The sequence below is a fragment of the Coregonus clupeaformis genome, chromosome 10 (genome assembly GCF_020615455.1).
Source record: "Coregonus clupeaformis isolate EN_2021a chromosome 10, ASM2061545v1, whole genome shotgun sequence".
NCBI classification, from domain to species: Eukaryota; Metazoa; Chordata; class Actinopteri; order Salmoniformes; family Salmonidae; genus Coregonus; species Coregonus clupeaformis.
In genome coordinates, this window is record NC_059201.1 from 28,346,174 (window position 1) to 28,922,889 (window position 576,716).

At 44.4% G+C, this 576,716-nt stretch overlaps 4 protein-coding genes across 7 annotated transcripts; 1 reads left to right on the plus strand and 3 right to left on the minus strand.

The window, feature by feature from the left end:
• Positions 1-74,579: 74,579 nt before the first annotated feature.
• On the plus strand, positions 74,580-334,426 carry LOC121574959 (chemokine-like protein TAFA-1). 2 transcript variants are annotated; one of them, XR_006002268.2, is made up of 6 exons: positions 74,580-75,148; positions 84,048-84,194; positions 285,603-285,743; positions 313,149-313,273; positions 320,578-320,669; positions 332,209-334,426. XR_006002268.2 is itself a non-coding variant. In XM_041887665.2 (5 exons), exons 2-5 carry the CDS (start codon positions 84,071-84,073, stop codon positions 332,224-332,226), a joined length of 408 nt encoding a protein of 135 aa, XP_041743599.1. In that variant the 5' UTR covers positions 74,580-75,148; positions 84,048-84,070; the 3' UTR covers positions 332,227-334,426. The 2 variants fall into 2 exon arrangements, 1 of the variants encoding a protein (XP_041743599.1); XM_041887665.2 differs by lacking the exon at positions 320,578-320,669.
• Positions 334,427-432,189: 97,763 nt separating this feature from the next.
• Positions 432,190-488,839, minus strand: tafa4b (TAFA chemokine like family member 4b). Its single transcript, XM_041889142.2, has 6 exons — positions 488,296-488,839; positions 476,700-476,821; positions 476,393-476,508; positions 466,137-466,292; positions 438,106-438,230; positions 432,190-433,592 (listed from the first exon to the last, which is right to left on the minus strand). Exons 3-6 carry the CDS (start codon positions 476,505-476,507, stop codon positions 433,581-433,583), a joined length of 408 nt encoding a protein of 135 aa, XP_041745076.1. The 5' UTR covers position 476,508; positions 476,700-476,821; positions 488,296-488,839; the 3' UTR covers positions 432,190-433,580.
• Positions 488,840-496,614: 7,775 nt separating this feature from the next.
• Positions 496,615-507,557, minus strand: eogt (EGF domain-specific O-linked N-acetylglucosamine (GlcNAc) transferase). Of its 3 annotated transcripts, none has more exons than XM_041887666.2 (16): positions 507,457-507,557; positions 505,953-506,210; positions 505,166-505,266; positions 504,923-505,031; positions 504,713-504,807; positions 504,358-504,462; positions 504,101-504,207; positions 503,865-503,968; positions 503,092-503,184; positions 502,921-502,992; positions 502,131-502,217; positions 500,868-500,936; positions 500,613-500,674; positions 500,162-500,281; positions 497,527-497,629; positions 496,615-497,273 (listed from the first exon to the last, which is right to left on the minus strand). In XM_041887666.2, exons 2-16 carry the CDS (start codon positions 506,145-506,147, stop codon positions 497,127-497,129), a joined length of 1,569 nt encoding a protein of 522 aa, XP_041743600.2. In that variant the 5' UTR covers positions 506,148-506,210; positions 507,457-507,557; the 3' UTR covers positions 496,615-497,126. The 3 variants fall into 3 exon arrangements, with proteins under 3 accessions (XP_041743600.2, XP_041743602.2, XP_045079199.1); XM_041887668.2 differs by having other exon boundaries at positions 500,162-500,359; XM_045223264.1 differs by lacking the exon at positions 507,457-507,557 and having other exon boundaries at positions 500,162-500,359; positions 505,166-505,311; positions 505,953-506,031.
• Positions 507,558-507,634: 77 nt separating this feature from the next.
• tmf1 (TATA element modulatory factor 1) lies at positions 507,635-518,164 on the minus strand. Its single transcript, XM_041887669.2, has 15 exons — positions 517,509-518,164; positions 515,773-517,208; positions 515,341-515,444; positions 514,188-514,314; positions 513,745-513,993; positions 513,456-513,622; positions 512,810-513,059; positions 512,527-512,683; positions 510,555-510,747; positions 510,329-510,398; positions 510,140-510,232; positions 509,901-510,020; positions 509,387-509,539; positions 509,058-509,183; positions 507,635-508,772 (listed from the first exon to the last, which is right to left on the minus strand). Exons 1-15 carry the CDS (start codon positions 517,639-517,641, stop codon positions 508,632-508,634), a joined length of 3,519 nt encoding a protein of 1,172 aa, XP_041743603.2. The 5' UTR covers positions 517,642-518,164; the 3' UTR covers positions 507,635-508,631.
• Between the last annotated feature and the right edge of the window lie 58,552 nt (positions 518,165-576,716).

The following is a 576,716-nucleotide window of genomic DNA, read 5'->3' on the forward strand; positions in this document are numbered from 1 at the left end:
AACCATTCAGCAATTTGAAGGCTCAAAACATGTTCATTTAGTTGCTTAATGGCATCAATGTTTTCCCAGGTACTGGTTTAGTTGGTCCTAAATGCACTTACCTGGCACAAGCGGGGAGCCCAGCTAACAGAGAGTTTCAATAGTCCAGACGGGATATGACAAGTGCCTGGATTAGGACCTGTGCCGCTTCCAGTGTGAGGAAAGGTTGTATTCTACAGATCTTGTAGAGCCTGCAGGAGCGAGTCACTCTTTTGATATTTGCAGAGAATGACAGGGTGTTGTCTAGTGTCACGCCAAGGTTCTTTGCATTCTGGGAAGAGGACACCGTGGAGTTGTAAACCGTGATGGAGAGGTCTTGGAACAGGCAGGCCTTCCCTGGAAGGAAGATACACTCCGTCTTGTCGAGGTTGAGCTTGAGGTGGTGGGCCGACATCCAAGCTGAGATATCTGCCAAGCACACAGAGATGCGTGTCGCCACCTGGGTGTCAGAAGGGGGGATGAAAAAAGTAGTTGAGTGTCATCCGCATAACAATGATAGGAGAGACCATGAGAGGATATGACTGAGCCGAGTGACATGGTGTATAGAGAAAAGAGGAGATGGCTGATTTCTGTGCCATGTACTGTATGTCTGCCATTGTTCCATGCATGGCTGTGGGTGACAGGTAACCTAGTGGTTAAGAGTGTTGGGCCAATAACTGAAAGGTCACTGGTTTGAATCCCAGAGCTGGCAAGGTGGAAAAACCTGCCCTTGAGCAAGGCAGTTAACCAACAACTGTGCCGATGATGTTGATTAAGGCAGCCCCCTGCACCTCTGTGATTCAGAGTGGTTGGGTTAAATGTGGAAGACACGTTTCAGTTGAATGCATTCAGTTGTGCAACTGACTAGGTATCCCCTTTGTTAAAAAGACTCCTCTTTAAATTAGCATATTTAACACGATGATTGTCAGGGCTATTGTTGGTGTCAGAGTTTACTCCTATGTATGAGACCTATGGGTGGTATACCCAAACACATTTTTGGCTTTCCATTAGACCTGGCATAACTAGGGAAACTGAGCGAGTTAAACAAATAATTCACACTATTTTTACTTTAAGCCTGATGGTATGAACATTGTCAAGCTGTTCAAGGTCCAGTATTGTATTCATCAGTCGGCTAGACTTGACTGTGCTGCTATTGAAAAGGTTTCAAACAATTGCCAGGCTGCTGAGCTTGTAATTCTTCTGGTAACGGCATGCTTCCAAAGCCAGGTATAACCTTTTAAACAAAGACGCACTTACTATGCTCCAGGCAACATCTGCATGTTAGATTCTTTATAAACAAAGACAATTAAACAATGTAAAAGCCACACAGAGCAAGATGAAGAAGAAGAGGTGATGAGGCAACTGTTTGACAGACAGCTGCAGAGAGGCTGATCTCATCGTATTGACGTGCTTGGAATCTACATTTACACTTCAAAGTTCTCCCTTTGTTTGTTTAGGAGGTACAGTGCCTTTAGAAGGTATTCCTACCCTTGACTTACTCCACATTTTGTTGTGTTACCTCCTGAATTCAAAATGGATTAAATGGATTATTTTTTTCTCATCCATCTACAAACAATACCCCGTAATGACAAAGTGAAAACAAGTTTTTAGAATTCTTCGCAATTTTATCGAAAATTAAATACAGAAATATCGCATTTACAGAAGTAGTCACACCCCATTTGCTATGACACTCCAAATTGAGGTCAGGTGCATCAAATTTCCTTTGATCATCCTTGAGACGTCACTACAACTTGATTGGAGTCCACCTGTGACTAATTCAATTGTTTGGACATGATTTAGAAAGAAACACACCTGTCCTTATAAGGTCCCACAGTTGCCAGTGCATGGCAGAGCAGAAACTATACTTTGAAGTCCAAGGAACTGTCCGTAGATCTCCAAGATAGAATTGTGATGAGGCATATATCTGGTGAAGGTTATAAAACAATTTCTAGAGTGTTGAAAGTTTCCAAGAGCACAGTGGTCTTCATAATTGGGAAATATGGAACTACCCAGACTCTGCCTAGAGCTGGCCATCCGATCAAACTGAGCAACGGGGTAAGAAGGACCTTGGTCAGGGAGGTGACCAAGAACCCAATGACCACTCTGACAGAACTACAGAGTTCCTTGGCTGAGATGGGAAAACCTGCCAGAAGGACAACAGTCTCTACAGCACTTCACCAAATTGGGCTTTATGGGAGAGTGGCCAGACGGAAGCCATTCCTGAGAAAAAAGGCACTTGACAGCACGCCTGGAGTTTGCAAAAAGACATTTGAAAGACTCTGAGATCATAAGGCAAAATATTATGTGGTCTGATGTGACAAAAATTGTACTCTTTGGCCCGAATGCGAAGTCTGTAGAAAACCAGGCACAGCTCATCACCCGTCTAACACCATCTCTACCGTGACGCCTCGTGGTGGCAGCATCATGCTATGGGGATGCTTTTCAGCGGCAGGGACTGGGAGACTGGTAAGGATAGAGGGAACAATGATTGGAGGAAAATACAGGCAAATCCTTGATGATAACCTGCTTCAGGTTGTGAACAACCTTAGACTGGGGTGAAGATTTACATTCCAACAGGACAATGACCCCAAGCATACAGCCAAAGCAATGCTGGAATGGCTTCAGAACAAGAATGTGAAAGTCCTTGAGTGGCCCAGCCAAAGCCCAGACTTGAATCCCATTGAAAATATGTGGAAAGACTTGAAGATTGCTGTTCACCGCCGCTCCCCATCTAACTTAACAAAGCTTGAGAAAATCTGCAAGGAAGAATAGGAGAAAATCCCCAAATCCAGATGTGCAAAGCTGATACAGACATACTCAAGATGACTCAAAGCTGTAATTGCCGTCAAAGGTGCATCTACAAAGTATTGACTCAGGGGTGTGACTACTTACAGTGCATTCGGTAAGTATTCTCTAAGGCACTGCATCGCAGTGCTAGCTGTGCCACTAGAGATCCTGGTTCGAATCCAGGCTCTGTCGTAGCCGGCCGCGACCGGGAGACCCATGGGGCGGCGCACAATTGACCCAGCATCGTCCAGGGTAGGGGAGGGAATGGCTGGCAGGGATGTAGCTCAGTTGGTAGAGCATGGCGTTTGCAACGCCAGGGTTGTGGGTTCGTTTCCCACGGGGGGGCAGTATAAAAAATGATGTATGCACTCACTAACTGTAAGTCGCTCTGGATAAGAGCGTCTGCTAAATGACTAAAATGTAAATGTAAAAATGTATTCAGACCCCTTGACTTTATCCACATTTTGTTACGTTATAGCCTTATACTAAAATTGATGAAATAAAAACATTTCCTCATCAATCTACACACAATACCCCATAATGACAAAGCAAAAGCAGGTTTTATAAATTTTTGCAAATGTATATATTTAAAGAAAAACGTAAATATCACATTTATATAAGTATTCAGACCCTTTACTCAGTACTTTGTTGAAGCACTTTTGGCAGCGATTACAGCCTTGAGTCTTCTTGCATACTGTAAGGTTCTGTATTTATTTTCTTAGTCAACCTTGTGTTCTTGAACGCAGCCCTGTTCTTTGTGTTCTTCAACGTAGCCCTGTCCTTAATTTTTGTTCATTGATTTCACCTGTGTTTGTTACTCACCTGGTCTCATTAGCTCCTTATTTAGTTCAGTTCATTCTGTTTGTGCCTTGTGAGGTATTGTTCATTTTGACTCTACTAAGCCTTTTCCTAGCTCGTTTGTGAGAACCAGTTATAGCCTTCAGTCCTAGTTTTTGATTCTCCTGCCTGTTTGCCTACCTGTGTATGACCATTGCCTGCCTGTGACCACGATTCCTGTGTGCTTAGGGTCGTTGTCCTGTTGGAAGGTGAACCTTTCACCCCAGTCTGAGGTCCTGAGCACTCTAGAGCAGGTTTTCATGAAGGATCTCTCTGTACTTTGCTCCGTTAATCTTTCCCTGAATCCTGACTAGTCTCCCGGTCCCTGCCACTGAAAAACATCCCCACAGCATGATGCTGCCACCACCATGCTTCACCTTAGGGATGGTGGCAGGTTTCCTCCAGACACTTGGCATTCAGGCCAAAGAGTTCAATCTTGGTTTCATCAGACCAGAGAATCTTGTTTCTCATGGTCTGAAAGTCCTTTAGGTGCCTTTTGGCAAACTCCAAGCGGGCTGTGATGTGCCTTTTACTGAGGAGTGGCTTACGTCTGGCCACTCTACCATAAAGGCCTGATTGTTGGAGTGCTGCAGAGATGGTTGTCCTTCTGGAACGTTCTCCCATCTCCACAGAGAAACTCTGGAGCTCTGTCAGAGTGACCATTGTGTTCTTGGTCACCTCCCTGACCAAGCCCCTTCTCCCCCGATTGCTCAGATTGGCCGGAGAGCTAGCTCTAGGAAGAGTCTTGGTGGTTCCAAACTTCTTCCATTTAAAAATAATGGAGGCCACTGTGTTCTTGGGGACCTTCAATGCTGCAGACATTTTTTTGGTACCCTTCCCCATATCCGTGCCTCGACACAATCCTGTCTCAGAGCTCTATGGACAATTCTTTCGACCTCATGGCTTGGTTTCTGCTCTGACATGCACTGTCAACTGTGGGACCTTATATAGGCTGGTGTCTGCCTTTCCAAATCATGTCCAATCAATTTAATTTACCACAGGTCGACTCCAATCAAGTTGTAGAAATGCACCTGAGCTCAATTTTTAGTCTCATAGTAAAAGGTCTGAATACTTATGTAAAGAAGGTATTTGTGTCATTATAGGGAATTGTGTCTAGATTGATGAGGAAAAAATTGAATTTAATCAATTTTAGAATAAAGCTGTAACGTAACAAAAGGTGGAAAAAGTCAAGGGGTCTGACTCCTTTCCGAAGTCACTGTATGTAAATGAGATATTTCTGTAAAATTTGCAAAAATGTCTAAACATGTTTTAATTTTGTCAGTATGGGGTGTTGTGTGTAGATGGGTGAGAAAAAATATCTATTGAATCTATTTTGAATTCGGGCTGTAACACAACAATGTGGAATAGGTCAAGGGGTATGAATACTTTCTGAAGGCACTGTATTGGTTTTTCATAGAGCATCTCAACAACACGTGCGCGCACACACACACACAGCTTTGAAAAGACTCTTAGACAGAAGTGTGGCAGAAAACTGATGTTTGGCTTTGATATCCCACAACCTCCCACTTTGCGTCGATGTTGTGCCATATCTTTTCATTGGTCCAGATATTGACTACATCTGGCAGGGTGATGGATTCTAAAGGATGTTTGTTTTATTATAAACGTATTTTATGTATCTTATTTGAACTCGCAATAAGATTTTCACTGGCCAACTTTTAATACTCATGATATTTTCTAAATGCAATAAGGTTAGGTAAATTATAAACCATTTTGGGAGGATCCGGATGCTGTTAGAGTTAGCTTACAGATAACAATGAAATGGCACAGCCTCTCTAAAGTGACTCCCTGATCTTGATGGAACTCATCTATTCTCTCTCAGTAGTTAGTATTGCCACAGTGGACAGATACTGTTCCATACACAAAGATAGATCTCCCCCTTAAGAGCTGTTGAGGAATGTTCAGAGTACATCTGAATGGCCACTGCCTAGCTCTTATCATGTGTCTTACTGAGGCCTCATTCACTGCTTCCTGATAAACGGATGTAGCTCCAAACCATTTGGTTTATGAGTGTTATGATGAGTTTCTCGGGTATTCAAGTAATCAAGGATGTAAGAATATAGTTAGACACTTTGTAGAAAGTTAATACAAATATTTTATTAGTCGGTACCGGGTTAGATACAACAATGGGCAGAGCTTTGCCTTTTGCTGTTTCCAACTCTCTAACAAAGATCCACTCTCCCTTATATACCCTTGGTTATCCTTCCTTTCACATACATCTGGCAACCATCATAGGCACTCCCTTTCTCTGTTGTTATTACCCTTTGCCCCAAGTCATTATATCCTGTCCATCAATCATACTATCATAAACATCAGTAATCTCCTTTGACATAAGGAATGTAGACTCAGTGGAACCAAGTCAATTATCCCCTAACTCCTCCCTGGTCCACACAATACTATGACATGACATCATTACAATGAGTCATTGAAAAGGATATGAAAAGGACTCATAAATCATAACATATTTATGTTGATCAGTTTCACATTGAGTGTCCATATCATCCACTAAAATGATGATGTGACAAAAGCTTAAAAGCCGTCTAATGATTTCAGGCTAGAGTGACACATTTTGGCAGTGCATTTGACAACTTTGGACCATGTTTACATTTCAGTAATTTAGCAGACGCTCTTACCCAGAGTGACTTACAGGAGCAATTAGGGTTAAGTGCTCAAGGGCATATCGACAGATTTTTCACCTAGTCGGCTCGGGGATTCGAACCAGCGACCTTTCGGTTACTGGCTCAACGCCTTTAACCGCTATTGAGTAATTTGAGCAATTTGAAGGCTCAAAGCATGTTCATTTTGTTGCTTAATGGCCTCAATGTTTCCCGAGGTACTGGTTTAGCTGGTCTTAAATGCACTTACCAATACTGTGGACCAGATTCAATCAAACTCGCCTCTATTATGTATTTATGTAGTAGTTTTTTTATGCCCACTATTTGCAAATACTGCAATGTGGGTTTGATTTCATTGAGCCCTTTATATCTCCAGATAGAGCCATTCAGATATGTATCATGTAGAGTAAATGGAGTCTTTAACCTGACCTTTATGAGACTGGGATCTCAAGGCTTCTCTTGCTCATCTGATTACATCATCAACTCAGATAATGATGTCACATATCAATGAGCCATATAATGTGATTAACTGCTGCTTTCTCTAGTGTTATTTATGTATGTACATTACAGGAAAACATGCCTGAAGGTTTGGTGGAGGTCCGGAGCAGAAATGTCGATTGTATTTCAGCTAAGCAGCTCCTTCATCTCACTTACAGTATTGACAACAGAGAGAGCATATTGGCAAGGCTACAGCTGCCCCACCCCAACTCCCCATCTTGACAACATGACAACCTGGCTTATTCATGATAACTTTATTCACATTACATACATGTGGCTTTTCCCAGAGAGCCGTATTCATTGGGACATCATGTGGGAACTTGCCTTGAGAGCACCAGTGAAAATAAACCATGGTTCTTCTAGTTTTAAGTGTTCCTTTGGAGGAGAAGGGAAAAACAAACATTTCACTTGGCAGACACTGACAAAGAAATTGAAGAAGAGAGAGCGCAAGAGAGAAAGGGAGAGAGAGAGGGAGAGCAAATATATGTTTTACTCCAACACATCCAAATATATCTGAGCGATGCTTTGCCAAATATGTGGGACCTATTTATGTCAGTGTGCATTAGTGCATCCTACTTACAGGCTGAAAGAGATGCATCAACCCCTCCACAGAGCCCTCTATTCAGAGGCAAAGATACAATGCACACTCCGAGGACAAGCCTATAGAGAGGGCTCTTGCCTCGCCTTAACCCAGATTTAGAGTAGATTACCCTAAATACACTACATGACCAAAAGTATGTGGACACGTGCTCGTCGAACATCTCATTCCAAAATAATGGGCATTAATATGGAGTTGGTCCCACTTTTGCTGCTATAACAGCCTCTACTCTTCTGGGAAGGCTTCCACTAGATGTTGGAACATTGCTGTGGGGACTTGCTTCCATTCAGCCACAAGAGCATTAGTGAGGTCGGGCACTGATATTGAGCGATTAGGCCTGGCTCGCAGTTGGCGTTCCAATTCATCCCAAAGGTGTTCGATGGGGTTGAGGTCAGGGCTCTGTGCAGGCCAGTCAAGTTCTTCCACACCAATCTCGACAAACCATTTCTGTATGGACCTCGCTTTGTGCACGGGGGCACTGTCATGCTGAAACAGGAAAGGGACTTCCCCAAACTTTTGTCACAAAGTTGGAAGCACTGAATCGTCTAGAATGTCATTGTATGCTGTAGCGTTAAGATTTCCCTTCACTGGAACTAAGGGGCCTAGCCTGAACCATGAAAAACAGCCCCAGACCATTATTCTTCCTCCACCAAACCTTACAGTTGGCACTATGCATTGGAGCATGTAGCGTTCTCCTGGCATCCGCCAAACCCAGATTCATCTGTCGAACTGCCAGATCATGAAGCGTGATTCATCACTCCAGAGAACGTGTTTCCACTGCTCCAGAGTCCAATGGCGGCGAGCTTTACACCACTCCAGCCGACGCTTGGCATTGCGCATGGTGGTCTTAGGCTTGTGTGCGGCTGCTCAGCTTGTGTGCTGTTTTTCCTGAGTGGCGCAGTGGTCTAAGGCACTGCATCGCAGTGCTAACTGTGCCACTAGAGATCCTGGTTCGAATCCAGGCTCTGTCGCAGCCGGCCGCGACCGGGAGACTCATGGGCGGTGCACAATTGGCCCAGCGTCGTCCAGGGTAGGGGAGGGAATGGCCGGCAGGGATGTAGCTCAGTTGATAGAGCATGGCGTTTGCAACGCCAGGGTTGTGGGTTCAATTCCCACGGGGGGCCAGTATAAAAAAAATAAATGTATTCACTAACTGTAAGTCGCTCTGGATAAGAGCGTCTGCTAAATGACTAAAATGTAAATGTAAAATGTGTGCGGCTGCTATGCGCTTCAGCACTAGGCGATCCCGTTCTGTGAGCTTGTGTGGCCTACCACTTCGCGGCTGAACCGCTGTTGCTCCTAGACGTTTCCACTTCACAATAATAGCACTTACAGTTGACCGGGGCAGCTCTAGCAGGGCAGACATTTTATGAACTGACTTGTTGGAAAGGTGGCATCCTATGACAGTGCCACGTTGAAAGTCACTGAGCTCTTCAGTAAGGCCATTCTACTGCCAATGTTTGTCTATGGAGATTTCATGGCTATGTGCTCGATTTTATACACCTGTCAGCAACGGGTGTGGCTGAAATAGCCGAATCCACTCATTTGAAGGGGTGTCCACATACTTTTGTATATATAGTGTATGTTCTTCCAAATGACCCAAGCCAGATGAAACTGATAAGTTACTACTATGTCAAACCAAATGACCCTTCCAGAGGGGTCAGGATATAGGCGGCAGAGTTAATTCATAAGATCTTAAGAAGAAATCAAGCAATAGCATTGATTGCAGGCATCCAATGATCTAGGAATGTCAACAAAAGTTTGGTTTGATCTGACAGTAAGCGAAATGAGATAGAGAGATGTTTGCATAGACAGAAATCCAATTGAGTCTGTAAGATTGCAAACTCTACTTTCTGACTCACAGATCACAGAGGAGGAATCAGAGAACAAAGGATGATGAGGGGCATAGAGATGTCAGTGTAAGACAGTAGATTCTAACCAGGGTTGTCAACCAGGGGAGAGTGGCTCCTCCCACTCAGTGGCTCCTGTACTATACTGGGTTGCATCCTGTCCCCCTCAGGAGGCAGTGATTTACATGGAATTGGAGGAGTGAGGCTTCAGAGAGGACGTAAGCAGTGGCTGTATGTTTATGCTATGGCATCTTATTAACATCCTATTCCCAACCAGCTTCATGTGACAGTGCCACATAATCAATTATAGCATCTTATGCCCCATGAACTGGGTAGAGAGACCCGTTTTCAGGGCTAATTGCTAACACCATAGAGATTCTGTAGTTTAAAGCTGGAAATGACAGACATTTTGGTTTTACATATGTAAGATTGCCTTTCCTTTAAAAACATGAATATTAGAATCAATAATTTAGCCCATTCTTTTTCACCTTTCAATTTAAATCTCAAACTTCATAGAGGGATATTAGTTATTTTAATGGCCACAGTAGTAACCCCAAACACTGTTTACCTAATACAGTTATCTTAACTAATTCCTATAATTATCTATCAGTTGATAATGTTAAATAATTCATACAATGTATTTAAAGGTTTTAAAGACCAAACATGTAAGGAGAACCTCCCGAGTGGCACACTGGTTCGAATCCAGGCTCCGTCGTAGCCGGCCACGACCGGGAGACCCATGGGGCGGCGCACAATTGGCCCAGCGTCGTCCTGGGTAGGGGAGGGAATGGCCGACAGGGATGTAGCTCAGTTGGTAGAGCATGGTGTTTGCAACGCCAGGGTTGTGGGTTCGATTCCCACGGGGGGTATGAAAAACAAAAAAAATTATAATGTATTCACTAACTGTAAGTCGCTCTGGATAAGAGCGTCTGCTAAATGACTAACATGTAAATGTGAGAATGCAGCCACTCTTAAAAACGAGTTAATATCTGCCAATATACAACACATTTGCTCATTCTTTAACTTTATCAATAATTTCTGTAACTGAGTGAAATGTTGAAACCTCGGAATGGTACTTTAATACCCCAGGAGATTTCAATTGAACTGTAGCCTACTGTGCTGTCGTTCTTTTGTTTGTTATAGAGGTCAAGATGGTTGAATGTCTGATATATTCAGCTGAATTCCTTTGAGAACGAAGCAGTCCATGAATAGCTAAAGGATCGACTGTGGGGTTTCAGTACGATTCATTCACTCACAGTTTTAAAAGGTCATTAGTGGTGGGCACAGGCTCTCTTGTCGAAACACCAATACGTCTTCATAGGGGGGCAAGCCTGAACAATCCCCGCTGTGCCTCTCCTCCATTCCTGTTTGTGTCACTTTGCGCGCAAGACCAAACAAGCCCATGAATGTCATCTCTCATCCAGTCATTCCCCATGTACGGAGACCAAATGCTTATGAACAACATAGAGGAACATTGGGGGGGGGTTAAGGATAGGAAAGGGACAGCGGAGATGAGGAAGGAAAGTAAACCAACAACCTGGCTAGCGTGAGAAAAGAGAAGAGGAGATTGAAATAGAGTGCTGGTGGTTTGAATGGTGGCCTAGAAACAATGGAGGAGGAGAGGAGGAGTGGGGTGTTTGTCGGTTATGGGTAAGGGAGTGAGGAAAGGAGGAGAAGAAACTGTGTGAGGTTGGATGGATGGATGGATGGATGGATGGATGGATGGAGACGGCAGGTAATGCAAACAGCCAAGGATGTTGCTGAAAGGTCAGCCTGTCTGATTGGGTGAGGGAGGCTGTAGGTTGTTTGCTTTGACTGATAACCTTGTCTCTCCTGTGTGTTTTACATTTATGGCTCCATCAATAACAAGCTCATTACGTGTCTGTGTGTATCTAGGACCCTGGACACACATTATGTGACATGCTATTGGAGAACTGACAGGATGCTAGACGGTTATTTACTGTGGAATGTATGCTGTCTCGTCAGGATGAAGACTGCTCTAGTGGAGGACGGTGATGAGGTAGATGACAAAGATTTAAGATAAAACCTTGTTTACTTTCCTCTCTAATCCCAAAAATAAATAAATAATTACAAGAACCCAAATGGCCGCTGAATGATGTATCACATCTGAAGATGCTCTCTGTTGCTGTTTTCCCTGTGGTAGAAGCACAAATGACATACACAATCTCAGCTGAAACAAAACAAATGGATTACTCCAAAAGTAAGGATCCCCATAAATGAAATGCAAGATATTAAACTTTTAAAAGTACATCTACAGTATCATAAAATTGTCTTGAATTCACACTATCTCTTCCTGAGTGGCAATATTTATTTTGGGCTCTGATGATTTCCCTGTGTTAATTAGATAGGCCATGTATTAGTTATCAGTTTACTAATTAGACTGAAACAGTTGTTCTCAGCCTGTCAGTCTAAATATATATAGTATCAGTGAAAAAAGGCAACATGTGTACACAAAATGCTGATGACAGGGCAGGAATATACACTGAGTGTACAAAACATTAGGAGCACCTTCCTAGTATTGAGTTGCACCCCCTTTTGCCCTCAGAACAGCCTCAATTAGTTGGGGCATGGACTCTACAAGATGTCGAAAGTGTTCCACAGGGATGCTGGCTCATGTTGACTCCAATGCTTCCCACAGTTGTGTCAAGTTGGCTGGAAGTCCTTTGGGTGGTGGACCATTCTTGATACACACAGGAAACTGTTGAGCGTGAAAAACCCAGCAGCCGGTGTGCCTGGCACCTACTACCATACCCTGTTCAAAGGCACTTAAATATTTTGTCTTACCCATTCACCCTCTGAATGGCACACATACACAATCCATGTCTCAATCGTCTCAAGGCTTTAAAATCCTTCTTTAACCTTTCTCCTCCCCTTCATCTACACTGATTGAAGTGGATTTAACAAGTGACATCAATAAGGGATCATAGCTTTCACCTGGATTCACCTGGTCAGTCTGTCATGGAAAGAGCAGTGTCCTAATGTTTTGTACACTCAGTGTATGGTAATAGGGAGGGAGAGAGATCACCATTTGCTTTTGAAGACATTTAAAAGCCTAACTGGATATGACACCCTGAAAATAACCGCTCACACATTACAGGTTGTACCAGGAGTGCAGCGAACCACTGAAGTGTTGCTCTGCATCTCTGAAAGACAAAGGGGGTGAAAAACAGAGAGAGGGGAGAATGAGGGAGGGATGGAATGAAGGGAAAGGTGCAATGGTAGAGTGAGTGAGAAATAGAGAAATAGAGAGCGAGAGAGAGAGAGAGAGAGAGAGAGAGAGAGAGAGATTACATTAAAGATAAAAAAAAAAAAAATGAAATCTTTGATGCAGTTTAATGATACTAATTAGTCTTCACGGTGTAAACCCTTCTGGAGTGTCAGATAATTGCCAGAGGCTTAGATAGTGCCAGCCAATTCCTAGCCTACGAAGTAGAGGGGAAAAACAAACACAGGTAGTATTACTCTTCTAACCATTACACGAAAGGATTACATCAATATTAAGTCCTCTTTTGCCATTAGAGCCATATTCGGCATTTACATCAGACAGCCTATACAGTATTGCATATGTTTGAGAATCTACTGTCCCTCGTAGTATTGGCTAGAGTGTTGTCAGAAGTGAACATTGCTGGATTCATCATTACATTGAAGTTTATTTTGGAGCGAGCACAATTGGAAATGGCACTGGATAAAGGTCTTGAGGTCTAGATAGAACATTCTGAAAACTGCTTGTCTTTGACGTCCTCATAAGCTTTGTAATCGGCAGATAGGACTTCAATACTATGACGGTGACTGTGATTCTCAAAGGAGAGGGAGATAGAAAAACAAATCATGTCCTTTATCATTAATGTTCATCATGTTTCCCATCTAGCATATGGATATTCTATCTATTCTATCCAATGTGGAGTTATTCCATAAAGATGAAGAGTTCAATCGTATTGCTGTTTTGCATCTGAGCAAATTAAGATCATGAAATAAATTATGTCCATTGATGTAGGATATTAATATGTGAGGATACAATCTGTATTGTGTCTTTAATTTATAGAACATTACTAAGCAAGAATGCATTGCACATGGACGGCTAATCTTGAGCACCCAGTCATAGACGTAAAGGCATTGAGCCTGCTGTCCATGGTGCTGAATAAGCAGCTGGAAGTACAGTATCATACTAAAACCAGCCCTTCTAGCTGCAGCTGTTTGTACAGTATACAAATAAGCTAGAAAGCTGATTTATTTACAGTTGATTTTATTTCAAATTGAATAAGAGAGGAAAACTGCCAAAAGAAGAACTGCTGGATATCCAGACAGAAAATGTAGAAGGTAAAAACTTGAGGTCAAGTTTTAGATTGTTAACACATCGATCTTACAAAGCATCAACTTGTGCAGCCTGTTTTAATACTGACCATTGATTGAGTGACCTTTATGTAGGCTATATGGACAAGGCTCACAATGGGGCAAAAATAGATTACTTCTACCTATATCTGCTTGTCAAAGCTCTCAGAAACCCTGGCCTTTCAATCAATACATAACTGCAGCTGAGATTCTTCGATCCACATAAAAAAAGAATGAACAACAATTAAAGAGTATGGTGTTGAAATTGAATTAATGTAATACATGAGAGAACTAGTTTCACTTCGTACGGACTGAAATAAGACCTCTCAGTGACTAGGCTTTACGTGTAAAACCTCTCCCACATTTTGATCAACAGTTGCTCTGGCATTCTCTAGTGCTATTCTCCTGAACCAGATTCTGACCTTGAGTCCTGATTTGTTTGAAAGGTGAAATCCCTCCTGTGTCCATCTCATTATAAGTTGTTAGCCTACTTAGAGTGGAGATAACAGTTTAAATATTTGATCACCTGTAGATTTGCTTCTGTTGTGTTGTACCTATTCAAAAATGTTATGTGTTGTTCTAAATTAAACTCTTTCAAATATGATAATGTGATAATTAATTAAAATGTGTTTAAAAAGTGAGAAATATAACACTTTATACTGTGACTCAACTAACTTGAAGAGACTTCCACAGCAAATGAAAAATCTGCACTTGTTGGAGATGACAGTAACATTTACAGTGTAAAGTTTGTAATAATGCTTAGCTCCACTGTCTCTTGCATCAAGAACCCTGAATCTGGAGTGACATAGAAGTTGATGGTGAACTGCTGCGCTCCAACTAGGTCAAAACTATTTCTGGTCTCCCGCCATATGCTAAGAGGTGCTCCAACACACTTGTAGAGGCTGGTGGTAGAATATCAATCTAGCTGCAAATGAAAAAGCTGGCACTGCGGATATACAAAACTCCTGGCACTTTCTGCCTGGTCAAAGCCAGGGTCCAGCAGCCAGCAGCTCCTAGATTGGGTCTGGCTGATGAAACTGAGCCCACACAACAGAGAGAGGGATCACACCCTGTTCTATTCATCATGCACTGTTTGAAGATTGTTGTCTAACCCCAAAGAGATGGTAGCTCAGGTTGCAGGTGTTTCAAAACAACTCAAGTACCACTAGTACACCACACATTTTGATTGAATTCTGTAAACAGAAATGTGTTTCAAGAGTATAACTCTTATAGTTTGTTTCAAGAGTATAACTTAACCCTCATACTACCAACATATTTTACATACATGGATTACCAACTGGTGTCATTTTGACCCCAAGAAGAAACTATTGGAAACAATAGCAAAAAAATAACTCATAGCAAAAATTTTAATTCTTATCAAAACATCATTCATGTTATCTGAAATAAATAAAATACCAAAACAAACTGTTATTTTAGCTAAATTACAGTTAATTTGCATATTCTGTAAAACAAAAATATGAATTTGTCCTTTAAATAATGTGCAGATTTTTTTCATATTACAATCCACATACAGTAACTACTAAAAAGCTGATTTACCATCATTTGATTGTAGTATCATTTAGCTTTTAGAATTTGAAGTAAATACTAATTTTGTCATATTTATGTGGTAAGAATGACTGCACATAAACAATAATTTTTTATATACTTAATTGTATAGACAAAAAGATTTTCATCCATTGATCCTGAGAGAAAATGACAAATAATATGGCTCAGTTTTCTTTATTTACTGACCCAACAGCCAGCATTAGCATCGCTGCTATTGAAACAATGGGAGTGGTAGAGCCTATGTGTCACGCCCTGGCTCTGGGGACACTGTTATGTTGAGCCAGGGTGTGTAGATCTATGTATTATATTTCTGTGTTGGCCAGAGTGGTTCCCAATCAGAGGCAACGAGTGTCAGCTGTGGCTGGTTGTCTCTGATTGGGAGCCATATTTATAGAGGCTGTTTTCCCACATTAGTTGTGGGATCTTGTTTCTAGTTGGTTTGTGTTAGACCGTGAACTGTCACGTTCTCGTTTGTTTATTTTGTCGTAATATCGCTAAATAAAGAGTATGTTTGCCTGCAACGCTGCGCCTTGGTCCTCCTCTGTTCCCGACGATCGTGACACTATGGCAGGATGATTAAAAAAGCATAACCAAATCCTCAAAGTCACTTTAAACCAAATGTTATAGCAACCCAAATATCATAACAAGTTGCACATATAGAATATTGGAGGATATTAAGGTAATTCTGGTATTTACATAACCACCCATATGTAAAATGTATGCACGCTGTCACGATCGTTGTAAGAGGCAGACCAAGGCGCAGCGTGATAGGCGTACATCTTTTAATGAGTACTTTACACTAACAACAAAACGATACGTGAAGTCTAAAGGTTCACCAACACAAACCTATACAGAACAAGATCCCACAATCAACTGTGCAAAACAGGCTGCCTAAGTATGGTTCCCACTCAGAGACAACGAGCTACAGCTGCCTCTGATTGGGAACCACCCTGGCCAACATAGATCTAAACGATCTAGAATAAACACATAGAACAACTAAACATAGGAACTAACACCCTGGCTCAACATTAAAGAGTCCCCAGAGCCAGGGCGTGACACACGCATGACCTTAAGTCACTTTGGATAAAAGCGTCTGCTAAATGGCATATATTATATTATTTTTATTATTATTATTATTATTATTATTCTATTTCCCATATTTGAAAAAATCCAGAGAATACACACCAATACAGCACTGTGTGCACATTTAGAGGGTATCTGGATTCTGTATTACAGTTCTACCAAGTATTCATACCACTGACATACTTTTATGAGTTGTTTTGACTGCAACTAAGCATATATGTGAGGTAATTTTGATTTTGTACATGGCCATACCTAGTTATAACTAGTTATAACCACATGCGAGTACATAAGGTGCTCCTTCTCTGCAGGTGATCTGTCTATCTGGTCAAGATCACTGATACAGGTCCCCGTTCACCCTCTGAGGATATGCATAACTTAATGTTATGTCTCCAGAGAAACCTGGTTTCAAATAAATAATATTGACTAACTACTTAATAACTACTTTTTGGAGAATACACACCAATACATCTCTCTGTGTAAATTCAGAGTGTATCTAAGTTGTGTATTGCAGTTCTATCAAGTATTTATACCATTGGCAGACTTTGTATACCATTGCCAGATTTCTATATGCAAAAAAAATCATGGTCATTTTGGTTTTGTTCACAGTAATACGATACGTGGATTAGAAAGTACAATCTTAGGCGAGTACATCAGGTGTATTGTCTCTGCAGATGATCTGTCCATCTGGTGGTATGGATAACTTGTTATTATGTCTCCAGAGAAACCTAGATTAAAATAAAGGTCCTGTCTATCAAATTACTATAGGCTGAATTAGGTGTTTTTGGCTGGGGTCAAAACTACCCCAAAGGACTTGAAGTTTTTGTCCATATTGATACAGAAACACTAAACAATGATTTAGATTTGTTAAGAACAAGTTGATTGACGAAGTCAATATTTAATAACCACCTTTGGGCTAGGATCAACAATATGCCTCTAGGGTCAAAATGGCCCCAGTCGGTAGGATGAGGGTTCATAGCCAACATTTATGAACCCATATTATCCCTGTGAAAACGTTTGTTTTTGTAATCAATGTGTTGTATTCAAACATTTATGACCATTGAGCTGCCACTTGCTTGAGGCGTTCAAAACTTTTCTTCAATTGAGTGGGAGGCATATAGACTACACTGCTGTAGTCACCCACTGTACTGTAGAGTGAACATTAGAAAATAGAAATCAAATAAGCTCTCGGTAAACAGAATTTGATCTGCCTGTTGAGGTGTTTGAGGAGCCCTGGGCTGCTGGTGCACCGTGGGGCTGGAGGTGTGTGGAGTTGGTATGGATTATGAGGAAGAGGAGGAGGAGGAGGAACACCACTGGTTAGTTACAGTGAGGGAAAAATGTATTTGATCCCCTACTGATTTTGTACGTTTGCCCACTGACAAAGAAATGATCAGTCTATAATTTTAATGGTAGGTTTATTTGAACAGTGAGAGACAGAATAACAACAAAAAAATGGAGAACTGGGTGAAAGTGTTGTGGTCAGATGAGACCAAAATTGAGCTCTTTGGCATCAACTCAACTTGCCGTGTTTGGAGGAGGAGGAATGCTGCCTATGACCCCAAGAACACCATCCCCAACGTCAAACATGGAGGTGGAAACATTATGCTTTGGGGGTGTTTTTCTGCTAAGGGTCAGGACAACTTCACCGCATCAAAGGGACGATGAACGGGGCCATGTACCGTCAAATCTTGGGTGAGAACCTCCTTCCCTCAGCCAGGGCATTGAAAATGGGTAGTGGATGGGTATTCCAGCATGACAATGACCCAAAACACACGGCCAAGGCAACCAAGGAGTGGCTCAAGAAGAAGCACATTAAGGTCCTGGAGTGGCCTAGCCAGTCTCCAGACCTTAATCCCATAGAAAATCTGTGGAGGGAGCTGAAGGTTAGAGTTGCCAAATGTCAGCCTCGAAACCTTAATGACTTGGAGAAGATCTGCAAAGAGGAATGGGACAAAATCCCTCCTGAGATGTGTGCAAACCTGGTGGCCAATGTAGTATCTAAACAGTTTATGGTGTGTTAGAGGAAGTTGGCTCTGCTTGCGGAAACATCTGGAAAGCATTACTATAGGGGCCCCCTAAAACAGAGGAGAGTCTGTTATGTGAAGGCCAGGGATTGGTTTATGAAAAACCACCCATATTATGTTACATATTATAAATACCATGGTTGGAACAAAGGAAGGGGAGGAATAACTGTCACGATCGTTGAAGAGAGTAGACCAAGGCGCAGCGTGATGAACGAACATATTTAATCTTTATTATCTTTAGTGATAATATGAACAAACAAAACAACAAAACGATGACGTGACGTCCTAGGTTAACAACCAACACGGAACAAACCAAACGGAACAAGATCCCACAAACACTAAGGGAAAAACAGACTGTTTAAATATGGTTCCCAATCAGAGACAACCAGCAACAGCTGACACTTGTTGCCTCTGATTGGGAGCCACTCGGGCCAACATAGAAATACCACAACTAGAACTCCCACACAGAACATAAACACATAGAATTTACACACCCTGGCTCAACATATAGAGTCCCCAGAGCCAGGGTGTGACAATAACATATTAGAGATTGGGTCAGTTGTTCTCCAGATGTCTGAAGGAGCCTGTAAATTGATACTGTTATCTTTGATGTAATAAACCATTATAATCAAGGACAGTATCAGCGGATTTCTTGTCATCACAGCATGTCAGCATCGTTGTCTCGATACCACACCAACTACAAGAAACGTCTGACCTCTGTGATTGCCAACAAGGGTTTTGCCACCAAGTACTAAGTCATGTTTTGCAGAGGGGTCAAATACTTATTTCCCTCATTAAAATGCAAATCAATTTATAACATTTTTGACATGCGTTTTTTTGTTGTTATTCTGTCTCTCACTGTTCAAATAAACCTACCATTAAAATTATAGACTGATCATGTCTTTGTCAGTGTCAGCGCGTGCTGTAGGTGGGTGCAGTGGTGGAATCAAACGCAGGACACAGACGGATAGTCCAACAGACTTTAGTGATCGCCAAACCCGGCAATAGGTCAACTCTTGCCCGAAGGCGAAATACGCACGAAGGCGATCAAAACAAAAGCGCACAAACAGGTGCGTAAATACTCCAACAGTGGAGAGAAGCTCAACCGAGCGAAATACAGGAATCACGCCCTATACACGAATGACAAAAATCAATAACACACAACACTAGACAAACACAACGAGAAACTTATAGAACACTAATTAGGCTAAACAAGAACAGGTGTGACAACAAACAGACAAAAGCAAACGAACATGAAACATACAACGGTGGCAGCTAGTATTCCGGAGACAACGAACGCCGAAGCCTGCCCGAACAAGGGAGAGAGGCAGCCTCGGCCGAAACCGTGACAGTACCCCCCCCTTGACGCGCGGCTCCAGACGTGCGCCGACTCCGGCCTCGGGGACGACCCGGAGGACGCGGAGCAGGGTGCGTCGGGTGCCCACGATGGAATTCCGTCAGGAGAGACGGGTCCAAGATGTCTCTCCTCGGCACCCAGCACCGCTCCTCCGGACCGTACCCCTCCCACTCCACTAGATACTGGAGACCCCCCATCCGACGTCTCGAATCCAAGATGGACCTCACAGTGTACGCCGGTGCCCCCTCGATGTCCAATGGGGGCGGAGGAGTCTCCCTGATCTCACTTTCTTGGAGTGGGCCAGCTACCACCGGCCTGAGAAGGGACACATGGAACGAGGGGTTAATACTTTTATATTCAACAGGCAGTTGTAATTTGTAACACACCTCGTTCAACCTTCCCAGGACTTTAAATGGCCCTACAAACCGCCGACCCAGTTTCCGACAGGGCAGGCAGAGGGGCAGGTTTCTGGTAGAGAGCCAGACTCGATCACCAGGTGCGTACACCGGTCCCTCACTGCGGTGGAGATAGGCGCTCGCCTTATGACGTCGGAGAGCCCGCTGCAGGTGGACGTGTGCAGCGTTCCATGTCTCCTCCGAGCGCCGCGCCCACTCATCCACCGCAGGAGCCTCGATCTGGCTCTGCTGCCAAGGTGCCAGAACCGGCTGGTAACCCAGCACACATTGAAAAGGGGTTAGGTTAGTGGAGGAATGGCGTAGGGAATTCTGGGCCATCTCGGCCCAGGGAACGTACCTTGCCCACTCCTCCGGCCGGTCCTGGCAGTATGTTCTAAGAAACCTACCCACATCCTGGTTCACGCGTTCCACCTGCCCATTACTCTCCGGGTGGTAACCCGAGGTGAGGCTCACCGAGACCCCCAACCGCTCCATAAAGGCTCTCCAGACCCTGGAGGTAAATTGGGGACCCCGATCAGACACAATATCCTCGGGTACCCCGTAGTGCCGGAACACATGGGTGAATAGTGCTTCGGCGGTTTGCAGGGCAGTAGGAAGGCCCGGCATGGGGAGCAAACGACAGGCCTTAGAAAACCGGTCCACAACGACCAGTATAGTGGTGTTCCCCTGTGAAGGAGGAAGGTCAGTAATGAAATCCACCGAGAGGTGAGACCATGGTCGTTGTGGAACGGGCAGGGGTAGTAACTTACCCCTAGGCAGATGTCTAGGCGCCTTACACTGGGCGCACACCGAGCAGGAGGAAACATAAACCCTCACATCCTTCGCCAACGTGGGCCACCAGTACTTGGCACTAAGACAGTGCACTGTCCGGCCGATACCAGGATGTCCAGAGGAGGGTGACGTGTGAGCCCAATAGATCAATCGATCCCGAACCTCGAGCGGAACGTACTTCCGACCCTCAGGGCATTGCGGTGGACTAGGGTCGGTGCGTGCGCCCGCTCGAGTTCAGCATCGACCTCCCACACTACCGGTGCCACCAGACACGACTCCGGCAGTATGGGAGTGGGCTCCACGGACCTCTCCTCCGTGTCATACCGCCGAGACAGCGCATCTGCCTTACCGTTCTGTGACCCAGGGATGTACGTGATCTTAAATGTAAACCTGGTCAAGAACATATTCCATCTTGCCTGGCGAGGGTTCAGCCTCCTCGCTGCCCGGATGTACTCCAGGTTACGGTGGTCCGTCAAAATGAGGAAAGGGTGTTGAGCCCCTCAAGCCAGTGCCTCCACACCTTTAGGGCCTGTACCACGGCTAACAGCTCCCTGTCCCCTACGTCATAGTTCCGCTCCGCCGGACTGAGCTTCTTAGAATAAAAGCACAGGGGCGGAGTTTAGGTGGCGCGCCAGACCGTTGTGAAAGCACGGCTCCTAGACCGGCCTCTGACGCGTCCACCTCTACCTGGAACGGCAAAGAGGGATCCGGATGCGCCAGCACCGGGGCCAGGTAAACAGGTCCTTCAGCCTCCCAAACGCCCTGTCCGCCTCGGCCGACCACTGCAGACGCACCGGACCCCCCTTCAAAAGAGACGTGATGGGAGCTGCCACCTGTCCAAAACCCCGGATAAACCTCCTGTAGTAATTTGCAAACCCCAAAAACTGCTGCACCTCCTTCACAGTGGTTGGTGTTTGCCAATTACGCACGGCCGACACCCGGTCTACCTCCATCTTCACCCCCTGACGCAGACAACTGATACCCCAAAAAGGAGACCGACTCCTGGAAAAACAGACACTTCTCTGCCTTAACATACAGGTCGTGCTCCACCAGCCTCCGCAACACTCGGCGCACCAGGGCCACATGCTCGACACGGGTAGGCGAGTACACGAGAATGTCATCTATGTACACAACCACCCCCTGCCCCTGCATGTCCCTGAAGATCTCATCCACGAATGATTGGAAAACTGACGGAGCGTTCATCAACCCGTATGGCATGACCAGATACTCGTAATGGCCCGAGGAGGTACTAAAGGTGTCACGGTTTACTACGCCAGAACCCAGAAGCAGACCAGGACAAGGTACTTAGAGAAAAAGGTGAGTGTTTATTAATTGACTCCCGAGTGAGGCTGAATAATCCAGGGACAGAGCGGGTGGCGTGGATGGGTTGTTGAGGGTGCAGTGGTAGGTCCAGACATGGCTCGGCAGCCGCCGACCATCAGGCAGAGGTTGGGTGAAGGTTCCGGGTGAGAGACTGCAGACAGAACAAAACGGAGGTGAGTACACAGCAAATCAACAAGGTGCAAAACAACAAAAACTAACGCTAGAACTCAAGGCTGATACGCTGACAAACATACTGTTCATGGCTAACGATCCGGCAGGAACTGGATGTTAGGCCAGAGCCCTAAGAAGGGTGATGATCAGGACCAGGTGTGCAGATTGCTGATGGGATGCAGGTGCGGAAAACAAGAGCGCTCCCCGGAGCGTTCCCGAACCCTCGGGAAACTGGAGATTACGAACAGGAACACTAGTCACCAGCCAGGACCCGACTCAGACAGCCGGGATCGTTACAGTACCCCCCTCCGACGAACGCCACCGGGCGGACTCCCCGGAGCGCCAGGATGGAGGCGGTAGAAGTCACTGATGAGATCCGCATCTAGGACCTGTCGCCGCGGAATCCAACTCCTCTCTTCAGGGCCATACCCCTCCCAGTCCACGAGATACTGGAAACCCCGGCCCCGCCGTCTGGAATCCATGATGCGACGCACCGTGTAGGCAGGACCACCTCCGATCATCCGAGGAGGAGGAGGAGGAGGCGGAGGAGGCAACAGAGGACTGAGGAAGACAGGCTTGAGGCAGGAGACATGAAAGGTGGGATGGACTCTGAGCGTCCCTCGGTAGTTTGAGTCGAACTGCCACTGGATTGATCACCTTCTCCACCACAAACGGACCAATGAACTTCGGTAACAACTTCCTGGACTCAGTCCGTAACGGAAGATCCCGTGTGGCCAACCAAACCCTATCTCCGATGGTATAGGTGGGAGCGGGGATCCGGCGACGATTCGCCTGGAGCTGATACCGGTCCGAAACTCTAAGGAGTGCCTTTCTGGCCCGATGCCAGGTCCGGTGGCAACGAATATGGGCCTGAACAGAAGGCACTGAGAGCTCCTTCTCCTGAGAAGGAAACAGGGGAGGTTGGTAGCCATACAGGCACTGGAAGGGAGACATCCCAGTGGCAGATGTAGGAAGAGTATTGTGGGCATACTCAACCCAAGGCAACTGAGAGACCCAGGAGGTGGGGTTGGAAGAGACCAGACAGCGTAGCGTGGATTCCATCTTCTGGTTGGCTCTCTCCGCCTGACCATTGGATTGGGGGTGAAAACCAGATGTGAGACTGACTGTAGCTCCAATGGCCAAACAGAAGGACTTCCAGACAGCAGAGGTAAACTGAGGACCACGGTCGGAAACGATATCACTGGGCAAACCGTGGACCCTGAAAACCTCCCTAACCAGGATCTCGGACGTCTCCGAGGCAGAGGGAAGCTTGGCAATAGGCACAAAGTGGGCGAACTTGCTGAATCTGTCCACGATAGTCAGAACGACCGTGTTCCCCTCAGAAGCGGGCAACCCAGTGACGAAGTCCAGGGCCAGATGCGACCATGGTCGCCGGGGAATAGGAAGGGGGTGAAGTAGTCCAGAGCTGGGCCGATTGGTACTCTTATTCTGCGCACACACTGGACAGGCAGCAACAAAACCCCGAGTATCCTCGGCCATGGCAGGCCACCAAAAACGTCTGCGAAGAAACGCCATTGTCCGAGCCACGCCAGGGTGACAAGCCATCTTGCTGGCGTGGGACCATTTGAGGACAGCAGGACGAACCGCCTCAGGCACAAACAACCGACCGGGTGGACCGTTACCGGGACCGGGCTGAGTCCGAAGGGCCGCCAGCACCTCCTCCTCAATCTTCCACATAACTGCTCCCACAACGCAGTTCCGGGGAAGGATTGTCTCGGTCTTGGACCCACTCTCCTCCGTCTTGGAGAACATCCGGGACAAGGCGTCCGCCTTGCCGTTCTTAGATCCAGGTCGGAACGTCAGGGCAAACTTGAATCGTCCGAAAAACAACGCCCACCTGGCCTGACGGGGAGTTGAGACGTTTAGCCGATTGCACGTAAGCAAGATTCTTGTGGTCAGTCCAGACAATAAACGGTTGCTCCGCCCCCTCCAACCAGTGGCGCCACTCCTCCAAGGCAAGTTTCACCGCGAGAAGCTCCCGGTTACCCACATCGTAATTCCTCTCCGCAGGCGAAAGGCGACGAGAGTAGTAGGCGCAGGGATGGAGTTTACTGTCCGTGGAGCATCGCTGCGACAGGATGGCGCCAACTCCCACATCAGACGCGTCCCACTTCAACGACGAACTGACGGGCCGTGTCCGGTTGAGAGAGAATCGGTGCGTTGGTGAATCGCCTCTTCAAATCCAGAAACGCTCGATCCGCCTCCGGATTCCACTTGAAGGTCCCGATACTGAAGTCAAGGCAGTTAACGGAGCGGCCACATGGCTGTAATCCCGGATGAATCTGCGGTAGAAATTCGCAAACCCCAAAAATCTCTGGAGCTGCAATCTCGTACCGGGCTGGGCCCATTCCAGAACCGCTCTAACCTTCTCCTGGTCCATCCTAATCTCTCCCCTGGAGATGATGTACCCGAGAAAGGATGTCGTGTGGGCGTGAAACTCGCACTTCTCGGCCTTCACGAACAGGCGATTCTCCAACAATCGCTGCAGAACCTGCCGGACTTGCTGGACGTGGTCGGAAGGTTCCTTCGAGAAGATCAGAATGTCATCCAGGTAAACAAACACAAAGAGACCGATCATATCTCTCAGGACGTCGTTCACCATACTCTGGAATACCGCTGGAGCATTGGTCAGTCCAAACGGCATCACCTGATACTCGAGTGACCCATCGGTGTATTGAAACCCGTCAACCACTCGTCCCCCTCTCTGATCCGGACCAGGTGATACGCATTGCGTAGGTCTAGCTTGGTGAACACCGTAGCACCCTGTAAGGAGTCGAAGGCAGAACTCATCAAGGGCAGGGGATACTTGTTCTTGACCGTGATGTCATTCAACCCCCGATAATCAATACACGGTCGAAGAGAGCCATCCTTCTTACCCACAAAGAAGAATCCTGCCCCCAGGGTTGATGACGAGGGGACGAACGAGACCAGCAGCTAGGGACTCCTTGATGTAGGTCTCCAACGCCTCACGTTCAGGTCGGGAGATACTGTATAACCTTCCCTTGGGGTAGACCGCTCCAGGGACCAGGTTGATGGCACAATCATATGGTCGGTGGGGAGGGAGTGACAGAGCCTTCTGCTTACTGAAAACTTCCCCAAATCGTGATATGTCTCGGGAACCAGGGACAAATCTGGGGGTTTAGCCTCAATCACCTGACTGGGAACCGCATGGGGGCAGGCAGTCTTGAGACAGTTAGCATGACAATCAAGGCTCCAACTCGTTACCTTGCCCGTCACCCAATCAAACGTGGGATTGTGTTCCTTCAGCCAGGGGTATCCAAGGACCAGAGGAACATGGGAAGACGGCAGAATGAAGAATGAAATCATCTCAGAATGATTCCCCGACAACCGCATCTTAACCGGTTCAGTCCTCATCGTGATACGTGCCAGACTACTGCCGTTCAGAGTGGTCGCTTAATGGCTTCCGGCAATTGCTCCTTGGAAAGCCCCAGCTGTTCCACCAACTCGGCATCAAGAAAGCTTCCATCGGCACCTGAATCGATAAAAGCGTTAAGCGCTAAGCTCTGATTCCTGTTCACAAGGGTAGCCGGGAAACGGGGTCTGACAGAGGTACTGAGAGGTTGAAACTGGCTCGCTAAAAGTCCTCCCAACTTTAGCGAGCCGGGCAGTTTGACGACCGCCGGGAACAGGTGGAGATGTAATGTCCCGAGCTACCACAGTAGAGGCAGCAGTTGGTCTGACGTCTATGTTGACGCTCCTCCTTGGTTAACCCGTGCCGCCCCACTTGCATGGGTTCAGAATCGGGAGAGAGGACCTCTCCACTAATCCATTGTGGTGGAGAATGATCGACGTGTTCTGGTCCACCACCCGACCCGACTGGGAACTGAGAAGCTGATCGATTGGACGGACCCCATTGCTTCTCCCTCCTTCGCTCTCGGACTCGATTATCCACCCGAATAGACAAGGCTACCAAGCTGTCCAGGTCACTAGGCTCCGGATAGGAGATCAACTCATCCTTGAGCTGCTCCGACAGACCCTGGTAAAAGGCCGCTTGCAGAGACTCCTCGTTCCACCCACTCTCCACAGCCAACGTCTTGAACTCGATCACGAAGTCGGCCACGCTGCGAGTTCCTTGGTGAAGCGAAAACAGGCGCCTAGCTGCGTCCCTCCCTCGGACGGAATGGTCGAAGAGCTTCCTCATCTCGGCCGTGAACCCCTGGTATGAAGCCATGCAGGGGTCTTGTCGTTCCCAAACGGCTGAAGCCCACTCCAGCGCTCGACCACGCAGCAACGCAATCACAAAGGCTATCCTAGCCTTGTCTGTGGCATAAGAGTAGGGCTGTAGATCGAACACTAATCCACACTGCATAAGGAAGGAACGGCATCTTCCCAGCTCCCCCTCATATCTATCCGGCGTCGGAACCTCGGGCTCACGGAAGGACACCGCTCCCGAGCGGCAGGCGAGATGGGTGAAACCGGTAGTGGATCCTCCACCGGAAACTTGCGTTGGTTCTGGACCTCCGTCAGACCGGTAGAAAGGTTCCGAACTGACAACGCGATCTCCTGTAGTACCGTGCTATGATGGCCCAACATCTTCTCCTGATGGGTAATGGCATGGCGAACAGAGTCCAGGTCCGCTGGGTTCATTACTGGCCGGATCGTTCTGTCACGGTTTACTACGCCAGAACCCAGAAGCAGACCAGGACAAGGTACTTAGAGAAAAAGGTGAGTGTTTATTAATTGACTCCCGAGTGAGGCTGAATAATCCAGGGACAGAGCGGGTGGCGTGGATGGGTTGTTGAGGGTGCAGTGGTAGGTCCAGACATGGCTCGGCAGCCGCCGACCATCAGGCAGAGGTTGGGTGAAGGTTCCGGGTGAGAGACTGCAGACAGAACAAAACGGAGGTGAGTACACAGCAAATCAACAAGGTGCAAAACAACAAAAACTAACGCTAGAACTCAAGGCTGATACGCTGACAAACATACTGTTCATGGCTAACGATCCGGCAGGAACTGGATGTTAGGCCAGAGCCTAAGAAGGGTGATGATCAGGACCAGGTGTGCAGATTGCTGATGGGATGCAGGTGCGGAAAACAAGAGCGCTCCCCGGAGCGTTCCCGAACCCTCGGGAAACTGGAGATTACGAACAGGAACACTAGTCACCAGCCAGGACCCGACTCAGACAGCCGGGATCGTTACAAAAGGCTGTCTTCCATTCATCGCCCTCCCTGATGCGCACCAAGTTGTACGCGCTCCTGAGATCTAATTTAGTGAAGAAGCGCGCCCCATGCAATGACTCAGTCATGGTCGCAATCAGCGGGAGTGGATAACTGTACTTCACCGTAATCTGATTGAGACCACGGTAATCGATGCACGGGCGCAAACCACCATCCTTCTTCTTCACAAAAAAGAAACTCGAGGACGCAGGGGAAGTGGAAGGCCGTATGTATCCTTGTCTCAGAGATTCCTCTATGTAGGTCTCCATAGCTTTTTTCTCCTCTTGAGACAGAGGATACACATGGCTCCGTGGGAGCGCAGCTCCTGCCTGGAGGTCTATCGCACAATCTCCCTGCCTATGGGGCGGCAACTGCGTCGCCCTCGACTTACTAAACGCAATAGCCAAATCCCCCATACTCAGGGGGAACGTGCAATGCGGGCACCTGGTTTGGACTCTCCACCGAGGTAGCCCCTACGGAAACGCCTAAACATCTACCCACACACTGGGCAGACCACTCCATCAGAGCCCTCTCCTGCCACGAAATAGATGGGTTATGGGTACTCAACCAGGGCATGCCCAGCACCACCGGATACGCAGGAGAGTCAATCAGAAATAGCTGAATCATCTCCTGATGACCCCCCTGCGCACACATCCTAAGTGGCGCAGTGACCTCCTGATCAAGCCCGCACCCAACGGACGACTATCTAGGGCATGAACGGGGAAAGGGACATCAACAGGAAGAAGGGGAATCCCTAAAGCTAAACAAAACTTCTTATCAATAAAATTCCCAGCCGCGCCTGAATCTACCAGCGCCTTATGCTGGGAATGAGGTGCTACCTGTGGAAAACGCACAGGTATACAGAAATGTGCAACAGAGAGCTCTGGGTGAGTGGGGCGCCTACTCACCTGGAAGGAATCCCCAGTGCGGGACCTGTCGTCCTCTCCCCTAGGAGGCCATCCCCAGCACCTAGCCGCGGTGTGTCCTCCCCGACCACAGTTGGTGCAGGGGATGGACCCCCTAGTAAGCCGACCCCTCCTCTCTCTAGCGCCAGCGCCCCGAGCTCCATGGGGCACGGCTCGGAGGCGCTGGAGGGTGAAATGGACGGACCCCCTCGGGGCGTCCCGCGGGTAGCTAGCAGGTTATCCAGCCTGATGGACATGTCGACCAACTGGTCGAACGTGAGGCTGGTGTCCCTACAGGCCAGCTCCCGACGGACGTCCTCTCGTAGACTACATCTGTAGTGATCGACGAGAGCCCGATCATTCCACCCTGCATCTGCCGCTAGAGTCACGGAATTCGAGGGCGAACTCCTGAGCACTCCTCCTCCCCTGCCGGAGGAAGACCAGACGCTCCCCTGCCGCTTTCCCCTCCGGGGGATGGTCAAACACCGCCCTGAAGCGGCGGGAGAACTCCTCGTAGGTTATGGTGTCCGCGTCGATCCTCCTCCACTCCGCGTTGGCCCATTCCAACGCCTTCCCGGACAGGCAGGAGATCAGGCGGACACGCTCTCATGTCCCGAGGCGCCGGGTGCACGGTGGCCAGGTACAGCTCCACCTGGAGAAGGAAACCCTGGCACCCAGCCGCGGTTCCATCGTAAGCCCTCGGGAGCGAGAGTCGGACTCCTCGGGGTTCCGGTGCGGGAATAGGCTGACTGGCCGATGGTGCTGGCAGGGCGGGTGGCGGTGGAGGCGTCCCCCAGCCTCGGATGGTGGTGATCACCTCCTGCAGTGCGGTCCCCATCTGCAGGATCTGGTCACCTTGTTCCCGGACCCTGTCCTCCAGCGTCGCCTGGGCTGCTGCGGCTCCTGCTGATTCCATTTAAAAGGTGTGTTATTCTGTCAGCGCATGCTGTAGGTGGGTGCAGTGGTGGAATCAAACGCAGGACACAGACGGATAGTCCAACAGACTTTAGTGATCGCCAAACCCGGCAATAGGTCAACTCTTGCCCGAAGGCGAAATACGCACGAAGGCGAACAAAACAAAAGCGCACAAACAGGTGCGTAAATACTCCAACTGTGGAGGGAAGCTCAACCGAGCGAAATACAGGAATCACGCCCTATACACGAATGACAAAAATCAATAACACACAACACTAGACAAACACAACGAGAAACTTATAGAACACTAATTAGGCTAAACAAGAACAGGTGTGACAACAAACAGACAAAAGCAAACGAACATGAAACATACAACGGTGGCAGCTAGTATTCCGTAGACAACGAACGCCGAAGCCTGCCCGAACAAGGGAGAGAGGCAGCCTCGGCCGAAACCGTGACAGTCAGTGGGCAAATGTACAAAATCAGCAGGGAATCAAATACTTTTTCCCCTCACTGTACATCAGCAGGGAGAGGATTTGATTAGTCTGCGCCATAGAGTGTGGAAGGTAATCATAGGTATGAGATGTATGGTACTGTATGTGTAAGGTCAAAGTCTTTCTTGCTTTCCAGCATTAATAATTCTATTGTCAATTTTTTCTCATTTTATTCAAATTTATAATTTACCAGATGCGCTTATACAAAATTATTTACAATATGGACAACCACAGAATACATGTGCCAGCATTGAAATCTAAATATATTGTACATTATCAGTATAGCAGTGGACACAACCTGGTAATTTGATCAGCTTCAAAAGAAGCATGCATACATTTGATTTCAGACCACAACAACACCAACACTGCAACAAAAACCAAACAACCCCATCCAAGCAGTTTCCTCTCTTGCTCTCCCTATATGAAACACAGTAGTGATCTGTAACTAAGTCAAAGGTGTCAAGAGGGAATGGCCGTATCACTCTTCTGACATTTCAGCTCCAGTGATACGGAAACGTAGAGCCCACAGAATCCATTGAGAGTGCAGGGTGCATGGCAGCGGAAGGGGGCAACTGCGTGACCCCTAAGCTGGCATTTCCTGGGCCTGTCATATCCTCTCTGTGGGTAATGAAATCAGTTTGGGTTCTGTGCTGCTGGCTCTGCTGCATGACCATATTTTTTATGATTGGACAAAAAATTGTAACAATCTTGTAACATCAGGGTGTAACTGCCAAGCCAGGCCAGTGATGGGGCTGAGAAACTGAATTAATTTTGCCGCTTCTCCGCACACACTTTCAAATAAACCTGCTGCAAAATTTACAGAGGGAGAACATTATTCTGATTGCTCATGTCTACCCATTTTAATAAAACACTTTTGATATGTAGGCTGAGACCAGGTCCTAAAAAACAGATGTCACCGGAAGCACATTTAATCAGTTTCAGTGTCTCTTTACAGGAATGCTTTTAAAGCAGCACTTCTCACCTTGAAAACGTTAATCACCAGGCTCTCACACAGGCATACCTGAGTGAATCTGTAATTTCCCAGGCAGCTCAACTGCCTCATAAGGGGATGGTTTCCCTCTTGGCTTTGTAAACCTCTAAAAATAAAAATAAATAAATGACAATTCAATCTGATTCCCCATTTTGAGTATAGGAATCATGTCACATTCACAATTGGATGAAACATACTGTGTCTCTCTACAGTCCTGTTCTACAGCTATCATGTACAGTACACTACTGCTAAGTTATTAGTCCTAACTAGACTTTTAGTCAGTTTTAATTAGAGGGTCAATATTGCATCAGCAGGCCATTATCTTTCTTTAAGCAGGATTGAAATGGTTAAACCAGTATTGCACTGGGCCAACATTGACTTTGCCTGGCTACCCAGATTCATTGCTCTGACCAAATGCCACGCCACGCCCACAAAGGTTTTCTTCTTCTCTGCAATGAGTCTGGATTTGACTCCCTCCCCAACCCTTCTAGAATGCGATTGGTCACAGAAACTGATGTGTTGAGCCAGAAAATACGTCATTGGCTTTGATACTCTGATTGGTTAGAGACGATCCAATCTCTGATGACTTTCTTTTGTACAACGACTTCAATGATCGCAGATTCAGACTGAAGTATGTAGCGATCGATAGAGCAGCGGAAAAAAATCAGGTTGAGTCGTCAGGCAAACATAGACCTGAAGTTTGATTAAACAGCCTTTTCCTCTGAGAGCAAAGTTCTGACGGCTGAATAAATTCAAGCAACACCACAATCTGTGGCCAGAAGGCTCCAGTGGTAGTCAACATTTTACGAGTACTTTTTAAGCCTCTCTAAGACAATAGAACACTTACCGGAATGGAGCTTGAAATGGGATTATCTTGTATCTACTAATGCCCCTGATATTACTAGACACTCAGTAAAGATGCAGAAAAGAAGCAGGACTGATGATATGGCAAATAAGGGGAGGGAAAACACTCTTATGGAACAGGCACAGATGCCAAGGTTGAGGATAATGTAGTTTAAGACATAATACTGTAAAGCATTTCAGGTTATCTCTAAGCTACTATAAAAGAGTAGGTGTGAACTGCTCCAGTGAAAAACAACAACTAGGCACTAACATGTGACACAGTTTCAAGTGTGTATGTGCGCTTGTCCTGAAAGCCTACTCATTCAAATCCTGCCAGGTCTGAAGATAAATATTTAACGACGATTAATGCAATTTACAACAAATTGATTAATGTGTTTCATGTACAGCTATGTCATGTTTATATGCTGTTAACCATATAAAACAAGGCCGTAAAACACATCAGCATCGTGAACTTGTTACTAAGTGTCTCTCACATCCTTTACAGGGTGAGTATAAATCTAGGACTTGGTCAAGGTTTTATGTTCAGAATCTTCCTGCTCCTGCAATGGGAAAAAAAGCGCTGCTTGCTACGCGTCCTAAATGTAACAGGTTGATGCCATATTTACTGTGTAAAATATATTGCAATGAGATGTGGCCTTTAGAATGGCTGTAGGGTTCTCTGATCAGGGACTGTGCAGCACAGACCTGTTTGTCTGTCAAGAGGCTGGAGTGTTTTATAGGGTAACAGAACGTACAACAGAATTAGAGATGAATGGTTCCTATCGGATGTGGATAGACCAGCCAAACATGATCACCCTCAATAGACCCAACAGTTACCAAGCTGCTTGCCCATCAATAGTAATATTGGAGAAGAGCTTAGAAATCTTACACATCACAAAGATGCACGTACGTATGCACGCACGCGCCCACACACATGCGGAAATCCAATTCCTTCAGGACATTAGCAGGAGCACAGTGCATAGCGAGGTAGAATGACACAATGAAATACCATGAGAAGTGCTCTGGGTCCTGCTTCTTTCTGCTCTGTGTCACATTGATAGAAACCCCTGGCCTGCCCTTCCTATGAGGGGGATCTAATATCTTCTATCTCCTGATGACTGGGCTCTTTCTTCTCGACTCCCTCATTGTATCCAATCCACAGATTCGACTAACAGGGCTCTAAAAATGGAACACCATGTACGGTGCTGCACATCCAGTAATAAAATATGTGGAAACTAGGGCTGACACATTTTACTTGAAAGTTCTATTCACACCTAATGTCACAGCTGGATTTCAAACAGGTACACAGTGTGGGTTTAGACCAGGGGTGTCAAACTCATTTTAGCTCAGGGGCCACATGGAGGAAAATCTATTCCCAAGTGGGCCGGACCGGAAAAATCATGGTATATATAACTTAAAAACAACAACTTCAGATTGTTTTCTTTGTTTTAATACGATCAACATACAACATAAAGCTGGAGCCTGAGGACAGTGTGTCCAAAATAGTACAAGCACAACATCACTATTAATCATAAAACACGTCAAGTTTATTTGAAAATTCTAAAGAAAAAGAACACACAAACACACAATGCATCAGTGATTAACAGAACTGTTTCACAGATCACAGAACTATATCAGGTGTCATTTCTCAGGCAGAAATGTAGATAAAAATAATGAAATCCTGTTCCCCAAACAAGTGCAAGAACCACAGAGTCAAGAATAGGTTAAATATACAAATAAAATCAATTAAAAACAATAGCACATCAACATAAAAACATATAAACATAAAGCTGGAGCCTGAGGACAGTGTCCAAAAGCACATCATCACTATTAATCATAAAACACCTCAAGTTATTTGAAAGTTCTGAGGACAAAGAACACACAAACACACAATGCCTCAGTGATTCACAGAAGTATATCACAGATCACAGAACTATATCAGGGTGTCATTTCTCAGGCAGAAATGTAGATAAAAATAATGAAATCCTGTTCCCCAAACAAGTGCAAGAACCACAGAGTCAAGAATAGGTTAAATATACAAATAAAATAAAAACAATTAAAAACAATAGCACATCAACATAAAAACATATAAACATAAAGCTGGAGCCTGAGGACAGTGTCCAAAAGCACAACATCACTATTAATCATAAAACACCTCAAGTTATTTGAAAGTTCTGAGGACAAAGAACACACAAACACACAATGCCTCAGTGATTCACAGAAGTATATCACAGATCACAGAACTATATCAGGGTGTCATTTCTCAGGCAGAAATGTAGATAAAAATAATGAAATCCTGTTCCCCAAACAAGTGCAAGAACCACAGAGTCAAGAATAGGTTAAATATACAAATACAATAAAATCAATTAAAAACAATAGCACATCAACATAAAAACATATAAACATAAATCTGAAAGCGTTGCTCAAACTCCCGTAACAGTCCCGTTATTTTATCTTTGAACCGCTTCATGTCTGCCACATGTTGGGTCGCGCACACATTTTTCAGACAGGGGAAGTGAGCTGCATCACCACCGGCAAGTTGCGTCTCCCACAATGACAGCTTCAACTTGAAAGAACGTATGCTGTCATAATACTGCGTGACAACTTTGTTGCGCCCTTGCAGCTGTTTGTTCAAGTTATTCAGGTGCTCTGTAACATCCACCATAAATGCAAGGTCCTGCATCCATTCTGCGGAATGAAATTCTAACACTGGTTTGCCCTTTTCTTCCATGAACTGTTCAATTTCTTCTCGTAAATCAAAGAAACGCCTCAGCACAGCACCTCGGCTTAACCATCTTACCTCAGTGTGGTATGGCAGGCCATAGATGTGATCTTTCTCTCTGAGAAGGCTGTCAAACTGACGGTGATTCAGGCTTCTGGATCGGATGAAATTAACAGTTTGGATGACCACCTTCATGACGTTATCCATCTTTAATGACTTGCAACACAAAGCCTCCTGGTGCAAAATACAGTGAAAAGTCAAGAAATCACGTCCTCCATTTGCAGATTTCACTTTCTCTCTGAACTTTGTCACAACGCCTGCTTTTTTCCCGATCATTGAGGGCGCACCATCTGTAGCCAGGCTGACAGCGCGGGACCAGTCCACTCCGACCCTGTCCAGCGCGCCGACGAGTGCGGTAAAAATATCAGCTGCTGTCGTTGTATCTGTCATCGGCACCAACTCCACAAACTCCTCGGTGACGGTCAATGTGTCATCAACTCCGCGGATGAAAATGGCCAGTTGTGCAACATCTGTAATGTCCGTGCTTTCATCAATTGCAACCGAAAACGCAATAAATGACTTTACTTTTTGCTTCAACTGGCTGTCCAAATCCACTGAAAGATCGGAAATCCTGTCTGCAACTGTGTTTCTTGTCAGGCTGATATTTGCAAAAAGCCTGCCGCTTTTCAGGGCACACAATCTCCGCTGCCTTCATCATGCATGTTTTTACAAATTCACCCTCACTAAATGGTTTTGAAGCCACTGCGATTTCATTAGCAATGAGGTAGCTAGCTTTCACTGCAGCGTCACTGATGTCTCGGCTGTGAGTAAACACAGACTGCTGTTTCTTCAGATCCGCCAACAGTTCATTCACCTTCTCTCATCTCCGCTGTCCTTGAAAGTTGTCATATTTGTCGGCATGAAGACTCACATAGTGGCGACGAAGGTTATATTCTTTCAGCACTGCAACATGCTCTGAACACACCAAACATACAGCTTTCCCATTCAATTCCGTGAATAAATAGGATTACCATTTTTCTTGGAACACTCTGCACTCTGCGTCCACTTTTCTCTTTTTTGACAGAGACATATTGGGGCAATGAGGGTGCCAAAGCACATAATGTTAAAAGTAGAAGCCGTAATAAATATCGCGGGCAAAACAAAGTAGCTCATTGGCTGCACGTGCTTGACCTACTTGCTCTGCCCCGGTATAAACAGTTTGCTTGCTTAACACAATTGCAATTGGAACAGCAGTTTATTTTATTGAAAAATTGCAGCACATTTTTATACTTTACAACAACAACAAAAAAAACATGTTATTTTTTATTTTTATTATTATTATTTATTTTTTTTCGAAATCATCTCGCGGGCCGGATTAAACCCGTTTGCGGGCCTGATCCGGCCCGCGGGCCGGACGTTTGACACCCCTGGTTTAGACTAAGAAGAAAAGCTTAAAGACAGTTATTCTTATATCATTCTTATCCATAACTCAACCATATTAACTGTACAAAAGATTAACCAATATTGTAGCTACAGTGGGGAAGAGGACTGAGTGCATGGAAAACAACGACACACTGACTGTATGTTGTTAACATGGAGATCCATTCTGTCTGTAGGGCAAGTGTACACAAACTATCCTGCAAAGACAGAAATGCAGCTTGTCACAAATAACTGCATTACAGTGGCTTGTGAAAGTTTTCACCCCTCTTGGCATTTTTCCTATTTTGTTGCCTTACAACCTGGAATTCAAATGGATTTTTTGGGGGTTTGTATCATTTGAGTTACACAACATGCCTACCACTTTGAAGATAAAACATATTTTTTTTTGTGAAACAAAAAATAAATAAGACAAAAAAACAGAAAACTTCAGCGTGCATAACTATTCCCCCCAAAGTCAATATAATAATAATAATATAATATGCCATTTAGCAGACGCTTTTATCCAAAGCGACTTACAGTCATGCGTGCATACATTTTTGTGTATGGGTGGTCCCGGGGATCGAACCCACTACCTTGGCGTTACAAGCGCCGTGCTCTACCAGCTGAGCTACAGAGGACCACTACTTTGTAGAGCCACCTTTTGCGGCAATTACAGCTGCAAGTCTCTTGGGGTATGTCTCTATAAGCTTGGCATATCTAGCCACTGGGATTTTTGCACATTTTTCAAGGCAAAACTGCTCCAGCTCCTTCAAGTTGGATGGGATCCGCTGGTGTACAGCAATCTTTAAGTCATACCACAGATTCTCAATTGGATTGAGGTCTGGGCTTTGACTAGGCCATTCCAAGACATTTAAATGTTTCCCCTTAAACCACTCAAGTGTTGCTTTAGCAGTTTGCTTAGGGTCATTTTCCTGCTGGAAGGTGAACCTCCATTCCAGTCTCAAATCTCTGGAAGACTGAAACAGGTTTCCCTCAAGAATTTCCCTGTATTTACCGTCATCCATCATTCCTTCAATTCTGACCAGTTTCCCAGTCCCTGCCGATGAAAAACATCCCCACAGCATGATGCTGCCAACACCATGCTTCATTGTGGGGATGGTGTTCTTGGGGTGATAAGAGGTGTTGGGTTTGCGCCAGACATTTTCCTTGATGGCCAAAAAGCTCAATTGTAGTCTCATCTGACCAGAGTACCTTCTTTCATATGTTTGGGGAGTCTCCCACATGCCTTATGGCGAACACCAAACGTGTTTGCTTATTTGTTTCTTTAAGCAATTGCTTTTTTCTGGCCACTCTTCCGTGAAGCCCAGTCTGTGGAGTGTATGGCTTAAAGTGGTCCTATGGACAGATACTCCAATCTCCGCTGTAGAGCTTTGCAACTCCTTCAGGGTTATCTTTGGTCTCTTTGTTGCCTCTCTGATTAATGGCCTCCTTGCCTGGTCCGTGAGTTTGGGTAGAAGGCCCTCACTTGGCAGGTTTGTTGTGGTGCCATATTCTTTCAATTTTTTAATAATGGATTTAATGATGCTCCGTGGGATGTTCAAGGTTTCGTATATATTTTTATAACCCAACCCTGATCTGTACTTCTCCACAACTTCGTCCCTGACCTGTTTGGAGAGCTCCTTGGTCTTCATGGTGCCGCTTGCTTGGTGGTGCCCCTTGCTTTGTGGTGTTGCAGACTCTGGCGCCTTTCAGAACAGGTGTATATATACTGAGATCATGTGACAGATCATGAGACACTTAGATTGCACACAGGTGGACTTTATTTAACTATTTATGTGACTTCTGAATGTATTTGGTTGCACCAGATTTTATTTAGGGGCTTCATAGCAAAGGGGGTGAATACCTACAGTGGGGAAAAAAAGTATTTGTCAGCCACCAATTGTGCAAGTTCTCCCACTTAAAAATATGAGAGAGGCCTGTAATTTTCATCATAGGTACACGTCAACTATGACAGACAAATTGAGGAAAAAAAATCCATAAAATCACATTGTAGGATTTTTAATGAATTTATATGCAAATTATGGTGGAAAATAAGTATTTGGTCACCTACAAACAAGCAAGATTTCTGGCTCTCACAGACTTGTAACTACTTCTTTAAGAGGCTCCTCTGTCCTCCACTCGTTACCTGTATTAATGGCACCTGTTTGAACTTGTTATCAGTATAAAAGACACCTGTCCACAACCTCAAACAGTCACACTCCAAACTCCACTATGGCCAAGACCAAAGAGCTGTCAAAGGACACCAGAAACAAAATTGTAGACCTGCACCAGGCTGGGAAGACTGAATCTGCAATAGGTAAGCAGCTTGGTTAGAAGAAATCAACTGTGGGAGCAATTATTAGGAAATGGAAGACATACAAGACCACTGATAATCTCCCTCGATCTGGGGCTCCACGCAAGATCTCACCCCGTGGGGTCAAAATGATCACAAGAACGGTGAGCAAAAATCCCAGAACCACACGGGGGGACCTAGTGAATGACCTGCAGAGAGCTGGGACCAAAGTAACAAAGCCTACCATCAGTAACACACTACGCCGCCAGGGACTCAAATCCTGCAGTGCCAGACGTGTCCCCCTGCTTAAGCCAGTACATGTCCAGGCCCGTCTGAAGTTTGTTAGTGTGCATTTGGATGATCCAGAAGAGGATTGGGGAGAATGTCATATGGTCAGATGAAACCAAAATAGAACTTTTTGGTAAAAACTCAACTCGTCGTGTTTGGAGGACAAAGAATGCTGAGTTGCATCCAAAGAACACCATACCTACTGTGAAGCATGGGGGTGGAAACATCATGCTTTGGGGCTGTTTTTCTGCAAAGGGACCAGGACGACTGATCCGTGTAAAGGAAAGAATGAATGGGGCCATGTATCGTGAGATTTTGAGTGAAAACCTCCTTCCATCAGCAAGGGCATTGAAGATGAAACGTGGCTGGGTCTTTCAGCATGACAATGATCCCAAACACACCGCCCGGGCAACGAAGGAGTGGCTCGTAAGAAGCATTTCAAGGTCCTGGAGTGGCCTAGCCAGTCTCCAGATCTCAACCCCATAGAAAATCTTTGGAGGGAGTTGAAAGTCCGTGTTGCCCAGCGACAGCCCCAAAACATCACTGCTCTAGAGGAGATCTGCATGGAGGAATGGGCCAAAATACCAGCAACAGTGTGTGAAAACCTTGTGAAGACTTACAGAAAACGTTTGACCTGTGTCATTGCCAACAAAGGGTATATAACAAAGTATTGAGAAACTTTTGTTATTGACCAAATACTTATTTTCCACCATAATTTGCAAATAAATTCATTAAAAATCCTACAATGTGATTTTCTGGCTTTTCTTTTATCAATTTGTCTGTCATAGTTGACGTGTACCTATGATGAAAATTACAGGCCTCTCTCATCTTTTTAAGTGGGAGAACTTGCACAATTGGTGGCTGACTAAATACTTTTTTCCCCCACTGTATACACGCACCACTTTTCCGTTACTTATTTTTTAGAATTTCTTGAAACAAGTAATTTTTTTTATTTCACTTCACCAATTTGGACTACTTTGTGTATGTCCATTACATGAAATCCAAATAAAAATCCATTTCAATTACAGGTTGTAATGTAACAAAATAGGAAAAACGCCAAGGGGGATGAATACTTTTGCAAGGCGCTGTATGTATAGAGTAAGTGTGTAGAGGTGGAGTATCAGGAGCTGTTTTGTGAAGAGTGTGTTTCCTTACCAGTACTTTTTTTAGTTGGTGTGAAGTTAATATTTTGAGAAGGATTAGTACATTCATTCTTCGGGATTTGTATTTGGACCTCACATGACACAAAAACTGCATTTCCATGTGTACAAACTCTGACGGAAATTAACCTAAAGGAAGGAGGACAGCCTTGAGAGGATTGTCAACATGCATTTCCTGGATTAAGTCAGAGGCGGTGGAGTGTGAAGAATGAGGCTGTGTTTGTGGCTGAGGCAGGCAATGTAATTAATTAAAATGCTTGTATTGCGCCTGCTTCAGATCATAATGGCAACAGTGATACGGCATACTGAACGAAATGTTATCTGAACAGAGCATCTCCTGGAACATTACTCCCACTACTCCACTGTCTGCCAGGCCAGGGTCTCGCTCTCCATTTATATACACACTCATTCCTGCATGTTTCTCCACTGCTTCAAACTTAAACTGCTTAAGATTCATCCCATTAAAGGCCAGAGGAGTCAATTTTCCAGCATGATTTAATAGATGAGTCAGGAGGCAGGATTTAGAGGGAGATTGTAACTGATCACAGGCTTGTTCTGTTCATTTGCACAGACCTCACTTAATTGACTCCTGAACTGTCAGGATGTCAGTGTGATGCGGTAGGAACTGGGGACCCCGATCCAATACAATATCCTCAGGCACCCCGTAGTGCCGGAAGACATGTGTAAATAGGGCCTCAGCAGTTTGTAGGGCCGTAGGGAGACCTGGCATAGGAATGAGACGGCAGGACTTAGAAAACCGATCCACAACGACCAGGATCGTGGTGTTCCCTTGTGAGGGTGGAAGGTCCGTAACAAAATCCACCGATAGATGGGACCACGGCCGTTGTGGATTTGGTTTGTAATTTCCCTCTGGGCAGGTGTCTAGGTGCCTTACACTGGGCGCACACCGAGCAGGAGGAAACGTAAACCCTCACGTCCTTGGCTAAAGTGTAGCCACCAGTACTTCCCACTAAGACCGATGCCAGGATGACCAGAGGAGGGTGACGTGTGAGCCCAATAGATCAATCGATCGCGAACCTCGAGCGGCACGTACATACGACCCTCTGGACACTGGGGGGAGTGGGCTCGTTACGTAACTCCCACTCAATGTCTGTGTCAACCTCCCACACCACCGGTGCCACCAGACACGACGCCGGAAGTATGGGAGTGGGCTCAATGGACCTCTCCTCTGTGTCATACAGTCGGGACAGGGCGTCTGCCTTAGCGTTCTGGGAACCTGGTCTGTAAGTAAGAGTAAACACAAAACGAGTGAAGAACATGGCCCACCTTCAGATGACCAAAAGCCCTGTCCGCCTCAGCTGACCACTGCAGTTGCACCGGTCCCCCCTTCCGCAAGGAGGTAATGGGAGCCGCTACCTGACCAAAGGCCCGGATAAACCTCCGGTAGTAGTTGGCAAAACCCAAAAATCGCTGCACCTCCTTCACCGTGGTTGAGTCGGCCAATTACGCACGGCAGAAATGCGGTCAATCTCCAGATGGACTCTTGGAAGAACAGATATTTCTCCGCCTTCACATACAGGTCATGCTCCAACAGTCGACCAAGCACTTGACGCACCAGGGACACATGCTCGGCCCATGTAGCGGAGTATATGAGAATGTCATCAATATACACCACTACACCCTGAAAATCTCATCAACAAAGGATTGGAAGACTGATGGAGCATTCACCAACCCGTATGGCATGACGAGGTACTCATAGTGCCCAGAGGTGGTACTGAATGCTGCCTTCCACTCATCTCCCTCCCGGATACGCACCAGGTTGTACGCGCTCCTGAGATCCAATTTTGTGAAGAAGCGCGCCCCATGCAATGACTCCGTCATACTAGCAATGAGCGGTAGTGGATAACTGTACTTGATATTGATCTGATTGAGCCCCTGGTAGTCAATGCACGGGCGTAAACCTCCATCCTTCTTCTTCACAAAAAAGAAACTCGAGGAGACAGGTGAAGTGGATGGCCGAACACACCTGTGATGCGGTAGGACAAAGTCAGGCGCAGGACACAGAGCTAATCGAAAACGTACTTTACTCGTAGGTACGAGTAAAGTACGTTTTCGATTAGCTCTGTGTCCTGCGCCTGACTTTGTCCTACCGCATCACACTGACATCCTGACAGAAACATGCACCTTAAATGGAGTCAGCAGGTACATTCATTTCGTCCGGATCAATGGAGGAACGTGTCCAACAGCAGGCGACCATGATCCAGACTCTCAGCACCGCAATGGAGCGCGTGTAACGTGAATAACATAACCTCCACGCAGGGAGGAAACAAACCCGCTCACCAGACGACAACCAAACATGAACAAACACGCACAACATACAGTGGGAGCCAGAGGGTTAAATAAGGAAGTAATCAATACGTAATGGGAACCAGGTGTGAACAATAAAGACAAGACAAGTAGAACACAGAAACATAGATCGGTAGCAGCTAGTACTCCGGTGACGACGAACGCCGAAGCCTGCCCGAGCAAGGAGGAGGAGCAGCCTCGGCTGAATCCGTGACATGAACAGAGATCCAATGGACACACACTGTCTGCAGCAAACTCCTTCCTGACGCAATGCTCAGTGGGGTCAAAGGAGCATTCCAGGATAAAAAACTATTTGCGTGTGGGCAGATTAATGTGTGTGGATAAATGTGTGTGTGTGTGTGTGTGTGTGTGTGTGTGTGTGTGTGTGTGTGTGTGTGTGTGTGTATGTGTGTGCAGCATGGTGTTGCTCCATATGCATTACAACTGAAACAAAAGCAGATGTATGAGACTGTTGCCCAACCTTAACATATGGCTTGGCTTGTGCAAAAACCAATAACTGCCTGTATGGTACTTTGTGAATGCCGGACAGCCATTTACTGTAGCTTTCTGTTCTCTCCATGTAAGGGGGCAGAGGGGAAAGGGCTATTTTGATCCTGAGCTGCATGAGTACCTGTCAGGTTTCATGTGGAGCTGAGTAGCCCGGTTGTCTGCAGCGCAGGGTCAAAGGTGACAGATGAACAGGTGACAGGTGTAACTGCCTGTGGTTCCCAGCATGTCCCAGACACTGAGACACAGTGTTGCTGTCTGAGGATCTGACATGGTTGTCAAGGTTCTCCTCAGCTTCACAAATCTGGAGACACATTCTACCACAACATCATTACTCTGCTATGGAAACTAACAGACACATTCTACCACAACATCATTACTCTGCTATGGAAACTAACAGACATATTCTACCACTACATCATTACTCTGCTATGGAAACTAACAGACACATTCTACCACTACATCATTACTCTGCTATGGAAACTAACAGACACATTCTACCACTACATCATTACTCTGCTATGGAAACTAACAGACACATTCTACCACTACATCATTACTCTGCTATGGAAACTAACAGACACATTCTACCACTACATCATTACTCTGCTATGGAAACTAACAGACACATTCTACCACTACATCATTACTCTGCTATGGAAACTAACAGACACATTCTACCACTACGTCATTACTCTGCTATGGAAACTAACAGACATATTCTACCACTACATCATTACTCTGCTATGGAAACTAACAGACACATTCTACCACTACATCATTACTCTGCTATGGAAACTAACAGACACATTCTACCACTACATCATTACTCTGCTATGGAAACTAGCAGACATATTCTACCACTACATCATTACTCTGCTATGGAAACTAACAGACACATTCTACCACTACATCATTACTCTGCTATGGAAACTAACAGACACATTCTACCACTACATCATTACTCTGTTATGGAAACTAACAGACACATTCTACCACTACATCATTATTCTGCTATGGAAACTAACAAACACATTCTACCACTACATCATTACTCTGCTATGGAAACTAACAGACACATTCTACCACTACATCATTACTCTGCTATGGAAACTAACAGACACATTCTACCACTACATCATTACTCTGCTATGGAAACTAACAGAAGCTAGTAGCTAGCTGCTTTTAAACAGTACCGTGAAGGATGGAGTAAGAAAAAAGATACAGTAAGAATTTAAGCTGAATCACAAAGCACATTCAAATATGTTTTTTTCTGACTGTTATTCGGATATCTGTTTTTCTGGGATTTTACTGAATGAACGTGCAGCTGCAATTGCATTTTTGGAGATAGGAATTGAATTTGGTTCATAAATGTTTTCAATATTACAATATTTATGTCTGCTTGCATTTGTGGCCGATCTATAGTTGAACCATTAAGTGTGCATTAGTGAGTGAAGTATATTTGACCTAATCCCAGTCCTTATGAGAAGTCAATAGGCTACATTAAGCCTACCTAAATAAAACCTATTTTCTTGGCAGAAGCAGAGTAGCCATTTCAGCTCCTATTCCAGACCGCTCCTCCCTAATTGGTACATTCATAACTTGATCGTCATCGTCCTCTCGAACATGATCCCAAGGTGACTCTATTTCAAGTGAGTGAGTGAGAGAGAGAGAGAGAGAGAGAGAGAGAGAGAGAGAGAGAGAGAGAGAGAGAGATATGAGGAGAGAGAGAGAGAGAGAGAGAGAGAGAGAGAGAGAGAGAGATATGGGAGAAGGACTGTTATGAGAGAACTCAACTAGCTGCTCCATGCTGCTGTAGCTAAACCCCAGCAGATTCCAAACAACGGCAAGCCAAGTCATCTCCTAACCACTTCATGTTAATTTACAGTGATCTACATTACAGTACATTGCTTATTATGCTCTGTATTTTCTCATCTACTCATTGATTGTGTGCTGCGCATAATACGTATACATATAGGACTGGATGTGAAGTATATTTGTGGCGCCATGGTAACTAATATGAAATTAGGGTTAAAGTACACTTGGAGTGGTGTTGGTTTAGTTTATTGGATTTACACTCAATGTAGATGCAATGATCTCCCGTATTCCTGGTAGAAAAGTACACATGTTGCAGTTAATTTAATATCACTGTGGCATTTAAAAGCCTTGTATTTCTCCATTAAATCATGTTTATCCAATTAGCCCAACTGAGTGACAGCAGTAAATGATCATATTTCTCTAACAGAAATGAGTACATGTATTTATCAAAGCAGGTATACATCTAAACCCATTACATTGAATTAGCATGGAGTGTTGTGCAATTATGTGATATTATATTAATTAGGGAGAAAGAAATACACATAAAATAAAATCTATGTACAGTATATGTGAAATCTTGACATAGAGAGAGAAAATTCACATTTCTACCTTTAATCTTCCAACATGTTACTGAGGGATTTGAAGGAAGTGGATGACAGTCACTCAGTACAGATTTCAGCATTTGCCGATATATTAATTTTACTGTCAACAGTTCACAAACACATTATTCTGTTAATACACTACATGACCAAAAGTATGTGGACACCTGCTCATCGAGGACAGACGATTTTTACGCACTATGCGCTTCAGCACTCGGCGGTCCCATTCTGTGAGCTTGTGTGGCCTACCACTTTACGGCTCAGCCGTTGTTGCTCCTTGAAGTTTCCACTTCACAATAACAGCACTTACAGTTGACCGGGGCAGCTCCAGCAGGGCAGAAATTTGACGAACTGACTTGTTGGAAAGGTGGCATCCTATGACGGTGCCACATTGAATGTCGCTGAGCTCTTCAGAAAGGCCATTCTACTGCCAATGTTTGTCTATGGAGATTGCATGGCTGTGTGCTCGATTTTATACACCTGTCTGTCAGAAACGGGTGTGACTGAAATAGGCAAATCCACTCAATTGAAGGGGTGTCCACATACTTTTGTTTATAGTGTACCTCTTGCTGTGACCAAGAGAGAGCTGGACACCTTTATCTAACTTTAACACTCCAGAATTCTCATCCCAACCAGAACATCCTCTCACTGGCTCCATCTTCCTCAGTCTGAATCATTGCCTCCATAAACAGGCCTGTGCTCAGTGCATTAGTAGCTGTGGGCATGTTGTGTGTCTTAAAGATAAAGATGGACATGAAGAAGACTCTCTTATCCTCATCCCACCCCTTTGTCACTGATTCAAACTTACAGGCCTCTCTGTGGCATCCTGTGGCGAACAGAGAGTTGGGGGGATGAGGGGTTGGGAGAAGGGGTAACGCTTCCCTGTACCCCTCAGTGTCTGGGCTGATCTGGCCCTGGAGCCAACATCTATCTCTGGTGGTCTTGTGTCAAGTCCAGGGTTGTGCCTGAAGGCCTGGGGCTAAACCACTGGCCTGGATCTACTTAGACAGACTTTTACTGTACCAATATTCATCCTAGCTACTGCTCCTCTGTAAGATTCTACTGGGTCACGGGGCCTCCTGAGTGCTACAGTGGTCTAAGGCACTGCATTGCCTCACTACAGACCCGGGTTCGATCCCAGGCTGGCCGTGACCGGGGGACCCATGAGGCGGCGCACAATTGGCTCAGCGTCGTCTGGGTTAGGGGAGGATTTGGCCGGCCGGGATTTCCTTGTCCAATCGTGCTCTAGCAACTCCTTGTGGCGGGCCGGGAGCCTGCAAGCTGACTTTGGTCGCCAGCTGGATGGTGTTTCCTCCGACATATTGGGGCGGCCAGCTTCTGGGTTAAGCGAGCAGTGTGTCCAGAAGCAGTGCGGCTTGGCAGGGTCGTGTTTCGGAGGACGCATGGCTCTCGACCTTCGCCTCTCCCAAGTCCGTAGGGGAGTTGCAGCGATGGGACAAGACAGTAACTACCAATTGTATATCACGAAAAAGGGGTAAAAGTACACAAATAAAAAATAAGATTATACTGGGTCATTATACTGCGAGGTTATAGAGGAGTGTTGAGAACCACATCTTCTAAAATCAACCTAAAATGCAACCTCTCCTGCTTCGGCACAGCTTTTAATCCCTCAGAGAGCTTTTACATAATTATAATTTGTACCCCTAAAGTTCTATACTGAACCATGATAACAACATGCAAATGCAATCTTTCACGGCAAGGTAAATTACCTGTCACTGCTTTGTGAGAATTTAACCATCAAAGAAACAGCGTATAGATGAATGGATGGATGAACCCGGCCCTCTCTTTCCCCTCAGTAACTTTGGTTTAGCATTAATATTAATGGTGAGGGTGAGGTGCAGGGACTGGGGTGCGAGTGAATGGCTTTCTGCTCGGCCTCCGACCGCAGCCGCACTCCTCTAATGGATTCTGTTAGGCTATGGTTCAACCCAGCACTCAGAGAAACAACACGACAAAGGGAGTGGAAGAAACAAAAATATTTAATCAAAGTTAAAATTGTCTTAGTCCAAAAACAACTGAAGTAAAGGAACAGAGTGGGCTAGTCGGCTCCGGAGGAAGGAGAGGCTGAGGCAGGCAGGCAGGCAGGCAGGCAGGCAGACCGACAGGCAGGAAGGCAGGCAGGTTGGGAGATATGTCCGAAACTAAAGACAAAACAAACGACAGGTTAAGGAGAGTGGAGAGCCAGGCTGAAGACAAAGACAAAATAACTTTACTGGTGAGCCAAGTTACCGCTCTGGTAAGAACAACGATCTGGCGCCGGTGGAGAGCCATGCCCAGGAATAAGTAGTGCAGGTTGATGAGAGGATAGGATGCAGCTGCGTAGGCAGGAATCACTGGAAACAACCCGCAGCTGCACAGGAGAGGCAGATCCTGAGCACGCCCCCTGATCCACTCCAGACACACCCACATAAAGGGGACAAACACACATACAGATACAACAGAAAAAGAGGGGACAAAACAAGGAGGAAGGGAAACAGAAAAGGGAGAGACAAGCTGCCCACATAACAGTACCCCCCTCAATGGTCGCCACCTGGCGACCCACCAGGCCTGTCAGGGTTGTCGTGATGGAAGTCCGTGATCAGCTGAGGATCCAACACAAAACGCTTAGGGACCCAAGACCTCTCCTCTGGTCCATAACCTTCCCAATCGACTAGGTATTGGAGACCCCTACCCCGCCTCCGAGAGTCCAGGAGCCTACTGACGGTGTAGGCCGGATGGTCGATCAATGAGGCGAACAGGTGGAGGTGGATCAGCCGGCGGACACAAAAGGCTGGAGGACACAGGTTTCAGTTGGGAGACGTGGAAAGTAGGGTGTATCTTCATGGCTGAAGGCAACTTCAAACGAACCGCAGCGGGGTTAATGATGGACTCCACCACAAACGGACCCAGGTACCGAGGAGACAGCTTGCGTGATTTGGTACGAAGAGGTACGTTCTTAGATGACAGCCAAACCTCTTGACCAGGATGAAACACAGGTGCGGGAGTCCTGCTCCTATCCGCTGTTGTCTTGTTCCTGTCGGTGGTCCGAAGCAATGCTTCCCGAGCGTCGCTCCACACTCTCTGGCAGCGGCGGAGGTTCTCCTGAACCGAAGGAACAGCCAATTCCTTCTCCTGAGCAGGAAACAGAGGGGGTTGATAACCCATGGTAACCTCGAAGGGTGAAAGACCGGTGGCAGAGGCGGTGGGGGAGTTGTGGGCGTACTCTATCCAGGGCAGATGTTTGGCCCAGGATGATGGATGTTGAGCAGCCACACAACGAAGGGTTGCTTCGAGGTTTTGGTTGGCTCTTTCTGTTTGACCGTTGGTCTGGGGATGAAACCCTGAGGACAGACTAACGGAAGCACCCAAAGCAGAACAGAAAACCTTCCAAACACGGGAAGTAAACTGTGGGCCTCTATCAGATACGATGTCCACAGGTATTCCATGGGGACGGAATACATGTTGGACTAGGAGGTCCGCTGTCTCACTGGCAGACGGTAATTTTGGTAATGCTATATAGTGGACAGATTTAGAGAATCTGTCCACAATGGTAAGTATAGTATCATTACCTTCAGACTTGGGTAGGCCGGTGACAAAATCCATGGCAATGTGGGACCAGGGACGGCTGGGAACTGGGAGGGGTAGCAGCAGCCCCGACGGGGACTGATGGGAGGCTTTGCCCCGAGCACAGGTTGAACAGGCTGCCACAAAAGCCCGAACGTCAGTTTCCATTGAAGGCCACCAAAAATGTCTCCTAAGCAGCGTCAACGTGCGTCTCATCCCAGGGTGACCAGCAAAACGGGAGGTGTGAATCCACTGCAACACCTGAGACCGGACCGTCTCGGGAACAAAGAGTAGGTTGGGAGGTCCATCCCCCGGTCCCGGGTCCGTGGCAAGTGCAGTCTTCACAAGAGACTCGATCTCCCACTGAACAGCCGCCACGACGCATGAGGAAGGCAGGACTGCCTCAGGCTCGCTGGTCTCCGAAGGGTCAGCAAACTGGCGGGACAAAGCATCTGGTTTAACATTTCTTGACCCCGGTCTGTATGTAAGAATAAAGTTAAACCTACTAAAAAACAGGGCCCATCTGGCTTGGCGTGAGTTGAGTCTCTTAGTGGCTTGGATGTAAGCCAAGTTTTTGTGGTCAGTCCAGACCACAAACGGCAGTTCAGCTCCATCCAGCCAGTGCCGCCATTCTTCCAGTGCAAGCTTGACCGCCAGCAGTTCCCGGTTTCCAACGTCGTAATTCCGTTCTGTGGGTGACAATTTCTTGGAGAAAAAAGCACAGGGGTGAAGCTTTTGGTCAGTGGGGAGCGCTGGGAGAGGACTGCTCCCACACCTGAGTCCGACGCGTCCACCTCCACAACAAACTGCAGAGAGGTATTGGGGTGTATCAACACGGGGGAGGTGGAAAACAGTTCCTTCAAAACCCCTACCGCCTGCTCCGCCTCAGGGGACTACCGAAAAGGGACTTTAGGAGATGTGAGTCTTGTAAGGGGTGCCACCACTCTACTAAAACCCTTAATGAATCTACGGTAGAAGTTAGCAAAGCCCAAAAATCGTTGAAGTTGCTTACGGGTGGTGGGTGTGGGCCATTCCGTCACTGCCCGGATCTTCTCGGGGTCCGCCTTCACCTGCCCGCTCTCAATTATGAATCCAAGGAACGATGTAGACTGTTTGTGGAACTCACACTTCTCTGCTTTGACGTACAGCTTGTTCTCCAAGAGCCGTTGAAGGACTTGACGGACGTGTGACTCATGCTCCTCGGGTGACTTGGAAAAAACAAGAATATCATCCAGGTATACAAAGACAAAACGGTTCAAAAAATCCCTAAGAACATCGTTCACCATGGCTTGAAAAACCGCAGGGGCATTTGAAAGCCCAAAGGGCATGACCAAATACTCAAAATGTCCCAGTGGAGTGTTGAAAGCGGTTTTCCACTCATCTCCCTTTCGGATTCGGACAAGGTGATAAGCATTCCTGAGGTCGAGCTTGGAAAACACTGTGGCGCCATGCAGAGGTTCAAAAGCTGAGTTGATGAGTGGAAGGGGATACTTGTTTTTAACAGTTATGTTGTTTAAACCCCTGAAATCGATACAGGGCGTAACGACTTGTCCTTCTTTTCCACGAAAAAGAAACCTGCACCCAAAGGAGACGACGAGGGACGGATTATGCCCGAGACCAGAGAATCACCAATGTACTGCTCCATTGCCTCTCTTTCCGGTCGGGACAGATTGTATAACCGACTAGAGGGCAAGGGAGCACCAGGAAGCAGTTCAATAGGGCAATCATAAGGCCTATGTGGTGGTAGAGACAGAGCCTTGTCCTTACTGAAAACCTCCGCTAAGTCATGGTATTCTTTGGGGACAGATGACAGATCAAGAGGAGCTGAGGGAGGAGTTGGGTTACACTTAGTGGGGGAACCGCTGACCTCAGGCACTCGGAATGGCAGTTAGTGCTCCAACTGAGAATGGTGTGACGTGTCCAATCAATTTGTGGGTTGTGAAGAGCCAACCAGGGGAAGCCAAGGATTAGGGAGGTGGCTGAGCCAGACATAACTCTTAGCTGAATGCTTTCACAATGATTGCCAGAAATCACTAGGGGAAACGGGGGTGGTTTGATGAGTTATCTCCGCGAGGAGGCGCCCATCAAGGGCTGTGACCCGAATGGGGGTAGGTAGTGGCTCCATGGGGATACGAGCTTGTGTAACGAACTGGTGGCTAATAAAGTTATCTTCTGCACCTGAGTCTATGAGAGCTGAGAGTGGCAGGGAATGACTCTGGAAACGTAAGGTTACAGGTACTTGTAATCGGGGAATGATGGGTTCAGGATCTAACTCTGGGCTCGCAAGTAGACCCACCGTTACGAGCGAGCCTTGTCTTTTGGCCGCTTAGGGCATGTAGCCAGAATGTGTGTGGCGTCTCCACAGTACAGGCACTCACCCGCCTGGAGGCGCCGTTGCCGCTCTGCTGGAGGTAGTCGAGCTCGACCCACTTGCATAGGTTCCTCCTCTGTGCTCGGGATGGAATCAGGAACAAGAAGCTGCCGACTCCGGAGAGGCGAGACTCGAGTGGTTGAAGGCTGGGGAACTCGTCCTCCTAGATGTGGCCGATCGCCTCTCTCCCGACGCCTCTCCCGCAACCGATTGTCTAGCTTGATGGACAGGGAAACGAGTGAATGTAAATCATGTGGCTCATCACGAGCAGCCAGTTCATCCTTAATGGCTTCATTCAAACCGTTTAGAAATGCTCCTTGAAGTGCCACATTGTTCCACTTGGAGTCCGCTGCCAACGTCCAGAACTCAATAGAGTACTCTGCCACACTGTTAGAACCCTGCCTCAAATTAAAAAAGTATCTTGGAGGAATTACCCACATGGTCAGGATGGTCAAAAACAGTCTTCAATTTAGCAGAGAAATCAGCAAAAGTCAATCCAGTCAAAGTTTGATCTGAGCACACAGCCTCAGCCCAAACCAGAGCTTTCCCTCTTAACAGCCCCAGAACATAATGTACCTTAGATGAATCAGTAGAAAACGACAGTGGTCTCTGCCGAAAAATCAAGTCACACTGAAGCAAAAATCCCCGGCACTTGTCCAATTCACCATTGAACGGTTCAGGCGACGTGACAGGGGGTTCCCGACGGAACGAAGCCTGCCTAGTGTCCGAGGAAACAACTTGGGGTGCATCAAACTGGGGGTCAGAGAGAGATGGAGAACTGATAACAGACAATTTAGAGACGTGTGTAGTTAACTGAGTCACCTGGTTCAGCAGTTGATGATTATCTTCCACAAGAGTCCGAATCAACTGGTCATGCTGTCCTAGCAACGTTCCTTGAGCCTGGATAGCTTGTTGGAAGCTGTCTTTGTTTGCCCCGTGCTGTTTCTCTGTTGGGTCCATGGCCAGATCGTTCTGTTAGGCTATGGTTCAACCCAGCACTCAGAGAAACAACACGACAAAGGGAGTGGAAGAAACAAAAATATTTAATCAAAGTTAAAATTGTCTTAGTCCAAAAACAACTGAAGTAAAGGAACAGAGTGGGCTAGTCGGCTCCGGAGGAAGGAGAGGCTGAGGCAGGCAGGCAGGCAGGCAGGCAGGCAGACCGACAGGCAGGAAGGTTGGGAGATATGTCCGAAACTAAAGACAAAACAAACGACAGGTTAAGGAGAGTGGAGAGCCAGGCTGAAGACAAAGACAAAATAACTTTACTGGTGAGCCAAGTTACCGCTCTGGTAAGAACAACGATCTGGCGCCGGTGGAGAGCCATGCCCAGGAATAAGTAGTGCAGGTTGATGAGAGAATAGGATGCAGCTGCGTAGGCAGGAATCACTGGAAACAACCCGCAGCTGCACAGGAGAGGCAGATCCTGAGCACGCCCCCTGATCCACTCCAGACACACCCACATAAAGGGGACAAACACACATACAGATACAACAGAAAAAGAGGGGACAAAACAAGGAGGAAGGGAAACAGAAAAGGGAGAGACAAGCTGCCCACATAACAGATTCAGTCTCACTGGATTCAATCATGTCCCAGTGATACTCTCTGAAGAGGATGCAAATTGTCAATCAGCCTCTCTCTCCTTCCCTGCCTCCCTCTCCTTTCCGATCTTGTCCCTGTCCTCACTTCGTCTTCCCTGTTCATCTCTCTATCATTTCCCTTCTCTTCATTGCTATTTTCTTCTGTCTCAGCCCTACTTAGGGTTGCAAAGGGAGGGTATATTACCAGTAAACTACCAGAATTTTTGTATCTTTCAAGGATTTTCTTAATACATTTAGTGGCCTCTTTGGGTACTTCAGCTTTTTACAGGTGTCTGTAATTATCTCTGGCCCTCTGTGTGGCCTTATCACATACAAAATATATGAAATAATTAAATAAGAATATTTTTTTGAAAAAAATTATGACAAAGCTGTAAAACATTCACTCTTGTTTTGTCCTCTCTCTCTGTCTCTCTCTCGCTCTCGCTCTTAGCCTGAGCCACTATAGCCAAGGCATCCGCTGGTAAATATACAATATGGCCTTCAATTCACCTGAACACAATTATATCAATCAGGACATGAAATCACAAACATACCAACAAATCCTAGTGAAGAAGTCTTATGCATCAAATGCATGCCTTCACATCTCCTAGTGTCTGGATGCTACAAGTGCTATTTACGCTGAATTGTTTTTTTCAAGGACCATGCTTTTCATAAAATGTCAAAGTAATGTTTCTTCAGTATTGCCAGGATAAACAGAGCGTAGATTTACATAGTCACGTCTCTTTCTTCAATCAACGCTCAACACTTCCACTGCCATTACAAAAACAACATGGCAAGACAGCTCTCCAGAAAATATAAAATACATTTGTTTTTGCTGTTTAATCTAAATGTAACACACAACAGCTTGGAGGAGCTGACATGTTTTGTTTTGTAAAGGTTAATATATTTATTGGTTTGTCTCATAATGCAAACAATCATACTTCTGCTAGTTTCCTGGTTTTATAAAAGTTGTTGTTTTTGTGGATGCTTTAGCTGAGAAACAGCTGAGAAAACAGACTACTCAAGCCAAATGCTTGTAAAGAGCAGACACTATTGTTAGTTTTTGATCACCATTGTTGTTTATTAGTACAAGATGAGTATTCCCATTTATTGCAAGGAAATTGTTTGCTATACATTTCTATGTTTGATTTTGCCCCCCAAAAATTATGTTGCTGGGAATAAAGTGTTTGATTGAGTCATTTTGTTCAGCCACCACTATGCTTGAAAATGTGCTTGAAAATATGGAGTGGTACTCAGTAATGTGTTGTATTGGATTTGCCCCAAACATAACATGTACAGGCTTCCTTCTTTTCACTCTGTCAATTAGGTTCATATTGTGGAGTAACTACAATGTTGTTGATCCATCCTCAGTTTTCTACAATCACAGCCATTAAACTGTTTTAACATCACCATTGGCCTCATGGTGAAATCCCTGAGCGGTTTCCTTCCTATCCAGCAACTGAGTTAGGAAAGATGCCTGCATGTTTGTAGTGACTGGGTGTATTGATACACCATCCAAAGTGTAATTAATAACTTCACCATGCTCAAAGGGATATTCAATGTCTGCTTGTTTTTATTTTTACCCATCTACCAATAGGTGGCCTTTGCGAGGCATTAGAAAACCACCCTGGTCTTTGTGGTTGAATCTGTGTTTGAAATTCACTGCTTGACTGAGGAACCTTACAGTTTCAAGTTTCAAATGCCTGTCTTTTTACAGATAACTGTATGTGTGTGGTACAGAGATGAGGTAGTCATTCAAAAATGTTAAACACTATTATTGCACACTCCATGCAACTTATTATGTGACTTGTTAAGCAAATATTTACTCCTGAACTTATTTAGGCTTGCCATAACAAAAGGGTTGAATACTTACTGACCCAAGACAATTCAGCTTTTAATTTTTAATGAATTTGTAAAAATTTAGAAAAACTTAATTCCACTTTGACATTATAGGGTATTGTGTGTAGGCCAGTGACAAAAAATGTAAATGTAATCCATTTTAATTTAGGCTGTAACACAACAGAATGTGGAAAAAGTCAAGGGGTGTGAATACTTTCTGAAGGCACTGTATGGCTATGCCAGTAACGGTGTCTTGTGAAAGACTCATGTAAGGTTTTGTGTCACTCCTTTTACACTAATGTACTGTTTAACCAAAGTTTATTTTTATTTTGTAACTGGCTGCCAGTAAGTTACCATAAAAAAAGTTACAGTTTTTAGTGTGTTGACTAAATCAGTTTTTCTCAATTTTCTCCTCAGGGACCTCCAGCTGTTCAAGAGCTAGCACACCTGATTCAACTTGTGAATGAACACTAATAACACCTATGGATTTTTAACAATATAATATGGCTAACCAGAATAAAATATGGTTCTTCAAAAGGTTATTTGTAGAACATTTGAGATTGAGAAAGGTTATTTTATAGAACCATTCTCCATAATGGTTCTATAAAAAAAAAAAAAACATTTTAAAAGGTTCTATATGGCACCAAAAAGGGTTGTAGCCATAGCGGAACCCTTTTTGGTGCTATATAGAACCCTTTTTTAGAACCTTAAAGAAAAGTGTTGTATATAGCACCAACAAGGGATCCACTATGGTTACAAGCCATTTTAACCCTTATCTGGCACTATATATAACCTTTTTTTAGAACCTCATGAGTATGGTTTTTTATAGAACCTTCAAGAAAAGGGTTCTATATAGCACCAAAAAGGGATCCACTATGGTTACAAGCCAAATAACCGTTATTTGGCACTACATAGAACCTTTTTGTGTGTGTGTAGTGCTGCTTTCGATTATGCTTTGCAATTAGGCATGATTAATTATCTGTCTCTTGCATACATTGTAAATAATTGATTTAAAAAACAAACATCAGATGTACGCATCCAAAACTCAAACCATCAGTGTCAGTGTGTGATGTATGGAAACCTAGCTAAGAGCCCATTTCCTTAGGGTCCATGGGGAGAGGAGGACAGGGCCCACTAAATAACCAGCACATAGCCAGAGGGGGAGAGAGACAAAGACAGGAGCATCTCATCAGTACTGTCTCTCCTCTCTCTCTCCCTCTCTCTTGAACTCTTTCATCCATTCATTTTCACTTTCTCCCTCCATCGCTTTGTGTCCATCCTTACCCTCTTGCTCTCACTTCAGTACAAGTCTCCATCTATCTTTGCTTTCTTACCTTCTCAATCCATCTCTTCTCTCTTCAGTGCCTCAGTGAACATTGCTGAAAGGAATGTGGAATTGGATGCCTGTTTCTTTGAGCCTTCCTATGAAACACAAGGATATATTTTTGGGAGAGAGTTGTCACAGCTCAGCCCTTCATTCTGGTCCAAACTTGTCATCATCATACAGCCCTTTATGACTCAAAACACTGACACGATGTAAACATACATCTGCCAGAGAAACATATAGCTCTGTCAACAGAGTCAAAGGACAATTATTGTTGCCATCATGTACCCTTCTCAAACATCAACTAATGTGAAAGCAATTAATTACATCACTGTATATAAATGGTAAATGGAGATATTCACCATAATGTCCACTGGCTTTTGAGTGTACTGTGTAATGTATTGTACCTGTAATGTATTGTGTTACGTCCGTTTCTCTGACTCATCTCTATACCTCTCTGCAGACTCCTCACTCTATCTCACTCTCCAAGCTCTGAAATGATGAAAATGGGGAATTTACAAGTCATTTCCTTTGCAACTATAACTCGTTGCTTGACATTCAGTACCTGCATTAGCTCTGAGCTGTTACAGTACTTCTGATTAATCATGATCTGAATGAAAATCAAGGCATTCTTCTACTCAAAGAAGCATTCATAAAATAATGATTCCCCTGTAGATCATGTACCTCATGTAGCACTATAACAAAATGTACTAGCTTTGTATGCCCTCATACTTCTAGGACATTTGAGATAAAATCATGTATAACTTGCACCACTAAATCAATAAAATAAAATAAAATAAAATTGTATCTGTCCCATGCACCGAATAAAACAGGTGTAGACCTTACCGTGAAATGCTTACTAACGAGCCCTTAACCAACAATGCAGTTCAAGAAATAGAGTTAATATTTACCCCCCCAAAAAAGTAAATAAATACATAAATGAACACAATAAAATAACAATAACGAGGCTATATACAGAGGGTACCGGTACTTAGTCAATGTGCGGGGTACAGGTTAGTCGAGGTAATTTGTACATGTTGTCACGCCCTGGCTCTAGGGACTCTTTTATGTTGAGCCAGGGTGTGTAGAGTCTATGTTTTGTGTTCTTTGTTTCAGTTTCTAGTTCATGTGTATCTATGTTGGCCGGGGTGGTTCTCAATCAGAGGCAACGAGAATCAGCTGTTGCTTGTTGTCTCTGATTGGGAACCATACTTAGGCAGCCTGTTTGGCACAGTGTATTGTGGGATCTTGTTCCGTGTAGGGTTTGTGTTTTGTTACCAAGGACTTCACGTATCGTTTTTGTTGTTTTGTTCGTGTGGTGAATATTTAATGAAGTATGTTCGCATTCCACGCTGCGCATTGGTCCACTCCTTTCAACGATCGTGACAGAAGATCCCACCACAACAGGACCAAGCAGCGTGTCCAGGAGCAGACAGCCTGGACTTGGGAGGAGATATTGGATGGGAAAGGGTCCTGGACTTGGGAGGAGATCCAGGCCGGTATGGATCGCCGTCCGTGGGAGGAGACGGTGGAGGCGCGCCGTAGAGAGGAGCAGCGGCGCCAACCGGGCCGACGTCGGACACGCAAGAGGCAACCCCAAGACATTTTTAGGGGGGGCACACGGCATGGACTGACGGGGCTGCTGGAGGCAGCTACAGGGCGAAGTTTGGGGATTAGGAGAGGAGGCCACCGGGTTTGGGGGCCGGAAGGGAGGTTGGCGGAGCCTAGAGGTAGAGCAGAGCCAACTCCCCGTACTCAGGCTAGGCAGCGTGAGACTGGGCAGGTTCCGAGATATGCGGAGCTGCGTACTGTGCCGCGAGTGGTCCGGCACAGTCCGGTACGTCCTGTGCGAGCACCACGCACGTGTCGTGCTAAGGTGGGCATGCAGCCAGGACGGAGTGTGCCGGCTCAACGCTTGTGGCCTCCAGTACCCCTCCTCGGTCCCGGACATCCTGCGCCAGTGTCACATGCTGTAGTGCCAGTACGTGTACACAGCCCTGTACGTCCTGTGCTGATGCCTCACACAGAGTGTGTTAAGATAGGCATTCAGCCAGGACGGGTTGTGTCAGCTCTTCGCTCCAGACCTCCAGTCCGTCTACACAGCCCGGTCTGGCCTTTTCCTGCCCCTCGCACCAAGCCAATGGTGCGCGTCGCCAGCCCGGTCTGGCCTGTTCCTGCCCCTCGCACCAAGCCAATGGTGCGCGTCGCCAGCCCGGCCCGGCCTGTTCCTGCTCCCCGCACCAAGCCAATGGTGCGCGCTGCCAGCCCGGCCCGGCCTGTTCCTGCCCCTCGCACCAAGCCTATGGTGCGCGTCGCCAGCCCGGTCCGGCCTGTTCCTGCTCCCCGCACCAAGCCTATGTTGCGCGTCGCCAGTCCGGCCCGGCCCGTTCCTGCTCCCCGCACCAAGTCAGTGGTGTGCGTCGTCAGCCCGGCCCGGCCGGTTCCTGCTCCCCGCACCAAGCCAGTGGTGCGCTTCGTCAGCCCGGCCCGGCCCGTTCCTGCTCCCCGCACCAAGCCTGTGGTGCGCATCGTCAGCCCGGTCCGGCCCGTTCCTGCTCCCCGCACCAAGCCAGGGGTGCGCGTCGTCAGCCCGGTCCGGCCCATTCCTGCTCCCCGCACCAAGCCTGTGGTGCGCATCGCCAGCCCGGTCCGGCCCGTTCCTGCTCCCCGCACCAAGCCAGGGGTGCGCGTCGTCAGCCCGGTCTGGCCCATTCCTGCTTCCCGCACCAAGCCTGGGGTGCGTGTCGTCAGTCCGGCACAGCCCGTGCCCGGTTCACCGGTGCCTGGTCAGGTACCGGTCAGCTGCTCCACACCGGAGCCTAAGCAATCCGCTCCACCGATGTCCAGTCCAGCTCCAGCCAGCGGGGCCAGACCAGACCAGAGCAGGGGCACTACGGGGGGGTTATTAGAGGGTGGTGTTCACGCCCGGAGCCGGATCCGCCTCCGAGGAGGAATGCCCACCCGGCCCTCCCCTGTTCGGTTTATGTTTGGCGCGGTCGCAGTCCGCGCCTTTGGGGGGGGGGTACTGTCACGCCCTGGCTCTAGGGACTCTTTTATGTTGAGCCAGGGTGTGTAGAGTCTATGTTTTGTGTTCTTTGTTTCAGTTTCATGTGTATCTATGTTGGCCGGGGTGGTTCTCAATCAGAGGCAACAAGAATCAGCTGTTGCTTGTTGTCTCTGATTGGGAACCATACTTAGGCAGCCTGTTTGACACAGTGTATTGTGGGATCTTGTTCCGTGTATGGTTTGTGTTTTGTTACCAAGGACTTCACGTATCGTTTTTGTTGTTTTGTTCGTGTGGAGAATATTTAATAAAGTATGTTCGCATTCCACGCTGCGCATTGGTCCACTCCTTTCAACGATCGTGACACATGTAGGTAGTGTCACGAACAGAAGAGGACCCAAGAGCGCAAGTTCAAATTCAGAGTTCTTTATTCAAGGTTACAGGCGGGAAGAGGAGTCCCAGGGGTGTCAGGGGTCTTTCAGGGTCCTCCTGTGGGTACCTGTGCTCCGGGGGTCACCAAATGTCCGGGGGTGTCCAGTCCAAGTGCTTAGTGTGTGTGTTCCCCAGTGATGGAGCGGCGTATCGGGCTGAGGGTGGTGAAACGTCTGGGCACGCTCATCTGGTGGTCGGAGACCTGGGGGAACACACACACACAACAGCAATATGAATGGCAGGCAGAAGTACAGATCAGGGCTGGGCAAATATCGTGGTGAGAGACAGAAGGCAGAAACGAGTTACCGGAGGGGCTGAAGATCGGAGAGTAGTCGAGGTCCAGAAGGCAGGTTGGGATAGACGGGGCAGTAGAACAAGGAGGCAGTCAAGAAAGGATCGGTATCACAAACAGGAGTCAGAGCGCAGACAGGCAGGTTACTGGTCCGGGTTTGAAGACGATCTGACAGGGCTTGGCTGAAAACCAGGGCTTGATATACTGGGAGAGGTAGTGGGGAAATGCAGTTCAGCTGGCAGAGTAATTAGAACAGAGTGAGGCAAGGTGAGGATGGTGAGTGGGAAATGCAGTGCAGCTGGCCAGGTAACAAGAGCAGAGCAGGGCAGGTGGAGCTAGTTAGGCTGAGTAGAGAGAGGGAGGTGAGCAGAGTGGAAGATAATTGAATGCAATTAATGTTGCTACCAGGGAGAGAGAGTGCTCATGACAGGTAGTGGTAAAGTGACTATGCATAAATAATAAACAGCGAGTAGCAGCAGTGTAAAAACAAAAGTGTGGGGGGGGTCAATGTAAATAGTCAGAGTGGGTAGAAGCTGTTAAGGAGCCTATTGGACCTAGACTTGGCGCTCCGTTACCGCTTGCCGTCTATGACTTGGGTGAATGGAGTCTTTGACAATTTTTTGGGCATTCCTCTGACACCGCCTAGTATATAGTTCCTGAATGGCAGGAAGCTTGGCCCCAGTGATGTACTGGGCCGTACGCACTACCCTCTGTAGCGCCTTACGGTCGGATGCCGAGCAGTTGCCATTCCAGGCGGTGATGCAACCGGTCAGGATGCTCTCGACGGTGCAGCTGTAGAACATTTGAGGATCTGGGGACCCATGCCAAATGTTTTCAGTGTCCTGAGGGTGAAAAGGTGTTGTTGTGCCCTCTTCACAACTGTCTTGATGTGTTTGGACCATGATAGTTTGTTGGTGAAGTGGAAACTAAGGAACTTAACAACTTGTGTTGTTGCCTACCCTTACCACCTGGGGGCGGCCCGTCAGGAAGTCCAGGATTCAGTTGCAGAGGGAGGTGTTTAGTCCCAGGGCCCTTAGCTTAGTGATGAGCTTTGTGGGCACTATGGTGTTGAACGCTGAGCTGTAGTCAAGGTGTTCCTTTTGTCCAGGTGGGAAAGGGCAGTGTGGAGTGCGATTGAGATTGTGTCATCTGTGAATCTGTTGGGGCGGTATGCGAATTGGAGTGGGTCTGGGGTTTCCGGGATGATGGTGTTGATGTGAGCCATGACCAGCCTTTCAAAGCACTTCATGGCTACCGACGTGATTGCTATGGGGCGGTAGTCATTTAGGCAGGTTACCTTCGCTTTCTTGGGCACAGGGACTATGGTGGTCTGCTTGAAACATGTAGGTATTACAGACTCGGTCAGGGAGAGGTTGAAAATGTCAGTGAAGACACTTGCCAGTTGGTCTGCGCATGCTCTGAGTACACGTCCTGGTAATCCGTAAAGGAGTTATTTATATGTAACAGTGTTCTTGTAATACGTTTTATATTGGAAAAACATCCCGCGCTTTGAAAGTACGTCTTGGAGAACTTAAATCTGCTATTTGAAGTCAAGATATCACCTCACCAGTTACGAGACACTTTATAGAACAAAATCACTCTATTAATGAATCGGGATCGAAAAGGTTCATCAACCACTCTGTCACGAATTCAGCCGAGGCTGCCCCTCCTCCTTGCTCGGGCAGGTTTCGTTGTTCGTCGTTACCGGCTTACAAGCCACTACCGCTCCAATTATCATCACTCCTTTTGTCTTGTCTTGTCTTGTCTTGTCAATCACACACACCTGGTACTCATTCCCGCATTAGTCTGTGTATAAGTGTTCCCTCTGCCCCCTTGTCCTTTCTGAGTGATTGTTCATTGTGAGAGTGAGTAGCTCGGTTGAGGTGGATTTTTCTCTTGTGCTAGTTTCGTTTTGATGCTTGCTGCGCTTTATTCATGTACACTGAATAAACTCTGGATTTCGGTGTTTTACCTCCTGCGCCTGACTCCGTCATTCACACCTCATCACAGAATCACTCACCTCTATGGAGTCAGCAGGAGAGGAGCGCATGCCTGGAATAGTGGCAAGGGTCGAGGAACATTCCACTATGCTGGCCAGCTTGGAGGAAACGATGGATCGGGTTCTTCAGGTCGTCCAACGCCTGGAGAGAAGAGGAACCAATCCTTCGAGACCAGCTGGCCAACCGGATCCAGCCACCTACATCACAGCACCCGGAGGGATCCAGATATCTCGACCATGGGCGTTTGATGGGACGCCGGCTCTATGTCAGGGATTCCTTCTCCAACTGGAGCTGTACTGCTCCAGTGTCAGGCCGGCGCCATCAGATCGAGAGCAGGTGTCCGTCCTCATTTCCTGCCTCTCGGGGAATGCCCTGGAGTGGGCCAACGTGGTTTGGAGAGAAGGAGGAGCCGCGTTGGAGGACTACAGGGAGTTCGCCCGCCTATTTCGGGTTTTCGATCACCCGCCCGAGGGTCGAGAGGCGGGTGAGCAGCTGGTCCACTTGAGGCAGGGGAGAAGGACAGTACAGGAGTTCGCGCTGGAGTTCCGGATTCTGGCAGCAGGATCCGGGTTGAACGAGCGGGCCCTGATCAACCAGTTCCGGTGCCATCTACGGGAGGACGTCCGATGGGAGCTAGTCTGCTGTGACACCAGTTTGTCTTTTACCGAACTGGTGGACATGGCCATTCGTCTGAATAACCTGCTGGCAACCAGAGGACGTCCTGGAGGAGGTCTGTCCGTTCCCGCCCCGACCAACGTGGATCCAGAGCTCATGGAGCTGGGTGGTACCGCGCACCGAGAGAGCGGAAGACGACAGCACCAGTGCCAATCGGATGGCACGAAGGGACATGCCACCACACGTTGTCGTCAGCGCTCTTTTGGGTCAGGAGGCGGCCGGCAGGGCACTCTCGCATCACCTCAGGTATTGAGCACCCACACTTGTTCAGAGCCCTCTGCTGCGCACTGTACCATACCCATATACTTCCCTGATTACATGAGAGTTCCCAACTGTAAGGCGCTAGTAGATTCAGGCGCAGCTGGGAACTTTATGGATAAAACTTTTGCATGCCGCCAGGGCATTTCATTAGTTCTCCTATCCATTCCACGCCCCATCAGAGCACTTGATAGTCGACCATTAGGGTCCGGGTTGATGAAGGATGTCACGGTACCAGTCACCATGATCACACAGGAGACGCATTGTGAGCAGGTCACTTTTCCATCATTGAGTCTCCTGCTTTCCCTGTGGTGTTAGGTATTCCGTGGCTAGCACTCCACAACCCCACTGTCTCATGGCCGCAGAGGGTTCTCACGGGGTGGTCGCGAGAGTGTCAGGGTAGTTGTCTGGTTGTTTCTGTTGGTGCAACCACGGTGGAAAGTCCAGACGGTGCCTCCACCGTGCACATTCCCCCTGAATACCATGATCTGGCACAAGTTTTCTCCAAGAATAAAGCAACTAAATTCCCACCTCATTGAGCGGGGGATTGCGCAATAAACCTTCGGGTAGATGCTGTACCTCCCAGGAGTCATGTGTATCCCCTGTCGAAAGGCGGAGACGGAGGCTATGGAGACATACGTCACCGAGTCCCTGCGCCAGGGGTACATACGTCCCTCCACTTCACCCGCCTCCTCGAGTTTATTTTTTGTGAAGAAGAATGATGGCGGTCTAAGCCCGTGCATTGACTATCGACCACTGAACAAGTAGCCAATAAGATTTAGTTATCCTCTCCCCCTCATTCCGTCAGTGGTTAAGTAATTGCATGGAGCGCGCTTCTTCACTAAATTCGATCTCAGGAGTGCGTACAACCAGGTGCGTATCCGAGAGGGAGATGAGTGGAAGACAGCATTCAGCACAACCACGGGGCATTATGAATACCTGGTGATGCCCTATGGCTTGATGAATGCTCCCTCAGTCTTCCAGTCCTTTGTGAACGAGGTGTTTCGGGACATGCTTGGTCGCGGTGTAGTGGTCTACATCGATGACATCTTGGTGTATTCCGCTACGTGCGCCGAGCATGTGTCCCTGGTTCGCAAAGTACTGGCCCAACTGTTGGAAAATGACCTTTATGCTAAGACAGAAAAGTGTATGTTTTTCCAGCAGTCTGTCTCCTTCCTTGGATACCGCATTTCTACCACAGGTGTGGAGATGGAGGACGACCGCATTGCAGCTGTGCGTAATTGGCCGACTCCAACCATGGTAAAGGAGGTGCAGCGCTTCCTTGGCTTCGCCAACTACTATCTGAGGTTTATCCGGGGCTTTGGCAAGGTCACAGCTCCCATTACATCTCTGTTGAAGGGTGGGCCATCCTGGCTCCGCTGGTCTGCTGAGGCTGACAGGGCCTTCAGTAACCTGAGGTAACTGTTCACCTCAGCCCCGGTACTGGCCCACCCCGATCCATCACTACCATTCGTAGTGGAGGTGGATGTGTCCGAGGTTGGGATGGGAGCAGTCCTGTCTCAACGCTAGAGCACGCCACCAAAGCTCCGCCCCTGTGCGTTCTTCTCAAAGAAGCTCAGCCTGCGGAGCAGAACTACGGCGTTGGTGATCGGGAGCTGTTGGCTGTTATTCGAGCTCTGACCGTGTGGAGACATTTGCTCGAGGGGGCGAAACACCCAATCCTCGTCAGGACGGACCACCGTAACCTGGAGTACATCCGGGCAGCGAGGAGGCTGAACCCTCGCCAGGCCAGGTGGGCCCTATTCTTCACCCGGTTTGATTTCACACTGTCATACATTCCGGGTGCGAAGAACGTGAAGGCAGATGCACTGTCCCGGCTGAATGATACAGAGGAGAGGCCCAGAGACAATACCCCCATACTGCCAGACTCATGCATTGTGGCGCCGGTAGTATGGGCGATGGACGCGGATATAGTGCAGGCAATACGCACAGATCCATCTCCACCGCAGTGTCCAGCTGGGCTGCAATACGTGCCTGCGCTTATCCGTGATCGTCTGATCTACTGGGCACACACGTCACCCTCCTCTGGTCACCCAGGTATCGGTCGTACAGTGCGCTGCCTGACTGAAAAGTACTGGTGGCCTACCTTGGCTAAGGACGTGAGGGTGTATGTTTCCTCCTGCTCAGTGTACGCCCAGAGTAAGGCATCTAGGCACCGCCCAGCGGGTAAGTTAAAACCTTTACCAGTTCCACAACGACCATGGTCTCATTTGAGTGTTGATTTTTTAACTGATCTGCCTCTCTCTCAAGGGAACACCACCATCCTGGTCGTTGTGGACCGCTTTTCAAAGGCCTGCCGCCTCCTTCCTCTGCCCGGTCTCCCCACGGCTCTGCAAACTGCGGAGGCCCTGTTAACACACTTCTTCCGGCACTACGGGGTACCAGAGGATATAGTGTCTGACCGAGGTCCCCAGTTCACGTCAAAAGTCTGGAAGGCGTTCATGGAACGTCTGCGAGTCTCGGTCAGCCTGACCTCTGGGTTCCACCCTGAGAGTAATGGGCAGGTGGAATGGGTAAATAAGGATGTGGGTAGGTTCCTGAGGTCTTATTGCCAGGACCGGCCGGGGGAGTGGTCGGTGTTCCTGCCATGGGCAGAATATGCCCAGAACTCTCTCCGCCACTCCTCTACGAACCTAATGCAATTTCAGTGTGTTTTAGGTTATCAACTGGTTCTGGCACTGTGGCACCAGAGCCAGACCGAAGCTCCTGCGGTGGATGACTGGTTTCGGCGCGTGGAGGAGACGTGGAACGCTGCCCATGTTCACCTCCAACACGCTGTGCGTCGTCAGAAGGCCAACGCTGAGCGCCACCGCATTGAGGGCCCCGTCTTTGTACCAGGGGATCGGGTCTGGCTCTCGACCTGGAATATGCCCCTCCACCTGCCCTGCCGGAAGCTGAACCCGCGGTTTGTAGGGCCGTTCAAAGTCCTGAGGAGATTCAACGAGGTCACATATAGGTTATTACTCCCCCCTGATTACCGTATTAACCCCTCGTTTGTGTCTCTCCTCAGGCCGGTGGTGGTTGGTCCGCTCCAGGAGTCTGAGGTGCGGGAGGTCCCTCCACTTCCTTTGGACATCAAGGGGGCGCCGGCGTACTCTGTCTGTTCCATACTGGATTCGAGGCGCCAGGTGGAGGGCCTTCAGTACCTCGTGGAGTGGGAAGGGTACGGTCCGGAGGAACGTTGCTGGGTCCCGGTGAGGGATATCCTCGATCCCTCTCTGTTGAGGGACTTCCATCGTCGCAATCCGACTCGCCCTGCTCCGCGTCCCCTGGCCATCCCCGAGGCCGGTGTCGGCGCGCTGCTGGAGCTGCGCGTCAAGGGGGGGTACTGTCACGAATTCAGCCGAGGCTGCCCCTCCTCCTTGCTCGGGCAGTCTGTGTATATGTGTTCCCTCTGCCCCCTTGTCCTTTGTGAGTGATTGTTCATTGTGAGAGTGTGTAGCTCGGTTGAGCTACTCTTTCCTTGTATGTAGCCAAGCTGGATTTTTCCCTTGTACTAGTTTCGTTTTGACGCTTGCTGCGCTTTATTCATGTACACTGAATAAACTCTGGATTTCTGTGTTTTACCTCCTGCGCCTGACTCCGTCATTCACACCTCATCACACATGCAGAGGAGGAGATTAAGATAACAAATGACTCCAAAGAGAAGCAATGTGGATATTTCAATTAAATTGCCTATCACCACATAGTTTAAGTGAAGAATTAGAACTACACCCCCGTAACAGTTGTCAAAGCCCCTCTCTTTTTTTTCAGCCAATGCAACAGGGGATCTAAGCTCCTGCCACAGGTTGAATAAATCCGTCCTCTTATCTCTGCTCCTGTTGAAGTAACAGACAGGCAGCATCAGCTCTATCTTTTACAGGGCTGGGGAGGTCAGGGGTCAGAGAGACATATAATCCCTTATCAACCCCCTCCTTGCTGATGTAAAGCTGGCCTCAGGAAGGTCAGTCTTGTCAAAGAGCCTAGGCCCTGTTCCCTCCACACCGCTGGACAAAGATTGTGCTCGTCTATTCACAGTCTTACCTTGAGAAGCACACAGCCGGCTTATCGCACTGGAATTGGCTCGACGCCATGAATGCAGGAGATGCAGCGAATGAGCTGAGTCTGAATGCCTTCTATATCAATTTCTCTCTCTCTGAGTTTCTCTCTCTTTTTTCATTCTCACTCTTTCCCATCCTCACTCTTTCCATCCTCACTCTCTCTATCACCCACTCTCTTTCCCACAGTTCTGGGAATTTAATAATTTCTCTAAGCTCAATGTCTTTTAAAGATGACCTGAATGAAGAGAGGGTCTCACTGATAGGGATCATGGCCTTTTGTATAGGCCAAGGTAGGGAGCAAATCTTGTTCAGCTCACATTGTGTGTGTCCAGGTGAACAATGAGTGTATTTTGAAGTTGGTTATCTGGGTGTTGTTCACACATAACTCTATCACTTGTAAAGCCACTACCAAAAATAGCAACCACTACCAAAGACAATGAATCTGCTGTATTCATTGTCATTAATTATCAGTTCAGTTTCCATGGTTTAGAGAGGCTAGAGATCAGTGGAGTCTGGTGGGAGGAGCTATAGGAGGACGGGCTCATTGTATTGGCTGGAATGGAATAAATGAAACGGTATCAAACACATCAAACATATGGAAACCACGTTTGACTCCGTTCCATTTATTACATTCCAGCATTACACAGAGCCCATCCTCCTATAGCTCCTCCCACCAGCCTCCACTGCTAGAGATTCATTCAAAATTAGGTAACATCACAACAGATGTAGGATCTTAATTTGAGCCAGTTTGCTACAGCAGGAAAATAATCCTGCAGTAACAGGAAATGTGAATTATTTTGTGGATTATAATTAATGGAAATTTTTGTAGGGGTTGATGCATTATTCATTCGGGCTAATCAAGTCTGAAATTTAAAAGTGGAAATGACAAACTTCAGAAGCCTTTTAAAAACTCAAATACTCCAAAAGTTTGCATTTCCTGCCGTGCAGGAAAATTCTCAGTAACAAAAGAGTGATCAAATTAAGATCCTGTATCTGTATTACCTATAACTCGTTACTTCTTTCAACAGTAACAAATTACTTTACTTATTACTCCCTGGAAAAAGTAATTAGTTACAATACTAGTTATATAACATTTGCATTACACCCTAAAACGTTGCGCATCCTCACTCAATTTAAACAATGTCAACGTTACGTTCCGGAGGCCTATATACCAACACAATTAGCCTAATAATGACAGACACCAAATCTACTACATACCCAGCAACAAGCTAGTTCAGCTCTCCCTGGGTTACAGCCTGTCCACCTGAACGATTAAAATCAAGCCTTGGTTGTTCGGATGAGGTAGGCCTACAGTCTTCTTTAGCAGCAGTGATCAGGCCTTGGGGGTCTTTCACTATAAGTTTTGTGTTATGCGTGCTGCCTTTGCAGGTGCTTCAAGAGATTGGAAGTTGTGTTTCTAGCCGTCGAGAGGTGTTTCTCGCTGGGCTCAGTTTACATTTTACAGTTATATTCGTATAATTTTGTCCTACCAAATCAAAGTAATGGGAGTACTTCCACGCTGAGAAAATCAATGTTTTAGAAGCTTCTGCCATTTTTCATCTCCCTCACTAAAGCAGTTAGTAGTAGTGCATCATGCATGCATGCGTAAACAGGAACTTGGTGAGAGGACGAAAACAATTAGAATCTGGGGTTGGGGTATTTTTGTAAATATTGCATCAGCAGAGAGGGAATAATAATCATCACACATATTTATTTGGATCAATAACTGTAATAGCAAGGGAATGATAACAAAAGTAACAAAGTAATGATGACCTATCTTTGATCAGTAACTGTGATAGTATTGCTGAAATTGGAACAGTACTCCGTTATATTTCTCGTTACACTGAGTATAACTGAGTAGGGATGCAGGGAACATTGTCGGGTAAAATGGGGACTTTTGGTGCAATATGGACTCTAATAGGGGTGTGCTTGTTTATCACAGCAAACTTCAACACCTCTCACTCCATGTTAGTCTCAGTGCGGTGTGAAGCCTGGTCCGAGCACCGCTGGAAAAGCACAGCAATGGTGCTGATACACATGAAGGATCTTAATGTGAGACAGTTTGCTAGAGCAGGGAATGTGAGTTATTATGTGGATTATAATTAATGGACATTTTTGTAGGGGTTGATACATTTTTCGTAAGGAAAAATCAAGTCTGAAATTTCAAAGTGGAAATGACAAACTTTTTAGACCTCAAATACACTACACGTTTGAAATGTCCACCATTGCAGGAAAGTTCTCCTGCAACAGGGTGATCAAATTCAGATCCTATTGTACATCTGTAAACACTGTTGCTCAGTTCTGTGGCTGCCAGTCGCCAGGGCCCTCCCCTGCCTCATCACAATGTTATTAGTGGCGTATTAAGCATGGAGCATCCACAGGTGGCTTCCCCGGGCCAGGACCCTCCTCTTTGTCCCCAGTCCAATTATCTCACTCAGGATATGACCATTTTATTGGTCTACTTTGGGACATCACATTTCCATGGGCTGCCTTCTCGTCTCCACCAGTAGATGCCTCTACTGCTAAATTACTTTCCCAGGCAGAATAGCAGGGGCTCCAATCGAGACCTGTCGAGTCCCAACGCATTACCAGCACAGCATACCTCAGCTACCTCTCTGCCGTGACTGAATGTGTGGCAAGTTTATTCCTGGGAGTCTGAGCAGCACAGAGCCCCTCCTCGTATAGAGACAAAATACAAATATATGGCTCTTCTGTACATACTGCACAGTCTACCCCTCCACATACTATTCCCTAATTACACACACTATGCACACTCACTCCTTCACCCATATAGTATTATTGTCGCCTGGCTGAATACACCGGGGACTGTTCCACAGTTTGTCAATTAAAGCAGAGAAGCATGAACAAGGCCCTCTCAGCCATGAGCACATAATTAGCAGGAGCCATCATCACATCCTACCCCTCAATAAATGATGTTTCACATCACTCCCAGTCATATCCTCCAATTAGCAAGCACCTGAAGGTAGCCTAAATATTTATTTTTAATAGAGGAATTACACACACAGAGCAGGGTACTGTATTAGACTTTATACAACTATTTCCTCCAACTCAACATGAATAGGCGATTGCAGCCTCATTAGCTAAAACATCAGAGGTGTGGCGACTGAGAGACATAACGTTGTTTGTAGACAAGGCATGGCAGGATACAAACTGTCTAGTCTAATGTGCTAGTGGGAGAGATGAGAGACGAGGCCAGGGCAGGGTTAGATGTGAATTAGAAGTTAAGGAGTTGGCTAAGAGGTTACAAATGTATATATAGTTTTTGGGAAAAGCATTTACTACATGCATGTTTACCAAAATATATGATAGTGTGTTTAAACCTCCACACATTCCACTGTGAAATCATTCAGAGCATTTCCATCTTGGAAACCTGTGAGCTAAACTAGTATTTGGCATGAAAGCTAATGTTTCCAGAGGCCTGTATACCCCAATAAACATCAATAACACACTGCTCTAGTTCCTCGCACACTAATCTTCCAGTTTATATTGAGAGTGCATCACAAGATGGCCACCCTCAACCCACCATCACACAAACAATCCTGCCACTCCCCCTCCTCTCTCTCTCTCTCTCTCTCTCTCTCTCTCTCTCTCTCTCTTCTCTCTTTCTCTCTCTCTCTCTCTCTCTTTCTCTCTCTCTCTCTCGCTCTCTCTCGCTCTCTCTCCAATATGATGTCTTATAAAGTGGGTGTCCATTGCTGATGCAGCGAGTGGTTTACTGCTGCGATAACTCCACTCATCAGCCATGGTGGCTTAGCCCTGAGCCAGGGACAGAGGGAAGGAAGAAGGGAGGGAGGATGCTGAAAGGGGGGGTTCCGTTTGAAGAAGGGGGGGGGTCCGTTTTGAGAAAGGGAGAGAGGACTGCTGGGGGGATGTTAAACTGATACGTCTGTCAGAGGTTTGGGGGCACATTAAAGACAGTGGGGGGCTGTTCCCCAGCCAGGCAGGAGACAGAGTTGGCTCATACTGCTGTTGAACCGGGCTGCTCAGGCACAAACACAGCACAGCGCTGTGCTGGCTCGCCTGCTAGGATTGGTGGGTTTGGATCCGTCTTGGCATGGGCTGCTGTGACAGCTGTCTGAAAATGGTGGGAGCCCCTGAGATGTGAGACGGGGAAGAGTAGGACCAAACTCATACTGTGAAATGATGTTTCCCCGTTCTCCCTATATAGTTTCCAACACATACAGAGTAAGAAATAGGCGGCTCAGCCAAATCAACCAAGAAAAATAGGTAGTATGGGGAGAATACTTTTTCTAAATACATAATCACTGTAAGGAACAGGTTGTAATTGGATGCCTTCTATCTTAAGTCTTCCTTTGAGACATTTCAGGAGTTGTTTAATTTTTTTCCAACCGGATGATGAATCATAGTGATTTTTTTTCCATAAAGGGAAAGGCCTTGTTTTTTATGTTATTTAATTTTTTGTACGATTTTATTTCATGTTTTGTCAACAATACAAAACATACACATACAAACGACGACATCATACAAACATCAACAACATCACACCTGCCCCACTAGCCCTCACCCCCATCTCCAGTGCCCGTATCAGTTTCCGCCACATGGCCTCAAACCGCACGATTTTGTTTCTCTCCATCACCCACGCACTTAAATTGTTTAGATAGTAAAACATTTCAGCTTTCCATTGCGTGAACAATGGAGGACTGGTTGATTTCTAGTTTTTAAACATACGTTTTTTTAGATGATTGGATGAGAAAAGTATTTACCAACCCATCAGGTATCTCACTGCACCCTCATATGCCATGGCTTGAAATATGCAGACAGACAAATTAAAAGTACATTTACCTTTTTATACTTCTGACAGCCATCTTTCCAACTCCTCCCATAACTTTTGGACTTTATAACATTCCCAGAAGGCATGAATTATTGAGTCATTAGTAGTTTTACACTTCAGACATGACTCTGCCGTTGTGCTGTAGAATTTGTGAATGTTGTCTCTTGTATAATACATTCTATACATTAATTTATACTGGATTAAGCATCCATTTTCATTAACTGTAATCTTGTTAGTTATGTTCCAACATCCCTCCATCTTGTGCCAATATCAGTTATTTTTAAATCTTGGTTTCAATATTTTTAAGAGATTGTCAGATGGATAGGCTCTCTGTAAGGTTTTGAATAGCTAACCTATCATATGAATACCCTTTCCTAACTCAAACAGGACTACCTCAAGATTGCTCAGATCTTCAAATCGAAATTCTGTGATATAAAATGTTTAAATTGGATGTATTTGAAAATATCTACATTGGTCAATCCAAAATTGCTTTTTAAAGCTGTCATGGAAATAAATGTATTTCCTATTACCAAGTCATTTACGGTTTCTATGTCTTTAGTTTTCCATGCGGACCAATTTATCGATGAATTCTGAAAAGCTATCCAAGGATTGTTCCATATGGTTGTGTTTCTAGGGAGTGATATTGGTTCTTGTAGAATATGTTTCATTTTCTTCCATATTGTTACAGTGTTCTTAACTAGGAAGTTATTAATGTTCTTAGCTTTATCTTTTGAAAATAAACACGTAAAAATATTCTGGGGATGAGCATGCGCATCTTCAATTGTTCTCCTTTAGTGCATTTAACTATATGTTGCAAGTAAATGCCCTGAGTAGCGACTTAGGAAGATGTCAAACTTTCCTTTTTATAATATTAATTTTATTTGCCCATATGAAGTCTGTTATGACCGAGTATACTTTTATAAAGAATGTCTTCAGTATTTGATAGCCATGCCATTCTGAAGAGGTTTATTCTACCTGTATGATTTATGGGAAGATTATTCCATTTAATTAAATCTGCTTTTATATTATTAAATAATGGAATAAAGTTATCTTTATATATTTGTTGTTTGTTTTCACTTATTAAGCATCCTAAGTACAGTATTTAATATTTTTTGTGGTCCACTTGAAAGATTGCTGTAGATTGTGAGTTATTCTTTTTCTTTTTCCTATTGCCATTATTTGAGTTTTTTCCATGTTAATATTAGATCCTGAGATTTTAGAGTATTCTGAAAATATTTTTTACCAAGGGGGCATTGAGTTTTCAATATTGGTCAGGTATATCAGGAGATCATCTGCAAATAAGGTTTGTTTATATTAATGTTCACCAATACTGATACCTGTTACGTTTGGGTCCTGTCTCGTTTTTTTTTGCTAGTGGTTCAATTGCCAGTGCAAACAGGAGGGGGGAGAGGAGACATCCTTGTCTTGTGCCCCTTTCGAAAGCAATTTCATCAGATAATGTATTATTTGTATATATTTTTGATTTAGGACATTTATAGAATATTTTTTATTAAATGTATTATTTCAGCTGGAACATTGAAAGTTCCCAAAAGAAAAGGCCCTTTAAGGCGGTCAAAAGCCTGTTCCGCATTAACCACCATTACTGCTAAAACAATATCTTGTTTTTTTGTGTATTGTATTAAACTGAAACATCCTCTTGTATTTGTTTGTAAGTGCCTATTTGTATAAACCCTGTTTGATTGATATGTATCAAGTCTGGTAATGCTTTTGCCATTCTATTGCTTATAAGCTTGGTTATTATTTTATTGTCACATACGTTTTTAAACTTATGGGTCTGGAATCAGCAGGGGACTCTCCAGATTTCCCTGGTTATAATATAACTGAAATCACTGTTTGATACATGGAACTAGGAAATACTGAATTGAGTGACGTGTGTTGTCATTTGTGTAAATAGGGGCACTACTTTATCCCATAATGTTGAATAGAATTCTATGGGAAAGCCATCCATTCCTGGTGCTTTTCTCTAAGTGAATGTTTTAACAGTATCTAATATTTATTTTTGGGTGATCTCTGTTATTAATAATTATTTATTGTCTGCTGATAATTGCTTCATGGTTGTTAAGTCTGAGAGGGCTATAGGATCTGTCCAACTGTTGTTTAATTCTGATTTATATAAAGGCCTTGTTAACAACCAGTATTTTACCGTGCCAATTTTCCACCGCAGGTACTCAAGGCACCTTCACTTTGTGTAACCCAACAGAGAGAAAAATACATATCATTCTCTCTCTCCTTCCATTTTGTTGCACTTTATTTTCCCCGTTCTGCCCCCCGGCCGCACCTCCCCTACTACTCGTAACTCTGGGCTGCCTGCGTGCATCTGCCTGGCACGCTCAAGCAGTGGCAAGAACAAACAGAGGAAAGGAGCACACAGAGGGTCTGCTATGCCCTCTGGCTTATATGACCACTGCTCAAGTGAACAGAGAGTTACCATCTCAAACACACCAAGGACCAGTTGTCAGGGAGCTGAGAATGTAAACTTGCTACTACATGTGTTCACAGCTTCACAGTTTCGCAGCTCTCTTATTAACGCACATGCATGTTTCATTAAATGCACACACATAGAAATGAATGTACAGAAATAAATATCCACAATCAAACATAGACAAACACACACCCACGCACACACAGCTTGCCAGCTTGATGCTTCAGCTGTGCTGTGTGAGCTGCATGAGTTGGTTTCATTTTCTGTGAAATGTCAGGCTGGGAGAGACAGCTCTGGCAGGTGTGGGGGATTGGCATAAACATAGCCGGTTCACACTAGGTCTGGCTAAAGGTGAACTCCTACATATGGAGGGAGTTAGGTGGTCTACCCCCTATTTTACACACTCCAGGCCCCCCTATGAACACTAGCAACAACAATAAAGTGAAAAGCAAAGGACATCTATCCTACTGAGCCAGCAGATTCAGTTTGTCATTGAACACCGGGGGAATGCTCGCTCACCATGCCAGCTGTGGCAGATGCAACTTTGTTTGGGAGGTGTGAGATGACCAGAGGAGCTGGGTGCTAAACAAAGCCTCAATGCCACCACAAAAATCAAGCCAGCAAAGCTGCCAACGCTGGATAATGTGGTGATTACAGATTTTGGATGAGGCAGACTAAAAGTATCATGCTCTGAGCATATTTCAATCTCTTTTCAAATGCTGGAAGGCAATGAGTAAAAGAGGCACATTCACTCCTACTCCACACCTTCTCAATCCATCTCAACACACACACACACACACACACCAAAACACACACACACACACACCAAAACACACACACACACCAAAACACACACAAACACACAAACAGACATAAACACATTCATAAACACACACAGAAAGTGGGGTGAATGGCCAAAGTCCGGTATCACCTCAGTAAGGTCAGAGTTCTGATTGAGTGATGATTTTGAGAAAACGTAACAGCACATTATTGTGGTAAACTGTGAGATATTTTCATGAGAAGAAACCACAGAGTGTCATGTCTCATGGTACGGTGAAGTTGAGGGGCTTAATAGACATGCTTCATTAGATGATAGAGTCTCGATGCAGAAGTGGGCAGTCTTGCTTTAAGACGTGATGTGATCCAGCTCTCTCTCTCTCTCTCTCTCTCTCTCTGGCTGGGCTGTATTGTAATAGACACACACGACTTAGTGCTTTTGAAAGAGGGCTGAGCCTCACACACACAAACAGCGCAGTTTCTCAATGGGGGGACGGAGTCAAGAGGAGACAGAACTGTCGTTCCGCTGGAGCCGATCTCCGTCCGTGTGTGAAAAGTGAGGAGTCAAATTAACACTCTGTTGTCACGAGAGGGCTTTTACATTCACAGGAGTAAGAAGAGAGAGAAAAGGAGGTCTGTGGTGATATAAAGGTGATATGAGCCGCCTTCCATCCTGTAAACCCTGACTAGTTTGTAACAGCGTGTTGTGGCTGTGAGCTGAGGTGGTTTCTGGTGACCGCACTCCCAGGATTTCAGACGGACAGAGAGAGTCGAGGGGGGCAAGCGGACGAGGCAGAAACAACAGAGCTTCTCCCCCTCTTATCCTGCAGCGTTGTTCTTCTTTACACCTGGAACTTTGTTGGGAATCCCTGGCCTCAGACTATGGATGGATTTAAGACAATGTTGTGAGTCTGTTGGACAGACAGTAATACTGACAGCAGGGCACCCTTTCTTTTGACCAGACAGACCACTCAGGTAAGGCTGTGGGGTTATTCTCTGGGACTGTTGGTGCTTTGTGATCATATTCTGTTCCTTCTGCTAAATATACTATTATTTAAAAAATCTGATTATGGAACTGTTATAAAATAAGGCTAGCTTTCATGTTTGTAAGAAGTGGAAGGGCTCCAGGAGTCACTGAATAATGATGACAGGTATGAGCTGTGAGCGACAGACAGGCAGAGCATGTGACACGACCTGAATACCTCTGTTGGATTGAACAACTGTATGGTTTAGTGAAGGAGAGTAGGCTATGGACATTCCAGATATATGTATGTTTTAGGACATCCCAGGTATTTCGTGTTGACTGATATTTTTAAAGTTACAGGCAGTCAGTTCTAAGTAGGGCAGAGATGTCAGTCTCGTTCTTTATGGAAAAAAAGCCAAGGCTGCAAAATCAAAATGTTCTAGCCCAGACCAAGTTACTTTTCAGAGTCAATATTATTAATTCATTTTCATGTTATGCTATATTACAAACACAGTTATTAGCCTATATTGAGATGTAAAATTGTTACATGAAATCGAGCTCAAGTCTATTCCATGTAAATATGTTATGTTTATACAGGCTAACCTAATCTAACCGTGTCAAAAGAAGGCATTTACTTACCATATAAAATTGCCCCATTATACCTATGTCGTAGGGAAGGGTAAACATCTATCTCGTGCCGAGACGGTGCGCAGGTGTGTCCGGGCAGGGGGCATGAGCTCTTGTTTAGTCTAAATTGGCGGGACATGGGATGCTTATAAAAAAGACAATGTAACAGCCGTCATTACCAATTACGAATTCCACGACCACCAAGAAGATTTAAATCAATGGTCTAATTAGGCTGCAAAGCGGAGACCAAACGGCTCATTAAACAGATGCGCAAATGGTCAATCCTGCATGAAGTGCACATTCCTTGTTTATTCATTGAAAAAAACACGGAGGTAAGAATTCTAACTGAAAGTCATTTGTACACAAATAGCCAACTAGCCCTGATAAGGTGATTTATTTTTCATGTGTCTGCCATTTACTCGTGAAAGTTGCCGTTTACATTAAAATGCATAAGCATGCCTGTGTGGTGCGGTCTGAATATCTTTCTCGGTCCCCTCTCCATCCCTATTCTCTCGCGCTGTCGATCAGGACCACATTTCTTATTTGACATGAATGAGTGCTGACAGTCGGAGAGTTGCTTAGAGCTGAACGGAAAGGCGGGGAGGACAAAAGAGCAGTTTCTCTCCATGCTGTTGTTCAGGCTAAAGATTAAATTTTTTTCAGGAACTTGCTAGAGAGAAACACAGTGCGTTAAAAAGCATTCCCCAGGGAACAGTTCACATTTCCACAAAATGTAGGATTATAGCGGATTTATTGCATGAGATGGGATTACAATGCGCCATTAATAGGCCTAATTATAGGCTATGCTTAATTTCTGCGTGTTGAATATTCAGTAGGCTACTCTCAATGTCATTTCAGGGTAGTGGGAAGAATGTCAACTTTTTCTCGAACCGACATGCACACACGAAGTTGCTATAGGCTAGTAGCCTATCATTTGGAGAGAAATACATCCAGATAGGCAGCTACTGCCATTGCATCGAATATTCAGTAGGCTAGTCTCAATGTCATTTCAGGGTAGAGGGAAGAATGTCAACTTTTTCTCGAACCGACATGCACACACAAAGTTGATATAGGCTAGTAGCCTATCATTCTGAGAGAAAAAAATCCAGATAGGCAGCTACTGTCAGCGCGTCTGAAGGCAAATTAATAGCCTAAATACTGTACATGTGTAGCAGTGGCGACCCGTCATTCAGGGCAGGAGGGGCAGAGTAAATAAAATTAAATCAATACAATTGTTGCCTGTTTTGCATGTTACTTTGGCATTAATATGTGTCACATATCAGTTTGCAAACAATGTATAAAAAAAACGATAATAATTGAGTTAAGTAAGCTCCATACAAACATGGTCTCCTTTTTTTGCTTTCTTGAGTAAGTCAGCTCCAAAATACAGGTGTTTCAGCCTAGCTCAGTGCTTTCTGTGGTGATGGGGCAGCAGGCGGAAAATACAGAGCGTAGGGGTTGGTAATACTCTCTAGTTGCGCCGTGATTGGCTCAGTGTTCTGTCACTCATGGATACACGAAGTCACCGCAAAAACTATGGGGAGAGCTCGAAAATTCAAGCCCCTTGGGTGCTGGCATAGATTTACATTAGAAGTGCCCATCCAAGAAGGCTCAAGGTCATTGGCCACAGATAAAATGACGTCAAATCACGTTTTATCTACCGTAGCTTTGATTAGACTGATCATGTCAACATCATACCTTCAAAATCTTAGCTAGCAAGCTAGCAGCCATCATCATGAATCAAGCTGACAATCTACTGGCAAATCCTTTTCAATCCTTGTCATATTAAGATAAATCATGAAGAGAAAATATAAATAAAACATATCGGTGCTCATCGGCCATTGGACATAAACATTACACAACAAGTTGGAAATTGCAAATTCGACAATGAGTGGTTTGGAAGGAATCAGTGGCTAACTGCAAGCGTTGCAAAGCAATCAGTGGGTGTGTGGTCCAAGTCTGGGTTTAAGGGTCTCTTTTCCAAGCTTAAAAGGATAAACATTCAACATTGGCCATGCTGTCAATCCAGCATGACTTCTGCAGCGTTCAAAACGACTGGAAACTCGGAACTGGGAAGTCTCAGACTTCAGTGAGTTCAATACAACTGGGAAAATACATTTTGAACGGTCATCCAATTCGGAATTCCAAGTTGGGAACTGGGGCCTCTTTCTAGAGCTGTTTATGTAGGCCCTAACAGTTTGTGGGCACCGTTTGCCAGCGTTATAGTGCAATTGTATTGTTTACTGTTGTGTTGTGTAGTGGTTTGCTGGCATGCATGAAAAAAAAAGGGGGAATTTGCCAACCGGTATTACAGGTGGCCTCAGTTTAGGTATTTTGCCATTATCAAATTAATACTATAACAAAAAACTTAAACCAAGAGGACAACTCCCTGCTGGCAATCTGTGGCAAAGTATAAGCCTAATGTGTTTCACGGGAGATGGCGTGAAGGCACTGGACAACTCTTTCAGGTGAAGTCAGATGTTTTATTTTACAGCAAGGTGATCAGTGTTCAGCTTTCGACTTGAATAGGCTACAAATGAATTCAGAACATTTTAAAAAGCTAGGATAAATGATCAAACTCTCATTCACAGTGTATGCTACTGCAGGCTGAAGGTCTGAAACAGACTGGAATAGCGGTTGGTAACCCACCCACCTGGATTGGGTGACACCAACTCACTTCTCAAGAGTATTTATCAATCTAAAATACATCTCATTGTTACACTCATAATAAATGGTATGAGTACATAGTTAGGTAAAACGTCCGTACCATTCATCAACTCCAAATGGTATGGAGCTCATATGTTTTATATTCTCAAAATAACAAACAGGGAGAATGTTAACTGTTCCAAATTGGCACCTCCAAACTAGGCATGAATGGGCACCAAATCTGGCACCCCAGCCCCCTAGGAACAGGAAGTGCATGTCAGATGGTGGGAAATATTGTAGGGTGTTTTGGGGTAAAACGTCCCTCAACTTCTCTGCTTTTTGGTCCCATTGGCTACTACCTTCTAACAACGTGAAGGGAACCCGTGCACATTCGCAGATACTGTGTGTGACTGTGTGAGAGCGAAGTCTTGTGTCTCGTTCATCTCAATATCTGCAGTGCTGCTCGTGGCAACATCATTTAGCTGAGTCTACCTTTAAGTGTACCATGTAAATAAACTAAGTGCTAAAAGTTTCAAAAACCAAAATGTTTGACATAGGCTAGTACTAATTATTGACATGAAGATAACCAACCAAACAGAAGCAAGTGAATGAAGCTGCACATATCTCTAAACATCATGTTTTAATGGTGACTTGTAGTTACAAAATTACTGTGATAATAATGTTATAATTCAACTGGTAAAACAAAAAATAAGCATTGTACTATAGTCCCTCTATATAGAGAATGGAGACACACTGGTACACAACTTGGGTGCAGGACCTGTATTCATAGTCTCTCAGAGTAGGAATGCCTTGCAAATCATAATGTATAAGATTATATGGACAGGGAGGACCTGATCCTAGATCAGCACTCCTACTCTGAGATGGTTTATCCCAGGTCACTTTTACAAATGGGGACCTGAAAATTCTACTGAATGACTGGGAGAGATAATGACCACTGCAGTTTTGGCTGGATAGGAAGGGTTTGCTTTAGTGAATGCAGGACCATGAGCATGGGAGAATCTCAAATGGTTTTGCTCGACGATGATTCAAGCATATCGCTTCACCCGCAATAACATCTGATAAATATGTGTGGCGGATTTTTTAAAACTTCCGCACTAGCCGCTGAAAGGATACTCATGAGTATCCTTGGAGAGACAAGGCTATTGAGGAGTGCACTACACTTCTCTGTTTGCCTACTAATGAATTGACACTCTCCTCGACCACTCAACCGCTTATCGGTTTCCGGGTCACAGAGGAGAGGAGGATGGATGAGAGTACAGACCATTGGCCAATTGAGAATCTCCCCATGTGATTCAGAATGGAGCTGAGAGGAGAGGAGGTAGTAACACCTGGAGAGGAGGAGTTATTATTCACAGTGAGGGAGGGAGAGGTGTGGGTCCATATGTCGGCCTTCAGCAGCCATTAGACGATCGTTAAATGAATGGCCAAGGTGTGTCATTATACCTTTATGTGTACTGTTTTCATTTCACATTGAACTGTTCTAACACTACACTGTTCCAGCATCAGAGATGAAAATGACTCAGAGCACATCCTAAAATTGAAACATACACTACCGGTCAAAAGTTTTAGAACACCTACTCATTCAAGGGTTTTTCTTAATTTTTACTATTTTATACATTGTAGAATAATAGTGAAGACATCAAAACTATGAAATAACACTTATGGAATCATGTAGTAACCAAAAAAGTGTTAAACAAATCAAAAATAGCCACCCTTTGCCTTGATGACAGCTTTGCACACTCTTGGCATTCTCTCAACCAGCTTCACCTGGAATGCTTTTCCAACAGTCTTGAAGGAGTTCCCACATATGCTGAGCACCTGTTGGCTGCTTTTCCTTCACTCTGCGGTCCGACTCATCCCAAACCATCTCAAATGGGTTGAGGTTGGGGGATTGTGGAGGCCAGGTCATCTGATGCAGCACTCCATCACTCTCCTTCTTGGTAAAATAGCCCTTACACAGCCTGGAGGTGTATTGGGTCATTGTCCTGTTGAAAAACAAATGATAGTCCCACTAAGCCCAAACCAGATGGGATGGCGTATCGCTGCAGAATGCTCTGGTAGCCATACTGGTTAAGTGTGCCTTGAATTCTAAATAAATCACAGACAGTGTCACCAGCAAAGCACCCCCACACCATAACACCTCCTCCTCCATGCTTTACAGTGGGAAATACACACGAGGAGATCATCCATTCAACAACACCGCATCTCACAAAGACACGACAGTTGGAACCAAAAAATCTCCAATTTGGACAAATTTCCACCGGTCTAATGTCCATTGCTCTTGTTTCTTGGCCCAAGCAAGTCTCTTCTTCTTATTGGTGTCCTTTAGTAGTGGTTTCCTTACAGCAATTCGACCATGAAGACCTGATTCACACAGTCTCCTCTGAACAGTTGATGTGAGATGTGTCTGTTACTTGAACTCTGTGAAGCATTTATTTGGGCTGCAATTTCTGAGGCTGGTAACTCTAATGAACTTATCCTCTGCAGCAGAGATAACTCTGCGTCTTCCATTTATTTACATTTACATTTTAGTCATTTAGCAGACGCTCTTATCCAGAGCGACTTACAGTTAGTGAGTGCATACATTATTATTATTATTATTTTTCATACTGGCTCCCCGTGGGAATCGAACCCACAACCCTGGCGTTGCAAACGCCATGCTCTACCAACTGAGCTACATCCCTGCCGGCCATTCCCTCCCCTACCCTGGACGACGCTGGGCCAATTGTGCGCCGCCCCATGGGTCTCCCGGTCGCGGCCGGCTACGACAGAGCCTGGATTCGTACCAGGATCTCTAGTGGCACAGCTAGCACTGCGATGCAGTGCCTTAGACCACTGCGCCACTCGGCGCCCATTCCTGTGGCGGTCTTCATGAGAGCCAGTTTCATAATAGCGCTTGATGGTTTTTGCGACTGCACTTGAAGAAAACCCCTTGAATGAGTAGGTGTTCTGTAACTTTTGACCGGAAGTGTATATCTTTGGCCTTTATATTTTGAGCTGTTAGGCTACAGTGTGTACATGGTGTGAAGTAGCCAATATCAAATCAAACGACTATCATAATTAGCTAACTAATTTAATAAGCTAGTTATTGCTGTTGATACGATGCTCCTTATTAGCTGTAATCAGAAAATGTTCTACAATCCTTTACTTGCCGATACTCTCTTAGTTCTCGATTCGGCAAACACCAGTGTCTTCTAAACCGCCATGGCTAGTTGCAGGTGGAACGTTGGAATTGAGAAAATTCTTAAATATTAAATTAAATCAATTTTTGCTCTATGAAGTAATCCAATAATGTATACACTGCCATCTTAGAGTATCTTTGTCTTCTCTCATTGATCAAGACAGGTAAGTGTCAAGCGACACTTGATTTCTGAGTTGTGCATATGACGTGCAGCACTTTGGGGTTGTCACCCACCTGTTTACAGCTAAACAGGAGCATATGCACAAGCTTGGACACAAGCTTGGTTGATTTGTGATGCTTGGTTGAGTTAGTGTCTATTTTTTGATTGCACCGTTTTTTGGGGGGGAACTCATCAAAAATGCCCATCGTAGGAGAGGTGACTGTATTGCAGTAATACAGTGGGGGAAAAAGTATTTAGTCAGCCACCAATTGTGCAAGTTCTCCCACTTAAAAAGATGAGAGAGGCCTGTAATTTTCATCATAGGTACACGTCAACTATGACAGACAAATTGAGGAAAGAAAATTCAGAAAATCACATTGTAGGATTTTTTATGAATTTATTTGCAAATCATGGTGGAAAATAAGTATTTGGTCACCTACAAACAAGCAAGATTTCTGGCTCTCACAGACCTGTAACTTCTTCTTTAAGAGGCTCCTCTGTCCTCCACTCGTTACCTGTATTAATGGCACCTGTTTGAACTTGTTATCAGTATAAAAGACACCTGTCCACAACCTCAAACAGTCACACTCCAAACTCCACTATGGCCAAGACCAAAGAGCTGTCAAAGGACACCAGAAACAAAATTGTAGACCTGCACCAGGCTGGGAAGACTGAATCTGCAATAGGTAAGCAGCTTGGTTTGAAGAAATCAACTGTGGGAGCAATTATTAGGAAATGGAAGACATACAAGACCACTGATAGTCTCCCTCGATCTGGGGCTCCACGCAAGATCTCACCCCGTGGGGTCAAAATGATCACAAGAACGGTGAGCAAAAATCCCAGAACCACACGGGGGGACCTAGTGAATGACCTGCAGAGAGCTGGGACCAAAGTAACAAAGCCTACCATCAGTAACACACTACGCCGCCAGGGACTCAAATCCTGCAGTACCAGACGTGTCCCCCTGCTTAAGCCAGTACATGTCCAGGCCCGTCTGAAGTTTGCTAGAGGATTGGGAGAATGTCATATGGTCAGATGAAACCAAAATAGAACTTTTTGGTAAAAACTCAACTCGTCGTGTTTGGAGGACAAAGAATGCTGAGTTGCATCCAAAGAACACCATACCTACTGTGAAGCATGGGGGTGGAAACATCATGCTTTGGGGCTGTTTTTCTGCAAAGGGACCAGGACGACTGATCCGTGTAAAGGAAAGAATGAATGGGGCCATGTATCGTGAGATTTTGAGTGAAAACCTCCTTCCATCAGCAAGGGCATTGAAGATGAAATGTGGCTGGGTCTTTCAGCATGACAATGATCCCAAACACACCGCCCGGGCAACGAAGGAGTGGCTTCGTAAGAATCATTTCAAGGTCCTGGAGTGGCCTAGCCAGTCTCCAGATCTCAACCCCATAGAACATTTTTGGAGGGAGTTGAAAATCCCAAAACATCACTGCTCTAGAGGAGATCTGCATGGAGGAATGGGCCAAAATACCAGCAACAGTGTGTGAAAACCTTGTGAAGACTTACAGAAAACGTTTGACCTGTGTCATTGCCAACAAAGGGTATATAACAAAGTATTGAGAAACTTTTGTTATTGACCAAATACTTATTTTCCACCATAATTTGCAAATTAATTCATTAAAAATCCTACAATGTGATTTTATGGATAATTTTTTCTCATTTTGTCTGTCATAGTTGACGTGTACCTATGATGAAAATTACAGGCCTCTCTCATCTTTTTAAGTGGGAGAACTTGCACAATTGGTGGCTGACTAAATACTTTTTTCCCCCACTGTATCCTACAAATGCACTGTGGATTTAATGCTCCTGTTTTCTCTCTCCTCCTTTAGACATCCCCTGCCATGTGTCTCTAACCTGTAGCCCATAGAGATAGATAGAGGACTCTAGCGCCCAAAAGCCTGTTTTAGCATGGGCAGCACCATTGAGGACTTTCACCATTTTGAAGTAGTCAAGTGGGTGGGACTTCCTATGGGTCAAATAAGGATCACATAATTCCATCCAGGTCACCAGGAGGGATCAGCCAATGAATTATTATCGTGAGGAAACATTCCATAACTGCATGTGGCAGAAAATTGCCAATCAGTGTGTTTATCAACTCATAGAAGTAGTAGAAGAAGAACATTGACTACTTCATAATGGAAATGGCCTCAATGGTGCTGCCCATGCTCTCACAGACGCCATAATGGGACAGATACAATGTTGTGTCCTCTATCTCTATGCTCTAACCCTTTCTCTCTCTGCCCTCTTCCTGTAGCCGCCCTGCCACCCTGCCCTGACATGTCCTGGTTCCTGGGCCTGTGGATTAGCATGGGCTTCCTGCTGCTGTGCCAGGCCACGCTGTACGAGACCCTCCAGCAGCACCACGTGCCCCGGCCCGGACGCAACGCCATCCAGATCCTGGGTGAGTCCCTTTCTCTGTTCTGTCTGCCCACATCCCGTTGTGCCCACTACTCACCCAGTTCTCTCAGGGGAGCTCTCTGAGAAATGTCAGAGTAAAATAATACTATCTTATCACTGTATCCCCAGTGGAAACAGTGAGGCAACAGTCTTCTGTCTTTTGTAATAGATTGGTTTGCAACCAATATGTTAGCTACTGTGAGAAGAAGAATAGTGCCCTGTGGTTTCACAACTTTTTATATTTGTTTGTTTCTATAGATTATGGCGTTGTATAATGGATTGTTTATGTTTCTGATGGTTAATTCATGTATCCAGCTGTCAGAGGTGTCATGCCCATAGGGGGCACAGGGGCACGTGCCCCCTCAGATTTGTCCTGTTTTTATTTTTTATAATTGTTGTTGTTGTTGTTTCTCTGTAATACTACTAGCCACCTAGCAATTGTTGGCTTTAGCTAGCCCAGATAGGTTCCCAATCTCCAAACCTCATAACTAGCTACCAAGAAGCCATTTCAGGCTATCAAGGAAGTTAGAGTAGCTAGCTTGTCTAAGTATCTTAGCTGGCATGCCTGCTGGCAAGGTTGGTAGACATTAGAAAAGCAAGCAATAACTAAATATACTGAATAAGACTCACATTCTTTTCAATCTTTTACCCAGATTTTAGCAGAGATGTAGAGAAGCATATTTAGTTTATCTAAAAAAATTACCAGGATACAGACAGCTCAAGAGGTATGCTTAGATATGCAGAAAATAAATATATTTATGACATAGAATTAAGCATAATAATTATGGCTCTAAAAAAAGGTGTTTCAGGTGTTTGAAAAAAGCAAAATTCTCCAACAATTCTCCACCAGCCACCCACCCACCCACCAAGCAATCCAAACTTATTTTGTGCCTCCTGAGATTTTGGGGTGTGTGATGCCTCTGCCAGCTGAACATAAAACTGCACCATCTTCAAAGCAGGCTTTATTGACATTCTCCTACATTCTTTGCAGTAAATTGTTTTTGCTTGGAGATGATTGTAATGTTTAAGCTCAGCTGCAGCTGCTGTTTTGATCTGAGGTTGGAACTCCCCCTCTGCCCCAGACAGACAAAGAGCACTTTTTAACGGGAGAGGATTCTCAGTGTGGGGGAAAGAGTGACTGCAGCATCCTGAATCTATCAGACTAGCTGGTTGATTGGTACGTAGGACAGGCTCTAGGCAAAACTCCCCATCAGTATGCTGTGAGTGCAGGCTGCTTTGATCACTGTGGCTTAGATGGAAATAACAATTATGTTTCTCTCTCACTCTCCGGAAACATTTGGCAATTAAAGCCAGTTCCTTCTCCACTGTGGGGGCTAAAGGGGAGGGAGTCAGTGAGGTGGGTCTGATTCTCCTCATTTATGTGGGAGTAGAGTAGTCACATTCTTTCACTCCCCAGCCATGTGTCTTTGGAAGCAGCAGAAGCAGGCTCCTTTAAGCTTTTAACAATGACTCGCTCCCTGAAGCTTCTGACGACAACAGTATTCCAAACCCCTTTCACCAGGAAACCAAATCCCAATGCCTGTTAAACATTGATTCCATCTATCTGTGCTTGTCTCAAAAAGACAGTGACTGAAGCAAAAGCTATAAAAAAGAGACATTGATTTCCCCGACTTGTGATGTCGACAAGATTGTTGATAGCCAATTAGGTTTTTAAGCAGCAGTGAACTAGAGCAGTGGTGCAGGGCAGGCGGCTTGTTTTGGGGTTGGAACAGCTGACATAGTGGGACTTGGGTGTGGGTGTGAGACAGAGGCTTCACCCAAAGTGCTATGGGCTCATTATGAGCGACAGAATACATTTAGGAAAACTTTGCTTCCATGTTTTTTTTTACAAGGAAGTGCATGTCCTACAGTAAGTGTCTTCTGAATTATGCAGAGGTCCAAGTGAAAACAAAGAGAAAACCCTGCCCATGGCACATAGAGAAGTCAGCTAGGTTATGGGTGAGAAAAATATCCTCCTGTTCTAGTTTTGTGAAAGGGTTCTTGTCAGAGAAATCAGCTTGCACAAACACACACTATACTGTGAAAATGGATGAAGCTCTGAGTGGTGGCACAGAAGAGCACAGGATGCATTTACTGTTCAGTGTGCTATACAATAGAAAATTGTTTTATAAGGGAGAAGATTGGTACGGTCAATCAGCAGCATTTACTCAATTAAATTCTGTCTGATTTTCCAATTTTAGAATTATAGAAAGATTAAGTTAAACTCAGGCTATCTACAACTAACAGTGATGTTGTGTAACAATAATTGGTGAGGACATGTTAATATACGTGTAATCACCATTGGATGTGTTGACGTTCACTATCATAGTAAAAAAAACACTCCACACTCATGTTCCTTTTATGTTGACCGTGTGAAGGACACTTTTTTTTCAGAGTTGTTTTGCAACTGTACAATTTACTGTAGTGTCAAGGCCTTTTAAGTTCTCATCAATCTTACTCAACTGCAGAGTGGTGTTAACAGATCTAACCAGAACTGCTTTCTCGGAATTGAAATGCTATGATGAATATTTGTATTAGAATTGATTTAATAATTTGAGGATGCTCTCTGGTTACAGCAACCAGACCCTTTTATATAAATAGATATGCAACACGTGGTGACCAGAGTGAGATCTCTGATTGATAAATGCTTTGGTTTTATGCTTAGCTGTTTTCTGTAATCAAATACAATTGAATGGATAGGTATAATTAAAAAGGGGAAACGTTCAACAGAATTCATTCATGATGCGTTATGTTTACCTGTCATAATGCGTTACTCTGTAAGATGCCTTCATCTGTGATGTATGGTAACATACAGGGTGTTGATGCTGAGAACATTATTAACATTACTAATAAAAAGGAACTTTATATGTTCAAATTCAAAGCATTTTACCACGGCTAAAACTATTGGCAGTCAATACACAAAACAAACTTGAAGGCAAGGCCAGAAAAACAAACACAAACCTAATGGGCTAGACAGTCAAACTTGCCTTCGATGCAGTATCTCTGTTTACACAACTTATGCCTTGGTACACATGTCTTATTCTGTAAACCAGAATGATACCCATGAGTCTACCAAATATTCCAACTATTGAAATATTGCCTACGCAAAGGTATTACACTATTGCTTGATTGACAGGCATGTGTTCTGTACCATAAAAAAAAGCCTTGAATAAAGGTAGGTGTGGATCTCTATATGGAGCCTGGTTTTCAGACTGGCTACCTGAGCTCCTTGGCTGAGTGAGTGAATGATGCAGCAGCAGCAGCTCTCAGTGCTCAGACGAGGGTGTGAATATATCACTGCACAGGGGAAGTGAAGGTCATGTTGAGCAAGGTACAAATGTAATCCTCAAGCCTGTTCAAGCATCTAACAATGTTTAAAAAATCAGCTTATCCCCTCCTGCAACAGCGAGCGGACAGAATGCCACTGTACAGTACATGCATACCAAAAATATACGAGGAGAGATAGGGGTTTTCAACCTCCATTTCTTTATTTATTAGAATATTTCAGTGAGAAATCTGCTGGTCACAGTTGAGGCTGGGATTGAGTAGCGAGTTGCCTGACTGCTTCATCACCTGCTCAGGAAGCGGCGCGGTTGCCTTCCCATGAGCCCCTGCTTCGCGGCCTCCACTATGTCCCCCGCGCCGGGAAGATTGATTGTTCCCAGATTCTGGGCAGCCAATTCTGGTCTCCCAAGAAATAATCCACTACACTGACAGATGAGGCGAATGTGACATGACACACAAGCCCAGCTCAGCTCTCTCCTCACCTGCCAACTAACACAGTACTGCCAGATCCACTCCTGGAGAAAGCAGGTTGCAGCTGTGGATGATTCTACTGGACACTATGCAGCCCAGTAGAAGGGTCAAACTGTAACATTCAAATAAATATGTATTGTCATTGTTTGCAGAAGTTAAATTGAAATCAAATAGTCAGTTTTATGTTCAACTGCCACCAAATATTTATTTGTTTCCTTTCCAAATGGAAGTGTATTGTCGTTGTGTCTCCTAGCAACGCCCATTGGGAGGATATTGAATCCAATGGCGAGGCATTCAGTTTATGATTCTAACATAACTCTCTAAAGGCACTAGCTGATTCCCATTCTGATGTAAGCTACAATATTAAGATTTACAGTATCATACATAACTATTAGTCCTGAAGGAGCTGTCCTTAGCTGTCATTTTGACAAAACAAAATACAATGTTGTCAGACACAATAACAAGTCAATTGTTTGTTGCAATGTCAGTGCTAAACCGCCTCTCATAGTTGAGTAAATCAGTAATGACAGGTTAGCCAGTTGTTTCCCCCGTTCTACATGAAGTGCAGCAGCCACTTGGTGTGACTGTGAACTAATGATGTGATTAGGAAACACTTGAATCATCCTTGTAAGAAAAGCATACAGGGGAAATTGAGAAATACTGTATAGGAAGTAGGGTGCTGAGGAAATCCATGCTGATTTTGGATGGTTTATAGCATAAGGTGGATAGGTCAGAATTTGCATACTGCAGCAAACAGTGCTGATATTGATATCGTACTGCACTCTTGAGGGAGCTTTCAAGGAAGCATTTTGCTGCACTGTTTATACCTGCTGTAAACTGTGTACGTGACAAATACAATTAGATTTGAATCCATACGGTTTATAAAACGGTTATAATTATTTAATCCATTTAATATAAATATCTCATAATGAATAACTTATTGAAAGATGATTGGAAGACAGGCACTTTAATGTTCAGCGTGCCATTTGATATGCAATACTCCTTCAGTCTAGGAAAGCTCTTGAGGCAGAAACAAACATGTAATTACTACTATTATTAATCATGACACAGAAATAACCACACATCTAAACACAGTTTAAAGTGAGCAATAGCAGAAAATGAAATGTCAACCAATAGTAGTAAAATATGGAGAACCCTGGGTGTCAGTGTTGACGAATGGAGCCCTATGTTATGATGAGCAGATTGACCACCATTTAAATGTGTGGAGGCTTTTTTATATGATTCATGTATCCTGACATTCTGACATCTTTGTTATGGTTTACTTTTACATTTTCTGCTCTGGCTGTGGGCTCTTTTCTGTAGGATGAGATGTCTGAGTGTAGGTGGGTGTATTGGTGAATCTTAGGGCGTCTATATTTCGGTAAATGAGGACTGGGTTGAATTCCGGAAACGTACATTTGAAGACTGAATTTATTTTTTCATTGCCATGCGTATGGCTAGCTTAGAAGAGGGATGGTTTTCCTGTCTGAGCTTGAGAACATGCCAATTAGCTACACTATCAAACATACATTGCATACAAATATATCCTTGCAGTTTTAGAAGTTATTTACGGATTTCTCCATTTCCTTATTGCTGTGATTTACTGCCTATAACCCCCTGCATTGTTCCATACAGTAAAACATGAAAGAGACATACACTGCAATCTCACGATAGTGCTCAAACCATATTTAAGTACTGTCAACATGAATGTAATCCAAATTACTGGTTCGCTTATGCAGCTTCGATTTACACGCTTTTGCAAACTGCCAAAGGGCAAGCAGTTTTACAGCTACCCACAGGAAAGTAACATCTCACTAGGAGTTCTTGTGTTTTTGTTTGGCCATGAATTTGATTAATTTCACACACACTTTTAATTGCAAGGACTAATTAGTGTGAGAATGGATGATGGAAACAGGATTCAATTAAATTCCGCTAACTGGAATGGATGGGGACTTAATCAGATTTTTTGTTGTTGTGCAAATTCGATAAAAAGGAAACTTTTGATCAGGTTGGCACACACATACACACGCACGCACACACGCTCACACACACACACACACGCACACACGCTCACACACACACACACGCACACACGCTCACACACACACACACGCTCACACGCACACACTACACACACACACACACACACACACACACACACACACACACACACACACACACACACACACACACACACACACAGAAAGTCACAAATAAACCATTACCACCTAGAGAGTGGCCAGGACAGGGGTTCTGGGATAGTGAAAATGGCTTTCTAAATGAGGTGACAGCAGGCATGGTTTATCAATGCAATTCTCTTGGGCTAAGAAAAACATACTTCCACATCCCCTTAAAATCAAACAAAAGCACAACTTTAGTTGCTCTGACGTAATTGCCTGACGATGAGAATCAAAAAATAAATGCACACAAATGTAATAAGAAACATCCAATTCTGAGCATGCCGTCTACCAAGGCAGTCTTTTTCTGGTCTTGAACACCCAAAGCCTTTAATCTGGTTCCACATTGGGTTGTAATTGCTATGAAAACTTCAGGCTTTAGTTGAGAGCTCATTGTTGAGGTCTCTCACTCTATCGCATAGCATGCCCTTCGAGGTAATGAAAGCAACCTTTTTAAAACTGGGCAATAACTGCCTCATCATTCCTATACAGAACATCACTCTCTCACCCCTATCTTCCCTCCCTCCCTCCCTCCCTCCCTCCCTCCCTCCCTCCCTCCCTCCCTCCCTCTCACCCTCCCTCCCTCCATCTCCTCGTCTCTATCTGCCCCTGAGACGATTCGTCATGGATCAGATGAGACCATTTGTCATGGATTAGTGCACTTAAATGTCTGTGTGATAGTGGAAGCAGTCACTGGAAAAGCTTAGGAATCCTATTACACTGCTTGTTATGACCGGCGGGGGGAAGAGACTAGGGATGGAGGTTGAACTGGCATTTTATTTGAGCTTCATACCATTTCTGTTCTTGTACGACAAAGAAGCGCTGATTCATCTGAAAGACAGTCCTCTTGGAGGAGGAGGTCTGGTTGAAGTAGCACTAGATTGTAAAAGTGGAGTGAATATGTTGAACATGTACTTTCCTCTCTCTGTATGTTCACTCAGTGCTCTGTCAGAGCTGCTATTGAATCTGTCTTCTGAAGAGTTAGTTACATTCCTTTGCTTTCTCTCCATCTTCTTCAATTATTCATTTGTTAGGAAATCTGAACGATTACTCTTGTTTGAGCATCCCTGACTCCAATAATGGAGGTACACATTGAGATAATATCTAGAAAGAGATTGTCACTGTTTCACAATCTTCCTAGGCCTATTCAACACATTTAATTCAACTGTAGCAAGATCACAGGCGTCTCACTGCTGGTACTTTGATGGGCCTTTTTCCCCTGAGTGAAATGAGATAGTAGCGGATTAGATCCTGTGCAATCCTTATCTTCTCTCTGAAGTCAGATAACTGTGTCAGACAGAGAACAGGTCCTGTTTATCACACAAGGTTAGTTCCTCTACTCCTGTCGTACAACAAACACAAACTAATAGACCAACTCACAGTTTAGAGGAAAGGGTGTGTCCTCTGCCCCATTTCAGCCTAACCTAGATTTAAACACCCTCATAACATTCACTGTATCCAGGATAACAGTGGTTCTGTTCTCCGGCATTTAGATAGTTATTTTTAAAAATCATTACACAAAAAAAAGGTATAATGGTCAATGTGAAGTGACAACAAAATGTGCCTCCCTGCCTGCAACACCAGTATCTGATATAATCCCAGGCGTTTTTGAAAAACAGTGTGATCACATCAATGACATAGCGATAGGAAGGCCAAAAAGATAATCAAGGACAACTACCACCCGAGCCACTGCCTGTTCACCCCGCTATCATCCAGAAGGCGAGGACAGTACAGGTGCATCAAAGCTGGGACCGAGAGACTGAAAAACAGCTTCTATCTCAAGGCCATCATACTGTTAAACATCCATCAATAGCACAGAGGCAGCTGCCTACATACAGACTTGAAAATCACTGGCCACTTTAATAAATGGTACACTAGTCACTTTAATAATGCCACTTTAATGTTTACTTATCTTGCATTACCCATCTCATATGTGTACACTGTATTCTATACTATCTTAATAATGTTTACATATCTTGCATTACCCATCTCATATGTATATACTGCATTCTATACTATCTATTGCATCTTAGACTATGCCACTCTGATAATGACATTGCTCATCCATATATTTATATATTCTTATTCCATTCCTTTACTTAGATTTGTGTGTATTAGGTTTTTGTTGTGGAACTGTTAGATATTACTTGCTAGATATTGCTGCACTGTCGGTACTAGAAGCACAAGCATTTTGCTACACTCGCAATAACATCTGCTAACCATGTGTATGTGACCAATACATTTGATTTGATTTTGATTTGATTTTGATTTGATTTTGATTTGATTTTGATTTGATTTTGATTTGATTTTGATTTGATTTTGACAACACATACTGTAGCCTACCAAATGGAAACCCATGCAGGGAACAAAATAGTTCATATATACAACAATGCAAATATCAGTGTTTTTATGCAGCTCCTCTACCATCCCCATCCTTTTTTATCGTGTGGCTGAACAGAAATAGCTTGGTTATATTAATGGAGTAAAGAGACACAGGCAGGTAATTGTAATGCAGCTACTTTGCACCATCATTTAGAACCACTGCAGGGGAAGAATGTTACTCATTTGCTATTTCGTTTGCAGAGAACTCTGCACTCCAGCACCTAATTTACATAGTAACAGTCAAAATGGATTGTCTTGAATGTGTAGCAATTTGCCGTCCAATCGTTTCACTTCAGTGTGAGTTTTGCATACCCTTGAAAGGAGGTCACCTTATTTTTTTAACATAGTTATATCTATGGGCTTTTATGTTTTTCTGTCATGCGTAATGTGCGGTAGCCTATAACGGCACAATAATTTGGGCTTTTTTGGGCTTGAGCTCATAAAATGTATTTAATGTAGGGCTCATAAAATGTATTTAATGTATGGCTCATCAGACTCAGGTAGCATCAGATTTGAATTTTCATGCCGATCAAAGCTCTAATCAAATTATATGCTTTAGAATGACACTTCCGGTTTGGGCAGGAAATACAGGGAAACCCTGGAGAAAAGTGATAATTCTCCAGATGGAACATTTGTAAAATACCGGGAAAAATATTCAGCCCTAGTCTGAAGCTTATTCTTTAGATGTTTGGGGCTGCTGGTGAAACATGATATGCAGGCATAATCAAAGTGACACTGGACTAGCACACTTGCCGGAGTCTTTGGGGTGTTTAATACGTTTCCATTCAATTGGCAACAGATTTTCATGCAAATATTCTAAAATATGTATAAAAACAATATGCACATTTCAGGGTTTCCTTTAGGAAAATGTTGTGCTGAACAACGTGACCGGGAAGATTTTAATTTACCAGACATTTGAGAAATTTACCGGACATCCATATGCATTCAGATCCGACTTGGTGCTGCCGGTGCCATCAAAAAATGAGGGATATTGGCCAAATGAGCCACATTTATGTGTCCTTAAAAACAGCCTATAACAAATTACAAAAACACTATTCCTTGTGTTTCAATGTGTAGCATATGCAAAACTTTATAGGCAATTTATTTTATTGGTTTTTACGCTACTATCCTAAAAAGAGTATGGTTCAACTGTTGGAGATTTGAGCACGAAATTCATCAGAGCATTGCATGCATAGGCCTTTAGGCTTTGGAGTCCACTGTATGATATTAATATTGTAAAAAATATATATAGCCTATATAAAGGAAGAAAAGCTTAGGCCTAGCCCCAGACAGATAGAGAGAGAGAGATAGAGATATGCCGGCGACATGCTACGACACTGACATGCATTTCTTTATGTCAGATGGCTACCGCATCTGCTATACAGATATAGATGTACAGAAGGAGGCTAATTCGTTAATATTTTGTATAAAGATAAGCATTATATTTTTCGATTATAGAAGGAACTCTGGTAAGCCTGAAACATTCTTCCTCACCTCAAGTTCAACTGTCGGAGTCAGTTGGACTGCCGGGGCACACTGCCTTCATATCATAGGCTTGCAGTAGCTAAAGCTTAATAATAGCCACATCAAACCTTCACAAACGTTTCTAAACTTTACTAGGGTAATATCAAAAGTAAGTCAAGCCATTGTTTATAGGGAAAATATGAGCAGGCTATCATATTGTGGCAAACACAGCATTTCTTACAATAATTTGGAACTTAATTTGGCCAAAGAAAATGGCTCAACAGAATGAAACAAAACACTTGCGAACTGGTTTAAACCTTCACAAAAGTTTTGAACAGGCTATATTGCAGAAATTACCAACAAAGGCAAGTGCCTACCATACCCAACAAATGACAGAAATAGGCTAATGTTATTTATTTTTTACAACAGACCTACTTATAATCTTCAACTAAATATGCAGCACACAATTAAAAAGACTAAACAGATTTTTCATATTTCAATAACTGGTTTCGATTAATAAAAAGGTTTACAATAATAGCAATTATATATAATAATAATAATAATAATAATAATATTAATAATGATAAAACAAAGGATTTCCTGAATATGGAGTTGCACAGTAGCCTGCATTCTTCACATCTTTGATAAATGCTATATTAAAACGTATATAAAATTCCCCTTGTAGGCTTTTCACTATAGGCATACTCTTTTTCCTCTAACTTTTGTTTTACTTCTCAGAAGCATGGGCACTTGTGCGCAAGGCGTGAGAGAATGGTGCTGAAGTGCACATTCGGGGTATAGGCTATGATAATTTGGCCTGCTACAATTTTATTTATAGTCTTTCCTTTTTTGGGGGGTCAAATGCAGGCAATTACCAGCTAAGGGAAACCCAGGAGCATTTTCCCATCAGCGTTGTTTCCATCAAATTGACTTGTTGCAGATAAAAGTCTGTACATAAATACGTAGTGCACATAAAAATACAAATTAAATGGGTTTCCAACGCATTTTCAACTCTAGGCCTACTAACGGTTTTGTCACAAAGAATGTTGTGTAGGTATAGCCAATGTGCCCACTCTGTTATTGGCACATGCACTCTAGCCAACAACTTGCAGATATAGTGCAGGTATAGCCTACTACATGATGAGATTATATATGGACAAAAATGCAAGATTATTTTTATTTGTCAATGGCAGTCAAGCATCGATCATCATGACACCAGAATAAGACCCTTGATATTTATTGGAAAGGAGCATCAACCTCATCACTGTGCACTTTCACCACCCTGTGAAGTTCATCATAACTTATTTAATCTATAGCCTAATAAACTGTATGCTTTCCCATGATGTGGTGATGTTTTTTTATCAGACATGTAGGCTACTTTACCTGCATTAAAAGGTTGGATGGAAACCTGGTTAATGTCAAGCCATGCTGGAATTATATTTTGGATGAACGTGCACATGCCTACAGAAGACTTTTGAAGTAGCCCAATCAGATTAAAACATTGTGACAGGTTGTGTTAATGCCACATATAAAAGGTAATACATAAAAAAAGTTAAATGATAAATATTTTGGCTATATTGAAGCGTTAGGTTCTAGGTGCACGAGGAATAGCCGCTCAGATTGGAAAGGAGGCAGAGAGTGTTAAATCCCTGAATAACTGGGCCTGCTGGGAGCATACAGTATGCAAATACAGCATGCAAATAGTCCGGGTAGCCAGTATCAGAAGCAAAAATACAGCCAGACTGGCCTACTACTGTGGCTTTCTAGACATTATAAACTGTTTAGAGTAGACCCAAAACTGATCCAAATCGAATGAAACATTCAAATCACAGGGCTTTTGTGCCGTTATTCAAATGCAGCCTAGAGTAGAATTTTGTACTCACTTGAAAACAATAATGCAATTTATTCATTGCATTGTGGTTTTGTAGGCTAGTCTAGGTAAGGATCATTGTATTGTCCCTAAACAAGATCAATAGGGGAGATTTTTTTAGCTGTATGCCTCATGTCTTCGCTGTTATTTCATGCGCAATGATGCACCTGGCCTCTCCGCTGCCTATCAGCTATTCCTATTAGTTCTCGTCGATATTAAAAATGTATGCAGCTTTGAATGTTTTTATGTGTGGTATGATTGCTACTTAGCCAATTGCAGATCTGGACAAAACGATCCACCTACCACTATTGTCACTATGAATGGTGTGTAGAGGGCAGGATAGACCGTTAGACTGGTAGACTATACTGACCTCTGTGGTATAATAAAAGTTAGCCCATGGAAAAGCGTAGTGCATAAGGGATGGACCAAAACATACAGTGGGGAGAACAAGTATTTGATACACTGCCAATTTTGCAGGTTTTCCTACTTACAAAGCATGTAGAGGTCTGTAATTTTTATCATAGGTACACTTCAACTGTGAGATACGGAATCTAAAACAAAAATCCAGAAAATCACATTGTATGATTTTGAAGTAATTAATTTGCATTTTATTGCATGACATAAGTATTTGATCACCTACCAACCAGTAAGAATTCCGGCTCTAACAGACCTGTTAGTTTTTCTTTAAGAAGCCCTCCTGTTCTCCACTCATTACCTGTATTAACTGCACCTGTTTGAACTCGTTACCTGTATAAAAGACACCTGTCCACACACTCAATCAAACAGACTCCAACCTCTCCACAATGGCCAAGACCAGAGAGCTGTGTAAGGACATCAGGGATAAAATTGTAGACCTGCACAAGGCTGGGATGGGCTACAGGACAATAGGCAAGCAGCTTGGTGAGAAGGCAACAACTGTTGGTGCAATTATTAGAAAATGGAAGAAGTTCAAGATGACGGTCAATCACCCTCGGTCTGGGGCTCCATGCAAGATCTCACCTCGTGGGGGATCAATGATCATGAGGAAGGTGAGGAATCAGCCCAGAACTACACGGCAGGACCTGGTCAATGACCTGAAGAGAGCTGGGACCACAGTCTCAAAGAAAACAATTAGTAACACACTACGCCGTCATGGATTAAAATCCTGCAGCGCACGCAAGGTCCCCCTGCTCAAGCCAGCGCATGTCCAGGCCCGTCTGAAGTTTGCCAATGACCATCTGGATGATCCAGAGGAGGAATGGGAGAAAGTCAAGTGGTCTGATGAGACAAAAATAGAGCTTTTTGGTCTAAACTCCACTCGCCGTGTTTGGAGGAAGAAGAAGGATGAGTACAACCCCAAAAGAACACCATCCCAACCGTGAAGCATGGAGGTGGAAACATCATTCTTTGGGGATGCTTTTCTGCAAAGGGGACAGGACGACTGCACCGTATTGAGGGGAGGATGGATGGGGCCATGTATCGCGAGATCTTGGCCAACAACCTCCTTCCCTCAGTAAGAGCATTGAAGATGGGTCGTGGCTGGGTCTTCCATTATGACAATGACACGAAGCACACAGCCAGGGCAACTAAGGATTGGCTCCGTAAGAAGCATCTCAAGGTCCTGGAGTGGCCTAGCCAGTCTCCAGACCTGAACCCAATAGAAAATCTTTGGAGGGAGCTGAAAGTCCGTATTGCCCAGTGACAGCCCCGAAACCTGAAGGATCTGGAGAAGGTCTGTATGGAGGAGTGGCCAAAATCCCTGCTGCAGTGTGTGCAAACCTGGTCAAGACCTACAGGAAACGTATGATCTCTGTAATTGCAAACAAAGGTTTCTGTACGAAATATTAAGTTCTGCTTTTCTGATGTATCAAATACTTATGTCATGCAATAAAATGCAAATGAATTACTTAAAAATCATACAATGTGATTTTCTGGATTTTTGTTTTAGATTCCGTCTCTCACAGTTGAAGTGTACCTATGATAAAAATTACAGACCTCTACATGCTTTGTAAGTAGGAAAACCTGCAAAATCGGCAGTGTATCAAATACTTGTTCTCCCCACTGTATGCGCATGCAAGCAGATGAGGAAATTTGGCTAGGATGGAAGAAGTTATATAGTAAAACCTGCAAAAGAGCTAATGTAAACCAGGGAAAAAAGGCACTACCATCCCCTGTGCCCAATAAAAAAAACACAACCCTCCCCAAAGCAAAAAAAAACCATACCTTATTTTGGACCACCCCTCCTACCCATGTAAATTGCGATCTGTCCCTAACTAGAGTACTTTTTTTTTTTTTTTTTTTTTTTTTACTGCTGAGTGCAAGTTAATATTTTACTCCCTTTGGTGTGCTCCCTCACTGAAGTCCCGACCATACAAGTGGAAATAAATATAGATGGAACAATTTATATTAAATCTCAGGTATCGTATCGCTTTAGGTCTGTATTGATCGTCCCTTGCTCATTGTTCATGTTGTACCACTGAAATATGTATAGTTAACATCTGTAGCTCTGCCTTTAAAGGCCCAGTGCAATCAAAATTCTGTTTTTCCTGTGTTTTGTATCATATTGTACAACAGCTGATGAAACTAACAATGTGAAAATGTGTTTTTTTTTTTCAGTGTTATTTCCTGATAGTTGCTGGTTGAAAATACAATCTACACAGGACCTTCTAATCAGAAGGTTTGCATGGGCGGGAGTTTCGGCTTGCCTGGTGACATCACCAGGCGGTAAATTGATTAATAGACCAATAACAAAGAGATAACAAACCTCTCTGGTAGTAACTGCTAGTTTTCAGTTTTCCCCTCCCCATTCAAAACCCCAGTCCTAGTAACATTCTTGCTTGAGAAATAGTTTTTTGCTCAAAAGCTATTTTTGACAATTTTAATGGAAAACTACACTACATGGCCAAAATATGTGGATACCCCTTCAAATTAATGTATTCAGCTATTTCAGCCACACCCGTTGCTGACAGGTGTATAAAATCGAGCACACCGCCATGCAATCTCCATAGACAAACATTGGCAGTAGAATGGCCCGTAATGAAGAGCTCAGTAACTTCATAGGATGCCACCTTACCAACAAGTCAGTTCGTCAAATTTCTGGCCTGCTAGAGCATCCCCCGGTCAAGTGCTGTTATTGTGAAGTGGATAAGTCTAGTAGCAACAACGGCTCAGCCGTGAAGTGGTAGGCCACACAAGCTCACAGAACAGGACCGCCGAGTGCTGTCCTCGGTTGCAACACTACCGAGTTCCAAACTGCCTCTGGAAGCAATGTCAGCACAAGAACTGTTCGTCGGGAGCTTCAAGAAATGGGTTTTCATGGCCGAGATCACCAGATGCTATGCCAAGCGTCGGCTGGAGTGGTGTAAAGCTCGCCGCCATTGGACTCTGGAGCAGATGTTCGACGAGCAGGTGTCCACATACTAGTGTATTAGAGTAAGGTATTTAATTGTTGCCCAGAAATGATTTGATATGGATATAAAAACAGCTGCATTGGGCCTTTAAAGTCCCTGTCTGGGTTCTCATCATCCTACCCTCCACAGTCAGGAAACAACGCCTGCGTAACACTGCATCTATATTTTAGAGTGAAATAACCTCTCACATGTATAGCTGTACAATCTTAATTTGACCAGTATCTGACAACAGGAAAATAATCCTGCAATAACAGGACGTGAATTATAATGTGGATTATAATTAATGGACATTTTTGTAGGGGTTGATACATTTTTCTTTAGGGAAATGTTAAAATGGAAATTCCTGCTGTGCAGGAAAATTCTCTGTGACAGATTGATCAAATTAAGATAGTAACATTAACCATTATCGGTTTTTCGAACAATGTAATTAGGTACATGATATGACATTGTAGACAGGTTTTTGAGAAGCATGTACAGTGCTTTCGGAAAGAATTCAGACCCCTTGACTTTTTCCACATTTTGTTAGGTTACAGCCATATTCTAAAATTGATTTTTTAAAAACAAAAGTCCTCATCAATCTACACACAATACTCCATAATGACGAAGCAAAAACAGGTTTGTAGACATTTTTGCAAACGGAAATATTACATTTACGTAAGTATTCACACTTTCTACTCAGTACTTTCTTTAAGCATCTTTGGAGCGATTACAGCCTTGAGTCTTCTTGGGTATAACACCACAAGCTTGGCACACCTGTATTTGTGGAGTATCTCCCATTCTTCTCTGCAGATCCTCTCAAGCTCTGTCAGATTTGATGGGGAGAGTTGCTGCACAGCTATTTTCAGGTCTCTCCAGAGATGTTCGATCGGGTTCAAGTCCGGGCTCTGGCTGGGCCACTCAAGGACATTCAGAGACTTGTCCCGTAGCCACTCCTGCGTTGTCTTGGATGTGTGCTTAGGGTCGTTGTCCTGTTGGATGGTGAATCTTCACCCCAGTCTGAGGTCCTGAGCGCTCTGGAGCAAATTTTCATCAAGGATCTCTCTGCACTTTGCTCCGTTCATCTTTCCCTCGATCCTGACTAGTCTCCCAGTCCCTGCCTCTGAAAAACATCCCCACAGCATGATGCTGCCACCACCATGCTTCACCGTAGGGATGGTGCCAGGTTTCCTCCAGATGTGACGCTTGGCATTCAGGCCAAAGAGTTCAATCTTGGTTTCATCAGACCAGAGAATCTTGTTTCTCATGGTCTGATAGTCTTTAGGTGCCTTTTGGCAAACTCCAAGCGGGATTTCATGTGCCTTTTACTGAGCAGTGGCTTCCGTCAGGCCAATCTACCATAAAGGCCTGATTGGTGGAGTACTGCGGAGACAGTTGTCCTTCTGGAAGTTTCTTCCATCTCCACAGAGGATCTCTAGAGCTCTGTCAGAGTGGCCATCGGGTTCTTGGTCACCTCCCTGACCAAGGCCCTTCTCCCTCGATTGCTCAGTTTGGCCAGGTGGCCAGCTCTAGGAAGAGTCTTGGTTGTTCCAAACATCTTCCATTTGAAAATGATGGAGGCCACTGTGTTCTTGGGGACCTTCAATGCTTCAGACATTTTTTGGTATCCTTCCCCAGATCTGTGTCTCGACACAATCCTGTCTCGGAGCTCTATGGACAATTCCTTTGACCTCATGGCTTGGTTTTTTCTCTGACATGCACTGTCCACTGTGGGACCTTATATAGACAGGTGTGTGCTTTTCACAATCATGTCCAATCATTTGAATTTACCACAGGTGGACTCCAAGCAAGTTGTAGAAACATCTCAAGGATGATAAATGGAAACAGGATGCACCTGAGCTCAATTTCGAGTCTCATAGCAAAGGGTCTGAATTATGTAAATAAGGTATTTATGTTTTTAATTTTTCTTACATTTGCAAAAATGTCTAAAAACCTATTTTCGCTCTGACATTATAGGGTATTGTGTGTAGATTGATGAGAATTTTTATTTTTTAATCCATTTTAGAATAAGGCTGTAACGTAACAAAATGTGGAAAAGGTCAAAGGGTCTGAAAACATTCCGAAGGCCCCGTATGTAATATGTTGCAAAGGTGACATGTTTTGTTAGTGATTCATTATAATATCTTTATTTTAGCAGTGATGTGTAATAAATATGAATTACAGGGTTAAATATATGGATGTTATTTGCTCTTGAATAAGTCACAAGGAGTGATTGAAAGTATGTCTAAATTGTCTACCAGGCTGCTCTATCAGGGTGAGAATAAGTATTGTGTGATATGCCTGGTGCCTGGCCATATCTGTGGTATATTACAGACAGAGGCAGTGTTACATTGTCTCATCACCACCTTATCGGCCAGGGAGGCACTTGATAATGCAATGAGAGATGTAGCGGAGAGGGAAAGCACCTGCTCTACACTATTCAGCACATCTTCTCAACAAACATGACTGTATCTAAATGAATACAGGCCCGATTAGATACAGTAGCCATATGACAGAGAAATGCTAGATAGGACATTGACAACGGTCATGACAACGGTCATCAAAATTGTTAAAAGGTTTAAAAAATGATTCAAATAAATGTTACAGTTGATCAATGAATGAAAATACTCCAAACTTTTAGAATGTTTTAAAATCAATCAGATATTGACTGAATTATACCACATTGTACTGGCACGGACAAATAATAAATGTTCATGCATTTTGGTGGGAATTCAGGTTTTCAATTTATTGTATAATTTCACTTTTTTTCCTTATAATGCACTCATATATACATTTTCTTAGTATATCAGGTATTTTTTAAATACTTTGTTATAGAATAAAGAAAATGTTATGTGCCTCATTTGCATATATACAATGGGTGTATTTGCATACATGAATACAATAATGTAGAGGGGTGAGACAGGGCTGCAACCACCAATAACATCTCTAGGCCTACCTGCGCTCACCTGCGCTGTGTAGACTGCCTCATTAATTATTCATTACTGTTGTTGTAATTTCTCTTGCATAATTCAATAAGTGTGTCAAGAGAGGGATACCCATATTATTTCAAATCTAAACGCTTGGCTCTAGATTACACCTATCTATACATACTTTACATTAGTTGCAAGATCAGACATAATATCAATATAATAAGAGTGTTCCTTTTTGGAAGTTGCTTTCATTTCAGCGCATTTCATTTTATAAACATTTCATCTATATTAAATCATAACTTTTTTTCAGTTGCACAAAACATCAGCATCCACCTAAATAAATTGATCTTTCTTCTCCTTCTTGTGCTGTAACTGTCAAGACGGTGTGTTAAATCCCAGGCAAAGTGTTAGCGTTCTTATAGATGCAACAGAAAGACAATGTATTCCATTGAGCCCAATTCAGCCATTACCAGAGTGTGTTTGAGAGGTCATTACTAACGGGAAAAAACTAATGTCACAATCAAGAGTGGGAAAGAGTTACCAGAGTAAAATGAAAGCAATCAATCCAGCGAGATTTAAGTGACAAGTGGATTTTGGCACCCCTCAAACACAGGAAATAGATGGCTGAAAAGGAGAGATCCTCAGGTGGGCGGGGCATATGCATTGCAATAGAGTCCTTCAAAACAAGCTTGGTCTGAGAGACCCTTTTGTCCCACCTCTCAACACCTGTTTGACAGTAACCAGTGCATTTTGTGTGATGTTTGTTGCTTTACTAGTAGTTGACTAAACCAGTTCAATTGTATGTTCAACATGGCTTCCTGTTCCAGCCTATGTCTGCTCCTCATTGGCTGAGTGTGTGAGTGTGTGTGGATGAGTGATGACCTGTGGTGTCAGAGTGTGTGACTGTATGGCCTAATGACCCAGTGGAGGCCTCAGCCTCTCCACCAGGAGGGCTGTTTGGTCATTACCTGTCCAGACCAATTATCAGGCTCTTGAACCCATGTCAAGCAGCTATTGACGACTTTCCATTCCTCTCCCTTGTACTGTATTTTGTTTAATGTTAATAGCTACAGCAGTACATTTCCTACAAAAGGCCTTTCCGACCTGTACTCTGTACTTATGAGTTTTATAAAGTGGGTTCATTCAGAGATTAATGCATCCTCTAATGGCACCCGCAATCTTCCCTCTTAAAGGTGTAACCCCCCAGGCCATGCAGCTTAACAATAAACTATCTTCACAAATTTTAACTCAAGAGAATGCCTTTCTCAATGTTTTACCTAACCTTAAACATAACCTGAGCAGAATGTCTTCCAAATAACCTCCATGTTTTAGAACATTCATAAGAATTTCTTCCAAATAGCCTCCAAGCTTTAGTACATTCATAAAGGATCAACCAAAACATCCCATAAGTCATTGTACTGTCTTGTTCAGTGTCTGCACTCACTATTTAAGGCTGCTATACTTTAGCATTTAATTAGTAAAACTCAATGTACCTCCAAATGTTCACAGAAGACATTGAAGGTTGAAGACATCAGGGCTTTGGATACATACAGGGCTTGTCTAACAGAGAAGTATAAATGTCAGCACGATACATTAAACGTGATAGTTAGAGGGTATGTACACTGCACCATATTTTACCAATGTGTTATCTACTTCTCTGCCCTGGGTTCAGCTCACCACATTGTGTAACTGTCTACTGCTCTGGAGATCAAAGAGAGGCCTACATTCAGAGAGGTCTACATTCAGAGAGAGACCTACATTCAGAGAGGCCTACATCTCATTGTAGCACCAGTGCTGTACTGTTAACGTATAAGGCAGACTGAGGAGAGGTAAGGTACACTAGCATTCTGTCTCTTTAGTAAAAGCATCGGCTTTGATTCAGTCCACATACAATAGGTACCAGTGGTGGTCGGTGCCGTTTAAGATTAGGGAGGACGATTTTTTTTATGACTATGGCCTTATTTCTATTACAGCATATTGGATGACTGTCATTCATATTCCATTCAACCAGCTCAATGTAACATTGATAGGTTTAGGTTACTACATGATACTCAGATTTGCCCTATACACATGATGAAGTTGCTACAACCTAGCCTACAAATTAAAGTTTATAACGTAGGTGCACATGTTGAGAGACAAATTGGAGTAATCACGGTGACAGACAGTGACACATTCAATACCACCTAGCACACTCTTGCCTGCATCTAGCTGATCTGGTGTGTAATCACTAAGCCACATTTTTCATTTTGTAACTAAAACAAGAGTTTCTTTTGGACAAATTCAGGTAGGTTTATCCCCGTTTCATACTGTTGAAGAAAAGTTTTGCAACAGAATCGGCAAAATGAATACACCCCTGATCACCCGCACACTCAGTTCACTTTCATAGCAGCCACATAAAGCATCATCACTTTGCTTGTTGTATAGTTCCTTCTCACATCTACGCGCTCTCCTCCTCTCACCTTTTTCCTTCGCTTGTGGACTTCAGTGCACAACACAACAGCTGCCTGTGACCAGGCGCAAAAACCTATCCAACCAAAACCTTCATACAATAACCGCTAACCGCTACACAGCCTACATCATTACCACCATATTAGCTAACGTCATAGTCAACAAACTAGAACTAACGCGTTAGTAAACCCACAATCCAATCCATTTGTACAATCATGCAGTACAGTGTACAGCAAGCAGTTTAGTAGTTACACCGGCGGGCCCCTCGGTGGCAATAAATTAATATAACCGAAAGCTTACCTTGACTTGGAAGACTGTTGCAGTGTTGGATAGCCTTAGCCAGCTAGCTAACATAAATATAATTCCTCTCTGTTTGAGTCAGGTTGTTGAGTAGGCAAAATCAGCTGCATTAGCTAAGTAAGTGAAAGGTAAACTAATAAATATAAAACGAAATATAGCTAGCTCTGTCTCAACTGTTTCTCCTTAATGTTTTGTTCAAAACTGTTAAACTACTGTCTTTCTCTTTCTTTGAGTCAACTTCTCACCACACTTTATGCACTGCAGTGCTGGCTAGCTGTAGCTTATGCTTTCAGTAATAGATTTAAGAAAGAAAGAAAGAAAGAAAGAAAGAAAGAAAGAAAGAAAGAAAGAAAGAAAGAAAGAAAGAAAGAAAGAAAGAAAGAAAGAAAGAAAGAAAGAAAGAAAGAAAGAAAGAAAGAAAGAAAGAAAGAAAGAAAGACAGAAAGGAAGAAAAAAAGGAAGGAAGGAAGGGGGTTAGAAAGCAGAGGAGGGAATCACTGGCTTTAATCGAGAAAAGGAGTATCTGCTCCAGAAATTACAATTTCTTACAGGTCATGTTCCCCACCCTAACGCTGTGACTGCCAAGTGTGTGTGTGTGTGTGGGTGTGTTTGTGTGTGTGGCTCCAGAGAAACGGTGTGTGACGGTGGCAGCTGTGTGTGTCATAGCGATCTGCCTTGGGCTGACATCCACAGATAGGAAATATTCCATCTCCAGTCACGCTACTGAGATGTGATAGTGTCACCATGTTAGAATTTCTCTTAACAGATCTGCTGCTTTCTTTGTGTTCATCTATTTTTATCTATTTGGCCAGTAATTCCAACAGAAAGCTCCCTCTATTCACCAAGTATTCCTAAATGCACCATCATGTTTTCCACAGTTTACCACAGAGGATGTAGAAACAAACCGGTATAAACAGGAACAAGTACTTTTTTAATCCTGTGAACCATTGTCTTAGTGTTCTCTAGCTAAGAGCCACCTGATCAGTGCTTGAACGTCCACCTTGTGGCAGAGGTTGAGAACATCCACAGCGAGTCTGGAATTAGCCTGAGCACCACTTGAGCACTGAATCAATGAATGGGATTTAAATGAAACGTAGAAGATGAAAGCCCTTCACCCTGCGTAGCAGATGCTATCCAGCAGTCAGCCACTGAACGGGCCACTGCCTGAGACGAGGAGGGAGGATGCAGCCGGAGAGCTCTCCCTAATTTCCTGGGTGATGTGAGCTAATGGTAGTGATATTGGATGGAGAATGCAAGCTTTCATAAAGTCTTAAAGGCTCTGGTGAACATAACAGTCCATCCCAGGGAGAATTGGATCCAGAGGAGAATGAGCCATTGTAAGTCTCTCTCAGAGCCATCACTTCCTATGTGAGGCCACTCAGGAGAGCTGCTCTTGCAGGAGTACTAATAATGGAAAGAATATGATAGTATACTGAGTCACCCTATCATACATATGTAATTATAGTATACTGCCTTATGTATGGAATGGAATGGTGAAGCAACATATCGTTTTCTGATAGATAAAACATGTCAAATGTGGGGTTTGAGATGGAATAGAAACATTTGAATATGTAAAATGAGTCAATCAAGGGAACGGATACATTGACCTAAAAGACGAGGCACATATTAGGAAACATGTTGTTGTTTTTTCATTGTGAACCAAACATGTTAGTGTTTACCATTCCCCTGCCGCCCTGTGTCACTGTGTCTCTGTGTGTCTGCAGAGTACTAGATTGGATTTGTGAATTCTGTTTGTGGACTCCCGTCTCCTGATCTGGCTGAGAAGCAAGCGAGGAGCCAGGAGCTAGACATTGGCGTGGCTGGGGGATGATTTGGCAGATCAATCCCTTCCCCTGTACGATGACCACCATCTATCATTGTTTACCCGGCCGCCTCTTGTGAGATGCTAGGTGCCATTCGTTCCCAGAATGCCATTCTGCTCAGCCATTTTATCTTCCCACCCGCCTGCCCCGTCTGCCCCGCCTGCCCTGCCTGCCCCGCCCTCCTGTGTCTGTGTCTGCTGCCCAGTCTGCTCTTCTCTGCTGCATTCGCTGTGTACCAGCCAGACAGATGGCACCCATTTGATCAGGGAGACTCAGTAATGGCCGGTAGGGAGTGTGGCTAAACGACTGGCTGTCATTGGTCTTAAGAGCAGGCTGTTCTCTCAGCCTGCCTGTCAGTAAATAGTACGTTAACCTTTTTAAAAACCTGCCATCCGTCCGTTGCCACTTGTGATGTGCTGGGTGTGAATTTGGTGTCACTCAGCTCCAATCATCTATTCCAGAGTCTGGTCTAGTCAAGGACCGGCTGGTTTCTCTCCTGTGTGGTGTGTGTGTGCTCTCTCTCGGTGAGAAAGATGTGTGTGTGCGTGGGTTCGTGTGTGTGTGCATGTTTGTGCGTGCATGTGTGTGGAAAATGGGACTGGCTGGAGAGCAGGTCACCTGCCACTACTCATGTGTGTGATTGGACCTGCCTGCTCTGGCACGCCTCTCCTTGTACATCTCTGCCCACCTTGTCCAGACAGCCTCCTCCTCCCCTGAAACATATCCAGCCTGGGAGGGCAAGCCTGGCCTGGCCAGGCCTCACTATCAATTCATCTGTAGGACCATTATAATAGACTTGTGTTATGGTGTTACAATGGCCTTGAAGATGAACAATCAGGAGTGGTACCATCAGATGAAACAATGCCCAGCAGATAAACTAGGCCTGCCATAAAGTGAGCAGCATTCTCACCTGTATCTGGCACCCCAACAACTCAGTGTGTTCTGATTACTTATTAACCCAGACAGCTACACCTTCTGTTCAGTTTAGCGTCATGCAGGGAGCTGTAGGATTATAATTTCACATCATATTACACAGTCTTCTCTGCCAAATGTGCACATTCTAATTCCCCCTGAATAAGTAGATCAGATATGTAAACAAATGGTCATATCTTGGTGATACCGTATGTTCTATCAGTATCAACATCCTCATTATGCGTTTCTCTCATGTCGCTGGCAGAGACATTTTCAGGATCATATTCAGCCCTTATCTCGTCTCACTTGCAGATCCATTTTTAGAAGGTTAGACTTTAATGGCAGGAATTTCCTCATCCCTCCCCCCTCAGATATAAGATTACACTTTTCACCCTGAGCAATAGACGGAAACAAATCTGTTGTGCATGTAAAAAATGTGTCTGTGCTGTTGAAATGACAGTTCTGACGGCCTAAGTCCTGATATTAGGTATTTAATGGGCCAGTAGAAAGCCAATCTGGCTGTGAACTGTGAACCCATGCAACACTTAGAGCAGATTAGGATACTAATGCACTGTCTGTCTCATCTCATCACAGTGGGTTTATCCATCACACAGTCATGAATGGGCCCAACTCCAGGATGGGTGGTGGGTGAGTGTTTACCTATATATTATGCAACTGTTGTATAGCAGCAAAGAGTATGGTCTGGTGGACTCCTATTTATCTCCCAAACCTTCAGAGGAATCCACTCCAGACAGTGCGGCTATTCTGAGTAGTGAATGCGTAACATATCAAACTACTGTATGTGTGACTGTCAAACACATCTATCTGGCATAATATCTCTACTGTGATTGGCCTTTTATTTGATAATTAATTGGTTTTATTAAGATGGGAGATATTTTCCCCCTGAAGTCAAATCTCATTACAGATCCCCCTAGAGTGATTCTCAGTGTGCGTGTGTGTGTGTGTGTGTGTGTGTGTGTTTGTGTGTGAGAGAGTGTGTGTTTATTTGTGTGTGTGTATGGCATGCATATTGATCATGGCACAGTGAGATTCATTTCCATTAGGTCTTATAGTACAGTATATCGCAATATATAGTCTACTCAAATATGATAGTTGTACACACTCAAGTGTTATTATTATGATATAATATAATTAACTATGATTACATTGTAAGTAGATCTCTGAGGTAGAACAGTTTAAACAGCTACTAGAATTCATCTAAATGCATAGGGTGCATGGCTAACTTGCCTGCTTTTGGTAATTATTAGCCAGCAACATTGTCAACAAAATTGCTAGTGTATTAACAACATGAATTGAGTACATTAATTGAAGTGTCCATTATTGCTGTGCAAAAATACAGATGATGATGATTATTATTTTTGTACATATACTGGATCTGCGTTTACTTAGCATTGCACGGCAGCCTACCCAATGAACTGTAGCCAACAGCCAACCTGCCAGCTAAAGCATCACACTTTAACTGTGCTTAATTTAGGTAATTTTGACACCAGGTGCTTTGGAAGCTTAAGTATTTATGCTAGTTAAGCTTGACAGGGGGTGATGCATAAACATATAAACAGACATTGCAGTGAGGCCTATAATTGAACACTACCAATGACAGGTAATTGTTTTAGTCATTTGATGTAGTGCCTCTCTCACGCTGAGCAAGGTGACAACAGCCAATGTCACCTCCTCACACACTGACACACCTATCATCCCAATCAAATCAACCAGTGCACTCTCAACAGCGTGGGGGAAATGTACTTAACATTATAAATACATTTACACCTCATTAATAACACATTCGACGACATTTAAAGATTGAAAATAATGTAATTTTTATCTCTTTCTTTGAGCGATTCTAAACCACAAAAAGCTTTATCAATAAATCAGGGCCCTATTTCCCTGTTGAGTCACACTATTTAATGGTTTGTGTGAATCAAACGCTGAGGTTCAGAAGGAACACAGGATGGAGTCCTTTGGCCACAGCATGTTGATTGGTTGGTGTTTCCATGCGTATTTGAGCTGCTGGAATATGTGTGTGTTTTGTGGGAGGAAACACAGCAGGATCAGGTGAGAAACAAGAGAACGATGGAGTCTTGTTTTTCCCCCGCCTGTTGCAAACTTCCACCCACGTTTGAGTCTGTTGCAGAGACAAGAGTTGGTAACATGGCTCAGTGCTAATGCCAACCTCACCCTCTCTCTCCTGAGTAAACTCTCATCTCGCTTCCCTGCTGGGAACAAAGAATGAAACAAATAAAGAAGAAAAATTGGGAAACTCTCGGAGGTATAAGAACGTCTGTTATCCGTGGGTTCCATCGTCGCTTAATTAGTTGATATAAAACGAATCTAACCGCACACACATACCAGGCAGACTATAATAAGACAGACTGTATTCTCTTGACAGACCCTCTGAGGACTGAGCTGGGTTATCTGTACAGCTAGTACTGTAGCTGCAGGATTTACACATCTCTCTCTCTCTCTCTCTCTCTCTCTCTCTCTCTCTCTCTCTCTCTCTCTCTCTCTCTCTCTCTCTCTCTCTCTCTCTCTCTCTCTCTCTCTCTCTCTCTCTCTCTCTCTCTCTCTCTCTCTCTCTCTCTCTCTCTCTCTCTCTCTCTCTCTCTCTCTCTCTCCCTCTTTATCTCTCTATGTATCTCTCTCTCTATCTCTCTCTCTGTTCTCCAGTGTATTCTCATTACATGGACCCACTGCATGTTCCCAAGAGCGCACCCGTTAAACATTTCCAAAGGATTGATATTACTATGGTACTATACTGTCTGGAGGAACAGTCACTGCAGTATGTAGAGATACAGTAGGATTTGTGTAGAGAAGGCTTGGATCATGGCAATACACCAGAGGCTATAGGGAGTCCATGGGGATACAATAGCATAGTTATGTAAACAAAGAACTAAAAAAGGTCAGGCATTGTAGTGTGTTAAACAACAACATAGAACATGACAATACAGCGTGATATGAAATCATTGAATAAGTGTGACAAGATCGGACAGAGAGAATGTGTTATGTTGTGTCGTGTTGTGTTGTGCTGTGCTGTGTTGTGCTGTGTGGTGCTGTGTTGGACTGTGCTGTGTGGTCCTGTGTTGCGTTGTGTTGCGTTGTGTTGCGTTGTGTTGCGTTGTGTGGTATTGTGTTGTCTTGTGTTGTGTTATATTGTATTGTATTGCGTTGTGTTGTATTGTGTGGTGTTGTATTGTGTTGTGTGGTGTTGTGTGGTGTTGTATTGTGTTGTGTGGTGAGGTGTTGTGTAGTGTTGTATCGTGTTGTGTGTTGTGATGTTGTGTTGTGTGGTGTTGTATTGTGTTGTGCTGTGTGGTGTTGTATTGTGTTGTGTGGTGTTATGTGGTGTGATGTTGTGTTGTGTGGTGTTGTGTGGTGTGGTGTTGTATTGTGTTGTGTTGTGCCTTGGCCTGGGTATGGTAATGAGTTCTTACAGCAGACAGGGAGTCAGGCGAGCCAACTCTGTTTCTCTTCTGCCAGGGGTGTCAAGCTCTGTATTTAGCCCCCCATTCACACCAGTACACTGGTATAAATCCAATTTATCAGCAGTAATAGACTAGAGAAATTGTCTCCTTAGAATCTAACTCAAGTACTGGGTAGACTAAGCAGAAATGGAAGGGAAACATGAGGCACTTCATTGACTACAGCACAGGCAATTGCAGGTCAGTTTATAGTCTACAGCATAAGATCTGCTCTGAAACATACTCAGCTCAGGGTGGGGGTGTGTGTTATCCCAGTAGATTACAGATTATGTTGTTGCCCTATCCTACAGTGTCAGAGAGCAGTGGATGGGTCACAGGGAGTCGTGAGCGATGCAGTGGAGATATCAGAGCCATCCCATTTCCTCTGGCCCATTTGCTTTCTCCATTTCCCAGGGTTGAAGCACAATGGTCACACTGCATATGATGTGGCACAACAACAACTGGTCAATTGTCACTCATTTTATCTGAGGGACAGCAGCAGATTAGGGGAAGTGTTCATCTCTGTTGGGCCGCCATAAGATCAGAGGGTGGTGTGTGTGTGTGTGTGTGTGTGTGTGTGTGTGTGTATGTGTGTGTGTGTGTGTGTGTGTGTGTGTGTGTGTGTGTGTGTGTGTGTGTGTGTGTGTGTGTGTGTGTGTGTGTGTGTGTGTGTGTGTGTGTGTGTGTGTGTGTTTGAGATAGGAGGCATAGAGGGGTGAAGGGGTGTTGATGACTGTATTTAAGCTAGGATATAACCATCCATCATGGGTCATTTCAACATTTATCTTCCGCCCTCCTGTCCCGCTCTCTCTCTCTATCTCCCTCCCTCTCTCTCTTTCCATCAGATTCAAAAGGCTGTCAATTTTCCACAGCTATGACGTATTTGTTTTGTTGGGATGCTCCTCTGAACATTGCTCTCTGGATGTCTATTTCAAGAGCACTGTAGCACAGGTAATGAACTCTCTATTCTCTATTCTCATCTGTAGCTCAGCTAGGGAGCAGTGGGACAGAATGGCTCCATCTGCACCACAATGATTCTTCACTCTCTGAGGATATAATACCCCATAATGGTCCAAAGGCATGTAGCTACAGCCCTCAACACACCTCAATGCACATCAACACCTCTATATACACAATGTATGTCCACTGAGGTCAATACCATGCTTGACTTCTATTTTCAGGCTTTATTCCTCTATTGCCATTAGTTTTCATTTCTAGAAAAATATTTTTTTTGCATTAAGGGAATGGAGTTATCAAGCCTGCGGACCACTGAGTCTACTGTGTCCATCATCTGGTCGACTCTCATCAGGGTGGGTGAGACCAAGCGGTCAGCCAGTTCTGCCTGTTGACTGGACAAGACTTCCTCTTCTCTTTAAAGTCCTCTCTCCTCTATTCACCCTCTCCTCTCTTTACCTCCCTTCACGCTCCACTAGCCAGGCCTCTTAAAGACTCTTCTCTCCATCCGTTTATCCTCTCTCCCACCCTCCCCCCCACCCCCTCTCTCTCTCTCTCTCTCTCTCGCTCTCTTTCTTATCCATGCGTAGCTCTGGGGAACTTCCCGTCATGATTTTTTAATCACAGCCATATCTCAGGACTCGGGGCTGAGGTAAATGCATTTTGTGTGATCAATATTTTCTTACTTCACATCTCGTTTTAATCAGGGTATCATCTGTCGTCACCGTGCCGGTGAGTCAGGGAAAGAGCTCTGAGCCTGGTAGTCTGCTCTCTGAGCTGCTGCTGCTGAGGCATTTGCTCATCTCAGGCTCCCTGTACTGGTGTCGTAGTGTCAGTGTCCTACTCAGTGCAGAGAGAGAGACAGTGCTTGGGAGGTGCAGTGTACCTGGGAAGTGACTTTTGTTACTATGTGGAATCTCATGGCTAAGGAGCATTAGGAGTCAGAAACAGGGACTGTACAGGGCTCAAAGGGCTCACACTAAGATTACACCTTGTAAAGAAGGTGTAATGTTGTTGTGTTATCTCTGTGTGAAAAACACTACAACAGTGGCAGAAACCAAAGTTTGAGCTATTGTTTTGAGACAGCTGCTTCACTGACAAGCATCATTATAACTCATATGGAATGCTCTTTGTAGTTGTTTTCTCTCATAATGGAAGCGGTAAGTGTGCATTTGTACATTCACTTTGAGGTAAATATTGTCATCTCTGGATCAGAGCGGTGATCATGTTACTGCAGACTATCACATTGTTCATATATGAGTCTGCGATGTGGGTTGGATCAAAGTGTGCTGCAGATCACACAGAGTCACACAGAACCCAGTGCAGTCCTGAACTCCAGCAGGAGAAGGTCACAGCTCATTCCATTATTCATTGAGCCTCTACTAAGGCTGCAGAGTCTTTAGAAAAGAGAGATAGAGAGGAGAGAGAGCGAGAGAGAGAAAGAGAAAGGAGGGAAAGGAGAGAGAGAGAGAGGAAGAGAGAGTGACTCATTCTCCATACAAAGATCCCCCTCTCAGCCCCACTAGTGCACCGTACCCTTACTGAGACCCCTATAGTAGGGCTGGGAATTGGGACCTCATGATACAATATAATCAGGATAGTTATGTGCCAATACGATATGTATTATGATTCTCACGATTCTACATGTATTGCGATTCGATACTGCGATTTAATTGCGATTTGATGTTCCAAACAAATTGCTCTCTCCTGCAGAGAGACGAGAGCATGAGAAAACTAGTTTTGATCAGTCATGGAAAGAGAAGGTCTGAAAACATATTGGCTCACTATTTAAAAAGAAGATGGAGAACAAGCTATAGGATGAAAAGTACCAGAGTTTTGGCACAGGTACAGCCGACTAGTGCTAGCTAACGCTACCTACAATAGCAAACATTGTTTTCAAATAACTATTATCTAGCCCCGCCCCCCTGGGGAGAGTGCAGAAAGGAGAGAGGGAACTCCCTCTCTTCTCCACCTCTACTGAACCCACCTCTACTCAGACCCCCCCTCCCCACCTCTACTGAACCCACCTCTACTCAGACCCCCTCTCACTCTCTCCACCTCTACTGAACCCACCTCTACTCAGACCCCCTCTCACTCTCTCCAACTCTACTGAACCCACCTCTACTCAGACCCCATCTCTCTCTCTCCACCTCTATTGAACCCACATCTACTCAGACCCCCTCTCTCTCCCCGCCGCTACTGAACCCACCTCTACTCAGACCCCCCCTCCCCACCTCTACTGAACCCACCTCTACTCAGACCCCCCCCTCTCTCTCCACCTTTACTGAACCCACCTCTACTCAGACCCCCCTCTCTTGCTCTCTCTCTCTACCTCTACTGAACAAACCTCTACTCAGACCCCTTCTCTGTCTTCACCTCTACTGAACACACCTCCTCAGTGTTCCAACCGCATATTATCTCATCAAAGCCCCCTTCTTTATTCAGGGACACCCTTACAGCCTCATTACCTCTTGGAAAGATGAAGGGAAGGGAGTGGAGAGAGACCCCTCTTTCTGCAGATGTCCCCTCAACCATGCCACCAGAGCCCATGTTACAGAACAGCGAGAAAGATCCCCCTCTCTCTCAACAGATCTTCCCCTCTGGCTCTCTACCCCACAACCCCAGCTCCCTTTCAGCTTTCTCTGGCAACTCCCTTTCTCCAGCCACACCCCTTGAAGAAGGAGGGCCCTCAACCTACAATCATTACCTCCTCCACTTACTGTAGGTCTAGGTTTACTACTACTAATAATAATAATAATAATAATAATAATTTGGTGGGTGCTTATATTTGTGCTATTTCACACATTTACATGTGTGTATTAATACGCATGTGTGAATTGGAAATGTGTTTTTTGCATATCCAAACTCTCCCTGAGACACCCTCTGAGAGTGGGGTCAAGGCCAGGGTCTGCCATTATCAATGGCAACCCTGGGGCAATTAGGGTTAAATGCCTTGCACATTGACAGATTTTTCGGCAATGTAAACTTTGCACCTTTGTTTTCTAAGACGGGAATAGAAGACAGAAAACAAATCAAAAACATGAAACTGTCTTTATTTACACTTGGCTTAAAGATGATATTCCTTCTGTACCTTTTCTTCTAACATGTATGTGTTGCTCCTTCTGGAAAAGCATTGCAGGGTTTTCTACTGGTGTAAATGCTTAGTAAATCAGGCCCTTAGCAACCCCTACAGAAACAGAACACCACATACATAAATCCCTTCTTACAAGTCCAACCGCCCCTGGGAATCCTCAGAGAGAGTGGACTAAAAGAGGGGAAATCTGTCTCCAGATATCACGTCTCCAGATCCACTATTCTCCCACCTCCACAGAACAATGAACAATGGGAGAATTCCATATGCCCGCAAACTCCTCCTCAACTTTTAATAGCAGCTACAGTATCAGCAGAATTACTGCAGTAGCTCGTCTCACAACGCAGGAGCCCTGCAAGTGTCTATCAGCCCCTGAGGGGTTTACCAGGGCTTTGATCTAACTCACAATACCCACATAAAAGCATGCACACACACACACATTGATATGGTTCCAGGCTTTTAGTGGGTGATTAGTAGAGGCGACCCAGCTAAGGTTAGAGTAATGGGAGGAAACAGAAACCTGTAGCTGTTTAGTCAGAGGAAACCAGGACTCTGTATGTAGATAGAGGAGAGGGGAGGAGGGATTCTGCTTAGGGGATGGGGGGAGGAGGGGATGAGAGGCGAGGAGGATGGGGAGCAATGGGAGGAGAGGCGAGGAGGGAAAGAGGTGAGAGGCGGGAGGTCTTTGCTAAGGGTTCAACACCCCATTGTGTCGATGTGTGTGTGTGTGTGTGTGTGTGTGTGTGTGTGTGTGTGTGTGTGTGTGTGTGTGTGAGTGCGTCCGTGTGCATGTGTGTGTGTTCCAAATGTATTGCAGCACTTGTTGGTGGTATAAGGTCTATGAAATATGAATGCCCCTCTCCTCACTTTATGATTCAGACATTGTATTCGGATACTCACCGCTCTCCTCTTTATAATTGGTTCATCGGCTTGTTAAAAAAAATTGTGGAAAAGAAGAGGCTTGAGATTGATAACAGGTTTTCCACATTTCAGTCAGTAAATAATATTCATCAACAAACTCTCACTACAGGAATGTGTTTTAGCATTCACAGAGCCGGTGGACTATTGTGTCTGTTTAGACAAGAAAACAGCTTTAAACTCCCAGTGCCACACATAAAATTAGCCCCAGCATTCAGGAGAGAGTTAATATTTTATTAACAATAATAATACTCTCATTAGTCCCCTGTAGCTCAGTTGGTAGAGCATGGCGCTTGCAACGCCAGGGTTGTGGGTTCGTTTCCCACGGGGGGCCAGTATGAAAAAAAAAATTATGCACTCACTAACTGTAAGTCGCTCTGGAAAAGAGCATCTGCTAAATGACTAAAAAAATGTAAAAAATGTAAAAAATGATCAGGGAGACTTAAAAGCGTTTTGATTATTAGATCAGCAGAGAAATATGTTGTGCCAGTTTAACGGCAAATAACGCGTTGATTTAAAAGAAACAAATTCCCATTGTTATGGTTTTCACCACAGATTAGAATCGATTGAAAGCCCAGAGTTACCGTTTAAGGCTGATTAAAATAATTTATCTCCATCACACTGAAGGAATACTTCTCTCTCTTTCTCTCTCTCTTTCTCTCACTGTCTTTCTCTCTCTCTCTTTCTCTCTCTCTCTCTAGCTCTCTCTCTCTCTTACCCTCTCTCTCTCTCCTCTACCTCTCTCCATTCAACTTGAAGAGAGCAGTTGTTTACAAGTACAGTGGCTTGCGAAAGTATTCACCCCCGTTGGCATTTTTCCTGTTTTGTTGCCTTACAACCTAGAATTAAAATGGATTTTTGGGGGGTTTGTAACATTTGATTTACACAATATGCCTACCACTTTGAAGATGCAAAATATTTGTTTTTGTGAAGCAAACAAGAAATAAGACAAAAAAACTGAAGATTGAGCGTGCATAACTATTCACCCCCCCAAAGTCAATACTTTGTAGAGCCACCTTTTGCAGCAATTACAGCTGCAAGTCTCTTGGGGTATGTCTCTATAAGATTGACATATCTAGCCGCTGGAATTTTTGCCCATTCTTCAAGGCGAAACTGCTCCAGCTCCTTCAAGTTGGATGGGTTCCGCCGGTGTACAGCAATCTTTAACTCATACCACAGATTCTCAATTGGATTGAGGTCTGGGCTTTGACTAGGCCATTCCAAGACATTTAAATGTTTCCCCATAAACAACTCGAGTGTTGCTTTAGCAGTATGCTTAGGGTCATTGTCCTGCTGGAAGGTGAACCTCCATCCCAGTCTCAAATATCTGGAAGACTGAAACAGGTTTCCCTCAACAATTTCACTGCTCAATTTTAGTCTCATCTGACCAGAGTACCTTCTTCCATATGCTTGGGGAGTCTCCCACATGCCTTTTGGCAAACACCAAACACCATTTTTTTTAAACAATGCCTTTTTTCTGGCCACTGTTCTGTAAAGCCTAGCTCTGTGGAGTGTACGGCTTAAAGTGGTCCTATGGACAGATACTCCAATCTCCGCTGTGGAGCTTTGCAGCTCCTTCAGGGTTATCTTTGCTCTCAGTGTTGCCTCTCTGATTAATGCCCTCCTTGCCTGGTCCGTGAGTTTTGGTGGGCGGCCCTCTCTTGGCAGGTTTGTTGTGGTGCCATGTTCTTTCCATTTTTTAAGTAATGGATTTAATGGTGCTCTGTGGGATGTTCAAAGTTTCTGATATTTTTTTATAACCCAACCCTGATCTGTACTTCTCCACAACTTTGTCCCTGACCTGTTTGGAGAGCTCCTTGGTCTTCATTGTGCCGCTTGCTTGGTGGTGCCCCTTGCTTAGTGGTGTTGCAGACTCTGGGGCCTTTCAGAACAGGTGTATATATACTGAGGTCATGTGACACTTAGATTGCACACAGGTGGACTTTATTTAACTAATTATGTGACTTCTGAAGGTAATTGGTTGTACCAGATCTTATTTAGGGGCTTCATAGCAAAGTGGGTCACATAATTAGTTATTTTTTCATTTCACTTCACCAATTTGGACTATTTTGTGTATGTCCATTACATGAAATCCAAATAAAAATCCATTTAAATTACAGGTTGTAATGCAACAAAATAGGAAAAACGCCAAGGGGGATGAATACTTTTGCAAGGCACTGTATAGCGTTGTGGGTGAAGGGAAAGTAATGCAGTTAATTGCGTGGCCTGCAGTAGGTGAGGCAGTTGATTGGATGCACTATGTCTTAGTGTCAGTAATATAGGGAGTGCCTACATACATTTGTTTGTGATTTAGATAAGCCTTGTGTAATCTGCCTCATTACTGATGCTTTGTTTGAGCAGTACAGGCTTCCCAGGAAGGTGAGTTGTAGGTTGAGCCTGATGTTGCAGAGAGAAGCTAGTGCATACATACGAGTAGGCACACATGCATGCATGCACACATGCATGCACACACACACACACACATCATGCTCAGGCTCCCCTCTCCAGTAAATGATAGCTGTGGCAGAAACGTTTAAACTGCAAAGGCACCTTGCGTCCTTGACAAATCTGAGCTGGCTCTTATGACTGGATGCTGTCTTGAACGACCATACTGAATTTTACATGGATAATGTGAATAATCTTATAAACCTCATGAATTATTTTCGACATGGACGCCGGCACGACCTTATCAACCATGTGGTAGCAAGCCATTTCACTCTTGCCTGGCTAACCAGGCTCCTTGCTTCGGCCAAACGCTACCCACGCCCACAGATGTTAGTTTCTTCTCCGCAATGAGTACCTTACCGACCCTTCACCGAATACAAACACATTCGGGGCCGTCTGATTGGTCCAGAAACTGATGGGTTGGGCCAGAGCTAGAACACATGTGGGTAAAGCTTAGGTTAGAACATGTATCATTGGCTTTAATACTGTGATTGGTTAGAGACGATCCAATCGCTGATTACTTTGTTTTGTACAACGCCCCTCGTGCCCCTCATCACCACAAATGACTTAAATGATAGCAGTCTCAGACTAAAGTATGACAGAGCAGCGGAAGATTTAGTGTGAGTCGTCAGACTAATAAAACTCACCACCATGCACTCTATCAACTGTTAGCTTTACTGCTTCAAAGTTAATTCTTGTCAGTGATATCACACCGTAGAAAGTAAAAAACGAAATGATAAACTACAAGCTTTGGAGGAGGCACTCAATAACCTAGTGTCTCCTCAATAATCTGGTGTCTCCGTAATAACCTGGTGTCTCCTCAATAACCTGGTGTCTCCTCAATAACCTGGTGTCTCCTCAATAACCTGGTGTCTCCTCAATAACCTGGTGCCTCGTCAATAAACTTGTGTCTCCTCAATAACCTGGTGTCTCCTCAATAACCTAGTGTCTCCTCAATAACCTGGCGTCTCCTCAATAAACTGATGTATCCACAAAACCCTCCCTCGCTCTTCTCTACAGGAAAGGTCAGACCCTAGTGAATCTATCGACATGCACGGCAATAGATATCTCCCCCAGTGACAGAGGGCACTTTTTTATCTCCCCGAGCTCACGATGGCCAATGACTAATGAAGATGGATCCAGTATATTATAGGGATAATAACTTCCAGGGACAAATAAATCCTGTCAGGGATGTTGAGGCTGTGAGGGAGGCAGGGTGGGATGGATAGAAATAGAGGGAGTGAGTTTGGGGGAGGTGAAGAGGGAAAGGAGTGAGAGATACAGTGGCTTGCGAAAGTATTCACCCCCCTTGGCATTTTTCCTGTTTTGTTGCCTTACAACCTGGAATTAAAATAGATTTTTTTGGGGGGGTTGTATCATTTGATTTACATAACATGCCTACCACTTTGAAGATGCAACATATTTTTTTATTGTGAAACAAACAAGAAATAAGACAAAAAAACTGAAAGCTTGAGCGTGCATATCTTGTGCATATCATATCAATACTTTGTTGAGCCACCTTTTGCAGCAATTACAGCTGCAAGTCTCTTGGGGTATGTCTCTACAAGCTTGGCACATCTAGCCAGTGGGATTTCTGCCCATTCTTCAAGGCGAAACTGCTCCAGCTCCTTCAAGTTGGATGGGTTCCGCCGGTGTACAGCAATCTTTAACTCATACCACAGATTCTCAATTTGGATTGAGGTCTGGGCTTTGACTAGGCCATTCCAAGACATTTAAATGTTTCCCCTTAAACAACTCGGGTGTTGCTTTAGCAGTATGCTTAGGGTCATTGTCCTGCTGGAAGGTGAACCTCCGTCTCAGTCTCAAATCTCTGGAAGACTGAAACAGGTTTCCCTGAAGAATTTCCCTGTATTTAGTGCCATCCATCATTCATTCAATTCTGACCAGTTTCCCAGTCCCTGCAGATGAAAAACATCCCACAGCATGATTCTGCCACCACCATGCTTCAATGTGGGGATGGTGTTTTCGGGGTGATGAGAGGTGTTGGGTTTGCGGCAGACATAGCATTTTCCTTGATGGCCAAAAAGCTCAATTTTAGTCTCATCTGACCAGAGTACCTTCTTCCATATGCTTGGGGAGTCTCCCACATGCCTTTTGGCAAACACCAAACACCATTTTTTTAAAACAATGGCTTTTTTCTGGCCACTGTTCCGTAAAGCCCAGCTCTGTGGAGTGTATGGCTTAAAGTGGTCCTATGGACAGATACTCCAATCTCCGCTGTGGAGCTTTGCAGCTCCTTCAGGGTTATCTTTGGTCTCTTTGTTGCCTCTCTGATTAATGCCCTCCTTGCCTGGTCCGTGAGTTTTGGTGGGCGGCCCTCTCTTGGCAGGTTTGTTGTGGTGCCATATTCTTTCCATTTTTTTATAATGGATTTAATGGTGCTCCGTGGGATGTTCAAAGTTTCTGATAATTTTTTATAACCCAACCCTGATCTGTACTTCTCCACAACTTTGTCCCTGACCTCTTTGGAGATCCCCTTTGTTCTTCATGGTGCCGCTTGCTTGGTGGTGCCCCTTGCTTAGTGGTGTTGCAGACTCTGGGGCCTTTCAGAAAAGGTGTACATATACTGAGGTCATGTGACACTTAGATTGCACACAGGTGGACTTTATTTAACTAATTATGTGACTTCTGAAGGTAATTGGCTGCACCAGATCTTATTTAGGGCTTCATAGCAAAGGGGGTAAATACATATTCATGCACCACTTTTCCGTTATTTATTTCTTAGAATCTTTTTTCATTTCACTTCACCAATTTGGACTATTTTGTGTATGTCCATTACATTAAATTTCCAAATAAAAATCCATTTAAATTACAGATTGTAATGCAACAAAATAGGAAAAACGCCAAGGGGGATGAATACTTTTGCAAGGCACTGTAGGTAGATGAGGGCGAGCGGAAAAGAGGAAGAGGGAGGTGAGGGGACAAGAGGGATTGACAGAGGGAGAGACAGAGATGGAGAGAGAGAGAGAGTCGTAGTGCTGGAGGAGAGCAGCTCTCAGGGGCGTTTATTATACTGACTATCAGAACATGTTATCCAGGGGCTGGTGTTTATTCTACTGACTATCAGGACATATTGTCCAGGGGCTGGTGTTTATGCTACTGACTATCAGGAAATGTTATCCAGGGGCTGGTGTTTATGCTACTGACTATCAGACATGTTATCAAGGGGCTGGTGTTTATGCTACTGACTATCAGGACATAATATCCAGGGGCTGGTGTTTATGCTACTGACTATCAGACATGTTATCCAGGGGCTGGTGTTTATGCTACTGACTATCAGGACATAATATCCAGGGGCTGGTGTTTATGCTACTGACTATCAGGACATAATATCCAGGGGCTGGTGTTTATGCTACTGACTATCAGACATGTTATCCAGGGGCTGGTGTTTATGCTACTGACTATCAGGAAATGTTATCCAGGGGCTGGTGTTTATGCTACTGACTATCAGACATGTTATCAAGGGGCTGGTGTTTATGCTACTGACTATCAGGACATAATATCCAGGGGCTGGTGTTTATGCTACTGACTATCAGAACATGTTATCTAGGGGCTGGTGTCAATGCTACTGACTATCAGGAAATGCTATCTAGGGGCTGGCTGGTGTTTATGCTACTGACTATCAGAACATGTTATCAAGGGGCTGGTGTTTGTTTATGCTGCTGACTATCAGAACGTGTTATCAAGGGGCTTGTGTTTATGCTACTGACTCTTAGAACATGTTATCAAGAACTAGTGTTTATGCTACTGACTATCAGAACATGTTATCTATGGGCTGGTGTTTATGCTACTGACTATCAGAACATGTTATCTAGGGGCTGGTGTTAATGCTACTGACAATCAGAACATGTTATCAAGGGGCTTGTGTTTATGCTACTGACTATCAGGAAATATTATCAAGGGGCCGGTGTTTATGCTACTGACTATCAGAACATGTTATCAAGGGGCTTGTGTTTATGCTACTGACTATCAAGAAATGTTATCAAGGGGCTTGTGTTTATGCTACTGACTATCAGAACATGTTATCAAGGGGCTTGTGTTTATGCTACTGACTATCAGAACTTGTTATCAAGGGGCTGGTGTTTATGCTACTGACTATCAGAACGTGTTATCAAGGGGCTGGTGTTTATGCTACTGACTATCAGAACATGTTATCCAGGGGCTGGTGTTTATGCTACTGACTATGAGGACATTTTATCCAGGGGCTGGTGTTTATGCTACTGACTATGAGGACATTTTATCCAGGGGCTGGCCTGGGGATGTGTGGGTGTGCTGCTACTGCTACTGATGCTGTGCGGTGCAGGAACATGATGTAAGACTTGGATAACACTGACCTGACAGAAAGGAGCTGATGGAGAGTTGGAAATGGGGCGATAGATCACGGAAATCACAGTGAGAGAGAATGACATATTCACACAAACTGCACATTGTATACAGCACATACAGTAACAGTACCCCAAAAAATATGCAAAAACTAGCACATGCATTGTTTATAAACCACTCACTAAATACAGACTAATCCCACGTTGATACATAACTTGTCAGTGTGGAGCCTCCTCCTTGTTGATTTCTCTGAAGATAGCAGTACCCACCCACATCAAAGACAAATCAACACTTGTACTCAGAGGAGAAGCTGCTAACAGCTCTGATGGATGGGTAAATTATATACTGTACACCAAGCACAGAGCGCACAATTATAGCCTGTACTACCCGAGGGAATACTAAGAAAACAATATTTCCAAGAGCACTATGTATACTAACGTGAGATAGACAAACACACCCATACTGTACACTCACATGTGTACATGTTGGTCCAACACACACAAGGCGCGGCCCTTCCGTGAGCTCCAGACAAAGGCTGACCCTTTCAGTTTCCTAATTCGACAATTCCAACAAGTCTTACAGGAGCAGGTGGCTTCCCTCGCAAAGGGACAGGGGAAAGAAAGAGATCCATGTAAGCAAAAGGTTACCTGCCTGCTTGCATGATACAACACACTGACGCTTTAATAGCCTTATGTAAGTAAGCGTGCCCTCCCCTCTCTCCTCCCCTCAATCCATTTCAAGGCGGTTGAATGCATGGGGAAGTGACCTCCTCTCCATCCCCTCCATCCCCTCCACCCCCTCCACCCCCTCCGCCTCCAGCTGAGATGGATAGCCAGCTCCCACCCCCCTGCTGTCCCCTCCTCTCCCCGCTCTGGGTCTATGTTGTGATGGGGAGAGACATGCGTCCAAGCCCAGAAGCCCCTCCACATCTGGAGCCTGCCACCACCACTCTGAGCCAGCACGCCCATGAGCAGCAGTGACGACCACCCCAGGCCCCCTGTCGCCTCTCGTCTCCCCATGGTAGGGGCGCAGGCGTGGCATGTTATAACACCGCCAGCTGGGCTGCCCAGTCCCTGAGGGAGCTCTAGTTGTGTGTGTGTGTGTGTATGTGTGCCTGCGTGTGTGCGTGCGTGTGTGTGCGTGTGTGTGTGTTTACTCTGATGGGCTATGACTGATTCATGGGTAAGGGTAGACAGTGGTCAGACTCCATATGTCTCCTGTTAGACCTTGTCCATACCTACTGCAGCCTGTGTATTTCTCTTGTGCCTTATGTAATATACCATCGCCGCCACATCTGTATCTACAGTATATCCATGCTGAGGCCTGTGTTATCAGAGTGTTGCGTATTTATGAAGTTGCCTGAGGATGATTTTAATGCTTTATGGTTAATGCTGTGCTGTAATGCAGACTAGACCGTAAACACTCTAGTGTGGCTGCTGTAGCTTTAATGTCATCAGTCAACTGCGCATGACATCAATCTACTACATTTACAGTGTAGTTACATTTTATAGTCAAAGCTATAAATAAACCTTTTAAAGCCGCGGGATATCATATGTGGATCTATATGGAACCTTCTACATGGACGTCCTCTGCTCTGCTCTGCCAGACACTAGCAGGATGTTTCTGTGATGTTTTATTTGAAGGAGAGGAGATGAGGAGAAGAGAGGATACCTAATAGGAAAGAATGGTTGATGTGGTGCGGCCTATAGAGAGACAACACTCCATCTCACTTATCTCCTGTTTGCTCAATTTCCTCCGTGTACCACAGAGCACCTGGCGTCTGCTAACAGTCTCCCACTGCCACTCAAACCAAGGCCCCCGAGATAATAGCCAATCCTGCTCTGCCGTTCCCAAATCAGAGTGGGCCAAAATACCTTGCGCTTTGTTTAAGATTTCCAATGAACAAACCCATGTCTCTGTCTATGCCTGCAAACCATTTCAAACCATTGAAACCACTCTTTTTTGTCTTTCTCTTTGCAATGTTGTTAAGAAGAGAAAAACCTCTTTGAAGGTCTTGTCAACTGAAAGGACTGTGGGTATTGTGAAAGGTGTACGATTATGTCTTGATGGAGAAAAGTCCCGTTATAATATAACAGACTGGTATCTATGTATAGATAATGCACATTAACCATACCAATAAGAAAGCATTGCTCGGGTTCCACTTTAGACTGACTGAGATTGCCTCATAATGGATCAGTGTATTGTGTGAACGGCGTGTTGTGAAGCTAAAAGCCATGAGCCAGTTGTGTACAGAATTAGAGAGATGCAGCAGCTACAATAATGCTTTGATGTCTCCTACCATTAAACTCCTACTCCAGCTTTGTCATCTTTGTGTTGTGAGCTAGTCAAAAGTAATTATTGAAGAGCTCTTGTAGCCGTGTCAATCATTACCTTTATTAAGTGGATTAAAATGTTCTTAGTTGTATATCTACCATCATTAAACCAAACAGTTGTTCTTATTTTTCTCAAGTAGTTTGAGAATTCTTACCTCCAACTTTAAAAAGAAAAACATGCAGAAATGGAGAAGTGGAGAGATAATGACATGCACAGAAGTTTGATTGAAGATTATTCACATCTACTTTTGACGTAGCGAGGCAAACAGTCCTGTAGCCTACTCTCTGCATGTAGCGATGTCTTCATCGGTTTGAAGAGATAAAACAGAATAATGCAAACCCAGCAACGACGCCCTTTAATGGTTATCTAGCCTACTGTCTCAATCAGTGTACTGACACTGACCTAGCCACTCGTTACAATGTTCTTCAGAATGGACCTAGCTGTTCATTAGATGGTAGTGATACATGTACAGTATAGAAAAAAGCTTAGCCTTCATTGCTTGGTGGCTATGGTATACTAGTGCGTCACAGCTGACAGTCGGTGACAGTATCTGTGTTAGCTAAAGCTGTTCTTCCTGAAATCTCTGACTGGGAGTCTCTGACTGGGAGTGACTGGGAGTCTCACTACGGTAGTCAGAGCTGGGCCAGGCAGATACATACAGCAGCCCATCCCAAGGGTATGGTCTTTCTGGTCAAGCAGGAAGAGAACCGCAGGAATCGTTAGGAAACCCAAACCCTTAAACCTGAGTCTAAATCGATGGGCAGAGCTGCCTCCAAAGAGTGCAGCTAAACAAACAGCATTCGACTTCCCGATCGCCAGACCATCAACATTTCACCTTGATATGACGGGACGCTGCCTGGGGAAACCGCTTGGGTCCTGTCCATCATGCCTGAGACATATTAGCCCAGCTCTTCACAGGAGAAAACAAACAGGAAGGAGCAGTGTGATAGGCTACACACCAAACCGGGGGCACAACTTTCACTGAGGATGGGGGGACATGTCCACCCCCCCGCCAGTTCTATTATTGGAATGTGATACAAAACGAGGCAACGGTGTGCTTTAGGACCATGCAGACGCCTCAGAGCAGCCGGGTAGGCTGTTTGGAGTGTTTATTCGACTGGATAAAAATAAATATAAATAAATGTCCCCCCACTTCTAAAACCAAAGGTGCGCCCCTGCACCAAACACAACACACTGACAGCTAGCTAGCCATCTAGCCTGTATGCTGTAAGTACATTTAGTAGAAGGAATCTGATCTGAGTTAAAGGATAGCGACAATAAACAATGGATGCCGGTATAGCTCTGTATGCTACAGTATGCACGTTTAATGCCAAGGTATTTTCTATCTCTGTCTATGTCTGCCTCCTTGCCTCCATGCCTCTTGCTCCTCTATCTCACTTTAAAATTAATCAAATCATAAAATGCCACATTCTAGTAAGACTTTTACTGTCTGCAGTGTCTACACTGCTAAGTGCCAAATCAATGCTAACCTATTTCACCAGAACCTCTTGAAAGGACCAGACATTACCCCACCACTTTATCTCCCAGTCAAATCACACATGGAAGACGATACGGCGGGCCATGTTTCTTCTCTAAATAATGCTCTTAAATTATAGATTAAACAAGAGCTCTCTGCGGTACAAAGGCTAATTTGGAGAGCCGACACGTGAGCGTAATCAGAATGAAGAGGAGAGTAGAGGAGAGTCTCCCTAAGCTCAGAGGCAGAGCTTCAGCTTCAGACAGGAGTAGTGAATTAGACATGGTCTGCTGGTCTTTACGTCCCACATAGCACACACGAGATGAACCGACCGACCGACGCGCTCGCTCTCCTTAACCCAGGGCCTTGCCATTAAACACAATGGAATTAAAATGCACATGTCTTCATTAACATGAGGGTTAAGGCATGGAAGCACAAATTAATCCCTTGTTACGATATTCTGAGTACCATCACATATGGTCCTTTTGCGGAGCAATTATATCTATGAGCGAGGCAGCCATGCATGTCAGGTTGTATCGGATGGTTCCAGCCTTTTATGATTGTTGTGGTTCTTTTGTGAATCCTGGTTTCAGATAGGCCTCAGGAGAGATATCATTATGAGGGAAGGGAATGGTGCCCTGCTCTTTAAATACACAGACTAGTTGAACAGCTGGTGGTTGTTGTTTACATTTTACTGCCTGGGCATTAAAATCCTTCTCACAATGTCTCCTGCGAGCGTGGCAGAGAAAATATAAGTTCTGCAATGTTAAGAGAAAGTCAAAGAATGTTTGTTAGCCTAATGGAATGACTGGCAGTGTTATAATTTAGCGACATGTTATCTTTCCTCGCCATGACTTTCATTGGCTTTAAGATGCTGAGATGTTTTCACTGCACACTAGTCTATTAATGTCAGTCGGAAGGTGTTAGCTAACTGGCGTTTACTGAGTGGTACTCAGTGATGTGTTATGTTGTATTTGCTCCAAATATAACGCTTTGTATTCAGGACATAAAGTTAGTTGATTTGCCAATAGGTGTCCTTCTTTGAGAGGCATTGGAAAATCTCCCATATCTTGTGGAATCTGTGTCTGAAATTAACTGCTTGAACCATGGACCTCACAGATAACTGTATGTGTGGGTTACAGATAGGAGGTAGTCATTCATAAATCATGTTAAACACTATTATTACACACAGAGTCTATGCAACTTATGTGACTTGTTAAGACAATTTTTACACCTGAACTTATTTAGGCTTGCCGTAACAAAGGGGTTGAATACTTATTGACTCAAGACATTTCAGCTTTTAATTTTTAATTAATTTGTAGAAATGTCTAAAAACATAATTCTATTTTGACATTATGGGGTATTGTGTGTAAGCAAGTGACACAAAATCTCAATTTAATCCATTTCAAATTCATGCTGTAGCACAACAAAATGTAGAAAAAGTCAAGGGGTGTGAATACTTTCTGAAGGCACTGTATCTGTGTGTGTGTGTACATATATGTGCGTCCGTATGTGTGCAGCATGCGTGTGTGTGCCTGTGTGTTTGCATTTGGATGTCCTCATGTTCATACTGTAACTGTATATATATATCTGTCTGTATGAACAAATACAATCCTGAATATATCTTTTTCCCAACATAAGGATAGTACTCCAGTATCCAGTGTTTTAGTTTGAAAAGCCTCTCACAGTCCCCAAAGCTTGTTCTGATTATGTCAGCAACACTGTATACATTTCACAACATTAAAAGTGACAGTGTTCGCCTCAAACACGTTACAGATAGATTTACAAACACGGAATTGATAGATAGCTCAAACAAATATAATAACACCACATTATTGTCACGTGTTCGCATCGGATTTCCAGCCTCCTCGTTATGTATAGTTATCTGCCTTTAATTCCTTTAAATGAATGTTCTAGCTCCCAACAGAGAATTCCCACTGGGCACACCATGTAATATCAATGTGGAGAATTGGGTAATATTTGGTAGATACGTTGATCAGTGAGATTCCAACCTATTTTCACCCACTCAAAAAGACAGCCAAAAGTTTGTTTAATTCCCAATGTGTTATCACTATGCTTTCAACCATCTAAAAGCACAACCAAATTCCAATGGAAAAACGATGTGTGATTTTTGGATTAGTTGTCACCTAAATGTGTTATCACTGTGCATTCACCCATTTAAAAGCACACCAAAGTTCAAATGGGAATACAATATCAGATATTTTGTTTATTGATACATCAACTTAATGTGTTATCACTGTGCTTCATGAAATGACCTGGATTGTAGTTCAGATTACGTTCAAGTACATGGTGCAAGTGATCAATGCCATTTGAGATTCTGTGCAGATTATTACTGTATAGCAATTGTGAAGATTTCCAAAGACCTGCAACCCTGAACATGCAGACATTTATTGTTACAGTAACCTCAAAATATGGCCATGGATGTGTTACTCATTTTAAAGTTGAATAACTCAGATGCTAAGCTACAGGACTGTTTTTCTAGCACAGACTGGAATATGTTCCGGGATTCTTCAGATAGCATTGAGGAGTACACCACATCAGTCACTGGCTTCATCAATAATTGCATCGATGACTTCATCCCCACAGTGACCGTACGTACATACCCCAACCAGAAGCCATGGATTACAGGCAAGATCCGCACTGAGCTAAAGGGTAGAGCTGCCGCTTTCAAGGAGCGGGACTATGCCCTCCGACGAACAATCAAACAGGCAAAGAGTCAATACAGGACTAAGATTGAATCGTACTATCCCCGGCTCTGACGCTCGTCGGATGTGGCAGGGCTTGAAAACTATTACAGACTACAAAGGGAAGCGCAGCCGCGAACTGCCCAGTGACACAAGCCTACCAGATGAGCTAAATCACTTCTATGCTCGCTTTGAGGCAAGCAACACTGAAGCATGCATGAGAGCACCAGCTGTTCCGGATGACTATGTGATCACGCTCTCCGTAGCCGATGTGAGTAAGACTTTTAAGCAGGTCAACATTCACAAGGCCAGACGGATTACCAGGACGTGTACTCCGAGCATGAGCTGACCAACTGGCAAGTGTCTTCACTGACATTTTCAACATGTCCCTGACTGAGTCTGTAATACCAACATGTTTCAAGCAGACCACCATAGTCCCTGTGCCCAAGGACACTAAGATAACCTGCCTAAATGACTACCGACACGTAGCACTCACGTCTGTAGCCATGAAGTGCTTTGAAAGGCTGGTCATGGCTCACATCAACACCATTATCCCAGAAACCCTAGACCCACTCCAATTTGCATACTGCCCCAACAGATCCACATATGATGCAATCTCTATTACACTCCACACTGCCCTTTCCCATCTGGACAAGAGGAACACCTACGTGAGAATGCTATTTATTGACTACAGCTCAGCATTCAACACCATAGTGCCTTCAAAGCTCATCACAAAGCTAAGGATCCTGGGACTAAACACCTCCTTCTGCAAATGGATCCTGGACTTCCTGATGGGCCGCCCCCCAGGTGGTAAGGGTAGGTAACAACACGTCTGCCACGCTGATCCTCAACACGGGGGCCCCTCAGGGGTGCGTGCTCAGTCCCCTCCTGTACTCCCTTTTCACCCATGACTGCATGGCCAGGCACGACTCCAACACCATCATTAAGTTTGCAGACGACACAACAGTGGTAGGCCTGATCACTGACAACGATGAGACAGCCTATAGGGAGGAGGTCAGAGACCTGGCCGTGTGGTGCCAGGATAACAACCTCTCCCTCAACGTGATCAAGACAAAGGAGATGATTGTGGACTACAGGAAAAAAAAGAGGACTGAGCATGCCCCCATTCTCATCGACAGGGCTGCAGTGGAACAGGTTGAGAGCTTCAAGTTCCTTGGTGTCCACATCACCAACAAACTATCATGGTCCAAACACACCAAGACAGTTGTGAAGAGGGCACGACAAAACCTATTCCCCCTCAGGAGACTGAAAAGATTTGGCATGGGTCCTCAGATCCTCAAAAAGTTCTACAGCTGCACCATCGTGAGCATCCTGACTGGTTGCATCACCGCCTGGTATGGCAACTGCTCGGCCTCCGACCGCAAGGCACTACAGAGGGTAGTGCGTACGGCCCAGTAAATCACTGGGACCAAGCTTCCTGCCATACAGGACCTCTATACCAGGCGGTGTCAGAGGAAGGCCCTACTAATTGTCAAGACTCAAGCCACCCTAGTCATAGACTGTTCTCTCTGCTACCGCACGGCAAGCGGTACCGGAGCGCCAAGTCTAGGTCCAAAAGGCTTCTCAACAGCTTCTACCCCCAAGCCATAAGACTCCTGAACAGCTAATCATGGCTACCCGGACTATTTGCACTGCATTGTTGGTTAAGGGCTTGTAAGTAAGCATTTAACTGTAATGTCTACACCTGCTGTATTCGGCGCATGTGGCAAATACATTTTGATTTTGATTTGATTTGATTTGATTTTGAATAAATACTGTTACATTAGTTTGTAAGATAGCCCTAACATTAGGCTATTTACTGTCTTACATTTCATTTGCTCTGTTGAAACTACCCTTTGGAATGTCTTCGATAGGAGCAGTGAATCTATGAAGTGGAGATTTCTCAACAAGCATTCTCACAATAGCACATTGGTTATACAGTGACTAAGCTAAGCAGAGCTGGGCTTAGTTAAAACCTTGGATGGGAGACCGAAGGGATAGCTGTAGATAGATCAACTCTCCAATAGGAGGTGTTACCCAGCCTTGTTATCATACTAATAAACAATGTCCATATTAGGAATGCACCCTTTTCCCATCCAATGAATGGGAAAATTGACAATGTAACCTTCTTGATTGACTTTGGGAAGAAGAAAGGCTTCCTGTGCATTCTTGTCTTTATACGTGATTGATTCAATGGTTTAAGTCATAGTTGACAAAAGACATCTGTTTAATCCCCACAATGGTGACTGAGCTCACTCTGTCAGGTAGGTGATACCTTTGAATAGCTTTGAGAGTCTTAAACTAAAAACCGACATAAACTCAGGCCTTGAAAAGGTAATTAGCTAGCTGTCTACTGTCTGCAGAGTCCTCTTAGAAGCAAATGTTTTCAAAGCTTCTCTTACTTCAAAACAGAAGTCCCTTAAGATATACATCAATTATTTCTCTATTTATTATTTACCAACTCAGCAACGGTAAACAATGTGGAACCTATTCTATGTACACCTAAGCTCAGCTCCTCAGGGAGTAAAGAATGTGGATTTTAGCCGTCCATCTCCACATCCATTCTCTTCACTTTCTATTGTGCTCACTGCTCTCCCGCTCTTCAAGCTCCAAACTTTAAAAACACATGCTGCAGAGCAAATAACATTGTCTGCCGCTCGCAATTATATGACTTATTCATAACAACCAGCAAGAGGGGGAGACAGAACGAGAGAGAACGAGAGCAATGAAGAGACGGAGAGAGAGAAAGAAAGGGAAAGAGATGTTACATAAAAGGACTGGTGAAAAGATGAAGTGATGGGTCCTTGCCGCCATGGTAACAAACGGCAGCTTTTGCTCTGACTCACCTAGCTGTACGGTCCCTGGGCTTGACACTAATGTCTGGTGACACCCCAGTCAGCCTGCTCATGGGGGCTAAGCAGGACCTCCTTTCAACAGGGCTGGTGATCAGTCACAGAGGACCTTACACACACACACACAGTGGGACCCCTCTCTCGTTCCCAGTGCTACACCCACTCTATCCAAACATGACTGCACTCTTTTTTCTTGATGCAAAGTCAATATGCCCATATCTCTAAGGAGGTGATTTGAATCTTGATCTGCATAGAATGGATCTATGCATATGTTATCTTTTGACCCCTGTCTCATGCTGCCATGGAGGTTTGTAACATGTACTTTGGTCAAATCTAGCATGTGCAGAAGCCCCAACAGCATGATAGAACAGCTCACAATCTACAATAGTTATTCATGGCCAGGTCTCTGTTCGAGAATATCTTATTTATCTTTCAAATTTCGCCGTAATTGGTTTAAATAAAAGTTAAATTGTCACGACTTCCGCCGAGGCTGCCTCCCCTCCTTGTTAGGGCAGGTTTCGGCGTTCGTCGTCACCGGCTTACTAGCTACTGCCGATCCCATTCTCATCACTCCACTTGTCATGTCTTGTCTTGTCAATCACACACACCTAGTGCTCATTCCCCTAATTAGTATGTTTATAAGTGTTCCCTCTGTTCCCCTTGTCTTTGTGAGTGATTGTTTATTGTGAGAGCGAGTAGGTTGGTTGAGCTACTCTTCTATTGTACTTGCCAAGGTGGAATATTTTTCCCTTGTATTAGTTTCGTTGTCACGCTGGGAGCGTTTGATTTATGTAAACGGAACAAACTCTGGACTTCGGTGTTTTACCTCCTGCGCCTGACTCCTTCATTCACACCTCATCACATAAATAGAATTAGCATCTCCAGAGCTGGTGTGTCTTGCAGTTTCAATAAGCATGTCTAATGCTGGACCACAGTGAATCCACTGTCAGATCATACGTCCTGAGGACCAACAGCATTAGGAGGTACTAGAGCATCTCTGAGACGTGAAGTCTCTGAGAAATGTCTCTGTGCTGCCAAGTTATACATCACTGGAGTAGTTATGCTTTTGCAATACATTGCTCGCTGAGGTGATGACTGGTTTGGCTTTTGACTTAGACAGTTAACTCAATCAGCACTCTTCCCATGGCTCATCGTGAATTCTGTTTGAAGAGCCTGATAGATAAATTAAGTCATATACAACATCCAAAGAGCAGCTGTTGGAGAGATTAAAGGCTCAGACATCGCCTCACACATCTTCACACTGTGTCAGCCCCAGACATCACTGAACACTCCACATTCATAAGGAGGCGAGAGAACACACCGGAGATGTGCGTGTTATTATTGTAGCCTATTCAGGTCTTTATTTTACAAGACTTCACCATCATACAGTAACAGTACATACCACCTCTGTGACACACAAACCGCATGTTCCCCCAGCAATGGTGTGTGGAGAATGTTGTTACAGTCTCCCACCGCTCCACCATAAGTAAAGCTATCCCACTGTGCACAGACATCAATTCAACGTCTATTCCACGTTGGTTCAACAACATTTCATTGTGTGCCCAGTGGGATGTGAAAGATGAGCACCCCTATCGCCAACAGCTTAATTCATTCAAATGCCGTGTGCATCATCTGACTGTTCGAATCCAGGCTCTGTCGCAGCCGGCCGCGACCGGGAGACTCATGGGCGGCGCACAATTGGCCCAGCGTCGTCCAGGGTAGGGGAGGGAATGGCCGGCAGGGATGTAGCTCAGTTGATAGAGCATGGCGTTTGCAATGCCAGGGTTGTGGGTTCGATTCCCACGGGGGGCCAGTATAAAAAAATATGTATTCACTAACTGTAAGTCGCTCTGGATAAGAGCGTCTGCTAAATGACTAAAATGTAAATGTAAATGTAATGTTCACAGATGAGAGATGAGTTGTTCCGTGGGAGATCCTTGGGCCTGAACAAACATTTTCCCACAGCCCCACCGGCTCTCCAGCTGCTGTGCGTCTCATGTTGCCACGGCATCCACCATGGGTCCAGAACCGACATGCCACCGTCGCTACCGGTTCCGGGGATGCCGGTTAGGGAGAAGGTGGGATAGGAAGAGAACGGGTGTACCGATAAAATGTGCCTATGGTTCACCCCGGTCATCGTTTAAATGCTAACCTTGGTCATCGATCCAAATCCAGCAGATGTTTGAGGCAGGTGTTGAACACTTTGTTGCCCTTAGACACAGAACACTGGTGGAGACTTCATGCAGGGCCATGTGATGCAGGTTGAGGGTTGCCATGGAGACACGAATCTGTAGTGTATAAATGAGAAACTTTAAAACCCCCTCAGGTACCATATGTAGCTTAGATACTTGAGTCTCGCCAACTAAGTGCCTGCATCATCAGACAGACAGCATAACATCTGTTCAGATAGACATGGATTAGGAAAACATTTAGCACATAAAGACAGTTTGACAGCTCATCTGCCTTCCTGCCTCCATGGACTCATTAAGGTAGAGAATGCACAGTGCTGCCCACTAGTCTGTCTGTTACAGTACATAATAACCCACGTTGTTCTCTGGATGAATATTTCTTCATGGCTCTGCTGTTTCTACAGAGAACGTGTAGTCTTCAACACTGTAGTATTATGGGAAAGAAAAGTGCACTGCCTTTGTGAGCTTGAGGGAGCTCAGGGGCCAGAGCCTGAGTGAACTAAAATCATTACAACCTTTTGGACCCGACTCTGCAGAAATAGAGCTCTCCACTCAGGGCTAGGGAGGAGGGGTCAGGGGGCAAATGGTGGCTGAGGAATGGGTCAGTGATTACAGTAAGAGGCCCAGTTGCTTATCGATCCCCTGGCTCAGGCTCATGGGAGTGATTGACTCAGGCTCCATCTCACATGTAGACAGAGATGGAGCTGATGCAGTGAAACTGGGAGAGGAGAAGGTCAAGGAGAGACCAGGGTCATACAGACATAGTAGCTTACAGTGAACTGTTTCAAAATGGAAGAGGAAGTGGCATGTCAGTCTGTTTCATATCGGGAAAACATTGCACATGTGTGACGTGATCCCTATCCCAACCCCATATCCGAAGCCTACATTTTCATAATGATTGACTTCATTACTTCTATTGCCCTTCTACACCCAAAATGATGTACCCATTGCAGTTTTTCTATCTGTTGTCTCTCAGTAGTGTATTTTGTTGTATGATTAGAACTCAAGAACACTACTTAATCAACCTTTATCACTGATCTGCAATGTTATATTCAGTTTTACTTTCATCATAGACCTGCATGATATTTTTTATGACTAATGGTGCAATGTATATATTTACAGAGAAATACAACAAAGTTAATTGCCTATTCAGGCAATCTTTGGCAAAGTGAAATTGTAAAAGGACCAAAAGGCCTTGGAAAAGTGGACTTAAAAGAGCTGTGAAGCTCTAATGGAAAATGCCAAGCTGTGTGATTATGGCTTTTCCACAGCCGTAGCAAGAGGGCACGTTTCAAAAGTTTTACCCACTCCATCATCCCTCCTCCTCTTATAATGAAACAAAGTGTTATTTGTAGTGAAAATAATAATAATAATAATAATAATAATAAAAATAACAGCAGTGCAATTTAACTCTGTGCAATATGTGCTCAAATTACCATACAAATGCACTGTGAAAAGATACCTGTAAAAATAGACATCAAATAGTGGTTAAAATAGTATTAGTTAATTCAGAGCTCTTTGGTTGCTGCTTTTGAGTGTTAATTAAACAATAGTTGTGCTGTATAGGACGGAATAAAGGAGCCATATGGAGCTACCGGTAGTACTTTTTATTTACCTGAATACACAGGGTCAAGTGTGTCTATGGCTATGTTCCCGCACACATGCACACACACACACACACACACACACACACACACACACACACACACACACACACACACACACACACACACACACACACACTCATTCAGTCACTCACATACACACACACACACACACACACACACACACACACACACACACACACACACACACACAGTGGTCTACCTTTCCACTCTGTAATCTGCCTGGCCTCCTGTCCTGTGGGAGTCTGTGCTGTGCAGTGTTGTGTGGGACTGAAAAGAGGAAGGGAAGGTAATACAGTGAAGATATGTGGAGTAGTAACCACCAGTCCATGGTACCACAGGGGCCCTCTCTCTCTCACTCTGCTCCTCCAGTTCAGTTCAGTGCAGCGTTGCCAGCCTGACAGGGACATATGTTATACCCTTCCCCTACTCCCATGAACAATGGCACCATGAAATTGGGTAATATTTAAATGTCTCCAGTACGGTCTCTGCATTGGACATGTGTACTATGCAGTTTCTCCCTAGACATCTCTGTTTTATTTAGGGCTCCTCACTGGCTTGGAAACGATAAGAGCAAAGGCAGATTGCCAAATAAATCAAATTACTCTGTTTAACAGAAGCCGTCGCCACCGCATTTCATCCCAGCATTCGGCGAGCAAGCAGGACTCGACTGGCCCCAGTGCCGATTACCGCCATTCTCCTACGCTAAAAATAGAAGTCAATTTTCAGAGTTTCTTTTCATCAACACGGGGGCTTGTGCCGAGCATATCATTTTCCCATCATACAATTTGGCAGAAAGTTTGGACTTCATCACTCGATCAAGCTGAGCTCGTCTGCTGGCAGGGAGACGGTAACCTTGCCCGATGGGACATATGCCACCCAGCTGAGAGGAGGCTTTCGCCTGTTTGTTTGTCTTAAACAGCATACTGTACTGGAAAAAGACTGTACAACAAAACTACAGCCAGAGCTGTGGGCAAAGGAACAAGAGTTTTAACAGGAAGTTTGGAAGTTGGGGGGGTTCCTTGATATGACCGGATGGTACTGTATACACAGTAGGGATTAACCCGGGATCCCGGGACTGTCCCGGCACCACTCTTCACATTTCCAGAAAAAATTAAGTTACAAGACCCGGGAAAATACAACATTTTCCCATAGTGTCGCACTAATGCAATTCCACAAAATACACAACATGTGCAGAAGCAGATTGGCAAAAAGAAAAATAGCACATTATCTAAAGAGGTTGTTGCATGGAAGCCTTTAGCCTAGTGTATTTACTTTACACAAAGTCACCATCAATTCAAAGCACACACATAATTGACACTGTTTGACTGCACATGAGACCCAAATGCAGTTTAGAGTTCTCATAAGAACAGAAAATTCGATCCCGGTCCGACCCAAGCCCAGTGAGCTGACGCAAGATCCCAGGCCAGGTCCAACATCACAGAAATTAAATGAGTCCAAACTCCAAAACAGTGGCCTACAGTATATTGATTTAAATTGGTGTTGAGAACAACGTGGCTGAGGCGGGTGGCAGCAGAGTGAGGAGACGAGGAAACAGGCAGCAGAATGAGGAAATGAGGAAACAGCCATTGGTCCTGGAAAAAGTGCAGAAAGGAAAACTCACCTTAGTTATGATCAACTGAATGATGAACATATTGGAATAAAGTAGGCTAATACAATTGAAGGCATGTATCACATTCTGGCTTATACTGAAACTCCCAAAGTCATTTCCAACCGTTATATTAATTTAAAGCAATAGTCGCATGTGGTCACCTAGATTATAATTTCAGCACCGTTTTGATTGGGACACTGCCATCATGCTGCTTTGAGGCAAGCGTGGGGGACTCGTCTAGATAAATCAGATCTTTGTTTCCACTGAATCTCCATTTGGATATTTAGTAACAATTAGGCTGGCGAAATATGAGCTAAATTGAGGTGAGTGCTGGGGAAATATTAGCTAAATTGAGGTGAGTGCTAATGATCATCTTGATTCTAGTTTGCTCATAGAGCAAACTAGAATAAAGGTGATCATTACACTGTAAAACTTTTCCCAGTAAATTTACAGCATTATACTGGCACCACAGCGGCCAGCTTAATACTGTAATTTTTCTTTACAGTACTATTTTCCTTACTGTAAAGACATATTACAGCATCCTTGCTGTACATTTACAGGGATGCTTTAATGTTTTACAGTAAGGAAAATAGTACTGTAAAGAAAAATTACAGTATTAAACTGGCAACTCTGGTGCCAGGTTAATGCTGTACATTTACAGCTAAATTCTACCTGAAATATAAATGTAAGAAAAACAATACATTTGTACATAAAATAAATGTGTTCAAATTGGTAACAACATTAAAAACCAATTAACAACAGAATTGACAATAGAAGTAACAAGAAGTTAACACATATGTAACCAAATAAGAGAATCATTACAACACTAACGTAAAAACGATATTGTGTCTGTGCGTGTGGGCTGTGGGGGAGAGAGAGACAAAGAGAGAGACAGAGTTCAAATTGGTATTGTGTACAATCCTAGATCTTCCGATTCAGAGCTCCGAGCTCCAACATGCAGGACTAAGTGAAATAAAACAATGAAAATGGTAATAAGAAACATTGAAATAGTACTATATACATAATAATAACTGTAGCAGTGATGAGTAAATGAATGTCCATTGGGGTGGACATTGACCATAGGGGGAGCAGCAGTCAGACTAAATGTCCATTGGGGGTGTGGAGACAAAGTGAAATAAAACAATACAAATAGGTAGTAGTGGCTATTCAGCAGCCTGATGGTCTGTGGGTAAAAATTATTGGCCAGTCTTCCAGTTTTCGCCATTATGCTCCTGTGCCAACAGTGTCTGAGTAATGAAAACTGGAGAACAGGCCATGGCTCGGATGGGTGAGGTCCCTGATGATCTTCTTGTCCTTCCTGCGACACCTGGTGTTGTACAGTGGGGAGAACAAGTATTTGATACACTGCCGATTTTGCAGGTTTTCCTACTTACAAAGCATGTGGAGGTCTGTAATTTTTATCATAGGTACACTTCAACTGTGAGAGACGGAATCTAAAACAAAAATCCAGAAAATCACATTGTATGATTTTTAAGTAATTCATTTGCATTTTATTACATGACATAAGTATTTGATCACCTACCAACCAGTAAGAATTCCGGCTCTCACAGACCTGTTAGTTTTTCTTTAAGAAGCCCTTCTGTTCTCCACTCATTACCTGTATTAACTGCACCTGTTTGAACTCGTTACCTGTATAAAAGACACCTGTCCACACACTCAATCAAACAGACTCCAATCTCTCCACAATGGCCAAGACCAGAGAGCTGTGTAAGGACATCAGGGATAAAATTGTAGACCTGCACAAGGTTGGGATGGGCTACAGGACAATATGCAAGCAGCTTGGTGAGAAGGCAACAACTGTTGGCGCAATTATTAGAAAATGGAAAAGTTCAAGATGACGGTCAATCACCCTCGGTCTGGGGCTCCATGCAAGATCTCACCTCGTGGGGCATCAATGATCATGAGGAAGGTGAGGGATCAGCCCAGAACTACACGGCAGGACCTGGTCAATGACCTGAAGAGAGCTGGGACCACAGTCTCAAAGAAAACCATTAGTAACACACTACGCCGTCATGGATTAAAATCCTGCAGCGCACGCAAGGTCCCCCTGCTCAAGCCAGCGCATGTCCAGGCCCGTCTGAAGTTTGCCAATGACCATCTGGATGATCCAGAGGAGGAATGGGAGAAGGTAATGTGGTCTGATGAGACAAAAATATAGCTTTTTGGTCTAAACTCCACTCGCCGTGTTTGGAGGAAGAAGAAGGATGAGTACAACCCCAAGAACACCATCCCAACCGTGAAGCATGGAGGTGGAAACATCATTCTTTGGGGATGCTTTTCTGCAAAGGGGACAGGATGACTGAACTGTATTGAGGGGAGGATGGATGGGGCCATGTATCGCGAGATCTTGGCCAACAACCTCCTTCCCTCAGTAAGAGCATTGAAGATTGGTCGTGGCTGGGTCTTCCAGCATGACAATGACCCGAAACACACAGCCAGGGCAACTAAGGAGTGACTCCGTAAGAAGCATCTCAAGGTCCTGGAGTGGCCTAGCCAGTCTCCAGACCTGAACCCAATAGAACATCTTTGGAGGGAGCTGAAAGTCCGTATTGTCCAGCGACAACCCCGAAACCTGAAGGATCTGGAGAAGGTCTGTATGGAGGAGTGGGCCAAAATCCCTGCTGCAGTGTGTGCAAACCTGGTCAAGACCTACAGGAAACATATGATCTCTGTAACTGCAAACAAAGGTTTCTGTACCAAATATTAAGTTATGCTTTTCTGATGTATCAAATACTTATGTCATGCAATAAAATGCAAATTAATTACTTAAAAATCATACAATGTGATTTTCTGGATTTTTGTTTTAGATTCTGTCTCTCACAGTTGAAGAGTACCTATGATAAAATTACAGACCTCTACATGCTTTGTAAGTAGGAAAACCTGCAAAATCGGCAGTGTATCAAATACTTGTTCTCCCCACTGTATGTGTCCTGGAGGGCAGGCAGTGTGCACCCAATGGTGCGTTCAGCTGCGTGTATCACCCTCTGAAGCGCCTTGTGGTCCGCGGCGGTGGAGTTGCCATACCAGGCTGTGATGCAGCCCGATCTATGATCAGGGGCAACTCTGTTTGGGGTAAGGGGGTCCAGAGGAGGTGAAACACACAACAGGACAGTTTGGGCCAGAGAGCATCCAGGAGAGAGAAGTCAGCGCAGCATCAGGTGTTCCTCATGGGGTTCTGTAACAAACCTCCTCAATTCGGATTTGTCAGCTCTTCTCACCCCTAGGACAAGCATAAAAAAGAAAGAATAGAATGAAAGACAGAGAGCACCAGGGCTGTTACTCTGTGGGTAAAAATACAGTGGACAAGGGACATATCAAGCTTGTGTTGTGTGTGTGTGTGTATGTGTACTTACCTCACTTGAGGTCTTCATTCAAACTCAGTGAGCTCTTGGAAGAATGGGGCAAGGTAGGGATTGAGAACAAACAGCTAGCTTCCTCTGGGCCACCATGTCATGCACTTTGTTCCATCTTCAGGATTCATCATCTTGGGTTGATTCGAACCTACAGCATATATCCAATATAGTTAATGAAATAAATTGAGGCATTGAACAAATACAAAGACACCTACTTCAAACCCTAGCAAACTAATAAATTGCTATAGCCTACACAATATCACAGATTATTTGACCAGACTCACAACATTTTCCTTTCTAGCTGTGCCACCAAATGTTTGCATACTACTGGAAAAGTGAACAGGTTTAGCTAATATTGTAACATTATGGAACAATGTTTTTTAAATTAAACAAATGGTTAGCGGGAGAGGCAATATGGACAATCCTGGCCTACAAAACAATGATTTATGTCACGCAGATGAGAGCCAAGTGAACCAAATCACACAGGGTTGTGACAGCTAAGGAGGACACTGTCCCGGTGGTTTTGCCATTCATGCTCTCCCTATTGAGTAGAATATATCACGGTGACATCTAGATTGTTACCAATATTAGTTATTTCTTGTGTAGGCTGCTATTTTACTTGAAATACTGAATAATCCTGAGAGGGGAAAATTCGCCACTTTACTACTTTCCACTGCTGACACTGTGTTAGGCTACAGCTGACCAGTAGCACTGCACCTTAGGTCGGCAGCCACCTCGATACAACATGGTGCACTGGTCATTCGCGTCAGCTTTAGCGGCTCGCGAGTACGGCCCACAACGTGGTTTATGTGTAAAATGCCGCCCGTCAATCCGAAAAAATATGGGTAGTCTTTTGAACTGCTAGAAACAAGACATTTTCTCTGTAGTAATAGTGGAAACATAACGGTCACGAATCTGCGCTCAGTGTATTCTCTATGGCACTCAAAGGCTGTGATACAGCCTATAATCACAATATTCTCTGGGTGATGTTTTTCTAGGCCGTTTTTCTATGTAAATGGTAGATTATCAGACACTCAGGAAGAAGGTCTGATTTCATTATTACTGAAACAGGATACAAGTGAAAAATATAAAGATCCAGTCCATTTAAAAAATTGGAGGCCTCTTACACTTCAGTATGTATAGCGCATAGAATTAAAAAGGGATTGTCGGACATTATTCATTCTAATCAGACAGGTTTTTTACATGGAAGATACATTGGAGATAATATAAGGCAAGTACTGGAAACAATAGAACACTATGAAAAATCTGGGAAATCAGGCCTGCTATTCATAGCAGACTTTGAAAAGGCATTTGATAAAGTACGACTGGGATTTATATATAAATGCCTGGAGCATTTCAATTTAGGAGAATCTCTTATAAAATGGGTTAAAATCATGTATAGTAACCCTAGGTGTAAAATAGTAAATAATGGCTATTTCTCATTAAGTTTTAAACTGTCAAGAGGAGTGAAACAAGGTTGTCCACTATCGGCATATCTATTTATTATGGCCATCGAGATGTTAGCTATTAAAATCAGATCCAACAATAACATCAAGGGATTAGAAATCCAGGGCTTAAAAACAAAGGTGTCATTGTACGCTGATGAGTCATGTTTTCTTTTAAATCCACAACTTGAATCCCTCCACAGCCTCATAAAAGATCTAGATACATTTTCTAACGTCTCTGGATTACAACCAAATTATGATAAATGATTAAAATAAATTACATATTGGATCACAAAAAAATAAAAATGTTACATTACCATGTAGTTTACCAATAAAATGGTCTGATAGTGATGTGGATATACTCAGAATACATATCCCAAATGAAATAAATGATCTCACTCCAATACATTTTAATAGAAAGTTAGCAAAAATAGATAAGATCTTGCTACCATGGAAAGGTAAATACCTGTTAATTTGTGGAAAAATCACCCTGATTAACTCATTAGTATAATCCCAGTTTACCTATTTGCTTATCGTCTTGCCTATGCCTAGCGAACAGTTTTTTAAATTATATGATAAAAAAATATTCAATTTTTTTGGAACGGCAAACCAGACAAAATTAAATGTGCCTATTTATATAATGAATATGAATTCGGAGGACAGAAATTATTAAATATTAAAGCCTTAGACCTATCACTAAAAGCTTCAAGTCATACAAAAGTTATACTTAAATCCGAACTGGTTCTCTAGCAAATTAGTAGGATTGTCTCACTCAATGTTCAAGAATGGCCTTTTTCCCTTCATTCAGATTACAACCTCTCACTTTCAGTTATTTGAAAAGGAAATAATCTCCCAAATATCACTATTTCTAAAACAAGCCATAGAAAGTTGGTTGCAATTTCAATTTAATCCTCCAGAAACAACAGAACAAATAATGCAACAAATATTGTGGTTAAACTCAAATATACTAATTCTAATACTAATACTAAAACTTTTTTTGGGACAAAATGTTTAAAAAAGGTAGAATCTTCGTAAATGATATCATCGGTAGGACTGGTGGAGTTATGTCGCACATGCAGCTAACAAAAACATATGGAAATGTCTGCTCTACCCAAAATTACAACCAAATAATTGCAGCTTTACCGCAAAAATGGAAGAGGAAAGTGGAAGGGTGAAAAAGTAAGGAACTTGTCTGTCGGCCTTGCATTAAAGAACATAATTTAGATTGCAAAATAGTTGGGAAGAGATTTTTGACGTACCGATCCCATGGTCTCTCACAGTTGAAGTGTACCTATGATAAAAATTACAGACCTCTACATGCTTTGTAAGTAGGAAAACCTGCAAAATCGGCAGTGTATCAAATACTTGTTCTCCCCACTGTATGGACAAGCAATGACAGAGCGGCATGGACTAAGATACCGAAGAATATTATAGAATAGAATGCAGTATATACATATGAGATGAGTGGTGCAAGATATGTAAACATTATTAAAGTGACTAATGTTCCATTTCTTAAAGTGGCCAGTGATTTCAATAGGCAGCAGCAGCCTCTAATGTGCTAGTGATGGCTATTTAACATTCTGATGGCCTTGAGATAGAAGTTGTTTTTCATTCTCTTGGTCCCAGCTTTGATGCACCTGTACTGACCTCGCCTTCTGTATGATAGCGGGGTGAACAGGCAGTGGCTCGGGTGGTTGATGTCCTTGATGATCTTTTTGGCCTTCCTGTGACATCGGGTACTGTATGTGTCTTGGAGGGCGGGTAGTTTCCCCCCGGTAATGCGTCCGGCAGACCGCACCACCCTCTGGAGAGCCCTGCGGTTGTGGGCGGTGCAGTTGCCGTACCAGGTGGTGATACAGCCCGACAGGATACTCTCAATTGTGCATCTGTAAAAGTTTGTGAGGGATTTAGGTGAGAAGCCAAATTTCTTCAGCCTCCTGAGGTTGAAGAGGCTCTGTTGCACCTTCTTCACCACACTGTCTGCGTGGATGGACCATTTCAGTTTGTCGGTGATGTGTACGCCAAGGAACTTGAAGCTTTCCACCTTCTCCACTGCGGTCCCGTCGATGTGGATAGGGGGGCTGCACCCTCTGCTGTTTCCTGAAATCCACGATCATCTCCTTTGTTTTGTTGACGTTGAGTGAGAGGTTATTTTCCTGGCACCACACTCCCAGAGCCCTCACCTCTTCCCTGTAGGCGGTCTCGTCATAGTTGGTAATCAAGCCTACTACTGTTGTGTAATCTGCAAACTTGATGATTGAGTTGGAGGCGTGCTTGGCCACGCAGTCATGGGTGAACAGGGAATACAGGAGGGGGCTGAGCACGCACCCTTGTGGGGCCCCAGTGTTGAGGATCAGCAAAGTGGAGATGTTGTTTCCTACCTTCACCACCTGGGGGCGGCCCTTCAGGAAGTCCAGGACCCAGTTGCACAGGGTGGGGTTCAGACCCAGGGCCTCGAGCTTAATGATGAGCTTGGAGGGTACTATGGTGTTGAATGCTGAGCTATAGTCAATGAACAGCATTCTTACATAGGTATTCCTCTTGTCCAGATGGGATAGGGCAGTGTGCAGTGTGATGGCAATTGCATCGTCTGTGGCTCTATTGGGGCATCAAGCAAATTGAAGTGGGTCTAGGGTGACAGGTAAGGTAGAGGTGATATGATCCTTGACTAGTCTCTCAAAGCACTTCATGATGACAGAGGTGAGTGCTACAGGGCGATAGTCATTTAGTTCAGTTACCTTTGCTTTCTTGGGTACAGGAACAATGGTGGCCATCTTGAAGCATGTGGGAACAGCAAACTGGGAAAGGGAGAGATTGAATATGTCCATGAACACACCAGCTAGCTGGTCTGCGCATGATCTGAGGAGGCGGCTAGGGATGCCGTCTGGGCCAGCAGCCTTGCGGGGGTTAACATGCTTAAATGTCTTAATTGCGTCGGCCATGGAGAAGGAGAGGCCACAGTCCTTGGCAGTGGGCCTCGTCAGTGGCACTGTGTTATCCTCAAAGCGGGCGAAGAAGGTGTTTAGCTTGTCTGGAAGCGAGACATCGGTGTCGGCGACGTGGCTGGTTTTCTTTTTGTAGTCCGTGAATGTCTGTAGACCCATCCACATACGTCTCGTGTCTGAGCCGTTGAATTGCGACTCCACAGTTTGTATTCTGCCATATTCCCAGTCACCTTGCCATGGCTGAATGCGGTGGTTCGCGCTTTCAGATTTACGCAAATGCTGCCGTCTATCCACGGATTCTGGTTAGGGTAGGTTTTAATAGTCACAGTGGGCACAACATCACCTATACACTTCCTGATAAACTCTGTCACCGTTTCAGTGTATATGTCTAAATTATTTTCGGAAGCTACCCGGAACATATCCCAGTCCACGTGATCAAAACAATCTTGAAGCGTGGATTCCGATTGGTCAGACCAGCGTTAAATAGTCCTTAGCGCGGGTACTTCCTGTTTGAGTTTCTGCTTGTATGAAGGGAGAAGCAAAATGGAGTCGTGGTCAGATTTGCCGAAAGGAGGGCGGGGGAGGGCCTTATAACCATCCCGGAAGTTTGAATAGCAATGGTTGAGGATTTTAGCAGCGCTAGTACAACAGTCGATATGGCGACAGGTAGCTTAGTGGTTAAGAGCGTTGTGCCAGTAACCGAAAGGTTGTTGGTTCTAATCCCCAAGCCGACTAGGTGAAAAATCTGTCGATGTGCCCTTGAGCAAGGCACTTAACCCTAATTGCTCCTGTAAGTCGCTCTGGATAAGAGCGTCTGCTAAATGAATAAAATGTAAAATGTTGATAGAACTTCGGCAGCCTAGTCCTCAAATTTGCTTTGCCTCAGGATATGTGGTTTCCAGTTTGCATAAGGTCCAGTGAAGTTCTTTGAGGGCCGTCGTGGTATTGGCTTGAGGGGGGATATACACGGCCGTGACTATAACCAAAGAGAATTCTCTTGGGAGATAATACAGTCGGCATTTGATTGTGAGAAATTCTAGGTCGGGTGAACAGAAGGACTCGAGTTCCTGTATGTTACTACAATTACACCATGAGTCGTTAATCATGAAACACACACTTCCGCCCTTCTGCTTCCTGGAGAGATATTTATTCCTGTCTGTGCGATGAACTGAGAACCCATCTGGCTGGACCGATTTCGACAGAATATCCCAAGAGAGCCATGTTTCCGTGAAACAGAGTATGTTACAGGCCTTGATGTCTCTCTGGAAAGAAATCCTTGCCCGTAGTTCGTCGACTTTGTTAACCAAAGATTGAAGATTAGCGAGTAGAATACTTGGAAGCGGTGGGTGGTGTGCTTTATTTCTCTGAAATAAAGCACATTATGACCTGTTGGGCAAACATTTTATTCATGGTGATAATATAAAAAATACTGGAACAATATGCGGCTTTAACTATTATAGAGTCTAATGCCCTGAACTAATCAATTTGTTTTTCGACCAAAGAAAATAACTGTGGTGCTCATTGTTTCTTGAGGGGCGATAAACTCACTTATTAATCTAGTAGTAATATTCTTTTTTGTTGACAAAATGAGACAGACTGTCTCCAGCCGAGTTGCCTGCAGCCATGATTTTTGTTTACAGAGAATGTGTTCTTAAATAAAAAATCTGACGAAAGACAGGCACCTGGGAAAATGAAGTGATAGACATAAAGAAAGACAGAGATGGAGAGGGAGAGAGAGAGTTGTCCTCTGTGCAGGTTTGGGGCTAGAGAAGGTAGGGGCCTGGGGACTAGGGATTAGGATTTAGGTGACTAACTGCACCTGGACTGTCACTGCAGTTTAGAATAGTGAGGAAGAAACACGCAGATAGTAACGAAAGCTGATATCTCACCTGGAATTAATGCACTTAGTCACACACCCACACACACGCATGCATGCACGCGACCACACTGAAATGCTGACAGAATTTGTAGTTAGTTAAAATCTTGAGTACTTTTTCTTTTCGCTTTTCTTGTTGGCATATTCAATATGAAAGTAATTAATGTTGAATAGAACCACATTACTGTCTATGACAGTCGCCCACACCTCCCAAATCCTAAACTAATTCTGCTTTAGAAACCCCCCTCTAAGGCAGTAGCTTTTATGTACTGCGAGGGCATTATCTAGGGCATTGCCAAAATGCCTCTCTGTTCTCCTTCTCTACAGTCCAATACAAATAGACTCTTATCTCTAATGATGGAAGAGAGGGAATAACAAACTGAAAGGAAAAAGAGCTAGGCTACAGTGTGTTCGGAAAGTATTCAGACCTCTTGACTATTTTCACATTTTGTTACGTTACAGCCTTGTTCTAAAATTAATGAAATTGTTTTTTCCCCGTCATCAATCTACACACAATACTCCATAATGACAAAGTGAAAACAGGTTTTTAGATTTTTTTTCAAATGTATTAAATATTAAAAACAGAAATACCTTATTTACATAAGTATTCAGACACTTTGCTATAAGACTCGAAATTGGGCTAGGTGCATCCTGTTTCCATTGATCATCCTTGAGATGTTTCTACAACTTGATTGGGGTCCACCTGTGGTAAATTAAATTGATTGGACATGATTTGGAAAGGCACACACCTGTCTATATAAGGCCCCAAAGTTGACAGTGCATGTCAGAGCAAAAACCAAGCCATGAGGTCGAAGGAATTGTCGGTAGAGCTCCGAGACAGGATTGTGTCGAGACACAGATCTGGGGAAGGGTACCAAAAAATTTCTGCAGCATTGAAGGTCTCCAAGAACACAGTAACCTCCATCATTCTTAAATGGAAGAAGTTTGGAACCACCAAGACTCTTCCTAGAGCTGGCCGCCCGGCCAAACTGAGCAATCGGGGGAGAAGGGCTTTGGTCAGGGAGGTGACCAAGAACCCGATGGTCACTCTGAGAGAGCTCCAGAGTTCTTCTGTGGAGGACAACCATCTCTGCAGCACTCCACCAATCAGGCCTTTATGGTAGAGTGGCCAGACGGAAGCCACTCCTCAGTAAAAGGCACATGACAGCCTGCTTGGAGTTTGCTAAAAGGAACCTAAAGGACTCTCAGACCATGAGAAACAAGATTCTTTGGACTGATGAAACCAAGATTGAACTCTTTGTCCTGAATGCCAAGCATCACATCTGGAGGAAACTGGCACCATTCCTATGGTGAAGCATGCTGGTGGCAGCATCATGCTGTGGGGAGACAGTGGCTTGCGAAAGTATTCACAACCCTTGGCCTTCTTCCTATTTTCTGTCTTACAACACACACATATATATATATATATATATATATATATATATATATATATATATATATATATATAGTGGGGAGAACAAGTATTTGATACACTGCCGATTTTGCAGGTTTTCCTACTTACAAAGCATGTAGAGGTCTGTAATTTTTATCATAGGTACACTTCAACTGTGAGAGACGGAATCTAAAACAAAAATCCAGAAAATCACATTGTATGATTTTTAAGTAATTAATTTGCATTTTATTGCATGACATAAGTATTTGATACATCAGAAAAGCAGAACTTAATATTTGGTACAGAAACCTTTGTTTGCAATTACAGAGATCATACGTTTCCTGTAGGTCTTGACCAGGTTTGCACACACTGCAGCAGGGATTTTGGCCCACTCCTCCATACAGACCTTCTCCAGATCCTTCAGGTTTTGGGGCTGTCGCTGGGCAATACGGACTTTCAGCTCCCTCCAAAGATGTTCTATTGGGTTCAGGTCTGGAGACTGGCTAGGCCACTCCAGGACCTTGAGATGCTTCTTACAGAGCAACTCCTTAGTTGCCCTGGCTGTGTGTTTTGGGTCGTTGTCATGCTGGAAGACCCAGCCACGACCCATCTTCAATGCTCTTACTGAGGGAAGGAGGTTGTTGGCCAAGATCTCGCGATACATGGCCCCATCCATCCTCCCCTCAATACGGTGCAGTCGTCCTGTCCCCTTTGCAGAAAAGCATCCCCAAAGAATGATGTTTCCACCTCCATGCTTCACGGTTGGGATGGTGTTCTTGGGGTTGTACTCATCCTTCTTCTTCCTCCAAACACGGTGAGTGGAGTTTAGACCAAAAAGCTCTATTTTTGTCTCATCAGACCACATGACCTTCTCCCATTCCTCCTCTGGATCATCCAGATGGTCATTGGCAAACTTCAGACGGGCCTGGACATGCGCTGGCTTGAGCAGGGGGACCTTGCGTGCGCTGCAGGATTTTAATCCATGACGGCGTAGTGTGTTACTAATGGTTTTCTTTGAGGCTGTGGTCCCAGCTCTCTTCAGGTCATTGACCAGGTCCTGCCGTGTAGTTCTGGGCTGATCCCTCACCTTCCTCATGATCATTGATGCACTACGAGGTGAGATCTTGCATGGAGCCCCAGACCGAGGGTGATTGACCGTCATCTTGAACTTCTTCCATTTTCTAATAATTGCGCCAACAGTTGTTGCCTTCTCACCAAGCTGCTGGCCTATTGTCCTGTAGCCCATCCCAGCCTTGTGCAGGTCTACAATTTTATCCCTGATGTCCTTACACAGCTCTCTGGTCTTGGCCATTGTGGAGAGGTTGGAGTCTGTTTGATTGAGTGTGTGGACAGGTGTCTTTTATACAGGTAACGAGTTCAAACAGGTGCAGTTAATACAGGTAATGAGTGGAGAACAGGAGGGCTTCTTAAAGAAAAACTAACAGGTCTGTGAGAGCCGGAATTCTTACTGGTTGGTAGGTGATCAAATACTTATGTCATGCAATAAAATGCAAATGAATTACTTAAAAAATCATACAATGTGATTTTCTGGATTTTTGTTTTAGATTCCGTCTCTCACAGTTGAAGTGTACCTATGATAACAATTACAGACCTCTGCATGCTTTGTAAGTAGGAAAACCTGCAAAATCAGCAGTTTATCAAATACTTGTTCTCCCCACTGTATATATATATATATATATATATATATATATATATATATATATATATATATATATATATATATATATGCTCCGTATTTGAATTGTTTATTTTATACAGTCTTTTTTGCTTATCTTTATTAAGGGTGCCAATAATTGCGGACCTGACTGTATGTTATTACTGTATCTTAGTGTCTGTACCCTGCTTCCCTCAACCAGTGATGTGAGAAATTTCAGAACAGATTTAGAATACACACATCCATCACTTATATCCATCAATCTATATTACCCATCAATATATCTAACATAACATGAGAGCTGTTGCCATGGAATTACTTAGAACATTTATTATACATCTATGGCTTTTGCAGAGGGCAGACACATGTAGTACATCTGTCATTGATACAGATGCAGATACGGTGCTTCTAAATATAAAGTGGTATGAAAGCTTTGATAGCTGAATACTAATCACTTACGGTATTTGAGCTTCCCATGCCAGGTATCATAGAATAATAGTTTTGTATTTTTTCGTTGAAATAGTGAATGTTAGTGAGTCTATTTTAAGATGATAGAATAGTGCAATGTTAAACCAGTTCTACACTGACAGCTTTGGGTATTTTAACATGTGAAGGTTTAGTTTATTAGGCCACCCTCCAACTCAATGTTGTATTATTTCATGCAGGCACATACTGGGTTATAGTGCGGTTCCCTACTGCTGAACCAACCCCCTAAGAATTCTGTAGTTTGACAGGAGCTGGATCAACATCTTAAGTGAGATTCTTGCCAGTGAAGTGTAATTCTGACATAGGTAAGGTTGCCATAGACAACAAGGTTTCTCAAGTACTTGAAATTCAGAGATAGTAGAAAGAAATAAGATATTTGTAACTTTGTCTGGTTTCTACAATGGTATCCAAATAAATTGATTTTGAGGCGTATACACTCACTGAGCAAAGAGGGTCATACACAAGCATTACAAAAAGGACAGAATCATAAAAAAAAAAACATATCACGCAGACAGAAAATACGTAGGGGAGGTCTTCACATTACAGGCAACTTTGTAAGATTTCAAGTCTTCCAGTCTGTAAGTTTGTTTAATAACAGCATTTCACACCTAATTCCATTGTGGTATTGTGTGCTTTTCAGCCCATTCTCAGTCATCCACACTTGGAAGATAGCTAACACCAATGCTCAGTTCGTTTGACTGAAAGGCCTTGTATGTTATTTGTAGTCCCACCTGGGATAACACACTCTCTCATCCGTGTCCTCAGGCTTAATCACATCTGATCGCTCATCACATTTCTAACTGCTCGTCTTCACAACACCACGGCCTGACAGAGACAACGCCAGCCAGGTGTGTCTGCTTCCTCCTCCAGCGGAGAGAGGGGGTGTCAACTCAAATATTCTCACTGGCTCGTTAACTATTCACCTATCTATCTGCATCTAGATTGTGTATGCATGTATACACGATACGTGTGCAGAAGCACGTGAACCACTCGACTGAAGGCCGTGACGTGCTGTGTTGGGGGCCGAGGGGTTTGTTCCACACTCATGCCGTTGGGGATTGTCTCAGAAACACAGATGTTTGTGATGGCTCTGCTATTTGCCTAGTGCCCTTTGGATAAGACCAGGAAGAGGCTTGGGCTTTTACTTGACAGAAAATAAACATAATGATAAATTGTCACACTAGCTTTCACCCCCCTCCCCTGCTGGAGATAACGCATAAAACAGCAGACTATATAGTAACACACAGAACAGCAGATGATATAGTAACACACAGAACAGCAGATGATATAGTAACACACAGAACAGTAGATTATATAGTAACACACAGAACAGCAGATTATATAGTAACACACAGAACAGTAGATTATATAGTAACACACAGAACAGTAGATTATATAGTAACACACAGAACAGCAGATGATATAGTAACACACAGAACAGCAGATGATATAGTAACACACAGAACAGTAGATTATATAGTAACACACAGAACAGCAGATTATATAGTAACACACAGAACAGTAGATTATATAGTAACACACAGAACAGCAGATTATATAGTAACACACAGAACAGCAGATTATATAGTAACACTGTCAGAATGCGACGGTGAAATGCGGTAGGCGAAGTCAAACGCAGGACACAGAGCTTACTGGAAACGTACTTTACTTGAAAGTAACCAGAGAAGAAAACAATCTCCACACAAGGAGGAAAAACAACCCGCACACGAACACTGCCGATGACGAATACAATAACACACAACACACAATGAACGACAGAGGGTTAAATAGGGAATACAATACAACGTAATGGGGAACAGGTGTACACAATCAGGACAAAACAAGTCAAACACCGAAACATAGATCGGTGGCAGCTAGTACTCCGGGGACGACGAACGCCGAAGCCTGCCCGAGCAAGGAGGAGGAGCAGCCTCGTCTGATTCCGTGACAAACACACAGAACAGTAGATTATATAGTAACACACAGAACAGCAGATTATATAGTAACACACAGAACAGCAGATTATATAGTAACACACAGAACAGCATTTTATATAATAACACACAGAACAGAAGATTATATAATAATACACAGAACAGTAGATTATATAGTAACACACAGAACAGCAGATTATATAGTAACACACAGAACAGCAGATTATATAGTAACACACAGAACAGCAGATTATATAGTAACACACAGAACAGCCGATTATATAGTAACACACAGAACAGCAGATTATATAGTAACACACAGAACAGTAGATTATATAGTAACACATGGATAAATAAGAAAAGAGGCCCTCTATTGCTGCTGTTCTGTGTAGTACTATAGTAACACACAGAACAGCAGATTATATAGTAATACACAGAACAGCAGCAATAGAGGGACTCTTTTCTTATTTATCCAACTGCCACAGGAAAGACAGTGCATGAATTAGTGAGAAAAAGTGAGACGATGACAATACCCTTTTCTCAGAGCAGCTTTAGAGAGATAGAAAGGAGAGAGATAGATGGAGAGATAGACGGAGATACTGAGAGAGAGTAAGATAGAAATACAGAAGGAATGAGTGGGGGTAAGAAGATAAGGATGTGCTAGTGTCATAGTGTGACCATGTGTCATTTCAGAGTAGACAGTGGAAGTGGTATAACTCTATCGAGATAATCATGGGTCCCACAGTTCATGCTCTTGCTAATCATGCATTTTACAGCTTCCCATTTACCACTTTATGGATTCATGCTAATTAGCCATGGGAACAAAGCCATCTACTTTCTGATCTTTTCCAAAGACTGCTGACTGCAGAGGGTTTTAGTATAACAATAATTAACTACAGCATCTAAATCACCTCACAGAATAACCTCTTCCATGCCTGTATGAAATTGAGCTCGGCCTCTTAGCTACAAAGATAAGAATGAACAATGTGAGGTTTTTAGTCATATGCTCTTTTTTGCCTCTGTTAGTGGATGACGGTATCATGCTTTGGTGCAGTACATTGAGTGAAGGTGTAGGTTCAGTGAGAACAGACATACAGAACAGAAGATACTTTACAGTGAGCAGAAGGGGGAAAACACTGACATGAAAACAGCAAATTATATATGCCATTTAGCAGACACTTTTATCCAAAGCGACTTACAGTCATGCGTGCATACATTTTACGTATGGGCAGCCTGGGGAATCGAACTCACAACCCTGGCAGTGTAAGCGCCATGCTCCACCAACTGAGCTACAGAGGACCACAAGAAGTAGAACATATCAAGAGGAAAGTAAACTGTTAACTGTGGAGGTGGTGACGCTGCACCTCTGTACAGGTTCTAATTACTTTTCAGAGAGGGTTGTCATGGTTAAAACAACCTCTTCATTGAAGCACCGCTCGCTCTTATTTGGAGAAATGCACACAGTACATCAAATTACCATAATGTTGACAGTTGGCTTATGTAAGGATGAGTGCTTGTTACTGTATTTATTTATTCACACGTTTCTACTGATATTCTCCGGGGCCCCATAATACTATATGTCATCTACATTCAGGGTTTCTCACTGCAGACAAGGCCTCCTCCTGCTGAGCTCCGCAAGGCTGCGGGGAGTTTCACAGCTCCACCTCAGAGCTGCACCCCAGAGCTCCACCTCAGAGCTCCACCCCAGAGCTCCACCTCAGAGCTCCACCTCAGAGCTCCACCTCAGAGCTCCACCTCAGAGCTGCACCTCAGAGCTGCACCTCAGAGCTCTACCTCAGAGCTGCACCTCAGAGCTGCACCTCAGAGCTGGCTCCACATGCCAGTGCAAAACATTAGTCTGCTTTCTGCTTTTGGTGTCCTCCAGAAGTAAGGGATCTAAGTTTCCGCCAAGCGCACACGGGAGCACTACAACTGACGTATAACATTAATTTCTCATGATGTTAGTCAGATTTCATCAGCGTTAAACTTTAACATGCCCACAAGACGGCCGTCCGGGAGAGACAGGCAAGACACCTGAGGGCTACGCGAGAAGATGACTGTCCCCACTGAGGGTGACACTTTCAAAACTGCCACTGCAAAACTTGGATGAAATTTTCAGATTTCAATATCTTACAGTCGGATGCCTCTGAGTGTGTTGGGGCGGTTTGAGCTGTAATGGTTTTCTCTGTCACTGGAGAGGAGAATAAGACACAACACAACTCCTGTATGAGAGAGACTGGTGTGTATAGGTATCTGTGTGTGTGTGTGTGTGTGTGTGTGTGTGCGTGCTAGGTGCGTGTGTGCGTGTAGGTGATTAGTGATGTTGGCTTTTGTGGGAGACTTTGAATCAACACATAAGCCTTGAATATTGCCTCTCATCAAATAATTGCACTCAGCAAACAATTCCACTATAGAGTTGACAAATAGGGTCATTGCTGTAAAGCTCTTGTATGAATACGGTTTTGGTCCAAAGTTATTCAGGGATGCTGCTGATTATTAAACGCATTGACTGTCTTCTATTGTAAATGAGAGAGCAGAGCAAAGTCTGAAGATTCATTTATGGGTGAATTCAGAAATGTTTTCAAAATGGGTGCATGGTGAACTATGGCATTCATGAAAAACATCTATAATTTCATTGGACCTCAGATTGTGCTCTGAAAGCCTCATTCTTGATAATTTTCCATTCAATTTCAGGCCAGCCTTATCCTGGGTCAAGATGGTATGGCCTATTGTTAAAGGAGGATTTAGTATTACACTGATAAACACATATTTTCTCTCTCAACCTCACCCTTCCGCAGTACATTCATTGAATATGGTATGGATGTATATATAGTACAGTTCGCAGTGTTAGTTATATGATTTATTCAAGGTATATGTGCATTTTTGTATTGTGATCTGAGTGGCCACCCAAGGAACAGCTAAAGTAGCATACTGAAAGGATGTTTTCTTCTCTCTTTTTGCGTTTTGCTTTTATCTCCACCAGCTGGATATAACTTGTCCAACACATTCAGACACTCATGATACATGAAGAAAGACCTTTCCTTTTCATAGTTGATCATTTCTTAAGCTAATCCAATTGGCCACGACTAGACAGAAGCGGGAACTTGACTTAACATTATCTATAGTGCTCCCAATTCTGTTGAACTTCATTTACTTTTGGGTCGGAAAATATGTAGAAAATTATTTCATCTTGGCCATGATAGCATTTCTTTATTAAAGGCATGGATTATCCTTGGATACTTCCCAAAGACTATTATACAGTATGCCCAAAACATAAATTAGGTTAAACATGTAACTCTGGGCTTATTGGGGAGGAAGGGTACAACTCCCTATGTACTACTGAAATGAACTGTGCTGATTGGTGAACTTCCGATGTACTGTATGTCCTCTAGCTATATGCAACAGAACATGTAATCCCTTTTACCACTATTCCCATGTGTGAGTCAGCAGAATAGTTTATGCTCTCTGCAGGGATCGGTGTGGACCATCAATATGATGGATCAGGGGGTGTGAAAATTAGCCTCTGACCAAACCTCTGACCAAACCTCATGTCCTTCAGTCAGTCAATAGATAACATTTCAAACTGAAAGCACTGTTGTGGATTACGCACAACGTGAGGGACAAGTAGAGAGCAACATTTACTTGGTTCATCGACATCCTCAGACATTGAAAATGAATGTTTACTGTATTTCTACTCACTTCTCCCACGGTCAGCATTCAATAGAGGTAATATAGCACCATGGCTAACACATGTTGTTGCTATACATTCTAATCATTATTTTCCAATCGTTTCGTTCTGAACAGAACCATCATTTATTTTGTTCCGTTCCACTGTTCCGACCTGCTAAATAAAATTCTGAACTGGTTCGAACCCCCCAAACGTTTATATTGTTCCTTTCTGTTCCTTTTTTAACCTCTGAAATAGTTTTATTTTATTTTACATTAGCTCGAAATTAAATTACTTCACCAATCAGTGCAGATAGAGCAACTTGCTATGGAGCGGGCAAGCTATAGTTGTTTGCTTACATGAGCGACTGACATTTTGCAGGTGGGGAGAGAGCGAGAGAGGGTGGAGGAGGAGATTTTAAGCACTGGGCATCTTGTTATGACATGCATTATCTGAATTAGGCCCACAGAATTATACTTGCGGAGGAGCGGCTTCTATGGAGGAACTTTGAATGTATTTTAACTTTTCAGAGTTGGCTTAACGTTGCACCAGAGTTAGCTAGCTAGCTAATAAATGTGTGCATACAGATCGGCACCAGAATTAAAAACACGTCTTACCTTTATGTTGTTAATAAATCAAACGTGAAACAGTATAGATCACTTTTGTTCCCGGTTCTGATTCTATTCCTCGAAAAATTACCTTATATTCCGGTTTTCGGTTCTGTTCCCTGAACTGGTTCCAACCCCTGATTCTAATACACATGCTTCCTTAGAGATACTATAGACCACCCAGAGCAGTGCTTCCTCCACTTCCTCTCAGTGAGGCTTGGCTGTCTGTTCCTGTCTGTTTCCTGCCCACCCTCTGCCACTCTGCTCCAGGCCCATCTGTGTCTCCTTCTCCATTCTGGACCCACACAGAGGTAGCCCCATTCCAGTCCTGTTCCAGTGGCTGGCCATTAGAATACAAAGGTTAACGATTGCTAATCACAATCCATTAATTAGCAGTGGATGGTGCTTTGGGGCTTTAATTGGATCCAAGTGGTTAGTGGTGGCGGTGTTGTAGAAGTCGGGGGATAATGAAGTAAAAGGTGAGAGCGTTATCCCGCGCCTCGCCACATCATCACAACCTGTTATAGCTCCTAATGCGCTCTCTGGTGAGAAGCTCAGCTGTCATGCATGTTAATGGTCACCTCACTGTTCTGTTTTGACGCGGGCACACACACACACACACCTTTGTTTTGTTGTTGTTTTTAATCCATCTGAGTGTGTCAGGTCCAGAGGACGCCAGCAGATGCAGCAATTTAATAAGCCCATTAACGTAAGACAAAGTGATTTGATTAGTAGACACACTTACTAGACACACTCCTCAATTGGGGGTCTGTCTGGTGGTTTGGACCTCTGTGTGTGTGTGTGTGTGTGTGTGTGTGTGTGTGTGTGTGTGTGTGTGTGTGTGTGTGTGTGTGTTTGAGATATTCCTAAGCTTTTACAGGTCTGAGTGGAGAGAAAAACCTCTAACGGAAAGACAAGGAGTGCTTAGGCGGACGTATGGGGTAATTAATTTAGAATTTGAGTGACAGCTGGGCCGTGGGGCGCAAGCTCACCTATTGTTTATCAACAGATAGGAGTTGATTTATGTACTGTAGCTTCGGGAGTGTGTGCGTGCATATGTGTGTATGTCTGTTTGCATGCCTATGTGTTTGTGCGTGTGTGTGTTTACTGAGAGTGAGTGTGCAGAATTGAGGTATCCATCAAGTTGCAGATGGGTAAACAACAGGGATCAGAGGTCAATGAGTATACGGTGCACATCACAGGAAACAATGGCTTCTGAATTATTGAGTCCTTCCTCTCAGATGAGCCATTTCTCCTGGTCCTAATGGATCCCCAACTAAAAGCCAAGGAAGAAAAGAAAGAAAGAGAACGTAAATTATTTCTGAGTTAAAGCCCAGTCACACTCCCTCCTTCCAACTTCTTCCCCCCAAAATGGACGTTTAAAAATGCAGCTCTTAAATTACACGGCGTTTACAATTTCTCTTAGAATCAACTACGGTTGACTTTAATAGACATATTTTTACTGCTTCATTTATTTAAAGTGTGTCTTCTTATCTGTGTCTGCCCTGGCTTCTGTGATAAGGCCTGACACCTTTAGATAATGCCCCCAACACAGACATATTTTTAAAAACTATATCGAAAATACAGAGAAAAATCGGTAGCTGGCGCTGGTAGGGCCGCTGGTGTTGACTGAAGCTCAGGTGGAAACTGCTTCCTGGGGCAGGTCAGATTTACTTGTCATCATGCTGTTATCAGTCAATATGGATGCAGGCCCTGCACGCACGCACACACACACACACGCACTCACAGATTCACACACACACACACACACAGGTTCCCATGCACGCACAGACATTGAAGACAGACACATCATGCTGTTATCAGTCAATACGGACACAGCACTTGACAGAGCTTGTCAAGGCCTCCTCAGAGAGAGAGAGAAATGAGTCTGTCGGACATGAACACACACAGGTCAGGTACACATACACACAGGAACACATACACACAAGTACATATGCGAGTTTACACACACACACACACACACACAAACACACACACACACAGGTACACACACACACCATATCATCCTTCTGCGGGCATGTTAACCTCTGCTGTGATTACCTGTGTGGTTTAATGGATGGCCCCTGTGTTGTTGTTTGTTTAGGGAAACCAGTGCGGCCCTGGTCCTCCTCAGTCAGCAGGGGTTCCTTAATGTACAGAGGTGAAGTGAAGGAGCAATAAGCAGGAACGTCAGGACCTCTGAGAACCAAATCAATATCCATGCCATGTCCTCTCCTGTACGGCTACATGAGATTTTAATCACAGACACTTTCATTGCCCCCTCACGACGGTGTCAATACATGTATGTAAGAGTCTAATAACATCAAAGTGGCATGCTGTGGGCTGGGAACGTCTTCTCTCAGATGCTGGCATCATTCTAGAGGTTGCCTGAAAGGGCACACGTTGTCTCTGACTGTCTGCATAAGCATGATGTCTGTCAGGTCATTCACATCAGAATTTGTTCTCACTACATTTTCTCTCACTACTTTTGGCAAGTATCGACTGTTGATCTTATGCTGTGACTCATAAATATTTGTCGGGCACTTTTTTATGTTCTTGTAAAAACGACTTGTCAAAGGCAAATGTCAAATTGTAAATCCATATTTTCCAGGCAGGAATAGGACTGAATGTGTTATGTTTGAACAGCCACTCCTTCTATTTAGGGCTGTCATACTGAGATTTGAGTGGACTTAAAAAGTAGTGTCTAATGTTTGGGAGAAAACTTTGACTATAGGCCTACAGCATTTGGTCCAACATGTAAACATGTACTATCACTGCTTCTTCAATATCTCTGTTTAGATGTGTAGGGGAGAGTGGGGTAAGTTGAGCCAAAGGGTTAGTTGAGCCACCCCTTCTTTCTAGGAAACCATACACAACATGTGACCAAATATTTAGAAAGAGGTCATTATTTAATGGAGTCTGTGAAGGAAGAAACCACATGAAAAAGGTGGTAAGCAAGTTAGGTTCAAAAAAGTCATAAAGTCAAATTAATGTATTGTGTTATAGGTTTCATGATGCTTGTATCTAAACCAAAGTAGATCATTTTAAGATTGTTTTGAACATCAGTTGGGGTCTCTATAAGCTACAATATGAGGTCCTAAACCTAGCATGAAAGTGCATCGTTGTAGCTGTGTGGGCTAATATAGTCAAATTGTTTGCTTTCAAGTAAGTTGAGCCAATGGCCACCATACCCCATGCAAATGATGATTACATTTGGACAGTTTTATGCATAATATGCATAGTATTTTTGCAATGTGTCCTGCATATGAACATTTTTATTGTTACAGAGCAGACATCATCATGCCCCGTGTATACAAACGTAAAACAAGCAGGGGTCTAGTCCCCCTTGAGGTTCTTGAGAGAAGCAGCCAATGAAGTGAGAGAAGGGCAGAAGTTCATTAGAGCAGCAATAAATTATGACAAAATTGACTGAATGACACTGAAGAGGTACATTGGCAAAAAAGAAAACAAACAATTACCTGTGTGAAAGAGATGCTAGATATGGAGTCTGAGCTTGCTAAACATATCAAGAATCTCACGGACCAGTTTCATGGGCTTAGTAGCATCAAATGCAGAGAACTTGCCTACGAATTGGCACATCGAAACTACATCCCTGTCCCAGATAACTGGTCAAGAAAAGGAAGGATAAGTGATATTGAACAGAGAGATCTACAGTGGGGAAAAAAGTATTTAGTCAGCCACCAATTGTGCAAGTTCTCCCACTTAAAAATATGAGAGAGGCCTGTAATTTTCATCATAGGTACACGTCAACTATGACAGACAAATTGAGGAAAAAAAATCCAGAAAATCACATTGTAGGATTTTTAATGAATTTATTTGCAAATTATGTTGGAAAATAAGTATTTGGTCACCTACAAACAAGCAAGATTTCTGGCTCTCACAGACCTGTAACTTCTTCTTTAAGAGGCTCCTCTGTCCTCCACTCGTTACCTGTATTAATGGCCCCTGTTTGAACTTGTTATCAGTATAAAAGACACCTGTCCACAACCTCAAACAGTCACACTTCAAACTCCACTATGGCCAAGACCAAAGAGCTGTCAAAGGACACCAGAAACAAAATTGTAGACCTGCACCAGGCTGGGAAGACTGAATCTGCAATAGGTAAGCAGCTTGGTTTGAAGAAATCAACTGTGGGAGCAATTATTAGGAAATGGAAGACAAACAAGACCACTGATTATCTCCCTCGATCTGGGGCTCCACGCAAGATCTCACCCCGTGGGGTCAAAATGATCACAAGAACGGTGAGCAAAAATCCCAGAACCACACGGGGGGACCTAGTGAATGACCAGCAGAGAGCTGGGACCAAAGTAACAAAGCCTACCATCAGTAACACACTACGCCGCCAGGGACTCAAATCCTGCAGTGCCAGACGTGTCCCCCCTGCTTAAGCCAGTACATGTCCAGGCCCGTCTGAAGTTTGCTAGAGTGCATTTGGATGATCCAGAAGAGGATTGGGAGAATGTCATATGGTCAGATGAAACCAAAATATAACTTTTTGGTAAAAACTCAACTCGATCGTGTTTGGAGGACAAAGAATACTGAGTTGCATCCAAAGAACACCATACCTACTGTGAAGCTGGGGGGTGGAAACATCATGCTTTGGGGCTGTTTTTCTGCAAAGGGACCAGGACGACTGATCCGTGTAAAGGAAAGAATGAATGGGGCCATGTATCGTGAGATTTTGAGTGAAAACCTCCTTCCATCAGCAAGGGCATTGAAGATGAAACGTGGCTGGGTCTTTCAGCATGACAATGATCCCAAACACACCGCCCGGGCAAAGAAGGAGTGGCTTCGTAAGAAGCATTTCAAGGTCCTGGAGTGGCCTAGCCAGTCTCCAGATCTCAACCCCATAGAAAATCTTTGGAGGGAGTTGAAAGTCAGTGTTGCCCAGCGACAGCCCCAAAACGTCACTGCTCTAGAGGAGATCTGCATGGAGGAATGGGCCAAAATACCAGCAACAGTGTGTGAAAACCTTGTGAAGACTTACAGAAAACGTTTGACCTGTGTCATTGCCAACAAAGGGTATATAACAAAGTATTGAGAAACTTTTGTTATTGACCAAATACTTATTTTCCACCCTAATTTGCAAATAAATTCATAAAAAATCCTACAATGTGATTTTCTGGAGAGAAAAAAATCTCATTTTGTCTGTCATAGTTGACGTGTACCTATGATGAAAATTACAGGCCTCTCTCATCTTTTTAAGTGGGAGAACTTGCACAATTGGTGGCTGACTAAATACTTTTTTTCCCCACTGTATATCTGAATGTAGGCATACATTTATGACATTCAAATACCACACCCCCATTCATTAATTAAACTTTGACCTACCAGCACCAGCACCATCACCCAGTTTCACAGGACACCATCACCCGCTTACCCCAAGGCGGCTCAACTTACTCTGTTCCTATGCTCCGGGGTAAGTTGTGCCAAGAGACCACTTTTATTGGACAAGCTATGTTTTCAAAATCGTTATGTTTACATGAATTCTGATTATTTCCAGGTATACACAACATCCTGAAATATATGTAGATATCTTTGTTAGAAAGGAAACTATATTTCCCTTGATTTGGTGATGCTGAATGTGAAAGATGGCTTAACATACCACACTCTCCCCTATTATTTTCTGGCTTGGGGGGACATAATCACAGTGAAATCCTTATAGTGATAAGAATGTACAATTATTTGATACGATGCCAATCAGCAATCAGTCATGCTCGTTCCATCTCTCCTCTCAACAGTGGCCTTAGTTAAAGTGTGCTGACATTAACATTTCCTTCAGCTCTTCTCACATCTCAGCTTCAAGCAATTAACCGTTGAATGAGATACTACTTTATGTGGGTGGTATTAGAATAAGATTTGCAAATGCATTAGTTACTGTAAGATAGATGTGCTTTTGATGTAGGCTACTTTATGTCACCTCTCTGTAGGCATATATTTACACTACCGTTCAAAGGTTTGGGGTCACTTAGAAATGTCCTTATTTTCGAAAGAAAAGCAATTTTTTTTGTCCATTAAAATAATAAAAGTGACCCCAAACTTTTGAACGGTAGTGTACTTACATTTCTTTACTTTAAATAGTACATTTGTGTCTTTCCTTCAGGTTTTAATGTCTGATTTTGAATGTGAAATCCAACATGTGTTATGTAAATCTATTAAATGGAACACATGGTCCATTACTATACACCTCTGGATTAGTATTCACCAACCTGCAGCAGTGGGGAGTAACTTTTGATTTGGACTCTAGATTTCTAATATTCTCTCTCCCCTTTATTCTGTAGGACACACACACTAGTTGGTGTTGATACGGCTGTACTGTACTGTATATGATATATACTGTAGAGATACAGTTATTATCTCCCTCCATCTCTTAACCCCACCACACACATGTTCATGCATACAGATGCACACACCTTGACACGTCAAAGAGCTCTGTGCTGTCAGCAACAATAAGATGAGAAGGGGATATTAACCAGGTGTGTAAGTCTCCCCTTGATTCCAGTAAAGTGCTGTAGACTCACAACATTGAGGTGGTTTATTGCCTCTGAGTGCTGCTTCTTCAGTCCTCCAACCTCCCAGTCAGAAGTCAATCTCAGCCTAGGGCATTCTGTATACTTCTCAGCCTCAGACTGGAAGTGGCATCTGCCTCGTGAACCTCATTGTGTTTTTTATCCAGCTTGTCATGCCTCGGTCTACAGTAGATACTACACTACATAGACTGGCTGCATTCTTACATCTGCAGTATATTGATGACGCATAGCCTACGGATGTAGGATCTTAATTTGATCACTGTTTTGTTACTGAACTTGAAGTGTATTCAAGGTTTTAAAAGGCTTCTAAAGTTTGTAATTTCCACTTTAAAAATGTCAGGCTTGATTTGCCGTAACAAAAAATGTATCAACCCCAACAAAGAAAATCCATTAATTATATTCCACATAATAATTCACATTTCCTGACACTGCAGGATTATTTTCCTGCTGTAGCAAACTGGCTCAAATTAAGATCCTACATCTGTAGCTGTAATTGCAGCAGAATGCTCTTGCTGCTGTCCCTCAGAAGGTGGTATGACTCTTTATTAGGTGTCAGTTCTGTGTCTGGTGTCTGATGAGAGACATTCTCTGTGGACTGATTCAACTCACAGATTTGGCAGGAGGCCCTGGTATGAGAAGGGAAAAAGAGTCACTATGCCATTTTCCACCTAGTTACACTGAGAAATTGTTTCTTTGACAACATATCTCTGCGACATTAGGGAGGAATTACTGTGCTTGTTGGGTTCCTACCATGACAACACCTCCTCAGACCTCAATTATCAGCAGTATGATCCACTGAAGCTCAAATCATTATGGAGGCCCACCCCGTGTGGATACGCGTCACATTAAATCCCCTACAGGAAGGAAATAAGTTCTGGGGATTAATGCAGAGCTTGGGAGCCCATTTCTCCAATGTATTAGCTGCCTGGTGGAGCAGCAAGGATCTGACAGGGCCCTATGACACAGAGCAGCGCTGCTGACTCTCAACCAGCCCACAGACAGGGAGAGTTACACTGGAAGGTCACCTCTTGATTTTCAAGGCCAGCTCTGTGAGCTACACCCGCTTCACACTCACACTCATGTACTGCAAAAAGAGCCCTAATGAATGAGTCAGAGGGTTTAGTGTGAAGAGGTGTCTCGGGATACCATGTACAGATGTAGGATCTTAATTTGTTCACTCTTTTGTTGCTGAGAATTTTCCTGTGCTGCAGGAAATGCAGATGAGCTTCATGACATAAATTCACTGAAAACCCGCGCTAACACATGGTCATATCAAATCAAATCAAATCAAAGGTTATTGGTCACATAAACGTGTTTAGCAGATGTTATTGCGGGTGTAGCGAAATGCTTGTGTTTCTAGCTCCGACAGTGCAGTAATATCTAAGAAGTTATATCTAACAATTTCACAACATATACCCAACACACACACATCTAAGTAAAGCAATGGAATTAAGAATATATAAATATATGGACAAGCAATGTCAGAGCGACATAGACTAAGATCCAGTATAGAATACAGTTTATACATATGAGATGAGTACAGCAAGATATGTAAATATTATTAAAGTGACTAGTGTTCCATTTATTAAAGTGGCCAGTGATTTCTAATCAGGGAAAAAAAGTATTTGATCCCCTGCTGATTTTGTACGTTAGCCCACTGACAAAGAAATGATCAGTCTATAATTTTAATGGTAGGTTTATTTGAACAGTGAGAGACAGAATAACAACAACAAAATCCAGAAAAACGCATGTCAAAAATTTTATAAATTGATTTGCATTTTAATGAGGGAAATAAGTATTTGACCCCCTCTCAATCAGAAAGATTTCTGGCTCCCAGGTGTCTTTTATACAGGTAACGAGCTGAGATTAGGAGCACACTCTTAAAGGGAGTATCCTAATCTCAGCTTGTTACCTGTATAAAAGACACCTGTCCACAGAAGCAATCAACAATCAGATTCCAAACTCTCCACCATGGCCAAGACCAAAGAGCTCTCCAAGGATGTCAGGGACAAGATTGTAGACCTACACAAGGCTGGAATGGGCTACAAGACCATCGCCAAGCAGCTTGGTGAGAAGGTGACAACAGTTGGTGCGATTATTCGCAAATGGAAGAAACTGTCAATCTCCCTCGGCCTGGGGCTCCATGCAAGATCAGTTGCAATGTTGCAATGATCATGAGAACGGTGAGGAATCAGCCCAGAACTACACGGGAGGATCTTGTCAATGATCTCAAGGCAGCTGGGACAATAGTCACCAAGAAAACAATTGGTAACACACTACGCCGTGAAGGAATTAAATCCTGCAGCGCCCGCTAGGTCCCCCTGCTCAAGAAAGCACATATACAGGCCCGTCTGAAGTTTGCCAATGAACATCTGAATGATTCAGAGGAGAACTGGGTGAAAGTGTTGTGATCAGATGAGACCAAAATTGAGCTCTTTGGCATCAACTCAACTCGCCGTGTTTGGAGGAGGAGGAATGCTGCCTATGACCCCAAGAACACCATCCCCACCGTCAAACATGAAGGTGGAAACATTATGCTTTGGGGGTGTTTTTCTGCTAAGGGGACAGGACAACTTCACTGCATCAAAGGGACGATGGACGGGGCCATGTACCATCAAATATTGGGTGAGAACCTCCTTCCCTCAGCCAGGGCATTGAAAATGGGTAGTGGATGGGTATTCCAGCATGACAATGACCCAAAACACACGGCCAAGGCAACAAAGAAGTGGCTCAATAAGAAGCACATGAAGGTCCTGGAGTGGCCTAGCCAGTCTGTGGAGGGAGCTGAAGGTTCGAGTTGCCAAACGTCAGCCTCGAAACCTTAATGACTTGGAGAAGATCTGTAAAGAGGAGTGGGACAAAATCCCTCCTGAGATGTGTGCAAAACTGGTGGCCAACTACAAGAAACGTCTGACCTCTGTGATTGCCAACAAAGGTTTTGCCATCAAGTACTAAGTCATGTTTTGCAGAGCGGTCAAATACTTATTTCCCTCATTAAAATGCAAATCAATTTATAAAATTTTTGTGACATGTGTTTTTCTGGATTTTGTTGTTGTTATTCTGTCTCTCACTGTTCAAATAAACTTACCATTAAAATTATAGACTGATCATGTCTTTGTCAGTGGGCAAACGTACAAAATCAGCAGGGGATCAAATACTTTTTTCCCTCACTGTATATAGGCAGAAGCCTCTAATTTGCTAGTGAAGTCTATTTATCAGTCTGATGGCCTTGAGATAGAAGCTGTTTTTCAGTCTCTCGGTCCCAGCTTTGATGCACATATACTGACCTCGCCTTCTGGATGATAGCAGGGTGAACAGGCAGTGGCTCAGGTGGTTGTTGTCCTTGATGATCTTTTTAGCCTTCCTTTGACATCGGGTGCTGTAGGTGTCCTGGAGGGCTGGTAGTTTGCCCCCGGTGATGCGTTGGGCAGACCGCACCACCCTCTGGAGAGCCCTGCGGTTGCAGGTGGTGCAGTTGCCGTACCAGGCGGTGATACAGCCCGACAGGATGCTCTCAATTGTGCATCTGTAAAAGTCTGTGAGGGTTTTAGGTGCCAAACCAAATTTCTTCAGCTGTTGCGCCTTCTTCACCACACTGTCTGTGTGATGTGTATGCCAAGGAACTTGAAGCTTTCCACCTTCTCCACTATGGTCCCGTCGATGTGGATAGGGGGGTGCTCCCTCTGCTGTTTCCTGAAGTCCACGATCATCTCCTTTGTTTTGTTGACGTTGAGTGAGAGGTTATTTTCCCAGTGCCCTCACCTCCTCAGTATAGGCTGTCTCATCATTGTTGGTAATCAAGCCTACTACTGTTGTGTCGTCTGCAAACTTGATGATTGAGTTGGAGGCGTGCTTGGCCACGCAGTCATGGATGAACAGGGAATACAGGAGGGAGCTTAGCATGTGGGGCCCCAGTGTTGAGGATCAGCGAAGTGGAGGTGTTGTTTCCTACCTTCACCACCTGGGGGCGGGCCTTCAGGAAGTCCAGGACCCAGACCGTGACGTGGCTGGTTTTCCTTTTGTAGTCCTTGATTGTCTGTAGAACCTGCCACATACGTCTCGTGTCTGAGCCGTTGAATAGCGACTCCTTTTTGTCCCTATACTGACGTTTTTCCTGTTTGATTGCCTCGCGGAGGAAATAACTACACTGTTTGTATTCTGCCATATTCCCAGTCACCTTGCCATGGTTAGATATGGTGGTTCGCGCTTTCAGTTTTGCGCGAATGCTGCCATCTATCCACGATTTCTGGTTAGGGTAGCTTTTAATTGTCACAGTGAGTACAACATCTCCTATACACTTCCTGATGAACTCAGTCACCGTATCAGTATATACGTCGATATTGTTCTCTGAATCTACCCGGAACATATCCCAGTCCGCTTGATCAAAACAATCTTGAAGTGTGGATTCCGATTGGTCAGACCAGCGTTGAATAGTCCTTAGCATAGGTACTTCCTGTTTGAGTTTCTGCCTATAGGAAGGGAGGAGCAAAATGTAGTCGTGGTCAGATTTGCCGAAAGGAGAACGGGGGAGGGCCTTGTAATCATCCCGGAAGTTGGAGTAGCAGTGGTCGAGTGTTTTAGCAGCGCAAGTACTACAGTCGATGTGTTGATAGAACTTCGGCAGCCTTTTCCTCAAATTTGCTTTGTTAAAATCCCCAGCTACAATAAATGCAGCCTCAGGATATGTGGTTTCCAGTTTGCATAAAGTCCAGTGAAGTTCTTTGAGGGTCGTCGTGGTATCGGCTTGAGGGGGGATATACACGGCAATGACTATAACCGAAGAAAATTCTCTTGGGAGATAATAATGTCTGCATTTGATTGTGAGGTATTCTAGGTCAGGTGAACAAATGGACTTGAGTTGCTGTATGTTATCGCAATTACACCATGAGTCGTTAATCATAAAATCTTTCTCCGCCCTTCTGCTTCCCGGAGAAAGATTCATTCCTGTCTGTGCGATGAACTGAGAACCCAACTGGCTGGACCGATTCGGACGGTATATCCCAAGAGAGCCATGTTTCCGTGAAACAGAGTATGTTACAATCCCTGATGTCTCTCTGGAAAGAAACCCTCGCCCTGAGCTCGTCAACTTTATTCTGCAGAGACTGAACATTAGCGAGTAATATACTCAGTGGGTGGTGTGCACGCCTCCTAAGTTGGACTAGAAACCCTCTCCTCCGGCGGCGTTATTTTGGGTCGGCCTCTGGAATCAGTTAAATTGCCCTGGGGGGTGCGAACAAAGGATCCGCTTCAGGAAAGTCATATTCCTGGTCGTAATGCTGGTAGTGCTGGTGAGTTACAGCTGCTCTGATATTACATTTACATTTACATCATTTAGTAGACGCTCTTATCCAGAGCGACTTACAAATTGGTGCATTCACCTTATAGCCGGTGGGATAACCACTTTACAATTTGTTTTTTCTTTCTTTCTTTGGGGTGGGGTAAGGGGGAGGTAGAAGGATTACTTTATCCTATCCCAGGTATTCCTTAAATAGGTGGGGTTTCAAGTGTCTCCGGAAGGTGGTGAGTGACTCCGCTGTCCTGGCGTCGTGAGGGAGCTTGTTCCACCATTGGGGTGCCAGAGTAGCGAACAGTTTTGACTGGGCTGAGCGGGAACTGTGCTTCCTCAGAGGTAGGGGGGCCAGCAGGCCAGAGGTGGATGAACGCAATGCCCTCGTTTGGGTGTAGGGACTGATCAGAGCCTGAAGGTACAGAGGTGCCGTTCCCCTCACAGCTCCGTAGGCAAGCACCATGGTCTTGTAGCAGATGCGAACTTCAACTGGAAGCCAGTGGAGTGTGCGGAGGAGCGGGGTGACGTGAGAGAACTTGGGAAGGTTGAACACCAGACGGGCTGCGGCATTCTGGATGAGTTGTAGGGGTTTAATGGCACAGGCAGGGAGCCCAGCCAACAACGAGTTGCGGTAATCCAGACGGGAGATGACAAGTGCCTGGATTAGGACCTGTGTCGCTTCCTGTGTAAGGCAGGGTCGTACTCTCCGAATGTTGTAGAGCATGAACCTACAGGATCGGGTCACTGCCTTGATGTTAGCGGAGTACGACAGGGTGTTGTCCAGGGTCACGCCAAGGCTCTTTGCACAGTTGTCAACTGTGATGGCGAGATCATGGAACGGGCAGTCCTTCCCCGGGAGGAAGAGCAGCTCCGTCTTGCCGAGGTTCAGCTTGAGGTGGTGATCCGTCATTCACACTGATATGTCTGCCAGACATGCAGAGATGCGATTCGCCACCTGGTTGTCAGAAGGGAGAAAGGAGAAGATTAGCTACAGATATCATTTTGCATGGGCTGTGTCTAAATCCACCGCATCCGTGGATGTTGGCCTTCCGCATCTTTGGTGGAAGGTGGCAGAGCTACAGCAGTGTTTATCAGACCAGGAGACATCCGAAAATCGGTCTTCTCACGAAAACGTCTGTAGCGTCCGAACGGTTTGGGCTACAAAACTAATATGACCACTCTGCGGGACTCATCTGAAGGTAACCTGGTACCGGTTTTAAAAATGAATGGAAGTATTTTGCCACGTATGAATATGTTATTCAATGTGTTTCTATGGGACAATAGCAGTATGGCCAAATTCAATTACATTTTTTAATATTTATTTTTGATACCTAGAGGGGTCCTTCAAAATCAAATAGCTAAAATTATCCTTGGTATGACCATCTTTAAACAATTCCATATGTTAGCTTAGTAGAAGCCCAGCCCCCGGGCCCTTAGACTCTAGGGGTTTGTGGATAAAATACATAGCTGAGAAGTCTGGCAAAACAACAAAAGAGTACAAAAACCGAACAGGATAAATGATGCAAATAACAAGCGGTCCTTCCTCCTGGACCAGGCTGTATGTAAATGAGGTTGGTTTAAAGGTTGCACATATTCGGAAACGAGGGGGTTTTAAAAACAGCGAGAGCATTGCAGATTGGTGTTTTAGTGGGTTGACCTTTGAGTGAGATGAATATGTGCAGGCAGCACTTTGGAGCCTGATGAATAGCTCAGATCCTGTCCCAGCTGGAAGAGCAGATGCTGAGAGGAGAAAACCAGCATGTTTTTATCCTCCCTCCTTTCATCCCTCGTTCCCTCCCTCTCTTTCTCTCTAATCTTATATTAGAGATGGGGGAGACTCAAGAGATGACACACGATTAACTTCCCCAGCGTTAATCTTAATGCCGCATGGTAGAGGACTATACACATTCCATTTGAATGGAATTAGCTGTTGCCAGAGAGGATGAGTTATTCAATGGTAGCATAATTGCGTCCTCAAGTTTTTACAGTGTTCCATTCCAGGGATGTAATTACATTTATACATGGTTTAACACATGCCTGGGCTGACATATATACTCAGGCATACAGAACTCAGGCGATAGGCATACTGAAAACACACACACGTGCACGCAGGGGCACACACGCGAACACACACACACTCACGTTTTATCTGATGATTAGAATGACAGAGAATGGGTTTGCTCAGTAGGATACCGTGGTGGAATTCCAAGCAGTTATGACCCTCATAGAATTGAGATGATGGTCCAGGCCTGGTGATTGATGGCTAGTTGTCAGATGTATTGCCCTGGGGGGGCTGCTGGGTCCCCCCACTGCCCCACAAAGCTATATGCACAGGTCATATTAAAAGCAGAATGGTCAGGATCCCATACAGCCCTGTGATATCATCTCCTCTCATCATGCTGCTGATGCTGACCAGGGGGATGATGCACAATGTACATGCAAATAGAATTTCACATTCTCTCTCATATCTCTCTCTCATAGAATATATCTCTCTCTTATACACTTAACAAAAATATAGGCGCAACATGTAAAGTGTTGGTCCCATGTTTCATGAGCTGAAATAAAAGATCAAAAGAAAAAAAGAATGTCCGCAACTCTGGTATGCTCCCATTGTGATGTAATCAGACGCACAATAAAGACAACGTTTCGATCCGAGTTGGATCTTCGTCAGGTCATACACCACTGTGAAACACACCTACCTAAATAACCTCTAGATGCATGAACATCCGATCACTCGAATACATATAATACATTAACCTCACAATAAATATTACACAGTAGACATGATGGAAAAACAAGTAGGCTAATGTCAAGTAGGCTAATATAGGTGTGCAATAGATAAAAAACGGGTGAGACAAATGTATACAATATGTATACAATATGATATTATATATTATCTATGGAAAATTAGAAAACAGCAGCCCCCTATGAACAGAACACATTTTATAGAAAAAGTGTTATGTCTAGTTCCTCGTTTAGACCTCTTGGAGACAGTGTTGAGGAAATGTATCCAAAAGGACTCTCGTCTCAGGAGGATATTGTCAATACCACCCCCCCACACCTGTCTTGCACCTCTGTCTTGCACCTGATTAGTTGGATGTGCATATTTTTTCAATTTTTTCTGAAATAAAAGATCCCGGAAATGTTCCATACGCACAAAAAGTATTTTTCAAAAATGTTGTGCACACATTTGTTTACATCCCTGTTAATGAGCATTTCTCCTTTGACAGATAATCCATCCACCTGACAGGTGTGGCATATCAATAAGCTGATTAAACAGCATAATCATTACACAGGTGCACCTTGTGCTGGGGACAATAAAATATTCTAAAATGTGCAGTTTTGTCACACAACACAATGCCACAGATGGCTCAAGTTTTGAGGGAGCATACAATTGGCTTGCTGACTGCAGGAATGTCCACCAAAACTGTTGCCAGATTATTTAATGTTAATTTCTCTATCATAAGCCGCCTCCAATGTCGTTTTAGAGAATTTGGCAGTACGTCCAACTGGCCTTAAAGACGTGTAATGTGTAACCATGCTAGCCCAGGGCCTCCACATCCGGCTTCTTCACCTGCGGGATCGTCTGAGACCAGCCACCCAGACAGCTGATTAAACTGTGGGTTTGCACAATCGAATAATTTCTGCAAAATTGTCAGAGCCCATTTCAGGGAAGCTCACCTGCATACTCGTCGTCCTCACCAGGGTCTTGACCTGACTGCAGTTTGGCATCGTAACCGACTTCAGTGGGCAAATGCTCACCTTCGATGGCCACTGGATTGCTGGAGAAGTGTGTTCTTCATGGATGAATCCCAGTTTCAACTGTACCGGGCAGATGATAGACAGCGTGTATGGCATCATGTGGGTGACCAGTTTGCTGATGTCAACGTTGTGAACAGAGTGCCCCATGGTGGCGGTGGGGTTATGGTATGGGCAGGCATAAGCTACGGACAATGAACACAATTGAATTTCATCGATGGCAATTTGAATGCACAGAGATACCGTGACAAGATCCTGAGGCCCATTGTCGTGCGATTCATCTGCCGCCATCACCTCATGATAATGCATGGCCCCATGTCGCAAGGATCTGTACACAATTCCTGGAAGCTGCAAATGTCCCAGTTCTTCCATGGCCTGCATACTCACCAGACATGTCACCAATTGAGCATGTTCGGGATGCTCTGGATCGACATGTACAACAGCGTGTTCCAGATCCAGCCAATATCCAGAAACTTTGCACAGCCATTGAAGAGGAGTGGGACAACATTCCACAGGCCACAATCAACAGCCTGATCAACTCTATGTGAAGGAGATGTGTCACGCTGCATGAGGCAAATGGTGGTCACACCAGATACTGACTGGTTTTCTGATCCACGCCCCTACCTTTATTTTAAGGTATCTGTGACCAACAGATGCATATCTGTTTTCCCAGTCATGTGAAATCCATATATTAAGCCCTAATTTATTTATTTAAATTGACTCATTTCCTTATATGAACTTTAACTCAACTTTAACTCAAATTTTTGAAATTGTTCCATGTTGTGTTTATATTTTTCTTCAGTCTAGAATCTCTCTATCGCTCTACCTCTCTCTCTGCTCCTCTACCTCGCTTTTCACTCCATCCAATTAATTCCAAAACCTCTCACATCTCACAGACCACCCCTCTCTCCAGAGCTGATTCCTATACTCTTAGAATAAAAGGTGCTATCTACAGTCGTGGTCAAAAGTTTTGAGAATGACACAAATATTAATTTTCACAAAGTCTGCTGCCTCAGTTTTTATGATGGCAATTTGCATATACTCCAGAATGTTATGAAGAGTGATCAGATTAATTGCAATTAATTGCAAAGTCCCTCTTTGCCATGAAAATGAACTTAATCCCCAAAAAACATTTCCACTGCATTTCAGCCCTGCCACAAAAGGACCAGCTGACATCATGTCAGTGATTCTCTCGTTAACACAGGTGAGAGTGTTGACGAGGACAAGGCTGGAGATCACTCTGTCATGCTGAGTGAGTTAGAATAACAGACTGGAAGCTTTAAAAGGAGGGTGGTGCTTGAAATCATTGTTCTTCATCTGTTAACCATGGTTACCTGCAAGGAAACATGTGCCGTCATCATTGCTTTGCACAAAAAGGGCTTCACAGGCAAGGATATTGCTGCTAGTAAGATTGCACCTAAATCAACCATTTATCGGATCATCAAGAACTTCAAGGAGAGAGGTTCAATTGTTGTGAAGAAGGCTTCAGGGCGCCCAAGAAAGTCCAGCAAGCGCCAGGACCGTCTCCTAAAGTTGATTCAGCTGAGGGATCGGGGCACCACCAGTGCAGAGCTTGCTCAGGTATGGCAGCAGGCAGGTGTGAGTGCATCTGCATGCACAGTGAGGCAAATACTTTTGGAGGATGGCCTGGTGTCAAGAAGGGCAGCGAGAAAGCCACTTCTCTCCAGGAAAAACATCAGGGACAGACTGATATTCTGCAAAAGGTACAGGGATTGGACTGCTGAGGACTGGGGTAAAGTCCGATTGTTTGGGGCATCTGGAAAAAAGCTTGTCCGGAGAAGACAAGGTGAGCGCTACCCTCAGTCCTGTGTCATGCCAACAGTAAAGCATCCTGAGACCATTAATGTGTGGGGTTGGTTCTCAGCCAAGGGAGTGGGCTCACTCACAATTTTGCCTAAGAACACAGCCATGAATAAAGAATGGTACCAACACATCCTCCGAGAGCAACTTCTCTCAACCATCCAAGAACAGTTTGGTAACGAACAATGCCTTTTCCAGCATGATGGAGCACCTTGCCATAAAGCAAAAGTGATAACTAAGTGGCTCGGGGAACAAAACATCGACATTTTGGGTCCATGGCCAGGAAACTCCCCAGACCTTAATCCCATTGAGAACTTGTGGTCAATCCTCAAGAGGCAGGTGGACAAACAAAAACCCACAAATTCTGACAAACTCCAAGCATTGATTATGCAAGAATGGGCTGCCATCAGTCAGGATGTTGCCCAGAAGTGAATTGACAGCATGCCAGGGCGGATTGCAGAGGTCTTGAAAAAGAAGGGTGAACACTGCAAATACTGATTCTTTGAATAAACTTCATGTAATTGTCAATAAAAGCCTTTGACACTTATGGAATGCTTGTAATTATACTTCAGTATACCATAGTAACATCTGACAAAAATATCTAAAAAGACTGAAGCAGCAAACTTTGTGAAGACCAATACTTGTGTCATTCTCAAAACTTTTGACCACGACTGTAGAACTTTAAAGGGTTCTTCGGCTGTCCCCGTAGGAGAACCCTTTGAATATACATTTTTGGTTGCAGATAGAACCCTTTTGGTTCCAGGTAGAACCCTTTTTACACAGGGAACCAAAAAGGGTTATCCTATGGTGAAAGCCAAATAACCCTTTTGGAACAGTTTCCCCTCATCTCAAAACACGCTGGTCTTCCTTCCATCCAGCCTGCCCTACTCCCTTGCCCAGCAATGTTTACAGCCCCTGTCCACTCTCTCCACAAACACATGCAGCCTCTCTTTTGTAACAGGTGCCACATTCCCCCTGGCTATATTTCCAATTCCTCCCTTTACCATTTGTCAAGTCTTGATTCTTGCAGGAGACCCTGAACGGCTGAACCCAATCTGAAAGGAGTGACTGCCGAAACAGTGCATGGTGACTGACTGGAATACTGGAAACAGTGTGGGGAGATTATAAGAGAGGTGGTTGAGATAGCAGAATCACATAGCTGTTGAAGTTGTGGCCTTGATAAGTAAGTTTGATGAGTTGGCGGTCATCAGTTTTGCTGCAAGGCTCTTCATCTCTGCTCTCCATTGGGAGGAGTGGGCGGGGGTGAAGTGAAATCAGATGCACCATGGAACAGAGTTCTGCGTTCTGCTAGAGTTTTATATTATACTGGCTGACCGTGTGCACCACTCAGACATCCTTTCATTACATGCTAACTGAAGAAATGGACTATTCCCTATTTATTTCATAAGCAGACATTTCACAATGGGTTTCTATACATTTGCAGAGAGACAAAAAGAGTCCCTGACCTTGTCTCAGTCAAAACATCATTTTCCACCCTGTCTAGAGTCAGCCATCATTCATAATTCCTTTACATGTGAATTCACTTGCCCATGTCTTGGAAAACACAACCATTAACTAAATGTTCTAACTCCCCTGACAAGTACAGCACACTGTATGGTTGAAAGTATTCATACTTCTTGACTTATTCCACATTTTGTTGTGTTACAGCCTGATATCAAAATGGATTAAATTGATTTTTTTTCTCACCCATCTACACAATACCTCATAATGACAAAGTGAAAACATGTTTTTAGATTTATTTTCAAATGTATTGAAAATTAAATACAGAAATATCTAATTTAGATAAGTATTCATACCCCTGAGTCAATACTTTGTAGAAACACATTTGGCAGCGATTACAGATGTGAGTCTTTCTGGGTAAGTCTCTAAGAGCTTTCCACACCTGGATTGTGCAATGTTTGCCCATTATTATTTTCAAAATTCTTCAAGCTCTGTCAAATTGGTTATTGATCATTGCTAGACAACCATTTTCAGGTATTGCCATAGATTTTCAAGTAGATTTAAGTCAGAACTGTTAACTCGGGCACTCAGGACATTCTCTGTCTTCTTGGTAGCAATTCCAGTGTAGATTTGGCCTTGTGTTTTAGGCTATTGTCCTGTTGAAAGGTGAATTAAACTCATAGTGACTGAACCAGGTTTTCCTCTAGGATGTTGCCTGTGCTTAGCTCCATTCCGTTTCTTTATCCTGAAAAACTCCCCAGTCCTTAATTATTACAAGCATACCCATAACATGATGCAGCCACCACTATGCCTGAAAATATGGAGAGTGGTACTCAGTAATGTGTTGTATTTGCCCCAAACATAACACTTTGTATTCAGGACAAAAAGTTAATTGCATTGCCAAATTTTTTGCAGTATTACTTTAGTGCCTTGTTGCAAACAGGATGCATGTTTTGGAATATTTCTATTCTGTACAATTGAGTCTTTGAATGAAGTGATGGAACTAAAACTGTCCAATTTGAGTGTTTTTTGCAGCTCGTTCCAGTCGCTAGCTGCAGTGAACTGAAAAGAGGAGCGACCCAGAGATGTGTGTGCTTTGGGGACCTTTAACTGAATGTGACTGGCAGAATGGGTGTTGTATGTGGAGGATGTGGGGTGCAGTAGGTATCTCAGATAGGGGGGAGTAAGGCCTAAGAGGGTTTTATTAATAAGCATCAACCAGTGGGTCTTGCGTCGGGTATACAGAGATGACCAGTTTACAGAGGAGTATAGAGTGCAGTGATGTGTCCTATAAGGAGCATTGGTGGCAAATCTGATGGCCGAATGGTAAAGAACATATAGCCGTTCGAAAGGTGCCCTTTTTTTGTGAAGATTGGAACCTCCCTGGTCTTTGTGGTTGAATCTGTGTTTGAAATGCACTGCTCAACTGAGGGACCTTACAGATAATTGTATGTGTGGGGTACAGAGATGAGGTAGTAATTAAAAGATCATGTTAAACACTATTATTGCAACTTATGTGACTTGTTAAGCAAATTTTTATTCCTGAACTTATTTAGGCTTGCCATAACAAAGGGGTTGAATACTTATTGACTCAATACATTTACATTTTTCATTTTGTATTAATTGTAAAAATTTCTAAAAACATAATGCCATTTTGACATTATGGGGTATTGTATGTAGGCTAGTGACACAAAATCTACATTTAACCATTTTTAATTCAGGCTGTAACACAACAAAATGAAGAAAAAGTCAAGGGGTGTTATTACTTTCTGAAGGCACTGTATCTATATTAGATGAGATGGATAGGCTGAGGAACATTAGGTAGTATGAAATGTTTACATATTAGATATAACCTAACACATAATACCTACAGTGCATTTGGAAAGTATTCAGACCCCTTGACCTTTTCCACATTTTGTTACGTTACAGCCATATTCTAAAATTGATTAAATTATTTGTTTTCCTCATCAATCTACACACAATACCCCATAATGACAAAGCGAAAACAGGTTTTTAAAATGTTTGCAAATGTATTAAATATAAAAACCAGAAATACCTTATTTACATAAGTATTCAGACCCTTTGCCATGAGACTCGAAATTGAGCACAGGTGTATCCTGTTTCCATTGATCATCCTTGAGATGTTTCTACAACTTGATTGGAGTCCACCTGTGGTAAATGATTTATTTGATTTGACATGATTTGGAAAGGCACACACCTGCAATTTGTACATGTAGGTAGGGGTAAAGGGACTATGCATAGATAATAGACTGCGGGTAGCAGCAGTGTAAAAACAAATTATGGGGGGGGGGGGGATTCAATGTAAATAGTCCGGGTGGCCATTTGATTAATTGTTCAGCAGTCTTATTGCTTGGGGGTAGAAGCTGTTAAGGAGCCTTTTGGTCCTAGACTTGGTGCTCCGGTAATGCTTGCCGTGCGGTAGCAGAGAGAACAGTCTATGACTTGGGTGACTGGAGTCTTTGACAATTTTTTGGGCTTTCCTCAGACACCGACTAGTACAGTCATGGTCAAAGGTTTTGAGAATGACACAAATATTAATTTTCACAAAGTCTGCTTCCTCTGTTTTTATGATGGCAATTTGCATATATTCCAGAATGTTATGAAGAGTGATCAGATGAATTGCAATGAATTGCAAAGTACCTCTGCGAACAAAACATCGACATTTTGGGTCAATGGCCAGGAAACTCCCCAGACCTTAATCCCATTGAGAACTTGTGGTCAATCCTCAAGAGGCGGGTGGACAAACAAAAACCCACAAATTCTGACAAACTCCAAGCATTGATTATGCAATAATGGGCTGCCATCAGTCAGGATGTGGCCCAGAAGTTAATTGACAGCATGCCAGGGCGGATTGCAGAGGTCTTGAAAAAGAAGGGTCAACACTGCAAATATTGACTCTTTGCATAAACCTCATGTAATTGTCAATAAAAGCCTTTGACACTTATGGAATGCTTATAATTATACTTCAGTATACCATAGTAACATCTGACAAAAATATCTAAAAACACTGACGCAGCAAACTTTGTGAAGACAAATACTTGTGTCATTCTCAAAACTTTGACCACGACTGTATATACAGTACCAGTCAAAAGTTTGGACACACCTATTCATTCAAAGCTTTTTCTTTATTTTTACAATTTTCTACATTGTAGAATAATAGTGAAGACATCAAAACTAGGAAATAACACATATGGAATCATGTAGTAACCAAAAGAGTGTTAAAGAAATCAAAATATATTTTATATTTGAGATTCTTCAAATAGCCACCCTTTGCCTTTATGACAGTTTTGCACACTCTTGGCATTCTCTCAACAAGCTTCACCTGGAATGCTTTTCCAACAGTCTTGAAGGAGTTCGTACATATGCTGAGCACTTGTTGGCTGCTTTTCCTTCACTCTGCCATCCGACTCATCCCAAACCATCTCAATTGGGTTAAGGTCGGGGGATTGTGGAGGCCAGGTCATCTGATGCAGCACTCCATCACTCTCCTTCTTGGTCAAATAGCTCTTACACAGCCTGGAGGTGTGTTGGGTCATTGTCCTGTTGAAAAACAAATGATAGTCCCACTAAGCCCAAACCAGATGGGATGGCGTATCGCTGGAGAATGCTGTGGTAGCCATGCTGGTTAAGTATGCCTTGAATTCTAAATAAATCACCATAACACCTCCTCCTGCATGCTTTATGGTAGGAACTACGCATGCAGAGATTATCCGTTCACGCACACCACGTCTCACAAAGACATGGCGTTTGGAACCCAAAATCTCAAATTTGGACTCCAGACGAAAGGGCAAATTTCTACCTGTCTAATGTCCATTGCTCGTGTTTCTTGGCCCAAGCAGGTCTCTTCTTCTTATTGGTGTCCTTTAGTAGTGGTTTCTTTGCAGCAATTCGACCATGAAGGCCTGATCGAACTCTGTGAAGCATTTATTTGGGCTGCAATTTCTGAGGCTGGTAACTCTAATTAACTTATCCTCTGCAGCAGAGGTAACTCTGGGTCTTCCATTCCTGTGGCGGTCCTCATGAGTGCCTGTTTCATCATAGCGCTTGATGGTTTTTGCAACTGCATTTGAAGAAACCTTCAAAGTTCTTGAAATGTTCCGTATTGACTGACCTTCATGTCTTAAAGTAATGATGGACTGTCATTTCTCTTTGCTTATTTGAGCTGTTCTTGCCATAATACGGACTTGGTCTTTTACCAAATAGGGCTATCTTCTGTAAACCCCCCCTACCTTGTCACAACACAACTAATTGGCTCAAACGCATTAAGAAGGAAATCAATTCCACAAATTAACTTTTAAGAAGGCACACCTGTTAATTGAAATGCATTCCAGGTGACTACCTCATGAAGCTGGTTGAGAGAATGCCAAGAGTGTGCAAAGCTGTCATCAAGGCAAAGGGTGGCTATTTGAAGAATCTCAAATACAAAATATATTTTGATTTGTTTAATACTTTTTTGGTTAATACATGATTCCATATGTGATATTTCATAGTTCATGTCTTCACTATTATTATACAATGTACAAAATAGTAAAAAATTAAGAAAAACCCTGGAATGAGTAGGTGTGTCCAAACTTTTGACTGGTACTGTATATACTAGGCGGTGTCAGAGGAAAGCCCAATAACATCGCGCACCAGCTGTTATTGACAAATAGACACCCACCCCCGCTCCTCGTCTTACCAGACGTAGCTTCTCTGTCCGATGCATGGAAAATCCTGCCATCTCTATATTCTCTGTGTCGTCGGTTAGCCACGAATCGGTGAAACATAAGATATTACAGTTTTTAATGGTAAGATAGGTAGGATAGTCCCGACCGTAGTTCATCGAGTTTGTTTGGGCCCGTTCCCGAGAAAGCAGTATATCCTTCACATCGGACTCGTTAAAGAAAAAATCTTTGTCCAGTGCGAGGTGAGTATTCGCTGTTCTGATGTCCAGAAGGTATTTTTGGTCATAAGAGACGGAAGCAGCAACATTATGTACAAAATACGTTTAAAAAAAAGTTACAAACAACGTTAAAAAACTAACAAAATAGCACAGTTCGTTAGGAGCCTATAAAACGGCAGCCATCCCCTCCGGCGCCATTATATCCAAGTAAATAACTAATGGAGATGAGGTTGAGATGAGGAGTAGGTTGGCTGGTGGTGGTGGATTATGTACAGTGGCCCTGGGCAGCCTGCAGGCCGTGTCAGACTAAGGAGACCAGAGGCCCAAGGCCCTCATAGAACCGCTCAGCTCTACCGCCAGGTCTGCAGGTAGCTCATTACTAATGCAGTGAGGTGTCTGGGTTATAATGAAGGTCCAATCAAGTGTTACAAAACACTATCAAAAGTATGGTTTTATAATGGGTCTGAAGGGCTTTTTGGGCCTCTTAAAGCCAGTGGGGGGGACAAGCAAGTACTGTGCCAATCTGTAAGTGGTCTATGAAATGATTGGATGCACCATAAACTCTTCTCGTGCAGACTGTAGACAAAAATCCTTGGAAGGCTGTCTGGATGTTGAAAGAAAGTCTCCAGGTCTATTATGGGAAGAATGTTCTTGAAGGCCTTAAGCCGATGTCACACGAAGCAATCTGGACGCAATTTATGTTGCTTGCAACAAAGTTGAATCTGGGTTGCTCCATGTGTCACCCCCCAAAAATTGCAAACTTAATTGCATTGCATAGCAAGAGATAGAAATCAATCCTATTTCACGCAACTGACTGTATGCAATGTCCAATCAGTAAGCAGAATTTATTTTAATGACTCGTCATATTGTTCCGTTTGGAACTCTGACCCAGTTGTCATGTCAGCACAACTGTCAGTTCTGCTGCAAACCATGACAAAAGAAACATGCCAAATGGGAAATGTATTAACAATTCTAGACATGGTTTATGTACATGGTTTGGCAGTCAATAAATGTAATTTTAAATGTGAACCCAGATCTTTCTCTGTCCAGTTTCAACTGAAATTGTCCAACATGAACTGCACTAGCTAGCTAGCTTAGCTCGTCGCTAGCTTGGTTAGATAGCTAGCTATCTTGGCAAAACATGGTTGGCTAGCTACCTAAATTATACAGCCAGCATTTTGTCTATATCGATGCTGTTACACAGAGTGCAAGTACGGGGGAGCCAGGAGGATCTAAGCTCCCCTCAATGAGACATGAGCTCCTCTAAAGGCAACAAGACTCTGGGGGGGGGTCTCTAAATATGTATATTTTGACCGAGACGCATGCCTACAGCAAGACGCATCAATCTCACCTGAGAAAGTGTCAGAACAGTACCTGTCATACTGTTTTTGGCCAGACATGCATCAGACACATGGTCTACACATACTGAGACAGAGGGGCGCTGTTTCGCTCACTCTGACACTTTCTCTGGTGAGATAGATTCAGCCACTTGTGAATTGAATAAAAATAATTATATTTCATACATTTATTTTATTTTATTGTGCACATTTTTGGGGAAACATGGCTTCCCTTGGCACCCATGAATACCACTGTAGTAGGCCAATGGAATTATTTTGGAGTGGATGAACGTGCGCAGCCGCAGGTAGCCTACTTTTTAAAGATTTGTTTGACAATCAGATGAAAACATGGCAGGTTGTGTTCATACCACATTAAAATCTAATACCTTTTTGCAGTTAAATTACATGTCTTTACTTTTAGGCCCATAAAAAATGTGTGCATGTGTGAGGCCCCCCGAATGTTGAGGTATACTTCTTTACAATTACCAAACATTTGGAAAAACAAATCATTGATGAAACCGTGATGTGATGTATGACAGGATTGGATGTTGCATGCAATTGTGACCGACCGGCTCGATTCAGCCTTATGTACCAAAATTTGAAATTGTGTTTTTTACATTGGATAAAAGTAGAGACTCATAGCTAGAACATTGTATATCATACACTACAGTAGAGGAACAATGGGAAAGAAATTCTGCTTTGAAAATTGATAAACTCCTAACGCCACTTTTGAGAAAATGGCCCTTACATTGTCGTCCAACATCAATACTTGTTGTTGTCGTTATGAGAAAGTATAAACACAAAAAAGACAGGCTGCATGGCATCAGCAGCCTGGTGGTCCAAAATAGCATAACTGGTGTATTTAAACACCAATAAACCCATCTGTTTAAAAAAGAATTTACTATATGTCAATCTAACAAACCAGGCAACTAAAAGCAACTTTCTAAACAATGTTTTGGTTCTTTTCTAGCTTGTTAGCTAGATAGCTAACGTTAAGTTAGCTGGCTAGCCAGTTCAAATAATGACCATATCATATAGCTGACAAAGTCTTAACTTTAGCTAATTTGATTTCATTATTACAGGAAAATAAACTCACAACAAGATCATTATTTAAAAAATTAATGGCGAGATAATTACAGAAAACAGCTTACGGTTGTGTGTGTGACGAAATAAAAGCAGGGCGTTTTAGAACTTGGACACTGTCTCGTTGGCTTAACGTTATATCCTAATTTGACTCTAGTGGAGGCCATGTTGTTTTTCACATTACCGTCTCTGGTAAACACACACTATATCAAATCAAAGTTTATTTGTCACATGCACAGGATACAGAAGGTGTAAATGGTACAGTGAAATGGTTAATTGCATAGTGGAGTCTTTTGTTTAGACATGTAGCTAGCTAGCTAAACAATTAACCATAATCCCAACTCATAACATTACTACCCTGCATGAATCAAATCAAATCAAATCAAATCAAATTTTATTGGTCACATGCGCCGAATACAACAGGTGCAGACATTACAGTGAAATGCTTACTTACAGGTAACTAAAGCTAACCACCAACTAGGTTTAATGTTAGATAGGTAGCTAGCTAGCTAACATTAGGCTATAACTAGCAATGCAAATGGCTCTGAGATACAAATAGACAGATGGTACACTTAATGTTAGCTAGCGAGCCAGCCAGCCAGCTAACATTAGCTAGCTAGATAACAGTACGCATTATCTTGCAATGAAAATGACTTTCTGAACAAATTAGAAACTTATAATATCTGAAAATGTGGCTAGCTAGACTCTCTTACCCATATACATGGATGAACGCTTCTCCCTCTATATCACGGATGCCATGGTTGCCCTTAGTTTGAAGATGTAATATAACCATTTCATTTTTTATTATCAGATGGCATACACGTTTGTTATTAAGGCACATGAAAGTTCACATGTTCCAGAAGGCATTGCTGCCAAAAAACGCATTTTGATTTTAAAAAATGTTTACGTTCAAATGCCTCTCCTGTGTAGTAGTGACGCGCAACATACACCTAGTTTCCTGAAACAAGTCACAATTGTGTTTGAATTGCTTTGTATGTCAGCAAAGTTGCTTGAGATTATGTTTTTGCAACTTGCATCTGCAACAGAAATTGCTCCAAATTGCTTCAGAAGAATGTTTGATATGCTTTTTACATTTATATCATAAACCATTTTTGAGAAAATCATGATGAAAGTGGCCATTTTAGGCCATTTTTAGACCTATACACGCCTCGTGTAAGATCTTATGATCTGTGAACCGTACATGATACAGATAACATCTTGGTGTCATTATAATATTTTCTGGACTTCCTGGCATGGAATCGCCCCCTACAGTAGAGTGTTTGTGACAGTGTTTGTGACCTATGTGCAGATGCAGGTCCTTCTAGTAATGCGTGACCTTGAACTGTCTACCAGCCATTGCAGATTTCCTGTGGTTCTCAGTGACATGGGGGACCTTCTGAGCCTTTCCTCCTGCTGCAGGGCTGACCTTGTGTTGGTTCGGGCAGAGCAGATTCCATTGCATTGGGTAGAGAGAGCCCTACAGGATGCAGCATGGAAAACAGCAGACCACAGCTCCCTACAGATGCCCTTCAGTCCATGGGTTTGACCTCTCACCACCTACGCTCATACCATCCATACTGTATGTAATTTCCACAGATATGCCATACAGATGTAGGATCTTAATTTGATCACTCTTCTGTTGGTGAGAATCTTCCGGCACAGCTGGAACTGCAAACTTGTAGTGTATTTGAGGTTTAAAAAGGCTTCTAAAGTTTGTTTTTAGGTGGGATTTGCGAAGCAAAAGTCCCGACTTTAAATCTTCATCATACTTATTATTATTCTTCTTCTGCAATCTACTCCTTTTACACCGTTTAAGCTAGAAATGCCATTCAAACCTTAAAATGTGCAGACTGGTCTTGAATAGTGTGCTTGCATACAACTTTTTGATATTATTTATACTTTCTAAACTATGCATTTTTGTGTCTTTCTTTTTTTTTCCTTCATTCACTTTGTGACTTTTTTCAACATTCTAAAGCTCCCCATTGTGACATCATCACTTCCAACTTTCATTCACTGTAAATGCAACAATGCAACTTTTGACACAAATCAGCTACTTTGACCACTTTGCCAAACACTTACACAAAAGGTAAAAGGTATGACATCTTCCTCTACTTCTCTGCTATTCAAATCTGATAATACCATAATTATCTGGTACCGATCAAATGTTACAGCTGTTTAAGTGACCACATCGACAACATTTTCTGTAACTTTTTTTATAAACAACTGACATTTTGACCACTATTCCGAACAAGTTAGACATAAAGTTATTCAAATCTGGAATCGAAACAGAAATATCTAACGATACAGTTGTTTTAGTAACCACATCAACAAATTTAGCTAACTTCCCACTGTTGAATTAACTGCCGTGGAACTTTTCAGAACTTTCAAATTATAAGCATGAGACAATGAGTAAACATTGGGTGTTTCTCAAAATGCATACTACCGTGCTTCCGACTTCGGAATGAAATATTGCCTGTTCACATCTCATATGTTGCCTGTACAATATTTTATCTTGATACGTTAATAAATACATGCTGTGTTAATTTTGGCATGTTTACCTGCCTACGTACCGTAGATTGCAAGCCCATAATAAGTCAATAGGGCTAACTGGCTAGCTACTACTGTTAGCTAGCCAGATACCCACAAAGAATTTATATCTATCTTGCATAATGTTCGTTTTTGGTCATTTCTGCCTGTTAAACTATCTGGTTAGCTACAATATTACGATTCAAATATAACTAGCTGTTGAGTAAAAATAGTTATGAAGTAAAACGATTGCTTTGTGCATATCTTGTTTCGTCTCTATTGCCATTGTCCTGGTTGGAAAACGGTTCAGTAAATGGGTAAGTCCCAAGTCCATAGTAAGGCAATAGGGCTAACTGGATAGTTTTTAAATGTATTTTAAACTTCAACAATGTACTATGTTATTACAGTTTGCATATACTGTGGTATTCTAGTAGTATAGTGTATAAAAGAGTAGTAGGCTAGTCTGAGTGCAGTTATTTGTGATGAAATACAGTTGAAGTCGGAAGTTAACATACACTTAGGTTGGAGTCATTAAAATTTGTTTTTCAACCACTCCATAACTTTCTTGTTAACAAACTATAGTTTTGGCAAGTCGGTTAGGACATCTACTTTGTGCATGACACAAGTAATTTTTCCAACAATTGTTTACAGACAGATTATTTCACTTATAATTCACTGTATCACAATTCCAGTGGGTCAGAAGTTTACATACACTAAGTTGACTGTGCCTTTAAATAGCTTGGGAAATTCCAGAAAATGATGTCATGGCTTTAGAAGCTTCTGATAGGCTAATTGACATAATTTGAGTCAATTGGAGGTGTACCTGTGGATGTATTTCAACGCCTACCTTCAAACACAGTGCCTCTTTGCTTGACATCATGGGAAAATCTAAATAAATCAGCCAAGACCTCCACAAGTCTGGTTCATCCTTGTGAGCAATTTCCAAACGCCTGAAGGTACCACGTTCATCTGTACAAACAATAGTATGCAAGTATAAACACCATGGGACCACGCAGCCGTCATACCGCTCAGGAAGGAGACGCGTTCTGTGTCCTAGAGATGAACGTACTTTGGTGCGAAAAGTGCAAATCAATCCCAGAACAACAGCAAAGGACCTTGTGAAGATGCTGTAGGAAACAGGTACAAAAGTATCTATATTCACAGTAAAACTAGTCCTATTTTGACATAACCTGAAAGGCCGCTCAGCAAGGAAGAAGCCACTGCTCCAAAACCGCCATAAAAAAGCCAGACTATGGTTTGCAACTGCACATGGGGACAAAGATCGTACTTTTTGGAGAAATGTCCTCTGGTCTGATGAAATAAAAATGGAACTGTTTGGCCATAATGACCATTGTTATGTTTGGAGGAAAATTGGGGGTTGCTTGCAAGCCGAAGAACACCATTCCAACCTTGAAGCACGGGGGTGGCAGCATCATGCTGTGGGGGTGCTTTGCTGCAGGAGGGACTGGTGCACTTCACAAAATAGATGGCATCATGAGGAAGGAAAATTATGTGGATATATTGAAGCAACATCTCAAGACATCAGTCAGGAAGTTAAAGCTTGGTCGCAAATGGGTCTTCCAAATGGAAAATGACCCCAAGCATACTTTAAAAGTTGTGGCAAAATGGCTTAAGGACAACAAAGTCAAGGTATTGGAGTGGCCATCACATAGCCCTGACCTCAATCCTATAGGAAATGTGTGGGCAGAACTGAAAAAGCGTGTGCGAGCAAGGAGGCCTACATACCTGACTCAGTCACACCAGCTCTGCCAGGAGGAATGGGCCAAAATTCACCCATCTTATTGTGGGAAGCTTGTGGAAGGCTACGTGAAACGTTTGAGCCAAGTTAAACAATTTAAAGGCAATGCTACCAAATACTAATTGAGTGTATATAAACTTCTGACCCATTGGCAATGTGATGAAAGAAATAAAAGCTGAAATAAATAATTATCTCTACTATTATTCTGATATTTCTTAAAATAAAGTGGTAATCCTAACTGACGTAAAACAGGGGATTTTTACTAGGATTAAATGTCATGAATTGTGAAAAACTGAGTTTAAATGTATTTGGCTAACGTGTATGTAAACTTCTGACTTCAACTGTATGTGATCTAACTGCCCCACAATCTAAAGTAATAAGGTTGATAGTATACACTACCGGTCAAAAGTTTTAGAACACCTACTCATTCAATGTTTTTTCTTTATTCTTACTATTTTTTACATTGTAGAATAATAGTGAAGACATCAAAACTATGAAATAACACATATGGAATCATGTAGTAACAAAAAAGGGGTTAAACAAATCAAAATATATGTTATATTTGAGATTCTTCAAATAGCCACCCTTTGCCTTGATGACAGCTTTGCACATTCTTGGCATTCTCTCAACCAGCTTCATGAGGTAGTCACCTGGAATCCATTTCAATTAACAGGTGTGCCTTCTTAAAAGTAAATTTGTGGAATTTATTTCCTTCTTAATGCGTTTGAGCCAATCAGTTGTGTTGTGACAAGGTAGGGGGGTATACAGACGATAGCCCTATTTGGTAAAAGACCAAGTCGATATTATGGCAAGAACAGCTCAAATAAGCAAAGAGAAATGACAGTCCATCATTACTTTAAGACATGAGGGTCAGTCAATACGGAACATTTCAAGTTTCTTTAAGTGCAGTCGCAAAAATGGGCGGCAGGTGGCTTAGTGGTTAAGAGCGTTGTGCCAGTAACCGAAAGGTTGCTGGTTCTAATCCCCGAGCCGACTAGGTGAAAAATCTGTCGATGTGCCCTTGAGCAAGGCACTTAACCCTAATTGCTTCTGTAAGTTGCTCTGGATAAGAGCGTCTGCTAAAATGACTAAAATGTAAAACTATCAAGCGCTATGATGAAACTGGCTCTTATGAGGACCGCCACAGGAATGGAAGACCCAGAGATACCTCTGCTGCAGAGAATAAGTTCATTAGAGTTACCAGCCTCAGAAATTGCAGCCCAAATAAATGCTTTACAGAGTTCAAGAGACTGTGTGAATCAGGCCTTCATGGTCGAATTGCTGCAAAGAAACCTCTACTAAAGGATACCAAGAAGAAGAAACTTGCTTGGGCCAAGAAACATGAGCAATGGACATTAGACCGGTGGAAATTTGTCCTTTGGTCTGGAGTGCAAATTTGAGATATTTGGTTCCAACCGCTGTGTCTTTGTGAGACGCGGTGTGGTTGAACGGATGATCTCCACATGTGTATTTCCCACCGTAAAGCATGGAGGAGGAGGTGTTATGGTGTGGGGGTGCTTTGCTAGTGACACTGTCAGTGATTTATTTAGAATTCAAGGCATACTTAACCAGCATGGCTACCACAGCAATCTGCAGCGATACTCCATCCCATCTGGTTTGGGCTTAGTGGGACTATCATTTGTTTTTCAACAGGACAATGACCCAACACACCTCCAGGCTGTGTAAGTGCTATTTTACCAAGAAGGAGAGTGATGGAGTGCTGCATCAAATGACCTGGCCTCCACAATCCCCCGACCTCAACCAAATTGAGATGGTTTGGGATGAGTCGGACGGCAGAGTGAAGGAAAAGCAGCCAACAAGTGCTCAGCATATGTGGGAACTCCTTCAAGACTGTTGGAAAAGCATTTCAGGTGAAGCTGGTTGAGAGAATGCCAAGAGTGTGCCAAGCTGTCATCAAGGCAAAGGGTGACTATTTGAAAATCTCAAATATAAAATATATTTTGATTTGTTTATCACTTTTTTGGTTACTACATTATTCCGTATGTGTTATTTCATAGTTTTGATGTCTTTAATGTAGAAAATAGTAAAAATAAAGAAAAACCCGTGAATGAGTATGTGTTCTAAAACTTTTGACCGGTAATGTAGTCTATCAAAGTAATCAGACCAATAATTTTACTATATTTAACTTTGACTATATTTAACTTATTGCCTTAAGTAAAACATTTAAAACGTATTCCACTACCACAACAATACTTCTAAAGTGTTAAAGCAAGTCCCACAAATGTCCACTTTAAAATGTCAGACTTGATTTCCCCTAACAAAAAAAAGGTATCAACCCCTACATAAAAATTTCCATTAATTATAATCCACATAATAATTTACATTGGCTGTTGCTGTAGGATTGTAGAAAATTGGCTCAAATTAAGATCTTACATCTGTACACCTTACATCTGTACTTGTATTCCCTATATTACCACCTGTCTCTCATTGGTTATTGTGTGTGATTGTTCTTGTCATTCCGGCAGTTGCTTTGTGTACGGGTATTGTGTTTTCCTCCCTGTTTGGAGGTTTGTTGTTTTTGTACGTTTATTACTGTGTTCAGTAAAAGTACGTTGCCAGCCGCTCTGTGTCCTGCGTTTGACTTCGCTGACCGCATACACGTCGCGTGACAGAATCACACACCTAGACATGGAGTCAGCAGGAGCGGCGGTGCCAGTTGGATCAATGGAGGAGCGCGTAGCACAACAAGCGGCCATGATCCAGGCTCGCGGCACCGCCATGGAAAGGGTGGTGAACACCATGGAGCGATGGGAAAGAGGAGGTTTGCCCACACCTCCTCCGACGATACCACCACCATCAGCTATACCCATCGCTTCACCTCCGGGGTCCAGTGGGATTCGGCTCTCGCTCCCGAGGGCTTATGATGGCACAGCGGCCGGGTGTCAGGGTTTCCTGCTCCAAGTGGAACTCTACCTGGCAATCATCCACCCGGTGCCCTCGGGATACGAGAGCGTGTCCGCCCTCATCTCCTGTCTGTCCGGCAAGGCGCTGGAGTGGGCCAACGCCGAGTGGGGGGGAATAGACGCCGCTACAGTCAACTATGCGGAGTTCACCCGCCGCTTCAGGGTGGTGTTCGATCATCCCCCAGAGGGGAAGGCGGCGGGTGAGTGTCTGTTCCACCTCAGACAGGGGAAGAGGAGCGCGCAGGAGTTCGCACTGGACTTCCGGACTCTGGCTGCCAACGCGGAATGGAATGAGAGGGCCCTCATCGACCACTACAGGTGCAGCCTGAGGGAGGACGTGCGTCGGGAATTGGCCTGCAGGGACACCAACCTTCGATCAGCTGGTGGACATGTCGATTCGCCTAGATACCCTGTTGGCTACCCGCGGATGTCCGGAGTCGGGGCCGTCCATTCCATCCCCCAGCACTTCCGAGCCGAGCCCTAGGGAGACCAGGAGAGAGACCAGGAGAGAGGCCGTCCCCTGCACCAACTGTGGCCGCAGAGGACACACTGCGGGTCGGTGCTGGGGAGGGTCTCCTAGGTATCGAGGCAGTAGGCAGCGCACTGATGAGTCATTCCAGGTGAGTAAGCACCCAACTCACCCAGAGCTCTCTGTTGCACATATGTGTATTAAAGTTGTGTTTCCCGAGGTTTCTCCTCACTCCCAGCATAAGGCGCTAGTAGATTCAGGCGCAGCTGGGAATTTTATCGATCGCCGTTTCACGTATAAGTTAGGGATTCCTATTGTACCAGTTGATGTGCCCTTCCCCATCCATGCCCTAGATAGCCGCCCTTTGGGGTCGGGATTGATTAGGGAGGTCACAGCGCCACTTAAAATGAAGACGCAGGAGGGCCATGAGGAGATTATACGGTTATATTTGATTGACTCTCCTGCGTTTCCCGTGGTGTTGGGGCTTCCCTGGTTAACATCTCATGACCCCAACATTTCATGGCAACAGAGGGCTCTCATGGGATGGTCTGATCAGTGTGTCAGGCGGTGTGTAGGTGTTTCCGTAGGGGCAACGACGGTGGAAAGCCCGAACCAAGTTCCCACCATGCACATTCCTCCTGAGTATGCCGATTTGGCACTCGCCTTCTGTAAAAAGAAGGCGACTCAATTACCACCTCATCGACAGGGGGATTGTGCGATAGACCTCCAGGTAGGCGCTGCGCTTCCTCGTAGTCATGTGTATCCTCTGTCTCAGGAGGAGACTGCGGCTATGGAGACATACGTCACAGAATCTCTGAGACAGGGATACATACGATCGTCCACTTCCCCTGCGTCCTCAAGTTTCTTTTTTGTGAAGAAGAAGGATGGGGGTTTACTCCCGTGTATTGATTACCGTGGTCTCAATCAGATTACAATCAAATACAGCTATCCTCTCCCTCTGATTGCTAGTATGACGGAGTCATTACACGGGGTGCGATTCTTCACAAAATTGGATCTCAGGAGCGCGTACAACCTGGTGCGCATTAGGGAGAGAGATGAGTGGAAGACAGCATTCAGTACCACCTCGGGTCACTATGAGTACCTCGTCATGCCATACGGTTTAATGAATGCTCCTTCAGTCTTCCAATCGTTTGTGGACGAGATTTTCCGGGATTTGCATGGACAGGGTGTAGTGGTGTATATTGATGACATTCTAATATACTCCGCTACACGAGCCGAGCATGTGTCCCTGGTGCGTCGGGTGCTTGGTAGACTGTTGGAGCATGACCTGTATGCGAAGGCGGAGAAATGTCTGTTCTTCCAGGAGTCCATCTCCTTCCTGGGACATCGGTTGTCCGCGTCAGGGGTGGAGATGGAGATTGACCACGTTTCAGCCGTACGTAATTGGCAGACTCCCACCACGGTGAAGGAGGTGCAGCGGTTTTTGGGTTTTGCCAATTACTACCGGAGGTTTAACTGGGGCTTTGTACAGGTAGCAGCTCCCATCACCTCCCTGCTAAAGGGGGGCCCGGTGCGTCTGCAGTGGTCGGCTGAGGCGGACAGGGCGTTTAGACATCTGAAGGACCTGTTCACCTCGGCTCCGGTGCTGGCACATCCGGATCCCTCTTTGGCGTTCCAAGTTGAGGTGGATGCGTCCGAGGCGGGGATCGGTGCTATACTGTCTCAGCGCTCGGGCACGCCACCAAAACTCCGCCCCTGTGCTTTCTATTCTAAGAAGCTCAGTCCGGCAGAGCGCAATTATGACGTGGGGGACAGGGAGCTGCTAGCGGTGGTTCAAGCCCTGAAGGTGTGGAGGCATTGGCTTGAGGGGGCTAAACACCCTTTTCTCATTCTGACTGACCATCGTAACCTGGAGTACATCCGGGCAGCAAGGAGACTGAACCCTCGCCAGGCTAGGTGGGCCATGTTTCTTACCCGATTTGTATTTAAGCTCACTTATAGACCAGGGTCACAGAACGCTAAGGCAGACGCCCTGTCCCGACGATATGACACAGAGGAGAGGTCCATTGAGCCCAGTCCCATACTTCCGGAGTCTTGTCTGGTGGCACCGGTGGTGTGGGAGGTCGATGCGGACATCGAGCGGGCGTTACGTGCCGACCCTACTCCCCCACAGTGTCCAGAGTGACGGAAGTACGTGCCGCTCGAGGTCCGTGATCGACTGATATATTGGGCTCACACGTCACCCTCCTCTGGTCATCCTGGTATTGGTCGGACAGTGCACTACCTTAGTGGGAAGTACTGGTGGCCCACTTTAGCTAGGGACGTGAGGGTTTACGTTTCCTCCTGCTCGGTGTGCGCCCAGTGTAAGGAGCCTAGACACCTGCCCAGAGGGAAGTTTCAACCCCTACCCGTTCCACAACGGCCGTGGTCTCACCTATCGGTGGATTTTGTCACGGACCTTCCCCCCTCCCAGGGGAACACTACAATCTTGATCGTTGTGGATGGGTTTTCTAAGGCCTGCCGTCTAATTCCTTTGACAGGTCTCCCTACAGCCCTACAAACTGCCAATGCCCTGTTTACTCACGTCTTCCAGCACTACGGGGTGCCTGAGGATATAGTGTCTGATCGGGGTCCCCAGTTCACCTCTAGAGTCTGGAGGGCGTTTATGGAACGTCTGGGGGTCTCGATTAGCCTGACCTCAGGTTTTCACCCTGAGCGTAATGGGCAGGTGGAGAGAGTAAACCAGGATGTGGGTAGGTTTCTGAGGTCCTATTGCCAGGACCGGCAGGAGGAGTAGTCGGGGTATATCCCCTGGGCAGAGATAGCCCAAAACTCACTCCGCCACTCCTCCACTAATCTTACGCCTTTTCAGTGTGTGCTGGGTTATCAGCCGGCCCTGGCACCCTGGCATCAGAGCCAGATCGAAGCCCCTGCGGTGGATGAGTGGTTTCGGCGCTCGGAGGAAACATGGAACGCTGCGCATGTCCATCTGCAGCGGGCTATCAGGCGGCAAAAGGCGAGTGCCGATCGCCACCGCAGTGAGGCTCCGGTGTATGCACCGGGAGATCGGGTGTGGCTCTCGACCCGAAACCTGCCCCTTCGCCTGCCCTGCCGGAAGCTGGGTCGGCGGTTTGTGGGGCCATTTAAAGTCCTGAGGAGATTGAACGAGGTATGTTATAGGTTACAACTGCCCATTAATTACCGCATTAACCCCTCGTTCCATGTGTCTCTCCTCAGGCTGGTGGTAGCTGGTCCACTCCAGGAGAATGAGGTACGAGAGGCTCCTCCGCCCCCACTAGACATCGAGGGGGCTCCGGCGTACTCAGTCCGTTCTTGTCATTCCGGCAGTTGCTTTGTGTACGGGTATTGGGTTTTCCTCCCTGTTTGGAGGTTTGTTGTTTTTGTACGTTTATTACTGTGTTCAGTAAAATTACGTTGCCAGCCGCTCTGTGTCCTGCGTTTGACTTCGCTGACCGCATACACGTCGCGTGACAGAGGCTATTTGGGAGGAAATATACATCAGTGGTAGTGGAATTCTACAAAATCACAAAATATCTCTTGCAGAGTTCCAGCTCGAGCAGAGACAGAGAGAGAATATTACTGTACGCTGTTGTGGCTTAGGCACGTCTCACCATACAGACAGAAACCCAGCCTGCTCATTTATAAATGATCTGAGAGTTTGATTCAGCCATAGAAAAACAGTGCAGCTGTCCAAGTGTATTTCTCTAATGTAGTGTGTTAGATATGGGAGACTGGACTTCAGACGAGAGCAGTAGACATACTGTAGCTCCTTTAATGACGTCCTTCTCAGTGAATTGGGACTATTTCGACAGCCAGTCTGTGTGTCTCAATGGCATATGCTGCAATTAATGGCACTTTCTAACTGTTCTCTGCTAAATGTCTGGAGAAGAATGTAAAGTATAGAGAGAATAGAATTGGCCATTCGTTCCATATCGCTTTCATTCCATTTGGTCTGTTAATTTGCCCAGGTATGAACATACTGGACAGACTTCTAACAACAAAACACCAGATGCAGAGGCATTTCAGGACAGAATGTATAAGTGGCTAAGAGCACATGTCTTGTGAGGTTATGGCAGTCATCCAATGAAGTCTGAGGAGATTTTGGGGAGTGAGTACATACTGTACACAGTAAAGCAGCATAAACAGCTCTGTACCCTGGCAGATAGATAATGTAGATACAAAATAAAAAAAGGAAAACAGCAGACCACAGCTCCCTACAGATGCCCTTCAGTCCATGGGTTTGACCTCTCACCGCATACACATATACCATCCATACCATACCACCCCCCCCCCCCCCCACCCAGCATTCCACAGGGATGCTGGCCCATGTTGACTCCAATGCTTCCCACAATTGTGTCAAGTTGGCTGGATGTCCTTTGGGTGGTGGACCATTCTTGATACACACAGGAAACTGTTGAGCTGTGATGAGTGTGATTAGAAGGAGTCAGGTGCAGGAGGGTAAATCACTGAATACAGAGTTTGTTCCGTCGTAAATAAAAAATATAAAATAAATTGGTCATTTAGCAGACACTCTTATCCAGAGCGACTTACAGGAGCAATTAGGGTTAAGTGCCTTGCTCAAGGGCACATCGACAGATTTTTCACCTAGTCGGCTCGGGGATTAGAACCAGCGACCTTTCGGTTACTGGCACAATGCTCTTAACCATTAAGCTACCTGCCGCCCTTACACAGTTGCGCTGGATAGCGACCACAAAATACAGGCACAGGGGAACAATCTCCCCAGTCAATCAAGGTACGGGTAGCTCCAACAAAATACAGGCACAGGAAAATAATCTGCCCCGGCAAATACAAGGTACGAGTAGCTCACAATAAACAATCACCCACAAGGACAAGGGGGCAGAGGGAACACTTATATACGGACTAATGAGGGGATATGAACCAGGTGTTTGTAATTGACAAGACAAATGGAATGATGATATATGGAGCGGAAGTGGCTAGTAAGCTGATGACGACGAACGCCGAAGCCTGCCCGAACAAGGAGGGGAGGCAGCCTCGGTGGAAGTCGTGTTTCAGTACCCCCCACTTGACGCGCAGCTCCAGCAGCGCGCCGACCCTGGCCTCGGGGACAGCCAGGAGGATGCAGAGCAGGGCGAGCCAGAGGGCGACGGTGAGGGATCGAGGATATCCCTCACCGGGACCCAGCACCGTTCCTCCGGACCGTACCCCTCCCACTCCACGAGGTACTGAAGGCCCCCCACCCGACGCCTCGAATCCAGGATGGAACGGACAGAGTACACCGGGGCCCCCTTGATGTCCAGAGGAGGTGGAGGGACCTCCCGCACCTCAGACTCCTGGAGCTGACAAGCCACCACCGGCCTGAGGAGAGACACATGAAACAAGGGGTTAATACGGTAATCATGGGGAAGTAATAACCTATAGGTGACCTCGTTGATTCTCCTCAGGACTTTGAACGGCCCCACAAACCGCAGGCTCAGCTTCCGGCAGGGCAGGCGGAGGGGCAGATTCCGGGTCGAGAGCCAGACTCGATACCCCGGTACGAAGACCGGGGCCTCACTGCGGTGCGTTGGAGGTGAACGTGGGCAGTGTCCCACTTCTCGTCCACGTGCTGAAACCAGTCATCCACCGCAGGAGCCTCGGTCTGGCTCTGGTGCCACGGTGCCAGAACCGGTTGGTGACCTAAAACACATTGGACTGGCGTTAGGTTAGTAGAGGAGTGGCGGAGAGAGTTCTGGGCATATTCTGCCCATGGCAAGAACACCGACCACTCCCCCGGCCGTTCCTGGCAGTAGGACCGCAGGAACCTACCCACATCCTGATTTACCCATTCCACCTGCCCATTATTCTCGGGGTGGAACCCAGAGGTCAGGCTGACCGAGACTCCCAGACGTTCCACGAACGCCCTCCAGACCTTGGATGTGAACTGGGGGCCTCGGTCAGACACTATATCATCTGGTACACCATAGTGCCAGAAGACGTGTGTAAACAGGGCCTCCGCAGTTTGCAGAGCCGTGGGGAGACCGGGCAGTAGAAGGAGGCGGCAGGCCTTGGAAAAGCGGTCCACAACGACCAGGATGGTGGTGTTACCTTGGGAGAGGGGAAGATCAGTCAGGAAATCAACACTTAGGTGAGACCATGGTCGTTGTGGAACTGGTAAATTTTGTAACTTACCCGCTGGGAGGTGCCTAGGTGCCTTACTCTGGGCACACACCGAGCAGGAGGAGACATACACCCTCACATCCTTAGTCAACGTAGGCCATCAGTACTTTCCGGTCAGGCAGTGCACTGTACGACCGATACCTGGGTGACCAGAGGAGGGTGACGTTTGTGCCCAGTAGATCAGATGATCATGGATAAGACCAGGCACATACCGCATTCCAGCTGGACACTGAGGTGGAGATGGATCTGTGCATAATGCCTGCTCTAAATCCGCGTCCATCGCCCATACTACCGGCGCCACAATGCAGCAGGCCGGGAGTATGGGGGTGTTGTCTCAGGGCCTCTCCTCTGTGTCATACAGCCGTGACAATGCGTCTGCCTTCATGTTCTTCGTATCCGGGATGTATGACAGTGTAAAATTGAACCGGGTGAAGAATAGGGCCCACCTGGCCTGGCGAGGATTCAGCCTCCTCGCTGCCCGGATGTACTCCAGGTTACGGTGGTCTGTCCAGACGAGGAGAGGGTGTTTCGCCCCTTTCGAGCCAATGCCTCCACACGGTCAAGGCTTGGACCACAGCCAACAGCTCCCGATCACCAACGTCGTAGTTCTGCTCCGCCGGGCTGAGCTTCTTTGAAAAAAAAGGCACAGGGGCGGAGCTTGGGTGGTGTGCCCGAGCGTTGAGACAGGACAGCGCCTATCCCTACCTCGGACGCATCCACCTCCACTACGAACAGTAGTGATGGATCGGGGTGGGCCAGTACCGGGGCTGAGGTGAACAGACTCTGCAGTTTGCTCAAGGCCAGGTCAGCCTCAGCAGGGATGTAATGGGAGCTGTGACCTTGCCAAAGCCCCGGATAAACCTCAGATAGTAGTTGGCGAAGCCAAGGAAGCACTGCACCTAACCGTGGTTGGAGTCGGCCAATTACGCACGGCTGAAATGCGATCTCCCTCCATCTCCACACCTAAGGTGGTAAGGCGGTATCCGAGGAAGGAGATGGACTTCTGGAAAAACATACACTTCTCTGCCTTGGCATAAAGGTCATTTTCCAACAGTCGGGCCAGCACTTTGCGAACCAGGGACACATGCTCGGCGCGCTTAGCGGAATACACCAGAATGTCATCGATGTAGACCACTACACCGCGACCAAGCATGTCCCGAAACACCTCGTTCACAAAGGACTGGAAGACGGATGGAGCATTCATTAAACCGTAGGGCATCACCAGGTATTCATAATGCCCCGTGGTTGTGCTGAATGCTGTCTTCCACTCATCCCCCTCTCGGATACGCACCAGGTTGTACGCTCTCCTGAGATCTAATTTGGTGAAGAAGTGCGCCCCATGCATTGACTCGATCACTGACGCAATGATACCTAATACCACAGGGAAAGTAGATAGGTAGGGTACAGTGCGCAGCAGAAGGCTCTGAACAAGTGTGGGTGTTCGATACCTGGGGTGATGCGAGAGTGCCCTGCCTTCCGCCTCCAGACCCAAAAGAGCATTGACGACAACGTGTGGTGTACTGTCCCTTCGTGCCACCTGAGTGGCACTGTTGCTGTCGTCCTCCGCTCTCTCGGACGGCAGCTCCACCCAGCTCCATCAGCTCTGGATCCGAGTCGGCCTGGGTGGGAACGGGCAGACCCCTTCCAGGACGTCCTCTGGCTGCCAGCAGGTTGTCCTAACGAATGGCCATGTCCACCAGTTGCGTGAAGTACAACATGGTGTCCCGGTAGGCTAGCTCCCGTTGGACGTCCTCCCGCAGATGGCACCGTAAAATGGTTGATCAGGGCCCGCTCGTTCCACCCGGACCCCGCTACAAGAGTCCGAAACTCCAACGCGAAGTCCAGCGCGGTTCTCGTCCCCTGCCTCAGGTGGACCAGCCGCTCGCCCACCTCTCGACCCTCGGGCGGGTGATCGAAGACCGCCCGAAAGAGGCGAGCGAACTCCCCGTAGTTCTCGCACACGGATCGTCCTTCGTACCAAACCGCATTGGCCCACTCCAGGGCTTTCCCCGAGAAGCAGGAAACGAGGACAAACACCTTCTCCCACTCCGATGGGGCCGGCCTGATGCTGGAGAAGTAGAGATCCAGTTGGAGGAGGAATCCTTGGTAGAGCGCCGCCGTCCCGTCGAACTCCCGTGGTCGGGATATCTGGATCCCTTCGGGTGCTGGGGTGTGGGTGGCTGGATCTGGTTGGCCAGCTGGTCTCGACAGATCGGGTCCTCTCCTCTCCAGGCTTTGGACGACCTGAAGAACCCGATCCATCACTTCCCCCAAGCTGGCCAGCATTGTGGAATGCTCCTGGAGCCGTGCCACGACTCCAGGCATGCGCTCCTCTCCCGCTGACTCCATAGCGGATGGGTGATTCTGTGATGAGTGTGATTAGAAGGAGTCAGGTGCAGGAGGGTAAATCACAGAATACAGAGTTTATTTCGTCGTACACAGTTACGCTGGATAGCGACCACAAAATACAGGCACAGGGGAACAATCTACCCCGGCAATACAAGGTACGGGTAGCTCCAACAAAATACAGGCACAGGGGAATAATCTACCCCGGCAAATACAAGGTACGAGTAGCTCCACCGAAATACACTCAACTCACAATAAACAATAACCCACAAGGACAAGGGGGCAGAGGGAACACTAATACACAGACTAATGAGGGGATATGAACCAGGTGTGTGTAATTGACAAGACAAGACAAATGGAATGATGATATATGGAGCAGCAGTGGCTAGTAAGCCGGTGGCGACGGAACGCCGAAGCCTGCCCGAACAAGGAGGGGAGGCAGCCTCGGCAGAAGTCGTGACATGAGCGCGAAAAACCCAGCAGCGTTGCTGTTCTTGACTCAAACCAGTGCGCCTGGCACCTACTACCATAATTAGTTCAAAGGCACTTAAATCTTTTCTCTTGTCTATTCACCCTCTGAATAGCACACATACACAATCCATGTCTCAATTGTCTCAAGGCTTACAAATCCTTCTTTAACCTGTCTCCTCCCCTTCATCTACACTGATTGAAGTGGATTTAACAAGTGACATCAATAAGGATCATAGCTTTCACCTGGAATCACCTGGTCAGTCTATGTCATGGAAAGAGCATGTCTTAATGTTTTGTATACTCAGTGTAAATAGATCCTTCACAATGATGTGGCCTCAATAAACAGAACATAAATAGATCCTTCAAAATGATGTGGCCTCAATAAACAGAACATAAATAGATCCTTCAAAATTATGTGGCCTCATTATCAGATGGCCTTAAGGCAGTTGTCAAATTATGTGTGCATACTTGTTTGCATGTGTGCGTGCGCGTGCGTGTGCGTGTACAGTATGTGTGTGTGTGCGCGTGTACAGTGTGTGTGTGTATATGTCTGTGTGTGTGTGCTAGTAGATGGAAAAAGTTAAGCTACAGTGTGTTCTTTGTGTGGGTAAGAGAGAATGAATGGGAGAGGGGATGACAAGGGGTGAAAGAGCACACAACGATTCACTCATAGTGTCTTTATTAATAACTAGGCTATCCACATTCACAGGATCTGAGGGTATCAAGGGAGGCCAGGTGAGTGCCGGCCGGCACCCTCTACTTCCCTATGCTGCTCTACTCTCTCTCTCCCTCTCTCTCTCTCTCTCTCTCTCCCTACTCACCTCCTCTTAGCTGCAGTATAATAATAGCCATGCTAGTAATGGACCGAGCAGTCAGGGAAGCATACAGACACAAGGCCTTGTAATGGACCGAACAGTCAGGGAAGCATACAGACACAAGGCCTTGTGAAACATAACACCACCCCCTAACCTGCAAACACACTCAATCACCCTGCATTGGGCACTTAATACACCCACATATATCACACCCACACCTCACACTCACACCAGGACACACTCACTCACTACACATTTTACAGGTGTTAGGCAGTCCCGCAAAAAATCTAACTGAAAGTGAACAGCCGCTTCTAATGCATTTCTGTGGTTTTCAGTATGACTTAGCCCTTTGCTTTTCAAATGGCATTGTAATCTTGTAATCTATGACAACTGTGCTTTATGCCAGGAATGTGAAACGTACAGTGAGGGAAAAAAGTATTTGATCCCCTGCTGATTTTGTACGTTTGCACACTGACAAAGAAATGATCAGTCTATAATTTCAATGGTAGGTTTATTTGAACAGTGAGAGACAGAATAACAACAACAAAATCCAGAAAAACGCATTTCAAAAATGTTATAAATTGATTTGCATTTTAATGAGGGAAATAAGTATTTGACCCCCCTCTCAATCAGAAAGATTTCTGGCTCCCAGGTGTCTTTTATACAGGTAACGAGCTGAGATTAGGAGCACACTCTTAAAGGGAGTGCTCCTAATCTCAGCTTGATACCTGTATAAAAGACTCCTGTCCACAGAAGCAATCAATCAATCAGATTCCAAACTCTCCACCATGGCCAAGACCAAAGAGCTCTCCAAGGATGTCTGGGACAAGATTGTAGACCTACACAAGGCTGGAATGGGCTACAAGACCATCGCCAAGCAGCTTGGTGAGAAGGTGACAACAGTTGGTGCGATTATTCGCAAATGGAAGAAACACAAAATAACTGTCAATCTCTCTCGGCCTGGGGCTCCATGCAAGATCTCACCTCGTGGAGTTGCAATGATCATGAGAATGGTGAGGAATCAGCCCAGAACTACACGGGAGGATCTTGTCAATGTTCTCAAGGCAGCTGGGACCATAGTCACCAAGAAAACAACTGGTAACACACTACGCCGTGAAGGACTGAAATCCTGCAGCTCCCGAAAGCACATATACATGCCCGTCTGAAGTTTGCCAATGAACATCTGAATGATTTAGAGGAGAACTGGTTGAAAGTGTTGTGGTCAGATGAGACCAAAATTTAGCTCTTTGGCATCAACTCAACTCGCCGTGTTTGGAGGAGGAGGAATGCTGCCTATGACCCCAAGAACACCATCCCCACCGTCAAACATGGAGGTGGAAACATTATGCTTTGGGGGTGTGTTTCTGCTAAGGGGACAGGACAACTTCACCGCATCAAAGGGACGATGGACGGGGCCATGTACCGTCAAATCTTGGGTGAGAACCTCCTTCCCTCAGCCAGGTCATTGAAAATGGGTCGTGGAAGGGTATTCCAGCATGACAATGACCCAAAACACACGGCCAAGGCAAGAAAGGAGTGGCTCAAGAAGAAGCACATTAAGGTCCTGAAGTGGCCTAGCCAGTCTCCAGACCTTAATCCCATAGAAAATCTGTGGAGGGAGCTGAAGGTTTGAGTTGCCAAACGTCAGCATCGAAACCTTAATGACTTGGAGAAGATCTGCAAAGAGGAGTGGGACAAAAGCCCTCCTGAGATGTGTGCAAACCTGGTGGCCAACTACAAGAAACGTCTGACATCTGTGATTGCCAACAAGGGTTTTGCCACCAAGTACTAAGTCATGTTTTGCAGAGGGGTCAAATACTTATTTCCCTCATTAAAATGCAAATCAATTTATAACATTTTTGACATGCGTTCTTCTGGATTTTTTTGTTGTTATTCTGTCTCTCACTGTTCAAATAAACCTACCATTAAAATTATAGACTGATCATTTCTTTGTCAGTGGGCAAACGTACAAAATCAGTAGGGGATCAAATACTTTTTTCCCTCACTGTAGCTAACAGGCTTGTATCTCATTCAGAGAGAGGAGCACTGCACAGGCATGTCCTTCTTCTCCCAGTGACGTGGCTTCTCTAGTAGCTCTATGTGATCTGCTGCAGGGCATTCTTCATCAACACCCCCTCCCCTAAAGACATGACAGGCTCTGGGTCAGATGTGAGCTTAGAGCTAAGATGGATGACTGTGAGTCATGGTGGTCACGTGAAGCAGCCTGGCATCCTCTGCCACCCCTTGCCACCCTCTGCCACGGTGCAGGTCTATGCCAGGCTAGGGCAGGATAACTCTGACAGCTGCCTGGCCCAGGGACAGGTCTGGATTAGGAGGTAGGGCTCTGCAAGCCATCCTCTTCTACACTCCACTCTACTCCACCTGTGAGGACCATTACTCCACAGGTCAGCTCTGAGTCAATCCAGGAGCAGACCTCCACCTGTGAAGCGATGCCGGCTTAATAATTAACTTCCCATAGAACCTAGACACAGGCATATCCAAAGACGGCCCACCAGCCAAGTTTGCATCCCAAGCAGCAGGCTCCACCACAATTAGGATAAGTCTAGCTTTATTTCTTCCTCTTTTTTGTCATATTTCTGCTCAAGGTGACTGGGCGGCGGTTACCTGTTCCCCGCAGCCTGTCCTCTCCGCTGTTGTGGGTAATGAGATGGCATGATTGATCAGACGCTGTCAAATGGCTTTCAGCTGGAGGCAGGCCAGTGATGCGCTCAGGCCGGCGTGGTGTCGCAAATGGAGGGTTGTCTAGCCCGGGCACGGGACGCAGGTAGGACGCAGGGAGGGTGTGTGTCCTGCTGTTCCCAACATCAGACCTCTGGTGATGGAAAACACACACACACACTGTTTTTATGTTTTATTTCAAGGGCTTGTCAGCGTTGTCAGTACTTGTAGTAGTGATATTTTCAGATGGTTATTTCCAAGATAAGATTGAAGGAGAGAGTTGTTTTGTTAGCGATGCGAAAACTGTAATCATGTGATGTGTTTAGGGCCGTCAATTGTAACAACAGTGGAGATTGACTGTGAATGGCATACAGAAGAAAACAGTTTTTCTTGTGTTCTCATTGTCAGTTCTGTCTGTTTTTTGCTCTTTTCATTCACACACTTATGATTTGTGTGTGTCTCCTGGGCTTATCTCTCTCCTCATGCTCTCTCCTCATTCACAAAGCGAGTGTCTGTAAACCCTCCACCAGTCCCTCTGGGTGGGGATAACACAGGCCCTGGCCTCCCCCTGTTCGCCTGGTTTCACGGCCCAGCCCACTGCCACCGTGCCTGGGTTTGGACCTGGCTCAGTAGGTCGAGAATGACAGGGACCAGCTGAGTATGAATGTAGGAGGTGGTGTGGAGGTGGAGGGGAGATGGTGAGTGAAGGATCCAGGATGCAGTGCTTGGCTGTCAGGGCGACGGTGGTGCAGAAAGCATGGCATTACGCTGTGATCTCCCCATTCAGCGGTTCTGGCCAGCCCCTGCAGATCTCCAACACAATGGAGTGGAGAGGAACATTTTACAGCTTTACTTTTGAATAACAACGCGATGCAGTGCTACTCATGTGAGACGATACCTCTAAAGTTGGTCCATGGAAGGATTAGAGAGTGAGTGAGTGAATAACATCCTGTGTTTAGTGACAACTCACCCCACCCCATCTCACACCACACCCTGGACTGTGCATTGTCCATGACGCTGGAGGTAACAGGACGTCATTGTCATACATACCTAACCAGAATTTAACCATAGTGCATTAATAATTCAAACGCAGCTGCAAATATACATTGAACATCTTAGGAACAACCTTCAATTTGGTTGAAATTAAAAAGCCATTGAATAGAATAGAAAAATAATTACTTACTTTTTGGGGGGGATAAGATACAGATAAAGATATGTAATAAACATTTAAACAGCAACATTCACACATGGCAGATACAAATGCTTACAACCCAGCTAGCACATAACATTCTGAGAACCATACGTTTCTTAGAGCTTGGTGAGAGCGTGGTTGTCCTATGGTTATTTTGCGTACAACCTTCCCACAATTTTCTGGTAATGGTGCAGGATAGTTGCTTGGCTTTGGAACACTCTCAGCATATTTAAGGATCTTGACAAAAACGTTATTTTCTTGGTATTTCATTACTTTAACAGAACATTTCCTGAGTGTTCAAACATGGTTACATTTAATTTCAATTTTGGGAATGTTCTAGGAACATTCTGCAACTGATTTGACATTGGGAATGTTCTCAAATAGTTCAGAGAACGTTAAGAAACAACATTCTTCTGTTGGAATTTCAGTACTTCAGCATAACATTTCCTACAGGTTTCCTCATGGTTCCATTTAAATTCATGTTCTCAAATTGTTCTGATAACATTAAGAAAACTTTCCATAAAAAACACAAGAAAACTTTAGTATCGTTCAGAAAAAGTTCTAAGAATGTTATTTAAAACATATACATTCCGTTCTCAGCTCTTTTGTTAAGTGGGTTCAGGTGTGTTGGCCGTGCCCACTAATTGGCCAAACCTGATCTTAATGAGTGCTTGTTTCCTTTGAAATGGGGTCTGTTTAAATAGACTAAAATGAACAGCTTTCTATGCGTAAAAAATAATGCTATTCTAGCTCCGTCCTGGTGGTGCAATGGACTAATTAAATGGACAGAGAACAGAATATTATAGGTTTGCATCTCACTGATGCCGTGTCACAATAAAAAAGAAATGTTTGCATGATTAATGCCTAAGGAAATTAATTTCTATGTATAGCAGTGTTATTACAAGTGATATGGAAAAATTCAGTCAAAGTTTTAAAGATGGAATCCGTAGTAGGGGAAACAGTGTCACAGTCTGCCCCACGGCCGATATTGTTTTAGTTTTATTGATGAAGCAGAGGTGGGGAGCATCACGCATCAAGGTAAAAAAAAGAACATATGCTGCTGTTCCATCTATGTAATGATTGTCCGAGGGAAAAGCAGTGTTTGTTGTTTGCAGTAATTTCTTGTTGTTGTTGTAATATCGCAAAAGGACGTGTACGTTTCACCATTACGGATTCCAGCTTTAAGGAAGTTATTAAAAAACCTCCAAATAACATATCATTTTAGTTCTCAGAGAATTAATAAAACCTCCCAGGAAAACTTTCAAGGAACCAGAGTAAAACATTCTCAGAACCTCCCTGCAACCTAAAAATAAACGTTCCCAGAACAGGCAAAATGTTAGCTTCTGTTCTCAGAATGTTTAAAAAGCTTTCAGTTTTATGGGTCAGGAAATGTATGGCTTCATTCCCATAACCAATGTGAAACCAAAAACATGTTCCCATTACTTCCAAGGAACAACATTTGCTAGCTGGGAAGGTATATACCAGATAAATGCAAGTCACTAAAATAATTTTCATTTAAGAGCCGTGCTATACAAGATATACAGTGGGGAGAACAAGTATTTGATGCACTGCTGATTTTGCAGGTTTTCCTACTTACAAAGCATGTAGAGCTCTGTAATTTTTATCATAGGTACACTTCAACTGTGAGAGACGGAATCTAAAACAAAAATTCAGAAAATCACATTGTATGATTTTTAAGTAATTAATTTGCATTATATTGCATGACATAAGTATTTGATACATCAGAAAAGCAGAACTTAATATTTGGTACAGAAACCTTTGTTTGCAATTACAGAGATCATACGTTTCCTGTAGGTCTTGACCAGGTTTGCACACACTGCAGCAGGGATTTTGGCCCACTCCTCCATACAGACCTTCTCCAGATCCTTCAGGTTTCGGGGCTGTCGCTGGGCAATACGGACTTTCAGCTCCCTCCAAAGATTTTCTATTGTGTTCAGGTCTGGAGACTGGCTAGGCCACTCCAGGACCTTGAGATGCTTCTTACGGAGCCACTCCTTAGTTGCCCTGGCTGTGTGTTTCGGGTCGTTGTCATGCTGGAAGACCCAGCCACGACCCATCTTCAATGCTCTTACTGAGGGAAGGAGGTTGTTGGCCAAGATCTCGCGATACATGGCCCAATCCATCCTCCCCTCAATACGGTGCAGTCGTCCTGTCCCCTTTGCAGAAAAGCATCCCCAAAGAATGATGTTTCCACCTCCATGCTTCACGGTTGGGATGGTGTTCTTGGGATTGTACTCATCCTTCTTCTTCCTCCAAACACAGCGAGTGGCGTTTAGACCAAAAAGCTCTATTTTTGTCTCATCAGACCACATGACCTTCTCCCATTCCTCCTCTGGATCATCCAGATGGTCATTGGCAAACTTCAGACAGGCCTGGACATGCGCAGGCTTGAGCAGGGGGACCTTGCGTGCGCTGCAGGATTTTAATCCATGACGGCGTATTGTGTTACTAAAGGTTTTCTTTGAGACTGTGGTCCCAGCTCTCTTCAGGTCATTGACCAGGTCCTGCCGTGTAGTTCTGGGCTGATCCCTCATCTTCCTCATGATCATTGATGCCCCACGAGGTGAGATCTTGCATGGAGCCCCAGACCGAGGGTGATTGACCGTCATCTTGAACTTCTTCCATTTTCTAATAATTGTGCCAACAGTTGTTGCCTTCTCACCAAGCTGCTTGCCTATTGTCCTGTAGCCCATCCCAGCCTTGTGCAGGTCTACAATTTTATCCCTGATGTCCTTACACAGCTCTCTGGTCTTGGCCATTGTGGAGAGGTTGGAGTCTGTTTGATTGAGTGTGTGGACCGGTGTCTTTTATACAGGTAATGAGTTCAAACAGGTACAGTTAATACAGGTAATGAGTAGAGAACAGGAGGGCTTCGTAAAGAAAAACAAACAGGTCTGTGAGAGCCGGAATTCTTACTGGTTGGTAGGTGATCAAATACTTATGTCATGCAATAAAATGCAAATTAATTACTTAAAAATCATATGTAATCAATGTGATTTTCTGGAATTTTGTTTTAGATTCCGTCTCTCACAGTTGAAGTGTACCTATGATAAAAATTACAGACCTCTACATGCTTTGTAAGTAGGAAAACCTGCAAAATCGACAGTGTATCAAATACTTGTTCTCCCCACTACACATACACACAACGGTAGTCCCCTGTAGCTCATTTGGTAGAGCATGGCGCTTGCAACGCCAGGGTTGTGGGTTCCTTTCCCATGGGGGGCCAGTATGAAAGATGTATGCACTCACTAACTGTAAGTCACTCTGGATAAGAGCGTCTGCTAAATGACTAAAATGTTAAAATACATACATCCACACACATATCCTTTTTTAAATGATATTTCCCTTCATTACTTTCCAACCACACCACCCCTTCCCCAATTGGAGTACACTAGTGAACAACAACGCTTAGGCCTCTACTTCCAGCCCGTACATACTATATAGATTTTATGGACAGTCAAATTCTACGATAATTATATTTTGTTTGTTTTTACTCCTGAACTTCCTCCAATCATTTTCATGATGTCCATCTGGTTTGCTTCTATACAAAGTTCTGAACCTTTCTATTCTCATTGTTTCTACAGATTGTAAATTGAAAATAAACATTTTTGCTAAAAGTATTATTATATTATTGATCGATTAACTATGACTTTTCAGATCACCCATTAGTGCTATCTGCAGGGTTAGCTCCAGGTAAATATTGCAATCCTTTAGCCATTCCTGGACCTGTGTCCAAAAACAAGCTACAAATGGACAGTACCAAAACAAATGATCTAATGATTCTGTCTCTTCGCAGCTAAATCTGCAGAGCTGGGAAGATTGTATCCCCCATATAAATAACATTCTATTGGTAGCAAGAATTTTATATAATAATTTAAATTGAAAATTCTAAGTTTTGAATCCGGCGTCGGTATGCATATCAATTCATAAACACTATGCCATGGAAACGGTACGTCAAAAATCTATTCCCAACTATTTTGCAATATATATGGGACGGCTGTCAATCCTTTGGTCCTTAAATGAAACTGGTATACTTTTTTATTTATCACAATTTTCTTTAACCAATTATATTCTTTAATGCAAGGCCGACAGACAAGTTCATTACTTTTTCCCCCTTCCACTTTCCTTTTCCATTTTTGCGGTAATGCTGCAATTATTTGGTTGTAATTTTGAGTAGAGCAGACATTTCCATATGTTTTTGTTAGCTGCATGTGCGACATAACTCCACCAGTCCTACCGATAATATCATTTACGAAGATTATACATTTTTTAAACATTTTGTCAAAAATACAAGTTTTTTTAATCAATTGGTATATTTGAGTTTAACCACAATATTAGTTGCATTATTTGTTCTGTCGTTTCTGGAGGATTAAATTGAAATTGCAACCAACTTTCTATGGCTTGTTTTAGAAATAGTGATATTTGGGAGATTATTTCCTTTTCAAATAACTTAAAGTGAGAGGTTGTAATCTGAATAAAGGGAAAAAGGCCATTCTTGAACATTGAGTGAGACAATCTTACTAATTTGCTAGAGAACCAGTTTGGATTTAAGTATAACTTTTGTATGACTGAAGCTTTTAGTGATAGGTCTAATGCTTTAATATTTAATAATTTCTGTCCTCCGAATTCATATTCATTATATAAATAGGCCCATTTAATGTCTGGCTTGCCGTTCCAAATAAAATTGAATATTTTTTTCTCATATAATTTAAAAAACTGTTCGCTAGGCAAGACCATAAGCAAATAGGTAAACTGGGATAATACTAGTGAGTTAATCGGGGTGATTTTTCCACAAATTGACAGGTATTTACCTTTCCATGGTAGCAAGATCTTATCTATTTTTGCTAACTTTCTAGGTGTGCAGCCTTTGTAAATGTAGAGCTCTATGGTTTCTCCTTATTAGCCATTTCTGAGACTCACTTAAATAATTCATTTGATGATACACAGTAGCAATACAAGGATATAACATTTTTAGAAGAGACAGAAATGCTTATGGGGGAGGTGTTGCTGTATATATTCAGAGCCATATCCCTATAATGCTTAGATAATATCTTATGTCAAGTGTTATTGAAGTGTTGTGGTTGCAGGTTCACTTGGTACATCTAAAGCCTTTTATTTTGGGGTGTTGCTATATGCCACCAAGTGCTAACAGTATCTACAGTGGGGAAAAAAAGTATTTAGTCAGCCACCAATTGTGCAAGTTCTCCCACTTAAAAAAATGAGAGAGGCCTGTAATTTTCATCATAGGTACACGTCAACTATGACAGACAAAATGAGAAAAAAAAATCCAGAAATTCACATTGTAGGATTTTTTATGAATTTATTTGCAAATTATGGTGGAAAATAAGTATTTGGTCAATAACAAAAGTTTCTCAATACTTTGTTATTACCCTTTGTTGACAATGACACAGGTCAAACGTTTTCTGTAAGTCTTCACAAGGTTTTCACACACTGTTGCTGGTATTTTGGCCCATTCCTCCATGCAGATCTCCTCTAGAGCAGTGATGTTTTGGGGCTGTCGCTGGGCAACACGGACTTTCAACTCCCTCCAAAGATTTTCTATTGGATTGAGATCTGGAGACTGGCTAAGCCACTCCAGGACCTTGAAATGCTTCTTACGAAGCCACTCCTTCGTTGCCCGGGCGGTGTGTTTGAGATCATTGTCATGCTGAAAGACCCAGCCACGTTTCATCTTCAATGCCCTTGCTGATGGAAGGAGGTTTTCACTCAAAATCTCACGATACATGGCCCCATTCATTCTTTCCTTTACACGGATCAGTCGTCCTGGTCCCTTTGCAGAAAAACAGCCCCAAAGCATGATGTTTCCACCCCCATGCTTCACAGTAGGTATGGTGTTCTTTGGATGCAACTCGGCATTCTTTGTCCTCCAAACACGACGAGTTGAGTTTTTACCAAAAAGTTATCTTTTGGTTTCATCTGACCATATGACATTCTCCCAATCCTCTTCTGGATCATCCAAATGCACTCTAGCAAACTTCAGACGGGGCCTGGACATGTACTGGCTTAAGCAGGGGGACACGTCTTGCACTGTAGGATTTGAGTCCCTGGCGGCGTAGTGTGTTACTGTTGGTAGGCTTTGTTACTTTGGTGCCAGCTCTCTGCAGGTCATTCACTAGGTCCCCCCGTGTGGTTCTAGGATTTTTGCTCACTGTTCTTGTGATCATTTTGACCCCACGGGGTGAGATCTTGCGTGGAGTCCCAGATCGAGGGAGATTATCAGTGGTCTTGTATGTCTTCCATTTCCTAATAATTGCTCCCACAGTTGATTTCTTCAAACCAAGCTGCTTACCTATTGCAGATTCAGTCTTCCCAGCCTGGTGCAGGTCTACAATGTTGTTTCTGGTGTCCTTTGACAGCTCTTTGGTCTTGGCCATAGTGGAGTTTGGAGTGTGACTGTTTGAGGTTGAGGACAGGTGTCTTTTATACTGATAACAAGTTCAAACAGGTGCCATTAATACAGGTAACGAGTGGAGGACAGAGGAGCCTCTTAAAGAAGAAGTTACAGGTCTGTGAGAGCCAGACATCTTGCTTGTTTGTAGGTTACCAAATACTTATTTTCCACCATAATTTGCAAATAAATTCATTAAAATCCTACAATGTGATTTTCTGGAAAAAAAATCTCAATTTGTCTGTCATAGTTGACGTGAACCTATGATGAAAATTACAGGCCTCTCTCATCTTTTTAAGTGGGAGAACTTGCACAATTGGTGGCTGACTAAATACTTTTTTTCCCCACTGTAAATAATGTGTGTGAAATGCTAGATAGTGTATGAGATGTAAACAGATAGGTCTACTTTCTTGGAGACCTGAATATTGACTGGCTTTCATCAAGCTGTCTGCTCAGGAGGAAGCTTCTCACTGTAACCAGTGCCTGTAATCTGGTTCAGGTTATTAATCAACCTACCAGGGTGTTTACAAACACTACAGGAACAAGATCATCCCCATGTATCGATCACATTTTTACTATTACTGTAGAACTTTGTTCTAAAGCTGTATCCGTACCCATTGGATGCAGTGATCACAATATAATGGCTATATACAGGAAAGCCAGTTCCAAAAAGCTGGGCCTAAAATAAGGTATAAGATATCATACAAAAGATTGTGCTGTGACTCTTATGTGGATGATGTTAAAAATATTTGTTGGTCTGATGTGATTAATAAGGAGCATCCAGACGCTGCACTTGATGAATTAATGAAATTGCTTCTTCCAATTATTGATCAACATGCACCTGTTAAGAAACTGACTGTTAGAACTGTTAAGGCTTCATAATTTTTTTTTACAAAAATGGATTGATGAGGAATTTCAAAACTGTATGGTTGAAAGAAAAGGGGCAAAAGGAGTGGCTAATAAGTCTGGCTGCACATCTGACTGGCTGACTTACTGCAAATTGAGAAATTATGTGACAAAAATAAATAAATAAAAAATAAGCCAAGATCAATGATATAAAGAATGATGGAAAAAAAACTTTGGAGTACAGAAAGACAAATTCAACTCCATCTTTCATCAAATCAGATGGCTTATTCATCACAGAACATGTTGCCAATCATTTTGATTATTATTACTTAATTGGCAAAGTGGGCAAACTTAGGCAGGATATGCCAACAACGAACAGTGAGCCATTGTACTCATGCATAAAAAACTAATAATGAAAGAAAAGCATTGCAGTTGGAAAAGTTGGTGTGGGAGAGATGGAGAAATTATTGTTATCGATCAATAATGACAAACCTCCTGGCATTGACAACTTAGATGGAAAGCTGCTGAGGATGGTAGCTGACTCTATAGCCACTCCTGTCTGTCATATCTTTAATCTGAGCCTAGAGGAAAGTCTTTGTCCTCAGGCCTGGTGGGAAGCCAAAGTCATTCCGCTACCCAAGAGTGGTAAAGTGGCCTTTATTGGTTCTAACAGCAGACCTATCAGCTTGCTGACAGTTCTTAGCAAAATGTTGGAAAAAATTGTATTTGTCCAAATACAATGCTATTTCTCTGTAAACAAATTAACAACAGACTTTCAGCATGCTTATAGAGAAGGGCACTCAACATTGTCACGATCGTCTAACATAGAGGACCAATGCGCAGCGTTGAAGGTGAACATATTTTATTACTATAAATGATCACACGATCAAAAACACAAACGAAAACGTGACGTCTACGGTTTCACACAAACCGAAATGAACAAGAAACCACAAACACAACGTAAAAGACAGATAGTTAAATATGGCTCCCAATCAGAGACAACGAGCCAACAGCTGACACTCGTTACCTCTGATTGGGAGTCCCTCAAACAAAGAAATACAATAACCTAGAACCCACAACAAAACATAGAAACTAACACCCTGGCTCAACATACGAGAGTCCCCCGAGCCAGGGCGTGACAGTACCCCCCCCTAAAGGCGCGGACTCCGACCGCGCCAACGAACCACAACAGGGGAGGGACCGGGTGGGCACTCCGCCTGGCGGCGGATCCGGCTCCAGTGGAACAGGCACGTGCCGTGCCGAACCGGCGACGCACACCACTGGCTTGGTGTAGGGAACAGGCACGGGCCGGACAGGGCTGACGAAACGCCCCACAGACTTGGTGCTGGGAGCAGGAGTGGGCCGGACTGGGCTGGCGACGCGCACCACAGACCTGGTGCGGAGAGCAGGAACGGGCAGAGCCGGGCTGACGAGACGCACCACAGACTTGATGCGGGGAGCAGGAATGGGCCGGACTGGGCTGGCGACGCGCACCACAGACCTGGTGCGGAGAGCAGGAACGGGCAGAGCCGGGCTGACGAGACGCACCACAGACTTGATGCGGGGAGCAGGAATGGGCCGGACTGGGCTGGCGACGCGCACCACAGACCTGGTGCGGAGAGCAGGAACGGGCAGAGCCGGGCTGACGAGACGCACCACAGACTTGATGCGGGGAGCAGAAATGGGCCGGACTGGGCTGGCGACGCGCACCGCAGGTTCGGTGCGGGGAGCAGGAATAGACCGGACCGTACTGGGGACACACACCACTGGCTCTACACCGGGATCTGGAACGGGCCGGACCGGACTGGCAACACACGCCAGTACCTCTCGCCGTGCCTCCACACCTTCCATCCCCTCTTCTACCAGTGGCCCCCGTAACCCGGCGGCCTTCTCCGGCAACCCACTGGACCGCTCTATCGCGGCCTCCTGCTGGTCCGCTGTCGTGAGCCCCCCCCTAAAAATTTTCGGGCGTCTCTCCTACCCGTGGACCACGTCTCCATATCCCTCGCCAGCTTCTCGCCCTTCTGCCATAATGTCAAGCCCTTGTCTTCCTCCCTCGGCTTGACCCAGTCCAGGAGGCGAAGGAGATCTGTGAGGGATCTCCCTGGCGATGGCTCCTGAACACGCTGCTTGGTCCCATCTTGGTGGTTTCTTCTGTCACGATCGTCTAACATAGAGGACCAATGCGCAGCGTTGAAGGTGAACATATTTTATTACTATAAATGATCACACGATCAAAAACACAAACGAAAACGTGACGTCTACGGTTTCACACAAACCGAAATGAACAAGAAACCACAAACACAACGTAAAAGACAGATAGTTAAATATGGCTCCCAATCAGAGACAACGAGCCAACAGCTGACACTCGTTACCTCTGATTGGGAGTCCCTCAAACAAAGAAATACAATAACCTAGAACCCACAACAAAACATAGAAACTAACACCCTGGCTCAACATACGAGAGTCCCCCGAGCCAGGGCGTGACAAACATGTACTGCACTGAGACAAATGACTGGTGATTGATTGAAAGAAATTGATAATAAGAAGATTGTGGGAGCTGTACTTTTAGATTTCAGTGCAGCCTTTGATATTATTGACCACAACCTGTTATTGAAAAAACATATGTGGATTCAGAGCTATCTATCTAATAGAACTCAGAGGGTGTTCTTTAATGGAAGCTTCTCTAATGTCAAACATGTAAAGTGTGTTGTACCGCAGGGCAGCTCTCAAGGCCCTCTACTCTTTTCTATTTTTACTAATGACCTGCCACTGGTATTTTGAAAAGCATGTGTGTCCATGTATACTGATGATACAAGCATATACGCATCAGCAACCACAGCTAATGAAGTCACTGAAACTCTTAACAAAAAGTTGCAGTCTGTTTTGGAATGGGTGGCCAGTAATAAACTTGCCCTGATTATCTCTAAAACTAAGAGCATTGTATTTGGTACAAATCATTCCCTAAGTTCTTGACCTCAGCTGAATCTGGTAATGATTGGTGTGGCTGTTGAACAATCTGAGTACTCTAAATTATTTGGTGTTACCTTAGATTGTATACTGTCATGGTCATAACATATAGATTCAATGGTTGTAAAGATGGGGAGAGGTCTGTCCGTAATAAAGAGATGCTCTGCTTTTTTGACACCACACTCCAAAAAGCAAGTCCTCCAGGATCTAATTTTGTCTTATCTGGATTATTGTCCAGTTGTTTGGTTGAGTGCTGCAAGGAAAGACCTAGTTGGCCCAGAACAGAGCTGCACATCTGGCTCTTCATTGTAATTTTTTAAACATTTTTAGTCATTTAGCAGACGCTCTTATCCAGAGCGACTTACAGGAGCAATTAGGGTTAAGTGCCTTGCTCAAGGACACATCGACAGATTTTTCACCTAGTCGGCTCAGGGATTAGAACCAGTGACCTTTCAGTTACTGGCACAACACTCCTAACCACTAAGCTACCTGCCGTAATCAGAGGGCTAATGCCAGTCTCTCTTTGCTAAGAGTTGAAGAGAGACTGACTTCATTACTTCTTATTTTTATAAGAAACAATGTGTGAAAATCCCAAATTGTTTTCATAGTCAACTTACACACAGCTCTGACACACACTTACCCCACCAGACATGCCACCAGGGGTATTTTCACAGTCCCCAAATCCAGAACAAATTCAAGAAAGCGTACAGTATTATATAGAGCCATTATTGCATGGAACTCCGTCCCATCTCATATTGCTCAAATGAACAGCAAACCTGGTTTCAAAAAACAGATAAACAACACTTCACGGCACATCGCCTCTCCCCTATTTGACCTAGATAGTTTGTGTGTATGTATTGATATGTAGGCTACGTGTGCCTTTTTAAAATGTATGTATTTCTTTCCACAGCTCTCGCTAATAATCGTGTGTTAATGTTGACAGTTTAATAAGGATTCCTACCGGGCCACTATGGCTTCAGATATGGAGAGCATTGCAGACTCTATGGGAAACCTTAGGCCCCATTATTAGAGCTTTATTCCATGTAAAATGTAGGTTGTCTCTCTAAAGCTAATCTGAGCAAATGTAGGGTTTGTCTCTCTAAAGCTGATCTGATCTCCTCGGAATCCAATGGCAAACCAGACAATTATTGCCACAGCGACGCAAACCTCCTTCTTGGGACCTGAGAGGGAATCTTTTCAGAGGGGAAAACATCAACAGCATTCCAATTTACTGCATTCCTTTGTTTTTTGTTTGTGTGTTTGTGTGTGTTTGTGTGCGTGTGTGTGTGCGTGTGTGTGTGTGTGTGTGTGTGTGTGTGTATTCTTCCTCAATCTCTCTGTATTACTCTCCACAAAAGTTAATTGAGTCTGTTCACCCAGCAGTCACATCATGTCTCTGTTTCGGAAAACATGTTTGTCTCACTTCCAGAAAAAATACTAATCTCTCTTAGTTCCAATGAAGTAGCGTCTAATGTGTCCTATCTACCATCTCAATCCTTCCCCTCCACAGAAGGCAGCAGGAGATGCTCTCACAGCACAATGTGGAGATGGGATACCCTGACAGCATCATGACAGCATTGGGTTGCCTTGAATTATCCTCCATTTGTCCAAGCCATCCATCAGCACTGTCTGACTGTAGGAAATCACATCACATTACTAGCTCCTCACTAATGGCATTACTGTTATTGTTCTGTGTGAGATGTGGACTAGGACAATGTGATTAGGGCTGGTGATGAATTTGCCCTGTTGTTTAGAGACGTAACTGACTGGGATGATTGACCTAAGCCAAAAGGCTTCTGGGCAGGTATTGATGTTTGCTGCGTGTTATTTTTTAATGACCGCATTCTAGTAATCATGAGCTTTATCGCCCTACAGCCCCCTTACTGGAGTTTGTAAAACAAGTAAGCAAAAGTTAAGCGGTGGTGGTGGTGGTACATACTTGATTTGATGGTTTTCATACTCCTCTCCTGTTCGTATCCTCTGCTCTATTTTGTGGAAGCTTTAGGAGGAGGGTTGGAAGGTTTGGAAGGATGCATGGAGATCCAGAGAGACAGCTACAGTACTGCTGTATCTCTGCAGGCCAGACACCTGGCTTAGTGAGAGGAGACTGAAGCTCTGACTGAGGCTGTGGGGAGGCTGAGGATCTGACTGAGGCTGTGGGGAGGCTGAGGATCTGACTGAGGCTGTGTGCAGCTGCGAAACAACACTCTCTGGGGGTCACAGCCTCATGGTTGTAGCTCACACAGGCAGAGTGGTTGGAGTAAACCATAAGGTTTATTTTCAGCATAAACCATGATCATAACCCAATGAGAGAGAGAGAGAGAGAGAGAGAGAGAGAGAGAGAGAGAGAGAGAGAGAGAGAGAGAGAGAGAGAGAGAATAGAGAAAAATAGAGTATATGGAGCACTCATGTGTGAGAGTGAGAGGCTGCATATGTCCCATGTAGCCTGTCAATCAATGGCTTATCTGTGTACTCAAGCTGTCCCAGGAGTTTGGCCTTAACCTGGTAAATTGATTCCCCTGGGCTTCTCTGTGCTTCGGCCTGAGGCTTGAAGGGTGCAGAAATACACAGCAGATTCTGGGACATCAGCTTAGTATTCCACTCCAATACACAACACAACTTACTTATAATGATAATATCATAATTTAGCAGATGCCTTTTTCCAGAGCGACCATTTAACGCACATGTAGCAGCACTGTACGTAACATGGGACCCTTTACAAATACACAATTATGGGGAATGGAAATGAAATAACCACAGTAACAGTTAATTGAGTGCGGCTGGTTCAGTTTCAGTACTTTAGACCCTATAAACTTAAGTCTGTCACAGATAGTGATGCTGCGTCTGTCTGCTCTCCTCAAACCTAATGGACAGATATGTCTCGGTTTTGACTGAGAAGAGTGGCGTAAGGGCATAGGGGCACAGAGAAACAATTATCCTACTCTTAGTCTCTGAAAACCATTCAGAGGGAGAGAGAGTGACAGGGGAGGGTGAGAGAAAGAGGGAGAGAGAGCGACAGGGGAGGGTGAGAGAATTGCTTTAATGAAGGCTAAAATTGCAGGTTGATTCATTCCCCATTTTGCAATGACAAGCAATTTTGACTAATATCTTTTACATGGCCCAGAGCCAGAAAAGGCAACAAATGCTTCCCGAACCTTTTTCAGAAAAAGCAAAAGCAACATAGTAATGAACTACAAAACTCATATCTGCGACCCTCTGAGATACAAAGGAAGTCTTCCTAATGGTTTTTTCAAAATTGCAAAACTGTGTTTATATATGCTACACATTATGTCCCTTATTTTATGTTATATTATGATTCTCTTAGACTAGGTTGTAGTCTTTCAGTGTTATAATACCCATGCTCTAGTGTGTTGTAGTCCATATGCTACAGAAAGCGTGTTATAACTTATCCAGTAGGCTATGTGTAACAGCACATATGGTCGTCAGAGCTCAGGCCCATTTGTAGCATGTCTCATCACCCACCGTGCCTATGTAACCGTGGCGACCTGTGGAGCCCCCAGGCCTGGAAAGGAGGAGAGGAGGGCGCAGCAGTGAGCAGCACTCTCACCCTCTACTGAGTACTCATATAGAATGTCAGAGTACTACTACACATGTACGCACAGACAATAGCATATACACACACATTTGTTTGCTTGTATGGGCTATTCTACAACACAAGCCGTATAATTTATTTGGACACCATGGCGTTCATTAGCTGTCAAACCCAACACATGCTTCACATGGGGTGCAAAGCATTTTTTTATTTAACTAGGCAAGTCAGTTAAGAACAAATTCTTATTTACAATGACGGCCTACACCTGCCAAACCCGGATGATGCTGGGCCAATTGTGCGCCACCCTATGGGACTCCCAATCAAGGCCGGTTGTGATACAGCCTGGAATCAAACCAGGGGGTCTGTAGTGACGCCTCAAGCACTGAGATGCAGTGCCTTAGACCGCTGCGCCACTCGGGATACGCTGTCATTCCTGATATGTATTGCAAGTGTTGTTGTGAAAACAAAGTGATATTTACAATCCACCTTGTACCTCTGATGATGTTGTGCATGATGGATGCTGTCAGTGGATGCATCAGAACATGATTCATAAAGTGTGAGTGAAGCTGTTTGTGTTAGAATCAGAGAAGATAATCCATAACCTCATGCCCCATTGTGTGCTGTTGTCATCTTCAGCTCGGGTCCCTTTACTTTAACAGTAGATGAATGTGAGAATCTCTTCATTGTAAATGCCCTAATGTGATGTAATGATGATGTAGTCCTTGAAATCCATTAGTTGCATACAGTAGTTAAACCTGAAACCATTATTCTGCTGTTATTTGTCTCTCTTTCCTCAGTTATAGAAACATTGTGCACACAAAGGTTCTACTCCTAACTTTACTAGAGGGTTTTTAGAATCCTCCACACTAGATTGGTGGACTTGAGGGATAGTTTGGTTTTAATATCACGACAGCCTGCTTCTCAGTCAACTGTAACAAAAACATAGCTTAGATCTTTAGCACTGCAGCCTTGAGTTTAGGCATACAAGTGCATGAGCCTTAGTAGGACAGACAATAGCTTTACTCCACACGGTATGCAGGCTGACAATTCCCTAATTCTTTATCACATTTGTTATGGGATTTGAGCTACACACACCCTCACAACACACACACACACACACACACACACACACACACACACAGCGAGAGACAGAAATGAGATGAGAGGCATGTGCACACCACCAGTGGATCCCCACTTGCACTCAAAAGGGCCAATTAGACAACCAAGACTTGACTGATTCATGCAACATTTGACACATCACACACTCTGTCTTTCTTTGTCTCTGTAATGGCACAGGAGAATGGGACTTGTCTATACAGTACGTCTCTCATGGCTCCTTTAAGCAGCTAGTGTGTGCTTGAATTCCCCACCAGTCACCTGTGTGCGTGTGTGTGTGTGTGTGTGTGCGTGTCAAATCAAATCTAATTGTATTTGTCAAATGCTTCATAAACAACAGGTGTAGACTAATAGTGAAATGCTTACTTATGGGCCCTTCCCAACAATGCAGAAAGAAAAAAGAGAAATAATAGAAAACATTTAAAGAAAGAAATATTGAAAAATAATAACACAAGGAATAAATAGAAAAATAATAACACAAGGAATAAATACACAATGAGTAACGATAACTAGGCTATATACACGGGGGGGGGGTGTATGTGTGTGTGTGTGTGTTCACTGTGTGTGTACTGTGTAATCAAAGTGCATTGGTTGCGTACACAGATTGCCAGATGTTATCGCATGTGCAGCGACATGCTTGTGTTTCTAGCTCCAACAGTGCAGTAATACAGTTTTTCTCGATTGTTTACACACATTTTCTGAAAGCATGCCTCATATTCTCAGAACTCTACACACAAATAAAAAAACACACACACAATGGGCAAAACCCCTCAATTCTCCAGCAAAATGAAACTTTACATTCAAAACAATGTTATTTCTTATCAAAATTGTATTTTGTTTTCAAATGACACACACAAACCATCATATGAATATACATTTCTAAGAACCAGTTGAACACTGATGTGCTCAATGTAAAACACTATGATGAATGGAAAACACTTCTTCTCCATTCATCATAATTACTTAGGCCTTTTTTTGGTTCAGTGTTGCCATTACTACAGACAGTACATACATAAGTGTGTTGTAAAATATTTGAGAATATTGTTTTTATACTCAGAACACACAAATAAACGGTAACAAATATATTGCATTTTTCCCACAAAAACAATGTACACAGTGTACATCCCATTCCCAACCAACACAAACTTGCACATACAGTGGTCTACATACAAAACAGAAGAATTTACAGTTTTTGCCTATTGATTATACACTTTTTGCAGAATTTGGCTCATTATGTCAAAACTCAACACACAAGCCAATCAGACATAGCACTTGGAGATTAACAAATCACATACAGTGGGGAAAAAAAGTATTTAGTCAGCCACCAATTGTGCAAGTTCTCCCACTTAAAAAGATGAGAGAGGCCTGTAATTTTCATCATAGGTACACGTCAACTATGACAGACAAAATGAGAAAAAAAATCCAGAAAATCACATTGTAGGATTTTTTATGAATTTATTTGCAAATTATGGTGGAAAATAAATATTTGGTCACCTACAAACAAGCAAGATTTCTGGCTCTCACAGACCTGTAACTTCTTCTTTAAGAGGCTCCTCTGTCCTCCACTCGTTACCTGTATTAATGGCACCTGTTTGAACTTGTTATCAGTATAAAAGACACCTGTCCACAACCTCAAACAGTCACACTCCAAACTCCACTATGGCCAAGACCAAAGAGCTGTCAAAGGACACCAGAAACAAAATTGTAGACCTGCACCAGGCTGGGAAGACTGAATCTGCAATAGGTAAGCAGCTTGGTTTGAAGAAATCAACTGTGGGAGCAATTATTAGGAAACGGAAGACATACAAGACCACTGATAATCTCACTCGATCTGGGGCTCCACACAAGATCTCACCCCGTGGGGTCAAAATGATCACAAGAACGGTGAGCAAAAATCCCAGAACCACACGGGGGGACCTAGTGAATGACCTGCAGAGAGCTGGGACCAAAGTAACAAAGCCTACCATCAGTAACACACTACGCCGCCAGGGACTCAAATCCTGCAGTGCAAGACGTGTCCCCCTGCTTAAGCCAGTACATGTCCAGGCCCGTCTGAAGTTTGCTAGAGTGCATTTGGATGATCCAGAAGAGGATTGGAAGAATGTTATATGGTCAGATGAAACCAAAATATAACTTTTTGGTAAAAACTCAACTCGTTGTGTCTGGAGGACAAAGAATGCTGAGTTGCATCCAAAGAACACCATACCTACTGTGAAGCATGGGGGTGGAAACATCATGCTTTGGGGCTGTTTTTCTGCAAAGGGACCAGGACGACTGATCCGTGTAAAGGAAAGAATGAATAGGGCCATGTATCGTGAGATTTTGAGTGAAAACCTCCTTCCATCAGCAAGGGCATTGAAGATGAAACGTGGCTGGGTCTTTCAGCATGACAATGATCCCAAACACACCGCCCGGGCAACGAAGGAGTGGCTTCGTAAGAAGCATTTCAAGGTCCTGGAGTGGCCTAGCCAGTCTCCAGATCTCAACCCCATAGAAAATCTTTGGAGGGAGTTGAAAGTCCGTGTTGCCCAGCGACAGCCCCAAAACATCACTGCTCTAGAGGAGATCTGCATGGAGGAATGGGCCAAAATACCAGCAACAGTGTGTGAAAACCTTGTGAAGACTTACAGAAAACGTTTGACCTGTGTCATTGCCAACAAAGGGTATATAACAAAGTATTGAAAAACTTTTGTTATTGACCAAATACTTTTTTTCCACCATAATTTGCAAATAAATTCATTAAAAATCCTACAATGTGATTTTCTGGAGAAAAAAAATCTCATTTTGTCTGTCATAGTTGACGCGTACCTATGATGAAAATTACAGGCCTCTCTCATCTTTTTAAGTGGGAGAACTTGCACAATTGGTGGCTGACTAAATACATTTTTTCCCCACTGTACTTGTTTTGTGTGTGTGTGTGTGTGTGCGTGTGTGTGTGCGTGTGCGTGTGTGTGGTGGGGGGCGGGGGCATCAAACTCCAGAACTGTCTGTAACAGAAAATATTGAATAGTGTTACTGAAAACACATACAGTAACTACAATGTCTATATTTTCACACAAGTAGGGGCTGGGTTGGGTGAGTATAGACAAAAACTACAAGCTACAGGCAGGGCAGGTGGCAGCATAAACCCTCATTCCCACATCACAAAATATAGTATGTAAAGTAAAGTGACACATACCTGCACATAATCATGGCGCAGATCCTTGACCCTGACACTGTTCCTCTCAAATGGCACCCTGTACAGCTGCTTCATTCTGAAGTTATGTTTCTGTAGGATGCGACTTAGTGTAGAAATGCTGACCCTGTTGATATTGTTGAATTCATTTCCATTTGCAATTATGCGTTGTTGCAACTCACAAAGTCGGATTGCATTATTTTCTCGCACCATTTCAATGATGGCAAGCTCTTGTTGTTGAGTGAAGAGCCATTCCCTTCCACCTTGAGGAGGTCCTCCAACCATTCTGTAGAAAATGCCACCACAAGATGTCATTGGTTAGGTTATTTTTCACATACTGTACTTTCAAACTGTACACAGTACTGCAACATCACAATGGTATTCCTTTACATATACAGTACTTCACAGCACTACCCATTTTTGTATAGTATAGTTAGTACAGTAATACTGTAATATGATACAGAATCATGTGACAGTCTGGAGTAGAAACTTGAAGATATACCTGTTCTCCAGTCGGAATGTCCTTATTATCGATGCTACTGTGTAGCGACTGAGGTTAGGGTGGAGTCTTTGCCCAGCCTCCCTCTTGGACAGGCCATGATTTATCACATGGTCCACCAGAGTAGCCCTGATGTCATCTGATATACGTCTCCGCACTGGTCCTCGTCCTCTTCCACGTCCTCTTCCACATCCGACTCCTCTCTCTCTTTGTCCTCCTCTTACTCTGACTCTCATTGCCTCCATGCTTGCAAAGTTCTAAAAATGGCTTACCTGAGGCCTATTTGTAGTGCTAAGGCTCAGACTGATTGGTGTTCTGTTTTCTGTGCAAGTGTGTATGTAAGTGCATACAATTGCCAGATGAGTTTTGCATTTTGCAAATGAGTTTTCCCAATGATAACAGGTGATTTCGTTTTTGAACAAAGTGTCTAATGTAAGAAAACGTGTGTAGTGTTTCGCAATAAGAGTGTTACAGAAGTGCAAAGTTGACATTGTGTTTAAGCTATGGTTACACTGTGTTTAAGGTATGCTACAAGAAGTTTAGGTATTGAGGCTTTGGTCTAAGCATTCGGTTTTAGTGTGTAAGCAATGGGCAAAAACTGTAATGTATACAGTTACAGTAAAAAAAAAAAAACTATGCTGCATCCTCTCTTCTGTTGCGGTCTGGCCACAGCACCTCATCCACATCACAAGCAATGTTTTCCCTGGCCAAGCAGCGGGGGAAATATCGCCTAGCATGGCGATTCCAGCCATGAAAAGCATCAGCTGCTATATCTCCACATGCATCTTCCATAGCTTGGAGAAGAGGTATACGCGTTTGTGGATTTCGGTCATACACTTTCCATCTCCAGGCAGAAAAAAATTCCTCAATAGGATTGAGGAATGGAGAATATGGAGGGAGATAAACATGGGTGGGCAGTGAACCAGTTACGAACCAGAGCAGCCCTGTGGAAACTTACGTTGTCGCAAATGACAACGTACCTGAGCTGCTCTGGGCCATCTACCTGATCTGGTGGAATGAGTGTGTTGTGTACGGTGTCCAGGAATGTGATCAGATGGGCGGTGTTGTAGGGGCCAAGGGTAGCATGGTGATGGATGACGCCGTGGTGGGTAATCGCTGCACACATTGTGATGTTCCCTCCGCGCTGGCCAGGGACTTGAACAATGGCACGCTGGCCGATGATATTCCTTCCCCTCTTTCGTCTTTTTGTGAGGTTGAATCCACCTCATCAATAAAGATGAACTGGTGCTCCACTGCAGCCACCTCTAGCTCAAGGACTCTCTGAAACACACATGACAATATCAGAAATAGACATGGAGTGGTCACTATTGTGAAGCACAATCATTATGATTACAATACTGAAATATGTATAATGTATACAGTGTTGAGAGTATGCATCAATTGTGGGATTGTATAGGACTCACTTGCACATAGTTATATCGCAATTCTTTGACTCTTTCTGAATTGCGTTCAAATGGCACCCTGTAGACCTGCTTCATCCTGAGATGATTTCTGCGCAAGACACGGTCCAGTGTTGATAAGCTTACCCTATCAATATTTTGAAATATCTAATTGTTTTCTATTATTTTTCTTTGTATTTGCCGTAATGTTATGGGGTTATTTTCTAGGACCATGTTCATGATTTCAGTTTCCTGTTCAGGAGACAGAACACGTTCCCGACCACCTTGTGTTGGTAATCTTTCAGTTCTGCCAAACAAATAGTAAAATGCTGTAAATACAAAGTAGAAATACATTTCCCAAATACTTGAAACATACTTTATTTTTACAGTCCTACAGAACAGTCCACAGGCAATACTGTACTACTGTAATCATTGAGTACTGTATTGATATGCAGTACTGCAATTTTCTAGTGAGAGTAGATGTCTTACCTATTCTCATTTCGGAATGTCCGGATGATGGATGCTACAGTGTACCTGCTCAAATTTGGCTGTACTCTTTGCCCAGCCTCCCTCATTGTTAGACCATGGTTGACCACATGATCAACCAAAGTGGCTCGGATCTCATCAGAGATTACGGTCCTTGGCCTTCCTCATCCTCGTCCTCGTCCTTGTCCTCCCCGTCCTCCTCCTCTTACTCTCACTCCTCTGGCTCTGCCTCTGTTTCCAATGTTGGCATCCATTGCTCCAAAACAGAAGAGCTCACCTGTTGCCCTTTTATGCTAAAGCTCTGATTGCTAATTGTAAAACTGTGTGACGGGTGTTTGCCCATGTGATGAGTCAGTGTGCATATTTGAATGGCAGTGTGTTCATTGTGAAAACAAGAGATTTTCTGCATGAAAATTGTGCCAAATGCAAAGATTTGTGTGTAGTGTTTTGAAAAAAGTGTGTTGTAGAACTGCAATTTGAGTGTAAAGCAGGAATTGTGCTTGTAGTTTAGCAGAATTGGTTCAGGGGGTTGGTGCATGAGTTACATGTTGTGGTCATTGTGTCTCAAGTACCAGTATTTGTGTGTAAACAATTGAGAAAAACTGTAATACCTACAATACAAACAATACGCACATAATCAAAAAGTAAAAATAAAACAATTAAGAGCATTGCTCTTTATGTACGGATTATATATCCGGACTCTGACATTGCTCTTTGTGATATTTCTTAATTTTTTTATTTTTACTTTACTTTATATAAACACTACCAGTCAAAAGTTTGGACACATCTACTCATACCTGATTGCCGTGAATTTGAGGTACTGCCACAGTGTGATACAAGGAATAGTATTTATTGCTTGTTTCTCAACATCCGGTTGTTGGTCTGATGTGGTGGTGATATCATGGGTTAAGAGTAGAGCCCATACCCAGAGAATTCACACTGATAGTGCTCTCCAACCAGTGCAGAGAGGGGCTGGATCAATGCGTTGGCGGGTGCATCACAGTGACACTGCCGTACGCTCCCTGTAGCACCCCCACTGTGGCAGAGCAGTGGGATTCCAGGGACTTGTCAGCCAACGCTGCATCACATGTTATATTGATGAATCTCTCCTGGAGACAGAGAAGACAGGGCAGCATGTCATTGCAGCAAAGCTATTCCCCATGTCTCACATGTCAACAAGATGGATCTATTTTGTTTCTCCCTTTATTCAAAATGTTATTTGCAATGTTTTGTGAACTGCTGCAGTATATACGTTCTGTAAATTGTGATAGAAGTGGTGAGGGAATAAGTGAAAAGAAAACATAGAAAGAAAGAGACAGAGAAAGAGAGAGGGAAAGACATAAAGAAAGAGAGAGAGAGAGGAATTCGGCAGCAATGGACAATGGTGCTGAGAGATGGTGGGATAGAAAAATCGGACCCAGCCTACTGATGTTATTGTCCTCTCTCGCTCTTTCTTTCTCCTCTCTTTTGCTTTCTCTTTCTCTCTCTCTCTCTCTCTCTCTCTTTCTGTCCTTCTCTCTCTCTCATTGTAAATGTAAGGCTGTTATTAGCATGTGTTGGGTTGGTCCAGCCTAACGCGCTGAGGGAGCGTCTTACCCTGTCAGTTCATATTTAGTCCCCTGAATGAAAGATTCATACATCAGGTATGTGATCTTAAACAAGGAGCGGCTGACTTTGAGCATCCTGCATCAATCATGGGGCGAAGAGAAGCCATGCGTGAGATAAAAAGAGTGTCCTTGTCGAAACAATTTGGGCTCACCTCAGGGAGAGAATGGGGGGAGGGCGTGGAACCACAGGAAATACAGACATGATTTGCATGTTCACAGACCACCTATGTCGCTGTGGGATTATTGTTTCCTTTCCTGCTTTATATCTTTAATACATCAAGACACGCTAATGCGTCCTCGCCCCTGGTTTATTTTCAGACTCCAGCCTTCTCTGTTGCGCAACACATTTTCATCCACTATTTATCTAAATGAATTAAAGCGGAATTATTATGGGGTATGCATCTTGTAATTACTGAAGGAATGGCCGCTGAAAACAGGTTCACATGTGGGTTGGCTGGTGTTTATGTTATCATCATTACTGTTATCATGGAGCTTGTCGGAAAAGTAAATATACAGTGGGGAGAACAAGTATTTGATACACTGCCGATTTTGCAGGTTTTCCTACTTACAAAGCATGTAGAGGTCTGTAATTTTTATCATAGGTACACTTCAACTGTGAAAGACGGAATCTAAAACAAAAATCCAGAAACTCACATTGTATAATTTTTAAGTAATGAATTTGCATTTTATTGCATGACATAAGTATTTGATCACCTACCAACCAGTAAGAATTCCGGCTCTCACAGACCTGTTAGTTTTTCTTTAAGAAGCCCTCCTGTTCTCCACTCATTATCCGTATTAACTGCACCTGTTTGAACTCGTTACCTGTATAAAAGACACCTGTCCACACACTCAATCAAACAGACTCCTACCTCTCCACAATGGCCAAGACCAGAGAGCTGTATAAGGACATCAGGGATAAAATTGTAGACCTGCACAAGGCTGGGATGGGCTACAGGACAATAGGCAAGCAGCTTGGTAAGAAGGCAACAACTGTTGGCGCAATTATTCGAAAATGTAAGAAGTTCAAGATGATGGTCAATCACCCTCGGTCTGGGGCTCCATGCAAGATCTCACCATGTGGGGCATCAATGATCATGAGGAAGGTGAGGGATCAGCCCAGAACTACACGGCAGGACCTGGTCAATGACCTGAAGAGAGCTGGGACCACAGTCTCAAAGAAAACCATTAGTAACACACTACGCCGTCATGGATTAAAATCCTGCAGCGCACGCAAGGTCCCCCTGCTCAAGCCAGCGCATGTCCAAGCCCGTCTGAAGTTTGCCAATGACCATCTGGATGATCCAGAGGAGGAATGGGAGAAGGTCATGTGGTCTGATGAGACAAAAATAGAGCTTTTTGGTCTAAACTCCACTCGCCGTGTTTGGAGGAAGAAGAAGGATGAGTACAACCCCAAGAACACCATCCCAACCGTGAAGCATGGAGGTGGAAACATCATTCTTTGGGGATGCTTTTCTGCAAAGGGGACAGGACGACTGCACCGTATTGAGGGGAGGATGGATGGGGCCATGTATCGCGAGATCTTGGCCAACAACCTCCTTCCCTCAGTAAGAGAATTGAAGATGGGTCGTGGCTGGGTCTTCCAGCATGACAACGACCCGAAACACACAGCCAGGGCAACTAAGGATTGGCTCCGTAAGAAGCATCTCAAGGTCCTGGAGTGGCCTAGCCAGTCTCCAGACCTGAACCCAATAGAAAATCTTTGGAGGGAGCTGAAAGTCCGTATTGCCCAGCGACAGCCCCAAAACCTGAAGGATCTGGAGAAGGTCTGTATGGAGGAGTGGGCCAAAATCCCTGCTGCAGTGTGTGCAAACCTGGTCAAGACCTACAGGAAATGTATGATCTCTGTATCAAATACTTATGTCATGCAATAAAATGCAAATTAATTACTTCGGCAGTGTATCAAATATCGGCAGTGTATCAAATACTTGTTCTCCCCACTGTCTATTTTTGCTCTATTGTGAGCGATTCATGATTAGCGCACTGCAAACATCCTCTCGCCACAATCAGCTAAGTGGATTTGTTCAGGGACTTGTTCAGGGACCCCCCCCCACACACACACACACTCACACACACAGTCCCCCATGCTCTCTCTAATTAAAGCCCTACATATCTGGGGACATTGAAGACACCCCGGGACATTTCCCCACCATGGGATACACCTCTGTTGGGAGCCTCCCTCTCCTGTCTGTTCTCTCGCACTCTCGCTCTCTCGCTCTCTCGCTCTCTCTGTCATACAGTCAGGTTCAGGCTATTAGCTTTAATTACACTTAAACTGCGCATTTTGATTTGTCTTCCAATTAGGCCTCCATCAGACCCCCTACCTCTGCTCATTTCACATCACACCAAGGGACTGTAGAGTCAGACGTCTGAGACGGAGGTGAGAGAGGGGAGAGAGCTCACACCGGAAGCTGCCTCAATTAAGCTTGTTTTGACGGTCAAGGCTTCAATGGAAACATTTAGATATTGCCAGTATCAATAAATGAAAGATAGAAAACACTAGCTCTACAAAAACACCATACCTACGTTGCTTTCTGCCTCTCCTAGTCAGAGTCTATTTCCCTGCCAGAAGGAGGATGGTGAAATATTAAAGACACCTGCCAGACGTTTTAACATTCTGCTCAGGTGCTGTTTGTCTCGTTGGGGCTCCCTTGTGTAGGAGCCAAGGCAAAGTCCTCAAAACTACAGGAAAAACCACTTAACTATGCCACAGTCTGCCCAGTCATACACCTTATTAACATTCACTTTCTCATGCCTGAATACATCATCTCTAAATGTTGTCCAGTTTACGCAACCTTTATTGAGAAAGCCTGCGGACAAGCGAGGGGTCTCAGGTTATAGTGATTGGAAGAATAGGGCACACTCACTAAATAGAGAGAGGAGGGGGAGATGCATTATACCAAATCATACCAATATACCGGTATTACACTTGTAACATTGTTATCACCATGCTCAATGGAGCTGAGCTTCAACAGCTGGACTTGGATGAACACATGTTGATACACTCTCTTGTATTGGCCATATTATTGACATCTCTGCAGGTTGATTGCGGCATAGATGTAAATGCCACTGTCACCAGGTCCCTAGAGAAAGAGAGAGAGAGAGAGAGAGAGAGAGAGAGAGAGAGAGAGAGAGAGAGAGAGAGAGAGAGATATTTGAGAGGGAGCAGGGGACAGACGATGACAGTAACTCTCTGCTGACTCACCAAGCTGCCACCAAGGGACCAGATTTGTTTTCTCTACAGGCTATCTCGCCTCTCCTCCTTCAGCTCTGACTGACAGATGGAAACAGGCCTTACACAGGTCTGTCTGTCTGTTTGTCTGTCTGTCTGACTTATCTCTCCCTCTCTCTCTCACTCTCTCACTCTCTCTCAATTAAATTAAATTAAATTCAAAGGGGCTTTGAAACGTGTTTATATTGTAGCTCAGTTGGTAGAGCATGACGCTTGCAACGCCAGGGTTGTGGGTTCGATTCCCATGGGGGGCTAGTATGAAAATGTATGCACTCACTAACTGTAAGTCGCTTTGGATAAGAGCGCCTGCTAAATGACTAAAATGTAAAATATTGCCAAAGCAAGTACAAAAACAAAACGAAATTAACAGTAAGCATTACACACACAAAAAGTTTCAAGAGAATAACAACGTATAAAATATTATATTATTAACGGTTGAAAAAAATGTATAAAATTTAAAATGTTACATATGCTATGTACACTGTTGTGACAATGTGCAAATAGTACAGTAGAATGTATGAATGATGGGGGAAATAAATAGACATATAAATATATGTTATATTTACATTGGGGTTTCTGACCCACTGGTTGACCTTTTCTTGTGGCAGCAGGCCACACATCTTGCTGCTGGGATTGCACACTGCGGTATTTCGCCTAATAGATACGGCAGTTTGTCAAAATTGGATTTGTGTTCGAATTCTTTGTGGGTTTATGTAATTTGAGGGAGATATGTGTCTCTTAAATGGTCGTACATTTGGCAGGAGGTTAAAAAGTGCAGCTCTATCTCATTTTGTGGGCAGTGGGCACATATCCTGTTTTCTCTTGAGAGCCAGGTCAGTCTATGGCGACCTCTCTCAGTAGAAAGGCTACAGTATACTCACTGAGTCTGTACATAATCAAGGCTTTTCTTAGTTTTGTGTCAGTCACAGTGGTCAGGTATTCTGCCACTGTGTAATCTCGGTTTAGGGCAAGGTAGCATTCAAATTTGCTCAATTTTCTGGTTGATTCTTTCAAATGTGTCAAGTTTTCTCATAATTTGGTTGGGTGTAATTGTGTTGCTATGCTGGGGGTCTGTGGGGTCTGTTTGTGTTTGTGAACAGAGCCCTAGAACCAGCTGGATGAGGGGACTCTTCTCTAGGTTAATCTCCTTGCAAGTTAGGGCTTTGTGATGGAAGGTTTGGGCATCGCTTTCCTTTAGGTGGCTGTGGAATTTAATGGATTTTTTTTTATTTTGATAATTAGTGGGTATAGTCCGAATTCTTCTCTGCATGCATTATTTGGGGTTTTGCGTTGTACTTTGAGGATATTTTTGCATAATTCTGCATGCAGAGTCTCAATTGGGTGTTTGTCCCATTTTGTGAATTCTTGGTTGCTGAGTGGACACCGGACCTCACAACCATAGAGGGCAATGGGTTGGAGTATTTTTTAGCTAGATCCTGATTGGGGGATGTCACATTTTATAGTATTTTTGATGGCATAGAAGGCTCTTCTTGCCTTGTCTCTCACATTGTTCACAGCCTTGTGGAAGCAGGGTTGGAAAAAAGACCCAATTGTCATACTTGAGTAAAGGTGAAAGTGACCCAGTAAAATACTACTTGAGTAAAAGTCTAAAATGATTTGGTTTTAAATATACATAAGTATAAAAAGTCATTGTAATTGCTTAAATATACTTCAGTATCAAAAGTAAAAGTGTAAATCATTTCAAATTCCTCATATTAAGCAAACCAGATGGCACCATTTTCTTGTTTTTTAATTTACGGATAACCAGAGGCTATCTCCAACACTCAGACATCATTACAAACTAAGCATGTGTTTAGTGAGTCCGCTAGTAGGGATGACCAGGGATGTTCTCTTGATAAGTATGTAAATTGAACCATTTTCCTGTCCTGCTAAGCATTCAAAATGTAAGGAGTACTTTTGGGTGTTATGGAAAATACATTATTTTATTTAGGAATGTAGTGAAGTAAAAGTAAATGTTGTCAAAAATATAAATAGTAAAGAACAGCACAGATACCCCACAAAAACAACTTAAGTAGTACTTTAAAGTATTTTTACAAAAGTACTTTACACCCCTGTGTGGAAGTTACCTGTGGTGTTGATGTTTAGGCCGAGGAAGTTGTAATTCTTTGTGTGCTCTAGGGCAATGGTGTCATGATAGAATTTATGTTCGTGGTCTTGGCATCTGGACCTTTTTTGGAACACCATTATTTGTGTCTTACTGAGATTCACTGTCAGGGCCCAAGTATGACAGAATCTGTGCAGAAGATCTAGGTGCTGTTGTAGGCCCTCCTTGGTTGGGGAAAGAAGAGCCAGATCATCTGCAAACAGTAGACATTTGATTTCAGAGTCTAGTAGGGTAAGGCTGGGTGCTGCAGACTTTTCTAGTGCCCTTGCCAATTAATTGAAATAAATGTTGTAAAGGGTGGGGCTCAAGCTCAAGCAGGCCCTCATGCCAAATTGAGTCAAAAGCTTTTTTGAAATCAACAAAGCATGAGAAGACTTTGCTTTTGTTTTGTTATGTTTCTTTGTTGATTAAGGTGTGCAGGGTATATACAGTGCATTCGGAAAGTGCTCAGACCCCTTGACTTTTTCCACATTTTGTTACATGACAGCCTTATTTTAAAATGTATTAAATTGTTTTTTCCCCTCATCAATTTACACACAATACCCCATAATAACAAAGCAAAAACAGGTTTTCAGAATTTTTTGGAAATGTATTACAAATAAAAAACAGAAATACTACATTTACATAAGTATTCAGACCCTTTACTCAGTACTTTGTTGAAGCACCTTTGGCAGCGATTATAGCCACGAGTCTTCTTGGGTATGACGCTACAAGCTTGGCACACCTGTATTTGGGGAGTTTCTCCCATTCTTCTCTGCAGATCCTCTCAAGCTCTGTTAGGTTGGATGGGGAGCGTCGCTGCGAAGCTATTTTATGGTCTCTCCAGAGATGTTCGATCGAGTTCAAGTCCTGGCTCTTGCTGGGCCACTCAAAGACATTCAGAGACTTTTCCCGAATCCACTCCTGCATTGTCTTGGCTGTGTGCTTAGGGTCGTTGTCCTGTTGGAAGGTGAACCTTCGCCCCAGTCTGAGGTACTGAGTGCTCTGGAGCAGGTTTGCATCAGGGATCTCTCTGTACTTTGCTCCGTTCATCTTTCCCTCGATCCTGACTAGTCTCCCAGTCCCTGCTGCTGAAAAACATCCCCACAGCGTGATGCTGCCACCACCATGCTTCAATGTAGGGATGGTGCCAGGTTTCCTCCAGACGTGATGCTTGGCATTCAGGCCAAAGAGTTCAATCTTGGTTTCATCAGACAAGAGAATCTTGTTTCTCATGGTCTGAGAGTCCTTTAGGTGCCTTTTGGCAAACTTCAATCGGGCTGTCGTGTGCCTTTTACTGAGGAGTGGCTTCCCTCTGGCCAATCTACCATAAAGGTCTGATTGATGGAATGCTGCAGAGATGGTTGTCCTTCTGGAAGGTTCTCCCATCTCCACAGAGGAACTCTGGAGCTCTGTCAGAGTGACCATCGGGTTCTTGGTCACCTCCCTGACCAAAGCCCTTCTCCCCCGATTGCTCAGTTTGGCCGGGAGGCCAGCTCTACGAAGAGTCTTGGTGGTTCCAAACTTCTTCCATTTAAAAATGATGGATGCCACTGTGTTCTTGGGGACCTTCAATGCTGCAGACATTTTTTGGTATCCTTCCCCAGATCTTTCCAAATCATGTCCAATCAATTGCATTTACAAAGGTGGACTCCAATAAAGTTGTAGAAACATCTCAAGGATGATCAACGTAAACAAGATGCACCTGAGCTCAATTTCGAGTCTCATAGCAAAGAGTCTGAATACTTATGTAAAAAACCTGTTTTTGATTTGTCATTATGGGGTATTGTGTGCAGATTGATGAGGAAAATGTTTTATTTAATCAATTTTAGAATAAGGCTGTAACGTAACAAAATGTGGGAAAAGTCAAGGGGTCTGAATCTTTTCTGAATGCACTGTATATGGTCTGTTGTAAGGTATTTTGTTAAGAAGCCAATTGGACATTTGCTCTGACATTGTTTTCACTGAGGAAATGATGAAGTCTTCTGCAGAGGATTTTCCAGCAGTTATTGTTGACACAGATTCTGCGGTAATTATTGGGGTCAAATTTGTCTCCACTTTTGTGGATTCTCTCTCTCTCTCGCTCTGTCTCTCTTTCTCTCTCCATGAGGGATTTAGTTGTGTTTTTCTATGGTTTGGCAGGTAGTTTGGCTGATAAATTAGCAGCATTTGAGTTGAACAAACAGAGCAGGGGATATTGGAGTCAGCAGTGCACCGTTAGTCAGCTTCCCTACCCCTCTCTCTGTCTGTCTACCCACTATCTTCTCTCCTCTTTTGGCAGTGACAGTTTAACAGGATGTAGTTATGGTTGAACAGAGGGTGGGCTAACCATCTCCTTATGTTATGAAAGGGAAGGTGAGTTGGCACTGATGCTCACTTGCTTGCCCGCCCGCCCTTCAAGGTCAGTACATGAAAATGGAATCATTTATTTTCTAAGAAAGATAAATGTTCTAAAGAGCTTAACCTGGATCCGAAATAGAGGAGGAAGTTGTTGGCTTTACTTGGAACATTCTGTGCCTGTTCCTTCACCGGAGATAGAGAGGCTCGTTCAGGAGCCATTTTATCACTCAGTGTGTGTGAGACTATCCTGCTGCTCCCACACAGCAGTGCCAACTGCGCAGAGAAAGAGGCATGCTGAATGCAGACCATTCTCTGCCACTCCGAGATGTTTTTAGAGAGAGAAAAAATGTGTTTGCATAATTCCATCACATTTCCACAGGGTGAGTTCTCAACTTCTAGTCTCCATCAAGGTCAAAGCTACCTTGCCCCTATGTCTATGTGATAGAAGAATTTGGTAAATTAATAATGACTAATTATTACACCCAGAAGCTGTGTGAAAAGTGTTAGAATCATAAGACTATAAACTGATAATATGTGTAGCTTAGTTAGAAGTACAATGAGGCAGTCAGAATATTGTGAGAACGGCGATAACTGAGGAATGCATGGAGTAAACTATGATAAGAACATGTGTGTGTGACCTGATGGTCAGGAGGGCAGTTTTCTAGTGGAAAACTACAGCCCGCCTAAGGCGGGGTGGGATTTTTTGTATGACGTGTGTGTATAAAAGGATTGTCCCACCATTTTGTTTCAGAACGTTCTCATTAATAAAGCCTGATGATTGTATGCTGGGCTACTTGGTCTGATTATTAGAGATTTACAACCTCTGGGATACAGACTGAGTAATACATTCATTTTTGAAACATTGAGATAGAAATTCTCGTAACACTATGCAAAATACCTGTTTATGTGGCTTAATGACTAAGCTTTCCATTACTGTTTTGGGTTGGATGATACTAAAGCACGTATAAAAAATCTTATGCACAATTTCTATCTTACACTTACATTTAATACAGTACCAGTCTCTAGATTCCAAGGTCTTATATGGTCTTCTTACAAAAGAGTGGTAAGAGACTCTCTGTATGAAACAGCAGCATCCTACCCAGGCACAGGCAGGGTGTATGTACTAATAGCCCTATAGACAGGTTGATAGACCTGACCCCTCCCTGATGCAGCCACCTGGGTCAATGCTAACAAGGGTCACCTGAAAGCCAACCCCATTATACAACAGCAGCTTGATGCAAATGACCATGAAACAGAAGTGTGGCTGTAAAACAGAAGAGACAGTAAAAGGTTATAAACAAATCCTACTTGGCACACACTGGTTGAAACAACATTGTTTCAATGTAATTTGTCAACGTGTTGTGACGTGGAATCAACGTAGAAAATACATTGGATTTGAAAAAGGTAATCAACCAGTACTGTTTTCATCTAATTTCAACCAGCGTTTTAAACATTGAAACATTGAAATTAGGGGAAAACTTCAAATTAAATACATTGGCTTAACCAATCAGTCTAATTTCAACATAATCATAAGAACTATGTATACATTGAAATTGGATTGATAACTCCATGTATAAACGTAAAAAATAATTGTAATCTTACACTGAACAAAAATATAAATGCAACATGCAACAATTCCAAAGACGTTACTGAGTTACAGTTCATATATAATCTATGGATTTCACATGACTGGGAATACAGATATGCATCTGATGGTCACAGAACCTTAAAAAAATGGTAGGGGGTGGATCAGAAAACCAGTCAGTATCTGGTGTGATCACCATTTGCCTCGCATAGAGTTGATCAGGCTGTTGATTGTGGCCTGTGGAATGTTGTCCCACTCCAATGTCTGTGCGAAGTTGTTGGATATTGGCGGAAACTGGAACACGCTGTCGTACACGTTGATCCAGAGCATCCCAAACATGATCAATGGGTGACATGTCTGTGAGTATGCAGGCCATGGAAGAACTGGGACATTTTCAGCTTCCAGGAGTTGTGTACAGATCCTTGCGACATGGGGCCATGCATTATCATGCTGAAACATGAGGTGATGCCGGCAGATGAATGGAACGACAATGGGCCTCAGGATCTCGTCACGGTATCTCAACCAACCATCCATCATATACAAGACAATGTCCAAAGGTAAAAGTGCATTATTAATATCATGAATTTGGCATCCTATTTATAGGGCTAATGCAATGTTCCCTCTAAGCTGTGCACGCGTGCGCGGGTATGCAGCTCCCCTCTGACTGCTACGCAGAATAAATATCAGCCCACGCAGAGAAGCACTAGACTGAACTTTACTCAACTTTTTAGAGATTTCCCCTTAGTTGACACTATCAGCGTTTTGCTCTGCTGTGGGAATTGTGATCGAATCAACGCAATATTAGCCACTTTTAATATAACATACCATAATTAAACAAACAATGCAAGACATAGTATGCAAACTAACTTTGTAAGACATTTTCTTGTAGGCAGAGCGCATTGGAGTGCACCATAACCAATCAGAGCTGCAGTAGGCCTATATGCAAATAGCCATTGCCATACATGGATCTGTGCCATTCACTTTGAACTGGACTGTGTTTAGGCTACAGTACTAGTGGTCTCGAGTAAATACCCTTGTCTTGAGATCAAAGCGAGAGCTGTATGTACAGTGCATTTGGAAAGTATTCAGACCCCTTGACTTTTTCCACATTTTGTTACTTTACAGCCTTATTCTAAAATGAATGAAATCGTTTTTTCCCTCATCAATCTATACACAATAACCCATAATGATGCAAATTTTTGCAACTTTGGGAGCGTCGCTGCACAGCTATTTTCAGGTCCCTCCAGAGATGTCGATCGGGTTCAAGTCCAGGCTCTGGCTTGGCCACTCAAGGACATTCAGAGACTTGTACCGAAGCCACTCCTGCGTTGTCTTGAATGTGTGCTTAGGGTCATTGTCCTGTTGGAAGATGACCCTTCGCCCCAGTATGAGGTTCTGCGCGCACTGGAGCAGGTTTTCATCAAGGATCTCTCTGTATTTTGCTTCGTTCATCTTTCCCTCGATCCTGACATTCAGGCCAAAGAGTTCAATCTTGGTTTCATCAGACAAGAGAATCTTGTTTCTCATGGTCTGAGAGTCTTTAGGTGCCTTTTGGCAAACTCCAAGTGGGCTGTCATGAGCCTTTTAATACATTTTTGAATAAGGTTGTAACATAACAATGTGGAAAAAGGGAAGGGGTCTGAATACTTTCCGAATGCACTGTAGCCACATCTGCACATTTGTTCATATTCTTTGCTAGTTAGTGAGTTATTAGCCCAGTTATAGCAAATTTCTAGTCAACAATGGGGGAGTGGTTGCTTCCGACAAGAGCACAAAATGTGTGCATTTCTAGCCATCTTTGAAAAGCAAGTTAGGTAAATAACTTTTTTTTTATGTCTTAAAGGGGCAGTGATGTTTCTTGACACATCTTGAATAAGCTAAGTACCCAATGGGCAGAGCGTAGTATAATTTCTCTAATTCTCTGTAACAATTGTATGGGAATAATAATGCAGTTTATTTTATTTTGTAAAGTGGTTTCTTGCATTAAAGACAACATTTTCAGTCACCTGAAAGACAAGTGGATAAACAGGTTGTCAAGCCCTGCATGTTTTTGTCTGAAGTCTCATGGAATGAAAGCCTACATTGAACACCACACATTGGCTGCTACTGTAGGCTGATTGATAAAACCATGTTAAAATGTTATGGGATGCATTTTCTCCATTGTTTTTGATGGTAGGTCCCTCTAGTAGGCCAATGTTGTGATCAAATAACCACAGTAGCCTACTTGGCCACTGTTAAAACTGTAACTTAAAGCAGGTACAGCCTCAGTGTTCACAGTAAACGTGCACTGGAAGTTGCACAGAATTTTCACAACGTTCAAGTTTGCGCTCAGAAGACCAGAAATTTGCTCAGTGCTGAATTTTTTGGGGGGAACATTGGGCTAATGGTAACTCCTTCTAAACTTCCAAAGATCCAATCAACAATGGATGAATGATAGCATATCTAGCTACACGTTTAAATGATGGTGTCCTTTGTTGGGCAAATCAGATGCCAATGTTGCCTACATAAACCCAACCTCACTCCATAAACCCAACCTTTTGTGTAAGAAAAGTTAGAGGAGTTACTTTAAACTATTTATTCAATGTTATTTAGGTAGTCTACGCAAATGAGTATGGAATCTGATCAATGTCTAAATGTGTTGACATGATAGCTCAGCTGAAATGAACACAGCTTGTTTCCAAAGCAGGGTACATAGCGGTAGGCATCTGGATGGTACAATCATTTTCACTGAAGTGCATTACCCCTCATACACCAGGCAGAAATCATTGGACTGTGGCTTCAACATTTTTTTCAATATACCTCTTTATTTAGGTTGATAGCATGATGTTAAAACAATGACGTTGATTCCAATATACCATTTTAATATAAACATTGAAAAAAGGTCAAATAAAATATGTCTAATCAAATCTAAAATTCAACAATATTTCAACCACCCCTATATATTAGGATTTTATTGAATATAGGATTACAAATATTTTTTACATTTCTATGTGGAATTTGTAATGCAAATTCAACGTATACATAGTTCTGATGATTATGTTGAAATTAGATTTCTGTAACAACCTGTTAGTCAGGTTATGTCAATGTACAAGTTTTACCCTAATTTCAATGTTTACAACGCTGGTTGAAATTATATGAAAACAGATGACTTTTTACAAATCCAATGTATTTTCCAGGTTGATTCCACATCACAATACATTGACAAATTATGTTGAAACAATGTGGATTTAATCAGTGTGTGCCCAGTGGGAACCCCCTCCTCTTCCAGGGGAAACCTGTCTCTGGGCCATCCTTCCTCAAGGTGAGCTCCCCTGTGCCATCTTAATTGAAAATTAAGAATTTGTCGCGGTATAATTAAATGGTGCCCTTTAAACTCTGCGAAGACTTAAGCAGCATATTAATAGCTGGGAGGGTCTGGGACGGTGAGACGGGACCGGGAGCTTACACACCTCATCGTGAGAATTTAACACACAGTGACAGCTCCTTCATTATCGCCCTCCCCAAGTCATTAAAGCAGTGCTTCCTTATCACCAGTGTATTTTCACTGTGCACAAGTTGGAGGAATATCTGATTTGTTTTTAATTAATTGTCTGAGGGTGCCATAAAGAGAGGAAGCCAAGCCCATCGTCGGATCGTTTTAATGCTCATTTGTGAACTTTGAGCTCTGTGTAAAAAATAATTAAGCAAGTTATTGCTCTGTGCCTAACATGGGAGGGAGGGAGGGAGGGAGAGAGAGAGAGAGGGAGAGAGAGAGAGAACAACAACATCAGTAGGCAGGAATTCCAATTAAATCAGACTATCCTGGGAACATGTAGACAAACAATTCCTCTGAATGTTTTTGAGTCCATCCATTTAGTAGGCATGGATACAAATGCTCTCTACAGTAGTGCTTAATTGAACTAGATTTAACTAGTCTTTAATAATGAGGGCTATGCCCACTATTCTGAGTGCGAGGGCAAAGATGATTCCAACTGCTAGAGACTGACCATTAGTGTGTCTTAGCACTAGTGACCTATTAGGAGGAAATGTGAACTGTAGAACACATTTCACAGATAGTGTTGAAAACTACACTGAACTGAATTGTTACTTCCATGCCTTTTGGCTGTTAGGGTTGCATTTGAAGGGATGGATGTAATCTGAATCCTTATTACGAATATGATGAAATGCGTATGGGTGTTGTAATTCTTTATTCACATGGACTCAATTGTATTAATTGTTTAGTTTTGTCTACTATCATTGATTAATTTCGACAGATACAGTTGGACCTAAGCCATGCCTAAACCAAAACCAAATGTATTTTTTTCAAGTTGAGCCTAGAGCTACAGTATAGCTATACCTACATGGCTATTAAGCCATTTAGGTTGAATTCAACCATGTAGGTTGAATAGTGAGCTCATTATAAGAGATAAGGATGGCGCCGGAGAAGATGGCTGCCGTTTTACTAACCAATTGTACTATTATGTGTGTTTTTTTGCGTTATTTGTAATTTATTCTGTACATAATGTTTCTGCAATCGTCTCTTATAACCAAAAAGAGCTTCTGGATATCAGGACAGTGATTACTCACCTCGTATTGGACGAAGATTTTTTCTTCAACGAGTCGGACGCGAAGGATATCCTACAGACACCCGACAAGGCCCAAATCCCCGTCATTCGCAGGAGAAAGAGACAGAGATATCGTGGACGTAGGTCGGGGTGCCTTGTAAGGATCCAACGGCGAGCGAGTAAACTGCCTCTTCCATCAATCCTATTAGCCAATGTTCAATCATTTGAAAATAAATTAGATGACCTACGATTACGGTTATCCTACCAACGGGACATTAAAAACGGTAATATCTTATGTTTTACCGAGTCGTGGCTAAACGACGACATGGACAACATACAGCTGACGGGATATACGCTACATTGGCAGGATAGAACGGCTGACTCCGGTAAGACAAGGGGTGGTGGTCTGTGTATATTTATAAACAACAGCTTGTGCACAAAATCAAATACTAAGGAAGTATCAAGGTTTTGCTCGCCTGAGGTAGACTATCTTATGATAAGCTGTCGACCACACTATTTACCAAGAGAGTTTTCATCTATATTTTTCATAGCTGTCTATTTACCACCACAAACCAATGCTGGCATTAAGATTGCACTTAACGAGCTGTATAAGGCCATAAGTAAACAGGAAAAAACGTTCATCCAGAGGCAGCGCTCCTAGTGGCCGGGGACTTTAATGCAGGGAAACTTAAATCCGTTCTACCTCATTTCTACCAGCATGTTAAATGTGCAACCAGAGGAGAAAAAAAACTCTAGACCACCTTTACTCCACACACAGATACACATACAAAGCTCTCCCTCACCCTCCATTTGGCAAATCTGACCATAACTCTATCCTCCTGATTCCTGCTTATAAGCAAAAACTAAAGCAGGAAGCACCAGTGACTCGGTTAATAAAAAAGTGGTCAGATGACGCAGATGCTAAGCTACAGGACTGTTTTGCTAGCGCAGACTGGAAAATGTTCCGGGATTTTTCAGATAGCATTGAGGAGTACACCACATCAGTCACTGGCTTCATCAATAAGTGCATTGATGAAGTCGTCCCCACAGTGACCGTACGTACATACCCCAACCAGAAGCCATGGATTACAGGCAACATCTGCACTGAGCTAAAGGGTAGAGCTGCTGCTTTCAAGGAGAGGGACTCTAACCCGGACGCTTATAAGAAATCCCGCTATTCCCTCCGACCAACCATCAAACAGGCAAAGAGTTAATACAGGAATAAGATTGAATCGTACTACACCGGCTCTGACACTCGTCGGATGTGGCAGGGCTTGAAAACTATTACAGACTACAAAGGGAAGCACAGCCGCGAGCTGCCCAGTGACACAAGCCTACCAGACGAGCTAAACCACTTCTATGCTCGCTTCGAGGCAAGCAACACTGAAGCATGCATGAGAGCACCAGCTGTTCCGGATGACTATGTGATCACGCTCTCCGTAGCCGATGTGAGTAAGACTTTTAAGCAGTTCAACATTCACAAGGCCGCAGGGCCAGACGGATTACCAGGACGTGTACTCCGAGCATGTGCTGACCAACTGGCAAGTGTCTTCACTGACATTTTCAACATGTCCCTGACTGAGTCTGTAATACCAACATGTTTCAAGCAGACCACCATAGTCCCCGTGCCCAAGGACACTAAGATAACCTGCCTAAATGACTACCGAGCCGTGGCACTGACGTCTGTAGCCATGAAGTGCTTTGAAAGGCTGGTCATGGCTCACATCAACACCATTATCCCAGAAACCCTAGACCCACTCCAATTTGCATACCGCCCCAACAGATCCACAGATGATGCAATCTCTATTGCACTCCACACTGCCCTTTCCCACATGGACAAGAGGAACACCTACGTCAGAATGCTATTCATTGACTACAGCTCAGCGTTCAACACCATAGTGCCCTCAAAGCTCATCACTAAGCTAAGGATCCTGGGACTAAACACCTCCCTCTGCAACTGGATCCTGGACTTCCTGACGGGCCGCCCCCAGGTGGTAAGGGTAGGTAACAACACATCTGCCACGCTGATCCTCAACACGGGGGCCCCTCAGGGGTGCGTGCTCAGTCCCCTCCTGTACTCCCTGTTCACCCATGACTGCAAGGTCAGGCACGACTCCAACACCATCATTAAGTTTGCCGATGACACAACAGTGGTAGGCCTGATCACCGACAATGATCAGACAGCCTATAGGGAGGAGGTCAGAGACCTGGCCATGTGGTGCCAGTATAACAACCTCTCCCTCAACGTGATCAAGACAAAGGAGATGATTGTGGACTATAGGACTGAGCACGCCCCCATTCTCATCGACGGGGCTGTAGTGGAACAGGTTGAGAGCTTCAAGTTCCTTGGTGTCCACATCACCAACAAACTATCATGGTCCAAACACACCAAGACAGTCGTGAAGTGGGCACGACAAAGCCTATTCCCCCTCAGGGACTGAAAAGATTTGGCATGGGTCCTCAGATCCCCAAAAAGTTATACAGCTGCACCATCGAGAGCATCCTGACTGGTTGCGTCACCGCCTGGTATGGCAACTGCTCGGCCTCCGACCGCAAGGCACTACAGAGGGTAGTGCGTACGGCCCAGTACATCACTGGGGCCAAGCTTCCTGCCATCCAGGACCTCTATACCAGGCGGTGTTAGATGAAGGCCCTCAAAATTATCAAAGACTCCAGCCACCCTAGTCATAGACTGTTCTCTCTGCTACCGCACGGGAAGCGGTACTGGAGCACCAAGTCTAGGTCCAAAAGGCTTCTCAACAGCTTCTACCCCCAAGCCATAAGACTCCTGAACAGCTAATCATGGCTACCCAGACTATTTGCACTGCCCCCCCCCCACCCCATCTTTTTACGCTGCTGCTACTCTGTTAATTATTTATGCATAGTCACTTTAACTCTACCCACATGTACATATTACCTCAACTACCTCAACTACCTCAACTAGCCGGTGCCACCGCACATTGACTCTGCACCGGTACCCCCCTGTATATAGCCTCCCTACTGTTATTTCATCTTATTACTTATGCTCTTTTTTTCTCAACACTTTTTTGTTGTTGTTGTTTTACTTTACTTTTTTATAAAAAAAATTAATGCATTGTTGGTTAAGGGCTGTAAGTAAGCATTTCACGGTAATGTCTACACCTGTTGTATTTGGCACATGTGGCAAATAAAATTTGATTTGATTTGATCGCCACAAAGTTGAGACAAAAGCTAACACAGGCCCCAAACCATTAGTTCAATCTGTACCTCTTACTCCAGCCAGGTCTCAGAGCCATATGAAACATACTATACAAATTCTGAGCGCCTCCAAGACGTATGATATGTACTTATGGTGTAGTTACTTTAGAATGAAACAAATGTTGGATGGTTGGTCGGGGAGGATGGGTGGGCATAATTAGCGACCGTCTAGCATTCCAAAGGTTGCGTGTTCAAGTCGCGTCGAGGACAACTGTAGCATTTTAGCTAACCCTTCCTCTAGCGCTTATTCTAAACGTATCCCAATTGTCCTAAACTTTTACATATATTATCCTAACCTTTGTCGTAGTTCACCTAACCACCAACGTTTATTCTCCCCATCATTCTCTTTTGTTGTTACTACGCAACAAGCAACCTGGTCTCAGATAAAGACATATAATACTATACATCCTCCAAGATGTATGATTAGTTACATCATCCAATTCGTATGCTATTGTACAACCGAGTAAGACTTACGATACAATACGTCCTCTAATTAGTATTGTACGTCCGCTATTCCATTCACAATGTAACCTAACGTGACATATCATACTAAATGGAGTATGATATTGTACAACCGAGTAAGACGTGTGATACAATAGTCCTCTAATTAGTATTATACTTCCGCTATTCCATTCACAATGTAACCTAACGTGAGTTTCACCGATTTACGGCGTTTTCCTTTCTGTTTTTCACGAATTTGCCTACAACTGGATGTGCGTATGTTCTTCAGCTTTTGTGTCACAGATTTACCCTGAGACCACGTCCATTATCTCCAGCCACTGTGACAGAGGGGCTGCTCCATGACCTGGAAACCGCAAGAACTAAGCTAGAAGGTGAAATCAATCTCCTAGAAAATAAAACAGAGTCACTCAAAAATCATTCCCGTAAATTCAATGTACGGGTCACAGAACTTGAAACTGGTGTGGAAGCGGGCAACCCAACTTCCTTAATGAGCAATCTTTTCTATGTATTGTTTGGGCAGGGAAGCTGGGTACCATGACGCTGATAAACATTGCGCACCGCACAGGTCCTCTCCGGGAACGGATCTCGGTGTATGATTGTACGAAGTCAAACGGCAAATTGTTTGCCTCGCAGCGGAATCGGGGTCTCTGACCTATGCTGAGAAGAGGATCAGCATCTACCCAGATCTGAGTGCCAAACTGCTGAAACAGAGAGCAACCTACAACGAGGTGAGATCCCAGCTACACAAGCTAAACCTGAGATGCGGCTTCATCCACCTGGCGAAACACATCTTGACCTTCCAGAATACAACACACGTTTTTCACTGCCAAGGAGACTGAAGACTTCTTCGAGAAGCACATCAAGCCCAACACATAAGGGGATGAGCCGACAGATCTAGGCTAACCCCAATTTGACTGGCTCAATATTCAGGCATGCCATCCACGCACAATCACACATGCATGGCTGTGATGCTGCCCTCAGCATAAGTTAATGATGAGGACACCTCCTCAACTGGGTAAAAGGAACACTACTATTATTATTATTATTATTATTATTATTATTATTATTATTATTATTATTATTATTATTATTATTATTATTATTTGCTGAAAATTGGACTTGGTTATTATTATATTTCCTATGGTCCAGGAAATGTAGACAATGATGACTCCACGCCAATTAGTGAACAATGGACAATATATTTAAGTGTCATACAGACTTGAGCCACAGCGCATTGCATCCCTATGGGCTAAACTGTTTAGGATAGATGGCCAGTCCCATATGGGCTACTACACAATTCCTTTTTTTTTTTTTAAGGCTATCCCCCTCCATTTACGCTGAATTTATCTCCCAGGGAGTACTTGGCCTTCAGGCCATGATTAATTATTGTGAAGATCTAGATTCTAAACTGCATTTCTTGCACATACCCTCTTATTTTTTATTGTGTTTGTACATAGTATAGAGCACATACATGCTTAATAAAAATGGAGGGTATATTATGTTTAGGGTCATTTAGACCATATTGCTAATGTTAATGGACAGGAGCTTTTGCTCCTACAGCCATGATGTTTGACTGTTTAGACTTGCATTTCTGTTGTTATATTTTATACTATATATTATAATTTTTTTCTTCTTTACCCACCCTAATTCATCAAGTCTGCAAACTTACATTTAAAGGTCTGAAGGGGTAAATGCCAAGACCCCCCCAAAATACCTTAAGAACCCCCAAAATATGCTTAACACTAGAACCTCCATAGGCAAATGGCCACTGACGTTTGATTTTGTAAATTAAAAAATCAGCCCAAAGAAAAGCTATGTCCTGCTCCTTCCCTGACTTTTTCTAAATATTTGTATTTTACATTGCTCATTTGTCAGAATTTTGAAATCACAAACAGAAAAGTTTTTTTACCAGTTTTTTTTATACGCCTATTCCCAATTTAACCCACCAAGATAATGTGCTGTAGGATGTTGGTACCCAGCCAGGTGCTAATGTGTCTCTCTTTCCTCACTGAATGAATGGCAAATGGATGAATGGGCGATAATTGTGCACCTTACTTCACAATTGAATTTAAATGATGCCTAACTGAATGATAAGGAGGGTGAAGAGGTTGATTTAATTTAGAAAGATAATAGTGTAATGATGAGGTTGTGTTATGCCTATTTATCAGCAGCAAATAATTTGACCACGCACCTTGTGGGTTCATACTCTTCTCTTTTACTTTTTACTTTGCAAAAATAAACTGTTATGGGACTGTTTTATTTACTATAACTATTACTAATCAAATGTATTGTAAGGGAAAGGAAACATGCTACATGTTGCAGTAGGCCTTTAGAATAATGCAAAACATATCCTTGACTCTATCCAAGATGATGAGGGAAGTGTCACGTCTCCTCCCATTGTTCCCTCCGGCACTCTGATTCGCTTGTCTACTGAGCCACCGGTCTGAGCGCACCACCTTGACAACACCGTAATGGAGACCCAACGCACCCTAATCACCTCCAGCACACCTGCTCCTCACCATCTCATCATCACCCCTATATAGCCCTGGACTGTTCAGTGTTGTGTTGTGTGTGATTGTTAGTGTCATGTCGTGTACTCGCTCTTTGTTGTTCTCTTGCTCAGTGTTAAGTAAACCTTTACATTGCTGATTCCTGCGTCAGCATCCTACCTCTTCGTATCCTCAGTACTCGTCACAGAATCACACACCTCACGAAGATGGATGCAGCAGGTAATCCTCCTGGAGTTTCCCAGCACCTCGACCAGCACCAGCAGCAGATTGCCCAGCTGAACGCCTCCATGCAGGAATTTCTCCAAACGCTGCATAAACTGACCATCGCTCCGGTTCCACCTCAGGGAGCGGCGAGTGCACCCAGTCCACCTCCTCCCGTGCTATCACCAACATCTGAGGGACCCCTCGCCCTGCCGGAGCGCTATGACGGGAAAACTACGAAATGTAGAGGCTTCCTGCTACAGGTAAACTGTATCTGGTGCATCAGCGTGGGGCATTTCCATCGGACCAAGCCAGGATAGCGCTGGTGATTTCGCTACTGAATGGAAAGGCTCTGGATTGGGCCACGGCAGTCTGGGAAGGAGGTGAGGTCGCGGCGCTTCCCTACTCCACCTTCCTCGATCGGTTCAGGGCAGTGTTCGATCATCCCACGGAGGGAAAGGACGGGGTGAGTGTCTCCTCTGGCTACAACAGGGAGAGGAGGCCGCGTTCGAGTACGCCCTGCCAGCTTCTTCTTCGTGGCCAAAAAAGATGGAGGACTGAGGCCGTGCATTGACTACCGGGGGCTGAATGCAGTCACCACCAAGTACAGGTACCCCCTCCCTCTGGTTCCGTCGGCCATCGAGCAGTTGCGAGGGGCCCGGTACTTTACCAAGTTGGATCTGAGGAGTGCCTACAACCTGAAGTGGAAGACAGCATTCAGCACAACCTCAGGCCACTATGAATACTGCGTCATGCGCTACGGCCTCGCCAACGCACCTTCCGTGTTCCAGTCCTTCGTCAATGACGTGTTCTGAGACATGCTGAGTAGACAGGTGGTGGTGTACATCGACGATATCCTGATCTATTTGGCTACGTTCGAGGAGCACGTCAGCGACGTCCGAGCGGTCCTACTCTGTCTCCGGGAGCACAGCCTTTTGGTGAAGGGAGAGAAATGTGAATTCCACCAACAGGCCATCTCCTTCCTGGGATAGAGGATCAGTCCTCAGGGGGTGTTCATGGAAAGAGTGAAGACGGACGCCGTCAGGTCAAGGCCAGTCCCCACCACTGTCAAGGGCCTACAGAGCTTCCTGGGATTTGCAATTTTCTACCGGCATTTCCTCAGGTCCTTCAGCTCACCTCTCTCCTTAAGGGTTGGCCTCAGAAGCTGGCCTGGAACCCTGAGGCTGACGCTGCCTTCAAGAGGCTGAATGAGAGGTTCACCACAGCACCCCTCCTAAAACACCCAGATCCAGCTCGTCCTTTCATCCTGGAGGTGGACGCATCTGAGGAGGGCGTGGGTGGGGTCCTCTCCCAGCGGCAAGGTAAGCCAGAGAAAATGTATCCCTGTGCCTTTTTCTCGAAAAAGCTTACCCCCACAGAAAGGCACTATGGAGTTGGAGACAAGGAGCTGTTGGCAGTGGTCCTCACTCTGGAGGAATGGAGACACTGGCTGGAGGGCGCAGTCCATCCATTCCGGATTCTCACTGACAACCGGAATTTGGAGCACATACGGGCAGAGAAACGGATGAACTCTCATCAAGTCAGGTGGGCCCAATTTCATACTCGCTTTCAGTTTATTCTGTCCTACCGGCCAGGATCCCAGAATGTGAAAACCGACACACTCTCCATGATTCACCATACCGGAGAAAGGAAGGATCTGGGGGGTCCTATCCTTCCTCCGTCTCTCATCGTGGCACCTGTCGTTTAGGATGTGGACGAAGACATCTGAAACTAATTTCACACACAAATTTAGCCTATAGACAACATTAAATTGACAATAATCTTGTGAGTGACAATATTAGGCCTATCAATTGTCAAATTATACATGGAAGAGATGGGCACATCTTGTAATTGAAAAATGCAGGGAAAGGAGCATCACTTTATCAAATCCTCCTTCAGAGTCACACGCAGGTAAAACATGATTTATATATAGTAAATTTCACTTTTTCCAAGAATATCCATGCTGTCCATGCATTCAGCTCATGACCACTGGTATGGCAGCATTGCTCTGGCAACTAAGCAAAAACTAAATTAAAATATGCTATTCTGTCGTCAATGGATGAATGGGCAATACTGTAGGAACCAGATAGAAACTGATAATAGTGCATGTGACTTCAATTAACTGAATGATGGGGATGATAAGGAGGAATTGTGGGCGTTATGGGCAGTCTAATTATATTATTATGAAAGGCTGGAAATGGTATATCATTTCCCCTCGTTGAGTCAAATCAGACACTGAGTACTGCATACAATGTGTGTAGTTCACAATGGCAAGCTGAACCAAACAAATGGACGCACTGACATCAATGCAAATGCTGCAGAATTTAGAGTCCGATGGAGGATTGGATATTGAGCTTGAAATCGACGTTGCTGATGAAGAGTCTTCTTCTGACTCTAATGTTGACTTCAAGCCTCCGCCTCCGATGCCTGAGCCTTGCCACAGAAAAACCAGAACAGAGACAACTGAGACAGTGATCCCAACTGACACGGTGAGACAGGAGTCTGGGAGGGATGGCACGGTTTGGCTAGAAAAGAGTGACGAGTTTATGTGACATGCAGATGTTGTAGCACATCAGAGATGGTACTGTCGCTCATGAGCACAGAAAAGGAAACAGTACTTGGGACATGTCTATGGATTAACTCAAAGCATTTATTGCACTCTTGTATGACTGCGGGGCATATGGCGGAAAGAGCATGGATGTGGAGTCATTTTGGTCTGATAGGTATGGGGTGGACTTTTTCTGAGAGACCATGCCACGCAACCTCTTCAGAGAGATTATGCGACACCTGCGGCAAGTGCACACGAAACAAGGCCCATGAAAACTGCGTGCAGTGCAACTGATTTGTTTGTGGGGCTTGCTCACACAAAGCCCCGAAGCTGTGTGCTGACTGTGGACCCGAAGCGTAAAGAGAAGACGAGATTGATATTATTATTGATTCATGTGTAAAGGCATGGGTATAAGGGCACAATACAGAGTCCGATACAATCAACTAATTACTGTTTTTATATCTTGTCATGAATACATTTCCACAAATATTTCTTTATGCAATTCATCCTTTAAAATTGTTCATGCACTGGTGCTTTTGTTTAGGAATATGGCAAATAATTTCACCTGCGCATCTGGCTGGTTACATTATAATTATCTTTTTAGTTTCAACGTTGTCAAAAGAAGCTGTAACTGGACTTTTAATTACTATAACTATTACTAATCGAATATACAAATAATGTTGATAAAATGGATTACACTGTAATGTTTTTATTATAAGGGAAACGAAAATAGGCTATAGGCCTACGTTTTTTCTTGGACTATGTTGAATTATACAAAACATATCAAATATTTTTAGTTATTTATATATTTCCACAAATATTTCTTCATACAATGAATTCTGTACAATAGTTTATGCACTATTTATCAAGCGTTGGTGCTCATGTTTGCGCACCTTGCGGGTTGATATGCATCTATAATAATAATAATAATAATATGCCATTTAGCAGACGCTTTTATCCAAAGCGACTTACAGTCATGCGTGCATACATTTTTTTTTTTGTGTATTGGTGGTCCCGGTGATCGAACCCACTACTTTGGCGTTACAAGCGCCATGCTCTACCAGCTGAGCTACAGAGGACCATCTGATGCTTATGCTAAAAAGGACACCCGGCAACGTTTTCAATGTTCTCTAGCAGGTGCTTATAAGCTGAAAGGTCAGGCGGTTCTAGTGTTAAGAGATTTCATAGGTAAGGCTGCCACTCGCCGTTCTGCTGCAACTCGGTAATGATAGTGTAGGGCTGGGGGCCAGGGAGGGTGTGGTTAGGGAACGGGGGTTGGTGGCTAGGGAGGGGAAGAATAGGGAAGGGGGGTAGAGTCAATGGGGGAATTCTTTTTGAAAATGGGAACTCTAGCTATTCTCTCTTGGAATTTGAAAGGCCTAAACTGTCCTATTAAACATTCAAGCTGTGTTAATATCCTAGCAAGAAACCATGTTGATATAGCAATGCTCCAATAAACCCACCTGCTCCAAAAGGACTCACATAGAATAGAGAACCACTTGTACAAACTGGCTGCTTTTTCATCAGCCCCAAACAAAACTAAAGTTGTAATCATAATGATAAATAAGAAACTCAAAATTACCATCTTGGATAAAGGTGAAGAACAAGAAGGCAGCATCACTTTTATTAAATGTATCCATAATGGAAAGAAAATTGACTTTATTAATGTGTACGCTCTAAATTCATATAATTCTCGGAACAGCATATTGTTAGAATGAACTGAATTCCATCTGGTTATTGGGACAGACATGAATGCTTTTTTGGACATGCGCAACAAATCTAATAAAACCAACTACAGTCCACAAGCAACCAAGGCTCTCCAGCATATACTCTCTGATTACAACCTCAATGATGCCTGGCGAGCACATAATCCTAAAGCAAAAGAGTACACTTTCTACTCAAACAGGCATAAATCATTCTCATTAATTATCTACACCTCTATTTTCTTTATTTAAGAAAATAGAAATTTGACATAAGATCTTGTCTGACCACCACGCTTACTGCTGTCAACTTCAAATTTCAGAATCTCCAAAAAAGCCACAAGATGGTGTATCAACATTTCATTATTACAAAATCCTACATTCATGATCAATTTGAAATGTAACTAAATTAATTCATAATGATCAATAAAAATTCAGTCGATGACCCCCGGATTCTATGGGATGCCAACAAAGGTTTTATTAAAAATAGTGTTTTATTAAATTCAGGCTGTAACTGGGTTGAATAAGTCACAATTAAAGAATATATTAGATTTGGAAATGTTGTTAACTGTGTTAGACAGACCTTCATTTAGTGATAAGACAGAGAGCAGAATTTCCCCTCCATTGAGTAAGCCTCAACCATTACTTCCATGGTAATTGGCCCAGTCGTTTACTAGCCAACAAGTTATGCAGTAATGATCAATTAGATGATATAGCAACTATTGATCTGAAAGAAGGGAATTACTATCAGAACCTAAATTAATCAATAAAAGATTATCCCGCTTCTATAAAGAACTCTATACCTCTGATTGTAAATCCACACCAAACCAAACTAAGTCCTTTCTAAAAGAAGTATCCCTTTCCTACAGTCAAATTACCAAAACGCCTTCTAGTGGCTTCATGGGTAGAATGTTGTTAATATTTTGCATAATTTCATAATTAATCAACATTATTACAAAAAGCCTGCCGTAAATACGGTGTTTCTATGTCAAATGGTTTTGTTATATTTGAGTCATCTGTGATGTATATAAAGTGTAAGATTGGGATGCAAGCTCAAAACGGATTTTTTTTTTCAAGCTATGTGTGTGAGGTGTATACTTTTGTTTCAAAGAAGATTTGTTAAAACTACCAAGAAACACTCTGTGTGAGTGTTAGGTCCACTGTTGCTTGAAATGATTAATACAGCTGTTCACGAAGGTTCATATGGGAGAGATGTGAATACAGCACTAATTTCGCCTTTATAAAAAAAAGTCAAGGATGCCACCCAGTGTTCTCACTATCGCCCCCTATCTTTGATAAACAAAGATATTCAACTGTTTTCTAAAAGGTTGTCATCCCGTCTCAAGACTTACTTACCAAATTGGTCCACACGGACCAAAGCGGGTTTGTTAAAAAGTGTTTAACCTCGGACAACCTCTGTTGACTATTACAGTATATAATTGGTTTGTATGTGTGGGGCTTTAGCTGAGATTAGAGATTGTTCTTTACAGAGTCAAGTATATTTGTCCCAGGCTTCAAATCAAAATCAAAATCAAATCAAATGTTATTTGTCACATACACGTGTTTAGCAGATGTTATTGCGGGTGTAGCGAAATGCTTGTGCTTCTAGCTCCAACAGTGCAGTAATATCTAACAAGTAGTATCTAACAATTTCACAACATATACCCAATACACACAAATCTAGTAAGGAATGGAATTTAAGAATATATACATATATGGACAAGCAATGACAGAGCGGCATGGACTAAGATACAGTAGAATATTATAGAATAGAATACAGTATATACATATGAGATGAGTAGTGCTAGATATGTAAACATTATTAAAGTGACTAGTGTTCCATTTCTTAAAGTGGCCAGTGATTTCAATAGGCAGCAGCAGCCTCTAATGTGCTAGTGATGGCTATTTAACAGTCTGAGGGTCTTGAGATAGAAGCTGTTTTTCATTCTCTCTGTCCCAGCTTTGATGCACCTGTACTGACCTCGCCTTCTGGATGATAGCAGGGTGAACAGGCAGTGGCTCGGGTGGTTGATGTCCTTGATGATCTTTTTGGCCTTCCTGTGACATTGGGTGCTGTAGGTGTCTTGGAGGGCGGGTAGTTTGCCCCCGGTAATGCGTTTGGCAGACCGCACCACCCTCTGGAGAGCCCTGCGGTTGCGGGCGGTGCAGTTGCCGTACCAGGCGGTGATACAGCCCGACAGGATTTTCTCAGTTGTGCATCTGTAAAGGTTTGTGAGGGTTTTAGGTGCCAAGCCGAATTTCTTCAGCCTCCTGAGGTTGAAGAGGCTCTGTTGCGCCTTCTTCACCCCACTGTCTGCGTCAGATTTTCGGTGATGTGTACGCCAAGGAACTTGAAGCTTTCCACCTTCTCCACTGCGGTCCCGTCGATGTGGATAGGGGGGTGCACCCTCTGCTGTTTCCTGAAGTCCACGATCATCTCCTTTGTTTTGTTGACGTTGAGTGAGAGGTTATTTTCCTGGCACCACACTCCCAGAGCCCTCACCTCCTCCCTGTAGGCGTTCTCGTCATTGTTGGTAATCAAGCCTACTACTGTTGTGTCGTCTGCAAACTTGATGATTGAGTTGGAGGCATGCTTGGCCACACAGTCATGGGTGAACAGGGAGTACAGGAGGGGGCTGAGCACACACCCTTGTGGGGCCCATTGTTCATTGAGTAGCACCATTCATTCTCACTGTTGATCATTATTATGTTATAACTTCTAATGGGAGAGAGTGAGGTGGTTGCAATCTTAGAGCCAAACATGTTTTTGCAGCAGTGCTGCCTGCTAGCAGTAATCTTCTCTTATTGATTGAGAGATTCAAGGGGCTATCATCATTAAGTAACATAATAGATACAAAGCATTGAATATTTAATTTCATGCACTTCGAAATTAATTTTGTAACTTTGCCCCAGAAGCATTTAACTGCAGGCCACTCCCTCATCATATGAAGGAATGTGCCTACCTGATTTAGGGGACACAGTGAAAAGTTGGGGGTTGGGACCAATTCCGTCATAAAAAACTCCTTAGTCCTTGCCGATGACAAGCATACCCATAACAGGATGCAGCTACCACCATGCTTGAAAATATGAAGAGTGGTACTCAGTGATATGTTGTGTTGGATTTACCCCAAAGATAACACTTTGTTTTCAGGACCAAAAACTGAATTTCTTTGCCACATTTTTTGCAGTATTACTTTAGTGCCTTGTTGCAAACAGGATGCATGTTTTGGAATATTTTTTATTCTGTACAGGCTTCATTCGTTTCACTCTGTCATTTATGTTAGTATTGTGGAGTAACTACAATGTTGTTGATCCATCCTAAGTTATCTCTGTAATTGTTTAATAATCATCATTGGCCTCATGGTGAAATCCTTGAGCCGTTTCCATCCTCTCCAGCAACTGAGTTAGGAATGGCGCCTGTATGTTTGTAGTGACTGGGTGTATTGATACACCATCCAAAGTGTAATTAATAACCGCAACATGCTGGTCAATGTGTGTGTGGTGAGGGGCTTGGCGGGGTGGGAGGCATGGTTTCCAGGTGGGGAGGGAGGATGCGGGCAGGTGGATGGAGACTAAGGATGGGAATGGGTTGGGTTTATCTTTTTATGCATTTCTTTGATTGTTTTTTGTACCTGTAACCCTCCTCGGAAAAAATTGGGCACTCTACAATTCAACCAAATGCCAGCTATCTGGCACAGTGTGTGAATACAATAGCTTGCTCACCCATGCTGTGGAAATGGAGCTGTGGAAATGTGTGCAACAGAAAACCCATGTAACGAACCCGCTCTTAAACATGGTAGGATTGAATGAAAACCTTATGTTTTTGCGACATATCTTTTAGTTTGGGTTTTCCACGCCTCCCTTTATCCATCTGATTTATAAGAAATATATCCATTACATATTATAACTAGTCGTATCTCTCGCCTCTGTCCACTGGCGTAGATTCCTGCGCATGAGGGATAAATCATTCCCAGCGAGCTTATTACTTGAAATGAAGGAATTCATCATTGTGACAGTCGGCCATTGCGACATGTTCATTGTGATTTATCTGGGAGAAATTGATTGATTCATTAATACCGAGTGAACAGTGCTTTCTGTGGGGGTGCTGGTGCAGACGCTGTTGCTGCACGTTTCCATGGCGTAGGCTCCTGTAGGCAGGCTAACCTTGGCCCTGTCTTCCTGCCGTATAGGGTCTCTCTGCTGCAGCTCATTAGCTAGCCAATGTAGTCGCTGGGAGCTGATGCCCTGTGGCAGGGAACACACTGATCCCTGCCCAGTTATGCCACTGTGGTAGGAATACTGGGCCCCATGCACCAACACCTGACGCCATCACGAGTGCCTGGAGAAGTCACAGAGGAGCCAAGCACCTCAGTGAAGCACAGTGAAGCAGTGTGATTCAGCTGGTGTTAAACATGCAACACAGTACCTACAGCACAGACACACCTGAATGTCATGTGAATCCTCTGGTGCTGGACAGATCAATGGTCTGGAGCTGGAACTGAGATCAATATCATACAATGTATGTTTTTCTGAGATCAATATCAAACAATGTATGTTTTTTTATCAGCTTATTTTTTCTGCATATATTCATTTTTTAGTTTTGTCTTTCATGATGGATGAACTGTGGCTAGCTATCTCCAAGAAAGGAGCAAGACTTTAAATATTGTCATGTTTGTGTTCGTGGAGCCAGGACAAGGTTGAGAAGGGAATTGGATTCTAAGAATTTCTCCTCTGTCTGCTCTCTTGTATTCTGGCCATAAACTTTGACCGCCTATAGAATTTCTCAAAGTAGCAGAGTTTCAAATCCAGAAGCAGATAAGTAGATGATGTCTGAGTCGCTCTCTTCTGTTCAGTTATATTCGAGGCAAGTATTTCATGGTTTCCTGATGTTAGGATCCAAACAGCCGTTTAATTAAAGAGTTTCCCTGGCCTCCTGCCAAGGCTGGCTGGGTGTACATCAATAGTTTTCTGATTGAAAAACCTTCAGGTATTTGAACAGGGTTAACCTGTGTCAGTGTGCCTGTGTGTTCCTAAAAAGAGGGAATCTAAGTTGTGAAGTGGAGTTGTGTTAACCTTCCTGTTCTCTATACTTCATTTAGAGATGAAGTTGATGTTACATTGGTTTATTAGTTGCTGACAGAACTTGCTGTAATTAAACAAACTTAAGCTGAAAAAGCTGGCACACTGTGGTAATCAACTACCTCTCCTCTCTCTTTCTCTCTCTCCTTCCGTCTCCCCACATCTCTCTCTTAGAATACTATTATTGATGTTGATTCTCAACATGTGTCCTCCATGCAGCTTTTTCCTCATAGTACGTCATACTCTGAAGTGCTTTGTCTGCTATGGGGTTTGGCTGGGGGTTGCAGGGGGTAGACCCCAGCAGGCAGTGCAGCGTAGGCAGACTCTCTGTGTTCCAGCTGATAATGGAACCTGATGAGTGGGTCTTTCATCCTCCTCCCCTCACCACAGTCCCCCAGACGTCAGGCGCTGTAGGTGGGTTTGAGGGGGGCGCTGAGCAAGAGGGAGAAACAAAAGCCAGGCCGTCCCTGGAGAACGCTCAACGCTGTCAGCCAAAGACAGTAAGTTGATTAATTAAATATCAAAGAGACCAGGCGGGACTGAAGATGTTTTGGTTTGAAAAGAGTAAGGCGTCTGTTGATGTGACGACAACAACATGGTTGACAACAACAACCATCTGAGTAAAACAGATATGAGACCTTTACTTAGCCATTGTACAGGCTGTATTAATTAGAGTATTTATTTGACAGCAGATTTTACTTGCAGCAAGCTGAATTGTTTCTCAAAACAGGGATAATATGGTGGTTTTCCAGAAGATACTAAGGTTACTGCTAGGGATTTACTCTGATGCAGTTCAGACAGCCATTGCTGAGCCTTGAGAGGAGCTTTCTAAATTAATTTGTGTTCCACACAGCTGGCAAATTGATATACTTATTGTATTTTCTTCCATTTAGTTCACATTGGTGTTGACAAACCAATTTATTTTATTTTTTTCACCTTTATTTAACCAGGTAAGCCAGTTGAGAACAAGTTCTCATTTACAACTGCGACCTGGCCAAGATAAAGCAAAGCAGTGCAATAAAAACAACAACACAGAGTTACATATGGGGTAAACAAAACATAAAGTCAAAAATACAACAGAAAATATATATACAGTGTGTGTGAATTTAGTAAATGATGGAGGTAAGGCAATAAATAGGCCATAGTGCAAAATAGTTACAATTTCGTATTAACACTGGAATGATAGATGTGCAAAAGATGATGTGCAAATAGAGATACTGGGGTGCAAATAAGCTAAATAAATAACATTATGGGGATGGATAGTTGGATGGGCTAGTTACAGATGGGCTGTGTACAGGGGACATGGGCAAGTTGCAGCGGAGGGTGCAGAGCTGGTGGCCGGGGTAGTGGTAGCCAGGTGGAAAGCATGGCCAGCATTAGCAAAATGGTTGTTGAAATTCTCGATTATTGTAGATTTATCGGTGGTGACAGTGTTTCCTAGCCTCAGTGCAGTGGGCAGTTGGGAGGAGGTGCTCTTATTCTCCATGGACTTTATAGTGTCCCAAAACGTTTTGGAGTTAGTGCTACAGGATGCACATTTCTGTTTGAAAAAGCTAGCCTTTGCTTTCCTAACTGATTGTGTATTTTGGTTCCTGACTTCCCTGAAAAGTTGCATATCACGGGGGCTGTTCGATGCTAATGCAGTACGCCACAGGATGTTTTTGTGCTGGTCAAGGGCAGTCAAGTCTGAGGAGAACCAGGGGCTATATCTGTTCTTAGTTCTGACATTTTTTGAATGGAGCATGCTTATTTAAGATTGAGAGGAAAGCACTTTTAAAGAGCAACCAGGCATCCTCTACTGACGGAATGAGGTCAATATCCATCCAGGATACCCGGGCCAGGTCAATTAGAAAGGCCTGCTCGCTAAAGTGTTTTTTGGGGAGCGTTTGACAGTGATGAGGGGTGGTCGTTTGACGGACGCAGGCAATAAGGCAGTGATCGCTGAGATCCTGGTTAAATACAGCGGAGTTGTATTTAGAGAGTACATTTGTCAGGATGATATCTATGAGGGTGCCCATGTTTACAGATTTTGGGTTGTACCTGGTAGGTTCGTTGATACTTTGTGTGAGATTGAGGGCATCTAGTTTAGATTGTAGGTTGGCAGTCACCAAGCAGTACGAACTCTGAGGATAGCTCGGGGCTGAAGGGGGTCTGTAGCAAGCGGCAACAGTGAGAGACTTATTTCTGGAAAGGTGGATTTTTAGAAGTAGAAGCTCAAACTGTTTGGGCATAGACCTGGATAGTATGATAGAGCTCTGCAGGCTATCTCTACAGTAGATTGCAACCCCACCCCCTTTGGCAGTTCTATCGAGATGGAAAATGTTGTAGTTGGGGATGTCCATTTCAGAATTTTTGGTGGCCTTCCTAAGACAGGATTCAGACACTGCTAGAACATCAGGGTTGGCGAAGTGTGCTAACGCAGTGAATAACTCAAACTTCGGGAGGAGGCTTCAGATGTTAACGTGCAAAAAACCAAGGCTTTTACGGTTACAGAAGTCAACAAATGATAATGCCTGGGGAGTAGGAGTGATACTGGGGGATACAGGGCCTGGGTTAACCTCTACATCACCAGAGGAACAGAGGAGGAGTAGAATAAGGATACGGCTAAAGGCTTTAAGAACTGGTCTTCTAGTGCGTTGGGTACAGAGAAAAAAAGGGGCAGATTTCCGGACGTTGTAGAATAGATTCAGGGCATTATGTACAGACAAGGATATGGAAGGATATGAGTACAGTGGAGGTAAACCTAAGCGTTGGGCAACGATGAAAGAGATATCATCACTGGAGGCAGCGATTGAGTCGGTCTCCGTGTGTATGGGGGGTGGGACAAAGGAGCTGTCTAAGGCAGGTTGAGCTGGGCTGGGGGCTCTACAGTGAAATAGTACAATAAGAAATAACCGAAACAGCAATAAGCAAGGCATATTGACATGGGAGAGAGGCATAAAGCAATCACAGGTGTTATTCGAGAGAGCTAAGACAACAGCTGGTAATGGCAACAAAATTTGGGCTGAGGCTAAACATCAACAGGATGCGGTACCGTATAAAGGAACAGTCCAGCAGGCATCAGCTGTATAGCTGAGTTATCATAAGGTCCGGTGAACAGCAATAGGAGAGTTCGGAGGTAGTTCGGGGGCTGCTACAGCACTGGCGAGCAAGAGGCCCGGCTTGCGTGTGCTAGCGGGCCGGGGCTAGCAGATGGATCTTTGTGGTCGACGTCGTAACGGGAAGCCTGTTGAAACCACATCAGACGATTTCATCGGCAAACCAGTCGTGTTGGATCGGCGGGGCTCCGTTTCAACACTAGGAGGTCCCGTCCGTTGACAGAGAATTAGATAGCCGGGAGATGGGCTTGGCTCGAGGCTAGCTCAAGGCTAACTGGTGCTTGCTAAGGGGCAATGGTAATTAGCCAACGACAACAGCCATTTGGTTGCAGCTAGCTGGTTGCGATGATCCGGCGCTAGGGTCCAGTGATTCCGACAGAAAATCCGATATGCTCTGGGTTGATAGCACGCTGTGCAGACTGGCCGACAAATTGTCCAGGCTAGAGCTAGAGCTGGCTGGTGGGTATTGCAGGCCACGGACAATGGTGAAGACGCTAACGGTGGTTAATAGCAAGTAGCCATTTGGTTGCAGCTAGACTAGTTTCAGCTTAAGGTTCTTGATAAAAGTTATAAAGAAATAATAGAATCCTTTCCACGTTGGGTGAGGCGGGTTGCAGGAAAGTATATTTAGTTAAAGAATGAAAAGTAAAAATTTAGAAATATATACAAAATAGACAAACTAACAAATTAAAATTACTGTACAAATTACTCCATGATTAAATTACTCAGGCAATGCTGCTGCTCAACCCGGAGCAAATATTCGAATGTATTTGGAAATACACTTGGAAAGTGTTTGAAAATACTAAAATAGACTGACTCAAATACACTCCCCTGCGTTTAAACAAGGTATTTAGAAATACTCTCAAATACTATTTGTTTTTTTACAAATAACCATTCAAATACACAAATAAAAACACTTGTTTTGCTGTTTATTTGAAAATACTCAAATACACAGAAAAATTATTTTAAATACCAGATACTCAAATACACATGTATTTGAACCCAGGTCTGACACAGTAGCTCTTTATTATTTGTCCATATCTCAAATCATGTTGATGCATTATCCGTAGCATTAGGAGTCCTGTGGGCCGCACACTGCCCCAGACTGGCCTCACACTGCCCTCACACTGCCCTCAGACTGCATACTGGTGACCTCTGGACACTGACCCTGAGAAATGATAGCCCGTCCATGGTAGGGTCTGGCCCCCTTGTACAAGACAGAGTTCAGGCCAGTCAGTTTGCTCCTGCCTGCATCCTCCAGAAGGAGAGGACCTTAATGAGAGAGGGAGAGAGGGGGAGGGGGGGGGATAGAGAGTGAGAGAGAGGAAATAGAGAAAGAGAGGGAGGGCGAGATGAAGAGATAGTGTCGTATAAGGAGATAGAGAGAAAGAGAGTGAGATGGAGGGAACAAGAGAAACAGAGAGATGGGGGGGGGGAGGGAACTGGAAAGGGAGAGACATTGAGAGGTATAGAGATGAACCTAGGGCTGTTGCGGTGACCGTATTACCACCACACAGGCGATCACGAGTCATGAAGGCAGTCAAATTCCACGTGACCGTTTAGTCACAGTAATTAGGCTTCTCCAAGCTCTGATGCTGCTGGTGGTATTTAGTAGCCTACCAAACTTGCTAACTGCCTGGTACTCAGGACTCTATTGTCCCTCTAATCACTCTGACATCAATGCCAAATGTATTCGAACACTTCTTGAGAGCCCAAGAGCTCATGTTGCGTAACATTTCTATAGGCTATGCAGTTGCGGGAGAAAACAGAGAGATGGCCGCTAATAAAAAGAGGAGGATCCCATCAGCTTTCTATAGGCTAGGCCTACTATATATTTTTCTCAACTTTCCTAATATTAAGCACATTGCTTATATTTACAACAGGAGTATATCCTACCCGGCTGGCATGAAAATAAACCACGGGGAAAAGCGTCCTCCATTCGCTATTTAAGTGCATAGATGACATGTATTTTTTCCCGCTGCCTCTGTTTCGATACAGGTGAATGATAATGGTCAATTCTAAATCAAAACAAATGTCACACATATATTATTTTGTATATGTAAAGACAAGATTAAATCAAGAATAGTCTGATGAGTGACAATATTAGCCTATCACTTGTGAATTATATATTATCACTTGTGAATGATGCCCAGCATAAGAAACAATGCCTTTTTTTCTCTCGACGTTTTCAAATCATAGTCGCACACCTCATGTAGCCTAGCCCATAGGCCTATATTGTCACGATCGTTCATGAACGAGACGGACCAAGGCGCAGCGTGATATGCATTCATGTTTATTTAACGAGTAAACACACAACCAAAACCACAAACGAAATGTGAAGTCCAAGGTAGACAAATAACATACCTCACACGGAACAAGATCCCACAACTAACTGGTGCCAACAGGCTGCCTAAGTATGGTCCCCAATCAGAGACAACGAGCAACAGCTGCCTCTGATTGGGAACCACACAGGCCAACATAGATCTACCCATTCTAGATCTTAAACACAGAACATCGACGTAGCAAACACAAACCCAGAAAATACACACCCTGACTCAACAAATACAAGTCCTCAGAGTCAGGGCGTGACATATATGTTTTAATAAGGTTTGTGTCATTACTAAAGTGGCCAAATAACTTCTTAAAATTAATCACATTAATCTGCTTTACAAGGAGTGTAGAGCCTAACTGTCATATATAAGCAGCGTGTGAGTTTCAAGTTTGGGGAAGATAATTTTCACCATAAAATGCACCTTTATAATAAAAGCATTACATGCATCATTGCATTTCCGGTCACCTTTGATAATGGTGCTTTCCGCTAATGGAACATTTGCACTTATAGCCTACTACCATGTCTGCATTGCTGCGCTTATAATGTGAAGCCACGTTGCATAATTTTTTTTGTTTTATGCTAGTGGTTGTATTAATTAAGGATCTATCGCATCCCACAACTGTCCCAGACTATGTATGGACTATTTATTTCTCGCACAGAATAGAATAGGTCGTCTTTTGTGCTGTGCGGGATAGTAGATTGACATAGGTTACCCCCATCCCCCCTGTCCCCATCCCCCCTGTCCCCATCCCCCCTGTCCCCATCCACACATGGTTTCTACATTAGTATGCAACATTGAACCCAGTCACACTTTGATGTGCAGCCACATGATTTCACAGTCCACCCTGATGGCACAGATCATATTTATAGGTGTCTGTTGCCGAGACTGATGAGGAGACTGGTTCACATTTAATCTATTCTCAAGCAGCAGTGTGCCTCTGGTGAGACGCCTACATATGAGACACCCTGGATACAGTGAGCAGTGGAGTTTACATCATACAGCTGCTATATGTACATGTTATTATAATAATATGTCATTTAGCAGACGCTTTTATCCAAAGCGACTTACAGTCATGTGTGCATAAATTTTTACGTATGGGTGATCCCGGGGATCGAACCCACTACCCTGGCATTACAAGCGCCATGCTCTACCAATTGAGCTACACTCTCATAACTCGCTATAGACCTGTTTTGTGGTACAGTGTTAATTAGGTCATCTTAGACAGAATACATCTCAACTTGTCATTTAAAGGGTTTTTTCTTCAGATGGATTGAACACTATTACTTTAATCTAGCTCAGTAATGATTGTGTGGTTTGAAATTAGTCCCTTCTCTCTCCTGCTCTCCTGTTTGAGAGTCCACGGCCTTCAATAGCAGCAGGGAAATCAAATCAAATCCAAGGTGATCCTTATCAGTTTAATGAATTGACACAGGGGCACTCTTGTCATCCAAATATGACTCTAATGTTTCCACTTGAAGATTAGTTTCTATTATTCAACTTTGAAAGGTTGAAACATTCAGAGATTGAACTATAAATGAGACATTCATCTAAGGAGAGGCTATCTGCACACCTGATTGTCACGCCCTGACTTATATGTTGAGTCAGGGTGTGTATATTCCTTGTTGTGTTTGTTTTATGTTGTAGGATCTAGTATTCTAGATCTATGTTGGCCGGTGTGGTTCCCAATCAGAGGCAGCTGTCGCTCGTTGTCTCTGATTGGGGACCATACTTAGGCAGCCTATTGGCACTAGTGGGTTGTGGGATCTTGTTCCGTGTTGAGGTATGTTGGTTGTGTACCTTGGACTTCATGTTTCGTTTGTTGTTTTGTAGTTGTTTATTCGGTTCAAATAAACATGTATGCATATCACGCTGCGCCTTGGTCTGACCCGTTCATGAACGAACGTGACAGAAGATCCCACCAAACGAGGACCAAGCAGCGTGTCCAGGAGCAGACAGCCTGGACATGGGAGGAGATCCTGGAAGGAAAGGGTTCCTGGACATGGGAGGAGATTCAGGCCGGGATGGATCGCCGTCCTTGGGAGGAGACAGTGGAGGCGCGGTATAGAGAGGAGCAGCGGCAACGCAGAAGGCGCCGGCCGAGGAAGAAGCCCGAGAGACAGCCCCAATAAAAACATTTGGGGGGGCTAAAAGGGTGGTTGGCGGAGCCTAGTGTTAGAGCAGAGCCAACTCCCCGTACTCACGCGAGGAGGCGTGTGATTGGGCAGGCTCCGTGTTATGCGGAGCTACGTACTGTGTCGCCAGTGCGCCGGCACAGTCCTGTACGTCCTGTGCTTGCACCACGCACGTGCCGTGCGAAGATGGGCATTCAGCCAGGACGGGGTGTGCCGGCTCAACGCTCCTGGTCTCCAGTACGCCATCCTCGGTCCCGCATATCCTGCGCCAGTTCTACGAGCTGTATCGCCAGTATGCGTGCACAGCCCAGTGCGTCCTGTGCCAGCGCCTCGCACGTGTAGTGAGAAAGTGGGTAGCCAGCCAGGACGGGTTGTGCCAGCTCTCCGCTCCAGACCTCCAGTCCGCCTTCGCAGTCCGGTCCGGCCCATTCCTGCTCCTCGCACCAAGCCAGTGGTGCGCGTCGCCAGCCCGGCCCGTTCCTGCTCCTCGCACCAAGCCAGTGGTGCGCGTCGCCAGACCGGCCCGTTCCTGCCCCTCGCACAAAGCCAGTGGTGCGCGTCGCCAGCCCGGTCCGGCCTGTTCCTGGCCCTCGCACCAAGCCAGTGGTGCGCGTCACCAGCCCGGCCCGGCCTGTTCCTGCCCCTCGCACCAAGCCAGTGGTGCGCGTCGCCAGCCTGGTCCGGCCTGTTCCTGCTCCTCGCACCAAGCCAGTGGTGCGCGTCGCCAGCCCGGCCCGGCCTGTTCCTGCCCCTCGCACCAAGCCAGTGGTGCGCGTCGCCAGCCCGGTCCGGCCTGTTCCTGTCCCTCGCAGCAAGCCATTGGTGCGCGTCGCCAGCCCGGCCTGTTCCTGCCCCTCGCTCCAAGCCAGTGGTGCGCGTCGCCAGCCCGGTCCGGCCTGTTCCTGTCCCTCGCACCAAGCCAGTGGTGCGCGTCGCCAGCCCGGCCTGGCCTGTTCCTGCCCCTCGCACCAAGCCAGTGGTGCGCGTCGCCAGCCCGGTCCGGCCTGTTCCTGTCCCTCGCACCAAGCCAGTGGTGCGCTTCGCCAGCCCGGCACGGCCTGTTCCTGCCCCTCGCACCAAGCCAGTGGTGCGCGTCGCCAGCCCGGTCCGGCCTGTTCCTGCTCCTCGCACAAAGCCAGTGGTGCATGTGTCCAGTCCGGCACGGCCCGTGCCTGTTCCACCAGTGCCTGGTCCGGCACCGGTCACCTGCTCTACTCCGGAGCCAGAGCAGTCCGCTCCACCGGTGCCCAGTTCAGCTCCGGTCAGCTGCTACACTCCGGAGCCAGAGCAATCCGCTTCACCGGGGTTCAGTCCAGCTCCGGTCAGCGGCTCCAGTCCGGAGCCTGAGCAGTCCGCTCCACCGGTGCCCGGTCCAGCTCCGGTCAGCGGCTCCAGTCCAGACCCAGACGTCAGCCCCTCTCCAGGTTCGGGGTCTCCCACACCAGGGTCCAGACAGGGCTTGGAGTATAGTGGGAGGAAGGAGAGGGGAAGCAACGCGCCAAGGTCTAGACCAGACCAGGGGCGCAACAGGGAGGCGAAGAGTGAGAGGTCGTCACGCCCTGAGCCGGATCCGTCTCTGAGGCGGAATGCCCACCCGGCCCCTACCCTGTTATGTTTATGTTGTGCGGTCGGAGTCCGCACCTTTGGGGGGGGGGGTACTTTCACGCCCAGACTCAGGGGACGCTTATATGTTGAGTCAGGGTGTGTATATTCCTTGTTGAGTTTGTTTTATGTTGTAGGATCTAGTATTCTAGATCTATGTTGGCCGGTGTGGTTCCCAATCAGAGGCAGCTGTCGCTCGTTGTCTCTGATTGGGGACCATACTTAGGCAGCCTATTGGCACTAGTGGGTTGTGGGATCTTGTTCCGTGTTGAGGTATGTTGTTTGTGTACCTTGGACTTCACGTTTCGTTTGTTGTTTTGTAGTTGTTTATTCGGTTCAAATAAACATGTATGCATATCACGCTGCGCCTTGGTCTGACCCGTTCATGAACGAACGTGACACTGATGAGGTACATAACTTGGAAAGAAGTGCATAAAACTCTCTGGATACTCTGAAGAAGAAATTCCCCTCTCAGTACATGTCTTGAAAAATCATCACGTTGACATTAACCTTATAGAGTGCAGGACCTGAATAAATGATAACTTGTCAGAGTCAAGTTTCTGCTCAACCATTGGTATTAATTCTAGAATTCGACAGAGAATTCGACATATTGTAGCGTACTGCAGCATAAAACTAATGCGCACTTGTGTGATCATATCAAGATGTTATCTGTCGTTTAATACCTTATCAGCCAGCCTATTATGACAAACTGGCTTATATTTTTTATTGATATCATTCACAGTAATCTGACACAAAATTGTGTTCCAGTTTTATATTGTTCCATTTCCATCTGAGTAAGGCCTTGAATAAATAATCCCCTCCCCCTCTCTCTCTCTCTCTCTCTCTCTCTCTCTCTCTCCTCCATCTCTCTATCAATCTCTCTCACTCACTCTCGCTCTCTCTCACTCTCTTCCTCCCCTCATATAATATATACTTTTGTTATTTGTCATGGCTATTATGCTCCCAAAAATGAAGGCATGTTGAAAAAGTAATTTCAGAGCTCAGTGACACAGAATAGATTAGCATTGTCCAGCGTCTCTTTGGCCCATGGTTCATTTATTGCGTATTGTGGTGTACTGTGCTGTATTTTCAACAAAAAAACATCCTGTTCCGAGTCTGCATTGAGTGGTCTTCTCGGAAAGCTATCTGCCAGGGTCTAGCCAAAGGATAATTAGCTTCCACAGTAGAAAAGCACTATTCGGCAACACAGTACCTGACACACAACATATCAGAGCTAACAACAAGAGCCCTTTCACTGCACCCTCTGACTACCACCTACACCATTTATCTAATAACTGCATTATCAATGTCTTAAAATGGCACCATCTTCTAGGATGTACATTTCAGATTGAAGTAAAAGTCTGAAGAAAAGTAGGAAAAGTATTTTGTACAGATTTCCTGCAATTCAGGATACTTAAAACATGTAGTGTATTTTAGGTTTAAAAAGGCTTCTGAATTTGCAATTTCCACTTTGAAATGTCAGACTTGATTTTCCCTTATGAAAAATGTATCAACTCCTACAAAAATATACATTAATTATAATCCACATAATAATTCACATTTCCTGTTGCTGCAGGATTATTTTCCTGCTGTAGCAAACTGGCTCAAATTAAGTTCCTACATGTGTATGTGTCATGACTGGATAACTGTGTGATGGCTTGGTGATCTCTGCCATCCTGACACAAAATAAACGTTCAATAATGAGAGAAAACAACAAATTCTCTGAGCTTTTATACAAACCCTTTCATGCAACATAATACGTGGCACCCCTGGCTTGCAGGGAAAGCAATGTCAGGAACTAAATACTCCATCTGACTGGCTCTACATTTTCACCCTGAAACTGGCCGTTGAAGCCATTGATTTTCTCCCCTTTTCATGTTACCCAGATTGATCATCATTTGAAAGTCGCTGGCTGAGAGAAGAATCAGTGCTGTGCTTTACAATTATAATTTCGCAAGTACTTATACAATGGGATCTCATAAGCCAATAACTGAAAAAGCAGCTTCCAGGAAAGTACTGTCCAATATACTGTATAAAGGAGCGATATTCAACATAAGTAGAGAAAACAGCCTTGAACTCTGTATTGGTCTTTGGTCATTCAGCACGACCACTGTGACTTCAATGAACAAACTGTGCTTCCTCAAAGGGAAAGTATTGAATAGATATTATAGTGTGGGTGTACAGTGTGGGAGCCACAGAGCACAGTGGCCTGAAAGTGTTATGAAACGCGACAATCATGCTTGCCAGACCAGACCATTTTGGCTCAAATGGTTCACAAGTGTAACTGTCCCTACCAATTACACACAATGCATGACAAAGTCCCTTTTCACAGCTCTGTAGCTGCTCTGGCCTGGGCACCCTGGGGGGGCGTTTGTCAGGTGGAGAAGACGAACACTGGAATACAGCCAGCTGCATTTAATGCTTGAAGAAAACATTCAAACATGCAAATGTCTGGCAGGGAGAGATGGGAAGCTGATTAACTTACATTGCAAATGAGGCCCTGTTATGCAAAAGCATGCCAGTCCCTGATGTTCTGGCTTAATAGAAAGTGGGCAGATTATTCACGCTGCAGAGTGAGTGAGCCTTTTTCCATATCTAACACCGAGATTTTTAGCATGCACCTATAATTGGAAGCGGGTAAGTGGCTTGTGATGCATTATGCATTTTAGCTAATGTATTGTATGTAATCTGGGCACAGTGAATTGACTGGAACAGGTCATTTACAGAGGAGACAGACTGACCACTGCATGGTGGGAGAGCCAGCGCTGAATGTCTCCACCTCACACCATGTCTCTACATCAAGCATTCATTGGTATGGCCCCCCCATACGGAAAGGTGGTTTTGGATTAACACGTGTACAGTAATATGTCTGAGTGGCAGACTGAAGTGTTCCTCAGCTTGGTTACATGTCTAACTTAGCTATTGATAGATGATAAAAGCATAATGTCTGTTTCAGTTACTGCATTTAGGTAGTGAGATCCAGGTTCTGTGTATTTCTATATAGCAAACCAGCAGTGCTATATCCCTTGTAGGGTTGCAAAGCTATCGGTAGTTAACCAACGTTACCGGAATCTTCAGTAATTTTGGTAATTAATATAGAATCTATGGCAATCTATCGTAACTTTGGTAATTTATACTTGAATTATTTTTAAAAAAAGGATTCATATATAGTATTCATTTAATATATATGTGTCCATATTGTCCATGAGTTTCTAGTAGATAGGCCATATGGTTCAAGATAAAATTAATTTTAAAAGCATTAATCAACAATGGTATTACTTTCAATTAACTCTGAAACTCTTCCAACTATTGACTTTTTTACACAACTGCCACCAGTTTGACGCCAAAACATTGACAACAAATACATACTGACATAGCTAAATAAATAAAAGTGTGTAAAAAATATAGAAAGGATATTTCATGCTGAAACCCTCATATTAAACACCAATGGTATTCACTAAGTTGATGGTTTATATTAAGGATAATGTTTTAATTATTTCATATATTTTACACGTGATAAGGCCACACAGAGGCCCAGAGATAATCTGTACAAATCTGTACAAATCTGAAGTACCCAAAATGGCCACTAGATGTCTTGTGATAGATTACATAAAATCCTTGAAGGATACCAAAATTGTGGTAGTTTACTTATAAACTTCAAAAGTTTCCAGTAATATACCCTCCCTTTGCAACCCTAATCCCTTGTCCTCTGATCAGCCCATTTCTCCTGGCTCACCAGAACCAATTGTTTTCTTCAAAGGAATACCATTTCACAAAGGCTGCCCTATGATTGCTTTCAAAAAGGTTGTTTTTATGATTTTGAATGGACGATTCAGTCGCTCATTTCACCATTCTGTCTTCATTTAAAGTACTTAGTGACCTACATCATATGGACATTCACCGTGGTCAGACGTGGGCCAATACTGTGAAGGAAATGGTACACTGAGAATATCTAAGAGAAAGGACAAGAGCCCTCCCTTCCTCTTTTATTTTAGAAACAGTCTTTAAGTCCGTGAGCCCAATGTAATAAAATGCCTGCCACTTATTTGACATGCTATCCAACAGAGTAACGTGTGTGTGTCCTTGTACCTTAAAAACACAGAACTAGGTTACTTCCTGCATATATTTACCGTAATCACTTACTTTCTCCTGTTCTTCTTTAGAGAAAGTTCTGATAACTTTTATAGTCCAGGCATAGTCATATAGTTGCCGCGACGTGTGTTTTCAGACGCTTGCTATTCATTTTCTAATACACATAAAAGTTAGAATTGACATAGAAGCTATAATGGACATCAACAACCCCTAGCACCTATTGGATCTTGAGAATAACGTTTTGCAGCCAACTCACTCCTGGACATGGAGCATTTTCCACCCAAGTGTTACAGACCATTTCTTAATCAGGTTTGTCACAGTGCTCCCTCTGGACCGGGGTAATTTCATGGTGCTGAACTGGTATTGATAGAGTGTGGGTAAATGAGGCACGCAGCAATCGTTAACTTTAATAACCATAAAGATGTGGGCGTCTGAGTAATATGGCCCTGGTGTGATATTCCATACAGGTGATTAAGAACCAACCTGGGCTGAGGCCATGCAGACACACCTCCCACCTCCCATTCACTTCAATACAATGACTAGTTAGTGATATCATTACTGTCAGTTTACCAGTAGTACTGTCTTTTAGTATTTTGATTTCATAACTTATCACGTACTAACCGCTGTGGGGCACTGAATGCACCAGGAAGAGGGTACCAATTATTTGAAGGCATTGTCTCATTACATTTTTAAAAACATTTTAGTCATTTAGCAGACGCTCTTATCCAGAGCGACTTACAGTTAGTGAGTGCATACATTTTTCATACTGGCCCCCAGTGGGAAACAAACCCACAACCCTGGCGTTGCAGGTGCCATGCTCTACCAACTGAGCTACAGGGGACTACAAATTGTAGTATTATAGGCTGTTTAAATAAGGGCGTACATGCATTACAATGGTCCCTATTCTGTTCTGCTGGTGCTAGACTCAATGCGGAGGCCAGCCATCTGCTACATCTCTGAAATGTTGAAGATTGTAGGATCTGTTAGGGTTGTCGCTATAAGACAAGATTGTATTTGGCAATATTTTATCCTTTTAAAGTAGAACACTGTACTTTGACCAATGAGAGTACTGCTACAATCTTCCCTCAACACAAAACCATTCCTCTGTCAGACTACCCAATATAGCTGTAAGAAAGAGGAAAAATACATTGCATAACAACTGTGAGAAAATATGACCATGAAATGCTGTGATTCCTCAATGACAATTGCCAGTATTGTCACTTCCTGTGTTACAGAGATTAGGGTCCCCCACCCTGTGTGACCATTCCTGCTTCCTGGTGTCTCTGGAAAGCTACGGATAGATCTAGGGTCAGGTTTCCATCCCCAAATCCTAATATTAACCACTAGGAGAAGGGATGCAAAATTGACCTTAGATCACTGAGGCGACTTTTGGGAAGTTGAGACAAAACAAGCACCGACTGTATTCCAACTGTTGGATATTGTCATGAATTCAGCTGAGGCTGCCCCTCCTCCTTGCTTGGGCAGGTTTCGGCGTTCGTCGTCACCGGCTTACTAGCCACTACAGCTCCATTTATCATCACTCCATTTGTCTTGTCTTGTCTTGTCAATCACACACACCTGGTACTCATTCCATCATTAGTCTGCGTATAAGTGTTCCCTCTGCCCCCTTGTCCTTTGTGAGTGATTGTTCATTGTGAGAGTGAGTAGCTCGGTTGAGCTACTCTTTCCTTGTATGTGGTCCTCTGTAGCTCAGCTGGTAGAGCACGGTACTTGTAACGCCAAGGTAGTGGGTTTGATCCCCGGGACCACCCATACACAAAAATGTATGCACGCATGACTGTAAGTCGCTTTGGATAAAAGCGTCTGCTAAATGGCATACTATATGTAGCCAAGGTGGATTTTTTCCCTTGTGCTAGTTTCGTTTTGACGCTTGCTGCGCTTTATTCATGTACACTGAATAAACTCTGGATTTCGGTGTTTTACCTCCTGCGCCTGACTCCGTCATTCACATCTCATCACAGATATCATAACTGGCTGGATTCCAATAGGAATTACACATCACTTTGCAAGCCAGCATAATGTGACTCGCATGCCTGATGTAGCCTGTAAACCAGGAGTTTCCTAACACCACTGTTACGGTAAAGCTAGGCCATCAAAGCCAGGCCCTATGCTATACAGTGCCTTCAGAAAGTATTCACACCCCATTCGCACATTTTGTTGTGTTACAGCCTGAATAAAAAAATATATTGAATTTAGATTTTGTGTCACTGGCCTACACACAATACCCCATAATGTCAAAGTAGAATGATGTTTTTTGACATTTTTACAAATTAATAAAAAATGAAAAGCTGAAATGTCTTGAGTCAATAAGTATTGAAACCCTTTGTTATGGCAGGCAAGCCTAAATAAGTTCAGGAGTAAAAATGTGTTTAACAAGTCACATAAGTTGCATGGGCTCACTCTTTGTGGAATAATAGTGTGTATCATGATTTTTTAATGACTACCTCATCTCTATACCCAACACATACAATTATCTGTAAGATCCCTCAGTCGAGCAGTGAATTTCAAACACAGATTCAACCACAAAGATCAGGGAGGCTTTCCAATGCCTCTCAAAGAAGGCTATCTATTGGTAGATGGGTAAAAAAAAGCAGACATTGAATATACCTTTGAGCATGGTGAAGTTATTAATTACACTTTGGATGGTGTATCAATACACCCAGACACTACAAAGATACATGCGTCCTTCCTAACTCACTTGTCAAGAGAGGAAGGAAAATGCTCAGAGATTTAACCATGAGGCCAATGGTGACTTTAAAACAGTTACAGAGTTTAATGACTGTGATAGCAGAAAACTTAGGATGGATCAACAACATTGTAGTTACTCCACAATACTAACCTAAATGACAGAGTAAAAAGAAGGAAGCCTGTACAGAATAAAAATATTCCAAAACATGCATCCTGTTCACAATAAGGCAATAAAGTAAAACCGCAACAAAATTGGCAAAGAAATTAACTTTATGTCCTGAAAACAAAGTGTTATGTTTGGGGCAAATCTAACACAACACATCACTGAGTACCACTCTTCATATTTTCAAGAATGGTGGTGGCTGCATCATGTTATGGGTATGCTTGTCATCGGCAAGGACTAGGGAGTTTTTTTAGGATAAAAATAAACGGAATAGAGCTAAGCACAGGCAAAATCCTAGAGAAAACCTGGTTCAGTGTGCTTTCCAACCGACACTGGGAGACAAATTCACCTTTCAGCAGGACAATAACTTAAAACACAAGGCCAAATATACACTGGAGTTGCTTATCAAGATGACGTGGAATGTTCCTGAGTGACTTAGTTACAGTTTTGACTTGAATCGGCTTGAAAAACTATGGCAAGACTTGAAAATGGCTGTCTAGCAATGATCAACATCCAACTTGACAGAGCTTGAAGAATGTAAAAAATAATGTGCAAATATTGTACAATCCAGGTGTGCAAAGCACTTAGCGACTTACCCAGAAAGACTCACAGGTGTAATCACTGCCAAAGGTGATTCTAACATGTATTGACTCGGGGGTGTGAATTAAAATGTTTTCACTTTGTTATTATGGGGTATTGTGTGTACAGTCGTGGTCAAAAGTTTTGAGAATGACACAAATATACATTTTCACAAAGTCTGCTGCCTTAGTTTTTATGATGGCAATTTGCATATACTTCAGAATGTTATGAAGAGTGATCAGATGAATTGCAATTAATTGCGAAGTCCCTCTTTGCCATGAAAATGAACTGAATCCCCAAAAAACATTTCCACTGCATTTCAGCCCTGCCACAAAAGGACCAGCTGACATCATGTTAGTGATTCTCTCGTTAACACAGGTGAGAGTGTTGACGAGGACAAGGCTGGAGATCACTCTGTCATGCTGATTGAGTTAGAATAACAGACTGGAATCTTTAAAAGGAGGGTGGTGCTTGAAATCATTGTTCTTCCTCTGTTAACCATGGTTACCTGCAAGGAAACACGTGCCGTCATCATTGCTTTGCGCAAAAAGGGCTTCACAGGCAAGGATATTGGTGCTAGTAAGATTGCACCTAAATCAACCATTTATCGGATCATCAAGAACTTCAAGGAGAGAGGTTCAATTGTTGTGAAGAAGGCTTCAGGGCGCCCAAGAAGGTCCAGCAAGCGCCAGGACCGTCTCCTAAAGTTGATTCAGCTGCAGGATCGGGGCACCACCAGTACAGAGCTTGCTCAGGAATGGCAGCAGGCAGGAGTGAGTGCATCTGCACGCACAGTGTGGTGAAGACTTTTGGAGGATAGCCTGGTGTCAAGAAGGGCAGCGAGGAAGCCACTTCTCTCCAGGAAAAACATCAGGGACAGACTGATATTCTGCAACATGTACAGGGATTGGACTGTTGAGTACTGGGGTAAATTCATTTTCTCTGATGAATCCCCTTTCCGATTGTTTGGGGCATCCGGAAAAAAGCTTGTCCGGAGAAGACAAGGTGAGCGCTACCATCAGTCCTGTGTCATGCCAACAGTAAAGCATCCTGAGACCATTAATGTGTGGGGTTGCTTCTCAGCCAAGGGAGTGGGCTCACTCACAATTTTGCCTAAGAACACAGCCATGAATAAAGAATGGTACCAATACATCCTCCGAGAACAACTTCTCCCAACCATCCAAGAACAGTTTGGTGACGAACAATGCCTTTTCCAGCATGATGGAGCACCTTGCCATAAGGCAAAAGTGATAACTAAGTGGCACGGGGAACAAAACCTCGATATTTTGGGTCCATTGCCAGGAAAACCCCCAGACCTTAACTTGTGGTCAATCCTCAAGAGGCAGGTGGACAAACAAAAACCCACAAATTCTGACAAACTCCAAGTATTGATTATGCAAGAATGGGCTGCCATCAGTCAGGATGCGGCCCAGAAGTTAATTGACAGCATGCCAGGGCGGATTGCAGAGGTCTTGAAATAGAAGGGTCAACACTGCAAATATTGACTGTTTACATCAACTTAATGTAATAGTCAATAAAAGCCTTTGACACTTATGGAATGTTTGTAATTATACTTCAGTATACCATAGTAACATCTGACAAAAATATCTAAAAACACTGAAGCAGCAAACTTTGTGAAGACCAATACTTGTGTCATTCTCAAAACTTTTGACCACGACTGTAGATTAAAAAATATGTAATCAATTTTGAATTCAGCCTGTAACACAACAAAAATGCGGAATAAGTCAAGGGGTATGAATACTTTCTGAAGGCACTGTATGTATTGTATTGTCATAGAGTTTAATTGTAATTATATAATTCACCTAGGTAATAATTTGATGAAAGCCACAGGCCTCTAAAAGGAACGAATTCAAGAACCATGTCTCTGTCACTAACAAATACAGTCATGGGTGGTAACGCTACAATTTACTTGAAAAGAAAAAGCACTGTGAAATATGCAAATTAGGCTTTACAACATACAGTGTTAAAACAACACCCCAAAATGATTTACTGTAACACTACAGGTGTTCATTTCTTACACTGAGAAAGTGTAACAGCTTACTCTAAATCAGGTGTTATGTTTTACGCCGTAAGTGTTGCCTATTACTCTACAGTAGAGCTACGCAAACACCACAATCAAGTTCATTTGAACACTTTAAGAGTTGAATGGGGAACACTACAACAGAGTTAAATCTTTAACACTTTCAAACGTGTTATTTTAACACCAGTTCGGTGGGACTCATATGTTCACTGAAAATAGTGTACATTTAACACTTTCCGAGTTAAATGTACACCATTGATTTTGCTGTGTGCCGTCCAGAGTACTTAGATATATTTAGTAACGATTGGCTTGAACGCGTCTCAGTGCCCGCCTCCTCAGGGTTGCCTTTGTTATCTAACCATGTTGGCTGGCATCATCCCTGTGAACACAGTGCTGTAGCAGGGCCGTCTCTGTCTGGCTGGGGATCAAGTCCTAGCGGATGATTCACTCACAGGGCTCGGGGCGCTCTGGTGTTGCTTTGGATTATTTTGAGTGTGAACCTGGGTGTCGAGCCAAGATGTAGCCTATTCCTTATGCTTTTACAGAAATATGCCCTCTCTCCCAAACACGTGCACGTACACACACACACACACACACACAGACACACACACACACACACTCCTTTTGTTCCTTCACACATTCCTTTTCTTCACCGGGAGGTGTGAGTCAGAGAGCGTTAGTGGCATCGAGGCGGTATGAACCTCGACAACCTAGGCAGCACACTTCCCTGGGAGATGACCTAGTCAGGGTGTGTGTGACCCCACAAGCTACTGGGGCCAAGGCGGGGGCACCAAAGGCCACCATCAAAATACAGCATCCGGCTCATATCAACCCCATTTAGGGGATTCCACCAATCCACACGCAGAAGCCCTGCTGCCTGTTTAAACTTGCATTGCCTGGATGGACGTGGGGTCTTTGGTCTGAAAGCCTCCAAAGCCTCCTGTGATAGTCATGGGGCTGTGTAATTTCACACAGTTCTGACTCAGAGGGTGCATTTGAGCAGATGAAATATGGAGAGCATTAGTTGAAGTCAGAAAACATGAAAACAGTTTTTCTGGCGAGTCTAGAGTTCATCTCATTTGGAGTCCATATGATGTTGCTTTGTAGCGCATTTAAACACTATCTTAAGTAATCAGGGGAGTGTTCCTGGAGTTCCTCCTTGATGTTTAAGTAATGAGCTAAATCCCTGTGCCTGGCTGTTAATGACGAGCAGCACCATTAAAGATACATGTACAGGGACAGCTGGGCCTCATCCACTTTGATGCTTCTGCCTCCTCAAACGAGTCATTAATATCTCCCATTTCCTTTCTTAATTTCTGATGCTAGCTGATTACCAGTCCACCCATTAAAGACCCAGATAACTGATGCTAGCTGATTACCAGTCCACCCATTAAAGACCCAGATAACTGATGCTAGCTGATTACCAGTCCACCTATTAAAGACCCAGATAACTGATGCTAGCTGATTACCAGTCCACCCATTAAAGACCCAGATAACTGATGCTAGCTGATTAACAGTCCACCCATTAAATACCCAGATAACTGATGCTAGCTGATTACCAGTCCACCCATTAAAGACCCAGCTAACTGATGCTAGCTGATTAACAGTCCACCCATTAAATACCCAGATAACTGATGCTAGCTGATTACCAGTCCACCCATTAAAGACCCAGCTAACTGATGCTAGCTGATTACCAGTCCACCCATTAAAGACCCAGATAACTGATGCTAGCTGATTACCAGTCCACCCATTAAAGACTCAGATATCTGATGCTAGCTGATTACCAGTCTACCCATTAAAGACCCAGATAACTGATGCTAGCTGATTACCAGTCCACCCATTAAAGACCCAGATAACTGATGCTAGCTGATTACCAGTCCACCCATTAAAGACCCAGATAACTGATGCTAGCTGATTACCAGTCCACCCATTAAAGACCCAGATAACTGATGCTAAAGACAGACTGGGCTGAACAGAATAGGGCTGTTTTGATGTCAGACTTATTTGTTAGAAATCAAAAGCACTTCACAATGAATGTACAGTATGTGTCCCATTCAAGAGTAAATACATTGTCTGAAAGGAAGGGTCTGTTCCATAATGCATGGCCTTACTCCACCATATTCCAGTGTGACTGAAAACAATCCACTTCAATGCTGTAGATAATGTGTCACGCCCTGGCTCTGGGGACTCTGAAATGTTGAGCCAGGGTGTGTAGTTTCTGTGTTATATTTTCTATGTTGATGTGCTAGATCGTTTAGATCTATGTTGGCCAGGGTGGTTCCCAATCAGAGGCAGCTGTATCTCGTTGTCTCTGATTGGGGACCATACTTAGGCAGCCTGTTTGGCACTAGTCGGTGTGGGATCTTGTTCCGTAAAGGTTTGTTTTGTGTAACCTAGGACCTCACGTATCGTTTGTTTGTTGTTTTGTGTCGTGTTAAGTACTTAATAAAATGTACGCTTATCACGCTGCGCCTTGGTCCGTATCTTCCGTTAACGATCGTGACATAATGGAACACTAGTGGTGCTTTAATAGATATGTTTTTAACAGAGAACAGATTAAGAAAATATTGTTTTAAGGTTCATAGTCGATAAACTTTAACGGTGGGGGGAATGAAAAACTCAATTTGATTTCCATCTCCACCTTCAAACACACTGCAAATGAACACTGCTCCCAGTTAGTTCCATAATTGAAAGCCACAAATTATGTTTAGTTCTTTATTTGGGGTATTTTCCCCTTATCGACTTATTGAAAGATAAAATCATTATAACCACACTCCTGAGATTGAGTCTTTCTGCCCATTTAAACTAAACTATTTGCTGTCAGGTAGTGAGAGACTCCCAAAGAAGAAAACCCCACACAGAGAAGAGGTAGAATGAAATGCTTCCTTTTTTTTTGTTAAAAATAAATGCACTGTTGGTTAAGGGCTGTAAGTAAGCATTTCACTGTAATGTCTGCACCTGTTGTATTCGGCGCATGTGACCAATACAATTTGATTTGATTTGATTTGAAGGAAGCTATCTTATCTGCCAAAACAAAAGACCCGCTCAAACTTGAAGGAAAATGGAAAGACACATCTTCCCTTGAGTGCATTGTGATTAAGATGTTGTGGGTTGAGAGGTCGTCTTTGAGTGATTTAGACTGAACTTCTCTGTTTGTGGTGTTTGTTGTTTCAGCGATACATTACGCCTTAATGGCCACTCTTGGAGTGAGAGTGAGAGTGAGAGTGAGAGTGAGAGAGAGAGGCAAACTCTGCACAGATTAGAGGCAGTTATCTCTGTACTGACATAGACACAAACACTGCTATTGTCTCGTTGTCTGAACTGGCCAGATTTAGTGCAAGGGGAGTTAGTAGACGGCAACCTCCCTGTCTCTCAAAGGGTAAAAACACAAGGCTCCTTCACTCACTTGCAAGTTTTCCCTTTGCCTGATGTTGTCATTGAGGAGACATACTGGAATCTACATATGGTATGTGTGGGAGTGCACAATATACAGTACATCATGAGCGCAAACACTTTCCAATCATACAGTACTACAGCTTTCAAACTTGTTTCTCTGTGCTTTTTAATGGTGAGCGGTTAATTTATTATTGTGAATAATGGCTCTGAGCTGTAAGCTTCCATTTCTCACCTCTTCTATCTCTTCATATTGAAGCGCTCTCTCATTAGTGGGGTTTTAATTGGCCGTTGGGCTAAGATGAAAACAATGAAGCATCGATTTCCTTAAACATAATCACCTAATCGCGTTGTCTAATGACTGCAGTCACTGTGGGGTCCGAGGGGATGCTCTCGTCGATGCCCTTCACCTCATCCACCCAAAGGGTAGAGAGCAGAACCACCTACTCCATTTTACCTGTTTGGATTAACCCTTTTAGCTGGGTAACAGCCTGTGAATGGTCCATCCATCAAACACACACGCACGCGTGCATGCACACACGTTACATGTACACTGAATGAATAAAACATTAAGAACATAATATTGAGTTGCACCCCCTTTTGCCCTCAGAACAGCCTCAATTCATCGGGGCATGGACTCTACAAGGTGTTGAAAGCATTTCACAGGGATGCAAGCCCATGTTTACGCCAATGCTTCCCACAGTTGTGTGAAGTTGGTTGGAAATCCTTTGGGTGGTGGAACATTCTTGATAAACAAGGGAAACTGTTTGAGTGTGAAAAACCAAGCAGCGTTGCAGTTCTTGACACAAACCGGTGTGCCTGGCACCTACTACCATACCCCGTTCAAAGGCACTTAAATCTTTTGCCTTGCCCATTCACCCTCTGAATGGCACACGTACACAATCCATGTCTCAATTGTCTCAAGGCTTAAAAATCCTTCTTTAACCTGTCTCCTCCCCTTCATCTACATGATTGAAGTGGATTTAAAGCTGCAATATGTAACTTTTTGGGCAACCCGACCAAATTCACATAGAAAAGTGTGTTATAGATCTGTCATTCTCATTGAAAGCAAGTCTATGAAGCAGTATATCTGTTCTATGTGCGATATTTCTATGCTTCCCGTTATTGCATCTTTTACTTTCGTTTTTGTACACCAGCTTCAAACAGCTGAAAATACAATATTTTTGGTTATGGAAAATACATTTCACAACAGTTTAGATGGTACAATGATTCTCTACAGTATACTTGCTTGTTTTGTCACGTAAACTAAAATCAGGATAACTATTTGAATTTTTGCAACCAGGAAATGTAGTGATTTCTGCATAGTGCATCTTTAGCAAGTGACATCAATAAGGGATCATAGCTTTCACCTGGATTCACCTGGTCAGTCTACGTCATGGAAAGAGTAGGTGTTCTTAATGTTTTATACACCCAGTTTACATTCACATACACAGAGAGACAAATACACACACACACACACACACACACACACACACAGGCCAGGCGCACACACAGGCATGCATGTACACACAAACAGGGTAATAGACAGGTATTTGCCCCGTGCTGACATGGTCCAAATGAGCTTAGGTGTGAGTGGACAGCATAATGTACTATCCAAGTGGCCATTTGTCCTCTGAGTATCTCTCTCCTCCGGCCCCATGGTGTCAGAGCAGTCCCATTTTACTGCTCTCATTCTCTGTCTGCACAGATGGTACTGAGTAAACTGCTCTAATGTCAACCTGGCTGATAGCTGGACAAAGAGCTCCTTACCTGACCCCAGGATCTGGAGCTAAATAACACACACATACACACACACACACACACATGCACACAGACAAACTCATACACACAAGCACACAAACACACACACACACAAGTGCCATGTTTTGATCAAGTATCCCATATGGGAGTCAGATAGAAGAGTTTGGAAGATATCATAGTCTTTGAATATCCTTTGAAATGCTGTTCATACATGGTCATCACAGGGCTTTACATTTCTTATGGACAGAACAGCTGATTCCTCATGGCAATGCGTTTTCAGCATTAAGGAGTCTGATGGAATCATTGTGGTTTAGACCAACCGATAAAAGGCCAGGGGGTTAGATAAATATTCTTTAGGTAGACAGGACTTGAAAGTGTGCATTTTGTGAGGTCTGCCTCTACCACAGACTTGAAAGCATGTCTCCAGGCAGGAAACTAACAGTAAAATATTCAACTAGTCCAGCATATTGTGGGTTTTGCGGTTTAAATATAGCGCACTCAAGGGATTCTTTCCTCACTTCTATGGTTTGTGTTCTGTCTCATGGCCAGGTATATCAACACCTAAGCTTGTGGAGAGTGACATTAATACTGCAGGACAGCGGCGGCCAACATGACTGCAAATGTTCTCCTTTTAATCCCAGTCCCCACTGCCTGTGGTCTGGGCATGGCAGCCCTTGATGAACATGTGAGCAGGAAAGTGTTACCAAACCTGTCCATCCCAGTGAGAGCTCAGCTCAGATCTTTTTTTCAGACATTTACAGAGCCTGCCTTCAATAAAAGAAGATAACGATTTTACCACCATGTTAAAAATGCAACGCCAGCATAAAGAAAATCACACTGCTACATAATAGGAAGTGTTCTTTGGCTCCCGTTTACCTCTACTCTCTCTCCATTTATCCCTTTCTCCTCTCCTCTGTGTCCTCGGATGAGCTCCAGTTTAACTGTTGGACGGTGGTGTCTGTGGCGATGGCTGTCGCAGGAAGATAAAGAGGAGAGGGCCACACGGTGATGGAGGGCCCCTCTCCTGCATCTCCTCTGGCTGCATTAGCCCACCACTTTATAATTGTGTGAAAGGGGCATTCCCAGTGTCTCTGTCATTACTCAACGGCCCAGTCGCGGGCTCTGTCAGGCCCCTGCCCTCTCCCTCTGTCTCCATCCCCCTATCCCTCTGTCCTCCTCTCTCCATTCTAGGCTCCATCAGCCCCTCACTCCCCAGGGCAATCCCTATTGTTAATTGGACCCACCAGTGACATTGGGATGTTTCTCCTCCTCTTTCAGAATTGTTATGACACTCTCTTTTGTCAGAATGAGGTCCATTGGGCTGCAGTTGTTGTGAATGATATCACCTCTGCAGGATAGCCATTGTGAGTGGAGTGAGTGGAGGCTGGTTTAACCCAGTCGGCCTGGTTAAGACCTGTTGTGTGTAGTCATAATGAGACTTAGAGGAGCGTAATTGCTCTGTATCTCCAGGCCTTCACTCCTGAACCCCAGGAGCATGTCTCACCTACTGGAACATATGAATATCATATGCAGGATCTCAGGGATGCAAAGAGAGATACATTAGCATAATTTCCTTATCATCAGGGAGTGATTTGTATGGAGTGAGGAACACCCTGAGAGTGAAATTTGAATAATCGAACTGCCTCTAGGGGCAATTTGCAACGCATGCTGTGGTGAAGAGGATAACATAGTAATTGCATGTTATGTGCCTTACATTTATAATGATGTGAAATGTATCATTTTTCAGCCGGATTTCTACCATTTACATGTCGTACATGATGATATGAACTCATGATTTAGTTAAGTTCAGGTTGTTAAAAACAACATAAATGTTCTTAACCTCAAATAATTTTAAAAGATACAATATTTAACCATAGAAGCGAATTAAAAGAAGCACAGTGGTCTTACAGTTGAAGTCGGAAGTTTACATACACTTAGGTTGGAGTCATTAAAACTTGTTTTTCAACCACTTCACAAATTTCTTATTAATAAACTATAGTTTTGGCAAGTCGGTTAGGACATCTACTTTGTGCATGACACAAGTAATTTTCCAACAATTGTTCACAGACAGATCATTTCACTTATTGTATCACAATTCCAGTGGGTCAGAAGTTTACATACACTAAGTTGACTGTGCCTTTAAACAGCTTGGAAAATTCTAGAAAATTGTAGACCTCCACAAGTCTGGTTCATCCTTGGGAGCAATTTCCAAACGCCTGAAGGTACCACGTTCATCTGTACAAACAATAATACGCAAGTATAAACACCATGGGACCACGCAGCCATCATACCGCTCAGGAAGGAGACATGTTCTGTCTCCTAGAAATGAACGTACTTTGGTGCGCAAACTGCAAATCAATCCCAGAACAACAGCAAAGGACCTTGTGAAGATGCTGGAGAAAACAGGTACAAAAGTATCTATATCCACAGTAACACAAGTCCTACATCGACATAACCTGAAAGACTGCTCAGCAAGGAAGAAGCCACTTCTCCAAAACCGCCATAAAAAAGCCAGACTACGGTTTGCAACTGCACATGGGGACAAAGATCGTACTTGTTGGAGAAATGTCCTCTGGTCTGATGAAACAAAAATATAACTGTTTGGCCATAATGACCATCGTTATGTTTGGAGGAAAAAGGGGTTGCTTGCAAGCCGAAGAAAACCATCCCAACCGTGAAGCACGGGGGTGGCAGCATCATGCTGTGGGGGTGCTTTGCTGCAGGAGGGACTGGTGCACTTCACAAAATAGATGGCATCATGAGGAAGGAAAATGATGTGGATATATTGAAGCAACATCTCAAGACATCAGTCAGGAAGTTAAAGCTTGGTCGCAAATGGGTCTTCCAAATGGACGATGACCCGAAGCATACTTCCAAAGTTGTGGCAAAATGGCTTAAGGACAACAAAGTTAAGGTATTGGAGTGGCCATCACAAAGCCCTGACCTCAATCCTATACAAAATGTGTGGGCAGAACTGAAAAAGCATGTGCGAACAGGGAGGCCTACAAACCTGACTCAGTTACACCAGCTCTGTCAGGAGGAATGGGCCAAAATTCACCCAACTTATTGTCGGAAGCTTGTGGAAGGCTACCCAAAACATTTGACCCAAGTTAAACAATTTAAAGGCAATGCTACCAAATACTAATTGAGTGTATGTAAACTTCTGACCCACTGGGAATGATATGAAAGAAGTAAAAGCTGAAATAAATAATTATCTCTACTATTATTCAGACATTTCACATTCTTAAAATAACTAACCTAAAACAAGGATTTTTTACTAGGATTAAATGTCAGGAATTGTGAAAAACTGAGTTTAAATGTATTTGGCTAAGGTGTATGTAAACTTCCGACTTCTACTGTATTTAGTACAATGTATATTTATAGTGCACTGTTACATTTACATTTACATCATTTAGCAGACGCTCTTATCCAGAGCGACTTACAAATTGGTGCATTCACCTTATACATGTAGCCAGTGGGATAACCACTTTACAATATGTTATTTATTTATTTATTAATTTTTTTTTGGGGGGGGGGGGGTAGAAGGATTACTTTATCCTATCCCAGCTATTCCTTAAAGAGGTGGGGTTTCAAGTGTCTCCGGAAGGTGGTGAGTGACTCCGCCGTCCTGGCGTCGTGAGGGAGCTTGTTCCACCATTGGGGTGCCAGAGCAGCGAACAGTTTTGACTGGGCTGAGCGGGAACTGTGCTTCTGCAGAGGTAGGGGGGCCAGCAGGCCAGAGGTGGATGAACGCAATGCCCTCGTTTGGGTGTAGGGACTGATCAGAGCCTGAAGGTACGGAGGTGCCGTTCCCCTCACAGCTCCGTAGGCAAGCACCATGGTCTTGTAGCAGATGCGAGCTTCAACTGGAAGCCAGTGGAGTGTGCGGAGGAGCGGGGTGACGTGAGAGAACTTGGGAAGGTTGAACACCAGACGGGCTGTGGCATTCTGGATGAGTTGTAGGGGTTTAATGGCACAGGCAGGGAGCCCAGCCAACAGCGAGTTGCAGTAATCCAGACGGGAGATGACAAGTGCCTGGATTAGGACCTGTGCCGCTTCCTGTGTAAGGCAGGGTCGTACTCTCCGAATGCTGTAGAGCATGATCCTACAGGATCGGGTCACCGCCTTGATGTTAGCGGAGAACGACAGGGTGTTGTCCAGGGTCACGCCAAGGCTCTTCGCACTCTGGGAGGAGGACACAACGGAGTTATCAACCGTGATGGCAAGATCATGGAACGGGCAGTCCTTCCCCGGGAGGAAGAGCAGCTCCGTCTTGCCGAGGTTCAGCTTGAGGTGGTGATCCGTCATCCACACTGATATGTCTGCCAGACATGCAGAGATGCGATTCGCCACCTGGTTATCAGAAGGGGGAAAGGAGAAGATTAGTTGTGTGTCGTCAGCGTAGCAATGATAGGAGAGGCCATGTGAGGATATGACAGAGCCAAGTGACTTGGTGTATAGCGAGAATAGGAGAGGGCCTAGAACTGAGCCCTGGGGGACACCAGTGTGAGAGCACGTGGTGCGGAGACAGATTCTTGCCACGCCACTTGGTAGGAGCGACCTGTCAGGTAGGACGCAATCCAAGAGTGAGCCGCGCCGGAGATGCCCAAATCGAAGAGGGTGGAGAGGAGGATCTGATGGTTCACAGTATCAAAGGCAGCAGACAGGTCTAGAAGGACAAGAGCAGAGGAGAGAGAGTTAGCTTTAGCAGTGCGGAGAGCCTCCGTGACACAGAGAAGAGCAGTCTCAGTTGAATGACCAGTCTTGAAACCTGACTGGTTTGGATCAAGAAGGTCATTCTGAGAGAGATAGCAAGAGAGTTGGCTAAAGACGGCACGCTCAAGAGTTTTGGAGAGAAATGAAAGAAGGGATACTGGTCTGTAGTTGTTGACATCGGAGGGATCGAGTGTAGGTTTTTTGAGAAGGGGTGCAACTCTCGCTCTCTTGAAGACAGAAGGGACATTGCCAGCGGTCAAGGATGAGTTGATGAGCGAGGTGAGGTAAGGGAGAAGGTCTCCGGAAATGGTCTGGAGAAGAGAGGAGGGGATAGGGTCAAGTGGGCAGGTTGTTGGGCGGCCGGCCGTCACAAGTCGCAAGATTTCATCTGGAGAGAGAGGGGAGAAAGAAGTCAAAGCATAGGGTAGGGTAGTGTGAGCAGGACCAGCAGTGTAATTTGACTTAACAAACGAGGATCGGATGTCGTCAACCTGCTTTTCAAAATAGTTGACGAAGTCATCCACAGAGAGGGGGGGGGGATTCAGCAGGGAGGAGAAGGTATGGCCCACTGTTGATCATTTATTCAAATATTGAATTCACAGCAGGGATTTATTTCATTTCTAGCATACCATTTTCTACCCTCCGCATATACCAATTCATAATCCAACATGAATCCTACTCTCGACGTTCTAGTGTACTGTATGCTCCACGGAAATTATCCAATCAAATTCTTCAGCTCCCCTGCGGTAGGCTAACCATGTGTCCGTCTGTCCCTCTGCCCGTGTGTCCTTAGAAGGAGGTACGTGTGAGGTGATCGCAGCCCACCGGTGCTGTAATAAGAACCGTATCGAAGAGCGCTCCCAGACCGTCAAGTGCTCCTGTCTACCGGGAAAAGTGGCCGGGACGACACGCAACAAACCCTCTTGTGTGGACGGTAAGGACATCTTCATAGCATGTTATTCACTTTCACCAATAGATATGCTTCGTTTGACTAAATACTGTATGTCATATGTGCTGTATCCATCCTTGGCTTAATAGTCAGATGCTTTATTCTAAAAAGGATTAGCTCACTAAATGTAGTGTAGAGGTACTTTTCTTTACAGTAGTTTATAACTTTGTAATTATTATATTACTTTTGAGAGAGACATCCACATGCTGAGGTGTTTCAACTCTTTTCTTCCTAATACGGCTCATTTCTGCATGACTCTCTTCTGTCTTAGTGAAGTCAATTAAGATAATTAAGCACTCTTAGTTGGAGACTAAGTTGAATCTGGGTATGTGCTGCAAAGGATTGTGGGAGACAAGCAATACCTCAGGTGCTCTGTTGAGCACCTGGGAATGGCCCATGTTGCACATGGCATGGTCCAAGGCAGCTTAGGTTCATAAATTAATAAATAAAAAACACAACTCTGGGACCCCCTGGGCTTATACACCTGAAACGCCTAACTGAGGAAAAGAATCAACGCGGTTACAGGGAAATAGAGAGCACAGGCAGTCACAAGCCCAGTGAGATAGAACAGAACAGAGAGCCCAGCTCCTTCACGCCTTCAGAATTCATTTATCCTGATGCAGTCTTTATTGTTTCACCTCAAACTCCTCAAAGATGAAAGTAATCTAGGCTGGCCTCACAAAGGAACGACACCGAGACGTCTTCATTATGAATGACATTACAATGACGGGGCGTACGTCTGCCCTCTTCAATCTCTTTCATAGGCTTGGTTAGCTCCATCTGACATCTTGATCAGTTCTGGAGTATGAATTAGATATGAGCCTTGAGACAGAAAACTAAGCGAATTCATCCTTAAAACCAACTGTATAAACTTTTAAGGCTAAGGACTCCGAACTTGGTTGACTCACCCAACTTAAGAAAGCATGTTCAGTGCATTTCACAAAGTGGAAACCCTTCTGAACTAAACATTTAAAGAGTTATAACCTTGAAAACAGCAGTGCAGTTTTTCCAGCAGACAGTTTTGTCCCCACACAGACTAGAAAGCCAGCCAAACAATGTCTCCTCCACTCTACCATGAAAACATGTTTTAACCATGGCCCTCTGGAAAATTGTTTGTTTATGTTAACTAAACATGGCCTCCACATAACAAAAAACCTTACAAGCTTTATTCACGAGGGAATTGTATCTGACATGGTCAGAGATAGAATGCAATATGTTAGACTGATTTATATATTTACACTGCCTTGATGTTATCAGTTGATAGGATCCAGATAGGAGGGGATGGAGAGGATGGGAAGTGAGGTGGTGGGGAAGGGAGAATGAATAGATAGGACAGGGGGATAGTGGAGAGGATGGAGAGGAGGGAAGGGAGGGAAGGAGGGTTGGGAGATGTTCACACTTCATGCCTCTGTGCTCCTGGCTCCTGCAGTGAGGGAAGAATCCCTGTACCTGTTACTGTATTGATTAACAACCTGTTATAAAGAGAATGGGGATGAAAATGGAAATGACAAGTCACTGAGCAGCAATGTTCCAGCAGTGAGCACCACTGAAGGAGAGGGACAGAAAGAGAGAAAACGAGGGAGAGAGAGAGAGAAAACGAGGGAGAGAGAGAGAGAACGTTTTCTGTTGTTTGTTCAACTCTGTGAGGGCGAGGGTTTATAGGCCTGTGTAGTCAGTGTTCTGTGACTATCCCCTCAGCGGTGGGGTGGGGTGCACTAGCCTAGCTGGCCCAGATGGAACTCATCCCCAGGTCTCCCGTTATTAATGCTTAATCTACAATGAGAAATGATGCTGCTACCCAGGCTGGCTCAATTCGCCCTCAAGGGGATACCTGCCGTGATTATTCCATACACATACACTGGACACAAACACACACAAACACACACGTACACATATGAACACAGATACGCACGCACACACACACTAAGCTTCCCTTCACATGCACCAAGTCCTGTACTGTATGAGTAGCAAGATGTACCCTTCTTTCATCAGATGAAGTCATTCAGACAGAATCCTGGGTGTATTAACTGTCATTAGCATCAAACCATCAAACCTTTAAACCCCTAAACAGAGAAAAGGGACTGCATAAAGATAAAACAGATCCAATGACATTGTTTTGTATGTAATGTTTACTCCTTTGTAGATATTAGGATTCAGTATCTGTGTGTGATGCTTCCTCTGGAATTGGTAACTGATTGGGTTATTTATTAATGCATGGGAATGTGGTACTTGTGTTGGAGGATGGCGCCAAACACAGTCAGTGGGGGAGTGCTGTCAGCTTTTCCCAGCATGTGAATTGATTATTAGCATTGACAAAGAGAACTACGTCCCAGTTATGTCAGGGCCAACAAGGGTCTTAGTTAGGAACATCCATTTTAACAAGTCAAACGCTGTGGCTTATTTCTCACAGACCCTGCTAGGCCAATCAAATATGCTCAGATTAGATGCCTGTCACTGCACCGCTGCCTTTATCCTGCTCTGAGATATGCAAGCGCACAAGCACTGTACACACACATTTTGTACACACACGCGCACAAACGCGCACACACGTGCACACACACACAGACAAAATGCTATTTGCACCCCCTCTGCCACATAGACACTCACATACTATGTATATTGTATCAGTGATGATCTCTTGACACAAGCAAAACACACACACACACACTTTCTCTCATACACACACATGCAGCATACACACACATTTATTTTCCCTCTGGAGCATATTTAGCGTGGTGCTAGCCACTGATGGGGAATGAACCCTCGTGTTTGGCTGCGGGCGGTTAATGCTGAGCATGACAGGTTGACATGGTACATTTGAGAAATGAATGGGGGGGGGGGAAACCACACATGGACGCTAGCTACTTCAAGGGTAGAAAGAGATGCCTGATCCTCCACATACTCTGCTGATCAAAGGAACCATCTCAATAAAGCCAGCTACAGAGTATCAAAAGCACTCTGAATAAACAGAGTAGTTTGATAAAGCCCTTCAGAATATATTGTCTTTCCAAACATACTGTATGCAAGGCCATTGCCATGATTAGTAATATAAATGTTTCAAAGAGAAAACACTTAATTATATCTGGAGATGTGACATGCTACATATTTCATAATACAGTGCAGTAGTATCATCCTGAAGTGCAGGAATAAATCAGTCACGTTGCATTTACAGCAACTGGTATTTTTCTATAACATGGGTGCTGTACATGGAACACACCGATGAGACTATTCAGAGGACATCTATTCTTTATACACACAATTGTGCTGGCTGTGTGTCTGTGTGGATGCATTAAAACAGGCCTGGCTTACAATGATTACCTTGCCTCAAGGTTGACAGTGCAAAGTCTAAATCCTATGACATCTAAAGAAAGTCACACAAAATGAACTTCAAATCCAATTATTGGAAGACCTCTGTCCTTCCCAGTATGGCTCACTCAGATACAGTGCTTTGAGAAAGTATTCACACCCCTTGACTTCTTGTTTTCAGCCTGAATTTAAAATGGACTAAATTGAAATTTTCCCCCACTGATCTACACACAATCCCCCAGTATGTCAAAGTGGAATTTAGTATTTTTGATGTTTTAAAATTAATTAAAAATGAAAAGCTGAAATGACTTGAGTCAATAAGTAAGTATTCAACCCCTTTGTTGTGGCAACCCTAAATAAGTTCAGGAGTAAAAATGTGCTTAACAAGTCACATAACAAGTTGCATGGCCTCACTCTGTGTGCAATAATAGTGTCACGATTCAGACAGACGACCAGAGGACCACAATTGCGTCACACCAGAAAGTTTATTAAACTTAAGGGAAAAGGGAAGTAGGGAGTGAATGAAGGCTCCAGGGGTAACAGGGATCCCGTCCAATGCGCTGGGTCTGTGCCCCCCCCAGTGGCAGCGATGCGTCCTATGAAGCCGGTGGTGGGTGGTCCAGAAGTCCTGGGGGGGGGGGAGACACAGACACAACAGGGCGGAATGAAACCAGGCAGCAGTACAGTTCAAGGGAAATCCAAAATACGTAGTAGCAAGGCAGAAGGCTGGTCAGAGTTACCGGGATTGAAGAGTAGTCAGGAGTCGTAATGGCAGAAGCAGGTCTGGATCTCCTGAGGCAGAAGAGTATCCAAAAAACAGGCAGGTCCGGGGGTCACAAAACCAGGGTGAGCCAGAAGCGCGAGCAAACAGGTTCCGGGTGTGAGCTTTGCAGACGATCTGACACCGGAGAGCTGAAAGACAGGGCCTTAAATACTGGGAGAGGTAGTGGGTAATGCAGCGCAGCTGGCAGAGTAATTAGAGCAGAGCAGAGCAGGGACAGGTGGAGCTAGTTAGGCTGAGTAGAGAGAGTGGTGAGCAGAGTGGAAGAAAATTAAGGTGGTAACCCGGTGGAGTGAGAGGCCCATGACAGAACCCCCCCAAGGGACGGCCCCAGAAGTCCCAAGAGCAACACCACGCCGGGCGGGAGGAGGGGAGCCGGAGGAGGGCTAGAACTCCTCCGAACGGTCCAGTGAACGTCCTCATCCTCGGAGGAAGCCGGAGGGCCGTGGTCGGGAGATGGGACAGGTCCCGAGACAGGATCAGGCACAGGACAGGAAGCCGAGCGGGCCGGACGGTTAGGGACCCCTCTGGGGCGGCCCCTACGGATTGCAGGTTGATCAGGATGCCGTTGGTGAAAGCGGTGATGAGAGTCCTATCCACAATCCGACTAGCTGGCACCCAGGTCCTTTCTTCAGGTCCATAGCCCTCCCAGTCAATGAGGTACTGGAGACCCCTACCCCTCCGTCTGGACCGAAGCAGGCGGCGGACGGTGTAAACCAGACCACCATCGACGAGCCGTGGAGGAGGAGGACCAGGCGCAGCAGGGACCAGCGGACTCTCATGGATGGGCTTAATCTTAGACACATGGAAAGTGGGGTGCACCCTCAGGGAATTAGGCAGTTGGAGCCGGACAGCAGTTGGGCTAATCACTCTTATGATAGGGAATGGGCCAATGAACCGAGGTGCCAGCTTCTGCGACTCCACCCTGAGTGGCAGGTTCTTCGATGACAACCACACCCTTTGACCAACATGGTAGGTGGGAGCAGGAATTCTCCGACGGTTGGCCCCGGTAGTGTAGCTGGCAACGGACCTGAGGAGTGTGGCTCGGGCTTGTGACCAGGTGCGGCGACATCGACGGGCAAAAGCAAGTGCAGATGGGCAAGTAACCTCCTCCTCCTGGCTGGCAAACAGAGGAGGCTGGTATCCATAAACACATTGGAAAGGGGACATACCGATGGCAGAGCAGGTCAGAGAATTGTGTGCGTACTCCACCCATGTCAATTGCTGCGACCAGGAGTGGGGGTTGCGTGAAGTCATGCATCGCAGTGCCTTCTCGAGCTCCTGATTAGCCCGCTCTGACTGCCCATTGGATTGGGGATGGAATCCGGAAGTCAGACTGACTGTGGCTCCCAGCAGGTGACAGAACTCCTTCCAAAAAGCGGAGGAGAATTGTGGACCACGGTCAGAAACAACATCCTTTGGCAGTCCGTGGATCCGGAAGACGTGTTCCAGGACCACCTGGGCGGTCTCCTTGGCGGTTGGGAGCTTGGGGAGGGGAATGAAGTGTGCCATCTTGCTGAAACGGTCAACGATGGTGAGAATGACGGTCATGCCACTTGAAGGGGGGCAGCCCCGTGACAAAGTCAAGGGCGATGTGAGACCAGGGACGTCTGGGCACAGGCAGGGGCTGCAGCAATCCGGCTGGGGGCTGGCAGGACGACTTGTGTTGGTTGCAGATGGGGCAGGCTTGGACGAATTCCCGTACATCCTTCCTCAGAGAGGGCCACCAGAACCTCTGGGCGAGCAGGTTGTAAGTGCGGGTGGAGCCAGGGTGACAAGCTAGGCGGGAGTCATGTCCCCACTGAATGACCTGGGACCTCAGGTCTTCGGGGACAAAAAGGCGGTCAGCTGGGCAAGTGCTGGGACCTGGCTGGTTACGGAGAGCCTCCAGCACCTGTTCCTCAACAGCCCAGGTCAGAGCTGCAACGATGCAGGGACTTGGCAGAATCGACACAGGGTCCTTGGAGGGGGTGTCATCCTTCTGGAATTGACGGGAGAGGGCGTCTGGCTTGGTGTTGCGTGATCCAGGCCGGTATGACAGAGTGAAATTAAACCTGGTGAAGAACAGGGCCCAGCGGGACTGCCTGGAGTTCAACCGTTTGGCCGTGCGGATGTACTCCAAGTTCTTATGATCGGTCCAAACGAGAAATGGAATGGTGGACCCCTCCAGCCAGTGACGCCACTCCTCCAAGGCAAGCTTCACAGCCAGCAGCTCACGGTTCCCTATGTCGTAATTGCACTCAGAGGGGGACAACCGACGTGAGAAAAAGGCACAGGGATGGAGCTTCCTATCCTCCGCAGCCCACTGAGAAATCACAGCACCAACTCCCACATCCGAGGCGTCCACCTCCACAATGAATTGCCGGTCCACATCAGGCATCTGGAGGATGGGAGCGGAGGTGAACCTCACCTTGAGGGTACTGAAGGCTTTGTCGGCTGCTGGGGTCCAGGTGAAGGGTTGCTTGGTGCTGGTTAGAGCAGTGAGAGGGGCAGCAACGGTACTGTAGTTCCGGATAAACTTCCTATAGAAGTTAGCAAACCCCAGAAACTGTTGCAGCTTCTTTCTGTTCTCCGGAACTGGCCATGAAGTGACTGCTGATACTTTGGCAGGATCCATTTGGATACTTCCCTCTGCCACTATGTACCCCAGGAAGGCCACTGTCTTGACGTGAAACTCACATTTCTCTGCCTTGGCGTAGAGGGAATTCTCCAGAAGACGATGAAGGACTTGCTGGACATGGCGGGTGTGTTCAGACAGGTTTCTGGAGTAAATTAAGATGTCATCCAGGTAAACGAAGACAAACTTGTTTAACATGTCCCGCAGTACATCATTCACTAGAGCCTGGAACACAGCAGGAGCATTGGTGAGGCCAAAAGGCATAACCAGATACTCGTAGTGGCCTGTTGGTGTATTGAATGCGGTTTTCCATTCATCTCCCTCCCGGATCCGCACTAGGTGGTAAGCGTTTCTGAGATCCAACTTGGTAAAAACAGTGGCTCCCTGGAGCAACTCAAAAGCAGAGGTGAGCAGAGGCAGAGGGTAACGGTTCTTCACTGTGATGTCGTTGAGTCCCCTGTAGTCGATGCAGGGGCGAAGAGATCCGTCCTTCTTCCCCACAAAGAAGAAGCCAGCACCAGCAGGAGATGAAGATGAACGGATTAATCCTGCGGACAGAGAGCCATTGATGTAGTCCTCCATGGACTTTCTTTCAGGAGCAGACAACGAATAAAGACGACCCCTTGGAGGAGCTGTTCCAGGGAGGAGGTCGATGGCACAGTCGTACGGTCGGTGAGGGGGCAGAGATGTGGCTCTTGCTTTGTTAAACACCTCTCTGAGACCATGGTAGCATTCTGGGACATTGGAGAGGTCAGGAGCGGAGTTAGTAGGTACTGGCCGAGGGGGTAGTGCGGCAGCAAGCAGGCAGGTTCGGTGGCAGTCCTCTCCCCACTCCCTGATCACCCCGGTCACCCAGTCGAGCTGAGGGTTGTGCCGGGCGGAGCCATGGGTAACCCAGGATGAGGGGTTGGCCTGGAGAGGGGAGCAGGTGAAACTGGATAGTTTCTTGATGGTTTCCGGACAGACCCATCGAGACCGGGGCCGTGACATGAGTGACCGATCCGAGTAAGTGTCCGTCCAGTGCCCGGGCAGGAATAGGAGGTGTCAAACGGAGGTTCTCCAGTCCCAGTTGGCGTGCCAGCTTGATGTCCATTATGTTGGCTTCGGCGCCAGAATCCACCAGAGCAGCCAGGGTGTGAGTTGAGTCAGAGAGGCGGAGGTGAACTTGCAGCAGGGGTTTGCGGTCGGAGGACTGGATGGTCATTGAACTCAACCGGACTCCCCCTACGCCCGGTGAGCTTCGGCCCTTTAAAGGGCAGGTTACCACACGATGTCCATCACCTCCACAATAGAGGCAGAGGTTTGAGGTGAAGCGGCGCTGGCGCTCTGCAGGAGTGAGGGAGGCTCGCCCAATCTCCATAGGCTCAGACTGATCAAGCTGACCTGGGTGAGTGGCAGTAGATGACAGGAGCCCAGTCGGATCTCTCCGAATGCCGGTAGTAGGTGGACCTTGGCGCCCCCTCTCACGACGACGGGTCTGTATCCTTCTGTCGATCCTGACAGTCAGTGCGATGGCTTCATCAAGAGTGGAAGGCAGTTCATGGGAGACCAACTCGTCCTTGATATAGTCAGCCAAACTATGGAAGAACGCGTCCACCAACGATGGTGTGTTCCAAGAACTTCGTCTAGCCAGGGTTCGGAAGTCGATGGAATGGTCTGCGACTGTACGTCTGCCTTGTCGAATACTGAACAGTTCACGAGACGCCTCTGCGGTGGGTGAATCCAGGTCAAACACCTTCAGCATCTCCTCAGCAAACAGGTCGAAGGTAGCACATGCGGGGGTTTGACGTTCGAACTCTGCTGTTCCCCAGAGTCGAGCTCGGCCCGTCAGGTGAGTGATGGCATACCCAACTTTAGCCCCCTCCGTGGCGAAGGTCCTTGGCTGCAAGGAGAACTGAAGTCGGCAGCTAGTCAGGAATGGCCGGACCTGGGTTGAATCGCCGTTGAACCGCTCGGGGTTTCCAATCTTGGGTTCGGAGCAGCGGCTGCAATGACCGGGGCAGGTAACTCGGGGGCTGGGCTGGTGGGCAGACTGGCTGGGGTAAGGTTGGTGAGGAGTTGAATGATCATGGCGAGTTGTTGTTGCTGCTGCTGGAACTGCTGCTCATGCTCATCGGTTTCCCTGTCGGGAAAGTGTGCGCTGAGTCCATAATGGTCAGATCGTACTGTCACGATTCAGACAGACGACCAGAGGACCACAATTGCGTCACACCAGAAAGTTTATTAAACTTAAGGGAAAAGGGAAGTAGGGAGTGAATGAAGGCTCCAGGGGTAACAGGGATCCCGTCCAATGCGCTGGGTCTGTGCCCCCCCAGTGGCAGCGATGCGTCCTATGAAGCCGGTGGTGGGTGGTCCAGAAGTCCTGGGGGGAGACACAGACACAACAGGGCGGAATGAAACCAGGCAGCAGTACAGTTCAAGGGAAATCCAAAATACGTAGTAGCAAGGCAGAAGGCTGGTCAGAGTTACCGGGATTGAAGAGTAGTCAGGAGTCGTAATGGCAGAAGCAGGTCTGGATCTCCTGAGGCAGAAGAGTATCCAAAAACAGGCAGGTCCGGGGGTCACAAAACCAGGGTGAGCCAGAAGCGCGAGCAAACAGGTTCCGGGTGTGAGCTTTGCAGACGATCTGACACCGGAGAGCTGAAAGACAGGGCCTTAAATACTGGGAGAGGTAGTGGGTAATGCAGCGCAGCTGGCAGAGTAATTAGAGCAGAGCAGAGCAGGGACAGGTGGAGCTAGTTAGGCTGAGTAGAGAGAGTGGTGAGCAGAGTGGAAGAAAATTAAGGTGGTAACCCGGTGGAGTGAGAGGCCCATGACAAATAGTGATTAACATGATTTTTGAATGACTATCCCATTTCTATACCCGCCACATACAATTATCTGTAAGGTCCCTCAGTCGAGTAGTGATTTTTCAAGAACAGATTCAACCACAAAGACCAGGGAGGTTTTCCAATGCCTCGCAAAGAAGAGCACCTATTGGTAGATTGAAAAAATGTATAAAAAAGCAGACACTGAATATACCTTTGAGCATGGTGAAGTTATTTATTATGCTATGGATGGTGTATCAATAACCCAGTCACTACAAAGATCTAACTCAGTTGCCGGAGAGGAAGGAAACCGCTCAAGGATTTCACCATGAGGTCAACGGTGATTTTAAAACAGTTACAGAGTTGAATGGCTGTGATAGGAGAAAACTGAGGATGGATCAACAACATTGTAGTTACTCCACAATACTAACCTAAATGACAGAGTGAAAATAAGGAAGCCTGTACAGAATAAAAAATATTCCAAAACATTCATCCTGTTTGTAATAAGGCACTAAAGTAATACTGCAAAGAAATGTGTCAAAGAAATTCACTTTTTGTCCTGAATAAAAAGCCTTATGTTTGGGGAAAATCCAACAAAATTCATCACTGAGTATGACTCTTCATATTTTCAAGCACGATGGTGGCTGCATCATATTATGGGTACTGTATGCCTGTCATCGGCAAGGACTAGGGAGTTTTTGGGGGGAATAAAAAGAAAAGGAATAGAGCTAAGAACAGGCAAAATCATAGAGGAAAACCTGATTCAGTCTGCTTTACAACAGACACTGGGAGACAAATTCACCTTTCAGCAGGACAATAACCTAAGACACGAGGTCAAATATACACTGGAGTTGCTGACCAAGATGTAATTTAATGCTATTGAGTGGCTTAGTTACAGTTTTGACTTAAACCGACTTGAGAATCTATGGCAAGTCTTGAAAATGGCTGTCTAACAATGATCAACAACCAATTTGACAGAGCTTGAAGAGTTTTAAAAAGAATAATGGGCAAATCCAGGTGTGCAAAGCTTTTAGAGACTTACCCCAAAAGATTAATCACTGCCAAAGGTGATTCTAACATTGACTCAGGGGGTTGAATACTTATCTAATCAGGATATATATATATATATATATTTATATATACAGTGCCTTGCAAAAGCATTCATCCCCCTTGGCGTTTTTCCTCTTTTGTTGAATTACAATTTGTAATTTAAAAAAAATTGGGGGGGTTTCATGTAATGGACATACACAAAATAGTCCAAATTGGTGAAGTGAAATGAAAAAAATAAAAACAGAAAAGTGGTACGTGCATATGTATTCACACCCTTTGTTATGAAGCCCCTAAATAAGATCTGGTGCAACCAATTACCTTCAGAAGTCACATAATTAGTTAAATAAAGTCCACCTGTGCGCAATCTAAGTGTCACATGATCTGTCACATGATCTCAGTATATATACACCTGTTCTGAAAGGCCCCAGAGCCTACAACACCACTAAGCAAAGGGGCACCACCAAGCAAGCGGCACCATGAAGACCAAGGAGCTCTCCAAACACGTTAGGGACAAAGTTGTGGAGAAGTACAGATCAGGGTTGGGTTATAAAAAAATATCAGATACTTTGAACATCCCACGGAGCACCATTAAATCCATTATAAAAAAATTGAAAGAATATGGCACCACAACAAACCTGCCAAGAGAGGGCTGCCCACCAAAAAACAGTGGCCAGAAAAAAGCCATTGCTTGAAGAAAAAAGTAAGCAAACACATTTGGTGTTCGCCAAAAGGCATGTGGGAGACTCCCAAAACATATGGAAGAAGGTACTCTGGTCAGATGAGACTAAAATTGAGCTTTTTGGCCATCAAGGAAAACGCTATGTCTGGCGCAAACCCAACACCTCTCATCACCCCGAGAACATCATCCCCACAGTGAAGCATGGTGGTGGCAGCATCATGCTGTGTGGATGTTTTTCATCGGCAGGGACTGGGAAACTGGTCAGAATTGAAGGAATGATGGATGGCGCTAAATACAGGGAAATTCTTGAGGGAAACCTGTTTCAGTCTTCCAGAGATTTGAAACTGGGACGTAGGTTCACCTTCCAGCAGGACAATGACCCTAAGCATACTGCTAAAGCAACACTCGAGTTGTTTAAGGGGAAACATTTAAATGTCTTGGAATGGCCTAGTCAATGCCCAGACCTCAATCCAATTGAGAATCTGTGGTATGACTTAAAGATTGCTGTACACCAGCAGAACCCGTCCAACTTGAAAGAGCTGGAGCAGTTTTGCCTTGAAGAATGGTCAAAAATCCCAGTGGCTAGATGTGCCAAGCTTATAGAGACATACCCCAAGAGACTTGCAGCTGTAATTTCTGCAAAAGGTGGCTCTACAAAGTAAAAGGTGGCTCTACAAAGTATTGACTTTGGGGGAGGGGGGGGGCGACAAGTTATGCACACTCAAGTTTTCAAGTTTTTTTGTCTTATTTTTTGTTTGTTTCACCCCAAAAATTATTTTGCATCTTCAAAGTGGTAGGCATGTTGTGTAAATCAAATGATACAACCCCCCTCCCCCCCCCCGGAGGTGTGTTGGGTCATTGTCCTGTTGAAAAACAAATGATAGTCCCACTAAGCTCAAACCAGATGGGATGGCATATCTCTGCAGAATGCTGTGGTAGCCATGCTGGTTGTGCGCCTTGAATTATAAATAAATCACAGTCAGTGTCACCAGCATCCCCATACCATAACACCCCCTCCTCCATGCTTTACGGTGGGAAATACACATGCGGAGATCATCAGTTCACCCTCACCGCGTCTCACAATGCCACAGCGGTTGGAACCAAAAATATCCAATATGGACAAATTTCCACCGGTCTAATGTCCATTGCTCGTGTTTCTTGGCCCAAGCAAGTCTCTTCTGCTTATTGGTGTCCTTTAGTTGTGGTTTCTTTGCAGCAATTCGACCATGAAGGACTGATTCACACAGTCTCCTCTAAACAGTTGATGTTGAGATGTGTCTGTTACTTGAACTCTGTGAAGCATTTATTTGGGCTGCAATTTCTGAGGCGGGTAACTCTAATGAACTTATCCTCTGCAGCAGAGGTAACTCTGGGTCTTCCATTCCTGAGGCGGTCCTCATGAGAGCCAGTTTCATTATAGCACTTGATGGTGTTTGCGACTGCACTTGAAGAAACTTTCAAAGTTCTTGACATTTTCCATATTGACTGACCTTCATGTCTTAAAGTAATGATGGACTGTTGTTTCTCTTTGCTTATTTGAGCTGTTCTTGCCATAATATGGACTTGGTCTTTTACCAAATAGGGCTATCTTCTGTATAACCCCACACCCCTCCCCCTACCTTATCACAACACAACTGATTGGCTCAAATGCATTAAGAAGCAAAGAAGTTCCACAAATAAACTTTAACAAGGCACACCTGTTAATTGAAATACATTCCAGGTGACTACCTCATTAAGCTGGTTGAGAGAATGACAAGGGTGTGCAAAGCTGTCATCAAGGAAAAGGGTGGCTATTTGAAGAATCTCAAATATGAAATATATTTTGATTTGTTTAACACTTTTCTGGTTACTACATGATTCCATATGTCTTATTTCATAGTTTTGATGTCTTCATTATTATTTTACATTGTAGAAAATAGTACAAATAAAGAACAACCCTGGAATGAGTAGGTGTGTCCAAAAGTTTGGCTGGGACTGTATATATGTGTATATATATAATCATTAATCATTCCGCTTTGACATTACAGAGTATTTTTTGTAGATCGTTGACAAAAAAATTACAACTAAATCCAATTTAATCCCACTTTGTAACACAACTAAATGTGGAAAAAGTCAAGGTCAAAGTCAACACTTTCTGAAGCACTGTATATACCCGGCTGCATATGAGTCAGAGGTTATAGACCAGAACTCGATACAGTAGCTAACTTCCTCTAACTTTGTCGCATCCCGCCCTGCTCTTCCACCATAGAAGACATCATTAGACACTTGGCCTTTCAACTGGCGTGTTCCTCACCAGGGGCAGGAGTTATTCAGACAGCCAGGGCTATTCTTTATGTGTTCTACACTCATACTTCCACAATGACTCATTCACTTCTGAACACTTTGAAGTTCCATCCATTCTCAACATTCTTTTTTTGGAAGAGCCATTGTTAGAATTGACAAGTAATGGGCAATTCAAAGACGTTCTCTTTCATCAGAAGAGATACAGTTTTCCAACAACCGCTCGGGCACAGTTCAAGACGGATAACTCTTAGAAACACTCTTAGAAGCATATAGACACATAATACACACACAAATACACACTTGTTGCATTCCACAAATACAGGCTGTGGTGCCAGGGTAGTCATTACGAGTGTAACATGTTGGCAATGTAATGATTGAGAAGCCAAACGATAGTGTCTGAATAGCTAGCTAATCAAGAGCCAGACTGGTACTGTGAAGAGCAGCGATTAATACAGAATAATGGCCTGTGAAACTGACCTCAGATCTGAGGTCTCTGTCTCGGCCCCTATATAATTACACACTGGCTTCATTATTCCAGCTCTGTTGACCTTCCCCAGCCTTATTACTGCCATTACACACTGGCCAGTCTCCATGGGACTACAGCCAGGCTTATCTCCCTGTGTAAGGACTGACCGGGCCTCTTCATTAGATCAATCAGCTCATTATACCCAGTTTGGTGTTTTTGTTACTGGTCTGGTGAGAGAGGACTCATGACTGATTGATATGGAAATCAATCAGTCAGACTCTGACTGAGATAGATTAATTGGGGAGTGGGAGAGTATTGCTGGCTATAAGAGGCTGGAGGGACATGATGCCAGCCAGAGGGGCGATAGAGAGAGGCAGAGAGAGGTAGGGAGAGTTCACCGTTATCCAGTGTGAGCCATCGATCCATGCCCCCAAATTGTAAATGAACACCTGCAGAAAAGCATGAAAATGTAAACCCTAATTGCTTTCCACTCTTGATCCCGACCCAAGGCGATCGATTTGAGTGGCGTAGGAGAAAGACACTGAGGGCCACCGAAGCTATTGGAAAATCATCCATTTTGCCTTGATTAATTTAAGTCCAGTCAAGCATTCTAAGGCTGTTCTGATGTTAAAAACCATTAGCTATTCATTGAACTCTCAGACATGAGTCTGTATAACGAGGGCATGTCTCTTTGAACACCTTGACAGACTCTCATCTGTCAAGGTGTTCAAATATTGTGTTACCTGGCAGACATGTCAGGGTCAATCTATCTATCACATACTGTAACTACCCGACTGTGGATTTGATGGACAAATAATATATGCCATTTAGCAGACGCTTCTATCCAAAGTGACATACAGTCACGCGTGCATACATTTCACATATGGGTGGCCCCAGGAATTGAACCCACAACCTTGGCAGTGCAAGCACCATGCTATACCAACTGAGCTACAGAGGACCACAATATGCACAGGGTCTGTCATGTCATGTTTTCAATCGATTCCAGACCCCAATTAACGTTAATGTCAAACCTCATGTTAGGATGATTGATGAGTGACAGGAGAAAGATTAGTGTTTGTAATGACATGCAATACTGTTGGCCCTGCTGCTTCGTCTGTACCACAACTCACTAGATAGTTGTTATCTCCATGAGGTTAACCGCTAAACGTAAAGGTGGAATAACATATAAGAAATCTGTCATACAGTATCCATCATGGTGGTGCCAATAGTGTGACAGACAGACGGACGGACAGACAGACCATGTTTGTGATGACCAGTCCTGCTCTGGTAATCCACATCCCCTTCATACTGTGCAGGAGAGGAGGAGGAAACAGGAAGAGTCACAAAGTTGTGGTTGTGACTTTAGTGTTGGTGGTGGGAGAGGGGGAAGTACAGTAGGGGTGGAATGGGCCACTGGGGAGTGAGGAATGGATCCCAGCCCATAGAATGGCACTTTTCCAGCAGCCAAGGTCACTGAAAAAGAGATGTCCTGGCCTGGATTCAGTGGATCTGGAGCTCTACATTAACCCTGAGCCTCTCCTTTAGCCCCTGTGGCTCTCTGACTCCCTACACATACTGGATCACACAGAAAGGGCTGCCAAGTTAAGGCCTGCTATTTAAGTTGGGTTCAATTTGTGTCAGTTTGGCTTTTTACGATGATGATCTTATGAATGAGATGGAGGAAGTCTGCCGCTGTTTGCCACTGTCTTACCAATTTACACTATATATACAAAAGTATGTGGACACCCCTTCAAATTAGTAGATTAAGCTATTTCAGCCACACCCGTTGCTGACAGGTGTATAAAATTGAGCACACATCCATGCAATCTCCATAGACAAACATTGGCAGTAGAATGGCCTTACTGAAGAGCTCAGTGACTTTCAACGTGGCATGCCACCTTTCCAACAAGTCAGTTCGTCAAATTTCTGCCCTGCTAGAGCTGCCCCGGTCAACTGTAAGTGCTGTTATTGTGAAGTGGAAATGTCTAGGAAGAACAAAAGCTCAGCTGCAAAGTGGTAGGCCACACAAGCTCACAGAATGTCTCTGGAAGCAACGTCAGCACAATAACTGTTCGTCGGGAGCTTCATGTGTGTAAACCTTGCCGCCTTTGGACTCTGGAGCAGTGGAAATGCGTTCTCTGGAGTGATGAATCACGCTTCACCATCTGCCAGTCCGACGGACGAATCTGGGTTTGGCGGATGCCAGGAGAACACTACCTGCCTGAATGCATAGTGCCAACTGTAAAGTTTGGTGGAGGAGGAATATTGGTCTGGGGCTGTTTTTCATGGTTCGGGCTAGGCCCCTTAGTTCCAGTGATGGGAAATCTTAATGCTACAGCATACAATGACATTCTAGACGATTCTGTGCTTCCAACTTTGTGGCAACAGTTTGGGGAAGGCCCTTTCCTGTTTCAGCATGACAATGCCCCCGTGCACAAAGCGAGGTCCATACAGAAATGGTTTGTCGAGATCGGTGTGGAAAAACTTGAATGGCCTGCACAGAGCCCTGACCTCAACCCCATCGAACAACTTTGGGATGAATTGGAATGCCGACTGCGAGCCAGGCCTAATCGCCCAACCCGACCTCACGAATGCTCTTGCGGCTGAATGGAAGCAAGTCCCCGCAGCAATGTTCCAACATCTAGTGGAAAGCCTTCCCAGAAGAGTGGAGGCTGTTAAAGCAGCAAAGGGGGGGACCAACTCCATATTAATGCCCATGAATGAGATGTTCGACAAGCAGGTGTCCACATACTTTTGGTCATGTAGTGTACAGCTTGTCTGTATTATTACTGGTGTAGACATACTCTGGGCTATTTAAATCCCTTGCATGGAAAGCCATATGCTGTTTATAATGAGGGCAGGGTTAGTGTCCCTGAGTCATGTTTGAAAGGCACAGACAATTGGCTGGCCTTATAGAAATTACTAACGCACACGTAGATGTGCATATTATGCAGCACACAGTGTGAGGAGAGGTCAGTGTGGTGTGGAGTATAGTAAATAACATTAATCTGTCATGCAAACTACAGCTCATCTTTCAACCCCTCTGGTGAGGCAGCGTTTTAATCTTAGCTCTCTCGCCCTCTCTCTCTCTCGCCCTCTCTCTCTCTCCCTCTCCTTTCTCCTTCTGTCTCTCTCTCTTTTCCATTCCAAAGGATAGATTTTTACTTTGCAGGTACAGTGGGGGAAAAAAGTATTTAGTCAGCCAACAATTGTGCAAGTTCTCCCACTTAAAAAGATGAGAGAGGCCTGTAATTTTCATCATAGGTACACGTCAACTATGACAGACAAAATGAGAAAAAAAAATCCAGAAAATCACATTGTAGGATTTTTTATGAATTTATTTGCAAATTATGGTGGAAAATAAGTATTTGAGACCAAAGAGCTGTCAAAGGACACCAGAAACAAAATTGTAGAGCTGCACCAGGCTGGGAAGACTGAATCTGCAATAGGTAAGCAGCTTGGTTTGAAGAAATCAACTGTGGGAGCAATTATTAGGAAATGGAAGACATACAAGACCACTGATAATCTCCCTCGATCTGGGGCTCCACGCAAGATCACACCCCGTGGGGTCAAAATGATCACAAGAACGTTGAGCAAAAATCCCAGAACCACACGGGGGGACCTAGTGAATGACCTGCAGAGAGCTGGGACCAAAGTAACAAAGCCTACCATCAGTAACACACTACGCCGCCAGGGACTCAAATCCTGCAGTGCCAGACGTGTCCCCCTGCTTAAGCCAGTACATGTCCAGGCCCGTCTGAAGTTTGCTAGAGTGCATTTGGATGATCCAGAAGAGGATTGGGAGAGTGTCATATGGTCAGATGAAACCAAAATATAACTTTTTGGTAAAAACTCAACTCAGTCGTGTTTGGAGGACAAAGAATGCTGAGTTGCATCCAAAGAACACCATACCTACTGTGAAGCATGGGGGTGGAAACATCATGCTTTGGGGCTGTTTTTCTGCAAAGGGACCAGGACGACTGATCCGTGTAAAGGAAAGAATGAATGGGGCCATGTATCATGAGATTTTGAGTGAAAACCTCCTTCCATCAGCAAGGGCATTGAAGATGAAACGTGGCTGGGTCTTTCAGCATGACAATGATCACAAACACACCGCCCGGGCAACGAAGGAGTGGCTTCGTAAGAAGCATTTCACGGTCCTGGAGTGGCCTAGCCAGTCTCCAGATCTCAACCCCATAGAAAATCTTTGGAGGGAGTTGAAAGTCTGTGTTACCCAGCGACAGCCCCAAAACATCACTGCTCTAGAGGAGATCTGCATGGAGGAATGGGCCAAAATACCAGCAACAGTGTGTGAAAACCTTGTGAAGACTTACAGAAAACGTTTGACCTGTGTCATTGCCAACAAAGGGTATATAACAAAGTATTGAGAAACTTTTGTTATTGACCAAATACTTATTTTCCACCATAATTTTCAAATAAATTCATTAAAAATCCTACAATGTGATTTTCTGGATTTTTTTCCCTCATTTTGTCTGTCATAGTTGACGTGTACCTATGATGAAAATTACAGGCCTCTCTCATCTTTTTAAGTGGGAGAACTTGCACAATTGGTGGCTGACTAAATACTTTTTTCCCCCCACTGTATTACTTTACAATTTTCAATTTAGAGAGGATTCTTCATTCAAAGTGTTCAATATACATTATTCACGGTGCTCGTATAATGAAAAACAAGTTTCCAGGTTCTGCTGTTCAGAGCAGAAAAAGTAGCTTAATGGAAAACATGCTCATTGTAGAGTATCAATTGTTGAAAACGATCAGATGTGTCGCCTGGAACACCAGAATTGTGATTATTTTTTATTTTTATGGTGTTTGTCCAGCACAGTCCTGGCTTAACTGTAATTTATTTTATTATTTTATTAACTTCTATTTATTTAGGGTAGCCCAATTGAGACCAGGGTCTTATTCCCAATGGTGCCCTGAGTACAACAATGTTCTCATAACAGGAATAACAATTTACATTACAATTAAAACAAGAAAAATACAAATTACCACAAGGCACAACCTCAATACCAATATTTCAACAAATAAACCACTATAATCAATTGAAACAACTGCACTCCTCAATGAATTAATTCAACACCAGAGTCCTAAACTGCCCTAGCGACACCAGGGAATCAAGATGCAAGGAATTTTGTAAGTTATTCCAACAATAAGGGGCACTAAAACTAAAGGAGGATTTACCTACAGTGGCTTGCGAAAGTATTCATCCCACTTGGCATTTTTCCTATTTTGTTGCCTTACAACCTGGAATTAAAATGGATTTTTGGGGGGTTTGTATCATTTGATTTACACAACATGCCTACGACTTTGAAGATGCAAAATATTTTTTATTGTGAAACGAACAAGAAATAAGACAAAAAAACTGAAAACTTGAGCGTGCATAACTATTCACCCCCCCAAAGTCAATACTTTGTAGAGCCACCTTTTGCAGCAATTACAGCTGCAAGTCTCTTGGGGTATGCCTCTATAAGATTGGCACATCTAGCCACTGGGATTTTTGCCCATTCTTCAAGGCAAAACTGCTCCAGCTTCTTCAAGTTGGATGGGTTCCACTGGTGTACAGCAACCTTTAAGTCATACCACAGATTCTCAATTGGATTGCGGTCTGGGATTTGACTAGGCCATTCCAAGACACTTAAATGTTTCCCCTTAAACAACTCGAGTGTTGCTTTAGCAGTATGCTTAGGGTCATTGTCCTGCTGGAAGGTGAACCTCCGTCCCAGTCTCAAATCTCTGGAAGACTGAAACAGGTTTCCATCAAGAATTTCCCTGTATTTAGCGCCATCCATCAATCCTTCAATTCTGACCAGTTTCCCAGTCCCTGCCGATGAAAAACATCCACACAGCATGATGTTGCCACCACCATGCTTCACTGTGGGGATGGTGTTTTCGGGGTGATGAGAGGTGATGAGAGGTGTTGGGTTTGCACCAGATATAGCATTTTCCTTGATTGCCAAAAAGCTAAATTTTAGTCTCATCTGACCAGAGTACCTTCTTCCATATGTTTGGGGAGTCTCCCACATGCCTTTTGGCGAACACCAAACGTGTTTGCTTATTTTTTTCTTTAAGTAATGGCTTTTTTCTGGCCACTCTTCTGTAAAGCCCAGCTCTGTGGAGTGTATGGCTTAAAGTGGTCCAATGGACAGATACTCCAATCTCCGCTGTGGAGATGTGCAGCTCCTTCAGGGTTATCTTTGGTCTCTTTGTTGCCTCTCTGATTAATGCCCTCCTTGCCTTGTCCGTGAGTTTTGGTGGGCGGCCCTCTCTTGGCAGGTTTGTTGTGGTGCCATATTCTTTCAATTTTTTAATAATGGATTTAATGGTGCTCCGTGGGATGTTCAAAGTTTCTGATATTTTCTTATAACCCAACCCTGATCTGTACTTCTCCACAACCTTGTCCCTGACGTGTTTGGAGAGCTCCTTGGTCTTCATGGTGCCGCTTGCTTGGTGGTGCCCCTTGCTTAGTGGTGTTGCAGACTCTGGGGCCTTTCAGAACAGGTGTATATATACTGAGATCATGTGACACTTAGATTGCACACAGGTGGACTTTATTCAACTAATTATGTGACTTCTGAAGGTAATTGGTTGCACCAGATCTTATTTAGGGGCTTCATAGCAAAGGGGGTGAATACATATGCACGCACCACTTTTTCGTTATTTATTTTTTTGAATTTTTTGAAACAAGTTATTTTTTTCATTTCACTTCACCAATTTGGACTATTTTGTGTATGGTATTTACATGAAATCCAAATAAAAATCTATTTCATTTATTTATTAATCCATTTAATACAGGTTGTAATGCAACAAAATAGGAAAAATAATACTTTTGCAAGGCACTGTAAATTGGTAGAGACCAGAGGGACCTCAATAGTTAACCAATCCTGCAAGCGGGTTTGGTAGCTCATTCTTTTATATGTTAGCAACGAAGTTAGGTAAGTTGGAAGCTTGTGTAGTAGGGCTTTGTAAACAAAAAGGGAATAATGAATTGATCTACGGGACTTTAATGAGGACCAGCCAACCTTTTGATACAGGATGCAGTGGTGAGTATTAAAACTGTCACCAGTGATAAAACGAATGGCGCTATGGTAGACGGCATCCAAAGGTTTAAGAGTAGTGGCTGTGCAATCTGGTAAATGGTGTCACCATAATCAAGAACTGGCAGGAAAGTTGACTGTACAATCTGCTTCCTGCTATTTCGGGAGAGGCAAGATCTATTTCTAAAAAATAATTTATTTTTAACTAGCTCAACCATATGTTTTGTCAATCCAAATGCCCAGATATTTGTAGGCGGGAACCTGATCAATGGGAGAACCATTCAATTAATAAATATGTAGTCCATCTGAAACATTCTTCTGAGAACCAGAGAACAACATGTATTTAGTCTTGCCCGCATTACAGTTTTTCTCAATTGCTAAAACACTAAACCCTATTGTCTGAACCAAATGCTCAGTTGCCTGAACCCACTGATTGAATCAATCACTCTTTTGGCAAAACCATAAGCACTTTTCTCCTGTTTAGACATAACTTGCCAACACATTTTCATTGTGATGCACCCGTGCTGCATAATGGTGAGCACAGGTGACAAAAGTCAAACACAATTAGAGCACAGGTGTCACCACTTGAACACAACAACTCAAAATTGATCACACTTGTGGCTAATGATGTGAGGGAACATATACAGTAAGCCAGTTCAGAGAGCACTGGTTTGTGAGGCCCTACAATGGATAGAAATCTGAGAGGAAGAGTTCGTGTGAGAGGAGGTCGAGGTGGTCGAGGTGGTCAGCGAAGACAAAGAACAGTAATATCTGATGAAATCAGAGCTACTGTGATTGATCATGTTCTTGTCCATGGTATGAGCATGAGGGAGGCTGGACAAAGGGTACAACCAAACATCAGTAGATTCACTGTGTCCACCATAATCTGAAGATTTAGAGAAGAGAACAGGTAATTACCTTTTTTTGACATTATAGTACAGTATGTAAATGTTGACAGCAATTACTGTATGACATACTATATACTGTACCACAGTATACTGTAAGTAAATATATGTTTCAGTACATCACTGTACCAATGTACTGTAGTATTGTAATGGAGGGTTGGTCTAACTGTTTGTAGGCCTAGTTTTCCATGTATATTTTTTGTAACTCCATGTTCTCTTTTTGTAGAATTGAAAGACTGCCACATGGGGGTGGGAGGACAGGTATGTTCTCCCCACACCAAGAGACCCTAATTGTTGATATGGTCCGTGAGAACAATGCCATTAAACTGAGCAAAATTCAGCAGAAGATCATTGAGGACCATTTAAATTTTGAGGGTATCAACCGTGTCAGCCTCTCTACTGTTGATCGTGTCCTCAAGCGCAACAGACTGCGCATGAAACAGCTATACAGAGTGCCCTTTGATCGCAACTCAGACAGAGTCAAAGAGCAAAGATTCCAGTATGTACAGGTTGGCATATATCCAGACACATTCAATGTTGATTACTCTAAGTAGTGATTTACTGTAGTGGCCTAAATCACTTTTTCCGTATCACTTACAAAACTATATCTATTTCTACAGAGGGTTTTTCAACTGGATGCAATGGAAAGACCCCATCAATACATCTACATGGATGAAGCTGGGTTTAATCTCACCAAAAGGAGAAGGAGAGGCCGTAATGTGATTGGCCATCGGGCCATTGTTGGTGTTCCTGGGCAGCGTGGTGGCAATGTCACATTATGTGCTGCAATCAGCAATCATGGGGTTGTCCACCATCATGCCAACCTGGGGCCCTACAACACTCACCAGCTCCTCATTTTCCTCAATCACATGCGAGATGCTTTGTTAGGGCAGCAGGATGAGCATCCCATCTATGTTGTTGTTTGGGACAATGTGAGTTTTCACAGAGCCCTCCAGGTTAGAGAGTGGTACAATAAAAGGTTTTATCAATCTTTGCCTTCCACCGTACTCCCCTTTCCTAAACCCCATTGAGGAATTATTCTCCTCATGGCGGTGGAAGGTATATGAACGCCAACCTTACACCAGGGTAAATCTCCTGCAAGCCATGGGACTTGCCTGTGGTGACATAGGTGTGGAGGCATGCCAAGCCTGGATACGGCATGCCAGGGGTTTTTTCCCCCGTTGCCTGGCCAGACTAAATGTGGCCTGTGATGTGGATGAAGTCCTGTGGCCTGACCCAGTACGGAGACATGATGCTGTGGCTGAGTAATGCACTTATTTGTATATTTTTGTACTTTATTTTTACATGGGCTTACTGTACACAAGTGGCAAACGCATAAGATTTTTTTTACAAGTGCTACATGTAAATGCACAAGTTTCTGTTTTGTCTTTTTGTACAAGTGCTAAATGCACAGTTTTTTTTTTTTTGCAACATGCATTTAGCCTACAGTGAACAATAAACATTTATTTCTCCAGCTTCATGTCCTGAGCATTGTGTTTTCTATTTTTCTACGTAGTGTTTAGTGACTGTTCAGTAGTGTTTTTTTATTTTGATTGACTCGGGGCACGATTTGACAACATAGTTCAGTTTTGAGCACAGATTGAACTGTTTTGAGGTGAAAGTTTGGTTTTGCAAGAAGAGTCTGAGGTTTTGTGAATGTAGCTTGAAAATTGGGTTTTGTGTTCACAGTTAAGAGAAAAGGAGAGCAGCTTTCAAGAAATGTGTCTTAGCAATCGAGAAAAACTGTAAGTACAAGTTTTAAACCAACCAGGGCTTTCTGTAAGGTAACAAGGTCAGATTGTAGCTCTAACATAGCCTGGTCAACAGGTTTTAACGGATAGACCAATATTATTTATGTAAATAGTAAAGAGAACAGGTCCCAGTACCAAAACCTGCGGTACACATTTTGTAATATCCAGGAAACTAGATCACAGAAATCTCAGAAAGACTGTGATTGATTGCATGGTAAGAAAATGTTTCCTCCCATCACACATGGGATTGCTGTGTCATTTAGATGGGATGCATATTTAGTGAAGCTACGAGAGAGAGAGAGAGAGAGAGAGAGAGAGAGAGAGAGAGGATGATGGATGAGTGTGTGGTAATTAATTACTCTATATGGGGAGCATAGAGGTCAACGTGTGTTTGGTTCATGTGCGGAGGAAGTGAATGCTCTGCTAGCTCTGGTAGCTTCAGAGCACGGTTAGGCTGTCTTCAGGGAACGCGGAGGACGGTAAGCCTGGGATTGCTAATACTTCACTGAGCAGTCTCTATTAAGCCAATGCAGTTACTATATGAGTCTGTTTTTCTCAGTGTGTGAGAGAGTGGGCTACAGTTCAGCCTGTTCTCTCTCCATCCGTATATTGCTACAGTGTGTACAACGATGCACAGAAGCTTCACTGTATTCTGTGTTTTTACAATAAGAGGTGAAGAGGTGCTTACAGAGACTTGCTACCCTGTAACCTTGGTTACGCAGACTGCAAACTTTACCAAAAAGTTGAAACAGGATGTGAATTTGAAAAACGAATGTGTCTATCTTGACTCAGACATTTAACCATCCAATCCTATCCAGTTAAAGAGAGAATAAGGATGCCTTCTTGGCAGCTTGAAGTACATACAGTACAAGTAATTTTATGGGAGAAAATAAGATCATGCAGGACAAATACCACACATACTCTGGCTCATTGCTTCAATGGGTATAGAGGTTCTATATAAAACATTTCTATGACTGGGAACAGAAGCATCAAGACACATGGACGACACAAAGAACATACTTTACTTTATAGGTTTGAATGTCACAGGAATCACTGTGGATTCCTGTGATAGACCAACAATAGTTACAGGCAGACGCACACACACAAACAGGCACACATCTTGATGAGAAGATGAGAAAGTACCTTTGTTTTGTTTTGTCTAATAGCTAGAGGACGTATTTTGTAGATGTTAATGAGAGGCAATTACTTTTGATTAAAAATAAGATTACTGCCTCTTCATGCAATGCAGCTATATTAAAACAAAATAATGATTAATCACTGTTTGGGCAGACATTATTGTCAACAGCGAGTTTCATTTCAGAAACGGTACAAAATGCTCTGAGCGAGGAAGAATGAAAAAACACTCATTTAGAAACATGTACGGGTCTTATCACCAGACTGTTCGCTTGAGGACCTTTTCACCATATTGAAGGGCTGTAATTTCCCTGATTGTGTTTGTGTCTGTACCTACGCCTGTGTGCCAAAATTGTGTGTAGGGTTGCAAAGGGAGGGTAAATTACTGGAAACCTTCAAAGTTTACCAGTAAACTACCAGAATTGTTGTATCTTTCAAGGATTGTCTATATAAACCATCAACTTAGTGAATACCGTTGGTGTTTAGTATGAGGGTTTCAGCATTAAATATCGTTTCTATATATTTGACTATGTCCGTATGTATTTACTGTCAATGTTTTGCCGTCAAAATGGTAGCAGTTGTGAAAAACAAAGATACAGTTGAAGTTGGAAGTTTATATACACTTAGGTTGGAGTCATTAAAAAAAAAAATTCAACCACTCCACAAAATTCTTGTTAACAAACTATAGTTTTGGCAAGTCGGTTAGGACATCTACTTTGTCCATGACACAAGTAATTTTTCCAATAATTGTTTACAGACATATTATTTCACTTATAATTCACTGTATCACAATTCCAGTGGGTCAGAAGTTTACATACACTAAGTTGACTGTGCCTTTAAACAGCTTGGAAAATTCCAGAAAATGATTTAGAAGCTTCTGGTAATCTAATTGACATCATTTGAGTAAATTGGAGTTGTACCTGTGGATGTATTTCAAGGCCTACCTTCAAACTCAGTGCCTCTTTGCTTGACATCATGGGAAAATCTAAAGAAATCAGCCAAGACCTCAGATAAAAGATTGTAGACCTCCAGAAATCTGGTTCATCCTTGGGAGCAATTTCCAAATGCCTGAAGGTACCACGTTCATCTGTACAAACAATAGTACGCAAGTATAAACACCATGGGACCACGCAGCTGTCATACCGCTCAGGAAGGAGACGCGTTCTGTCTCCTAGAGATGAACGTACTTAGGTGCGAAAAGTGCAAATCAATCCCAGAACAACATCAAAGGACCTTGTGAAGATGCTGGAGGAAACAGGTACAAAATTATCTATATTCACAGTAAAACGAGTCCTATATCGACAAAACCTGAAAGACCGCTCAGCAAGGAAGAAGCCACTGCTCCAAAACCGCCATGAAAAAGCCAGACTATGTTTTGCAACTGCACAGGGGGACAAAGATCGTACTTTTTGGAGAAATGTCCTCTGGTCTGATTAAACAAAAATATAACGGTTTGGCCATAATGACCATCGTTATGTTTAGAGGAAAAAGGGGGTTGCTTGCAAGCCGAAGAACACCATCCCAACCTTGAAGCACGGGGGTGGCAGCATCATGCTGTGGGGGTGCTTTGCTGCAGGAGGGACTGGTGCACTTCACAAAATAGATGGCATCATGAGGAAGGAAAATTATGTGGATACATTGAAGCAACATCTCAAGACATCAGTCAGGAAGTTAAAGCTTGGTCGCAAATGGGTCTTCCAAATGGACAATGAGCCCAAGCATACTTTAAAAGTTGTGGCAAAATGGCTTAAGGACAACAAAGTGAAGGTATTGGAGTGGCCATCACAAAGCCCTGACCTCAATCCTATAGAAAATGTGTAGGCAGAACTGAAAAAGCGTGTGCGAGCAAGGAGGCCTACAAACCTAACTCAGTAACACAAGCTCTGTCAGGAGGAATGTGCCAAAATTCACCCAACTTATTGTGGGAAGCTTGTGGAAGGCTAAAAGGCAATTCTACCGAATACTAATTGAGTGTATGTAAACTTCTGACCCACTGGGAATGTGATGAAAGAAATAAAAGCTGAAATAAATAATTCTCTCTACTATTATTCTGACATTTCACATTCTTAAAATAAAGTGGTGATCCTAACTGACCTAAGACAGGGAATTTTTACTAGGATTAAATGTCAGGAATTATGAAAAACTGAGTTTAAATGTATTTGGGCAACGTGTATGTAAACTTCCAACTTCAACTGTAGTTGGAAGAGTTGCAGAGTTAATTGAAAATAATGCCATTGTTGATTAGATGCTTTTTTCATTAATTAGGTTATTTTCTCTTGAACGATATGGTCTATCTACTAGAAACTCATGGACAAATAGACACGGATATAATTTTTTAAAACTATATATGAATACATTTTTTAAAAGTTATTAAAGTATAAATTACCAAAGTTACGATAGATTGCCATAGATTCTCTCTTAATTACCAAAATGATTGAAGATTATTTTAACTATGGTAAACTACCGGTAGCTTTACAACCCTGACTGTGTATTTGTGCGTGATGACAGGGTGAACTCAGCCATCTCTCTCTCTGTGTGTCTCTCTCCCGCTGGCAGCATCCATTGTGATTGGGAAGTGGTGGTGTGAGATGGAGCCCTGTCTGGAGGGAGAGGAGTGTAAGACTCTGCCTGATAACTCTGGATGGATGTGCTCCTCTGGGAACAAGATCAAGACCACAAGGGTGAGACTCTGCACTGGCACTAGACTAACACACACACACACACACACACACACACACACACACACACACACACACACACACACACACACACACACATACACACATACACACACACACACACACATCACACTGAACACAGCACATACAAGTTACTCTCACAATGGCTATAGATTTTGTCAGATAAGCTATGTGAATCTGTTATTTAAGTGAAACGTGGTGAGGAGGCTTCTCTTAACTACAACATTTAGAAAATAACAACCTATCAGGCGGTAGCTAGAACCTGAGTGACCATAGTTGGACAAGACACTTCTGATGTAAATGCTTTAGTACATTTACTGATATACAGTTGAAGTTGGAAGTTTACATACACTTAGGTTTTAGTCATTAAAACTTGTTTTTCAACCACTCCACAAATTTCTTGTTAACAAACTATAGTTTTGGCAAGTCGGTTAGGACATCTACTTTGTGCATGACACAAGTAATTTTTCCAACAATTGTTTACAGACATATTATTTCACTTATAATTCACTGTATCACAATTCCAGTGGGTCAGAAGTTTACATACACTAAGTTGACTGTGCCTTTAAACAGTTTGGAAAATTCCAGAAAATGATGTCATGGCTTTAGAAGCTTCTGATAGGCTAATTGACATCCTTTGAGTCAATTGGAGTTGTACCTGTGGATGTATTTCAAGACCTACCTTCAAACTCAGTGCCTCTTTGCTTGACATCATGGGAAAATCTAAAGAAATCAGCCAAGACCTCAGATAAAAGATTGTAGACCTCCAGAAATCTGGTTCATCCTTGGGAGCAATTTCCAAACGCCTGAAGGTACCACGTTCATCTGTACAAACAATAGTACGCAAGTATAAACACCATGGGACCACGCAGCTGTCATACCGCTCAGGAAGGAGACGCGTTCTGTCTCCTAGAGATGAACGTACTTAGGTGCGAAAAGTGCAAATCAATCCCAGAACAACATCAAAGGACCTTGTGAAGATACTGGAGTAAACAGGTACAACATTATCTATATCCACAGTAAAACAAGTCCTATATTGACATAACCTGAAAGACCGCTCAGCAAGGAAGAAGCCACTGCTCCAAAACCGACATAAAAAAGCCATACTACGGTTTGCAACTGCACATGGGGACGAAGATAATACTTTTTGGAGAAATGTCCTCTGGTCTGATGAAACAAAAATAGAACTGTTTAGCCATAATGACCATCGTTATGTTTGGAGGAAAAAGGGGGTGCTTGCAAGCCGAAGAACACATTTACATTTACGTCATTTAGCAGACGCTCTTATCCAGAGCGACTTACAAATTGGTGCATTCACCTTATAGCCAGTGGGATAACCACTTTTTATTTTAAAAATGTTTTTAATTTTTTGGGGGTGGGGTAAGGGGGGGTAGAAGGATTACTTTATCCTATCCCAGGTATTCCTTAAAGAGGTGGGGTTTCAAGTGTCTCCGGAAGGTGGTGAGTGACTCTGCTGTCCTGGCGTTGTGAGGGAGCTTGTTCCACCATTGGGGTGCCAGAAGAGCGAACAGTTTTGACTGGGCTGAGCGGGAACTGTGCTTCCGCAGAGGTAGGGGGGCCAGCAGGCCAGAGCTGGATGAACGCAATGCCCTTGTTTGGGTGTAGGGACTGATCAGAGCCTGAAGGTATGGAGGTGCTGTTCCCCTCACAGCTCTGTAGGCAAGCGCCATGGTCTTGTAGCAGATGTGAGCTTCAACTGGAAGCCAGTGGAGTGTGCGGAGGAGCGGGGTGACGTGAGAGAACTTGGGAAGGTTGAACACCAGACGGGCTGCGGCATTCTGGATGAGTTGTAGGGGTTTAATGGCACAGGCAGGTAGCCCAGCCAACAGCCAGTTGCAGTAATCCAGACAGGAGATGACAAGTGGCTGGATTAGGACCTGTGGTGCTTCCTGTGTAAGGCAGGGTCGTACTCTCCGAATGTTGTAGAGCATGAACCTACAGGATCGGTCACCGCCTTGATGTTAGCGGAGAACGACAGGGTGTTGGCCAGGGTCACACCAAGGCTCTTCGCACTCTGGGAGGAGGACACAATGGAGTTGTCAACCGTGATGGCGAGATCTTGGAACGGGCAGTCCTTCCCCGGGAGGAAGAGCAGCTCCGTCTTGCCGAGGTTCAGCTTGAGGTGGTGATCCGTCATCCACACTGATATGTCTGCCAGAAGGGGGAAAGGAGAAGATTAGTTGTGTGTCGTCTGCGTAGCAATGATAGGAGAGGCCATGTGAGGATATGACAGAGCCAAGTGACTTGGTGTATAGCGAGACTAGGAGAGGGCCTAGAACTGAGCCCTGGGGGACACCAGTGGTGAGAGCACGTGGTGCGGAGACAGATTCTCGCCACACCACTTGGTAGGAGCGACCGGTCAGGTAGGACGCAATCCAAGAGTGAGCCGCGCCGGAGATGCCCAGCTCGGAGAGGGTGGAGAGGAGGATCTGATGGTTCACAGTATCAAAGACAATGACCCCAAGCATACTTCCAAAGTTGTGGCAAAATGGCTTGAGGACAACAAAGTCAAAATATTGGAGTGGCCATCACAAAGCCCTGACCTCAATCCTATAGAACATTTGTGGACAGAACTGAAAAAGTGTGTGCGAGCAACGAGGCCTACAAACCTGACTCAGTTACACCAGCTCTGTCAGGAGGAATGGGCCAAAATTCACCAAACTTATTGTGGGAAGCTTGTGGAAGGCTACCCGAAACATTTGACCCAAGTTAAACAATTTAAAGGCAATGCTACCAAATACTAATTGAGTGTATGTAAACTTCTGACCCATTGGGAATGTGATGAAAGAAATAAAAGCTGAAATAAATAATTCTCTCTACTATTATTCTGACATTTCACATTCTTAAAATAAAGTGGCCTAAAACAGGGAAGTTTTACTAGGATTAAATGTCAGGAATTGTGAAAACGGAGTTTAAATGTATTTGGCTAAGTTGTATGTAAACTTCCGACTTCAACTGTACTATTGGTAGGTTCTCATCTGCTGTCCCGTTACTTTGCTTTGGGTAATCGTCTCCTGCTATTTGATATAAAAGACATACATTTTCAAACTCAAGCACCCTCTGTCATGGTTTCGGCTGAGGCTGCTCCTCCTCCTTGCTCGGGCAGGCTTCGGCGGTCGTCCCCCCCGGAGTACTAGCTGCCACCGTTGTATGTTTTCGATGTTTGTTTGGTTTTGTCTTATTTGTACACCTGTTTCCGTTTAGTGTTAATTATGTGTCCTATAAGTTCTCGTTTTGTTAGTCGTGTGTTGTGTGTAATTGTTCCGCCTGTCAGCAGGTGCTGTGATTGTTTTGCTCCATTGTTTGGAGAGTTTTCGCACTTGTGTGCGCGCTATTTGTATTTTGGTGTTTACGCACGGTGTGCGTAATCGCTCGCCTCCGGGCTCTTTTGAGGCCTGTTTGTATTTCGTTGTCGTCTACTAAAGTCTGTTGGACGAAGCTTCTGTGTCCTGCGCCTGATTCCTGCACCACATCCACATTCAGCATTCTGACACCCTCAATAGAAATAAAGCATGCACTAGACACATGACATACAGTGAGGGGAAAAAAGTATTTGATCCCCTGCTGATTTTGTACGTTTGCCCACTGACAAAGAAATGATCAGTCTATAATTGTAATGGTAGGTTTATTTGAACAGTGAGAGACAGAATAACAACAAAAAAATCCAGAAAAAACATATGTCAAAAATGTTATAAATTGATTTGCATTTTAATGAGGGAAATAAGTATTTGACCCCCTCTGAATCGGAAAGATTTCTGGCTCCCAGGTGTCTTTTATACAGGTAACGAGCTGAGGTGAGGAGCACACTCTTAAAGGGAGTGCTCCTAATCTCAGCTTGTTACCTGTATGAAAGACACCTGTCCACAGAAGCAATCAATCAATCAGATTCCAAACTCTCCACCATGGCCAAGACCAAAGAGCTATCCAAGGATGTCAGGGACAATATTGTAGACCTACACAAGGCTGGAATGGGCTACAAGACCATCGCCAAGCAGCTTGGTGAGAAAGTGACAACAGTTGGTGTGATTATTCGCAAATGGAAGAAACACAAAATAACTGTCAATCTTCCTCAGCCTCGGGCTCCATGCAAGATCTCACCTCGTGGAGTTGCAATGATCATGAGAACGGTGAGGAATCAGACCAGAACTACACGGGAGGATCTTGTCAATGATCTCAAGGCAGCTGGGACCATAGTCACCAAGAAAACAATTGGTAACTCACTACGCCGTGAAGGACTGAAATCCTGCAGCGCCCGCAAGGTCCCCCTGCTCAAGAAAGCACATATACAGGGCCGTCTGAAGTTTGCCAATGAACATCTGAATGATTCAGAGGAGAACTGGGTGAAAGTGTTGTGGTCAGACGAGACCAAAATCGAGCTCTTTGGCATCAACTCAACTCGCCGTGTTTGGAGGAAATGCTGCCTATGACCGCAAGAACACCATCCCCACCGTCAAACATGGAGGTGGAAACATTATGCTTTGGGGGTGTTTTTCTGCTAAGGGGACAGGACAACTTCACCGCATCAAAGGGACGATGGACGGGGCCATGTACCGTCAAATCTTGGGTGAGAACCTCCTTCCCTCAGCCAGGGCATTGAAAATGGGTCGTGGATGGGTATTCCAGCATGACAATGACCCAAAACACACGGCCAAGGCAACAAAGGAGTGGCTCAAGAAGAAGCACATAAAGGTCCTGGAGTGGCCTAGCCAGTCTCCAGACCTTAATCCCATAGAAAATATGTGGAGGGAGCTGAAGGTTCGAGTTGCCAAACGTCAGGCTCGAAACCTTAATGACTTGGAGAAGATCTGCAAAGAGGAGTGGGACAAAATCCCTCCTGAGATGTGTGCAAACCTGGTGGGCAACTACAAGAAATGTCTGACCTCTGTGATTGCCAACAAGGGTTTTGGCACGAAGTACTAAGTCATGTTTTGCAGAGGGGTCAAATACTTATTTCCCTCATTAAAATGCAAATCAATTTATAACATTTTTGACATGCGTTTTTCTGGATTTGTTTGTTGTTATTCTGTCTCTCACTGTTCAAATAAACCTACCATTAAAATTATAGACTGATCATTTCTTTGTCAGTGGGCAAGCGTACAAAATCAGCAGGGGATCAAATACTTTTTTCCCTCACTGTACACTACATGACCAAAAGTATGTGTATACCTGCTCGTCGAACATCTCATTCCAAAATCATGGGCATTAGTATGGAGTTGGTCCCCCCTTTGCTGCTTTAACAGCCTCCACTCTTCTGGGAAGGCTTTCAACTAGATGTTGGAACATTGTTGCGGGGACTTGCTTCCATTCAGCCACAAGAGCATTAGTGAGGTCGGGCACTGATGTTGGGCGATTAGGCCTGGCTCGCAGTCGGCGTTCCAATTCATCCCAAAGGTGTTCGATGGGGTTGAGGTCAGGGCTCTGTGCAGGCCAGTCAAGTTCTTCCACACCGATCTCGACAAACCATTTCTGTATGGACCTCGCTTTGTGCACGGGAGCATTATCATGCTGAAACAGGAAAGGGCCTTCCCCAAACTGTTGCCATAATGTTGGAAGCACAGTATCGTTTAGAATGTATGCTGTAGTGTTAAGATTTCCCTTCACTGGAACTAAGGTGCCTAGCCCGAACCATGACAAAACAGCCCCATTATTCCTCCTCCACCCAACTTTAGAGCTGGCATTGGGGCAGGTAGCGTTCTCCTGACATCTGCCAAATCCAGATTAGTCCGTCGGACTGCTTCACTCCAGAGAACGTGTTTCATCACTCCAGAGAACGTGTTTCCACTGCTCCAGAGTCCAATGGCAGCAAGCTTTACACCACTCCAGCAGATGCTTGGCATTGCGGATGGTGATCAGATGAGTTTTACGCTCTACGCGCTTCAGCACTCACCGGTCCCGTTCTGTGAGCTTGTGTGGCCTACCACGTCGCAGCTGAGCCATTGTTGCTCCTAGACATTTCCACTTCACAATAACAGCACTTACAGTTGACCGGGGCAGCTCTAGCAGGGCAGAAATTTGATGAACTGACTTGTTAGAAAGTTGGCATCCTATTACGGTGCCACGTTGAAAGTCACTGAGCTCTTCAGTAAAGCCATTCTACAGCCAATGTTTGTCTATGGAGATTGCATGGCAGTGTGCTCAATTTTATACACCTTTCAGCAACGGGTGTGGCTGAAATAGCAGAATCCACTAATTTGGGGGTGTCCACATACTTTTGTATATATATTGATTATTTTGTGTGTTTCTTTGTAGTGAGGTGGGGTTTTTAACTGTAAGCTCTTATGACCTGTGCCAGAAAAGTGTAAGCACGGCAGTGAGAAACATCCTGTTTTTTCCTGAGGGGTAATCTCTTTAGAAAGATAAACTTAGCTAAGAGCAAGTATATTTCCATTGCCAGGCAGTTTGTAAAAAACAAGATGAAGAATCAACCATAAGAAATGAAAATAATAAAAGGAATAAAGTCCCTGAAACAAGCCAATCTAACACTCCGTGACAGGTTGATCGCCAGATTTGGATTCATTTGATTGACTCCCCAGACCGAGTGCTGCCTCCCCCTTCTCTTAGTGATTTGTGACCATGACTTTGAATAGAAACAGAGAGTAATGTGATAGTAGTGAAGGGAACAGCCAGGGAGGGTTAGACCACACAGGGCTTCACAGGGTTGTTCCGCCTGCTTTTACAGTACACAGTCTATACTACTTTACTATTCCAAGCCCCCACCCTAAAAGTGAAAAGTTTGAATGGTTTGATTTTGCCAGCCTGTCAAGGTAAGAGCTCTGATACAGTACAAAGCCAACTTGAAGAATGCATCTCTGAATGCATTCTTTGGACAAAAAAGTGAAAAGCGTTTCATAAGTTTTATGTAACCTTCGAGGAACCTTCCTGTTGCCAAGCATATTTCCTAAATCAGTGGTTCACAAACCTCTCCTTGGGGACCCCCAGTTGTGCCATGTATTTGATCTATTCCAGAGCTAGCACACCTGATTCAACTTGTCAACTAATCATCAAGGTGAATCCGGTGAGCTAGTTCAGGGATACAACAAAATTGTGAAATGGGGGTCACCGAGGAGAAGTTTGAGAAATGCTGTCCTAAATACTCCTCATAGGAGTCAATTACTATGTGCACTACTGAGAAGTGATCTAAACTCATATCAGTGAACAGGAATGGATCCTGTTTTGTACATTAGGGTAAGAAAGGCAAAGTCTCTACTAAAGTTTTTACTCCTAAATATCCACGTCAACATTTTCTCTTGACCCTCTCTTTGCAGAACACTGCGCCATACTCACCTTTTTAGCTCTGGAAGCAAAATGCAGAGGATGCTTCAACAGAAACTGAGCTGCATTCTTTGCTTCTGTAAAGGTTAGTCTCTCTACAGCTTTTCTTCATGTGCACTTCACTTCAAACGCAACTATGGGAGTGGGACTGATTGACTGACTCATGTTCAATGATTTCTCATTAACCCACATACTCAGGGAAAATAATCAAGTATGTGTGTTTACATGCTGTGCATGAGTAGGCAGGCTTCACACAAATACTGTGCGCTCTCCCTCCCAATCAAGACTGCAAATTACAGTATAACACACGCAACAATTGCAACACACGCGATCGGAATCATGTTCGTCAACAAATAAAAAAATATCTCAGGTACATCTGGAAATACAAAGACATGCATTGCCGGCTGTCAACCCACACACATGCACGCAAACACACACACAAACATGTACACACATCCACACACACACAGACACAGAGACACAGGTCCAGCCCTGACCACTTTCTGTTCTGGCCAGATCAGTGTGTAATAGTAGGATCAGTCCCTCTCTCTCCTCCATTTTCTCCTTTTGTTTCATGTCCTGTTTTGCTACTGGACACTGTGTGAATTAGATTATAGTGCATAGTTCTAGTCTGCCAACCCCAATCTGATGTGTTGATTTTGGACATGGGTGCGCGTGTGCATGTGTGTGTGTGCGTGCGTTTGTTTGTGTGTGTGTGTGTGTGTATGCGTGCACGTGTTTGTGTTTTCTTGGGTGCCCCTCTTGTTGTGTGGGTTCTTATCATCAGACTGCTTTATGTCCTGATCTATCTCTGAGGATGGGGGAGGGGGGGGCAGCTAACAGTGGACAGCATAGACAACATAAAAGGGTTTTATTCTCTCTCTGTATTTCTCTGGTTTAATCAACATCCTTCATTCTTTCCATTGAGGGCAGATAACCTCATCTGTATTTGTTCTGTTGTCACGATCGTCATAATGATTGGACCAAGGCGCAGCGTGATATGCGTACATCTCTTTAATAGTGTACTAGCAACACGATACAAAACAACAAAACGATACGTGAAGTCCTCGGTTAACAAAACACAAACCTACACGGAACAAGATCCCACAAAACACAAGTGCACAAAAGGCTGCCTAAGTATGGTTCCCAATCAGAGACAACAAGCAACAGATGATTCTCGTTGCCTCTGATTGAGAACCACCCCGGCCAACACAGAAACACATAACCTAGAACAGACCATAGAAAAACGAAACATAGACTCTACACAACAAAACTAACACCCTGGCTCAACATACAAGAGTCCCCAGAGCCAGGGCGGACTGCGACCGCGCCAACATAAACCCAACAGGGGAGGGGCCGGGTGGGCATTCCTCCTCGGAGGCGGATCCGGCTCCGGGCATGACCACCACCCTCTAACAACCCCCCCGTAGCGCCCCTGGTCTGGTCCCGCTGGCTGGAGCTGGACTGGACATCGGTGGAGCGGATTGCTTAGGCTCCTGACCAGGCACCGGTGAAACGGGCACGGGCTGTGCCGGACTGACGACGCGCACCACAGGCTTGGTGCGGGTAGCAGGAATGGGCCGGACCGGGCTGACGACGCGCACCATTGGCTTGGTGCGGGGAACAGGAATGGGCCGGACCGGGCTGACGAAGCGCACCACTGGCTTGGTGCGGGGAGCAGGAACAGGCCGGGCCGGGCTGGCGACGCACACCATTGGCTTGGTGCGGGGAGCAGGAACGGGCCGGGCCGGGCTGGCGACGCGCACCATAGGCTTGGTGCGGGGAGCAGGAACAGGCCGGGCCGGGCTGGCGACGCGCACCATTTGCTTGGTGCGAGGGGCAGGAACAGGCCGGGCCGGGCTGGCGACGCGCACCATAGGCTTGGTGCGAGGGGCAGGAACAGGCCGGGCCGGGCTGGCGATGCGCATCACAGGCTTGGTGCGAGGGACAGGAACAGGCCGGACCACACTGGGAACACACACCACTGGCCTTATACGGGGATCAGGAACGGGCCGGACCGGACTGGTAACACACTTCAGTACCTCTCGCCGTGCCTCTACACTTTCCTTCCCTCTAATGACCAATGGTCCCCGTAACCTGGTGGCCTTCTCTCCTCGTCCACAAACTCGCCCTTTATCTGCCTCCAGCAGCCCTGTCTTCCATGCCATGTGCCCCCCTCAAAAAAATTACTTGGGGGTGCCTCTCGCCTGTCCGACGACGGCCCGGTTGGCGCCGCTTCTCCTCTCCTACCTGGGTCTCCCCCTTCATCGCCCTCCGGTAACGGACGGCCTCCTCCTCCGTGATCTGCCCCCAACCGAGGAGGACATCCACTAACGTTACCTCCGGCGTGTACTCCTGGACACGCTGCTTGGTCCAGTATTGGTGGGATCTTCTGCCACGATCGTCATAATGATTGGACCAAGGCGCAGCGTGATATGCGTACATCTCTTTAATAGTGTACTAGCAACAGAATACAAAACAACAAAACGATACGTGAAGTCCTCGGTTAACAAAACACAAACCTACACGGAACAAGATCCCACAAAACACAAGTGCACAAAAGGCTGCCTAAGTATGGTTCCCAATCAGAGACAACAAGCAACAGCTGATTCTCGTTGCCTCTGATTGAGAACCACCCCGGCCAACACAGAAACACATAACCTAGAACAGACCATAGAAAAACGAAACATAGACTCTACACAACAAAACTAGCACCCTGGCTCAACATACAAGAGTCCCCAGAGCCAGGGCGTGACATCTGTTACACGCCAGTAAATCCTGCAGGATTTTTATTTATTTTCATTTCACCTGCAGGGTTTCATTTTGCTCTGAACGGTCTCAGTGAAATGCAATCAGGCACGCACACACACACACACACACATACACACACACACACATACACATAAATACATCAGCTTTAATTGTTTTAATTGGCATGAAAGTAAGACGCTGCCAAAGCGAGTGTCTGATACCGTTGTTTTCTGTCTTTTTTCTTTCTGTCTTTCAGAGAGGGAGCCCTGCTTGCCTGTTCTGTATCAGCAGCAGACAAGGCAGGCCTTTTGTTTGAGGAAGTCACAGTGAAGGGAAGTGGGGAGGGACCCCAACAAACACAAGCCCAGCATAGAGCCACATTACCTGCTCCACTGGCTAAATAGATCAATCAATTTCTGCTCCCACCATACAATTATGATGTTGACAATTACACGTAAAAGGGAGCGAACAAAAGAAAGTGAAATGAAAAATCTAATTTTCAGCTTCATTCTGCCTACCTGGCCCTTTTGTTAAAATGATCTAGTTATTTGAAGCCTTCAATATTATCAATAATCCCTACCAGACCAGATAGACTGATCACAATATCATAACCTAAGGCTATTCGCCCAGGATAATTTGTGACTGAGAGAAGTACAGTGTGAAAAGACTAAGAATAAGAGCTGAAAACAGCTATATTTCACTTATACAGTACTTTGGGAGTATCCTAGGTGTTGCCTCAGTATTCAGATACAGTATTTGCATTGCTGTTTCAAGAGCCACATGTTGTCTATTAGAAGTAACAGAAGGCACCTTTTCAAGCCAGTCACAAACAACAGCAGGATATACAGTGAGGGAAAAAAGTGTTTGATCCCCTGCTGATTTTGTAAGTTTGCCCACTGACAAAGACATGATCAGTCTATAATTTTAATGGTAGGTTTATTTGAACAGTGAGGGACAGAATAACAACAAAAAAATTCAGAAAAACGCATGTCAAAAATGTTATAAATTGATTTGCATTTTAATGAGGGAAATAAGTATTTGACCCCTCTGCAAAACATGACTTAGTACTTGGTGGCAAAACCCTTGTTGGCAATCACAGAGGTCAGACATTTCTTATAGTTGGCCATCAGGTTTGCACACATCTCAGGAGGGATTTTGTCCCACTCCTCTTTGCAGATCTTCTCCAAGTCATTAAGGTTTCGAGGCTGACGTTTGGCAACTCGAACCTTCAGCTACCTCCACATATTTTCTATGGGATTAAGGTCTGGAGACTGGCTAGGCCACTCCAGGACCTTAATGTGCTTCTTCTTGAGCCACTCCTTTGTTGCCTTGGCCGTGTGTTTTGGGTCATTGTCATGCTGGAATACCCATCCACGACCCATTTTCAATGCCCTGGCTGAGGGAAGGAGGTTCTCACCCAAGATTTGACGGTACATGGCCCCGTCCATCGTCCCTTTGATGCGGTGAAGTTGTCCTGTCCCCTTAGCAGAAAAAAACCCCCAAAGCATAATGTTTCCACCTCCATGTTTGACGGTGGGGATGGTGTACTTGGGGTCATAGGCAGCATTCCTCCTCCTCCAAACACGGCGAGTTGAGTTGATGCCAAAGAGCTCCCTTTTGGTCTCATCTGACCACAACACTTTCACCCAGTTCTCCTCTGAATCATTCAGATGTTCATTGGCAAACTTCAGACGGCCCTGTATATGTGCTTTCTTGAGCAGGGGGACCTTGCGGGCGCTGCAGGATTTCAGTCCTTCACGGCGTAGTGTGTTACCAATTGTTTTCTTGGTGACTATGGTCCCAGCTGCCTTGAGATCATTGACAAGATCCTCCCGTGTAGTTATGGACTGATTCCTCACCGTTCTCATGATCATTGCAACTCCACGAGGGAAATATGTATTTGACCCCCTCTCAATCAGAAAGATTTCTGTCTCCCAGGTGTCTTTCATACAGGTAACAAGCTGAGATTAGGAGCACTCCCTTTAAGAGTGTGCTCCTAATCTCAGCTCGTTACCTGTATAAAAGACACCTGGGAGCCAGAAATCTTTCTGATTGAGATGGGGTCAAATACTTATTTTACTCATTAAAATGCAAATCAATTTATAACATTTTTGACATGCGTTTTTCTGGATTTTGTTGTTGTTATTCTGTCTCTCACTGTTCAAATAAACCTACCATTAAAATTATAGACTGATCATTTTTTTGTCAGTGGGCAAACTTACAAAATCAGCAGGGGATCAAATACTTTTTTCCCTCACTGTATCCCATCTGGGAGGCTTGTTCAGAGCAACGTTACCTGCCAACAGATGCATCACCATCAAATGTGTTGAATAAGGGAAATCATAAAACAATCGATTGAAAACACTCCACACAAGAAATTAACATCACCAAGCACTCATGTTTTCCACTTTCGATATTTGTTTGGTAACACTTTAAATGAACCATCCATCCGTATGGTTCATGTAAAGTGAACCGTACTGCTTGCTTCTACTCTTTTGTTCTATACCCATTGCCAGTGTCACATTAAATTGATCTTGATATATGTTGTTGTTGTCTGGAGTTTTCTGTTCCATGAGGGTGTTTCATTGCTTTTCAAAGAAGTTCCTCAACAAATGGAGTGGAAGTGTTCAGCACTTAACAAAAAACAGAAGGAGAGAGAATGTCTAAATTATGTCACTAAGGCAATTGTCCTTGGCTCTTTTTACTTACTGAGGTCTGAGTAAATTTCATTTTAATGTGGCCAGTAAATCAGAATGCAGAGGGCTTAGCTTCTAACAGAAAAAAAGCAATAGTTTGAAAATCCTTCTCCAATCCATCCCTACCTGCTGCTGCTCTGCTCATTTCCACATAAGGGGACAGAACAGAGGACAGCTGAAATGACAGCATTTGCATATAGTTTCCTGTGTTGAGTGTAACAAACCTCTGTGGGATTCAGTCTGTCTCTTTTCTGTCTCTCTGTGGGAGAAGTAGACGTAATGACAACCTGCTTCTGCTCTGGTTATTTTAGAGGTCACTTTCTGCTGGAACACGGTGACATTTTGCCATTCGTTGGTTGATAGAGATGATACAGATGCAAATGCTGGACCTACTAGGCCTTAACGATTAGCTCTCTGACAGGAGAGGCTAGTTCTGTACAGAGAGAAGAGGGAGAGAACACATGTTACCTTCTACACTTAGAAAAAAGGGTTCATAATGGGTTCTTCAGCTGTCCCCATAGGAGAACCCTTTTTTGTTCCAGGTAGAACTATTTTTGGTTCCAGGTAGAACCGTTTTGGGTTCCAGGTAGAACACTATGTAGAAGCCAAAAGGGTTCTTTCTACCTGCAACCAAAAAGGGTTCTTCAAAGGGTTCTCCTATTGGGACAGCCGAAGAACCCTTTTTAAGGTTCTAGATAGCACCCTTTTTTCTAAGAGTGGTAAAGAGAAAAGAGAGTCAAACTACCTTTGAATGGACATGATCGAGTCGTCATGGTACAGTAAGTCAGGCTTTCCTGTATGGCCTTTATGGTTGTGAAAACGATCTATATCACTCCAAACTTTGTACGTGTAGCTCAGTTGGTAGAGCATGGCGTTTGCAACGCCAGGGTTGTGGGTTCGATTCCCCCGGGGGGCCAGTATGGAAAATGTATGTACTCACTAACTGTAAGTCGCTCTGGATAAGTGTGTCTGCTAAATGACAAAAAAAATTATAATAATAATAATAATAATTAAAAAAACATGTTAGTGAACCATACAAAACTATGGCAACATAGTTCTTTGAGCAGGAGAGTTGGGTTAACAGATAGTAGGTGAGCACAGGACGACTTAGAGTACTACATGAGCAGTCTGACCTGTGAGAGAGAAAAGTTATCAACCTCCACATCATTTCACCATCCACTCCCTCAATCTCCAAATTACCACACAGACGTGTCAGTATGAGCTGTGCCCAGGGGCCCGAGGGGTCCCCCAGGGTCCTGTCCCTTGTCTCAATCACACACACACACACACACACACACACACACACACACACACACACACAGCTGGCTGCCACTAGCAGAGACCGGTGGATGGAAATGTCAGTGTGAGCAGTATGAGTGAGAAACCAGAGCCACTGGGTTTGGGTTTTTAATTAGCTCCACAATGTGCAGGGTACCCTATTCTCTGTCTTCATTTCTGATTCTTACACAGGACTTAGGAAAACACCAGAGAGGGTCACAGTTTTAATGAGACAGATGGCTGTGAATGTTGTTCTGTAAATGAGCAATTGAGTAAATACCAAATATAATATCACATTTTTTAGGAGATGTACAATTTTAGATGATATATTGAGGCACACTGTCAACCTTAGAAAACATGCTGTGGGTGTAACCAAGAAGAGACAAAGGGCATGCAGTAAGTTAAGTTTGTTTAGTCTATTTCATGAACGTATTGAGCACCTTGTTCAGCCTTGGGACTGAAATGCCAAGTCTTCAATAGCTGTCTGAGGCCTGCACAATGTGCCATTGAAATCCAGCCAGATTCACTACTGACACTAAATAAGAGTTGTTGAACTAAAATCAAAAGGAAGACAGTCAGGCTTATATCCCTATTAGCATAACCAAAGTCCTTTCACTGGGCTCAGACAGACAGGCTGAAATCCTGAGAGGTGATTGGCTGTTCTTTTAGAGGAAGCACAGGCTGTTCCAGGACGTTGATCATGGGTAAAGTTGTGTGAAATAACAGGTCAAAATATGCCACAGTGATGTTACCCAGAGTAGACATACACACCATGGAAACACACCAAGGTTTTTTTGCACTGAAACTCTCTGCTATTCTATGGAAGAGAATGTACCTCAGTTTCAATGTTGTTTACTCTCACAAAAGCTGTCTGTTTTTTATCAATAACCAACACAATTTCACACTCAATTCGTGCAAATGTGTACAAAAAGTTTTTCAGCAGATTTTGTGCGTTTTTGTGTGGCTTAATTAGTGTGAAAATACACACATTTTTGTGCGACTTAATTAGTAGGAAAATACATTTTGGGGTGGCAAACTTCGGAACAATCTTTTGAAAGTTATTAGAGCAATGCATGATGGTCAATGGTGTCCTGCACTGCCACATTTATTTATATAAGAAAACAAACGTGATAACAACCCAATAGTGTTAATCAATCAGGTTGTCACCAAAATAATTATAATATAATAGTAGCCTTATGTTGTTTTTGAAATTAATGCCAATACTGTTTTCTATGCTTGTTTTCACGTAATACTTTGGGAGAGCGTCTGCTAAATGACTAAAATGTAAAATGTAAATGTAATACTTGTAGTCAGAAAGGCCCTTTTTCTGTGTAGGCAACAGTAGGTCTACACGATTTTCTTCATTTCATATTTCGTGGAGCCTAGATTACACAATTTTCTTCATAATGCATATAATACAAGGCTCCACTTTTTCATGTACATTACACCATTTCATTCATTTTTATAATGGGAAATTATAATACACACCATAATACACACACACGCACACAAACACTTACACACATATACACACACTCTGTTTGTACTCATGTTATAGCCAACTCTTGACTTTTGTATGAATTAGTTCTAATAAAATATTTGTATCTAGTATATAAGATAATGTATTGATTATCTTTAACTGGTTAAATGTTTGTAGTTTGCATGTTTCAGTAATGATAAACATGGTTAAATAGTCGTAAATCTCTGCTTGATTTAGCTTTTGGTACATTTGGCATTTTAATACATATTCTGTATTTCCACTGAAGAAATAAATAATTAATCAACACACTTCTGTAAATAAATGGACACTACCAGTTATAAAATGGAAATTGCTCTCCGTAAATAAATGGTGAGAAATGCTCAGTCTGAAGCTATTCGGCTATGGATTTCACAGCCCTATTATAATGATAAAAGTTATATCACCTTAAAAAGTGTTTATTTACAACCTATGGGGTATAAGATGTTGGGAATAGTGGCATAGGAGAGTCTGAAATTAATTAAATACCCTAACCCTAAGCTATGTTCAATGTCAGCAGCAATTTCCAGTGAGAAATGCTCAGTCTGAAGCCATTCGGCTATGGGTTTCACAGCCCTATAATAATGATAAAAGTTATATCACCATGAAAATGTTTTTTTTTTTTTACAACCTCTGGGGTATAACATGTTGGGAAAAGTTATATAGGAGAGTCTGACATACAGTTGAAGTCGGAAGTTTACATACACCTTAGCCATATACGTTTAAACTCAGTTTTTCACAATTCCTGACAATTAATCCTAGTAAAAAATCCCTGTCTTAGGTCAGTTAGGATCACCACTTTATTTTAAGAATGTGAAATGTCAGAATAATAGTAGAGAGAATGATTTATTTAAGCTTTTATTTATTTCATCACATTCCCAGTGGGTCAGAAGTTTACATACACTCAATTAGTATTTGGTAGCATTGCCTTTAAATTGTTTAACTTGGGTCAAACGTTTCAGTTAGCCTTCCACAAGCTTCCCACAATAAGTTGGGTGAATTTTGGCCCATTCCTCCTGACAGAGCTGGTGTAACTGAGTCAGGTTTGTAGGCCTCCTTGCTCGCACACGCTTTTTCAGTTCTGCCCACACATTTTCTATAGGATTGAGGTCAGGGCTTTGTGATGGCCACTCCAATACCTTAACTTTGTTGTCCTTAAGCCATTTCGCCACAACTTTGGAAGTATGCTTGGGGTCATTTTCCATTTGGAAGACCCATTTGCGACCAAGCTTTAACTTCCTGACTGATGTCTTGAGATGTTGCTTCAATATATCCACATAATTTTCCTTCCTCATGATGCCATCTATTTTGTGAAGTGCACCAGTCCCTCCTGCAGCAAAGCACCCCCACAGCATGATGCTGCCACCCCCGTGCTTCACGGTTGGGATGGTGTTCTTTGGCTTGCAAGAGTCCCCCTTTTTCTCCAAACATAACGATGGTCATTATGGCCAAACTGTTATATTTTTGTTTCATCAGACCAGAGGACATTTCTCCAAAAAGTACGATCTTTGTCCCCATGTGCAGTTGCAAACTGTAGCCTGGCTTTTTTATGGCGGTTTTGGAGCAGTGGCTTCTTCCTTGCTGAGCGGCCTTTCAGGTTATGTCGATATAGGACTCATTTTACTGTGGATATAGATACTTTTGTACCTGTTTCCTCCAGCATCTTCACAAGGTCCTTTGCTGTTGTTCTGGGATTGATTTGCACTTTTCGCACCTAAGTACGTTCATCTCTAGGAGTCAGAATGCGTCTCCTTCCTGAGCGGTATGACGGCTGCATGGTCCCATGGTGTTTATACTTGCGTACTATTGTTTGTACAGATGAACGTGGTACCTTCAGGCATTTGGAAATTGCTCCCAAGGATGAACCAGACTTGTGGAGGTCTACACATTTTTCTCTGAGTTGTGTTTTGCTGCATAACAAACTAACATTATTTGTCTACCCATGTGATGTGGATCATTTTCTGGTTTTGATATATACACTTCAGTAACAAAAGAAAACCATGGTTGTAATAACACTTTAAACAGACAGTTTGTAAATTTGTAGAATGTGTTTGTTTTGGGTCCAAACTAGTAAGTTAACTTATGTAAATTAGACAGTCACAGAGGATTTTCTTCTGAATAACTGGTCAGGGCATAGCACTTTCCATTCAGCTTCAGGCAACTTTGATGTAAGGCTTGATCACACCTGTAGTGACTACTTCTATCCGTCACGCCCATTGTTGCTTATCCATTGTTCACTAGATATATCAATGTAATTACACCCAACACAATGTTGAAAAACAGAATGCTTCCCACCACTAGATCACATAACTAGACGTGAGCTGGGCGTGATCCCAACGCTGCCACCAATGTAGTGGAAGAAAGTGAAAGCTGCAACAGAGACTCTAACCAGGGCTCATACGTGGCAAAGTGAGCTCTAACGACCGTTGCCATGAAAGCCTAATAGGCCTCTAGTCAGAGGCAGTAGGCCTACAATGCTGGCATATGCCTTGTTACAATAGCCTAAGTATATAACATGAATATTTTCATGAAACGGCCTTGGAAGTGTAAGCCAACATAATTCATTATTTTACATTAACCTGTTTAACTGCATTGATATGACTTAATTGATCATTGTCCAGACTCGTTATAGTTGCAAATACCATGCAGTTGCACCAGGGGATTTAAACCAAACAGATTTGTTTTGCATGTCTTCTGTTTCCGCACATTTATTGATTCATTAATTTCCCATCATGAAAATGTATCCCCATTCCCTAATCAAATACCTTCATAGATACCACAAAAAAACAGACAATTTTTTTTTTTATACCAATCTGGCAACCCTCATAAAATCTGACATAGCACCAGTATCCCAAAGTATTAAGCGAAAACAAGCATAGAAAACAGCATTGGGATTAATAAAAAATAAAGTTAGGCTACGTAAGGATATAAATAAATGTGGGACACAAAAAAAGACAACGTAGAACACCATTGCCCAAAATGCATTGCTCCAATAACTTTCAAAAGATTGTTCCGAAGTTTGCCACCTATGAATGAAGACGCACAAAAATGTGTGTCTTTTCCTACAAATTAAGTCGCACAAAAATGTTTATAGTTTCACACAAATTAAGCCGCAGAAAAACACACAACAAAACGCATAAAATCTGCTGAAATGCTTTTTGTACAGTACGTATTTGCACAAATTGAGTGTGAGATTGTGTTGCCATAACAGCAGAGGAGAGGTAAGAGAGACGGGCTGTACAAAGCCTCTCAGTTCAAAAGACTCCTCTTGTTTTGAAATGTGGAATGGAGAAATTCATCTGCGTGTAATCCTCATGCACTTGTATGCCTTTGTTCTATTTAAGTGTATGTGTTTCTCTTCTCCTCTTCCCTGTGTGTTTCAGATTCATCCCAGGACCTAACAAAGAGTTCCCTTGCAGGCTCCCAGCCAGGATCCCCTCCCTCCAAATGGACTAAACCATTACATCAACGGCGACTGACTGGATTACCTGTGACCACAAAAAGGATATCCTCTGAGATAAAACAGCTTTGCTAGTGTGGTGCCAAGAATTGTAGACCAGACTAATCCCTTTTTTGATCAATGAGCCTCACGTTGGTGACTTTCCACCACAACAACCATGGCCAATTTCCCACATGCTCTTTTTTCTCCCCTTCAAAACTAAAACAGCTTAGCGGGGGTTATTTAGATGTTGTAAAAACCTTATTTGAAAACACTAACACCTCCCCAAAGGTAAACTGGATGATCCTCACTGAGCCTCAGTGCCACTGAGCAGGGGATCCTACAGGATCAGTGGCACATTGGAGGGACATTATGTGGGGATTGATTTTACCTTTTTCATCATCCTTGTCATCGGCATCCATCTTAGAAGCGACATCTCAGCATGCCAGCTTTCCTGTGACTGTGCGGAGCCTGGGCAGTGACCCTGACTGCTGTTCACTCTGCCTACGCAACGCAATGCCCCCAGGAACAACAACGAGAGCTGAGTAAACAGACACTGAGAGGTCACAGGGGTCAACCCGGGGGCCCCATGTCATGATTGACATGTCAGTCAGAAGTCTTCTTTGTTGGCATGCTCTATGTAATTCATTGGAGCTTTTTCTTTGTACGTAAGATACTTTGTGTATATATACATATATAAATACAGTACATATAAAAATAGTTTGGGGGCTCCCTTATACAGTAAACAACATATTCTGCACAGAGATCCTTTCGTGGGATTCTTCAGTTCTGTCCCTGATTATGAAGTACGGTGAATTCCTAGTCAAAGGTAGTGCTTGAATCTCCTCTCTGTGTATAGGACTGTTTGCATTGTTTGCTTGTGTTGAGAATCTCTGGAATAGACGTTACAGGATCATGAGAAAGTATTGGTCTTATTCACCATTCAGCGATGTGCTTGGAAGATAGGAATCCCTGTAGCTTCTGAAAGATGATAAAAACACTGTACAGAACTGCCTCACAAAAGAAACTATAATTAACAGCGACCCAAATCCTATTTTCTGTGCTAAATTAGAGATAACAACAGTGCAACTGGGCCCGGTGTCTGAGAGTTAATGCCTGTTCTTATTTCATTTCCTGTGTCTGCTATGGAGAATGAGTGTGGACTTGACTGTGCTTGTTGTGTGTATATTTCCACACATTCACAGTAGGCATGTTTCCATTGACCCAGGTCTATTCGACAAAAGCAATGTCCCCCCCAAAAAAATTGCGACATTTGTAATGGCAGATGTATGAGACATTTCCTAAAGCTCAAATACATTTTTATCTGTTCGACAGTTTCTTTATTGCAACAAATGATGATGGAAACTGTGTTTTTTGAATAAATTATGATTGCTGAATAATTTTGAAGGTACGCGGGGCACGTGATGTTATCATGTATCTATAAAGCTCCACTCCACATTTAATTATAAATGCCTACAACTTGCAAAATCCATTTATTAAAATATAAAAATAATATTTATTTGCAAGACAAAGATTGTCTTGACTTTCAAGAATGCCTGAATTGCTTTACATTGCAAATTGAAGTATCACCATTAAATTGTTTCAGATCTCTTCTAGGCCTACAGTACATGACTACAATGGCACTGACTATGGCGATAAGTAGGCACGAGAATGATTAGAATATGGCAAATATTAGTTAATTCTTGCATCTATCCATGCTGGCTTTTGTGGGCTACCTGAGACATGAAACAGATAGGTGGAGGGCATACTGGCTGTCGCCACTTTATTAATGCGCAATTTGCTTAAATGGATAATGGAAACACTTCAAACACTTCAACCATGTCATTATTCGACATTTTAGTTTTTGGGGAAAACTTGTTTTTTGGCGTAACGTCATTACATCCAGATGTTTTTACCGACACGGCAGTACACTGGAAATGCACTGTGGCATGCAATTGCCGCATCTACAGTACTTTCTGTGTAAACTTTCTAAATGTCGACAAAAAATCACTGGACAAGTTAAGGGAAACCTAGCTACTGAAAGCCTTTCCAATGGATATATAGAAAAAGACATTGAGAAAGTATTAGCCACATTGGAAAGACATGCAGTACCCCCATTAGATATACATACAGCCTTATCAGAATTAAAAGGATTTTCTATACTGAATTGCCTGTCTCCTTTTCCTAAAAGTTTACTGTTTTAATGTTGATTTTTTTTTCTTAATATGTGGTGCATACATTCATAAGTTCCATCTATATTATGAACAGATATGTATTCTACCATTCATCTGAGTGAACAACCCGTCAACAACACTAGGAACAAGTATAAAAATCACTGGTGGAAATATGCATACAAACAGGCATGCTCACACACACACACACAAATTATTCTCTCATTGTTAATTTACAAAACTCCCTTGGTGCCAAAGAGAATTTATCAAAATATCACATTCAATAAATTAATGCAATTAGAAAGAAGATTTCCAATATCTTTCCAGGGAAAATACCTGATGATTTTTTATATCAACCCCTCCCTCCCTCCCTCAACCAGCTATATCTGATGATGCAGAGTTGTCTAATGCCATACAGACACACTTGTGTATATTAGTCATTTAGAAATGCAGCTTTTTTGTGCCATTTGGTTCCTCACTGAACAGTCACAGAAGGTATAAAACTGACAGACACATCAATCTCCCTGCGGTCTTGTCATAATCACACAGTCGGATGAGGTTGTTGGATCTTAATTTGAACCAGTTTGTTACAGCAGGAACATAATCCTGCAGCAACAGGAAATTTGAATTATTATGTGGATTATAATTAATGAAAACATTTTGTAGGGGTTGATATGTTTAACATTAGGGCAAATTAAGTCTGAAATGGAAAGTGGAAATTACAAACATTAGAACCCTTTTTAAACCTTGAATACACTATAAGTTTGCATTTCCTGCCGTGCAGGAAAATTCTCAACAAAAGAGTGATCAAATTAAGATCCTACATTTTTATACAGAGAGAGATGCAGAGAGAGAGACGGAATGTGTATTTTCTTCCTCAATGAGCCGTTCCCATTCCCCTCTTTGTTTGTTGCATACCTAATAGGATTCGGAGTGTCCTGTAGTCTCACTGTGTCTGTACAGAACAACAGAACAGAGTGTGTGTATGGCAGTGTGTGTAGAGAGAGAGGAGTGGGAGAGTTCAGTTTCTGAATTTTATGAAAAGAATATGTGAAATACTGTGAAGATTATCCTTAAATGTATGAGAATGGACAAATCAACGTTTTTTTTCTCTCCGTGTTTATGCTGGTTCTAAAGTAGATTGAGTTTAGAAGGTGCTCTGGGATAAGTGCTGGAACAGAAGTAGAGATACCGTATGTTCGTTCGTCACTCTTTTTTATTCACTCCACTCCTGTCCAGAGATGATGGAGTCATGCTGTGGAGGGAGGTCCTGCTCCATTTTAGGCAGAGTAGAGCAGAACACACCCTGCATAGATAACAAATGATCGAACACTACACTGGTTAATCAAGTTTTCAATGTGTCTTCCAACACAACTTCCATTAACTTTCTATAGGTACAATAACAACTACTATGGTTGGCTATATCTGGTAAATCCACTTTCTATCAGACTGTAACTCATGAGTTCAATGATTCATGAGTTCAATCTGTGAAAGGTAGTCTTCAAAGCCTGTAAAGTAGTCTTTAATCTACTGTATAACCACAGTAATAGGCACCATGACTCATCCCAAATGTCAGCTTTCCACTGATCTCTTCCGGACATCTAAAGGCTCCCAAACATCATTAATAACCTCAAACTTCTTCTTAATGATAGCTGTTCAGTGGCTGACACATCCAACTTTGATGCCTAGTTATTAGCCCAGATCCATTTGTTGAGGAAATGACATCGGAGAAATGAAGCAGCCACAGTAAAGTAGATTTTGAGTTCTTTATCAAAGAGCAGCATATTTGAAATGGGCCATTATTATTATAATAGGAGTGTCAGCACAGCTGTCATGACTTAACTGCTGTAGTGTAGAATAGAGATCTAAATTATTTGTTCACTCCAAAAGACAATTGCAGTCAACTTGATGTATGAACAAAAACTTTTGAATAATTGTGAAGATATAAATGTAGTTACATTAGTCTATGATTGGTAGTATGTGTGTTGATATTTTGCTGTAAAACATAATTATCCCTTATATAGATTAAATATAATGTATATGGTACAGTGCATGAAGGAGATAACATAAACAGATTGTTTTGCAGTCACATTTTACAGTTGCCCAAACTAAATTTTCTGCATGTAACACACACAGCCATATTATAGTTTCCAAAGTTTTTAGCAAAATCACAACTCAACACAATACACTCTGAAACTCTGACTATGATTGATGCATGGTTAAAACACAATTCCTGAATACACACTCTAATAGACACCCAAAACATCAGTGTCTGCCTCCCTTGACACTGTGCGATGCCCACGAACCGCACACATACTTCACAGTCAAATGACTTGCCAGCCTATGATTGTCAGCCACGATGATAATGATAAATTATTTATTTTCTGGTTTATTTTTCCCACATATTTTCTCCCCAGGAAGCAATGTCAACCCAAAAGCCAGTACCCTGAGACAGGCCCAACAATGAGATCCATCATGTTCCTCATGAATGGTTATGTGCAGTACATGACAGGGCTTGTTCCACAAGGGGCACAGGGGCCACAGCTCTCTCAGCTTCCTGGGAGATTTCAAACTTCACACTTCCCATTTAAACAGAGACAATTTGTCATTACAATGTCTCCACAGAATCAGCCACATGTCAGCATAGTGACTCGTTTGCCTCCTGAGAGTGAATGACCCAGAGCTGTGTTTCAAACTGGGGGAGAGAGAGAGAGAGAGAGAGAGAGAGAGAGAGAGAGAGAGAGAGAGAGAGAGAGAGAGAGAGAGAGAGAGAGAGAGAGAGAGAGAGAGAGAGAGAGAGAGAGAGAGAGAGAGAGAGAGAGAGAGAGAGAGAGAGAGAGAGAGAATTCTGTGCATTGAGCCTGAGGGACTTACTGTATATGTGTAGTGATTTACTTTTCTTTTCTGAATAGGACTTACACATGGTGACCTTAATAATCAGTGTACCAGCACTTGTGGCTCACTGTGACTGAACCTGCTATCAAGCCTGTTGAAAGGCACTGGATGTGAGGGACAGTTCAACCGTCTAGTATGTGAACATCACATACTCTTTCATGTTTTGTACCCTTTTCAATTAAATACTTCCCCATTGTTCTCTGCATACACTATACAGTAGGTGTTGTACATTTCATTGTTGAGGGTCGACCTTGGTTTGTTGTCAACCTGTATAGTTCATGTGGTCTTTCAAAAATCACGGTGCTTCTTATATTTTTGCTTGCCCACACAGGAAGTTGTGCAATGTGCAGTAGCTATTGAATACAGCTTGTACTGTAGATTGAGATTGAAACGTGAACAAAGAGCCAATGCATTAACTGTGAATTCCCCAAGACATTCATCTGCCGTTACAAATACTCATCCTGCGTTTCTCTCAATCATACAGTAGCTCAATGTGTTTCTGAATCAATCCCATAGCTGTTGTTCTAAGACCATTTTTCAGATTTAACACGTTGCTGTCATTCATATCCCTCAGAGAGTTCATCCATTCCATTTGCTCCTTGGTTACAACCCAATGTAATATTTTTTAGCTTTCCAATTGGCCTCATGATGAAGCATAGATATATAATTGGCTTCTCAGAATTCTTCCATCACAACAGTGATAGTGTGCACTTACAGTGCCTTCGCAAAGTATTCAGACCCCTTGACATTTTCCACATTTTGTTAGAATACAGCCTTATTCTAAAAAGTATTACATGTTTTTTTCCTCATCAATCTACACACAATACCCCATAATGACAAAGCAAAAACAGGTTTTTTAGAAATGTTTGCAAATTTATAAAAAATAAAAAAGAGAAATATTACATTTACATAAGTATTCAGACCCTTTACTCAGTACTTTGTTGAAGCACCGTTGGCAGCGATTACAGCCTCGAGTCTTCTTGGGTATGACACTACAATCTTGGCACGCCTGTATTTGGGGAGTTTCTCCCATTCTTCTCTGCAGATCCTCTCAAGCTCTGTCAGGTTGGATGGGGAGCGTCGCTGCACAGCTATTTAAAGGTCTCTCCAGAGATGTTCGATCGGGTTCAAGACCAGGCTCTGGCTAGGCCACTCAAGGACATTCAGAGACTTATCCCGAAGCCACCCCTGCACGTCTTGGCTGTGTGCTTAGGGTCGTTGTCCTGTTGGAAGGTGAACCGTCGCACCAGTCTGAGGTCCTGGGCGCTCCGGAGAAGGTTTGCATCAAGGATCTCTCTGTACTTTGCTCCATTCATCTTTCCTTTGATCCTGACTAGTCTCCCAGTCCCTGCCGCTGAAAAACATTCCCACAGCATGATGCTACCACCACCATGCTTCACCCTAGGGTTGGTGCCAGGTTTCCTCCAGACGTGACGCTTGGCATTCAGGTCAAAGAGTTCAATCATGGTTTCATCAGACCAGAGAATCTTGTTTCTCATGGTCTGAGAGTCCTTTAGGTGCCTTTTGGCAAACTTCAAGCGGGCTGTGATGTGCCTTTTACTGAGGAGTGGCTTCCGTCTGGCCACCCTACCATAAAGGCCTGAAAGGTGGAGTGCTGCAGAGATGGTTGTCCTTCTGGAAGGTTTTCCCATCTCCACAGAGGAACTCTGGAGCTCTGTCAGAGTGACAATCGGGTTCTTGGTCACCTCCCTGACCAAGGCCCTTCTCCCCTGATTGCTCAGTTTGGCTGGGCGGTCAGCTCTAGGAAGAATCTTAGTGGTTCCAAACTTCTTCCATGTAAGAATGATTGTGGACATTGTGTCCTTGGGGACCTTCAATGCTACAGAAATGTTTTGGTACCCTTCCCCAGAATTGTGCCTCTACACAATCCTGTCTCGGAGCTCTACGGACAATTCCTTCGACCTCATGGCTTGGTTTTTGCTCTGACATGCACTGTCAACTGTGGGACCTTATTTAGACAGGTGTGTGCCTTTCCAAATCATGTCCAATCAATTGAATTTACCACAGGTGGACTCCAATCAAGTTGTAGAAACATCTCAAGAATGATCAATGGAAACAGGATGCACCTGAGCTCAATTTCGAGTCTCATAGCAAAGGGACTGAATACTTATGTAAATAAGGTATTTCTGTTTTTATTTTTAATACATTTGCAAAAATTTCCCAAAACCTGTTTTCAATGAGGAAACATTTTTATTTAATCGATTTTAGAATAAGGCTGTAACGTAACAAAATGTGGAAAAAGGGAAGGGGTCTGAAAACTTTCCTAATGCACGGTATATAAACAGTATGTAAACATTATTGAAGTGACCAGTGTTCAATGACTATGTACATAGGGTACATAACCCTAACCCTAACCCTAAGGTGCAGGGTAGAGTACCCAGTGGTAGCCGGCTAGTGACAGAGACTGAGGGGCAGAGTAGGGCAGAGGGCAGGGTACAAGGGGGAGGCCGTCTTGTGGTGGCTGTTTTTCAGTCTTTCGGTCCCACTTTTGATGCACCTGTACTGTCTCCTCCTTCTACTACTGACACTCTTCTCACTTTTCAAAATGTACATACAATACCGGTCAAAGGTTTTAGAACACCTACCCATTCAAGGGTCTTTATTTGTACTATTTTCTACATTGTAGAATAATAGAAGACATCAAAACTATGAAATAACACATATGGAATCATGTGTAACCAAAAAAGTGTTAAACAAATCAAAATATATTCTATATTTGAGATTCTTCAAATAGCCAACCTTTGCCTTGATGACAGCTTTGCAAAGTCATGGCATTCTCTCAACCAGCTTCATCTGGAATACATTTCCAACAGTCTTGAAGGAGTTCCCACATATGCTGAGCACTTGTTGGCTGCTTTTCCTTCACTCTGCCGTCCGACTCATCCCAAACCATCTCAATTTGGTTGAGGTCGGGGGATTGTGGAGGTCAGGTCATCTGATGCAGCACTTCATCACTCTCCTTCTTGGTAAAATAGCCCTTACACAGCCTGGAGGTGTGTTGGGTCATTGTCCTGTTGAAAAACAAATGATAGTCCCAATAAGCCCAAACCAGATGGGATGGCGTATCGATGCAGAATGCTGTGGTAGCCATGCTGGTTAAGTGTGCCTTGAATTCTAAATAAATCAAAAACAGTGTCACCAGCAAAGCACCCCAACACCATAACACCTCCTCCTCCATGCTTTACGGAGATCATCCGTTCACCCACACAGTGTCTCACAAAGACACAGTGGTTGGAACCAAAAATCTCCAATTTGGACTCCAGACCAATGGACAAATTTCCACCGGTCTAATGTCTATTGCTCATGTTTCTTGGCCCAAGCAAGTCTCTTCTTATTATTGGTGTCCTTTAGTAGTGGTTTCTTTGCAGCAATTTGACCATGAAGGCCTGATTCACACAGTCTCCTCTGAACAGTTGATGTTGAGATGTGTCTGTTACCTGAACTCTGTGAAGCATTTATTTGGGCTGCAATTTCTGAGGCTGGTAACTCTAATGAACTTATCCTCTGCAGCAGTGGTAACTCTGGGTCTTCCATTCCTGTGGCGGTCCTCATGAGAGCCAGTTTCATTATAGCGCTTTATGGTTTTTGTGACTGCACTTGAAGAAACTTTGAAAGTTCTTGAAATTTCCCGTATTAACTGACCTTCATGTCTTAAAGTAATGATGAACTGTCGTTTCTCTTTGCTTATTTGAGCTGTTTTTGACATAATATGGACTTCGTCTTTTACCAAATAGGGCTATCTTCTGTATACCCCCCTACCTAGTCACAACACAACTGATTGGCTCAAACGCACTAAGAAGGGAAGATATTCCACAAATTAACTTTTAAGAAGGCACACCTGTTAATTGAAATGCATTCCAGGTGACTACCTCATGAATCTGGTTGAGAGAATGCCAAGAGCGTGCAAAGCTGTCATCAAGGCAAAGGGTGGCTATTTGAAGAATCTCAAATATAAAATATGTTTAGATTTGTTTTACATTTTTTTGGTTACTACATGATTCCATATGAGTTATTTCATAGTTTTGATGTCTTCACTATTATTCTACAATGTAGAAAATAGTAAAATAAAAAAAATAAAAAACCTTGAATGAATAGGTGTTCTAAAACTTTTGACCGGTAGTGTAAACATGTGACATGTTTCGTAAAAAGGAACTATATAGATCTCATCATTTTGCTATGAATTACTATAATGTGCTGTCAAATATCGTCCAGCTGCTTGCCTTGCAAATCACCATAACCTAACGACAAGGATGCAAAGGGCAAAACAACAGCCTCTGTAGAGCAGGAAGAAGATAGCCACCGTAGCAGATACAACGGAATGTTAACATGGTATGGTGCAAACATCCATTTACTGTAGATGAATCCCCATGACAGATCCCTAGCATGACTGTCCAGATTATTTCGAATTTGTATTACCTTCCTCACCTAGTTCTTTCCCAGGCTATCATCCCAAACTGAATGGAGTCTTTGTCTCAAGGAGATACCCATTGATTCACATTGAATGTGAGATGTTATTACCTGAGCCATCAACACAACTGATTCTATTTCTCAGGCAACATCAAGGGACAATGCGCTGTACTGATAGACAATAAAACAGGCAGACTGGCTGAACGGATGGCTGTGTAAACACTGGTTTTATTATGCTTACTGAAGCACAATGTGGAATTCCCATATACAGTTGAAGTCGGATGTTTACATACATCTTAGCCAAATACATTTAAACTCATTTTTTAACAATTCCTGACATTTAATCATAGTAAAAAATTCCCTGTCTTAGGTCAGTTAGGATCACCACTTTATTTTAAGAATGTGAAATGTCAGAATAATTGTAGAGAGAATTATTTATTTAAGCTTTTATTTCTTTCATCACATTCCCATTGAATCAGAAGTCTACATACACTCAATTAGTATTTGGTAGCATTGCCTTTAAATTGTTTAACTTGGGTCAAACGTTTCGGGTAGCCTTCCACAAGCTTCCCACAATAAGTTGGGTGAATTTTGGCCCATTCCTCCTGACAGAACTGGTGTAACTGAGTCAGGTTTGTAGGCCTCCTTGCTCGCAAACGCTTTTTCAGTTCTGCCCACACATTTTCTATAGGATTAAGGTCAGGGCTTTGTGATGGCCACTCCAATACCTTGACTTTGTTGTCCTTAAGCCATTTTGCTACAACTTTGGAAGTATGCTTGGGGTCATTGTCCATTTGGAAGACCCATTTGCGACCAAGCTTTAACTTCCTGACTGATGTCTTGAGATGTTGCTTCAATACATCCACCTCATTTTCCTTCCTCATGATGCCATCTATTTTGTGAAGTGCACCAGTCCCTCCTGCAGCAAAGCACCCCCACAGCATGATGCTGCCACCCCCGTGCTTCACGGTTGAGATGGTGTTCTTTAGCTTGCAAGTACCCCCTTTATCCTCCAAACATAACGATGGTCATTATGGCCAAACATTTATATTTTTGTTTCATCAGACCAGAGGACATTTCTCCAAAAAGTACGATCTTTGTCCCCATGTGCAGTTGCAAACCGTAGTCTGGCTTTTTTATGGCGGTTTTGGAGCAGTGGCTTCTTCCTTGCTGAGCGGCCTTTCAGGTTATGTCGATATAGGACTCGTTTCACTGTGGATATAGATAATTTTGTACCTTTTTCCTCCAGCATCTTCACAAGGTCCTTTGCTGTTGTTCTGGGATTGATTTGCACTTTTCACACCAAAGTACGTTCATCTCTAGGAGACAGAACGTGTCTCCTTCCTGAGCGGTATGACGGCTGCGTGGTCCCATGGTGTTTATACTTGCGTACTATTGTTTGTACAGATGAGCGTGGTACCTTCAAGCGTTTGGAAATTGCTCCCAAGGATGAACCAGACTTGTGGAGGTCTACAACATTTTCTCTGAGGTCAAGCAAAGAGGCACTGAGTTTGAAGGTAGGCCTTGAAATACATCCACAAGTACACCGCCAATTGACTCAAATTATGTCAATTAGCCTATCAGAAGCTTCTAAAGCCATGACATAATTTTCTGGAATTTTCCAAGCTGTTTAAAGGCACAGTCAACTTAGTGTATGTAAACTTCTAACCAATTGGAATTGTGATACAGTGAATTATAAGTTAAATAATCTGTCTGTAAACAATTGTTGAAAAAATTACTTGTGTCATTGTTGTGGAAAATAATCACTATACTTTATTAAAAATCAAAGTTCTTCCAGAGTTTTTGTAGAATCAAGATTTGACTTTATTTACAATTCAAACAAAGCCATGCTGGTCTGCAGAGTTGCCCCCTCTCTCTCTCTGCTCCACATCTACAGTGGGGAAAAAAGGATTTAGTCAGCCACCAATTGTGCAAGTTCTCCCACTTAAAAAGATGAGAGGCCTGTAATTTTCATCATAGGTACACGTCAACTATGACAGACAAAATGAGAAAAAAAATCCAGAAAATCACATTGTAGGATTTTTAATGAATTTATTTGCAAATTATGGTGGAAAATAAGTTTTTGGTCAATAACAAAAGTTTCTCAATACTTTGTTATATACCCTTTGTTGGCAATGACACAGGTCAAACGTTTTCTGTAAGTCTTCACAAGGTTTTCACACACTGTTGCTGGTATTTTGGCCCATTCCTCCATGCAGATCTCCTCTAGAGCAGTGATGTTTTGGGGCTGTCGTTGGGCAACACAGACTTTCAACTCCCTCCAAAGATTTTCTATGGGGTTGAGATCTGGAGACTGGCTAGGCCACTCCAGGACCTTGAAATGCTTCTTACAAAGCCACTCCTTCGTTGCCCAGGCTGTGAGTTTGGGATCATTGTCATGCTGAAAGACCCAGCCACGTTTCATCTTCAATGCCCTTGCTGATGGAAGGAGGTTTTCACTCAAAATCTCACGATACATGGCCCCATTCATTCTTTACTTTACACGGATCAGTCGTCCTGGTCCCTTTGGAGAAAAACATCCCCAAAGCATGATGTTTCCACCCCCATGCTTCACAGTAGGTATGGTGTTCGTTGGATGCAACTCAGCATTCTTTGTCCTCCAAACACGACGAGTTGAGTTTTTACCAAAAAGTTATATTTTGGTTTCATCTGACCATATGACATTCTCCCAATCCTCTTCTGGATCATCCAAATGCACTCTAGCAAACTTCAGACGGGCCTGGACATGTACTGGCTTAAGCAGGGGGACACGTCTGGCACTGCAGGATTTGAGTCCCTGGCGGCGTAGTGTGTTACTGATGGTAGGCTTTGTTACTTTGGTCCCAGCTCTCTGCAGGTCATTCACTAGGTCCCCCCGTGTGGTTCTGGGATTTTTGCTCACCGTTCTTGTGATCATTTTGACCCCACGGGGTGAGATCTTGCGTGGAGCCCCAGATCGAGGGAGATTATCAGTGGTCTTGTATGTCTTCCATTTCCTAATAATTGCTCCCACAGTTGATTTCTTCAAACCAAGCTGCTTACATATTGCAGATTCAGTCTTCCCAGCCTGGTGCAGGTCTACAATTTTGTTTCTGGTGTCCTTTGACAGCTCTTTGGTCTTGGCCATAGTGGAGTTTGGAGTGTGACTGTTTGAGGTTGTGGACAGGTGTCTTTTATACTGATAACAAGTTCAAACAGGTGCCATTAATACAGGTAACGAGTGGAGGACAGAGGAGCCTCTTAAAGAAGAAGTTACAGGTCTGTGAGAGCCAGAAATCTTGCTTGTTTGTAGGTGACCAAATACTTATTTTCCACCATAATTTGCAAATAAATTCATAAAAAATCCTACAATGTGATTTTCTGGATTTTTTTTCTCAATTTGTTTGTCATAGTTGACGTGTACCTATGATGAAAATTACAGGCCTCTCTCATCTTTTTAAGTGGGAGAACTTGCACAATTGGTGGCTGACTAAATACTTTTTTTCCCCACTGTAAGTAAGAGCGAGCAATTTGACCCTAGGTCAGATTCCCACTTCACCCACACACACACAGTGAAATGACCCAATTAAGTTCTTGCCTAGCAACAGAGAATTATAACTATATGTTTGTGATTAACTCAGTTTTATCTCATAGTCCACTAAAAAATCTCCCTCATCATGCACAAAGTAGATGTCCTAACCGACTTCCCAAAACTATAGTTTGTTAACAAGAAATTTGTGGAGTGATTGAAAAACAAGTTTTAATGACTCCAACCTAAGTGTATGTAAACTTCCGACTTCAACTGTAGGTTCTGTTTGTTACATCTACACACAAATTCTCTGTTATCCAATCAGACATTTTGAGGAAAGGTCCAGAATCCAAAGATACGCTGCAGACTCAACGCAGCTGACAAGCAGGTAGGTACAGCTAGGGGATATACACGGAGTATAAAAAACATTAAGAACACCTGCTCTTTCCATGACATACACTGTTTGGTATACTCAGTGTATATGATTCTTGACTTGTTTCTCTGTGTGTTACCTTAGGTTTAGAAACAATCTTATAGTTGGAATATGTGACACATGCAAGCTCTTTGTGAACAGCTCCAGAAAGAGGATAGTTTTGGTTGGTGTGTTCTAATACTGTACCTCAAGGAGCTATTTGAGAGCAATGGCACTGGAGGGAATAGCAGTCGTTTTACCGGCTCCTGACCAATTGTGCTATTTTGTATATTTTTTATGCTGATCATAACTTTTTTTGCACAGAATGTTTCTGCCACTGTGTCCTATGACCGAAAACAGCTTCTGGACATCAGAACAGCTATCACTAACCTTGATTTGGATGAGGACTTCTACTTCAATGTGTCGGAGGCGAAGGACATATTGATTATCCCAGACACTTTGAGAAGGAGGAGGCGGCGCTATAGAGGCCGACATGCGGGATACCTGACGAGACCACGCTGGAGAGTGCAATCACTGGAGAATAAACTGGACAAGCTCCGTTCAAGACTATCCTATAAACGTGATCTGAAGAACTGTAATATCCTATGTTTCTCAGAGTCGTGGCTGAACAAGGACATGGAAAATATAAATCTAGCTCGTTTTTCTCTACATCTGCAGGACAGAACGGCAGTGTCGGGGAAGCACAGGGGAGGTGTGTCTCTCTTTGTAAACAACAGCTGCTATGCGATCTCTAATATTAAGGAAGTCTCGAGGTTCTGCTCGCCTGAGTTAGAATACCTTATGATAAACTGTAGAAAATAATATTTACAAAGAGTTTTCAGCTACAGGGCTGTTTTGCTAGCACAGACCGGAATATGATTCATTCGATGATTTACCACATCAGTCACCAGCTTTATTAATAAATGCATTGAAGACGTCTTCCCCACAGTGACCATACGTGCGTACATATCCCAACCAGAAGTCATGAATTACAGGCAACATCCGCACTGCCTCTTTCAAGAAGCGAGATACTAACCCTGACACTTATAAGAAATCCCGCTACGCCCTCCGACGAACCATCAAACAGGCAAAGCATCAATGCAGGACTAAGATTGAATCTTACTACACCAGCTCTGATGCTTGTCGGATGTGGCAGGGCTTGCAAACTATCACAGATTACAACCCAGCCACGAGCTGCCCAGTAACACGAGCCTACAAGATGAGCTAAATGCCTTCTATGCTCGCTTCGAGGCAAGCAACACTGAACCATGCGTGAGAGCACCAGCTGTTCCGTTCAACTATGTGATCACGCTCTCCATAGCCGATGTAAGTAAGACATTTAAATAGGTTAACATTCACTAAGCTAAGGTCCAGACGGATTACCAGGACACGTACTCAGAGCATGCGCTGACCAGCTGGCAAGTGTCTTCACTGACATTTTCAACCTCTCCCTGACCCAGTCTGTAATACCTACATGTTTCAAGCAGACCAACATAGTCCCTGGGCCCAAGAACGCCAAGGTAACCTGTCTAAATCACTATCACCCCATAGCACACCTCAGGGGTGTGTGCTTAGTCCCCTCCTGTGCTCCCTGTTCACGCACGACTGCGTGGCCGTGCACGACTACAACACCATCATTAAGTTTGCCGAAGACACAACGCTGGTAGGGCTGATCACCGATGATGATGAGACAGCCTATAGGGAGGAGGTCAGAGATCTGGCAGTGTGGTGCCAGGACAACAACTTCTCCCTCAACGTCAGTAAGACAAAGGAGCTGATTGTGGACTACAGGAAACAGATGGCTGAGTACGCCCCCATACACATCGACGGAGCTGTAGTGGAGCGGGTCTATAGTGTCCACATCACTAATATCTATCATGGTCCAAACACACCAACACAGTCGGGAAAAGGGCACGACAACGCCTCCTCCCCCTCAAGAGGTTGAAAAGATTTGGCATGGGCCCTCAGAGGAACACCCAAAAAATGGTCATACACTCCAGCCACCCATGCCACAGACTGTTCTCTGTGCTACCGCATGGCAAGCGGTACCAATGCACCAAGTCTGGAACCAACAGGACTCTGAACAGATTCTACCCCCATAAGACTTCTAAACAAGACTGCTAAATAGCTAATAAAATGGCTACCCAGACTACCTGCATTGATCCTTTTTTGCACTAACTCACTACCTTTTCTGCACATACGCTGCTGCTACTGTCTATTATCTATCCTGTTGCATAGTCACTAAACCCCTACCTACAGTGAATGTACAGTACAGAGCTACCTCAATTACCTCGTACCCCTGCACATCGACTCGATACTGGTACACCCTGTATACAGACATTTTATTTTCTACTCCCTATATATAGCCATGTTATTTTCTACTCCCTGTATATAGCCATGTTATCTTTTACTCCCTATATATAGCCATGTTATTTTCTAGTCCCTATATATAGCCATGTTATTTTCTACTCCCTGTATATAGCCATGTTATTTTTTACTCCCTATATATAGCCATGTTATTTTTTACTCCCTATATATAGCCATGTTATTTTCTACTCCCTATATATAGCCATGTTATTTTCTACTCCCTATATATAGCCATGTTATTTTTACTCATTATTTCTATTCGTTATTCATGAGTATTTATTCCTTGTGTCATTATATATATATATATATATATGTTTTATCTTATCTTTAACTCTGCATTGTTGAAAAATAACCCTAAGTAAGCATTTCACTATTAGTCTACACCTGTTGTCTACGAAGCATGTGACAAATACAATTTGATTTGATTTATTGGGGAGAGAAGGAACAGCCTTAGCCTAGACTGGGGCTGCCCGGACCCACTGTGGGACACCGGCTCAGGCTCAGTGAGTCATAGAATCATGGTAGAGCAAACATAGTTATAAAGTCCAATGGATTGCTCATGTTAAAGACGAGGTGAGGGTCATCTATACATTCAAAGCAATGGATGTCCTGTACAACCAGACATAATATTTACCACTGGCATCAAATGTGTCTTGAACTGATCAGAATGAAGCCATTGGAGCCTTTTTTCATGTTTTTCTGTGACCCTACAACTGCTGAACAAGCATGAGGAAGTATATCGCTGGAGGGGTAAGTTGCCCAAAAACAAGTGAGATCGCAAGAAAAGTGTCTGGGCACTTCTATAACATGCCATTTACTTCGAAAATAGAGATTTGGTTCAAATAAAGTGAAATTCTCCTTTAAACGCTCTTCATGAAAAGGTCAGTAATTGAATTTCCTTTTTGCTTCATACAGTAGATTAAACTGCAGCTTGTTTAGCCGATGATTCATGTGGCTGTGATGTGTTAGTATTCAGTCATGCAGTCTAGTCTCTCTTATTCATTTCAGCACCTTCACTTTTGCCTTCCAAACACAAACAATGGCAGCAACAGTACATGGTACTTTATACAGTGGCTTGCGAAAGTATTCAAGCATTTTCCCTATTTTGTTGCCTTACAACCTGGAATTAAAATGGATTTTTGGGGGGTTTGTATCATTTCATTTACACAACATGCCTACCACTTTGAAGATGCAAAATATTTTTTCTTGTGAAACGAACAAGAAATAAAACAAAAAAACAGAAAACTTGAGCGTGCATAACTATTCACCCCCCCAAAGTCAATACTTTGTAGAGACACCTTTTGCAGAAGTTACAGCTGCAAGTCTCTTGGGGTATGTCTCTATAAGCTTGGCACATCTAGCCACTGGGATTTTTGCCCATTCTTCAAGGCAAAACTGCTCCAGCTCCATCAAGTTGGATGGGTTCCGCTGGTGTACAGCAATCTTTAAGTCATACCACAGATTCTCAAATGGATTGAGGTCTGGGCTTTGACTAGGCCATTCCAAGACATTTAAATGTTTCTCCTTAAACAACTTGAGTGTTGCTTTAGCAGTATGCTTAGGGTCATTATCCTGCTGGAAGGTGAACCTCCTTCCCAATCTCAAATCTCTGGAAGACTGAAACAGGTTTCCCTCAAGAATTTCCCTGTATTTAGCGCCATCCATCATTACTTCAATTCTGACCAGTTTACCAGTCCCTGGCGATGAAAAACATCCCCAGAGCATGATGCTGCCACCACCATGCTTCACTGTGGGGATGGTGTTCTCGGGGTGATGAGAGGTGTTGGGTTTGCGCCACACATAGCATTTTCCTTGATGGCCAAAAAGTTCAATTTCAGTCTCATCTGACCAGAGTACCTTCTTCCATATGTTTTGGGATTCTCCCATATGGCTTTTGGCGAACAGCATGTGTTTGCTTATTTTTTTCTTCAAGCAATGTTTTTTTTTGGCCACTCTTTCGTAAAGTCCAGCTCTGTGGAGTGTACGGCATAAAGTGGTCCTATGGACAGATACTCCAATCTCCGCTGTGGAGCTTTGCAGCTCCTTCAGGGTTATCTTTGGTCTCTTTGTTGCCTCTCTGATTAATGCCCTCCTTGTCTGGTCCGTGAGTTTTGGAGGGCAGCCCTCTCTTGGCAGGTTTGTTGTGGTGCCATTGTGGTGTCGAGACAACGATGCTGATATGCTGTGTTGACAAGGAATCCGCTGACACTGTACTTTGATTATAAAGGTTTATTATATCAAAAGATTTCAGCGTCAATTTACAGATTTTTGCAGAATCTGGAGAACAACTAACCCAATCGCAAATATGATTATTCTCCCTGTCCTTTGTTGAAAACCTGGTATATATCCTTTGTAACATAAGATGGGTGTTTTAGATAGACCAATCCCTGGCCTCTCACATATCCAAGTGTCCTCTATTTCAGGGGGCCCCTATAGTAATGCTTTCCAGATGTTTCAGCAAGGCAGAGTAAAGTTAATTTAACCAACAATATGAAAACCTCAGCCAAAGCTATAAATTGTTCAGATACTACACCATATTCTTTCCATTTTTTAATAATGGATTTAATGGTGCTCCGTGGGATGTTCAAAGTTTCTGATATTTGTTTATAACCCAACCCTGATCTGTACTTTTTCACAACTTTGTCACTGACCTGTTTGCAGAGCTCCTTGGTCTTCATGGTGCCACTTGCTTGGTGGTGCCTCTTGCTTAGTGGTGTTGCAGACTCTGGGGCCTTTCAAAACAGGTGTATATACACTGAGATCATGTGACAGATCATGTGACACTTAGTTTGCACACAGGTGGACTCTATTTAACTAATTATGTGACTTCTGAAGGTAATTGGTTGCACTAGATCTTATTTAGGGGCTTCATAGCAAAGGGGTGAATACATATGCACGCACCACTTTTCCATTATTTATTTTTTAGAATGTTTTGAAACAAGTTATTTTTTTCATTTCACTTCACCAATTTGGACTATTACATGAAATCCAAATAAAAATCAATTTAAATTACAGGTGGTAATGCAACAAAATAGGAAAAACGCCAAGGGGGCTGAATACTTTTGCAAGGCACTGTATGTTGATTGTTTTACCGTAGTTGCCTTTGTGAATTAAAACACATCTATAGTATTAAACCACAGCCATAATCATTAGCTAATATCTGCTAACATCACTCTGCCTTAAAATCCATCCTAGACTTACTGCAGGTCTAAAGGATACATATTGACCTGAATGCAGTAGGGAAGGAAAATTCCTCCCCTTTTACTTACGTAAATTAATCACACTCACATTGAATATAATCCATTTCAAATGCTTAACTTTGCACAAATAATTTGCGTAGCCCTGTTGAAAGTGTAAGAGTCAAAGAATGAGTAATTAAAGGTGACAAATCCGACACCTAATAAGAGACCTAATTAAGAAAATGAATAAGGTGTCAGCCCCCTCTCAGAGGCTGCACCAGCACAAGATTAATTGCCGCTGAGCTAATTTGATTTGTGACAAGGAAAGGGAAGACCTGGTAAGTCAGTTAAGAAAGACCAACTCAAGAGCATATGACATTAAAGGTAGACTCAGCTAAATAACATTGCCACGAGCAGCACCACAGATATTGAGATGAGCGAGATGCAAGACTTCGCTCTCACACAGTCACACAGTGCACAGATTCGCTTCACACTGTTACAGCGGGGTAGCCACGGGACCAAAACAGCAGAGAAGTTGAGCCTTGCGCTTCAATGCTCTTAGTTGTTGTGGAAATTGACCCACTATTCTGTTTACTTTGTACATCTACGTCATATCGCTGAGTCTACCTTTAATAAAACATGAATACTGAAGACTGAGAGAGAAAAAAGTGAGTCTCCATCTAAAAGTGAGCCTGGGGGTGGTAAGATGGTAAGACAATGATTAAGTGTGTGATTGCCTCCATGACAAAAGGTCAGTAAAATGACAGAGGGATCAGTTCTGTACAGGAGAGTGTATTTAACATCTGAGACCCACCTGAGAGCCGACTGTGTGATCTCCCGAGTGGCGCAGTGGTCTAGGGCACTGCATTGCAGTGCTAGCTGTGCCACTAGAGATCCTGGTTCGAATCCAGGCTCTGTCGTAGCCGGCCGCGACCGGGAGACCCCATGGGGCGATGCACAATTGGCCCAGGGTAGGGGAGGGAATGGCCGGCAGGAATGTAGCTCAGTTGGTAGAGCATGGTGTTTGTAACGGCAGGGTTGTGGGTTCGATTCCCATGGGGGGCCAGTATAAAACATTTAAAAAATATTTAAAAAATGTTTATGCACTCTGGATAAGAGCGTCTGCTAAATGACTAAAATGTAATCTGAGTCTGAGTTCCTACTGCTAGTCTGCAATGCATTCCAATGTCATGCTCCCAACAAGGGTTGAAAGTGCAACAACACCACACACTCTGAATTCCCTGTCAATACAAATACCACAAAGATCAGTTGTTAGTAGGGACATTCAACAGTTCTGAGGGAAAAGGTGTATAGAAATCTCTGTACTCAGCGTTTGGTTAGTTAAACCCAGCAGTCCAGTAGTGTGGTGACTGTGACTGTGACAGCCCTGGCAGAATAGAGTGACCGTGGAGGACATTAATCACTGCTTACTCAGCCCAGAGACCAGGGAGAGAGGCCTCTCTCTGAGGTATACAACCAGCCACAGCTGCAAAGGTCATTGACTCAGGCCTCACACTGGAAATGCGCTCAGAGCTTAAGCATAACAGGTTTATCCACGCATGGGGGGAGGCCCACCCTGTCAGTATCTCTCTGGACCTGTCTAACGGAATCTCCCTGGTCCTCCCCCTCTCCCCCATGGTGATGTTCACTCAAAGGCAGGGTGGAGGACAGGAAGCTGAGAGTTCAGCATTACTAACAAACAGTCTGAAATCCCTCCCGAGGTGATCTCAAATTGATATCTCCACATCAGCTGGCTTTGTAGCCTCTTCACACACATACACACAAACACACACGCACGCCACATTTCAGAATTTCAGGAGCCCTAAAGGCCAATGTGAGTAAATATCCCTTGCAGACCTGGCCTCAATCTACTGCATGGCACACAATATTCTCACCCACAATGAGGTGATAGACAAGGAAAAGTGAATGCACAATCTACGTTGTACTTTCCTGGGTGATGGTTTCAGAGGGAACTGTTTCTGCACTTGTTTTTTTGTTGTTGCATTGTTTTAGTAATCAGGACAGGATACATGGGTGGTGGAGTATATTAAATATAGAGGAGATATAATAAAGAATACAAGGATGAGGTTTATACAGTTACAGTAGATCTACACTATGGACTGTTTATGCTGTTACAACGCCTAATGAGTAGAGATGTGTATTGGTCCCCTGATTATGATTCTGTGTTTCATATGTGGTTCCAGCCAAGCACAATGCAATCCATAAAAAATGCCCTCCTCCCTTTGGAACAAATTAACAGCTTTACAGATAGAATGGCAGTATTCTCATCCAACATTAATAACAGTTACCTATTTGGAATAATGACACTCAAGAGAGAGCAGCAGTGCCTTGATAGAACATTTCCTCTCAAATAGAATAAAATCAATTGAGGAAAAAAGCAGTTTGCCCTTTTTTTATCTTTCAGAAATACATACAATTTACCATGATAGAGGACACTTATTTAATTGCCAAACCAATGACACAGTCAAAAAGCTGGTTTAATGTGCAGTAATAACCTATTAGCCTATGACTGTGTTCTCAACGCTCCCTTTGTTGCATTAAGTGTATTAATTATTGGCAATGTAATTATCGGCACATTGTTCCTCTGTAATTAAGCTGTCACTAATGAATCTTAAAACCTTCCCCAAAAGGTAATTGATTTCTCTGACTCGCTCTAACCTCTTTATTTGAAACCTTTTATAGCATTTGGTTTCCGGAGTCCCCCCGTCCCTCCCCCTGTCTGTAAACAGTAATGAATAGCCATCATCCAATTCATAGTGACACACACACAGACACACACACACACACACACACAGAGTGGAAGTCCTGATAGTGACCTAGCTGGTAAAGGCTGCTCCCATCAGGACAAGGGTACAGTTGTAAGCCTGCCTGGCATACACTCATACTGTAATCACGCCAAAGGTTAAGAATAAGCTGTGTTCATACTCTGACATTGGGTTATTGTGCCCAAACTAGTGACAGCTTTTTGTTTCTTTACTACAGTGCAGATAAGGACATGTACTGGAAGGCAAATGTCTGCTAAGTGAGCTGTCATTTTGTTGTGCTGGAACATTGGGGTCAGATCTGAAAACATCTCCTTTATTTGGACAAGCGTGTTACCATTTAGCACAGGGGTAGGCAACCCTGTTCTTGGAGTGCCACAGGGACCGCAGTATTTTGTTCCAGCTAGGCACCACACCTCACCAACTGTAACGAGTGTCAGTGTAATGCGGTGGATCGAAGTCAGGCGCAGGACACAGAACTCGAGGAAACGTACTTTACTGAACTTGAGTAAAGAAAACAACACAGCAATACCTTCACGCAGGAAGGAACTAACCCGCTCACCAAACGACACACGAAACGAACAACAACCACGCACAAGACACATTGGGAGCACCTGGGTTAAATAGGGTAGGCGTGGTTACACAAATGGGAAACAGGTGTGTGACATAGACAACAGGTGCAACATAGACACATATAACATAGATCGGCAGTAGCTAGTATTCCGGTGACGACGAACGCCGCAGCCTGCCCGAGCAAGGAGGAGGGGCAGCCTCAGCAGAATCCGTGACACCAACTGAGCTAATTGATCAGTTCAGTGATTGCCTAAATTCAACACACCTGGTCTTCCAGGTCTGTTAAATCAAAAACATGAAGTGCCTAGGGTACTCCAGGACCAGGGTTGCCTTCCCCTGGTATAGCACACTAGGAGAGAAAACATATATTTTTTGCCCTGTAGCTAACACTCTTCAAACATTTACATTCATTGTCACATTTGGCCCTGAGGTTTGTTTAAGTCCAGGGGCGTATGTCTCACACACTCCTCACACACGGCCAAGGTAACCCCGGGTTCCGGCGGGGCCGGAATGTGACGTAGCACAGACGCCCTTGCCATGTCAGTCCTAAAGACAGTCAAAGGTCAGGCAGCAGAGGAACAGCAGGCGTGGTACAGATGAAGCTGGAGAAGCAGTCCCAGCGATGCCCCTCTGCTGTCACATCACCAGGCAGCGTGTCCCCTGGGGTTCAGCCGACCGACCAGTCATCTCCAACCCCTGCACTCGGTCCACTCTGGCCATGCAGGACAGGAGGGAGGGGAAAGGTGCGACTCAGCGTATAGGTCTCTTGACTGCTGAGTGTGTCTGTCCAGAATGACCCCCCAGGCAGCTTGGCATTCTGAAGAGCAGAGCAGGTGGCTAGGGGTCTGGCCGAGGCCGGACTGAGGATGCTCGTGCTCTATCTCTCTCTCTCGTCCTCTCTCTTTTCATCTCTCTCTCTTTTAATTTCTCACTCTCTCTCTTCCTCTATATTTTCCTCTCTCTCTCTTTCTCTCGTCATCTCTCTTTTCGTGTCTCTCTCTCTCCTCTCTGTCTTCATCTCTCCCTCTCTCTTCCTCTCTTACTTCATCTCTTTCTGTCCACTCTCTCTTCCTCGTTCTCTCTCTCTTTCACAAACATTATGTATTTTTGTCCCTCTTTCCCCTCTCTCTTCCCTCTTCCTCTTTATCCATCTGTCTCTTTCTCTCCTTATTTCTTGCTCTACCATTTTTATGAATGTCACTTCTTAGGCACAGGGCCAAGGGAAATATACATTCATTATGGGCATTGTCACTGGGACACTTCTGTGTAACCATGAGGAAAATAGTGCTTATTACAGTTCAGACAATTACATTAAACCAAAGTTTAAACAACTTTATGGTCTGTTAAAGCTTTGTCTATTAAATTAAAATAAAATCTTTGGGAAAGGGCTCCATTCTACAAAATGGCTATATTTAATTTACACAATTTAGTTTCAAGGTTTCAATTTTCAAGATTTTCTTGTCAGGTGCACAAATACAGTGAAATGCCTTTTTTGCAAGCTCTTTTCCCTACAATGCAGTAATCAATATCAATATACAGTGCCCACCGTAATTATTGGGACAGTGAAGTATTTTTTTGTGTTTTGGCTCTATACTCCAAAAGTTACAATTTGAAGGTAAGTTGAAGGTATTTTCATCCGTATCGGGTGAACCGTTTAGAAACAACAGCACTTTTTGTACATAGTCCCCCCATTTTAGGGGACCAAAAGTATTGGGACAAATTCACTTACACTGTATTAATTAAAGTAGCAAAAAGTTAAGTATTTGGTCCCATATTCATAGCACGCAGTGACTACATCAAGCTTGTGACTCTACACATGTGTTGGATGCATTTGCTGTTTGTTTTGTGCCCAATAGAAATTAATGGAAAATAATGTATCTTATCATTTTGGAGTCACTTTTATTGTAAATAAGAATAGAATATGTTTCAAAACACTTCTACATGAATGTGGATGCTACCATGATTACGGATAATCCTGAATGAATTGTGAATAATGATGAGTGAGAAAGTTACAGACGCACAAATATCATACACCCAAGACATGCTAACTTCTCACCATTACAATAACTGTGGAGGTTAGCATTTTTGGGGGGTATGATATTTGTGCATCTGTAACACACAAGAAATATAAATAAGAAGAAAACGAGAAAGTAAAGCCCGTTTCCACTGGCACTTAGGGCCAAATTCGAGCTGGCTCTAATGGAATTCTCAAATTCAAGCTGGGTCGAGGGAAACCCGGGCTAGCGCAGCCCAGTTTTACAACTGGTACCAGCTCGATTAGAATTCAGGCTGGTGACGCTGTTACTATGCATCTACCAAGCTGATCACTGCTGGAGGCTGACACAATGTTTAGCTAGTTCGTCTGGGCTTGTTGCTGTTAGCTAGCACATGGACAAGCAGTAGTGCAGTAGTCAGGCATTACACGAATTACCACCATAGCTGAATCCTTCATTCATTTTTGTACTATACAATAAACTTTTATAAGAACAGTCAGCCCTCAAATGCTTGCTACCTAACATTAGCTAGCAAATCAGAGTTGAAACAAGCTAGCTAGCTAGCTAACGTGAGCTAGCAGGAATTTTAGCTGGCCAGGTCATATTGAAAGCTAGCTAGCTACATCATATCAAACCTGTCATCTGGTTTGTTTGGTTAGATAGCTAGCTATTAGCCAATGCCATGGCAAACGAGGTAGGAATTAAGCTAGCTAGCTAACCAGTTATGCTAGCGACAACACTAACCGTTTAGCTAGCTAGTTAACATCAGCAAGCTAAATACATGGCTCTGACTATGGCTGGCACTGGAAGGAGTATGGGTAACGTTAGTTACAGCATGTTCAGGGTAAATTAAATTCTTCAAAATCTTGCAAGCTAGCTAGAAACATTAGCGAAGTCAGCTGTAGTCACATATTGGCTACCTAGCAACATGTCATCATTTCTAATTTCTGGAGGCAGTGGAAACGCAATTTGAGCTAGTCCACCAAGCCCAGCCCAACCTGTGTTGACTTCAAAGTGCAAATGGAAATGGGTCTTAAGTAAGCTATATACAGGGTCAGTTCCAGGGTCAGTGCCAATACCATATTTACAATGTGCAGGGATACTGGAGAGGTAGGGGCAGGGGCGGTGTGTTCAATAGGGCGATATGGGCGACGCACTGCCAAACGGGAAAAGGAAGGGATTTTTTTTCTAATCAATTATATCACGGCAACAGTAGTTATCAGTGTTGTAATCTAGACGTCTGGTCTGATCTGCCACTAAATGTCCAATCAGGCTAAAGTCGTGCTTCAAATGCCCCCCCTTTTGGGGCGATTTCAGTCAGGTTGAAAATCGCCCAGAAGTCTGTCATAGACTCCCATGTAAAATCTATTTTTTTCAAATATCAGAGCTTTCAATACAATCTCTATGGGTTTCTGAGGGCTTGCACTTACGCGCTTTCGTCATACGTAACGTAACCATGAACGTAACTAAGAAAAGAGCGGGTAGCAGCGTCAATCAATTCACGTACTACTGGTAAGATTGCTATATCGTTCAGTGCAACTCGATTGTCTCTTTGAAATAAGTTACTTTTTGTCGGCAAACAAATCAAGATAAATTGGCAACGAAACAATTAGGACCTCCCAGACCAAATTTAATAATTCAACAGGTTTCTACTAAAGGCGGAAAGTCCTACACCCGAGGATTTTCCAAAAATTAGTACGAACGAAAAACCTGGCTAGCAGGCTGCGATGTAGCTAATGCAGTCTTCTGCTACCCCCCACTCTTTCACCCTGAAGGCGGCACGGCAGACAGCACCGCTTGGACAGCGACTGGTGTGTAACGGACATGCACCATCTTTCAGGAAAGATTAAGAAACATGAGCTGTCAAAGACCCACATGGATAGCTGTTTGAGATGGTCTGCTTTGGGGAGTGAACATTGCCACTCAACTGGATGAGGGATACAGGCTAGCTGTCCGCCGCCACAACGATGAGGTTAGTGTTGATAATCACAAGTTTACTGGAGAACTGAGACCAAGTAGAGACTTTGGACAGGGTGGATATGGTATAATAAAGGCAGTTTATTCAGAGGTAAAGATATCTGGAATCGCGTGCACGGACCCGTTCGTTATCTGAAGACAATGTTTCATTGTGTGCAGACATTTTATGCAATAAATGAAGTAAGTTGAATCTAGTAGTTCTGATCTTCTGATTGGTCCTGATGAGTTGGGCGAGGTCACCTCCAGGCTAGTGTCACTGTTGCATTGGCTCTGAGTCGGGTTCTCTGTCTTCAAATGTTCAGCCTAAGAGAGGGGATTTTTTTGTGTGTGTGTGTGTGTGTGTGTTTAACAGTGATGATGTGTGTGTGTGTGTGTGTGTGTGTGTGTTTAACAGTGATGATGTGTGTGTGTGTGTGTTTGTGTGTGTGTGTGTGTGTGTCCTCAGAGCAAGAACTCGTGAGTTGGAAGAACTGAGAGGCCTATGGCGTGGGTGTTGTCCTTGGCCACCTGCTGACAAGGCTGACAAGATAGGACCCTTTTGTCCATTGTTATTGGATAGGAACAGAACTTATAACCAGCTCCTGACCTAAATAGATCTTAGCACAACATTTTACTCAACATATCATATTCCATATTCACTATAACAAATATATTTACTACGACATTAGCAAGAACCGCCACATCCTCAGCCGGCTAATCCAGTGTGTGAAGTTTTGCGGAGTGTTTGAGTTAGCTTTGCGAGGCAAAGATGAAACTGAGGGCTCCACCAACCCTGGTAAGCCAACACTTTTGAGATCAGTCAATAAATGCTTCTGGTATTGACTTATATGCTGCCCCTGTCTTCATGTTGTTGCTGGACATATCTTTTTTAAAATGTGTGTAGGTCACCTAAATCATCAGAAAAATTGCCCCCCCTGAGAATTTTTTCAGGAGCCGCCACTGGGTAGGGGTAGATATGTATAGGGGAATTTGGTGAAGCAGCGTATATGATATTTGTATGTGAGTGTGTGTGTGTGTAGAGTCAGTACGAATGTGTGTGCTTGTTATGTGTGTGTGAGCAAATGAATTGTGTGTGTGTATGAGTGTGTATGAGTGTGTAGAGTCCTGAGAGTGTGCATAGAGTCAGTGCAAAAATAAACAATTACATCAAAGTGTCAATGCAGATAGTCTGTGTAGCCATTTTGTTAGCTATTTAGCATTCGTATGGCTTGGGGATAGAAGCTGTTCAGGAGCCTGTGGTGTCAGAATTGATGCTCCGGTACCGCTTGTCGTGCGGAAGCAGAAAGAACAGTCTATGGCTTGGGTGGCTGGAGTCTTTCATAATTTTCCGGCCCTTCCTTTCACACAGTCTAATATAGAGGACCTGGATGGCAGGGAGCTCAGCCACAGTGATGTACTGGGCTGTCCGCACCCCCCTCTGTAGTGCCATGCTATCGAGGGTGGTGCAGTTGCCATACCAATGTACTTAAGTATAACAACTTTAAAGTAGTGCTTAAGTAGTTTTTTGGGGTATCTGTACTACTACTTTATATTATTTACAACTTTTACTTTTACTTCACTACATTCCTAAAGAAAATAATATACTTTTTACTCCATACATTTTTCCTGACACGCAAAAGTACTCGTCACATTTTGAATACTTAGCAGGACAGATTTTATTTTTCAATTCACACTTATCAAGAGAGCATCCCTGGTCATCCCTACTGCCTCTAATCTGGTGGACTCACTAAACACAAATACTTTGTTTGTAAATATGTCTGAGTGTTGGAGTGTGCCCCTGGCTATCCGTAAATAAAACAATTGTGCTGTCTGGTTTGCTTAATATAAGGAATTTAAAATTATTCATACTTTTACTTTTGATACTTAAGTATATTTTAGCAATTACATTTACTTTGACACTTACAGTGAGGGAAAAAAGTATTTGATCCCCTGCTGATTTTGTACGTTTTCCCACTGACAAAGAAATAATCAGTCTATAATTTTAATGGTAGGTTTATTTGAACAGTGAGAGACAGAATAACAACAAAACAATCCAGAAAAACGCATGTCAAAAAAGTTATAAATTGATTTGCATTTTAATGAGGGAAATAAGTATTTGACCCCCTCTCAATCAGAAAGATTTCTGGCTCCCAGGTGTCTTTTATACAGGTAACGAGCTGAGATTAGGAGCACACTCTTAAAGGGAGTGCTCCTAATCTCAGCTTGTTACCTGTATAAAAGACACCTGTCCACAGAAGCAATCAATCAATCAGATTCCAAACTCTCCACCATGGCCAAGACCAAAGAGCTCTCCAAGGATGTCAGGGACAAGATTGTAGACCTACACAAGGCTGGAATGGGCTACAAGACCATCGCCAAGCAGCTTGGTGAGAAGCTGACAACAGTTGGTGCGATTATTTGCAAATGGAAGAAACACAAAATAACTGTCAATCTCCCTCGGCCTGGGGCTCCATGCAAGATCTCACCTCGTGGAGTTGCAATGATCATGAGAACGGTGAGGAATCAGCCCAGAACTACACGGGAGGATCTTGTCAATGATCTCAAGGCAGCTGGGACCATAGTCACCAAGAAAACAATTGGTAACACACTATGCCGTGAAGGACTGAAATCCTGCAGCGCCCGCAAGGTCCCCCTGCTCAAGAAAGCACATTTACAGGCCCGTCTGAAGTTTGCCAATGAACATCTGAATGATTCAGAGGAGAACTGGGTGAAAGTGTTGTGGTCAGATGAGACCAAAATCGAACTCTTTGGCATCAACTCAACTCGCCGTGTTTGGAGGAGGAGGACTGCTGCCTGTGACCCCAAGAACACCATCCCCACCGTCAAACATGGAGGTGGAAACATTATGCTTTGGGGGTGTTTTTCTGCTAAGGGGACAGGACAACTTCACCGCATCAAAGGGACGATGGACGGCGCCATGTACTGTCAAATCTTGGGTGAGAACCTCCTTCCCTCAGCCAGGGCATTGAAAATGGGTCGTGGATGGGTATTCCAGCATGACAATGACCCAAAAACACACGGCCAAGGCAACAAAGGAGTGGCTCAAGAAGAAGCACATTAAGGTCCTGGAGTGGCCTAGCCAGTCTCCAGACCTTAATCCCATAGAAAATCTGTGGAGGGAGCTGAAGGTTCGAGTTGCCAAACGTCAGGCTCGAAACCTTAATGACTTGGAGAAGATCTGCAAAGAGGAGTGGGACAAAATCCCTCCTGAGATGTGCGCAAACCTGGTGGCCAACTACAACAAACGTCTGACCTCTGTGATTGCCAACAAGGGTTTTGCCACCAAGTACTAAGTCATGTTTTGCAGAGGGGTCAAATACTTATTTACCTCATTAAAATGCAAATCAATTTATAACATTTTTGACATGCGTTTTTCAGGATTTTGTTGCTGTTATTCTGTCTCTCATTGTTCAAATAAACCTACCATTAAAATGTTTGACTGATCATGTCTTTGTCAGTGGGCAAACGTACTAAATCAGCAGGGGATCAAATACTTTTTTCCCTCACTGTAAGTATATTTAAAACCAAATACTTTTAGACTTTTACTCAAGTAGTATTTTACTGGGTGACTTTCACTTTTACTTGAGTCATTTTCTATGAAGGTATCTTTATTTTTACTCAAGTATGACAATTGGATACTTTTTCCACCGCCTCGATTCAGTCTTATGTAGAAAAAATTTGAAAAGGTGTTTTTACATTTGATAAAAGTAGAGACTCAGTGCTACAAAATGGTATATCGTACACTGCATTTGAGGAACAATGGGAAAGTAATTTTGCTTTGAAAGTTGATAAACTTGTAACCCCACTTTTAAGAAAATGGCCCTTGAATGTTTTGATACACCTACCGGAGAGCTCTTCTTTGTCTACACCTATTCAGCATCATTCACACCCTCTTAAGCCTTTGCCCCACCTATGTCTTGATAATAAGGAAAAACTCCAGGTAAAAATACACTTTATCTAGTCCTTGATGGTAGACAACACACCTCCTTCAACATGCATACCGCAAACAGACCAAACTCATCTTGTCTCCTCTTCTTATCTTTGGTTGACCCGAAAAAACAAACATAGCGGCGCACACAAACTACCCATTGTCGGTTTACTTTAGATGTGTGTTTTACTCAATTATTTTGATCAATGGTGAGCTCACCCGTGATGTGATGAATTGTAAATAGTAATTTCTATTACAGTGGGGGGGGGGGGAGTATTTAGTCAGCCACCAATTGTGCAAGTTCTCCCACTTAAAAAGATGAGAGAGGCCTGTAATTTTCATCATAGGTACACGTCAACTATGACAGACAAAATGAGGAAAAGAAAATCCAGAAAATCACATTGTAGGATTTTTAATACATTTATTTGCAAATTATGGTGGAAAATAAGTATTTGGTCACCTACAAACAAGCAAGATTTCTGGCTCTCACAGACTTGTAACTTCTTCTTTAAGAGGCTCCTCTGTCCTCCACTTGTTATCTGTATTAATGGCACCTGTTTGAACTTGTTATCAGTATAAAAGACACCTGTCCACAACCTCAAACAGTCACACTCCAAACTCCACTATGGCCAAGACCAAAGAGCTGTCAAAGGACACCAGAAACAAAATTGTAGACCTGCACCAGGCTGGGAAGACTGAATCTGCAATAGGTAAGCAGCTTGGTTTGAAGAAATCAACTGTGGGAGCAATTATTAGGAAATGGAAGACATACAAGACCACTGATAATCTCCCTCGATCTGGGGCTCCACGCAAGATCTCACCCCGTGGGGTCAAAATGATCACAAGAACGGTGAGCAAAAATCCCAGAACCACACAGGGGACCTAGTGAATGACCTGCAGAGAGCTGGGACCAAAGTAACAAAGCCTACCATCAGTAACACACTACGCCGCCAGGGACTCAAATCCTGCAGTGCCAGACGTGTCCCCCTGCTTAAGCCAGTACATGTCCAGGCCCGTCTGAAGTTTGCTAGAGTGCATTTGGCTGATCCAGAAGAGGATTGGGAGAATGTCATATGGTCAGATGAAACCAAAATATAACTTTTTGGTAAAAACTCAACTCGTCGTGTTTGGAGGACAAAGAATGCTGAGTTGCATCCAAAGAACACCATACCTACTGTGAAGCATGGGGGTGGAAACATCATGCTTTGGGGCTGTTTTTCTGCAAAGGGACCAGGACGACTGGTCCGTGTAAAGGAAATAATTAATGGGGCCATGTATCGTGAGATTTTGAGTGAAAACCTCCTTCCATCAGCAAGGGCATTGAAGATGAAACGTGGCTGGGTCTTTCAGCATGACAATGATCCCAAACACACCGCCCGGGCAATGAAGGAGTGGCTTCTTAAGAAGCATTTCAAGGTCCTGGAGTGGCCTAGCCAGTCTCCAGATCTCAACCCCATAGAAAATCTTTGTAGGGAGTTGAAAGTCCGTGTTGCACAGCGACAGCCCCAAAACATCACTGCTCTAGAGGAGATCTGCATGGAGGAATGGGCCAAAATACCAGCAACAGTGTGTGAAAACCTTGTGAAGACTAACAGAAAACGTTTGACCTGTGTCATTGCCAACAAAGGGTATATAACAAAGTATTGAGAAACTTTTATTATTGACCAAATACTTATTTTCCACCATAATTTGCAAATAAATTCATTAGAAATCCTACAATGTGATTTTCTGGATTTATTTTTCTCATTTTGTCTGTCATAGTTGACGTGTACCTATGATGAAAATTACAGGCCTCTCTCATCTTTTTAAGTGGGAGAACTTGCACAATTGGTGGCTGACTAAATACTTTTTTCCCCCACTGTATCTAATTCACATTATGGTTTCTGTCAGCTGAGAGTTAGCTAAATATGACCACTAGACCACTTTCGTCAGGTAGCGCTAGGACTAATGTAGCCTACATTTTCCAGTTTTTGTGATTGTGTTATGCTGTCGCCACTTCTCTGAATATCTGGACATTGCATCCAAAAATAAACTGGTCACATTCAGGACATGACGTTGTAAGGACTGTGTTTGTGCAAAATGTTTCTGTGAAGAAACAGTGTTGCCAGCTCAAACGCTGACTGTTGCATCAATCGAAACTGGACGTTCTAAATAAGCATTCTAATGACACCGGTTTGAGCGTGCGCTGTAGGGACCACTGTAGAATGATCACATTGTGTGTTGGTACACGTCAAAGGGTTAAGTCTGGGAAAACTCCAGGGCTGGATGGCATACCAGTTGAGGTATACCAAACCTTTTTTGATGTACTCAGAGGACCGTTATTAACATGTTTTAACTACTCCTATAAAAATGGTAGATTATCAGACACTCAACAAGAAGGTCTGATTTCGGATATTATTAATCCTAATCAGAAAGGCTTTTTACATGGATGATACATTAGAGATAATATAAGACAAGTACTGGAAACAATATAAAAAATATGGGAAACCAGGCCTGGTATTCATAGCTGACTTTGAAAAGGCTTTTGATAAAGTATGACATGAATTTATATAAATGCCTGGAATATTTTAATTTTGGAGAATCTCTTATACAATGGGTTAAAGTTATGTATAGTAACCCTAGGTGTAAAATAGTGAATAATGGCTACTTCTCAAAAAGTATTAAACTGTCAAGAGTAGTAAAACAAGGCTGTCCACTATCGGCATATCTACGTATGTGCCCTTGATGATGGACGTTGGACGTAGGTGAAGGAGGAGGTCGTCGCGTAAGCTTGGCGTCGGGTAAACTTGGCTTTATACATAGCTTGGGCTTTGTCGAGTAAGTCTTAAACTATGTATTTAGATTGTAGTTAGGTATTGTAGGTAGTTATCGTGGGTTGTTGTATGTAATTATTGTAGGTTAGTATTGTATTCGGCTGTGCCCGGTGTAGCACGAATCTAGCTAGCTAACCCACCACCTGGACTAGCTGGCGAGTAGCTATTAGCAACGGTATAGTTGTTTCACGCCTGAGAGTGCCTGTAATTACGCCAGCTGGCTGCCTACAATAATTACATACAATAATTGCCTACCATTCAGCTGTTTTCTAACCTCATTGTCTGAACCGTTAACGTTAGGTAGCAAGTGGCTACTGTGCTTGAAATGTCGCTAGCTTGTTGCTACCTGGATAGCTACTAGTAAACAATAGCTGGAACGACCGAGCGAACAGACGCGAACTGGCTGAGTCAATTCAGTGGCTAGCTTTGCACTTGTCTAGCTAACAGTAGCTGCTAGGGGTAAGTCATAACCTACATTTGTGTTTTGTTTTTTACATATTGATAGCCCGAGTCGTTCAAGGAATTCGGGACATGGGTGACTAGTTAACGTTAGTTTGGCTCTCTCTGTGTGTTCGTGCCGTGAAAGGAGGGGTTCTTCTTTGTCTGAAAGCAATGGCTAGCTAGTTTGCTAACTATTCTAGCTAACTAACTGGCTGAATAAGTTGACGACGGACTCGCTCAAGCTGTCGGGACTAACCCACAACGTTAGACACGGACACGAACGATCTGCTTGCGTGTTGATACACTGGTGGTTTGTTGTGGCCGAGTATTGGCGCTAAACCGTGTTGTTGGAGTCCGGCATGCTAGCTGGCTGTGGCGTCTTATGACTAGGTGCCCGGACGATTTTCACAGAATAATACTGCACCTAGTTAGCTAGCTGAATAAACTAAGTTAGTCTATTCGTAGAAAACATTGAACCGCTGTAGTTTACAACAATTATAGTTTCTGAGGTGGAAGTTGGGAGAGTTATATTTGGGAGTTGTGGTGAGGGAGGCCCCGCTCTCTCCTTTCCCAGATGTTTAGTTCATTTCATTCCAATCTCCTCTGCATTATTGTAGCCATCTGCTGCAGCCTGTCAACTATGCCTCTGCCTATCCCTGTTCTCTCCTCTCCGCACAGGCTACACAAACGCCTCACACCGCGTGGCTGCTGCCTCTCTAACCTGGTGGTCCCTGCACGCACCACCCACGTGGAGTTCAGGTCTCAGGCAGCCTCTGGAACTGCCGTTCTGCTGCCAACAAGGCAGAGTTCATCTCAGCCTATGCTACCCTCCAGTCCCTCGACTTCTTGGCGCTGACGGAAACATGGATTACCACTGAAAACACTGCTACTCCTACTGCTCTCTCCTCGTCTGACCATGTGTTCTCGCATACCCCGAGAGCATCTGGTCAGCGGGGTGGTGGCACAGGAATCCTCATCTCTCCCAAGTGGACATTCTCAATTTTTCCCCTGACCCATCTGTCTATCTCCTCATTTGAATTCCATGCTGTCACAGTCACTAGCCCATTTAAGCTTAATATCCTTGTCATCTATCGCCCTCCAGGTTCCCTTGGAGAGTTCATCAATGAGCTTGATGCCTTGATAAGTTCCTTTCCTGAGGATGGCTCACCCCTCACAGTTCTGGGGGATTTCAACCTCCCCTACGTCTACATTTGACTCATTTCTCTCTGCCTCCTTCTTTCCACTCCTCTCCTCTTTTGACCTCACCCTCTCACCGTTCCCCCCTACTCACAAGGCAGGCAATACGCTTGACCTCATCTTTACTAGATGCTGTTCTTCTACTAATCTCACTGCAACTCCCCTCCATGTCTCCGACCACTACTTTGTATCCTTTTCTCTCTCCCTCTCCTCCAACACTACTCACTCTGTGTCACGGTTTCGGCCGAGGCTGCTCCTCCTCCTGGTTCGGGCAGGCTTCGGCGGTCGTCGTCCCCGGAGTACTAGCTGCCACCGATCTATGTTTCATGTTCGTTTGGTTTTGTCTTGATGTTGTACACCTGTGTCTAGTTAGTCCTCGTTAGTGTCCTATTTAAGTCTCGTTGTGTGTGTCTGTGTTTGTGTGTGATTGCTCTTCTGTTTTGGTGTTTGAGCTACGTACTTCCCTCCAGTGTTTGGAGAGGTTTTCACACATGTTAGTGCGCCGTTTATTTGACGCCTGTGTGCGCCGTTATTTCGCCTCCGGGCTTATTGTGCTCATTTACTCCGTGAATATCTCACTAAAGTATTTTGGACTGAGCTTCTGCGTCCTGCGCTTGATTCCTGCACCACACCCACCTTCAGCACCCCTTGACAGAATTACACACCTTAATGGAATCAGCAGGATCAACAGTCACGCCAGAGTCGCTCGAGGAGCATGTCCGCGGCCAGGATGACCAGATACGACAACTGGGGACCGCTCTACAGGACGTCATCAACACCCTGCACCGATGGGAGGCTAGAGGGGTACCCACACCTCCACCTACCCTGCCAACCCCATCGGCCGGTCCACCAGTCCCAGGTCCGGAACCCAGGGGGATTCGGCTCTCGCTCCCGAGGGCGTATGACGGAACAGCTGCCGGGTGTCAGGGTTTCCTCCTGAAGGTGGAACTCTACCTGGCCACTGTACACCCGGTGCCCTCGGGACACGAGAGCGTTTCCGCCCTCATCTCCTGTCTCACGGGCAAGGCATTGGAATGGGCCAACGCCGAGTAGAGGAAGATGGACGCCATCACCATCTCCTACGCCGAGTTCTCCCGTCGCTTCAAGGCCGTGTTCGACCATCCACCTGAGGGCAAAGAGGCGGGGGAGCGTCTAGTCCACCTGAGACAGGGGAGGAGGAGCGCACAGGCGTTTGCGCTGGAGTTCCGGACTCTAGCGGCGGACGCAGGGTGGAATGAACGGGCCCTCATCGACCATTTTCGATGTAGCCTACGGGAGGACGTTCAACGTGAGTTGGCCTGCAGGGATACCAATCTCACCTTCGACCAGTTGGTCGATATGTCCATCCGTCTGGACACCCTGCTGGCCACCCGTGACGTCCCGAGGGGGGTCCGTCCATTCCGCCCTCCGGCACCTCCGAGCAGAGCCCTATGGAGCTCGGGGGTGCCGGCGCTAGAGAAAGGAGGAGGAGGAGCCCGAGGGGGCCTGTCTCCTGCACCAAGTGCGGTCGTGGAGGGCACACTGCGGCCAGGTGCTGGGGAGGGTTCTCCGGGGGAGAAGACAACAGGCCACGCACTGGGGAGCCCTCCCAGGTGAGTAGACGCCCCACTTACCCAGAGCTCTCTGTTGCGCACTTTTGTATACCTGTTTGTTTTCCACAGGTTGCACCTCATTCCCAGCATAAGGCGCTAGTAGATTCAGGCGCAGCTGGGAATTTTGTTGATCGGAAGTTTTGTTTAGATTTAGGGATCCCTCTCCTACCTGTTGACAAACCTTTTCCCGTTCATGCCTTAGATAGCCGCCCGTTGGGGTCGGGGTTGATTAGGGAGATCACAGCACCACTTAGGATGTGTGCTCAGGGGGGTCATGAAGAGACTATACAGCTGTATCTGATCGACTCTCCTGCGTACCCAGTGGTGCTGGGTATTCCCCTGGTTAAGCACCCATAACCCTGCTATTTCGTGGCAACAGAGGGCTCTCGATGGGTGGTCTGCTCAGTGCGAGGGGCGATGTCTGGGTGTTTCCGTGGGGGCGACTTCGGTGGAAAGTCCAAACCAAGTGCCCGCACTGCACATTCCGCCTGAATATGGGGATTTAGATCTCGTGTTTAGTAAGACTAGGGCGACGCAGTTGCCTCCTCATAGACAGGGGGATTGTGCGATTGATCTCCAGGCAGGAGCAGCGCTCCCACGGAGCCACGTGTATCCTTTGTCTCAAGAGGAGAGAAAAGCTATGGAGACTTACATAGCCGAATCTTTGAGACAGGGATACATTCGGCCCTCCACTTCTCCCGCCTCCTCGAGCTTCTTTTTGTGAAGAAAAAAGATGGAGGGTTGCGCCCGATGCATTGATTACCGTGGTCTCAATCAGATTACTGTGAAATACAGTTATCCACTCCCTCTGATTGCGACCATGACGGAGTCATTGCATGGAGCGCGGTTTTTCACAAAACTGGATCTCAGGAGCGCGTATAACTTGGTGCGCATTAGGGAGGGCGACGAATGGAAAACAGTGTTTAGTACCACGTCAGGTCATTTCGAGTATCTCGTCATGCCATATGGGTTGATGAATGCTCCATCAGTCTTCCAATCCTTCGTAAATGACATTTTCCGGGATATGCAGGGGCAAGGGGTGGTCGTGTACATTGATGACATTCTGGTGTACTCGTCTACCCGAGCCGAGCATATAACCCTGGTGTGTCGTGTATTGAGGAGGCTGTTGGAGCACGACCTATATGTCAAGGCAGAGACATTTCTGTTTTTCCAGGAGTCGGTCTCCTTTTTGGGTTATCGGTTGTCCGCGTCAGGGGTGAGAATGGAGGTGGATCGTGTGTCCGCTGTGCGTAATTGGCAAACCCCAACCACTGTCAAAGAGGTGCAGCAGTTCTTGGGTTTTGCGAATTACTACCGGAGGTTTATCCGGGGTTTTGGACAGGTGGCAGCTCCCATCACGTCCCTTCTGAAAGGGGGTCCGGTGCGCCTGCAGTGGTCAGCTGATGCGGACAGGGCCTTTAGGAAACTGAAGGACCTGTTTACGTCGGCTCCGGTGCTGGCGCATCCGGATCCCGCATTACCCTTTCAGGTTGAGGTGGACGCGTCTGAGGCTGGTATAGAGGCCGTTCTCTCTCAACGGTCCGGCACGCCACCTAAACTCCGCCCCTGTGCTTTTTACTCAAAAAAGCTCAGCCCGGCGGAGCATAATTATGACGTCGGGGACAGGGAGCTGTTAGCCGTAGTTCAGGCCCTTAAGGTGTGGAGGCATTGGCTTGAGGGGGCTCAACACCCTTTCCTCATTTTGACTGACCATCGGAACCTGGAGTACATCCGGGCAGCGAGGAGACTGAACCCTCGCCAGGCTCGATGGAGTATGTTTCTCACCAGGTTCGTATTTAAAATCACGTACATCCCTGGGTCCCAGAATGGTAAGGCAGATGCGCTGTCCCGGCGGTATGACACGGAGGAGAGGTCCGTTGAGCCTACTCCCCATACTACCGGAGTCTTGTCTTGTGGCACCGGTGGTGTGGGAGGTCGATGCCGAAATCGAGCGAAGCGTTGCGTGCACCGACCCCAGCCCTCCACAGTGTCCTGAGGGTCGGAAGTACGTTCCGCTCGAGATTCGGGATCGACTCATTTACTGGGCTCACACGTCACCCTCCTCTGGACATCCGGGTATTGGCCGGACAGTGCATTGTCTTAGCACTAAATACTGGTGGCCCACGTTAGCCAGGGATGTGAGGGTTTATGTCTCCTCCTGCTCGGTGTGCGCCCAGTGTAAGGCGCCCAGACACCTGCCCAGGGGTAAGTTACAACCCCTGCCCGTTCCACAACGACCATGGTCCCACCTCTCGGTGGATTTTGTGACAGACCTTCCCCTCTCTCAGGGGAATACCACCATCCTGGTCGTTGTGGACCGGTTCTCTAAGGCCTGTCGTCTTCTCCCTATGTCGGGTCTGCCTACTGCCCTACAAACCGCAGAGGCCCTATTTACCCATGTCTTCCGGCATTACGGGGTACCCGAGGATATAGTGTCTGATCGAAGCCCCCAGTTTACCTCCCGAGTTTGGAGAGCGTTCATGGAGCGTTTGGGGGTCTCGGTTAGCCTTACCTCAGGGTACAACCCGGAGAGTAACGGGCCGGTAGAACGTGTCAACCAGGATGTGGGTAGGTTTCTGAGGTCGTATTGCCAGGACCGGCCTGAGGAGTGGGCTCGATACATTCCCTGGGCCGAGATGGCCCAGAACTCTCTCCGCCACTCCTCTACCAACCTAACCCCCCTTCCAATGTGTGTTAGGTTACCAGCCGGTTCTGGCACCTTGGCAGCAGAGCCAGATCGAGGCCCCTGCGGTGGATGATTGGATGAGGCGCTCGGAGGAGACGTGGAACGCTGCCCACGTCCACCTGCAGCGGGCCGTCCGTCGTCACAAGGCGAGCGCCGATCTCCACCGCAGTGAGGGGCCGGTGTACGCACCCGGAGATCGAGTCTGGCTCTCTACCAGAAACCTACCCCTCCGCCTGCCCTGCCGGAAGCTGGGTCGGCGGTTTGTGGGGCCTTTTAAAGTCCTGAGAAGATTGAACGAGGTGTGTTATAGGTTACATCTACCTGTTGAATATAAGAATATTAACCCCTCGTTCCATGTGTCTCTTCTCAGGCCGGTGGTAGCTGGTCCACTCCAGGAAGGTGAGATAGGAGAGACTCCTCCGCCCCCACTGGACATCGAGGGGGTCCATCTTGGACTCAAGGCGCCGGATGGGGGGTCTCCAGTATCTCGTGGAGTGGGAGGGGTACGGCCCGGAGGAGTGGTGCTGGGTGCCGCGGAGGGACATCCTAGACCCATCTCTCCTGTCGGAGTTCCACCGGGACCATCCCGCGCGCCCTGCTCCGCGTCCTACTGGTCGTCCCCGAGGCCGGGGTTGGCGCACGGCTGGAGCCGCGCGTCAAGGGGGGGGGGTACTGTCACGGTTTCGGCCGAGGCTGCTCCTCCTCCTGGTTCGGGCAGGCTTCGGCGGTCGTCGTCCCCGGAGTACTAGCTGCCACCGATCTATGTTTCATGTTCGTTTGGTTTTGTCTTGATGTTGTACACCTGTGTCTAGTTAGTCCTCGTTAGTGTCCTATTTAAGTCTCGTTGTGTGTGTCTGTGTTTGTGTGTGATTTCTCTTCTGTTTTGGTGTTTGAGCTACGTACTTCCCTCCAGTGTTTGGAGAGGTTTTCGCACATGTTAGTGCGCCGTTTATTTGACGCCTGTGTGCGCCGTTATTTAGCCTCCGGGCTTATTGGGCTCATTTACTCCGTGAATATCTCACTAAAGTCTTTTGGACTGAGCTTCTGCATCCTGCGCTTGATTCCTGCACCACACCCACCTTCAGCACCCCTTGACACTCTGCCCCTACACAGATGGTAATGCGCCGTCGCAACCTTCGCTCTCTCTCTCCCGCTACTCTCTCCTCTTCCATCCTATCATCTCTTCCCTCTGCTCAATCCTTCTCCCTCCAATCTCCTGATTCTGCCTCCTCAACCCTCCTCTCCTCCCTTTCTGCATCCTTTGACTCTCTATGTCCACTATACTCCCGGCCGGCTCGGTCCTCCCCTCCAGCTCCGTGGCTTGATGACTCATTGCGAGCTCACAGAACAGAGCTCCGGGCAGCTGAGCGGAAATGGAAGAAAACTAGACTCCCTGCGGACCTGGCATCTTTTCACTCCCTCCTCTCTACATTTTCTTCATCTGTTTCTGCTGCTAAGGCCACTTTCTACCACTCTAAATTCCAAGCATCTGCCTCTAACCCTAGGAAGCTCTTTGCCACATTCTCCTCCCTGCTGAATCCTCCTCCCCCACCCACACTGCTGGTCCTGCTCACACTGCCCTACCCTATGCTTTGACTTCTTTCTCCCCTCTCTCTCCAGATAAAATCTTGCGACTTGTGACGGCAGGCCGCCCAACAACCTGCCCGCTTGACCCTGTCCCCTCCTCTCTTCTCCAGACCATCTCCGGTGACCTTCTCCCTTACCTCACCTCGCTGATCAACTCATCCTTGACCGCTGGCTATGTCCCTTCCGTCTTCAATAGAGCGAGAGTTGCACCCCTTCTCAAAAAACCAACACTCGATCCCTCTGATGTCAACAACTACAGACCAGTATCCCTTCTTTCTTTTCTCTCCAAAACTATTGAGCGTGCCGTCTTTAGCCAACTCTCTTGCTATCTCTCTCAGAATGACCTTCTTGATCCAAACCAGTCAGGTTTCAAGACTGGTCAACTGAGACTGCTCTTCTCTGTGTCACGGAGGCTCTCCGCACTGCTAAAGCTAACTCTCTCTCCTCTGCTCTTATCCTTCTAGACCTGTCTGCTGCCTTTGATACTGTGAACCATCAGATCCTCCTCTCCACCCTCTCCGAGCTGGGCATCTCCGGCGCGGCTCACTCTTGGATTGCGTCCTACCTGACCGGTCGCTCCTACCAAGTGGCGTGGCGAGAAGCTGTCTCCGCACCACGTGCTCTCACCACTGGTGTCCCCCAGGGCTCAGTTCTAGGCCCTGGCACTGTCATATCCTCACATGGCCTCTCCTATCATTGCTACGCTGACGACACACAACTAATCTTCTCCTTTCCCCCTTCTGATAACCAGGTGGCGAATCGCATCTCTGCATGTCTGGCAGACATATCAGTATGGATGACGGATCACCACCTCAAGCTGAACCTTGGCAAGACGGAGCTGCTCTTCCTCCCGGGGAAGGACTGCCTGTTCCATGATCTCGCCATCACGGTTGACAACTCCGTTGTGTCCTCTTCCCAGAGTGCGAAGAGCCTTGGCGTGACCCTGGACAACACCCTGTCGTTCTCCGCTAACATCAAGGCGGTGACCGGATCCTGTAGGTTCATGCTCTACAACATTCGGAGAGTACGACCCTGCCTTACACAGGAAGCGGCACAGGTCCTAATCCAGGCACTTGTCATCTCCCGTCTGGATTACTGCAACTCGCTGTTGGCTGGGCTCCCTGCCTGTGCCATTAAATCCCTACAACTCATCCAGAATGCCGCAGCCCGTCTGGTGTTCAACCTTCCCAAGTTCTCTCACGTCACCCCGCTCCTCCGCACACTCCACTGGCTTCCAGTTGAAGCTCGCATCTGCTACAAGACCATGGTGCTTGCCTACGGAGCTGTGAGGGGAACGGCACCTCCGTACCTTCAGGCTCTGATCAGTCCCTACACCCAAACGAGGGCATTGCGTTCATCCACCTCTGGCCTGCTGGCTCCCTACCTCTGCGGAAGCATAGTTCCCGCTCAGCCCAGTCAAAACTGTTCGCTGCTCTGGCACCCCAATGGTGGAACAAGCTCCCTCACGACGCCAGGACAGCGGAGTCACTCACCACCTTCCGGAGACATTTGAAACCCCACCTCTTTAAGGAATACCTGGGATAGGATAAAGTAATCCTTCTACCCCCCTTACCCCAACCCCCCAAAAAAAAAACATAAAAAAAAACATTGTAAAGTGGTTATCCCACTGCCTATAAGGTGAATGCACCTATTTGTAAGTCGCTCTGGATAAGAGTGTCTGCTAAATGACGTAAATGTAAATGTAAAATGTATGTATTATGGCCATCGAAATGTTAGCTGTTAAAATCAGATCCAACAATAATATCAAGGGGCTAGAAATCGAGGGCCTAAAAACAAAGGTGTCATTGTACTCAGATGATTCATGTTTTCTTTTAAATCCACAATTTGGATACCTCCACTGCCTCATAGAGGATCTAGATACTTTTTCTAACCTCTCTGGATTACAACCAAATTATTATGATGTGTACTATATTACGTATTGGATCACTAAAAAATACAACTTCTACATTACCATGTAGTTTACCAATAAAATGGTCTAACGGTGATGTGGAAATACTCTGTATTCATATCCCAAAGTAAATAAAAAATCTCACTACAATACATTTGAATAGAAAGTTAGCATAAACAGATAAGATCTTGTTACCATGGAAAGGAAAATACCTGTCTATTTGTGGAAAAATCACCCTGATTAACTCATTAGTCATATCCCAGTTTACCTACTTGCTTACGGCCTTGCCTACACCTAGCGACTTGTTTTTTAAATTATATGACCAAAAATGTTTCAATTTTATTTGGAACGGCATACCAGACAAAATTAAACAGGACTATTTATATAATGAATATGAATTCGGAGGGCAGAAATTATTAAATATTAATGCATTAGACCTCTCACTAAAGGCTTCTGTCATACAATAGTTATACTTAAATCCAAACTGGTTCTCTAGCAGATTAGTAAGAATGTCTCACCCCATGTTCAAGAATGGCCTCTTTCCCTTTATTCAGATTACAACCTCTCACTTTCTGTTATTTGAAAATGAAATAATCTCCAAAATATCGCTATTTTTAAAACAAGCCATAAAAAGTTGGTTGCAATTTCAATTTAATCCACCAGAAAAGACAGAACAAATAATACAACAAATATTATGGTTAAAAAATCAAATATAGTAATTGATAAAAAACAAACATTTGTTAAATTGTATTTTTTATCGAAAGGTATAATCTTTGTAAATTATATCATAAATAGGACTGCTGGAGTTATGTCACACATGCACCTAACAAAAATATATGGAAATGTCCGCTCTACCCAAAATTACAACCAACTAATTGCAGCATTACCGCAAAAATGGAAGAGGCAAGTGGAAGTGGGAAAAAGTAAGGAACTTGTCTGTCGGCCCTGCATTAAAGACCAAAATTGGTTAAAGAAAAGTGTGATAAATAAAAAAGTATACCAGTTTCATTTAAGGACCAGAAAATGGACAGCTTGTCACGAGTTGCTAAGCCAGAACCCAGAAGCAGACCAGGACAAGGTAAGTTGAAACGAAGGTGAGTGTTTATTTACAAATTCAAGAGTGATGCTGAATAATCCAGGGAACAGAGCGGGCGGCGTTGATTAGTTGTTGGGGGTGCAGTGGTTGATCCCATCCTGGGTCGGCAGCCGCCGACCACCAGGCAGAGGTTGGATGAAGGTTCCGGACGGGTGACTGCAGATGGAACAAAACGGGGTAAGTAAGCAACAAACCAACAAGGTGCAAAAACAACAAAACTAACGCTAGGCTCTAAGACTGATACTCTGGTAAACCTACTGTTCATGGCTAACGATCCGGCAGGGAATGGATGTTAGGACAGAGCCTAAGAAGGGTGATGATCAGGACCAGGTGTGCAGATTGCTGATGGGATGCAGGTGCGGAAATCAAGAGAGCTCCCCGGAGCGTTCCCGAACCCTCGGGAAACTGGAGATCACGAACAGAAAAACTAGTCCACAGACAGGACCCGACTCAGACTGCCGGGATCGTTACAGTACCCCCCTCCGACGAACGCCACCGGGCGGACTCCCGGAGCGCCAGGATGGAGGCGGTAGAAGTCACGGATGAGGTCAGCATCTAGGATCTGTCGCCGCGGAATCCAACTCCTCTCTTCAGGACCATACCCCTCCCAGTCCACGAGATACTGGAAACCCCGGCCCCGCCGTCTGGAATCCATGATGCGTCGCACCGTGTAGGCAGGACCACCTCCGATCATCCGAGGAGGAGGAGGAGGAGGCGGAGGAGGCAACAGAGGACTGAGGAAAACAGGCTTGAGGCAGGAGACATGAAAGGTGGGATGGACTCTGAGCGTCCTCGGGAGTTTGAGTCGAACTGCCACCGGATTGATCACCTTCTCCACCACAAACGGACCAATGAACTTCGGTAACAACTTCCTAGACTCAGTCCGTAAAGGAAGATCCCGTGTGGCCAACCAGACCCTATCTCCGATGGTGTAGGTGGGAGCGGGGATCCGGCGACGATTCGCCTGGAGCTGATACCGGTCCGAAACTCTAAGGAGTGCCTTTCTGGCCCGATGCCAGGTCCGGTGGCAACGACGAATATGGGCCTGAACAGAAGGCACTGAGAGCTCCTTCTCCTGAGAAGGGAACAAGGGAGGTTGGTAGCCATACAGGCACTGGAAGGGAGACATCCCAGTGGCAGATGTAGGGAGAGTATTGTGGGCATACTCAACCCAAGGCAACTGAGAGACCCAGGAGGTGGGGTTGGAAGAGGCCAGGCAGCGTAGCGTGGATTCCATCTTCTGGTTGGCTCTCTCCGCCTGACCATTAGATTGGGGGTGAAAACCAGATGTGAGACTGACTGTAGCTCCAATGGCCAAACAGAAGGACTTCCAGACAGCAGAGGTAAACTGAGGGCCACGGTCGGAAACGATATCACTGGGCAAACCGTGGACCCTGAAAACCTCCCTAACCAGGATCTCGGACGTCTCCGAGGCAGAGGGAAGCTTGGCAATTGGCACAAAGTGGGCGAACTTGCTGAATCTGTCCACGATAGTCAGAACGACCGTGTTCCCCTCAGAAGCGGGCAACCCAGTGACGAAGTCCAGGGCCAGATGCGACCATGGTCGCCGGGGAATAGGAAGGGGGGTGAAGTAGTCCAGAGCTGGGCCGATTGGTACTCTTATTCTGCGCACACACTGGACAGGCAGCAACAAAACCCCGAGTATCCTCGGCCATGGCAGGCCACCAAAAAGCGTCTGCGAAGAAACGCCATTGTCCGAGCCACGCCAGGGTGACAAGCCATCTTGCTGGCGTGGGACCATTTGAGGACAGCAGGACGAACCGACTCAGGCACAAACAACCGACCGGGTGGACCGTTACCGGGACCGGGCTGAGTCCGAAGGGCCGCCAGCACCTCCTCCTCAATCTTCCACATAACTGCTCCCACGACGCAGTTCCGGGGGAGAATTGTCTCGGTCTTGGACCCACTCTCCTCCGTCTTGGAGAACATCCGGGACAAGGCGTCCGCCTTGCCGTTCTTAGATCCAGGTCGGAACGTCAGGGAAAACTTGAATCGTCCGAAAAACAACGCCCACCTGGCCTGACGGGGAGTTGAGACGTTTAGCCGATTGCACGTAAGCAAGATTCTTGTGGTCAGTCCAGACAATAAACGGTTGCTCCGCCCCTCCAACCAGTGGCGCCACTCCTCCAAGGCAAGTTTCACCGCGAGAAGCTCCCCGGTTACCCACATCGTAATTCCTCTCCGCAGGCGAAAGGCGACGAGAGTAGTAGGCGCAGGGATGGAGTTTACTGTCCGTGGAGCATCGCTGCGACAGGATGGCGCCAACTCCCACATCAGACGCGTCCCACTTCAACGACAGAACTGACGGGCCGTGTCCGGTTGAGAGAGAATCGGTGCGTTGGTGAATCGCCTCTTCAAATCCAGAAACGCTCGATCCGCCTCCGGATTCCACTTGAAGGTCCTGATACTGGAAGTCAAGGCAGTTAACGGAGCGGCCACACGGCTGTAATCCCCGGATGAATCTGCGGTAGAAATTCGCAAACCCCAAAAATCTCTGGAGCTGCAATCTCGTACCGGGCTGGGCCCATTCCAGAACCGCTCTAACCTTCTCCTGGTCCATCCTAATCTCTCCCCTGGAGATGATGTACCCGAGAAAGGATGTTGTGTGGGCGTGAAACTCGCACTTCTCGGCCTTCACGAACAGGCGATTCTCCAACAATCGCTGCAGAACCTGCCGGACATGCTGGACGTGGTCGGAAGGTTCCTTCGAGAAGATCAGAATGTCATCCAGGTAAACAAACACAAAGAGACCGATCATATCTCTCAGGACGTCGTTCACCATACTCTGGAATACCGCTGGAGCATTGGTCAGTCCAAACGGCATCACCTGATACTCGAAGTGACCCATCGGTGTATTGAAACCCGTCAACCACTCGTCCCCCTCTCTGATCCGGACCATGTGATACGCATTGCGTAGGTCTAGCTTGGTGAACACCGTAGCACCCTGTAAGGAGTCGAAGGCAGAACTCATCAAGGGCAGGGGATACTTGTTCTTGACCGTATGTCATTCAACCCCGATAATCAATACACGGTCGAAGAGAGCCATCCTTCTTACCCACAAAGAAGAATCCTGCCCCCAGGGGTGATGACGAGGGACGAACGAGACCAGCAGCTAGGGACTCCTTGATGTAGGTCTCCAAAGCCTCACGTTCAGGTCGGGAGATACTGTATAACCTTCCCTTGGGGTAGACAGCTCCAGGGAACAGGTTGATGGCACAATCATATGGTCGGTGGGGAGGGAGTGACAGAGCCTTCTGCTTACTGAAAACTTCCCCCAAATCGTGATATGTCTCAGGAACCAGGGACAAATCTGGGGGTTTAGCCTCAATCACCTGACTGGGAACCGAATGGGGGCAGGCAGTCTTGAGACAGTTAGCATGACAATCAAGGCTCCAACTCGTTACCTTGCCCGTCACCCAATCGAACGTGGGATTGTGTTCCTTCAGCCAGGGGTATCCGAGGACCAGAGGAACATGGGAAGACGGCAGAATGAAGAATGAAATCATCTCAGAATGATTCCCCGACAACCGCATCTTAACCGGTTCAGTCCTCATCGTGATACGTGCCAGACTACTGCCGTCCAGAGTGGTAGCTTCAATGGCTTCCGGCAATTGCTCCTTGGAAAGCCCCAGCTGTTCCACCAACTCGGCATCTAGAAAGCTTCCATCGGCACCTGAATCGATAAAAGCGTTAATCGCTAAGCTCTGATTCCTGTTCATAAGGGTAGCCGGGAAACGGGGTCTGACAGAGGTATTGAGAGGTCGAAACTGGCTCGCTAAAAGTCCTCCCAACTTTAGCGAGCCGCGCAGTTTGACGACCCGACTGGAACCTGAGAAGCTGATCGGTTGGACGGAACCCATTGCTTCTCCCTCCTTCGCTCTCGGACTCGATTATCCACCCGAATAGACAAGGCTACCAAGCTGTCCAGGTCACTAGGCTCCGGATAGGAGATCAACTCATCCTTGAGCTGCTCCGACAGACCCTGGTAAAAGGCCGCTTGCAGAGCCTCCTCATTCCACCCACTCTCCACAGCCAACGTCTTGAACTCGATCACGAAGTCGGCCACGCTGCGAGTTCCTTGGCGAAGCGAAAACAGGCGCCTAGCTGCGTCCCTCCCTCGGACGGAATGGTCGAAGAGCTTCCTCATCTCGGCCGTGAACCCCTGGTATGAAGCCATGCAGGGATCCTGTCGTTCCCAAACGGCTGAAGCCCACTCCAGCGCTCGACCACGCAGCAACTCAATCACAAAGGCTATCCTAGCCTTGTCTGTGGCATAAGAGTAGGGCTGTAGATCGAACACTAATCCACACTGCATAAGGAAGGAACGGCATCTTCCCAGCTCCCCCTCATATTTATCCGGCGTCGGAACCTTGGGCTCACGGAAGGACACAGCTTCAGAAGCGGCAGGCGAGATGGGTGAAACCGGTAGTGGATCCTCCACCGGACACTTGCGTTGGTTCTGGACCTCCGTCAGACCGGGTAGAAAGGTTCCGAACTGACAACGCGATCTCCTGTAGTACCGTGCTATGATGGCCCAACATCTTCTCCTGCTGGGTAATGGCATGGCGAACAGAGTCCAGGTCCGCTGGGTTCATTACTGGCCGGATCGTTCTGTCACGAGTTGCTAAGCCAGAACCCAGAAGCAGACCAGGACAAGGTAAGTTGAAACGAAGGTGAGTGTTTATTTACAAATTCAAGAGTGATGCTGAATAATCCAGGGAACAGAGCGGGGCGGCGTTGATTAGTTGTTGGGGGTGCAGTGGTTGATCCCATCCTGGGTCGGCAGCCGCCGACCACCAGGCAGAGGTTGGATGAAGGTTCCGGACGGGTGACTGCAGATGGAACAAAACGGGGGTAAGTAAGCAACAAACCAACAAGGTGCAAAAACAACAAAACTAACGCTAGGCTCTAAGACTGATACTCTGGTAAACCTACTGTTCATGGCTAACGATCCGGCAGGGAATGGATGTTAGGCCAGAGCCTAAGAAGGGTGATGATCAGGACCAGGTGTGCAGATTGCTGATGGGATGCAGGTGCGGAAATCAAGAGAGCTCCCCGGAGCGTTCCCGAACCCTCGGGAAACTGGAGATCACGAACAGAAAAACTAGTCCACAGACAGGACCCGACTCAGACTGCCGGGATCGTTACACAGCTGTGCCATATAGACTGCAAAATAGTTGGGAAGAGAGTTTCGATGTACCCATTCCATGGCACATGGTTTATGAACTGATACGCAAAACGACGCCGGATTCAAAACTTATAATTTTTCAATTTAAATTATTATACAAAATTCTTGCAACCAATAGAAGTGGGGAGAACAAGTATTTGATACACTGCCGATTTTGCAGGTTTTCCTACTTACAAAGCATGTAGAGGTCTGTAATTTTTATCATAGGTACACTTCAACTGTGAGAGACGGAATCTAAAACAAAAATCCCCAAAATTACATTGTATGATTTTTAAGTAATGAATTTGCATTTTATTGCATGACATAAGTATTTGATACATCAGAAAAGCAGAACTTAATATTTGGTACAGAAACCTTTGTTTGCAATTACAGAGATCATACGTTTCCTGTAGGTCTTGTCCTGGTTTGCACACACTGCAGCAGGGATTTTGGCCCACTCCTCCATACAGACCTTCTCCAGATCTTTCAGGTTTCGGGGCTGTCGCTGGGCAATACGGACTTTCAGTGCCCTCCAAAGATTTTCTATTGGGTTCAGGTCTGGAGACTGGCTAGGCCACTCCAGGACCTTGAGATGCTTCTTACGGAGCCACTCCTTAGTTGCCCTGGCTGTGTGTTTCGGGTCGTTGTCATGCTGGAAGACCCAGCCACGACCCATCTTCAATGCTCTTTCTCAGGGAAGGAGGTTGTTGGCCAAGATCTCGCGATACATGGCCCCATCCATCCCCCCCTCAATACGGTGCAGTCGTCCTGTCCCCTTTGCAGAAAAGCATCCCCAAGGAATGATGTTTCCACCTCCATGCTTCACGGTTGAGATGGTGTTCTTGGGGTTGTACTCATCCTTCTTCTTCCTCCAAACACCGCGAGTGGAGTTTAGACCAAAAAGCTCTATTTTTGTCTCATCAGACCACATGACCTTCTCCCATTCCTCCTCTGGATCATCCAGATGGTCATTGGCAAACTTCAGACGGGTCTGGACATGCGCTGGCTTGAGCAGGGGGACCTTGCGTGCGCTACAGGATTTTAATCCATGACGGCGTAGTGTGTTACTAATGGTTTTCTTTGAGACTGTGGTCCCAGCTCTCTTCAGTTGTAGTTCTGGGCTGATCCCTTACCTTCCTCATGATCATTGATGCCCCACGAGGTGAGATCTTGCATGGAGCCCCAGACCGAGGGTGATTGACCGTCATCTTGAACTTCTTCCATTTTCTAATAATTGCGCCAACAGTTGTTGCCTTCTCACCAAGCTGCTTGCCTATTGTCCTGTAGCCCATTCCAGCCTTGTGCAGGTCTACAATTCTATCCCTGATGTCCTTACACAGCTCTCTGGTCTTGGCAATTGTGGAGAGGTTGGAGTCTGTTTGATTGAGTGTCTGGACAGGTGTCTTTTATACAGGTAACGAGTTCAAACAGGTGCAGTTAATATAGGTAATGAGTGGAGAACAGGAGGGCTTCTTAAAGAAAAACTAACAGGTCTGTGAGAGCCGGAATTCTTACTGGTTGGTAGGTGATCAAATACTTATGTCATGCAATAAAATGCAAATTAATTACTTTAAAATTATACAATGTTATTTTCTGGATTTTTGTTTTAGATTCAGTCTCTCACAGTTGAAGTGTACCTATGATAAAAATTACAGACCTCTACATGCTTTGTAAGTAGGAAAACCTGCAAAATCGGCAGTGTATCAAATACTTGTTCTCCCCACTGTATATATGGGGGATACAACCACCAATCATTAGATCATTTGTTTTGGTACTGTCCATATGTAGCTTGCTTTTGGTCGCAGGTTCAGGAACGGCTGAAGAATTGCAATATTTACCTGGAGCTAACTCTGCAAAATTCACCTGTGTCAAATGCCATGAACTAAATGCTGTGAAGAAGAGGATCCTTACTTTACTTGAGGAAATTAAACATCTGGATGAGCGTCTAATTTTGAATGAGGACGCCTCATGTTTAACCGCAATTGTTGATGCCTCTTTTCAGAGAGACGACTGTAATGGAACTTTTATGGATCTTGAGCATTTCCCCACCTTAAGGCCTTCTGAACCTAGCCAAAAGTCGGATGCTATCAGGAGGAGGAAGAGACCCGCACCCCAGCATTCCTTTTTTTCTCGCAGCGTCGTGTTATTAAACTCTCAAATCGTTTTGAGCCACTGTCCCCGTTGTCTTCCTCAGGGCGTTCGGACACCGGGTACGCAAATGCTGTAGCTTCTACACTGACGACGACCTCCACTTTGGGCTACACTATGGGCTCTTGTGTTCAGGGTGCCGGGTGGCTGGCGACTCCCCCCCGGCAATCAGGATCTACGCGGCCTTCTCCCCAGCCGATTTCTGCGGCTGATCAGAGATATGGTAGCGGGGGGATCAGACCGTCGCTCATCATTGGAAGCTCAATGGTAAGGAACATCTCCTTGCCAGGGATTAGAACCCTATGCTATCTGGGTGCGAAAGTAAAGGATATCACTACGCTACTTCCTGAAGCCATAAGCCAAAATCCACAGACGGATACTGTTATAGTAGATGTGGGATTTAATGACACTAAATTGGCCAGCTCTGAACTGCTTAAAAGTGACTTCATGGAACTAATTGCAAAACTGAAATAACTAAACAAGCGTCCCATTATATCGGGTCCCATACCAACGATGAGACGTGGATACGGTAGATTCAGTAGGTTGCTATCACTTCAGGTCTGGCTAAAGAGTTATTGTAACTCTGTCAATGTTGTCTTTATTGATAACTTTGACGCTTTTTGGAAAGAGAAAAGATTCTACAAAGAAGACGGAATTCATCCAAACTATCTCAGGCTTATACATTGCAAGGCCGTTTTAAGGCTGCTCTGAGAGATTGACTGGGATATAACCAGGTTATCTACCCAGGTTATCCCAAACATCATCACACATCAAACTGTTTCCGATGTTAAATACTCTAGTCAAGTCAAGGAAATCTGCATTATCCCTGTCTTAATATCAATGGGATTTAAACAGCCACCAAATACATGCAGCCGCAGGCCCATCGGGGCAAGCTTTGATAACCTAATTTCTATTCCTATGAAATCTCCTGACTTACTTAATGATCAAGTTTATAACAACCTGGTTAGGGTAAATATGGACACCCCTGCTGTTTTTAAGTCTCGCAAAGGGCTGGGTTTCTTACATTTAAATGTGCGAAGTATGATGTCAAAGACTAACTTCATTAATATCTGGATGCATGACACGAACACAGACATTCTTGTTTTATCAAAGACTTGGTTAAATGATTCGATCATGGATAAGGACATTGACATTGCTAATTACAACATATTTAGATGTGATAGGAAGAGAAAAGGTGGAGGGGTGGCGATGTACAGTACCAGTCAAAAGTTTGGACACACATACTCATTCTAGGGTTTTTCTTTATTTTTACTATTTTCTACATTGTAGAATAATAGTGAAGACATCAAAACTATGAAATAACACATATGGAATTATGTAGTAACCAAAAAAGTGTTAAACAAATCAAAATATATTTCATATTTGAGATTCTTCAAAGTAGCCACCCTTTGCCTTGATGACAGCTTTGCACACTCTTGGCATTCTCTCAACCAGCTTCTGTCATGAACCCTGCGTCCTGAGTCGGTTCCTGCCTGTGTTGCCAGTTTTCTGCCCTGAATCTCCTGTTCCTGAAGGTTCTTGAACGCTCCCGGCCTGGTTGCCGTGCGACGTTGCTAGGCGGGAGATCTCCCGATTATCCGCACCTGCATCTCATCAGCGATTTGCACACCTGGTCCTGATCATCACCCTTCATAAGCTCTGACCTGACATCCATTCCCTGCCGGATCGTTAGCCATGAACAGTATGTTTGTCAGCGTATCAGCCTTTGAGTTTCTAGCGTTAGTTTTGTTGTTTTGCACCTTGTTGGCTTGCCGTGTACTTACCTCAGTTTGTTTCTATCTACAGTCAATCTCCCGGAACCTTCACCCAACCCCTGCCTGGTTGTCGGCGGCTGCCGAGCCATTATTGGATCTGCCACTGCACCTCCACCAACTCATCTCCGCCGCCCGCTCTGTCCCCTGGATTATTCTGCATCGTTTTTTTTGAATCTGTTAATAAATACTCACCTTCGTTTCAACTCACCTTGTCCTGGTCTGCTTCTGGGTTCTGGCTTAGAAAACCGTGACAGCTTCATGAGGTTGTCACCTGGAATGCATTTCAATAAACAGGTGTGCCTTGTTAAAAGTTAATTTGTTAAATTTCTTTCCTCCTTAATGCACCAATCAGCTGTGTTGTGATGAGGCTGCCTCCTCTCCTTGTTCGGGCAGACTTCGGTGTTCGTCGTCACCGGCCTTCTTGTCACTGCCGCTCCTCATCTCATCATTCCATTGGTTTTGTCTTGTTTATTACACACACCTGGTTCATATCCCCTCATCAGTACCTGTATAAGTGTTCCCTCTGCCCCCTCGTCTTTGTGTGTGATTGTTTATTGTGAGGCGAGTGAAGCTCGGTGGAGCTCCTTGTATTTTGTATCGCCGGGTAAATTTTCCCCGTGTTGCCTTGTTGGTTCCAACCATGGAGTCAGCAGGAGAGGAGCACATACCTGGAGTCTTGGCACGGGTCCGGGAGCATTCGACGATGCTAGCTTGCTTGGGAGAAGCGATGGATCCGGTTCTCCAGGTCATCCAACACCTGGAGAGGACCCGATCAGTCGGGACCAGCTGGGCGACCGGATCCAGCCACCCACACCCCAGCACCCAGAGGGATCCATATATCCCGACCACGGGAGTTCGACGGGACAGCTGCTCTCTGCCAGGGATACCTCCTACAACTGGAGCGGGAGAAGGTGTCCGCCCTCATCTCCTGGCTCTCAGGGAAAGCCCTGGAGTGGACCAACGCGGTCTGGAGTGAAGGAGGAGCCGCTTTGGACAACTACAGGGAGTTTGCACGCCTCTTTCGGGCCGTCTTCGATCACCCGCCCGAAGGTAGAGAAGCGGGTGAGTGGCTGGTCTGAGGCAGGGGACGAGGACCACGCAGGACTTCGCCCTGGAGTTTCGGACTCTAGCGTCTGGGTCCGGGTGGAATGAGCGGGCCCTCATCGAACACTTCCGGTGCCATCTACGATAGGACGTCCGAAAGGAGCTAGCCTGCTGTGACACCATGTTGTCCTTCAATCAACTGGTGGACATGGCCATCCGGTTGGACAACCTGCTGGCTGCTAGAGGACGTCCTGGAAGGGGCCTGCCCGTTCCACCCACCCCAACCCTGATCACAAGCTGATGGAGCTGGGTGGAGCGGTGATCCGGGAGAGCGAAGGATGACAACGCCAGTGTCACTCTAGTGGAACGAGAGGACATTCTCATGCACGCTGTCGTTGCCGTTCTTTTAGGTCCGGAGGCGGCAGGCAGGGCACTCTCGCGTCACCCTAGGTATCGAACACCCATACTCATTCAGAGCCCTCTGCTGCGCACTGTACCCTACCCATCCACTTTCCTGACTACACAGTAGTTCCCCAGTGTAAGGCGCTGGTCGATTCAGGCGCAGCAGGGAACTTTGTGGACAGGTCATTTGCACATAGTCTAGGCATTACATTGGTTCCCCTATCCATTCCACTCCCCATCAGAGCAATTGACAGTCGACCACTAGGGTCCGGGTTCGTTAGGTAAGTTACAGCACCAGTCACTATGGTTACACACAAGACCCATAGCGAGCAAGACAACTTTTTTATTATTGAGTCTCCTGATTTCCCTGTTGTGTTAGGTCTTCCCTGGTTAGCACTACACAACCCCACCTTTTCATGGCCGCAGAGGGTTCTCACGGGGTGGTCGCAAGAGTGTCAGGGTAGGTGTGTAGGTGTTTCCATTTGTGCAACCACGGTGGAAAGTCCAGACACTACCTCCACCGTTAGCATTCCCCCCGAATACCTCGATTTGGAGCATGCTTTTTCCAAAACGCAGGCGACCAAATTACCACCTCATCGGGCGGGGGATTGCGCGATAAACTTCCGGGTAGACGCTGTGCCTCCCAGGAGTCATTTTTATCCCCTGTCGCAGGCTGAAACCAAGGCGATGGAGACATATGTCTCCGAGTCCCTGCGTCAGGGGTTCATACGTCCCTCCACTTCGCCCGCCTCCTCGAGTTTCTTTTTTTCTTTGCACTGATTACTTTGCACTACCCCTCATTCCATCTATGATCGAGTCAATGCATGGGGCGCGCTTCTTCACAAAATTAGATCTCCAGAGTGCGTGTCCAAGAGGGGGACGAGTGGAAGACAGCATTCAGCACAACCACGGGGCATTACGAACACCTGGTAATGCCGTACGGTTTGATGAATGCTCCATCAGTCTTCCAGTCCATTGTGAACGAGGTGTTTCGGGACATGCTTGGTCGCGGTGTAGTGGTCTACATCAATGACATTCTGGTGTATTCCGCTACATGCGCCAAGCATGTGTCCCTGGTTTGCAAAGTGCTGGCCCGACTGTTGGAACATGACCTTTATGCCAAGGCAGAAAAGTGTCTGTTTTTCCAACAGTCCGTCTCCTTCCTCGGATACCGCATTACCACCTCAGGTGTGGAGATGGAGGGAGATCGCATTTCAGCCGTGCGTAATTGGCTGACTCCAACCACGGTTAAGGAGGTGCAGCTCTTTATTGGGTTTACCAACTACTATCGGAGGTTTATCCGGGGCTTTGGCAAAGTCGCAGCTCCCATCACATCTCTGTTGAAGGGTGGGCCGTCCCGGCTCCGCTGGTCTGATGAGGCTAACAGGGGCTTCAGTAACCTGAGGGTTCTGTTCACCTCAGCCCCGGTACTGGCCCATCCCGATCCATCACTACCGTTCGTAGTGGAGGTGGATGTGTCCGAGGTAGGGATAGGCGCTGTCCTATCTCAACGCTCGGGCACGCCATCCAAGCTCCGCCCCTGTGTCTTCTTCTCCAAGAAGCTCAGCCCGGCGGAGCAGAACTACGACGTTGGTGATCGGGAGCTGTTGGCTGTTGGCTGTTGTCCGAGCCCTGACTGTGTGGAGGCACTGGCTCGAGGGGGCGAAACACCAATTTCCTCTTCTGGACGGACCACTATAACCTGGAGTACATCCGGGCAGCGAGGAGGCTGAACCCTCGCCAGGCAAGGTGGGCCCTATTCTTCAACCGGTTTGATTTGACTCTATCATACATTCCGGGTATGAAGAACGTGAAGGCAGACACACTGTCACGGATGTACGACACAGAGTAGAGGCCCATAGACAACACCCCCATACTCCCGGCCTCCTGTATTGTGGCGCCGTTAATATGGTCGATGGAGGCGGACATAGAGCGGGCGTTACGCACCGAGCCATCTCCACCTCAGTGTCCAGCTGGGCTGCAGTACGTGCTGTCTCTTGTCCGTGACCGTCTGATCTATTGGGCACACACGTCCCCCTCCTCTGGTCACCCAGGTATCGGTTGTATAGTGCACTGCCTGACCGGAAAGTACTGGTGGCCTACCTTGGCTAAGGACGTGAGGGTGTATGTCTCCTCCTGCTCGGTGTGCGCCCATAGTAAGGCACCTAGGCACCTCCCAGCGGGTAAGTTACAGCCCTTACCAGTTCCACAACGGCCATGGTCACACTTGTGTATTGAGTTCCTTACTGATCTTCCCCTCTCTCAAGGTAACACCACCATCCTGGTCGTTGTGGACTGCTTTTCCAAAGCCTGCCGCCTACTTCCTCTGCCCGGTCTCCCTACGGCCCTGCAGACTGTGGAGGCCCTGTTTACACACGTCTTCTGGCACTACGGGGTGCCAGAGGAAATAGTGTCTGACCGGGGTCCCCAGTTCAAATCCAGGGTCTGGAAGGCGTTCATGTAATGTCTGGGTGTCTCGATCAGCCTGACCTCTGGTTTTCACCCCGAGTCTAATGGGCAGGTGGAACGGGTGAATCAGGATGTGGGTAGGTTCCTGCGGACATACTGCCAGGACCGGCCGGGGGAGTGGTCGGTGTTCTTGCCATGGGACAAATATGCCCAGAACTCTCTCCGCCACTCCTCCACTAACCTAACGGCATTTCAATGTGTTTTGGGCTATCAGCCGGTTCTGGCACCGTGGCATCAGAGCCAGAATGAGGCTTCTGCGGCGGAACGCTGCTCACGTCCACCTCCAACGCGCCGTGCGTCGCCAGAAGGCCAACGCTGACTGCCACTGCAGTGAGGCCCCTGTCTTTTTTTTTTTTTTTTTTTTTTAGGGGGTAGATCAGCTTTAATATTGCAGATAGATTGTAACTTCCATCAATGTAATTGTCTGCATCACTTCCAATACCCCATATGTTTTTATTTCTCGCATATATATATATATATATATATATGCATACACATACATATATATAAATACATATACATACATATATATACATAGCATTTTTTAAAATATATTTCCCTTTATTACTTTCCAACCCCACCACCCCTTCCCTAATTGGAGTAAACTAGTGAACAACAATGCTTAGGCCTCTACTTCCAGCTAATACATGCTATATACATTTCATGGAAACATTCAATTTTACAATAATTCAATTTTTATTTTTATTTTTCTCCTGAACTTCCTCTACCCTCAAACTCTCTGATCATTTTCATGATGTCCATCCGGTTTGTTTCTATATGCCATATCTTTCTAACTGTGCTCTTTCACAAAAGCTCTCAACCTATAACCTACAGTGCCTTGCAAAAGTATTCATCCCCCTTGGCATTTTTCCTATTTTGTTGCATTACAACCTGTAATTTAAATTGATTTTTATTTGGATTTCATGTAATGGACATACACAAAACAGTCCAAATTGGTGATGTGAAATGAAAAAAATAACTGGTTTCAAAACATTCTAAAAAATAAATAACGGAAAAGTGGTATGTGCATATGTATTCACCCCCTTTGCTATGAAGCCTCTAAATAAGATCTGGTGCAACCAATTACCTTCAGAAGTCACATAATTAGTTAAATAAAGTCCACCTGTGTGCAATCTAAGTGTCACATGATCTGTCACATGATCTCAGTATATATACACCTGTTCTGAAAGGCCCCAGAGTCTGCAACACCACCAAGCAAGGGGCACCACCAAGCAAGCGGCACCATGAAGACCAAGGAGCTCTCCAAATAGGTCAGGGACAAAGTTGTGGAGAAGTAGAGATCAGGGTTGGGTTATAAAAAAATATCGGAAACTTTGAACATCCCACGGAGCACCATTAATTGGGCTCCTGAGTGGCGCAGTGGTCTAAGGCCCTGCATCTCAGTGCTTGAGGCGTCACTACAGACCCCCTGGTTTGATTCCAGGCTGTATCACAACCGTCCCTGATTGAGTCCCATAGGACAGCGCACAATTGGCCCAGCGTCCGGGTTTGGCCGGTGTAGGCCGTCATTGTAAATAAGAATTTGTTCTTAACTGACTTGCCTAGTTAAATAAAGATACAATTAAATCCATTATTATAAAATTTAAAGAATATGGCACCACAACAAACCTGCCAAGAGAGGGCCGCCCACCAAAACTCATGGACCAGGCAAGGAGGGCATTAATTAGAGAGGCAACAAAGAGACCAAAGATAACCCTGAAGGAGCTGCAAAGCCACACAGTGGAGATTGGAGTATCTGTCCATAGGACCACTTTAAGCTGCACAGTGCTACACTCCACAGTGCTGGGCTTTACTGAAGAGTGGCCAGAAAAAGAACCATTGCTTAAAGAAAAAATAAGCAAACACGTTTGGTGTTCGCCAAAAGGCATGTGGGAGACTCCCCAAACATATGGAAGAAGGTACTCTGGTCAGATGAGACTAAAATTGAGCTTTTTGGCCATCAAGGAAAACTCTATGTCTGGCACAAGCCACCATCAAAGCGATAGGCATGTTGTGTAAAGTAAATCAAACACCATCAAAGTGATAGGCATGTTGTGTAAAGTAAATCAAATGACAACTGTCTACTTCTGATGTATTGGAACAACTACTTATGATTGATGTAAAATAATCTACTGGGCCTGATATGCTTGATCCCTTCTTATTACGACTTTCTGCTCCATTGATTGCGGAAGCATTAACACACATTTATAACTTGACAATTATATAGAGTACTATCCCTAGAGTTTGGAAGGCGGCCCATGTGCTTCCTCTACATAACGGTGGCGACCCAAGTGATCTAAATAATTATATTCCCATTTCCAAACTCTCTTGCCTAGCATAAATCCTGGAATCATTGATTAATACTCAGCTTAGATCCCTTTTAACTGCTACATCTTTTCTGAATGTAAAACAGTCAGGATTCAGACCAGATCATAGTACCATCTCTGCTACTTCTATGGTTTTAATTATGTCATAAATTGTTTAGATAAAAAGGCACACTGTGCTGCCCTCTTCATTGACCTGTCCAAGGCATTCGACACTGTGGATCACACCTTACTTATTCAGAAACGCTCTGCGATTGGCTTAGATCGTACTGCTTGTAGCTGGTTTGAGAATTATTTAAAACAGAACACAGTGTGTACTTACTGATGGTGTTAAATCAGGATTTCTAGACATAACAAATGGTGTCCCACAGGGTTCGATTCTTGGTCCAGTTCTTTTCACTATTTATATTAACAGCATTGGCCTATCTGTACAAAACTGTAACTTTCATCTGTACGCAGATGACACTGTTGTAAACGCTACTGCCCCTACGGCAGCTCAGGCTCTGTTGACTCTTCAATCTGCTTTTACTACCTTGCAGAAAGCGTTGGTTGACCTGAATTTGGTACTACATTTTTCTAAATCATGAAATAATGTAACTGATGATTTGTGCATAAGTACGTTAGATGGTGCCCCCATTGATCATGTCCCTGCCTATAAATACCTGGGCATCTTTTAAAAAGCATGTTGACGAGTTAGTCAAGAAATTAAGAATTAAATTAGGCTTCTTCTATAGGCTTCTTCTATAGGAATAGGGCTTGCCTTTCATCTATTTATTCCTGTTATAGATTATGGTGATATCACTGCATCCTCACCACTGCATCCTTTATCATAAAGTTGGTTGGACCTCGCTAAAATCTGCCTTTTACTACCAGGCCCCTATCACGTGGAATAATCTCCAAGTAACGTTTCATTTGGATGTGTTGTTGTCTCTTGGTCAGTTCATGAGAAAGGCTAGGGATTTTTACATTGATAAATGTGTTTGTTTTATTTGATGTTTATTGTGTATATAATATTTGCTATTTATTTAATTTTGTGTTTTAATTTGTGTATAATTGTCTTTTCTGTATTGTTCCCAGGGCATTTTTGCAAATGAGACCTAGGTCTCAATGTTTTTTTAGAATTAGGCTGTAACGTAACAAAGTGTGGAAAAAGTTGAGGGGTCTGAATGCACTGTATATATACAGTACTAGTCAACAGTTTGGACACACCTACTCATTCCAGGGTTTTTCTTAATTTTTACTATTTTCTACATTGAAATAACACATATGGAATCATTTAGTAACAAAAAAAGTGTTAAACAAATCAAAATATATTTGAGATTCTTCAAATAGCCACCCTTTGCCTTGATTACAGCATTGCACACTCTTGGCATTCTCTTAACCAGCTTCACCTGCAATACTTTTCCAACAGTCTTGAAGGAGTTCCCACATATGCTGAGCACTTGTTGGCTGCTTTTCCAACTCATCCCAAACCATCTCAATTGGGTTGAGGTCAGGTGATTGTGGAGGCCAGGTCATCTGATGCAGCACTCCATCACTCTCCTTCTTGTTCAAATAGCCCTTACACAGCCTGGAGGTGTGTTGGGTCCCACTAAGCCCAAACCAGATGGGATGGCGTATCACTGCAGAATGCTGTGGTAGCCATGCTGGTTAAGTGTGCCCTGAATTCTAAAGAAATCACTGACTGTGTCACCAGCAAAGCATCCCCCACACCATCACACCTCCTCCTCCATGCTTCATGGTGGGAACCAAACATGCAGAGATCATCCGTTCACCTACTCTGCGTCTCACAAAGACACGGCGGTTGGAACCAAAAATCTCAAATTTGGACTCATCAGACAAATGGACAGTCCATTGGTCCTCCCTTAACGTTTACAAAATGTCAGTTACCCCCTTATGGCAAATTCCTAACTTATTTTAGTTCTGCACCACCCTTCTTTTCCAACGTCCAGCTGTCACACAATGTCCACTCCAAAAGGTCATGAATGCTTTTTTCTAAATGAAGCCTCTCATTCTATCATTCTATTGGCTGCGTGGTCTAGGCCCCTTCTTAAAAAAGAACTAATGTAATGCATACAATGTGTCCATAATAAGCACATGGGCCACAGGTTGAGAGCTTTTTTGAAAGAGCACATACATTCATTTAAAACCCAGCATATACTACATGGCTATATTCCTTATTTAAGCATGTATCTGGATTATAAAATATCAAACATATTTATTATATTTTACCTTTGGCATCTCCCTACATTTGCCTTAATGATACATAAAATAATTCTATATAATCCCTATATAATACTTTACTTAGTCCCAACAATACAAAGATTAATTGTAAAAATGAATATAAGCGTTTACTTATTCCTAACCTTGCCATATGTGGTTACATTTTACGTGCATATATTTAAACCAATATATCTTCCTCATTACTTGACCCATCCTGATGAGGACCCAGAGCCCAGTCAGGTATTGATTACAAGTCTAGAAGTTTTTCCTCTAAATTAACCTCCACATTTTTCTATTGGGCTTTGTAACCATGGCAAGCCCATCCACCCACAGGAACAACTCCATACAAACATTCAGAATTCCCAAATGGACAGTCCATTGGTCCTCCCTTAACGTTTACAAAATTTCCCATATTCATTTACATGCTGTCCTGGAGCTCCCTGAACTGGGTGTATTTCTTTGGCTGAACTAGTAACAATGATCTGTACAGTCATTTGTTTTACTGTGGTTTGGATCAACAAATTATATTAACAGAGGTAGTATACAGCAAAATACCATTCCCATTACTACAAGTGCTATGCCTATCATGATTGCCATCTTTGTAAACATTGCTCCCCACTTCTGTTTAGTTGTAGCATTTCCCATATATGTATTAGTATCCTAACACTTCAAAATATGCAACTTTATCTGAACAATAATATCTAGGACATGTTAAGAATGGTGTCAATATATTTAGCTTACATAACCTTTTTCACCCACATCACAAGTATTATAACAATCAAAATAATCAATATCAATATCTAATCCATTAATTGCAATGTCAACATCACTAGGCATTAATATTAATAACTTATTCAGATCAATCAGTCCACTTATAATTTATAATCATAACCAAATTAATTACCCAAAACAACTTTAGAATGACAATTCTTAATTAGTCACCTTGGTTCCATCACTCAAAGTTAAAACTCTCACCTTGGCACATATTGACACTGGCGAAATGTATATTTATATTATCATAATTTTAGCATTAACTTCCTCATAACAAGAATTACAACAGATCAGTATCTTAATGCATTCCTAGTCTCAATTACTATACATTTAGCAGTGTATAATACCTCCTTATTCAACATACTACCTCAACTAACACTCCCTTCCTCTACCGGCACTCAATCTTCTGGCGTCTTCATTATGTTCTTCAGGTAGCTTCATAGTTCATCTTGGATTACCCATGGCAATGTCCCAATTCCAATGTCACACCTGAGCCTCCCCACCTCCACCATCATTCTGTTTTGTCCATTTGCAAACCAGTATACCCAAACTACGAAGAACGTTGCATTTGCATAGACCTCTCTCCTCCTGCTCACTCCACATGGACTCCTGTCACATTCTTGAGAGAAAAGGCACAAAAGAGAAGGCAATTGATTGCTTTGATTTGATGCTGGATTCAGGTCTCCTGGCAGAGGTGGTGTCAGACAGGAACGTCTTCAACGCCTTTGTTGTTCCTCTTCAGCCGGGTAGAGGGTTTTTATTGAGGTTTACACCGTTCTGGACCGAATTATCTCTGCTTATGCATTACGACACCATCCATAGTAACCTCAGGAAAGGACAGATCATAACAGTTTAGTTGAGTTAATTTCCAATCCAAAACATCCCTATTAACATTGTCTACATGACAAATCATGATGTTTCATCACTCATTCTTAATACCCATTTCTATCTAATGCCTGATAGATGTTCTCCCAAACTACATAACCCAATTGTTTTACTTTAACATTCCTATATTTTTGCTCATACTCCATTTGATATTACTCTGGCGTTTCCATTTTCCTTGTTCCTATTCTAACAATTGCTTACACTTCTCTCCTCATCCTGGTTGATCATAAAATTGTTTATATTTAGGATTTCCTAAACATTACAAACATTCTGCTGGCCAATATGGTCTTTCCGAGTTCCTTATATGACAAAAGTTGTAGTTGAATCATAACACAGTCCTAGTAACTGTGAAGATTTTGAACTACTGTTAATTCTTTAAATGGAGATGTGGTGCATATTATACTATTTTCTTTATTTAATTGTAATATAATATATTGTACTCATCTATATCAATCATTGTTTAACGGCTCCTTCAATTCCCTTTCTTCTGTATTTGGTATAGCTCTAACATGTACAGGGTTTAGTGTACTTTCCCAAGGAATAACTACTCCAATAACACTTCCCCCTGGAGATCTAACACCAAATACTACATCAAATTGTTTATCTAAGTCTTGGACTGTTCTCCTTATGTCTATGATTCACCTGTCTCTTTCTTTCATTATCTTAAGGTCACACTACCCCATGTGACTTCCCCATACTCTTTGTGCTGGTTCCTCACACACCAATAATATTTTAACCGTTGTATTTTAATAGTGATCCCTTCCTGCATTTTAGTTATGGTTCCTGCCTGTGCAAGAATATACATTCTAATCCTGTCTATATCACTTCTATGTCTTGTTCTTCTGCTCTTTATTATTATCAGTACTCCATTCCCCATATTCTCAGAGAACTAGTCAAGTGCAGAGAAATCATAGTAAGGATATCTGGTGCGTCTTGGAGGTCTGGAATCTCTCGGTGGTCTGGAATCTCTCTGCGGTCTGGAAGGTCTTGAAAGTCTCTTAATCATCAGTTCCCTCACTCTGGTACAATGGTTTAGATGATACCCGATCACGCTCCCCTCTATCCGTACCGCTGTTGGTGTAACCTGGACAACGATGTATGGTCACTTTAGCTGTTAACCTTCCTCCGTCACTAGGGTCTCCGGATCAGCCAGAGTCCCTCTCAATCTATCGACATCGGTCTGCGAAGAGTGTCCTTCTACCAGCCTACCCATAGGGAAGCTCGGAGTTACTGCTGCAAAGACATACAAGCACAGACACACACAAAATACAACAATGCTACCCAATGGCTGAGGTTGGAACACTCCTATAGTGAGAAACATGGATCTAAGTATCTGTCTCCACCATTTTTACCATCATTAAGGTAGCCAACAACACCTGGTACAGGCTCCTCCACAAAAGGTCTTTCCAGCTCTTTCTTCTGTAGTATTTTGCCATGACATAGTCTCCAGGGCGCAGAGAATGCTCAGACTCTCCAACTCAGTTGGGCAGAGTTATCTTCACCCATGAAAAGAACATCTTAAGAGCATTGTTAGGTTAGGTGAGACACAGTATGCTACTTATGTCCTCTCATCCGTCAAGAGAAGCCTTGAGATTATGAAGCACATTTCATTCCAGCTCATTTCATCGACAGACCTCCTCTACACCCTGCCTCCTATCACAAAAACAAAAAAGATTTAACCTAACCCATAACACATTATTACTACTACTCATATCCTTAATACAATTTGCATATCTTACCACAAAAACATTAAAACCATTAAACCATTAAAACTCATGTAAACCCAAAAAGTATTAAAACACCTTTAAAACCCCTGTAAGCCCAAAAAAACAAAAAACAAAATCGTTAACACCTTCCCCCCTTTGGACACATGCATCACATCGTGATTCATGTGTTCAAAAAACAAAAGAACAACAACACTGCTTGTTAAACCAAAAATAATAACTTAACTTAAAATGACAACCCTTGATGATATCTTAACCCAATTGCATTTGATAACATTATTCAAGGATATCTCTCCCTCAAGACTAACTCTCCCACTTCATCTTTGTCCTGTTTGGGATGATATATAGGATTAATGCCAAACAATATACTTATTTTACAATTCCTTATTATAAACAACCCCTAATTCAGCATTCCTCCAAGGGTTACAGTGTGGATGATCAGGCTACACCATAAAGCCAGGACAGACTGCAGAGGTCATTGAAATCATTCAATGAATTGTTTCATCCAATAGTATACTACTCTTAACAACCATCAAGACATTTAATAAATGCTGTATCCCGAGTGTACAGTAAGTCCTTAGTACAGCTCTTTTCAAAATAAATCACACATATTTACTTATCCCAGTAAATAAAATCCCAAATTACATGTGTATGCCCCTTTAAGATATTTCACTTCCATCCCGTCAAAAAACCCAAAATAGAAATAAAAATCCTATACAGCTAACATTTCATACTAAGTAGTTTGTTTGTGGTTATTCGAACATCATATAGTAAAACAAACAAAAAAAGGCCAGGCCTTATTTATAGTCTCAGACATTATTTCAAAGAAAAGAGAATCACTCCCCCCTTTTCTCTGGAAGAAAAAGTACAAATTTAGTTGGTTTCCATTTTGATACCTCTTAATCAGTCCACACAATCTAAATTCGAAATTCTCACTCTCTTGCCACATCTCCTGATCCCTCCTTTCCGACAACCCTCCAGAACATCACTTGTGACTGCTCCCTTCTCCGGTGAAGTCCACAATTCAGCGCCCATAAAACGAAATAAAATCCCATAAGGTTTAAACCCCTAGGCTTTTCCTTAGCCGCACTGCTACCACTCAATCACTCCAACATGCTTTGTGACATCGAAAACTCAAATATGCTATCCCTTGCCTCGTTGGTTGTACTGTCCCACATGCCTGTGACCCCCCTTTTACCAAAATAGTTTACTAATGTGATGTTTGTTTCCCCATTACCTTCTGTGGACGTACCCCTTCCTTAACTATTATTAGTCCCTCTGATCTGCATTTAATCTGGACCCCTATTCTACACAGTGTATCTCTTCCTACTAAATTAACTGGAATTTGTTCTGTCACTAATATATGTACACATGTAGCTTTTTCCTGCTTCTTATTCTACTGGAACTGTCATATGTATTAACTACGTTTGTCATGAAAATTCTACTGGCTGTGCATCTTTGCCTGACATGGGGTTGGTGAGAGGCATAATTTGGATTTACACATGAGTAAGTTGCTCCAGTATCTATCATCATTGGGGTGCCTCTATTCTTCACCTGAACCTTTAGCATAGGTTCTTCATCAGCCTGCATAGCCTGCATCAGCCTGCACTAGCTGACCCTCCCCTTTAGGATTCTCTGGGAACCCCTAGTATCCATTATTTTTCTGGGTTTTTTATTGTCCTTCTGTGTTTTAAATTTGCTTTTTCCAGATAATAATAATAATATGCCATTTAGCAGACGCTTTTATCCAGAGCAACTTACAGTCATGCGTGCATACATTTTTGTGTATGGGTGGTCCCAGGGATCGAACCCACTACGCTGACGTTACAAGCGCCGTGCTCTACCAGCTGAGCTACAGAGGACCACAGATGAGTGTATAGTGCCTTTTACTAATAATGTTATAATTGTAGCTTATTGCATTACTTTAGTTTAAAATATAAGTTTGTTTATTCAACAAATCTAGAACCCACTATAAATTGGTGCTATTCCCTCAGCATAATAGCCAAAGCTCCTTGCATCCCCTGGTTCACGTAACAAAAATAAATTATCGTTCTAGAATTCACCAACTATTCGCATACATCACTGGTGTCACGCAAACTATAGAATAAAGTAATAACAATTAGAATTTGTCACATAAATGTTTTCCATCCAACTATTCAAACTTGCTTCAAATATCTCTTTCAGCTCGATACAGTCAAGCAAGTACGACTCTCTTTTACCCGAGAACTAGATCATGGCATTAGGAAAGTCTATTCACAACCCAACAATAACTAATAGTATATTTATATTCATATTAATAAAATACCTTACATTCATTCCAGTCTACCTAAACAATTAAAATTATGGCCATAACTCTATCGCAATTGCCAGTCCGCTATTCAAATGTATGTAACTGTCCTTTCTGATTAGACTATAGTCACTCCTCCTTCTTTCCCGTTTGAATAAGTGAGTCCTTCAGTCTGAAAAGACGCAGGCTGCTAAATCGTCCAGTCTTATCCTGACTGTTCCGTCAATCTAAACAACCCACAACCATAGTTGAACTATACTTTTAAAAAACCTAGACTCTAATCAGCGATGCAGAATCTATGCTTTATTGAAATGACAAGTTAATCCTCCTTTATTCCAATGATAATGGTCAGTAGTTTTTGTATCTGGCACATACCACACTTTATCAGAAAACAGCTTTGAAGGACACAGATCTCACACACTCAACGTAAACAACTTAGCAGTCAACGAGTCAAACCCACATTCATTGATTTGGAAACAGATCTAATAACCTAACCAAATGAATTATATTTTCTCCCTAATATACTAAAATTCCTTGACTATATCACCTCTGCTTCTGAAATAATAGATAACTTATTATAATGCTTAATTCTACCACATGCCCTATGTACTTTCTCTCATCCCCACGTACGTCTACGTGTTTGGGCGTGCAAGTCAACACCTATCATTTTATCCAATCCCTCGTAATAAATTACACTCCCATAAAATTCATTCTATTCTAATATATTCACATCTACCAAACCATTCATGTTTCTAATGATTCTTTATTGCCACAAATCAATTAATCACAATCTAGTTTCAGCGGAATGAACAACAAATTACCCAAATCCTTCCTCTCAGTCATAGAATCCTCCCAGAATAATATAGGCTGGTCACTATTCACTGATCTTACAAAATAATATGACAGGCATTGTTGTACGAAACTCCAAGATATAATTTACAAGAATAGCTTATTATTCCACCGTATATATAATTATCATACACACCTCTATATCTCATCATTCAAACTTCAGAGTGCGACTAATTTACACCATTATATCACTCAGCCATATGTGTGTTCCTACCCCTATGAACATTCACACACCATTCACTCTTCCTCTCTTGGTGTGAGACCGGGTGCGTCCTTCCTACCAGGCTACACTCAAGTAACGGTCCAGGAAAGGTGCGCCAACCTTTCTCTACCAAACACCGAAACTTCAAACGACCTCAAACACAGCTTCTCTCCTCAACACAGAAAATAAGCTGTTATCTGCAGGATTTCTTATTATTCTCATTCATACAGATGAGTAGCCACTTGTGCCCAAATGAATCAGACAGTTGAATGACTCACAGTAGCCCAAGCAAACCACCCATCCACATGAGATGATCAGACCTACTCGAGCTAACACTTTCTCTATATTTTGAAGCCTCAGTAGCTGTTTAACCCGTTCACCAACTCAGGATGACCGGTGTTAACTCCAATTATGTCACCTACTCCGGATGACCTATCTTTTTTACCTGATCGACCCTTTCTGATTCACTTCCCTGACACAAGAAAGACGATTTTATACAGGATGTCTATATATTGCCCCCTAGGTGATACACATCCTCAACACACCTGGACTTCTACCTATCTTACGCTTTCCTAAGCGACCTGTAAATTCGGCCCTCTTTCTCTGATACACTTCCACGACACAGAGAAAGAGCGTTATTGCACAGGATTCCTGCATACCTAAGCAGCCTATAAACGATACAATTCCTCGACACGTTTATAGCGGTATTCGCAGGACTTTCTAACATGTTATTGTCTGATCGCTCAACCAGATGGACAACCGTCAACCAGATGGACAACCGTCCGTGCCGAAATGACCCAGACAAAGCGATCAGCAGGATGAATCAAATGAATCAAATGAATCAAATGAATCAAATGAATCAAATGAATCAAATGAATCAAATCAATTGAACAGATGGTTCAGACAAACAACAGAGTGACATCGACATATATTCTTCAATTCAAAAGCTCCCAGTCTCTAATTTTCTGGTTCTTAAATTTGGAGATACCTACTTGGTTTTCTGCAATTGAGGCCGTGCCCCGGATCGAACCACACAAACTTTATACTATATAAGTAAGAACTTGGCTTACCTATTAAAAGCGGCCGCTTTTGTTTGTATGGTCATCCAAGCCGTTTCACAACTGCAGATGTACACCGTCTCTGGCCCCTGTTTCCAACTCCTGGCTGGCTCGCCAAATATGTCGGAGAAATATTTGACTCAAAAGTAGTCAACTCAAACATCTCTCTCAAGAAACTGGAGCCTGTGAATCCAAAAATTAGACTTTTATTATCTAATAACGAAAGCCGAGCAGTTCCATGGAACAACTGCCTTCCTTTGGCTTAGAGCTCCTTTTTATACACACAAATGCACAAACATACTTCCATGGCATATTCAGTTACCCCCTTATGGCAAATTCCTAACTTATTTTAGTTCTGCACCACCCTTCTTTTCCAACGTCCAGCTGTCACACAATGTCCACTCCAAAAGGTCATGAATGCTTTTTTCTATCTGAAGCCTCTCATTCTATCATTCTATTGGCTGCGTGGCGTAGGCCCCTTCTTAAAAAAGAACTAATGAAATGCATACAATGTGTCCATAATAAGCACATGGGCCACAGGTTGAGAGCTTTTTTGAAAGAGCACATACATTCATTTAAAACCCAGCATATACTACATGGCTATATTCCTTATTTAAGCATGTATCTGGATTATAAAATATCAAACATATTTATTATATTTTACCTTTGGCATCTCCCTACATTTGCCTTAATGATACATAAAATAATTCTATAGAAGTAATTACATTTACATTTTAGTCATTTAGCAGACGCTCTTATCCAGAGCGACTTACAGTTTGTGAGTGCATACATTTTCATACTGGGAAACGAACCCACAACCCTGGTGTTGCAAGCACCATGCTCTACCAACTGAGCTACAGGGGAATTAATGACATGCGACATACGCCTAGCTTCTTGAAACTGATCACATTTTAAGTCCTTAGTGAATTGGACACTGAGGAACTTGAAGCTCTCGACCCGCTCCGCTGCAGCACCAAACTGCCAGGTCACTGATCTCCTCCCTGTAGGCTGTCTCATTGACGCCTGAGATCAGGCCTACAACCGTCGTGTCATCAGCAAACTTAATAATGGTGTTGGAGTCGTGTGTGGCAACGCTGTCGTGGGTGAACAGGGATTACAGGAGGGGACTAAGCACACATCCCTGTGGGGCCCCCATGTTGAGGGTCAGCGTGGCGATGTTGCCTACCCTTACCACCTTACCAGGATCCAGTTACAGAGGGAGGTGTTCAGTCCCAGGGTCCCAAGCTTGGTGATGAGCCACAAGGTCTTCAGTTCAGTGATTCCAAACCTTATTGCTGGGTAAATAAGTCTGAGGCCTTGATTCAATCAGATAGTGTTAACCAGGTTGGCAGACATCCACATAGCGGATCTTTTGGCGGTGTTGGAGGTGTAACTGCGGTATGAGCTGACAAATAGGTGTGGCTGCTCTTGTGTGTCACAAAGCACTCCCTTCCTTATTACCCCTACGACTCTAGAAGTTCAAAACAGTAATAAAAAGTGTAGGCTAATGCATGAAATCAAGATGGCTCTGACAGACATGGTCGGCCTGTTTCTAGCTCTCTGGGAAAAAGAAAGATGGAGGTGTATGTTTCATGATTAACTACTCATGGTGTGGTTGTGGTAACGTACAGGAACTCAAGCGCTTTTGTTCTCCCGATATGGAATACCTCACCATCAAATGCCGACCGCATTACTTCCTGAGATAATTTTCTTCAGTCATCGTCACTGCCGTGTATATTCCCCCCCAAGCCAACACCGCGACGGCTCTCAAGGAACTACACTGGACTTTGTGCAAACTTGAAACTGCATATCCTGAGGCCGCATTTATTGTTGCTGGGGACTTTAATAAAGGAAATCTGAGGAAATCGCTGCTGAACTTTTATCAACACATCTCCTGTGCTACTCACGCATCGAGCACTCTGGATAATTGCTACTCCCCCTTCCAGGACGGCTACAAGGCCCTACCCCACCCTCTCTTTGGCAAATCAGATCACGCCTCCATTTTGCTCCACCCCTCCTATAGGCAGGAACTTAAACAGGAAGTACCCATGGTAAGGACTGTTCAACGTTGGTCAGACCAATTGGAATCTATGCTTCAAGATTGTTTTGATCTCGCGGACTGGAAAATGTTCCCGGTTGCTTCTGAGAATACTATTGACGTCCTCAAGTCGTGTCTTCAGAGCATGTGCAGACCAGCTGGCTGGAGTGTTTACAGACATATTCAATCTCTCTATCCCAGTCTGTTGTCCACACTTGCTTCAAGATGTCCACCATTGTTCCTGAACTCAAGAAAGTGAAGGTAATTGAACTAAATGACTATTGCCTCATAGCACTCACTTCTGTCATCATGAAGTGCTTTGAGAGGCTAGTTAAGGACCATATCACCTCCACCTTAACCGACACCCTAGACCCACTACAATTTGCATACCACCCCAACAGATCCACGGACAACGCAATCGCCATCGCACTGCACACTACCCTATCCCACCTGGATAAGAGGAATACTAATGTAAGAATGCTGTTCATCGACTACAGCTCAGCCTTCAACACCATAGTGCCATCCAAGCTCATCACTAAGCTCGGGGCCCTGGGACTGAACCCCGCCCTGTGCAACTGGGTCCTGGACTTCCTGATGTACCAACCCCAGGTGGTGAAGGTAGGCAACAACACCTCCACCACACTGATCCTCAACACAGGGACCCCACAGGGGTGTGTGCTTAGTCCCCTACTGTACTCCCTGTTCACCCACGACTGCGTGGCCATGCATGTCTCCAACTCAATCATCAAGTTTGCACTCGACACAACAGGGGTAGGCCTGATTACCAACAATGACAAGACAGCCTACAGGGAGGAGGTGAGAGCCCTGGTGGAGTGGTGCCAGGAAAATAACCTCTCTCTTAACGTCAACAAAACTAAGGAGCTGATCGTGGACTTCAGGAGACAGCAGAGAGAGCACGCCCCCATCCACATCGACAGGGTGGAGAGGTTGAAAAGCTTCAAGTTCTTAGGCGTGCAAATCACTGACGACTTGAAATTGCCCATTCACACAGACAGTGTGGTGAAGAAGGCGCAGATGCACCATTGAGAGCATCCTGTTGGGCTTTATCACTGCCTGGTACGCCAAAAGTAATTGTAAAATTTTTTGTGCTTAGCAGGACAGAAAGTTGTCAAATTCACGCACTTATCAAGATTACTTCCCTGGTCATCCCTACTGCCTCTGATCTGGTGGACTCACTAAACACAAATTATTTGTTTGTAAATTATGTCTGAGTGTTTGACTGTGCCCCTGGCTATCCGTAAAATAAAAAAACAAGACAATTGTGCTGTCTGGTTTGCTTAATATAAGATATTTGAAATGATTCATACTTTTACTTTTGATACTTAAGTGTATTTGAAACCAAATACTTTTACTCAAGTAGTATTTTAGTGGGTGACTTTCACTTTTGCTTGAGTCATTTTCTATTAAGGTATCTTTACTTTCACTCAAGTATGACATTTGGGTACTTTTTCCACCACTGACAATGACTATTTCAGCCTTTTGGATTTGAAATGATACAATGGTGATAAGGTTAAAGTGCAGACTGTCAGCTTTAATTTGAGGTTATATTCCTCCATATCGGGAGAACCGTTTAGAAATTACAGCACTTTTTGTACATAGTCCTCCCATTTTAGGTGACCAAAAGTATTCGAACAAATTAACTTATGTGTGTTAAAGTAGTCAAAAGTTTAGTATTTGGTCCCTTTTTCCTAGCACGCAATGATTACATCAAGCTTGTGACTCTATAAACTTGTTGAATGCATTTGCTGTTTGTTTTGGTTGTGTTACAGATTATTTTGTGCCCAATAGAAATTAATGGTAAATAGTGTATTGTGTCATTTTGTTTTTACATTTACATTTACATTCAAGTCATTTAGCAGATGCTCTTATCCAGAGCGACTTACAAATTGGTGCATTCAACTTATGATAGCCAGTGGGACAAGCACCCTATATATATATATATATGGGGGGGTGGGCGAGGGATGGTAGAAGGATTACTTTTATACTATTCCAGGTATTCCTTAAAGAGGTAGGGTTTCAAGTGTCTCCGGAAGGTGGTCAGTGACTCCGCTGTCCTGGCGTCGTGTGGGAGCTTGTTCCACCATTGGGGTGCCAGAGCAGTGAATAGTTTTGACTGGGCTGAGCGGGAGCTGTGCTTCCGTAGAGGTAGGGGGGCCAGCAGGCCAGAGATGGATGAACATAGTGCCCTCGTTTGGGTGTAGGGTCTGATCAGAGCCTGAAGGTAAGGAGGTGCCGTTCCCCTCACAGCTCCGTAGGCAAGCACCATGGTTTTATAGTAGATGCGAGCTTCAACTGGAAGCTAGTGGAGTGTGCGGAGGAGCGGGGTGACATGAGAGAACTTGGGAAGGTTGAACACCAGACGGGCTGCAGCGTTTAAGTTGTAGGGGTTTAATGGCACAGGCAGGGAGCCCAGCCAACAGCGAGTTGCAGTAATCCAGATGGGAGATGACAAGTGCCTGGATTAGGACCTGTGCCGCTTTCTGTGTAAGGTAGGGTCGTACTCTGCGAATGTTGTATAGCATGAACCTGCAGGATTGGGTCACCGCTTTGATGTTAGCGGAGAACGACAGGGTTTTGTCCAGGGTCACGCCAAGGTTCTTTGCACTCTGGAAGGAGGACACAATGGAGTTGTCAACCGTGATGGCGAGATCATGAAGTGGGCAGTCCTTCCCCGGGAGGAAGAGCAGCTCAGTCTTGCCGAGGTTCAGCTTGAGGTGGTGATCCGACATCCACACTGATATGTCTGCCAGACATGCAGAGATGCCATTTGCCACCTGGTTATCAGAAGGGGGAAAGGAGAAAATGAATCGTGTGTAGTCTGCGTAGCAATGATAGGAGAGACAATGTGAGGATATGACAGAGCAAAGTGACTTAGTGTATAGAGAGAATAGGAGAGGGCCTAGAACTGAGCCCTGGGGGACACCAGTGGTGAGAGCATGTGGTGCGGAGACAGATTCTCGCCACGCCACCTGGTAGGAGCGACCTGTCATGTAGGATGCAATCCAAGAGTGAGCAGCGCCGGAGATGCCCAACTCAGAGAGGGTGGAGAGGAGGATCTGATGGTTCACAGTATCAAAGGCAGCAGATAGGTCTAGAAGGATAAGAGCAGAGGGGAGAGAGTTAGCTTTAGCAGTGTGGAGACACAGAGAAGAGCAGTCTCAGTTGAATGACCAGTCTTGAAACCTGACTGGTTTGGATCAAGAAGGTAATTCTGAGAGTTTGTGTCAATTTTAATGTAAATAAGAATATAATATGTTTCACTTATTAATGTGGATGCTACCATGATTACGGATAGTCCTGAATGAATTGTGAATAATGATGAGTGAGAAAGTTACAGACACAAAAATATCATACCCCCAAGACATGCTAACCTCTCACCATTACAAGAACATGGGAGGTTAGCATTTTTGGGGGGGTATGATATTTGTATATGTGGTCCTCTGTAGCTCAGCTGGTAGAGCACGGCGCTTGTAACGCCAAGGTAGTGGGTTCGATCCCCGGGACCACCCATACACAAAAAAATGTATGCACGCATGACTGTAAGTCGCTTTGGATAAAAGCGTCTGCTAAATGGCATATTATTTATTTATATTTATGCCTCTGTAACTTTCTCACTCATCATTATTCAGGATTCATTCAGGATTATCCGTAATCATGGTAGCATCCACATTAATGTACACTGAATAAAAATATAAACGCAACATGCAACAATTCCAAAGATTTTACTGAGTTCCAGTTTATATAAGGAAATCAGTCAATTGAAATAAATTAATTAGGCCCTAATCTATGGATTTCACATGACTGGGAATAAATATATGTGTCTGTTGGTCAAATATACCTTTAATAAAAAGGTAGGGGCGTGGATCAGAATACCAGTCAGTATCTGGTCTGACCACCATTTGCCTCATGCGGTGCGACCATCTCCACTTAGATTTGATTAGGCTGTTGATTGTGGCCTGTGGAATGTTGTCCCACTCCTCTTCAATGGCTGTGCGAAGTTTCTGGATATTGGCGGGAACTGGAACACGCTGTCATAGACATCGAGCCAGAGCATCCCATACATGCTCAATGGGTGACATGTCTGGTGAATATGCAGGCCATGGAAGAACTGGAAAATGTTCAGCTTCCAGGAATTGTGTACCGATCCTTGCGACATGTGGCTGTGCATTATAATGCTGAAACATGAGGTGATGGCGGCGGATGAATGGCACGACAATGGGCCTCAGGATCTTGTTACGGTATATCTGTGCATTCAAATTGCCATCGATAAAATGCAATTGTGTTCATTGTCCGTAGCTTATACCTGCCCATTCCATAACCCAACCGACCACTATGGGGCACTCTGTTCACAACGTTGACATTAGCAAACCGCTCGCCCACACAGAGCCATACCCACTGTCTGCCATCTGCCCAGTACAGTTGAAGCCGGGATTCATCCATGAAGAGCATACTTCTCCAGCATGCCAGTGGCCATCGCTTTGCCCACTGAAGTTGGTTACCTTGCCGAACTGCAGTCAGGTCAAGACCCTGGTGAGGACGACGAGCACACAGATAGGATTCCCTGAGACATTTTCTCACAGTTTGTGCAGAAATATTTCGGTTGTGAAAACCCACAGTTTTATCAGCTGTCCAGGAGGCTGGTCTCAGATGATCCTGCAGGTGAAGAAGCCGGCTGTGGAGGTCCTGAGCTGAAATGGTTACACGTGGTCTGCGGTTGTGAGACCGGTTGGACATACTGCCAAATTCTCGAAACCGAAGTTGGAGGCGGCTTATGGTAGAAAAATCACATTAAATTATCTGGAAACAGCTCTGGTGGACATTCCTGCAGTCAGCATGCCAATTGCACGCTCTCTCAAAACTTGAGACATCTGTGGCATTGTGTTGTGTGACAAAACTGCACATTTTAGAATGGCCTTTTATTGTCCCCAGCACCATGAAACATGGGACTAACACATTACATGTTGCGTTTATATTTTTGTTCAGTGTAGAAGTGTTTAAAAACATATACACTGGAGTTGCTTACCAAGATGACGTTGAATGTTCCTGAGTGGCCTAGTTATCATTTTGACTTAAATTGGTTTGAAAATCTATGGCAAGACTTGAAAATGGCTGTCTAGCAGGGATCAACAAACAACTGGACAGAGCTTGAATAATTATTTTGACAATAATGGGCAAATACTGTACAATCCAGGTGTGCAAAGCTCTTAGAGACAATCCCAGAAAGGCTCACATCTGTAATCGCTGCCAAAGTTGATTCTAACATCAGTGCCGTTTAAGATGAGGGCCATTTTTTTATGAGCATGGTTTTATTTATTTTTCAGCATATTGGAGTACATTTACATTTAAGTCATTTAGCAGACGCTCTTATCCAGAGCGACTTACAATTTAGTGAGTGCATAATTTTTTTTATACTGGCCCCCCGTGGGAATCAAACCCACAACCCTGGCATTGCAAGTACCATGCTTTACCAACTGAGCTACAGTTCATATTCCATTCACCCAGCTCAATTTAATATCGACAGGTTTAGGCTACTACATGATACTCAAATTTCCCATATACGCATCATGAGCTTGCTACAACCTAGCCTATGAATGAAAGTTTACAACGTGGGTGAATAGGTCGAGATAAATGTTTTAGTAATGAAGGTGACAGAGAGTGACACATTAAATACCGCCTTGCACACTCTTGCCTGCATCTAGCTGATCTAGGGTGTAAACATGAATCCAAACAGTTGGAAATTAGAGTTTCTGTTGGACAAATGCAGGTATGTTTATCCCTGTTTCGTTCCATTTGCTTCCGTTTAAGAAACATTTTTTCAACAGAATCGGCGGCATGAATACAACCCTGATCATCCTGCCGAAAACACAGTTCACTTTCATAGCAGCCACATACAGACAGCATGATCACCTTGCTCATTGTATAATTCCTCCTCGCATCTACGTGCTCTCCTACTTTCCCTTCGACCAGGCGAAAAAACCATTCCAAGCCAAACCTTCATACCATAACCGCTAACTGCTACACACAGCCTACAACGTCATCAGTTCATGCTGTAAGAGATCTGATAGGTTGGAGGTCGTCCTCCGGCAGTTGTCATAATTACTATTACGTGGTCCTCTGTAGCTCAATTGGTAGAGCACGGCGCTTGTAACGCCAGGGTAGTGGGTTCAATCCCCGGGACCACCCATACGTAAAAATGTATGCACACATGACTGTAAGTCGCTTTGGATAAAAGTGTCTGCTAAATGGCATATTATTATTATTACTGTGTAAGTCTATGGAAGGGGGTGAGAAACATGAGCCTCCTAGGTTTTGTATTGAAGTCAATGTACCCAGAGGACGGAAACTAACTGTCCTCCGGCTACACCATGGTGCTACCCCATAGAGTGCTGTTGAGGACCTTCATTGCAAAACAGTGTGTTTTAGTCAATTATTTGGTGACGTGGATATATTTAGCATAGTTTTATCTAAAAATATTACCTTTTTTAATGTTTCACTATTTTTGTTTTTATTAAATTCACTGAGGAGTATGGTCCTCCCCTTCCTCCTCTGAAGAGTCTCCACCGTCTAACATGTATAGACTCAGGAGGTTGAATACTTATATAATCAAGAGTGTTTAAAAAATATTGTTCTTCCACTTTGACATTACAGAGTATTATGTGTAGATTGTTGACAAAAAAAAATGACAATTAAATCAATTTTAGTCCCACTTTGTAACACAACAAAATGTGGAAAAAGTCAACGGCTGTGAATACTTTTTGAAGGCACTGTATAGCCTGTGATTCTAATCGAGTTGTAGACAATAGAACATCACACATTCGAGTGTTTGAATCTGTAGCACGGTTGCATGAACTTTTAACGTGGCTGCATTGGATTTGTCGGATTCTAAAGTCGAGTGGTTTCGTTACATCCGATGGCAGTGTCCGCGATAAGCTAATGCAAGAAGCCGCTTGTGGATTTGACAGCTCTAACGCAATTCCACCGCCAAAACCGCCAAAACAACTGCTACGCAGGTGTCGGCTAGTGCGGATGTAGTGGGGTAATATTTGATATACAGTTGAAGTCGGAAGTTTTGTTTTAGAAATAGTGATATTTGGGAGATTATTTCCTTTTCAAATAACTGAAAGTGTGAGGTTGTAATCTGAATAAAGGGGAAAAGGCCATTCTTGAACATTGGGTGAGAACATGAATCATCAGCGTACAATGACACTTTTGTTTTTAAGCCCTGGATTTCTAATCCTTTGATATTATTGTTGGATCTGATTTTAATAGCTAAAATCTCGATGGCCGTAATAAATATATATGCCAATAGTGGACAACCTTGTTTCACTCCTCTTGACAGTTTAAAACTTTCTGAGAAATAGCCATTATTTACTATTTTACACCTAGGGTTACTATACATGATTTTAACCCATTTTTATAAGAGATTCTCCAAAATTGAAATGCTCCAGGCATTTATGTATAAACCCCAGTCGTACTAAATGCCTTTTCAAAGTCTGCTATGAATAGCAGGCCAAGTTTCCCAGATTTTTCATAGTGTTCTATTGTTCCATGTAAAAAACCTGTCTGATTAGAATGACTAATGTCTGACAATACCTTTTTAATTCTATGAGCTATACATTTTGCTACAATTTTTGCATCACAACACTGAAGTGTAAGGGGCCTCCAATTTTTTAAATGGACTGGATCTTTGTATTTTCCACTTGTATCCTGTTTCAGTAATAATGAAATCAGACCTTCTTCTTGACTGTCTGATACTCTAACATTTACATAGGAGTGGTTAAAACATGCTAATAATGGTCCTCTGAGGATATCAAAAAAGGTTTGGTATACCTCGACTGGTATGCCATCCAACCCTGGAGTTGGATGGCAATCCCGGACTTAGTCTTTAATTGCATCCAGAAGTTCCTCCTCTGTAATTTCACCTTCACATGAGTCTTTCTGTATGGCTGTTAATTTTACATTATCAATAGAAAAAAAAATCTCTACAATTAGCTTCAGTTAGAGGAGATGGAGGTGACTGAAATGAAAACATATGCTTAAAGTACTTTGTTTCCTCCTTCAAAATATAATTTGGTGAATCATGGGTGACTCCGTCATTTGTAACCAGTTTCAGTCCATTCTTTTTGGTAGCATTCCTATGCTGAAGATTAAAAAATAATTTGGTGCATTTTTCCCCATATTCCATCCAGTTTGCTTTATTTTTATAATATATTACACTTGATCTTTCTTGAATAAGTTTCTCCATTCTTTTAGTTTTTCCTCTAATTTATTCTGAGCCTCTATGTTACAGTTGTTATTGCTATCTATCTGTTCTGTTAGACCTTCTATTTCCTTTGTTAGAATGGACTCTTTTGACCTAAATTGCTTTTGTTTTCGAGATGAGTACTGAATTGCATGGCCTCCAAAGGCACATTTAAAGGTGTCCCGTACAATAAGGGGATTTGCTGTACCTATGTTATGTCGGAAAAAAACAGTTATGAATTCCTCTGTCCTAGTTAAAAACAAGTTATCATCCAATAGGCTTTGATTACATTTCCAATATCCTCGCCCATGTGGAAATTCAGTAAGAGTACTGTATATGCCAATTATATGATGGTCCGACCGCATTCTGTCCCCTATCAACACTTTTAAAACTTTTGGTGCCAACGAGAATGACATAAGAAAGAAGTCAAGATGACTAGCTTGATTGAGTCTCCGCCATGTATATATCACTAGATCAGGATATGTATCTACTAGTTCTAATGTATCCATGACATTCATGATTTCCTTAAGAGCATGAGGGTGATTGTTTGTAGTGTGATTTCCTTTACGGTCCATTGAGCTATTTAAAACAGTATTATAATCTCCCACCATAATAATAGAGTCTTGAATTGCTTGCAGGGTTGATAATTTATTATATATATTGTCAAAGAAGTGTGGATCATCATTATTTGGTCCGTAAAGGTTAATGAGCCATATCTGTTTATGGTCCAATAACATATTTTAAATAATCCATCTACCTTGCGTTTCTGTTTGGACAATTTGCACATTCGGATCAAAATTACTGTTAATTAATATCATCACCCCTTTTGAGTTTCTTTGCCCATGGGAGAAGTATATTCCGTCCCCCAATTCCTTTTTCCACACAACTTCATCTAGAATTGTTGAATGAGTTTCCTGTAAACAATAGATTTACATCATTTAGCAGACGCTCTTATCCAGAGCGACTTACAAGTGCATACATACAGTGGGGAAAAAAAGTATTTAGTCAGCCACCAATTGTGCAAGTTCTCCCACTTAAAAAGATGAGAGAGGCCTGTAATTTTCCTCATAGGTACACGTCAACTATGACAGACAAAATGAGAAAAAGAATTCCAGAAAATCACATTGTAGGATTTTTAATGAATTTATTTGCAAATTATGGTGGAAAATAAGTATTTGGTCAATAACAAAAGTTTCTCAATACTTTGTTATATACCCTTTGTTGGCAATGACACAGGTCAAACGTTTTCTGTAAGTCTTCACAAGGTTTTCACACACTGTTGCTGGTATTTTGGCCCATTCCTCCATGCAGATCTCCTCTAGAGCAGTGATGTTTTGGGGCTGTCGCTGGGCAACACGGACTTTCAACTCCCTCCAAAGATTTTCTATGGGGTTGAGATCTGGAGACTGGCTAGGCCACTCCAGGACCTTGAAATGCTTCTTACGAAGCCACTCCTTCGTTGCCCGGGCGGTGTGTTTGGGATCATTGTCATGCTGAAAGACCCAGCCACGTTTCATCTTCAATGCCCTTGCTGATGGAAGGAGGTTTTCACTCAAAATCTCACGATACATGGCCCCATTCATTCTTTCCTTTACACGGATCGTCCTGGTCCCTTTGCAGAAAAACAGCCCCAAAGCATGATGTTTCCACCCCCATGCTTCACAGTAGGTATGGTGTTCTTTGGATGCAACTCAGCATTCTTTGTCCTCCAAACACGACGAGTTGAGTTTTTACCAAAAAGTTATATTTTGGTTTCATCTGACCATATGACATTCTCCCAATCCTCTTCTGGATCATCCAAATTCACTCTAGCAAACTTCAGACGGGCCTGGACATGTACTGGCTTAAGCAGGGGGACACATCTGGCACTGCAGGATTTGAGTCCATGGCGGCGTAGTGTGTTACTGATGGTAGGCTTTGTTACTTTGGTCCCAGCTCTCTGCAGGTCATTCACTAGGTCCCCCCGTGTGGTTCTGGGATTTTTGCTCACCATTCTTGTGATCATTTTGACCCCACGGGGTGAGATCTTGCGTGGAGCCCCAGATTGAGGGAGATTATCAGTGGTCTTGTATGTCTTCCATTTCCTAATAATTGCTCCCACAGTTGATTTCTTCAAACCAAGCTGCTTACCTATTGCAGATTCAGTCTTCCCAGCCTGGTGCAGGTCTACAATTTTGTTTCTGGTATCCTTTGACAGCTCTTTGGTCTTGGCCATAGTGGAGTTTGGAGTGTGACTGTTTGAGGTTGTGGACAGGTGTCTTTTATACTGATAACAAGTTCAAACAGGTGCCATTAATATAGGTAATGAGTGGAGGACAGAGGAGCCTCTTAAAGAAGAAGTTACAGGTCTGTGAGAGCCAGAACTCTTGCTTGTTTGTAGGTGACCAAATACTTATTTTCCACCATAATTTGCAAATAAATTCATAAAAAATCCTACAATGTGATTTTCTGGATTTTGTTTTCTCAAATTGTCTGTCATAGTTGACGTGTACCTATGATGAAAATTAGAGGCCTCTCATCTTTTTAAGTGGGAGAACTTGCACAATTGGTGGCTGACTAAATACTTTTTTCCCCCACTGTATATATATATTTTTTTCATACTGGCCCCCCGTGGGAATCGAACCCACAACCCTGCCGTTGCAAACGCCATGCTCTACCAACTGAGCTACCTCCCTCCCCTACCCTGGGCCAATTGTGCGCCGCCCCATTGGTCTCCCGGTTGCGGCCGGCTACTATTCGAACCAGGATCTCTAGTGGCACAGCTAGCACTGCGATGCAGTGCCTTAGACCACTGCACCACTCGGGAGGTTGATAGATATTATATTCCTTCTCTTTGAGCCATGTAAATATTGTTCTTCTTTTGTTATTATCTGCTAAGCCATTACAATTATAACTGGCTATACTTATTTCACCATATACCATAATGAGATACAAGTTTCAAAACTATTTATCATTATATGTGTTTGTAAATTTACCAATAAAAAATACCATAGTGATTGAGTCTCCATATAGCTGTACCATGATATTTGCATTGCTACTAAGTAACCCTCCAATTGTTCTCCACTAATTCCCCCGCTAAAGCCCCTCCCCGTCCCAAGTTGGGCCGTCATCCCAGTGATCGGCATACCACCCCCGTCCCTCCGGATCCCTAGGGCCCCGAGAGGCCAGGACCCATCCATCGAAAACAGCACACAGTGCCATCCACAAAACAGAAGCAGGTCAACCGCCAAAAGCATTTCCAATGCTCTCACCTCAATATATATATATACAGTATATAGCTATTTAAAAATATATATCTATTAAAATATCTTGCATATCTTATTTTCCAGCATTATCAATTAATATGCGTAATAATGTTGCCAGTTCATGCGTAGGATTTTAACCTATAACCAGGATTGCCATTGTATTACATTACATTTTTGACAAGCAATTATTATTTTAGCAAACAATTATTGTGGTTCATCCTATATTCTCGCTAGCATCCTTACCCCCCTTGTAACAGATGTGGGATAAACACACACGCACATACTCTAACACACTCAACCCCTTTCCTCCACAATCAACCATAAAATCCGATGCTCAACGGTTGTTACATCCCAGAGCCCAACTTAAGAAAGGACCTGATTTACGAATGCATATACGAATGCATATACAGTTACAGCTGTTTGAGAAAGCATGCAAGATTGAGCAAAAATTGACAATAATGTGAGATTTGATTAATCTATCTCTGATCCTAGTTGATGGAGATCAGATCCACCCTTTTCACCTGAGACACAAACACTCTGGTCCCCCGTTGTAACCATTTTCCCCAAGCATCTCCGTGCAGTCAGACCTTTGATTATTTTGTGCCACCTGGGCCACAATGATAAGCCCCCTCTCTGATTGTCCGAGTGTGACCCCCTCCCCATGGGTTACTGCAGCCAGTGTTGCCAGCACTGCCACTACCTGGGTGGGGGTACCCCACCGGAATCCCCACCGGCTAGGTACAAGGTCGTCAAGGTTCTCATTAGCAGCTTTGAGAATTTCCTTTTATATTATGCTCTCCCATCAGGGGGCTCTGGCTTTGTAGGACCAACCCTGCCAGGCAGGCTCAGAATCTTGAGGGGGCGGTGCTGCTCAAGTAGGTCTCTGATCGCATTTATTTTTCTGTTTTGGCTGCATATAGTCAACTCACAACAGGTCCATAAAACAGATGGGGACTTCTCTTTGGTGTATGGGTTGCTCAGGTGGGTGTCTAGGATATAGGGTTGGGGATCGTTCCATCATGATAGGACAATTAAAAAATATATATTAGATGTATACTATATTTTAAAATGTATATCCCTCATCTGCACAAAATTGAAGGCTCTCTCTCACAACCCCTGCTCACAGACACACGTTGGTTCTGGGATATGCAACCATTTCCTTTCTCAATCACTTAAAGCCACACTTATTCAAACACAAAAACGCACACCACACCTTCCATCACAATTCATCCACACATACCCACATACTGTGCCTTCTATGTCTTCTGTTTGCTATGTTTTTATCTCCACTATGTTGATTGAGTACTTGTGTTCTAATTTAGTTATATTTGAAGATGTATTCTTTTGCTTGTTATCTTTTCTTGTAATACCGTCTTTTCCCTTTATAAAATACTATACCTACTGTAAATGTGCTTTATTATTACAATCCCTACCATGGCTAGTATTGGGTGTTCCATTATTCGACTCCTCTATTAGAACTTTCAGAATAGCCATGGAGTAGTCTTTGTGTCGCGGAACATTTGGTTGTCAATATACAGTTTATCGACAACAAGAGCAACACGCTTCCCTTTTGATCTATTTTCCTTGAAGATTGGGTACAGAACTTTGCACTGTTCTGCAATCTCCCTCGGGAACTGATCATTCATGCCTATTTTCGTGCCAGCAAGTCTTTTAACTAGGCTTTTTACCATTAATTTATCCTTAAAAAAAGCTAATTTGGCAACGATTGGAGGCTCATATCTCTGTCCTCTTTGTCCGAAACGGTGTACACGTTCGAGTTGGATTTTGTCGACAGCCTCAAGTGGAATTTGAAGCGCTGTAAGAAAGAAGTCCTTCACAATTTTTTCTGTAATCTCTCCCTCTTTTTCCTGGATACCCGTAAGTACTAGATTTTCTCTGAAAAAAGCTAGTTTGTATGTCTAGTAAGGTTTCTCTCAGAAAGTTGTTCTCCTTTTTAAGTTCCTTAACGTCCGTTTCCATCCTAGTGACTGTCCCTTTTAGTTTTTTTGTATCGCTCTCCATTATCGCAGCTTTTCCGTCACTCATTTCAAGACTCGCCTTCAACTCTTTTACAAGCTATTTGCTATTAGGAGGAACTGCCCCCAATGAAATTGCAAGGATTCATAGCATACATTATAACAGCGCAAAGTAAATTGACCGTCCTGGGGCACTCAAATATGTATCCGATCAGTCAGAACTTCTGGGTATGCTCTAGTCTCCTCCTCCCAACGAGTCTCTCAAGCCAGACGGCTTACTTCCGCACATGAGATCTGCTCTATCAGGTACAGATGGCGCTAAAGCAAATAACTAAATGTAATTAACTTGTAAATAAATAATCATAACAGTCATGGGAGCCTGGGACCTGATAAACCGGACAACTACATCAAACGACAGTCGCGTGATGTATTGTTGTCCCTACCTTCTTGCCTTTATGCTGTTGTCTGTGCCCAATAATGTTTGTACCATGTTTTGTGCTGCTACCATGTTGTGCTGCTGCCATGTTGTTTTGCTACCATGTTGTTGTCATGTGGTGTTGCTACCATGCTGTGTTGTCATGTGTTGCTGTCATGCTCTGTTGTTGTCTTAGGTCTCTGTGTAGTGTTGTGGTGTCTCTCTTGTCGTGATGTGTTTTGTCCTATGTTTTTATTTTTAATCCCAGCCCCCGTCCCCAGAGGAGGCCTTTTACCTTTTGGTAGGCCGTCATTGTAAATAAGAATGTGTTCTTAACTGACTTTCCTAGTTAAATAAAGGTTAAATAAAAAATAAAATAAAGAAGGACAGAGGGATACACTGGCAAGAACCTTCTCATCGCGGCTTTGGTAGGGCAAAAAGCATGGCCAATTGTATTGTTTCTCCCTGATGTTGTTTATAAGTTTCTACTGTAGGTGACAGGACGAATGTTGTGTGGACTAAAACAGCATAAAACCGGGTGTATCAAAAAGCATGATCAAATGAATTAGCCAACTACAGTAACTGAGAAATACAGTACCTTTTGATAAGCAGCTAGCTAGCTATAGCTAGCTGGTAGCTTGCTAGCTAGTTAGCTCCAATGCCAATTTCAAGTCTTTCTAAACTAATATCTGACTAACTCAGAAATATGAAGTTATTTCAGAATGAAAGTTAACTGCCTAGCGTATCATGCTTTGTGGCATTAAGTTAGCTAGCTATCCCCAGTTAGATAACGTGTTTTCACCTATTGCATATGCATGCTTGTGGCATTCTCTCTGGTGCACTCTTTCTTTCGTGAGCTGGTTGCTCGCTCTAAATAGTATAATCTAATCTGTTCAAAACAGTGGCAGCATGTGCAGCATTGGTCATTCGGTTTTTGACATGCAAAAATCAAATAGGTGTATTTATGCTGTTGTTTAACTGCACAGATCGCTTTATATATCTTCTCAAAGAAACTACAGGTAGTTCGAAAACTTCGCATCATATCTCTGTCATGCTTCGTTGACAACTCCAACCACCTCACACCCCAGGTATTCAGCCAATCAGCGGCCGCAGCTGGAATTGATCATCCAACCTTCCTCCAATGGACAGGATACAGGATAAGAGAGATCCAGACATTGAATCCATTTATACCAGATCTGACTTGTTTGTATTCAAAATCAATCGTTGACCAATCCACAGAACGAAACAAAAGTAGTAAAACTAAGATATCCAATCAAATCAAACCAGCCAACATCCTCTAGGAAGGGGTCACATCTACAGTATGTGTGATTACATCTGGGTCCAAGGTCTTGCTGCACACCCCCCTGCCAGACGCCGTGAACAGGGGAGAGCCAAGACACAAGATATGGCACTTAATTAAAGCTAACGTCATCAAGGGATTATTTTTTTTTTGCTTCCTTTATTTGGTTACATTAAAAATAATGGCACAATTTAATAGGAGTGGGCAGAAAAATACAGTTGATCTCATTCTATCGAGGAACAGGCCTTGGCCCACCAGACACCTCAGAGTGATTATGTGACATCACAGTGACAGCATGGTGACTCACAGCTCTATGATTTAAGTGTAGCAGGTGGGTGTCATGGTCATGGACCCTGGTGGTGTTGACATGCTGCTGTGTGATGATGTCTAGCTCTGATTCAATTAGACGGTAGGCCTCTTTAGCAGACCACACATCCATAGGCCAGGCCAATGATCTCAACAAGTCACCATCACCAGCCCTAATACATCCAAAGTGATGTGTGATGACATCCTGCGTCAGCTGAAGATGAGGTGGGACGGCATTAGAGAGACGCCATGAGACCATGCCTTAGCGAGACACTTTAGACAATAAAGACAGACTTAGTATGCCTTAATCAATGAGGGAAAGTGAGAGAAAAGGAAAGAGCAAGGCTTTTATGGGGTAAATACAAACGTCCATTACAATAAAAACACAATCAATAAAACCTGTTAAAGACAGGCCCAAGCAATATAAAGACATTTTCTGCCTCTTGTTGCCAGCATAGAATTTCTTCCCTCTCTCCTCTCTCTCTCTCTTCCCTCTCTCTCCTTCACATGCCTTCTCCTCTATTTCACACAGTGTATATAATTGCATTAATGCAATTTGGTTTGGAGGTGGATGCTGAGAATAATTGGGTCCAACCCAGAGAAAACATCTAATGATTTATCTGTGCCAGTGGCTATAGTGAAATGCTAGTAATTTCAATGTTATTGAACTCATTTCCTATGATGAGGGTCTTTGCACATAATTTTTGTGTCAACACAGAGGAGGGATGACCATGAGGCTAGTGTGATGATGTAACTCATGCACATACAACCATATTACACACACGCCTCTATGGCTACTGTGGTCCTTCTTAACCACTGCACACACCTAAATATATAAATACCATGTCAATCCGTGTCTTTTTAACTGGATTTGATCGTTTGGAAACAAAATCCTTGAGACAAAAATAACTGGCAGAAAATGTTATTTGCGTGAGTAAAATCATTGATTATTCTTGGCTAAAAAGTTAAACCTCACGCATAAATAACGATACCATATGATACCATATTGGTTCACTTCCTGGAATACAGTCGTGGTCAAAAGTTTTGAGAATTACACATATTGTAAAATGTAAAATGTAAAATGTAAATGTAAATATTAATTTTCACAAAGTCTGCTGTCTCAGTTTTTATGATGGCAATTTGCATATACTCCAGAATGTTATGAAGAGTGATCAGATGAATTGCAATTAATTGCAAAGTCCCTCTTTGCCGTGAAAATGAACTTAATCCCCAAAAAACATTTCCACTGCATTTAAGCCCTGCCACAAAAGGACCAGCTGACATCATGTCAGTGATTCTCTCGTTAACACAGGTGAGAGTGTTGACGAGGACAAGGCTGGAGATCACTCTGTCATACTGATTGAGTTAGAATAACAGACTGGAAGCTTTAAAAGGAGGGTGGTGCTTGAAATCATTGTTAACCATGGTTACCTGCAAGGAAACACGTGCCGTCATCATTGCTTTGCACAAGAAGGCCTTCACAGGCAAGGATATTGCTGCTAGTAAGATTGCACCTAAATCAACCATTTATTGGATCATCAAGAACTTCAAGGAGAGAGGTTCAATTGTTGTGAAGAAGGCTTCAGGGTGCCCAAGAAAGTCCAGCAAGCGCCAGGACCGTCTCCTAAAGTTGATTCAGCTGCGGGATCGGGGCACCAACAGTGCAGAGCTTGCTCAGGAATGGCAGCAGGCAGGTGTGAGTGCATCTGCACGCACAGTGAGGCGAATACTTTTGGAGGATGGCCTGGTGTCAAGAAGGGCAGCAAAGAAGCAACTTCTCTCCAGGAAAAACATCAGGGACAGACTGATATTCTGCAAAAGGTACAGGGATTGGACTGCTGAGGACTGGGGTAAAGTCATTTTCTCTGATGAATTCCCTTTCCAATTGTTTGGGGCATCTGGAAAAAAGCTTGTCCGGAAAAGACAAGGTGAGCGCTACCATCAGTCCTGTGTCATGACAACAGTAAAGCATCCTGAAACCATTCATGTGTGGGGTTGTGTCTCAGCCAAGGGAGTGGGGTCACTCATAATTTTGCCTAAGACCACAGCCATGAATAAAGAATGGTACCAACACATCCTCTGAGAGCAACTTCTCCCAACCATCCAAGAAGAGTTTGGTGACGAACAATGCCTTTTCCAGCATGATGGAGCACCTTGCCATAAGGCAAAAGTGATAACTAAGTGGCTCGGTGAACAACACATCGACATTTTGGGTCCATGGCCAGGAAACTCCCCAGACCTTAATCCCATTGAGAACTTGTGGTCAATCCTCAAGAGGCGGGTGGACAAACAAAAACCCACATATTCTGACAAACTCCAAGCATTGATTATGCAAGAATGGGCTGCCATCAGTCAGGATATGGCCCAGAAGTTAATTGACAGCATGCCAGGGCGGATTGCAGAGGTCTTGAAAAAGAATGGTCAACACTGCAAATATTGACTCTTTGCATAAACGTAATGTAATTGTCAATAAAAGCCTTTGACACTTATGGAATGCTTGTAATTATACTTCAGTATACCATAGTAACATCTGACAAAAATATCTAAAAACACCGAAACAGCAAACTTTGTGAAGACCAATACTTGTGTCATTCTCAAAACTTTTGACCACGACTGTAGAGTAATTCACATGATTAATCATGGACCAGAGCAAACAGCCAGACAGTTCAAAGGGTTTGCCAAGTTCAGCCCAGAGTGACTGTCTGTTTTCATCAATGCGGTTTTGGGAATAGGGCACACGTACACAGGGACAAGAGCTCACGTGACTCCCAGGGACATCATGCCAAATTCATCTATATAATCAGGGAACCTACTGCTTATGGGGATACGGTGGTCCTTAGATAGGGGGTTGCTGCTTTGTTGTGACATGAAGGAAAGAAGAGATTGCATCGATTCCTGAGTAGAGGAGTTTGGTCAGAGATAATGTGAGTCAGAGAATAGCATTCTGAAGAGACATGATTTGTGTGTGCGCTTGTGCATGTTTGTATGCATGTGGGAGCGTGTGGGAGCATTTGTGTGTGTGTGTGTGTGTGTGTGTGTGTGTGTGCATGAGTGTGGGTGTGAGTGGCGTCCAGCTTTGGCTCAAAGCAGAAGTTGAAACCTGGCTGCTGAATAATGTCACAGTATCTGTCGGCCTGGGGATGAGAGCCCTGCAGCCAAAGACATAAAAAGCCAGGGAAATACTACCAGAATATGATATACAGTATATGACCACCGCATGAGAGCAGGAGGAGTGAGTGTGTGTGTGTGTGTGTGTGTGTGTCTGTGAGTGAGTGAGTGAGTGAGTGAGTGAGTGAGTGAGTGAGTGAGTGAGTGAGTGAGTGAGTGAGTGAGTGAGTGAGTGAGTGAGTGTTATTTTAATTAATCACAAGCAGCTGAGGTGGTACAAACCTACAAATTGACATGTTACTGTTGGTGCCTGAGGCAGACAGGATGGAATATTCTGCCATGACAGTCTCTCTACTTTTACTGTCTGTCTGTGTCTGTCTGTCTGTCTGTCTGTCTGTCTGTCTGTCTGTCTGTCTGTCTGTATGTCTGTCTGTCTGTCTGTCTGTCTGTCTGTCTGTCTACCTCTTCCTTTGTATCTGTTCTGTCTCTCCCTCCCTTCGCTTCTCTACATCCCTCTCTCTCTCCATTCCCTCCTCTCTGTCTCCCTCCCTCCCTCTCTCCCTCCCTCGGCTTCTCTCCATCGCTCTCTCTCCATTCCCTCCCTCCCTCCCTCCACTTCTCTCTGTCCATCTCTCTCTCCATTCCCTCCTCTCTCTCTCTCTCTCTCTGTCCCTCTCCCTCTCCGTCCCTCTCTCTCTCCTTTCCCTCCTCTTCTTCTCTCTCTCTTTACCACCATCTGTTCCTTTGTTTTTCTCTCATACGTGCTGTTGCTATTTGCCACTCTGGCAGGTTGAAGCATAGTGGCACACATACAGTTTCAGAGAGAAAAGCAGACAAAGGGAGACCAGGAAGTGCAGTGGAAGACATAGAGGTAGAGAGCAGGACACAAAGAGATTGCGTGAGTGAAACAAAAAGTAGGAGACAGGACTGGAGAGTCATAAAGGGAGTAATGAATGATAAAGAAGGAGGGAAGCCTTTGATAACAGCAGCAGAGAGGAAGCCTTGGTCCTACCCCCTCTCCCGGCCAGAATCATTGCTCCAAAATCCCCCAAAGTAGATCCTCTTACAGCCCATCAATTATTCAGCCTATCTCTTTTGTAGAACTACTCCTGTTTACAAGGCCTGCACGGCCATTTGTAAATGTTTGTTTCTCTGCAGATCCCCTTCCCCACCCGACATATGTTGATTGCACAGTTATTTACCCTGTCCTGTCCTGCCCTGTCCTGTTCTACTTACACCTGTTCAGACTGGCCACCTGACAGGGTATCTGTCAGGCAGTGAGGCGGGCAGGCCCAGGTTGGTGAGGGTTCAGGGTGCCAGTCACTGCCCACAGAGCCAGAGAGAGGGCCAGACAGGAGGGTCAGGGCCTGGGTTAGGGGGTTGCATCTGCCTGCCATCCCCAATGGCCATGCCACAACACCCAGGTGAGTGAATGACACTGACAGAGAGACCAGAATACTACTGTATATAACTTTAGACTAGAACAGGGGTTACCATTGTGTTCAGTATACTCTACAATACTAATAAGCTCTCAGAATGAGCAATGTAGCTGAACTGTAGTTTAGCTGACTAGGAATGTTCCCATAAGTTTCCAAAATAATAGTACAACAGATTTTTGCACGTTGGTACCTCCTCTAATCTGCATAGTCACTCTCTCTCTCTATTTCACCTACCGCCTGAATGTACAAGGACAGCCTTTTCTCCGCCCCACGCATTAGTGTGGAGATATTTGCCAAGAAAATAAACCATTAATTTGGTAAATAAGGAAGAGGAATCATGCATTCTGGGTATTAATTATGAATAATGCATGCTACTTGTGCGTTGTTGTCACTGGTAAAAACATTAAAAGACTTGCTAGTAAACCATTTTCCTGGCAGTTTATTTAGCTATTTATCTGTATTCTTGCCCTGGGTTGTCCTGATGTTTTGCTTTCTCATGTCATGTCACGCGCTGCATGTTTGACTGTGATGGAGTATGGCAGTAAATCCTATTTCCACAAATTAGACATGTACTTTAAATAGCACTGGAAGCATGCTAAATTTTCAGGCGGTGAACTGCAGGCCATGTACTGTACAGTGCATACTGGCAAGCAAGCACAAGTTGTGTTGATTGTTGTGTACCGTAGGTGTCACGACTTCCTCCGAAGCTGCCTCCTCTCCTTGTTCGGGCAGGCTTCGGCGTTCGTCGTCACCGGCCTTCTAGCCACTGCCGCTCCTCATCTCATCATTCCATTTGTTTTGTCTTGTTTATTACACATACCTGGTTCATATCCCCTCATCAGTGCCTGTATAAGTGTTCCCTCTGCCCCCTTGTCTTGGTGTGTGATTTTTATTGTAGAGGATATTATAGCTCAGTGGAGCTAGATTATATTGTGTATTGCAGGGACATTCACCCATGTGCCTTGTTTTTCCCCGTTTTACCGCACTGGTGTGTATTACACATTGCTGCATACCGCTGTTTACTTTCCTGCGCCTGACTCCGTCCTAAATCACCCGCTACAGTAGGTTTGTGTTTTTCAGCTCATTTAAATTAACACAGTTCATTGTGCAAAATGATCGTATCATAGTCTTTCAATCTAAATTCACCTTATCTGTCATAAACCAATTGTATTTATTTTTTCACCTTTATTTAACCAGGTAAGCCAGTTGAGAACAAGTTCTCATTTACAACTGCGACCTGGCCAAAATAAAGCAAAGCAGTGCGATAAAAACAACAACAACACAGAGTTAAATATGGAATAAACAAAACGTACAGTCAATAACACAATATAAAATATATATACAGTGTGTGCAAATGTAGTAAGTTATGGAGGTAAGGCAATAAATAGGCCATAGTGCAAAATAATTACAATTTAGTATTAACACTGGAGTGATAGATGTGCAGAAGATGATGTGCAAATACCTCCCGAGTGTCGCAGTGGTCTAAGGCACTGCATCGCAGTGCTAGCTCTGCCACTAGAGATCCTGGTTCGAATCCAGGCTCTGTCGTAGCCGGCCGCGACCGGGAGACCCATGGGGCGGCGCACAATTCGTCCAGGGTAGGGGAGGGAATGGCCGGTATGGATGTAGCTCAGTTGGTAGAGCATGGCATTTGCAATGCCAGGGTTGTGGGTTCGATTCCCATGGGGGGCCAGTATGAAAATATATATATAACAAAAAAGATGTATGCACTCACTAACTGTAAGTCGCTCTGGATAAGAGCGTCTGCTAAATGACGTAAATGTAAATAGAGATACTGGGGTGCAAATGAGCAAAATAAATAACAATATGGGGATGAGGTAGTTGCGTGGGCTAATTACAGATGGGCTGTGTACAGGTGCAGTGATCGGTAACCTGCTCTGACAACTGATGCTTAAAGTTAGTGAGGGAGATAAGAGTCTCCAGCTTCAGAGATTTTTGCAGTTTGTTCCAGTCATTGACAGCAGAGAACTGAAAGGAATGGCAGCCAAAGGAGGTGTTGGCTTTGGGGATGACCAGTGAGATATACCTGCTGGAGCGCATACTACTCTATGCTATAAGGCTTGAATAGGCATCTTCTGTTTTTAGTATGGTGTGCTGAATCTGTCACTCTGGTAAAACTCAGCAGTTTGACTTACAGCGCTTATCATAAACATGAAAGAATAGTGAATACAAATAGTGTTGAGCTGTGATTGACTTGACTTTACAGGTGTATCATTTTCACTATCATGTTTAATCAAATTTTATTTGTCACATACTTTGTAAACAACAGGTTTAGACTAACAGTGATATGCTTACTTACGGGCCCTTCCCAACAATGCAGAGAGAAATATAGAAAAATAATAGAAAGATAACACGAGGAATAAATACACAATGAGTAATGATAACTTGGCTATCTACACGGGGTACCAGTACCAAGTCAATGTGCAGGGGTATGAGGTAATTGAGGTAGATATGTACAGTACGTATAGATAGGGGATAAAGTGACTAGGCAACAGGATAGATAATAAGCAGTAGCAGCAGCATATGTGATGAGTCCAAAGAGTTAGTGCAAAGGGGGGTCAATGCAGATAGTCCGGGAAGCTACACTGACCAAAAATATAAACGCAACATGCAACAATTTCAAAGATTTGACTGAGTTACAGTTCATATAAGGAAATCTGTCAATTTAAGTAAATTCATTTCGCCCTAATCTATGGATTTCACATGACTGGGAATACAGATATGAATCTGTTGGTCACAGATACCTTTAAAAAAAAGGTAGGGAAATGGATCAGAAAACCAGTCAGTATCAGGTGTGACCACCATTTGCCTCATGTGGCTCAACACATCTCCTTCGCATAGAGTTGATCAGGCTGTTGATTGTGGCCTGTGGAATGTTGCCCCACTCCTCTTCAATGGCTGTGCGAAATTGAGGGATATTGGCGGGAACGGGAACACGCTGTCATACACATTTACATTTTAGTCATTTAGCAGACGCTCTTATCCAGAGCGACTTACAGTTAGTGAGTGCATATATTTTTCATACTGGCCCCCCGTGGGAAATGAACCCACAACCCATGCTCTACCAACTGAGCTACAGGGCACATTGATGCAGAGCATCCCAAACATACTCAATGGGTGACATGTCTGGTGAGTATGCAGGCCATGGAAGAACTGGGACATTTTCAGCTTCCAGGTATTGTGTACAGATCCTTGCGACATTGGGCCGTGCATTATCATGCTGAAACATGAGGTGATGGCGGTGGATGAATGGCACAACAATGGGCCTCAGGATCTCATCACTGAATGTCTGTGCATTCAAATTGCCATCTATAAAATGCAATTGTGTTCGTTGTCCGTAGCTTATGCCTGCCCGTTCCAAAACCCCACCGCCACTATGGGGCACTCTGTTCACAACGTGAGGATGACGAGCACGCAGATGAGCTTCCCAGAGATGGTTTCTGATAGTTTGTGCAGAAATTCTTTGGTTGTGCAAACCCACAGTTTCGGGGTGGCTGGTCTCAGAAGATCCCACAGGTGAAGAAGCCGGATGTGGCGGTCCTGGGCTGGTGTGGTTACACGTGGTCCGCGGTTGCGAGGCCGGTTGGACGTACTGCCAAATTCTCTAAAACGACTTTGGAGGCTGCTTATGGTAGAGAAATCAACATTCAATTATCTCTGGTGGACATTCCTGCAGTCTGCATACCAATTGCATGCTCCCTCAAAACTTGAGACATCTGTGGCATTGTGTTGTGTGACAAAACTGCACATTTTAGAGTGGCCTTTTATTGTCCCCAGCACAAGGTGCACCTGTGTAATGATCATGCTGTTTAATCAGCTTTTTGATATGCCACACCTGTCAGGTGGGTGGATTATCTTGGCAAATGAGAAATGCTCACTAAAAGGGATGTAAACAAATTTGGGCACAACATTTTAGAGAAATAAGCTTTTTGTGCATATGGAAAATTTCTGGGATCTTTTATTTCAGCTCATGACACATGGGACCAAAACTTTACATGTTCCGTTAATTTTTTTGTTCAGTGTATATAGTTAACTATTTAGCAGACTTATGGCTTAGGGGTAGAAGCTGTTCAGGGTCCTGTTGGTTCCAGACTTGGTGCATCGGTACTGCTTGCCGTGCAGTAGCAGAGAGAACAGTTGAGGGAAAGGTTGTTGTCCTGGCACCACACTGCCAGGTCACTTACCTCCTCCCTATAGACTGTCTCAAACCTAATGATGGTGTTGGAGTCGTGCACAGTCGTGGGTGAACAGGGTGTTCAGGAGGGGACTAAGCACCCACCCCTGAGGGGCCCCTGTGTTGAGGGTCAGCATGGCAGATGTGTTGTTGCCTACCCTCACCACCTGGGGGCAGCCCGTCAGGAAGTCCAGGATCCAGTTGCAGAGGGAGGTGTTCAGTCCCAGGGTCCTGAGCTTAGTGATGAGTTTGGAGGACACTATGATGGTGAATGCTGAGCTGTAGTCAATTAACAGCATTCTCTCATAGGTGTTCCTCTTGTGCAGGTGGGAGAAAGCAGTGTGGAGTGCAATAGAGATTGCGTCATATGTGGATCTGTTAGGGCGGAATGCGAATTGGAGTGGGTCCACGGTGTTTGAGGAATACAGTTTGTTTTCCAGTGACCGCACATTCACCAACAGAACAGAGGGCAATTGCGGTCTATTTGTTCGCCGACGTAAACTCGTTAGGGGGCCGCCTCGCCTGACTCTTTTTCGCCGCCGCTTCCTCTTTCGAGTCCCGGGGATTAGGGCCTGTTCCGGAGTAAGCAGAACGCCTAGAGCTGCCGACTCGTTGAAGTAAAAATCTTCATCCAAATCGAGGTTACTGATCGCTGTTCTGATGCAGAGACATTATGTACAAAAAAAAAGTTCAGATCAGCATATTAAAATTCACACACACACACACACACACACACACATCCTGTTCATACCCCATCTGAATTACAAATCACTTACATTGCCTGCTTAGTTTTATTCTCTGTATCCCTCCCTGGCACACACAAACATCACTGTAATAACAAATGCTCTCTGGCTGCTTAAATCCTATTGGACACGCTGACAGTGGCCAGTTAATATTCATGTAGCTCCTTTGCCCCTTATCCGCCACACACGCCTGCTGCAGGGTTCCGCTTTATCGGTGCTGGTCACATTGGCACCTCCTCTGGCAGCGCCAATGCTCCCAGGCTTTGGCCGTGCTAATGTAGCAGGCTGCTCCAACAATGGCCCAGGTCAATGGAGCCTCCAGTCGCTAATTGTTTTGGAGCAGAGTTTGAAGACGTAACAGCGAGAGGCTCTGGGAGCAGACAGATAGTGGAGAGGAACTTAATGAATCCTCAGTCACTCCAGTGTCAATATCAGCACCACACCGGCCACCACCGCCCTGCAAATTAATTATTAAAGCTCCTGATTTTTTGGCATTTTGCAACGTTTGATTGAATTCAAATGTCCTGTGTTGCTGTTTATTTGGTGTTTAAGAGAGTGTGACTAACATAATTAATGATCACGCCATCAACTGAACGCTAACCGAGTGGGTTAGCCAATAAAATCATGTCATACTATCATAATATGTCCCTCAAGGAAATGTAATTACATTACATGAATGAACCACGCTCTCATTTAAAGAAACACACATGATGAATAATGTATTGGGAATGAGGGTGGAAATAGCATGGACATTGCTCTACAAAGTCTGTTTGAATGAATGTCATGATACTCACTGTTATACAGTAAATGATACTGGTCCCTTGTGATACTGGTCTCTACATTATACCAAGTAAAATGCTAGAAAGGTTTGTTGTCCATCCATGATAATCCCATTTCAGAGAGCTGAGCTGAATAGTCACATACATTTCACTGCCTATGACAGAATCAGTTGTTCATCAGAAGATTAGCATTCTCACTGAACATGAATACGCCCCACATTTCCAGGATTTGGCTGGAGGGTAATACAAATTGGACTTGACAATAGATGAGTGAAAAGCCAAAGTAGCTGTGTTTCCTGGGTTGATTTTCCCCCTCAGGTTGTGATTGTGTAAATTGCTGGGGAGTGGGATGATGGACCGGCAGAGCTGCACGGTTTGCCAATTCAAGTGGACTCTCGGGATCCACTGAGCTTGGAACATAAATAATAGCATACTTAAAATACACCTCACAGTCTCTCTCTCTCTCTCTCTCTCTCTCTCTCTCTCTCTCTCTCTCTCTCTCTCTCTCTCTCTCTCTCTCTCTCTCTCTCTCTCTCTCTCTCTCTCTCTCTCTCTCTCTCTCTCTCTCTCTCTCTCTCTCTCTCTCTCTCTCTCTCTCTCTCTCTCTCTCTCTCTCTCTCTCTCTCTCTCTCTCTCTCTCTCTCTCTATCATTTATTCTCTCATTAGCATGTTAATCTGTAGTTAGTCCTGTCCTCAGGGCCACCAGCATCATAAGCTACCCAGAGATGAAAGGGACCAATCGCCATGGGCCATTTATCCTCCAATCAAACATTCAGGTCAGACACCTATAGACAGAGAGACACACCCCCTCCCAGGGACACCTCATTAGCACCTGTATGACAGAATATTACATATGGAATATGACAACAACAACAACAACAAAAACACTTTCTTCTATAGTATGACAAGGCTTTTTTTTTTTTTTACTATTAAATGTCTTATCATGTAGTCTCTCAATAACCCACCTGGATGTATAAAGGTTGTTGAATGTGGCCAATGCTGCTGCCCTCTCATCCTGCACAGGCTTGTGTTCAGGTGATGGCTGTTGGCTTGAAGGAGGGCAGAGTTCCTCTATTTCCTGTAGAGGTGTCTCTTCTCCACAGCAGTGGTAATTGTATACATGGTGTGCTGTGCAGTTTCTCAGTGAAATAATGGTGACCTGAGATGGGCTGTGACAGTCAGGCAGGTCTCATCTCTTCCTCTCCAAGCCTGACTGGAGCTGCAGTGTCAGGCCCCGGCCACCAGGGAGCAGCGCCGTGCAAATTGTCCTCAAATATTGATTCTGCTTCAGGATGGACCCAGGCGCCTGGCTCATCTACAGGCCATAGCCCACTAAACCTCCCTCCAGAGAGCAGGGGAGAGGAGGAGAGGAAGAGAGAGAGAATGAGGGGGAGGGAGGAGGTAAAGAGAGCCATCGTCTGGCTTACTTTTGCACAGTAGACACAAGACCTCAAGCTCACAAATCTACACTCACTTCAATTGTTTTTAGCACTGTTTTCTGTATGTGCCTAAAAATACATGTCAGTGGTCCTGAGAGAGGGCTAGTGCTATTCAGGCCTGGGTAATGAGAGAGTGGAGCTTCCACTAGCCCTGCTGTCCCCAGCTCCCTTTGGCCTAGGGCTCAGCATTGGAAATGCACCAGCTCAAATAGATTTATCGTAGCTCTCAAAGCAGCCAGTCTGAAGGGCCTGTCCTCACACCCTGAGAAGAGCAGCCATCACTGGTCTGGCCCCGGGTCTGATCAAATAGAGAGAGAGAGAGAGAGAGAGAGAGAGAGAGAGAGAGAGAGAGAGAGAGAGAGAGAGAGAGAGAGAGAGAGAGAGAGAGAGAGAGAGAGAGAGAGAGAGAGAGAGGAGAGAGAGAGAGAGAGAGAGAGAGAGAGAGAGAGAGAGAGAGAGAGAGAGAGAGAGAGAGAGAGAGAGAGAGAGAGAGAGGCAGGGCACCAAAGGTTGAGAGGGTTGTTTATGCACCATTATACTAAACACACAGTAATGATAGAGGCCTGTGGGGGAAAAAACATGTTGGATGAAAATGCCAAACCAAACAGCGGGCTGTAAAGTAAAGCATTGCCATAGATATTGTTCAAAATGTGTTAGTTAGATATTAAAAACATGTTGTTTCCTTGTCAAACAGAAACACGACACAAGCAGAGCCATGTTTTAATGGTTTATGGGTGCTCTATTTTACAGTTTACGTAAGAGATGTCAAGGGTATCATTGACTTTCAGCTTTCAAGTGTTTCTGGACAGAACTAGAGAAATGAGAAGCACATGTTGCTAGTCCACAGTTAGTGACAAGCACTATCAAAGGCTCTTTAAGGTTAATTAAATCAAATGACACATTGAATTTATTTTATGGCTAACTAGAAAGTAACATTCTGATCTAGAGAGTCGGTGACCAATTGATGTCCAGATTACTTGCTTCTTATCAATGAATTAAAGTATAGGTTGTTACAGTGGCTTGCGAAAGTATTCACCTGCATTTTTACTATTTTGTTACCTTACAACCTGGAATTAAAATTTATTTTTTGGGGGTTTGTATCATTTGATTTACACAACATGCCTACCACTTTGAAGATGTAAAATATTTTTTATTGTGAAACAAACAAGCGTTTTCAAGGGATTGTTAAATAAATGTTAACTATTTGATTGTAATATCATCACCACTTGAAGAACATAGTCAGAACTACAAACGTCTGATTATTCCATGCAAAACAATTGCACACATACAGCTCTCTATCATCAAAGTTATACAACAATAACTGCATGCTTTTCATCAATTGATCATGTAATTTCAGATAGCCAACATGAGGGCAGGCTCACGATATCTCTCAATATTGGCCACCATTAATTGGATATTTGAGTGATATAAAATAAAAGTGAACTATACCTGACAAGTCTGAGTGGTTTAGGTTAATTTCCCCTCCTTTGTGGGCTCCGCATTTGCCGATGTACTGTTAGCTGATAATGTTTACTTTGCATGCTACCAGTAGAAACTTTGTGCAGTTTGTTAAACATAATGGTAAGTATACCTAATGTACCTTTTCCTCCAACCAACGTAGGCTTACCTAGCGAAGTTAGCTAACATTATCCCCTTTTCAACATTGTTTTTATCACAATTGCTGCTGACAGACATGATAGGCTACATTGATTGATTGATGGACCACATAAAATTGGTTAGCTAGCTAATAACAGATCACGTCAATATGGCTAGTTAACAAGCTTACTTTCAGGGGATAAACTAGATGGCCAGCTGTATCCAAATATTGTTTGATTTGCTTGCCATCTATAGTGGTGATGACAGTAACGTAAGTCCGACTGACAATTTTACCAGGACGATGTCAAGCTCTTTCCAAAAGCCTAATCTCTGATGAAGCAAGCTAAATGAGACATGTTGTTAGCTTAACTAGCTAGTTACTTGCCAAATGGATAGGCTACCCCCACGTATCTGAAAATACATGATCAATTGATGTTTACTGATCATGAAAAGCATGCAATTACTTGCTGTATAACTCTGATGATAGATCTTAATGTGGAATAATGTTGAGTTCTGACTATGCGCTTCAAGAGGTGATGATATTAAAACAAAATAGTTTTAACATTTATTTAACAATCCCTTGAAAACTGCACGTAGCCAAATCGAATACTCTGCACCGTATTGTGATGTTTTATTGATAACGACCTATAGAGTTAAATATGTTCAAAGTGAACTATCACTTTAATCTGAGCCATGGATTAACTTGTATTATAATAAGCAACTCTACCAGGGAGAAGGGCAGTGGCATTTCTATTTCAACATCAGAGGCAGAACTCTTACAAAATATCTTCCTCTTTTTAATGTCATGTGACATCCACAGCAAAATAAGATAAATAACTAGAAAACAAAACATTCCGAAAACGGTTTTCAACTAGTGCAAATATCTACATGAATTTTTTATATGTTATGATCCTTCTTAGCAACCCTAATTAGAACTGCAAAATGACTCGCAGAAAACATCTCCATGGTAGTGACTTGACCTACAAGAGTAATTTGACAATAATTTGCAATTCACAAGTGATGAGCTCCACCCCCTCCGAGCTCATGAATAGAAAGTCATCCTGATAGAGCAGCAAAACTCCACTCTCTAGTCAGAGTAATTCAGGATCCAGTCCAAAAGCCCTAGAATTACACTCTAACACAGTCTGTCTGCAGCTCTGGCGGCAACACGTCCACAAATGCTTCGTCAAAACAGCCATACATTACATCTACTCAGACACTGGTCAAAATCACCTCTCTTTGGATCTCCCCATCTCTATTAACAGGCAAAAGTCTTCCGACATGCTCTTCTCGAAAGTCTTCAGATGTGTCTTTATTGACCATAAAGTATGCACCCTGGGTATCCATAAAGTCGGTAGTCCTTAGTTGTTTTGGGCAGTACGTGTGACACTTTACCTCAGTGTCTCTGTCAATCAGAGTGTGTTCTTAATTGTTCTGTAGTCTTTGTCACACCTTGGTATGATGGGATGACTAACAGTCTTCCCTTCATCGTCAGTCTAAGTGTCTCAGATATGAGTGCCATCCTTTCTTTACATATGGAGTTAACGGTAGAGAGACTTGGTGATGTCACTGCTCAGCGATTATCTTGCTATCGTGTGACCTAGAAAGGAGAAAGCAAAGCACAGTAGATAAGAGAGTTGAACCAATGACACAGACACATATAATTATCTTTGAGTGACACAGCATGCACCTCTACCAGTGGTGGAAAAAGTACTCCATTGTCATACTTGAGTAAAAGTAAAGATATCTTAATAGAAAATGACTCAAGTAAAAGTGAAAGTCACCCAGTAAAATACTACTTGAATAAAAGTCTAAAAGTATTTGGTTTTAAATGTACTTAAGAATTAAAAGTAAATGGAATTGCTAAAATGTACTTAAGTATCAAAAGTAAAAGTATAATCCATTTCAAAATCCTTATTTTAAGCAAACCCGACGGCACAATTTTATTTTTATTTTTTATTGAGGGATAGCCAGGAGCACACTCCAACACTCAGACATAATTTACAAATGAAGCATTTGTGTTTAGTGAGTCCGCCAGATCAGAGGCAGGAGGGATGACCAGGGATGTTCTCTTGAAAAGTGTGTGAATTGGTCCATTTTCCTGTCAAAATGTAACGAGTACTTTTTGGTGTCAGGGTAAATGTATGGAGTAAAAAGTACATTATTTTCTTTAGGAATGTAGTGAAGTAAAAGTAAAAGTTGGCCAAAATATAAATAGTAAAGTAAAGTACAGATACCCCAAAAAACTACTTAAGTAGTACTTTAAAGTATTTTTACTTAAGTACTTTACACCACTGACCTCTACAATATAAAACCTCAGACAGCCCCCCCTCAAATGATGGTAGAGGGAACTGACGTCTATGAACCAGTGTATTTCCACTGTGTTAGTGATATTCTTCATTCTACAGGACCATCAGAGCTAGTTGCCCTCAGGCATCTACACCCTTGCAACGTGGGAGTGAGAGAGACAGACAGAAAAATAAAGAGAGTCTGCGTCACAAAGATAAACGCAGAGATAGATAAAGAGAGAGAGAAAGAAGGTCACAGATAGACGGATGGAGAGAAAGAGGGAGACAGTTGCTGGAAGGAAGAGCAGTTGCCGTGGAGTCGGCTTCGTTGCAGCAATCTCCTGTGACATCTGCCACGAAGTCTCTTAGTAACTGTGCTCGTATTCCACATTGAGCAAATACAGAATGAATGTCCACTGATGCAGCACGGTTCTTCCTCGCCCTCCCTCCCCTCCTCTTAATAGCTGATTGGTTAGACAGTCAGAGAGAGAGAGAGAGAGAGAGAGAGAGAGAGAGAGAGAGAGAGAGAGAGAGAGAGAGAGAGAGAGAGAGAGAGAGAGAGAGAGAGAGAGAGAGAGAGAGAGAGAGAGAGAGGTGTGATGACTTTACTTATCAGTTTTTCAGTGGTTCAAAGGCCCAGGATCATTCATTCTAAGGGCAGTCTCTTAGCGGCCATTCATCCCTCCGTCTTTCCCCTCACCAATATAATTAGGACTCTTAATTTGAAAGCCTCCATGGAACCCCTAGCCATAATGCATTCTAATGAATGCGACAGATGTTCCGCTGTTATTTCGTCTCTCTGAGCAATTACTCTTATGGTGCCTGTGTGCTCCCCACAACTGTTTTTCTTTTTATATTTCACCTGTGAGTAAACCACACCTGCTCCATCCCACAACACACACACCCACACCACATCCATCAGTCCCACAAATTAACTTTAACACATCAACAGATTAGAAAGGCTGTGAAGGACCTTTATTAAAATCAATGTATCTCATATGAACAGCAGTGATTACCATCCTGCTTGTCAGGTTTACCGTTACAGTCTGTACATACGGTATGTGCAGCTTTCTTTTCTCTCTGCCATTCATTTTCCATCCCTCTTTTCACATCTTTACAGGCGATTAACAAACAATGCTCACTTGGTGCTCCACAGACGATTGGTTCATTTCTTCCATAGTCTTCCCGTTTATGAAACAGAAATTGGGTCATTTTGTGGTTATTTCTGATCAAACCATTCTGTGTTTAGAGGATTAGCCTAATATACTACTGTACCTACACTTCTGCCCCAACTTTACCATCTTTCAAAAAATGAATACAAGTGTAATCTTCCTCATCTTGATAGTTTGTTTACGAAACATTCATTGAGTCAAAATGCTGTATGGGAAAAAGGTTGTCAATTTAATTGACATCAAATGTTACCCAAGCTGGAGAATGTGATAGAACTGTCAGACATTTCCTAAGTCCTTTGTGGACTTCATGGGATCCTCAAGGGATACATTCTGCTATAAATACTGATAGGATGTTTTCTTTTGTTGTTGTTTTCAGATTGCATATTGATGAACACCCTAGAATCGATGTCCGCACCCCCGTGGAAATAAAAACATCCCCTTCAAAATCTGTCAGTTTAAGGTAGAGATATCTGTTTTTTGCATGGGCTGCTTCTCAATATGTTGTATCCACCGGTCGCCCTTCCTCTGCTGTAAAAGTTGGCAGCACTAGAGCAGTGTTTGTCAGACCATGAGACATCCCGAAAATCAGTATTCTCACGAAAACGTCTGTCGCAGCTGAACGGATTGGCCTACAAACTATTATGACCCCTATTGAAAAGATGAGACTCTCACGAACATGATGGTCTTCTCCCCCACAAGCGTCATGGGACTCGCCTGAAGTTGGTACAGCCGATCTGTCACCTTCTATCTGTAGTGTCCGAACAGTTTGGGGCTATACATTAATATGACCCGTCTATGGAAATGTGAGTCTCTCACAAACACGTACACTACCGTTCAAAAGTTTGGGGTCACTTAGAAATGTCCTTGTTTTCAAAAGAAAAGCAATTTTTTTGTCCATTAAAATAACATCAAATTGATCAGAAATACGGTGTAGACATTGTTAATGTTGTAAATGGCTATTGAAGCTGGAAACGGCTGATTCTTTATGGAATATCTACATAGGCGTACAGAGGCCCATTATCAGCAACCATCAGTCCTGTGTTACAATGGCACATTGTGTTTGCTAATCCAAGTTTATCATTTTAAAAGGCTAACTGATCATTAGAAAACCATTTTACAATTATGTTAGCACAGCTGAAAACTGTTGTGCAGATTAAAGAAGCAATAAAACTGGCCTTCTTGAGACTAGTTGAGTATCTGGAGCATCAGCAATTGTGGGTTCGATTACAGGCTCAAAATGTCCAGAAACAAATAACTTTATTCTGAAACTCGTCAGTCTATTCTTGTTCTGAGAAATGAAGGCTATTCCATGCGAGAAATTGCCAAGAAACGGAAGATCTCATACAACGCTGTGTACTACTCCCTTCACAGAACAGCACAAACTGGCTCTAACCAGAATAGAAAGAGAAGTTGGAGGCCCCGGTGCACAGCTGAGCAAGAGGACAAATACGTTAGTGTCTAGTTTGAGAAACAGACACCTCACAGGTCCTCAACTGGCAGCTTCATTAAATAGTACCCGCAAAACACCAGTCTCAACGTCAACAGTGAAGAGGCGACTCCGGGATGCTGACCTTCTAGGCAGAGTTGCAAAGAAAAAGCCATATCTCAGACTGCCCATCTTAATATTTTCTTTTTATTGGCCAGTCTGAGATATGGCTTTTTTTTTGCAATTATGGTCCTCTTGCTCAGCTGTGCACCGGGGCCTCCCACTCCTCTTTCTATTCTGGTTAGAGCCAGATTGCGTTCTTCTGTGAAGGGAGTAGTACATCGCGTTGTACGAGATCTTCCGTTTCTTGGCAATTTCTCGCATGGAATAGCCTTCATTTCTCAGAACAAGAATAGACTGACGAGTTTCAGAAGAAAGTTATTTGTTTCTGGCCAAGTACCTAAAATAAGGGGTTAAATACATGTCAAAATATTTATATATATATAGTTTCCTGATCTAAATAGCTAAATGATCCTTGGTATGACCATCTTAAAACAATTCCATATATTAGCTTAGTAGAACCCCCCCACGGCTTAGACTCTTTTTTTTTTTTTTACCAGTTTTTCTCCCCAATTTCATGATATCCAATTAGTAGTTAGAGTCTTGTCCCATCGCTGCAACTCCCGTACGGACACGGGAGAGGCGAAGGTCAAGAGCCATGCGTCCTCTGAAACACGACCCTATAGCCGGCTGCGACACAGCCTGGGATCAAACCCTGGTTTGTAGTGACGCCTCTAGCACTGCGATGGCCGGCTTAGACTCTTAAGGATTAATGAAGGAATGTTATTTTGTCATCAGCAAAGACTGTACATTAATTAGTGGCTAAATAATAATCATAGCAGCTCAAGCTCAAGTATTCTTCAGTAACACCTTCAGTAACGAAAAAATGGTGACAAGCCAAGGACCGACAAGGTCTCTCATTCGCCTCGTCATCCACATTCATGCGCGCACACACGCACTCTCACACGCACTCTCACACACACACACACACACACACACACACACACACACACACACACACACACACACACACACACACACACACACACACACACACACACACACACACACACACACACACACACACACACACACACACACACACACACACACACACACACACACACACACACACACACACAGTGGAAAAGGACCCAGTCCTCTCACCTTGGTGGTTTTGACTTTGTTCCCATTACTGCAGGACCAGCCGGTGAGGTCAGGGAGCACCTTACACTCCTCTCCCTCCATGCAGGGGTTCATCTGACACCACCACTTCTGAATCACGATGGAGGCTGGAGGAGGGGACGAGAGAGAGCACTGAGAGACCTGATACTGAGAGGATGGACAGTACAGGGCAGAGCAGTGTGCAGGAGAGAATAGATTCTATGGAGAGGAAAGTAATCTGGAAGTAGGAGTAGATTGGCTCAGCCGCAGTCAGTATGTTTTTAAACATTGATATGGCACAAAAACAGACGTCCACCTGTTAAAACCACAAAAGCTTTTGCCAGCATTCTATCCTAAAAGCCCATTAAGTGAACATTGTGAAATGAAAACATTTCAATGTCGAACCTGCATTTCTTTGGCCCTCTGTGTTTGGCAAGAATCTATGCATAAAAGCTGGTCTTTGAATCAGGAATAAGAGGTATTATTATTATTTTTCCTCAAGGCTTTTGCATGTCACATAATCAGTATCACCTGGTGCTGAAGAGCTGTTAAAAAGCCAGAAGCACTTTCACAATATAACACAATACTGGCTGCCAGACAATGGGAAGTTGTGTGTGTGTGCTAATAACAACCTTGAAATACTTCAATCTTGAAATACTTCAATCTAACGTGAAAGGTGTCTATTCAAGACTCTCGAGTATAAAGTTAAACATTATCTCTTTGATTGGTTGATGTCAGATTAGACAAAAGTAACATGACTGTACAACACATTCCATCGCTTTTCTCAAATAAAATGAATCAAACACACACAAACACACACACACACACACTCGCACGCACGCGCACCCAGACACGTGCACACACACACACCACACGGTTCCAACAGCAAATAGACAAACAGATTTCTCTTTACAGCAAAAAAAGAGTATGTGTATGAAGTGTTTGATGTTAACCTATCAATATCAGCCCCACTATGCACTGACACAGATCTTAACTTCTGTGCAGAGTTTCCTCTCACTCTGATTGTCTACTTTCAGTGGAGGCCAGTCAGTGATCCATCCAATCTGACCTGTCTAGACGGTGAGATGGCCGAAACCAGGCAGGAGGATCTGTCTCCATCCATCCATCTATTCTTCCTCCTCTACTGGGATGGGAGGATGGGTGACTCATGGTGTGAACTCTCCAGCACGTATCCAACTTTGATAAACCAATCAATTAAAAGAGGCAAATGATAGTGGTTTCGAGGAAGTCTGCCATAGAGTCCTGTTTTAAGGCCTATTGTTCCTCACAAAGGGAGGAGGGGGTGAAATCTGCAGCAAAATGGGCTTTAAATGGAATTATGCAAAAGAACACGAGCAAATCCTCTCAAGCGTCATGTAAGTACCCCTGACTGAGAGAGAGAGAGAGAGATGACGGGAGGAGTTCACCAAGACTGTGTCTTACCAATGAGCGAGGGAATGAATGACTAGAGAGAGAGAGAGAGAGAAATTGAAATTGTGAAATTGAGGGTGAAATAGAGGAAGAGATAGACGCAGAGGGGAAGAAAGAGAAACAGAGAGAGTGAGAGCATAAACGAGGGAGAGAGAGGAAGACACCATTCAGAAAGACAAAGACGCCCCTCAATAAATGACACTGAGCCTGGCAGGGCACTCCAGAGAACATGCTGTTATGATGCATGAGCTCAGTGACAGTAAGTGGTTCTAAAAACCAATGACTGTGTAATGGTTGTTAATGTTTCCATTATGGTGTCTGCCGTGGTGCTTTACGCTACCACCATGTTATTTAGAGTTAATGAGTTTGGCCTGGAGAAGAGCCATTACAGTTAGAGTTCTTCACCTCAGGTTCTACAGAGTGGGCAGAGAGGCTGTGACATCGCAGACCTGCCTGTCATTCTGCAGAATGGATGGGAGTGGCTAATAGCTTATGTCATGGGAGGGTCAGAGGCTATTGGATGGATAGCAACAACAGGGCATCAGAGAGGAGCAGTGATGAACCACGGTAATGAAGAGAAGTACTGAGAGGTGCTGACATGGACTAGTTATTTATAGCCTACCTGTTCATCATAGGCTACCACTCAGCTACATAAATCCATGCACTGCACTTACACATCCCTGATTAATTTCATTGATGTACAAACACAAAAAGCAATAAAGTTTGGGGTCTATGTTTGGAAATATGAACCAAACATTTCCTAATCTCTTCTCCCAGAGACAGACATGTGAGAATGAGATCCATCTCTCTTCATCAGCAGTCTGTGATGTGTCAGACAGTCTAATGATAGAATTACCACCATTATCTCACAGAGAGCAGAGCAGTGTGTCGCTAGCTACCATCCAGAAGCCATACTCCACATGTCATTAAACATCTGACTACTGAAGCTCCACTCAGAAATGAATCTAGGAAATGTTTCAGTATCTCTGTTGAAAGCAGTTGTTAATGGAACCTTCTATGAATGCCATGACAGTGAGCGAGTTAGTGTTGTCTTCCCAAATCCCTGGGTTTGTGGCTTGTCTCAGGCGGCGTCTATCTAAATAAGGTCTGTGGGGGAGCCATACCTGAAGGCTGCCTAGAAGATTACACAGAGATGATGTCAATCCACCGCAGCACTGACAAATGTCACAGGTCACAGCAGATTCATTCAGTCTGTGAATGCAATGCCTGTCAAAACATCAGGTTAAGTGTGTCTCTGTGTGTGCATGAAAGTAGATACTTGCTCAGATTCAGACTCACAATGCCATACACACACACACACACATGCACACCTGAGCATAATCACATAGACGAACAGCGGGGTCACGTTAGTTAAGAGAAAACAAGCATTGAGGAGAGAGCTCAAGAACACAGCACCTCACGCAGTCCCCCATCGAAGCCAAGCTCAGTGATAACAATCTAAACCCATTCACGCTGTTCTATTAGTAATGCCTGCCTCTCCTCCCCCACCCTGCACTGCCGAGCTTGAAATTGCCTGATTTAGATCCATATTGACTTGGCTGATAATGCTGACTTTGACACAGGATAATGTTGTATAATAATGCAGTATAATCCAGTGCAGGCACCGAGCACCCACCTCTCCACTTGGACATCCCTACGGAGCATCCTGATAAATAGAGGTGATCTCCTCGACCTCTGCTTATTGGCCATTTTGAATCTCACCCCACAGACTGAATCTAAGAGCCGCGAACCGCCTGCAGCAGGAATAAAGTCATCAGGGGACTTCCCACCCTCTGCTTCTACCTCCAACCCAACCTTTATTAACCACCACACAGCTAAAGACAATCTCCAGTAGTTCCCATGTAAAGCCCGAAGGGAATGTGCTTCAAGAAAATAAGAAAAGAGGAGGGAAAAAGCTGTGATATTCTGATATACAGTAATCCAGATAAATGTCAGCTGGTGCTCTTTAATAATGTAGTTTATTGATAACAGGTCAGACTTCACAGCTACCAGTAATGGACCTGACCATTCGTCACACCTCTCTTTCATTGACCATCAATAATGGACTATTTTCAGAATGTCTTTCCAATGTAGAGCTGTTGGAAACTGCAGTCTTTTACAGTTAATGGAGATGTCCCTCATCTAAACCTTAGCACACTCATCAGCGGTACACCATAGAAGGTGAGGGGATGGTCATCTGGCTGGTGACAGAGCCTTTCTCTCTTTTGCTCTCTCTCTCTCCATTGCCTGAGAGGACACAGTGCCTGGCAGCAGACTCTAATGATATTTTAATAGCCATGTCTGCAGTGGACTAGCTCCCTCTGACATTGTTGATGTTAGGAGGGTTAGACGTGGGATGTAGCAAAGGGAAAGTGTTTTTCTGTGTACTGTATGTATGTGTATTAATTCGGGGTTTTGGCTCTTAACCAATACCTAAGATACATCAAATCATAGTTATATTATTTATCTTTATCATTATTTTCAATCAGGTTAAAAGACTATAGATGCATGACAGATTTCTGGCTGCTCCCTAGCTTTGGGTACCAGCAGTTTCCTACAAGACACATAACTGGTGAACAGTGTCCTCTATTGGTCAGCTACAGGAAAAGCATCTCGTGTTTGATGTGTGTGAAAAGGAATACAGAGAAAAAAGCATTAATATGACAACATTCATACCTTGATCCCTATGCAATAGTTTATGTAAGCATTGTTGTTGAATATTAACAGTGTTACGATAGTTTGTCATAAAGTGTACATCATTTACAAATAACAACTGTAGTTAACTGTAAAATGCCCTTGATTTGCAAATCTCCCATAAGTCCTATACTTTTGTTCTTCATATACAGTACAATGAAAAAGTCCCCCTCCAAGGTCTCCACATCTGTATCTGTGACATAAAGCAGCTTTGTGACTGGAGGTTCAGTCTTCACTGGAACTGACCTGACCTTGCCAGCCTAGAACAACCTCTTTCTAAGGGAAGAAAGAAGCTAAACAGAGACAATAATGCTAGAGCCTGAGGTTACTTCACCAGTCCCTGCGGGTCTGTCTGTCTCCACATTTCTGTTCTGTTTGATTCAACCTCTCAGCTCACGTACGGGAAACCTATCTATTTTCCACTGGAGGGGGGTTAATGCATCTGGATTGGTTGTGAGACAGAGTTAGAGCTGAGTGTGTGTGTGTGTGTGTGTGTGTTCGTGCATGCGTGCGTGTATGAGGGGTGATAAATGCCATAAATGAACTGAAGAGGGCGACTGAACGCCTTACTAACACTGTGTTGAACGTGACAAAAATATATACTGTATATGGTCATACGTTCGAATGTGAATGCGTGTACGCGTGATTTTAGTATTTTAGTATTATTATAATTGTTTAATCCAATACATCGAGCCACAGCCTAGAACTGGATGACCTGGCCCTTTCTATTCTGGTCACCTCCCAGCTCAAATGTGAAGTTGTGTGTGTATTGTGTAGCAGGCTAACCTGTATTATCCAGACAAAGTGCAGGCCCAGCGCTGGGCTGTTTTGTGCATCTCCGCGGCAGGAGTGACAATATCAGGACCATGGCCGAGCGCTCGGCCAAATTGATAACACGACAGTCTCATCACAAAACAGAAATTAATTAATTTACTTTAGGAAACTTTCTGAATAGACATTGGGAGAATTAGCGAACTCACACACACACACACATCAAAAGGACACATCAGTCAAAGCCACCAGCGCATCTCAAACACACAACAGCAATTCCCATTTAACCTTTCCTAAAAACGTTGGCTATTAAAAACCTATAGGCCTATTGGATAATGCTAAAACAATGTAACCTATCAAATGAATTGACAAGGAAAGTTTGAAGGGGGATAGACAGCTATGCGATAATAGCATATGATGAAGATGACATGTACAACCATTAGACATTTTAGTGTGGTTAGCTGATTGCTGACACCACATTTTAATTAGTGTGTATGATAGGCCTATCTAAATCTGTCTCCAGCGGATATTTTTTGTCTTTGTCATTGCACATCTTCAGGTGGTATGGCAGCATAGGCCTATGAACGATAGATTAATATATGAATTACCCTGATTTCTAATTAAGACATCGCTCTGTTTTCACTGTTCCCATCTCACACAATTCATGTATCTCCACTGGCATCAGCTCCACTGGCCTCTCTCTCTTCCCCTCTCCTCTCTCTATTCCTAATAGCTCTTGTACCAAACGAGTAGCCCATAGCTCAATGCGATATTAAGCAGGCATTCATTACTCAAGGCATTAGATGGTCACAGAATTTGTCATAGCCTACCGATACCTTCTAGATAGCTTAGTTAAGAAGAAGTTTGGAAACTCTACCTACATATACAGTGGGGAAAAAAAGTATTTAGTCAGCCACCAATTGTGCAAGGTCTCCCACTTAAAAAGATGAGAGAGGCCTGTAATTTTCATCATAGGTACACGTCAACTATGACAGACAAATTGAGAAAAAAAATCCAGAAAATCACATTGTAGGATTTTTTATGAATTTATTTGCAAATTATGGTGGAAAATAAGTATTTGGTCACCTACAAACAAGCAAGATTTCTGGCTCTCACAGACCTGTAACTTCTTCTTTAAGAGGCTCCTCTGTCCTCCACTCGTTACCTGTATTAATGGCACCTGTTTGAACTTGTTATCAGTAATAAAAGACACCTGTCCACAACCTCAAACAGTCACACTCCAAACTCCACTATGGCCAAGACCAAAGAGCTGTCAAAGGACACCAGAAACAAAATTGTAGACCTGCACCAGGCTGGGAAGACTGAATCTGCAATAGGTAAGCAGCTTGGTTTGAAGAAATCAACTGTGGGAGCAATTATTAGGAAATGGAAGACATACAAGACCACTGATAATCTCCCTCGATCTGGGGCTCCACACAAGATCTCACCCCGTGGGGTCAAAATGATCACAAGAACGGTGAGCAAAAATCCCAGAACCACACGGGGGGACCTAGTGAATGACCTGCAGAGAGCTGGGACCAAAGTAACAAAGCCTACCATCAGTAACACACTACGCCGCCAGGGACTCAAATCCTGCAGTGCCAGACGTGTCCCCCTGCTTAAGCCAGTACATGTCCAGGCCCGTCTGAAGTTTGCTAGAGTGTGTAGTGTATTGACAATATGATGGTGTTAAATGTTTTTAAATGGAACTGAAAGAATGTTGATTTTTGGTATCAAGAAGGAAGGTTTTAGTGTGACGCCACATATGACAGACAGGAAGTGGGTTGTAAGATACGGGGATTGAACAGTAGAGGGAGCCATTCAACTCTTGGAAGGCTATATAAAGGGGGGAAGAACGGCGGAGAGTTAGAACGGCCATAGCAATCGGGGAGCCGTTCTCCGGACACCGCGGGTCTGTACCTATGCTGTAATCTCGTGGTTTTAATAAAGGCCTTTGAACACGATACAGCTTAAGGGGATTCTTTGATCGACAGCAATACCCACCCGCATTCGACACGATACCACAAATGGAGGTCCTACCGAGATTCTGATTGCATTGTGCTGTTTCCTGCCTGAGACGCGAGGTGACTACTGTCCAAGCCGGCTAAAGGTGAGATTACTCACAAACTTTGGGCATTAGTGATTTCGTTGATTGGGGAGAGGGCATTGAAGGTGTACAGATTAAAAATACTTGGATCGTTGTTGATGTGGGGTGTTGCGGTCGATTACGGGTCTTTAAAAATATTCTAAAATTTATATTTCATTGGTAACGATAGACAATGAGGATTTAGAGCATTAAAATGTTATTTCATTGGTAACGATAGACAATGATGGGGTTATATTTCATTGGTAACGATAGACAATGATGGGGTTATATTTCATTGGTAACTATAGACAATGATGGGGTTATATTTCATTGGTAACTATAGACAATGATGGGGTTATATTTCATTGGTAACTATAGACAATGATGGGGTTATATTTCATTGGTAACGATAGACAATGATGGGGTTATATTTCATTGGTAACGGTGTGACAATGATACGTTTATATTTCATTGGTAACTATGTGCAAGGATACGGTTATATGTTAAGGGAAGCGCAGGATGTGTGATTGTGTAGTAGGCTGCAGTTAGCTAGAGGCTAAGGCTGGATTGTTTTGGGCCACGTGGTGCCTCGTGGCTAATGCTTGATTATTTCAGGCCACATGGTACATCGTTGCTAAGGCTAATTTTTGTAAGGCTAAAGTGTGAATCATGCTACATTCTACATGGTGGCTGTGGTGGATGCTAAAGGCTAATGCTAATTGTGTTGTGTGCTACATGCTAACGTATCCTTGGAGGTCCACTGCGATGGATTCAAGCCTCTTAAATTTGTTTGCATTTGGGTGGAATTCAGAGTTCTGCGCAAATGTAAGGTTTGTTGTGTAATTGTCTGATTGTAAGTGTAAAATAGAGAAACTGAGGTAGGATGCTGGCGTTCTATTGGGCGTTCTATTGTGTGGTAAGCATGGGCTTAATTGGATGTGCGCATGCGCGGGATTTTACAGGGCTAAAACTACGACAGGTGGTTGCGCTGAGCCTACAAAACAAAATGGTGGGTACAGGTCATAGGTCCCATTTGGCGTTACCCTGCTGAGGGAAATAGACAGACAGAGGAGAGATTTTAGTTTCAACGGTGGTTGGTTAAAGATGAAACTTGTTTTGTGACCTATTGAATTTATACATTAAATATATGTTGGCGAAGTATAATAAAGTGAATTAAATTAAAGACGGATTAAAATAAAAATGTTTTTGAGCGATCTATTTAGTTCTGAGTTTAGTCTTAGAGGGAATAATGTAGAACGAACGAATATTGAATGGTTGGAAATACTCAGTGATTGCATTAACTGCTGAAATCTTGTGTGTTTCTATGTTTTTTTAAATATGAGAGGAACATGGAACGAGAGGAGAGAGAGAGGAGTGGCTAACGTGTGCGTCACGTGACAAGGTGTGACGAGGCAGAGTCAGACGAGAGGATCAGATCAGGCTAGTACACAAAATCATCCTAACAAAATATGTGATGTTATGACAATTTTACATAGGCTTGGCAAATACTATTTCATTAAAAATTGCATTTTGAGGCTCTGTGCATAACTGGGGTTTGATTGGAATTGGGTTGGGAAGCAGGTACTGACATTATTCGGCAATTAAGATACTTGGGTGCATATTAAACAATGGAATTTATTTTTAATTAAAGGGTTGTAAGGTTAGAAGGCTTTGTTTTTGGGATTGCTTTGAAGTTGACTAACTTACTTGCATTTGATGGGTTGTGGTAAGAGAGTCATCACTGATAAATTGGTGACATAGAATATAGGAATAAAAAATTGGTTTTAAATTATTCATAATTTTTGATTGAGGTTTTAATTGGTTTTTTATTTTTAATTAAATGGTTTTTGAATAAGGCATTTAATTGAATTTTTTTATATTCATATTTTATTTTATTTTATTTTTTGGGGAGGAAATTTATTTTATTTTATTTTTTTGGGGTTGTTAGGGTTATATTAATAATTTAAGGGGGGAAGCCATAGGCTATACAGTCTAAAATAAGATAGTTCACAATAAAGGAATATAAAAGGGTTGATATAGGGGAAAATTGACTAAAATAGTCATTTTTTAATTAAAGTAGGGTTAGAGAGTAGTGTTAGGAAAACTAATGGCAGAAGTTAGTACACCTTTCTCACATACGGATTCAGCAAAAAGACACCCACCTTATGAGAAGGAAGCTTTCAGTGATCATCTAGGAGGGTGATTATGGCATCAGAGATGAAGACGAATACAAGCAGAAACGACGATAAAGATGAATCCAAAACTCCAGAAGGAAGAAAAACCGAGATGTCTGGGAAGTTAAAGAAGATGAGTGATGATGAAGATGAGTGATGATGAAGAGGTTATGCATGGGTGGATATGACTCTGTGATCAGAAGGAAGTTGGCAAGAGAGAAACGAAGGAGACAAGAGATTCGAGTTCTGATGAAGAAAGCGATGAAGATTTGGAGATGAAGGGTGCTTTATGTTCAAGAGGATTTTATCCTCCAATGACTGGCAAAGAAGAAATAGGAGATATAGACCGAGGCGTATCAGGCCTGGAGGAAGAGACGACTTTGGGAGAGGTAAGGGAGCTAGAGGAACAGCTCGAGACGCTGAAGATACAGAAGAGACAAGGAGAAAACCTGCGGAGAACATTTTTAATCCCAAGAATTGGAGGAGAAGAAGAATACATTGAGGCAAAGATGCTGAAGAAAAGTAAGAAGATGATGGAAGATGATATGTCGAGGACAGAACTTAGAATATAAGCTTTTGAAGAATCCTGATATGTCAACAACAAAGAACAGGACGAAGAAACTCTGAGAAGTCAATCATACAACTGGTGGAGAAGAGAAGCTTGTGTGATGAAGAATCAGGGTGAACCAAATCAACAATCACTGTTACAGCTTCAACTGAACAATATCAAAGGCAATTGTACCAGCCAAGGGGGGACCAGATGTTCCATATCGACCGCCAGTTTCTGGACAGACACAGAATTGGAGGAGGAGGAAGAACAGAGAACATTTTTAAGGAAGATACAGGGGCAATTCAAGATCACCTGTTAGTGCCTAGAAGAGACGAAGGGGGGTGTCCGCTGAGAGAATCGATTAGAGAAGAAGAGAAAATAGCTAACAATTGAAGTAAAAACAACCGACCATTAGAAGTGATAGTGAATAGGGGAAAACTTATCTGTGTTCAGCCTAAAGAGGTTAAACATCTCACTAATTGATAACTAATTAGGATAGGGATTTGAGGTAGTAAAACAGTTACTTACTCTTAAGGTACTAATATTAGAAGATGCTGTTATGGCAGTGTTGGGAAGAGATGCATGGTTTGAATTGAATTGTACAATAAAATGTACACTAGACGACTGTCTATTAAGACAATCTGTCTGAAAAGTTAAAAGGGGTGACTATTATTCTGGGTTACATTCTTACACTAAGATTTCAGGCTAGGCTAAAAGGTGTTTAGTCGTGTTGCCAAGTCTGTGTGTAATGAGTCAGAAGCAGGTGGGGAACTTTCCCAATCACATATTTTAAACATTTGGTGGTAAGGGATTGTGTGAAAATCAGGGGGAAAAGTTTTAAAGCTTATGAGAGAAAAGATTAGATTAAAATAAGTTAGGAGGACTAGGTTGAAGGAACTCTTAAGACAGTAAGCTAAGTTTCAAAGTTAGTAGTAAGACAGAGAGAGAACAGTGATGAAGGACATTTTAGAGTTTAGTGGGAAGATATGGTAGGAGTTTAGATCTGTTATGAGCCGATGCATTGATAAGAGAAGATTGAGGGTGATTGAGTATCTATAGTTACAGTTCCCAGCAGGGAGATCAAGGTAATTATAGGTGTATTTTTTTTTTATAATCAAAAGTTTGAAAGTCAGGAATTAGAGATAGGACTGAGAGTGGGAAAAAGTGACACTAGTGGTGATAGATGGAAGTACAAGCAAAGACAACTTTTTTCTTTGGGGAAAAACTAGGAACAACAATAAGGACATTAACACTTCAGTTTATTAGAACAACAGGGAGAAGCAATTTAATTCTTTCAACATTGATAGTTATTAAAGCCATAAATATATCGCATTTGGTTATAAGGGAACCAATACAGCACCAATTTTAGGGGAAAAAATACTTATTAGGGTTTAGGATGGGGACGTTCCTCCCATATGGAGAGATAATTATGGAGAATAAGTATTGTTATCAGGACCAGGACTAGAAGCTGTTGCACCTAGTCAAAGGAGGGATAGTTTGTACAACGATATGAAGTGGAAGAGGTTAGGAGTGACTGTTCACTTATGTTGCGTAATGTTACAGAGAAAGGTCAGGGAGAATATATGTATGCTTATCTAGTGCAAGCATTAGAAGTTGTTCCGGTTAAGAATTATGGGTTAAAGGGCTATGTAATTCGTAAAGTGATGCCTATAGTGGAAGATTTGAAATCTGTTGAAGCTTCCGCAGTCACCGAAGGAGTTCAGGAGGAGTAGATTATAATAGTCACTCCAACAGTAGATAATACATAGAGGATCACGGGAACTTTCGCACTAGAAGTAATTAAGGTTAATACATCAACTACTTTAATGGTAACTTTGGAAGGGATTAGTGATACGATGGTAATAGCAAATGTAGGGAGTATGACATCGACAACTTTTCTGAAATTAAATGGGGAATTTTGGACTCATGGGTTATGTTATGGATGGAGAGTGCTGTCAAGGATAGTACGAATAGGGTTAAAATAGGAGAACAGATAATAGTAGAGAGAATATAGATTCATCATGGAGATACAGGATGAGGTCTTTTATTTTGATGACAGACAAGGAGAGGTATCTGATCAGTACCGCTTGTTCTTCTGTTGTGGAAATTAGAGATAGATTAACTCATTCTGTAAGATCAGTGAGGAATCTTGAGGGTCCATGTCTGTTGAGAATTCCAGCCCAAACATGTTAGACGGTTGCGCAGCCTCTATCAGGTATGGGTCAGTCTTATGCTTTGTCATGACTGTGGTATTGGCAACAGTCATTGACAGATAAAATAATGTCGTTGTCAGAACAGTGGTTTAAGCCTAGGTTTAAGTGTTCTTGGTTAAATGAATTACCCTATGGGAATTGTTAAATGGGAAAGGAAAATCAGGTAACAACGGAAACCTGAAGTATTCAGGTGAAACATTGAGGGCTAAAAGTTGTTTTTGTTCTAATAAAACATATGAGGTAAAGGGTATGTTTATGGGAATATCAGATTGGGATGTTATATGATAACTTTGGATAAGCATGAACATAAGGTTAGAGATGACAAATATAATGTAATTTTCTATGGATCAGTTAGTAGGAACAGCAGGACTTTGATGGTTGAACGATTAGCTTTTGACGGACAATGTAACTATTGGGAATTTTAGAGATATTTAGAGGGTTTGGGGTGATAAAGCATATATATTCTTACATTATGGATGGAAAGGATTTTGTTACATGTTAACGTTGAAGCTTCCATATGAGGTTTTACCATTATAAGAGGGATAGCATCGGACACAGCTAAATCTAGGGTTAAAAGGGTGACATGGCGACATGTCATAGTCTTCAAGTCTATCATTGAAGGATAAGGTCAGGGAGAAGGGGGGACTTTATTCATGGTATGGTGTAACATTTGGGAAGATCATATTGATAAATATTAGTTATACTTTGAGTCCAGATAGTTCAGATAAGATCACTGGGGTTATAGATGCATTATAAGGGATGTGTTTGGGAGATCTGAGAAGATTTGGTTGCAAGATCAATTAGGCCAGTAGGGGCAGTGATGGGTCAGATTTTAGTTTCAGCTTTGATAACACTGTGTGATGTGTAGTCTGTTACTGACCTTTGAGAAAGCTATGATATTGAGATAGGTTGGAAAGTGATTCCTGGAGACAACACTCAGATGCCGGTGTTGACTGTTCCGGATCTGGAGGAAGATGGATGGACTACTGATGGATAAATATCATTTTGATGATTTTTCAAAAAAAAAAATCAATATTGGGGTGATGTTGGTATGATTTATGAATCAAAGGGGGGAATAGGTTTATGTGATTCATACATCATTTATATATCATTTTTTAAATTCTTAGGTGAAATTGAGGTTTAATTTGAAAGTGGTTGTTTTGCAAAAGATACTGTTTGGTCGTTTCTTTTCTTTTCATTCCAGAGGCATTTGGGAGAACATGTGGAGATTGGAATATTCAGACAAAGACAATATGAAGGGACAATATGACTGGAGGAGATGAAACAAGGAGGGTGTGGCTGATTCAATCATCAACAAGTCCATTGGAAGAGAAGACTACGGGGAGATGAAGTGTAGTGGACTACATTCCAGTGTCGGCAATGAAATATAGACATGTGTAATACATAATTGTGTAATAGCCTCAGGGATTAATTTTGTAGAATGATGTTTGATGTTATTGGATACATGTGAGGATCTTAGATGTTTTTGTTTATTTCGGTGAATGCTTAGGGACAGAAGGGCTAGGAAGGGAGAGATTCATTGTACGATTCGATGGGTTGACCAGCCGTACAATGGATGTTATGTTACGGTTCGGCACTGTTGGTCCGGTTCCCGCTTGTTTCCCTGTTCCTTTTTCCCCTGTGTGTGTGTGTGGTCTGTGTCTGTCTCCCCCTGCTGTGCAGTCAGAGGATCTAGGTCAGGGGGCGTGGCCATTCTCTCTCATGCTCCGTTACTTCCAGCTGCGGCTCATTGTCATCAATCAACCAGCAGTTATCTACCCGGGCTGGACACCTCTCCAGCGCCAGTTCGTTCCTACACTACCTGTGATCCCGTCTGTTCCTGCTGCCTGCCTGCCTGCCTGCCATTCCCACGCCGCAACCTGCTCCTCTGTTGTCTGATATCCTCGTCATCCAGCTCTCTGGACTACTGGCTCTCCACCCCACTCAGCTCCTACCCCGGCCTGAAGCTACTCCACCCTGAACTGCTTCTCTCTGCCAAGACACGCTGAATAAATTACATCCTAATCCACCCTCTTTGTCCGTGTGTCCGTCTCTGCACCTGAGTCCCCCACCCAACCTAATAGAACGAACTGGCCTTACATGGACTCAGCAGAGATGCCACATGAAACAACGGGTGATGGCGTACAACGCGCCCTCCATTCACAGGGAATGTTATTGGGACAACACGACCAACTCATCCGGACTCTTGTGGATAACAACCAGCAGTTGTTGGATCAAGTATCTCATCTCACCTCTCAGGTAGCTAACCTGGTAACACTCACTACCCTTCCTTCCTCTGCTTCTCCTCCGCCTGTTCCTCCTACAGTGGCTCCAGGCTCGGCTTCCGCTCCTGCCCTTCGGGAACCCCCTACAACCTCACCCGAACCTTTCACCGGGGACCTGAACAAATGCCGTGGTTTCCTGCTTCAGTGCCGCTTGGTGTTCCAACAGAAGCCCCTGTCTTTCTCCACGGAATCCTCAAAGGTACATTACGCACTGGGGTTAATGAGGGGCAAAGCTTTGATTTGGGCAGAAGCGGCTTGTTCTACTCAGCAGATTGCCAGCCTGTCGTTTGACGATATTTCCTCTCAATTGAAAGTTGTGTTTGATCACCCGGACCATGCCGGGACCGCCACAAAGAGACTATTGAAGCTACGACAGGGCACGGGTAGCGTGGCTGAATACGCCATTGATTTTTGGACCTTGGCAGCCGATTCCAAGTGGAATGACGAAGCTCTTCAGGGAGCGTTTGTTAACGGTCTAAGTGACACGATTAAGAATGAACTAGCTGTTCGTGATGAGCCTGCTAACCTTCATGTTCTCGTTTCCCTTGCTACACGAATAGACAACAGGCTACGGGAGAGGAGACAGGAGAGGGGCGGTCGGGTCCACACCGCAGCGGATCCCTCCACGGAACTAGACGAGCCCATGCAGCTGGGCCGTGCTCGTCTGTCCCCTGCCGAAAAGGAACGGCGCATGCGGGCTGGTGAGTGCATGTACTGTGGGGACCGCACTCATTTCCTGGTTAACTGTCCGGTTCGCCCAAAAGACCAAGCTCGCAGGTAAAAGTGGGCATACTTGCGAGTGCTACACCTGACTCAATGCCCACAGCACCCCGTCTAGTTATCCCAGCTACAGTCCAGTTCAGGAATCTATCTCTCCCACTAGCTGCTCTCATCGACTCTGGTGCTGAGGATAGTTTCCTTGACGTTAACCTGGTCACTCAGGCTGAGATCCCTGTTAAGCCCCTGCCTAAGCCTATAACAGTAACCGCTATTGACGGCCATCAGTTTGCCAACATCACCCATCAAACTGTCCCCGTTTCTCTCATGCTGTCCGGCAATCACAAAGAAACCATCCAGTTTAAAGTAGTCTCCTCCTCGGCCTCCCCCCTTATCCTCGGTTTCCCTTGGCTTAGCATTCACAACCCCCCATATTGACTGGCAAAACCACAAAATACACAGTTGGAGCACTCACTGCCATTCTGTTTGCCTTGGGTCGGCTATTCCGCCCTCGGTAGGTTCCCCTGCTTCCCCTGTCAAAACCCCAGACCTCTCTTCAGTCCCTGAGGAGTACCTGGACCTGGCCGAGGTATTCAGTAAATCCAAAGCACTCTCACTACCACCTCATAGGCCATACGATTGCGCTATTGAGTTACTGCCTGGAGCCCCTTTGCCGTCCAGTCGGCTTTTCAATCTGTCCCGTCCTGAGAGAGAAGCTATGGAAACCTACATAGGCGACTCCCCTAACCTCTGGCATCATTCGTCCCTCATCTTCCGCTGTTGGTGCTGGGTTCTTTTTTGTTGAGAAGAAGGACAAAACATTACGCCCCTGCATTGACTACAGAGGACTTAATAACATCACAGTCAGAAATACGTACCCCCTGCCTCTCATCAACTCAGCATTCGAACCCCCTTCATGGTGCCACCGTGTTTACCAAACTCGACCTACGTAACGCTTACCACCTCGTTAGGATCAGGCCGGGAGACGAATGGAAGACTGGGTTCAATACCCCTCTCGGACACTTTGAATACCTAGTCATGCCATTCGGTCTCACTAACGCCCCAGCAGTGTTTCAGGCCATGGTTAACGATGTGTTGAGGGATTTTCTACACCGTTTTGTGTTTGTCTATTTGGATGACATTCTAATATTCTCTAAGTCACAGGATGAACACGTCTCCCACGTCCGTCTGGTTCTCCAACGCCTCATGGAAAATAAACTGTATGTGAAAGCAGAAAAATGTGAGTTCCACCGGCAGTCCGTCCCCTTTTTGGGCTTTATTATCGAGCGGGGACAAGTGTCACCAGACCCTGACAAGATCAGAGCGGTTGTGGAGTGGCCCACACCCACGTCTCGGAAGCAGCTACAACGCTTCCTGGGCTTCGCCAACTTCTACCGCCGCTTCATCAGGGGGTTTCAGCCGAGTGGTTGCCCCCTGACCAAGCTCACCTCCCCTAAGGTGCCATTCCTGTGGACGCCTGAGGCCGAGTCAGCGGTGAGTACATTGAAGGAACTGTTCACCACCTCACCTGTTCTTATTCATCCAGACACTAGTTTGCAGTTTATTGTGGAAGTGGACGCCTCTGATTCGGGGGTGGGGGCAGTCCTGTCACAACGTTCCCCCACGGACCAGAAGCTCCATCCTGTGGCCTTTTTCTCCAGGAGATTGACCCCTGCTGAGAAGAACTACGACGTGGGTAACCGGGAGTTGCTTGCTGTCAAGTTGGCGTTGGAGGAGTGGAGGCACTGGCTAGACGGAGCAGAGCAACCCTTCATAGTCTGGACAGACCACAAGAACCTGGCTTACATCCAGTCAGCCAAGAGGCTGAACTCCCGCCAGGCCAGATGGGCTCTGTTCTTCAGCAGGTTCAAGTTTATTTTAACATATCGTCCTGGCACACGTAATGTCAAGCCTGATGCTCTCTCTCGCCAGTTTACAGACAATGAAGACTTCAGCAATCCTGAACCTGTTCTGCCCGCTTCCTGTTTGGTGGCGGCTGTTCACTGGGAAATCGAGTCCCTCGTCCGATCGGCACAAGAGTTGGAACCTGGACCGGCCGATGGCCCCCCGACCTTCTCTATGTTCCCGCAGCCGTGCGGCCGCAAGTGCTCAACTGGATCCACACCTCACGATTCTCCTGCCACCCTGGTATGAACCGTACACTGTCGCTACTTAAGAGGCACTTTTGGTGGCCATCCGCCGAGGCTGACGTCCGGGAGTACGTAGCGGCCTGTTCCATCTGTGCCCAAAATAAGGCTTCCCACAGGGCTCCTTCGGGCCTGCTGCGGCCTCTCCCAGTCCCGAGTCGTCCTTGGTCTCACGTGGCCTTGGACTTCGTCACTGGACTTCCTATGTCTGAGGGTAAGGACACCATACTCACCATCGTGGACAGATTCTCTAAATCTGCCCATTTTGTTGCATTACCAAAATTACCGTCTGCCAGTGAGACAGCCGACCTCTTTGTCCTACATGTATTCCGTCCCCATGGAATCCCTGTGGACATAGTGTCCGATAGAGGTCCACAGTTCATTTCTCGGGTATGGAAGGAGTTTTGTTCGGCTCTGGGTGCCTCTGTCAGTCTCTCATCAGGTTTCCATCCCCAATCCAATGGCCAGACTGAGAGGACCAATCAGGACCTGGAGGCTGCTCTACGCTGTGTGACATCCCAGAACCCGTCCACCTGGGCCAAACATCTCCCGTGGGTCGAATATGCCCACAATTCCCTCACCTCATCTGCCACCGGCCTCTCACCTTTTGAGGCGGCTTTGGGGTATCAACCGCCATTGTTCCCGTCTCAAGAAAGGGAGTTAGCCGTCCCGTCAGTTCAGGATAACCTTCGTCGCTGCCGCAAGGTGTGGGTGGACACCCGTGAGGCCCTTCTACGGACAGCAGAGCGTAACAAGAGGGTGGCGGACAGGCACAGGGTAGTCGCTCCCCAGTTCCAGCCTGGTCAGCGAGTCTGGCTCTCCTCCAGCAACATCCCCCTGCGCACTGACTCCCGTAAGCTGTCGCCCCGGTATTTGGGTCCTTTCGAGATCGACTCCATCATCAACCCTTCGGCTGTTCGGTTGAAGCTTCCCAGGCCATGAGAGTCCATCCTACATTTCACGTGTCCCAGCTGAAGCTGGTCTCCTCCAGCCCTTTGTGTCTGCCTGTGGATCCCCCTCCGCCACCGCGTATTGTGACGACCATCCAGCCTACACGGTGCGGAGACTGCTGGACGTCCGGAGGCGTGGTAGAGGGCTTCAGTACCTGGTGGACTGGGAGGGATACGGTCCCGAGGAGAGGTCCTGGATTCCCCGACGATTTATACTGGATCCGCAGCTGGTGGCTGACTTCCATAGGGACCACCCTGACAAGCCGGGTGGGTCGCCGGGTGGCGCCCGTTGAGGGGGGGGTACTGTTACGGTTCGGCACTGTTGGTCCGGTTCCCGCTTGTTTCCCTGTTCCTTTTTCCCCTGTGTGTGTGTGTGGTCTGTGTCTGTCTCCCCCTGCTGTGCAGTCAGAGGATCTAGGTCAGGGGGCGTGGCCATTCTCTCTCATGCTCCGTTACTTCCAGCTGCGGCTCATTGTCATCAATCAACCAGCAGTTATCTACCCGGGCTGGACACCTCTCCAGCGCCAGTTCGTTCCTACACTACCTGTGATCCCGTCTGTTCCTGCTGCCTGCCTGCCTGCCTGCCATTCCCACGCCGCAACCTGCTCCTCTGTTGTCTGATATCCTCGTCATCCAGCTCTCTGGACTACTGGCTCTCCACCCCACTCAGCTCCTACCCCGGCCTGAAGCTACTCCACCCTGAACTGCTTCTCTCTGCCAAGACACGCTGAATAAATTACATCCTAATCCACCCTCTTTGTCCGTGTGTCCGTCTCTGCACCTGAGTCCCCCACCCAACCTAATATGTTATTGGATAGGATTTTGTTTGCAGGGGCTTACATGTGTATTTAGTTGCATCATACTTTCAAATGCATTTACATGAGTTATGAGGTTATCTGGAGTACCGACAGTGGTTGCCTGGGGCAGAGGGACCGTGAGAGAATTTTACTGTCTTGATTGATATGGATGGAAGGTTGCCAGACAGTTTTTCGCTCTTACACTCCATAGAGATTTCTTCATATGTCATAGTAATGTATTCACACTTCATAAACAGGTATTTCATAGAAAGGTATTTACACTCTAGAGGAGAATGTGTTTGGTTTAAGGTTAAAGATACTCAATAAGATAAATTGTTACTAGTCATAATCCTATTCTGTTTGGTTTCGAGACGTTTAGGTTGTCTCGAAAGGGGGGAATGTAGTGTATTGACAATATGATGGTGTTAAATGTTTTTAAATGGAACTGAAAGAATGTTGATTTTTGGTATCAAGAAGGAAGGTTTTAGTGTGACGCCACATATGACAGACAGGAAGTGGGTTGTAAGATACGGGGATTGAACAGTAGAGGGAGCCATTCAACTCTTGGAAGGCTATATAAAGGGGGGAAGAACGGCGGAGAGTTAGAACGGCCATAGCAATCGGGGAGCCGTTCTCCGGACACCGCGGGTCTGTACCTATGCTGTAATCTCGTGGTTTTAATAAAGGCCTTTGAACACGATACAGCTTAAGGGGATTCTTTGATCGACAGCAATACCCACCCGCATTCGACACGATACCACAAGTGCATTTGGATGATCCAGAAGAGGATTGGGAGAATGTCATATGGTCAGATGAAACCAAAATAGAACTTTTTGGTAAAAACTCAACTCGTCGTGTTTGGAGGACAAAGAATGCTGAGTTGCATCCAAAGAACACCATACCTACTGTGAAGCATGGGGGTGGAAACATCATGCTTTGGGGCTGTTTTTCTGCAAAGGGACCAGGACGACTGTTCCGTGTAAAGGAAAGAATGAATGGGGCCATGTATCGTGAGATTTTGAGTGAAAACCTCCTTCCATCAGCAAGGGCATTGAAGATGAAATGTGGCTGGGTCTTTCAGCATGACAATGATCCCAAACACACCGCCCGGGCAACGAAGGAGTGGCTTCGTAAGAAGCATTTCAAGGTCCTGGAGTGGCCTAGCCAGTCTCCAGATCTCAACCCCATAGAAAATCTTTGGAGGGAGTTGAAAGTCTGTGTTGCCCAGCGACAGCCCCAAAACATCACTGCTCTAGAGGAGATCTGCATGGAGGAATGGGCCAAAATACCAGCAACAGTGTGTGAAAACATTGTGAAGACTTACAGAAAACATTTGACCTGTGTCATTGCCAACAAAGGGTACATAACAAAGTATTGAGAAACTTTTGTTATTGACCAAATACTTATATTCCACCATAATTTGCAAATAAATTCCTATAAAAATCTTACAATGTGATTTTCTGGAAAAAAATTTCTCATTTTGTCTGTCATAGTTGACGTGTACCTATGATGAAAATTACAGGCCTCTCTCATCTTTTTAAGTGGGAGAACTTGCACAATTGGTGGCTGACTAAATACTTTTTTTCCCCACTGTACATATTACCTCAATTACCTCGACTAACCGATGCCCCCGCACATTGACTCTGTACCGGTACCACCTGTTTATAGCCTCGCTATTGTTATATTACTGCTGCTCTTTAATTATTTGTATAATTTTTTTTTTTAGGTATTCTTTCTTAAAACTGCAATGTTGGTTAAGGGCTTGTAAGTAAGCATTTCACTGTAAGGTCTACACCTGTTGTATTCGGCGCATGTGACAAATACAATTTGATTTGATTTGAATCGATTTTAAATCAAAATGCGTTTTCGGGCAGAAATGCCTTCTGGAACAAGGGAACTTTCATGTGCCTTAATAACAAACTTGTATGCCATCTGTAAATACGAATAAAATTGTTAAATTACGAGCCTTGTTGGTTAAGCCACAGAAAAAGACAGCAACCTTCCCACTAGCCATGATTGGCTGAGATAATGAGTGGGCTGGACATGCCGAGAGAGGAGTTTGGATTGGTCTGCCATATAAAAGGCTTCTTTCAGTCTGTGTTGGTAATCCTGTCTAAAGCGGCTTTTTTTAAATTGTGTAGTGGAGCTGCATAAGTGTTGCTCTCCACTTTCTGGAGGATCGAGTTTTGAAATCAGTGGAATTAGAGTATGATAGCTAAAGAAATGGAGAAAACACCTGTCTCCGGATTACATCTTCAAACTAAGAGAAACCTTGGCATGGCATCCGTCACCGGGAGACGCGTCCATCATGCATGATGATGTACAGGTAAGATAGTCTAGCTAGCTACATTTTCAGATATTACACGTTTCTAAGTGGTTTCATTTCAAGCTAAAGGGTACTGTTAGCTAGCTAGCTACCGTTACATGTATAATGTTATTATTCGTATCCCAGAGCTGTTTGCTTTGCTAGTTAGAGCCTAATGTTAGCTAGCTAACATTGAACCTGGTTGGTTAGCTACCAGCAGATTCATGCAGGGTAGTATCGACATGATTTGGCACCATGTTCATTGTTGTTTAATTAGCTAAAGTTAGCTGGCTGGCTCGTTAGCTAACGTTATGTGGCGTATGTGATCATACATGTTGTTTACCTAGCTAGGTTTATTGTTTACCCAGCTAGCTACATGTCTTAAGCTAAAGTGTACTGTTAGCTAGCTAGCTAACATTAGCTGGCTGGCTCCCTAGCTAGTGTATGACGTTATTATTTGTATCCCAGTAAACATCGGCAAAAAAGCGTAATGAAATTGTTGCCAGCAGAGCTGCTAAGGCTGTTTTCATGTTATCCAGAGGTAAACAAATCATTGACCAGAGGGTCAAATGTGCGCTCTGAACACTGCGAGAGTGAAACGAGATGGGTGGGGCTAAAGCTTAAGAGGGTGTGAACAATGCTGAATTGGTGTAGACAAAGAAGAGCTCTTCACTAGATACCAAAACATTCAATTGCCATTTTCTCAAAAGTGAGTTTACAAGTTTATCATCTTTCAAAGCAGAATTACTTTCCCATTGTTCCTCAAATGCAGTGTATGATATACCATTTTGTAGCTCTGAGTCTCTACTTTTATCGAATGTAAAAAACACAAATTCAAATTTTGCTACATAAGAACACAACCAGGTGGTGAGTCACATTTACTCAGGTCAGCTATGCTGGCCTATGGAGTCCCTTGGGAAAACAAACTACCAAACCATCCAATGATGGGATTTATAAATAAATTATCTGGGCTATTGAAAGGACTGATTTCTATAATATATAAACAACTTTTGGAAAGCTCATATTCTGAGCTAGCCATTAAAAAGGTATGGTCCACAGATCTACGTGAATCTGAACAACCCTTCCTTGGCATCGCGTAATCTGAACCATCAATTTATACATTTTAAGTTTGTTCACAGACTGTATTTAACACCAAGTTTTACGATGAAATTGGCCCCAACTCCCAACTGTTCACTGTGTCCCCTATGATGTGGGAGTGCCCTGCAGTCAAATTCTTCTGGGACAAAGTTGCAAAATGAATTTAGAAGTGCATGAATGTAAATATTCAATGCATTGCATCTGCTGTTACTTAATAACGATAGCTCCTTGATTCTCTCAATCAATCAGAGACGATTACTACTGGCAGGCAGGCAGCACTGCCGCAAAAAAAAAGATGTTGGCTCTTAGATGGCAATCTCCCCACTCTCCCAATTCACCAGTGGATACAGTTACTATTGGAAGATATAACATTAGAATTATCGACAGCGAGAATGAATGATGCTAGTCAAAGAACAATTGGACAAATATACTTGACTTTGTAAAGAATAATCTCAGCTAAAGCACAACACACACAAACAAACAATCTATAAAGCCCAACACATACAGTACCATTCAAAAGTTTGGACACACCTACTCATTCAAGTGTTTTTCTTTATTTTTACTATTTTCTACATTGTAGAATAATAGTGAAGACATCAAAACTATGAAATAACACATATGGAATCATGTAGTAACCAAAAAAGTGTTAAACAAATAAAAATATATTTTATATTTGAGATTCTTCAAATAGCCACCCTTTGCCTTGATGACAGCTTTGCACACTCTTGGCATTCTCTCAACCAGCTTCACCTGGAATGCTTTTCCAACAGTCTTGAAGGAGTTCCCACATATGCTAAGCACTTGTTGGCTGCTTTTCCTTCACTCTGCGATCCAACTCATCCCAAACCATTTCAATTGGGTTGAGGTCAGGGGGATTGTGGAGGCCTAATCTGTTTCACCTGTCTTTGTGATTGTCTCCACCCCCCTCCATGTGTCGCCCATCTTCCCCCATTTCCCCCAGTGTATTTATACCTGTGTTCTCTGTTTGTCTTTTTCCAGTTTGTTTTGTTCGTCAAGCCAACCAGCGTTTTTCCCCTTGCTCTTGTCTTTTTCAAGTTCCTGTTTTCTAGTTTTCCCGGTTTTGACCATTGTGCCTGCCCTGACTCTGAGACTGCCTGCCGTTCTGTACCTTGTCACACCACCCTGGATTATTGACCTCTGCCTGCCCTGACCCTGAGACTGCCTGCCGTTCTGTACCTTTTGGACTCTGATCTGGATTACTGACCTCTGCCTGCCCTTGACCTGTCATTTGCCTGCCCCCTGTTTTTGTAATAAACTTTTGTTACTTCGACACTGTCTGCATCTGGGTCTTCTCCTGAAATGTGATAGTACAAACTGGCCATGACTGACGCAGCAGACTCGGACCAGCTCCGCAACGCCACCTCCTCCCAAGGAGCCACCATTGGAAGGCACGAGGAGTTGCTTCGTGGTCTCATAGAAGGGTTCCAGACCTTGGCCGAACGCCATGACCGAGCGTTTAACACATTGCTGGAGCAATTCCGCGGGTTGTCTGTTAGGCAGCCTACCACGACGGTAGCCTCCCAGCCCCTCAGTAACCTGGCTGTTAGCAGCACGGCCTCCCCGGTTTCCAGAGAACCCCACTTACCTCTCCCGGAACGCTTCGCTGGAGGGTCAGGAACCTGTAGGGCATTTCTCGCTCAGTGTTCGCTCATCATCGAGCTGCAGCCCTCCTCCTTCCCTTCGGACCGCTCTGAGATAGCGTACCTCATCACGCTGATGTCCGGGAGGGCTCTCGCCTGGGCTACGGCAGTGTGGGAACAACAGTCGGCCGTATGCTTCAGTCTGGAGGAGTTCATGCAGGAGGTAAAGAAGGTTTTCGATGCTCCATTGTCCGGGAGAGAGGCTTCCCGGAAGTTACTCCAGCTTCGGCAAGAATCCTGCAGTGTGGCAGACTATGCAGTGGATTTCCGCATGTTGGCAGCTGAGTGTGCCTGGAACCCGGATGTGCTGTTTGACACGTTCCTGCACGAAGTATTGGAGGAAGTGAAGGACGAGCTTGCAGCCAGGGAACTACCGATGGATATCGACTCGCTCATTGCCTTGACCATTTGGATCGATTGCCGACTACGGGAACGAAGTAAGGAGAGGAAGTCCGATTCCAATTGACCGCCCAAGGATTCCACCTCGCCTCCGAGGCATCCCGGAAGTCCCCGACAGCTCCGTTGCCGAGAGAACCCGAGGCTACCCGAGTTCCCCCGAGAGTCTCTGAAGACTGCCGATTCACCTCTTCCTGAGCCGATGCAACTAAGCAGAGCTAGGCTGTCTCCAGCCGAACGGCAATACAGGCTTCATACAAAGAGTTGCCTGTATTGCGGGACTACTGGTCATTTTGTGTCCATCTGTCCACTAAAAGACCAGGCTCAATGGTAGGAGCGAGTACTCTGGTGGGCCATATGGATAACTCTTCCTCTCCCCTACTCACACCCCCTTTCATGCCATCGCTTGCCTGCCACCCGGGCTCCCGTCAGACCCTGGCCTTTGTGCGACAACGCTTTTGGTGGCCTACCATGGTTCCTGACGTCTCCGCGTTCGTTGCCGCCTGCACGATCTGTGCGCAGAACAAGACTCCTCAGCAAGCTCCGGCTGGTCTCCTCCAACCTCTGCCTGTTTCCCACCGTCCCTGGTCTCACATATCCCTGGACTTTGTCACGGGTCTTCCCCCGTCTGATTCAACACCGCCATCCTGACAGTTGTGGACCGGTTTTCCAAAGCCGCCCACTTCATTCCTCTCCCCAAACTACCCTCCGCCAAAGAGACGGCCCAGCTCATGGTGCAGCACGTCTTCCGGATCCATGGACTCCCACTGGACATGGTCTCCGACCGGGGTCCTCAGTTCTTGTCCCAGTTCTGGAAGGCGTTCTGCACACTCATTGGGTCGTCGGCCAGCCTGTCCTCCAGTTTCCACCCTCAGTCCAACGGCCAGTCGGAGCGAGCCCACCAAGACCTGGAGACGACTCTGTGCTGCCTGGTCTCCGCCAACCCCACCACCTGGAGCCAGCAACTAGTGTGGGTTGAATACGCCCGCAAAACCCTTCCCTGCTCTGCCACGGGTCTTTCGCCCTTTGAGTGTTCCCTGGGTTATCAGTCCCCGCTCTTCCCGGAGCAAGAGGAAGAGGTTCGCATACCCTCGGCCCAGATGTTTGTCTGCCACAGTCGTCGTACCTGGAGGAGAGCCCGGTCGGCTCTTCTCAAGACCACCTCCAGGTATCGATGACAAGCGGACCGCCACCGGACCCCGGCTCCCCGGTATCGTCTCATGCAGAAGGTATGGCTGTCCACCCCGAGATCTGCCCCTCTGGGTGGAGTCCTGCAAACTTTCCCCCTGGTTTATCGGCCCTTTCCCCATCTCCAAAATCGTTAGCCCCTCTGCTGTTTGTCTTCTGTTGCCCCGTACCCTCCACGTGTCTAGGATCAAACCCATGTCTCACATGGGTCTTCTCCTGAAACGTGATAACAATGACCCAACACACCTCCAGGCTGTGTAAGGGCTATTTGAACAAGAAGGAGAGTGATGGAGTGCTGCATCAGATGACCTAGCCTCCACAATCACCCGACCTCAACCCAATTGACCGCAGAGTGAAGGAAAAGCAGCCAACAAGTGCTCAGCATATGTGGGAACTCCTTCAAGACTGTTGGAAAAGCATTCCAGGTGAAGCTGGTTGAGAGAATGCCAAGAGTGTGCAAAGCTGTCATCAAGGCAAAGGGTGGCTACTTTGAAGAATCTCAAATATAAAATATATTTTCATTTGTTCAACACTTTTTTGGTTACTACATGATTCCATATGTGTTATTTCATAGTTTTGATGTCTTCACTATTATTCTACAATGTATAAAATAGTGAAAATAAAGAAAAACCATTAAATGAGTAGGTGTGTCCAAACTTTTGACTGGTACTGTATATTAATTAAAGATGTATTTTTATTGATCAAATTGCCTCCACTCGCCGTCCGGCACAGCACACACACACACCCATGGCCCAAACTGGGGAGAGGAGAGGAATGAATGAACAATTAAGTTGAGAAAGCAATACTTATGTGTGAATAATGTGACAAAGGTGATGTTATAGCCTAGAATATAATGCCCCAAAAAATAGAAAGATGTCCCTTTTAAAATCAGCGGGCAAGAAAATAATAATCCAGAAATTGTCTGTCTGACCACTCGTTGCCCTTTACTATGATCAACCCCTGATAACTGGGAAATTAAAAGCACAAGGTAGAGACAATTCTAGCAGATTATTATTATTATTTAATTTTTATGAACATTAAAACATACAATCTACCTGTAGTGAACTCGCTCAACATTTACATTACATTCAGTCATCTAGCAGACACTCCCATCCAGAGCGACCCACAGGAGCAACCAGGGTCAAGCACCTCGCCCAAGGGCACGTCGACGGATCTCCCACCATGTCAAATCTGGGACCCGAACCAGCGACCTATCGGCCACCGGTACAAGCTCCCAACCGCCAGGCCACCAACCATCCAAGCTGGTTATAGGCAGACTATCATATTCGCCCTATACCGTAGCCCATATAGCCCATCTATCCTATTTAAAAAGGACTGAAGACAGAAACATATAATTTGGTTCCATTTCAACATATTTATTAGTGAAACCAAAGTGCTGTAACATATATAAATTAAATACACACCAAAACTTTTCAAATGTTCAAATCAAAGGCTATTGGACAGAAAGATTTGGACAGTCGGGTGTTTCGCTAATTCAGAACTGCTGGACAGCAACATAATAAACTAAAGCACTGATCATTGGGAACTAGATCAGAATGACTGGTAAGGCTTAATCCATGAATTAAATAATGAAATAGGTAGCCTAGCCTACAAAACTAAAACAATCCATATGTTCAAATCAAAAGGCCTGATTAACAAGACATCAATAACGCAGCAACATCCTGAGTCCCCAGTGCCGACACATTCAGAAATGTAAAAGATGGTTTAGTATTTAGCTCTGCCAAAGGCCAAGAGAACAAGAAATACTTTTCAATGAGAAAACAGAAATTCACTTTGGGTTAAAATAATAATACTGTTTTCAAAGATGTAGCCTATGATGCAATACTCGTGATCATTTTAAGGAGAACAAAAACTACTTAGCCTACATTTGAACACCACCTCAGAAGCTTCACTATTCGGCAACTTTCCATCAATCCATCAGTTTCTCTCACATACACACACAACCCCCACCACACACACACACACACAAACACACACACTTTTTCCCGCAATCGAAATATAATATTTTTTCTTAGTGCAGGGTCTTATTTGTGTTAATATGATCCAACAATGTTGAGTCTAGTGATATGACAAAGTGCAAGATATGTTTTCTATTACCATCTGATATATGGTCGAAAGGCCTGAATAGATGTGAAATGGAATGCTTTCCCAACCAAATAAAATCATCCCTTTTAAATTGTGTTTCTTGATTTCAGGCCTTGGGCCAAACCTTCAGAGGCTGCCAGATGTAGTATATTTCCATCTCCTTTCATAGTCGACTAGGGGATAAGAGAAGGAAGGCGACACTGCAGAGTGATCCTCCATTACCTGCATTAGTCTGCTGTGGCCCTAACCTTTAATGTTACATGATCTACTAAAGACAGAATGGAGGACAGACTACTGTGCACCACAGAGAAATACAGACCCACTTTATCATGAAGTAGAGAGCTAAAGCACTTTGTGAGACTATTAGAGCTTGTGCCAGCTTCCTGTGTCTGGCTGTGAGGTGAATTCATCAAGACCTTCAAACACAGCTCTGGTGTGATCTTCATACACACAATGTATGTTTACCTTCCACACAGGAGGGCCTGGTTCTGGTTGTGCCAGCGACCTGGCCTGGGAAACAGGAGCACTTGACGGTCTGAGAGCGCTCCTCAATCTTGTTCTTATTACAACAGCGGTGGATGGCCACCACCTCACACGTCCCCTGCTTCACCTGGTAGGAGGCTGAGAGAGAGAGAGAGAGAGAGACCATATAACTTTGTTCAGTGTGGTTGCTGGTGCAGTAGTATTTCAATATTTGCATTTAAAAACAGCCACTTATATCAAAACACAAGAATGGACAAAACCACACATTGAGTATTCAGAGTTTTTACAATAGAAAAAAACGGTTGAATTATTTACAGTTGTATAAACACGAGGAATTATTCTAAAGATGCAGACAGTTTCAATTTCAATATAAGAGTAACTGCAGTTATGCCGACACTCTGGTCCTTTCTCAGCTCAACGGCATCATTAACATTAAAAGGCTGCTCTTTCATTATGTGCAGGGTTATTAACATTATTTAAATGAGGATATAATCAAACAAAAAGTTTATCTTAGTCATAGTACAGGTTTTTTCAATCACTTTGGTGCAATTTTCATCAGTATGTGGTACATTTGCACAAAAAATCTAAACAGATCCTCAAAATGGCTCGTGTTTAAAAGCTCTACACTCTTAGCAAAAGGTGCTATCTAGAGCCTAAAATGGTTCTTCGGCTGTCCCCATATGAGAACCCTTTGAAGAACCCTTTTTGGTTCCAGGTAGAACCCATTTGGGTTCCATGTAGGACCCTTTCCACATAGGGTTCTACATGGAACCCAAAAGGGTTCTAAATGGAACAAAAAAGGGTTCTCCCTGGAACCAACGATGGTTCTCCTATGAGGAAAGCAGAAAAACCCTTTTGGAACCCTTTTTTCTAAGAGTGTAAGCATATTTTCAATTGACTGAGCACAACAAACAAATTCACAAAGTAACGTGTTCACTGCACCAAATCAATCTTTCAATTTGGATACATTATCAATCTACTGTAAGTATCTGCTTTTCAAAATGCAATATAGTTGTCAATTTAAACTACTTTTGATATGATTTTCTTGTCGTTTGTTAACAATACAATTAACTATCACTTAATCAAACTGCTCAAAACTGATAACTACTGAACCATTATGTAGTGCCTAGTTAATGTATATAGTTTGATAACTGCTGAACACTGTACATTTCTATATTTTTACTTCATAAATGTATCAATTTGACATCAATTTATGTTGAAGGGAAAACCAAATCATGTATGGATGTGGCTGTAAATACTACATTATCATTCTACATCATTATCAGTTCCAAAGTGGAAAGAGTCACTCTATGTGCTATCATTTGGAATTATAGTGTAGTGTACAATGCACTGCTGAAATACCTGGGTTGCATATAACAATATATTCTACTCATTATCTGAATTTCATTCATACACTGTATTTGATGAATTTCAAGCAGAGAGACAGGCGATACTGTATCAGTTGACAAGTCACGTACAAAAGGTGATCTTGTACAATGTTGCATGGGGCAGATATGGCATACAACACCATGCTACGTTTTTACAGTAGCCAACTGGTTTACAATACCCCTATTTCTGATCATTTGTCCCTTGTATGTACTGTATAAGGATAATGAAACTGTAACACTGAAATATTTATCAACATGCTCACAACCTGCCATTGGTTACAAATGAAGCCTAACAATGTTTTACCCAGATGTTTTGTGTGGGTTTAGAAGAGTCCGTACACAATGTTTAAACACGTTTGTGTGGGAGTACGACAGAGGCACATTTTTGAGTGCGGGATGCAAACTGTCTGTACATGTTCAATAGAAATCCACTTACAACTACGGTAAAGTCAGATTTCACACGACTTTGTTTAAAGTTAAAAACATTTCATGCTTAACCCTGAGCTGAATGAGCTTAGTAACCTTCCTAACACACACACACACAAACACACACTCACTCAATAGAAGGTTCTATTTCGGCAGGCCATGGCCCCTCTCATCTTTCCTGATTTAAAGTTTGTTTGTTCTCTTCTCCAGAAAGCCCTCTCAATGATACCTCGCTCTCAGAGGGCACTCTTCCGTCATCATCCCTCTGTTTTCATTTTCTTCAGTCCTCTGTCCCCATCCCCCCAGGGGCACAGGGAGCTGGCGGATTACCCCTACAGACGCTGACACACACACACACACATACACACACATACAAACACACATGCACACACACGCACACATACATACAAACATGCACACACACACACACACAAACACCATCCCCTTTCTCATATCTATCTCAAACACAAAATTCCCTTAAAAAACAATCCCCTTGTTAGTGTGGCATCCTGTACCACAGTCTGCATACCAATGCCTGGGTAAAGAACGGATAGCTAGTGTCCCATTTGAAAAACAATGTTTTTTATACCACGGGTAAAGTGGAGGAGAGAGAGAGAGAGAGAGAGAGAGAGAGAGAGAGAGAGAGAGAGAGAGAGAGAGAGAGAGAGAGAGAGAGAGAGAGAGAGAGAGAGAGAGAGAGAGAGAGAGAGAGAGAGAGAGAGAGAGAGAGAGAGAGAGAGAGAGAGAGAGAGAGAGAGAGAGAGAGGTGTGATGACTTTACTTATCCGTTTTTCAGTGGTTCAAAGGCCCAGGATCATTCATTCTAAGGGCAGTCTCTTAGCGGAGTGTGTGTTTTTGTGTGTGTGCGAGAGCGAGGGAGAGCGGGAGAGAGAGAGATTCAGGGAGCTGGGGAAGCGGAAGGCTCTGTCACAGGCAGTAAGGAGAACAAAGAGCACGCTGCCTCCTGGTGGCATAATGAGGTCACAAGGGCAGAAGTCTGACTCACTCACTCACTCACTCACTCACTCACTCACTCACTCACTCACTCACTCTCTGTCTGTCTGTCTGTCTGTCTGTCTATCTCTCTATCTCTCTCTCTCTCCATCTGTCTCGTTCTTTCTCTCTCTCTCTATCTTTGTGTGTCTGTCTCTCTCTCTCTCTCTCTCTCATCTGTCTCGTTCTCTCTCTCTCTCTGTGTCTCTCTTTCTCTCTTTGTGTGTGTGTCTGTCTCGCTCTCTCTCCATCTGTCCCTCTTAATTTCACCATTCATTTTTCTCTCTACAGTATTTTCCTCATCCATCAATCTATACTACATGAGTCTGCATCCAATTAAAAAAAACATGTCTTAGGAAAGGAAAGTCAACCTGAACTGAGTCTTGACATGGTATAGAGACAAAGTAGATTGAGATGGTGCTGCAGTGGATAGCTGCCATTTTACGGGCTCCTCAACAATTCTACTATTTTGTGTGTTTCTTTACGCTGATCGTAACTTTTTTTGTGTATAATATTTCTGCCATTATTTCCTATTACCAAAAAGAGCTTCTTGACATCAGAACAGCAATCACTAACCTCGATTTGGATGAAGATTTCTACTTCAACGAGTCGGTAGCGCAGGACATACTGCTCATTCCGGACCAGGCCCTAATACCAGAGACTCGAAAGAGGAAGAGACGGTGCAGGAGAGGCTGATGAGCGGCACGCTGACAAGACTATGTCGGCAAGTAAATAAACCGCCTCTATCCTCCGTTCTATTGTCAAATGTACAATCACTAGAGAACAAACTGGACGAGCTCCGTTCAAGACTATCCTATCAAAGGGACCTGAAGAACTGTAATATCCTATGTTTTTCGTATTCGTGGCTGAACAAGGAGATGGAAAATATACATCTAGCTGGTTTTACTATGCATTGACAAGACCGAACGGCAGCTTCGGGTAAGGTTAAGGGGGGAGGTGTGTGTGTCTTTGTTAACAACAGCTGGTGCGCGATCTCTAATGTTAAGGAAGTCTCAAGGTTTTGCTCGCCTGAGTTAGAATACCTCATGAAAAGCTGCAGACCATACTATTTACCAAGAGAGTTTTCATCTATATTTTTCGTAGCTGTCTATTTTCCACCACAAACATGGCTGGCACTAAGCTAAAGGGTAGAGCTGCCGCTTTTAAGGAGCAGGACACTAATCCGGACGCTTATAAGAAATCCCGCTACAACATCCGTCGAGCCATCAAACAGTCAAAATGTCAATACAGGACTAAGATCGATTCCTACTACGCTGGCTCTGTTGCTTGTTGGATGTGGCAGGGCTTGCAAACTATCACGGTTTACAAAGGGAAACCCAGCCATGAGCTGCCCAGTGACGCGAGCCTATGAGACGAGCTAAATGCCTTTTATGCTCGCTTTGAGGCAAGCAACACTGAACCATGCATGAGAGTACCAACTGTTCCGGATGACTGTGTGATCTCGATCTCCATAGCCAACGTGAGTAAGACCTTTAAAACAGGTTAACATTCACAAGGCCGCGGCGCGAGACGGATTCCCAGGATGCGTACTCAGAGCATGCGCTGACCAGCTGGCAAGTGTCTTCACTGACATTTTCAACCTCTCCCTGACCCAGTCTGTAATACCTACATGTTTCAAGCAGACTACCATAGTCCCTGTGCCCAAGAACGCCAAGGTAACCTGTCTAAATTACTATCGCCCTGTAGCACTCACATCTGTAGCCATGAAATGCATTGAAAAGCTGGTCATGTCTCACATCAACACCATAATCCCAAACACCCTGCACCCACTCCAATTCACATACCACCCCAACAGATCCACAGATTATGCAATCTCTATTGCACTCCACACTGCCTTCTCTCACCTGGACAAAAGGAACACCTATGTGAGAATGCTGTTCATTGACTATAGCTCAGTGTTCAACACCATAGTCCCCTCCAAGCTCATCACTAAGCTCAGGACCCTGGGACTGAACACCTCCCTCTGCAACTGGATCCTGGATTCATGACAGGCCGCCCCCAGGTGGTGAGGGTAGGAAACAGCACATCCACCACGCTGACCCTCAACACGGGGGCCCCTCAGGGGTGCGTGTTTAGTCCTCTCCTGTACTCCCTGTTAACCCACGACTGCGGGGCCGTGCATTACTCCAACACAATCATTACGTTTGCTGATGACACAACGGTGGTTGGACTGATCACTGAGGACAATGAGACAGCCAATAGGGAGGAGGTCAGTGACCTGGCAGTGTGGGGCCAGGACAACAACCTCTCCCTCAACGTCAGCAAGACAAAGGAGCTGATCGTGGACTACAGGAAATGGAGGGCCGAGCACGCCCCCATCCACATCGACTGGGCTGTAATGGAGCGGGTCAAGAGCTTCAAGTTCTAAATCACTAAGGAATTATCATGTTCCACATACACCGACACAGTCGTGAAGACCGGAAGACAATTCCTCTTCCCCCTCAGGAGGCTGAAAAGATTTGGCATGGGCCCTCAGATCCTCAAAAAGTTATACAGCTGAACCATTGACAGCATCTTGAATGGCTGCATCACCGCTTGGTACCCCCAAGCCATAAGACTGCTAAATAGTTCGTTAAATAGTTAACTAAATAGCTACCCGGACTGTCTGCATTGACCCTTTTTGCACTAACTCTTTTGACTCATCACATATGTTGCTGCTACTGTTTATCATATATCCTGTTGCCTAGTCACTTTATCCCTACCTATATGTACATATCTAAACCAATTACCTCAAATCGGTACTGGTACCCCGTGTATATAGCCAAGTTATCATTACTCATTGTGTATTTATTCCTTGTGTTATAATTGTTCTATTATTTCTCCATTTCTCTCTGCATTGTTGGGAAGGGCCCGTAATGAAACATTTCACTGTTAGTCTAAACCTGTTGTTTAAGAAGTATGTGATGAATAAAATATTATTTGATTTGATTTCAAGTACAGCGTTCCATCATTTATTCATATATTTTATGAATCACTGCTGTAACCATAAAGCAATTTATTGTCTTGACCGTCCCTGATCTGTAAGGAGGATTCTGGGGCAGTGGCTTTAGTCAGAGAAATCCCAGCAGTAACTGACGGCAGTGGATCTAATGTCTCAGCTCTCTTCTTAAACCGTCTTGTTCAGGATCTTAAAGTGGTGTAATGGCAGTCTTAATGTAATAAACCTCAGCTCAGGCTGAAATAAAAATACATTTCAAGCATTACTAAATGCTTCTATTCCTGTGACAGCCAGACAAGTGTTTGCTGGGTGGCAAACTAAGCAGTGTTCCTTTGAACTGATGGAGCAGCCAGCTAATTGATGTATTCTGACAGACAGAAGAGGCCCAGACCATTGTGCAATTTATCTAAAAGCCTGTCTTTCCCCTGTCAATAACTGACTAGCATGTCTGCTGCGAAAGACATTTGCTGTCTCTGTCTGAGGGAGCTCAGTCAATGTTGACGACAGACACAGACTGCACCTGCAACACAACAACAACATGAGCTCTACCCAAACAAAATGGAGCTGATGAGAACTTGAATGAATGAAATCAGAATGATTTTTATAATGAATGAAAATTATACTTGTGGATATAAATGTATTTGCTCTTGTGAAATGGAGTAACGTCACAAAATGGCTCCACGGTCTCACACATTTTTACGTTTTCTTCCACATAAAGTAACCCTTTTTGAGTAAATACTATTATATCCCTCATTCCCCCTATCACCATCCACATCCTCCTCTTCCACACCTCTAACCCCTCTCTCTTTACCATCTCCCTTGTTTCCCACCTTCTACTGATTATTCTCCTCCTATCCCTGGACCCTTCTTCTCTCCACTTTCAACCCCACTCTCTCTTCCATCTCCTCTCCCCCACCTCCCACCACACCCCACCTTCGTATTCTGCACTCCCACCCCCTCCTCCTCTCCTCTCCCCTCTCCTCCCCTCTCCTCCCGTCTCCTCTCCTCTCCTCCTCTCTCCTTTCCTCCACCTACCGCCACACCCCACCTTCGTATCCTGCACTCCCACCCCTCTCCTCCTCTCCCCTCTCTTCCCTTTCTTCCCCTCTCCCCCTCCTCGGCTGTGAACGCTCCTATCCGACACAGCCCATCAATCAGGCTGACATTATCTGTGTTTAACAGGCCCAAATCAGGCCCTGTCCTCAGATTTATGCTAATCTAACAGGTTGTTTGTACGGCTGAGTGGTCCTGTGCAGGCACCTCATTTATACGCAAATCTATCCCCAATAAAACCCACCCACTGTGACCGCAAAGCAGTGTTTGTCAAGGAGGAAAACACACACTCTCTCACACACGTACACATGCGCTTACGCTCACACACAGAGGAAACACTTCTCATTCTAACCCCACTCACACTGTCAAGTGTAGCTTGTATAATGCCCTTGTATCATAACTGGAGCAGCTACTTGGGCACATTTCAATGTGTTACAATAACATACATGTTGAACAATGTTGTGAAATTGTTAGATATTACTTGGTAGATATTACTGCACTGTCGGAGCTGGGAACACAAGTATTTCGCTACACCTGCAATAACATCTGCTAAACACGTGTATGTGACCAATAACATTTGATTTTGATTTGATTTTGATACAGTATCTGATCTCAGCTCCCTGTGCTCAGACCTGATCTTTTACTATGGTAATTACCCAAGCGATATACGATGTTAGTCCCCCTTATAAGAGGGAGATAACCATGTTTCGGGTGATTGTGGTGCATCTTTACTCAGCGGATACGCCAGTATTGGAGTGAGTGTCTGGTCAGCTGAAGGTGAGCTGTACACTGTATGTCTAGTTGTGGGCTCATTGACATTGATAAGGTGAGGCCTAAACTCAGGCTCGCGGAGAGAAGAGAAGAGACTTTCTCACCGACTCAGCAATAACATCTCCTCTCTCTGCCCAGAGTGAGAAGCATAAGGACGTCAGGGGACAGTACAGCTGCCATACATGTCCTGTTTAAAGTGAAGATGACAAAGTCAACCGTTTTCTCAGTTTTCTCTCTTTTAAAAAGGTGTATGCCCAGAAAAATCATTAAGCAGCAACGGCAGGATGTGTTGGCTTCTCTGTGTCCCTTAACTTCCGGTCTAGCTTGTCCTTGATCAAAAGCCACTGTGGCAGGGCTAGGGCCCCAAAACAGCTAACACAACACAAATTGGTTTTCGGCCTGAGAGATCTGCACCCTGCAGCCACCTATCTGTGATCTGTCTGTGTGCAGTACAATAGTTTGTTTGATGGGCTATAGAGGACAAAAAGTGTGTGTGTGTGTGTGTTTGTGTGTGTGTGTGTGTGTGTGTGTGCGTGTGTGTGTGCGCTTCGTACAGATGTAGGATCTTCATTTGATCACACCATTGCAGGACATTTAAAACTTGCAGTGTATTTGAGGTTTAAAAAGGCTTCTGGCTTTTGTAATTTCCACTTTGAATTTTCCGTTACGAAAAATGCATCAACCACTACAAACATTTTCATTAACTATAATCCACAGAATAATTCACATTTCCTGTTGCTGCAGGATTATTTTCCTGATGTAAAAAACTGGCTCAATTTAAGATACAACATCTATATGGTCAGTGCATTGAACAATCAGAAGGCCCACATACAACACAAGCACACAAGCAGATACTGTTGTTGGGAGAGAGAGACCATTACTGTGAGAAAAGAAAGACGTGGACGCGGAGCCGACTGTCTTTCATGGCCCTGCAAACATTGACAGGAAACAAGAAAAAAGCTGCTGTTATGTGTTTCCTATCTATTATTCCTGACAAGCATCAGTCAAATCTTCCATCCATGGTTAGAGATTCAGTGTCTCTGTTCCTATTGATGTTACTGTTTCCTGGTGAGCACCATCAAAAGGACAGAGTGCCACTGTTGATGACATTGAGTAAATGAGCCTGAGAGAGAGAAAAAACAGGAGTGCTTCTGTGAGGTAGGCTATTTCTTTTAACCTCCAGAGCCACCATGTGGCCACCAGTGATACAACAGGACATTGAACTAGAACAAGCGGCACGGCCTACAAAACTATAAATAACAGAACAGTAACACTAACTGAAAAACCGAGGAAAACAAATGTGTGCATCGTAACACCAGAGCAATTATTTAAACATTTTAAAACTCCTTTCTGTATAACACACAGCATTCAAGCAAACAAGTCCTAAACTTCTCCCAATTAGTAGAAAAGCTCTAATGAATTGCTGCAGTGTAGGAACTCAGTCATCTGGCTGCTGTTGTCTGGGAAGGAAAGCAGCGTGTGAAATCAGAAGGGAGAGGAACCCCAGCTGACCTTCACAAAAGACTGGGACTGCAATTAGCGCTGCGCTCGCCCCACCGCAGAAAACACCGCCTCACCAGCGCCTGCCTCCGCTCCCTCTGTCAAAAATAAACTAATACCATCAGTCACCACCACTGGATGCTGGTGGCATTTCTGTTACAGCTAAAGGTCACCTTGCATCCCAGGCAAAAACTTAAGGAAGAGAGAAAGAATGGTGAAGGATAATTAAGGAAATAGTCATAATTAAGTGAGAAACAGAGACTCTGGGGGAAGTGTAGGTGGAGGGCACGACGCAGGGGATATGACTCAGCACTACTGTCCCCATGGGTACCCCTTGGCATCCTGAAATATTGATGGGGTTGTGTTCGTCACTTTTTTGGACACAAGGGGAACCATGGTAATGAATTATGCAAATCACAACACCTTAGCTTGTGGGTGTCAATTATGTTGGGTGGCGGACGTGTTTTAGCCCTGGACAGGGTCTTTCTCTGAGGGGAGTGATAATGGAAATAGGGTGGGTGGGGTCAGCTGTGGGAGGAGAACATATTACTGTACTAGTTATGTATATTAGTATACTTATTACTGAGCCAGTTTTCACACTCTCCTACTAAGGCAGGCAGCACTTACATTGCTCTATATGTCCTACAGTAGCACTGAACCTCTATTTTACATTTTTAGTCATTTAGCAGATGCTCTTATCCAGAGCGACTTACAGTTAGTGAGTGCATACATTTTTTTTTATACTGGTCCCCCGTGGGAAACGAACCAACAACCCTGGCGTTGCAAACGCCATGCTCTACCAACTGAGCTACACGGGACCTATGAGTCAAGCAAAATGAAATGGTGTAGAAATAATAGCCTACTAACCAGTCTATCTACCCTGAATGGATCTCAGATCACACATTTTGTGACAGTTGGCAGATGACAGTGAAAATACTATTTGCTGTGGGCTATATTATCCAATGATGTGGTGTTTGCCTTCATGCCCCCAAAACAGGTCCATCTAGATCCCAGTGTGCTGTCATGGGGACAAATGAAGTGTCACTGAGGAGACATGCTTAATGACAGACTCCGGGCACACGTGTGGCCTCAATAAAAACCTAATTAACCTCATGTGGGGTTTGGGTCGAGAGCAGGTCCTACTGTACCTGTCTGTCCCCGATGGTTACGGCTGCCAGCGGACACCGGGCAACCGCAGAACATCACCACAGCGAAAACCAGGGCCACCTGAAAAGGCCACACTGAGCTCCCCCACAACTTCATCCTGAGAGAGAGAGAGAGAGAGAGAGAGAGAGAGAGAGAGAGAGAGAGAGAGAGAGAGAGAGAGAGAGAGAGAGAGAGAGAGAGAGAGAGAGAGAGAGAGAGAGAAAAAAATCAGTTTTTCCACTGTTTTAAAGGAAAGAGAGGAGTGGGGACTTCGAAAAGAAGAGGACAATGAAATAGAACCAGTCTTACCTTCCTGTCCTCTCTGTCCTTCTCCTGTCTGGTCAGTCTTGCTCTGAGTAGGACGCTCTATGGGATAAGGGTCATGACTGCACACACGTCCTCCTCTTCCTCCTTTCACACAGCACCGGCCCCTGGGAGTACAGAGGGGGGCAGTCAGAGAGAGAGTCCCCTAGTGGCTCCTATGTATGTCCCAGCACCAGCCCACCTCCCCTGCTCAAGGCCCCGTCCCTTCCTGCTGTAGCAGGCTGTATGGGGGCCCCGTGGTGATGGAGAGGAGATGTGAGGGCCAGGGTTCTGTCACAGAATCATTGTTTACAGTGGGCTCACCTACCCCCAGGCTCTACGTGATCCCCTCTACATCACACACAGCTTCAGAGAGAGGAGTCCAGCAGAGAGGCAGGCAGCGAGCTCAAACACAACACACACACACTCACACACAGAGAGAAACACACCAAACATGCACACACACACACATGCACAGGCACACAAGCAGAGAGAGTATCATACATAAGAAACACACTAAAGCACAGATAATCCCATACACAAACATTCAGTTCAAACAAGCCAAAGCACACGCACGCGCACACACACACACGGACACACAAACACTGTTTGTTGGGTACATTCAGACAGCACTGGAGGACTGCAGGAGACTCCAACATGTCTGTATCTGTACACACACACATACACACACAACACATACACACACACACCAGTGTATCAGCACCCCAGTGAACTAGTGTGTCAATATCTGTGATACGGACCACTCACAGAGCCAGGAGGCCCAGTGTTGGCAGTCTGTTCTTAAACCTAATTACCCTGACAACAGATGAACTATCAACTTGTCTCTCATGTTTTACTGGATTATCTCAATTCATTAGTATGGTTTTATTCACCTGGGTATATTGTACATGCTAAGTAGTTGAGTATTCAGTCCCTGAAACAATCCCCTCTCCTGTGTCGTTGAGTGTGATGCTTCTGCCCCCTGGTGGTGTAATTTGAGACCTTCTCTGAGGTAGAATAAAACCAGACAATAAAACGCTCTTCTGCTAGTGCAAGTAGTTAGAGATAAGACCAGAGACAAACCACTGATAACACAGGTCACCGAAGAGAGAGAAGATGTGACAGAGTGTGAGAATCTGAGATAAGGAGAGAAAAATATGGATAGCGGTGGGGAGAGAGAGAGAGAGAGAGAGAGAGAGAGAGAGAGAGAGAGAGAGAGAGAGAGAGAGAGAGAGAGAGAGAGAGAGAGAGAGAGAGAGAGAGAGAGAGAGAGAGAGAGAGAGAGAGATTTTAGGTAAGCAGGGATGGAAAAGTAAACCAAATGAGAGGGTAGGAGTGAGGATACAGAAACAGTAGAGGTAAAAGAAAGCCAGGAGAAGGGAGGTGGAGAGAAAGAGGAGAAGAGGGAGGGGAAGGGAGGAGGAGAGAATAAGAGTACACGGATGAAGGACAGGGAAGGAGTGAGGTTAAAGATAGGGGGAGGGGAGGTGAGAGAGGGGATGAGAGGTGGAGAGATCAGTCACCCAGGAATGACAGGATTATTGTACAACTGTGGCTCTGATTCTGAATGTATGTTGGAATCTGGGACAGTATGTACTCTACAGAGTCTATTTAAACATCATAAGTATAGGGAATACATGTTGTGGAAGGTATACCTAAAGGATATATGTTTTTGTATTAACATGGATATTTGTTGTCGTTCTATGTGTGTTTCCTTGAATGCATGTGTCCTTGTATGCGTGTACAAGAGCATTATGTGTGTATCTCCATGTACAGGACAGTGTTTGTGTGTAAGTGTGTGCATGTGTGAGAGATGCATGAGTGTGTGCTTGGTGTATATGTAGTTTGTGAGAGGTGATTACGCATGCTGCACCACAGCACAGTAGCACATTTCCTATTCTCTTTCTAAAGGCAGGTCCATGGTGTGCATTTTTATCAGCTTAGTTCTCTGACACGTTCATTAAAGGAGCACAATGCTGTGTGTGTGTGTGTGCTCTGAATTGTCCCTTTCTCAAGATGCCCCTCATTCTCCTCAGGACTTCGGGGACAATGAGTACTGTCAGACACACTGACGTCACCCTGCTGTCTCAAAATTGTCAAAGACTCCAGCCACCCTAGTCATAGACTGTTCTCCCTGCTACCGCACGGCAAGCGGTACCGGAGTGCCAAGTCTAGGTCCAAAAGACTTCTCAACAGCTTCTACCCCCAAGCCATAAGACTCCTGAACAGCTAATCATGGCTACCCGGACTATTTGCACTGCCCCCCCCCCACCCCATCCTTTTTACGCTGCTGCTACTCTGTTCATTATTTATGCATAGTCACTTTAACTCTACCCACATGTACATATTACTTCAACTATCTCAACTAGCCGGTGCCCCCGCACATTGACTCTGCACCGGTACCCCCCTGTATATATAGCCTCCCTACTGTTATTTTATTTTACTTCTGCTCTTTTTTTCTCAACACTTTTTTTTGTTGTTTTATTTTTACTTTTTTTGTTAAAAATAAATGCACTGTTGGTTAAGGGCTGTAAGTAAGCATTTCACTGTAATGTCTGCACCTGTTGTATTCGGCGCATGTGACCAATACAATTTGATTTGATATGATTTGATTTGATTTGTCTCTTATAATACTCAATGTTCATCCTCTCAACAAACACATAGACACACACACACACACAGTTTGAACTGTACAAACATAAACGAGTAAGAATACACATCTAAAATGTATCCATCAGCACAAACACACACGTACGCACGCACACACACACACACACACACACACACACACACACTAGATGTTCTGGGGCAGATGCGGCAGACATAGTAGAGGTGTGTATGGGTCTAAGCTGCATTCATCAGCTGTTGAGGAATGTTAGGTTTGGCAGTGCATTAGTGAACAGTCAACGCAACAGAGGAACACATACACACAGGAACACACACACATTCATTCATATACATACACACACAGCAGAGTTCACGATTATCTGAAGAGGGATCAGCACTTTCTCTCTCTCTTTATCACGCTCTCTCTCCCTCTTTCTCTCTGTTTATCGCCAACCTTCTCTATGTCTCTCCATCTTTCTTTTCACATCTCTCTATGTCTCTCTCTCGCTCTCGGGCTGAATGTGGGATTGTGTTGATTTGCATTGGCTTATGCAGTAATGCGTTGGCTTATGCAGTAATCTCACAGGCGTGACACAGGGGCCTCATTGACATGCAGTGAAATCCCACCTCTGTTAGAAATATATCTGTTTGCCCTGCATCCAAAGGCCATCATCTGTCAGCACTCCCTGAACACACACACACAGAAACGACCCACATCATACACATGCACACAGCACACATCACATGCAAGGAACACACTTGAATGACAAATACTGCACCTAGAACAAGGTATTATATCTAGAAGAAATGTGTGTGCCACAATCTCCCTGTCATGACTACACTGGGGTGAATGTTTTTTTGGAGTCTGGACACTAACCAGAGCAGACAAAACCATATCTGTGTAAAACAACTGGTGTCTCTATGGCCTGAGAGATAAGGAAAATGAACAGCACAGAGAGAGCCCGATACGAGCTTCTTAAAAGCGTTTCAGATTTCCATAGATGTGCACAATATTACAATTCTGGCGGGGCACAGCAGCGAGCGTCCTGGTCATGTGCATTTATCTGGCTCTGAGAGCCCATTACAAAATGCTGTTCTCTTCCATTTCCTCCGGATTGCAGAAAGAGCCCAACCCAGCCACTGCTCTGGACAACAGGTATTTATTAACCATGACCTCCCTCTTTCTCTGTCTCACACAATCTCTCTCTCCTCACTCAGTCTCTCTCTTCTTCTTGCTCTTTCCTTCTCTCTCTCTCTCTCTCTCTCCCCCTCTCCTTTTCTGTCTCCTCTCTGTCTCTTTCCCCTTTTCTACTCCTCCTCTCTCTCTCTCTCTCTCTCTCTCTCTCTCTCTCTCTCTATCTCATTCCTTCTTTCTCTTCATGTCTCTCTCTCTATCTACTGTATGTGCTGATGAGTATTTTTGCCTCCTCTCCGTCTGCTCCAAACTCAATATCTCCCCACTGCTATTTCTAATCATGAAGGACCAATTTGTCTGGTTCCTTCCTGGTTCCAACACATTCCTGTGTGTGTGTGTGTGTGTGTGTGTGTGTGTGTGTGTGAGTGTGTGAGTGAGTGAGTGAGTGAGTGAGTGAGTGAGTGAGTGAGTGAGTGAGTGAGTGAGTGAGTGAGTGAGTGAGTGAGTGAGTGAGTGAGTGAGTGAGTGAGTGAGTGAGTGAGTGAGTGAGTGAGTGAGTGAGTGAGTGAGTGAGTGAGTGAGTGAGTGAGAGAGAGAGAGAGAGAGAGAGAGAGAGAGAGAGAGAGAGAGAGAGAGAGAGAGAGAGAGAGAGAGAGAGAGAGAGAGGTGTATTCACTGTTGAGGTAATTTAAACACATGAGGTGAAGTAATCGTCATATCTGAAAATATTTCATATTTCTCAGACATGGCTGTCTGATTCAAAACCTCTATTATTTATGATTTACTCATTGGCCATGCTGAATGTGTAGTGAGAGCCTCCTTAGACTAACACAGATATAACCACAAACACTCCCACACCTGAAATGAGATAAATATCGATTTTAATAATTTTTTATCAATGATAAAAAATCAACTGCAGTTGCACAGAAAGTGTGAGGGTTTACTGCATTTGTATTCATTAATGTTAGACTTTTGCTGTGCAGTCTAACTAGAGAGCTAGCCAACATCCTTTGCACATAAGAAAAATACAACCTATGTAGCAGAGGTGGATCAGTGAACTATGCACGCACAATGTCAAACTCTGCCTGAGACCTGAAGACGTAATTTAGCTCCCAATACTAATACTAATGCCATTGCTTTAGTTTAATGAGCTAATGGGTTCTTAAGTCAGTCTTTCTATGCTACTGGGGTAATCTACTCTGCTCATTGAAATAAGAAATAAAGAATATTAAACTTCCCTCAGTTAGATGGCTTGGTCTGTGCTGTGTGTGGGCTGCCAGAGAGGTCAAGGGGCCCTGCTGGCAGACACTCCTTCACACCCACAAGCTATTCATTTAGTATCACCCCCAGGCTGTGTAAAAATGTCTCAGAACAAGGGAAGAATGGCTGAATCCAGAGCCATTACCTGCTGTGCCCCTCTCCGGGTATTGACTGCAAGGCTCAGAGATGGCGGTAAGGTAAGGTACCATTACAGCACAATTGATCGGCATGCGCTTAAGTCCAATCCAGAGCCTGTTGCACAGGCCAGAGACTCTGCCCCCCGGATCCGGTGACTCGACCAGATGTGTGCCTTTGTGTTTTTATTCTTAAGGTTTTCTCTTTTTTCACCCTCCTCCTTTTTCTGCACCAAGGATGAAAAGCAGACGTGACCAGAGTCCCTTAGTGTGTTTCATGTGGCCAGGCAGGTTACCAGCAGCTCCTGGGAGTCTAGACCCCCTGCCAACACACACTACACTACACATGCATAGAGAGTGGGTGTGTACAACATCCTGCATGTATCTTTCCCTGGTTGGGCATGACAGTCCGTTACAGAGGCCAACAACCCAAATCAGATCGCAGCTAGCTGGAAGGGATGGAGAGTATTCTCCTGTTGAGGGTGGGAGAGGTGGATCCCTCCTGCTCCATGCTTTATGGCACAACAGACACAGACACTAACAGGCTAATAAACATTAGTTCACTGAGCCAACCTGACTGCAGCCCCACCCCCAGCTCAACCCAGCCGTACCCAGCTCTGTTGCTGTGTTCTTTACGAGGGCATCTTTTAAACCCAGACAGCCAGCGTGGCCTGACATAGATCAGAGCAGCTCCTACAGCGTTCTGACAGACAGAGTCACGGCTCACGCCATAAATCCAGCACTCTCTAATAAACCAATAAAAGACCATTAAAAGTCAGCGTCCCTCAGGACACAGAGACGGATGGGAGACAGGCAGTGGGTCCAAACACCTGACTTATGTTGACACTTTAGATGCATCCCCTACACTGTAGACAGCTTGGAGACTGTATAAACATCTGAAATCTTTATGTCTGTCTTTGCAACTCTTTCTTTTCATGCTACGAGCAGTGATTGTATTCTCTGGTAAGCACCGTGATTTAAAACTGTGGTTAAAGAACAATATTTGTTCTCACTGTGCTGCTTTCTGACTATCTCTAACTACTCTGTCTGTCTTCACTGAGACAATTCCTTCCTACTTCCCTCCCTCCCCCCTTTTATTAATTCCTTCATGTCTCTCTCTCTTTTCTCTCTGTCTTCTCTCCTCTCACTTTTTGTCTTTCTTTGTCTCTCTCTCGTCTCATCTCTTCAATTTGTTCTCACCCCATGGAGGTGAAGGATCAAAAAGTCTAGAAGTTCAGAGCAAGGCAGTGAACCACAGTAGACCGAGAGCAGCTGTAATTACAGAGGGTGTGATGAAAGATAGAGAGAGAATGCTCAACAATGAGTCACTGAATCACTGATTGCTGTTCCAACACCTCAGAGAGAGAGAGAGAGAGAGGGAGAGAGAGAGAGAGAGAGAGAGAGAGAGAGAGAGACCAGCCTCCCGCAGTCTATCGAGAAACTTCACAGCAAACAAAGCCAAAAGAAGCCTTGACAGGCAAATCGCCCGATAATCACGGCAATTCATCGTGCTTTGTGTCCAAATTATGATTAATGGAAAATAAACAACCTTGATATGGAGCTAGGTTTGATTTTCTATGCACGGCGCCACAGCCCTTCTGAAGTTGAGCTAATCCTGGGTCTTTAGCGGTGAGGAATGCACTGGGCTCATTGACTCCTCCACCTAGCTGACTACGTGCTGTATGCCTATGGACCAGACCAATCAATGGGCCTCGTCTCATGGAGAGAGGGGTCTGAGTCTTCGGCCCTTAGCCCTCACACACACGGCCAACATCCTGATTATTTCAGGTCCCTCTGCTGCTAATAACCAGGCTGGTGCCGGCTAGCACGTAATTGTATTAATGACCAAATGTGCCACGCGTGCAAACGGGCGGGCCAAGGAGCGAGAGAAAGGCCAGAGAGCGGGATGGGAGAAAGGGGGGAGAAAGGGAGAAAGAGAGAGAGCCTGATCAATTGTTCATTTTACAAAGTCACTGAGTTGTGTCAGTGGTGTCAATAAGTGAATTAATTTTTCAGTGGGTCTCCAGAGCATGACACCGTATCGCTCTGTTCCCCTCTAACCCTCACACTCATACATAATACCAATGCTAACACACACACAGACGCACACCCCACACACACAGAGAGACAGCGAAGCACACTACACCCCACACACACACATTGAATTACGTGTCATCCTCCAACACCCCTGAGCAGGGCATTGTCCACTGATCCTGTGAGTGACATCAGTCCTCCTCAGAGACAGTATCCTGACCGGTGGCAGCCTGGAGCTCTCATTACAAAGCCATCACCTCAAACACACTACTGCAATACTCAGAGAGATCTCTGGCTCTGCCTTCAATACAACCAACACAGAGAGAGAGAGAGAGAGAGAGAGAGAGAGAGAGAGAGAGAGAGAGAGAGAGAGAGAGAGAGAGAGAGAGAGAGAGAGAGAGAGAGAGAGAGAGAGAGAGAGAGAGAGAGAGGAGAGAGAGAGAGAGAGAGAGAGAGAGAGAGAGAGAGAGAGAGAGAGAGAGAGAGAGAGAGAGACACACACACATACCCACACAAACTAAATTCCTTCTCGTGCACACACACATAGAGTACCAACCTCCCTCACACAGACACACACAAAAAACAACACCCTTCTCATTCTCTCACACACGGGCACAAATACTCAGCAAGAGAGAAAGAACAAACCACCCTCCATCTTTCCATTTCAGTCTTTAGTCCCACAGGGCTAAATCCCCCTAAAGCCTGTAGTGTTGCTCTGGGTGCTGCTGTTACTGTGACTGGTGTGGGCTCTACCAGTGGAGTTAGTCTGCAGCCCTTCACAGTGGCCCCATGCTAGGCCTACACTGGGAGCCTTTAATAATCACCCACACACACAATGTAGCTCACGCGTACCTGCACATCTGCCAGCTGCCACAGCAGCATGCCGCGAGCAGGGACAGGAGCAGATTGCATCCTGGGTGATATATACTGCACCATGGGTAGAAGCCGTGTCTGTTCAATTACAATCATTACCGTCGCTTACAGGGGATCTGTCATCATCACAATGAATCTTATCAATACACAAAATCCCATTGTGATCAATCAACCAACCCAACTGTGAGGAAAAATGTATGTATTTACTTTGTCCATAAAAGTGCTTGCATCATAAAATGAAGACGGTGCTCTTTTCTGCGGGATATGTGAAATGAGAGAGAAAGACAACTTCCATATACTTTTTTCATAAGAAATTAAAGTCTGTACAAATGTGAGATTCAGGGAGAAAGTTTAGAGGGAAGTGTGTTTGTTCTGTGATCAGCCCATATCTGGACGGAATACATTTAGGAACTTGTTATTTTCTTTCAACCTCAAAACTCCCACTTTACAAAATACATTACTTGCGCTAACAAATGCCTCCCTTCGTGCTTTCTCTATCTAAATGGCCGCTGTTCCTTAATCCCAGAGCTTTCAGGTTGAGCTGTCAATCAAAGCCAGCCCTGCTAAATGGAATCAAACTCCTGCTAGATTGGCCTGAGACAAACAGCCAAACAGCTCTGCCGGAGACAACAGCACCTCAGACTCCATTACGTAGAGTGAGGGCGGACATCACCGAACCCTGGGAGGCAGTGGAACACATGCAGGACAAACGAAGGAGAACAGCTCAACGGACCACGGTGCAATATCTCTCTCCTCCCTCTGTTCTGCCTCTGTCCTCGCCTTCCTCATTCACACACTACTTTTCCAGGCTGTTACACACCACACATTTTCATCTCCCTCACTGTATTACTGCAGCCTCATGGGGCACAGAGAATACATACACTCAGAGAGAGAAAAGGGGAGAGGATATAGGCTGCAGAGGGTGAGGGAAAGTAAGAGAAAGAGACAGAAAGAGAGAGAGGGGAAATAAGGGGAGAGAGAGTAGCAGAGAGAGGATAAGGAGAGAGAACACAGGGGATTCAATCTTTCTTCAATGGGATCCCTCAAAGCAGCCATTTGTATCTCAATATCAAGTCATTTCTGGGTAACAATCAATTAAATTGGTCAAAAATAAACAACAATAACTCCTTCACAAAGAGCAATTTCTCAAGCAAGAATTGTGCTAGGACTGTCTGGGAGTGGTCTGAGTGGGGAGGGGAAAAATGAAAACTAGCTGTTATTGGCATAGAGGTTTGGAACTCTCTTTCTTATTGGTATATTAACTAATTTACCGCGTAGTGATGTCACCAGGAAGGCCAAAACTCCATCCCACCAAAACAGGCTGAAATTTCAGGTGGTCTTTTCAAACAGCTCTTAACCTAAAAGGGCATTATCATAATTTTCACAATTTCACACTATTATTCCAACCTAATAGTGTAGAATATATATATATAAAACACAGGAAAATCACGTTTTTGACTGCACTCTGCCTTTAACTAATCACTCTCTTTAGAGAGGCTCCCTTTGATTCAAACAAGCAAGGGCTCAATGGATTTCTAACTCACACATCATACTGTTCAACATGACATGGTCACCCTGGCGCACAGTTAATGAGGCTTCTTCTGACTGCTGTACCCTTTGACCTTAGCCTTTACATGGCCCCTCTTCACGACAGCCTTCTGCTGCTCCTGGCACAAGCACACATACTCCCTCTAATGTTAATCTGCCCTGCTCTACCTTCCTCCAGGCTACCCCAGAGGTGACACTGCTCTCTGGCTGCACCCTCCATCTCAGCCTGGACTCTATGGAAGCTCTGATGGAGTGTTTTTTCTCCAGCTCCTGTGCTGCATTAGGATGTGATTGACTCTAATAGCTCTCTGGAGTCTACCCAGTACAGTACAGTATGGTTAGGGCAGAAGAGGACAGGATGAATGGCCATCAGGACCAATCTCACTTACAGATGAGAGGCCTCCCACTCTCCTCTCTCTCTCCTTCTCTCTGCCTCCCTGCTGGGAGGATCTCTCATCTCCTCCTCTCTGGATTGCACAGCATCAATCACAGGGGCACACAGTGAATCTACTAATGCCAGCGTACAGCTGATCTCAGATCTGTCTGTCGCACTGCTACCCGTTATCCCTCTGTTATTTATCTAGCTCATCACCCAGGAGTATCTGGCTTGTCTCCCTCCCTGCCTGCTTAGCCTCGTACTCATGCACAATCACAAATGCACACAATACACTCCTCCTCAATCACAATCACTCAGACAGATAAATCCCCTGCATGTCGGGAGGAAAAGGATGGTGGGTGCCATGCCGTGTAGGAGCCTCACAGGATAGGCCTTATTGCTGTCTGGTGGGGGTTCTGAGAGGTGGGAGATGAGTCTGGATGTGGGGATGTGTAGGGGAGGGGGTGTGTGGAGATAAAATGGGACCACAGAGACTGACGGCGACAAAGGGGAAGCAACACAGCTTGGAGATATGCTGGTGAGAATCCTCAAATGTATCGCTTTCCCTCAAATGAGGTTTGAGAAAAATTATGCCAGGCCCATGCACAAGGAGGTGTGTGTGTGTGTGTGTGTGTGTGTGTGTGTGTGTGTGTGTGTGTGTGTGTGTGTGTGTGTGTGTGTGTGTGTGTGTGTGTGTGTGTGTGTGTGTGTGTGTGCGCGTGTGCGTGTGTGTGTGTGTGTAAGAGAGAGCGATGTGTTTCCCATGCCAATAAAGCCCATTTGAATTGAATTGAGAGAGTGTGTTAATAATATTAATATGTATGCTCTATTGCAGGATGTCTGTTTCTGCACATTTAAAACCTCTCACTTCATTCCTGCCCTGCTGTGAGTAGAGAGCACTCGGCTGCGCATTTTCTCCCTGCGCGCCTGCGTCTCCTCTCCCTCTCTATTCTCACCAGATCATGATCCATACGAAGCCGTTAGAAGCCCCGTGAAAAAGATCCAGATCAGCTGATCAGCCTTGCGGACCACTCGATAGGTGATAATAAGCAGCACCGAGACCCAGTGATCGCTTATTTAACCTCGCACTGAACAGTGCATCAATCTCACCTCAATCTTCTCCGTTTATCTCAGTTTTGCACCCTCTACCCTTACTGCGAGCAGATTCAAATGACAGTGGATTGGATTTAGCTAAAGTTTTATTTAAGACAGTCTATTGCAATTCAGTGCAAGAATTTAGATTAAGCAATGTAAAGAAAACAGGAATCTAAAGTGACTTTAATGGCCAGAGATTGAGGATAATTTGTTTAATTACTGTATTTTTCTCCAAAACGTCCTCCTCCTCTCACAGGGTGGTCATTTGACAAATTGACCACACTGTAGAGACCCAGAACATGAAATTTATGTTCCCCTTTAGCAGTAACCACCCCTCTTCTGTGCTGCATTAAAAATGGTAGCCTGCCTAGCGCCTACACCTTCTAAAAGCAAAGTATTCTCCTGACCCTGGTCTCTATTTCATTAGCCTATCACTGGCCGTGTGCGCCCGAGCCCATGGAACAGTCACGAAACAAACAGGAAAACAGGTGATCTATACAAATCAATGCAAGGAATTAAGAATGAAAAATACCATCTTACCAAAATCTATAAAACCGATGGCATAATCAAATTGTTTAGGAATCCGGGGGATAGCACGCTTGCTTGTGTTACTTTTTCTTCACTCCACTGAATCCGGTTTCCGACTTTTAAGACAATCCTTACAGCCGCCTGCCAATCTGGCGAAGCCGGCCACAATCAGGCGAGCAGCGGGGTGGGCTACAGCCTAACCGGGGTACCACCGCGCCGGAGCCGGGTGAGCTGTCTGAGTTTGGTTATCGACTGGATCCACCCTCTAGTTACAGTGTCTTACTGCGTCCCATAACGGAGGAAACCAAAATAAGACAGTGGCATAGAGATGGAGAGGTTAATCATTCATGACAGAAAAAAAGTCACCAAAAGTGAATAAATCCAAAGGAGCGAACACAGACTAATGTTTTCTAAACGTTCCACACAAGTTCATTGTGTTATTGACAATGGTCCCCCGCCAATGCCCGTAAGACGGGTTCGCTAGCAGCTGGAGAGATGCAAGAGTGATGGTGATGGTAGAATGATAGTTGCGCTCCCCCGCGCGCACTCCTCTCGAGCTGGGATCGATTTGACATGAGAATTGTGAGGCTGTCTTTCCCATTCTGAACACATGCGCTGCGCCCGCCCCATTTACAATCTTTCAAGTATAGGCTACGTTCAGTGATGTCATAGTTTATAAGTCGCCAAGTGAGGGATGTGCTGAAATGACGGCATGGCATGTCTAAGGAGAAAACCAAGAGATGACGACGAGCTCAGTGCGATTCAAAAGTTATTCGTTTTTGTCAGCATTGCGTTTCTGAGGGGAGTCCTCTAATCGTTTTTAGACAGATTGGCAGATGCTCAACTGTGGACCAATTGAATCGATTACACTTAGCATCACATAATAGGCTGCATAAATATCAATAGGCCTACTTGATTCTGTGCCCATCTGTAAGCGCGTAGGTGTAATGTAAACTCCCAAGGTGGTGTTAAACAGAATTTAATCAGCTCCGTCTCACAGATATGCTGCAAGAGAAAGGCTATCAATTATATGATCCCTAGATTATTCTATGAGGGTTTTGCGATTGATTGTTTAGCGCTGTAGCCTATTTAGGCTAGTCATTAGGCTTTGGCCAGGTCGATGTCTGCTAACGACCCAAGGTGAGGAGGATCCGATATGTTCAGATGTTTTTCACGAGCATATCGTATGAGGGGTCTTATCTTTCTGCTCACTAGGCTATGTGTTTATAGTCTACACAATGTGCGTTACATTGATCGAATAGGCGAAAAATAGGCCTACAGCAGGCTACTGTAGCCTATGCTGCAGTAGTGAATGCTTTGGTGGAGAGAGCATGAAATAAAATATGTTCTGAGTGTACTTAAATAAAACACGACTGGGCCCGGTGCAATTCAGCCAGTATATTCAATCTCTCATGGAGATTACTTTCCAGCATCGAGTAGGCTACACTTCTACTGCCCAGGCCCCAGACATTTATCTAATAAAATATTTACCCCGCGTATCTCCACCCTGGATTTTTTACGACTTGGTTAAGGTGAGCCAGCGGCTAGAATGTGAGCTGTTAGGTTGCAGTTGAAGGTGTAGACTACCTCTGTCTTTACATGTCAATTAGTTTCATTGTGACTCATTATCTCGTTCTGATGAGGTTATAGGCTAACCTGGGCTAAAAGTAAGCCTACATTTATGAATGTACCTGTCTGCATGAAATATAATTTTAGATAGGCCTATGAGAAGATATTGCTGCTTTGAAAATAACCATGGGAAGCGCATAAAAACCGAACACTACAGGCATCAAATGGCAGATTTGTCAGCCAATGTTGCAGTTTTCCCTCACTGACTCTCAACATTATGTCTCTTCTTCCAACATAGAAGGACAGGAATTAACCACGGAAAAGGACAGGGGCGCGCTATAGGACTTAAGCACCGTGGAGAGGTCCCGCATGAACGCTTAAAATCCGCTGTTGTCTGCGTTGACTCAGCTGTCAGATCAGCCGCCAAACGTTGTTTGAATCAACTGAAAAGGTTGTCAGGATATTTTCACATAAATGTGTGAAACGACCAGAGAGCTAATGTGATTCGAACATCCACCTCGTTTAGCGATGTGGATGTTGGGCCTTTTAGCTCAAATGTGAAAACGGCTAATGGGTAGGCCTACATTCCAAACTGCTGGCCATTCCGTTAATACTATTTCATCAAAAACACTTATCTCATCTATCTTCCGCAAACGGCCGGGTTGTATTGGACCAAACCAAATTAACAGAAGAAAACACTTTGCTGGGCTTTAAGGTATGAGGTTAAATGGTGTGAAATTCAATTCATGCCATCTGTTCCTCGGTGCATGGCGCGGTCGAAAAACTTGTATTTTCAGCCAGAGTAGCGATTTTCAAAGAGACCAAGCCTAGGATATCAAAAAGGCACATTAGTAATAGCCTATTTATAATGTCTTTAAATTTCAGATATGCCATTTGGCATGCCAGAGTTTATAGAGGAAATATTGCTGAATGAGTAAGATTGGAGTAAAGGGCAAGACGTCTCGTGTTCCAGAGACCCAGGTTATAGGATCCCTTCTGGGAGTATTTCCACCCATAATCGTTGTCTCAGGGAGAAAAACATTATGGAAATATCTGGTCATAACTTGAGGAATATTTCTTCCCACTCAATCAATATTTCCACATTTATCCCCTGAAAGAGAATGTGTTTCTGCTTTGCGGGACGCCTGTAGAAGTGGCGAGGTAAGATGAGCTGACTGTAATTGATTTATCTCTGTTCAGTGGTGAGAAATATTTGCTTTATAAAATAAATTAGATTAGGTCGAGGTGATACACAATATAATGGATATTGTGCATAAAGACAAGGGGAAATGGACGAGAGAGGAGATAGATGATGAAAATTAAATCAAATATATGGCCTGAGTAGAAAATACATGAGCCTAGTAAGATTTTTTTTTTAAAGTGAGCTGTAGAAAACTAGGTAGACAAGTTACTCAACCGTTAACAAGGGACACTATATGCAGATTGATTTAACCCCTCAAACTACTAACATACTGTAGTTTATATATATAATGGTGTGTAAGACAGTATGGACAGTATATGAATAGAAAAGGTGTGTACAGCAGTAGTTATATAGGAAGAGCCATGACTAGAATACAGTATATACATGTAGTGGGTAAAACAGTATATAAACATTATTAAAGTGACCAGTGTTCAATGAATACACACCAATACATCTCTCTGTGTACATTGAATGTATCTAAGTTCTGTATTGCAGTTCTATCAAACATGTCTACCATTGGCAGATTTTTATATGCAAAAAAAATCAGGGAATTTAGTTTTTGTACACAGTCATACGATATGTGGTATAGAAAAGTACAATCTTAGGTCGAGTACATGGGGAGCTATATCTCTGCAGATGATCTGTCTATCTGGTCAAAATCACTGATACAGGTCCCCCTCCACCCTTTGGTGGTATGGATAACTTGTTATTATGTCTCCAGAGAAACCTAGATTCAAATAAAGGTCCTAAATATCAAATCACTATAGGCGAAATTAGGTGTTTTTGGTTGGGGTCAAAATGACCCCAAAGGACTTATTGATACAGAAACACTAAACAATGATTTCGATTTATTAAGAATATAATCAAAAATATGCCTCTGAAAATAACCCCAGACGGTAGTTGGCATTAGGCCAATATATTTCCCCTGCATTGACAGTGAGAGCACAATCCTCAAAAGTCCAACCTGTAAAACTGCAGTGTAATAATTCTGCCTAATCTAGTCTGAATCACGGGCTGAGATGTGCGGTAATGACTTTACGCACAGCACACTTCCCCACGAAGAAGCCATAGGCTCTCTATGAAGGAGCACTCCCTCTGCTTGCATATTTCAAGCTCATAAGGCGTGCATTAAGAGCGACAGAGGCGGCAGTAATTCAACACCTCCAGTGGACTCACACTATTGCTTCTAACATGACGAAATAAGCCCACCCAAGCAGACCTGTTTATAAAGCACCACGTGGGACACCTGAAGAAAATACTCAAAAATCGCTGTCATTAGCACTAATGGCTAACACTCATAGATAATGAGTGGTGAGATGGATTCTACCGCACCCTAAGACCATAACTCAATTAGCACATTCTTCCTTCCTAATTACACAGGAGGCACGCACACACACTGCGCACCGATTACCAATGGACCACATCGGGTTTCCAAGGGGCAGAGCTCTCTCTCTCTCACACACACACACTCACACACATTATTTGACTTTCTGAGTCAAGTTACAATAACTCTTGGTACTTAGTTTCCCCATGTTCTCATTTCTGTCCAAAAATACAAATTGTGATGATGTCTTATTCGGCTGTTCATAGTAAAACAAAATGGGGAGTGGGAACACTGGGCTTGGCATTTCAACCTGCTGCCATGAAGGTTAATGAGAGCAGCAGATATATTGGTTTCTCTGCTTTAGATCCCCTGCGTAGAGATGATTCTTTTCTTTAAGCGGTCAATGGCTGTAACCTGAGCCGAGCCATAAATAGTGTCCATCCCAGACAGTACCGGTGTCTGTCAATACTGGGAAAGTTCAGCCACATCATCGACAAGAGCAGCTCAGATTCAGATATTTGTCGTGGCAGTGTTTTGCATGGGGTACAACAGCTGACAACTCTTTAGAACATGAGCTATTTGGCCTGATGCATCTTCAGATTTAAGAGCTAACATATCTATCACTCTATGATCAACTCAATAAAACCTGACCCAGATTTCACAGGATTTCGACAGACTTATACAAGAGAAGCACTCTCACACCAATCAAGGCAGTTCCAAACATCTTATAATTCTCTCCCTGTGATCCTCGAAAAAAAGTAATCTAAATTGACTCATGTGTGGTGTTCTACTGCCATCTAGCGGTGCACAGGTGTCACCGACAGCGAAGACGTGGTGGTTTTGAGGTCAGACAGATTTATGGCGATGACAAAAAGATCTGAACCAGCGCCCTTTTGTGGGGAGCCGTTCCTCCCCAGCCCCCAGCAAACTAAAATAATCAAACCCACAGCAAATTACTGTCTGAGGTCAGCAATTATTTTGGAAAAGTTCAGGAGATTTTGTTCACAGTTACTATCAAAAGATTGAATATAATTATGAGTAATAAAATAATTGCTGCTTAAATTGCCATTAAAAAAAAGAGATGTCAACACTTTTGAAAATATTTATTTCAAAACGTTTCCATGGCTTTGAAATATAACATGATTTACAAGACTTTCCAAAACATTGACCAAAAGGTCTGACTCCCTTTCACTTATAAATAAAACATCCAGCTTTAGATTGATTATATAGTTTGTGTTTTCCCTTTCATGGAAGTTTACTATATGTAGTGACTACAAAATACTTGCAAAGACGATTCTGAAGTGTTGATAAAATTGGCACATATACAACATGTTGAAAGTTCCATCCCTGCCTGTCTACAGGGGCTTGCGAAAGTATTCACCCCCCTTAGCATTTTTCCTATTTTGTTGCCTTACAACCTGGATTTAAAATTGATTTTTGGGAGGTTTGTATCATTTGCAAAATATTTGTTATTGTGAAACAAACAAGAAATAAGACAAAAAAACAGAAAACCTGAGTGTGCATAACTATTCATTCAATACTTTGTAGAGCCACCTTTTGTAGAGCCGTCTCTATAAGCTGGGCACATCTAGCCACTAGGATTTTTGCCCATTCTTCAAGGCAAAACTGCTCCAGCTCCTTCAATGGGTTCTGCTGGTGTACAGCAATCTTTAAGTCATACCACAGATTCTCAATTGGATTGAGCGCCATCCATCATTCCTTCAATTCTGACCAGTTTCCCAGTCCCTGCCAATGAAAAACATCCCCACAGCATGATGCTGCCACCACCATGCTTCACTGTGGGGATGGTGTTCTCGGGGTGATGAGAGGTGTTGCGTTTGCACTAGACATAGCGTTTTCCTTGATGGCCAAAAAGCTCAATTTTAGTCTCATCTGACCAGACTACCTTCTTCCATATGTTTGGGGAGTCTACCACATGCCTTTTGGCGAACACCAAACGTGTTTGCTTATTTTTTTCTTTAAGCAATGGCTTTTTTCTGGCCACTCTTCCGTAAAGCCCAGCTCTGTGGAGTGTCAGGCTTAAAGTGGTCCTACGGACAGATACTCCAATCTCCGCTGTGGAGCTTTGCAGCTCCTTCAGGGTTATCTTTGGTCTCTTTAATGCCCTCCTTGCCTGGGCCGTGAGTTTTGGTGGGCGGCCCTCTCTTGGCAGGTTTGTTGTGGTGCCATATTCTTTCCATTTTTTAATAATGGATTTAATGGTGCTCCGTGGGATGTTCCAAGTTTCTGATATTTTTTTATGACCCAACCCTGATCTGTACTTCTCCACAACTTTGTCCATGACCTGTTTGGAGAGCTCCTTGGTCTTCATGGTGCCGCTTGCTTGGTGGTGCCCCTTGCTTAGTGGTGTTGCAGACTCTGGGGCCTTTCAAAACAGGTGTACAGTTGTGGTCAAAAGTTTTGAGAATGACACAAATATACATTTTCACAAAGTCTGCTGCCTCAGTTTTGATGATGGCAATTTGCATATACTCCAGAATGTCATGAAGAGTGATCAGATGAATTGCAATGAATTGCAAAGTCCCTCTTTGCCACGAAAATGAACTTAATCCCCCAAAAACATTTCCACTGCATTTCAGCCCTGCCACAAAAGGACCAGCTGCCATCATGTCAGTGATTCTCTCGTTAACACAGGTGAGAGTGTTGACGAGGACAAGGCTGGAGATCACTCTGCCATGCTGATTGAGTTAAAATAACAGACTGGAAGCTTTAAAAGGAGGGTGGTGCTTGAAATCATTGTTCTTCCTCTGTTAACCATGGTCACCTGCAACGAAACACGTGCCGTCATCATTGCTTTGCACAAAAAGGGCTTCACAAGCAAGGATATTGCTGCTAGTAAGATTGCACCTAAATCAACCATTTATCGGATCATCAAGAACTTCAAGGAGAGAGGTTCAATTGTTGTGAAGAAGGTGTCAGGGCGCCCAAGAAAGTCCAGCAAGTGCCAGGACCGTCTCCTAAAATTGATTCAGCTGCGGGGTCGGGCCACCACCAGTGCAGAGCTTGCTCAGGAATGGCAGCAGGCAGGTGTGAGTGCATCTGCACGCACAATGAGGCGAAGACTTTTGGAGGATGGCCTGGTGTCAAGAAGGGCAGCAAAGAAGCCACTTCTCTCCAGGAAAAACATCAGGGACAGACTGATATTCTGCAAAAGGTACAGGGATTGGACTGCTGAGGACTGGGGTAAAGTCATTTTGATGAATCCCCTTTCCGATTGTTTGGGGCATCCGGAAAACACTTTGTCCGGAGAAGACAAGGTGAGCGCTACCATCAGTCCTGTGTCATGCCAAAAGTAAAGCATCCTGAGACCATTCATGTGTGGGGTTGCTTCTCAGCCAAGGGAGTGGGCTCACTCACTATTTTGCCTAAGAACACAGCCATGAATAAAGAATGGTACCAACACATCCTCCGAGAGCAACTTCTCCCAACCATCCAAGAACAGTTTGGTGACGAACAATGCCTTTTCCAGCATGATGGAGCACCTTGCCATAAGGCAAAAGTGATAACTAAGTGGCTCGGGGAACAAAACATCGACATTTTGGGTCCATGGCCAGGAAACTCCCCAGACCTTAATCCCATTGAGAACTTGTGGTCAATCCTCAAGAGGCGGGTGGACAAACAAAAACCCACATATTCTGACAAACTCCAAGCATTGATTATGCAAGAATGGGCTGCCATCAGTCAGGATGTGGCCCAGAAGTTAATTGACAGCATGCCAGGGCGGATTGCATAGGTCTTGAAAAAGAAGGGTCAACACTGCAAATATTGACTCTTTGCATAAACTGAATGTAATTGTCAATAAAAGCCTTTGACACTTATGGAATGCTTGTAATTATACTTCAGTATACCATAGTAACATCTGACAAAAATATCTCATAACACTGAAGCAGCGAACTTTGTGAAGACCAATACTTGTGTCATTCTCAAAACTTTGACCACGACTGTATATATACTGAGATCATGTGACAGATCATGTGACACTTAGATTGCACACAGGTGGACTTTATTTAACTAATTATGTGACTTCTGAAGGTAATTGGTTGCACCAGATCTTATTTAGGGGCTTCATAGCAAAGGGAATACATATGCATGCACCACTTTTCCGTTATTTATTTTTTATACTTTTTTGAAACAAGTTATTTTTTTCATTTCACTTCACCAATTTGGACTATTTTGTGTATGTCCATTACATGAAATCCAAATAAAAATCCATTTAAATTACAGGTTGTAATGCAAAAAAATAGGAAAAACGCCAAGGGGGCTGAATACTTTTGCAAGGCACTGTACAACACACCACTTTGATCAGAAAATGCAGAAAATAAGCATATTGTTTTAGAAAGTAAACAAATCATCTTTCTGGCAACTACCAGTGGCAGCATGTAATACAAATTGTTGTAAGGAGTGTATGTATAGCATATATACTGTTCTCTAACAAGGGAAATGGTAGCAGGTACTCATAAGGTTTGCCAAGGCCATTTGATTTCACCTTATTATCGCTACTGAGATGCACCTTGGGCTGTGTTGGCCTATAAGGCTGTTTTAAAGACTCACTGCAGAAAAAAATGAAAGAATAAATTGCTAAAATGTGATGTTGTAAACTTAAATTTAACCTTCATAATATACAACAACTCTAGTGTTAAAAATACTTTTAGATTTTTAAGACGGCTGTGTTTTAGTCATGTGTTTGACTTCACCAAACTGTCCTTTGGTCCTTGTCCTGCTGCAGGCTTACAGTTCATCACGGCTGGGCAGGGGCTGCCACTTGGGGTGGTGCAGGACGTAGTCCGCTGCTTCCAGCACCAGACGCATGAACTCCTCCACGTCAAAAGAGTAGTTGGTGAACTTAGGATGATCCCCCAGGGTGGGATGGTGACCCTGTGTGTGGTGAGTAGGGGGAGGGAGGAAAAGTGAGAGAAAGAGTCTTTATGAACACTGCACTGCAGGTCTGTGATTTGTGAGTGTGTGTGCGAGGCAGCATGAGTGTGTGTACTAAAAACAAAATGACAGATGAGTGTGGTGATAAATGCTGAAGCTACAGGTGAGCATTAGTCAGGTGTCTCTGGGGATCTGGGGCGGTGAGTTAGGTGGAGGTGGAGGTGGTGGCAAGAGTGGGGCTGGAGTTTCCCACCTTATCTTCTGGGAGCACTTTGTCCCTTTTCTGCCAAGTCACATATCGGATCCCCCGCAGCCGAGCCAGATCTCGATAGCAGCTCTCATCCTGACAGTTATATCTGTGGAGAACAGATGGAGACACTTCATCTCCTGCTCTCTCTCTCGTCTCTCTGTGCCGTCCGCCTCCCAGTCCTGCCTGATGAATGCCTGTTTAAATTAGGCTGTTTTCACCGCCACGCCTTGCGGCTAAGGGCTAACAGAGCACTGCATGCTGCCAGACCCGTCCGTCACACATATAGATACAGAATACCATATCCAGCACAGAGAGCACTCTGCCCTGTTGGAAGTGGTGTAAAGTCCTTAAGTAAAAATACTTTAAAGTACTACTTAAGTAGTTTTTTTTGTGTATCTCTACTTTACTTTACTATTTATATTTTTGACAACTTTTACTTTTACTCCACTACATTCTTAGTGAAAATAATGTACTTTTTACTCCATACATTTTCCCTGACACCTAAAAGTACTAACTGAATGCTTAGCAGGACAGGAAAATGGTCCAATTCATACACTTATCAAGAGAACATCCCTGGTCATCCTTACTGCCTCTGATCTGGCGGACTAACTAAACACAAATGCTTTGTTTGTAAATGATGTCTGAGTGTTGGAGTGTGCCCCTGGCCATTGATAAATATAAATAAATAAATACATTGTGCTGTCTGGTTGCTAATATAAGGAACTTTGATACTTAAGTACACTGCTCAAAAAAATTAAGGGAACACTAAAATAACACATCCTAGATCTGAATGAATGAAATAATCTTATTAAATACTTTTTTCTTTAAATAGTTGAATGTGCTGACAACAAAATCACACAAAAATTATAAATGGAAATCAAATTTATCAACCCATGGAGGTCTGGATTTGGAGTCACCCTAAAAATTAAAGTGGAAAACCACACTACAGGCTGATCCAACTTTGATGTAATGTCCTTAAAACAAGTCAAAATGAGGCTCAGTAGTGTGTGTGGCCTCCACGTGCCTGTATGACCTCCCTACAACGCCTGGGCATGCTCCTGATGAGGTGGCGGATGGTCTCCTGAGGGATCTCCTCCCAGACCTGGACTAAAGCATCAGCCAACTCCTGGACAGTCTGTGGTGCAACGTGGCGTTGGTGGATGGAGCGAGACATGATGTCCCAGATGTGCTCAATTGGATTCAGGTCTGGGGTACGGGCGGGCCAGTCCATAGCATCAATGCCTTCCTCTTGCAGGAACTGCTGACACACTCCAGCCACATGAGGTCTAGCATTGTCTTGCATTAGGAGGAACCCAGGGCCAACCGCACCAGCATATGGTCTCACAAGGGGTCTGAGGATCTCATCTTGGTACCTAATGGCAGTCAGGCTACCTCTGGTGAGCACATGGAGGGCTGTGCGGCCCCCCAAAGAAATGCCGCCCCACACCATGACTGACCCACCGCCAAACCAGTCATGCTGGAGGATGTTGCAGGCAGCAGAACGTTCTCCACGGCGTCTCCAGACTCTGTCACGTCTGTCACATGTGCTCAGTGTGAACCTGCTTTCATCTGTGAAGAGCACAGGGCGCCAGTGGCGAATTTGCCAATCTTGGTGTTCTCTGGCAAATGCCAAACGTCCTGCACGGTGTTGGGCTGTAAGCACAACCCCCACCTGTGTACGTCGGGCCCTCATACCACCCTCATGTAGTCTGTTTCTGACCGTTTGAGCAGACACATGCACATTTGTGGCCTGCTGGAGGTCATTTTGCAGGGCTCTGGCAGTGCTCCTCCTACTCCTCCTTGCACAAAGGCGGAGGTAGCAGTCCTGCTGCTGGGTTGTTGCCCTCCTACGGCCTCCTCCACGTCTCCTGATGTACTGGCCTGTCTCCTGGTAGCGCCTCCATGCTCTGGACACTACGCTGACAGACACAGCAAACCTTCTTGCCACAGCTCGCATTGATGTGCCATCCTGGATGAGCTGCACTACCTGAGCCACTTGTGTGGGTTGTAGACTCCGTCTCATGCTACCACTAGAGTGAAAGCACCACCAGCATTCAAAAGTGACCAAAACATCAGCCAGGAAGCATAGGAACTGAGAAGTGGTCTGTGGTCATCACCTGCAAAACCAGTCCTTTATTGGGGGTGTCTTGCTAATTGCCTATAATTTCCACCTGTTGTCTATTCCATTTGCACAACAGCATGTGAAATGTATTGTCAATCAGTGTTGCTTCCTAAGTGGACAGTTTGATTTCACAGAAGTGTGATTGACTTGGAGTTACATTGTGTTGTTTAAGTGTTCCCTTAATTTTTTTGAGCAGTGTATATTTGAGCAATTACATTTACTTTTGACACTAGAGTATATTTAAAACCAAATACTTTTAGGCTTTTACACAAGTAGTATTTTAGTGGGTGACTTTCACTTTTACTTTAGTCATTTTCTATTAAGGTATGTTTACTTTTACTCAATTATGACAATTGGGTACTTTTTCTGTAGGCCCCTACTGCCATCCACAGAGCATGGAAGGACAGACAGAGACAAGGATCCAGTGGGACAAACAGACAGACAGACCCAGAAAAAATCTGACGTACAGTAAAACTGTTGTAGACACACAGAGACAGACTGAAAAGTGTCACTCACAGCTCAAAGATGACGGCCCAATCAGGGAGGAAGAGCAGGTGAGTAAGTCCTGCCCCGTGAATCCCGATGAAGATGTCAGAGTTGTGGGTAATGCTGAGCTGCTCCAGGAATGGAACGTCCCTACAGACAGACAGACAGACAGACAGACAGACAGACAGACAGACAGACAGACAGACAGACAGGTGACACACACAGCACCTGCAGCCCGCACGTCAAATGCTTATATTACAATTTTACTTACTACTTAACCCAATACTCCTGCTGACTTCACTCCAACATACTATACTGTACATTCAATATTTACTCCACTCTAATAGCGGTGTGTCAGACAATAAAATCCAACTGTTACTCAATTCCTTTTGTGCTGCTGCCTTGTGTTCTCCAGCAGTACTATATAATCCAACATGACTTCCCTTAAACTGCATCTAAAGAATACAAACTGTTCACTCACTTGTATTTGTAATCCACCACTCTGACCTCGAGTAGAGGCACAGTCTTCAGGGCATTTATGAGCTGTATGAACACAGTGAGATGCATTCTCTGATCAATGAGAGCTCAAACAAACACAGAGACTGGCCGCATAAATCACAGGCATTTTACTCCGGCAGTTTATAACAAATACAATTTTAAATGGCCAGTTAAGAGCTGGAGGAGGCAATGGAAGGAGGGAGGGAGGGTTGGCAGTGCTGCCTCAGCCTGGACTCACCTCATGCTGGTTTAATATCTTACGGTAGTCTGTGCTGCGTGCCAACAACGTGACCCGAATCCTCCCCTCCTGAAACCAGGAACATAATGATCAGGGATAGTGAGATGATACTTACTGTGTGGCTCAGTTGGTAAAGTGGAGCATGGCGCTTGCAACGCCAGGATTGTGGATTAAATTCCTGGGGCCACCCATACGTAAATGTGTGCACGCATGACTGTAACTCACTTTGTATAAAAGCATCTGGTAAATGGCATATATTATTATTATATATTATAAATATGACATGTATATTTTATATGCAGTAAGAGCAATTGCAACATCTGCAAATATTATTATGATGAACTCCATAATTTGACATATTAAGCCCATCCATAGTTTTTCAAGGACCTTAATCTTGACTTTATGTACTTGTAGAAAACTGCCACAACAAATAAGGTATGGGGGAAGTGGGAGTTTCCTACAGTACTTTTAAAAAAGTTTTTCTTTTTTACAAATATTGTGTTGATGATAGAACTACAGCACAGCGGGCTGAGCTAACAAGGTTGAGAGCAAGCATCTTATACAGCATCACCATCTAGTGGCTAAAAGTGCTACGAAACTCCCTTTCAGTCTCATTGGCATTGTGCCATCTGAGGTGAAAATAGCCTGAGGAAGACAACTCCTGATGCTAAAAACAGAGAAACTGTGAAAGTGATCAGCCACAAACCACACAGACTGTCAGGAGAAACCCAGAGGGAGTACACCAACACCACATAGTGCTAAATAAATGTTTTTACCCAATTATAAAACATATTAGATGGATGACATGAAACAGCAGTGTGTGCATAAGGAGAGCTGATATGGTGCTGAGAAGAGCACAATGGTCTGGTGTCTCCCTGAGCCATTAATCAGAGGAATGGAGGAGCTGAGAGGAGCTGAAAGGAGCTGTGGTGGTCAGGACTGGGCACACCTCTCATTCAGCTGGGAGACTCTATCGCAAGCACCATCATCTCACAGGGAGCCTGTTAGCATATTATTAGCATCAGCCGTGAATACACAATGAGCTGCATCCTCGCAACCGTCTTCAATGGTCGTAAAGATCCAGTCAAATGCACTCAGTGTGGGGTCGTAAAGACCAGTGAAGCCTGTATCGGGGAGTTACAGACCACTGAAGAAAAGGTGTGTGTGCGCCAACAACGTGACCTGTGCTATGTGTGTATGTTTGTGTGTGTGTCAGTGTGTGTGTGCGTAGTCATACGTGCGTGTGTGGTCAGTTTTCCTTACCTTGGGTCCATCCTGTGGAATGCTGAGTCGATATAGAACATGCTGAGAGAAGGCCCTGAACATCCCTTCACTGTAGCAGTCAGATATCTGCCATTAACACACCAATAAAAAACCATCAGTTCCATTTGTCTGTGTCCCTCACAGGCACACACACTCAGTGTCCCTCAAATGCACGCTCACGCACACAAACGAACACACACAGAGAGAACACACACACAGTGAAATGTGTAATTTGATAGAAATCAGCCAAATCCAAACATAATTGCATACACATGGAAAGACATTTCAAATCCATGCATAGCACAGGTCTGTTATTCACTCCTAGAGGCCAGAGCACAGCAGTCATAAATATAAGCACATGAATATAAACATGATATAAGCAGCAGGAGCAATCATCAGATATGAGGCTAACCTATCAATATTTCACACCTCAAGGCTGCCCCCTAGACCTACGTATTTACATGTTACCATCTGTCCACATCTCCTTGAAATTATCATTTAAATAACATAAGAGCTGGACACGATGAATACAAAACATAAATATTTGACACAAATTGCATGTTATGACCAAACTGGATATCAGAGGATGCAGGAAAACGGAATGAGGATGCGAGAAGTATGAAAAAAAAAACACGGACATAAAGCCTGTGTGATAAAAATAAGAAAATGCATGGAGTCAGAAAGGCAGGGACATCCCAAGCAGTTCAAAGGGATTCAGATTTCCTCAAAGGCGGCGCAATTCTATCTCTATATCTCTCATTACATAGAGAGATACAGACAGAATACGTACCAAAGGTGTGTTATAGAACAGCCCATATCTCATCCTGGGGAGTAGGGAGAACACGGCATCTTTGAAGCACACCTGTTTCAAGGTAATGGACATGTTATACAACCATGTACGACCACACACACACACACTCACGCATGCACACACACAAAACCCAAGCTTTGACTCTCTTACCCTTTTAGAGTCAAATGTTTTCAGATGGATAATGTCATAGTCAGAGAAAGCCTTCCATGTCTCACTGAACAGATCCCCATATCCATTAAAACTCTGAAAAGGAAGAAATTCAGTTGCTTCATCAAACTGGCAAAACTCAATTCCAGATTTCATGGAGACTATTACGAAACAGTGGTTTGTATTATTAGAACCTTTCCCAGCAGTCAGCCACCTGTTTTACTGAACAACTTGTGTTGTTTGTCAGATGAAAGGCCCTTCCTTTCCTTCTCGCTGTCATTTTCTCTCCCTCCCTCTCTTTCTATACCCTTATCCTTTACCTTCACAGACAGAGGGGGGAACAATGGACAGGATAAGGTTTCCCATAAATCATTCTGTTTTTCACCTGCTACTTCCCGTTGATCCCCTCCGCACGCAAGTAGTCACATGTAAAACACAGCACCGCCATACACAACACTCTGGTCAACAACCATACTAACACTTCTTTACACAACACTCTGGTCAACAACCATACTAACACTTCTTTACACAACACTCTGGTCAACAACCATACTAACACTTCTTTACACAACACTCTGGTCAACAACCATACTAACAATTATTTCTGTACAGTACAAACAGCTTTGAACAAAACAACAGCGTGCAACATGGTAAAATCTCAAATTAGCCTATGGAGGGCCCAGTGGAGACATCACCAAATTTCTTGCACCTATCCAGTCCTCTCAGATCAGTGAAATGGAGATGGGCTGCAGAATGTTGCAGAATGTTGTACCCACCGTGTCCCACATGAGGATGTTGATGTCTCTGCTGAAGGAGTTGTTGATGTGCTGGGAAATGTACAGGTTGACAAAGTCACAGAAGTGATGGTACATGTTCACCCCTGTGAAAAAGACACATTCAGGTTTGTCCATCACATCTCAGTACATCTGTTACTGTGTCACTAGTTCTACACTGTACACAAACAGAATTAGTTATTTGACATTGTACTAAAAGGCATGAAGATTGTTCCCACCTGCGTCAAGCTTCATGAATACAGTAGGTTTCTCAATGATGATGTCACAGTGCTCTTCATCTGTGGTGTTATAGTCCAGCTCTGTGTAGGTCTGCAGTTCAGCATACCTTGGGAGGGAAAAAGAGCATGTGTCTTTCATATGATCGTCAATCAATCAAATAATTTTGTTACAAAGTGAAACGTCCTTAGTAAGAAGAAACCTTGATATGAATCCGCCAGTTCAGGGAGGGGCATAAGGATTCTCTGTTTTGTCTCACCAGGACTGCAGAGGGCTCTTGTGCTCTCCTTCTGTGGCCAGCGCTCGACTGTTCAGACTGCAACGCCCCCCAATCTCCCCCTCCTGGAGAAAGTCCTCCTTATACCTGCAGAGAAAGCACAGGTGAGTTCCGCACTTCTTTAATTTGATAATCATTTATTTCATTAGGCTAAGATGAGTGTCTGCCATATTGCCTATCCTGTCCTTTAGGTCGATGAAGGTGAAGGGACAAGCAAATGGAAGGAACAGACCCAAAATAAACTACTAGAATTCTTCCCCTGACATAGTCCATGCAGGAAAAAACAAGGAACCCAGATGGGGCGCTAGACAGGAAGTGTCCCCCAGGGTGCACTGACCTCTCATGACCTCTGCGAGGGTTCCTTAGGTCGAGGTACAGATTGGTCGCCCTGCAGAAGCGAGTATGGCTGGAGCATTTCAGAGACGAATCTCCCTAGAAATCAAATGCAAGCATTTAGCAAATGCCTTTTCCGTTTATCCCTGTTGTTTATCTCTGTGGATCCCTGAGTCCTCTGTGTGCAGCTGCTCTGAGGGAAGGCAGGGCTTACAGGATTGGTGGCCTTGCAGAGGGTCTTCATCTCACTGAGGCGCTCCATGACATAACCAAAGTCTGCCTGTTTCCAGAACAGCTCCTGGGCTGCCTCCACTGAGCTGGCCCTAAAGAGGACAAAGATCTCTGTTAGGCCAAACCAGTGGCAGAAATAAATTATGCACATCCACATGTTTGACAGGAGCTTGGCACAATATGCTAATGAATAAAGGGAAATGCAGAGAGGGGGATTGTGTTGTACCATCCAGAGTCGACCTTGGTGCAGACAGGATAGCCAAAGCGGTTCTCTGGGGCACAGTTCTTCTCATACCCCCAGCAGGCCGACACATCCAGCAGAGCATCCTGTCATAAAACATTAAGGGTGGGGGAGGGGGAGGGAGGGAAGCACTAAAGATGTGCTAACACACACTTGGATGGACCATGAAAGATCACACTAAACAGCCTACATGTACCACCATGATACACAAAAACATCTGTATGTGGTCACTGTCCAAAGCTTTAAACTTTCAGTAATCGTAAGCTCTTAACGTTTGTCACTCTCTGTCCACAAGACTGGCTGCTTAGAAAATAGATTCACCTTGACAAAAGTTCAACTGAGTTCAAGCGTTAAAAATAGCTAATCCCACCCCACAGTATGAATGACAATACCCAACATGGTACGATACCCAACATAACAACACAGTGATAATAACACAGTGATAATAACACAGTGTTAATAAAACAGTGTTAATAAAACAGTGATAATAACACAGTGATAATAAAACAGTGATAATAACAGTGTTAATAAAACATTGATAATTACACAGTGATAATAAAACAGTGATAATAACAGTGATAATAACACAGTGATAATAACAGTGTTAATAAAACAGTGATAATAACACATTGATAATTACACAGTGATAATAACAGTGTTAATAAAACAGTGATAATAACACATTGATAATTACACAGTGATAATTACACAGTGATAATAAAACAATAGCTCACCCTGTACTATTAAAAAACAATGAAAGTGCAGTTCTTACTTTAAAAGGGCAGAGCAGGTCCTCTCGACAGAGCCTGGCCACTCTCTTGTTAGTGTGAAGGAAGTAGGGGATATGGTCATGTGGCAGCGAGAGGCTGCTGTAGTGGAGTGGTGGTTTGTGGCTGGTGTTCTCAGCCTTCTCGGCAGCTACCACAGTGTAAGTACAGACCATGACCAGTGCTATCGACAACAGCATAGTCAGTCCCACACAAACACATGGGAGAGTCGCCTTGGCTTACCTCACAGCACAGCCCAAACTCTGTGGAGAGAGAGAGAGAAAGAGAGAGAAAAGGAGAGGGAGATAGAGAAAGAGATGGAGAAAGAAAAGGCAAGAGAGGCAGACAAGAGGTGGATACCGCAGTTTACAAGCGTGTGGGTATAGACTATAGTGTGGAAACCTGCCTCGAGGCGGATCTGAACTCCATATAGGAGAGGTCCTAGTGAAGGAAACATTAGTGACCTTTTTCCTACCATTGTTTGAGCAATCATGGCTGGGATAGGGGAAACTGACTTTAAAAAAACAAGTGCAGTATGACATGTGACCCATGAGAACACAGCTACCAAAAAAGGGCAGACTAGAAGAATATCAACACATAACATAATCATATTATATTCCCATGCTGCTGTGCTTGTCCTGAGAAAAAACCCTTATTGGTGGAAAATGTGTTTGTTAATACATATATACTGACACAACCATAGATTGCTTTAGCAAAGCAAAACAACGTTAAATACAGTACAGCAGTAGCCTAGCCTACTTTACACTCAGGCTGAGAGACTTTTTATTTTATTTGTGGAACAATGAACCAAATATCTGATATGCTTTTGAGTCCGTGGGAAAATGGCATAATGCTTCAAAACATAAAGATGGTCAAGTTGTTAGTAGACCTATATGTAAGTTCAGAGCCTTGAATAATAACACTAACAGGCTATATGTCGGATAACATAATTACGGCATGCTTTTCTGTTGTAAAATGTTGCTCCCTGAATCTATTAGCCGTCTAGACTTCTCCAAGGGAGTATCGCAGGGCCTTCTATTTTATCAAAGTAATAAATTGCGCATCCAGAACACAATCGTGTTATTGCATGTAACCCACGCTATCAACTATACGCGCACAGTGAAACATTGTATCCGATTTTAACTAGTTGTTCAGCTACAAGATAATTATCTGTAGCTTACGGAGTACGCCACTCCAAAGCGCTCGTTAACAAGTTGCACCAATATTATTAATACACGACCAATACAAAACGCCCCTAAAATGTCTGGACTAGAATATTTGCATTGCTCGACAAATCATCATCATTGTGCTCCCGCTACCCAGACATCAGCTTGCAACATTCTTGGTGCCACCACTTTTGTTGGTACACGGTACAATTCAATGCATTCCAAGTGAAAATGGTGACAGTGAAAGTTTAGAACCAGCAAACTTCGAAAACCTACTTCTCGGGAATAGAAACAGTATGTGGTCGATCAGTAGATTAAACTACACATTAAACCTGGCGCTTACCTTCTTCTGCAAACAAAAATGTATGCTCCAGGTCGCCATAACACCGGAAACCTTACACTGGCATGCAGTATATTATTAGTCACAAGGTGGAGTTGTAGCATGTAGTTCAGACTTGCAGAAGTGCAGTTGTTTTTGCCTACAATTCTGCAACAAAAAAAAAAAGCACATCACGAATAAATCCCCATCCCAATAACTGTTTATTTATTTACAGATTTTACATTTTAGACCCCAAGAATCTTGTAAATCAACAGTGTTATTAACATAATGTCTATGCCACATGAGTGATCTGTGAATAATCCTGTAAACTATTGACTACATACCACTGTGCAATATTCTTTATTTTTGATACATTTGTTATAACAGTTAATGGTTTTCTGTCCAACTTTAAACAATTAAGGGAAAGACCAAACATTTTAGAGCAAACCTCCATTTTACACCATCATGTTTACATGAGATTAAATCATAGCTTTCTTTTTAAATTCCAAGGAAAATACCTCTGCGATATCTGCAGATTACCCTTGCCTTGCCTCAACAGATTTCCTAGTCCACTGATACACATCAAGGGCAAGGTTTGGTTGTCTATACATGATACCTCTGAAGCAAAATGCAAGCAAGCAATATATACCATATTTACTCTCCTTTCTGTTCTTTCATCCTAAAGTAAGATGTACAGTATTCTGAAACATACACACTGATGGCAATTAGGATGCTGGGGTTAGGGGGATATAAACTGTCAATATAACTTGATAGTCCATTCTGAATCATCCCACTACACACAAAGTGAAAAAGGAAGCCAGTCGATCACAATTAAGGACAGTGATATCTAAAACAATCTGTGTAACAGGTTGTTGGGTTTTGAATCAATGCAAAGGAACTAGTAAATTATGACTGTAGAATCTTAATTGTGACTATCCTTCATATCTGTACATGTTAAGAAGATATTGATTTATTACCCATAGTCCCATAATTTCCCTCTTAAATAGTTAGATTCTGATTGTTAAAATAATATAAATCACAGACTTTCAAATGCCACTTCCTTTAGAGACAGTGATGGAACACCTAAAAAAAAAAAAGAGAGACTATTCTGTAATCAGAAATAAAATGTGCATGAACTCTTATTTTACCGTCTTTACAGTAAATGCACTGTGTATGGTCTGGACATTAGATAGAACAGTCTATTTCTGGTTCTTGAGCAGTTCGTCAATCTGGGTTTTGAACATGTTCTTGACGTCCTCCAGGTCAAGTCTCAGCTCCTCTGCCTCCTCAGCCTTCTCTCCATACATCTGGAGGATGGTGTTGTGTCTCTGCTCCAGCTCCTACAACACAGTCAGTCACAGAACACAGGCTCAGAGGACAACACTAGATCTATATAGTCACAAGAGGGTTTACCCTAATTGACTTTACCTTTCCTTTATCTGTTCCTAGATGGTTATACATCTCTGCCCAGCAACTCATCTTGTGAGATGTCAGTTCTCACATAACATCTTGGTTTTTAAGTAAAGAATCACAACAAGGATTGACCCTAATATGATTACACTGGCTTAGTGGTACTTGTATTTCACTGGCTTAGTGGTATTTGTATGAATTGATCCTCTCCTCACCTGAAGTTGCACTTTCAGTGTGGGGATCTCCTTCACACTGTCCTCCATCTCCTCATTCTGATTGGTCAATCTGACCATCTCCTCCGCCATGGACGAGCGAGTCCTCTCCAGACTAGAGATCTCCAGCTGAGGGAGAAAGGGATGGAGAGAGAGAGGGAGATGAGAAGCGAGTGGTAAGATCCTGGCAAGCACAGTTTTTCAACAACAGTATATTTGTAAATCATAAACTTCATTGAAAACTAGAAGGCATTTAAAGAAATGCATGTAGGAGACTTCCAATGGTAGTCCTCAAAGCAATGTGAAAGCAGTGTCAGGCAGGCAGCTGGTACCTGTAGCTGCGCTATCTCTCCCTCTCGGAGTTTGAGCTGGGACTGCAGGTTCTCTATGATGCTGGAGCCTCCACTGAGCCGAGCCGCCTCATACAGGTTGGTCCCACTCATAGACATGGTCATCGTCCCCAACGAGTGACCCAGAGAGTCCTCCTGATGAAATACAAAACAGGTCTTGTTAACCATTCAACCTCAAATGAACCAATTATGCAAAATAGTTAGGATTTGGCCCTTTGTCATAAGTTCCCTATTCATCTTGTTTTTTTTGTCATTTAGCAGACGCTCTTATCCAGAGCGACTTACAGTTAGTGACTGCATACATTTTTCATACTGGCCCCTGTGGGAAACGAACCCACAACCCTGGCGTTACAAGCGCCATGCTCTACCAACAGCTCTTACTGAGCTGCATGTAATAAACAAAAAAACATAACTTTCTAAGTCATCCCTAATACTGGGCTAGAAATGGGAGGTTGGCTGGGTACGAAAGGGTAAAAGGTGTGCCTGTGGCAAGTACCTGGGAGAAGGAGGAGTGCAGGCCGGCGTGATCTACCCCACTGATGGAGCTGGAACGGGACAGGGAGGGGGTGGATGAGGCTGGGGGCTCACCCACAGAGTGAACCAATACCTTCCGCTCCTAATGACAGAGAAACATCATATACATCAGGCCAGTCTCGCGCCACACAGATTGATTTAAGAACAGACACACAAGGCTGGTCATTGATATATAGAACAGACATTGATAAATATATATACCTTTTCCTTGAGGGCCTCTTGTGCTAGGTAGCATTTCTTCTTCTCTTGCTCCACCTTCATTTTCTCCATCTCCAGCTGATTGGTCAGGAGGAGCTGGTGGGAGGAACAGACAGAATAGAGGTAATTACGGATGTGTGAGGAGCGTTGTTCCATTACTGCAGGGTGAGTAGGGCAGGGGAGGGAACATACCTTCTCCTTCTTGGCCTCCTCCTGTGCTCGAGTGTGCTCTCCCCTCAGATTATCCAGCTCCACATGCTCCCTAAACCATAAGGATGACAGAAAATGGGCATTAATGGAAAGGCTCCAAAGCTCTGTAATGGATAGCCGTCAGGTCCACCTTAATGAAAGCAAAGGCAACTGACTGCTGTGCAACAGTTTTAGTCTCACAGAGCCTATGAAAAAAGCCCTCCAGTACCTGCTGCTGTCATCCTCCAGTTTCTCCCGCCTGGTCTTCTCTGCGTCCAGCTGACCGTGGAGACGCCCTTTCTCTTGTCGAAGCAGGGAATTCTGGGACTCCATCGAGGCCAGCTGGGCCTTAATGGCCATCAGCTCCTCGGTTGCTGCACGCTCCTTTTCCACGGCAACGGCAAGCTGGGCCTGTGCCTCCACTGTTGAGTTAAAGTGTGGGAGGTTAAATGAATTATATATATATAAAAAAAATATACAGTGGGGGAAAAAAGTATTTAGTCAGCCACCAATTGTGCAAGTTCTCCCACTTAAAAAGATGAGAGAGGCCTGTAATTTTCATCATAGGTACACGTCAACTATGACAGACAAATTGAGAATTTTTTTTCCAGAAAATCACATTGTAGGATTTTTTATTAATTTATTTGCAAATTATGGTGGAAAATAAGTATTTGGTCACCTACAAACAAGCAAGATTTCTGGCTCTCACAGACCTGTAACTTTTTCTTTAAGAGGCTCCTCTGTCCTCCACTCGTTACCTGTATTAATGGCACCTGTTTGAACTTGTTATCAGTATAAAAGACACCTGTCCACAACCTCAAACAGTCACACTCCAAACTCCACTATGGCCAAGACCAAAGAGCTGTCAAAGGACACCAGAAACAAAATTGTAGACCTGCACCAGGCTGGGAAGACTGAATCTGCAATAGGTAAGCAGCTTGGTTTGAAGAAATCAACTGTGGGAGCAATTATTAGGAAATGGAAGACATACAAGACCACTGATAATCTCCCTCGATCTGGGGCTCCACGCAAGATCTCACCCCGTGGGGTCAAAATGATCACAAGAATGGTGAGCAAAAATCCCAGAACCACACGGGGGGACCTAGTGAATGACCTGCAGAGAGCTGGGACCAAAGTAACAAAGCCTACCATCAGTAACACACTACGCCGCCAGGGACTCAAATCCTGCAGTGACAGACGTGTCCCCCTGCTTAAGCCAGTACATGTCCAGGCCCATCTGAAGTTTGCTAAAATGCATTTGGATGATCCAGAAGAGGATTGGGAGAATGTCAGATGAAACCAAAATATAACTTTTTGGTAAAAACTCAACTCGTCGTGTTTGGAGGACAAAGAATGCTGAGTTGCATCCAAAGAACACCATACCTACTGTGAAGCATGGGGGTGGAAACATCATGCTTTGGAGCTGTTTTTCTGCAAAGGGACCAGGATGACTGATCCGTGTAAAGGAAAGAATGAATGGGGCCATGTATCGTGAGATTTTGAGTGAAAACCTCCTTCCATCAGCAAGGGCATTGAAGATGAAACGTGGCTGGGTCTTTCAGCATGACAATGATCCCAAACACACCGCCCGGGCAACGAAGGAGTGGCTTCGTAAGAAGCATTTCAAGGTCCTGGAGTGGCCTAGCCAGTCTCCAGATCTCAACCCCATAGAAAATCTTTGGAGGGAGTTGAAAGTCTGTGTTGCCCAGCGACAGCCCCAAAAACATCACTGCTCTAGAGGAGATCTGCATGGAGGAATGGGCCAAAATACCAGCAACAGTGTGTGAAAACCTTGTGAAGACTTACAGAAAACGTTTGACCTGTGTCATTGCCAACAAAGGGTATATAACAAAGTATTGAGAAACTTTTGTTATTGACCAAATACTTATTTTCCACCATAATTTGCAAATAAATTCATAAAAAATCCTACAATGTGATTTTTCTGGATTTTTTTTCTCATTTTGTCTGTCATAGTTGACGTGTACCTATGATGAAAATTACAGGCCTCTCTCATCTTTTTAAGTGGGAGAACTTGCACAATTGGTGGCTGACTAAATACTTTTTTTCCCCACTGTGTATATATATATATATATATATATATATATATATATATATATATATATATATATAAGGAGCAATCGGTGGTCCAGAGAAGACTCTTAAAAAGCTTGTTACAAACTAGAGTAACTTTTGAGAGTAACCTAGTCGATCTGAGATGCTCTTCTCCAGTTTCTCCCATGATGCGGTCTGGCCCCCCAGCGAGGCCTGCAGGTTCTCAATCTGTCTGAGCAGGGGCCGCGTTGCCAAGGTAACACTCTGACTCAGCTCTTGGTTCCTGGTCTCCGCCCCCTGCAGTCTCTATGGAGACAACCGGCAAACACATCAATGTGTGACCTTTGACCCCTAACACACAAGCACGGCTTCCCCTTACAGTCAACTCCAAAGAAGACATGAGGAGAACAGGCCTGTGTGAGTGTCTCTTACCTGCTGCAGGTCACTGATCTCCTCCCTCAGGTAGTCTTCTTTCCTGGCCTGCTGCTGTTCAGCCCTCTGCAGAGCCAGCCGCAGATCAGCCACCTGGTTGACCAGAGCATCCTGCTGCATGCGGGCCTCCTCCTGGGCCTTCACCAGGGCCAGAGCCAGCTCCTCCTTGGCCTGGGTCTCCCTGCTCAAAGCAGCCTCCTGGGCCTCGCTGGCATGGCTGGCCTTGGCTTTGTGCAGCACCGCCAGCTCCCTCAGATCACAGACACACATTTGCATTTGAGTAATTTAGCAGACGCTCCTATCAAGAGCGAGTTAAAGGAGCAATTAGGGTTAGGTGCCTTGCTCATCGACAGATGTTTCACCTAGTCGGCTCAGGGATTCGAACCAGCGACCTTTCAGTTACTGGCCCAACGCTCTTAACCGCTGGCTACCTTCCGCCACGTTACTACACTGGCTTGGATATGTTGTATGAGTTGGTGCTTCTGTGACAGTCTTTACCTGTCAGAATGTTGTGTCTTTGTGGGATTTCAAAATTACAAGCACATCTGCACGTCTGAAGCAGGAGTTGGAAAAGTAGGGTGGAGTGAGCTAATATTTCACCTGTGCGAGTTATACTAGTAGAGTGAAGTACAGTATGTATCCTTACTTGTAGGAGTTGTCGAGGGCAGCCTGCAGGCTCCTGTTGTTTTCCAGGAGCTCCTCTGAGTCACTCTGGAGTTTGGTCATGTCCTTCTCCTGGTGTTCCACCACCACATTCAGCTTGTTAATGTTGTCCCTGTGCTGCTTCTCCACCTCCTCCTTCTCATCCAGAACCTACAGACACACACACACAGCCAGGCAGGGTTAAATACCAAATGGGCTTTCAGGATCAGGATAGACTTCTGATGACCACTGAAGTAATGCGATTTTTCTAAAATATATATATTTCCACTGACCTGCTGTAGGTGTTTGAGCTCTTCCTCCTGCTCTTTCAGCTTCTTGTTCTGTTTGGAGATTTTGGTCTCACTCTCCTTCTCCTTCACACGCAGCTTCTTGATGATGTTGGAGTGCTGCAGCTGCTGCTTGGACAGCTTTTCACCCTCTTCCAGCAGTTCTCGGATCTGCTCCTCCTTCTCTCTGATGATCTCCATAGTCTCGTTGGAGTTCAGTCTGGTGGACAGCTCTTCCCTCATCCCCTTGATCTCCTATGGAGGAAGCAGAACAGTAAAATAAACTGGAGAGCGTGTTCTTGAAGGCGGCTTTGTTCATAATGTGACTATCACGGTCACTAATGTTCAGTTATTTGACTCAATAATCTTAAAATCAATTATTATGGGGGTAGAGTAACCAGGGACAGTAATACCTGGCACAGACAGGGAGTAATAAGCTTGTGTTTTACCTTCTTGGCAATGTCCCTCTCCTTGCATGCTAGCTGGGCTTTCCTCTCTGTGTCTGCGATGCGCTGGGTGAACTCCTCCTTCAGAGACTGCACACTGGAACTCTCCTCCTTAAGACCTATCACCTCACTGCAACACAGAGAGACCCCTCAGTCTCTTAAAGGACCATCCTTTTCCATAGACTATACTTTACCATAGACACAACCAAGTGGACAAATTGGCCGACAAACTATTTGCTATTTGTTTCTTTACTATTCAAGTAGACGGGTTAGCTATGATCCCTTATTGATGTCACTTGTTAAATAGACTTCAATCAGTGTAGATGAAGGGGAGGAGACAGATTAAAGAAGGATTTTTTAAGACTTGAGACATGGATTGTGTATGTGTGCCATTCAGAGGGTGAATGGGCAACACAAAACATTTACAGTTGAAGTCGGAAGTTTACATACACCTTAGCCAAATACATTTAAACTCAGTTTTTCACAATTCCTGACATTTAATCCTAGTAAAAATTCCCTGTCTTAGGTCAGTTAGGATCACCACTTTATTTTAAGAATGTGAAATGTCAGAATAATAGTAGAGATAATGATTTATTTCAGCTTTTATTTCTTTCATCTCATTCCCAGTGGGTCAGAAGTCTACAAACAATAAATTAGTATTTGGTAGCATTGCCTTTAAATTGTTTAACTTGGATCAAACGTTTTGGGTAGACTTCTACAAGCTTCCCACAATAAGTTGGGTGAATTTTGGCCCATTCCTCCTGATAGAGCTGGTGTAACTGTGTCAGGTTTGTAGGCCTCCTTGCTCGCACACGCTTTTTCAGTTCTGCCCACACATTTTCTATAGGATTGAGGTCAGGGCTTTGTGATGGCCACTCCAATACCTTGACTTTGTTGTCCTTAAGCCATTTTGCCACAACTTTGGAAGTATGCTTGGGGTCATTGTCCATTTGGAAGACCCATTTGCGACCAAGCTTTAACTTCCTGACTGATGTCTTGAGATGTTGTTTCAATATATCCACATCATTTTCCTTCCAAAAGGGGGTGCAACTCAATATTATGAAGGTGTTCCTTTTGTTTTGTACACTGCTTCTTCCTGCCCTTACAATGCATTTCAGACATGGGTTTTACACATTGTCAGGATCTTTATACTCACTCTTTAAGGTTGTCACACTCCTCCTCCAGCCTGGCCTTGTCTTTGCTGACTGACAGCAGCTGTAACTCCCTCTTCTCAAGGCGGCTTGACAGCTCATCAATTACCTACAAAAAAAGGATATTCCACAAACCAATGCATCAAAAACACTGATAAGGCACCTTGTTTCTAAACTTATTAAATTATTAGTCCTTCAGTCTTCTCACAGTCTCCATCAAAAGCGTTGTTCAAAACAGAGGTGCACATTGTTTATTCATGATGGTTTGGGGGAATGCAGCTTATCCAGAGTGACTATTTACTTTGGTGTTTTACTATATTGCTCTCCAGACGTTGGTATTTATAAAAGGGACACACCAACTCACGCACACACACACACTGTTCATTAAAAAGTGTTGTTACAAGTTACAAACGTCATGTTCTGAACAGGTGTGTTACCTTTTGAAGCTCCAGAATCTGACATGTTGACACTCCTCTTTTCTCCTCTGTTATTGGTGGGGGCAGCGGTTCCTCATGGTCAGGGGTGGGACCTGACAGTGTGACGTCCGCCTCTGATTCCTGTTCCTGTTCCATCAGGTCCTCAGGCTGCTCACTGTTAACAGGCGTGGCACTGCGACCACTCTCCTCCATCTCATTCTCATCCAGAGACTGATCCTTCATTGTTTCTGTTAGCCCCTCCTCGTCTTCTTCTTCCTCCTCCTGTTGCTTCTCCTCCTCTTCCCGTTCCTGTTCGGTGGTTGCCACTCTGACAGGCGGTGAAGGCGTGGGCCCTGCGGTGACAGACGCCAGCGTCCGGCTCCCTGGGATCTCATCGTCAGAGTTGACTTCACTGACACTGCGGCTGTCCAGGGACTGCATGCTGAACGAGTCGATGCGCTCAAAGGCATCTGAGGAGGATCCACAGCTCTCGGTCAGCTTGGGGTAGTCCTCCAGGCGGGGGAAGTCCCCACAGGCAGAGGCTGAGAGAAGCTGGAAGGAGCCCTGCATCAGGTGGAGGCCTGCTTTGGCCTCTGCCGTCTCCTGCCTGGAACTGGCTGAGCTCTCACTCTGCACACTCTCATGGTCCAAAACCTCAATGTCACTGGTGGTGGAGGTGCCTGAGGAGAAGGCGCTGACAGGAGGGGAGGGGGTGTTGCTCTGTCTGTCCTCCGATTTGGGGGAGGGTGTGTCACTCTGCCTGTCCCCCGCTTTGGGGTCTTTGGGCTCCAATAAGATTTCCCTAGGGGGTGTGGGAGGAGTTGGATTGAAGGGGGGCTCCATTTCAGTGTTGACGGTGGGTTCAGAGGTGTGAACAACATCATCATCAGGTTGGGTTTCTGGGGGAGTAAATGGTTGTTCTGTTTGTGCATCCTCAGAAACAGCAGTTGTATCCTCTACAGTTGATTCTATCCAGCTCTCACTGATTAGTGGACTGTCAGTGTCATCAGGAGCATCACTCTGAGCCAGGACTGGAGGGTCTGGTGTCTGAACGAGGACGATTTCCGAGGAAGACCATAGACTTGAGGACTCAGTCAGGACAGCCTGGTTCTCAGTAGCTTCCTTGTCTTCCAGTCTGTCGGTCTCTGTCAGGCCTGTCTTGTGAAGGTCCACGTCGTCCTTAACCACGTCGTCCATGTCCTCCTCATCCTTCTCCTGTGGCCGCCTGTGGGACTTGGTGGGCGGCACAGAGACAACCTGGTTGTCCATGACACCCTGGAGCTCTCCTGAGGGCAGAAAAGCACTGAAGAAGTTCTCTGTTTCATCCACAACCATGCGGGTAACAGGGGTTGTGATGGCCTCAGACGATGGGGGGAGAGTTGTGGTGCATTCCTCCGGAGGAGAGTCCCATTGTGTCATCCCCCATCCACTGCTCAATGGAGTCTTCCCTGGTAGATCTAACGGGAAAATCCTTGTTGGTTAATGTCCAGATGATAAGGGCTTATAACAGTCAGACTCCAAACCATATCAAATATTTGCTTTATTGGGTACAGTACATTAGACACCTCTTCATGGACACCTCATCATGACTGCCTTCCTTATCAAGATGACTAGTGTCTTGCTTCCATTGGTAATCACATCAATTCAGAAATAATGTTCAAACGCAAAAGGTTGTATAATGTTGACCCCAAAACAACCACTGACAACAGCACACAGACATGCTAAGCTAGCTAGCTAGATAACGTTACTTCACCTACCGTCATAAGGCATTACCACTGTGTCACCCCATTCGTCTTCTTTAATGTCCAGAACTCGGTCGATGGATTTCTGAGCTGTTGTCAAAGCTTGTTTGGCAAAGCTTGACAGTTGGGTAGAGCTGAACCAACTCATGATAGCTGTCTATTGCTAGCTAGCTAACGTTAGTGAACAGGTTAGCTAGCTAGGAGTATGAACATCCAAATGAGGTTAGCTAACAAGAGACTTAACTTGTCAGCTTGAAATAATGTCCATTCCACGTAATGTGTCATATATTTTTAACGACAATCTCGATCTAGTATAGCTAAGTTACGTTACTCCAAAAAAGGAAATGCGAAGCAAAGCAGCGAGTTGTCTAACTTGGATACCTAGCTAGCTAACTAATGTTAGCTAGCTGACAACAATCAGGCAAACCTTTCATCGATCCACGTCAAAGAATACTCCAGAAAGAAAGCTAGGTAATCCATAAGGTGCAATGAAACGCCTCGCCTCAATCATGACATGACTGTTTAAATGTTATGCTATTTCATGAACCGTCTTTCCCCTGCACTGTCGATTTGTTTTGGTATTTTTGGCAACTGGCTAGCTAGCTACTTCCTTTCCACGTAGCAGCAACCACCCACATGTGACGTCATTATACAGTCCGATGAAATGGGTGCTCCTGTCCTGACCTAGGGCGAGTTCGTTTTGCATGGCCCGGTGGCCTGGTTAGGTAGAGATTGATAGGACCAATGAAATGCTTTAGGACCAATGAAATGGTCTACAATAAGCGACATCCGTACACCCGGGGCACCAGGTCATGCAAAACGAACTCGCCCATTCTTAGTAGTGGCAATATGACCACAGGGGTCTGGCGAATATTCAGAAAATACATGTATATTTCTTGGAGTAGTACTTCTCCACATTAGCGCTTACAAATGTGTATGCACCATTGAATAACTTGGAAGTATAATTATTACTAGGCTAAAGACATAATGTTGATGTTTGTTCACACAAAAATACCCCAAAAACGTTAGGAACACTTTTGAACGTGATGGATATGCAACAAGGAAAACCATTTACCCACTCAGGCCTGAAGTCTCAATCATAAATCTCCCCAGACTTTGCTCTTCAAACTCAGCTTTACCTCATAGGACGAGCATGTTGTCCCCAACATCAACCACCAGACGTCGTTGTTATTACTTTGCCAACAGAATACAGCGTGAAACTATGTTTTGCAGTGTATTTAATTGAAAATATGTAAATCAATGCATTTCATCTCCAGTTCTTTGACAGACTTGTAAACACACAGAAGATATGTTTTGTATAGGAAAACATTTATTCCAGTTGTGTCTGGGCGTGTGAAACCCCATGAAGAAATTACTGCAACGAAATCAAAAACATTAATAAAGACCTCACGAGAAACTGTAAAAGAATAAAACATTTTTTTTAAAGTATGGTACTGTTCTCTTTTCTCCAGTGCAAGAGAGCTTACGAGGTTGCAGTGCATATAACACAGAGATTTCACTAACTGTTCCAGGTATCAAATATGACAGTGGAGTAGTTTGCCTTTCCAGAATCAAATGCGTAGATAGAGACTTGAGTCTTCACTTGGCTGCAGGCTGAAAGGTTCTCTTGACATTTTAAATAAATATAGAGGTATTAGACAACAATTTATTACCAGTTACCTTTCATCATACTGTAGCGACCCGCACAGACAGATGTGTGTTATGTGTTAGGCTAGTAGATGGTTGTGTTGTACCTACCAGTACCCAGTGTTCGCTGGGTCCGACATGTCAATCAACCTGCTATCTGCCAATCACGGGAATGCCTGGAATGTTCTGATGCCGGGCATCCTGGCGGTTGGCGGAGTGGCGTGGGGGGGGGGTTGGGCAGGGGGATGGAGCATTGGAAGTTAAGACCAGGTTTAGCCTTTGTTCTCTCTTTTTTTACGTCTGGGCTTCACAAGAGAAGGTCACGATTGGCTTGTGGGTTATCTTTCATTTATTTGGCGTGGGCTACGGCCAAACAGTAGCCTGTGTAAAGTTGGTTTAATAAACCGTCCATTCGTAAACTCAATCCTCTGTCTGGACAGTTGTTCTTTTATGATCTAGTCAGGTCATTACATTGGTGTCAGAAGTAAAAACGTTGATAAAAGTTAGCCAGCTAGCTAGCTGACTTCTGTGGCTAGCTACCGTAGGTGAGAACGGGGGTTGAAGACGCTTCGAGGGAATCCGAAAGTGAAGGTGGAGGTAGGGGACGATTATGGCCAAGGAGGTGCGTGTGCATGGACGTCGGGGGTTCTGGCTGAGGAGATCGCCAGGGCATCGGAGCCCAGAGGCCGCTTGAGGGAGGACGTTAGAGTGATGGCGGCTGAAGCGGGCATGAGTGCTTCGTCGACTGTGTTTCGCGCAGATTCTGGTGGGCGGACCGAAGGGGGTGACGTCGACGCGGCGGGACGAGGAATCTGGGGCTCAGGATGTAAACAAACATGGCGGCGCCCAGTTCCCGGCTGCGTCCGTATCCGTTAAGACCCCGAAGTATTCCGGTAAGGCGGATTGGGAAGCTTTTCATGCTCAGTTTGAACTGTTAGCTCATTTTAGGGGGTGGTCGGATGAAGATAGGGCACTGCAGTTGGCTTTATGCCTCACGGATGAAGCTCTGGCCTGTTTGATATTGATTAGCCCCGAGGACAGACGTGATTATGGTGCTTTAGTGGGAGCACTGAGGAGGCGCTATGGACAGTGTGTACAGCCCGGGCTACTGCGCTCCGAACTGAGTAATAGACGCAGGCAGCCTGGAGAGCCTCTACGGGTGCTAGCTAACGACATTGAGAGCCTCTCTCGGCGGGCATATGCTCACATGCCCCCCTCCGTGCAGAGCGAGCTAGCACGGGACCAGTTCATACAGGCGCTCTCTCCTACGGAGCTGCGCATACAGACCCAGCTGGCTCATCCTGAGTCATTGCAGGTAGCCTTGGAGATGGCTTTGGAGAGGGAGCTGGTGTGGGCTGGGGCTTCAGCTGGGGCTTTGGTGGGGGTGCAGGGAGACAGACCCTCTGTGCGAGCTGGGGGGCAGAGCAGCCCGGAGCCGGAAAAGCCTGCATGGGTGGCTGAAATGACAGAACTCATTCGTGCTGTGTCGCTACAGGCGGCACGAAACACACAGCCAGGCCATCTGCGCCGAGATTGCCCCATGTCCCCCAGAGCTCAGGGAAACGGCTCGGGGTCCGCATAGACCGGGTAGTGCGGACCCCTGGCTTTCTATCCCAACCACCATCTTCTTCAGGAGGAGCCCACCGGCACAGACGGGGAAGCAAGGCTCCACTTCCCCCAGAAGCAGACGAGGGCAAGCGGATGGAGCCTGTTGTTGTGGTGGGCCGGACCTGTGTTGGGGACTTTTGTCATGTCCCTGTCACTGTGGAGGGGGTGCCCTGCTCCGCCCTGGTGGACACTGGGTCCACAGTAACCCTGGTGAGGCCAGATATTGTGCCAGGTTGGACTCAGTGTGAGCCTACAACTGTGCAGCTCCGCACAGTCACAGGTGAGCTGGCACCCATGAAAGGGAAGGGAATAATGACTCTGACAGTAGGGGGCAGGACTGTGCGTCATCCTGTGTGGGTGGCGGCTGTGCAGGACCCTTGTATCCTGGGGTTGGACTTTCTTAGGAGCACAGGCTGCCAGTTAGACCTAAATAGAGGCACACTGAGCTTCCAGGGAGGGCCGGAGGTCACCATGGCCCCTAATGTCACATTCACTCAACCCAACAAACCCTTTACTCCAACAGTTAAAGCAGCAGAGACTCATGGCTGCCCCCTCCCCCCACATCTGGGTGTGACTTTTCCCCAGCCCCCTGTCACCTACGGCGTTGCGTTACATTCCCCCAGCTACCTCCACGACACAGTCCTCTGTGAGCCCGGGCCGCGCCCCCCAGCCCAGCTACCCCAGATGGGAGGGGAGAGGACACTGTCTGCAGTGAGGGAGATATGGGGGGAGGAACTGTGTTGGTCTTGACCCCGAGCAGCAGGAACGGTTGAGGCAGTTGCTGTTTGAATTCAGAGACAGTTTTGCGCTGAGTGAGGAAGAGGTGGGTCAGACTCATCTGGTGCAGCATGAGATCGACACAGGTGATGCTCGACCTATCAAGATGCGTCCCCGCCGTATCCCGCTGGCACGCCAGGAGGCGGCAGACAAGGCTGTGTTGGAGATGCAGCGGGCAGACTTCATTGAGCCCTCAGACAGCCCCTGGGCGGCGCCAGTCGTCATGGTTCCGAAGAAGGGGGGCAAGCTGAGGTTCTGTGCGGACTACAGGCGGCTGAATGAGGTAACCAGGAAGGACTCATACCCCATACCACGTATCGATGAGTCGCTGGACCTGGTTAGGGGGTCCTCCTGGTTCTCCTCACTAGACCTCCGCAGTGGCTACTGGCAGGTGCCCCTCTCCCCAGAGGCCAGAGCCAAAACTGCGTTCTCCACTAACAGAGGACACTGGCAGTTCAAGGTCCTGTGCTTTGGCCTGTGCAACGCTCCAGCTACTTTTGAGAGTTTGATGGACAGGGTGCTGGATGGCATCCCCCGACAGCAGTGTCTGGTATACCTCGATGACATCCTGGCCCATGGCAGCTCCTTCCAGTCAGCCCTGGGGGCGCTACGGTGTGTGCTGGAGAGGGTGGCTGCCGCAGGTCTGAAGCTCCACCCCGAGAAGTGCCACTTCATGAGGAGAGAGGTGTCCTTCTTGGGCCACCGAGTGGGGAAGGAGGGGATCAGCACCATGGAGGACAAGGTAGTGGCTGTCAGAGACTGGCCCACCCCCCACCGACCAGCGTCAGCTGAAGAGCTTCCTGGGCCTGGCCTCGTACTACAGGAGGTTTGTACGGGGCTTCTCAAGCGTTGCTGCTCCACTGAACCGCCTGCTGCCGAAGGACAAGGCTTTCACTTGGACAGTGGAGTGTGAGGAGGCGTTCAACACCCTCAAACGTGCACTGATCGAGGCCCCCGTGCTCGCCCCCTGACCTCACATTGCCCTTTATCCTGGACACAGACGCGAGCAATGTGGGCATGGGTGGGGTGCTGGCCCAGGTGGGGCCAGAGGGGGAGAGAGCGGTGGCGTACTTCAGCAAAACATTTGACAAACATGAGCGCCGCTACTGTGTCACCCGGCGGGAGCTCTTGGCTGTTGTGGCTTCCGCAAACACTTCAAGTACTACCTGGGTGGTCTGCCCTTTACTGTAAGGACTGACCACTCTGCTCTCCAGTGGCTCATGTCTTTCAGAGAGCCAGAGGGGCAGGTGGCACGCTGGTTGGAGGAGCTTCAGCCGTATGACTTCACGGTGGTGCACAGGGCAGGGGCACGCCACTCCAACGCCGACGCCATGTCCCGTCGGCCCTGTACTGCAGACGGCTGCCGCCACTGTGAACGGAGAGAGGGACGGGAGAGAGAGCTGTGTGTAGAGGAGGGGGTCTGTGCCACAGTGTGTCGGGCGAGCGGGCCTGTCTGCTGTGAGCTGCAGACTGTCGACGTGGCTGAATGGGGGCAGCAGCAGGGACGGGACACAGACCTACAGCCAGTGCTACAGTGGGTAGAGGCGCAGGTGAGGCCACCATGGGAAGAGGTGACAGCGCTCTCACTCGCAACCAAAGGGTTGTGGTCAAAGTTTGAGCGACTGCGGCTGGCTGATGGCGTGTTACAACGGGCATGGAAGGAGTCAGCTACGGGGGAGGAGAGGTGGCAGGTGGTGGTCCCAAAAGCATTGCGGGAGGCTGTGCTCCAGAGTACTCATGGGGGGTGGGGACTGGACACTTTGGGGTCACAAAAACACTGCGCCGCCTCCGTCAGGGCTTTTACAGGGGGCAGCACAAGAGGGATGTGGAAGACTTTTGCCGCCGCTGTGACAACTGCACAGCGAGAAAGGGCCCCCAGGCCGCTCTCATGCTCAGCTCCAACAGTTCCCAGTGGGGGCTCCCATGGAGAGGGTGGGAGTGGATGTAGTTGGGCCGTTCCCCACCACAGACAGTGGAAACCGCTGGGTGCTCACGGCCATGGACTATTTCACAAAGTGGCCCGAGGCCTATGCTCTGCCTGACCAGGAGGCAGAGACCATCGTCGACGCCCTGACAGCGGGGATGTTCAGCAGGTTTGGAGCTGCAGAGTCCATCCACAGCGACCAAGGCAGAAACTTTGAGTCCCGTGTGTTCGCCACCATGTGTGAGAGGCTGGGTATGCACAAGACCCGCACTACTCCTCTCCATCCTCAAAGTGATGGCCTTGTGGAGCGCTTCAACAAAACGCTTGGACAGCAGCTGGCCATCGTCTCTTCCAAACACCAGCGTGACTGGGACAAGCACCTGCCTATGGTCCTCATGGCATGCCACTCCGCTGTCCAAGACTCCACCTCCTGCACGCCTGCCCTCCTCATGCTGGGGAGAGAGATCCGTACCCCTGCGGAGATGGCGTTTGGTCCTCATGTTTCCCCGGGGCCGGAGTATGCCCGGAGACTCCAGGACCGCCTGGAGACAGCCCACACCTTCGCCAGAGAGCAGCTGCTGAATGCAGGTGTGAGGCAGAAGAGGAACTATGACGTGCACACCCGGGGAAGGCACTTTGTGGCTGGGGAGCTGGTCTGGGTCTACAGCCCGCTAAGGAAAAAAGGCAGATGCCCCAAGTTGGACAGTCACTGGGTGGGACCCTGCAGTGTCCTGGAGAGGGTAGGGGAGGTTGTTTACCGGGTGCAGCTTCCTCCCAGGGGGAGAAAGGTGACACTGCACCGGGACAGGTTAGCCCCATATAGAGGGGCCTCTTCTCCCCAAACCCCAGGAACCCCCACAATTCCCCTCTCTGGCAATGACATTCTCCAGGCACCCACCCCCAGGTGCCGCAGACAAGGCTCCAGACAGCCCACTCCCCCTGTGTCACCGCATGGTTCCCCAGAGCCACGGACTGTATTACCCGTTCCCGCTTCCTTGTCCCCCATGTCCTTGCCTTCATCCCCTGGTTCCCAGAGGGGCACTCTGCGGCCATCCCAGCCACGCAGGCAAAGGAGACCTCCGGGTCGCTTCAGAGACTTTGTTTGTTCCCTCGGGGACGAGGGACTTTGTGGTGGGGGGCTGTGTAGCGACCCGCACAGACAGCTGTGTGTTATGTGTTAGGCTAGTAGATGGTTGTGTTGTACCTACCAGTACCCAGTGTTCGCGGGGTCCGACATGTCAATCAACCTGCTATCTGCCAATCACGGGAATGCCTGGAATGTTCTGATGCCGGGCATCCTGGCGGTTGGCGGAGTGGCGTGGAGGGGGGTTGGGCAGGGGGATGGAGCATTGGAAGTTAAGACCAGGTTTAGCTTTTGTTCTCTCTCTTTTTACGTCTGGCCTTCACAAGAGAAGGTCACGATTGGCTTGTGGGTTATCTTTCATTTATTTGGCGTGGGCTACGGCCAAACAGTAGCCTGTGTAAAGTTGGTTTAATAAACCGTCCATTCGTAAACTCAATCCTCTGTCTGGACAGTTGTTCTTTTATGATCTAGTCAGGTCATTACATACACATTTTAAAAATGACAGCTGTGATGGAAACAGGTAGTTTCGGTAAAATGATATAAATGCAGACAGATAATTTGTTCGTTCGGCATGGTGGGATCTTTTTGTGTCGGTAAAATTAATTATACGAGAAATGGTGGTGGAAACGCCTTTATGAGTCAATTTGGAGTCACCCGATTATATGGTGTGTGGTCCTCCCACTGACTCGGGAAACCATGCAGTTTATTAGGCTACAGATTAAATAATTGATGATGAACTTCACAGTGTTCTTGATGCTCCTTTGCAATAAATATCGAGGGACTTACTCTGGTGACATGAGGATCGATGCTTGACTGCCGTTAGACAAATACAAATATTCTCGCTCTTATTCATAATAACCTCATCATGTAGACTAGCCTACCAGCACATCCTACCCACACGGTATCTACGAGCGGTTGACTAGAGTAGGCACATTTGCTATTCAACGCAACAGTATTTGTACAAAAAGCTGTGAAGAATTTGTAGTTAATCATATCAGTAATGTTAGTTCATCATATCAGAGCTGTAGCTCCGCCCACAGGTGAAGAGGAGCCGAGCATGCTGGGTGATCTCCAGGCAGCTCAGAGAAGAAGATCAGCAGCTCGAGAGTATTAAAGTGAGAGAAAGGTCCAGCCATCCTTGTGTTTTCCCACCAGTTAGCTGTCATTGTGTTAGCCAAGGCCAGTGTGCGTCCTTGTTGATATACCACACACACACACACACACACACACACACACACTTTGGTTGAAGCAAGTTGCCAGACCACTAAGTGCCTTAGCCCATCCATACTACATATACTGTGTGGTGTTGTTCCGTGCTTGTGCATCTTCAGCGTTATTAAACCACCTCAACTGGAATCCTACCGTCTGTCATCTGTGCCCTTACCAGCACACGGGAGCGAACACATAAAGCAAAACCTAACCTAAAGAATATACAGTCCACCAAGTCCTCACTTACAGTATTTGTGACAAAACTATCGGTAGAGTTGAAAATGCAATGGAAACACATTGAATCACGCACTGATTTGTATCCTCAACCAATCCGCTGGGTGGAAACACTTGTGGGAAAATGTGCATATTTTCTTTATACCGATTTTACAACATTCGCAAGAAAATCTGTCGCCAATTGGATGGAGACCTAGCTACAGATTGTATTTGTGGACGCCACAGCCGGGATAATTGTCACGATCGTCTAAGGAGGAGGACCAAGGCGCAGCGTTGAAGGTGAACATATTATTTATTATACTGATCACACGATCAAAACAACCGACGATAACGTGATGTCTACGGTATAACACAAACCAAATAAGAACAAGAAACCACAAACAAAAAGGGAAAGACAGACAGTTTAAATATGGCTCCCAATCAGAGACAACCAGCTGACACTCGTTGCCTCTGATTGGGAGTCACTCAGGCCAACATAGAAATACAAACTAGACCCACAACCTACAACACAAAACATAGAAACTAACACCCTGGCTCAACATACGAGAGTCCCCCCCCCCTAAAGGCGCGGACTCCGACCGCGCCAACCAAACACAACAGGGGAGGGACCGGGTGGGCACTCCGCCTAGGCGGCGGATCCGGCTCCGGGCATGATCCCCACTCGCTCTCTAACCCCCCAAAGTACCCCTGGTCCGGTCTGGCCCTGCTGACCGGAGCTGGACTGCACACTGGTGGAGCGGATTGCTCTAGCTCCGGCGTGAAGCAGCTGACCCGTGCCGAACCAGGCACCAGTGGAACAGGCACGGGCTGTGCCGGACTGACGACGCACACCACTGGCTTGGTGTGGGGAGCAGGGACGGCCCGAGCTGGGCTGACGAAACGCACCCCTGACTTGGTGCGGGGAGCAGGTGCGGGCCAAACCGGGCTGACGAAACGCCCCACTGACTTGGTGCGGGGAGCAGGAACGGGCCGAACCGGGCTGACGAAGCGCACCACTGACTTGGTGCGGGGAGCAGGAACGGGCCGGACCGGGCTGGACGGGCGCACCACTGACTTGGTACGGGGAGCAGGAACGGGCCAAACCGGGCTGACGAAACGCCCCACTGACTTGGTGCGGGGAGCAGGAACGGGCCGAACCGGGCTGACGAAGCGCACCACTGACTTGGAGCGGGGAGCAGGAACGGGCCGAACCGGGCTGACAAAGCGCACCACTGACTTGGTGCGGGGAGCAGGAGCGGGCCGGACCGGGCTGACGAAGCGCACCACTGACTTGGTGCGGGGAGCAGGAACGGGCCGTGCCGTACTGGGGACACACACCACTGGTCCTACGCCGGGATCTGGAATGGGCCGGACCGGACTGGTAACACACCCCAGTACCTCTCGCCGTGCCTCTACACCTTCCACCCCCTCTTCGACCAGTGGCCCCCGTAACCTGGCGGCCTCCTCTGCCAACCCGCTGGGCCGCTCTGCCGCGGTCTCCTGCTGGCCCGTCGTCCACGGCGTTAGCCCCCCCCTAAAAATTTTCTGGGCTTCACTCCTACCCGTGGCCAAGGTCTCCATGTCCCTCGCCAGCCGTTCGCCCTTCTGCCACAATGTCAAGCCCCTCTCCTCCTCATCCGGCTTGACCCAGTCGAGGAGGCGAAGGAGATCTGTTAGAGATCTCCCTGGCGATGGCTTCTGGACACGCTGCTTGGTCACATCTTGGTGGTTTCTTCTGTCACGATCGTCTAAGGAGGAGGACCAAGGCGCAGCGTTGAAGGTGAACATATTATTTATTATACTGATCACACGATCAAAACAACCGACGATAACGTGATGTCTACGGTATAACACAAACCAAATAAGAACAAGAAACCACAAACAAAAAGGGAAAGACAGACAGTTTAAATATGGCTCCCAATCAGAGACAACCAGCTGACACTCGTTGCCTCTGATTGGGAGTCACTCAGGCCAACATAGAAATACAAACTAGACCCACAACCTACAACACAAAACATAGAAACTAACACCCTGGCTCAACATACGAGAGTCCCCCGAGCCAGGGCGTGACAATAATCCTCTTTACAACACCTGCAACACCTCCAACACTTACAACACCTCTTTACAACACCTTTACAACACCTGCAGCGTGTGAAGAAAAATTAAACATTCGCTGTAACAATACAACACTCAGGCTCAAATTGAAAACAAACTTACAAATCTAATATTTTCAATATGATACGAGCCTATGAAAGAAAAATACATTCAACAACAATGTATTCCTTTTTTTGCATAATGCATAATCAATCATTTGTATATCTAATAGACTGGCTTTTTACAGTGATCATGGAAATATGTGCAGGACATAAGGGTACTTGAACAAGCAAGGACTAGATTGCTTTTGAATTGATCTATTGTTTAATCTAGAATACATTTTGTAATAACATACCAACATGCTGTTTATTCACCTCCTGGTAATTATAGAGTAGAGTCCACAAACTATTATGTGGAATTCTGGGTGCAGTAGGGGCTGTAACTTTGAGCTGGATGCTGGATGTGACATCCAGTATAGAATTCAGCTCAGAGTTACATCCAGCATCCGGATCAGAGTTACATCCAGCATCCAGCTCAGAGTTACATCCAGCATCCGGCTCAGAGTTACATCCAGAATCCATCTCAGAGTTACATCCAGCATTAGGCTCAGCATTACATCCAGCATCAAGCATCCGGCTGAAAGTTACATCCAGCATCCGGCTCAGAGTTATATCAAGCATCAAGCATCCGGCGGAGTTACATCCATCATCTGGCTCAGAGCTACATCCAGCATCTGGCACAGAGTTACATACGGCACAGAGTTACATCCAGCATCCGGCACAGAGTTACATCCAGCATCTGGCTCAGAGATTCATCAAGCATTCAGCACAGAATTACATCCAGCATCCAGCTCTGTTACATCCAACAGGAGCCATGTGTACCAGTCTTCAAAATAAGAGTCATCCATTATGTCATGCCAAAATAAAAATCCTGTATTACTGATTTCAAAATAAGAGTCCCTCGCTTTGTCATGCCAAAATAAAAGTCAGGCGATTTACAATTTCTAAATAAGAGTCCTTCGCTTTGTAACGCTAAAATATGTCCTGCGATTTCCAATTTCTAAATATGAGACCCTTGATTTGTCATGTATGTTTTTTTAATGTATATTTTATTTCATTTCAATAGTAATATAACACCCTGGGGGGAATGTTATAAAATTAATTGTCAAGGCACAGATATACATTAAACACATTTACATTTTAGCAGACGCTCTTATCCAGAGCGACGTACAGTTAGTGAGTGCATACATTATATTTTAAATGTTTCATACTGGCCCCCCGTGCGAATCGAACACACAACCCTGTCGTTGCAAACGCCATGCTCTACCAACTGAGCTACATCCCTGCCGGCCATTCCCTCCCCTACCTTGGACAACGCTGGGCCAATTGTGAGCCGCCCCATGGGTCTCCCGGTCACGGCTGGCTATGACAGAGCCTGGATTCAAACCAAGATCTCTAGTGGCACAGCTAGCACTGCGATGCAGTGCCTTAGACCACTGCGCCATTCGGGAGACTGTGTCATGCTGTTAACCCACCCCTTTGTTTGTGTTAACCCAACTTATGTTAGGTTGCATCTGATCAGAACGGTCGCAGTCGGCGTTCCAATTCATCCCAAAGGTGTTCGATGGGGTTGAGGTCAGGGCTCTGTGCAGGCCAGTGAAGTTCTTCCACACCAATCTTGACAAATCATTTCTGTATGGACCTCGCTTTGTGCACTGGGGCATTGTCATGCTGAAACAGGAAAAGGCCTTCCCCAAACTGTTACCACAAAGTTGGATTCACAGAATCGTCTAGAATGTCATTATATGCTGTAGTGTTAAGATTTCCCTTCACTGGAACTAAGGGGCCTAGCCCGAACCATGAAAAACAGCCCCAGACCATTATTCGTCCTCCACCAAACTTTACAGTTGGCATTATGCATTCCGGCAGGTAGTGTTCTCCTGGCATCCACCAAACCCAGATTCGTCCATCGGACTGCCAGATGGTGAAGCGTGCTCGGCCATGGAAACCCATTTCATGAAGCCCCCGATGAACAGTTCTTGTGCTGAAGTTGCTTCCAGAGGCAGTTTGGAACTGTGGATGTATTTCAAGGCCTACCTTCAAACTCAGTGCCTCTTTGCTTGACATCATGGGAAAATCAAAAGAAATGAGCCAAGACCTCAGAAAAAAAATTGTAGACCTCCACAAGTCTGGTTCATCCTTGGGAGCAATTTCCAAACGCCTGAAGGTACCACGTTCATCTGTACAAACAATAGTACGCAAGTATAAACACCATGGGACCACGCAGCCGTCATACCGCTCAGGAAGTAGACGCATTCTGTCTCCTAGAGATGAACGTACTTTGCTGCGAAAAGTGCAAATCAATCTCAGAACAACAGCAAAAGGACCTTGTGAAGATACTGGAGGAAAAAGGTACAAAAAGATCTACTGTATATCCACAGTAAAACGAATCCTATATCGACATAACCTGAAAGGCCGCTCAGCAAGGAAGAAGCCACTGCTCCAAAACTACCATAAAAAAGCCAGACTACGGTTTGCAACTGCAGATGGGGACAAAGATCGTACTTTTTGGAAAAATTTACTCTGGTCTGATGAAACAAAAATAGAACCGTTTGGCCATAATGACCATCGTTATGTTTGGAGGATAAAGGGGGTTGTTGTAGGCCGAAGAACACCATCCCAACCGTGAAGCACGGGGGTGGCAGCATCATGCTGTGGGGGTACCTTGCTGCAGGAGGGACTGGTGCACTTCACAAAATAGATGGCATCATGAGGAAGGAAAATGATGTGGATATATTGAAGCAACATCTCAAGACATCAGTCAGGAAGTTAAAGCTTGGTCGCAAATGGGTCTTCCAAATGGACAATGACCCCAAGCATACTTCCAAAGTTGTGGCAAAATTGCTTAGGACAAAAGTCAAGGTATTGGAGTGGTCATCACAAAGCCCTGACCTCAATCCTATAGAACATTTGTGGGCAGAACTGAAAAAGCGTGTGCGAGCAACGAGGCCTACAAACCTGACTCAGTTACACCAGCTCTGTCAGGAGGAATGGTCCAAAAAGCTTGTGGAAAGCTACCCAAAACGTTTGACCCAAGTTAAACAATTTAAAGGCTATGCTACCAAATACTAATTGAGTGTATGTATACTTCTAACCCACTGGGAATGTGATGAAAGACATAAAAGCTGAAATAAATCATTCTCTCTACTATTATTCTGACATTTCACATTCTTTAAATAAAGTGGTGATCCTAACTGACCTAAGACAGAGAATATTTACTAGGATTAAATGTCAGGAATTGTGAAAAACTGAGTTTAAATGTATTTGGCTAAGGTGTATGTAAGCTTCTGACTTCAACTATGTTATTTATATATATATATTTGACATCATATGATTTCCTTTTCATCAACAAGTAATATTACTTAGAGAGAAAACCCTGCAGAGTACACAACTTATAATGTGGTAACTGGTACTTAGACCAAAACCAAAGAAAGAAAATGTATAAATACATTTGTAATGCTTGTTATTTTGACTATTGCAACTGTCAACACAGAAAAAGCAGTATTGTCCAGATAAACATTTTTGTGTTTTTGGTTCTCTCAGACTGTGTTCTCGCAGACTGGGCTTCGATTTCCCCTCATTTATCCAGCAGGATCTCCACCTCAACATGATCCACTGTAACAGCCAGGATTAGAGGAGTGAACCCTGGGGACAGATAGTTAGATTACTCTCCAACACCATCAGACACAGATACAGACTCCCACTTCTACACACAAATTATCAAGTTCCCTGAAAAGATGGACTTAAAAATATAAAAATATAGCTACGTCGTGTGACGAATATGTGCATCGATGTCCACAGAGGGGTAGAGGGGTGCATGAAGGGTGGGGACACTGCGCTATGGGCATCTGTGCTGTGGGTATGGGCGAGGTTGTAGTGTTCAACATAGGCACTCTGCTACTCACCGCTACTGTCACAGGGGGAGAGAGAGAGCTGTTAATAAGAGTCAAACTTTAAATTATAACTATGTCATTTTACATTAGAATTTAAGATTTAATTTAAAACCTGTTGTGAATTATGTTGAAAATGTATTGAAACCATGTTCAGTATTAGGAAAAGGATGGGGGACGGAACACTGTCTCTATTTTTTGTTATTAGAAGAATTAAGGAAAGTAAAGAACCAGCTTCTACCGTAACTGCTCACCATCAGCCTTAGCAGGTCAGTGCTGGAGCTGTCGGGGTAGTCTGCTGTACTAAAGTCTGGACTCCTGGATGGCCAAGGTACCAGGGCCTAAAATTAACATGGGCCACCTGCTAAATGCGAGTAGATTTTAGCATTGGCAGGTAAGATGTCTATTTCACCAGCCACGTTGACGGGTGGTCAGGGCTCCACAATGCAAGCATTTCACAGTGTCATATGCCAGCTGACGTGAAATGCTGCAATTGTGGTGGAGAACATGCACCCGAATTCCTGGAGTGCCCTGTTAGGATGAAGGAGACAGAGGTGGCAAGAGTAGGGGCTTTCCAGTGTGTCTCCTATCTGAAGACGATGAGAAGAGTGGAAGGAACAATGGTAGTAGAGCCAGCACCACCAGTGAAGGTTTCTCACCAACCGAGGGATCATGATATGCAGTATTACGTGTTCAAAATGGATTTTGTATCATTTATTGCAATGGTCATACACTGTACAGCACAAGCAGCGAAGAAGTTTGAGAAAATTGGCACCATTGTGAGTGGGGCTAAAAGTTGTTGGGGTCTGATTACACAGCGAGGCATTGCAAGGAATCCTGTCGACCAACGTTCCGCCTTCACAGGCCCCTGAACCTGTGTAGAGATGTGTTTTGGATTGGAATGTCACTGAAGGAGTGGAATGTGTTTTGTTTGTTGGTGTATCTATTTTTGTATTTTGTATAATGTCGTTTTTCCCCCTTTTCCCGCAATGGATTTTTATTTTGTTGTTCAATACCCCATTCAGTAGGTGGCGGCATTTCACCGTATGGAGTTTCCTTTTTGTCCAGTTGGTGGTGGTAATGCGCCATTAACATTGGACGCCAACCTGCATTAAACCCCACAGAAGAAGAAGAAGCTAGCTAACCACAATGCATTGCACAGAAACCGGAATGGACCAATAAGAAATAGCTTATTCAAATCGGTCACTGGGGGGGCACAGGGAGGGATTGGCTGTGAAGAGCGGTGCATTGTGAACGAAAGCGAGGAAATGCTGAGAGCGAACTGAGCAAGCGAATCGAGGAATCTGGGAGAAAGAGAGCACGCTTGTTTGAAATGGAAAAGTGTTGCGGTAGATATTGATAAAGAAGAACATCAAGACGAAGCAGCTGATGCACTGTTGAGCGCTACATCCTGAGGGGTTCGTGTTGATTGTACGGAGATGTGACAGCCGGTTAAATGGCGTCCCTTGACAAGGCAAGAACAAGATGTATGTTAGGAGAAGTGCAGTATTATCATAAGGAGAGTTATACTTGGAATACGGAGGAGGAATGGAGGGAAAAAGAGAGGCAGAGGAGGTTTCAGAGAGAGAGGGAGGAAGAGGGTGAGCTTGAGTCTGTTAAAAATGGCGGGAAAAAAGGTAGATGGTTTGTTAAAGAAGAATGGTAGAAAGTGTAAGGAGAGTGAGTTGAAGACAGGAGGAGAAATGGAAGTGAATGAGGCGAAGTATCGGAGGTGGTAGGTGTGGTGAAGTTCTCGGAGCCCGAGGCTTGCACCGAGGGTCAGGATATAGATGAGTATGTGACAGTAGGAGTGAAGTTTTTGAAAAAAGTTGACCCTTGCCTTTTGGCTGTTCCATTTGTGGTTTCAGGGTGGGTGAAAACAGAGTTCGGTGCTGTGGAATCGGTGAGGGTAACCAGAAGTGGTCTTGTGATAATTGTTTGTGTTTCTGCTGGTCAGAGAGAGCAGGTGCTCCGTGTTAAAGGAATGGGGAAAAGAGATGTGAATTGTTTTGCTCTCAAGAAAAGGGTGCCATTGAAAGGAGTGATTACTGGGGTAGTGGTAAATGTGAAAGCTGACCAAATGAAGGGGAAGATTCCCGGTGTTTGTGATGCTCGTCGTTTGGTGCGACGCAGACAGGGTGGCGTGAGTGGAGAAACAGAAGTCATTGTCTGTTCTTTTGAGTTTTAATGTTGAGTCTTTGCCCGACAAAGTGATGTTAGGATATATAAGTTATCCTGTACAAGCTTTTGTGCCGAATACATTACGTTGTTACAGGTGTCAAGCTTATGGGCATGTGGCAGCAGTGTGTAGGAGGGAGGTTCCTAGTTGTGAGAAGTGTGCAGAAGGGCATGAGACAAAGGAATGTGTAGCATTGGGGAAAGTAGTGGTATATGTTAATTGTAGGGGTGCCCATGGGGCTGGGAAGAAAGTAGAGGAAGATGGGTCAAGGGGGAGGGATCCTGGGAGGAATGGTGTGAGTAGTAGATCTGTACCAGTACAAAGGGATAAACCAACAAGTGATAAATGTTTCAGTAAGATTGGATTTTTGGCATTTATAACAATGGTTATCAACTGTACTGCAGGGATGGAACGTAAGTCGCAGAAAATAGAGGTTGTGGTGACAGCTGCAGAGAGGTATTTGGGTGTATGAGACTTGATGTCAGAAGAGTTACAGGGTGTGTTAAGTGACGGTGTCCCATTCAGGCTGTTTGCCTGAAGTAGGACTAAATAGATTTAAATAGTGGAGTGTGGTATATGTGTATATATATACAGTGGGGGAAAAAAGTATTTAGTCAGCCACCAATTGTGCAAGTTCTCCCACTTAAAAAGATGAGAGAGGCCTGTAATTTTCATCATAGGTACACGTCAACTATGACAGACAAATTGAGAAAAAAAAATCCAGAAAATCACATTGTAGGATTTTTAATGAATTTATTTGCAAATTATGGTGGAAAATAAGTATTTGGTTACCTACAAACAAGCAAGATTTCTGGCTCTCACAGACCTGTAACTTCTTCTTTAAGAGGCTCCTCTGTCCTCCACTCGTTACCTGTATTAATGGCACCTGTTTGAACTTGTTATCAGTATAAAAGACACCTGTCCACAACCTCAAACAGTCACACTCCAAACTCCACTATGGCCAAGACCAAAGAGCTGTCAAAGGACACCAGAATCAAAATTGTAGACCTGCACCAGGCTGGGAAGACTGAATCTGCAATAGGTAAGCATCTTGGTTTGAAGAAATCAACTGTGGGAGCAATTATTAGGAAATGGAAGACATACAAGACCACTGATAATCTCCCTCGATCTGGGGCTCCACGCAAGATCTCACCCCGTGGGGTCAAAATGATCACAAGAACGGTGAGCAAAAATCCCAGAACCACACAGGGGGACCTAGTGAATGACCTGCAGAGAGCTGGGACCAAAGTAACAAAGCCTACCATCAGTAACACACTACGCCGCCAGGGACTCAAATCCTGCAGTGCCAGACGTGTCCCCCTGCTTAAGCCAGTACATGTCCAGGCCCGTCTGAAGTTTGCTAGAGTGCATTTGGATGATCCAGAAGAGCATTGGGAGAATGTCATATGGTCAGATGAAACCAAAATAGAACTTTTTGGTAAAAACTCAACTCGTCGTGTTTGGAGGACAAAGAATGCTGAGTTGCATCCAAAGAACACCATACCTATTGTGAAGCATGGGGGTGGAAACATCATGCTTTGGGGCTGTTTTTCTGCCATGGGGCCATGTATCGTGAGATTTTGAGTGAAAACCTCCTTCCATCAGCAAGGGCATTGAAGATGAAACGTGGCTGGGTCTTTCAGCATGACAATGATCCACCCGGGCAACGAAGGAGTGGCTTCATAAGAAGCATTTCAAGGTCCTGGAGTGGCCTAGCCAGTCTCCAGATCTCAACCCCATATAAAATCTTTGGAGGGAGTTGAAAGTCCGTGTTGCCCAGCGACAGCCCCAAAACATCACTGCTCTAGAGGAGATCTGCATGGAGGAATGGGCCAAAATACCAGCAACAGTGTGTGAAAACCTTGTGAAGACTTACAGAAAACGTTTGACCTGTGTCATTGCCAACAAAGGGTATATAACAAAGTATTGAGAAACTTTTGTTATTGACCAAATACTTATTTTCCACCATAATTTGCAAATAAATTCATTAAAAATCCTACAATGTGATTTTCTGGAGAAAAAAAATCTCATTTTGTCTGTCATAGTTGACGTGTACCTATGATGAAAATTACAGGCCTCTCTCATCTTTTTAAGTGGGAGAACTTGCACAATTGGTGGCTGACTAAATACTTTTTCCCCCACTGTGTATATATATATATATATATATATATATATATATATATATATATATATATATATATATATATATATATATCAGTGAGGGAAAAAAGTATTTGATCCACTGCTGATTTTGTACGTTTGCCCACTGACAAAGACATGACTAGTCTATAATTTTAATGGTAGGTTTATATGAACAGTGAGAGACAAAATAACAAGAAAAAAATCCAGAAAAACGCATGTCAAAAATGTTATAAATTGATTTGCATTTTAATGAGGGAAATAAGTATTTGACCCCCTCTCAATCAGAAAGATTTCTGGCTCCCAGGTATCTTTTATACAGGTAACAAGCTGAGATTAGGAGCACACTCTTAAAGGGAGTGCTCCTAATCTCAGCTTGTTACCTGTATAAAAGACACCTGTCCACAGAAGCAATCAATCAATCAGATTCCAAACTCTCCACCATGGCCAAGACCAAATAGCTCTCCAATGATGTCAGGGACAAGATTGTAGACCTACACAAGGCTGGAATGGGCTACAAGACCATCGCCAAGCAGCTTGGTGAGAAGGTGACAACAGTTGGTGCGATTATTCGCAAATGGAAGAAACTCAAAAGAACTGTCAATCTCCCTCGGCCTGGGGCTCCATGCAAGATCTCACCTCGTGGAGTTGCAATGATCATGAGAACGGTGAGGAATCAGCCCAGAACTACATGGGAGGATCTTGTCAATGATCTCAAGGAAGCTGGGACCATAGTCTCCAAGAAAACAATTGGTAACACACTACGCCGTGAAGGACTGAAATCCTGCAGCGCCCGCAAGGTCCCCCTGCTCAAAAAAGCACATATACAGGCCCGTCTGAAGTTTGCCAATGAACATCTGAATGATTCAGAGGAGAACTGGGTGAAAGTGTTGTGGTCAGATGAGACCAAAATCGAGGTCTTTGGCATGAACTCAACTCGCCGTGTTTGGAGGAGGAGGAATGCTGCCTATGACCCCAAGAACACCATCCCCACCGTCAAACATGGAGGTGGAAACATTATGCTTTGGGGGTGTTTTTCTGCTAAGGGGACAGGACAACTTCACCGCATCAAAGGGACGATGGACGGGGCCATGTACCGTCAAATCTTGGGTGAGAACCTCCTTCCCTCAGCCAGGGCATTGAAAATGGGTCGTGGATGGGTATTCCAGCATGAGCCAAAACACACGGCCAAGGCAACAAAGGAGTGGCTCAAGAAGAAGCACATTAAGGTCCTGGAGTGGCCTAGCCAGTCTCAAGACCTTAATCTCATAGAAAATCTGTGGAGGGAGCTGAAGGTTCGAGTTGCCAAACGTCAGCCTCGAAACCTTAATGACTTGGAGAAGATCTACAAAGAGGAGTGGGACAAAATCCCTCCTGAGATGTGTGCCAACCTGGTGGCCAACTACAAGAAACGTCTGACCTCTGTGATTGCCAACAAGGGTTTTGCCACCAAGTACTAAGTCATGTTTTGCAGAGGGGTCAAATACTTATTTCCCTCATTAAAATGCAAATCAATTTATAACATTTTTGACATGCGTTTTTCTGGATTTTGTTGTTGTTATTCTGTCTCTCACTGTTCAAATAAACCACCTACCATTAAAATTATAGACTGATCATGTCTTTGTCAGTGGGCAAACGTACAAAATCTGCAGGGGATCAAATACTTTTTTCCCTCACTGTACCAATATATATATATATTAAATGTTTTGTGAGTGTAGTGTTAGATTGTAGGGTATTATTATAATAATAATTATAAGTATATATTTTTTAAAGCAAAGTATAAGGGAGTTATACTCCAGTCTAGAAGTTGGCGTTAATGCAACATTTATTGGATGCCAACCGCCGTTAAGCCTCATCAAAGAAGAAGAAGAATCGGTCACTGGAGGAAAATTACCAAGATCAGAATTGAGAAGCTAAGTCATGTTCATTTCATCATAAAGTTTGAGTACATTTTAGCTACAAAGTTATGATGACTAGATGTCACAGCCAGCTTAGCTCTTGGCTGCCCTGTGCTAGCAAAGGTGAGTCGCTGAGTAGCTGCATGAAAACCAATCAGGTGACTAATATTTATTTCCGTAGCCACCTTCACCCCGTCCAATCTAGCGCTAACCCATTGGGAAAGCAGAGGGAAAGTAATTGTTTATTCACTATGATACCAGTAGATGGCAGTATATAGTATGAAATGTCAGAGATGCCTCTGGGAAGACGATAAGAGTGTCATTGCAGTAAAGTTGAATGTCTCGATATCAGAATGCTCGGCTATGAAAAGACAACTAGCATTTACCTCCTGAGGTGTCGAACTGCTGCACCCCCTATAACCACTTTGGATATTATTTGACCCTGCAGGTCATCTACGAACTTTGAACGTCTTGAAGAACGATCTGGCCTAAATGGCCATGCACTCTTATCATCCCAACCCCGCACAGCCAGAAGAGGACTGGCCACCCCTGGGTGCTTGGTTCCTCTCTAGGTTTCTTCCTATGTTCCTGCCTTTCTATAGTTTTTTTTTCTAGCTCCTGTGCTTCTACATCTGCATTGCTTGCTCTTTTGGGGTTTTAGGCTGGGTTTCTGTATAGCACTTTGTGGCAACTACTGATGTAAAAAGGGCTTTATAAAATACATTTGGATTGAAATTTGAATAAATCAAAGGGTAGGTCTAGTGTGCATCTTAAAAACAACCATACAGTGTATTTCAGGTACCTGGATGTTGTGTCTTGCCATTCTCTTTCACATGGCCTATGCTATATTTTACTTCTAAATGTGGGTTATTTTGTGACTACGTTTATATTAGATCCCAGGTGTTGGATGGATGGTGGTTTAATAATGGCAAAGAGGGTGAATGTGACTGTGGTAATTACTTGATAATTACACTGCTGAGGGAACAGCTCTTTACGAAGAGCAATTACCTATAAAACCAGTTAACAGTCTTGGAGGGGATGGGAAAATGGCCTGTCTGGAGTAAATCTCTCATTGAGTGGCAATTAATCTCAGTTGTTCTTATTGGCCTGGATGCAATTTACAGCACGATCAATTGTTTAGGGATACCTAGGCATGTATTTACGTCATTTTTCTCTTGGGTGTTATTTTTAGATGAAGGGCTATCTATTTACAACTTTGCAAACGTAGTTAAGAAATGATTGACAGAAAATGAAAAAATGAAAACAAATGGACACAACACAGCTTCCGCAGCAAAGTTAATTTTTGTAGAAAGTGAGTGAATTATATAAATATAAACTTGGTCTGGAGAAATGTTTGTGTTTTACATACATGTTGCTCTGGCAGGGTGGAGGTAGAGAGACACGCAATATTAGTCCATTGGAATGGGTTTCACTCTCTACTCCTCTGCTCCTCACCAGTAGACCTATTAGAGTGATCAACTCTTCCCAGATTACACTAATGACACTGGGAGGTTAATCTCATCACAGAATTATTAATAAACCTTTGATGTGCTTCAATGCATTTTAAGAGGCTTGCCTGGGAGCACATTAATGTCATTAGTCCATCTGTCCAACCCCACCCACCCACATTAAAGCAAATTTGCAACCATTACCTGCAGAGTTCACAAAAATCTGCCTAATGTATGCAATTACATCATGGAACTCCTTTCAGTTTGATGCAGATATAATTCAGAGATATTTTCAAACAGAAGCATATGTGTGTGGATGAACTGATGCGTGTGCGTGAGTCTCTCTGTGTTTGTGTATGCAGAGCATGTGTGTATTCATGCAATAAAAAGTGCTCTCTGGGTATTATCTGAAGAGAGAATTGAAGTTTTTTATAATTAGATTTTTGTTCCATGTGACAGCCTCTGAAATCTGATGACTAATAATCCTGTTAACCCAGCGATGTCCTTCATAGCTGACTGGCTGGCATTCCAACCTCTCTCTCGCTCCCTCTCTCGCTCCCTCTCTCGCTCCCTCTCTCGCTCCCTCTCTCGCTCTTTAGATTTGGTCTCTTTATCTTTCTCTCTTTTATTTGCTCTCAATTATGTGAACATGGCAGACAACAGAGCAATCCGGTCAGAATTCTATCAAAAGAGCTTAATCACTGTGAAATAATTTAATTTGAAAACATTTCCATGTGGAATATGCAATTCGATCAGTTATTGTGATATCATTGGTGGATGTTTTTAGACATGTTATCTTCGTATCAACAGTTGGAGAAGTACACCAACATTCAGGATTTAAAGTCCTGATGGTCAACAAAACTGTGATAAGGTACTGTGGTGTGTAGCCTTGGTGAATAAATACCTTCATGATAGAGGACCGAAAGCTCTTATTAGTGTCACGGTTTACTAAGCCAGAACCCAGAAGCAGACCAGGACAAGGTAAATTGAAACAAAGGTGAGTGTTTATTTAATAGATCCACGAGTGAGGCTGAATAATCCAGGGAACAGAGCGGGTGGCGTGGATGGGTTGTTGAGGGTGCAGTGGTAGGTCCAGTAATGGCTCGGCAGCCGCCGACCATCAGGCAGAGGTTGGGTGAAGGTTCCGGGTGAGTGACTGCAGATAGAACAAAACGGAGGTAAGTATACAGCAAGTCAAAAAGGTGCAAAACAACAAAACTAACGCTAGAAGTTCCAAGGCTGATACACGGACAAACATACTGTTCATGGCTAACGATCCGGCAGGGGAATGGATGTTAGGACAGAGCCTAAGAAGGGTGATGATCAGGACCAGGTGTGCAGATTGCTGATGGGATGCAGGTGCGGAAATCAAGAGAGCTCCCGCCTAGCAACGTTGCCCGGCAACCAGGCAGGGAGCGTTCCAGAACCCTCGGGAAACTGGAGATCCCGAGCAGAAAAACTAATACCCAGACAGAAACCGACTCAGACTGCAGGGATCGTTACAGTACCCCCCTCCGACGAACGCCACCGGGCGGACTCCCCGGAGCGCCAGGATGGAGGCGGTAGAAGTCACGAATGAGGTCAGCATCTAGGATCTGTCGCGCGGAATCCAACTCCTCTCTTCAGGACCATACCCCTCCCAGTCCACGAGATACTGGAAACCCCGGCCCCGCCGTCTGGAATCCATGATGCGTCGCACCGTGTAGGCAGGACCACCTCCGATCATCCGAGGAGGAGGAGGAGGAGGCGGAGGAGGCAACAGAGGACTGAGGAGAACAGGCTTGAGGCAGGAGACATGAAAGGTGGGATGGACTCTGAGCGTCCTCGGTAGTTTGAGTCGAACTGCCACCGGATTGATCACCTTCTCCACCACAAACGGACCAATGAACTTCGGTAACAACTTCCTAGCCTCAGTCCGTAAAGGAAGATCCCGTGTGGCCAACCAGACCCTATCTCCGATGGTATAGGTGGGAGCGGGGATCCGGCGACGATTCGCCTGGAGCTGATACCGGTCCGAAACTCTAAGGAGTGCCTTTCTGGCCCGATGCCAGGTCCGGTGGCAACGAATATGGGCCTGAACAGAGGGCACTGAGAGCTCCTTCTCCTGAGAAGGGAACAAGGGAGGTTGGTAGCCATACAGGCACTGGAAGGGAGACATCCCAGTGGCAGATGTAGGGAGAGTATTGTGGGCATACTCAACCCAAGGCAACTGAGAGACCCAGGAGGTGGGGTTGGACGAGACAAGGCAGCGTAGCGTGGATTCCATCTTCTGGTTGGCTCTCTCCGCCTGACCATTAGATTGGGGGGTGAAAACCAGATGTGAGGCTGACTGTAGCTCCAATGGCCAAACAGAAGGACTTCCAGACAGCAGAGGTAAACTGAGGGCCACGGTCGGAAAACGATATCACTGGGCAAACCGTGGACCCTGAAAACCTCCCCTAACCAGGATCTCGGACGTCTCCGAGGCAGAGGAAAGCTTGGCAATAGGCACAAAGTGGGCGAACTTGCTGAATCTGTCCACGATAGTCAGAACGACCGTGTTTCCCTCAGAAGCGGGCAACCCAGTGACAAAGTCCAGGGCCAGATGCGACCATGGTCGCCGGGGAATAGGAAGGGGGTGAAGTAGTCCAGAGCTGGGCCGATTGGTACTCTTATTCTGCGCACACACTGGACAGGCAGCAACATAACCCCGAGTATCCTCGGCCATGGCGAGGCCACCAAAAAGCGTCTGCGAAGAAACGCCATCGTCCGAGCCACGCCAGGGTGACAAGCCATCTTGCTGGCGTGGGACCATTTGAGGACAGCAGGACGAACCGACTCAGGCACAAACAACCGACCGGGTGGACCGTTACCGGGACCGGGCTGCGTCCGAAGGGCCGCCATCACCTCCTCCTCAATCTTCCACCTAACTGCTCCCACGACGCAGTCCCGGGGGAGAATTGTCTCGGTCTTGGACCCACTCTCCTCCGTCTTGGAGAACATCCGGGACAAGGCGTCCGCCTTGCCGTTCTTAGATCCAGGTCGGAACGTCAGGGAAAAATTGAATCGTCCGAAAAACAACGCCCACCTGGCCTGACGGGAGTTGAGACGTCTAGCCGATTGCACGTAAGCAAGATTCTTGTGGTCAGTCCAGACAATAAACGGTTGCTCCGCCCCCTCCAACCAGTGGCGCCACTCCTCCAAGGCAAGTTTCACCGCGAGAAGCTCCCGGTTACCCACATCGTAATTCCTCTCCGCAGGCGAAAGGCGACGCAGAGTAGTAGGCGCAGGGATGGAGTTTACTGTCCGTGGAGCATCGCTGCGACAGGATGGCGCCAACTCCCACATCAGACGCGTCCACTTCAACGACGAACTGACGGGCCGTGTCCGGTTGAGAGAGAATCGGTGCGTTGGTGAATCGCCTCTTCAAATCCAGAACGCTCGATCCGCCTCCGGATTCCACTTGAAGATCCTGATACTGGAAGTCAAGGCAGTTAACGGAGCGGCCACACGGCTGTAATCCCGGATGAATCTGCGGTAGAAATTCGCCAAACCCCAAAAATCTCTGGAGCTGCAATCTCGTACCGGGCTGGGCCCATTCCAGAACCGCTCTAACCTTCTCCTGGTCCATCCTAATCTCTCCCCTGGAGATGATGTACCCGAGAAAGGATGTCGTGTGGGCGTGAAACTCGCACTTCCGGCCTTCACGAACAGGCGATTCTCCAACAATCGCTGCAGAACCTGCCGGACATGCTGGACGTGGTCGGAAGGTTCCTTCGAGAAGATCAGAATGTCATCCAGGTAAACAAACACAAAGAGACCGATCATATCTCTCAGGACGTCGTTCACCATACTCTGGAATACCGCTGGAGCATTGGTCAGTCCAAACGGCATCACCTGATACTCGAAGTGACCCATCGGTGTATTGAAACCCGTCAACCACTCGTCCCCCCTCTCTGATCCGGACCATGTGATACGCATTGCGTAGGTCTAGCTTGGTGAACACCGTAGCACCCTGTAAGGAGTCGAAGGCAGAACTCATCAAGGGCAGGGGATACTTGTTCTTGACCGTGATGTCATTCAACCCCCGATAATCAATACACGGTCGAAGAGAGCCATCCTTCTTACCCACAAAGAAGAATCCTGCCCCCAGGGGTGATGACGAGGGACGAAACGAGACCAGCAGCTAGGGACTCCTTGATGTAGGTCTCCAAAGCCTCACGTTCAGGTCGGGAGATACTGTATAACCTTCCCTTAGGGTAGACAGCTCCAGGGAACAGGTTGATGGCACAATCATATGGTCGGTGGGGAGGGAGTGACAGAGCCTTCTGCTTACTGAACACTTCCCCCAAATCGTGATATGTCTCGGGAACCAGGGACAAATCTGGGGGTTTAGCCTCAATCACCTGACTGGGAACCCGAATGGGGACAGGCAGTCTTGAGACAGTTAGCATGACAATCAAGGCTCCAACTCGTTACCTTGCCCGTCACCCAATCGAACGTGGGATTGTGTTCCTTCAGCCAGGGGTATCCAAGGACCAGAGAAACATGGGAAGACGGCAGAATGAAGAATGAAATCATCTCCGAATGATTCCCGACAACAGCATCTTAACCGGTTCAGTCCTCATCGTGATACGTGCCAGACTACTGCCGTTCAGAGTGGTCGCTTCAATGGCTTCCGGCAATTGCTCCTTGGAAAGCCCCAGCTGTTCCACCAACTCGGCATCAAGAAAGCTTCCACCGGCACCTGAATCGATAAAGCGTTAATCGCTAAGCTCTGATTCCTGTTCATAAGGGTAGCCGGGAAACGGGGTCTGACAGAGGTATTGAGAGGTCGAAACTGGCTCGCTAAAAGTCCTCCCAACTTTAGCGAGCCGCAGTTTGACGACCGCCGGGAACAGGTGGCGAGGTAATGTCCCGAACCACCACAGTAGAGGCAACAGTTAGTCCTACGTCTGAGTTGGCGTTCCTCCTTGGTTAACCCGTGCCGCCCTACTTGCATTGGTTCAGAATCGGGAGACAGGACCTCTCCACTAATCCTGTGTGGTGGACGATGATCGACGTATTCTGGTCCAATCCCCGACCCGACTGGAACCTGAGAAGCTGATCGATTGGACGGAACCCATTGCTTCTCCCTCCTTCGCTCTCGGACTCGATTATCCACCCGAATAGACAAGGCTACCAAGCTGTCCAGGTCACTAGGCTCCGGATAGGAGATCAACTCATCCTTGAGCTGCTCCGACAGACCCTGGTAAAAGGCCGCTTGCAGAGACTCCTCATTCCACCCACTCTCCACAGCCAACGTCTTGAACTCGATCACGAAGTCGGCCACGCTGCGAGTTCCTTGGTGAAGCGAAAACAGGCGCCCTAGCTGCGTCCCTCCCTCGGACGGAATGGTCGAAGAGCTTCCTCATCTCGGCCGTGAACCCCCTGGTATGAAGCCATGCAGGGGTCTTGTCGTTCCCAAACGGCTGAAGCCCACTCCAGCGCTCGACCACGCAGTAACTCAATCACAAAGGCTATCCTAGCCTTGTCTGTGGCATAAGAGTAGGGCTGTAGATCGAACACTAACCCACACTGCATAAGGAAAAAACGGCATCTTCCCAGCTCCCCCTCATATTTATCCGGCGTCGGAACCTTGGGCTCACGGAAGGACACAGCTCCAGAAGCGGCAGGCAAGATGGGTGAAACCGGTAGTGGATCCTCCACCGGAAACTTGCGCTGGTTCTGGACCTCCGTCAGACCGGTAGAAAGGTTCCGAACTGCCAATGCGATCTCCTGTAGCTCCGTGCTATGATGGCCCAACATCTTCTCCTGATGGGTAATGGCATGGCGAACAGAGTCCAGGTCCGCTGGGTTCATTACTGGCCGGATCGTTCTGTCACGGTTTACTAAGCCAGAACCCAGAAGCAGACCAGGACAAGGTAAATTGAAACAAAGGTGAGTGTTTATTTAATAGATCCACGAGTGAGGCTGAATAATCCAGGGAACAGAGCGGGTGGCGTGGATGGGTTGTTGAGGGTGCAGTGGTAGGTCCAGTAATGGCTCGGCAGCCGCCGACCATCAGGCAGAGGTTGGGTGAAGGTTCCGGGTGAGTGACTGCAGATAGAACAAACGGAGGTAAGTATACAGCAAGTCAAAAAGGTGCAAAACAACAAAACTAACGCTAGAAGTTCCAAGGCTGATACACGGACAAACATACTGTTCATGGCTAACGATCCGGCAGGGAATGGATGTTAGGACAGAGCCTAAGAAGGGTGATGATCAGGACCAGGTGTGCAGATTGCTGATGGGATGCAGGTGCGGAAATCAAGAGAGCTCCCGCCTAGCAACGTTGCCCGGCAACCAGGCAGGGAGCGTTCCAGAACCCTCGGGAAACTGGAGATCCCGAGCAGAAAAACTAATACCCAGACAGAAACCGACTCAGACTGCAGGGATCGTTACAATTAGTGTATAACATGCCACATAGTACAGCTGACAGGGCAGTGATAGCTAGACATTACAGTGAAAAAAAACTCCAGATTCCATACCTGCCCTCTTATGTGAGATTCCTCCTGAGCTGAGGATACTTGAGACATTTTGAGGAAGTGAGAAGACAACGTCCTCTATCAATTCTTCTCTCTTTTCAAGAACATTCTCAATGTCACAGGTTTGCCTTTTAAGTGCTCAAACCTTTTGTCATCCATCATAGTACAGTTACTGTTGTAACCATGGAGGGGCTGTAGTGACCATTATACAACGGGTGGGTCTAATCCTGAATACTGATTGGTTAAAACTGCATTCCAGCCTGTGTCTATTCCACAAGTTACCACCGGCTAAATCTATGACAATAAAATGCCTATTTACTCTGTTCCATCTGACTGCGCAATCCACTGTCTCATCAGCCCAGCCAGGCAATTTATAAACGTGGTCTCCACTAATAATACATTATCTCACTTTTCTTTTAGACTAACATTTTGTTTTCAACAGCGGAGATTTGTATAAACCTCTGTCTGTCTCTGACATTTGCAACTTTGTTTCAATTTTCAAATTCGATCTCCAGCTGTCCCATAGTAATGAACGTGTCGGGAGTCGGGATGAAACAGACAGGCAGGCAGCTTTTCTCAACCAGTTGAAATCATGAATCAGCATCATTTTTATGGATATATACAAATAACTATCAATAGGAAACAGGTCAAATGAAACGAAGTGCAGCTAGTTTGCTGTCTTTCCAGCTTCAGTTTGAAGTGATTGTGTTAGCTGTGTTGTTGGCTAGCTCCTCTGAACAACAGTGTCCTGACGAGAGAGCACATGTTCTACGCCAGGCGAAATCATGCATCATTAGCTCATTGTTATGGATTTATCCAAATAATTGTCACTAGAAAACAGCTTTAAAAAATGCACATGCAGCTACTTTGCTGTTATTCTGGCTGCACTGTTTGACATGATTGTAAGTTAGTCGTAGTTGGCTAGCTAGCAAGCAAGAGGTAAGAACATTGCCAGCCAGTATGGCAATGGAACATTTAGAACGAACGACTGGGTCGCATCTCTGGCAACCGAACCGATAGAACGAACGACCAGCCGGCTTGGATAGCAACCCTATATTTGTGTCGGGACTATATATTGTGGAAGGATGAAATAGTATGAATAAATTAATCAAAATAAAGTTTTTAATGAAAATATGTAAATCATTATTTGAATATGTTGGTAACCCGTTGTATAAAAGTGATAATGCACTCGAAGCCGTTGTTTGGAGGATATATTGGCACCGTTTACCCGTGCCAATATATCCTCCAAACACCGGCTTCTCTGACATTATCACTTAAGAGGAGTCCTAGCTCAACACTCAATCATCATGGGATAGTCAGTCTGTGGTGGGGACCCTCAGTAGAACCTTACATCTGTTCATGGCATTGTCTTCCTTATGTTAAGGTTTTTATTCTATTTCTGAGTCAATCAAACAAAATATTAGCATTTGTGTCCATTCATTTTAAATATATTGTATTTTGTGGGGGAAAAGGTTCTTCTAACATGAGTCCCTCTGCCATACTGCAAGTTTAGAGTATGCTTACTCTACTGGTGATGGTAGTAATGATGATGTCTCTCCATGGTCTGAGCAGTACTGTCAGGAAGAAGAGAGTAGTGGATGGAGGGACCTACCCAGAGTGTTGTTGTGCTGTGAGTGATTGATTACTCTCTCCGCCTTAGTAGTTTGATTAAGGTTCCTGTGATTTATCTATGCTATTCAGAACAGCATCATACTATCCCTATATGCACTCAACAAAAACACTGTGTTGAGTTGTGAAAATGCGTGTGTAGTGTGTATGTGTGTGTATCTCCTTGTTAGAATATAAATCCCATAACTTGCCAAGTGTGTCTGAATAAATTAATAAGGAAATATACTCCTTCCATCACTCATTTTGTATTAAAGCGGAAAACATTCCCTATAATAGACACTTATTAAATTATTTAATATGTGATGGATGTGTTTACTTTAAAGCTGAAATTGCCTGGAGTGTAGTCATTGTGTCTCAGAAGAGCAGTAAATATTTCTTATCTGCTGTGAAAATGTATTTTGTGCGTTTGGTAGTTCAGGTCTGTGAGCTCCAGTTTGTCTTCATGCCATCAGGTTGACAGAGTGGAAGAGGCAAGATAGCAGCAAATGCATGGTCCCTAGATGTGAATGAAGAGGTGGAAGTAAATACATAGATGTAATCTAAGAGGATCATTTAATGTCAAATGACTGAGTACAGATGGCTACACATAAATAGATTTGAGGGGTGTTCAACTCTATCTTCCAACCTGTACAATATCTCATGTCCATGTACAGTTTCATCTCCAAAATGCTTTGAATTTAATTGACCCTCACTTTATCCCTTTAACAACTGACCCAGGGCCAGCATTGGGATTGTCATAATCATAATGGTATCAGTCAAGGTGTAATTCATAGACCAGCCTAAATCAGTCATTAAAAACCAACCACAGAGTTCAATAAAACAGCTGGATTCTGCTGTCTTTCTGTTGTGACGGGTGGGACGTCGTAGCTGGTTTGCACTTTGTACTTCCTGTTTCTGATGGGCAGGGCCCCACATACAGGCAGTTTGTGCTCGGCCCTTCCTGCCAGGAGTGGTGGAGGGCTCGCGCTGACCTTGCCTCAGATGTTTTTTCCCGCTGTTGTCCCCAGGAGCTTTTCTAAGATGGATGAGAGGCTCTGCCTCTGTGGTGTTGGCTGGATATGAAGTAGGCTATGTCAGAGACGCATCAGAGACACATTGATCCCAGTGTTTATAATTGCCCAAACACAACATGTTGAATATGCGATGGAAAATACAGGAACTTTTGATTGTATAACGTTTTTTAATGACTGCAAGGCAATTTCTTCTGTCATCTAACAATGTTTACGCTTGACATACTACAGTAGAGCAGTCAACAACTAATTGGGTTGAAATTAGTTAAATTAATGCACTCGTGATCGTGCATTATACAGGTAACTGCCAAAATAAAGGAAACACCAACATAAAGTGTCTTAATAGGGCATTGGGCCACCACGAGCCAGAACAGCTTCAATGCACCTTGGCATAGATTATACAGGTATCTGGAATTCTATTGGAGGGATGTGACACCATTCTTCCACGATAAATTCCATAATTTGGTGTTTTGTTGATGGTGGTTGAAAACGCTGTCTCAGGCGCCTCTCCAGAATCTCCCATAGGTGTTCAATTGGGTTGAGATCTGGTGATTGAGATGGCCATGGCATATGGTTTACATCGTTTTCATGTTCATCAAACCATTCAGTGACCACTCGTGCCCTGTGGATGGGGGCATTGTCATCCTATGGGGGCATAGCCATGATAGACAAAATAATGGCCTGCCCAGCATTGTTTTACATGACCCTAAGCATGATGGGATGTTAATTGCTTAATTAACTCAGGAACCACACCTATGTGAAAGCACCTGCTTTCAATATACTTTGTATCCCTCATTTACTCAAGTGTTTCCATTATTTTGTTCGTTACCTGTATATTATTCACACATAGTGTTGTACAAAGATTTATCAGTCCCTATGTACCTCTAGACAGAGAGCAGTGCTTCGGTGTCTCCTCGGTGCTGATCTGTATCACCGTATTGGATGTTTGAATGTGATCATCCTATCAATCACTGCATCTGACAGAATCACAGGCTGTCTTTCAAGGACAGCACAGGAATATTACTACAAGAAAGCCTTAAGACAGAGGAACAGACATTTCCTCTCCGGCTATTTCAACCCTGTTTATTCCTGCGTGTGCTTCCCATTTCCTGTCCTCCTCAGTATACTTCCTGTCCAGCCATTCCTTATGTTTCTCCAATATCACTGGCTCCCCATGCTGAAAGAGGTTACGTTGGTGCGATACTGTAAGAACATCAGTCCTATCACCAGTACCATAGAATGTCATCTGCTGAGCAACAAAAATAACCTGGAATTTAGTAAGTTATGGACAGTTCATATTTTTCATTATACAACATTGTCATGTAGGCCAATCACTGCAATGCTGGGCAAAGGGGAACTATTATGGAACTATAAAGGCTAATGAACCATAACAGACAGAGGCCACATTCCATCATTTTCCAATGGGTGAAGTTGTGTTTGCAGTGGAGAGGCTTTGGACTGGTGGATCCACTGTGTTTCATGTTAGTCTGTTCCCACCCTCGGGTTCATCCCCTGGGGAGTCTTTCAGGCCCATATTTGTATTCCCTCCTCTTTCCTCTCGGTACGCTGGGCTTGGGCAGGGTGGAGCTCTAGGAAGTGGGGTATATCCTTCCTCTCTGCTGAGGACATGACTGAGAAGGGGGTGGCCGAGCCGGGGGAGTACTGGAGGCCCTGTGTTGGTGAAAGGGATACAGATACAGTGTGGGGCCGTCAGCCTGTCTCTCTGCTCTGACAATATATCTTTATTAAACACTTCATATAACACAGACTTGACCAATACACTCTTAAACACAGAATATTACTGTAAGATAGTATTCAGCACTAAACATTTTACATTAACAAAGTCCTAAAGGGTTGATGAGTATAAGGACAACCTTTGAATTGTGGATTTTTTTATCTTTCAAATGTAATCTCATAGCCCATTTCTCCCCACTAGCAGATTGTTACAGGGGTAGCTGTGGATATCCCATTCTGAGAGAATTACTCACTTTATATGCAAATATAATTGGCAGAATCTACTGCGCACCCAAAGCTGATTTGTGAAGGTGCTGGAGGCAAAACTGGAGAAACAGGAAAAAGTCTCAACACACTTCCAGTCAGAGGCAAATTTATTTTAATTATAGCTGAGCTTTTGGTCAGTCGACCTTCATCAGAGCATACAGTGAGGGAAAAAGTATTTGATCCCCTGCTGATTTTATACGTTTGCCCACTGACAAAGAAATTATCAGTCTATAATTTTAATGGTAGGTTTATTTGAACAGTGAGAGACAGACTAACAACAACAAAAATCCAGAAAAACGCATGTCAAAAATGTTATAAATTGATTTGCATTTTAATGAGGGAAATAAGTATTTGACCCCCTCTCAATCAGAAAGATTTCTGGCTCCCAGGTGTCTTTTATACAGGTAATGAGCTGAGATTAGGAGCACACTCTTAAAGGGAGTGCTCCTAATCTCAGCTTGTTACCTGTATAAAAGACACCTGTCCACAGAAGCAATCAATCAATCAGATTCCAAACTCTCCACCATGGCCAAGACCAAAGAGCTCTCCAAGGATGTCAGGGACAAGATTGTTGACCTACACAAGGCTGGAATGGGCTACAAGACCATCGCCAAGCAGCTTGGTGAGAAGGTGACAACAGTTGGTGCGATTATTCGCAAATGGAAGAAACACAAAAGAACTGTCAATCTCCTTCGGCCTGCGGCTCCATGCAAGATCTCACCTCGTGGAGTTGCAATGATCATGAGAACGGTGAGGAATCAGCCCAGAACTACACGGGAGGATCTTGTCAATGATCTCAAGGCAGCTGGGACCATAGTCACCAAGAAAACAATTAGTAACACACTACGCCGTGAAGGACTGAAATCCTGCAGCGCCCACAAGGTCCCCCTGCTCATGAAAGCACATATACATGCCCGTCTGAAGTTTGCCAATGAACATCTGAATGATTCAGAGGAGAACTGGGTGAAAGTGTTGTGGTCAGATGAGACCAAAATGCAGCTCTTTGGCATCAACTCAACTCGCCGTGTTTGGAGGAGGAGGAATGCTGCCTATAACCCCAAGAACACCATCCCCACCTTCAAACATGGAGGTGGAAACATTATGCTTTGGGGGTGTTTTTCTGCTAAGGGGACAGGACAACTTCACAGCATCAAAGGGACGATGGACGGGGCCATGTACCGTCAAATCTTGGGTGAGAACCTCCTTCCCTCAGCCAGTGCATTGAAAATGGGTCGTGGATGGGTATTCCAGCATGACAATGACCCAAAACACACAGCCAAGGCAACAAAGGAGTGGCTCAAGAAGAAGCACATTAAGGTCCTGGAGTGGCCTAGCCAGTCTCCAGACCTTAATCCCATAGAAAATCTGTGGAGGAAGCTGAAGGTTCGAGTTGCCAAACATCAGCCTCGAAACCTTAATGACTTGGAGAAGATCTGCAAAGAGGAGCGGGACAAAATCCCTCCTGAGATGTGTGCAAACCTGGTGGCCAACTACAAGAAACGTCTGACCTCTGTGATTGCCAACAAGGTTTTTGCCACCAAGTACTAAGTCATGTTTTGCAGAGGGGTCAAATACTTATTTCCCTCATTAAAATGCAAATCAATTCATAACATTTTTGACATGCGTTTTTCTGGATTTTTTTGTTGTTATTCTGTCTCTCACTGTTCAAATAAACCTACCATTAACTTGGTCCCAGCTGCCTTGAGATCATTAACAAGATCCTCCTGTGTAGTTCTGGGCTGATTCCTCACCGTTCTCATGATCATTGCAACTCCACGAAGTGAGATCTTGCATGGAGCCCCAGGCCGAGGGAGATTGACAGGTCTTTTGTGTTTCTTCCATTTGCGAATAATCGCAACAACTGTTGTCACCTTCTCACCAAGCTGCTTGGCGATGGTCTTGTAGCCCATTCTAGCCTTGTGTAGGTCTACAATCTTGTCCCTGACATCCTTGGAGAGCTCTTTGGTCTTGGCCATGGTGGAGAGTTTGGAATCTGATTGATTGATTGCTTCTGTGGACAGGTGTCTTTTATACAGGTAACAAACTGAGATTAGGAGCACTCCCTTTAAGAGTGTGCTCCTAATCTCAGCTCGTTACCTGTATAAAAGACACCTGGGAGCCAGAAATCTTTCTGATTGAGAGGGGGTCAAATACTTATTTCTCTCATTAAAATGCAAATCAATTTGTAAAATTTTTGACATGCGTTTTTCTCGATTTTGTTGTTGTTATTCTGTGTCTCACTGTTCAAATAAACCTACCGTTAAAATTATAGACTGATCATTTCTTTGTCAGTGGGCAAACGTACAAAATCAGCAGGGGATCAAATACTTTTTTCCCTCACTGTAGGTGTTCAATTGGGTTAAGATCTGGTGACTGAGACGGCAATGGCATATGGTTTACATCGTTTCCATGCTCATCAAACCATTCAGTGACCACTGGTGCCCCGTGGAAGGAGGCATTGTCATCCTGGAAGAGACCACCCCAACAGGATATAAATTATTCACCATAGGTTGAAGGTGATCGTTTAGAATGGCTGTGTATTTATTGCAGTTTTCCTTGCCCTCTAAGGCGTTGAGTTAGGGAACGTAGTTTGGGTCTTTGCGTGTCAAAAAAAGATACACGTCAAATAACACTATTTGACACGTCAATATGGGCATGTGCAGCAAAGAAAGATCTAGCAGCTGCAGCTGGCTCAAAACAGAGCAGCACGCCTTGCCTACAGAACTTACGTCAACAACATGCATGCCAGTGTGACGCACGCAAATATGTATCGTCATATTTTTTATGTTTTATTTAGTTTGTTGTTTTATGAAGTCACCCGTTGTATAATTTTCTAGGTCTCCCAGGTATTTGCATTGAAAGTAATGTATATGGTTAATGTCACTAGGGGGAGCTGTGAAGTCAATGGGGAGTTAGTGGGATCGTGAAGTCTTGGATGTTCCTTCTTCAATCTTGGAGAATGCCTGATACTGAACTCTACTAACTTTTCTCCTTCTCATCATTCCACCCTGTTAATTCAGGTATGTAATGTACAAAAGTACAATATGACTCACAAAATATTGAGATAACATGGTTAACTACATAGTCTATGAGTTTGGTGATTTTAAATGAGTGAAAAACTGGTTGGTATTTTCCCCTTTATAATGGCGGTTCGCTAGTTTGCTAATGCTTTACATTTAAGCAAAGGGAACAAGATGGCGTTTTGACATTTGTCAACGTTTTTAGCACCTATTTGGTTTATTTTCTATTAACAAAGGCTCAGTTTACTTCAGGTAATATATGTACATATGCAATGTGATGATAGACTGTGTTGAAAGTGTTTATTTGTAAGAAACTATAATTTAACAGTTCGCCAGCTTTATGGTAACTGAATTTAGCTTTGCTAAGTGCTAGCTAACTCTAGGCTATTGGGTTTCAGCTATTGTTAGCTCATGTGGTGATGGTTTAGAATGTAATGTTTGTAGCATTGTTTAGCACAGGCCTCCAGTCATTTGTAGCTTTATGGAAATTGACACTGCTAGTACAGTGAGCTCCATATAATGTAATGTAGCCCTTTATGATACAATTTGATGGTTTTACATGCCAAATAGCTTTTGATGGTAGATGCTAAATACTACTGATTGAATAGCCTCATGTTATATGCACTATTCATTTGACTATTAGTGAAAGGTAATAGGTGAATGTGTTTTAATGTGAATGTGTATATGTATGGAGATAGCTTTTTGAACTTGAGACCTTTATTTTTGATACTCAATATGAAATGTGAAAATACTTAATACTACAATGCAGTTGTAATGTATACCTGATAATTGATTTTGACAACAAACAGAAAAAAGAAAACTATATTTTAATAAAGGTTGGAGAATGCCTCATACTGAACACTACTAACTTGTCTCCGTCTCATCATTCCACCCTATTAATTCAGGTCTATTATCTGCTGACCACGTCTCAGTCTGGTTGAGGGTTGACGAGAGATTAACTGCATCTCTTCTAGTTTTTCGGATAAATATTACTGTGATGAAAATTCCAGATTGTCTGCATAATCAAATAAGTCAGCTCAGACACCCATACATACCCCATAAGTCATGCCACCAGAGGTCTCTTAGCAGTCCCCAAGTCCAAAACAAACAGAAAATGAATCCATTTGCATCCACACACTACTATACTCTCTCCACCCCTGCCAGTTCAGCCTGGTCCTAATCACGTGTAGCCAGTACCGGGAGGCGGGAGGGGTAGTCTGTCTCCTGCCTGTGGTAATGACTGTGGCGTGTATTCATGGATGCCAAGGGAAGCCAGGCTTCCCCAAAAAATGTAATCTCTCAGTGTTTTCATAATTTTCCTTCAATTCACAAGAAGCTGAATGTATCTCACCGGAGAAAGCATCCAAGCGAGGGAAACAGCGCCCCTCTGTCTCTGTATGTGTAGGCCATCTATCTGATGCTGTCTGATCATAAAGAGTATGACATTGTTGCCGCCTGTAGCATTGAATGCAAGGGAAGCCAGCGAGCATTTGGCCATCCTTGAAAAAAGTTTTAAATAATAGCCAACTGTGAATGGTCCTGGCGCACCAAAAAAAAAGTGTCAAGGGAAGTCAATTTGGATTTGGCTTCACTCCTATCACAGAGAAATACGTCATCGACAGAAACAACTTGAATTGCCTTTTCTAAATGAGCCATGGATGGAGATAGGAATTCAGACTTTTTAATTCTCCGTACTGGCCAATGATTATAATGGCGCGATAAAATACATTGTGCCCCTGGACTGAGAGGATGGAAGTTCAATATGTAACTAGATGTAGAAGGCTAATGTTAACTAGCTAACGTTGTCCATGAAAGGAAGTTAGGCTAGCGAGCAAGCATTTTAGCCAGGTAGCCTAGGCCAACAAAAAATAAAAGTGTGTACTTTATGTTATAGACCATTTCGTCAACTTGAAAGCGAGGAGGATGGCATTGGTGTTTCTCTACAAGTAGGGTGAGTCAACATGTTTTTTCTACTTGCATGAATGCTACACACACACAAATCAGAACCATTGACGGCCGCATATTTAACTTAACTTGATTGGACTAAATAGTTTTTGGTTTCTTTTAGTTGTCACTGTATTAGACTAAGCATACAGCAGGTGATTTGATGATGTTGAGTTGTTGAAGTTGAAATGGTGCTGGAATAGTGGAGGCAACTCCTGTTTTCTTTGTGACTTGCAGTAACTCTCCATGGTTCTAAATCAATAGTTGTTTAGTAGTCCGGCAGATGTTGCTCTCCGGTTTTGTGATGAAACAAAGGTGTGGTTGAATTTATTCTGCCACTGTGTGACTGTTGTCTTCTTATTGTCTCGGCCTTAGGCCTATATATCACGGTGGCATATGAACTAACAGGTCATAGAGCAAACAACGCAATTATCACAACACATAGTTTGTAATATGGCTTTTTTTTTCTGTCTCAGCTTCCCCAGTGATTTTACCCATGCACCGCTACTGGGTAATGATGCTGCTGTGTGTCACTGTCTCCCAGCATCACCCTGAGGGATTGCCAGTCCTGACACACACCTGCCTGTATGTACCGCTAACAGACCCAAATGGCCAGGAAATGAAACGCTCTGCTGAGGTAATAAAGAGAGTAAGTCCCGGGCCTGTGTTTACTGAGGGGCCGGGCCATGCTGGGCCTGATATTACCATATTACCTAGACTAGAGCAGGAGAGATCACATTTCTACAGCCACTCATTAGAGATGATCTACAGCTGCTACAGTAGGGATTTACTGTTACTTCAACATAATATCTGTAGAGCTCTATAGCATTCCAATAATGTTCCAAAATATGAAAGGTACTGGGTGCTCCTTGAGTATTTCTCTGTGTTGAATGTGGCTATGATACTTTAGTGAATAGATAGATGGTCATTATTGCTTTTTGTAATGTGACATTTTCTTTATGCCATCATACTGATGATCATAGTAAAATGGTACTGGTCACACTGCCAGCAGGTGTTGATAGAGCAAATAGCCCCTCAGAAACAAAAGAGAGCGGAGAAGACCATTCACTTGTTCTGCACAGTCTTCTTCATAATAACAGCTGCAACAAAATGGAAGGAATAACAGAAAGTGGGAGATCAGATTAATTATTAATTAAAAATTAGTATTCTTTAGCAGATAATGGCTCTCTAAGTGATCATCATTACCACAATATAGTAATAAAAACTATCCACATAAATTAACAGCTAAAATATTCCACTGAGAAAAGTTGCCTTATTTGCGGAAAGAAAGTGGTTTAACACTAAGTACACTTCTAAAGCACAACTGAATAACTCCTAAGCATCATCCAGCATTTCCTACATCTCATGTAGATTCTGGTCACATTCCACATGTGTGAAGTTTTCAGTTACCACTATATACAGTGGGGGAAAAAAGTATTTAGTCAGCCACCAATTGTGCAAGTTCTCCCACTTAAAAAGATGAGAGAGGCCTGTAATTTTCATCATAGGTACACGTAAACTATGACAGACAAAATGAGAAAAACTATTCCAGAAAATCACATTGTAGGATTTTTAATGAATTTATTAGCAAATTATGGTGGAAAATAAGTATTTGGTCAATAACAAAAGTTTCTCAATACTTTGTTGTATACCCTTTGTTGGCAACGACACAGGTCAAACGTTTTCTGTAAGTCTTCACAAGGTTTTCACACACTGTTGCTGGTATTTTGGCCCATTCCTCCATGCAGATCTCCTCTAGAGCAGTGATGTTTTGGGGCTGTCGCTGGGCAACACAGACTTTCAACTCCCTCCAAAGATTTTCTATTAGGTTCAGGTCTGGAGACTGGCTAGGCCACTCCAGGACCTTGAAATGCTTCTTACGAAGCCACTCCTTCTTTGCCCGGGCGGTGTGTTTGGGATCATTGTCATGCTGAAAGACCCAGCCACGTTTCATCTTCAATGTCCTTGCTGATGGAAGGAGGTTTTCACTCAAAATCTCACGATACATGGCCCCATTCATTCTTTCCTTTACACGGATCAGTCGTCCTGGTCCCTTTGCAGAAAAAACAGCCCCAAAGCATGATGTTTCCACCCCCAATGCTTCACAGTAGGTATGGTGTTCTTTGGATGCAACTCAGCATTCTTTGTCCTCCAAATACTGACGAGTTGAGTTTTTACCAAAAAGTTACATTTTGGTTTCATCTGACCATATGACATTCTCCCAATCCTCTTCTGGATCATCCAAATGCACTCTAGCAAACTTCAGACGGGCCTGGACATGTACTGGCTTAAGCAGGGGGACACGTCTGGCACTGCAGGATTTGAGTCCCTGGCGGCGTAGTGTGTTACTGATGGTAGGCTTTGTTACTTTGGTCCCAGCTCTCTGCAGGTCATTCACTAGGTCCCCCCGTGTGGTTCTGGGATTTTTGCTCACCGTACTTGTGATCATTTTGACCCCACGGGGTGAGATCTTGCGTGGAGCCCCAGATCGAGGGAGATTATCAGTGGTCTTGCATGTCTTCCATTTCCTAATTATTGCTCCCACAGTTGATTTCTTCAAACCAAGCTGCTTACCTATTGCAGATTCAGTCTTCCCAGCTTGGTGCAGGTCTACAATTTTGTTTCTGGTGTCCTTTGACAGCTCTTTGGTCTTGGCCATAGAGGAGTTTGGAGTGTGACTGTTTGAGGTTGTGGATAGGTGTCTTTTATACTGATAACAAGTTCAAACAGGTGCCATTAATACAGGTAACGAGTGGAGGACAGAGGAGCCTCTTAAAGAAGAAGTTACAGGTCTGTGAGAGCCAGAAATCTTGCTTGTTTGTAGGTGACCAAATACTTATTTTCCACCATAATTTGCAAATAAATTCATTAAAAATCCTACAATGTGATTTTCTTGAAAAAAAATACTCAATTTGTCTGTCATAGTTGACGTGTACCTATGATGAAAATTACAGGCCTCTCTCATCTTTTTAAGTGGGAGAACTTGCACAATTGGTGGCTGACTAAATACTTTTTTCCCCCACTGTACTTGAGAATTTAATATTAGTCTGGATGGAAGTAGATCAATATGACACCCTCACTTAAATGATCCTCTCAGCCAACTCACAAAACCATCCATTCACTGTTTTTATGATGTTGATGTCCAGTCCCAGGCTGAACACAGTTTCACAGGCCAGACGGATTGTTATAAGACAGGAGATGGACAGATGGACAGCTCATACGTTTCAATGGGATTACTAGGATGCTAGAGCTAGAGTAGCCTTCTCTTAAGTGTTTGTTGTTCATGTTCCAAAATACCACCACTGTTTGATGTATTATTATGGATTGATGTATTATTATTATTATTATTATTATATTATTGATGTATTGCCCAGAGCTATTTCCATTAGCTCAATTTCAGTGACGTGCATCCAGTGTTTTAGTGGGGTTTTGTCCTCTGTTCTGTTTGTCTGCGACTGAACTCATGTGTAACCTCTTGGCTGCTCGAACTAGAAAAGAATTCCCTGTTATTATTTTATATCATAGTAAATTAGATTGGCTTCTTTGGCTGAGTGCAGGTTCCTCAGGAGCAATTTAAATAATGTACGAGAGTGTGTTTAGGTCCATATTTTGAATTATAACCAACCCTTAAGATAAACACCTTTTTCACAGTTATACTTTCTTTCGTGATGCTTCAGATGAAAAATTGTGCCATATGTCATTTAAAAATGATAAATAGCAACGATTGAGGTACATAACAACATCAAATCTTGTGGAGATCTTGTGGTAGTTTATATGATAGATCCTCCTGTGACCACTCTAGATGTGGTGGATTTAACCCTCTTCTCCAGGATGACCCAGTGTCCCCTTCTGCCTGTAGATCCAGTACCTGGTGGATCAGAATCAGACAGGCTTTATCTACTCCCGTCTGTTTCACTCCCTGCAGTCCCAGTCCATCACAACACCACAATTCCAGCTCTTCCACAGCTACAGTAAAAAGACAGCTCCACAATGCTCCCCAGGAAGATACAATGCTATACACTTCCATTGAGCTGCACAACATTAATACAGAACCAGTCTGCAACTGGATCCTGGACTTCCTGACGGGCCGCCTCCAGGCGATGTGGGTAGGCAACAACGCAACTGCTATGCTGACCATCAACACGGGAGCCCCTCAGTGGTGTGTGCTTAGTCCACTCCTGTACTCCCTGTTCATCCACGACTGAGTGGCCGCGCACAACTCCAACACCATCACCAAGTTTGCTGACGACAAGAAGGTGGTAGTACTGATCACCAACGACGATGAGGCAGCCTATAGGTAGGAGGTCAGAGACCTGGCAGTGTGGTTCCAGGACAACAACCTCTCCCTCAACATCAGCAAGACAAAGGAGCTACTCGTAGACTACAGGAAACGGAGGGGCAAGCACACCCCATCCACATAGATTGGGGCTGTAGTGGAGCGGGTCGAGAACTTAAAGTTCCTCGGTGTCCACATCACTAAGGAATTAACATGGTCCACACAAACCCACACATTTGTGAAGAGGGCACGACAGCGCTTCTTCCCCCTCAGGAGGCTGAAAAGATTTGGCATGGGCCCTCAGATCCTCAAAAAGGTCAACAGCTGTACCATGGAGAGAATCTTGACTGGCTGCATCACCGCTTGGTACAGCAACTGCAAGTCACCCGACCGCAAGGCGCTACAGAAGGTGATGAGTACGGCCCAGTACATCACTGGGGCTGAGCTCCCTGCCATCCAGGACCTCTATAGGAAGGCCCAAAAAATGGTCAAAGACTCCAGCCACAGTGCACCAAGTCTGGAACCAACAAGACCCTGAACAGCTTCTACCCCCAAGCCATCAGACTGCTAAACAAGACTGCTAAATAGCTAATCAAATGGCTACCTGGACTACCTGCATTGCACTAACTCCCTTGCACTGACTCTATGGACACACTCACACATACAATACTTACACTGACACCCCAACACACACACACAAGCATACGTCCATACACACAAAACACACGCAAACATGCATACTGACGCCACACACACACACACACTTTCACACTCACCACATACGCTGCTGCTACTGTCTTATCTATCCTGTTGCCTAGTCACTTTACCCCTACCTACAGTGCCTTCAGAAAGTATTCACACCCCTTGACTTTTTCCACATTTTGTTGTGTTACAAAGTGGGAAAAAAATTGATTTTTTTGTCAACGATCTACACAAAATACTCTAATGTCAAAGTGGAAAAAAGTATAACATTTGTGAAAAAAACAAACATGAGAAATAAAACACATATATCTTGATTAGATAAGTATTCAACCCACTGTGTCAATACATGTTACAATCACCTTTGGCAGTGATTACAGCTGTGAGTCTTTCTGGGTAAGTCTCTTAGAGCTTTCCACACCTGGATTGTGCAATATTTCCCCATTTATTATTTGAAAATTCTTCGAGCTCTGTCAAATTGATTGTTGATCATTGCTAGACAACCATTTTCAGGTCTTGCCATAGATTTTCAAGCAGATTTAAATTAAAACTGTAACTCGGCCATTCAAAAACATTCACTGTCTTCTTGGTAAGCCACTCCAGTGTATATTTGGCCTTGGGTTTTATGTTGAAAGATGATGAATTTGTCTTCCAGTGTCTGTTGGAAAGCAGACTGAACCAGGCTTCCTCTAGGATTTTGCCTGTGATTAGCTGTATTCTGTTTCTTTTTATCCAAAAAAAAACTCCCTAGTCCTTGCCAATGACAAGCACACCCATAACATGATGCAGCCACCACCATGCTTGAAAATATGAACAGTGGTACTGGGTGATGTGTTGTGTTGAATTCAGGACATAAAGTTAATTTCTTTGCCACATTTTTTGCAGTTTTACTTTAGTGCCTTGTTGCAAACAGGATGCATGTTTTGGAATATTTTATATTCTGTACAGGCTTCCTTCTTTTAACGCTGTCAATTAGGTTAGTATTGTGGAGTAACTACAGTGAGGGAAAAACCTGCTGATTTTGTATGTTTGCCCACTGACAAAGAAATGATCAGTCTATAATTTTAATGGTAGGTTTATTTGAACAGTGAGAGACAGAATAACAACAACAAAATCCAGAAAAACGCATGTCAAAAATGTTATAAATTGATTTGCATTTTAATGAGAGAATGACAATGACAAGCACACCCATAACATGATGCAGCCACCACCATGCTTGAAAATATGAACAGTGGTACTGGGTGATGTGTTGTGTTGAATTCAGGACATAAAGTTAATTTCTTTGCCACATTTTTTGCAGTTTTACTTTAGTGCCTTGTTGCAAACAGGATGCATGTTTTGGAATATTTTATATTCTGTACAGGCTTCCTTCTTTTAACGCTGTCAATTAGGTTAGTATTGTGGAGTAACTACAGTGAGGGAAAAACCTGCTGATTTTGTATGTTTGCCCACTGACAAAGAAATGATCAGTCTATAATTTTAATGGTAGGTTTATTTGAACAGTGAGAGACAGAATAACAACAACAAAATCCAGAAAAACGCATGTCAAAAATGTTATAAATTGATTTGCATTTTAATGAGAGAAATAAGTATTGGACCCCTCTGCAAAACATGACTTAATACTTGGTGGCAAAAACCTTGTTGGAAATCACAGAGGTCAGACGCTTCTTGTAGTTGGCCACCAGGTTTGCACATATCTCAGGAGGGATTTTGTCCCACTCCTCTTTGCAGATCTTCTCCAAGTCATTAAGGTTTCGAGGCTGACGTTTGGCAACTCGAACCTTCAGCTCCCTCCACAGATTTTCTATGGGATTAAGGTCTGGAGACTGGCTAGGCCACTCCAGGACCTTAATGTGCTTCTTCTTGAGCCACTCCTTTGTTGCCTTGGCCGTGTGTTTTGGGTCATTGTCATGCTGGAATACCCATCCACGACCCATTTTCAATGCACTGGCTGAGGGAAGGAGGTTCTCACCCAAGATTTGACGGTACATGGCCCCGTCCATCGTCCCTTTGATGCTGTGAAGTTGTCCTGTCCCCTTAGCAGAAAAACACCCCCAAAGCATAATGTTTCTGCCGCCCTTTAAGAGTGTGCTCCTAATCTCAGCTCGTTACCTGTATAAAAGACACCTGGGAGCCAGAAATCTTTCTGATTGAGAGGGGGTCAAATACTTAATTCCCTCATTAAAATGCAAATCAATTTATAACATTTTTGACATGCGTTTTTCTGGATTTTTTTGTTGTTATTCTGTCTCTCACTGTTAAAATAAACCTACCATTACAATTATAGACTGATCATTTCTTTGTCAGTGGGTAAACATACAAAATCAGCAGGGAATCAAATACTTTTTTTCCTCACTGTACAATATTGTTGATCCGTCCTTAGTTTTCTCCTATCACAGCCATTAAACTCTGTAACTGTTTTAAAGTCACCATGGGCCTTAAGGTAAAATCCCTGAGCGGTTTCCTTCCTCTCTGGCAACTGAGTTAGGAAGGGCGCCTGTATCTTTGTAGTGACTGGGTGTATTGATACACCATAGAAAGTGTAATTAAGTGTAATTAATAACTTCACTATGCTCAAAGGGATATTCAATGTCTGCTTTTTCTTTATTTTTACCCATCTACCAATAGGTTCCCTTCTTTGCGAGGCATTGGAAAACCACCCTGGTCTTTGTGGTTGAATCTGTGTTTGTAATTCACTGCTCGACTGAGGGACCTTACAGATAACTGCATGTGTGGGGTACAGAGATGAGGTAGTCATTCAAAAATCATGTTAAATACTTTTATTGCACACAGAGTGAGTCAATGCAACGTAGTATGTGACTTGTTAAGCAACGTTTTACTCCTGAACTTATTTAAGCTTGCCATAACAAAGGGGTTGAATACTTATTGACTTAAGGCATTTCAGCTTTTCATTTTTAAATAATTTGTAAACATTTTGAAAACATATTTCCACTTTGACATGATGGAATATTGTAAAAGTATTTAGTCAGCCACCAATTGTGCAAGTTCTCCCACTTAAAAAGATGAGAGAGGCCTGTAATTTTCATCATAGGTACATGTCAACGATGACAGACAAAATGAGAAAAATTAATCCAGAAAATCACATTGTAGGATTTTTAATGAATTTATTTGCAAATTATGGTGGAAAATAAGTATTTGGTCAATAACAAATGTTTCTCAATACTTTGTTATATACCCTTTGTTGGCAATGACACAGGTCAAACGTTTTCTGTAAGTCTTCACAAGGTTTTCACACACTGTTGCTGGTATTTTGGCCCATTCCTCCATGCAGATCTCCTCTAGAGCAGTGATGTTTTGGGGCTGTCGCTGGGCAACACAGACTTTCAACTCCCTCCAAAGATTTTCTATGGGGTTGAGATCTGGAGACTGGCTAGGCCACTCCAGGACCTTGAAATGCTTCTTACGAAGCCACTCCTTCTTTGCCCGGGCGGTGTGTTTGGGATCATTGTCATGCTGAAAGACCCAGCCACGTTTCATCTTCAATGCCCTTGCTGATGGAAGGAGGTTTTCACTCAAAATCTCACGATACATGGCCCCATTCATTCTTTCCTTTACACGGATCAGTCGTCCTGGTCCCTTTGCAGAAAAACAGCCCCAAAGCATAATGTTTCCACCCCCATGCTTCACAGTAGGTATGGTGTTCGTTGGATGCAACTCAGCATTCTTTGTCCTCCAAACATGACGAGTTGAGTTTTTACCAAAAAGTTCTATTTTGGTTTCATCTGACCATATGACATTCTCCCAATCCTCTTCTGGATCATCCAAATGCACTCTAGCAAACTTCAGACGGGCCTGGACATGTACTGGCTTAAGCAGGGGGACATGTCTTGCACTGCAGGATTTGAGTCCCTGGCGGTGTAGTGTGTTACTGATGGTAGGCTTTGTTACTTTGGTCCCAGCTCTCTGCAGGTCATTCACTAGGTCCCCCCGTGTGGTTCTGGGATTTTGCTCACCGTTCTTGTGATCATTTTGACCCCACGGGGTGAGATCTTGCGTGGAGCCCCAGATCGAGGGAGATTATCAGTGGTCTTGTATGTCTTCCATTTCCTAATAATTGCTCCCACAGTTGATTTCTTCAAACCAAGCTGCTTACCTATTGCAGATTCAGTCTTCCCCAGCCTGGTGCAGGTCTACAATTTTGTTTCTGGTGTCCTTTGACAGCTCTTTGGTCTTGGCCATAGTGGAGTTTGGAGTGTGACTGTTTGAGGTTGTGGACAGGTGTCTTTTATACTGATAACAAGTTCAAACAGGTGCCATTAATACAGGTAACGAGTGGAGGACAGAGGAGCCTCTTAAAGAAGAAGTTACAGGTCTGTGAGAGCCAGAAATCTTGCTTGTTTGTAGGTGACCAAATACTTATTTTCCACCATAATTTGCAAATAAATTCCTTAAAAATCCTACAATGTGATTTTCTGGATTTTTTTTCCTCATTTTGTCTGTCATAGTTGACGTGTACCTATGATGAAAATTACAGGCCTCTCTCATCTTTTTAAGTGGGAGAACTTGCACAATTGGTGGCTGACTAAATACTTTTTTTCCCCACTGTATGAAGGCCAGTGACAAAATATCGCAATTTGAACTATTTTAAATTCAGACTGTAACACAACAAAATGTGGAAAAGGTGAAAGGGTGTGAATACTTTCTGAAGGCCCTGTATTTGTACATAGCTACCTCAATTTCTGTACCTTGTACCCCTGCACATCGACTCGGTACTGGTACTTCCTGTATATAGCCATGTTATTATTACTCGTTATTCGTTATTCGTTATTCACTGTGTATTTATTCTTCATGTCATTATTTCTATTTAGTTTATTATTTTACTATCTTTATCTTTGAACCCTGCATTGTTGGAAAAAGACCCGTAAGTAAGAATTTCACTGCTACACCTGTTGTTTATGATGCATGTGACAAATAACATTTGATTTGATTTGAAATGTAGCAGCTATAGCACTTCCATTGTTCTTGCAAAAAGTTATTTCAGATAAAGCATGGTAGGTTTGTTAAGAGGTAGTTGAGCCTATAGGTAACGGCAATAAAAGGATAGAAAGAGTAGCAAGAGATGGGAAAAGAGAGACAGAGTTGCTAATCAGGGCAGAACGTAACCCAAATATATTTTCTGAGCTCTGCCACAGAGGGATACACTAAGTCTCAGGGGACACTATCACTGAACACACATTTTAACATATGCTCTGCTGATCACACACATTAGATCACTTAGCCTTATGTGCTGGGACTGGATGTTTACATGAAAACTCGATGACTCAAAGGAGAGCTTGGGATTGATGCCTGGTGTGGCTGGCAGCCTGGCGCTGTCTTCAGCATCAGAGGACACAATCACATTTAATGGCCTTAAATAGGATGTAAACCAGCCCTTCGTTATTACACAGCTTCTCTCAACTCACTTACCATCAACTCACTTACCATCATCTTTCAACTCACTTACCATCAACTCACTTACCATCATCTTTCAACTCACTTACCATCATTATGAAGTCTGACCGTAAAACTGTTCATTACTTCACATCTCACTGTCACCTATGAATAATACATACTAGGTCTTTGTAATAAACAAGTATAATTAAAGACTTGTGTTTCAGGGAGTGATATCATCAGAAAAAGAAAGAGATAAAAGGCCAATTTATAAAATGTCAGAAAATAGGGTGTTTTAAGTAGAAAACAGACATTATCCGTACTAAGGCAGTGAAACATTTTACTCACATTATTACTCTATGTACTAAGTGGTGAGCATGGAGTCCCTGGTGTCACTTTGAATGGCTGGACAATTAAATTAAACTGCCTAAAGACACTTTCTGGGCTAGTCATTAAGAATGATGTGTAAAATAGCTACTAACATGTTGATGTTTAGCTAAATGTTCTGTTAATTGCATCGGTTAACAAGAAAAGCGCTGAGGGAGAATAAGTAGTCTGTTGTTGACATACGGTAGTGTGAATCAAAAAAATCTCAGACTTAGCCTACACTGTCACGCCCTGGCTCTGGGGACTCTTATATGTTGAGCCAGGGTGTGGATTTTCTATGTGTGATTTTCTATGTTTTGTTCTAGTTCGTGTTTTCTATGTTGGCCAGGGTGGTTCCCAATCAGAGGCAGCTGATTCTCGTTGTCTCTGATTGGGAACCATACTTAGGCAGCCTGTTGGCACTTTTGTTTTGTGGGATCTTGTTCTGTATAGGTTTGTGTTGGTGAACCTTTAGACTTCACGTATCGTTTTGTTGTTTTGTTATTGTATAAAGTACTAATTAAAAGATGTACGCCTATCACGCTGCGCCTTGGTCCGGTTCCTATAACGATCGTGACAGAAGATCCCACCAAAATAGGACCAACAAGCGTGTGCAGGAGCAAACGCCGGGTATGGAACAGGAGGTTAATCTGGTAGATGTCCTCCTCGGTTGGGGGAGAATCACAGAGGAGGAGGCCGTCCGCTACCGGAGGGCGATGAGGGAGGATGCCCAGGCAGGAGAGGAGAAGCGGCGCCAACCGGGTCGTCGTCGGACAGGCGAGAGGCAACCCCAATAATTTTTTTGGGGGGGCACACGGCATGGACGACGGGGATGCTGGAGGCAGCTACAGGACGTATCGGCGGATTAGGAGAGGAGGCCACCAGGTTTGGGGGGCTGGAAGGGAGGTTGGCGGAGCCTAGAGGTAGAGCGGAGCCAACTCCCCGTACTCAGGCTAGGCAGCGTGAGACTGGGCAGGTTCCGAGTTATGCAGAGCTGCGTACTGTGCCGCGAGTGGTCCGGCACAGTCCTGTACGTCCTGTGCTAGCACCACGCACGTGTCGTGCTAAGGTGGGCATGCACCCAGGACGGAGTGTGCCGGCTCAACGCTCGTGGCCTCCAGTACCCCTCCTCGGTCCCGGATATCCTGCGCCAGTGTCACGTGCTGTAGTGCCAGTATGAGTGCACAGCCCTGTACGTCCTGTGCTGATGCCTCACACAGAGTGTGTAGAAATAGGCATTCAGCCAGGACGGGTTGTGTCAGCTCTTCGCTCCAGACCTCCAGTCCGTCTCCACAGTCCGGTCCGGCCTGTTCCTGCTCCCCGCACAAAGCCTGTGGTGCGCGTCGCCAGCCCGGTCCGGCCCGTTCCTGCTCCCCGCACCAAGCCTGTGGTGCGCGTCGTCAGCCCGGTCCGGCCCGTTCCTGCTCCCTGCACCAAGCCTGTGGTGCGGCGTCGCCAGCCCGGGTCCGGCCCGTTCCTGCTCCCCGCACCAGGCCAGTGGTGCGCGTCGTCCAGCCCGGTCCGCCCGTTCCTGCTCCCGCACCAAGCCAGTGGTGCGCGTCGACAGCCCGGTCCGGCCCGTTCCTGCTCCCCGCACCAAGCCTGTGGTGCGCGTCGTCAGCCCGGTCCGGCCCGTTCCTGCTCCCCGCACCAAGCCAGTGGTGCGGCGTCGACAGCCCGGTCCGGCCCGTTCCTGCTCCCCGCACCAAGCCTGTGGTGCTGCGTCGACAGCCCGGTCCGGCCCGTTCCTGCTCCCCGCACCAAGCCTGTGGTGCGGCGTCGTCCCCCGGTCCGGCCCGTTCCTGCTCCCGCACCAAGCCAGTGGTGCGCGTCGTCAGCCCGGTCCGGCCCGTTCCTGCTCCCCGCACCAAGCCAGTGGTGCGCGTCGTCAGCCCGGTCCGGCCCGTTCCTGCTCCCCGCACCAAGCCAGTGGTGCGCGTCGTCAGTCCGGCACAGCCCGTGCCTGTTCCACCGGTGCCTGGTCAGGCACCGGTCAGCTGCTCCACACCGGAGCCTGAGCATTCCGCTCCACCGGTGTCCAGTCCAGCTCCGGCCAGCGGGACCAGACCAGGGGCGCTACGGGGGGGTAGCGAGAGAGTCGTGGTCACGCCCGGAGCCGGATCCGCCTCCGAGGCGGAATGCTCACGCCGGCCCCTACCCTCTTGTGTTTGGTTGGCGCGGTCGCAGTCCGCGCATTTGGGGGGGGGTACTGTCACGCCCTGGCTCTGGGGACTCTTATATGTTGAGCCAGGGTGTGGATTTTCTATGTGTGATTTTCTATGTTTTGTTCTAGTTCGTGTTTTCTATGTTGGCCAGGGTGGTTCCCAATCAGAGGCAGCTGATTCTCGTTGTCTCTGATTGGGAACCATACTTAGGCAGCCTGTTGGCACTTTTGTTTTGTGGGATCTTGTTCTGTATAGGTTTGTGTTGGTGAACCTTTAGACTTCACGTATCGTTTTGTTGTTTTGTTATTGTATAAAGTACTCATTAAAAGATGTACGCCTATCACGCTGCGCCTTGGTCCGGTTCCTATAACGATCGTGACATACACATACACTATGAATCTCAGCACTGTGGTCTTCATTGCGTCTAATGAGATTGGCGCTCTGTTTTGTTATAGGATTGATGAATAATGTATCCTTGATTGTAATTCCTATCAAAGCTCTGCAATACATTTAGAGGTTTAGATGGTACAATGAATCTATACACTGCTTGTTTCGTCACACAAAACTGAAATTAGGTGAACAATTAGAATTGTAGCAACCAGGTAATGGCAGTGCGATTCTTGCATATTGCACATTTATTGGCTATTCTCTGTTGTATGTACTGCTGAGTGTACTGTACTGTTGCCCATGGAGTCCTTAATTAGCCCCCTACTGTAGTATCTCAGTGAGACATCTCCTGTTCCATCTCACCTCCCACCACCGCTTCATTTCCCTGTCTGTCACATCTCATTTTCTGCTGAGGACAGGAACACTTCGATAAAAGCCACTCCACGCATATTACTTCTCATTTCTCCTCAGCTATAGCAGCATTGTGGAAGTGTGTTCCCTCGCCTGTTTTTTTATTTTTTATTTTTTTTATTATTATAATTTTTTTCACCTTTATTTAACCAGGTAAGCCAGTTGAGAACAGGTTCTCATTTACAACTGCGACCTGGCCAAGATAAAGCAAAGTAGTGCAATAAAAACAACACAGAGTTACATATGGGGTAAAAAAAACATAAAGTCAGAAATACAACAGAAAATATATATACAGTGTGTGCAAATGTAGCAAGTTATGGAGGTAAGGCAATAAATAGGCTATAGTGCAGAATAATTACAATAGTATTAACACTGGAATGCTAGATGTGCAAGAGATGATGTGCAAATAGAGATACTGGGGTGCAAAAGAGCAAAATAAATAACAATATAGGGATGAGGTAGTTGGGTGGGCTAATTTCAGATGGGCTGTGTACAGGTGCAGTGATCGGTAAGGTGCTCTGACAACTGATGCTTAAAGTTATTGAGGGAGATAAGAGTCTCCAGCTTCAGAGATTTTTGCAATTCGTTCCAGTCATTGGCAGCAGAGAACTGGAAGGAATGGCGGCCAAAGGAGGTGTTGGCTTTGGGAATGACCAGTGAGATATACCTGCTGGAGCGCAGACTACGGGTGGGTGCTGCTATGGTGACCAATGAGCTAAGATAAGGCGGGGATTTGCCTAGCAGTGATTTATAGATGGCCTGGAGCCAGTGGGTTTGACGACGAACATGTAGTGAGGACCAGCCAACAAGAGCGTACAGGTCACAGTGGTGGGTAGTGTATGGGGCTTTGGAGACAAAACGGATGGCACTGTGATAGACTACATCCAATTTGCTGAGTAGAGTGTTGGAGGCTATTTTGTAAATGACATCGCCGAAGTCAAGGATCGGTAGGATAGTCAGTTTTACGAGGGCATGTTTGGCAGCATGAGTGAAGGAGGCTTTGTTGCGAAATAGGAAGCCGATTCTAGATTTAACTTTGGATTGGAGATTCTTTATGTGAGTCTGGAAGTTGAGTTTACAGTCTAACCAGACACCTAGATATTTGTAGTTGTCCACATACTCTAGGTCAGACCCGTCGAGAGTGGTGATTCTAGTCGGGTGGGCGGGTGCTAGCAGCGTTCGATTGAAAAGCATGCATTTAGTTTTACTAGTGTTTAAGAGCAGTTGAAGGCTACTGAAGGATTGTTGTATGGCATTGAAGCTCGTTTGGAGGTTTGTTAACACAGTGTCCAATGAAGGGCCAGATGTATACAAAATGGTGTCGTCTGCATAGAGGTGGATCTGAGAGTCACCAGCAGCAAGAGCGACATCATTGATATACACGGAGAAAAGTGTCGGCCCAAGAATTGAACCCTGTGGCACCCCCCATAGAGACTGCCATAGGTCCAGACAACAGGCCCTCCGATTTGACACACTGAACTCTATCTGAGAAGTAGTTGGTGAACCAGGCGAGGCAGTCATTTGAGAAACCAAGGCTATTTAGTCTGCCAATAAGAATGCGGTGGTTGACAGAGTCGAAAGCCTTGGCCAGGTCGATGAAGACGGCTGCACAGTACTGTCTATTATCAATCGTGGTTATAATATCGTTTAGGACCTTGAGCGTGGCTGAAGTGCACCCGTGATGCACTTCACCTGTGTCCCTCCTCACCTCCTCACCTTACCACAGTAAGGAAAAGTGCAGTTATGCATGAGCACAGGCCACCCCCCCCATCGACAAGAGGGGGGGAAATGCTGAAACTGATATAACAACCGGAGAAAAGGTTTGTACAGCAGAATAAGCACATAGCATATTATGTCCAACCTGAGGAGAATAGGAGTTCAATAGTAAGTTTGCCCCGAGGATGGTGTATTACATTGTATGGCCCATTCACATCTGTGTTAGCACAAACTCATAATAGGACTCATCAAATCTGCTGTAGTATACTGGACAGCATTCCCTCCTGTGAGAGCCTGTACGAGTTGCAGTAGCAGTAACAGTGCGTGGGTAAAATCACTGGGGAAGCCAGGGGAAAAAAGCCATACTACACCTATGTGTTGTGATAATTGCATTGTTTGCTCTATAACCTGTTAGTTCATATGCCTTGTGACTGTGATATATAGGCCTAAGGCTGAGACGAAAAGAAGACGCAGTGGCAGAATAAATTCAACCACACCTTTGTTTCATCACAAAACTGGAGAGCAACCTCTGTCCGGTGAAGTCCATAAAGCATATTGCATGTAACAAACAGTTACATGACCTACAGCATGGTCAAGCAAGTTAATGTTTCTGACATTTTCGGACTACTAAACAACTATTGATTTAGAACCATGGAGAGTTACTGCAAGTTGCAAAGAAAAGAGAAGCTGCCTCCGCTATTCCATCACTATTTCAATTTCAACATTATCAAATCACCTATGCTTAGTCTAATACAGTGACAACTGAAAGATACCAAAAACTATTTAGTCCAATCAACATAAGCTAAATATGATGTGGCTGATTTGAGTGTGTGCATTCGCGCAAGTAGAAAAAAACATGTTGACTCACCCTACTTGTAGAGAAACACCAATGCCATCCTCCTCTCTTTCATGTTGACGAAACGGTCTATGACTCTGTCATACAGTACACGCTTTTATTTTTTGTTGTCCTAGATTACCTGGCTAAAATGCTTGCTCGCTAGCCTAACTTCCTTTCATGGTCAATGTTAGCTAGTTAACATTAGCCTTCTACATCTAGCTACATATGGAACTTCCATCCTCTCAGTCCAGGGGCACAATGTATGAATTTATGGTTGGATTAGAACCGCTGTTATAGTCATTGGCCAGTACGGAGAATTAAGTAAAACCACAAGTCCAAATCCCTATCTCCATCCATGGCTAATTTAGGAAAGGGACGATTTTAGCTAGCTAGCCACTGGAGAACAACAACACAACAATAAACAACAATTCAAGTTGTTTCTGTCAATGATGTATTTCCCTTGATGTGATTGGAATGAAGCCAAATCCAAACTGGCTTTTCTTGACACTTTTTGTTGTTGTTGGTGTGCCAGGACCATTCACAGTTTAGCTCAACGCTGATTGGCTATTATTTTATCATTTTTCTATCAAGGGAGGCCAAATGCTCGCTGGCTTCCCTTGCATTCAATGCTTCGGGCGGCAACGATGTCATACTCTTTGTGACCAGACAGCATCAGATAGATGGTCTACACATACTGAGACAGAGGGGTGCTGTTTCTTTTTTTCTAGGACAATTGTTTGGGGAAGCTTACCTTGGCAGCCATGAATACATTCCATTGTGCAGTAGCACAATCTCTGAAGCTTGTCCACACCTGCTCGTTCTTTATGATCACTCATATAGTATAAAGATATCTACATCCTCACACTGCGCCGTTGATCATAAGCGGTCAGTGGTTGTTATTAGTGCTACATAAATCACAAGCAGACATTTTCGTGGAGAGGTTGAGAAATAATGGGGTTCTATCCGATGCAGCAAGCTGCTGAAACATTTAAAAGTGTACCTGCTCTTTATACAATTTCCCAAGAGCCCTCAGAGAGTAAATGTTTGAAAATGCCATACACTCGCCTCCACCCTCACATTGAGTGTGTGTGCATATATGTGTGTGCAACATCATATCATTGATAAGCTTCAGTCTGGTACACTTTTGAGAGAGAAGAGAGAGAGTGAGAGGGGGAGATTAGAGAATGAGAGAGAGAGAGAGAGAGAGAGAGAGAGACATGTCTGAGTTTATATGTCTGTCTGCTTGCCTGCCTGTCTGTCTTTTACCAATTTACCCATTCCAGCTTTATCACCAACTTTAGCCTTGAATGCAATGTATTGACTTATGCGTCCACTGCGTCAACACCTTGATGAATATCTTTTTGCCAAAGCATACCATACGGAAGCTTATCAGTTGATGCCAGGCTTGTGTGTGTGTGTGTGTGTGTGTGTGTGTGTGCGCGTGAGTGTGTACCTGTTCAGTCTGCCTGCTCCGCTTCAGTGGAATCTGAGAATCTCTGTTTGTCTTGTCTTGCCACAACATTGATATTTTATGCTAACAATGTCAAGGTCAATCCACCATAGCTTTATCAAGACTTTGAATGCCACTCCAAAAGAGAAAGGTGGCTGCCATAACGCTTCATGACGGAATACTTAATACCACAGCTCATGAATCGGGATGCCATTTGAGTAAATCTCTTCTGTCTAATCAACTGTATTTGATTGTTTGAGTGAATTGTTCTCACTTTATCACCATATGTATTACTCAATAATAATAATAAATAATATGCCATTTAGCAGACGCTTTTATCCAAAGCGACTTACAGTCATGCGTGCATACATTTTTGTGTATGGGTGGTCCCGGGGATCGAACCCACTACCTTGGCGTTACAAGCGCCGTGCTCTACCAGCTGAGCTACAGAGGACCACACAATAACAGTCAGATACATTTCAACAGTGCTCAGTGGTCTAAGGGAATTGGGTTTCACTGGAGTGACAAAAGGGTTCTGAATTAAATAAGGGACAGACTTGTTTTTTTGCTTTAGGGAGGGTTGTGTGGTTTGTTATTGTCACGCCCTGGCTCTGGGGACTCTCGTATGTTGAGCCAGGGTGTTAGGTTCTAGTTTTGTGTTTCTATGTTGGCCAGGGTGGCTCCCAATCAGAGACGGCTGTAGCTCGTTGTCTCTGATTGGGAGCCATACTTAGGTAGCTGTAAGGCATTCGTTTGGTGTGGTTTCTTGTTCCTTTTGGTTTGTACCATAGGACTTCACGTATTGTTTGTTGTTTTGTTCGCTGTGGTGTACTAAAATAAAATATGTACGCATCTCACGCTGCGCCTTGGCCCGCTTCTTTTCAAGACGATCGTGACAGAAGAAACCACCAGGACTGGGTCAAGCAGCGTGATGAGGAGATAGGTTGGAATTGGGAGCAGTGGAGTGAGAGTTGGCCGAGAACCATAGAGGCCTGGTCCACGGGGGAGAGACAAGCCCAGAACATTTTTAGGGGGGGGGGCTCACGCCGTGGATGACGGGGCAGCAGGAGTACGGGATAGAGTGGTTCAGAGGGTTGGCAGAGGAGGCCGCCAGGTTACGGGAGTTACTGGACACCAGGGGGAAGGAGAATGTAGAGGCACGGCGAGAGGTACTGGGGTGTGTTGCCAGTCCGGTCCGGCCCGTTCCTGATCCCCACGTAGGGCCAGTGGTGCGCGTCGCCAGCCCGGTTCGGCCTGTTCCTGCCTCTCGCACCGAGACTGTGGTGCGCGTCGCCAGCCCGGTCCGGCCTGTTCCTGTCCCTCGCGCCAAGCCTGTGGTGCGCGTCGCCAGCCCGGTTCGGCCTGTTCCTGCTCCCCGCACCAAGCCTATGGTGCGGCGTCGCCAGCCCGGCCCGGCCTGCTCCTGCTCCCCGCACCAAGCCAATGGTGCGCGTCGCCAGCCCGGCCCGGCCTGTTCCGGCTCCCCGCACCAAGCCTATGGTGCGCGTCGCCAGCCCGGCCCGGCCTGTTCCTGCTCCCCGCACCAAGCAAATGGTGCGTGTCGTCAGCCCGGTCCGGCCTGTTCCTGTCCCTCGCGCCAAGCCTGTGGTGCGCGTCGCCAGCCCGGTTCGGCCTGTTCCTGCTCCCCGCACCAAGCCTATGGTGCGCGTCGCCAGCCCGGCCCGGCCTGCTCCTGCTCCCCGCACCAAGCCAATGGTGCGCGTCGCCAGCCCGGCCCGGCCTGTTCCGGCTCCCCGCACCAAGCCTATGGTGCGCGTCGCCAGCCCGGCCCGGCCTGTTCCTGCTCCCCGCACCAAGCAAATGGTGCGTGTCGTCAGCCCGGTCCGGCCTGTTCCTGCTCCCCGCACCAAGCCAGTGGTGCGCTTCGTCAGCCCGGTTCGGCCCGTCCCTGCTCCCCGCACCAAGCCAATGGTGCGCGTCGTCAGCCCGGTCCGGCCTGTTCCTGCTCCCCGCACCAAGCCAGTGGTGCGCTTCATCAGCCCGGCACAGCCCGTGCCTGTTCCACCGGTGCCGGTCAGCTGCTCCACTCCGGAGCTAGAGCATTCCGCTCCACCAGTGTTCAGTCCAGCTCCGGCCAGCAGGGCCAGACCGGACCAGGGGCGCTTTGGGGGGTTAGAGAGGGAGTGGGAGTCATGCCCGGAGCCGGATCCGCCGCCGAGGTGGAGTGCCCACCCGGTCCCTCCCCTGTTGTGTTTGGTTGGCGCAGTCGGAGTCCGCGCCTTTGGGGGGGGGTACTGTCACGCCCTGGCTGGGGACTCTCGTATGTTGAGCCAGGGTGTTAGGTTCTAGTTTTGTGTTTCTATGTTGGCCAGGGTGGCTCCCAATCAGAGACGGCTGTAGCTCGTTGTCTCTGATTGGGAGCCATACTTAGGTAGCCGTAAGGCATTCGTTTGGTGTGGTTTCTTGTTCCTTTTGGTTTGTGTTTGTACCGTAGGACTTCACGTATTGTTTGTTGTTTTGTTCGCTGTGGTGTACTAATATAAAATATGTACGCATCTCACGCTGCGCCTTGGCCCGCTTCTTTTCAAGACGATCGTGACAGTTATTGGGCACAGGGTAGGGTACTGAGTTTTTTCCCCTGGTTTACATTCGCTCTTTTGCAGGTTTTATTACATGATTTCTACCATCCAAGCCAAATTTCCTCATCTGCTTGCATGCGCCTCCCCTATATCAAGGTGCTTCAGTACTTCCCTTATGCACTACGCTTTTCCACACGCTAACTTTTATTATAAACTGGGTGGTTCAGCCCTGAATGCTGATTGGCTGACAGCCGTAGTATATCAGAACATAAACCACAGGTTTGACGAAACGTACATTTTTACTGCTGTATTTACATTGGTAACCAGTTTATAATAGCAATAAGGCACCTCAGGGATTTGTGGTATATAGCCAATATACAACGGCTAAGGGCTGTATCCAGGCACTCCACGTTGTGCATAAGAACAGACCTTAGCCGTGGTATATTGGTCATATACCACACCCCCTAGCGCTTTATTGCTTAACTATACCACAGTTCCATATAGTCTACCAGTCTAACTTTCTATCCTGCCCTCTATCCACCATTCATAGTGACAATAGTGGTAGGTGGATCGTTTGTCCAGATCTGCAATAGGCTAACTAGCAATCATACCACACATAAAGCATTCAGAGCTGCATCAATTTTCAATATGATTCCACAAGAACAAACAGGAATAGCTGATAGGCAGCGGAGAGGCCAGGTGCAT

Coding starts and splice junctions, on each gene's coding strand:
- eogt (XM_041887668.2), bottom strand. CDS start 506,147: ATGCTGTTGTCGATAGCACTGGTCATGGTCTGTACTTACACTGTGGTA. Junction 504,208..504,357: donor AAGAGCCCTCTGCAGTCCTG/GTGAGACAAAAC, acceptor TTCCCTCCCAAG/GTATGCTGAACTGCAGACCT. Junction 500,360..500,612: donor GTGGTGGATTACAAATACAA/GTGAGTGAACAG, acceptor TGCGGGCTGCAG/GTGCTGTGTGTGTCACCTGT.
- tafa4b (XM_041889142.2), bottom strand. CDS start 476,507: ATGAAGTTGTGGGGGAGCTCAGTGTGGCCTTTTCAGGTGGCCCTGGTT. Junction 466,293..476,392: donor TAACCATCGGGGACAGACAG/GTACAGTAGGAC, acceptor TCTCTCTCTCAG/CCTCCTACCAGGTGAAGCAG. Junction 438,231..466,136: donor CAGGCCCTCCTGTGTGGAAG/GTAAACATACAT, acceptor CCCCTCCTCCAG/CCTCCATCGTGATTCAGAAG.
- LOC121574959 (XM_041887665.2), top strand. CDS start 84,071: ATGTCCTGGTTCCTGGGCCTGTGGATTAGCATGGGCTTCCTGCTGCTG. Junction 84,195..285,602: donor CAACGCCATCCAGATCCTGG/GTGAGTCCCTTT, acceptor GTGTGTCCTTAG/AAGGAGGTACGTGTGAGGTG. Junction 285,744..313,148: donor CAAACCCTCTTGTGTGGACG/GTAAGGACATCT, acceptor TCCCGCTGGCAG/CATCCATTGTGATTGGGAAG.
- tmf1 (XM_041887669.2), bottom strand. CDS start 517,641: ATGAGTTGGTTCAGCTCTACCCAACTGTCAAGCTTTGCCAAACAAGCT. Junction 515,445..515,772: donor AGATTCTGGAGCTTCAAAAG/GTAACACACCTG, acceptor CTTTTTTTGTAG/GTAATTGATGAGCTGTCAAG. Junction 512,684..512,809: donor AGATCAGTGACCTGCAGCAG/GTAAGAGACACT, acceptor TTGTCTCCATAG/AGACTGCAGGGGGCGGAGAC.